The sequence below is a fragment of the Pseudorca crassidens genome, chromosome 3 (genome assembly GCF_039906515.1).
Source record: "Pseudorca crassidens isolate mPseCra1 chromosome 3, mPseCra1.hap1, whole genome shotgun sequence".
Taxonomy (NCBI): Eukaryota; Metazoa; Chordata; class Mammalia; order Artiodactyla; family Delphinidae; genus Pseudorca; species Pseudorca crassidens.
In genome coordinates this window covers 131,980,129-132,555,450 of record NC_090298.1, presented here as the reverse complement: position 1 = coordinate 132,555,450, position 575,322 = coordinate 131,980,129, and the positions used below count along the sequence as shown (strand labels likewise).

Here is a 575,322-nt window from a genome sequence, read left to right as displayed (position 1 = left end):
AATTACTACTCTAGCTTTCTTTTGATTTCCATTTGCATGGAATATCTTTTTCCATCCCCTCACTTTCAATCTGTATGTGTCTCTAGGTCTGAAGTGGGTCTCTTATAGACAGCATATATATGGATCTTGTTTTTGTATCCTTTCAGCCAGTCTGTGTCTTTCTGGTTGGAGCATTTAATCCATTTCCATTTAAGGCAATTATCGATATGTATGTTCCTATTACCATTTTCTTAATTGTTTTGGGTTTGTTTTTGTAGGTCCTTTCCTTCTCTTGTGTTTCCTGCCTAGAGAAGTGCCTTTAGCATTTGTTGTAAAGCTGGTTTGGTGGTGCTGAACTCTCTTATCTTTAGCTTGTCTGTAAATATTTTAATTTCTCCATCAAATGTGAATGAGATCCTTGCTGGGTAGAGTAATCTTGGTTGTAGTTTTCTCCCGTTCATCACTTTAAATATGTCCTGCCACTCCCTTCTGGCTTGCAGAGTTTCTGCTGAAAGATCAGCTGTTAACCTTATGGGGATTCCCTTGTATGTTATTTGTTACTTTTCCCTTGCTTCTTTTAATTTTTTTTTCCTTGTATTTAATTTTTGATAGTTTGATAAATATGTGTCTTGGCCTGTCTCTCCTTGGATTTATCCTGTATGGGACTCTCTGCGCTTCCTGGGCTTGATTGACTATTTCTTTTCCCATGTTAGGGAAGTTTTCAACTATTTTCCCTTCAAATATTTTCTCAGACCCTTTCTTTTTCTCTTCTTCTTCTGGGACCCCTATAATTTGAATGTTGGTGCATTTAATGTTGTCCCAGAGGTCTCTGAGACTGTCCTCAGTACTTTTCATTTCTTTTTTCTGCTGTGTGGTAGTTATTTCCATTATTTTATCTTTCAGCTCACTTATCCGTTCTTCAGCCTCTGTTATTCTGCTACTGATTCCTTCTAGAAAATTTTAATTTTACTTATTGTGTTTTTCATCATTGCTTGTTTGCTCTTTAGTTCTTCTAGTTCCTTGTTAAACATTTCTTGTATTTTCTCCATTCTATTTCCAAGATTTTGAATCATCTTGACTATCATTACTCTGAATTCTTTTTCAGATAGACTGCCTATTTCCTCTTCATTTGTTTGGCCTGGTGGGTGTTTACTTTGCTGCTTCATCTGCTGCATATTTCTCTGTCTTCCCATTTTGCTTTGTTTGGGGTCTCCTTTTTGCAGACTGCAGGTTCATAGTTCCTGTTGGTTTTGGTGTCTGCCCCCAGTGGGTAAGGTTGGTTCAGGGGCTTGTGTAGGCTTCCTGGTTGAGGGAACTGGTGCCTGTGTTCTGGAGGGTGGGGCTAGATCTTGTCTTTCTGGTGGGCAGGGCTGCATCTGGTGGTGTGTTTTGGGGTGTCTGTGTACTTAGTATGATTTTAGGCAGCCTCTCTGCTAATGGGTGGGGCTGTATTCCTTTCTTGCTAGTTTTTTGGCCTGGGGCATCCAGCACTGGAGCTTGCTGGGCCTTGGGTGGAGCTGGGTCTTAGTGTTTAGATGGAGATCTCTGGGAGAGCTTCACCGATTGATATTACATGGGGCCAGGGGGTCTCTGGTGGTCCAATGTCCTGAATTTGGCTCTCCCACCTCAGAGGCTTAGGCCTGACACCAGCCCAGAGCACCAAGACCCTGTCAGCCACATGGCTCAGAAGAAAAGGGAGAAAAAAGAAAGAAAAATAAATACACAAATAGATAAATAAAAAATTATTGCAATAAGACATTAAAAATTATTAAAACAAAAAAATTTTAAATAAAAAAAAAGAAGAGAGCAACCAAACCAATAAAAAAATCCACCAATGATAACAAGCACTAAAAACTATACTAAGATAAACATAAAAATCAGAAACAAGTCAGTCACAGACAGCAAACTCCAAGTCTACAGTTGCTCCCAGTGTCCACTGCCTCAGTTTTGAGTTGATTTGTTGTCTGTTCAGGTATTCCACAGATGCAGGTTTCCTCAAGTTGATAGTAGGGATTTAATCCACTGCTCCTGAGGCTGCAGGGAGAAATTTCCCTTTCTCGTCTTTGTTCCCAGAAGTCCTGGAGTTCAGCTTTGGTTTTGGCTCCGCCTTTGCGTGTAGCTTGCCCTCAGGCTTCTGTTCCCACCCAGACAGGAAGGGGTGAAAGCAGTGGCTGATTAGGGGGCTCTGGCTCACTCAGGCCAGGAGGAGGGAGGGGTACAGTCGTTATAATTGGAAATGTGGGGTGAGCCTGCTGTTGCAGAGGCTGATGTGACATTGCAACAGCCTGAGGCATGCCATTTGTTCTCCTGGGGAAGTTGTCCCTGGATCACGGGACCCTGGCAGTGGCGGGCTGCACAGACTCTCTGGAGGGGAGGTGTGCTTAGTGACCTGTGCTTGCACACTGAATTCTTGGTGGCTGCAGCAGCAGCGTTAGCGTTTCATGCCCGTCTCTGGGGTCTGAGCTGATAGGGGCAGCTTGTGCCTGTCTCTGGAGCTCATTTAGATGGTGTTCTGAATCCCCTCTCCTCACGCACTCCAAAACAATGGTCCCTTGCCTCTTCGGCAGCTCCAGACCTTTTCCTGGACACACTCCTGGCTAGCTGCGGCACATTAGCCCCCTTCAGGCTGTGTTCACACCGCCATCCCCAGTCCTCTCCGTGGGATCCAACCTCTGAAGCCGGAGCCTCAGCTCCCAGCCCCCACCCATCCCAGTGGGTGAGCAGACAAGCCTCTTGGGCTGGTGAGTGCTGGTCGGCACCGATCCTCTGTGCGGGAATCTCTCTGCTTTACCCTCTGCACCCCTGTTACTGCGCTCTCGTCTGTGGCTCCGAAGCTTCCCCCCACCTCTACCCCCCATCTCCACCAGTAAAGGGGCTTCCTAGTGTGTGGAAACTTTTTCTCCTTCACAGCTCCCTCCCAGAGGAGCAGGTCCTGTCCCTATTCTTTTGTCTCTGTTTTTTCTTTTTTCTTTTGCCCTACCCAGGTACATGGGGAGTTTCTTGCCTTTTGGGAAGTCTGAGGTCTTCTGCCAGCGTTCAGTAGGTGTTCTGTAGGAGCTGTTCCACGTGTAGATGTATTTTTGATGTATTTTTGGGGAGGAAGGTGATCTCCACTTCTTACTCCTCTGCCATCTTGAAGGCCCCCCCTCTGTGCTAGTCTTTAAAAGGGTTGTGAGCCTACTAAAGAAATTTTAAACATCTTAAGAGGAACTGGGGATGCTTAACTAGAGAACAAAAGCTAGAAGCCCACGCTAAAGAAGAGGGGTGCTGAGGGGCTTAGAAGAAGAGGCAGTCCCAGTACGTAAAAGTGACCAGAAAGCAGATCTGTGATCCATAACCTCAAGGAAACTTCTAGAGAGCAGGTGGAATGGTTTTGCTAATAATGGTGGTATTCAGGGCCTGAAGGCTAAGGTGTCAGGGTATTATAAAAGGGACATTTAAATATAATTTAGGGTACTTGATCTTTAAGGATCAAGTTTAAAGAGACATTTTACCCTGGATTCTGTGTTTAAAGTAATCAGCTATACTGATAGCCACTGTGGCTTGTGGAAAACCAAGATGGTTATCCCTACATGACAAATACCAAGAAAGCTAAACTACTTCATCTTCGCAAATTCTGTAGGTATGCATGTGTGTGTGTTAGCCTTCTTTCTGGGAAGGAGCCAGATACCTCGAGGAAAGCTCAGGCTTCCTGACATCTGTGTCTTTGGAGTTACTGAGAGGGCTCCCTGAAGCAGTCAGGGAGATGCAGACCAGCTGGCCCCAATTAAATGTAGGGTCTTCTGGCGGAGTGATGGGCGGCTAGGCCCAACTAGGAAAGCCGAAAAGATCTAAAGAGGCTCTGGCACTGGTGCCCTGTGTAATCCAGTGGTCAATAAAGGGAAATTGAAGGGCATTTTTATCTGTGATCTGGAGACGTCTTAGTGGAGGTTATTTTTCTCATTGAGAGAACGGTGGACCTTCACTGCCTAAGCTGGGGCTTAGAAGATGGTCTAGTTCTGAAGTCTTCATGTTACTGATGGGTAAGTGAGATGGGAAAGGGCAGAGAACTTGCCTGACTGAAGACCGAGTTCGTGATTCAGCCTTCACTGCAGGCTTCTTCTACCCTCCTCCCCTGGATGCAGGGTGAGCTGGGATGTTGTGCTTCTCTGCAGGACTGTCTTCCCAAAGCATCAGTGTCATGCCAAGATTTGAGAAAATAGTAAGTGTTGAACATTTTGTAAGGCTAAGCTGAAAAGAGAGGGCGTCCTCTTCTCTACTTCTTTGTATTCAGTGTAGCTAGCATTTCTCATTAGTGCTGCTCACCCTTAGTGCTCCTCAGATTGTATGTGCCTGTGAATTGCCTGAGGAGCTTGTTAGAATGCAGATTCTGTAGGTCTGGGGCAGGGCCTATGACTCTGCATTTCCGACGTGCCCACAGGTGCTACTACAGCTTTTACCTGGCTTCCTGGTGAAGAGGGGGCTGCAACCAGAGCCCAGGCTCAGTGTTCCATCCTTCCTAGCACTGGCAGCACCAGCGCTGCCCCCTTTTTTTTTTTTTTTTTTGTTCTTTTGCTGTACGCGGGCCTCTCACTGTTGTGGCCTCTCCCGTTGTGGAGCACAGGCTCCGGACGCGCAGGCCCAGCGGCCATGGCTCACGGGCCCAGGAGCTCCGCGGCATGTGGGATCTTCCCGGACCGGGGCACGAACCCATGTCCTCTGCATCGGCAGGCGGACTCTCAACCACTGCTCCACCAGGGAAGCCCAGTGCTGCCTCTTAATGACCTGCACGTGGTGGACTCACCTGAGTCAGGGCCTCACGGATCCCGTGTGAACTCATTATAGGAAGAACGAGGTGGGACGGCCATTTTCAGTCGGCTTCCCTTTCTGCAGAGAGAGCCGCCCAGGTCAGCGTTTGGTAACAAATCCCCTTTTGGTGGAAGTTCCGGAAGAGGCTCCAGGTAAGTTAATTTGGCAGTAGATACTGTTGCTATTTGTTCCTATTGCATTTATTTCTATAGTCTCTCAGATACTCTGACTTAACACTGTTTGTTGCATGGAATTAGGGCAAATTCTCTGATTGAGGCTCTGGGGGCTTCCTCATTGTTTTGTAAAAACCTATTTGAAGCTTCCGGAAGTTCGTTCTGAGAATTTCATTATTGTTGTGCCATTCATAATTCACTACTTAACCTCTGTGGATGGCAAGAAGTATGATTTTGAACAGTCCCACTGGAATATAATCGCAGGGTTAATCATCTCTGCTCTTTGTGAGTAATTGGAAACATGGTATCCTGGTAACAAGCCATTAACAGAAAACTAGTTTTTAACCAATTTTCATAGAAAAGAAGAAGTCAAACAGTGACTAGAATAATTTCACTGTAAGCTTTGTTTCCCCTGACTCGTTCACAACTGGGGTAAACCTTTGGGCACTGAATTCTGAGACTGACCACAGAATTTAAAAGCAGTGTTCAACCAGAGCTATCTGATACACGTCCAACCATCTCCAGCCCCCTTTGTAGCTGAAAGAGTGCAATACACACTCCTGTGCATTTTTCTTCCTCATTGCACTGAGAGTGTAGTGGTGGTTTCACCCCAGCATACATAGATAAGCTTCGTGGATAGTTTTTAAAGCATTAAATGGTGTTCACCTGCCTGGAGAATCCGTAATTGAATAACCGTCACGAGTTCGTGGGCTTTTAGGATGTTTCCCGGTATCTTGAACTTGCAGTTTTAGGGAACAGAGTGGGATACATGGGATTCGGAAGCTCATGGTTCCCCAAAGCTAGATGAAAGAACAGTCTGCGTGAAAGCTGGTCAGGCCCAAACTTTGGAGTCTTCTAGAAATTCTTACTGAGAGGAGATGTTTTTGCCAAACTGGGAGCCATGAAGACAGAGGGGAACTAAGAAGCTTTTGTGGAGGCAGAGGAATGAACCACCAGTGTTCAGGTTCTGGGAGATGGGCTGAGAGGTTGCAGCAGAAAACATCTCTCTGCAGATTGGGGAGAGCTGCCCTGGCGTCAGTGGCTGCATTCATGAACTGGCAGTACCTTCACCTAGGGAAAGGGGCCACAGAGTATCGGAGTCACCTAACAACTGGCTGGCACTGTCGCCGAGCAACCCAAGTAGAAGGGGAAAGAGTTTGCTAAGGAAGAGAGGCTGGGAATGCGTAAAACCATTTCCAGGCCTGGCCTACTGAGCAGGGCTGCTCCTAAGAGCCGTTTGTGTTTTTGCTTTGTTCTTGCAGCAAGTTACATAAGGTTTAGCTGTGTGGCTGAATCTGCTCTTTCAGTACCTCATTTATAGTTAAAAAGGTGTCTGGAGCCTGGTGGCAACTCGGTGAATTTTAGCTGATACTCGGGTTCTGTCTTTCTGATATCCTGTTACCATGTTCTCCCTCGTGTTCTGCTGTTGCAAACAGCTGTTTCAAATGCCATTTGAAGCATTTGAAGCATTTCAAATGCTTCCTTCTTGGAAGCCAGCATGTTCCAAACAGCATCGTATGTCTTGCCTTGCCTTCCTGGGCTTTCTCGTTTCCGTCAGCGTTTCCGTCAGCGTTTCCGTCAACGTTTCCGTTAACGTTTCCGTTGTCCGCTTTAGGCCCTCATTGTAGCCTGAATATCACAGTAACCTCTTGACTGGTTTCTCAGCCTACGGTGTTTCCCCCACATTGATTCACCAAAGACCAAGGCTTCCAGGGAGTTGTTTAAACCGCAGCTCCAATCAAGGTCCTCACTTTCTTCAAAACCTTTGCTGGGTTGCCTTGCCCAGGGATACCATCACCGTGCCTGAGCTGGACATTTAATGGATTCTGTGGGCTGTCTGTCCACCCTTCCCGCCACCTCCCTTTCCAGGTGGAGCTCTTATCATTTCCCCTGAGTGCCTGTTACTAGACCCAAATGGTCAGAATAGAGGCTAGAACCTAGGTCCTCCTCCCTGCCTTTCTGGATTATCTCACTGCTCTACATCCTACAAGACAGTTTCAAAAACAAGCTCCACATCTTTAATAAAACAGGATATGTGAGGACTGGCATTTTCTGGGTTAACTGCATTTCCTATAACATTAAAACTTTCTTCTTCCCTTGACCCACCCTCACATCACAAATACCTCTTCTGGATTTTGTTGTTAAAAGTCTTTCCAAATGTTTCCTTCTACTCTCCTAGCACTTCCTAAGATGACTGAGAGAAAATGTTATTAGAACAGCATTCTGAACCTCACTGATGACTGAATAAGACTCCAGGTGGAGAAAACTTGAAGCGATTAGGCTCAAAGTGACCTGAGTACCTTGAAAGTTCCTTTTCAGATACGTAGGATGGTCATATTTTACTGCAGTGTAGCTCCCTTTCCAAGTAAAGGAGAGCTACCTTTAAGGCATGGTGCATGGGAGCCGTAGGAAATTCTGAATTCCTGTAGCCATCACAAACTTCTGTGGAAGAGAGAACGAAGAGAAAGAATTTTTGAGAAGTAATGTTTGAGCTGTCAAAAACATAAGACAGGCTTGCATTCATGCCTCTCTTAAATGTTAAAGATCAATTGGTGGGGAAAAAACCCACAATAAACAAACAGGCGCTCACAGACATGAAATCCATCCAAGAAATGCCCTTTCATGGACGCTTTTTCTTATTTATTGCACTTTTGCAATTTTGTCCAAGCAAACTAGAGCTGGAAAGCAGCTAAAATGCTAAAAACAGATTTACTCAGGAACTACTGCAGTAGGGGAACATGGAGACCTCAGGGTAGATCTGTGCTCAATTCTGAATGTATCACAGCCAAGTTAGGATTTAGAGCTAAGGGGCTCTGGGTGGGAGTCAGTGGGTGGGAAATTACTAATAGGCAACATCAGGGGCAAAGGGGGATTTCTGACTAAACCAGTTTAACAGGATGCTTGCTGACGGCTGGCCAGAGTGATCGGTTATCACGTGGGGGATGGAAGTGGGTGAGGAACTGGATCAGAAAACAGTTACCCTCAGAGGGTAGGGGATTCTCCATGATTTAGCTAGATTCTTGCTCTTAAGAACAACGCCCAAGGATGACACCTAGTTGAAAGGGGCTTAGAGGAGCTTGAGTGCAGTTTGGTGAAGGAGTGACTGTCAATTTCTTGCCTATTTGTGCGCAATGTTTCTGATGACTGTTCTTCCAAAATGGCTTCTCCTCTGTCGTTGATATGTATTTAAACAGTGGCCCTACTTTTTGGGTGAGTACATGTGTGTGTGTGTGTATATATGTGTGTGTGTGTATGTGTATATATATGTGTGTGTGTGTGTGTATATATATATATACACACACATATATATACACATCCACCCAAAAAGTTTGGTGTCCTAAGTCTTTGCCTGGGCCTCATAACACGCTAAATTTGGTCTCAAGGGAATACAAAAAATGATTTTATCTTGCTTGACGATTTTGATTATTTAGATTTGGAGGACTTGAGATCTTCCGTTATTAAAGAATATTGGAGCTCAACTGATGGAAGGTGATTCACTTAAGCTTTGAAACCTCTTCTCTCCACCTTCTGGCAAGCTTTTCAAAGTAATATAATTTACTCCTTGACCATCTGTAGTTTGCAGTAAGACCACAACCTTCTCCCTGATAATTTTCTGATGACTCCCTCTTGAGGATGGAGGTGAGCCCTTAAGAGAAGGAGAATGGAATAGCGGTGTGGATTGAGAGGTGATCATGTTTAAGCAAACCAAATAGATACCGAGAGCGTACTTACAAACACCTCCTCGTGAGCGCCCGCTTCATCCTCAGAGAGGAAATAATTGAGTTGAAGACACGCCTTATTGACTTTTGTCTGATGCACTTATGGTGATTTGCTTCCCGTTGTTGTTTTTTCACCACCAGAAAGTTTTACTTTGTCAGTATGCTTCACGGGAAAGAACTGAAATCAAGTTGGGGGTGTAGGAAATGCATTTTTCTATGGTATAGCTTTACCAACTATAATGCCAGCTTTATACCACAGTCACTTCTAGGCATTTCTCTTTGGGTTTTACATTTTCCCATGGGGATAACTGATATTTATATGCAAAGTAATTTAAAATAGTTATGACTAGCTTTAAGGCACGCCAGATAATTGCTTTATTTTTATTTTTAGGGTTTCTCTGTTTTTTTTTTTTTTTTTTGCTCTCTCTCATCCCGAATGGTTGTTTTTTAAAGTCTCCTTGCTAACAGTAAATTTTTGCAGGCCTTTTCCTTGTTTGAGACAAATATTTGTTGAAGAATGGATTTGGATAAACACTTGGGTAGCTCTCAGCTACAGCTCTTCCTGTGCAAGAAAAAAATGACTCTGGATTATAAGAGTGTGTTGCTATTAAAATGCAACTCCAGACCTGTTATTCTACCAAAACTCTGAAAAAGTGACTGGGCATCACTCCATCATTGATCATGTGGGCTTGTCTGAAGCACATCTCAAAGAAAGCAAATGCATTAAAAGAGGCTCATGAATTGCTCTGAAAATACCATGAGAACACAGAATCTTGAAGGCTCTGTCCTTTTTCACCTTCATACAATATTGATGGATCAGGTGTACGTGAGTGTGAGGAAGAGTCTGAGACACATGACATGCAGGCAGATTTTTCTATCCTGGTTGCCAGTGACTCTTTTGTAGCAGGAGAGTGCAATGCAAATACCACTAACTTCAGTTAGTGGAGCATATTTCTTTTCCTTCCTGTTTATTTCCTCCTCTTGAACCTAGTAACGGGATGGGACTTGGGGAGCTGTAACAGGCAAAGGATGAGCAGATTTCACCGTAATATGTTATTACTGCTAGATATTTAGACCCGGCCCCCTCTAGGTATTGCAGACCACTTGTGGGTCACCCAATAGGAGCAATTCATGGGAAGACATAAACATTGACCAAACAGTGCTCCAAGTATCAGAAACGCTAGGATTTTACAGACAAAGTAGCTTCCCAAGTTGCTGAATATCTTTGGTCTCTGTCTTCTGGGGGTACTCCCACCAACTCATCTCTCTGCTTCCTTGAGAGCCAAGGATCAAGAATTAGAGCGCTGCTCTTGGATTCTGATAGGCTACTGCTTGTCCACTAACCAGTGCAAGTAAGATGAGCTACTTACGGTAATGAAGACCCCCATGAGGATGAAAAAACTTGCTGAACTGCATTGTAAGAATGTATCACGTGCAATCAAAGTATAATTGGGAGGCAATGGTTGGTATTGGCATTAATAGTAATAACTTCATTGTCAGTTGTCTTATAGCGTCAGCTGTAGAATTGAAACCCACAGCTATCAGAGATGGGTTAAGGTAGTACAAAGATTACTAGGATTGGATGGTCAAAATATGTGGCTTCAGATCCATCCCTTCCCCTATCTTACTTGTGTGGTCTTGGGAAATCTTGTCACTTTCCCATGTCTGGGCCTCAACCCATTTGTAAAATGAGACTTGGAAAGGGGTAGTACCAGCCCCCCTTGGGTTATTGGAACTGCACAGAGGTATTTTTTGACTGTTGCAATGGTGGGGGACTGGCATGTAGCTAGGATGGTGAATGTCTTGCAATGCAGGGGACATGAAGCAAAAACAAAAATCTCACTTAAAATGCTAACGGTGCCCTAGCTGAGAAAGTCTGTGATGAGCCTTATCCATATTGCAGCCATAATAGTCCATGCATAACAGCTCATGAGAAATGGGGCCAACTGTCGGAAACAAGAAACGAGTGCCAGAGAACTTCTTGATCTGATTTGATTTTTAAAAATAAGGTACTTCGGTCTTCCCCGGTGGTGCAGTGGTTAAGAATCCACCTGCCAATGCAGAGGATACGAGTTCGAGCCCTGGTCTGGGAAGATCCCCCGTGCCGCGGAGCAACTGAGCCCGTGAGCCACAACTAACTGAGCCTGCGCTCTAGAGCCCGCGAGCCACAACTACTGAAGCCCGTGCACCTAGAGCCCGTGCTCTGCAACAAGAGAAGCCACCGCAATGAGAAGCCTGCGCACGGCAACAGAGTAGCCCCTGCTCGTGGCAACTAGAGAAAGCCTGCGCACAGTGACGAAGACCAACCACCGCCAAAAATAAATAAATAAATAATAAGTAAAGTAAAGTAACGTACTTTTATAGGAAACAAGAAAATAACATTTTCAGCCAGGTTTAGAATTCCTTATCGGTTATGCCGACCTCTAAGACATTTGTAAATCTCCTTTTCATACTTCCTGGTTATGTTTTTCAAGAAGCACTTGGGATATTTCATGAGACACATGTAACCGCAGTAAAAACAAAGCGCTGTCATTCCCCTTAGCCCATCCCTGCCAGGTGTGTGGAGGCTGCCCAAGCCAGGACAGAATGAGAAGTCCAATGTAAATAGCAGACTCCTGCCTCTGCATGTGGCTCAGAGATTAAATTTTTCAGAACAAAATCACATAATGCTCTGTGAAAACAGTCACCTTGGTCCCAAAGTGATGGACTAAAAATGCTCATTTTCCTGGAGGAATTGGACAGACCTAAGCTCAGGAATCAGAGAATGGGGAGGGTTGTTCAGAAAGGCCAATTTCCTCATTTGAAGGTGGGGGATTTTAGGGTACGAAGGACTTAACTGAAATCACGTGGCAAGTTATTGTACCTAGCCAGCCCCAGAGGTAATGGAAGGTAGAGTATCTTGGTTTTGTACCAGACCTTCCCTAGGTTTCTTCTTAGCAGTGTCTGGTTGTAGGTGAAGCCCTAACAGCCAAGATCAAAGTGTAAAGGGCCCAGGTGCCCGCCAACCAGCCAGCACCTAGTGAACCAGCAATCTGAATCTCTCTGGTACCAGGCTGAGGGTTATAGAGCTACCAAGTGGCCCTGCCTTGGTTGTCTTTGGGCAGAAGTAGTTGCCTATTACATTAGGATTCCTGTGGTAAATGGCAGAAACACAACCCGCTTAAATAATTTGGATTTATTGGTTTGTATAATTAGTGAGGGTGAGAGGTAGTGTGAGATGCAGGGCTCAGGGAAGACCATGAGGACTCCCAGCTCTCAATCTGCGTCTCTCTCCATTGCTTCTCGCCTTACTAAAGACGGGCTCTATGTGTCTCCAGTGAGCACATTTGTCAGGGATGTTGGCTGTCCCAAACTCAGAGCCTTGTAGTACTAGGGCAGTAAAGTCAAGAGACAGTAATTCTTATGAATTTCAGCAGATAGCCTTGAGGGAAAGGTTCTCTTAGGGCCATGTTCTGACCCTGACCCAGTTGCCATAACCTTGGACCTAGGGCTCTCCCATTGGGTGAGAGGCTTGATTGGTACCTCAGAGCTTAGGGGACAAGATGGGGCTATTCCATGTTTTCATCACCACAGGGGAGAAATGTGTTGGTCATCCAAAACCATGAATATTCACAGATTAGTCAAAGCCGAAGGATTGAACATAGGAGATACTTATGGCTGGAGTTTAAAAAAAAAGAAAAGAGTAAGGTGTAAGTAAATGAAGGAAAACTCTATGGAGGGGGTAGGACTTGAGCCAAAGTTGAAGGTTTAGAAGGGATAGAGCTTGAGGCTGAGTAGATCTTGTCAGGGTCAGTGAGGGGACGGATCTGATGCTATTGAACATTATAAAAGAAGACACCTGGTCTTACATAGCACTTATATTTCCAGGCTCCTGTCTTTCTCCTAAGCACACAGTAGGTGTTCAATAATTCTTATTGGTTAAATGCTGATCAGCTACCATCATATAGTGTTGTGGCTACTGCTACAGGTTTCTAATGCAGGGGCTGGTACATTTTTCCAGATAGTAACTATTTTTGGATTAGTGGGCCTTAGAGTGTGTGTCTGAACCACTGAACTCTGTTGTTACAGTGTGACAGCAGCCATGGATAATAGTAGACAAATAATCTTGCAGTGTTGCCATAAAGCTTCATTTACCAAATCAGGTGGTAAACTGGATTTAGCTTGCCATTAGCTGATTCCAGTTCTTACTCATCTCTCTGCTTCCACTCTTACCAACTCCAAGCCACACAGCAACCAGTGAGCTCTTTTACAAGGTATGTTGAGAACATGTTACTCCTTTGCAACTAAGATGCGTAGTGGCTGCCACATTTGTTTTGGATAAAAGGCCAACTCCTTCCTCTGTGTCCAAAGCCATGCCTGGTATGGCGCCTGACTGTTTGTTGAACCTTATTTCAGGTCCTTTCCCTCCTCAATGATGTGTACCAGCCAATCTGTCCACGTTCTGCCCTTAGGACTCACACAGCTCTGTCCTGCTTCAGGGCGTGTCTGTACCAAGTGATCTCACCATGGATTGTTCTTCCTTTCTTCCTTTTGCTTCAGTTCAGCTAAATAGAACTTCCTCGTAGAAGCCATCTGTGATCACTCTGTATAAACTGGGCAAAGCCCCCTTGCCATTGGTTTCTATCTGAACACTACTGGCTTTTTTTAGAGCACTTATCACATGTGTAATTACTCACTCCTTAGTTTGTGTACCTCTTGTCCATTCCTTCCATTAGATTGGGAGCTCAAGGAAGGTGGTGACTCTATCTTTTCTGTTCACCCTTATGTCCTTAAGGCCTAGAAAAGTATTAGGTATATGGTAGAACTCTGTAAATGTCTTTGAATGATTGATGGATTGATTGATTGATCAGAAGACTGGAGATGAAGAGTTTTGTTCCTTAATCTCACCCAACTTCAGATTAAAAATATGAGCACAAAACTCAGGCTGCCCAGGGCTCCTAGCCCTCATGCCAGCTGCTTCTCTCTCAGCAATTTGGGTTTATTTTCAAAATTATGATATATTTCAAATGCAAAGAAAATGAGCTGTGTGCCTACCACCCAGATGCTAATATTTCCATGTTTGTTGCAGATTTTTTCACTTAAAAACAGTTTAAGTTAATTTTCAAAACTTAGACATTTATAAATCAAATATAAAATTTTTTTAAAAAGCAACTAATTTTTTTTTCTTGGACTTTGTGTTCTGGAGTGGAAATTGTTTCTGAGCAAATCCTGGTTGAGAAAGGACCAGGTTTTCTTTAGCATGCAATTTTGGGGCCAGTGCGTGATTTCTTCACTCTGAGCGTAATAGTGTACTATCTTCTGCCTGCTTCTCCACGAGAATATGAAGCCTGGTCATAACAAGGCATAGGTACCTCATTTTGGGGAGTTTTCAGTTTTATTGTCAGGGAGAAGCTGGTTGCCGAAAACCTAAGGTAAGGAAACAGACTGAAATTGAGCATAAAATTTAACTGAGTCTTCTTACAGGCCAGGGAGAAAAAACCAGGGCTGTCTTCCAGGGTCTCATAAAAAGAAACAGCAATTCTCCAGAGGTCAAACTGTTTCCTTCTTTAGCATAAAAGACAACCTTCATTTGTCCAATTCTCGTGTTTATTCAGCATTTTCGCCATCTCCACTGACAGCCCCCTTTCTCCTATTTCTCTCCCCCCGCCACCCTTTTTGAGGCTGCCCTTCGTAGTGGTTGTCTGGATAAAGCCCGCAGCTTGGCCCCTGCTCCTTTATTAGCCCTGGGGTGAGCAGGAGAAAGAAGGTGATGTCTGCCGGAGGGTTACTGTGAAGTGCCCCAGGTAACTTCAGGAGGTGATTTTCAGACATTAAATCCTGAAAACTCACAAAGCCTGGCTGAGCTGCAAGAGGTTAATATTTAACATTTTCCTCATTTTAATAGATGGCAGAGTGAACTGCTGAGCAGCTGTGACTCTGATGACTCAGGAGCTGCCATCAGAGTTTTTGATATGCTTCAGCCTGTCAGTCTTAAGGTTGCTGCCCATGAGGCACCTTAGATAAACCCTCTCTTCTGTGCAGGGAGAAAACCCTTTCATCACAGGAAATCTGATAGAGAGCCCCAGTATAATACAGTGGTGAAGACGTGGGCTTAACTCCCACTGCAGCGAAGTACTAGCTGTGTGACCCTGGGCAAGTTACTTAACCTCTCTGTGCTTCAATTTCCTCACCTGTATAATAAGAATTTTAATAGCATCACCTCATTTGGGTTGCTGTGAGAACACTTATGAAATGCTCAGCACAGTGCCTGGCATACTGTAAGTCCTTGATAAATGTTAGCTGTAACTTGACACCCACAGAAGGAAAGCTGCTCTGTTTTGGCCCTTGCCTCCTGTTTCTCTCCGCTGCTCACTAGTTGTGTCCCTGGGACATTTGCACAGAACGCCTAGGACTTCGTAGAGCACCTTGTGAACACACTGGAGTTTCTGGGCCCACTGGTTTTCCCCTGGGGTTTTCGGATTCCTTGGTTGGCTGTAGACTAAGAGCCTTGTCCTTCTGCAGTAAACTTCAAGGTGAAATTAACAAAGCAGCTGTCCCATGGTTCTCAGGAGTTATCAGCTGTGGCTGCCTTCCTAACAGCCTGGAGTGTATCCCTTCCTTGCAGGGTGGGATTGGGGCGACTAGCCGACAATTCTGGCTTGTCCACTGTTGCTCAGCTCCTAAAATGGAAGCTTCTTGTCTTCCAAAGGACACCACCTTTGAGTCTCCTAGGTTCTCTAGAAGGTGGGCTGTCTCCCCTCCACTTGCAGACCTCATACCAGCAGACAGCCTGACTTCCTGGAAGGCGATGAGTCGACCTGTTTGCAAACACATCACTGTTATGACATCAGATGCCTGAGATTTTCTCATAGGTGTCCTTGGAAGCTGTTTAAAAAACTCATCCACCGCCTCACCTTTTTTTTCTCTTCACTCTTCATGCAAGTCCCATACTCTTTGCTGCATAACCCCTGGCAAGTTGACAGCACCATCTAACTTCTTGCTTATCTCTCCTGGCTTCCTGACTGCTTCTGACAATCTGGCTTCAATCACAGGCCACCCTGGAGGGGCCCATCCATCACGCCCACACCACCGGTCTGGCGATTCTCCCCAGAACTGGGCTGTTCAGTTTCCGTCTGACCAGCCAGGTTCAACTTTTTCTCCTCAAAGTTTTTCCCTGTCTCACTGCTGCTCCTCTCTTAATCATCTGACCCCAAGTCACCTTGGGTTGTTGACATCTGTGATGTGCCCACCATTCACGGAGGCCAAGGTGTCCCCATATTTATGAAAGTTGATTTGCATAAATGAGCACAGTGGAGACGCCAGACTGTGAAATAATAAGAAACATATATATTCGTCTTTGACCCTGGTTCCTGACACAGATTACCTATGTTCCTTGGAATTTCCTGTGTGAAGCGGGCAGGGGGGGGCTTTTGTTTTAATGAGGTGACTCTTGGTGGGCTCCTGGCTGGTCACCAGAAAGAAAGACCAAGCTCATAATTAGAAGTGTGGAATTTTTAGCCTCACCCCCGATTCTCCAGAGAGGGAAGAGGGGTTAGAAATGGAGTTAATAATTGATCATGCTTATGTGAGGAAACCTCCACAAGAATCCCAGTAGTATAGGATGTGGGGGAGCTCCTGGGTTGGTGAACACATCTGCACACCAGGAGGGTGGCGGTGCACCCCAGCTTCACGGGGACAGAGGCTCCTGTACCTGGGAACCTTCTGGACGTCGCCCAATGTATCTCTTCATCTGGCTGTTCATCTGTATCTTTTCTGTGTGTTTTATTATGTCATGAACTGGTTAACTTAAGTATTTCCATGAGTTCTGTAGCTGTTCTGGCAAATACTGGAAATCAAGGCAGGGGGTCATGTGAACCTCTGAATTGTAACCAACTTGGACAGAAGTTGTTGGTAACCTAGGGACCTACTGCTTGAGATTGATGTCTAAAATGCGGGACAGTCTCCTGGGACTGAGCCCTTGGTCTGTGGTGTCTGTGCTAACTCCAGTTAGTGTCAGAATTGAATCGAACTGTAGGACACCCCGCTGGTATCACAGAGATTTGTTTGATGTGTGGAAACCCCACACATCGGGTGTCAGACGTATGGTGAGTGTGGCGATAGTGTGAGAGTAAAGGAGAGACTCAGCAGTGTTCTCCTTACACAGAGGCCTTCTGTGTCTCTTGGGAAATTCTGTGACAGATGGAGTTTTCTATGAAGTAGGCTACCACCCTGCTCCAGCACATTGTCTGATGCTTTGAGAGTGGGTCCTGAGGATTCTGAAATTTATCATCTCTTTTTCTTACATAGTTTATGGAGAAGAAGACATCTTACTCTAGGGAAATATTTGCCAGCTATTATTATTATTTTTTTTTTTTTTTGCGGTACGCGGGCCTCTCACTGTTGTGGCCTCTCCCGTTGCAGAGCACAGGCTCCGGACGAGCAGACTCAGCGGCCACGGCTCACGGGCCCAGCCGCTCCGCGGCATGTGGGATCCTCCCGGACCGGGGCACGACCCCGTGTCCCCTGCATCGGCAGGCGGACTCTCAACCACTGCGCCACGAGGGAAGCCCAGCCAGCTATTCTTAGCATATGAATCTATATCTCCAATGATAATTGTCTCTTCCCCCTCCCCGCGCCCGACCAATAAGGGTAGAGAATACAGGTCTGGGTTGAAGACTAGGGTATTAGTTCAAAGATCAGGGTATGGTCCCAGATCTGCCATGTACTCAACAGGTGACTTTATACAAGTCACTTTCCTTCTCTAGGCTTAGTTTTAGCATTCATAGAATGAGAGTTACTGAGATTTAAAGGTGGTTAGTGAGGACTGAATGTGATATACTTAGCATAATGTCTGGCAGTCAGTAGGAACTCAACAAACATGAGTTGTTCAACTGGTCCAATATCTATTCAAAGAGAGGATTGAATATGATGATTTTTAAGGAGGACACCTGAGTTTCATTGGGTGATGGATTACTTTATTTTTAAATTTTGATAGAAAAAGGAATGTTTAAAGAATGTTTAAAGAATCACATCAAAGTTTTTTGTAAAATGTTTAAAGAATCACATCAAAGTTTTTTCTCACCAATCAGAATTAACATTATTGTCTTGATGGTTGACACCCCAACATCCCGTCTACCTGGTGGTTTGTCTAAAACAATCATGCTCACCTCAATCCCTTTGCCAATATTTTATTTAGGAATGAGTGTATTTGGTTTGGGAATTGAATGGGTGATGTGATACTGGCCTTGAATACATGAGGGAAAATTTGTTATGGGACTTTTAGAAAGGCTTTGTAACCTATGAGAAAGGAATATAAGATATTTGCCCTTTCTATCTCTGTCATTACTATTTCTTGATGTGATGTCTGGAACGCTGGCAGCCATATTATGGCTATGAAGAGTGCCAGCCTGAGGGGCAAAGCCACCACACTTCGGATGGCAGAACAGAATGATAGAATAAACTTGGTTTCTTGATCTTGCTGTCAAACCACAAAGTTAATCAACCCTGAAAACAAGCCTTCTTTTGAATTTCTATGAACTAATCTGCAGACTTTATTCAGATTCACGAATTTTTCCACTGATGTCTTTTTATCTGTTCCCAGATCGAATCCAGAATACGACATTGCATTTAGACCCTTCCCCATTCCCCACTCTCACCTCTGTCCACATTTAAAAAATTACTTTTATTGGAGTAGAGTTGATTTACAATGTTGTGTTAGTTTCTGCTGTACAGCAAAGTGAATCAGCCATGCAAATACATATATCCACTCTCTTCCAGACTCCATTCCTGTGTAGGTCATTACAGAGTCCCCTGTGCTCTACAGCAGGTTCCTTTTTTTTTTTTTTTTTTGCGGTGCACAGGTCTCTCACTGTTGTGGCCTCTCCCGTTGCGGAGCACAGGCTCCAGACACGCAGGCTCAGCGGCCATGACTCACGGGCCCAGCTGCTCCGCAGCATGTGGGATCCTCCCAGACTGGGGCACGAACCCATGTCCCCTGCATCGGCAGGCGGACTCTCAACCACTGTGCCACCAGGGAAGTCCCTACAGCAGGTTCTTATTAGTTATCTTTTATACATAGTAGTGTGTATATGCAATCCCAATCTCCCAATTTATCCCCCACCCCTTTCCCCCTTGGTAACCATAAATTTGTTTTCTACATCTGTGACTCAATTTCTGTTTTCTAAATAGGTTCATTTGTACCATTTTTTTAGATTCCACATATATGAGATATATGATATTTGTCTTTGTCTGACTTACTTCATTCAGTATGACAATCTGTAGGTCCATCCATGTTGCTGCAAATGGCATTATTTCAGTCTTTTTTGGCTGAGTAATATTCCATGGTATATGTACCACATCTTCATCCTCCATTGATAGACATTTAGGTTGCTTCCATGTCCTGGCTGTTGTAAATAGTGCTGCAGTGAACACTGGCATGCATGTATCTTTTTGAATTATGGTTTTCTCCAGATATATGCCCAGGAGTGGGATTGCTGGATCATATGGTAGCTCTATTTTTAGGTTTATTTTTTTTAACCTCTTTATTGGAATATAATTGCTTTACAATGGTGTGTTAGTTTGTGCTTTATAACAAAGTGAATCAGTTATACATATACATATATCCCCATATCTCCTCCCTCTTGTGTCTCCCTCCCAGCCTCCCTATCCCACCCTGCTAGGTGGACAAAAATCACTGAGCTGATCTCCCTGTGCTATGCAGCTATTTACCACTGGCTATCTATTTTATATTTGGTAGTGTATATATGTCCATGCTGCTCTCTCACTTCATCCCATCTTACCCTGACCCTCCGCATGTCCTCAAGTCCATTTTCTACGTCTGCGTCTTTATTCCTGTCCTGCCCCTAGGTTCTTCAGAACCATTTTCTTCTTTTGTTTTTAGATTCCATATATATGTGTTAGCATACGGTATTTGTTTTGCTCTTCCTGACTTACTTCACTCTGTATGACAGACTCTAGGTCCATCCACCTCATTACAAATAACTCAATTTCGTTTCTTTTTATGGCTGAGTAATATTCCATTGTATATATGTGCCACATCTTCTTTATCCATTTATCTGTCGATGGACACTTAGGTTCCTTCCATGTCCTGGCTATTAAAAATAGAGCTGCAATGAACATTGTGGTACATGACTCTCTTTGAATTATGGTTTTCTCAGGGTATATTCCCAGTAGTGGGATTGTTGTGTTGTATGGTAGTTCTGTTTTTAGTTTTTTAAGGAACATACTGTTCCCCATAGCCCTGTATCAATTTACATTCCCACCAACAGTGTATGAGGGTTCCCTTTTCTCCACATCCTCTCCAGCAAGTATTGCTTGTAGTTTTTTGATGATGGCCATTCTGACCGGTGTGTGGTGATACCTCATTGTAGTTTTGATTTGCATTTCTCTAATGATTAGTGATATTGAGCATCCTTTCATGTGTTTGTTGGCAATCTGTATATCTTCTTTGGAGAAATGTCTGTTTCAGTCTTCTGCCCATTTTTGGATTGGGTTGTTTGTTTTTTTGATATTGAGCTGCATGAGCTACTTGTAAATTTTGGAGATTAATCCTTTGTCAGTTGCTTCATTTGCAAATATTTTCTCCCATTCTGAGGGTTGTCTTTCCGTCTTGTTTATAATTTCCTTTGCTGTGCAAAAGCTTTTAAGTTTCATTAGGTCCCATACGTTTATTTTTGTTTTTATTTCCATTCCCCTGGGAGGTGGGTCAAAAAAGATCTTGCAGTGATTTATGTCATAGAGTGTTCTCTCTATGTTTTCTGCTAAGGGTTTTGTAGTGTCTGGCCTTACATTTAGGGCTTTAATCCATTTTGAGTTTATTTTTGTGTATGGTGTTAGGAAGTGTTCTAATTTCATTCTTTTACATGTAGCTGTCCAGTTTTCCTAGCACCACTTATTGAACAGGCTGTCTTTTTTCCATTGTATAATCTTGTCTCCTTCATTAAAGATAAGGAGACCATATGTGTGTAGATTTATCTCTGGACTTTCTATCCTGTTCCATTGATCTATGTTTCTGTTTTTGTGCCTGTACCATACTGTCTTGATTACTGTAGCTTTGTAGTATAGTCAGAAGTCAGGGAGCCTGATTCCCACAGCTCCATTTTTCCTTCTCAAGATTGTTTGGTTATTCGGGGTGTTTTGTGTTTCCATTCAAATTGTGCAACTTTTTGTTCTAGTTCTGTCAAAAATGCCATTGGTATTTTGATAGGGATTGCATTGAATCTGTAGTTTGCTTTGGGTAGTCTAGTCATTTTCACAGTGTTGATTCTTCCAATCCAAGAACGTGGTATATCTCTCCATCTGTTTGTATCACTTTTAATTTCTTTCATTAGTGTCTTATAGTTTTCTGCATAGAGGTCTTTTGTCTCCTTAGGTAGGTTTATTCCTAGGTATTTTATTCTTTTTGTTTCAGTGGTAAATGGGAGTGTTTCCTTACTTTCCCTTTCAGATTTTTCATCATTAGTGTATAGGAATGCCAGAGATTTCTGTGCATTAATTTTGTATCCTGCTGCTTTACCAAATTCATTGATTAGCTCTAGCAGTTTTCTGCTATCACCTTTAGGATTCTCTAAGTATAGTATCATGTCATGTGCAAACAGTGACAGCTTTACTTCTTCTTTTCCAATTTGGATTCCTTTTATTTTTCTTCTCTGATTGCTGTGGCTAAAACTTCCAAAACTATTTTGAATAATAGTGCTGAGAGTGGGCAACTTTGTCTTGTTCCTGATCTTAGTGGTAATGCTTTCAGTTTTTCACCATTGAGAATGATGTTGGCTGTGGGTTTGTCATATATGGCCTTTATTATGTTGAGGTAAGTTCCCTCTCTGCCTACTTTCTGGAGGGTTTTTACCAAAAATGGTGTTGAATTTTGTCAAAAGCTTTTTCTGCATCTATTGAGATGATCATGTGGTTTTTCTCCTTGAATTTTTAATATGGTGTATCACATTGATTGATTTGTGTATACTGAAGAATCCTTGCATTCCTGGGATAAACCCCACTTGATCATGGTGATGATACTTTTAATGTGCTGTTGAATTCTGTTTGCTAGTGTTCTGTTGAGGATTTTTGCATCTATGTTCATCAGTGATATTGGCCTTTAGTTGCTTTTTTTTTGACATCTTTGTCTCGTTTTGGTATCAGGGTGATGGTGGCCTTGTAGAATGAATTTGGGAGTGTTCCTCCCTGTTCTATATTTTGGAAGAGTTTGAGAAGGATAATTGTTAGCTCTTCCCTAAATGCTTGCTAGAATTCACCTGTGAATCCATCTGGTCCTGGACTTTTGTTTGTTGGAAGATTTTTAATCACAGTCTCAATTTCAGTGCTTGTGATTGGTCTGTTCATATTTTCTGTTTCTTCCTGATTCAGTCTTGGCAGGTTGTGCATTTCTAAGAATTTGTCCATTTCTTCCAGGTTGTCCATTTTATTGGCATATAGTTGCTCGTAGTAATCTCTCATGATCCTTTGTATTTCTTCAGTGTCAGTTGTTACTTCTCCTTTTTTATTTCTAATTCTATTGGATTGAGTCTTCTCCCTTTTTTTCTTCATGAGTCTGGCTAATGGTTTATCAATGTTGTTTATCTTCTTAAGGAACCAACTCTTAGTTTTATTGATCTTTGCTGTTGTTTCCGTCATTTCTTTTCATTTATTTCTGATCTGATCTTTATGTTTTCTTTCCTTCTGCTAACTTTAAGTGTTTTTGTTCTTTCTCTAATTGCTTTAGGTGAAAGTTTAGGTTGTTTATTTGAGAAGTTTCTTGTTTCTTAAGGTAGGATTGTATTGCTATAAACTTTCCCCTTAGAACTGCTTTTGCTGCATTTCACAGGTTTTGGGTCATTGTGTTTTCATTGTCATTTGTTTCTAGGTATTTTTTGATTTCCTCTGTGATCTCTTGGTTATTTTGTAGTGTATTGTTTAGACTGCATGTTTTTGTACTTTTTACAGCTTTTTTCTGTAATTGATATCTAGTCTCATAGCATTGTGGTCAGAAAAGATACTTGATACGATTTCAATTTTCTTAAATTTACCAAGGCTTGATATGTCACCCAACATATGATCTAACCTGGAGAATATTCCATGAGCACATGAGAAGAAAATGTATTCTGTTGTTTTTGGATGGAATGTCCTATAAATATCAATCAAGTCCATCTTGTTTAACATATCATTTAAAGCTTGTATATCCTTATTTATTTTCATTTTGGAAGACTGTCCATTGGTGAAAGTGGTGTGTTAAAGTCTCCTACTATGATTGTGTTTCTGTCGATTTCCCGTTTTAGGCTGTTAGCATTTGCCTTATGTATTGAGGTGCTCCTATGTTGAGTGCATAAATATTTACAATCGTTATATCTTCTTCTTGGATTGATCCTTTGATCACTATGTAGTGTCCTTCCTTGTCTCTTGTAATAGTCTTTATTTTAAAGAGTATTTTGTCTGATATGAGAATTGCTACACCAGCTTTCTTTTGATTTCCATTTGCATGGAATATCTTTTTCCATCCCCTCACTTTCAGTCTGTATGTATCCCTAGGTCTGAAGTGGGTCTCTTGTAGACAGCGTATATACGGGTCTTATTTTTGCATCCATTCAGCCAGTCTGTGTCTTTTGGTTGGAGCATTTAATCCATTTATATTTAAGGCAATTATCAATATGTATGTTCCTATTACCTTTTTTTTAAACTGTTTTGCGTTTGCTTTTGTATGTCTTCTCCTTCTCTTATGTTTCCTGCCTAGAGAAGTTCCTTTAGCATTTGTTGTATATCTGGTTTGGTGGTGCTGAATTCTCTTAACTTTTGCTTGTCCGTAAAGCTTTTAATTTCTCCGTCAAATGTGAAAGAGATCCTTGCTGGGTAGAGTAATCTTGGTTGTAGGTTTTTCCCTTTCATCACTTTAAGTATGTCCTGCCATTTGTTCTGGCTTGCAGAGTTTCTGCTGAAGCTGTTAACCTTATGAGGATTCCCTTTATGTTATTTGTTGCTTTTCCCTTGCTGCTTTTAATATTTTTTCTTTGTATTTAATTTTTGATAGTTTGATTAATATGTGTCTTGGCATGTTTCTCCTTGGATTTATCCTGTATGGGATTCTCTGTGCTTCCTGGACTTGATTGACTCTTTCCTTTCCCATGTTAAGGAAGTTTTCTACTGTAATCTCTTCAAATATTTTCTCAGACCCTTTCTTTTTCTCTTCTTCTTCTGGGACCTGTATAATTCGAATGTCAGTGTGTTTAATGTTGTCCCAGATGTTTCTGAGACTGTCCTCAATTATTTTCATTCTTTTTTCTTTTATCTGCTCTGAGGTAGTTATTTCCACTATTTTATCATCCAGGTCACTTGTCCGTTCTTCTGCCTCAGTTATCCTGCTATTGATTCCTTCCAGAGAATTTTTAATTTCATTTATTGTGTTGTTCATCATTGTTTGTTTGCTCTTTAGTTCTTCTAGTTGCTTGTTAAACATTTCTTGTATTTTCTCCATTCTATTTCCAAGATTTTGGGTCATCTTTACTATCATTATTCTGAATTCTTTTTCAGGTACACTGCCTATTTCTTCTTCATTTGTTTGGTCTGGTGGGTTTTTACCTTGCTGCTTCATCTGCTGCATATTTCTCTGTCTTCCCATTTTGCTTAACTCACTGTGTTTGGCGTCTCATTTTTGCAGGTTCCAAGTTCGTAGTTCCTGTTGTTTTTGGTGTCTGTCCCCAGTGGGTAAGGTTGGTTCAGTGGCTTGTGTAGGCTTCCTGGTGGAGGGAACTGGTGCCTGTGTTCTGGTGGATGGGGCTCGATCTTGTCTTTCCGGTGGACAGGACCACGTCCGGTGGTGTGTTTTGGGGTGTCTGTGACCTTATTATAATTTTAGGCAGCCTCTCTGCTACCGGGTTGACTTGTGTTCCTGTCTTGTTAGTTGTTTGGCATAGGGTGTCCAGCACTGTAGCTTGCTGGTTGTTGAGTGGAGCTGGGTTTGAGCATTGAGATGGAGATCTCTGGGTGAGCTTTTGCTGTTTGATATTATGTGGAGCCAGGAGGTCTCTGGTGGACCAGTGTCCTGAAATCAGCTCTCCCACCTCAGAAGCTGAAGCCTGACACCCAGCTGGAGCACCAAGACTTTGTCAGTGACATGGCTCAGAAGAAAAGGGAGGGGAAAAAAAAGCAGAAAAGAAATGAATAAAATAAAATAAAGTTATTAAAATAAAAAATTTTTAAGAATTATTAAAAATAAAAAAATATTAAAAAGTAATGAAAGAAAGAAGAAGGAAGCAACCAAACCTAAAAACAAATCCACCAATGATAACAAGTGCTGAAAACTATACAAAAAAACAAGAAACAGAGAGAACCCTAGGACAAATGGTAAAAGCAAAGCTGTACAGACAAAATCACACAAAGAAGCATACACACCAAAAGAGAAAAAAGAAAGAAATATATATATATTTTTAAAAAGGAAGAGAGCAACCAAATCAATAAACAAATCTACCAATGATATTAAGCTCTAAATACTAAACTAAGATAAACATAAAACCAGAAAGAAATTAGAGGCAGAAAGCAAACCCCAAGTCTACAGTTGCTTGCAAAGTCCACCGCCTGAATTTTGGCATGATTCAGCATCTCTTCAGGTATTCCACAGATGCAGGGTACATCAAGTTGATTGTGGAGATTTAATCTGCTGCTCCTGGGGCTGCTGGGGAAAATTTCCCTTTCTCTGCTTTGTTTGCACATCTCCTGGGGTTCAGCTTTGGATTTGGCCCCACCCCTGCTCTGTGTGTAGGTCACCTGAGGGTGTCTGTTTCCGCTCAGACAAGATGGGACTATAGTAGCCGCTGGTTAGGGGGCTCTGGCTCACTCAGACTGGCGTGGGGGGGAGGAGTACAGAATGCGGGGCGAGCCTGGGGCGGCAGAAGCTGGTGTGATGTTGCAACAGCCTGAGGCACGCCATCTGTTCTCCCCGGGAAGTTGTCCCCGGATCACTGGACACTGGCAGTGGTGGGCTGCACAGGCTCCCAGGAGGGGAGGTGTGGATAGTGACCTGTGCTTGCACACAGGCTTCTTGGTGGCTGCAGCAGCAGCCTTAGCGTTTCATGCCCATCTCTGGTGTCCGTGCTGATAGCCGCAGCTCGCGCCCATGTCTGGAGCTCGTTGAGGCGGTTCTCTGAATCCCTTCTCCTCGCGCACCCTGAAACAATGGTCTCTTGCCTCTTAGGCAGGTCCAGAAATATCCCGGACTCCCTCCCAGCTAGCTGTGGTGCACTAGCCCCCTTCAGGCTGTGTTCACGCAGCCATCCCCAGTCCTCTCCCTGGGATCCAACCTCCGAAGCCCAAGCCCGAGCCTCAGCTCGCAGCCCCGCCCGCCCCGGCAGGTGAGCAGACAAGCTTCTCAGGCTGGTGAGTGCTGGTCGGCACAGATCCTCTGTGTGGGAATCTCTCCGCTTTGCCCTCCACACCCCTGTTGCTGCGCTCTCCTCCGCAGCTCCAAATCTTCCTCACCGCCCACCCCTCATCCCCACCAGTGAAGGGGCTTCCTTGTGTGTGGAAACTTCCTCCTTCACAGCTCCCTCCCAGAGGTGCAGGTCCTGTCCCTATTCTTTTGTCTCTGTTTATTCTTTTTTGTTTTGCCCTACCCAGGTACGTGGGGAGTTTCTTGCTGTTTGGGAAGTCTGAGGTCTTCTGCCAGTGTTCAGTAGGAGTTGTTCCACATGTAGGTGTATTTATAATGTATTTGTGGGAAGGTGATCTCCATGTCTTACTCCTCCACCATCTTGAGGGTCCCTCCTATTTTTAGTTTTTTACGGAGTCGCCATACTGTTCTCCATAGTGGCTGTACCAATTTACATTCCCACCAGCAGTATCCCTCTCTACACATTTTTAAGAGAATGTTTCTCAGTTTGCATTAGCCTAATGGTTCCCTGTGATTGCATTTGAGTTAAACATTCTTGGCCAGAACACCCCATGAGTGATGTATCCTTCTGAGGGTATCACATCTGGTTACACCTGATATTCATTGGTCCTACTTGGTGGTGTTAATGTTGGTCACTCAGTAAGGTGCTATCTGATTTATCCACTGTCTATTATATGTGTTTCCCCCTTATAAGTAATAATAAAGCCCATGCATATATCCTGTTCCTCATCAAAATTTTCCTGTAGATTTAACATTCATGGATACTTCTTCCCAGATCTAATCTTTATTTAGATGGTTGCAAACTGTTAATTTTCTACCTGCAGCATGGCTTCTGTGTTCACCAGTCAGCCATTAGCATTTTACTATAATTATTCTACCTTATTTCCCTAACTACATTTTATAGGAATGAACTCACGAATCCTTACATTTTCTCTCAATGGTTTATAATTCATTACTGTCCTGAATTATTTTGGTGCCCAAAGCTGGCTCCTGTGTCCTTGTGACATGCTCTCATCAGTTTTTGAATACCTCCTTACTTTCTGGCATATTCCAGTATATTCCAGGCTCATCTTGTTCCAAACTGGCGCAAACCTTGGAATCAGAATCAACCATGGTTTCTTTCAGTGGAGAATTGTGTTAGAGACCAATATCTCAGTGTTAGGTATACCCGTTACTAGTGGGAAGTCTTTGCTTCTTTCAGTGGGCAGATGTTTTCTGTCTTGCTCTTCCAACTAGAATTTCCAGTTTAGTATAGAATAGGAGCAGTGATGAAATTTACTCCTGACTTTTAAAGCAAATGTCTCTATCCTTTCAGTGCTAACTGTAATATTTGTTAGACATTTTGGATGTTATTTCCTTTATCCAATTAAGGAATTTCTATTCCTATTTTGCTGATTGGTTTTATCATAATCGTTCATTTTTATGAGAATTTTTAATGTATATAGTAAGATCATCTTTTTCCTCTGTTAAACAGTTCTTGCATTCATATAGTTAATTAGTTGATAAAATTGCCTTGCTAATATTTTACTTAGGATCTTTGAATCTTTTTTTCATTTTATCCTGAATCCCCATTTTAGGAATTTTCATTCTTGGCTTTCTGTCCTGCATTCTGAGTAATTTCTTCAGATATATATTACAACCCACAAATTTTCTCATTAGGGATGTTTAGTCTCTATTTGTCCCACCCATTGAAAATAATGTATAGTGAATATGACTATTATTTATATAATATATTTTATATATAATAATAAAATATTTTTATTTCTGAGTTATTTCATTCATTTTTAAAACTACTAGTTCATTTTTGATAGTCTTCTGATTCCACCTCTTATTTATTTATTTTTTTTTGGCGGTACGTGGGCCTCTCACCGCTGCGGCCTCTCCTGCTGCGGAGCACAGGCTCCGGACGCACAGGCTCAGCGGCCATGGGTCACGGGCCCAGCCGCTCCGCGGCATGGGATCTTCCCGGACCAGGGCATGAACCCGCGTCCCCTGCATCAGCAGGTGGACCCCCAACCACTGTGCCACCAGGGAAGCCGTCCACATCTTAGTTTTTAAATCATAAACTGTCATGTTAAATTCTCAATCTGATTCTAATATCTGAAGTCCTTGGGGAAAGAAGAGTCCAAATCTGTCATTGTTTCTTTCTGCTGACTCTCCCTCATGGTGGTTCCTTTCCTTGTGTGTCTGGTAATGTTTGGTTGTGAGAATATATGAGGTTGATTTTAAATTGAAGACGGTTTCTTCAAGAGAGAACTTGTAATTGTTTTGCTTATGATGTGAAACTGGGAGTGCTACCAACATTGGGACCACCTTAGTTCATTCCAGAGTCATTGGCTTATTTTGTGAATTTACATTTAGCCTCCACCCCCAACTTGCTATTGACTTAAGTTCTAGTCTTGCAATTGAAACAGTGTGTAAAACACTTCACTCTCTGTGTAACCATACCATTCCTATGTGCTTACTGCTCATGGTTCTAATTAAGTTCATTTTGGGGGGTGGGGGGTGGGGTGGGAACACATATGTATTACTTCCTCTTTGTGAATTACTTTTGCTTCCTGTGAGTCTAGCAGTGAAATTAAAACTGTGCTGTGTGTGGGATCTAGCTGTTTTGAAGGGGTGGGCATTCAAGAATCTATCCATAATACTGCTGAAAACAGACTATAATTCTTCTTGGTTATGCTTTAGTGACTTTTTTAAAAAACAAAATTCTTTTTCATCTGAGTCTACAATATACAGTGATGAAAGAGGCAGGACCAGAATAATTTTAATTATCATTTCCATTTGGAATGGAGAAGAATTAGAGATATACAGTAGTCACTGGTATGGAGCAATTTCAAAAGCCCTGGGGCTCACATTTTTGGACCTTACTGGCTTGTTATTGGAGGATATTCCTTCATTGGTTTCCATTCTGCTCCTTGGGAATATTTCCATTGTAAATTGTACTTCCCAGATCGTATCTGCCTTTTGGGAGATTATTCTGTTTGCAGTATTCTTCTTGGTCACCAGTGTTGTGGGTATAGAGATTTTATACTTTTCTTGGGAGCTGGCTCAGCTCCTTTCTTGACAAGTGATGTTTGGAGGTCCTACTGTGGTTTCAAGTCTTAAATAGTCAGTTAGTTTTAGACCAGGCTCTTGACAATACAATGCTTTTAAAAACTCAGTAGTCATGTTAGCCATTGGATTCCACTTGATCCATGTGCCAGTAGCCACTCTTATCTTTTAATAATGTCCTTCATAAGGACATGGTCAAGCATTTGGACAGAGAGACTAAAGAGGCTGGGCTCTGGAGCCAGAGTGATTCCTGCCAGTATCCCATCTCTGCTATTCGTGATCTCTGCTATCCTGGACAAATGATTTAACTTCTTGATATTTCGATTTCTTTGTCTGTAAGATGGGAGTAATAATAATAGTACCTTATTTTTTTGTGGCCTGTTGTAAGGATTTACTGAGAAAATGCATACAAAAGAGCTGGTGCAGGGTAAGTACTGAGTAAATGACAGCTGTCATCGTTAATATTTATATGATCACAGCAGATGAGTTTTTTAATTTCGATTTTCTAACACAGCTGCAAGCCTTTGTTCGTGCTCTATGCCTGGCCTGTAGGCTCTTTGCCTATCAAAATTCTGTTTATTGGCTTCCCTGGTGGCACAGTTGTTAAGAATCTGCCTGCCAATGCAGGGGACACAGGTTTGAGCTCTGGTCCAGGAAGATCCCACATGCTGCAGAGCAACTAAGCCCGTGCACCACAACTACTGAGCCTGCGCTCTAGAGCCCACAAGCCACAACTACTGAGCCCGTGTGCCACAACTACTGAAGCCCACACACCTAGAGTCTGTGCTCTGCAACAAGAGAAGCCACCGCAGTGAGAAGCCTGCGCACCGCAACGAAGAGTACCCCCCACTCACCGCAGCTAGAGAAAGCCTGCACACAATGAAGCCAAAAAAAACGCAGCCAAAAAAAATGCAGCCAAAAAACAACGCAGCCCAAAAAAAAAAAAAAACACAGCAAAAAATATATATATATATTTTTTCAAGGCTCAGATAGATGAGTTACCACCTTTGCTACTATTAATCTTTTCCCTCACCTGTCAGTCAGATTTCATTTTGTCCTCTGTTTCCACAGCAGTTGTTTGCGCTTCTGGTCATCACTCATTTCACTCTACTTTTTATCACAGTGGCTTATGTATCTGCATGTTTTACCCACAAGAGGGCGGACCTGTCCTTATGCCATTATTTCCCTTCCTGCCTCAACTTGTACAAGTAGTTTCTCTCCTAATACTTGCATTGAATTGATTCATACAAGAGACTTCACAAAAGGACAGGTGGTGTGTCCCTTGGGATTGCATTCAGCTGTTTGTTTTAAGAAACCTGTCCTAACTGCTTAACCAAACTGGGGTTTCTTTTTCTCATGTTGAAAGTCGTGAGGTGGGGCTCATGCAGCTGTTCAAGGATGTCTTCAAGAACACACAGGCTCCTTCTTTATTCCTGGCCTACTATACTTAGTGTGTGGCTCTCAACCTCACAGTTACAAAATGGCAGATCCATCTCTGGGCATCGTATATGCATCCCAGCCAAGAAAGAGTGAGCGTGAAGGACAAAAGATGACCCAGCATCCAGTCACTTTGAAGGAGGTCCTCAGGCAGCTCCACCGGTGACTTATGCTTGTTTCGTTGGCAGGGGCTGGGTCATGTGACTGCCTTTAGCTGCAAGGGAGGACAGGAGATTGAGTATTTAACTGGGTATTATTTTAAGCAAACAACATCAGGGTTCTGGTAACAAGGGAAATGGGAAGTGAGTATTGGCCAGGCAACAAGCAGAGGCATATTGTTCATATTGTTTTATTGTTGGTGAAAACAATAGAAGCTGTCCCTGGACAGCCTGAGGAGAAAGGACACTGAGCACCTTGCAGAATGGAAGAAGTGTTGTCAAAGCCTGAGGAGGGTAGGTACCAGGGTAGCTCTGGGAACTCCAGCAGCAAGAATTTGTGGACTTTCTAGGGTACTACCATTTAGCTGACAGTAATAAACCAGGCTCCCGGCCACTTTGTTCGAAACTTCAGATTCCTGGGATAGAGAATTTGATGGGCTCAACCGAAGCCCCCAGTTTCCCTTGTTCACTTTGCTTCCTCTGGGTGACAGGATCACGGGGCATAGAGATGGCCTTTGGGCTCTGCCTACCCCTGAGTGTTAGAATTTACTCCCAAAGAAAAGTGAATTCTTGAGGGCTGGGTAGCTACTGTGATTGGTTCGGCATAGAAAAACTTAACTCAAGAGCTAGAATGCAGCCTTGCCAGGTTCTAGGGCTGCAAATTTCAGAATTCATCTAAGGAATTTTCACTCCTTCCCCATGAGTTGGCAGTCTGTTGGAATGATGTTTATCTATCTGGCGATAGATAAGTAGGTTTATTGGACACACAGAACTGTCAAACAAGCTGGGGATTTATATAATTTTTAAACTGGGTAGAATTTAGTTGAAGTTAGTAAGAAGAGCACCAGGTCTTGTGGGTAGCCAGAAGGTAAGAATTTCATCCTGATGGACTCTGTACCTAAAACTCATGTTAGTGATGAAAGGTTCTTTTGTTAACAAATTCTGGTTGTCTTTTCAGATTATCCCTGGGAAGGGGAGACAGGGGTAAACATTCTACTGTATCAGCTTTTTCCCTTCAAGGACTTAAAAATGAAAATGGCTTTCTTTTGTAGAAATTCTATTATTTCCTTTATTATGAGTCTGTTCAGTTTTATACCTGGTGGTTTGGGAAGTAGAAGGTAGGAAAGGTCTTGCCATTTGTTTTCTTACTACTTTGGTCCTTTTAGCTTCATCAAATAGCATCTAGCATCATGATAAACAGCAGGAACTTTGGAGTCTGACAGATCTGGCTTTGAGTCCTCACCTCTTTACTCATTGGCAATATGATCATGGGCTAATAAAGCCAATGAACTTTGGCCACACTGGGTATGATAGATATTTTGCAGGGTTAGTCCTTGCTAGTACATTTTTCTTGTGTGTGTGCGTATGTACATATAATATCTAATGCCTTTGTCCTGCTTTCATTACTTACCATTATGTCTTGGATGTCCTCTGTTATCTGCCTGTATAAGTCAACTTCATCTTTTTAATTGCTGCACTGTATTACAGTATATGATGGTGCTGTCCTTTATTTAACTCATTCTTTAATGGTGAATGTTTGTTTCCAAATTCTTACTGTTACAATCATACTGCAGCCTTAGATATTTCTGTTAACACATGTATGAGAACATATCTATTGGGATAAATTGCTTGAAGTATAATTGCTAAGTTACAGGGCATGTGAATTTTAGATTGTCATGAATGCAGCCAAATTGTCCTCCAAGAAGATTGTACCAGTTTACACTTGCACCAACAATTGCCTAGGAAAGCCTGTTTCTTACACCCTTACCAACACTACATTTTCAAACTTGTTAGTATTTGTTAATATGATAAAATTATATTTCATAGTTTTAAATAAAATTTCTTTGATTTTGAATGTGCATTTGCAGATATGTTTAAAAACCATTTGCATTTTTTTTCCTGCTACGTGTCTATCCATATTATTTTCACTTTGGGGGTAGTGAGAGAGAGTTTATTCTTCTGACATTGATTTGTCAGAATTTTTTGTGAATGGAGGTTTTTACCTTTTCTGTCATGTTGCATTTCCCTAACACATTTGTCTTTTTAGTGTTTATGGTTTTGAAATTTTAATGTAGTCATAGCTCTTAATCTTTGAGGCTTTTGGGTTATATATCTTGCTTTAGCTTTCCCCACTCCAATACTATTTTTAAAAATTGCAATGTTTTCTTTGACAACTTTCACAGTGTTACTTTTTTTTTACCTTTTGACCCATTGGAATCCATTTTGGTGTAAGTAGTGATGATACATTTATATTTTTCCTCTAGTGTCCTGCCAGTTGTCCCACCACCATTTATTGAACAATCCACATTTTCTCACTGCTCGTAAAAGCTATTTACGTGTAAGAATTTCTGTGTGTGTGTGTGTGTGTGTGTGTGTGTGTGTGTGTGTGTGTGTGTGTGTGTGTTTAGGATGGTGTGGCTACCTTGGACTTTCAGTTCTGTTCCATTGATCTGTCTGTCTTTTCCTGCAAAAAGCATAGTTTGAAAGTTACCGTACTGGCTAATCTTGATCCCAAGTTTATATTTAAAACTTTGACAGTCTGAGTTTAATAAAAGACATTAAGGCTTCTTTATTTTATTATTTTTGGGAGCCTCTGGTCATTACGTATCAAATCTGTAAGCAGTATGTTTATGTGACAGATTCAGTGTTTGACTTGGCAGATGAAATAGAGTCAGGTAAAATGGGAAAAAAAGAACATTTTACTTCCAAAGAGCCAGTAATTATTATCTAATAATGAATTACCACCCTGGAGCTTTGAAAAATGACAGGGCACATAGACAGCAAAGGGATTTATGAAGACTGGTGAGTGTTAAGGACTCAGGACAGTTGTTCATCATTCACGATGTGCTTTGCTTACACAGATCAAGGCCTGTTTTCACTCTGTGTGACCTTACCTTCTCTTCTTAGAGAATACTTTGTTGGCATTGTCGTTCCTCCGGGCCTTTGCACGTATGGTTTACCTCTGCCTGTAATGCTCTTTTCCCAGATAGCTGCACTCTCATGTTCTGGCTTTTGCCCAAATAGCCCCATGTCACAGAGGTCTTTCCTAACCAGCCTACCTAAAAGGTACTCTTACCTTGTGTTCTTTTTCTTTAAAGAACACAGTACTTCCTTACATATACCATTCTGCCCTCCCTGAGCCCCATGAGCTTGGCACATAGATAGCCTGGCATAGATGCGCTTAAATATTTGTGGAATGAACAAATATGCATTGCCATCACCTCATCTTGACAGCTTATTGCTAGTGTGCAACTAAGAAGTTACTGAAATGGAAGGGGGTTAGAATTCCTTTCATTTTTAAACCAAAATACTGGATTTCCTTTTTTTTGCGTTCCTCTGTTTTAGGAAAGTGTGACCAATACATTGACTCCCAAGAAGGTTAACTCTGCTCTGATGGGTGTTTGTATCTGTCAAAGAGATGGTGTTATTTCCAAATAAGAAGGACTGCTGGACTAGACAGCACAGAGAGCCATGACCCTACCAGGAGCTGAAAAGCCAGCAAGTGGTAGCCAGCTCTCAGTTTTCCTACACCCATGTGCAAAACAACACATGAGGAAACTGGCATGTTTTTCTTTCTTTCTTTCTTTTTTTATTTATTTTTATTTATTTGGTTGCACCAGGTCTCAGTTGTGGCAGATGGGCTCCTTAGTTGCAGTTCCAGGGCTCCTTAGTTCTGGCTCACCAGCTCCTTAGTTGTGGCACGCGAACTCCTAGTTGCGGCATGCATGTGGGATCTAGCTCCCTGACCAGGGATCAAACCCGGGCCCCCTGCATTGGGAGAGCAGAGTCCTATCCACTGCACCACCAGGGAAGTCCCTGGCATGTTTTCTATAATGCATGGAAACCTCACGTCACAAAACCCTAAGTCTCTACTTGTCTGAACCTATAGCAAATCATTATTTTTCCATTGGTACATTATAGGAAGATGAGAAAGAAAGAGCAAGTTTCATGAATCATACTTTGAGATTGCTTTTTAATAACCCAGAATGTCTACTTTCATGGGAACTTCTACATAGGAGGATATGGGGGGGAAATTTACTTGTAACTGGTGGTTAAGAGATTATCTTAAGGCTGTGTTTGCAAAACAAGGTTGAAAATTAATTTAGGAGTGATGATTGATCACTCCTTTAGCATGTCCAGGCCACATTCTGCCTCTGGACCTCCATCTGGATGAGATGGACAAGGGGAGTCACAGAACAGGTGGTCTCAAGGTTTAGAGCCTTGAGGCCCATGCAGCCTGGTCCCAGATGACTTCCTATGTAGTATGAAGTTCCTGGAATTCTCAGAGCCTCAGATGGGATCTCCTCTGGCTTCTTGAAATGCCCTTGGCACCTTCTTCTGTGATAATTGCCTTAGTTATGGCTTTTCAAGCTGGAAGAGAAATTCTTCACCTTGGTTTAAGAAAATAAGAAGCGTTTCGGACAGCTTCAGAGTTCTCATGGAACCTAGGGACAGTGACCCACAAGTGTGCTCTACAAGGTACCAGGAACAGAAGTGCAGGGGTGTGAATAGAAATCGGGTAGCTGTTCTTTCTAGCTGTCTGGGGGCTTCACTGACTTTTGCCCTCACTTCTCTCTGCACAACCCCCATGCCCTCTCTTTTGGCCGACCAGCTTTCTATGCTTCTCAGTTGTGCTTGGTGGAAAATAGCATCTCCGTAGTTCCTGAGCTTACACGCATAGCACTAGAAAAAATTAATGAATAGGTTTTAATCCAGTTCTGAACTCAGGAGAGAGAGAGAGAGATCTGATTAGACCAACTTGGGTCCAGGTGTTCATCCGAAGTCCGCTTAGCCATGGCCAGAGGTTTGATGTCAAGTGGAAGAAGTATGCACCTAGAATTACACCCCTGTGAGAAGCCTCCAGAGGGAGCCACTGACTGGACAGACCTCCCAAAGCTGTCACCAACACTGTAAAGCACATCCCAACATATTTAGGTATCTGAATACTCCCTATTCAGAAGTATAATGAGAAAAGAGACTAAATTGATTTCATTATTACATCCCAGCAACTAGTAGAATATTGATTTTAATTTAGACTACTAGGCAGATTCTTCTCAGGATCGTAGAAGTTGACTGCACAGAGCGGCAGGATCAAGGCGAGCGTTTCATGTTCTGTACGAGGTATAAAGGCCAGAGCAGACATGCACACTAGTTCTGTGTCGCAACACGCATATCGTTACATACAACGCTGAGCTCACTTTGGCTGCTTCGGGTCATTACTTCCTCTGCTTCTGTGATTTTATTTTTGACAGTATTACATTTCTTAACTTTCACTTTTCTCCCTTTCAGAAAGTGAAAGTCTCCCTCTCTCTACTACCAACACCTTTTCCTACTCTTCACACGTAACAGCGTGTTAGTTTCCTGTCTATCCAGCCAGGAAGCTCACATACGTTCATGTGGGTCTATCTGTAACTTATTTTTCTGCACATCATTATATCGTTTTTAGCAATATCGTTAGATTGCTTGCTGACATTTCCATGTCAACACACACATCTACCTCACTTTTCCCAACAGTTCAATATGAAAAAAATTTAAACGTGCAGAAAGGTGAAAGAAATTTTACCTATTACATAGGTTCCACCGTGAACATTTTACTATATTTGCATTGTCACGTATCTACCCCTCTGTCTCTCAATTAATTTTATTTTTTTGATGCATTTAAAGTAAGTGGTAGACACTGATCCACTTTCCCCTAAATACTTCCTATGCATATCATTAACTAGAGTTCAGTATTTGCTTACATTTTTCCTGTTTGGAGGTAAGTCTTACATAATGAAATTCAAAAATCCTAAGTGTAATCTATGATGAGTTTTGATGAGTTCACTTTTGTAACTCAAATCCCTATCAAGAAATAGAAAATTATCACAATCCCAGAAAGTATGTACTCTTTGGTGTAAGACTTCTTTCAACTCAGTATGATGTTTTTGAGATTCGTCCATGTTGTTGAAAAAAGCAGTAGTATGTTTTGTTTTGTTTTTTAAATTGCTGAGGAGTAGTACCTTGTATGAATATACCACAGTTTGTTCTTCCATTTTCCCCTTCATAGGCTCCTGGGCTATTAACAGTTTTTGGCACTTACGAGTGAAACTTCTATGAACATACTTGTGTAGATCTTTTGTGGACCTATTTCATTTCTGTTGTGAAAATACCTAGAATTGGAATTTCTGGGTCACAGGGTAGACAGTTTTTAAAAAGATTACAGGCGTTGCCTTATATAGATAAACCATAATTTAGCCATTCTCCTGTTGATGGACATTAAGAGTGTTACCATTTTTTTCTTTTGCAATAGTAAGTTTGTTATAGAAAACCTCTATCTATGTATATTTTTGTTTTCTTGAGAAAGTGAATCCACAGGTAAGTTTTGCTAGTGCTGGAATGACTGAGAGTTGAAGCCCACGTTAAATTACAGCCTGCTGGGAAGTTGCTCTAAGGCCTGGCAACTCGAAATGTGCTGCTTGCATCCGCAGTAGCAGCATCCCCTAGGAGCTTCTGAGAAATTCAAACTCTTAAGCCCCACTTCAGACCTGATGAATCAGAATCTGCATTTTAACCAGATTCTCAGGTGATTTCCTATGCACTCTCTAAATGAAATAAAATTAGCGGTAGGGGAGCTTTATTTTAGTTCAAAACAATTAGCTCTGTAGTAACTTCTCCTGGAAGGTGTGGGATTTCAAACGGTTGAAAGCAAAACAATTGACGCATGATCAAATTTTACAATGAATCAAGAAGCATAAAGCGGGCTTCCCTGGTGGCGCAGTGGTTGAGAGGCCGCCTGCCGATGCAGGGGACACGGGTTTGTGCCCCGGTCTGGGAAGATCCCACATGCCGCGGAGGGGCTGGGCCCATGAGCCATGGCTGCTGAGCCTGCGCGTCCGGAGCCTGTGCACTGCAATGGGAGAGGCCACAGCAGTGAGAGGCCCGCATACCGCCAAAAAAAAAAAAAAGAAGAAGAAGCATAAAGCTATAAGTTCTCAGGATAGGATACGACCTCCAAGTTGATTTATCTTAGTGGCCTTCTAACCGTGTTCCTCATGAGGCCTGATTCCCAGAGTGTCTTCTGGCCACTCTGAAGACTGAGGACTGAGTTGACAGGGCTCTGGAATTAGTCACTGTACCTCCCTCCCTCACCATGGAGTCATTTTTAACAATTCTACTTATATACTGGGAATTCCAGCAATATCATCTTAGATATGTAACCTTTTAGTTTGAAGAATTAAAAACCTACAGAAGAGATGACAATTTTCATTTATACAATGGAATTTAAAAGTTATATAATAGTTTAATTTATGTAGGTTAATACAAAGACCATCACATACCTTTCATGTACATTAACAAAATGTACATAATACTCTCTTTCTTACTTGCCATACACACACGCTCAGACATACACTTGTTTATGGATATATTTTACTGTGCGTTTGTTGAACTACTTGAAAGTGAATGGCAGATAACATGCCATTTTATCCCCAAATACTTGAGCACGTTTCCTAAGAACTCTCATTTTCGTACAGTCCCATGATATTACTACTACATCAAAGAAATTTCATATCAGTATTACATATTCAAATTCATCTCATTGTCCCAGTAATGTCTTTTGTACCTGTTTTTTTTTTAAAGGGAACTTTATTTTTTAAAATTAATTAATTAATTGATTTACATATGGCTGCGTTGGGTCTTTTGCTGCACGGGCTTTCTTTAGTTGCAGCGAGCGGGGGCTACTCTTCATTGCGGTGCGTGGGTTTCTCATTGTGGTGGATTCTCTTGTTGTGGAGCATGGGCTCTAGGCATGTGGGCTTCAGTAGTTGTGGCACGAGGGCTCAGTAGTTGTGGCTTGTGGGATCTTCCCGGACCAGGGCTCAAACCCGTTTCCTCTGCATTGGCAGGTAGATTCTTAACGACTGCGCCACCAGGGAAGCCCTGTACCTGTGTTTTTTTCCCTAGATCCAAATAAGAATCAGAATTATCTTTATTTATTCATTATCTATTGCTCTTTAACTCATTGCCCTAAAACTTAGTGGCTTAGACCAAATTTTATTATCTCACAGTTCCTGTGGGTCAGGAAGTCTGGGCAAGACTTAACTGAATCTTCTGCTTCAGGGTCTCTTTCAGGCCACAATAAAGGTTATTAAGTGAGGCTCTAGTCATGTCTGGGAGGGCTAGTCCCCACTTTTCCTTTTCCCCCAAGTTTTTAAAAGGCTAATTTTGCATGATTTTTTCCATATGAATTTTAAAACCAAAATCAAGTGTGTGGTTCCAGAAACAAACTTGTTGGTTTTAAGTTTAGGACTATATTTGCATTTATAAAAATAAGGTGGAAAACTGTCATCTGCATGATTCTTTTGCCTGTGGCTGTCCAGTTTTCTCCAACACCATTTATTGAAGAGACTGTCCTTTTCCCATTGTACAGTTGGCCCTTGAACAGCAAGGGTTTTTCAACTGCGTGGGTCTACATATATGTAGGTCTTTTTCAATAAATATACAGTTGGCTATGTTTTTTAAATTAATTAATTTATTTTTGACTGTGTTGGGTCTTCATTTCTGTGTGAGGGCTTTCTCTTGTTGTGGCAAGCGGGGGCCACTCTTCATCGCAGTGCGCAGGCCTTCACTATCGCGGCCTCTCTTTTTGCGGAGCACAGGCTCCAGATGCACAGGCTCAGTAGTTGCGGCTCACGGGCCTAGTTGCTCCACGGCATGTGGGATCTTCCCAGACCAGGGCTCGAACCCATGTCCCCTGTACTAGCAGGCAGACTCCCAACCACTGCGCCACCAGGGAAGCCCTACAGTTGGCTATTTTTTAATTGGATTTTTTTGCTTGTGTTTTGCTGTTGAGTTGTATGAGTTGTTCATATATTTCGGATATTAACCCCTTAGCCAGATAGATGATTTGCAAATATTTTCTCTCATTCAGTAGACTGCCTTTTCATTTTGTTGATAGTTTCCTTTGTTGCACAGAAGCTTTTTAGTTTGATGTAATCCCACTTTATTTGTTGTTGTTCTTGCTTTTGCTTTTGGTGTAGGATCCAAAAAAAATCTTCATCTAGACCAAGGACAAGGAGCTTAACACCTATGTTTTCTTGTAGGAGTTTTATGGTTTCAGATTTTAAATTCAGTCCTTTAATCCATTTTGAGCTAATGTTTGTGTATGGGATAAGATAGTGGTTCAGTTTGATTCTTTTGCACGTGGCTGTCCAGTTTTTCCCATCACCATTTATTGAAGAGACTGTCCTTTTCCCATTGTACAGTTGGCCCTTGAACAGCAAGGGTTTTTGAACTGCGTGGGTCCATGTGTATGTGGAATTGTTTTCAATAAATATGCAGTTGGCTCTCTGTATCCACAGGTTCTGCATCCATGGATTCAACCAGCCAGCAAACTTAACATATGTTCTGTGGTTGGTTGAATCCAAGGATGTGGAATTCATTGATATGGACTGCCAACTATGGGACCTGATCGTCCGTGGATTTTGGTGTCCGTGGCAGGTCCTGGAACCAATCCTCCATAGATACCAAGGGAGGGCTGTATATCCTTGGCTCCTTTGTTATAAATTATTTGACCACATGTGTGTGGATTTATTTATGGACTCTCTATTCTGATGAGTCTTTCTTTTCATATGTAAATTAAAAGACCATTTGTCCTTTGCTAAAGCTACCTCATTTTTTTGTTTGGATGGTAATTAGTTCTATTTCACATTTAAAATTGTTTTTTGTCTTCAAAGACTCCAATTATATGGGTTTTTTTGGTCTTTAGTTCTCTTCTGTGCCTAACTTTTTCTCTCTAATTCATTTTACCCTATTTCATTTATCCTTACCTACCAAGTCATCTCGTCCCCCGCTCTCCATACACACACACACACACACACACACACACACACAAGCATTGGCTTCCAGATCTGCCATCTGTGTTCTTGAGCAACTTCAGACCTCTTCCTTTCTATTTCCCGGTAGCCAGTGCTCTGATACACCAGGTCTCAGTTCGTTTTAAGAATGTGGCCACTCAGGGTGGGGTTCTCTTTCTACAGAAGCAGTTTTGTCTGTGTCCCCCCAGTGTTCGTATCCCACTGCGCACTCTTCTTTTCCCCATGGTCTGTGTGTGACTCTGCTCTGACATGGGCTCCAACTTGGCACTGATGACTTCAAAATGTTTATTTCCCTAGATACACATAACTTGTAGTTGAAAGCATTATCTGTTTCCTAGTAAAACACCATGGTTTTCATTTGTGTTCTGTTTGTTGGAATGGTTTTCAGAAGATGGGTGGAAAGATTCTGATTTCTGTAGTTGTCATAATTTCTTCAGGAAACCCAGAAATTAATATTTTATTTTCAATGAAGACTTTTAACTGCTAAAACATACAAAATAAGCTTGAAATTACTTATCTATTTTAGCAGCTCTTGTTTGAGGGACCACTGCAGTATCTCAGTGTCTTATATTTGAATACCTCCAGTGAATATCAATTCCAAAATGGGTTACTTTTTTTTTTTTAGTAATAATGTTCTCATTTGTTCTTATTTCTCCCTGTAGCTTTTTCTGACAGTTCCTAAATTCAGACCTTTAGGGTTACGTACAGTAGGTGAAAACTGTTTTCCAGCAAATGAATTTTACAGTGTTTGATGATTAAAAATCATGATCACAAGGGTTCTCTTTTTTCAGAATAGGTGATTTTAATTACTTCAACCTTCTTGTTGCTGCTAGGTATAGAAACGCAGTTTAATACATGAGCACGTTATAGGAGTGAGCCTTTGTGCTTATCTCAGTAGTTGTACTTAGACTGTTTTCTCCTGGAAGAGCATTCTGCATAACCTGTCTGTCTTAGTTTAGAGATGCCTATTTTCATTACTGAACAAAATTTAAATGCATATTTTATAAAACCAAAGTCTGGTTTTTAGGACTCTCATTGTTTATGTGTATGGTATAATTCCAAGTGAGCCCTGGAAAACCCACAAGTTTATGAGTTTGGAATCTGAATGGATGTACCTCTTTATCTTTAAAAATGCCCATTTTGAGTGTTTTACTAGAAGGTCCCAACTAAGAAAGTACTAGTAGATGTGAGAAGAGTGCAGTAATAATGACTTACAATCAAATGAAGGCCAATAAACATGTTCGTTTTTAGTATTTACTGTGGAGATCAATGGAGACTTAGAGATGAAATTTGTTTTAACTTTATCCAGCTTGCTTTCTTTGGCTTTTTATGGGTTTCTCAGTCACTTTGCTTGTCTGCTGTGTGAGTCCTAATTTGCTTATAAGGGCTGCTATAACCAATTTCAAAGCTGGAGCCAATAAAGTTACCATTACACACAAGGCTGTGTGTTACCATCGGGGCTAAATGTATCCTGTCTTCAGCAAAACCAATGGAGGAAGGACAAAGCCAAGGCATTAAAGGGAAGTATCCTACAGGGCAAGTTACGAGTAGCTCTGCAGCAAGGGGAGACGTTTTTTGTTTTTGTTTATTTACGAGTTTATTAATTTATTTATTTTTGCTGTGTTGGGTCTTCATTTCTGTGCGAGGACTTTCTCTAGCTGTGGCAAGCAGGGGCCGCTCTTCATCGCGGTGCGCGGGCCTCTCACTATCGCGGCCTCTCTTGTTGCGGAGCACAGGTTCCAGACGCGCAGGCTCAGTAGTTGTGGCTCATGGGCCTAGTTGCTCCGCGGCATATGGGATCCTCCCAGACCAGGGCTCGAACCCGTGTCCCCTGCATCAGGAGGCAGATTCTCAAGCACTGTGCCACCAGGGAAGCCCAGGGAGACGTTTTTGTAATAAATCAATGACTCAGCTTTCTTGCATCATTTTCTGACTTCAAAGTAAAGGCTCTAAAAGCTTAATGAAAAGATAATTTGTAAGAAACATAAACACTAAAACCTGGCCAAAGCTATTCTTTTAACCTGCTGACCCTAGATCTACCGAGAAAGTTAAGAGCTCTTATGAGACACGGTCCCCTACTGCGTCTCTGCTGAAAGTTAATTCTCCTTGAAAGGCATCTAGTTTTTTCTGTATTTGCTCAGGAATTTGCGTCCTGAGGTTCTAACATGCTGGTCTCCTCCCCCAACAGGCATATTATTGACTCTATTGCAGTTCCACTGTTCCAAGGCATCACTTTTCCACTGGGTCTACTTTCCTCCCCAGGGACTGCTAGTGCCATCACTGTGCTACTGCCCTTATGCCTTAACTGTTGGCTTAGACCTTCCTATAAAGACCTTCCTATAATGAATGACTGTTCTGCTGCTGCTTGCACAGATTTTGCATATAACTGGCCATGATGTAGGGTGTGAAGATGCTTATCTCATAGTCTCTGCCCTCAGAGTTTAAACTTTAATAGGGAAGATGTGGCATAAACCAACAACTGTCTCCCAGTCACCATTCCTTCATTCCTTGTTTAGGAGTCCTGAGCTTTATCTGGGCTCGTGGATGCCTAATGGCAGGTTGAGGTTGGAGGTTAAGACAGGGGGGATATTGTACGCAGACACCATGGAGCTGCCATATGGCCCTGGACTGCTTACACTGCTGTATGAGAGAGAATTGAACTCTCTTGATTAAACTGCTGTTATATTTCATAGCAGCCACTCTGGCATCCTAAGCATGGAAATAAGAATTTGAGCAAAGTTTTCTCCCAAATATGAGAGATAGCAGGGAGCTGGGGACAGTTTTGGAGCTCGGCAGGTAACTTGGTTGAGTAAAGTGGGCTGGTATAAGACGAAAGGAAGGTGTGGGGACCAGGTGAATTGTAGAGCTGTGACCTGCCTGAAGTCATTAACATTTAGACCATATTCTAGCCCCAGAAGGGCCTGCAATCACGACTCGGCCCAGCCAGTTTGTCAACTCTCATAAACTAAGAGCTGCTTTAATATATTTTGTTGTTGTTAGCAGCATGAAACCCTTTTTGAAAATCTCTTTTCTGACTAATTGGGCTCTGCTGTAAAACACAGTTTTAAAATGACTTATCTAGTCTAAGCCCCTTATTTAACAGATGGGGAAACTTAGGCTGAGAGAGATTTACTGTGAAACCAGAAGTATGTCATTTCACCTCCCTGGGCCTTGCTTTCCTCATATTTAAAACAAGCTTGAACTAATTAATCTCTGAAGTCTCTTGTGGTAAGGAATGAAGGAAGCACGGACCGCAGGAAACTAATATCTATTAATCAATTACTATGTGCTAGTGTGAAAAAACAGAGGCTTAGCGTTGTGTTTGTATCAAGTAGGACAGACACATTTAATTTCTGATATTCCAGCAATTACAAGGTAAGATATTTTAAAAGAAGATTGAATTTGTAATGTGCCTGAATTCACTTTTCCTAGCAATAGAAAATGGCAGGTAATTTTACGTACCCTCATTTTATTTAATTAGCTCAACTCTGCTGTGAAGTAGCCAGAGTAGTCATTTCTTTTAACAGCTAAAGAAACTGACGGTAACTGCTTTGCACACAGTAACAACGAGCAAATGACACAACCAAGACTGAAATCCAGGTCTACTACTCTTTATGAAAACTCTTCTTAAATTAAAAGACATGAAAATGTGTATGAATTCACCTGACACCTTATAAATATTTATAGATCTGCCCAAAATTATTGCAGAGTGTTTTGTTTTCATTATTAATAGCATATGCACATAGTACCTGTCTGTACCCAAAGGCGAAGGGTATTTGTTTTTCTTAGTCTTAAGGATCTATTTTTAATTTAATTTTATTTATTTTATTTTTTTAACATCTTTATTGGAGTATAATTGCTTTAGAGTGGTGTGTTAGTTTCTGCTTTATAACAAAGTGAATCAGCTATATATATACAGCTATACATATACATATATCCCCATATCTCTTCTCTCTTGCATCTCCCTCCCTCCCACCCTCCCTATCCCTCCCCTCTAGGTGGTCACAAAGCACCGAGCTGATCTCCCTGTGCTATGCGGCTGCTTCCCACTAGTTATCTATTTTATATTTGGTAGTCTATATATGTCCATGCCACTCTCTCACTTTGTCCCAGCTTACACTTCACCCTCCCTGTATCCTCAAGTCCATTCTCTAGTAGGTCTGCATCTTTATTCCCATCTTGCCCCTAGGTTCTTCATGACCATTTTCTTCTTCTTTTTTTTTTAGATTCCATATACATGTGTTAGCATACGGTATTTGTTTTTCTCTTTCTGGCTTACTTCACTCTGTATGACAGTCTCTAAGTCCATCCACCTCACTACAAATAACTCAGTTTCGTTCCTTTTTATGGCTGAGTAATATTCCATTGTATATATGTGCCACATCTTCTTTATCCATTCATCTGTTGATGGACACTTAGGTTGCTTCCATGTCCTGGCTATTGTAAATAGAGCTGCAATGAACATTGTGGTACATGACTCTTTTTGAATTATGGTTTTCTCAGGGTATATGCCCAGTAGTGGGATTGCTGGGTCATATGGTAGTTCTATTTTTAGTTTTTTGTGGAACCTCCATACTGTTCTCCATAGGGGCTGTATCAATTTACATTCCCACTGACAGTGCAAGAGGGTTCCCTTTACTCCACACCCTCTCCAGCATTTATTGTTTATAGATTTTTTTGATGATGGCCATTCTGACCGGTGTGAGATGATATCTCATTGTAGTTTTGATTTGCATTTCTCTAATGATTAATGATGTTAGAATTCTTTCATGTGTCTGTTGGCAATCTGTATATCTTCTTTGGAGAAATGTCTGTTTCGTTCTTCTGCCCATTTTTGGATTGGGTTTGTTTTTTTGATATTGAGCTGCATGAGCTGCTTGTAAATTTTGGAGATTAATCCTTTGTCAGTTGCTTCATTTGCAAATATTTTCTCCCATTCTGAGGGTTGGCTTTTGGTCTTGTTTATGGTTTCCTTTGCTGTACAAAAGCTTTGAAGTTTCATTAGGTCCCATATGTTTATTTTTGTTTTTATTTCCATTTCTCTAGGAGGAGGGTCAAAAAGAATCTTGCTGTGATTGTTGTCATACAGTGTTCTGCCTATGTTTTCCTCTAAGAGTTTCATGGTGTCTGGCCTTACATTTAGGAATTTAATCCATTTTGAGTTTATTTTTGTCTATGGTGTTAGGGAGTGTTCTAATTTCATTCTTTTACATGTAGCTGTCCAGCTGAAGAGGCTGTCTTTTCTCCACTGTATATTCCTGGCTCTTTTATCAAAGATAAGGTGACCATATGTGCATGAGTTTATCTCTGGGCTTTCTATCCTGTTCCATTGATCTATATTTCTGTTTTTGTGCCAGTACCATACTGTCTTGATTACTGTAGCTTTGTAGTATAGTCTGAAGTCAGGGAGCCTGATTCCTCCAGCTCTGTTTTTTGTTCTCAAGATTGCTTTGGCTATTCGGGGTCTTTTGTGTTTCCATACAAATTGTGAAATTTTTTGTTCTAGTTCTGTGAAAAATGCCCTTGGTAGTTTGATAGGGATTGCACTGAATCTGTAGATTGCTTTGGGTAGTCTAGTCATTTTCACAATGTTGATTCTTCCAATCGAAGAACATGGTATATCTCTCCATCTATTTGTATCATCTTTAATTTCTTTCATCAGTGTCTTATAGTTTTCTGCGTACAGGTCTTTTGTCTCCTTAGGTAGGTTTATTCCTTGATATTATATTCTTTTTGTTGCAGTGGTAAGAGGAGTGTTTTCTTAGTTTCACTTTTAGATTTTTCATCATAAGTGTATAGGAATGCAAGAGATTTCTGTGCATTAATTTTGTATCCTGCTACTTCACCAAATTCATTGATTAGCTCTAGTAGTTTTCTGGTGGCATCTTTAGGATTCTCTATGTATAGTATCATGTCATCTGCAAACAGTGACAGCTTTACTTCTTCTTTTCCAATTTGGATTCCTTTTATTTCTTTTTCTTCTCTGATTGCTGTGGCTAAAACTTCCAAAACTATGTTGAATAATAGTGGTGAGAGTGGGCAACATTGTCTTTTTCCTGATCTTAGTGGAAATGGTTTTAGTTTTTCACCATTGAGGATGATGTTGGCTTTGGGTTTGTCATATACGGCCTTTATTATTATGTTGAGGAAAGTTCCCTCTATGCCTACTTTCTGGAGAGTTTTTATCATAAATGGGTGTTGAATTTTGTCAAAAGCTTTCTCTGCATCTATTGAGATGATCATATGGTTTTTCTCCTTCAATGTGTTAATATGGTGTATCACATTGATTGATTTGCGTATATGGAAGAATCCTTGCATTCTTGGGATAAACCCCACTTGATCAAAGTGTATGATCCTTTTAATGTGTTGTTGGATTCTGTTTGCTTGTATTTTGTTGAGGATTTCTGCATTTAGGTTCATCAGTGATATTGGCCTGTAGTTTACTTTCTTTGTGACATCTTTTTCTTGTTTTGGCATCAGAGTGATGGTGGCCTCATAGAATGAGTTTGAGAGTGTTCCTCCCTCTGCTATATTTTGGAAGAGTTTGAGAAGGGTAGGTATTAGCTCTACTCTAAATGTTTGATAGAATTTGCCTATGAAGCCATCTGGTCCTGGGCTTTTGTTTGTTGGAAGATTTTTAATCAGAGTTTCAATTTCAGTTGTTGTGACTGGTCTGTTCCTACTTTCTGTTTCTTCCTGGTTCAGTCTCAGAAGGTTGTGCATTTCTAATAATTTGTCTATTTCTTCCAGGTGGTCCATTTTATTGGTATATAGTTGCTTGTAGTAATCTCTCATGATCCTTTGTATTTCTGCAGTGTCAGTTGTTACTTCTCCTTTTTATTTCTAATTCTATTGATTTGGATCTTCTCCCTTTTTTCCTTGGTAAGTCTGGCTAATGGTTTATCAATTTTATCTTCTGAAAGAACCAGCTTTAAGTTTTATTGATCTTTGCTATCATTTCCTTCATTTCTTTTTCATTTATTTCTGATCTGGTCTTTATGATTTCTTTCCTTCTGCTAACTTTGGGGTTTTTTTGTTCTTCTTTCTCTAATTGCTTAAGGTGAAAGGTTAGGTTGTTTATTTGAGATGTTTCTTGTTTCTTCACGTAGGATTGTATTGCTGTAAACTTCCCTCTTAGAACTGCTTTTGCTGCATCCCATAGGTTTTGGGTTGTTGTGTTTTCATTGTCATTTGTTTCTAGGTATTTTTTGATTTCCTCTTTGATTTCTTCAGTGATCTCTTGGTTATTGAGTAGTGTGTTGTTTAGCCTCCACGTGTTTGTATTTCTTACAGATTTTTTCCTGTAATTGATATCTAGTCTGATAGCATTGTGGTTGGAAAAGATACTTGATACGATTTCAATTTTCGTAAATTTACCAAGGCTTGATTTGTGACCCAAGATATGATCTATCCTGGAGAATGTTCCATGAGCACTTGAGAAGAATGTGTATTCTGTTGTTTTTGGATGGAATGTCCTATAAATATCAACTAAGTCCATCTTGTTTAATGTATCATTTAAAGCTTGTGTTTCCTTATTTATTTTCATTTTGGATGATCTGTCCATTGCTGAAAGTGGGGTGTTAAAGTCCCCTACTATGATTGTGTTACTGTCAATTTCCCCTTTTATGGCTCTTAGCATTTGCCTTATGTATTGTGGTGCTCCTATGTTGGGTGCATAAATATTTACAATTGTTATATCTTCTTGGATTGATCCCTTGATCATTATGTAGTGTGCTTCTTTGTCTCTTGTAATAGTCTTTATTTTAAAGTCTATTTTGTCTGATATGAGAATTGCTACTCCAGCTTTCTTTTGATTTTCATTTGCATGGAATATCTTTTTCCATCCCCTCACTTTCTGTTTGTGTGTGTCCCTAGGTCTGAAGTGGGTCTCTTGTAGAGAGCATATATACAGGTCTTGTTTTTGTATCCATTCAGCCAATCTATGTCTTTTGGTTGGAGCATTTAATCCATTTACATTTAAGGTAATTATCGATATGTGTGTTCCTATTATCATTTTCTTAACTGTTTTGGGTTTATTATTGTAGGTCTTTTTCTTCTCTTGTGTTTCCTGCCTAGAGAAGTTCCTTTAGTATTTTTTGTAAAGCTGGTTTGGTGGTGCTGAATTCTCTTAGCTTTTGCTTGTCTGTAAAGATTTTAATATCTCCGTCAAATCTGAACAAGATCCTTGGTGGGTAGAGTATTCTTAGTTGTAGGTTTTTCTCCTTTATCACTTTATGTCCTGCCACTCCCTTATGGCTTGTAGAGTTTCTGCTGAAAGATCAGCTGTTAACCTTATGGGGATTCCCTTATGTGTTATTTGTTGTTTTTCCCTTGCTGCTTTTAATATTTGTTCTTTGTATTTAATTTTTGGTAGTTTGATTAATATGTGTCTTGGCAGGTTTCTCCTTGGATTTATCCTGTATGGGACTCCCTGTGCTTCCTGGATGTGATTAACTGTCTCCTTTCCCATATTAGGGAAGTTTTCAACTATAATCTCTTCAGATATTTTCTCAGTCCCTTTCTTTTTCTCTTCTTCTGGGACCCCTATAATTCGAATGTTGTTGCGTTTAATGTTTCCCCATAGGTCTCTGAGACTGTCCTCAATTCTTTTCATTCTTTTTTCTTTATTATAACTGCTCTGCAGTAGTTATTTCCACTATTTTATCTTCCAGGTCACTTATCCATTCTTCTGCCTCAGTTATTCCGCTATTGAACCCTTCTAGAGAATTTTTAATTTCATTTATTGCGTTGTTCATCACTGTTTGTTTGCTCTTTAGTTCTTCTAGGTCCTTGTTAAACGTTTATTGTATTTTCTCCATTCTACTTCCAGAATTTTGGATCATCTTTACTATCATTATTCTGAATTCTTTTTCAGGTAGACTGCCTATTTCCTCTTCATTTGTTAGGTCTGGTGGGTTTTTATCTTGCTCCTTCATCTGCTGTGTGTTTCTCTGTCTTCTCATTTTGCTTAACTTACTGTGTTTGGGGGTCTTCTTTTTGCAGGCTGCAGGTTCATAGTTCCCATTGTTTTTGGTGTCTGTCCCCAGTGGGTAAGGTTGGTTCAGTGGTTTGTGTAGGCTTCCTGGTGGAGGGGACTAGTGCCTGTGTTCTGGTGGATGAGGCCTGATCTTGTCTTTCTGGTGGGCACGTCCACGTCTGGTGATGTGTTTTGGGGTGTCTGTAGCCTTATTATGATTTTAGGCAGCCTCTGTGCTAATGGATGTTCTTGTGTTCCTGTCTTGCTAGTTGTTTGGCATAGGGTGTCTAGCACTGTAGCTTGCTGGTTGTTGAGTGGAGCTGGGTCTTGGTGTTGAGATGGAGATCTCTGGGAGATTTTCACCATTTGATATTACATGGAGCTGGGAGGTCTCTTGTGGACCAGTGTCCTGAACTTGGCTGTCCTACCCCAGTGGCACAGCCCTGATGCCTGGCTGGGGCACCAAAATCCTGTCCTCCATACAGCTCAGAATAAAAGGGCAAAAAAAAAAAAAAAAAAAAAAAGGAAGAAAGAAGAAGATAAAATAAAGTAAAATAAAGTTATTAAAATGAAAAATAAAAAATAATTATTAAGAAAAAAAAATTTAAGTAATAAAAAAACAAAAAAACCCAGACAGACAGAACCCTAGGACAAATGGTAAAAGCAAAGCTATATCAACAACATCACACACAGAAGCATACACATTCACAAAAAGAGAAAAACGGAAAAAATATATATATATATCGTTGTTCTCAAAGTCCACCTCCTCAGTTTGGGATGATTCGTTTTCTATTCAGGTATTCCACAGATGCAGGGTACATCAAGTTGATTGTGGAGATTTAATCCGCTGCTCCTGAGGCTGCTGGGAGAGATTTCTCTTTCTCTTCTTTGTTCCCACAGCTCCCGGGGTTCAGCTTTGGATTTGGCTCCGCCTCTGCGTGTAGGTCGCCTGAGAGCGTCTGTTCTTCGCTCAGACAGGACGGGGTTAAAGGAGCCGCTGATTCGGGGACTCTGGCTCACTCAGGCCGGGGGGAGGGAGGGGAACGGATGTGGGGTGAGCCTGCGGCAGTAGAGGCTGGCGTGATGTTGCAGCAGCCTGAGACACGCCGTGTGTTCTCCTGGGGAAGTTGACCCTGGATCCCGGGAACCTGGCAGTGGTGGGCTGCACAGGCTCCCTGGAAGGCAGGTGTGGATAGTGACCTGTGCTCACAGACAGGCTTCTTGGTGGCAGCAACAGCGGCCGTAGCATCTCATGCCCATCTCTGGGGTCCGTGCTGATATCCACGGCTCGTATCCTTCTTTGGAGCTCCTTTAAGTGGCGCTCTTAATCTCTTCTCCTCCCGTACCAGGGCACAAAGAGGCCAGAAAATGTCTTTTGCCTCTTCGGCAGCTCCAGACTTTTTCCCGGACTCCCTCCCGGCTAGCCGTGGTGCACTAACCCCTTCAGGCTGTGTTCACGCCACCAACCCCAGTCCTGTGCCTGCGCTCCGACCAAAGCCCGAGCCTCAGCTCCCAGCCCCGCCCGCCCCAGCGGGTGAGCAGACAAACCTCTCACGCTGGTGAGTGCCGGTCAGCACCGATCCTCTGTGCGGGAATCTCTCCGCTTTGCCCTCCGCACCGCTGTTGCTGTGCTGTCCTCCACGGCTCTGAAGCTTCCCCCCTCTGCCACCCGCAGCCCGCGAAGGGGCTTCCTAGTGTGTGGAAATCTTTCCTTTTTCACAGCTCCTTCCCACTGGTGCAGATCCCGTCCCTATTCTCTTGTCTCCGTTTTTCCTTTTTTCTTTTGCCCTACCCAGGTACGTGGGGAGTTTCTTGCCTTTTGGGAGGTCTGAGGTCTTCTGCCAGCGTTCAGTAGGTGTTCTGTAGGAGTTGTTCCACATGTAGATGTATTTCTGATGTATTTGTGGGGAGGAAGGTGATCTCTGTGTCTTACTCTTCCGACATCTTGAAACTCCTCCAAGCCGAAGGGTATTAGAAGGTGATACGGTTGTTCTGCCTGAGCGTGAGGTACTTGGCTTCTGAAAGTAGCTTCAAGAGGCACTTGTTAGATGTTATGTTGTGCAAACAATTAGTTAATTAGAGAAAATAATTTTTAAGGAGAGTTTGGTAGAAGGTAGTTAAATCCTGTACTTCGTGCAGGATTCAGACTTGTACTATCCACTCTTTTCTGTTGTCTTCATAACTCTTACATATTGGAGATGACCAGAAAAATTAATCTGTGGCCATTTCATATGTCTCCTTTTAAAAAGAAAGGCCATTAAATCTTAAACTATATTAAGCATTAAATTTTTATGGTCAAATTGAGGTTCTGCACAAATACAGTTAATTAAATTTGTAGATGATCTACTGTCTGCATTTATAGGGTAGCCCTTGATTGAAAATGAGCTATAAAACACATGTTGAGTGAGTACTACGCAGCCTCCACATGCCAGGTGGCCATTTCTGGAACAAATGGTCTTCGTGTCCTGTTTCATTGCATAAGTGTGTGTTGGTGACTGAATGAGTCCAGTGTGAAATTTGCTGGCTCTTTTTCCTCTGTGTGGCCTCTGATTGTCGCCACCCTCCAACAGGGTTTTGTCCTCTCCTCTCATCTCCTCTTTCCAAACTCATCCCTTACGTATTGCCCATCTGATGTCAAATGGACAGTTCAATCAACATGTTTGAAACAAAACTTTTGATCTTTAGCACTACACAGTTCCTCTTTTCCAGTCTTCCACATCTCAGTAAGTGGTGGGACAACCCACCGTCGTGCTCCAGCCCAAAATCTGGGAATCACCCTTAATTCTTTCTTCACTTACCTCCAGTTGAATCCATCAACAAGTTGTATTCCCATCACCCTCAATGGTGTTTCTTCCACTGAGGCTCTTCTCCCTATTACACTCGTTCAGGGGGCTCCCCAAGCACAGATGTCATCTTCACGCATGAAAAAGGTATTCCCTTGGTGTGGACGCATTGTCAAAAGTCTCCTATTTCCAACTTGAATCAACTGCTCTCCAAGCTGGGTCACAGCTGTATTTTGACCCCACTGTGTCCCCTGGGTTTGGCATATTTGTAGTAGAGTCTGGGCAGCAGCACACTGCCGCCTGCTGGTCCAAGCCACCACTCCCTCTCACCTGGTCTCCTTCCGTCCCCTCCCAATTCCCCAGGCTTCTCTGTGTCCACTCTTGTTCCTCTACAACCTTTTGAACACATCATGGTGAAATCGATCTTTAAAAAATATATATCAGGTCATTTGGCTTTTCTGATTAAAGTCTGTCTTTGCTTCCCTATTGTGTGCAGCATAAAACCCAGAATGGTTAAAGGCCCTCCATGACCTGGCCCCTGACAGCCGCTCTTTCCACCCTCACTCTTATTGGACACAGTGGTGTCCTTCCTAATCTTGAACATGTCAGGCTGTTCCTGCCTGGTGGCCTATATATATATATATATTTATTTATTTATTTATTTATTTATTTATTTATTTTTAGTGTAATACATTTCTTTTGCTAGAGTTATTTTTTAAAATTTTATTGAAGTATAGTTGATTTACAATGTTGTGTTAATTTCAGCAAAGTGATTCAGTTATACATATATGTACATATTCTTTTTCATATTCTTTTCCATTATGGTTTATCACAGGATATTGAATATAGTTGCTTGTGCTATACAGTAGGACCTTGCTGTTTATCCATTCTACCTATAATAGTTTGTACCTGCTAATCCCAACCTCCCAACTTTTGTACATCTTTAGTTGATTGATGCCTTCTCCTCATCCTAGTCTCAGTTTAAATCTCACCTCCTTATGGGGGTCTTTCATGCCCCAGTTGTCTAAATTTGGTACACCAAATGCCCCACCCCCATCTCTCTCCTTGTTACACCATCACCCAGTTTTATTTTTCTCCATAGCCTTTAACACCATCTGAAATTAGTTTGCTTATTGTCTGCTTCTCCCACATTATAAACTCCTTGAGGGTGAAGAAGTTGTCTGGATTCTTCATTGTTATACCCTCAATACCTGAACGGGTGCTTGACACACAGTTGGCACTCAATAAATACTGATTGAATGACAGTGGGGTGGAGTCAGAATGCTCAGTTAAGGACCAGCAGAGAGGATAATGATACGCAGCATGCATATTTGGGAAAGCTGTTTAAAAATACATATTCATAAAGCAAACTTGAAAATAAGCCCATCTCCCCACTCCCGCTTCATCCTTTACCTGTGGTCTTCCATTTGTTTTAGTGGAGAAAGTTGAGTGGGGCTTGTTTGTATGTGTGCTGAGTCATTCGTTTTCAGGGGACTCTGACTGTTAATAATTCTCCTCCTAAGCAGAGAGTAAGACCTTGGTACTGGGAGAACTTTCTGCATAAGGACTCCTCCTGGCTCCAAGGTTGGGCCTCTCGCTGTCATTTGCTTTCCCAGCACAGTAGAACCAAAGCAGCATTGTTTAACCTTTTGGAAGGTGTGTATGAAATTTACATTAGCGGGGTTTTGCTGTTGGGTTACAAACCATTTTTCCCATGAATGTCAATGTGGCCGTTTGCTCTGAGAAATTATCTTCTGTCTTTTGAGAGGAGCTGAGGAATCCATTAAAATGTACAGAGGAGAGGAGAGAGACAGCCCTGCTTCCTCTGGGATTGCTGGGGAGAAAGAGTGGGGAGCAAGGTGACCTTTGCACCCAGGAAGAGTGCCATGGAAATAGTTCTTTTCCCACCCCCAGGGTGATTTTGAATAAATATTTTGGTTTATTTATTTAAAAGTATATGAGTGCCTATCACAGAACCTTGCAAAGAGTAGGCGCTTAATAAATATCTGCCCTAATCAGCTGTTTGATATTTAAGAATATTTATTAAACAGAAAACTCATTCAGTAATTAAGAAGAAATATGAGCATGCCATAAGGACTTTTTAGAAATTTCTCTTGGAATAGACACCAATGACCAGAAATGCGACTTTAAAAAAAATTAATAGAATTTATCTCTTAGAGCAGTTTTACGTTTACAGCAAACTGAGCTGAAAGCACAGAGTTCCCATTCGCCCTCTTCCCCCACCTCTCCTCAGTTTTCTCTGTGAGTACATGTTGCATTAGTGGGTTCATTTATTTTACAATTGAAGAACACACACACACACACACACACACACACACATATATATATATATATATATATTTTTTTTTTTTTTGGTACGCGGGCCTCTCACTGTTGTGGCCTCTCCCGTTGCGGAGCACAGGCTCCGGACGCGCAGGCTCAGCGGCCGTGGCTCACGGGCCCAGCCGCTCCGCGGCATGTGGGATCTTCCCGGACCGGGGCACGAACCCGTGTCCCCTGCATCGGCAGGCGGACTCTCAACCACTGCGCCACCAGGGAAGCCCGAAGAACCAATATTGATACACTATTATTAACTAAAGTCCATAGTTCCTATTAGGGTTCACTCTTGGTGGTATGTGTTCTATGGGTTTTGACAAATATGCAATGACATGTATCCACCTTTACAGAATCATTCAGAATAGTTTCACTGCCCTGAAAGTCCTCTGTGCCTCAGCTCTTCATCCCTCCCCATCTCTCCTACTGAACCTCTGGCAACCGCTGATTTTGGTTTTTTTGCCTTTAAAAAAATTATGGTAAAATACACATAACATAGAACTTATGTTAATCATTTTTAAGTGTACAATTTAGTTGCATTAACTACATTCAACCACTAATCTTTTTACTATCTCTTTACTTTTGCACTTTCCAGAATGTCTTGTAGTCGGAATCCCATAATATGTTGCCTTTTCAGACTGGCTTCTTTCACTAACCAACGTGCGTTTAAAGAGGCCATGGTTTTAGTAACTTTATCTGAGGTAGTATACACGCTGAAGACTTTAATCATCAGAATTTCATTCCTGGACACAGTTCCAAGGGGCATGCAGTCTGGAGTGAGGCTGGCATTGGGAGGGGATTCTCAAGAAACCTGGAAACTTAGATTTCAGTATCAGTCATTTAGCTAAATGACTTAGAGCAGAAATAGAGTAGCTAGCTATTATTTACATGCACAGATTCCTGGTAACTAGTGATTCTGTCCTTATAAAGTTCATACCATTATTGTTTCTGTTTATTTAGATGTTAAACTGTGTGTCATCTTTTGTATTTTAAAATGTGTGTCTCTCTTTGCAAGAAGGATTCAAAGTGGCTTTGCTTTTTCTAATGAAATAGAGAAAGAAAACTCAAATGATAAAAGTCTTAGCATCAAAATCATGCCATAGTAGTTAACCTTTTTGGTGAGGGACAATTTTTGTTAATGTCAGTAACATCACGGGTTCCCCACAGACTTAAAATAAAATGAGAAACTGAAATGTTCCTTCATCATACCATAATAGGTACAGGGAGTATGCAGTAGGATAAAAGGAGAAATAGGACGAGTTGGAGAAAACGCTGAAGCTGACTTGGAGTTGCCAGTACCCACCTAGTGGTGGTAATGAAGCAGGTACACAGGTGGTACACAAACAGGACAAGTGAAAATAGCCACACCTCCTGTGTGCCAGGTGCTGTGGTGGATGCTGGAAGTACAGTGATGAACAGAATACAGCCTCTGCCCTAATGAGCTGACATTCCGGTGGGGAGTTCTATAGTAAATAAGAAAATGAAACCAGGTTTAAACTTGGGAGGGCCAGGGGAGAAATGCTATGAAGAGAATCGGAGTGAACGTTCGAGAGTGGTGCTGTGGGTGTCTACCTGAGATAAAGTGGTCAGGGCAGGCCTCTCAGGGGTGGTGACATTTGAGTAGAGAGTTCTTAGTAATGAGGGTACCAGCTACGTGTAGATTTGGCGGGAGGTTATCCCAGGCAGAGGATACGTCAGGTACAAATGTCTTAGGGCTGGAATTAGGTTGGCATATTGTAGGAACACAAGAAGAGGAGCCTGGTTAGAGTAAACTACTGAAAGGGATAAAAATTGAGTTTGGACTGACAAAGGATTAATCTCCAAAATTTACAAGCAGCTCATACAGCTCAATATCAAAAAAACAAACAACCCAATCCAAAAATGGGCAAAAGACCTAAACAGACATTTCTCCAAAGAAGATATACAGATTGGCAACAAACACATGAAAGAATGCTCAACCTCATTAATTATTAGAGAAATGCAAATCAAAACTACAATGAGATATCATCTCACACCAGTCAGAATGGCCATCATCAAAAAATCTACAAACAGTAAATGCTGGAGAGGGTGTGGAGAAAAGGGAACCCTCTTGCACTGTCGGTGGGAATGTAAATTGATACAGCCCCTATGGAGAACAGTATGGAGGTTCTGCAATAAACTAAAAATAGAACTACCATATGCCCCAGCAATCCCACTACTGGGCGTATACCCTGAGAAAACCATAATGCAAAAAGAGTCATGTACCACAATGTTCACTGAAGCTCTATTTACAATAGCCAGGACATGGAAGCAACCTAAGTGTCCATCGACAGATGAATGGATAAAGAAGATGTGGCACATATATACAATGGAATATCACTCAGCCATAAAAAGAAACGAAATTGAGTTATTTCTAGTGAGGTGGATGGACCTAGAGACTGTCATACAGAGTGAAGTAAGTCAGAAAGAGAAAAACAAATACCGTATGCTAACACATATATATGGAATCTAAAAAAAAAAAAAGAAAATGGTCATGAAGAACCTAGGGGCAAGATGGGAATAAAGATGCAGACCTACTAGAGAATGGACTTAAGGATACGGGGAGGGGGAAGGGTAAGCTGGGACAAAGTGAAAGAGTGGCATGGACATATATAGGCTACCAAATGTAAAATAGATAGCTAGTGGGAAACAGCCGCATAGCACAGGGAGATCAGCTTGGTGCTTTGTGGCCACCTAGAGGGGTGGGATAGGGAGGGTGGGAGGGAGGGAGACACAACAGGGAGGAAGTATGGGGATATCTGTATATGTATAATTGATTCACTTTTTTATAAAGCAGAAACTAACACACCATTGTAAAGCAATTATATTCCAATAAAGATGTTAAAAAAAAAAAGAGAAAGGGGAAAAATCACTAGCTAGCAAGCATAATATCAGGGCCAGTGACTTAAGTTAAATGAAGTTGGTTGTGTCCTGTGTTGAACAGTGTCTCCTCTCAGATTCATGTCCGCTCAGAATTTCAGAATGGGAACTCATTTGGAAATAGGGTTTTTGCAGATATAATTATTTAGACACAGATGGACCGTACTGGATTAGGGTGAGCCATAGATCCGATAACTGGTATCTTTATGAGAAGAGGAAAGGACACACAGATGCACAGGGAGGAAGGTCAAAAAAATTGTGTTTGGAGGGGCAGACAGGAACCAGATCATGGAAAGGCTGGTAGGCCAAGCAGGGAGAGCAGCTTCGATTTTATTCTAACATGTTAGGAAGCCATCTGGAGGGTTTGTGCAGGGTAATGATATGATCAGACTTATATTTTTAGAAAGATGATTCTGGCATCTGTACTAGAAATTGACTGAAGGGAAGGAGGCAAGAATAGAATAAGGAGACTGTTTTTCCGTTTTGTTTTGTTTTAATTTTTATTGGGGTATAGTTGATCCACATGCTGTGTTAGTCTCAGGTGTACAGCAAAACGAATCAGCCACACACATACATATATTCACTCTTTTTTTCAGATTCTCCTCCCATACAGGCCATTACAGAGCATTGAGTAGAGTTCCCTGTGCTGTACAGTAGGTTCTTATTAGTTATCTGTTTTATATATAGTAGCATGTATATGTCAATCCCAATTTCCCAGTTTATCCCTCCCCCCTTATCCCCTGGTAACCATAAGTTTGTTTTCTACATCTGTGACTCTATTTCTGTTTTGTAGATAAGTTCATTCGTACCCTTTTTTTAGATTCCACATATAAGTGATATCATATGATATTTGTCTTTCTCTGATTTACTTCACTCAGTATGACAATCTTTAGGTCCAACCATGTTGTTGTAAATGGCATTATTTTGTTCTTTTTTATGGCTGAGTAATATTCCATTGTATATATGTACCACATCTTCTTTATCCATTCCTCTGTTGATGGACATTTAGGTTGCTTCCATGTCCTGGCTATCGGAAATAGTGCTTTAATGAACATTGGGTGCACGTATCTTTTTGAATTACGTTTTTCTCCAAGTACATGCCTAGGAGTGGGATTGCTGGGTCATATGGTCGTTCTATTTTTAGTTTTTTGTGGAACCTCCATACAGTTCTCCATAGTGACTGTACCAATTTACATTCCCATAAACAGTGTAGGAGGGTTCCCTTTTCTCCACACCCTCTTCAGCATTTGTAGATATTTTGATGATGGCCATTCTGACTGGTGTGAGGTGATACCTCATTGTAGTTTTGATTTGCATTTCTCTAATAATTAGTGATGTTGGGCATCTTTTCATGTGCTTTTTGGCCATGTGTATGTCTTCTTTGGAGAAATGTCTATTTAGATCTTCTTCTCATTTTTTGATTGGGTTGTATGTTTTTTTATTGATATTGAGCTGCATGAGCTGTTTGTATATTTTGGAGATTAATCCCGTGTTGGTTGCTTCATTTGCAAATATTTTCTCCCATTCTGAGGGTTGTCTTTTTGTTTTGTTTATGGTTTCCTTTGCTGTGCAAAAGCTTTTAAGTTTCATTAGGTCCCATCTGTTTATTTTTGTTTTTATTTCCATTACTCTAGGAGGTGGATCAAAAAAGATCTTGCTGTGATTTATGTCAAAGAGTGTTCTCCCTATGTTTTTCTCTAAGAATTTTATAGTGTGTGACCTTACATTTAGGTCTTTAATCCGTTTTGAGTTTATTTTTGTGTATGGTGTTAGGGAGTGTTCAAATTTCATTCTTCATGTAGCTGTCCAGTTTTCCCAACACCATTTATTGAAGAGGCTGTCTTTTCTTCATTGTATATTCTTGCCTCCTTTGTCATAGGTTAGTTGACCATGGGTGCATGGGTTTATCTCTGGACTTTCTATCCTGTTCCATTGATCTATATTTCTGTTTTTGTGCCTGTACTATACTGTTATGATTACTGTAGCTTTGTAGTATACTCTGAAGTCAGGGAGCCTGATTCCTCCACTCCATTTTTTTTTTTTCTTCCTCAAGATTGCTTTGGCTATTTGGGGTCTTTTCTGTTCCAGACAATGTGTAAATTTTTTTGTTCTAGGTCTGTGAGAAATGCCATTTGTAATTCGATAGGGTTTGCATTTAATCAGTAGATTGCTTTGGGTAGTATAGTCATTTTCACAATATTGATTCTTCCAATCCAAGAACATGGTATAGCTCTCCATCTGTTTGTGTCATCTTTTATTTCTTTCATCAGTATCTTACAGTTTTCTGAGTACAGGTCTTTTGCCTCCTTAGGTAGGTTTATTCCTAGATATTATTTTATTCTTTTTGTTGCAATGGTGAATGGGATTGTTTCCTTAATTTCTCTTTCTGGTCTTTCATTGTTAGTGTTTAGGAATGTAAGAGATTTTTGTGTATTAATTTTGTATCCAAGTTTACCAAATTCATTGATTAGCTCTAGTAGTTTTCTCATAGCATCTTTAGGATTTTTGATGTATAGTATCATGTCATCTGCAAACAGTGACAGTTTTACTTCTTTTCCAATTTGTATTCCTTTTATTTCTTTTTCTTCTCTGCTTGCCGTGGTTAGGACTTCCAAAACTATGTTGAATAATAGTGGTGAGAGTGGAATCCTTGTCTTGTTCCTGATCTTAGAGGAAATGCTTTCAGTTTTTCACCATTGAGAATGATGTTTGCTATGGGTTTGTCACATATGGCCTTTATTATGTTGAGGTCGGTTCTCTCTATGCCCACTTTCTAGAGAGTTTTTATCATAAATGGGTGTTGAATTTTGTCAGAAGCTTTTTCTGCATCTATTGACTTGATCATATGGTTTTTATTCTTCAGTTTGTTAATATGGTGTATCACACTGATTGATTTGCATATACTGAATAATCTTTGCATCCCTGAGATAAATCCCACTTGATCATGCTGTATGATCCTTTTAATATGTTGTTGGATTCTGTTTACTAGTATTCTGTTGAGGATTTTTGTGTCTGTGTTCATCAGGATATTGGCCTGTAATTTTCTTTTTTTGTGATATCTTTGGTTTTGGTGTCAGGGTGATGGTGGCCTCATAGAATGAGCTTGGGAGTATTCCTTCCTCTGCAATTTTTTGGAAGAGTTTGAGAAGGGTAGATATTAGCTCTTCTCTAAATGTTTGATAGAATTCTCCTATGAAGCCACCTGGTCCTGGACTTTTGTTTGTTGCAAGATTTTTAATCACAGTTTCAATTTCATTACTTGGAGGCTGTTTTAATTGTCCAGACAAGAGCTAAGTGAGGCCTGTGGTAGGGGGTGAGCAGTGGTCATGGTTGGAATTTTCCTACAGAATGTAGTGTGAAAGTAGATCTGAAAAGACTTGCTGATGGATTGGGTACTGGTGATATGTGGATACAAAGATGGTTAGGGGTTCAGAAGGAGAGTCTTTACTTGCTAGAGTGAGGGGAAGTCTTGCTGGCTTTGAAGGGCTGCTAAGAGGAGACAGTAGGAGAGGACATTTTCAGGCAGGAACTGCCACTAGCAAAGGAACAGAAGCAGAGAGGAGAACATTATATTTAGAGAAAGGTGAAGTTGGAGTTTGGGGTTCACATGAGAAAACGAGCGTGCGATATATCTGCAAAGGGAGCTTAGGGCTACACTGGGAAGGGTCTTCAAAGCCATGTGCAGATATTTGATTTCTCAGAGTAGGCAATGGGGGAGCTGTATCTGTTAGGGGTGTGCTTGGTGATAAGTAACTGAAAACTTGCTAAGTACCTTAATGAGGCCTTTAGTTTTCTCTCATCATTAAAAATCTGGGTGGAGTCAGTTTGGGATGGTGAGGCTGCTCATGCCTGCAGGGACCCTGATACTGTCTCTCTTTCATCTTTAATATGTTGGCTTTCATCCTTGTGCTTGTCACCTTGTGGTATCTAAATGGCTCCTGTACCAATGTGGGCATTATCTGTACTCTGGGCAGAAAGAAGGGGCCAAGAGGGCAAAAAATAGCAAAGCTGTGCCAGTCCCCCCTTCTTTTATTGTGACAAAATATATGTATTGATAACATAAAATGTGCCATTTTAACCATTTTAAAGTGTACAGTTCAGTGGCATTAGTAACACATAATATTGTGCAACCATCACCAGTATCCACTTCCAAAATGTTTCCATCACCCCAGGTAGAAACTCTGTAACTGTTCAGCAGTAACTCTCATTCTTCCCCTTCTCCCAGCCCATGGAAACCTCTAACCTACTTTCTGTCTCTGTGAATTTTGTGACAGTCCCTTTTGATAAGGAAAATAAATACTTACAAGAATCTTCATTCAGTAGCCTTATGTTTAATATTTTCATATTGCTTTCCGGGAATTTTCCTTTTCCTCCACACCTTCCCCACCCTTCCATCGTATCTGCTCTTTACCTTCCTTGATTTATCAGTAAGGGGATCACTGAAGGCCAGGATGGTCTTTGGAGACGGATGATTTGGAAAGGAACATGACAGACTCACAGAGAGTGAGAAAAACATAGGAGGTGAGGCCTATATAAAAATATAAGTGGGGGAAAGAAAGCATACAAGGGTCCTGGTCACTGATTCTGATTCATGAAGCAGGTAGGGGTTCCCATGCCACCAAGCAATTCTCTGACATCAGCTGGATGTCCTATGATTCAACTCAATTCTAACACTATCTACCTGGAGATAGCGTCACATCCCACAGGTTAAGGGCTCAGTCCTACAAGACTGCCCCTCCTCCCCCCACTGCAGATGCCAGTTGCAAGTCCAAGTTGTGTTATAGCTTTAGAGGTTCCAAAAACCCTCTTCTTGGGTTCTGTTTATTTGCTAGAGTGGCTCACAGAACTCAGAGAAATATTTTATTTACTAGATTACCTGCTTATTATAAAAGGTTATAACTCAGGAAAAGCCAGATGGAAGAGATGCATAGGACAAGGTGTGGGGAAAGGGCCCCAAGCTTCCATGCTTTCTGGGCATGCCACTCTCCCCAAATCTGCATGTGTTCACCAACTCAGAAGCTTTTTAAACCTGTATTTTTTAATATATATATATGGAGGCTTCATTACATAGGCATGCTTGATGAAAACGTTGGTCATTGGTGATGATTCTGTTACCAAAACAAAGTTGGTTCCTTCACCCGATGTGTAGCTAAGCCAATCTTGACACCTGGTTGCGTTGAAGGAAAGTACAGCATTTATTGCAAGGTACCAAGCAAGGAGTAGGCATGTCTAATGCCCGAAAGACCTGAACTCCCTGATGGCTTGGGGAAGAGTTTTAAAGGCAAGGTGAGGGAGAAGGTCATGGGGAACAGGATCAGCTAGTGCACATTTTTCTGATTGGCGGGTGGTGTGGTAACCAGGTGAGGCCACAGGGGTTAACATTATCAGTCTTCAGGCTCCAGCAAGTCTGGGGACTACGTGCTTATGGTCAGCACTCTCCTTCTGTTTGGGGTCTGGTTTCTACAAAACAGCTGAGGAATGTGCATCAGACTTTACCTTTGAGACAGAACTGGGAGTCCGTGGGACTGATTTATTGTTTAAGTTATGGATATTTCTCTGCCCTACTGTCCTATCTTTGTGCATTCTTTAGCTTTTCCCATCAACTGCTAGGGCTTGTTTCTCTCTCTCTCTACTCATGGACAGCCTAGGAGGCTATAGTATATTCCCACAGTTTTTTCTAATCACTAGTAAGCAGGGTACACTTTAGGTGTCCAGTCATCGGGAGGGCCTCTACATGAGTCTGCTTGGTTTCAGTTCATCCTCTAGTCCCTCTTCTTTCCCTAGAGGTTGGTAAGGGGCTGGGTGAGAGACTGAAAGTTCCAACCTCTAATTACTTGATTGTGTTGACTGAAAAAAAAAAAGCACAGCCTAAAAGTTGAGAATTATGTTTTATTTGGTGGACAAAACTGAAGACCTAAGCCTGGAACATAGCCTCTCAGCTAGCTCTGAGGGACTGTTGTGCAGAGGTAAGGGACGAGCCAGGCTATAAAGGAGTTTTTGTAACAAATACCAGGTAGTGGAACATCAAAAGATTACTGTTAATTAAAGAAAACCAAATTCTCAAGTTAAGTCATTTAGTATTTTTCTATGTACCGGAAGATGCAAGAGTCTGGGCTCACTGAAATAATTCCTTTGATGTGCACCTCAGCTCTCTGGGGCCAGTGTCCTGTGCCTTCCAGTCCTGAGTCCCCTCAGGGTGCATTCTTGGTGGGTAGCTACAGTGACTAAGGGCTTGGCAGCAGGCAGCCCGTTCATCTCCATCCCAAGTTCCCTCAGGGCTCATGGTCTGCACCGCTGCTCCTGATGGCTGCAACACCCTTTGTTTTACTGATATAGCAGGCAACATTTTTTCATTGATAGTTGGTTCTCCTGGCAACTAGCCTTCATCCTTAGGTGTGGTCTAAAAGTCACTTATTAACATAACAGGACACCTTTGTCCTCTCATCATTCTGGGTATTCCAAGGGTTCTGTTCTAGAAATGGGGACCAAAACCAAATATACATTTCTTATTATAAATCACAATATCACAGCAGGAGTCCGGGAGATTTTGGTGGACAGTAGGGTGTGAGGTATGGAGGGAGATGAAGGGTTCTGGGCAGCATCAGGCTGTGAGAGATAGTGAGACCAAAGAGAAAGGGCAAAAAAGGGCTAAGAAGGGTTGTTTGACCTAATGCATTGGATCTCCCTTGACCCACATGAAAACTGATTTCTAGTTTCAGAACTGTGTTTCTTTGATTTCAGCCTTTCCTTTTTCTTTAGTTATGATATTGTCGCAAGATTTGGCTATGGAATTTACTTGGGTCTCTGATAGGTAGATATTTACAAAAATGAAACCATATTACTAAGAAATGGAATGTTTCCTGCCTTATCAAGAAACAAAGGATGTCACAGTCATCAGCGATTGCAGCCACCACCACCGATGCTGAGCTGGTGAGCCCTGAGGAAACTCAGGATGTGAAAACACAGGATACTGGCCCCAGGTAGCTGAGGTGCATATCAAAGGAATGATTTCAGTGAGCCCAGAGTCTTGCATCTTTCCATACATAGAAAAGCACTAAATTCCTTAACTTGGGATTTCTGGTTTTCTTTAACAGTAATCCTTTGATGTTCTGACTACCTTCCCTTTGTTGCAAAACTCCTATATGTCCTAGCTCCCCCCCTCACCTCCTCAGAGCAGTACTCTCTGGGTTACTTGAGATGCTGCCTCTGGGCTTGAAGTCCTAAAAATTCCTGCCGAATAAAACAGAACTCTCAACTTTTAGGTTGTGAATATTTTTTAAGCTGACATTACCAATTTTTTTCATTGCTAGGGTTTTTTTCTCCTTTATATGTGTGTGTGTATATATATATATATATGTGTGTGTGTGTGTGTGTGTGTGTGTGAGTGTATAAGTAGACATGAATATATTTTATATTGACACTTTCTCTTGTCTATAGCTGTATATCTACATTATCTTTATTGGTTGGATAGTATCTCCATTGTATGTATATCCCATAGTGGTTTTTTTTTTGCTGTACGCATGCCTCTCACTGTTTTGGCCTCTCCCGTTGAGGAGCACAGGCTCCGGACACGCAGTCTCAGCGGCCATGGCTCACAGGCCCAGCCGCTCTGCGGCATGTGGGATCTTCCCGGACCGGGGAACAAACCCGTATCCCCTGCATCGACAGGCGGACTCTCAACCACTGCACCACCAGGGAAGCCCTATCCCATAGTTTTTATAAAAAAATAAAGCAAGTAATAATTGATACATAGTCTGTTGTCGGATTTGGATGGTTATGCTATGATAAACGTCCTTATATATACTCGTTTAGACTCAGGTTCCATTTATTTCTTATGGATAAACACTTAGTAGTGGAATTATTGGAAAGGGCATGCTTATCTTTAAGAATGTTAAGGGACTTCCCCGGTGGTCCAGTGGTTAAGATTTCCCCTTCCAATGCAGGGGGTGCAGGTTCGATCCCTGGTCGGGGAACTAAGATCCCACATGCTGGGAAAAAAAAAAAATTGATACCCACTGGTAAACCATTTTCCACAATAGTTGTATTAATTTATGTTCCCAAAGCAATCTGTGTGTGCCCATATCCTGATACCTTTGCCAACACAGGAATTTTAATCTTTCAAGGCTACCAGGGACAAAAGGTTCCTGGTAGCGGCTGCTGGGTCTGGAACATCGGTAGGCCACCTGGTCCCCGAGTACCCTGAGTGGTCCGGATGTCAGTCATAGTGAAGAAGAGGCCCCACCAGAGTCGCCATTTGTTGTGGGAAGGGGAACCCCTTCCAGGACCCAAGAGTGGGCTCTTGTCTAACACTCGGAAATCAATTGTCCAGGGAGACACAGGTGCTGACAAAGCAAGAGACTTTATTGTGAAGGGGTGCCCGGGTGGAGAGCCGCAGGTTAAGGGAGCCCAGGAGAACTGCTCTGCCGTGTGGCTCACAGTCCTGGGTTTTATGGCTTTGGGGTTAGTTTCCGGGTTGTCTCTGACCAGTCATTCTGACTCAGGGTCCTTCCTGGTGGTGGCGCATGCATTGCTCAGCCAAGATGGATTCCAGCTAGAAGGATTCTGAGAGGTTGGCAGGACATACGGACTGGCGTCTCCTTTTTACCTTTTCCGAATTCTTCCGGTTGGTGGTAGCTTGTTAGTTCCGCATTCCTTACCAGGACCTCCTGTTGTAAGATAACTCATGCAAGTGGTTACTATCATGTCTGGCCAGGGAGGGCAGTTTCAGTCAGTGGTTCCCCTAACAAAGAGGTAAAAGCTTCATTATCTGAACTTACTTTGGTTGCTAGTAAGGTTGAGTGTCTTTCCCCATATTTGGTGTATCTACGTTGGGTATTTATGTGTGGGAGTGAAATGCCAACTTTTGCCCTGTGCCCATGAGATCTCATGATCTTGTGTGGCATGTGGGTTTTTTACAAAGTGGGCTGAAACCTGTAGGCTGGTGGAATATTGCTACTGTCTAGGCTTGATGTAAATAGGCATATGCCCAAAGTTTGGTAATGAGAATAACAAAAAGGGGCATGTCTAACAAGAGGTGGTAAGGATCTGAGTGCAGAGGCAAGGGAGAGGGACAATGTCAGAGGTGATTTTAAGACTTAGCAGCTGAATGATTAAGACAATACCTAGTTAGAAAAGCCAGGAAGAGGAGTAAAATTTTAGAGAAAGATTGGCTTTGCTTGTGGACCCTTGGGGGCTAAGAGGCCAGCAAAGATTTCATTTTCAGTCACATCTTTATCTATCTCATCCCTCCATTCCAACCTCCAGACACAGGCCAGAGGAGGCAAGTTCTCATCTGCCTGCAGGAGTTTGTACTTTGTTCTCCCAACATGGAAAGATTTTCCCCACCGTGGACCAATCACTGTTTGGGGGTCAACTTGGATGTGTTGTCCTTCCATTAAGAAGTGTTTCATGGGGCTTCCCTGGTGGAGCAGTGGTTGAGAGTCTGCCTGCCGATGCAGGTGACACGGGTTCGTGCCCCGGTCCGGGAAGGTCCCACATGCCACGGAGCGGCTGGGCCTCTGAGCCATGGCCGCTGAGCCTGCGCATCCGGAGCCTGTGCTCCGCAACGGGAGAGGCCACAACAGTGAGAGGCCCGCATACCGCAAAAAAAAAAAAAGAAGTGTTCCATGAATGCTGCCCTGCCCACTTCCTCACATGTCCTTCTAGTGCTGCCACCATAGGTCCTCTGCTCACCCACATCATAGCACTTGTTATACTGTAAGTTTTCACATGAGGTTCAGTTTGGAGTTCAGTTTACCTGGGCTCATGTTTAAGTTCTCATTCCTGTGAGACTTTGAGTCAGCCATTTTCTCTCTCTCTCTCAATCTTGTTTTATATTTCTCCCACTAATGTTCTGTCAGCTAACTCTCCCAACATGTGTCTTTGTGTGACATTTCCCCACACCCTTGCCAACAATGGGTATAATACTTACGGTATTACCCAAGTACCAATAACTAGGACTGTTGTGAGTCTTAAATGAGACAGCATATACAACTTGCTGTGTAACCTTGGGTAAAGTATTAAACTGCTATGTGCCTCACTTCCTCATCTGTAAAATGAAGATAATATATATTTCTTACAGATCTGTTGCTTGGAACCTATAATAGGCATGTAAACCACCTTGAACAATGCCTATTTCATGCTGGCATGTGAGCTGCTAGGATATTGCTAATGTAAAGCATCTAATAAACTGTAGTTATTATTTTTGTCAGAAGATTATAAACTTGGAAGGCAGAGCCCATGTCTTACTCATATTGGATTTCCCAGTGTCTAGTACAGTGGCTCACATGTAGATCTTTATGATTATTTTGTTGAACGGATGCTTTTGAATTTCCAGCATCCTCATGGAGCTGGGGAGAGAGACGGGGCTGGAGGCAGATGTTAAGAGGCAATCAGAAGTCCTCGTCAAGGTGGAGAGGTGGGCGCAGTGGGAACCTCGGAATTGTCAGTAGCTCCTCTCTGACTTCTCTCCATTACCTCTTGTCTCTTTTGGTCAAAAATAGTATGCCAGCTTTTGAAAGAGACATCCATTTTCTTTTTGGCCTTTTCAGTTTTGCATGATTAAAATATTTGGGCAGTTTTCCACACTTGATGAGGGATCAAATTGCTTCTATTCTTCTCACCCTGAAGAGGCTTCAGAGGAGGAGAGTATATGGGGTCAAAAGAGAAAAATGCCCCAAATTACAGTTTTGTTATACCAGCCAGTCCCTGCAGATGTTAGAATGATCTAGGTGTAGATCTGAGCTTTGGTCTTAGTAAGTTACTTGTCTCTGAGCTTTACCTTACCTCATTGGTAAGATGTGGCTTTGTCCCCTACCCCTGCTCCAATGTGAGTTACCTGGTAATCGTTTTAATATGGGTAAAGGGCTTCTACTGCTTTCAAATATAAAAGGAAAGCCAGTTACATCTCTGAAGATTCCATTAGCTGTATCTGAAATATAAAAACACAAAACAGTGGCTTAAATAAGATAGCCATTTGTGTGTTTCTTCTGTAAAGTCTGGTGCTGGTGGGGTGGCTGTATAGTCATCTGAGATTCAGGCTGCTTCCAGCTTTCTGTTCCTGCCTCCATAGCATGGAGCCCCATCCTCATGATGGAAAAAGCTGCAGTCATCCCATTGATATTCTGAGCACATGGGTGATGGGGGTGAGGGGAACACATCCTTTCCCTTTATAGTCTCTCCTCCCAAACTGCACAAAATCTATTTACAACCCATTGGGTTGTGGCATAGTCACATGGTCACACTCAGCTGCTAAAGAGGCTGGGAATAATTATTCTTATTCTGTATATGCTGGCCTGCAATCCAGTTCTATAATTAATGGAAGAAGTGGGGAACTGATGTGGGGACAACTAATACCATGCCTCTGGTATGAGATGCAGAATAGTCCTGTGTCTAAGGTCACACAGGATATTAGTTACGGTTCTCTAGATAAAGAGAACGAATAGGATTTGTGTGTGTGTGTGTGTGTGTGTGTGTGTGTGTGTATAAAGAGAGATTGATTTATTATAGGAATTGGCTCATGCAGTTATGGAAGCTGAGAAGTCCCACAGTCTGCCTGTGCGAGCTGTAGAACCACAGAACACAATGGTATAATTCAGTCCAAATCCAAACGTCTGAGGATTGGTGGTGGGGGGTGGGCAATGGTATAAATCCTAATGTGAGTCCAAAAACCTGAGAACTAGGAGTGCAGATGTCAGAAAGCAGGAGTAAATGGACGTCTCATTTCAAGCAGAGAGAGCAAATTTGCATTTCCTCTGCTTTTTTGTGCTATTGGATGGATTGGATGATGCTTTTCCCTACGCTGGAAGGGGTGATGGGTTGGGTGATGCTCACCTGCATTGGTGAGGGAGGTCTTCTTCACTCTGTCAACTGATTTAAATGCTAATCTCTTCCGGAGACACCCTCATAGATAAACACAGAAATGATATTTTACCAGCTATCTGGGCATCCCCAGTCAAGGTGACACATAAAATTAACCATCACACACAACTAATTAACAGTTGGACTGAAACTGGATTCCAGTTTTTCCCTCCCTCTCTCCTTTCCTCTTGTTTCTTTCACACGCACACAAAACTATTAAATTGAATTTAACAAGAATTTAATAGATAGAATTGAAAGTGAGCTTGAAGTTAATGACTTTTAGATAAACGTTTCTTCCTCAAAGTGTATAATGAGAATAATAATGTACCTTTCTTGAAGCTCTGTTGCATGGAATCCATGAGACATGTATAAAGCACCTTGATCAATGCCTATTTCATACTAGGGTGTGAGCTACCTACGATGATGCCAATGTAAAAATGTAATAAAGTGTTCAAACACCACATTTATCATTTTTGTCAAAATATTATAAATCTTGGAAGTCAGGCACTGTGTCTTACTCATATAGGATCCTCGGTGACTAGCAGAGTGGCTCCCATCTAGAACTTGATCACTATTTGTTAAGAATTGTTGAATGTTAAGAAAAACAAGGTACAACATTAAACAGTTTGGACTCATTATTTTTTCAAACTCATATTTGAATTATATCCAATATTTATTGACTCGTGTCCTTCTCTCAAAATATAATTAGTTCCTTTTCAATACATTTTATAATATTCTAAATGTTTCCACTAAGATTTATAAGATTTCTAATAAGATTTCTAATATTTCTATTCTATTTCTCAACCCTAATTCCCAGTGTTATTTTTATTAGTACTATGTTTAAATTGGTTCGTACTCACCCCAAGTTTTTTCATCTGAGCTGCTGCATAGCCAAGGTCTCTATTTTGATTTCCGTCTTGATTGGCTGGATTTCATCATTTCATCAGAAACAATTTTTCATTTTTTTTCATGAGAAGGGGCCATAGATTATCAGAGTCTCTGAGTTCTTTTTTCTGCCTCCAAGTTTGAAATTTTTTGTTGTTGTTGTTTTTCAAGTTTAGTTGTTTAACCATGGTAGGCTTTGGTGTCCATCAGCTCTTTCAGGTTTCCTGGAACATGGTATATGCTGTCAATCTGTACTTTTCCTGTTTCTTTAATTTCATTAAACAGTTCTTACTGGTACATAGTTAAATGATTTGTTCTTTTGTTCCATTTGTAGGATTTGCTACTTGTGTTAGTTTTCTGGCACAGCTATAACAATAACAAAGTACCACAAACTGAGTGGTTTAAAACAACAAATTTATTCTCTCACAGTTCTGAAGGCTACTAGTTCAAAATCAGGATCTTGGCCATGTTGATTGTCCCTGAGGGTTCTGAGGGAAGCTGTTCCCATCCTCTTCTCCTAGCTTCTGGTGAAGGCTGGCAGTCCCTGGTGCTCCTTGGTTTGTAGGTGCAGTGTTCCAGTCCCTGCTTCCATGTTCCCTTGGCTGTCTTCCCCTGTGTGTCTCTCTTCACATGGCCATCTCTTCCTAGTGTCCCTGTTTTCTCACACAAGGACAAGTCACATTGGACTAGGTTCCACCTAATGTATGTGACCTCAATTTAACTTGACTATGTCTGCAAAGACCCTGTTTGCAAGTAAATTCACATTCACAGGTACTAGGGGTTAGGACTTTAATATATCTTTTTGGGGAACACAGTTCAACCCACAACACTGCTTCAGAGATTTTCTCTCTTTAGAATATAAAAGCATGGTGGAGGGATAAATTGGGAGATTGGGATTGACATATACACACTGCTATATATAAAATATGTAACTAATAAAAACCTACTGCATAGAATAGGGAACTCTTCTCAATACTCTCTAATGACCTATATGGGAAAAGAATCTAAAAAAGAGTGGATATATGTATATGTAAAACTGATTCACTTTGCTGTACAACAGAAACTAACACAACTTTGTAAATCAACTCTACTCCAATAAAAAAAGAATATAAAAACAACCTCCTCTTGTATATCTAATATCTGCTCTTCATAACTTTGTTCCCCTGCCCCCATATCTACTGTGATTATCTTAAGTCTTTCTTCTGTGTCCTGAATTTCACTTTCAATTTTATCTATTCTGTTTCTCGTTGTTTCTAATTTATTCATTAGTTCTAAAACGGTATTGTTTTAGTTTGGTTGTTAATTTCTTTCCTTAGGTTTACCATATCCCTTTATATTTAATTCTGTAGATTTATTGGCTAGACTTTGAGAGGTTTTATTTTCTGTTTATTGCTTTCAAATAATCCTGTTCTCATTAATCTTTTCTACTGGACAAAGCACTTGGGAATGATCCTTGGGCATGTTTTCTATGAAACTGAGATATTAATCTTTTTAACTTCTTTTTCATGCCATATTTTCTTGGGTATTTTCAAGTTAAAACCTCGCTCCTTTTTGCATTACTCCTGCTTAAGAGAGCTGCTCTGTAGACTACCTACCTCCTCTGACAGCCTGAGAGAATTCTCCTCGTCCTCTTTCCACCATTACCTGAGACTTGACTTATCCTCCAGCTATATATGGAGGACTCAGGTGCTGTGTTCCACACACCCCCCCCACCTCATTCTGTGGGTGTGATGGGGGAAGGGTTCAGCTGGGTGTGGGTGCAGTCTTTCTTAGAGGAACTGGTTTCTGTTTCTTTTTCTTAAATTTCGTTTTCTGTCCTGTGCCTGGGATTGCTCCACTTAATGAAGCATAGGGTGATACCTTCTAGATGGTTCCTGCAATTCAGCATGGAGTCCAGTAGCCTATGATTCTGCAGAAGTGGGTCATGTGACTATTCCCTTCCTTTTCTTTTCTCCTCAACCAGGTCATTTCTTAGAATTGATACTTCCTTGGTCAAAAGAGACAAAAAGGATACCATTCTCCCTGCATTTCTTGTCCAGTTTGGGAGTACTGAGGGACATTCTCAGGACTTTTAGTACTCTCTGGGGATAAGATAGGAGCTATTCTCCTTCGTTCTGCCTTGTGGAGATTATGGTATTTGATTTCCTTGTTTGGTTTTGGCTGAGTTCAGTATTGTTCTTTTTCTTGATTTTGTTGTTTCTGAGAGGAGGGAGATGGTACAAATCAGTTCCCTCTATCTGTACCTGATTATGTGTCTTGAGCCTTTCAGTTATGCCACGATACCAGCTGGTGATTTTTCCTCTAATAAAAAGGCAAGAACCTTAGATATTCTTTGTAATTTGCATTAAGTCTTCCTACATTTCTCACCAGTGCTATTATTCTGAAGGCCGATTTAGAGTATTACATCAAGATGTCAGCTTATGTTATGAATGGAAGACCAGGTTGCTGGTCTTTTTTTTTTTTCCCCGAGGCTTTAGATGTGAAATAATAATTATTAAAATACATTTTTCACTTACTTTTCTTTCATTTAGCAGTCAGACTAAGTGTCACCAAGGTTGTATTTTAGATCTTGCTGATTTTGAAACTCTGGTAACTATTAACCCATCTGAAATGAAAGACGCTCTCAAAATGTTTCTCCTGCCAATTCTGCCTCAGCCCTCCCTGCTGTGGTAACCTCATTATTATTCAAAACGGAAGGATTTGGGGCTGTTCTGGGAGGTTCACAAACAAGTCTAACAGATTCCCTGTCCTTATAATCTTAGATATTTATTATTTACTTTTCAGCACCTAGAAGACTAATTAATAAATCAAAGAAATCGTATAGAAGAGTTCAGGGTATTTCAGATTTTACCTCCTGGGAAGTAAGTCTTGCATTTTCAAAAGCATTGTAAGCATTTCAAAAGCATTGTAAGCATTCCATTTTGTAAGAGAAATACATTGTTGAATACAAATGCTTTTGATATAATGGATATAGTTAAGCCAAACCAAGATTTAGTCAGATCCCCAACAGAAGTGTTTAGAAAACAAAACAGTACATGCTATGATTTTGTTTTATTGTCATGAGCTGCTGGTGGTCTTCTGTTTCCTGTGTTTCTAGGACCTGAAGAGGGTTCTGTCTTAGCCTGAGGACCCAGCCCTCCTTAGGAATTGTAGGGCATGAAATGCGAGCTGGTTAACAGACCACTGGGTGTCAGTATTGTCTTTTCATATCCTAGCAAGACCCAAATTGGGTTGTGTTGTCCTTGTCAGAGGCTTTTTGCTTTGTTGGAATATAAGAGCACTTTCTGTCCATGACAGGAAGGACCACCTAGTCCAACCATCTTATTGCGCAGATGGAGACTGAGTCAGAGAGAAGGGATAGCTGATTCCCCTTCAGGATGGTTTCCCCCACCAAGGCTTCCCACACTCTCTCAAACTTAAATGTCCATAGGGCTGGGCAGATAAGAGTCATGTGGATTCACATTTGCCTAAACAAGAAGCAAGGCTCTCTTCTTCCCCTTAGAAATACACCATTTTCCATTTTTCTTGATCAGTCCATTTGGTGTAAATCTGGTTTTACACCAGATAGAGAAAGGGACTTCCCTGGTGGTCCAGTTGTTAAGACTCTGGGCTTCCAATGCAGGGGACATGGGTTCAATCCCTGGTCAGGGAAGAAAGATCCCACAAGCTGCATGGTGCGGCCAAAAGAAATATATTGATAGAGAGAAATTTACTTCTGCTTTAAAACAACAGCAACAACAGAAAGGCTGCACAAGCATGATGAAGCATGGTTTCCCTTGGCGACATGTAAGGGAAAAAATGGGAAAAGTATAAAGGGGCAGTGGTGTTACATGCCAGCAAGGTGATGGGGTCCTAGCATAGGCAGATCTTGAGATTTTTCGAGAGAAATTGTAAATCTGAGTTTTTATGTAAATTTTTCTCATTCATGTAAGTTGGCTCAAACTTAAAGGGAAAAAAAAGCCATTTGTGGGCTGGATATGGGACTTGTAGAATAACAGGCTAAAATCTCTGAACGAAAACTTGAATGTTTTCTCTTCTGACTTGGAATCTTTTGCCGTCATATTCTAGTCTGGGCTAATTGTTTAGCTCCAGTAGAATGAGGGAAGGTCCTTCAGGAGATGCATAGGGTTTACCTGTCTTTTGGGGATATATCTATTTTTTATTCCAAGGAGAAGGATATGTTCTGTGTATCTGTTGGAGGGGATGGTATAGACCAGAAACATTAAGTATCCAGACTTAACTTCACTTGCTCACTAGGAGAGGTTGGGGAAGTTTGATGACTACCAAATTCTCAGTGCTGCGTAATTTTCTGTCGTGAATGTGCTGGAGCAGGAACCACGGGAGGGAAAGTATCTAGTGGTCTCTCCAACCCTGAGGATTTACCCCTTCTATAGATGGAGTGTGGAGAAGATGAGAGACCTGTTCTCAGGCTCATAGAGGTGGTACAGGCTTTAGAGACAGTAGACTCTAGACAGCTTCACTGGACACATCAGGAAGGGGGAGCACAGCTACGGCAGTGCCTACCCCAAATCACACAGCTGGTAGCAGAAGACTCCTGATTTCAGCTCTCTTAAATCCTCACTGGGAGATGGTGAGGAAGAGCATACCGCCCAGCCATTGGACAGCACATTCGGCCATGTGCAAATATTCTTGGTCAAGAGTATCAGGAGGCAAAAGAGAATAGTCATAGGAAGGAAGAATTAGGCTCTGAAAGAGCCTGTTTATATCTAGGTAGAATACTTGTATCTAGAAAAGGATAGACTCTGAAATAAATACCCAGGAAGCTGATTACTTCATTATTAAAAAAAAAACATTTAAATTTGGAAATCAACTGATTTTTAGTGTTCACCATCTGCATTTCTCTGGTGTATTGTTATTTATTTAGAGTTTTACTGGAGTCAGTAAAGGAGGAGAATACTTCATTACCATAATAATCTGCTGGAAAAATAACATTAATTATAAAGGAGGATGCACATGGATTTAATTTGCAGCAAAAAGAACTTAAGTTAGATGCAGTATGAAACTTCTTGACTGGAAGGTTTTAAGATTAGAATGTGTTCCTGGCAGAGATTATGGGATCTTTTAAAACCCTATCATTGGAGCTGTCATAGTTCAAGCACACTGTCTCTCCTGGTACAATTAGCTTTCTAGAACATCAGTGTAATGATATATATTGATAGTCCTTTCTTAAAAACTTATTTTCCTTTTTGACAGTTACTTCCAGGGTTTGGTACACCACTCACTTCATAATGTGATCTAAGATAATTTTTCTTATCTGGAAATAATCTAATTTTTAAAATTGGAAACAATGAAAAGAACTACCTGCGGTCAAATAAGATTAGGAGATGCTAAATATGCCTTTCTGATGGAGAATCACAAAGCACATATGAAAGTTTTTGAAAAATCCTGAAGTTAAGAAAGCTGTACCAGGCACTCGATGAGACACACTTGGAAACTGCCCCCTCTTCTCCTCCCATCACTTCATGCAGGTTGCGTTTGAGTCCTATTGAACTTTCCCTCAGATAAATATTCATCTTTTCCCTCGTTGCCTTGGCTGATAAACTTCTACTCATTGTTTTAAGTCCAACTCAAGCGCCAGTTGTATTATTTTCCTCTTTGAAGCTTTTCCAAACTCCCATGAAAAGGGTTAGATACTTCTTTCCATAGTTACATTAGCCTTTGTCGATCGCATGCTTATCACACTTATCACGTGGAATTACAATACTCGGGCTGCTTCCCTCTGTAACCTTATCGTGCTGATCTTGGACTCCCTGGTGCCCAGCACAGAGCCCGCCAATACATGATGCATAATACATGTTTGTTAAATGGGTGATCATCAGTCCAGGAACCAAAGCCAGGAAGTGGGATAGTATTTTTCTTAATCATCTTTGCTTCTCTGTGAACATGGACTAGATGGTTAGGGAAGGAGGTGTTGCTGAGTGCTTCATGTGTGCCAGGTGCTGTGTTAGGCATTTTCAAGTAAGGACCACACATTTCTGGCGGATCCATTTGCTTCTGCGTCCTTAGTGTAGCCATATTAGGGACAGGTAAAATTGGAGGACGAGCTTAATTTTATGGCATTCGTCAAAAGTCGGGTGAGCCCGTGGGTATGTTAACCATTGGTGGATATCTTCAGGCCAGAAGATGAGGTCAAAATGCTTCTGCCTGCCTCTCTGACCTTCTACTCACACGGCTGCCACCGGACCCACCCAGTGGATAGATGCTGCGTCTGTCACCTGCATTAGTGCAGTTGGTGTCAACTCTTCTCCCACTCTTATGCTCCCCCACCCATGGTCCATGTAGCTTCCCACTGTGCTTCCATCACACTGGCCTCAATTCTGGTCCCTGAGCACCACCCAGTTCTTCCCAGCCCCAGGGCCTTTTCACTAACTGTTGCCTCTGCTGGGAGAGCACCTCTCCCAGATCTTCACCAGGTGGTTCCTTGTTATCCTTCGATTCTCAGCTCACATACATAACATCTCCTCAGAGAGACCTCCTGTCTTGGGTTCCCTTCCAGACACCCTGAGACAAAAAGCAAATGGCAGTAGTTTATTTGGGAGCTACAGGGAACGTGGGCAGGGAAGGAGGGAAGTGACACAGGGAAGGGAAGGCAGCCGACAGAGTGCACCAGCTCCCACAGAGGACAGCGGAGTTTAATCCTGTGGGAAGCTCTGGGAAAAGTGTAAAATGCACAGCTCAATACTGAGGGATCTGGACACGTATACACCCACCCCTCAGGCATGGCAGGGGACCCTGGGGGTAAGGTGGGGACACTTCTGGCTTGCCCCTTGTTACGCAGACAGAGCATGGAAATAGTGGACATTCTGGCTGTTAGAAGCAATCCTGGAGGGTACTTTTCAAACTTCAGTGTGCTCACAAACCCTGGGGATCTTGTTAAAATATGGATTGATGCAGGAGTTCTGGGGTGAGGCCTGAGATTCTGCTTCTCTAAGAAGTTCCCAGATGATGGCCGCAGGGGTATTCTGAGGACCACTGGTGGGGAGGAAGCATCCCAAGCACCTTGCAAGGGGAAGTCATGGGCAGGAGGGCCCATGCCGCTCTCTACCACGCCTTCCTCCACGCCCACGTTCTCTCAGTGTCTCTCTCCTTTGTGGCACCAAGCACAGCCTGAAATGACCGCGTCTGTGGTTTGGGTGATTTGTTCATGACTGGTCTTCCTGTTAGAACGGAAGCTCCGCGAAGGCTTCTCTGTCCTGTTGGGTGTTGTTTCCTCAGGCATTAACCCTGTGCCTGATGTGGAAGAGTGCTCAGTCAATATTTACTGAATGATTCAGTAACTTTTCATAAATGATAGTCTCATCAAAAACCTGTTTGGGGGACATATTTGTATATGAGAAAGGTTAGGACCTCATCCCCTGAAAAATTTTCCACGATTAACACAAATCGTGCAACAAGTTCCAAGCATCATTCTCAGTTATTCTTTCTGCAGGTTTTTTTTTTCTTCTTTTAGGGAAGTGTGAAAGTTCCTTATCCAGCTGTTCAGAGTGCTCTCCGGCCTGTTGGAATGTGACTGTCGTTGCATTCCCTTTCTGACATGGGTGGTTTCCCAGCCACGAGCCCCTTACCCTGCACCCCAACCTCTTGTCCGGTTAGTCACTTCTAGTATCTTATGTACAAAATTTTGATAAAACAAAGCTATTTGGAGGAATCAAATGAGATAATGTATGTAAAACTCTTGGCCCATAACTAGGACCAACTACGTTTTACGAAGCTCTGGTTTATAAGCTGTGTGAACTTAGTTACATCATTCACCTCTTCAGTCCCATTGTCCTCCTCTATAAAATGGGGAAAGGAATGGTAACGATCAAGCTTTATTCACATGAATATCCATTTAATCCAGCATAGTTTATTAAAGGACCATCCTTTCTTTACTGCATTGCAGAGATACTTTTGTCCTTTGTTACAAGTCTAGTGACCAAAACATGTGTGGGTCTATCTAAGAATTCTCCTTACTTTCTGTGCTTTGTATGTATATTCTTGTGCCAATTCCACACTTAAATTACTAACACTTTAAATAAATCTTGGTGCCTAGTAGTGTCAGATCTCCAACGTTGTTCTTTTTGTTTGAGTTTATCTTGGCCCTTTGCATTTTCATGTGTATTAGACTCAGTTTGTCCATTTCTTGAAAAAAGAAATGAAACTTGCTGGCATTTTGTTAGGGATCGCATTGACTCAATAGGTAAATTTGAGAGGAAGTGATGTCTTTACTACATTTAAGCTTCTAATCCATGAACATGCTATATCCTTTCATTTATTTTTATCTTTTAAAATTTCTCTCAGTAATATTCATAGTTTTCTGTGCATAAGACTTGTATGTCTGTAGTTAAAAATTTCCCATACATATGATTGTTTTTGCTGTTGTTATAAATAGTAATATAATTATATTTTATTTACTTTTTCTCTTACTGGGTTTTGTTTTGTACAATTGAATTTTGTATATTGACCTTGTATTCAGTGATCTTGCTAAATCCACTTAGTAATTCTATTAGTTTATAGATTCTTTCCGATATTTTGTACACACAACTATGATGTTTGACATAATTTTAGTTCTTCACTTCTACATCCCATGCTGTTTATTTCTTTTATGTGCCTCATTTCATTAGTCAGGACTTCTTTACAATGTTGACTAGGAGTAGTGATAGTTGGCATCCTTGTATCTTTCTACACAGCAAGAGAAATCTCTCAGAATTTTATCATTAAGATATTAGACATAATACCAAATCAAGGAAGTTTCCTATTATTCCTAGTTTACAAAAGTTTTTAAAAATTATGAATGAGACATTTTTCATAGAATTAGAATAAATAATTCTAAAATTTGTATGGAAACACAAAAGACCCCAAATATCCAAAACAGTCCTGAGAAAGAACAAAGCTAGAGGTGTCATGCTCCTTGATTTCAAACTATCCTACAAAGCTATAGTAATCAAAATAGTATAGTAATGGCACAAAAACAGATACATAGATCAATGGAACAGACTAGAGAGCCTGTAAATAAACCCATGCTCATACCCTTTCCAGTTAATATTCACACCCGCTTCCTGTCAAGGTAACCCCTATCGTCATACATATAGCAATAGATTAGTTTTATTTGTTCTTGGATTTCATATAAACAAAATCATACAGTATGTATTTTCATGTTTGACTTCTCTTGCTGATTGTAATGTTTTAGAGATTCACCTGTGTTATTACATTCATCAGTAGTGTTTTTTTAACTGCTGTGTGATATTCCATTACATGAATATAACACAAAATTTTAATAATTTTTTCTGTTGATGGACAAATAGTTTCTTATTTTAAGCTATTATGAAGTTTCTATCAACCTTCTTATACAAGTATTTTTGTAGATATATGACATTACTTTTTGGTATATATCTAGGCATGGTGGGTCATAGGGTAGGTATAAATTTAACATTATGAGAAACTGCTATGCAGTTGTTAAAAATGGTTGAGTTGAGCCACTTTACCTTCCACCAGTAATGTATAATGTTTACAGCTGCTCCACACTCCCTCCAACGTTTGGTTTTGTCAACCTGTTAAATTTTAGTGTTACTAATAGGTGTAATGGTACCCCTTAGTTGGTTTAATTTGAATTTCCCTATTGAGTTACACTGTTGAGAATCTTTTCATGTGCTTATTGGCCTTTTGAATATTCTTTGGATGGTGCCTTTTCAAGTCATTTAAAACAGTAATTGTGAGGGGAGGAGAGCTCATTTTTTTCTAGTATTTTTTTTATTGAAGTAAAGTTGATAGAAAATATTAGTTTCAGGAGTACAACATAGTGATTCAATATTTTTATAGATTATAGTTCTTTTAAAATTATTTCAAAATAGGGACTTCCCTGGCAGTCCAGTGGTTAAGACTCCACACTTCCACTGCAGGGGGCATGGGTTCGATCCCTGGCCGTTGAACTAAGATCCCTCAGGCCATGCGGTGCAACCAAAAAAATAAAAAATCAAAATAAAGTTATTAGAAAAGAATGCCTATATTTCCCTGTGCTATACAATACATCCTTGTTGCTTATCTATTTTATACATAGTAGTTTGTATAATTTTTTAAAGATTGAGCTATTTACCTTTTTCTAATTGATTTATAGGAATTGTTTGCACACTTTAGATATGAGTCTCTTGTCATATCTATATATCTATATATAATATTTCCTCCTCATCTGTGGCTTGCCTTTCCATTTTTTAAAAGATATCTTTTGATGGGCAGAAGATTTTAGTTTTGATGAAGTCAGTTGTATCTTTTTTTTTTATTTTGTGTTCTTTGTGCCTTGTTTAAGAAATTTTGCCTACCTCAATAATGAAGACATGAACAAAAGTTTTATTTTAGAATTTTATATTTTCATTTTTAAATTCACTATCTACTTTAACTTTTATGTGTAGTATACTATAGTTCATTTTTTTCTTAGTTGTTCCAACATCATTTATTGAGTAGGCCTTCCTTTCTCTATAATTTTGGCAAAATAAAGCAACCATTATGTGTATAAATCTACCTCCTGACTCTTCAGTCTGTTTCATTGATCTATTTGTCTATTTTTGTTCCCAATACCACAGTGTCTTAATTGGTATAACATTATAGAATGTCTTAAAATTTAGTAATGTAAGTTGTTTTAATTTATTTTTTCCTCAAGATTTTCATAGCTAGGCCAGATCTTTTATATTTTAAACAAATTTAGTACCATCTTGTCAATTTCTGCAAAAAAAAAAAAAGGCCTATTGGGATTTACTTGGTAGGGATTGTATTGACTTTATATATTAATTTTGGGTGCAGGGCAATGATATCTTAATAATAATGAGTCTCCCAATTTATGAATATGGAACATATCTCTATTTAGTGGTTTTTTGAAGGTTAAACTAACCTTGCATTTCTGGGCTAAAGTTCACTTGGTGAATATATATAATCCTTTTTCATATACTGCTCTATTCTATTAATATTTACTGGCATATTCTTTTAGACATTTTATATCTCTTTTCATTTCTTTTCTCATAAAAAATTTTGTTGGATGTTGGTGTCAGGATAATGCTGGTCTCATACAATGAGTTGGGAATTGTTTCTTTTACCTCTCGTCTCTGAATGACTGTGTAAGATTGGTATTATTCATATATATGAGTGGTAGAATTACTACTGAAGCCGTCAAGTCAGGAATTTACTTTGTGGAATTGTTTTAACTTACAGATTCTAATTCTTTAACTAATATAGAAATATTTAGTTTTTCTTTATTTTCTTGTGTCAGTTTTGGTAAGATGTGTTTTCAAGCACTTTGTTCATTTCATCTAGCTGGAAAAATTTGTTGGCATAATGTTGTTTATAACATTCTCTGTATCTTTCGCTATCTGTAGTGATGTTCCTTTTTCACTCCTGATAGTCATAGTTTGTATTTTCTCTTTTTTTCTTGATGAGTCTTGCAAGGAAGTTCAGTTTTAATAATCTCTTCAAAGAACCCATTTTTTGCTTTGTTGATTTTCTCTGTTCTGTTTCACCGATTTCCGCTCTTCATTTCCACACCCCCATTTTATTGTTTTATGAGAAGGAAGCTTAAGTAATTGATTTTAAACATGTTTCTAATATATGCATTTAAAGCTATAAAATTTCCTCTAAACTCTGCTTTAGTTCCATCCCACAAATTTTGACATGTTGAATTTTCATTGTTTTACTTCAAATTATTTTCAGATTTTAAATATTATTTCTTCTTTAACTAATGGGTTACTTAGAAATATTTAATTTTCAAGTGTTTGGAGATTTTCTAGTTGTCTTCATCATTGATTTCTGGTTTAATTCTATTATGCACAGGGAACATTTTAAAATTTGTTTCATTGCTTTTAAACTTTTAAGACCTGCTCTGAAGAGCAACATATGGTCTATTCTGGAGAATGTTCCTTGTGCACTTGAAAAGACTGTATTCTGAAGCTGTTGTTTGTCATATTTAATACACATCTATTTGGTCGAATTGGTTAATAGTGTTGTTCAAAATCTTCTTTACCTATACTGAATATTACTGAAGATATTTTATATTGATTACTGCTAGTAATCTATATAAAAGTAGTCTTTCAGAAACTGAAATACCCCCGACTATGTGGATTTGGCTTTATCTTCTTAGTTCTATCAAATCTAGCTTTAATTTTTGTTTCATGCATTTTGAAGTGATGCTATTATTTGCATATGTACTTGGAATGATATCTTCTTGATTAACCATTTTGTTATTATGAAATGTTCCTTTATCTCTAATAATACTCCCTGTCTTGAAGTCTACTTTGTCTGACATTTATATAGTCACACAAGATTTTATGATTAGAATGGATTGTCTGACAGTCTGTCTTATTATGAACCACTTTATGCCAATAGATGGAGTATTTGCCCATGAAAAATCTACTGTAATCGTTGACATATTTGCTTTTATGTCTAGTGGCTTGTTATGTTTTTATTTGTCCCATCTTTTCGTTATTTGTCTCTTCTCTTGACTTCTTTTGGATTAATCATGTGTTTTTTAATCATTCCAGATTAAGACCCACCCCCACCCTCCACCTTTTTTAATGGTTACTTTAGTCACCACTTTGTATTTTAGACTTCTCAACCTCGGCATTTTGACATTTGGGCCAGATATTTCCTTGCTGTGAGAGCTGTTCTATGCGTTGTAGGATTTTTAGCAGTATCCCTGGCGTCTTCCCACTATATGATAGTAGAAAAGTCCCCCTCTCCCCCAACCAGAATTGAAATAACCAAAAATGGCTCATGTCCCTTTGGAAGAAAAATTACCACTGGTAGAGAGCCACTGCTCTAGGGATTACTATAAATATCCTCTGTTTATTACCCCACTTATCAAAATAATTGAATTAGTATTGTGCTACTCCATGAGCAATGTAAGAGCATTGTAAGAGTATAATTCCATTTCGTTTCTCTCCAATTATGCTATTGATGTCATACATGTTATTTCTACATGTATTATGAACTCCTCAATGTATTGTTTTTACTGTGGTTTTTAGTAGCCAGTACTTTTCTTTTAACTTTTAAAAATATTATTTTACATTTTTGCACATATTTGACCTTTGTGGTCAAATCTGCAGATTTGTGCTGCAGATCTGTGGTGACACCATGGATTGTTCCCTTTCAGCCTAAAAAGCTGGTGACATATTGTCTCAGCTTTTGTTTGTTTAAAATTGTCTTTATATAGGCTTTGTTTTTTTTTAATTCTAGCTTTTTTTATTTCAGCACTTAAAGAAGTCAATTCTTTTTTGCCTTCCATTGTTTTCTGATGAAAAGTCAGTTATCATTTTTATGCTTGTTCTCTTGAATATAATCTACCTATTTGTGTGTAAGAATTTATGTCTGTATCTAAATTTTTTTCCTTTATTTTTGGTTTACAACCAGTTTGTGTGATGACCTGGATGAAATAATTGGCATTTCTTCCCTCTGCTATGTCTACTCTGCTTTAGGTACATTAAATAAATTTTAATTTAATATATAGTATTTTTTCAGTTTTAGAATTTCCACTTGGTTCTATCATAGAGATTTTACTTTTCTCTTAAAATTCTCTTTTTTGTGTCCATTTTGTCTATGTTTTCTTCTAATTTCTTTAATGTATTTTAAAAGTTATTTTAGGGTCTCTCTAATTCCAATATCTGAGCCATTCATCAGCCTGCTCCTATTGACAGGTGTTTTTCTTAATTAGGAGTCATATTGCTTCTACACCTGTCTCACAACTTTTTATCATGTTCCAGCAATTGCCTAATAAAAAAACTGTAGCCTCTGGAGTAAATATTATCTTGTACAAGTGAGGGCATGTCCCTTCCCTGGGCAATAAGTTAGGGAGAAGGGACAGTTTTTACAATCCAATCAGGATTTGAGCTGAATTGTGGCTGGGTTACCGCTTTAGTTAGGTTGTCTTCACCTTTTCAAATGTCTTTAGAACTACCTTGTTCTGTCCTGTGTCTACTACAGGCCACTCCCTCTAGTAGGACTTTGTGATCTTTGTGTAAGATGCAGAATGCTCCCTCTGCTTTCTAGTTCAGCTTCCATGCCCCTGACACATACTCAGAAAAGCTCCATGGGGAAAGTTGGCAGGAAAGAACAAGTTCCCTGCATCTGGAGCTTTTACTGATTTCAGTCCATTCATGCCAGCCCACAAAGGCTGCAGGCTTTTCTGTTTCCCAGGAAAATTCCACGTTCAGTTTTTCACTGGCCCCAGTGGAGACCCTGCAGAATAAAATTTGGCCACTGACATCTGCTCACCTAGAAATTCCTTAAACTCCTCTGTAATTTAATTTCCTTAGACTGCTTTGTGTCTGCAACTCTCCCATACCTTAAATATGATGGGGGAGTCGGGTGGGGAGATTCAATTATCTTTTTAGTTTATATGATGGGTACAATGGTCCCTTAAGACCTTCTACATCCTATCTGAAAGCTAAATGTTATTATTTTTAAAATCAATCTAAAATCTCTAATGATATCCACTTTTTAAAATTAATTTATTTATGGCTGTGTTGGGTCTTCGTTGCTGCGTGTGGGCTTTCTCTAGTTGTGGTGAGGAGGGGCTACTCTTCGTTGCGGTGCACGGGCTTCTCATTGCTGTGGCTTCTCTTGTTGCGGAGCACGGGCTCTAGGCGCATGGGCTTCAGTAGTTGCGGCTTGCGGACTCTAGAGCGCAGGCTCAGTAGTTGTGGCACACGGACTTAGTTGCTCTGCGGCATGTGGGATCTTCCCGGACCAGGGATCGAACCCGTGTCCCCTGCATTGGCAGACGGATTCTTAACCACTGCACCACCAGGGAAGCCCTCCACTTCTAATCCTTGAAATTTTTTCTTTGTAATCAGTCTGCTAGATGTTTATCAATTTTATTAATCTTTTCCAAAAAGCAAATTTTCCTTTTTTTCTATTAGGTTTTCTATTTCATTAATTTCTTAAATTTAATTTTTATTTTATATTGGAATATAGTTGATTTACAATGTTGTGTTAATTTCAGGTGTACAGTTAAGTGATTCAGTTATACATATACATATATTCATTCTTTTTCAGATTCTTTTCCCATATAGGTTATTACAGAATACTGAGTAGATTTCCCTATGCTATACAGTAGGTCCTTGTTATCTATTTTATATATAGTAGTGTGTATATGTCAGTCCTGAACTCCTGATTTATCCCTCCCACCAACCTTTCCCCTTTAGTAACCATAACTTTAAAGTCTGAGTATTTCTGTTTTGTAAGTAAGTTCATTTGTATCCTTCTTTTTTAGATTCTGCATGTAAGTGATACCATATGATATTTGTCTTTCTCTGTCTGACTTACTTCACTTAGTATGATACTCTCTGGATCCATCCATATTGCTGCAAATGATATTATTTCATTATTTTTTTATGGCTGAGTAATATTCCATTGTATATATGTACCACATCTTCTTTATCCATTCCTCTGTCAATGGACATTCAGGTTGCTTCCATGTCTTCCCTATTGTAAATAGTGCTGCAATGAACATTGGTGTGCATGCATCTTTTTGAATTATGGTTTTCTCTGGATGTATACCCAGGAGTAGGATTGCTGGATCATATGATAGTTCTATTTTTAGTTTTTTAAGGAACTTCCATATTGTTCTCCATAGTGGCTGTACCAGTTTATTGTTACATTCCCACCAACAGTGTAGGAAGGTTCCCTTTTCTCCACACCCTCTCCAGCATTTATTGTTTGTAGACATTTTGTCATTGATTTTTTTTTACTCTTATCCTTAATATTTCCTTCTTTCTTTAATTTGCTATTCTTTTTCTGGTATCTTAGAAAATTATATGCTTTTTCAAGTTTTTCCTAAAATGTGCATTTGACACAATAAATTTTTCTGTAAGCATTACTTCAACTACATTCCATAAATTCTCATATCTTTGTTTTCATAATTATTCACTTCAGAATATTTTCTAATTTGCTTTGTTATTCTCTGATTTACGGATTATTTAGAAAACACTTGCTTCGTTTATAAGTATTTGAAGATTTTCTAGTTATCTCTTGGTTACTGATTTCAATCTTAATTCCACTGTGGTCAGAAGGTACATTCTTGCTTCATAGTGCATTTTGGTAAAGATACTATGTCCACTTGAAAAGACTGTATTCTGCAGTTATTTGGCATAGTGTTTTACACACACACACACACACACACACCCCAATTAGGTCAAGTTAGTTTATTGAGTTGTTCAAAAAAATATATCTAATTCCTTTTCTGCTTGTTTTATCAATGACTGAGAGATGTGAGTTATTCTCAAGCTATATGAATATGTACTTTTATTTCTCCTTTTAGTTTAGTCAGTTTGTGATTTATATGTTTTGAGCCTATGTTATTAGGTATATACACATTTATATTCCAGTCAAATTTATCTTTTATTATTACAAACTGTGTCTCTTCATCACTACTGATACTTCTTTTCTTGAAATCTTAGTGTTAAATTAGGTTGGCCAAAAAGTTCGTTTGTTTTTTCGCATAAGATGGCTCTGGTAGTGCTTTAGTTGTCTTTAACCTTATTCAAAACAATTTTGTTAGATTGCATTGTGACAGCTCTCATATCAGCATGCATTTTAAAAAAATCAAAATTGGTGAATTTTTGTGTAGCCATTTTAATATTGAAGATGGAAGAAAAAAGCAACATTTTCGGCATATTATGCTTTATTAATTCATTAAAGGTTAAAAATGCAACTGAAATGCAAATAAAGATTTGTGCAGTGTATGGAGAAGGTGCTGTGACTGATTGAACATGTCAAAAGTAGTTTGCAAAGTTTCATGCTGGAGATTTCTTGCTGGACGAGGCTTCACGGTCCGGTAGACCAGTTGACGGTGATAGCAATCAAATCGGGACATTAATTGAGAACAATCAATGTTATGCCACAAGGGAGATAGCTGACATACTCAAAATATCCAAATCAAGCATTGAAAGTCATTTGCACCAGCTTGGTTATGTTAATCGCTTTGATGTTTGGGTTCCACATAAGTTAAGCGGAAAAAAACCTTTTTGACCTTATTTCCACATATGAATCTCTACTTAAGTGTAATGATAATGTTCTGTTTTTAAAACAAATTGTGATGGGCAATGAAAAGTATATACTGTAAACAATTTAACAATATCAAAAAAAAAGAAAAAGAAAAGTGGGTACTGTCCAGTAATGTGGAACGGAAGAGAACACGGGGCAAGTGAAATGAACCACCATCGACCACACCAAAGGTCACTCTTCATCCAAAGAAGGTGATGTTGTGTATATGATAGTATCAGAAGGGAGTCCTCTATTATGAGGTCCTTCTGAAAAACCAAACGATTAATTCCAGCAAGTACTGCTCCCAGTTAGACCAACTGAAAGCAGCACTCGACGAAAAGCATCCAGAATTAGTCAACAGAAAACACATAATCTTCCATCAAGATAACGCAAGACCACATGTTTCTTTAATGACCAGGCAAAAACTGTTATAGCTTGGCTGGGAAGTTCTGATTCATCTGCCATATCCACTAGACATTGCACCTTTGGATTTCCATTTATTTTGGTCTTTACAAAATTCTTTTAAGGGAAAACATTTCCATTGCCTGGAAGACTGTAAAAGGCACCTGGAACAGTTCTTTGCTCAAAAAGATAAAAAGTTTTGGGAAGATGGAATTATGAAGTTGCCTGAAAAATGGCAGAAGGTAGTGGAACAAAACGGTGAATACGTTGTTCAATAAAGTTCTTGGTGAAAATGAAAAATGTGTCTTTTACTTTTTTTTTTTTTTTTTTTTTTTTTTTTGCGTTACGCGGGCCTCTCACTGTTGTGGCCTCTCCCGTTGCGGAGCACAGGCTCCGGACACGCAGGCTCAGCTGCCATAGCTCACGGGCCTATCTGCTCCGCGGCATGTGGGATCTTCCCGGACCGGGACACGAACCCGTGTCCCCTGCATCGGCAGGTGGACTCTCAACCACGGCGCCACCAGGGAAGCCCTCTTTTACTTTAAAACTGAAGGAACTTTTTGGTCAACCCAATACCTATACCAGCTTTATCTTGATTAGTATTTGCAAAATATATCTCCTCTTATTTTCACTCATCTGAGTCTTATATTTTAGGTGTGTCTCCTGGAAGCAACATATGGTAGAGTTTTGTTCTTTATTCCCCCATTTGACAATGTTTGTGTTTTTATAGAATGTGTAATTCATTTGTATGTAATGTAATTGCTCATATATTTGGATTTAAATGTATTATTTTACTATGTCCCACCTATTTTCTTTTTTCTTCTTTTTTTGCCTTCTTTTGAATTAATCAAATATTTTTATATTATTCTCTTTTCCTTCTATTATCTTGTTAAGCGTGTATTCTTCTACTTCATTTTAGAGTTTATCCTAAATTACAAAATGAATCTTTGCCTTATTCTAATAAAATTTTACTTTAATCCCTTCTAGGGTAAATGAAAGCTTAAAAACTTTAACTCCATTTACCATTCTCCCACTTTTTGTGTTATTATTGTCACATGTTAAAATTATGTACAAAATATATTCATTTGTATGTATGTATGATAAATTTATGTAAAATTTATTCCCACAAGATGTATTTTATTAGAGAGTCAATATTCATTTAGACTTAACCATATATTTATCCTTTCTGGTGCTCTTCATTTGTTTCTGCATTCGTGTTCTTCTTCTACCAGGGATCATTTTCCTTCTGCCTAAAGAACTTCCTTTAGTATTTCTTTAGTGTCATTTTGCTAATGACAAATTATCTCACTCTTAGAGGGGATTATCTAGAAACATTTTTTCCCCTTAAATCCTGGCTATTTTTGGTAGCCCTGAGCTAATTAATTTTGATCTTTCCAACCTAGTGAAATTCACAGGACCACTTAATTACCACTTTCTGACCTGCCCCTATCCTTTTCTCTAAAAATGCACAAGGGTGCTGTAGAGGAAAAAATGACAAATATGGGAATATTCTCAATACATTTTCTTTCCCTTCAGGATCTTGGTCTATTGAATCCTGGCTGCCTTGATTGCTCTCTGATGAATATCAGTAGTTGGGGGTTTTTCCCTTTTATTTTACATAGCTTTAACAGTTGTTCCTAATGGGAAGTTAAGTCGGAATCAAGTTTCTTTATCATAGCTAGAAGTAGAACCCACATGTTATTGTTTTTAATAAAACATACAGATTAAAAAATGATCTCTCTTCATCCATATTGTGACCTCTCAGATGTTTTCCCACAGCTCCTATAAAGCCTATTGAATCACTTTTCTCTAGATTAAATGGCTAAAATTCTTTAGCTTATGTGACAAAATCTCCTGACCCCTCACCATTCTGGTTCCCCATTTATCTTTTATTTTATTTTTTACATGGAAAGCACAAAGATTATGACCCTTGAATTTAGAGTCAAAAAGGTTACTTTAAAATCCTGGCTCTGTCTCATGTTCATTGCTTGACCAGGAACAAGTTCATTTACTTAAGCTCTTGATTTTTTATCTGCAAGGTAGACAATATTACCCAGCCTGCAGAGTCTTTGTGATTTAACCCTCTGAATTTTATAGTAGGCACACAAGAAAAGGTATCTGCTACAGTTGCTTTCATTTTTGTATAATTGCTATCTCTTTGAGAGGGCATATGTTTGGGATTAATTCTTCATGTTGTTACAAGTTTGCTGAAATCTTTTGTGCATCTGTTCTTTACATGTACCTGGTTTAGTTATCCAGTTCCATAAAAACTGTAGGATCATCCTCAAAGAAGGTATAAATCTGAAGATACGTTTTGCTTCCTTCTTAGCACCTCCTTCATCTTGGCTGAACTGACACAAATGGGAGTAAAGATGTTTCTGAAAGAATTTAATTTAACCTCAGGAATACCATTTAAACGGTAGTGTTCTTCCCCCTTTCCAGAATGATTCTTTATCAGGATTTCACTTGGCTTCCCTTTATTTTACAACAGAAAATTAATAAATGTTTTGGATGCAATCTTAAGCCAAGTTCAGAAGCAACTGCTGTGCACTTGTTTGAAATGCCTATTTTCTTCCACTCATTTCTGATCCTTCTGATTACCGTTATCAGTGCCTACAACATTTTTGGTAACTGATTGTCACTTCATTGTAAATTCGCTGCCTGGATGATTGCTCCTCAACCAGAGATATCAGCCAGCTGAAACATACCAGGAGAAAACAAAGGCCATTCCTGACTTGGGGAAAAATGGAGCAGGGGAAATTTACATGTGTTTGACATTTATATTCTTTTGAGTGGCTTTTGTCTCTTTGAAAATTCCCTGAAAATTCTTAACTGCCTCAAGCAGAAGAATGGAATCTAAATGCAAGGGAGAAAAGAAAGTCTGCTTTGAAGATAGAAAATAGGATAAAGAATTAGATGTTCTCTCTCTTTGAAGATTTTTCTGGTTATGGAAAAGGACAGAATTTTAAAATTAACAAGGTCACAGTACCTTTAGTTCCTGATGTGTTGGAGAATAATTGTATAAAACCATAATACATCTGTAGGCTTGTTGTATCAGTACTTCCTAATAACCTCTTCTATCTCTCCTTTGCACCAAGGAGCGCTAGCGCAGGTGTTTTTTTGCATTATTGATCACATATAAAGGGAATGCCTTGAAGAATGTTACTTATGTATGGGGGTCTATGCTTCTTTGCATGCTGAGTTTCTGATCTCAAATGGTGGAATTTCACATTAAGGTGATTAAACCCCAGTGGCAGCACTATTGCCCTGTCCCACACCTTTATTTCACTTTATAACAAGTGCAGAGCTTATCCATTGGTGCGTGCTTTGTAGAGTAAGATGAGAAGAACTTACTACCTAATGAAGTGTTGGTGGAAGAGGGTGATCCTTTTAGATTCATATATTGCACACAACTTGCAGTATCAGAGGTTTTCTCTATCGACATGAAACCATTGATACTTTCTTCCATATAAGAAAGATATAAGACCCTCAATACATAAGACACCTAAGAACTCAATACCTGGACTGATGCTGTTTCTGGAGTTAAAGCAGTTATTTTTCTAATATTTTAAGCACTCAAAACCTTTTCCAAATAAATTTTCCTTAATAGCCCAATACATAAAAGATATTTTTTTTAAATTGAAGTGTAGTTGATTTACAATGCTGCGTTAGTTTCTGGTGAACAGAAAAGTGATTCAGTTATACATATAAGTATATATTCTTTTTCATATTCTTTTCCATTATGGTGTATCACAGGAGATTGAATATAGTTCCCTGTGTTATACAGGAGGACCTTGTTTATCCATAAAAGATAATTTTTAAAAAAGAATCTGGTTGATGCAGGAAGATAACTCAAAATCCTGTCCTTTTGCAGTCTCCTTCACCCTGATGATGTCCCTGTTGCATCTTACCAGTACCCCATGGGCTCCAGGAAACAGAGTTTGCAAAACACTAGTCTAAGGAAGCCAGTGAAACTTTTGCATTATCAGAAGAGGGTTGCATTGGCTAGACTTGACCTCTAGAGGCCAATTTAAGTAACAACATCACTGGGGGGAAGCATGCTTTTCCTGTTGTCTTTCTTTCCACAAAATTAATTTGTTTTTCAAAAAGATTTGATAGTGTTTGAATTTTAATATTTCTATTAACATATAGCCCCAGAGGATTTTTAGAGTCTAAAAGAGATTGGCAGGGATCATGTGAGTATTTTTCTCATCTCCCCAAATGGCTTATTCTGTCCTCCCACATATGCAGGCATCACTGAAGGGCATATTTGACCTCTTGTGAATTTCTGTGAATTTTAATCTGGGTTTCATGCAGTATAGAAGATATAGCTGACTAGTATAAAATCTGTGTTTACGAAGTGAAGTGTAAAACTTTGTCTCCAGCTTACAAAGTCTATGCCAAATGGGTAGAGGCTGCAAGAGAGATGAGGATTCCTGAAGAACCACAAAATTATGCATGTTATCTGGAGTTTAAGACTGACCATTAGATGTAGGTCTAGTGAATCCAACTCAGGATTCTTTGAGTTTGAAATGACTCAAAGTCAAACAGTGGCTTAAGCAAAAGAAATTTATTGGTTCACGTAACTGCACAGTCTGGGAGTAGGGCCATCTTCAAGGTTCGCATAGAGCTGTCCAGTTTCTGTCACTCTTGCTTTCTGTGTGATGCTTCTCCATCTGAGCTAGCCCCACTTTCTCACTCTTTAGGTTGGATTCAACCAGACATTGGGTACAGGGCAAGATATAGGGAAGCGACATCACTGCAACAATTTCAGGCTTAAACTAACCACATTTAGCAACTCCAGAAGTAAGAGACAGTTTCTTTTCCTACCATCAGATTATGAAATCCTAGGGAAGGGTTGGCTAGTTTGGGTCACATTCCCATCTCTGGGCATATCAGTGGTCAAGGAGCATGATGATATTATTTTAAATCCTGTATCCCTATTAGAATATTCTTTTAAAAAAATTTTTTATTGAAGTATAGTTGATTTTAAATGTGTTAATTTCTGCTGTACAGCAAAGTGACTCAGTTAAACATGTATATATATATTCTTTTCCATATTCTTTTCTAGTATGGTTTATCATGTGATATTGAATATATTTCCCTGTGCTATACAGTAGGACCTTGTTGTTTATCCATCCTATATATACTATTGATAGTTTATAATCCTTCACTCCCCCACCCTCCCTCCCCCTTGGCAACCACAAGTCTATTCTCTGTGTCTGTGATTCTGTTTCTGTTTCGTAGATATGTTCATTTGTGTTGTATTTTAGATCCCACATATAAGTGATATCGTATGGTGTCTTTCTCTTTCTGACTTACTTTGCTTAATATGATAATCTCTAGGTCCATCCATATTGCTGCAAATGACATTATTCTTTATGGCTGAGTAATATTCTTTTTATGGCTGAGTAATATTCCATTGTATTTATGTACCATATCTTCTTTATTCATTCATCTGTCAACAGACATTTAGGTTGTTTCCATGTCTTGTCTATTGTAAATAGTGCTGCTATGAACATAGGGGTGCATGTATCTTTTTGAATTATAGTTTTGTCTGGGTATATGCTCAGGAGTGGAATTGCTGGATCATATGACAACTCTATTTTTAGTTTTTTGAGGAACCTCCATACTGTTTTCCATAATGGCTGCACCAATTTATATTCCCACCAACAGTGTAAGAGGTTCCCTTTTCTCTGCACCTTCTCCAACATTTATTATTTGTAGACTTTTTACTGATGGCCATTCTGACCGGTGTGAGGTGGTACCTCATTGTAGCTTTGATTTGCATTTCTCTAATAAATATTAGCAATGATGAGCATTTTTTCATGTGCCTATTGACCATCTGTATGTCTTTTTTGGAGAAATGTCTGTTTAGGGCTTCTGCCCATTTTTTGAGGGTTGTTTGTTTTTGTTATTGAGTTGTATGAGCTTTATGTATATTTTGGATATTAAGCCCTTATCAGTTGCATCTTTTGCAGATATTCTCTCCCAGTCTGTAGGTTGTCTTTTTATTTTGTTTCTGGTTTCCTTGCTGTACAGAAGCTTCTAAGTTTCATTAGGTCCCATTTGTTTATTTTTGCTTTTATTGCTCTTGCCTTGGGAGACTAACCTAAGAAAATATTGCTACAATTTACATCAGAGAATGTTTTGCCTATGTTCTCTTCTAGGAGTTTTATGGTGTCATATCTTATATTTAAGTCTTTAAGCCATTTTGAGTTTATATTTCTGTGTTCTGTGAGGGTGTGTTCTAACTTTATTGATTTACATGAGGGTGTCCAACTTTTCCAACACCACTTGCTGAAGAGACTGTCTTTTCTCCATTGTATATTTTTGCCTCCTTTGTTGAAGATTACTTGACAGTAGGTGTGTGGGTTTATTTCTGGGCTCTCTATTCTGTTCCATTGATCCATATGTCTGTTTTTGTGCCAATATCATGCTGTTTTGATTACTGGAGCTTTGTATTATTGTCTGAAGTCTGTGAGAGTTATGCCCCTGCTTTGCTCTTTTTCCTCAGATTTCCTCAGGATTGGCAATTCTGGGTTGTTTATGGTTCCATACAAATTTCAGGATTATTTGTTCTAGTTCTGTGAAAAATGTCCTGAGTAATTTGATAGGGATCACATTAAGTCTGTAGATTGTTTTGGGTAGTATGGCCATTTTAACAATATTAATTCTTCTAATCTAGGAGTATGGGATATCTTTCCATTTCTTTGAATCATCTTCAATTTCCTTTATCAATGTTTTATAGTTCTTAGTGTATAACTCTTTCACCTCCTTGGTCAGGTTTATTCCTAAGTATTTTATTTTATTTTTAGCAGAAATTTTAAAAGGGATTGTTTGTTTACATTCCCTTTCTGATGTTTCATTGTTAGTTTAAAGAAATGCAACATATTTCTGTATGTTAATCTTGGATCCTGCTACCTTGCTGAATTCATTTATCAGTTCTAGTAGTTTTTGTGTGGAGTCTTTAGGGTTTTCTGTATATACTATAATGTCATCTGCATATAATGACAATTTTACCTCTTCCCTACCAATATGAATACGTTTTATTTCTTTTTCTTGTCTGATTGCTGTGGTTAGAGCTTCCAGTACTATGTTGATGAGAAGTGGGACAGTAGTCATCCTTGTCTTGTTCCAGATTTTAGTGAGAGGGTTTTCACCTTTTCACTTTTGAGTATTATATTGGCTGTGGGTTTGTCATAAATAGCTTTTAGTATGTTGAGATATGTTCTCTCTATACCCACTTTGGTAAGAGTTTTTATCGTAAATCGGTGTTGAATTTTATTTAATGCTTTTTCTTCATCTTTTGAGATGATCACGTGGTTTTATCTTTTCTTTTGTTCATGTGGTGTATCACACTGATTGATTTGCATAGGTTGAACCATCCTTGTGACTCTGGTCGAATCCAACTTTGTCCTGGTATATGATCTTTTTTATGTGTTGTTGGATTCAGTTAGCTAATATTTTGGTGAGGATATTTGCATCTGTATTCATCAAAGATATTGGCCTGTAATTTTCTTTTTAGTGCTGTCTTTGTCTGGTTTTGGTATCAGGGTGATGATGGCATCATAGAATGTTTTTGGGAGTGTTCCTTGTTCTTCAGTCTTTTGGAAGAGTTTGAGAAGGATTGGTATATGTTCTTCCTTGTATATTGGGTAGAATTTGCCTGTGCAGCCATCTGGCCCTGGACTTTTGTTTGCAGGGATTTTTTTAAATTACAGATTCTATTTCACTTCTAGTGATTTGTTTCTTCAAGTTATATGTTTCTTCTTGATGCAGTTTTGGTGGGTTGTATGTTTCTGGAAAGTAGTCCATTTCTTCTACGTTGCTGAATTTGTTGGCAAATAATTGTTCATCATATTCTCGCTCTTTTTTTTTTTGTATTTTGGCAGTATCATTTGTGATTTCTCCTCTTTCATTTCTTATTTTGTTTACTTGGATCTTCTCTTTTTTCTTGGTGAGCCTGGCCAGAGGTATATAAATTTTGTTTACCCTTCCAAAGAACCAGTCCTTGGTTTTATTCCTTTTTTCTATTATTTTTAATCTCTATTTTACTTATTTCCTCTCTAATCCTTATTCTCTCCTTACTTCTGCGGACTTTTAAAAAAAATTCTTTTATGTGGTGAGTTATTTTGTTTATTTGAGATTTTTCTTGTTTCTTAAAGAAGGCTTGTATTGCTATGAACTTCCTTCTAAGAACTGCTTTTGCTGCATCCCATAGATTTTGTATGGTTGTGTTTTCATTTTCATTTGCCTCAAGGTATTTTAAATTTTCTTTGATTTCATTCTTGATCCATTGGTTTTTTAGTAGCATGTTGTTTAGTCTCCATGTAATTGTTTTTTTCTCATTTCTTTTCCTGTGGTTGATATCTAGTTTCATGTCATTGTGGTCAGAAAAGATGCTTGAAATAATTACTATACTCTTAAATTTGTTCAGGCTTGTTTTGTGACCTAGTATGTGGTCAATCCTAGAGAATGTTCCATGTGCACTTGAAAAGAATGTATATTCTGCTTTTTTTGGATGTAATGTCCTGAAAGTATCAATTAAGTCTAACTATTCTATTGTATCATTTAGGATCTCTGTTGCCTAATTGATTTTGTGTCTGTAGATATGCCTATTGATGTAAGTAGAGTGTTAAACTCTCCTACTATTATTGTACTCCCATCAATTTCTCCCTTTATGTTTGTTGTATTTGTTTTATGTATTTCGGTGCTCCTATATTGGGTGCATATATTCTGATGAGTGTAATATCCTCTCCTTATATTGATCCTTCTGTCCTTACATTGTGTCCTTCTTTATAGCCTTTTATTATTTTTTTTGGCTGCATTGAGTCTTCGTTGCTGTGCACTAGTTGCAGCAAATGGGGGATACTCTTAGTTGTGGTGCATGGTCTTCTCATTGCGGTGGCTTCTCTTGTTGCCGAGCACAGGCTTTAGGCACGGGCTTCAGTAGTTGTGGCACACGGGCTCAGTAGTTGTGGCTCACGAGCTCTAAGGCACAGGCTTAGTAGTTGTGGCACACAGGCTTAGCTGCTCCGCACCATGTAGGATCTTCCTAGACCAGGACTCGAACCCGTGTCCCCTGCACTGGCAGGCAGATTCTTAACCACTGTGCCACCAGGGAAATGCTATAGCCTTTGTTTTTCTTTTTGGGTTTTTTTTTACATCTTTATTAGAGTATAATTGCTTTACAATGGTGTGTTAGTTTCTGCTGTATAACAAAGTGAATCAGTTATACATATGCATATGTTCCCATACCTCTTCCCTCTTGCGTCTCCCTCCCTCCCACCCTCCCTATCCGACCCCTGTAGGTGGTCACAAAGCACCAAGTTGATCTCCCTGTGGTACGCGGCTGCTTCCCACTAGCTATCTATTTTACGTTTGGTAGTGTATATATGTCCATGCCACTCTCTCACTTTGTCACAGTTTACCCTTCCCCCTCCCCATATCCTCAAGTCCATTCTCTAGTAGGTCTGTGTCTTTATTCCCATCTTACCCCTAGGTTCTTCATGACATTTTTATTTCTTAGATTCCATATGTATGTGTTAGCATACAGTACTTGTTTTTCCTCTTTCTGACTTACTTCACTCTGTATGACAGACTCTAGGTCCATCCACCTCACTACAAATAACTCAATTTCGTTTCTTTTTATGGCTGAGTAATATTCCATTGTTTATATGTGCCACATCTTCTTTACACATTCATCTGATGATGGACACTTAGGTTGTTTCCATCTCCAGGCTATTGTAAATAGAGTTGCAATGAACATTTTGGTACATGACTGTTTCTGAATTATGGTTTTCTCAGGGTATATGCCCAGTAGTGGGATTGCTGGGTTATATGGCAGTTCTATTGGTAGTTTTTTAAGGAATCTCCATACTGTTCTCCATAGTGGCTGTACCAATTCACATTCCCACCAGCAGTGCAACAGTGTTCCCTTTTCTCCACACTCTCTCCAGCATTTATTGTTTCTACATTTTTTGATGATGGCCATTCTGACCGGTGTGAGATGATATCTCATTGTAGTTTTGATTTTCATTTCTCTAATGATTAATGATGTTGAGCATTCTTTCATGTATTTGTTGGCAGTCTGTATATCTTCTTTGGAGAAATGTCTGTTTAAGTCTTCTGCCCATTTTTGGATTGGGTTTTTTTTTTTGTTATTGAGCTGCATAAGCTGCTTGTAAATTTTGAAGATTAATCCTTTGTCAGTTGCTACATTTGCAAATATTTTCTCCCATTCTGAGGGTTGTCTTTTGGTCGTGTTTATAGTTTCCTTTGCTGTGCAAAAGCTTTGAAGTTTCATTAGGTCCCATTTGTTTGTTTTTGTTTTTATTTCCATTTCTCTGGGAGGTGGGTCAAAAATGATCTTGCTGTGATTTATGTCATAGAGTGTTCTGCCTATGTTTTCCTCTAAGAGTTTGATAGTTTCTGGCCTTACATTTAGGTCTTTAATCCATTTTGAGCTTATTTTTGTGTATGGTGTTAGGGAGTGTTCTAGTCTCATACTTTGACATGTAGCTGTCCAGTTTTCCCAGCACCACTTATTGAAGAGGCTGTCCTGTCTCCACTGCACATTCCTGCCTCCTGTATCAAAGATAAGGTGATCATATGTGCATGGGTTTATCTCTGGGCTTTCTATCCTGTTCCATTGATCTATCTTTCTGTTTTTGTGCCAGTACCATACTGTCTTGATTACTGTAGCTTTGTAGTATAGTCTGAAGTCAGGGAATCTGATTCCTCCAGCTCCGTTTTTCATTCTCATGATTGCTTTGGCTATTCGGGGTCTCTTGTGTTTCCATACAAATTGTGAAATTTTTTGTTCTAGTTCTGTGAAAAATGCCAGTGGTAGTTTGATAGGGATTGCATTGAATCTGTAGATTGCTTTGGGTAGTAGAGTCATTTTCACAGTGTTGATTCTTCCAATCCAAGAACATGGTATATCTCTCCATCTATTTGTATTATCTTTAATTATTTTCATCAGTGTCTTATAATTTTCTGCATACACGTCTTTTGTCTCCTTAGGTAGGTTTATTCCTAGATATTTTATTCTTTTTGTTGTAATGGTAAATGGAGTGTTTTCTTGATTTCACTTTCAGATGTTTCATCATTAGTGTATAGAAATGCCAGAGATTTCTGTGCATTAATTTTTTATCCTGCTACTTTACCAAATTCATTGATTAGCTCTAGTAGTTTTCTGGTAGCATCTTAGGATTCTCTATGTATAATATCACGTCATCTGCAAACAGTGACACCTTTACTTCTTCTTTTCTGATTTGGATTCCTTTTATTTCTTTTTCTTCTCTGATTGCTGTGGCTAAAACTTCCAAAACTATGTTGATTAAGAGTGGTGAGAGTGGGCAACCTTGTCTTGTTCCTGATCTTAGTGGAAACGCTTTCAGTTTTTCACCTTGAGGATGATGTTGACTGTGGGTTTGTCATATATGGCCTTTATTATGTTAAGAAAAGTTCCCTCTATGCCTACTTTCTGGAGGGTTTTTATCATAAATGGGTGTTGAATTTTGTCAAAGCTTTCTCTGCATCTGTTGAGATGACCATATGGTTTTCTCCTTCAATTTGTTAATATGGTGTATTACATTGATTGATTTGCATATATTGAAGAATCCTTGCATTCCTGGAATAAACCCCAGTTGATCATGGTGTATGATCTTTTTAATGTGCTGTTGGATTCTGTTTGCTAGTATTTTGTTGAGGATTTTTGCATCTATGTTCATCAGTGATATTGGCTGGTAGTTTTCTTTCTTTGTGACATCCTTGTCTGGTTTTGGTATCAGGGTGATGGTGGCCTCGTAGAATGAGTTTGGGAGTGTTCCACCCTCTGCTATATTTTGGAAGAGTTTGAGAAGGATAGGTGTTAGCTCTTCTCTAAATGTTTGATAGAAATCGCCTGTGAAGCCATCTGGTCCTGGGCTTTTGTTTGTTGGAATATTTTTAATCACAGTTTCAATTTCAGTGCTTGTGATTGGTCAGTTCATATTTTCTATTTCTTCCTGATTCAGTCTTGGCAGGTTGTGCATTTCTAAGAATTTGTCCATTTCTTCCAGGTTGTCCATTTTATTAGCATAGAGTTGCTTGTAGTAATCTCTCATGATCTTTTGTATTTCTGCAGTGTCAGTTTTTACTTCTCTGTTTTCACTTCTAATTCTATTGATTTGAGTCTTCTCCCTTTTTTTCTTGATGAGTCTGGCTAATGGTTTATCAATTTGTTTATCTTCTCCAGGAACCAGCTTTTAGTTTTATTGATCTTTGCTATCATTTCATTCATTTCTTTTTCATTTATTTCTGATCTGATCTTTATGATTTCTTTCCTTCTGCTATTTTTGGGTTTTTTTGGTTCTTCTTTCTCTAATTGCTTTAGGTGCAAGGTTAGGTTGTTTATTCGGGATGTTTCCTGTTTCTTAAGGTGGGCTTGTATTGCTATAAACTTCCCTCTTAGAACTGCTTTTGCTGCATCCCATAGGTTTTGGGTCATCGTGTCTCCATTGTCATTTGTTTCTAGGTATTTTTAAATTTCCTCTTTGATTTCTTCAGTGATCACTTCGTTATTAAGTAGTGTATTGTTTAGCCTCCATGTGTTTGTATTTTTTACAGATCTTTTCCTGTAATTGATATCTAGTCTCATAGCGTTGCGGTTGGAAAAGATACTTGATACAATTTCAGTTTTCTTAAATTTACCAAGGCTTGATTTGTGACCCAAGATATGATCTATCCTGGAGAATGTTCCATGAGCCCTTGATAAAAATGTGTATTCTCTTGTTTTTGGATGGAATGTCTTATAAATATCAATTAAGTCCATCTTGTTTAATGTATCATTTAAAGCTTGTGTTTCCTTATTTATTTTCATTTTGGATGATCTGTCCATTGGTGAAAGTGGGGTGTTAAAGTCCCCTACTATGAATGTGTTACTGTCGATTTCCCCTTTTATGGCTGTTAGTATTTGCCTTATGTATTGTGGTGCTCCTATGTTGGGTGCATAAATATTTACAATTGTTTTGTCTTCTTCATGGATTGATCCCTTAATCATTATGTAGTGTGCTTCTTTGTCTCTTGTAATAGTCTTTATTTTAAAGTCTATTTTGTCTGATATGAGAATTGCTACACCAGCTTTCTTTTGGTTTCCATTTGCATGGAATATCTTTTTCCATCTCCTCACTTTCAGTCTGTATGTTTCTCTAGGTCTGAGGTGAGTCTCTTGTAAACAGCGTATATATGGGTCTTGTTTTTGCATCCATTCAGCCAGTCTGTGTCTTTTGGTGGGAGCATTTAATCCATTTATATTTAAGGTGATTATCAATATGTATGTTCCTATTCCCATTTTCTTAATTGTTTTGGCTTTGTTATTGTAGGTCTTTTCATTCTTTTGTGTTTCTTACCTAGAGAAGATTCTTTAGCATTTGTTGTAAAGCTGGTTTGGTGGTGCTGAACTTTCTCAGCTTTTGCTTGTCTGTAAAGGTTGTAATTTCTCCATCAAATCTGAATGAGATCCTTGCTGGGTAGAGTAATCTTGGTTGTAGGTTTTTCTCCTTCATCACTTTAAATATGTCCTGCCAGTCCCTTCTGGCTTGCAGAGTTTCTGCTAAAAGATCAGCTGTTAAGCTTATGGGGATTCCATTGTGTGTTATTTGTTGTTTTTCCCTTGCTGCTTTTAATATGTTTTGTTTGTTTTTAATTTTTGACAGTTTGATTAATATGTGTCTTCGCATATTTCTTTTTGGATTTATCCTGTATGGGACTCTCTGTGCTCCCTGGACTTGATTAACTATTTCCTTTCCCATATTAGGGAAGTTTTCAACTATCTTCAAATATTTTCTCAGTCCCTTTCTTTTTCTCTTCTTCTTCTGGAACCCCTATAATTCGAATGTTGGTGCGTTTAATGTTGTCCCAGAGGTCTCTGAGACTGTCCTCAGTTCTTTTCATTCTTTTTTCTTTATTCTGCTCTGCAGTAGTTATTGCCACTATTTTATCTTCCAGGTCACTTATCCGTTCTTCTGCCTCAGTTATTCTGCTATTGATCCCTTTTAGAGTATGTTTAACTTCATTTATTGTGTTGTTCATCATTGCTTGTTTCATCTTTAGTTCTTCTAGGTCCTTGTTAAATGTTTTTTGCATTTTCTCTATTCTGTTTCCAAGATTTTGGATCATCTTTACTGTCATTATTCTGAATTCTTTTTCAGGTAGACTGCCTATTTCCTCTTCATTTGTTAGGTCTGGTGGGTTTTTATCTTGCTCCTTCATCTGCTGTGTGTTTTTCTGTCTTCTCATTTTGCTTATCTTACTGTGTTTGGGGTCTCCTTTTTGCAGGCTGCAATTTCGTAGTTCCCGTTGCTTTTGGTGTCTGTCTCAAGTGGCTAAAGTTGGTTCAGTGGGTTGTGTAGGCTTCCTTGGAGACAGGACTAGTGCCTGTGTTCTGGTGGATGAGGCTTGATCTTGTCTTTCTGATGGGTAGGACCGTGTGCACTGCTGTGTTTTGGGGTGTCTGTGGACTTATTATGATTTTAGGCAGGCGCTGCTAATGGGTGGGGTTGTCTTCCTGTCATGCTAGTTGTTTGGCATAGGGTGTCCAGCACGGTAGCTTGCTGGTTGTTGAGTGAAGCTGGGTGTTTTTGTTAAGACGGAGATCTCTGGGAGATTTTCACCATTTGATACGTGGAGCTGGGAGGTCTCTTGTGGACCAGTGTCCTGAAGTTGGCTCTCCCACCTCAGAGGCACAGCACTGACTCCTGGCTGCAGCACCAAGAGCCTTTCATCCACACAGCTCAGAATAAAAGGGAGAAAAAGTAGAAAGAAAGGATAAAGAAAGGATAAAAGAAAATAAAGTAAGATAAAATAAAATAAAGTTATTAAAATAAAAAATAATTATTAAGAAAAATAATTTTTTTATAGTAAAAGAAAACAAACAAAAAAACAGACGGATAGAACCCTAGGACAGATGGTGAAAGCAAAGCTATACAGACAAAATCTCACACAGAAGCATACACATATACACTCCCAAAAACAGGAAAAGGGGGAAAAATAATAAATCTTGCACTCAAAGTCCACCTCCTCAATTTGGGATGATTTGTTGTCTGTTCAGGTATTCCACAGATGCAGGGTACATCAAGTTGATTGTGGAGATTTAATCCGCTGCTTCTGAGGCTGCTGGGAGAGATTTCCCTTTCTCTTCTTTGTTCGCACAGCTCCCAGGGGCTCAGCTTTGGATTTGGCCCCGCCTCTGCGTGTAGGTCGCCGGAGGGCATCTGTTCTTCACTCAGACAGGACAGGGTTAAAGGAGCCGCTGATTCGGGGGCTCTGGCTCACTCAGGCCGGGGGGAGGGAGTGGGGGCACGATGCGGGGTGAGCCTGCGGCAGCAGAGGCCAGCATGACGTTGCACCAGCCTGAGGCGTGCCATGCGTTCTCCTGGGGAAGTTGTCCCTCGATCCCGGGACCCTGGCAGTGGCGGGCTGGACAGGCTCCTGGAAGGGGAGGTGTGGATAGTGACCTGTGCTCGCACACAGGCTTTTTGGTGGTGGCAGCAGCAGCCTTAGCATCTCATGCCCGTCTCTGGGGTCTGCGCTGTTAGCCGCAGCTCGCGCCCATCTCTGGAGCTCTTTTAAGGAGCGCTCTTAATCCCCTCTCCTCGCACACCAGGAAACAAAGAGGGAAGAAAAAGTGTCTTGCCTCTTCAGCAGGTCCAGACTTTTCCCGGGATGCCTTCCCGGCTAGCTGTGGTGCACTAACCCCTTCAGGCTGTGTTCACGCCGCCAGTCCTCTCCTACCGAAGCCCAAGCCTCAGCTCCCAGCCGTGCCCGCCCGCCCCGGCGGGTGAGGAGACAAGCCTCTCGGGCTGGTGAGTGCCGGTCGGCACCGATCCTCTGTGCGGGAATCTCTCCGCTTTGTCCTCCACACCCCTGTTGCTGCGCTCTCCTCCGCGGCTCGGAAGCTTCCCCCTTCCGCCACCCACAGTCTCTGCCCACAAATGGGCTCCTAGTATGTGGAAACCTTTCCTCCTTCACAGCTCCCTCCAAGAGGTGCAGGTCCCGTCCCTTTTCTTTGTCTCTGTTTTTTCTTTTTTCTTTTGCCCTACACAGGGAAGTGGGGAGTTTCTTGCCTTTTGGGAGGTCTAAGGTCTTCTGCCAGCGTTCAGTAGGTGTTCTGTAGGAGCTTTTCCACGTGTAGATATATTTCTGATGTATCTGTGTGGAGGAAGGTGATCTCCACGTCTTACTGTTCTGCCATCTTTCCCCTCCCAGCCTTTGTTTTAAAGTCTGTTTTGTCTGATATGAATATTTTGACTCCCACTTTCTTGTCATTTCCATTTACATGAAAAAGCTTTTTACATCCCCTCACTTTCAATCTATGTGTGTCCTTTGCCCTAAAGTGAGTCTCTTGTTGGCAGCATATTGCAGACTCTTGTTTTTTATCCAATCGGCCACTCTGTGTATTTTGATTGGAGCATTAATCTATTGAAATTTAAGGTAATTATTGATAGATATGTATTTATTGCCATTTTAAAACTTGTTTTCCCATTGATTTTTTTTTTTTTTTTTTTTTTTTTTTTTTGTGGTACGCGGGCCTCTCACTGTTGTGGCCTCTCCCATTGCGGAGCACAGGCTCTGGATGCACAGGCTCAGCGGCCATGGCTCACGGGCCCAGCCGCTCTGCAGCATGTGGGATCCTCCCAGACCTGGGCACAAGCCTGTGTCCCCTGCATCAGCAGGCGGACTCTCAACCACTGCGCCACCAGGGAAGCCCCTCCCATTGATTTTATATTTCTGCTTTGTCCCTTTGTTTTTCTTTCTGTTTTTCCTTTTGTGGTTTGATGATTTTCTTTTGTATTATACTTATGTTCTCTTCTTTTTGGTTTTTGTGAATCTATTGTATGTTTTTGATTTGTGGTTACTCTGTTTTTCAAGTATGTTAACCCCTTCCTATATCTAATTGCCTTAGACTGGTAGTCTCATAGCCTCAAACACATTCTTGAAAAAAAAATCTACATTTTCTTACTATCCCACACATTTTATGATTTTCATGTCCTCTTTTCCTTCTTCTTGTTCATCCTTTTGTTGTTTATTGTGGTTATCACTTTCACAGATATTTTTTGAATTTTTTTTTTAACCTGTATACTGGCTTGAGTGATTTAGTTTCTAATTGTGATTTTCTCTTCCGTATTGATTCTTCTTTTCTATTTAGAGAAGATCTTTCAATATTTCCTTTAGGATAGGTTTTGTATTACTGTAATTTTTTAGGTTTTGCTTGTCTGAATAATTATTTCTCTCTCCTATTCTAAATGATAATCTTGCTCAGTAGAGTATCCTAGGTTGCAGATTTTTCCCTTCCAGGACTTTGAATATATCTTGCCACTCCCTTCTAGCTTGTAGTGTTTCTTTAGAGACATAAGCTCATAGCCTTATGAAGCCTTAACTCTGTTTTTCTCTTGCTGCCTTTAGAATCCTCTATCTTTAAGTTTTTTCGTTTTAATTGTAATATGTCTTGGTGTAGGTCTGTTTGGATTTATCTTGTTTGGGACCCTCTGTACTTCCTGTACCTGGAAATCTGTTTCCTTTTTACGTTTGGGAAGTTTTCAGTCATAACTTCTTCAAATACCTTTTCAATCCCCTTTTCTCTCTCTTTTCCTTCTGGGATCCCCTTTAAGTATAGATTGGAATGCTTTATATCAGCCCATAGGTCTCTTATATTGCTTTTTTTTTTAATTTGGCTTTCTGTTTGTGATTCTCATTGGGTGATTTCCATTATTCTATCTTCCAGATCACTTATTTGTTCTTCTGCATTATTAATTCTGCTATTCATTGACTTTAGCTCAGCTTTCATCTCGGTGAATGAATTTTCTAATTTTTCTTCGTTCCCCTTTATAGTTTCTAGTTCCTTTTTACAGTAATCTGCCTTTCTGTCAATAGTCCTTAATTCCTTCAGTATTTTCATTATCTCCTTTTTGAACTCTGTCTATTTGACTGAAGAGGTCTGTTTCATTGTTCTTTTAGGGGAATTCTCTTGATTTTTTAATTGGGAGAGGTTCCTCTGCTTCTTCATTTTACTTATATTTCTCTTGCTGTATGAGTTTAAGAGAAACAATTATCTGCTGTGGTCTTGGAGGGCTATTTTTATGTGGGAGCATCCCTGTGTAGCTTGTGTGGGTTTAATATTTTTTGGTGCAAGGACTATTTTTAGTGTGGATGACTGCCACCTCTTTCCTCAATGTATGCTGGCCATTATCTCCTTGACAGGAGGCTTGACTGGAGTTGTGGTGACCAGAGCCTGCACTGAATATTGAGTGACTAGTGAGCAGGGCCTCCTTTTTGCTCTGTGGTTGTCATTGCCCTGTTAGAGGCTGGGTCTGTTCCCTAGTTGTTGGGGTAGAAGCCCCCAGATCCATTTCTTTTTTTTTAACATCTTTATTGGAGTATAATTGCTTTACAATGTTGTGTTAGTTGCTGCTGTATAACAAAGTGAATCAGCTATATGTATACATGTAACCCCATATCTCCTCCCTCTTGCGTCTCCCTCCCACCCTCCCTATTCCACCCCTTTAAGTGGTCACAAAGCACTGAGCTGATCTCCCTGTGCTATGCGGCTGCTTCCCACTAGCTATCTATTTTACATTTGGTAGTGTATATATGTCCATGCCTCTCTCTCACTTCGTCCCAGCTTACCCTTCCCCCTCCCTGTGTCCTCAAGTCCATTCTCTACGTCTACATCTTTATTCCTGTCCTGCCCCTAGGTTCTTCAGACCATTTTTTGTTTTTTTTTTAAGATTCCATGTATATGTGTTAGCATACGGTATTTGTTTTTCTCTTTCTGACTGACTTCACTCTGTATGAGAGTCTCTAGGTCCATCCACCTCACTACAAATAACTCAGTTTCGTTTCTTTTTATGGCTGATATTCCATTGTATATATGTGCCACATCTTCTTTATCCATTCATCTGTCGATGGACACTTAGGTTGTTTCCATATCCTGGCTGTTGTAAATAGAGCTGCCAAAAATACGGAATGCTACACGAATTTGCATGTCATCCTTGCGCAGGGGCCATACTAATCTTCTCTGTATCGTTCCAATTTTAGTATATGTGCTGCTGAAGCGAGCTCACCAGATCCATTTCTAAACTGTGTTTTTGAGCTGCAGTGTGAGGTATGTGGGATTGGAGCACTCCCACTGGGAGAGGAGCCACTGAGTATTCCTCTGCCAGAGCTGTTCATTGGTGAGTGTGCTCTGTTGTGTCACCTGTCACTTGTTATGTGGGCTCACAAAGTACACTGTTGTTGGCACTGCCTTTGGCCCTGTCTCAACCTTGGGTATGCCGGCAATCAGCCCTGTCCCTCAGGTGTTGTTTTCATAAGGACACCAGCACAGGTCCACTGAAGTTAGGTACCAGAACTGCAGCAGTCATGAACCTGGTCCCACTGTGGGAGCTATGGAGGCAGCTCAGACCCTGGCCTGGCCCAGCCTCTGTGTGTACATACCCACAGAGCCCACAGCTGCTAATGTTAGACCCATCCCAGTCGGGGGAGCACTTGTTGTCCACTCAGATGTCCTGCAGGCACTCAGTTTACAAAGCCGGTGGCGGAAGTATAAATCTGTGGCTTATGCAGCCATGGGGAGAAACTTCAGCCCTGCATTCTGCCTCGTAGCCCCTGGGGCTCAGCTGTGGTTTGGGTCCTGCCTCTGTGAGTGGGCAACCCGCTGATGGCCGCTCCTGGAACCTGCTGAGGTGGCAGCTGGGGCATGAGAGCCCATGGAGGTGGGAGCCACAAGGCAGTGGCTGGGGTACACTCTCCCAGAGCCTGGGGAGGCAGGGGCCAGCACATGGAGAAAGAAGCCATGATGGCCACCCTGCCCCTCCCTTTGCAGGCCACTGAACAATGGCACTTTGCTTCTCTGGCGGGTCCGGGCTTCTGCAAACACACCATGGTTGCGGCCACACCACACGCTAGTGTCTTCAGACTGTCTCTGCACAACCAACAGCAGTCCTCTCCCTGGGTCTGTCCTCTAAGCCCTGAGTTTCAGCACCCAGTCCCTGCCTGTACCTGTAGATGTTCATCTCAGGCTGGGGCGCACAGGGTGGTGGCATGGATCAAATGTGCAAGTCTCTCTCTGTTCTGCCTACCACAAACCAGTTGCTGTGCTCTCCTCTGAGCCTCTGAAGCTCCCTTTCTGTCCCGGCTGATCTCCCTGACAGTGTGGGGGCTTCCCAGGGTGCAGGAACCTTTCCTGTTTTTCAGCTCCCTCCCAAGGGCACAGGTCCCATCAGCTTCCTCTTTTTTTTTCCCTTTCACCCTATCCAGTTACATGGAGATCTTTCTTGTCCTTTCAGGTGTTTGGGGTCTTCTGCTAGTGTTCAGTAGGTGTTCTGTGGGAATCGTTCCATTTTGAGATGTATTTTTGAGGTACTTGTGGAAGGAGGTGAGTTCCATATCCTCTTACTCCACAATCTTGAATAACCACCCTAGCAGGATATTCTGATTTACCTAATTTCCCTCAAGAGTTAGGTCAGCTGAATCTATTCTGGCTGAGTCATATTTTAAAAGTGGCATTTTAGGGCTTCCCTGGTGGTGCAGTGGTTGAGAGTATGCCTGCTGATGCAGGGGACACGGGTTCGTGCCCCGGTCCGGGAAGATCCCACGTGCCGCGGAGCGGCTGGGCCCGTGAGCCATGGCCGCTGAGCCTGTGCGTCCGGAGCCTGTGCTCCACAACGGGAGAGGCCACAACAGTGAGAGGCCCGCACACTGCAAAAAAAAAAAAAAAAAAAAAAATGGCGTTTTACTGTCTTACTACTCTGAAATAATATTTGTATTTTCATGGAACCCTCCAAAGCCTTCCCCCAAATATTTTGGCAGTAAAGACACAGTGGCCACTTGGAATTAGCGTGGCTCTACCAGGAAGAATGAGAAACAAATATCAAAGCAAAACCAAACAGAAAACCTGAATGGGGTGAAACAATAAGTCTGGTCTTTTCTCGATAACCCAGAAATAGCAAATACTTAACATGCAGACCACCACTGCCTTTCCTGGGCCCTTGGCAGACATCAGTAATCAATCATACTGCTCTTTCTGCTAAGCCCAGACATGGTGGCCTCAGAATCTCTTCAAAAGAGCCCTCTAGGAACTGAATTTTGACATGCGAATTAAGCTTTTGTAGCATTCCTGGCATAACCAAAAAGTCTCCATTCTTTACCATTCTCTTTTGTTCTTCTCCCACATTCAGAACCTTAGGGGTATCTTGAAAGTTCTAAAAATATCTAGATTTAAATTTCCTAATAGGGTCTGTATGTTGTAATCACAGGGTGCTGCTCTAGTTGTCTGTCTCATTTAAAAGAATGAGGCAATTGACTAATGGAAAAGACAGGATGATGGGACAATAAAGAAGCTTTGTCATGTTTCACTTCTTTTTCTTCTGAGATCCATCCTTAAAATGCTGTTACTGGATGCCTGGAAAATTCTCATTGATGCTAAGAAAGAAGCCATCTACCCCTCACACAGCTTACTATCCACATTAACATGACTCTACTATTATACTTTCTTCATCAATTTAACTTTACTCTTTCAGAAAAAGCTTGCCCAAGAAAATAAATATTGCAATTAACTTTACTGGGCATTCTGAAGATCCATCAGCTCTCAAGTAGGGAAAAGCATTCAACAAGTTTACATCCTAACACCCTGTGAACATCCCTCTTCAAAATTCTCACTATACTGTGTCTTCGATTTCTCAACTACTTTATCATGATTCTTACCCAATCCTAACCAAGCTTCCCACATTGAAAGACATGCTTTTCAGTAGACTTCAAATATCATAAACTTCCCCAGTTTTCCCTTCTTCATTTGTGAGGATAGGAAGACTCTTTGAAGGTAGTGTTCTCACTTCCTACTGTAAGAAGAAATTCTGCTTTGTCGTATCAGGTTGTTTGGGTGATATTTTGGGGAAGCCACTATATGACAATGTCAACAGCTCCTGAGCTGTTCAGGTGAATACAACCAACACTTGTTGGGCAATTTCTATGTGTACAGCACCTGGAATTTTAGTGGAAGGGGCTTAAAAGGATTCTCTAAATCTTCCAACTAGTGGAGGCATACCAGGCATATGAGTACCAAAATGAAGTAATATTATCAGGTGGTTTTTAGAGAAAGAATTAATTCCCACTAGAATATCTCAGAAGACTTCTTGGAGGTGATCTGTTTGAATTGTCACACCAGAACAAGGCTAATATGTCCAAGTGGGAATGGAAGTGGGGGGAGAGCATTCTAGACTGAGGCAGTAGGCGCCAAGGGCAAAGAGGTGGAAAAGGTCAGAGTGTGTCCCCAAAACTCAAGAAGACACATGGGGTGGTAGGAATAGAGGGAAATGAGGCAGGAAAGGTGGATATACATCAAGCAATACGTACTTGGAATGCCAGAAAGGAGTTCCAGGTTTGATTCTGTATGCAGTGAGTGCACAGGAGGTTTTTGAGTTCACTCTACGTTCTCAATCTCCCCACCTCTCCCTCCATCTCTATCTCTCGGGTTATCTGCCTCTATCCCTTGTTCTCTCCCCTTTCCTCCCCTTCTCTCCACTACCTACAACCCCTCCTTTCTGTGATCCCTTTCTTTTCCCTTAATCGAATCTCCTCTTCTCTCTCTCATCTCTGTGGCTCACATCCCCTTGTTTTCTTTGTGATCTCCAGCATTTATATTTTCTCTCTCATCTCCACAGCTTGCACTTGTTCCAGCTTTTCCTCCTTTGAACTGACTTCAAATCCATTTCTTAATCTCTTTATGATGCCCTCATTCTCTTACTAATTTTAAATGAAGTGTTTGCTGCAGTCTCTGCCTTGCAAATGTAACCAGTGAGTTTTGAATTCAAACCATCATTTGAATTATGATAGTTGATCTGGTCTGCACCTAAGCCTAGGCCACCCCCTTTCTTCCACTTGCTTCTTTCCTTTCTCTCTCTCTCTCTCTCTCTCTCACTCTCGCTCTCGCTCTTTTTTTTTTTTTTGTATATTTCTAAGAGGACAGCTGAGGAGAGGCAACCCAACTCTTACCTAATTAGATTCTTCAGTTTACATTTTCTTCTTTTAAAGAATAACATTGTAACATTTCCAAGGGCTGAATTTTTTAATACTGAAGTATCCACCTGGCAGGATGCCAGAGTTTAGCTGGGAAGCTCAGAGTTCCTGTGAAGATAAGACTAAAGAATGGTTCTTTTTACCAGAATAGAGAGTGATGCCCCAGGCTGTGCATCCTAATGTCTAGGTAAATGAACAGCCTATCATATTTCTTATCAAGATTAAAACTCTAAGCAGATGTGGCATGTGTCAAAACAAGAGAAAATACCATTTAACGTCTAAGACATAGAGAAAAGTGTCTTTGGTAAATTCTAATTTCTTTTTACGTTAGGGAAGAGGTATATTGCTTTTCTCCATTTTAATGTGTCTTTAATGGATTTATTTCTAAATGTAAAAATAATAAATGCACATTTGAAAAAGTTTGGGAAAGTATATAACAGTGAATTAGAAGGAAAAAACACTAAGAGCTTGAGGGATCTTTCTAGGCCTTTTTTTTTTCTATAAATGTGTTCACATGGTTCAAAATATGCTCGTGCTTTAATTTTGCATCATTTGTTTTTCAGTTAATTTTACACGTAAAGTTGTAAGATTTGCCGCTTACTGTTTCATGTCATTCATGTTCTTAAAAAACATGGTTTTTAATTATCGTATAGAATACTGTAGTGTAGTTGTACCGTGATAATTTATTATTTCCCTGATGCTGGACCTTGACGTGGTTTCTAGCTTTTCTCACTGATAGGCTGCCACGAATATGTTTAGGACTAAATCTGGTGCATTTTCTCTGGGAGTTACCGTCTATTTCCTACTTCCATGATAGGCATATATAGTAGGCATAGAGTCTATAATAGAGTTTTACAAGGAATAGCTTGAAGGTGTTATTTATATTAATCTAATTCCAACTCAGAGGCCATGTTCCTCTAATGCTGACAAAAACAGGGGAACTTGAAAATCAAGACATTGTTGACACAGGGAAACTTTGTTTCAGACGTTTCTCTAAAGGTCAGAGGCTTATGTAAAAATACCCATCCAGATTTACCAGACCTTATATTTTGTTATGTTTGCTTTAGGTATTTTGTTTTCTCAAGAAGCCAAACCATACAAATATAGTTCGAGCTCATTTTTCACCCCACCCCTGCCCCTGACCAGAAGTAAATACAATCCTAGAGTTGGTGAGAATCCTTCCTATCCAGCTATCCATATTTTTATATTTTTTGAAAACATATGCAGGTATTAAAAAATGGTAAATAGTGTTCTTTACTGTACTTAAATTTTTCATTTCACTATTGTCATCTTGTATATATCATCCTTATTTTTTGGTCAGTGTTATGTTTTGGGATGTTTAACCAAGGATCTGTCATTTTAACTGCTGTGTACTAGATTCATTGTATAAAAATACTACAATTTATGTACCCATTGACATATACTGATGGATATATTCTTCTCCTCTTCTGTTTTCCTATGACAGACCCATGCTTCGTAACTGTCTTCATGCGTGTCTCATCTTGATGTGGGCGGTTTTCTCTTGGGTGAGTACTTAGCAGTGGATTTGCTGTGTTTAAGGGCAGGTGCATCTACAGCATTGTGATCTTTACTGCCAGCTTGCTTCCCAAGGTGAGTGTATCACATTACTTCCTACTGCCTGTGTGTGAGAACTCCTCCTTGTTCACCCCTGTTACTGTCAGATTTGCGATGCTATGTATGTGTAGATTGAATTTGCATTTCCTGTATTCCTGGTGTGGTAGAGCATCTCGTCCTATATGTACTGGTCCTTATGGTTTCTTCTTCAGTGCATTTCCTTTGCTGGCCCCCTTTTTTCTTTCTGTTGGGTTGTCTTGTACATTTTATGAGTTGTTCACATTTTCTTCATGCCAGTTTTTTGTTGAGTAAATGCCTTTTAATATCTCTCTGCAGTCTGTGGCTTGTATTTTTACTTTATGAAATGATTTGTTGTATAGAAGTTTTAATCTTTCAACAAATCAAATTTGCAAGTCTTTTATGGTAACCAGTATCTAAGAAATCCTTTCTATCCTGTTGAAAGAAAACCACGTTTTGATAGTTTCTGCTAAATGTTTTAAGGTTTGCTGCTCCCATTTAGATTTTCATCTATTTAAAATATATTTCAGGAAATGTTCTGAGGTATAGATGCCATTTGATTCTATTTTTCCATACAGGAAACAGTTTCCCCAGCATCATTTATTGAATACACCATCTTTTCCCAGCAGTTTGCAATGCCACTTCTGTCATACTCCGATTTTTCATTTATTTATGGGTTTGCTTCTGGGCTCTCTATTCTGTTCCTCTGGTCTATTTGCCTGTCTCTGGTTCAAAAAAGCACTATTTTAATCACTTATAGCTTCATAGTAACTCTTTCTCTCTGCTAGGGAGAGTTCTTCTGACTTGTTTTTCTTCAAAATTGTTTTAGATATTCTTCGCCCATTATCTTCTATAAACTTTACTATCACCTTATCAAGTTCCATAAGAAACTAGGATTTTTATCAAAATTGCATTGAGAATTAATAGATTACTTTGGAAAAAATAGAGTTTTTAATGATAGTGAATCTAGCCATGGACTAACAAGGAAGTTCTTTCCATTTATTCAAAATTTTTATATTCTATAATAAAATTTGGTCATTTTCTTCAGATAGGATTAATATATTTTTGGTGAGATTTATATTTAAGTAATTCACAGATCTTGTTACTAGGTTAAATGGGATAATTCATCCTATTAAATTTTCTAATTGTCTTTTGCTAATGTATAGAACATTATTCTTTTTTTGTTTGTTTGTTTTTTTGCGGTACGCGGGCCTCTCACTGTTGTGGCCTCTCCCGTTGCGGAGCACAGGCTCCGGACGCGCAGGCTCAGCGGCCATGGCTCACGGGCCCAGCTGCTCAGCGGCATGTGGGATCTTCCCGGACCGGGGCACGAACCTGTGTTCCCTGCGTCGGCAGGCGTATTCTCAACCACTGCGCCACCAGGGAAGCCCTATTGTTTTTTTTTTTCATAATCGTATATCCAGGAAACTTGCTGAACTCTCTTATTAACTTTATCACAAAGTTACATTTGAATTAGTTTTTTGAATCTATCAGATAATAAAATGCTTTCTCTCTCTCTTTTCCTCTTTTTTTCCAGAAAGTATGGTGAGTTACACTGATTTCTTTTTAAATGTTAAAACATTTTTGCATAGCTGGAATTAACTGCATCTGATCCTGATATTTGCCTCTTCATGTATTACGAGAATCAATTTGCATTTTTAAATTGTGGTATACTTCATATACCATATAATGGAAAATTTCATTTCCATATAATGGAAAATTCACCATTTAAACCATTAAAAAAAAATTTAGTGGCATTTAATACATTTACAGTGTTGTGCAACCATCACCGTTGTCTAGCTCTAGAACATTTTCATCACCCCAAAAGGAAACCCTGTACCTGTTAAGCAGTCACATCCCATTCCCCCTTCTCTTTAGCTCCTGGCAACCAGCCGTCTACTTTCTGGCTATATGGATTTGTCTGTTTGGACATTTTATATAAATGGAATCATATGTGGTTCTTTGTGACTGGCTTCTTTCACTTAACATACCATTTTCAAGGTTGGTCCATGTTGTATCATGTATGCATACTTTATATGGCTGTGTAATATTCCATTGTATGCATATACTGCATTTTGTTTCTCTATCAGTTAATGGACGCCTAGGTTGTTTACATCTTCTGGCTATCATGAATAATGATGCTATCAATTTTTTGTGTACAAGTTTTATTTGAACACCTCTTTAATTCTTTTTGGAATGTGCCTAGGATTTGTATGGTCAGTATATGTTGAAAGTATTGAGGAACCACCAAACTGTTTTCCCCAGTGGCTGCACCATTTTACATTCCCTTGAGCTGCGCCTGACGGTACCAATATCTTCACAACTTCACTTACACCTGTTATTTTCTATTTCTTTGAGCATAGTCATTCTAGTGGGTATGAAGTGATATTGCATTGTGGTTTTGATTTGCATATCCTTAATGACTGTGATGTTTAGCATCTTTTTATGTGCTTATTGGCAACTTTATTATTTTCTTAGAGAAATGTCTATTCAAGTGTTTACCCATTTTAAAATAAGGTTGGTGGTTTGTTGATTTTGAGTTGTAGGTATTGTTTAAATATTCTGGGTACTAAGCCCTTATTAGATTTATGATTTATAAATATTTTTTCCTGTTTTTTGGGTTGCCTTACCACTTTCTTGATAGTGTCCTTTGCATAAATGTTTTTAATTTTGATGAAGTTTATGCTTTTGGTGGCATAGAATTAGAAATATTTTGCTAAGAACTTTTGCATCTATCATCCTGAAAGGGATTTGTCTATAACTATTTGTCTTGTAAATTCCTTGTTGTAGTTTGGAAATATAATAAGTTGTGCTGGCCTCAAAGAAAAAAAATGAAGTTACCTTCCTATCATTAATATTTTCTAGAAAGTTTTGCAAAATATTAGAGTTATTTCTTCCTTGGATGTTTAGAATTCACTGGTGAAAACTTCTGGGCCTTGAGAGTTCTTGGTAGGGAGCTTTCACATAATGGATTCAATTTCTTTAAGAGATATTTAGTTATTCAAAATTTCTATTTCTTTTTGTCTGCTTTGGTAAATTGCATTTTTGAGGAATTTCCCATTTCATCCAGATAGTCAAATTTATTGGTATAAAGTCATTCATAATATCCTCTGGTGAAGTTTTTCATGTCTGAAGACTTGTAGTAATAACCCGTTTTTCTTTAAATATTGTTAATTTGTGTTTTCTCTCTTTGTTCTTTAATTAATTTTGTAAGGGGTTATCAATTTATTAATCTTTTCAGAGAAAAAACTTTTCTGATTTTTTTCTGTGTATGTTTGTATCTACTTTACTGATTTCTGTTTTTATCTTTGTGTCTGTCTGAAGTTTGATTTGCTTTTCTTACTCTAACTTCTTGAGATAGATGCTCACATATTTAGATTTCTGGATTTCTTTTCTATTATACACCATTAAGATTATACATTTCTGTATAAATACTATTTTACCTATAGCCAACCACTCTCAAACTTTTTAAATCATAATTTTATTGAGAGATAAATCACAAAGCACAAGATTCACACTTTTGAAGCGTACAGTTTAGTAGCTTTTAGTACATTCACAGTTGTGCAACAATCACCACCATCTAATTCCAGGATATTTTAATTACCTCAAAAGGAAACTCCATATACATTAGCAGTCTCTCTTCTTTCTTCTTTCCCCTAACCCCTATCAACCACTGACTAACTTAACTTCTGTTTCTATAGATTTGCCTATTTGGGACTTTTCATATAAATGGAATCACGATATTTGGCTTTTTGTGTCTTGCTTCTTTCTGTTAGCATAATGTTATCATCATTCATCCACGTTGTAGTATGTATCAGTAATTCATTCTGTTTTGTTGCCAAATAATATTCCCTTGTACAAATATATATCACATATTTTGAGAAACTGCCACAGTGTTTTCCAAGGTGCCATCCCACCAGCAACATATGAGAGTTCCAATTTCTCCACATCATTACCAGTACTTGCTATTGTCTATCTGTTATAGCCATTCTATTAGGTGTGAAATGGTATCTCATTGTGGGTTTTGGTTTACATTTCTCTAATGACTAATGATATTGAACATATTTTCAAGTGCTTACTGTTCATTTTTATATCTTGTTCAGAGAGATGTTTATTTGAATCCTTTAGCCATTTTGTAATTGAATCATCTATTCTTTGCTCCTTTTTTTTCTACTTTCTTGCCTTTTTTTTTTATCCTCCTATGATAACTTTTATTCTTCTATGAGTCCACCATTTGGTAGCTTTTCCAGAAAGTCTTCTAGAGCAGGGGTCCCCAACCCCCAGCCCGTGGACCAGTGCTGGTCCACGGCCTGTTAGGAACCGGGCCGCACAGCAGGAGATGAGAGGCAGGCGAAGGAGCGAAGCTTCATCTGCCGCTCCCCATCGCTCCCCATCGCTCCCCATGGCTCGCATTACCACCGAAATCATCCCCCTGCCCCCGTCCATCTGAAAATTGTCTTCCATGAAACTGGTCCCTGATGCCAAAAAAGTTGGAGACCACTATTCTAGAGGGTTTCCCATCATCCTATATGTATATAAACAAACACACACATACATACACATACACATACATAGTGTGTGTGTACATTTTTCCTGCTCTATGTCTAATGATAGTTTAACTGTGTAAACCATTTTATCTTGATAATTATGTTCCACCAGCACTTTAAATGATACAGGCTGATTGTGCTTATATTAGTATTATCTCCTTGTGGGTTATAACACTTTTTTCCCTTCTCAGATAGCTTTTAAGATTTTCTCTTTATACATAATTTCTGCAGTTTTATTTAAATGTCTATAAATTTATTTTTATTTATCTTTCTCAGTACTCTGAGTGTATGTTAAAATTGATAACTCTTGTTTATCTTTTATTCTAGAAAATCCTTAGTGTATCTTCTTTAATATTCCTTCTCCAACAAATCTTCTATTCTTCTGACACTCCAGTTAAGTGTATATTTGTACTTCTGCATCTAATCTCCATCCCTCTTAATACTTTAAGAATTACTCCTTTTTCGTGCTGCACTCTAGCTGAATTCTTTAATATCCAATTTGCTGCCTCTCTTGTTGACTGTGTCCATTCCAGAGTTTATCTTCTCCATTAACTTTTTATTTCAGTCGGTGACTAATTTTTATTTCCAAAAGTTCTATCTGATACTTTCATAGAAGTCTTTTCATTTTAGCTTCATATCTGTTTTTCCATTTTAAGGATGTTTTTGTTTTGAAGATAATTACTTATATGAAAATCTTTTCCAGACTATTCTATAATATTAATTCATCTAGATTGAAAATTTTAAGTTGTTGGCTTATTGCTTACCTATTTACTCTTAGTTTCATTCGTATGTTTTGATTCCCCACCCTCCGCCCCCCACCTCAGCTTCAGATTTCTGTTTTGGTGGTTTTCTTTGACTGAAATGATTTTTTTATCTGAGTTGTCTAGGACCTGAGTCTAGAACTAAGTTTTCCATTACTTGCTAAGTCTTCTCCCCGAGAGCAACATCAGGGAAATTTTTGATACTTCCAGGTGCTTGTAATGAGGCTGTATCTAATTCTCTTTATGCTGTAGTCAGGAAGCTTCTCATTGCCTCTTATGCTGCAAGCTTTCCCCCTCTTCTTTCATCCTTCCTTCCTTAGTTTTAAGCAGTGAGGATATTGCCCACAGACAGCCTCTGTCTGCTTCTGGTCCTGGGCATCAGCAACTCCAAAGCTTTAGCCTCCCATGCTTTGAATTTCCATCAGTTTCTGCTTTACGCTATGTTTATCTTGTTTTAGATCTCACTTGAAATGTGTTTCGATCAGAGTGTGGGCATTAAAATGTAAGCTCAGTACATCACCTTGACTGGATGTTGAAGCATAGGAATCTTGGCTGGAGTGGGGGATTCTGGTCCCTGGAGTCCAGCCTCCAATCCCTGGTATGGCGTAACGTGTTTTTGGAAATTTTGGCCTCTCCTTGGCATGGTGTAGTGTGAGGGGTCTGCTACAAGTGATCTCTGACTTCTGTTCTCTTCTTATTAACCTCACAGAATCTCTGTACTCTCCCTTCTTGTTGGCCTCAAAGGCACTCCCTGTACCCTTTGTTTTTTTTCATTAGAGTCCTTGATGGTCAATTAAAGAAGCCATCCTTAGTACCTAAAAAGATTGTTCTGTCCTGGAGGGAAAGATAATATTCATACTCTTCCATCAAGTAAAAGACAGTCATTACATTCTGTATGTCTAATTCACAGAAGAAAATGAAGAAGAGCAAAGTAGTTGAATGTTCAGTCTTTCTAAGTAATGAAATTAATGACCTGCTGCACTTTTCTAAGAACTTTGTTTCCTCTGCTGGAGTGCCCTTCTCCTAGTTCTTTGTGTGCCTGATTTCTCATGAAATCTCAGCTCAGATATCACCTTCCTCAGGGAGGAGTTTAATTCTGTTACTACTATTACTGTTACTATTTCCAGTGTCTGGAAATTATCTGTATTACATATTTTGGCATTGCCCCTTCCTACTACATTATAAACTCCATGATGGTGGAGGCCATGCCTGTCTTGTTTATTATAATCCCCAAACACCTTGAAGCATGGCCAGCACTTAGCACATATTCATTAATTACTTGGCCGGTGAATGGATGGGCTAGTCCTGTCCCATTCAGAACTGGCCACTCTGATGAGAAATAGCATACAGAGCACTATGTGAGATCACTAGACGGGAGGGCTAGTGGAGATCATTCAATGGACACTTTCATTTTACAGAGGAAGGAGGCAAGACTCAAGGCTTGTCACAGTCACATAACTAACAAATGGCCAGACAGGAAACAAGGTTGATGTGCCACGTTGTGAAGGAGCAGTGGTACTTGGGCCTGGAACCCCTTGCACATGGTTGGTGTTCAGTAAATATAGATGCACTGAAGAGAGTCTAGATCTTCCTCTGCTGGGCATGTAAACTGGGATAGTCACTGAGTCTTTCTGGGACCCAGTTTCCCCATTTGCAAGATGAAATATGTGTCCTGCTTATTTTATAAGGTTACTGTGACAGTTAAGTTGGATAATTTAAAAGAATTATTTGGCAATTCATGTGAAGACCATGTTTGGCAGAGGCAGGAAAAAACAAGCTTAAAAGAAAGGTCACTGCCTTTATGCCAACTGTACTCATTGTATAGACAAAGAAAGATTGATGTCCAAAGAGAAACAAGAGCTAAAGAAAGAGTCAAAGGCAAGGAGAAAGCATGAGGAGAGGCTGGTGGTATAAACTTAACATTGTGGTGAAGAACTTGGGCATGGACCCCTTTCTGTTTCTCTGTGGAAATGTTTTTGTAGCTCAGAATCTTGACAGAGCTGTCAGAAGAATGAAATCAGTAGTGCAAATTTTGAAACTTATGTCAGAGATCTGTCTGGGATACTGTGAAATCATCAAAATGGAAAACAAAGACTAAGGAGTTGTAGGTGCTTTGGTTTAATTTATCCATTATTTATTGGTAACAGTTCCTGTTTCCTGGAGTCATGTGGATGTCATGGGGCAGGCTGGGTGCCTGAGCCACATGGGGCTCTGGAAGGAAATAAGACGGGTAAGTGGATGCTGTGTAGTCATCATCATGGTGTTAAGAGTGTGGACTCAGGACTGGATGGGGTCAAAATGGAGAAATAGCCACTGGAAAACCTGATTTGACCACTAGGAGGTCAGTGGTGACCTTTTTAGAGATCAACATCATATTAGACCTAGGGAATAAAATTAGATTGAAGACTATAAGTGTGCAAACTGAAGAAGTGAATATAGACTGTTTTCAAGAATTTGGGTGGTGAATTTTCTTGAGGTGGGCAGGGTTGAGAGAACACATTTGGGTCTGTACGTGACACAGGAGAGATTTGACTGTGTTGGCAGGCAAAATATAGCAAGGTCTAGGAAAAAAAGGAAGAGGCTCAAGAGAAGGAATATTTTTCCTTCAAGGAAAAGAGTAAACTATACACACAATATTAAGGAAATCTAAAGAAAAGAACTGACTGGGGATGGATAAGATGATTGAGATCAGAATTCACTGGCATTCTTTATGAGGGAACCTGGTCTTCGACACCGGTCTAGCTCAGACACAGGTCTAGTTGACAGCCAAACCAATGCCCTTCCTCTGTATCTGTACCCATCACTCTAAGTTTATCTCTTTTCTTATTAAGAAATATAATTTCTTATATTTGGAGAATTGGAGAATACCTATAGGAATTGGAGAATACCTATTTGGCTAGAGAGGGAAAGATTAAGGAATATAAACTAGTTGGGTCAGATTATAGTGTATGAGAGATAATTCACTTTTAAAGAGTAGAGAAGAACCCCTGTGGTAACTGTCTGTAGTACTGGGGAAGGGATTAATTATCGGGCTCTGAGCACCTTGGTCGGTTATCTATGATGGAGTCTATTTCAGAGAGGAGAAGTCAGATGTTGAAGGAGGAGTCATGAATTGCCGTATCATGGGAGCTAAGGAAGGTGGGTTATGAAGCCTAGAAATCATGGGAGGGATGGATTCAAGATGGATTAAGGCTGTATGAAACCACTTGAAATCAGAGAATATAAGGTCTAACTTGACAAACAAACCTAGAATGTTGAGGCAGGAGGAATTTGGGGGAGTTTGAGGGATGAGAGTAAATGAAGAGAGCAGTGATGAGAAAGAGCCTCCAGGACTGGACTGTATCATTATTATCCTCACAATTTAAGGTAGCTATAAATTTCAAGTTGTGGTAAAAGTTTTCTCTGGGTTCCCCCTTCAAATCTCTTAAAAGGGGGAAGGGTTGGACCCTTCCTCACCTGGTCCTTACTTGAAGTCCAGCAGGGGAGCCAAGTTCCTACAGTCTTGGTGCCCAAATAAGTCTTAGATGTGTGGTCTGTTCTTTGATGTCAAATCCATAGTCGAGCTCTGTAACCATCACAGGGCCCAGAAGAACATTTTCAAAGATCTCATGAAAAAATGAGAATATGTGAAATGGAAGGAGAGACCACCTTAAATCCCCAGGGTTCTCTGTGTTCAGAGGTTTTTTCAAATTTGACCCGTTGGTAGACTTGAAGAAATGGACTGAAAATTGAAAATTAATAACTTCTTTGGCTAAGCTTGAAACTGATTTCTGTTTGTCCATTTTACAAAATTAGCTATTAAAAAGTCACTATACTTAAAGTTTAGGAAAACAGAAATAAGCAACGATATTCATATCACCTTAACAGTGTAACTTAAAATTATTAGTGGTTCCTTTTCATCCTTAACAATACATATATATCTTTTCACAGCTGCAGTTAGCGTTCGTGTAATTATAGGTCTTTTTGACTTATTTTAAATGTGATATTGTCCTATGGTTTCCAAAATTATTTTAACGTTTACAATATTCCATTGATTGAACGGGCCATGATTTATTTACCTATTGGCCCTACTGTTGGGAAAAAGGCAAATTCCAAATTAAAAAAAAAAAATAACACTGCAGTAAACAATTTTGGGTCTATACGTTTTCCTTCTTGTCGATTATTTATGGGGTCAAAGTATGTGTTATTAATTCTGTTTTACAGAAAAAGAGCAGATACTAGTCTCTTTTGAAAAAGTTTATTATACAAACATGAACACAAAAATGATAATAAGAAAACTATAGCTACAGTATCACCATCCAAATAAATCAGCTTGCGTCATTTTCAGTTTCCCTAGAAGTCTTGATTCAGATGTATACATCATTTTACACACTCAACATTATAATTTGCTTTACTGTAAAATCCTCACAACCCTTTGAAAGACAGCACGCTAGTCCATAAAGTTGAACTAACCATGATCTAAGTAGCCTTCCCTTTAAACTGGTTAGGTAGTGCTGCTAATTTTTCCCATCTTTAAATCCTGTTGCAATGTTTATCACTGTCGCTAACAACTTTTTCCTATTCAAAGATTGTTGCTTGGATGAATTTTGAAGATGGGATTACTGGGCCAAAGGGTATGAAGATTTTTATGACTCTTTAAAACTGACCAATTACTTTCCGAAAACATATACCAGTGTCCACTCCACTGCACCAATGCAGAGATGTGTATTTGTCTCACCTTTCCTTTTTGATAGAAAAGGTAGGCAAGTTCCTTTGTTTTTCTTGAAAAGCAGTTATTCATTCTGTGTTACATCTTCCAGTGTCTTAGAATGGAAAAAAGAGTGTATATTTTTGTTTGTGTGGATTACATGCTTATTATTGGGTCATTTATTTAGTGATGTCTTGATGGTTTTCTTATTAATTTGCATGAGTTCCTATGAGCGCATACTTTTTAACCGTTTCTCTTATTTACTGCTACTACTTTAAAAAGAGTTCTCTGTGTGGCGTGGTGTGAGAGAAGCAAGAACTTAGAGAATTGCCTGTTTGAATGTGCTAGTCTTTCTTCTTGGCAATTTCTTTTGTCATTCTTCCTCAAATCATAGGTAGGTTGCTGGTCAATTTCCTTTTTTTTTTTTAAAATCTTTTCCACAGCTCTTCCATATTATGTTGTAATTGGCCTTTTTACATTTCTGTCCATCTCTAGACTCTTGAGATATTCACGGGCAAGGAGTGTGTGTTATTCATTTAGAAGAGAATAAACATTCAGTAGACACTAGATGAACAAAAATATTTAACTCTGATCCACTGGAGGTATTTTAAGGTGGGAATCTGAAACTTCTCACCAAAACAACGGCCGATCAGTCTTCCTAGTAACTATCAAATAATCAGTACTTTTTCTATTGGTTTGTAATGGCATTCCACCTACCTGCTTCCCTGGCACCATGTACAGCTCGTTATTGTTTATTTTCATATCTGCAGCTATTTGTTTCATTGTCACGTTTGCCCACTTGTGAGCTGAATGAATGCAGAGATCACCATCTTGTTCTTGCTTTCTGTTCTGAGGTACTTAAGAATAAATGGTAGATTCAAGTGATACATTGATATAAAACAAATTCGTAAATGCACTTGCGTCTATTTCTGGGTTTTCTGGTCTGTTCAAGCATTTCCACTTAGGTGCCTGGCACTTGGCTAGGCTTAGGTGATAAAATAATGAGGAAGCCGTGCCTTTGTTCTTGAGCCCTCATTCTAGTGGCGTGAGCAGAAGAATTGATAGGTTGCTTCAGTACAATGTAAGCTGTGATAGATGTATGTCCAGGGTTCCCTAAGAGTACAGAGAAAGGGCTGCTCGCTCTGTCGAGAGTGCAAGTCAGAGAAACCTTCCGGGAGGGAAGATGTCTGAGCCAGATCTTAGTGGGTGAGAAGGGGTAAGCCAGTCAAAGAAAAGAGAGGGTGTTTTCTAGGTAGGGAAATGATGCCAAGTACAATTGATCTGTATTTTTGTTTTTGAACCATTACTATCTTCGTTATTGCTATGTTGTGCCTTTAAATAGTCTGTTAGGTTTTTATCATTTTAGTGGCTTTTTGTATGGAATATTCCTTGCCTTTTTAAAAACAATTATTTTGCCTAATAAAATTTAGAATTATTTTGTTTACTTCCTAGAAAATTTCTGTTGGGATTTTGTTAAATGTGCAAATTAACTTGAAGGGAATAAAAATCAATTTTAGTCGGTTCAGCTAAGAGTTAGTCTCTTCATTTTATATTTATCTCTCAAAATTTTACATTTTTTAGCGTAGGTTACAGCAGATCTCATGATAGTTTTTCTTTATGCATAAATTTGTGAATGTCTGCATGCATGTGCATTATATGTAAAATATATGGGTTAATGTCATAAAAGGTATGTTTTGAATAGAATTTCCTAAATTATTTTACTTTTACTTAAGAAACAAGCACAGATGTTTGCTTTGTTAATTTGGGCTAATTTCACATTGTACGTGATTGGGGTTTTCTATTTTTGTTATAAGGAAATAACATGTTGCTATAACATTTAAAAATTTATATGTGTCTCAAACTTTTGTTCTCATGTTTTTCAATATTTATCAGCAGTTTTGTCTTAGATTTTTGCTTTCTACTTTTTAAGATGTAAAATTTAGAAATTAAAATTATTTAGGCCACCTTATATTTATTACTGATATTTGCTCTTTTATTTATACTTATAAATGAATAATTTATAAATAAATAATTTATAAATAAATAATTTATAATAAATAAATAATTTATATTTATATTTATTACTGATATTTGCTCTTTTATTACTGATATTTATCTTTTATTACTGATATTTGCTCTTTTGATTATTCTGAAATCTTAAGTTGAATGCTTTGTTCATTTATCTATGGTAAGTTTAAATGCTTTTATCATGACAGAAGACTGCTTTGGCCAAATTGCATAATTTGTAGTGTTTTTAATTCTTTAAATAGGCTGGGTTCCTTTCTCAAATCACTAATTACTTAGGGGAGTGTTTTTCAATCTGAAATTCCTGGGCTTTTATGTTAATATAAAACATACCATCCATTTCTGCTTTCAGAGAATATAGTCGGAAAAGTTTTCTTTAATGTTTTCATTTTGAGATTATATTTCTTTCTTTTATATGATCATGGGACAAAGAGAAGTTTCTTTGATGCCATGTGTAGGGGTGTGTGTGTGATTATTTTTAATGCTTTTCCAACTTGTAAGTTATAAGATAAAGAGCAATTACGTTTGTCAATTTTTTCCTTATTCTTCAAAGTTGTGGATTTTTGCCTTTTGTTACTCTCCTGTTCAGTATAATGGTTTAATTATGTATAATCAGCAAGACAGGAACTTCATCATTATATATTATTAATCGTAATCTCCCCTAATACTTTTTACCATGAAGTCTATTTTAAAATATTGATTTTCTTTTTATTCAAGCTTTATAGGTTAATTTTTGCCCACCAAGTTTTTCAATGCAATTCTTGACTTGGTCTTTTAATAGATTAAAACAGATGGTTTAATGTTATAGTTTCTACCTTGATTTAGTATCTATTATTCTAGACATTGCCATTCCAAAATCTTACTTCCAATTAAAATATACCATAATTTGGAAGATCCTATTCTCACATTTTATATATGCATTTTACATTCTAACAGGTTCCTTGAAATATCTCACAAGGATTCTATCATTATGTTTAATTAATTGTGCCAGGGAGTCTCGAAGGCTGATCTGCTGTTTCTCCATTGATGGGTTAGGAGGGTCTTCAGTGGGGGCTGTACATTGATCCTGAACCACAAACGTTTAGTGTTATTGAGGATAATTAAAATCAGCATCCACAGATTAAAATTAACCTGTCATTGGACTTAATTGGAGAAGCTAATTCATACATGCTACTCACAAGCTTTTTCTGAAATGTGTCTATTTCTCTGCACTCTGATCTCCGTTCCCCAGCTCTGTATCCTGGGCTCTTTTCCTTGGATAAAGTGGGGCTTGGTTGCTAATCGAACTACAGAGTTTTTACGTCTTTTTCAAAGGAGTCAAGTTGGAGGAAATGTAAAAGTTGCTGATTTATACCTACTTGCCTGTTAAAAAAATTTCCTTCCATGGAGGAAAATGAATACAGCTCTTTTTTAGTTGCCTGGTATTTCATCTGTTTTCTAATTTTGTAGTAACAATTATGTCAATTAGTTTGACTCATCAGTAACAGGCTTTCCCTCTCATTAGTGTTTATCATTTTAGCTCTGCTTCCACATGTTTTTCACCAATGCATCTTGAAAGGTGATTTCTCTGATTTCATTCTCTTTGATTTACATTTTTTTTGGTAAGTTTTCCCCCCAAATGAAACCATGTAATAAAATTATGGCATCTTTGGAGATAAATTGCACCCTGCCTGTGAATGAAATTTTTGTCATAGCCTTTTACCTTTGAGGATTCTGTAATGCTGCTTCAGCATCATTTGTAGTCAGGAGTTAAATTTGACAGGATGTAGCCTACGGTGAAAATACAATTGAGAAGGCACACAGGTTGTGTCGTGTACTGGAGATGTAAAATTAGTCTTCGATTTCCTAGGTGAGGAAATGATCTCTCTACCTTATCATGTAATTATGAGAATCTATTGAGGTATGTCATTACTCCTTTATAAACTTCAAAAATGGATAACAGCATTCTGGAGTCCCAGGCTGATACGTAAGTAGGTAAATCATAGTATCAATACAATGTAGGATTATATAAGAAATTAGAACAAATTAATGGAGGGTTCAAGGAAGAATGATAAGGGTGATGATATGAGAATGGGATCTTGAAGGATGATATCCTGTGATAGGGTGGTGCTACGTGGAAGGGCATTCTAGGTGGACGGAATAGTATGTGCAAAAACATGACACTCCGGAAGGCCAGGAGAGGTGAGAGGCTGAAATGGAGGATTGAGTGTGGTGTATTCTGCCATGATAGGGTTAGGGTATTGTGATTAGGGTTGGGGGGATTAGGGTTAGGGTATTGTGTGGAAGAGGATGAAAACTGGACCAGGGATGGGCAACGGGCTTAAAAGGTGTCTCATCCATAGGCTGACCAGGAATGCTAAGGTAGCCTGATTAAAAATATTTTACCTGATAAGAGCAAGCAAATTGGCTTCTTCACTGATTTAGACGGGAGTGGTAAACTATAGCAAAAGGAGCCTGTCCAGGTCTTTAGGAAAGCAGTAGAGGATGGCTGTTCCCTTACCTTCACCAAGTGCTGGGGACTCCCCAATTCCAGGCCATGTATTACCTTATAATAAGCTCTCTTTTATAAAGCAGCCTGTGTGACTCTCTTCCTAAGAACCACAGTGGCTTAACTAACATGTTAGGCCACTGATCAAAGAGATGCAGAAGAGAAGTTAACCTGAAAATTTATTTCTGCGGCAGAGTCAATGGGAGTAACTGATTTATCAACTGTGAAAGTGGAATTCCCTAAAGAAGTGGACAAGGGTGTTTTCCTTCTTACCAATCATTATTTTTATTAATATATTTTACAAGACTGCAGTTGAAATAATATTAAATACAAATTTTTTTATACAGAAAGTGTAATAAAGTTAAAATAGTTCCTTGTAATTCATAGCATTATTGCAATGCTTACAAAATTTTTGCATAGAGTGTGCAAGGATTGATGTTATTCAGAACAAAACTAAAAAGCTCTTCTTACATCACACCCAAACCCAGAGAAAAACAACCAAATCAAATAAAAAAATAATCCAAAGGCTGAACTCAAGTGCTTTATGGGAATGGGGTTCCTTTTTCAAAAGCTCCGAGCAAATGGGACTTGTATGACCTTATTTTTACTGGGTAAAGCACCAGAACCTGGCTTCTCCAGGAGTGCATTTAGCCAGTGCAATGATGGACGGTCCCCTACCTTTCCCTTCTCAAACACGACCTCTTTAAGAAATGTGTCTCTGCTTCTTCGTGGCCTCAAAAAAGAGAGGAACTTGATTGGGGAGGTGATTAACAGATGGAAAACTCTGTTCCCCCCATCACCAAACACTGGATATAAATTAGGTTAGTTTTGTGTCCACCCCAAATTCAGGTTTGCCGACTCTTCCTTCAACTTTGCCAGGATCTCTCCTCTCTACTAGGGAACCTGATTGCTGACTCTGGTGATGTTAGTTCCATGAGACCCTTTAAAGGTACCCCTTCCTGATTTGCCATCTGGACACATAGACCAGTAAAAGAAAATCCCCGAAAGACTTCCCCTGAAGCAGGAGATGTGACATTTTTTAGCTCGTGCCATTACTAAGGTTTAAGGGGTGGCTGAGCCACAGGAGCATGACAGGACCCTGGTTGGCACTGGGGTTGACTGTGTTAGGAGCAGTGAGGGGCTGTGTCCACAGCCCTCTAGGGGATCAGACATGTGCTGTTGAGAAAGCACAGAAAAGCCAGGTTGGACCCCACCCTCTGCTGCTGTGGTCACTCGGCTCTGGATGGGGGCAGGTTGACAGCAGGACCTGTAGGAGGGCATTCTGGTTTAACCTGTTTGGATGGTCCTTGGCTGAGTTAATTCTTCAAAACGATCTTCTCTTTTAACTCTTAGACATCAAACCCTGATCCCTTGGCTTAGAAGATGAAAGTGCCCTAAAGCCACCAAGTTGTAAGGAACTTCAGATGCACTCATCTTCTCCCTCAGTCGTTGGAATGCCACAAACCTCTTTTCTGAAACTAGGACACCAAGTGTCAAATGTACAGGTTCAAGGTTAAAGGGCGCCACTGTTGCAACAAGAATTGGCAGGTGGGTCCCATTTCCAACTCAGATCAATTGATAGTGTTGGCCTGAGTGCTTTGGTGAGAAAAATTCTGCACACAGGGAGGGTGATAGGCCATTCATGATGACTGACAAGGTATGCGGTATGGGATTCAAATGATTATCCCACAGTGGCCAGCTTGGGTCCCGAATGCCTAATGCTAATTGAATTCTTTCTAGTCTTATTTTCTTGTAGGGAAATAGGGATGATCGAGTTCCTTTCTATTTATTTGATTCTTTCCTGGAGTCTTGCCACAACTAAAAGTAGGGAAGAATAATAACCAAATGGTATCAAAGACCTCACTTAAAATAAGACATTTGTCTCTCGAAGTGAGGTATAGTGGAAGGAGAGGTATGTGAGCAGAAATGCTGATTTGTTTAGCCGCAACTATAGATCACTGAGTATTAAAGTTTTCTCTTAAATGTAAGGCTGACAGCCCAGGCATCTTCAAATTTGTAAGGACAAGAAGCCTGATTTACTTAACAAGAATCATAGACCAAACTTTTTTTTTTTTTTTTGGTTCCAGATTCTATTACTCAGGCAGATCTTCTATATTTTCACCGTAGGTATCTCTCTTTCAGTACTATATGCTGTCACGGATGAGAAACGATAGAAAGAAGGGAGATCAAAGTTTTATAGCCTGATCCACCCAAGAAGGACTCTTCTAAAAACTGGTAGGAGACACTTCTTAACAGCTCGAAAAATAGTTTGACACGTTGGTGACTTCACAGCACAGTGGCCTGGAGTTAGACCTGCATTCCAGCTCTGCCTTTTTCTAGCTAGTGGCTTTGAGTAAGTTTCGCAGCCTTTCAAAGCCTCAGTTTCCACATCTGTAGATTGGAACCATCATGGAATCTAACTCAAAGGATTGTTTTGAGGATGAAATAAGTGACTGTGTATAAAACACTTAGCACAGTGGCTAGTACACAGTAAGTGCTCAATGAATATTAGTGAATAAAATATTATAATTGGAGAAATAGAATCCAACTCTTGCCATGTCTTCGTGGAGGCTTTGCGTCCAAGGAGACCTCTTCGACCTTATGCAAAATTCATGGGTGTGATTCTTTTTGAGGAGAAGTTTCAGAACTTTGCTCAGATTCTCAAAAGAACCTATGACCCCCAAAATGTTAGGACCTCACGAATTATATGACTATGGGGACTAAAGAAGCACCCATGTCTTCTTTGTCAACGAATATCACCTTCCTGCCCTCAGACAGTCCTCTGCTCTACTGCTGCTGTGTAACCTCACGGATCTGCTTGGGATTTAGAAAATCGGAGCTCTCTCTGATTTCACCAAAATAACCCAAATGTAGAAGTAGGCTGCAAAGACAGTGGAAGAAGTGGGACTACTAGGCGAGTCTAGGAGTGCAGAGTAGATTTTATGTAAGACAGATGTTTCCTTCTCTCTTCTCCCAAAGAGGGCAGCCTCATGCTCGTTTTATTTATCTGACCTTAGCTGATGCTCAGCGATGAAGCAAATCCCTTCAGTCCCTAGTGAGGGTGTCCAAACGCCTCATGAGGCATTTTGGAACACTATTCTCGTTTCCCATTGCGACAGCTGGATTTGGACTCTAAAAATACGTCTTGCCTATAGCAACTATTCCTCTGTTCGGTTGCAAACCTCACGGAAGTGGAACTGATATCACTACTTGTTGGGCAGAAGTTAAGGAGACAGCATTGCTGTCGGTGTGTTTGAGACTGTTTACTGATGGGTTTAATAACATCGTTAATGCTGTTCCGACATCACACCTCCTGTCAGCTCTTGTTTTTTCAAGGGAAGATGCTAACTTCCTACTCTGTTAGTATCTATAAAAGAAAGGGGGGGGGATAAAACCAAAGAAACTAGCCCATGGAGCATGGGTCACCCCACATGGGATGTTTTCTTTTATCCTTGTGCTCTAACAATGCTCAAAGGAGGACCTCCCACAACTAATTCTTTTCCCTTTGCCATTCAGACCTGTCTTGAGAAATTTCAAGGACTCTATTATGAAGAAAGCTTTTAAGAACCACAGAAATCACATTGCTTTTGAAAGTGCTAATGCATGCGGTGTGCCTTGCCCGCTGAAGCAGCGGCTTCAGAGTGCTTTATCTCTTATCAGTGGTCTGGCTTTGTGAATGAGAAATTCAGAGGCAACTGTGTAATGTTAAATTCTGATTACCACAAAGAAAGAGATGCATCTGACATCCCAGTGCAGTAGCTTTGACTTTTTTTTTTTTAAATTAAATTATTTATTTATTTACTTTTGGCTGTGTTGGGTCTTCGTTTCTGTGTGAGGGCTTTCTCTAGTTGTGGCAAGTGGGGGCCACTCTTCACGGCGGTGCGCGGGCCTCTCACTATCGCGGCCTCTCTTGTTGCGGAGCACAGGCTCCAGACGCTCAGGCTCAGTAGTGGTGGCTCACAGGCCCAGTTGCTCCACGGCATGTGGGACCCTCCAGACCAGGGCTCGAACCCGTGTCCCCTGCATTAGCAGGCAGATTCTCAACCACTGCGCCACCAGGGAAGCCCCAGCTTTGACTACTTTAATGGAAATACGTTGGGACTAGGGGAGCCTTCCAAGGAGGAGAAAGTGATGAAAGACCAAAAGAAAGACATTTTATCTTTGAGATAAAAGGCCTGTTTCCTATGGTTGTTTCTTTTATTATGACTTTTCCGCCCCTGCTACTGGGGCATCATGCAAATGTATCATTCCAGGAACTGCTGTGTTATCCTTTTTGTGCCTAAGATTTCCTGGAGCAGAGGAAAGAGAGGAAAGGGGTTTTGTTTACAACTCAACTTAGATTCTCACCTTTCAGAGAGCCTTAAAAAATAAGGATCAAGTGCTTAGATGGGTATTTACCTCCTTGGTCTAAACATCAGGCTACCTTTTGCCTAAAATAAACAAATGCAAGACACTGTCATGTAGCTGTTCCTGTGAAAGGCCAATTTGATCCTCTTTTAGTTGAATACAGATAAAATGCTGAAGGACTCCTTTAACTAATGCTGATTAGGGTCTGGTAAATGGTATTTTTATTTAAAAAAAAAAAAAAAAAAAAACACCTTTCCTCCCTAACAGGAATACTCATACTTACAAAGAATCATTCATAACTGATGCTATTTTAACAATATTAAATATGAGTATAACGCTTTGGATTAGCAATAGGGATGCTGAGTGAAGGGACAAATCTCAGGTAGGAACCTGCCTTACCGCACAGAGGCAGTGATGCTGGAATTCAACATAGATCTTTTTTTTTTTTTTTTTTTTTTTGTAAATCTCCTACGCCAAAGAACAAAGACCCAGATCCTTGGAAACAACATCAAACTGGCATTAATCTGGTCCCCGCCCTCCACAAATCCCAGCAACAGATTCATGAAATAATTCTACATTTCTCTGTCCTACATATTTTCAGATGTTCCTTTGAATATTTCTAATTATTTGTTGGTCCCACCAGCCCTTCAGGCCTGATGTGGTTGTAGGAAAGCGAGTCCTCTGTGGGTGTGAATAACCGAGGTGATGGATGCCAAAAAGATAGGTTAAGTCAAAAATATTCTTCAGGGGACCATGGATTGGGCATCTTTCTGGAATATGGGAAGGTGAGATGAAAACCTCTAGGCGGAGATTGCAGAAATAGTCTCTTCAGGAAAGAGAATCTAAATCAAAGGACCCCTGCTTCACTTCTTGTCACACAGTGATGCTGACTGAAGGAACCCCTTATATTTATATATGAAGGGTTCTAGGAAGAACCTTTTGGAGGATCACAGCTTTCCTCTTCCACTAAACCCTTCCCTAATTCCGTCTTCCCTGTTTGCAAGAATCCTGTGAGCCTGTGTTTCTCAGACAAGTGGATCTCTTTTACATGCAGTGTAAGGCGGACCATCTTTTCTATAAACACATATTTATATTCCCAAGCGTGCATGGAAATGTAGTGCTGCTTTCTCTCCTGCTGTGTCCAACACAAATGAGGCTACAAATGACCTCTGTGTCAGGAGTCAGCAAACTTTTACTAAAGAACCAATTAGTAACCATTTTATGTTTTGTGGGCCAAGAGGTCTCTGGCACAGATATTCAACCCTGCTGGTCCAGTATGCAATCAGCCATACATAACAAGTGAGTGGACGGATGTGGCTGTGTTATAATCAAACTTTATTCACAAAATCAGGTGATGAGTCCCATGTGGTTTCGGGACCGGAGTTTGTTGACCCCTGTGCTAGAGTCAAGCCTCAAGCAATCTTTGGTCTATGGTGCTGGATATACAATGGAAATGATCCAAGGGAAAACCGACCTAAAGCAAGTTAAAAGCCAATTCAAGTTTATAGGCTCTGTCTCTTGGGTAACAGAAAGATACAGCTTTGTATCAAGTTTCCACCTGGACTGATGTCACCAAAAGGGCTTTTGAAAATCTGTTAAGACTAAACTTTAACAACTTATTGAGCAGATATCCAGTAGAAGTAGGTGCTAAACATATTTGGAGATCAACTTTTAACTTATAAAACTTTTCTGAAGAATATTAACGTACTGGAACTTCTAGAATATTGAAAATTCATGTAAACTCTTTGTTATGCCACGCACTGCTTAATATACTGAGAGATGTGATTTTCTAGAAGATATTGTATATAAGATTAGAAAGGATCTCAGTTTTATAAATTAAAGGTATCAGACTTTAATGTAAAAGAGATTTTTTTTTCCAGAATTCAGGTAAAACTTTTTCTCATGACCATGGACAGGTATTCTAGTTGGAGGAAGTTGGGAGAAAAAAAATGTACATTGAAGGACTTAATATGCAATTACTGAATTCTAAAGTCTGAACTGAAATACATAATTTAATCCACGCCAAACTGCCTGCTCATTACCTGATATACCGTAGTCACTTAGCACAAATGAAAATCAGAATTTTCTATCATGTCTGTCCCCAGAGGTGCTTGATTTCTATTCGTGGTTGCTATTGATTCTATTCTATTTGTGATCTGAGTATATTTAGGATTAATTTTTGCAAGTGGCATCACACCAGTCTTTTTTATTGGCATAAAATTTCCAAGGTGCTGATCTCAGACTTTCATTTAACGATTAGAACAAAATTAGATGAAAGCGGTTCAGGGAACCTTCCGTTTCTTTGTCATCCTTAGAATATGTACTTGAGATGACAAAATGCAAAGACGGTCTGTCTGCTTAAAAAACAAACAAACAAAAACCTCTGTCTTCAGGTACTTGGCCACAAAGGACCTTATAGGTACTACTGTTGATCTGAAAGATATGGGGTAGATGCTCCCAGACGCCAAGGAGGGCCTTTCCTGGCTTGGAAAAACTCTGGGTGTGGTACATGCAGATTCTGGCGGTGTGATCCTACAGGATATAAATACTACTGAGCCAGAGCAATTGCATATCTCTTTATGGTTTTCCTTTTTAGACCCTAGTGCTGCACACTAAGCAATCTTACGGTCTCACCCTCGAGCAACCCAATTCTTCTGTACGGATATTAGGCAGGAGTGACTGGAGGGACCCTGGGGTCCGGGAGCCAGCAGGGCCACTGGTCAGGCTGGAACCATCCCTCCTCCCCCCACTTCTAAGTGACTAAGGAACACACAGCTTGCTTTTACCTTCCACACGTGCAAAACTCAGCCCGATGCTTGAGTGTCATCTCAAAAATACCAAACCTCTTATTCATTTCCTATAGCACATCTCCCCACTGCTTGTGAAGTAAGAAAAAGCAGAACCCTGTTGAGGAAAAAAAAACAACAACAAACAGATGCCATTCAGGCCTACAAATATGACTTCGTTTAGGACTGTGGGGCTACTGCTTGCCAAGTGGCATCCAGGATGGTCGAAAGCAGTTACGTCTCCCTTCCAGGCCCCTGGGCGTCCACATCTGTCAGCCACTTGGTTTGCCTACTAGCTGTTGAGATGCCCAGTCATTGTGAAACCCTTCCCCTCCAATCACTCAAAATAAACTACAGGTAACACAAGATAAATATTGGATGTGCTTCTCCTTGCTGAGTGCATTGTCGTAAGGCATAGGCACGTATCCCCCTCTTTGAACAGAGATAGTGTAATCCCCTGTCCCAGCACAAGAGCTGGCCAGGGTGACCCTGGAGCACGATGATGAAAGTGGGGTGATGGGAGGTAGCTGATGGCGGGAATTAGGGAGCTGCTTCCGCATACGGGGCAGTGGGTACCGTTGGGCCCCCCGGCGACACAGTGATTCTAATAAAGACACTTGACTCAGTCTATATTAATTTTCAGCGAGCATTTCTGGGGGCATGTGGTACTTTAGATCTGTGATTCTTGGGTCACTGTTCTTAGAGAAGACAATGGTCAACTTAGGAAAATGAATATCCCAATACTGAACAAATATATAAGAAGATTGAAGGCAGAGAGTTTGTGCATACTTTTAGAAATGAAACGCATGCCTCTAAATTACCTACCAGTCCCCAGAAACATATTTTAAAATAATTTGGTTTCCTTCGCCACTCTTTGATTTCCGTCTCCCAATAGCTTCTCTTGGGGGTAGGGGTTCCACTCTTAAAGATCTGGATTGACGTGATCATTTTGGGTAGCAGTCTGTTGGATAAAGTCAACAGGAGTGAGGATGTAACAGATTTTGAGCCATTTTTTCACTTCAAACAGAGACCTATTGCCCATTTATTCTTAGTCTGTCAGGCCATCGAGGAGCTTCTAGCCGACTGAGGAGCAACTGTTTTCCTATTTTGTGCTGACTCACAGCTCCTGTTTTGACTGTGGGATAATACGTGAGTTTGAAGGAAGTCATAAGCTCGCAGGAGTTGGGTGAGCCTTTCAAACTTTGCTAAAATCCATCCTCCTAGTTCATCCAACCACAAGAGCCCAATACATTTGGATGCAAAAGTAGCACAGCCATGTTGAGTTCCTCTATCTGACTTCTACGGCACTGCCCCACCCCTGACTTGAAGGGGGGGAAGTTGGCCAGCTGCACAAAAGCTAATAAAGTGTCTGCTTTTACTACAAGGGTCTCAGCCCTTGGGTGTGACTTGCAAATTCCCGCCATCACTGCCTTGTAATGACACTAGAGGAAAAGACAGGCTGTTACTCACACGTGTAGGCGAATATTCACTAAGTGTCGATACACTGTGTGATTCTGCAGGGTCTGGGGAATATGGGGCCCGAATTAGTGTTTTGATTTTATCATGTATGTGGTGGGGTTGGGATGGCAATGACAGTGGATATCACAGGGTCACCCATGGTTCCTTTTGTACTGAAACCTCATTTTATACAGAGGATATATATATTTATTTATATATATTTATATATATTTATATCACCCACACACGCAAACTCACACACACACACACACACACACACACACACACAAAAGGTCTTTGATAGGCTTTCTGTGTTCTAGTAAAAATAGCTGGCAGCCAGGGTCTAAAGCCGAAAAAGGCCTGGATGCTGCCAACAATGTCCACTATGCATCGTCTCTCACAGGCAGACACTCGTGTTTATCTGACAAGTGGAACCGGTTCCTGCCTGGGACAGGAATAATCTCCCATTGGCGCAGACGCAGATCTCGAAGACCTTCTGCCTTGTTCCTGTGGGCGTGTAGGATCCATGAGGCAGTCTAGGTAGTTTGATTTTCGCAGCATCTAACTTAATCTAAAGAGAAGAGACAGGAAGGAAGAGTTAGAGCCTGTCATTTATCCTCTTGACATTCCGAAACAGGGGATGAATGTTCAGTTGAAATCAAACGAGCACCTACTATGTGTTTAGAATTGTTGGCACTGGGAATTCAGGGATGAACAAGACAGATAAAATCTCTACCCTCCCAGAAGCTTGTATTCTAGCCAGACAGCGTTGCACTGGCAACGTCATGTATATATTAGCATTTCGTAAAAGTGTATCATGTAGAACGTGAAGGGATTCCTAGAGTGAAGTAAACTTGGAAATGACGGGGTAACAATTTTCTTTAGTATGGGACTTCTCAGACCCTAAATACATCTATGTGCACGGTGGGCCTTCAAGAATATGCAGTACTTCCAGTCTTAAATGATGGTCAAGATTATAACTGATTCCTCCAGGGTCCACATTCTGATAGCTGTTCAACTGTATCTGTGATGTAGTCGCTACTTCTAAATGTATGTGGTTTGGAGTCTGCAGCTGTCTACAGAGACACTTTCGATAACTGAAAGCTCTATCTGACTAGCTCTTTTAAAACAAATATAGCACATGCCAAACCAATCAAAAGGCAGGCTTGGTATACAGAGGCAGGTGGAGACTGATAACCTGTAAGTAGATATGGAAGGTGGAATAGAGTTTTGCTTTAAAAACACATTTTTTCTCTTTTAAATAAAATCTTAAGTAGAAAAAATCACTTATGAACACGATAAAGCCACTTTCAAAAGTTTGCATTCGAATCATATTTTCTTTGGGGGTTTGGCTTACCTTGCTTGCAAAAGCACAAACAGCTATTCTGTTCACCAAGGCGGGACTGTGTTGGGCTAAGAGAATGAGTGTGTGCAGTCTCTCACCTCTTAGCCTCTTGCTGCCTAGTTAAGTTTGGCTTGTTCTTATTTGGGATAGCTGTTGGATCTGACTTTTCCATTTTCAGTGAAAGTAGAAACATACAATGTACACTTAAAAATGTCTACCAGGGCTTCCCTGGTGGCGCAGTGGTTGAGAGTCCACCTGCTGATGCAGGGGACGCAGGTTCGTGCCCCAGTCCGGGAAGATCCCACATGCCGCGGAGCGGCTGGGCCCGTGAGCCATGGCCGCTGAGCCTGCGTGTCCGGAGCCTGTGCTCCGCAGCAGGAGAGGCCACAACAGTGAGAGGCCTGCACACCGCAAAAAAAAAAAAAAATGTCTACCAGTAACTAAGTTCCTCTTTAAATAGATGTGTGTGATATGCAGTTTAATTATACCAGCCAACTAAATCTTACTTTAAGGTGATGAGAGAGTTTGGAAATAGCATTCATTTTTACAGATGTCCTTATAATTCTGTTCTTGCGATACATACTATTACCTCAGCACTTTTACGGATAATGAATTATAACTTTTATGTGTTGTGGGTTTGGCTTCTAATCGTGCCGTTCAACATATTTGTTCCAGAAATAAAACCTTCCGATTGGCACTTTCTGCTGTCACACTGTAGGATCATTACACTGTAGGATAAACTTCAGAGGCAAAGGGAGTGATGCGTCTTAGGAAACATTGGGTCGTTGGAGCTGTGTCTCTCTGGGCTTCTGTTCCTCTCATGCTTACCTCTCCATCTTTGGACTCCAGTCTCAGCTCTGTTCTGCAGGTGGCTTCCATGTTGCCAGCTTCTGCATTTATTTCTACTCCTTTTGGGGCCTCCATCACCAGAGACCGGGTGGGGGACTCCAACCTGAAATATGCACAAGACTAAGATCAAAGATCCCATTTCACTGTTTTAGTAAAGTTAGGAGGAAGTTGGTGCTCTGAGCATGGAGACAACATTTCAGCATCTGATCAAGGAATTCTAGCTTTGCATGCCTGATCAACTTTATGAGGGTGGACATAACGTATCTGGGCTTTATCTTCACTGCATATCACAAAGATTGTACGGAAGGTGTTCTAGGATCCTGGCTTCATTCTATCTTGCACCCAGTCAATTATTGCTTCATTAGCATGATTAACCAAATTCTTACATAAGTTCTGTTTATTTCTAGAGTAAGGCAATCTCAGGTCTAAACTGAGCTTCCTGAAATTAGCAGATATTCTTTCCATGTCGCCCTACTTTCTTTGTCTTCCTGGAAGCAGAACTGGATAGAGGTTAAGAAAATAGACCTAGGGGGCTTCCCTGGTGGCGCAGTGGTTGAGAGTCCGCCTGCCGATGCAGGGGACGCGGGTTCGTGCCCCGGTCCGGGAAGATCCCACATGCTGCGGAGCGGCTAGGCCTGTGAGCCAGGGCCGCTGAGCCTGCGTGTCTGGAGCCTGTGCTCCGCAACGGGAGAGACCACAATGGTGAGAAGCCCACGTACAGCAGAAAAAAAAAAAAAAAAAAGAAAATAGACCTAGGAGTTGGACATGGCTAACTCAAACCATGGGGCTGCCACTGTATGACCTTGGGCAAGTCCTTCTTCCCTCCTCTCTTTTCCAAAATTTCTCAAAGCCTCAGTTTCTTCATCTCTAAAGTGCTTCAAATGGTGCCTGGCACATTGGAAATGTATAATTAGTATGTGTTAAATATTACTATTACTGCTGTTACTGTCGTTATCGTAAAGAAATCGTAAAGAAATCTCAGGCCTTACTCAGATAGGCAATTGTCAAAAGAAAACTCAGAACAGGTAAGTTAGAGGGGAGTGATTTGACTACAGAGGGACAGCATGAAGAACAGATGTTTTCTGGTGATAGAACTGTTCTGTATCTTGACTGCAGTGGTGGTTAGGTGCCTCCGTGTGTTTATGCAAACTTACATAATTATACCTCCCAAGAGTGAATTTTATTGTATGTAAATTAAGTAAGTTGAGAGAAGGAGAATCAGCCACATTCTATGCTAATTATTAGGGCAAAAGAGGATAATGCTTCACAGAAAGATTTTTGCCTAACTCGTTTTATGCAAAAAATATGAACTAAAACCCAACCATCCTCTAAATAGTCCAGATTTTAATACTATCACCAAATTGAACTGAATGAAGATCCCCTTCTCTGTTATAAAGAAAGTATCCCAACTTAGGAAGCATGGACCTCAGGAGTGGCCACCAAGCCACTCTAAATCAGACCGATTTTCTGCATTTTATTTCTCCACTCCTAACTTTCAGACACTTTGAACGTGTTTAAAAGGAACATCATCTTCTCTGCCAACTGCTGACTCCATGTTCTGCTTCTACCAGCCCCCACGGGTAGGACACACCCTCACGGGCATCAGTAAGTGGCGGGCAGAGCAAGGCGATCTGTGGGGCGCCACCCTGAGCCATCCCAAGCTACATTCCACAGGTGCCAAGGCAGGGCTCTTCCCCACTTCCCAGGTCTGGGTCCCTGAGGTGTGCTTCAGAGAGCAGGCTTCTCCACTGATTTTTGTGCTCCCCCTGCCGTGGCTCATCCAGAGTCTAAAAGAGAAACAACAGGTGTCTAGTCCTAAGCAAAGGATTGGCTTGAGCTTCTCTTTCACTCCTTCTTTCCATTCGGACCTCACCCCTTTGTGTGTGGCAAAAATCCCCTATCCTACCATCTCATCCTCACAAGACCTTCACCAAGCGGGTGCTGAGCCGGGTGTGGTTCTACCTCGAACTGTGGTTGACTTCCTTTGCCTGTGGTTTTTCTCACTATAACGTCAGCTCGAGGAAGGGGGTCTTGTTGCTAGAGTGGCAGGGAATGATGTCTGTGCAGCACAGCCTTGTCTAGGACCTTAATCCAACGCATCAAGCTCTTCCTATAGCTCACGTCTAAAATCTGAAGATGGTTTTCCGCCATTTTCTTTGCTTCTCTCCTATAAGGTCTGGCTGACTCACACCCCTTATCCTAGTGTTGTTTAACACCTTCTGTTTTCACTGCTATTGAGACCTTTCCCCTCATGGCATAAGCTTCCCTTCTGACAGTACTGCCAGCTCTCTTCCACATTTGTTCACCCTCTTCTCCAGGGCACTGCCATCCTCCACCTTCCCCAGGGGAGAGCCCTCACGCCATCTTCTCTGTTCCCCTTCTTCCCTCCCTCTCTCCCTCCCTCACTGCATCAGTTAACGCAGTTTTTAACTCACGACTTCTCCCTACTTAATACATTAGTTCATCTCTAACCTGGACTGTTGAAACCTCCCAAGTTTTGTCTCTAATTCTTCCTTTTTTTTCCCTAGTGTACTTGACACAAAGTGAAGTCAGGTGTGTGTACTTCACACACACCTGAAGTCAGTTTTGAACATGTCACTTCTCTTATCAAAACCTTCACACATTTCTAAGAAAAGATAGGAACTCTTGGACTTATTTGCCCATTTAGAGCTTGATCTGACCTATTTTGTTAGTCTTATTTCTTTCCATAAACATCAGCTATGCTTTACTGAATACTCACGAGGTGATGGACACTGTGGAACGTGCCTTATATGTGTTCTCTCATTTAATCCCCACAAAAATCCTATGCCTTTGGCACTCCTTCAGTCCTGATTGTACAAGCAAGGACGCTAAGGTAAATGACTTGCTCAGGGTTGCACGCCTAGTAAAAGGGCAAAACTAAGATTCAAACCCAAGCATGTGGTCCAGTATTCCGTATCACTTCCAGAAAAACTGGCCGCCTTTCCTGTCTCTCATATCTTCACGCCATTCTTCGTAATTAAATGTCAAATCTATCTTCATGGAATATGCACTTGTATTTCCAAAACTAGCCTCCATAAATAAGGGTAAGTACTACATATGGCTCCGTGAGACATACTTCCTTCCCTACAACAGTCCTCATAACTTACTGAAAAGGTTGACATCAGTGACATCAAATTCAGGATATGGTGAATGTGTTCATACTTGGTATGTAGCCTTCAAAGTGGATGATTCATACAAAAAGATAGTTGAGAGGGAAAAACTCAAAATAGAAAAAAAAAGTTTGGAGCTGGGAGAACTTTATCAGATAGAGTGTTGGCATTTCAGTCATATGAATTCACTCTATCCTTGCCGCCTCCCATGGGCTTTGAAATCAGCAGGAGGGCTCCCAGGCCAGAGAAGTGGACTCAGAAATGACTGCTGCCTTTTCCCCTCTCACAGCCTTGGAAGTACCAGGATGACAAGGAAGGGGGCTACTCTGAAACTGTCTCCCAGTGTGAGAGGCTAAGATAAGGTAGAAATGAGAATTTCCTGGCAGCAGGGACAAAACGGTAACTGGCTTTGTGTTTCATACCTCATCTTAACGCCCTTTGTCCTTCAGGCAGACTTAATAGTTTGTTCACATGCTAAATCTTTCCACTGTAAAAAAAAAAAAAAAAAAAAAAAAAGCTCCTACAAGAGCCCTGTGGGGCCTGCAAAGAGCAGACAAAGCACTCTTGCAGTGATGCCAGTCAATTTCTGACCATAGATGAACAACCAAAACACCACCGCTTAGATAGTGTTGAGCAAGGAACATGGAGGGAGGCTTCCTCCTGATTTGGGGGGCGCTGGTGACAATGGAGGGTCCTGCTGGCTCTTGGAAATGAATACTGCTCCAGTTAGGAGCACACGCGACTCCAGTCTGGGAGGACTGAAGGATCTGAGAATGGAAGAAAGTCTAGGAAAGGAGGTCCAAGGCTGGGCCATGCCCTCCAGAACAGGGGTTCTCAAACAGGAGCAGCAGAATCCCCTGGAGGGCTTGTTAAAACTTAGGTTGCCGGGCTCCACCCCTGAGTTTGATACAGTAGGTTAAGGGTGTTGCCTGAATGCCTGCACTTGTGACAAGTCACAGGTGATGCTGAAGCTGCTAGTTTGGGGACCACACTTTGAGAACCACTGCTCTAAAACAACGTCGTCATATCAGATGCCCACAAAGACTGGAAAGGTGATGTCAGTGAGTGACCCATAAGAAAGCTATAAGGAAAACGAGGCTCTGCACAGTCATATATGGCAAGTGATGGAGATGCTCTGGACAGGAGGTAGCTGCGATTCTAACCTGGCCGATTACTGCCAGGGCTTCTGATGAAAAAACATTTTATTCCAAATCATTACATTTTTGGAATTGATGCAAAAGATTTCTCTAAATAGAAATATGTTATAAAGGATGACATTGACATGAATCTTGTATAGTCACCATCCTTTTTTTTTTTTTTTTTTTTTGCGGTACGCGGGCCTCTCACTGTTGCAGCCTCTCCCGTTGCGGAGCACAGGTTCCGGACGCGCAGGCTCAGCGGCCATGGCTCACGGGCCCAGCCGCTCGGCGGCATGTGGGATCTTCCCAGACCAGGGCACGAACCCATGTCCCCTGCATCGGCAGGCAGACTCTCAACCACTGCGCCACCAGGGAAGCCCCATCCTTTTTTCTTAAAAAAAGAAAATTCTTACCTTTGTAATTCCCTGAGCTCTTCCTAATCCTAACCATTTCCTTCTCTCAAGAGTAACTACTACTATGAATTTTGTTTACTGTCTTCTTGCTTTTCTTTATAATATTATATTACTACATTTGCCTCCTTAAATGATAAATTGTTTACTACCATGTGTTTTTGAGCTTTATGCACAGAATAATTCCACTTATGTATTCTTTAGTGACTTACTTATTTTTGGCCTCAACATTCTATTCCTGAGATGCATCCATGCTGTAGCACAGCTGTAATTTATTCTGTTCCCCTGAGGTTATCACACATCATGATTTCTTTGTCCATCCTTTTGTTGGACATTTGGCTTGATACCAAGTTTTTGTTTCTACGAAGTCACCTCTGCACATTCTTGTATGTGGACCCTGGTGTTCACTTGTAAATTTTCTTTAGGACACATAGGTGAAGAGTGGAATTGCTAGCTCCTAAGGTATGCTTATCTACAGCTTTGTTACTTTCCCACTAGTAATGTATAGAGTTCTGTTTTTTTCTGCTTTCTTGCTAGCATTTGATATTGTTTATTATGAAGTGAGTGTGAAATGGGATGCTACTGTCTTTTAAATTTGCATTTCCCAGATGAGTAATGGAGTTAAGGCTCTTTTCATTTGTTGGTAAGCCATTTGGGATTCTTCTTCAGTGAAATGTCTTTTGTCTCTTTTCATTTTTTTTTTTTTTTGATTTTGCATGTATGAATTATAGTCATGCTTTATATATTCTGAAAAATAATTGTTTAGCAGTTCTATGTATTGATAATTTCTTTTTTTGAGGCTGTAGTTTATCTTTTCACTCTATGCTTAGCATTTTGGGGTGAAAAAGTTTTATATTTTAATGTCAACAAATTTATTATCTTTTCCTCTAGGGTTTGTGCTTTCTGTGTCTTGTCTGAGAAATCCTTCCTTACACTGAAACCATAAAGTTCTTCAATATGGTTTTTAAAACTTTTATGTTTTGCTTTTTCTAAGTCTCTAATTCATGGGTATTCATTTTTGTGTGTAGTCTGAGGTTGGGGTCAAAACAGATGCAGATGAAGGATCTCAACATCATATATTGAAAAGCCCATATTTAGCTCTGTCATAAATGATGTTTCCATACACTTATGGGCCTCTTTCAGGGTTTTCTAGTCTGTTTCGTTATTCCATTCATCTATCCCTGTGACAATAATTAATTAAATATTTTAGCTTACTATGACTTTTAAATTCTTTACATTTCATAAGGCAAGTTCTCTTGCCTTGTTTTTCCAGACTGTCCTAGCTATTCTTGGTCTTCCAAATAAATGTCAGAATCAACTGAAGTTTCAACTGAAGGAAGACCTGTTGGAATTTTGATTGGATTTATGTTCACTTCATGATCATTGCACCTGTCACTAGTTTGTTATGTTTTCTTGGATGTATTTCAAAAAAGTTAGTCTTCTCCATGTGGATTCAGCATCTCTCTTGTGGCTATTGAAAATGGTATTTCAGTAAAAATGTATTTCTCTTACACCTATTTCTTTTTCCTGTTGTATTGAGATTCAGGTTTTTGTTTGTTTGTTGTTTTGGGTATGTTGATCTTATAGTTAACACCTAGGTAAATTATCTTATTTTTCACAATTTGTACGCAGGTTGATTTAGGTTTTCTTGGTAGGCAGTAATTATTTTGACAGTTTTATGTCTTTTGATTTCTTATACTTCTTATTTCTTTTACTTTTCATACTGTTCTGTCTAGGACTGTCCAATACAGTGTTGACTAAAAGTAAGGAAACAGCAATCTTGCCTTTTCCTGAATTGATAGCGGTAGCAGTCACCTGAGCCCTGGGGCTTTGGTTTAAAAGACACACACGTACTTGCACACACAGGGGTTTGGAAATATGAGTTGGCTGGTCAACTTGAGCATGTTACTGACATGGGGTTTTGGGGTTATTTTCTGGTGGGACTAGCATGTCATTAAAGCAGGCCTTCTGATATATTAAAAAAAATTTTTTTTTTAAGCAAAACAGAAGTTTAGATTTTAATCATATTTGTAGGGTTTCTAAGTCTTTGTTTTACAGAATTGCCTGTTTGCTTCAACTGTCTCCTTCCCATCTCTGCTGTTGGAGGAGATGAGGACAGGTCTGGACTAAAAACACTTGTAATTTTGTGTCCTGGTGTCTATTCTCTGAGTGTGAAATATTCCCTTCCTTTGTTAAGATTCCTTAGGAGTTTTTTTTTTCTTTTATGATAAAAACAAACCCCACCTTTGTCCCTAAAAAAAAAAAATTATCATTCAGATTCTTTCGTTCTACGGTTTTTATTTTTTCCCAAAATACTTTTTATTGTGATGACAGAGTTCCCTTCTATTCTTATTTTGCTAAGAGTTTCTATCATTCATTGCTATGAATTTTATCAAGTACCATTTTATTCTTCATATATTGGGATAATATACTTCTCCTTAATATATTAATGTGGTGAATTATATTAATTTTCCAATAATAATCCACTCCTAAATTTTTTGGTATTAGTTCAACATTGTCATTACGTATCATCTTTTCTATCAATTTCTGAAACTTAATTTTTTTTAGGATTTTGCACCTGTGTTCGTAAGTGAGTTTATCCTGTAATTTTTCTGTCTTACAATATATTTGTCAGGTTCTATCAGTTTTCTATATTTTGGAATTTTTAATGAAAGATTAGAATTATTTACTCCTTGAATATTTAAATCATTCATAAACCTGGGCATGGAATGACACCTTATTTCCATTTAAAAAATAATTATAGGATCATACAGGTTTTATGTTTCTTCTCAGGTTGATTTTGGTGAGTTATGTCTTCTTAGTATTTTTCTATTTCATAGAAAGGTTTAAACTTCTTGGCAAAAGCTTTTCATAATATTTTCATTTAAAAAAATGTCCCCAACATTTGTAGTTATGTCTTTTGTTGTTCCAAATATTTTTATTCATGTCTTCTTTTCCTATTTAGCAGTACTGTCAATTATTCATCTTTTCAAAGAGCTAACTTTTGTCAATCCTGTGTTATGTTTATTTCTTGTCCTTAAATTTTCCCTGTCTTTTGTTCTAAATAGAACAACTGCAGAATTATCCTAATCTAAGTTCTAAAATGTGTTGCCACCTTAGTTAATTAAAATGTTCTGCCTTCTTAATTAATATATTCATTTAAGGACGTGTATTTTTTTGGCAGCATCCCAAAGGAGTATTAATATAGATGTAAATGTTTTGTAATTTTAGCATAATTTCTCCTGTGGTAAGTTTTACAGAAGGATTTTCCTTAATTTCTAAATATGTAAGATTTTCTAGGATTTATTTCTAGTGTATATTTTATTCATCAGTTTTAAACTGATAATATTATGATAGTTAAAAAACATTCTCTTTAAAAAAATCAATTATTTAAAAATTGACGCTAGGTTTTTGGCCCAGTATATGTCAATTTTTAAAATATTCATGCCTGTCTGAAAAGAGTGTGTGTTCTGCAGTTGTTGGTGCCATGTTCTATGTGTGTCTGTTAAGTCAAGATATTTAATTGTTCTGTTCAAATTTATATATATATCTGTTTGATCTATCAGTTACTAAAAGAGGTATTTTATTAAATACATATCAGCTTAGAATTGTTCTGTCTTCCTTATTGTCTTTTCTTATCAATGTGTATAATGATTCTATTTCTTATAATGTTTTTGCCTTGAAATCCATTTTGCCTATTAGTATAGTTGTTCTCACTCTGTATTTTCCTTGAACGCATTTTTCTACTCTTTTAACTATCATCCATTCTGTATGGTTATATTTTAGATGTGTCTCTCATGTAATCGGATTACTTGTTTATTTCAGATGACTTTTTACTGAGGAAAAATTTACATACAGTGAAATGCACAGATCCTTTAATTTTATTAAGAAGTAAACATTGTATATATTTAAGGTGTACAACATGATGTTTTGATACATGTATACACTGTGAAATGATTCCCCAAATTAAGGTAATTAACCTGTTCATCACCTCACATATTTACCTTTACCCTCCATGTGGTAAGAACATTTAAGATCTACTCTTTTAGCAAATTTCAAATATATAATACATTATTATTTATTAACTATAGTCACCACCACGCTGTACATTAGCTCTCCAGAACTCATTCAGCTTATAACTGCACGTTTGTACCCTTTGTCCAGTTTCCTGTTGGTAGATATTTGGTTGTTTTGAGTTTGGGGCTATTTTGCACACGTCTTTATGAGGATAAAGTTTTCATTTCTCTAAAATAAGTAGCTATGAATAGAACTACTAAGTTGTAGCATAGGTGTGTCTTTAATAAACGTGGTAAGGCAGTATCTAAAATAATCCTCAATGACCCTTGACTTCTGGTATTCATGCTCTTAGGTGATTCTCTCTCCTAGATGTGGGCTGGATATAGTGGCTTGCTTCTACACAAGTAAAACAGTGCAAGAGTGATAGGATGCCACTCACAAGACTAGGTTTTAAAAAGACTGTGGCTTCCATCTTGGGTTCCTGCTCTCATTCCCTCACTCAAAGGGATGCCAGCTGCCATGCTGGGAACTGCGCTATGGAGATGTCTGAGAAACTGAGGGATCCCATTAGCCCATGAGGAACTAAGGCCCTCATTCCAATAATCTACAGGAAGCTGAGTCTTGCCAACAACCACTGGAGTGCATTTATAAACAGATCTTCCCCAAGACAAGCATTTGAAAAGATCACAGCCCTGGCCAACAGCTTAAGTGCAACCTGATAATTGATCTTGAGTGAGAGGCATCACTAAATTGCACCCAGATTTCTGACCCACAGAAACTGTGAGATAACAAATGTCTGTTTTTTTAAGCTGCTGTAGGCTAATACAATAAGAAAACTGACACACTGTTTTCCAAGGTAGTTGTGCAGTTTTACATTCCTAGCACCAATATTGATGTAATTAAAACTATTCCAGTAGCTATAAAATGGTTCTTCATTACAGTTTTCACTTCCCTGATGACTAATGAGCTCGAGCAGCTTTTCACATGCTTATTGGCTATTCAAAGATGTTCTTTTGGGAGGGATCTATTTAAATCTTTTGTCCAACTTTTTTTTTTTTTTTTTTTAACAATTGGGTTATTTGTATTTTTGTTACTGAGTTGCTGTATATTCTAGGTGAAAAATTTTGTGTGTATATATCTCTGAAATTTCAGATATATTTTCAGAAAATTCAGATATAAATATCTCTGTGTGTATACATATACCTGAAATCTATCTATATATCTATCTATATCAAGTATTTTCTCCCAATCCATGACTTACCTCATTTTTAAACAGTGTCTTTTGATGAATGTCAATTTATCATATATTTTACGTTTAGTATTTCTGTACCTTCTCTAATAAACCATCACCTACCCCAAGGTTACAAAGATAGTCTCTCATGTCTTTGCTAGCAGCTTTATAGTTTTAGCTTTACATTTAGATTTATGATCCATCTTGATTAGTTTTTAAGAATAGAGTTGAGGTTCACTTTTTTACCAGTAGGTTTATTGAGTTGTTCCAGCACCATTTATTGAATAAATAATCCTTTCCCTATTGAATAGCACTGGTGCTGTTCTTGAAAATCAATTAACCATGTACATACAGATCTATTTCTAAACTCTCTATTTATCTCTTTGCCTAGCCTCATGCTAATACCGGACTGTCTTGGTTACCATAACTTTATAAGAAGTCAGAATCAGCTAGAGCAACTCCTTTAGCTTTTGCAAAAGGAAAACAGATTGGTTTAGCTCTTCTCGATGTTTTCCTTTTCCATATAAGTCTTAAAAGCTTGTAGGGAATTTGATTGGGATTGTGTGAATCCATAGATCAATTCTGAGGAAAGTCAATACCTTAACAATATTAAATCTTTAATGGATTTTCTTTTAAAATGTAACAGTTCAAATATACTATTTTTGATTTATCTGTACTGTTAGGTACTTTGGTTCTGTGTTTTTTAATCTGGGAAGATTGTTGTTTATTCAGTGTTTATTTACATATTATATCTATGTATTGTCCACTTATTCCTTCTGTCATCATACACCTCCCTTTTTTCTTAAAATCAAGGAAGTTTTTGACATGTTCTTTTAGTGAGGGTTTGCTGGGGCAAATCCTCAGTTTTCTTTTTCTGGAGTAATTTTTTAATTTGCCCTCTTTTGTAAAAGGGATTTTCTCTGGATGCAGAATGCTGTGCTGACAGTTATTTTCTGTCAGGAACTGAAGATATTATTCCTCTGTATCTGGTTCTCACTTGTGGTTAAGAAGTCAGCTCTCAGTCTAACTTCAATTCTAGAACTTCTTTTTTCTTCTAGTCTCTCCTGATGCTTTTGATTTTCTGAAATGTCATTTGATATGCCTAGATGTAGATTTCATTTTATTTACTCTACCTGAGGTTTTTTGTTTTTTTTTTTTTGACTCTCTAAATTTGTACTTTTGTGTCTTTCATCACTTCTGGACAACACTCAGCTGATATGTCTTCGAAAATTGTTTTTGCTCCATTCTCTCTCTTTTCATGCTGAAACTTAGATTAGACATTCTCATCCTAGCATTCCTGTTCCAGAACTCCTGTTATTCTGCCTCTCTTTTTTCTGGATGATTCTGTAGATATAGTCTCATGTTCGTTTAATTTTTCTTTGTATTATTTTTCATCACATCCATTGGAGTTTTCCTCTTTGAGATTATATTTTCATTTCTAGAAATTCCTTATTGTGCATTTCTAATTTGTTAGCCATTTTTATATTCCTTTGGTTTTTACTCTTTCAATTCTCTTTTGTTTCTCAACTCATAGTAAACATATTATTTTATATTCTTTCTCTGCTAATTCCCATATCTGAAGCCTCTGTGCACCTAAACTGGCTGCCTTGTTTCCATGCTTCTCTCTTGCTCATGGTGCCTTGTTTCTGAGTATGCTTCATATTTCTTGCCTCTGTGGGTTCATATCTCTTGGGTCTTTATTTGCTGAACTTATTTGAGACCTACTTTTAAGGTGATTTTTTTCTAGAGAGGATTTGTGTCTGTTTCCATCAATCACTGGTGCCACCTTCAGCTTGGGTCAAGTGTAAACTAATTTCTTTGCTGGATGTCTTAGGACCAACCAGGTAATATGAATTCAGGCTACAGACAGAGGGAGGGCCAGTTTGAAGTTACCAGGCCTTGGAGAAATTTTTTTCTTTTCCTTCCATTCAGTGCTGAGGTTCAAGACAGGCCATTTCCCTTGTAATCCTCTGGGTGGAAAGGTCAGAGGAGGGCAAGACCAGGTAGGTATATTCTATTTCATCCATACACTGAAGGTTTGGTACACTGGGGTCCCAGTTACATCTGTGGGATCTTTAGATAGACTACCTGTTTTCAGTGAGCCCTGAGATTTGCTTTGTTCCCATGACCCAACAGATCATAAAACTGAAGTTGAATTTCATCTAGTTTAGCAAAATCTGTAAAGTTACAGCTGGCCTCAATGCTCAGGTTACTTCTCTGGGTTCCTATGGTATTTTACCTCTTGGACTAATCATAACTAATTTCCAGCTCATTGATGCATTTAAAATATTTAAAAATATTTTTACCAATTTTTTGTTCTTTTCAACTAAAACAACTGGTCAGGATACTTAGACTATTGTACTGCTGTTCTCTAGAGGTCCAGGTTTCTGATTTTTCAAAAGATGGATTTGGAAATTGTACAGTAAAATCAACTCACCTTTAAACTTTGGCAAATTATTATTTTTTTTCATTTCTCATGTCAAGAGAGAGTATGGTTGCTCAATGTTTCTTTTTTTAAAATTCTTATTTTATATTGGAGTATACTTGATTAACAATGTTGTGTTAGTTTCAGGTGTACAGCAAAGTGATTCAGTCATACATATATACGTATCTATTCTTTTTCAAATTCTTTTCCCATTTAGGTTATTAGAGTATTGAGCAGAGTTCCCTGTGCTATACAGTAGGTCCTTGTTGGTTATCTATTTTAAATACAGCAGTGTGTACATGTCAATCCCAAACTGCCAATCTATCCCTTCCCCCCACCCATTCTCCCTGGTAACCATAAGTTCATTCTCTCAGTCTCTGAGTCTGTTTCTGTTCTGTAAATAAGTTCATTTGTATCTTTTTTTGTTTTTTTTTTAGATTCCACATATAAGCGATTTCATGTATTTGTCTTTCTCTGACTTACTTAGTATGATAATCTCCATATCCATCCATGTTGCTGCAAATGGCATTATTTCATTCATTTAAATGGCTGAGTAGTATTCCATTGTATATATGTACCAGATCTTCTTTATCCATTCACCTCTTGATGGACACTTAGATTGTTTCCATGTCTTAGCTATTGTAAATAGTGCTGCAATGAACACGGGGGGGTGTATGTATCTTTTTGAATTACGGTTTATCTGGTTATATGCCCACGAGTGGGATTGCTGGATCATATGATAACTCCATTTTTAGTTTCTTAAGGAACCTCCATACTGTTCTCCATAATAGTTGTACCAATTTACATTCCCACCAACAGAGTAGGAAGGTTCCCTTTTCTCCACACCCTCTCCAGCATTTATTGTTTGTAGACTTCTTGATGATGTCCATTCTGACCAGTGTGAGGTGATACCTCATTATAGTTTTGATTAGGATTTCTCTAATAATTAGTGATGTTGAGCATCTTTCCATGTGCTTTTTGGCCATCTGTTTGTCTTCTTTGGAGAAATGTCTATTTAGATCTTCTGCCCATTTTTTGATTGGGTTCTTTGTTTTTTTGATATAGAGCTGCATGAGCTGTTTGTATATTTTGGAGATTAATCTCTTGTCAGTTGCATATTTGCAAATATTTTCTCCCATTCTGTGGGCTGTCTTTTTGTTTTGTTTATGGTTTCATTTGATGTGCAAAAGCTTTTGAGTTTAATTAGTCCCATTTGTTTATTTTTGTCTTTATTTCCATTATTCTGGGAGAAGGATTGAAAAGATATTGCTGCAATTTATGTCAAAGAGCATTCTGCCTATGTTTTCCTCTAAGAGTTTTATAGTATCCAGTCTTACATTTAGATCTTTAATCCACTTTGAGTTCATTTTGTAAATGGTGTTAAAGAATGTTCTAATTTCATTCTTATACATGTAGCTGTCCAGTGTTCCCAGCACTGTTTATTGAAGAGACTGTCTTTTCTCCAATGTATATTCTTGCCTCCTTTGTCACGGATTAATTGACCGTAGGTACATAGGTTTATTTCTGGGCTTTCTATCCTGTTCCACTGATCTATATTTCTGTTTTTTTGTGCCAGTACCATACTGTTTTGATGACTGTGGCTTTGTAGTATAGTCTGAAGTCAGGGACCCTGATTCCTCCAGCTCTGCTTGTCTTTCTCAGGATTGCTTGGGCTATTCAGGGTCTTCTGTGTCTTCATACAAATTTGAAGATTTTTTGTTCTAGTTCTGTGAAAAATGCCATTGGTAATTTGATAGGGATTGCACTGAACCTGTAGCTTGCCTTGGGTAGTACAGTCAGTTTGACAATATGGATTCTTCCAATCCAAGAACATGGTATATCTTTCCATCTATTTGTGTCATCTTAGATTTCTTTCATCAGTGTCTTACAGTTTTTAGAGTACAGGTCTTTTGCCTCCTAGGTTTATTCCTAGGTATTTCATTCTTTTTGATGCGATGGTAAGTGGGACTGTTTCTTTAATTTCCCTTTCTGATTTTTCGTCATTTGTGTATAGCAATGCAAGAGATTTCTGTGTATTAATTGTGTATCCTTCAACTTTACGAGATTCACTGATGAGCTCTAGTAGTTTCCTGGTAGCATCTTTAGGATTTTCGATGTATAGAATCATGTCATCTGCAAACAGTGACAGTTTTACTTCTTCGTTTCCAATTTGGATTCCTTTTATTTCTTTTTCTTCTTTGATTGCTGGGACTTCCAAAACTATGTTAATAAAAGTGGCGACAGTGGATATCCTTGTCTCATTCCTGATCTTACAGGAAATGCTTTCAGCTTTTCACCATTGAGAATGATGTTTGCTGTGGGTTTGTCATATCTGGCCTTTATTGTGTTCAGGTAGGTTCTCTCTATGCCCACTTTCTGGAGAGTTTTTTTTTTTTATCATAAATGGTGTTAAATTTTGTCAAAAGCTTTTTCTGCATCTATTGAGATGATCATATGGTTTTTATTCTTTAATTTGTTGATGTGGTGTATCACACTGATTGATCTGCAGATACTGAAGAATCCTTGCATCCCTGGGACAAATCCCACATGATCATGGTTCATGATCCTTTTAATGGATTTGGGTTCAGTTTGCTAGTATTTTATTGAGGATTTTTGCATCTATGTTCGTCAATAATATTGGTCTGTAATTTCCTTTTTTTGTACTATCTTTCTCTGGTTCTGGCATCAGGGTGATGGTGGCCTCATAAAATGAGTTTGGGGAGTGTTCCTTCCTCTGCAATTTTTTGGAATAGTTTCAGGGTAGGTGTTAACTCTGCTGTAAATGTTTCATAGAATTCACCTGTGAAGCCATCTGGTCCTGGACTTTTGTTTGTTGGGAGTTTTTAAATCACAGTTTCAATTTCAGAACTTGTGATTGCTTTGTTCATATTTTCTGTTTCTTCCTGGTTGAGTCTTGGGAGATTGTACCTTTCTACGAATTTGTCCATTTCTTCTAGGCTGTCCATTTTATTGGCATATAGTTAGTTGCTTGTAGTACTCTCTTATGATCCTTTGTATTTCTCTGGTGTCCACTGTAACTTCTTTTTCATTTCTAATTTTATGGATTTGAGCCCTCTCCCTTTTTTTCTTGATGAGTCTGGCTAAAGGTTTATCAACTTTCTTTATCTTGTCAAAGCACCAGCTTTTAGATTCAATGATCTTTTTTTCTTCGTCTCTATTTCATTTATTTTTTTTCTCTGATCTTCATGATTTCTTTTCTTCTACAACTTTGGGTTCTGTCTATTGTTTCTCTCATTGCTTTAGCTGTAAGGTTAGGTTGTTATTTGAGGTTTTTCTTGTTTCCTGAGGTAAGACTGTATTGCTATAAACTTCCCTCTTAGAACTGCTGTTGCTGTGTCCCATAGGTTTTGGATCATCGTGCTTTTGTTTTTGTTTGTCTCTAGGTATTTTTTCATTTCCTCTTTGATTTTTTCAGTGATCTGTTAGTTGTTTAGTAGCATACTGTTTAGCCTCCACGTGTTTGTGTTTTTACAGTTTTTTTCTTGTAGTTGATTTCTAATCTCATAGCATTGTAGTTGGAACAGATGTTTGAGATGATTTTGGTTTTCGTAAATTTACTGAGGCTCACTTTGTGGCCCAGCATGTGATCAATCCTGGAGAATGTTCCATATGCACTTCAATGTGTATTCTGCTGCTTTTGAATGGAATGCCCTATAAATATCAGTTAAGTCCATCTCATTTTATATGTCATTTAAGGCCTGTGTTTCCTTATTGATTTTCTGTCTGGATGATCTGTCCATTGATAAAAGTGGGGTGTTAAAGTCCCCCACTATTATTGTGTTGCTGTTGATTTCCCCTTTTATGGCTGTTAACATTCGTCTTATATATTAAAGTGCTCCTAGGTTGGGTGCAGTCATATTTACAATTGTTATATCTTCTTGGATTGATCCCTTGATCATTATGTGTGGCCTTCTTTGTCTGTTGTTACAGTCTTTAAAGTTTATTTTGTCTGATATGCGTATTGCTACTCCAGGTTTCTTTTGACTTCCATTTGCATGGAATACTTTTTTCCATCTGCTCACTTTCAGTCTGTATGTGTACCTAGATCTGAAGTGGGTCTCTTGTAGACAGCATATATACGGGTCTTGTTTTTGTATCCATTTAGCCAGTGTATGTCTTTTGGTTGGAGCATTTAATCCATTTACTTTTAAGGTAATTATTGATATATATGTTCTTATTGCCATTTTATTAATTGTTTTGGATTTGTTTTTGTAGGTCTTTTTTCTTCCCTTCCTCTTTTGTTCTCTTGTGATTTGATGACTAACTTTAGTTATGTGTTTGGGTTGCTTTTTCTTTTTTGTGTGTATCTATTGTAGTTTTTTGGTTTGTGGGTACCATGAGGTTTTGATATAGCAGTCTATATATAAACAAGATTGTTTTAAGTCGCTGGTCTTTTAATTTCCAATATCCTGCATTTGTGCTCTGCTCTTTGAACAATTGCTGGTTTTGCTATGATATTTGTGTGTGGATGATTTCCTGCCTTTACTCTGTGTTGCCTTGACCAGTGAGCTTTTCCATTTGTAATTTTCTTGTTTCTAGTTGGGACCTTTTCTTTTCCACCTAGAGAAGTTCCTTTAGCCTTTGTTGCAAAGCTGGTCTGGTAGTGCTGAATTCTCTTAGCTTTTGCTTGTCCATCAAATCTGAATAAGAGCCTTACTCGGTAGAGTATTCTGGGTTGTAGGTTTTTCTCTTTCATCACTTTAAATACATCCTGCCACTCCATTCTGGCCTGAAGAATTTCTGTTGAGAAATCAGCTCATAACCTTATGGGAATTCCCTTGTATGATATTTGTTGCTTTTCCCTTGTTGCTTTTAATATTTTTTCTTTGTCTTTAATTTTTGTTGGTTTGATTAATCTGTGGCTTGACATGTTCCTCCTTGGGTTTATGTTGTATGGGACTCTTTGTGCTTCCTGGACTTGGGTGAATGTTTCCTTTCCCATATTAGGGAATTTTTCAGCTATTATCTCTTCAAATATTTTCTCAGGTCCTTTCTCTCTCTTCTCCTTCTGGGACCCCTATAATGCAAATGTCAGTAAGTTTAATGTTGTCCCAGAGGTCTCCCAGACTGTCCTCAGTTCTTTTCATTCTTTTTTCTTTATTCTGTACCACGGCAGTGATTTCCACCATTCTGTCTTCCAGGTCACTTTTTCATTCTTCTACCTCAGTTATTCTGCTATCGATTCCTTCTAGTGTATTTTTCATTCCAGTTATTGTATGTTAATCTGTTTGTTTTATATTTAATTCTTCTAGGTCTTTGTTAAACATTTCTTGTATCTTCTCAATCTATGCCTCCATTCTTTTTCTAAGATCTTGGATCATCTTTTCTATCATTACTCTGAATTCTTTTTCATGTAAATTGCCTATCTCCACTTTACTTAGTTCTTCTGGCGTTTTGTCTTGTTCCTTCATCTGGGACATACTCCTCTGCTGTCTCATTTTGTCTAATTTTCTGTGGTTGCAAGTTTCCATTACATGTGCTGCAGAGTTTTACTTCTGCTGCTGCTGTCTGCCCCCTGGTGGACACGGCTGTCTAAGAGGCTTGTGCAGGCTTCCTGGTGGGACTGGTACCTGCCCACTGGTGGGTGGAGCTGGGTCTTGTTCCAGTGGTGGGCAGGGCCATGGCAAGGGGTGTGTTTATCAGGCGGCTGTGTTGGCAACTTATTATTACTTTAAACTATGAATAGGCTAACTCTCTGAGAGCCAGATCTGGCCTAAGAGTTGCCCGTTTTCGATCAGGATTCAGTCAGATAAAGAGAGCCTCTATGAGTGAGATGTATACAGGTTCATTAAAGCAATAGAACCTCATACGGTTATGGGAGCTGGCTAAATAGTCTGTGTAAGGCTGTTGTCTTTGTGTTTGATGCTGCAGTCTGGAGTCAGCAGGGCAGGCAGCTGGATGGGAAGATGGGTGTGAAATGAAGAGAGTGAGGATGAGTGAGAATCCATCAGGGTGAACTGGTAGCAGTGATGGTCTCTGCCTCAGTGAAGGCAAAGCTGCTGTCCTTCTTCATGAAACTAAGCATGTACACGGCTCAGGCAATGGAAGAGAGAAGGAACCTAGGTTGCCCACACTAACAAGGGGAGCCAACAGGTGATCTCCAACAGCCTGGTCCTCTGCACTGACCTTCCAATGCCAAAGGAGTATGACTGCCACTTTACTCCCACCTTCCAATCCTCACGCAGCCTTAACTCAGTGAAGGGAATTTTCAGGAAATATCATTCCAGCTTAGCTAAGTCCATATGATACATATCTATCCCTATCATCCTGTTTTAAATGACTGTTTTGACTTGAATACACTGTACTCAGTGGAAGCAACTCCAACTTCCAGTAAAGACTGGTTGAAATAAAATAAGCACCTGCAAAAAGTAAGGAAAAACTTGGGCTTTTCTAATTTTATAGGATTTATTTTTTTTAACATAACATCTTTATTGGAGTATAATTGCTTTACAATGGTGTGTAAGTTTCTGCTGTATAACAGAGTGAATCAGCTATATGTGTACATATATCCCCATATCTCCTCGCTCTTGCGTCTCCCTCCCATCCTCGCTATCCCACCCCTCTAGGTGGACACAAAGCACCAAGCTGACCTCCCTGTGCTATGTGGCTGCTTCCCACTAGCTATCTTTTTTACATTTGGTAGTGTATCTATGTCCATGCCACTCTCTCACTTTGTCCCAGCTTATCTTCCCCCTCCCCGTGTCCTCAAGTCCATTCTCTACGTCTGCATCTTTAATCCTGTCCTGCCCCTAGGTTCTTTAGAACCTTACACAAAAATAAACTCAAAATGGATTAAAGACCTAAATGTAAGACTGGACACTATAAAACTCTTAGAGGAAAACACAGGCAGAACACTCTATGACATAAATCACAGCAAGATCCTTTTTGACCCACCTCCTAGAGAAATGGAAATAGGAACAAAAATAAACAAATGGGACCTAATGGAACTTAAAATCTTTTGCACAGCAAAGGAAACCATACACAAGACGAAAAGACAACCCTCAGAATGGGAGAAAATATTTGCAAATGAAGCAAATGGCAAAGGATTAATCTCCAAAATATACAAGCAGCTCATGCAGCTCAATATCAAAAAAACAAACCAATCCAAAATGGGCAGAAGATCTAAACAGACATTTCTCCAAAGAAGATATACAGATTGCCAACAAACACATGAAAGGATGCTCAACATCACTAATTATTAGAGAAATGCAAATCAAAACTACAATGAGGTGTCACCTCACACTAGTCAGTGTGGCCATTATCAAAAAATCTACAAACAACAAATGCTGGACAAGCAAGTGTTACTTTGAAATTCAAGCCCCTCATATCTGCAGTAGGTATTTAAATTTTATGAATGAAGCTGCTGATTTTTTAGAGATTTTTAAAAACTGACATATTGTTGATTTGCCATGTTGTGTTAATTTCTGCTGTACAGCAAAGTGATTCAATTATACATATATAAACACTTTTTCATATTCATTTCCATTATGGTTTATCACAGGATATTGAATATAGTTCCCTGGGCTACACAGTAGGAGCTGTTGGTATCCATTCTATAAATAATTATTTGCATCTGCTAACCCCAACCTCCCAGTCCGTCCCTCCCCCATTTCCTCTCTTCCTCGGCAACCACAAGTCTGTACTCTGTATCTGCTCTAGAGGACAGCATATCATTGCTTAGATTCTGAGAGAAATGGCCTTCAAATGAGAATATCCAATCCATCTCTTAAATCCTTAGAGCAGAACCCTAGAATACTGTTTAGATTTTTTTCAGCTCAGGATTTAAAAAAAGATCCGTACTCTAGAGATCAGAAAAGCAGTGATATTCTCTCATCTAGAGCAAAACCATTTTGAAGTTTGCTTTTATGAAGGCAAGCCAGACCATCACAAAATATTCTTTTGCATCAACCCTTCTTTCCCAGGGTAGATCTTGTTGATTTATTTAATAAACATATTATACTAGGCTAAGGGGACACAGGTGGCCTAGACCCCAGAATGGTACAGTCTTTAGGAATTGGCTTATTTATTTATTTATCAAACATTTACAGAAATCCTGGTATATGCAAAATGTTGGTGTTAATGGTAAACAAGATAGACCTGATCCTTATCCTAGTGAGTTTATCTGCTATTGAGGGTAAGATATATTAAGCAATTATTTGCATATGGTGGTGAGGAGTCCCTGATGGAGAAGTACAGGGGATTATAAAAATTTGTAACTGGGGCCTGGGCCATGGGAAGAGTTGGGGTCTGGGAATGCTTATGGTGACATGTGAAAGATGAGTGTCCCAAGCAGAGGGGGCAGCATGCCTGAAGTGTTTGATTTTAGGAGGAAAATAGTTTTGTGGGTTAAAAGGAATTGAAAGGTTGATAGAGAATGTGGTATTCATAAGAAGAGGTTAGTCAGAATATGTTGCAGAATACAGTAAGACTAGAAAGGATTTAAAATGGAGAAGTGGTGTAGAGGGGTAAGAAGATAATGGGTAGCATGATCTGACGTCCACACTGCAAAGATTACTGCCATGGTTATTATTTTTTTGTCACCTTGACTGGGTCCATGGGGTGCTCGGACTTTTGGTCAAACATTCTGGGTGTGTCTGTAAGGGTGTTTCTGGATGAGATTAACATTTGAATCAGCGGGTTCAGTAAAGTAGACTGCCCTCCCTCCCTAATGTGGGGCCTCATCCAATCCACTGAAGACCTAAAGAGAACAAGGATGCTGAGTAAGAGGGAATTTCTCCTGCCCTCAGACTGTAACTTACACCATTGGCTCTCCTGAGTCTCCAGGTTGCTGACTGTACATCTTGAGCCCCCATAATCTTGTGATACACTTCTCAGCCCCCATAATCATGTGAACCAATTCCTTATAATAAGTATTTTAATCTATATGGATATATATTTCCTATTGGTTCTCTTTATCTCGAGAACCTTGACTAATACAATGTATAATACATTGTATATTATACTGTATATTATACAACCCTGACTAATACATTGTATACAATACATATAAATTTTATTCTATAGTATTTACTTATCATTTATATATTACTTATGTATTTGACTACAGAGTAGAGAGTGGATGAGAGGGTGCAAGAGGATTGCCAGAAAAGGAGCTAGGAGTCTGTGGTTATGCAAGTGGGAGAAAACTCTTTCCATCACCAAACCCAAGTCAGCATCAAGGATGATTGCCAGTGTTGTGGATTTTGTGAGTGGTAGACTGTATGGGTCAGCCACTGAGATAGGGAAGAGTATAAACAGAACACTTACAGAGTGTACTGTGAGTTGGGTTTTAGAGAAGTCGATTTGGAGGTGTTTGAGAACGTCAAGTGGAAATGTGGCCATACAGGGCTAAAGATAGGAAAGTGGGAGGCATATTCGATCATGGTTGGTGCTGTATTTCTGTACTGCTGTGGCAATGGTACTGTTGTCTGTACAATCTAGAAGACATATTTGAAAACACAAGTCTGAGTCCATGGAGTGGCAGCTGACTTGGCTTGGCCAAGCCACGATGTTGGTGGTATCCTCTGAAATCATCTCTTTCTACAGCTGGGGACAAAGAAAAGTCCTGACCACAGTCCAAAGTGCCCAGAGTCTGTTGGCTGCCCTCCGAGGCGGTTTCCCAAGTCCGGTGTGGCCCAGGGAATACGACAAGGGGAAAAACTGGTTGTGTCTCCTAGCTTAATGAAACCCTGGAGAGATGTTTCCTCTATCAAGCCACTGTTTCCTGGCACATTTCTGCATGCATGTGAAACCTCTGCTTCTCTGCTCACATTCCATTTCAAGGACCTGTGGAACATGGGGCGGTGATACTCGGGACTGTCATGAATCAGAAACCTCCTCAAAACTTTAAATGCTATCACAAGGTCTGTTTTTAAAACTCAGAGAGTAATTTATTTGCTGTTGGCATTATCAGTTTGTTCTCTCTGTTTCAAGCTCATTTTCTGTTGAAATTGTTTTTGTTGAAACAGTGATTACTTATCCAGATTTCTCGCTTTCATTTCCTTCATCATAAGAATGTACATGAATCACTTCCAAACCTAGACAAGTTTTTAGATCATGTTTCTGCTCCCATCCTCAAAGACTGGAGACAATGGCTTTTGTTACTTGGTTACCTTCAAAATATCATAAAAACCGAGTAATATATGCAGTAACTGAAATAGAAGGTTAGCACCTGTCCTTCTTAGGAAATAGCAGATTCACACTGACACCAACACCTAAGATGACTGTGCATGTTCTAAGTTTGAGGAAAAATATGATACAAAGTTATAATAGGAAAACAATTTAGAAAAAACGGGTGGGAGAGGCTGTAAACTTCGTGGTGCTTTGGTCCATTAAAGTAGCTGCTTTAGGGAGTTCTTGGATTGGCTGAGGTCAGGGGCTAGGAAGTTTCAATTTGGTCAGAACCACATGGGGAGCTTTCAAAGCTTGGGTCACATCCCATACAAACTAAATCAGAATGCTGGGGCATCTACGTGGTGATGGTTGAAAAGCACTGACTTAGCAGATCTACGTGTGAGTTGTAGATAGATAAGCTTTTCTATGGAACCCTACCATCCTACTGATGGGAACAGAATAGTAACTCAACTTGTGACCAGGGCAGCTAGTTGATAAATGAAAATCTGCAGTGCCTACTTAAGGGGTCCATTGTACTATCCGGGCCAATTGCATTTCTGTGTTGCTGATCCAGTGATATTAAAGCTATAGAACTTTAGCCAATTGGTGGGATTCTTTTTTTTTTTTTCTTTTTACAAATTTATTTATTTATTTATTTTTGGCTGTGTTGGGTCTTTGTTGCTGCGTGTGGGCTGTCTCTAGTTGTGGCGAGCGGGGGCTTCCCTTCATTGTGGTGTGCGGGCTTCTCACTGCGGTGGCTTCTCCTGTTGCGGAGCAGGGCTCTAGGTGCGCGGGCTTCAGTAGTTGTGGCATGTGGGCTCAGTAGTTGCGGCACGTGGGCTTAGTTGCTCTGTGGCATGTGGGATCTTCCAGGACCAAGGATCGATTCCGTGTCCCCTGAATTGGCAGGTGGATTCTTAACCACTGTGCCACCAGGTAAGTCCCTCGGTGGGATTCGTTCCTCAAAAAGTGTGTATACTTATCGAACAATTTCTTCATTGATCTGAAGTTCATTAGCTCTCACTGAATCTCTAAGAGCTCAAAGTTGAATTCCTCTTTCAAGAAAAGTGCTTTAAAAATTGCTCCCATATTTTAGTTGGGCTGTTTGAGAAACACTAATGAACCAACAGCCATTCTGAAGAACCTGATTTGTATCAGTGTAATGGGCCATTTACAGTAATGCTGAGTGAGATTTTGATGCTAGACAACTTTCAGAGCATGGTATTGGGTACCATCATGTTAAACAACGTGGCTCATTCTGTTTTCAACTTGAAAATTCATAATGCGACGTCTGACGTCAGTTTCCTGCAAACCCCTGTGACTCATCCCGTATTTCTGAGTTAGGCTTTTACACAGCCTGATTCAAAGGAACCTCAGAGGCCTCAAACGAAAGCCCAGTTTCAAGTTTCAGCGACACAGTGACATTCACATACCATCAGTGAGTGCCTATTTTCAGCCCTGCAGGTTGGGTGCTTTTCATGTATTTTATCCCATCTGGTATTCACTACCAGCCCCAGGGAGGTTCAGAGAGGTTAAATGTCATGCTCCAGGCCACATACCTAGACAGCTGTAGATCAAACCCAAGCATCCCGATTCCTAGCCAGTATGTTTTATAATATTCCATGGTTTGGGGCACTGAAAATTAGTTGCATGTACTGGGTGGAAGTCTCATCCTGTAACATGCTATGTAATCTTGAGCTTCCATAGTAGTACTCCACGTTTATCAAGACAAGCATCCTAGTTATTCTGAGGTTTCCTTTATCCAGGCTAATGAGGATCTTCAACGAGACCTTCCTGTGGACTTGAGCGACCTTTCTGTGCCCCCTGGACACCTGGTAGGTCCACCTGTTTCCATCCTCTAATCTGCTTCTTGGTATGTCTGTTCCCTTCTCGTCCTTCAAGTCTCACTTAAATGTCACCATTTTAGAGAGGTCTTCCCTGACCACCCCTTCTATCTATCACTCGGCAACGTTCCTGCATGCCACTGAACACAATGTGTAACTACTGGTCTCTTTCCCTCTTTTAATCTCTTTCTTCCTCTAGAATAAACTGTGTAAGGGCGGTAATTACACTAGATGTATGCCCAGCATCGAGGATGTTACCTGGTATTCAGAAAGTATTTGTTGAATCAATGTCCCTCTTAGATTCTGCTACCTAGCATTGAATACAGTGCTCCTGTTATGTTCTGAGTAAGACCTAGGCCTAAAGAAAACTCTCCCCTTACCTTCTTGGTATGATTCTGGACAATTTATTACTGCAGTCTAATTACATTAAATTGGACATCACATTAGTGTTATCTCTTACTGAGTTTAGACCAAAACCCAATTTTATATATCTATCATCTATCTGTATCTCCCTTAGTTTGTAGCCCATTTTGCTAGTAACTACCTCATTCTGTATTTGTGCTGTTAGGGCCGTAGTTTGCTCCATGTAATATGTTCCTTTTAGATTGCTCATGAAGGCCATAGCTTCCCCCTCTTAAATATTTTAGTCTAACTTTCTTGGGTGGGAATGGCAGATAATGGTTTAAAGCTTGAGCTCCAGAGTCAGGATGTTGAGTCCAAGCACCTCCATCTGCTGGATGTTTGACTTGGGAAAAGCTGCTAAGCCTTTTTGAGGCTCAGCTATTTCTCGTGTTCTAGAGGGATAACAACAGTACCCCCCTCACAAGACTGTTAGGAAGCTGGCATGTGGAAATGTAGATGAAGCCTTCATCAAGTATCTGGGATGTGGTGATAGGTGATAGTTTCTATTACTGCACTCATTCCCACTCATGGATGATTTCTTTTCTCTTCCCTTCTCTAATCCCCCGTGGCTTTTGTAACATTTTGTTATCCACAAGAGGCATCCTGATTTACATAGTGGCCACATGCAGACACTGCAAAAAGCCTGAATGTCAAAAATTTCAAAGGTAAGTGGCCTTAGAAGTCCATTCTTCCTCCACACACTGTTTTTACTGTTACCAGATTTACTAAAATGTCAATGACTTTGTGAGGGGAAAATCTTGGCAGGTTCTGGGTAGAATAGAGGTGAAAACTGATCACAAACAAACATTGTGCTTAGTAGTCTGACAGGGGCTTCTGAATGGTGATTTAGACGCTTGGGTTTTGTAGCAAACCGTGTTTCTCAGAGCCTGAGGCTTCCAAGGCGACTGCATATAAAACTACAGACATCGTAATTGCTCCTTCCAGAGGAACCCCCTCACTAGTCCATTCTGTACCCTACCCTCTCCAAACTATTACATTCTTCGCACTTGGAGATTCTTTCTCAAGCGAGATAAAAACTAAATAATTGATTTGAATATCAAAGAGTGATGAACACTTCCACACAATTAATGAGAGTAATCACTTTCAAGTCTTTTCAGTAAGACGTAATACTCTCAGAACATTTAATGACCCATGCAGCTAACCTGACTCCATGTGTAACAGACAGCTAGGTCGTCAATTATTTTAATTAAGAATAAGAAATGTTTGTTATTTAGGTTTCTCCTTTAAATGAAATGGCTAGCTTTGATCAGAGTTGGAAGTCGGTTCAACCGCATGGCGCTAACTTGCCATGCGGCCCTGGGGACCTGCTCTCCTTTACACAATGAGGAGACTGCGGTAGCGCATGGAAGGGTGCCTCTCCCAACCCTAAAATATACCTCATGACAGATTTTGGAAGATGAATAGCAAGTGAGTGTGTTGCCTGCCGTATGATTATAATGAAAGAGATTTCCGGCCCTGAGTGAGGTGGTCATGATCTCTTCATCCTCAGTGCTAACACTCAGTAGACATCTTAAAGAGTACCGTGCATCTGTTTGTTTATATGTTACACAGGAACCTCTCTCTGTGGGGACCAAGATAGGTAGCTACAGAGTTCTAAGAAGGTGGAAAAGTGGAAATTAATGTCTCATATGTGAATAACTGTGCTTAATTCAAGTTTAATTTTGTAAAAGCTATTTTATACAAAATCATAGCTAAAAATTATTGCATACTTACTATGTACCAGGCACCGCACTCAGTAAAACAATTCTAGAAGCAAGTCATTGCACTATTAATATTGTTAATGATCGCCATTTTCAAGTAAGGCTCAGGGGGATGTTAAGCCTAAGGTCACATCGCTAGGAGAAAGCAGCAGAGAGGATGTTCCAACCACAGCTCTAGCTGCAGAACGCCTACTTCTATTTACTGGGAATGAGCAAATGTTAGAGTAACAGGATGAAGTGTTAGGGCTCATAGGGAAAAGTAAAAGTACATTATAATCAAAACTTACTTAAGGAGCACCTTATTTGTGTTGAAAGACATTTTGGATAACGTATTACATTATTACAGGGATGTATCCATGTAAAACGAAAGTGAATGGTTTTCTGTTCGGTATTAATTGAATATTTCTATCTTGGGTCCAGCCATAAAATAAAGAATTTAGTTAATATCTAGTTTATATATTTTGCAAATTTTCACAACCCACTTTAGGATCCTCTTTTAGTGAAAATGATACCATAGGAAGCTGGAAATTGTTTTGAAAGCAAAATGGAGAGAGGCCAGTGGTTCTGTCTTGGGCTCAGCGTAGTTAGCTGCGGGATTACCTGTGAGCCAGTGGCTAAGCAAACCGGAGGGTATGTTTTGAGAGTGATTTGTGCATGTTTAATAATGATTACTAGGTACTAAGCACCTACTGTGTTTTTGGACTTTCACATGGTCCAGGGAAAAAATCCTCAGGACTTCCTACACAGTAGGTGGTAGAACCCCTCTTAAACAGATGAAGTTCAGTAAGGTAGAGTGATTTGCCCAAGGCTACCCAGGTACTGACTCTCAGAGGTGGGACTCAGGTAACCAGGACCATGTGGCTTCAAAGTAGCCCTCTCAGAGCCTTCCACTGAATTATCAATTATCATAGAGGATTCATGCTTTCCCGTGGGGCACCGGACCCACTAAAAGGCCAGTGTCTCTTTGCAATCCCTTGTATTTATCTTCGAAAGTAATACGATTTAGTGTGCTTTGCAGCATAAAATATCCCGATTTAATGAAAAAGTAGTGATTTAATATACACTTAAATTATTTGATTTCTACCTTAAAATCTTTAGGCAAAATATTCTCCGGGAAGATGTGTCAGGTTTGTCCTATGGGCTTCTGGATCCTAATTCGAGAAGCACAGCACTGGAATAAAGCAGAGCGAGGAAACGCAGACCCTGGGGCCTGACTTCCACGCGGGTAAGAGCTCACCTTCCTCATCTATCAAATAAAGGGAATGAGGATTCTAACAGTCACTTTACAGAGCTATGTTTATAGAACACAGATCTGGACTTATCATGGTACAGCTGTCACAGAAGGCAGAGAAAAGCTCTCAAACACGGCTTGATCATTGGAGATGCAGAATGAAAATTATTTCATTCACTTCCCTTCTGCCATTGTTTTGCTATTTCAGATGGTTCCCTGTTAAAAGCATGATATTATTTCAATCTGTAGATTGAAATATTTTCAATATTTTGAAATAGTTCAAAATATTTTGGGGATTTTTTTTCTCTTCAACAAACTGAGATGAAGAACTCAGTGGAATGGTTTTACTCTATAGTATCGCACAGAGTCGTAAAACTCTCGAAATAATTGTTGATGTGTTTGTTTTCACTTCAGAGCCTTTAGTTGGGGCGAGTGAGAAGTCCTATTTAGTCACGGCTACAGCTAGTGTTGAGAAGGGTGCACATTTCACTGTTTTTCATGTGCTTGTTAATTTTACCACATAGGAAATGGAGGAAAAAATGCTCGTACAAACTACCGCTGCCTTTACAGTGCAACGTAACTAAAAGCTCACCCTGGAACTCAGGATGTCTCCTTAAAACATCAGGGTAGCAAGACACCGAGAGAGATGGTAATCATAATCGTGGCACGAATTATAATATTCATTGAGTGCTTCTTGTATACCAAAAAGTTGCTTAAAGTCTTTATGTGTATGAACCCATTTAATGCTTGCTACAATCCTAAGACCTATGTCTGTCAGCATGTCCATTTAGCCACAGTGACAGACCTCACAGCCCAGTCTCTTAGGCCTTTGCTCCAACCCACTGCTAGAAACATTTCTGTCCATATGTGTCAGAGACTGTCAGTTGAGGGAGACAGAATAAACCAGGGTCTTGCTGTAAGGCAAATCATTAGAACTTTTAAGGCATGTGGCCATAAAGAGAAGGTCTTGATCCCACAGGAAAGATGATAGTATAATATAATGGGCTATTCTTTCCTCAGAGTCACAACAAAGTAAGCATAAGCAGAAACTTCTTAGAAAAATCCAAGAATGATATATAGTATAGTCCATATGTTGATGTAACTTCTTTACATGGTGCAGATATCTCTGCTAACAATAGTGTTTATCCAGATTATTTATTACAAGGCATTAAAATAAATCTTTTTTCAATTACTTTCTAATGAAATGTACCAATTACCTTTTGAATGGTGACACGTGGCTGCAATCTATTCCAGTGGTGGTAAATCTTACTTATACAAGGTTTCAAGGGGCCCCTCCTGAACTACATTAATTGCTAATGTAAACAAAGATAGAGGATTATTATCACATTTATCAATAAATCCTGAACTTCATTGCAGTGTAGTTCCCTGGGTTAGACAACATTAATCATCAGGTACTTTCCAACAGTTACGGTGCAAACCTATTATAAAAGGGATGTTTCTGCAACCCAGCTGATTGATTTTAGAGCATGTTTACTAATTTGGTTGAATCCTGGGGTAATCGGGGAAGAAGTCACATAGCCGTTATGCACAGTGAAGTTGAAAAACTAATGCTCTTAAGCAACTGGTGGGCCATCTGTTGGCTAACAAATGAATAACAACCACTATTTCAAAGAGCCTTGTCTGGGGGCTGCTGATGAAGAACTAGGCTTCTTCCAAGGCCAAGTCTTTGAAGGGGCTCCACCTCTTACAATAACTTTGTCCTTATGGGCTATTATTTTAGTAAGGAATTAGGAGGGGAGACAGACAGGAAGAAAGTACCATTACTGTGAAAAGTCCAGGTTCTGTGCAAAGGAAAATCTACCGACCTTGGTTGACTGACTGCTTCCTTCCCATTCTGTGGTAACAGGTAATCACGAGTTTCAGAACAGACCTGGTATTTGCCAGGAAGTCATTTTTCCTGCTTTCTGATTATCCATTGGTCTTTAAAACCTTCTCCAAGCTTTGGTTTACTCACTGCTATCTGACGATAATATTGGTACAGACCTTATAGGAGTTGCGGGAGGATTAAATGAATGTAAAACAAGTAGAACAGTGCCTGGAACATTTTGAATTCAAAGATGTAAGCTATTTAATGGAGCCAGGTAACTTAATGTTCATGAGAAAAGAAGTTTTTAATCTCCTCACAACTACCTTCTGTGTTGTTACTTTGGAAAGAAACGTCTGTAAAAGACAGAAGGAGATTTATCAAGGGAAATACATTGATTACCTTCCCTGTTTGCCACTGAGGTAGGTAATTTATACATATAATCTTTATTTATAGTCCATGACTTAAAATATATAATAGTGATTGATTGGTATTGTTTATAAAGTAACTGGGACCGAGAAAAAAGGGATTTACCTTATCGACTACGCAGGTAAGCAGCAGAGATAGATAGGATGCAAACTCAAATCAAACTTCAAAGTTCGTATTCTTTGCCGGGTGCTTAAGAACTTAATTTCTAGCACCTATGTACCTGGAAATACCAATATTCTGACATTATTTTGTCAATTTCTGCTGAATTTTTACCGACATTTTGAATCACTCTAAGAACTTCAGTGTTCTTGAGTTGTGAATGGCTTAAAGAAAGAATTGACTAGAGGATAGTATTGGTCTAGCTACATTCTATCACATCGGCCTTTACCTGTATTAGTCAAATATTGAGCCCTGGCTGTTCTACAGAAACTTGCTGAGGCCTGACTATGTGCTAGGCATTGTGCTAAGTGCTGAGAATATAATCAAGTACTGTTTAAGAGATTCTATTACTCTCCCTGTTTTGCATATGAGGAAATTGAGGCACAGAAAGGTTAAGCAACTTGCCCACGTTCACATAGCTAAGAGTAGCGAGACTTGAATTGGAACCCAAGCACTCTGGGTCTATAATTGGTGCTCTTTGTACCACCTCTCCTGGAGAAGACAGACACACCTGTAAACTGAAATATAGAAGAAAGAACATTTATTTTAAGAGAGGTAGAGGATATGAGCTGGGAGTGGGGAGCTTAAGAAAGTCTCCCAAGGAGAAAGTAACAGGAGATGGGAAGGCAGCTTCTCCAGGCAGAGCAGGCATAAGGAGTTTGTTATGCAAGGAGAATAGGGTGGAGGTGAAACATGGGCTAAAGAGGTGAGAAAATGCCTTCAGGACCTTGTGGACCAAGGAAAGGGGTGTGGAATCTGTCCTCTGAAGGGCCTTTAACAGGGAGTGACATGGTGGGAGTGTGTTTGGATAGACCCTCTGGCTTAAAATATTGCAGGGGGGTGATGGCAGGCAGGTTAAGGGGCTGGCCTGTGGCACTCTCAGGAAAGATGAGCGTCTTCCAGGGCAGCTGTATCAGGGTCTGAGGCTCACCACCCTCACAGGTCTTTGAAAAAGAAATAAGGATGGAAAGCTGTCTAAAATATTTTCAGGTATAGCCACCTTCAAGATGGATTACATAAAAATAATACTTAGGCACAAAACAAGATCAAACAGTGACACAGATACAATTGAGAAGTGTAAAATTCTTGGGAGGTGACTAGAACTTGAAAAGGAAATATGAAGATCCAGTACTGGCTTTCATTAGATGCCAGGAAAGTGACAGACAGAAAGCATAAGATTAATAATTAACCAAGGAGAAATACGGATGTACAAATTAATAACCATCAAGATAATTGAGTTGATTGCAAAGTAGAGAGCTTTTTTTTCTTCAAAGACAGATTGGATGAGCATTAATTATACTTTACTGCAGACATGGTAGTCAATTGGTCAGGCTTACCTCTGTGCTTTCTCAGAAATTCTGCTACCACAGCCTCTGCAGTGGGCTGTAGGAAAGCGCCCTGTACTGACATGTTTGCACTAGGAGGGGGGCGCACTTGGCCAAGATGTGTCAATAGGATTTTTTTCCCCTGGAGACTTGGAGTTGATTGTGGGACTAGCCAGTCTCTGTTTCACCTACAACAGAAGCAGGGAACACTCATGTACAGAAAAAGGGGTAACTGCCTTACTTCCCGATGGAGCCCATCAGGCCCACGTGCCTTTTGATTCTATCTGATATTCCTCTTTCTTTATAACCAATTCATTCTGTGCTAAGACAGCTTTAATCAGATGCCCAAATGGTTCTAAGACCATCTACTAGTGAATCACAGCAGCTAAGAATAGGGAATTTCTAGCCCAGCTTTCCTTGGATAAATTATGCAATGCTCCTTAATCAAGCTTGAGACCCTTCTTTGCAATAGCCAAAGTCATTCTTAGTGTCATCATTCTAGATAATTCCTTAGAATTCCAGACTCATGTTATTTATCGACACCTGCAATTAGTTTCATCTCAGACAGACATCCAGTTTCCTCCCCAGGTCTGGCTTTGTTACAGTGCTTGCTGTCCCAGTGAGCGGCACTGCCACTCTTAATCACTACCTAGGATGCATTCGTGATACTGCAGAAGGCCTGTATGAAAGGCTTATTAAAAATGAGCACCCTAGCAGAAAAATCTTAGAGTAGTTCTATTGTACTACAATACACACAAAAGACACATGCTCAGCAAAGCTCGCTGGGAGATCTCAAGCTGGAGGAGATGTAAGGAGAGAGATTTCTCAAGTCAAGTCTCTCCACATCCTTCCTGAAGGATGGGCTTGGGTTGATTACTCTGTTCAGGGTGAGGTCTTGTAAGTTTTCAGAAAGCCACAAATGGGGGCTTAACCAATACTTATACCCTCTAAAACTAACAAACACTTTAAAATGCCAGCATAGAGGATGGGATGGAGATGGCAGAGGAGTAGGATGGGGAGCTCACCTTCTTTCTCCCACTAAAATATTTAGAAATACACCTGCGAGAGGAACGATTCACACAGAACATCTACTGAATGCTGACAGAAGACCTCAGACTTCCGAAAGGGCAAGAAAACCTCCATGTACCTGGGTAGGACAAAGAAAAAGAAAGGAATCCGGTTGGGACCTGCACCCCAGGGAGGGAGCTGTGAAGGAGGAAAGGTTCCTGCACCTTGGGAAGTCTCCTCACCGACGGGGAGAGCACAGCAACGGGTTTGCAGAGGGCAAAACGAAGAGTAACGTGCTCCCCAGCCTAAGATGCTCCTCTGCTGCTGCCGGTGGGGGCCGGGTGCTAAAGCTCACGCTTCGGAGGTCAGACCCAGGGAGAGGACTGGCGGCACGGAGAAAGCCTGAAGAGACTGGACTGTGTGCCCTCAGAAGAGGCCTGGGCTGGCCAGAGAGGCAAGGCACCATTACTGGGGGGAAAGGGGGGGATGAGGAGAGGGGCGGGATCACCATAAGAGCTTCTTTCCCTGTGAGCCCTCCCAGGCAACAAGACGCCGCCTACAGTAGCTCCAGGGACAGGCACAAGTCACTACGATGAGAGACGCGAGGAGGCGCCAAGCCCAGCCCCCGCTGTCCCAGGAGCACATGGACTGCAGCCACCCCTAGGAGACCTGTGAGCAGCGGAACTCCCAGAGCATTTGGCTTTGAAGGCCAGCAGGGCTTGAGTGCAGGAGCTCCACAGGACGGGGGGAAACAGACTCCTCTCTTGGAGGGTGCACACAAGGTTTCACACACACTGAGACCCAGCACAGAGCAGTAACTCCATAGGAGCCTGGGCTGGACCTACCTATGAGTCTTGGAAGGTCTCCTGGGGATGCGGGGGTTGGCTGTGGCTCACTGCGGGGGCTACGACAATGGTGGCAGAGATCACAGGGAATATTTGATCAGTATAAGCTGTCCTGGAGGTTGCCATCTTGGCGATAGAACAGGATAGAAAGTCCAGAGGTAAACTCACACACCTAGGGTCACCTTATCTTTGACAAAGGAGGCAAGGATATACAATGGAGAAAAGACAGCCTCTTCGATAAGTGGTGCTGGGAAAACTGGACGGCTACATGCAAAAGAATGAAATAGAACACTCATAAACTCCAAATGGCTTAAAGACCTAAATGTAAGGCCACACACTATGAAATCTCCTAGAGGAAAAGATAGGCAGAACACTCTGACCTAAATCACAACAAGATCTTTTTGAATCCACCTTCTGGTGTAATGGAAATAGAAACAAAAATAAACAAATGGGACCTAATGAAACTGCAAAGCTTTTGCACAGCAAAGGAAACCAAACCATAAACAAAATGAAATGACAACCTACAGAATGGGAGAAAATATTTGCAAATGATGCAACTGACAAGGGATTAATCTCCAAAATATACAAACAGCACATGCGGCTTGATATCAAAAAAACAAACAACCCAATCCAAAAATGGACAGAAGATCTCAAGAGACATTTCTCCGAAGAAGGTATACATACAGATGGCCAAAAAGCACATGAAAAGCTGCTCAACATCACTAATTATTAGAGAAGTGCAAATCAAAACTACAGTGAGGTATCACCTCACATCAGTCAGAATGGCTGTCACTAAAAAGTCTACAAACAATAAATGCTGGAGAAGGTGTGGAGAAAAGGGAGCCCTCCTACACTGTTGGTGGGAATGTAAATTGGTACAACCACTATGGAGAACAGTATGGAGGTTCCTTAAAAAACTAAAAATAGGATTACCATAGGATCTGGCAATCCCACTCCTGGGCCTATAGCTGGAGAAAACCATCACTCGAAAAGATACATGCACCCCAATGTTCACAGCAGCACTATTTACAATAGCCAAGACGTGGAAGCAACCTAAATGTCCATTGACAGAGGAATGGATAAAGATGGGGTATATACAATGGAATATTACTCAGTCATAAAAAAAGAATGAAATAATGCCATTTGGAGCAACATGGATGGACCTAGATATTGTCACACTGAGTGAAGTAAGTCAGACAGAGAAACACATGTCATATGATAGCGCTTATATGTGGAATCTAATTAAAAAGGGTACGAATGAACTTATTTATAAAACAGAAACAGACTTACAGATATTGAAAACGAACTTACGGTTACCAGAGGGGAAACGTGGTGGGGAGGGATAAATCAGGAGCTTGGGATGAACATACACACACCGCTATACATAAGATAGAGAGCCAGCCTCAATATTCTGTGATAACCTATATGGGAAAAGAATCTGAAAAAGAGTGGCCATATGTATAACTGAATCACCTGAAACCAACACAACACTGTAAACCAACTATACTCCAATAAAATTATTTTAAAAAATACAGCGCCATTAACTTCCATGTTTGAAAAAAACGTGCTTTCTCTTCCTTGCCTCTCAAATCAAACATGATACCTATTGGTTTTATCTTCTAGCTCTCTTAAAATCTGTCATCTTGTTACTACACCCATTGCTATCACTCTGGTCCAAGTCACTGAAATCTTTCCTGTGAACCATTGCAATAATTTCCTAACTGTATCTTCACCATGGTCCCCTCCAGTCCATTCTCTACATTAAACCCATTCTCTTCTAAATATAAACTAGATCGTTTTACACACACATACACACACCTAGCTTAAAACATTTCAGTGGACCCTCACTCCTTCTATGCCAAAGATGGAAACTCTTTACATGACTCACAAATCCTTACATTATCTACATTTTCCCGGCCCCTCAAGTTCCATCGCTGACCTCAATCCTCCATGCTACCTTCCTGTCATCGTCTGTAACTATTACAGTTTTATATTTCTTTGTGAAGTTATTTATTTTCCCCTTCCTAGAATATTAAGTGGAAAACGAGATTTTTTTTCCTTACTGTTTTGTTCACTGCTATATCCCTTTGGCAGGGTGGTGCTAGCAGCTTCTAGGTCCACAGGAAATATTTGCTGAATGAATAAGCGAAGGAATGTTTACCATTGCAACCCTAACACCTAGCTCAATGACTGGAATGTGCAGACACTGAGTAAAAATGTAGAGGAGCAGGATTGAGATTACAGTTCAATGGGATGCCTGTGAATGACTCTTTCCCTCATATTATTGCCTCTTGACTTCAGATAATCATGGTGCCCCTTCGCTTTCACGCCTTGTAGTAGTCGTGCAAGATATATCATTTAAAAATATAATTTCATCCACCTCTGATCTTCCCACGAACCCGTGTCCCCTGCATCGGCAGGCGGACTCTCAACCACTGTGCCACCAGGGAAGCCCCCATTAGCTTTTATAGCGCTGGCATTAAAGGAGCTTTTAATCCTCCCTAAGCAAAAGGCTATTTGAAACTCCGCTTTAAGTAGGTATATTCTCTTTCTTTAACGTTTAATTTACTAGCAGGTAAAGCCTAAGCAAAAAGCTTTCATTCTCAGTGTGGATAGATTTGTGATTCAGAGGCTGACTGAACACTTAGCAGGCAAGATGGAGGAAAGAAGATGGCTAGTCCCCTCCACAAAGGGAACTGGATCAGTTTGTTCTGTATAGCCCCAGGGCTTAGTCAGAGAATCAGGGGTTGGAAGTAGAGAGCTTTAGTTGGTTGTAGTGTAAAACATTCCATTAATGGAATGGGCTGCCTTAGGATGTAGTGAGGCGGAAGAAAGGCTAATTGTCAGGGAAGTTATAAGAATCATTCCAGAACTGGATGTAATGCTGGACAAGACGACCTCCATGCTTCCTTCTCTGAGGTTCTATATTTGGTATAAAATGTTGCATTTTAAGCTGGGGAAGAGGCAGTAAAACACAGTATGATAAGGGGAGCTGGACAGCCACAGAAGAATTTACTGTGGTAAATTCTTAGCCTGTAGCCCAGAACACAGACTACGCCCAAAGCCCAGAGTAGGGGGCTGTATAGATTTTATGACAACACTGTCATCGGGGCTTTGATTTCAGTTGTGACAGGACAAAAATTATTAATGTGCGAGCGTTCACAGCTTTCCCTTCTCTCCATGTCAGCCCCCAAATAAACTTGGCCTTGCCTGCCCTGTTCTCTTCCCAAAGAATTTGTCTTTGTTGCTTTTTTTTTCCTTCTAGAACTTTCAGAATGGGGAGACAAAACTTAAGAGGAATTTGGTCTACCTAATAAAATCCAGACAAAGAGGGGTGCCAACCACCATGTGGGCTGTGGTGTTGGCAGAGTGGGTTTGGAAACAGAGGTGTGGAATAGCTGCCCCATGAGGTGCACTAAGAGGAGAAGCGGGGGGTAACAATATGAGACGCTAACGCCATGAGATGGGTCCCCATTATGTCCTTTGAGAAACGTAAGCAAAGAATAGAATGTCTTCTCAGTTACCTTTGCCTATCAAATGCGATCCCACTCTAGGAATAAACTATAGTACGTTCAAGCCTTATAAGGATTACTCAGTCATTCAAACAATAATAATCAGTTGCTTCTGTGATCAGTCACTCCTATTTTTCAAGTGTCTACTACTTTTGTGATCAACTGCTCCCGTTCTTTGGGAGTCCAGTTTGGGAGATGCTGGGATCAAATGAGAAAGTGATAGGCTTCTTTTTCTTTACTAATGACCTTGCTTCTGTTTCACTAAGAAAAAGACGTCAGAAGAGAACTTCCATATGTTCCCACCACCTAATCGACCTGCATCTATATTTTGTTTTCTCTCCCTCCACTAGGCACGGACTCTCCAAGCGTCCAGGGTTAGATCTTCTCTCCCTTAAGCACGCTCTCTTCTCTTCTGTTCCGTCCCCTTCCTTTCTCTTCTACATCATTTTCATCAACACAGACTTGCTGCACTATCTCTGTTGAACCCAAATACCCCTCCAGCTACTGCTGAATCTCTCTCCCTTTGATATCACAACCTTCAAAGATTTGATTATTTTTTTACTCTGTTTCCATCATGGAGCCAAACCCAATGGCCCAGTATCAGTCTCATTAGCCAATCTGGGCAGTAATGGACACCGTTCATCACTCCTTCCATCTTGAAACTTACAACGCTGAGCTTCTGGGACACCTCTCTCTCTTAATTCTTCTCGTATCTTACTGGTAGTTCCTCTTGATTTCCCTGACCTCAATCAATACTCACTACCCAGGTGACTTTACCCAGTTTCCTGGCCATCTCTACCTGGATGACTCCCTCACTGACATCCGTCTGGGCTCTGCCCTGAACTCCAGACTTGTATCTCTAACTACCTACTGAATTTCTCCATCTGGATAGCCATAGGCATCTCAAACTTAACACATTCCACCTAAATTCCTAACTTCTGCTGCCCCAGCCCCCATGCCTGTGACCCTATTGCAACTTTCCCTATCCCTGTTGACTGCAACCTCATTTTTCCAGTTGCTGAGGCCAAAATCATTGGGGGTTATCACTGATTCCTCTCTCTTAGACTCACACAGTATTATATCAGAAAATGCCACCGTCTCTGCTTTCAATATATATTTGTAATCCAAGCACTTCTCGAAAGGTCTAGTGCTACCACCTTGGTCTGAGCTACCATCTTATCTTCCCTGGATTTTGCAAGAACCTATCTAACTGGTCTCCTTGCTTTTTTCCTCACAGAAGCCAAAATTCTTTAAAGATGGCACGCTGGAGCCAGAGCAATCCTTAGAAGGCGGGCCTTATGAACAAAAGGTACCTCTGAGTGAGTTACAAAAGAAACCTTTCTTTGGAAGAATGGACTTTTGGGTCCGTGTGCTGCAGGGTGCCCTCTACCGGATCCCCTTTCGTTCTTGAAAGCCCTGGTTTCACTGCTGGGCTCAAAACCCACAGTGGTCACCATGTCACCCAGGGTAAACACGCCAGTCTTCACAACCATACAGAACGCCTTACAGCACCTTGCCACCTGCTGCCTCTGCCCCCTCCTTGCTGGATAGTCCTCTCTTTGCTCCCTCTGTTTTAGCCACATCAGTTACCTTGCTGTTTGCTAACCACACAAAGCTTGCTTCCACTGCAGGGCCACTCTCCCGCTTAGAGACCTTATGAGGATGGCCACGACTAGTGGATGTTCTGAGAATTCTCCTTTCATCTATAAGAACCATTTAAAATCCTGGCTATCTCCTCCTTGCATCTTAACACTCCTAAAATGTTCACTTATAAACATTAACACCATCTTCCACTAACTAACTGTGCACTTAGGTGCTGCGACCTGCAGTGTTTCGTGTTCGCTCATAATTTAGTGAGGGCATACAACGTGCTAGGTTCACCAAACAGCAGTGTTATATGGAATCCTACCTTCGTGCAGGTTACAGTCTGTGACAGTTAATTTTATGTGCCAATTTGCTTAGGCCAAGGCACCCAGATACTTGCTCAAACATTATTCTTTACGTTGCTGTGAAGGTATTTTTTAGACGAGGGTTAACGTATCGGTAGACACTGAGCAAAGGAGACGACTATGCATAATGTGGGTGGGCCTCATCTCATCAAAGGCCTTAATAGGAGAAAACGATGGACCTCCCTGGAAGACGAGAGAATTCTGCCAGCAGACTGACTTTGGACTCTGACTGCCACTCTTCCCTGGGTCTCCAGTCTGTCGGCCTACCGTGCAGATGTTGAACTTGCCATGCCTCCACCACTGGGCGAACCAATTCCTAAAAATAAACCTCTCTCTATACCGTGTACCCATCCTCTTGGTTCTGCTTCTCTGGAGAAAGGCACCCCATACACAGTCTAATGGGAAGGATACCTTCAAAAGTCACGACGGTCAATTAAAAATTATGACGACAAATACTACTAAGGAGAATTGCGTAGGGTTAAAGAAGTCTGCATTAGGGAGATTTGCCCTAGTTAGGGACGTCAGAGAAGGTTTCCCTAAAGGGGTGGCCCTTGAGTTGTGGTGTCAAGGATAAGGAGAGTCAGGAGGTGAAGGAGGGGCAGGAAAGAGGATTATAGGCAAGAGTTTGTGAAGACTTGTGGCCTTCTTCCTTTCAATCTTTCTAGCACTTGGGGATAGATACTATTTTCACCCCTATTTTATACATGAAAAAGCACACAGAGGTGAAACAGCTTGTCCAAAGCCATGTGGGTAGGATGTGGCAGCGCTGGAACTGGGGACTAACCTTGGAACTGGGGGACTAACCTAACTCCAAGCCTGTTCTCTGAACCACCATGCAGATTCAGGAGAGGTAGGGAAACATCCACATTGTACCGTTTTCTGACTCATCCCCTCATGGATGCAGCTTGAAAGGTGGTGTTATTTCCAGTTCATTCACTTATTCCTCATGTCTACTCCAAACATAAACACACTGGGTCTTGTGCTAAACGTTGGGCACTCAGAGATGAACATGACAGGGAATTTAGGGAGACAGATGTGTCTGTGTTACGACACGGCTTGCACAGGCAGGAACCGCCTCTGCAAGAGGAACAGGGAAGGCGTCACGGAGGAAGTGCCTTTGAGCTGCATTTTGGAAGATGCTGTTTTGATTGTCCCCAAGATTTGTTTTAATCAGATACGGTGAGCCACGCAGATACAGAAATGGTTGTCATGAAGGAAGATGCTTGTTATATTCACAGATCCCTAGAAACGGGAGGCATGACATGCCACACAGGGGTGCCAAATGGGGAAGCGTAAGAGTCGGTCGGGAGGCAGAGGGAGTGAAGGAAAAACACGCGCAAGAGTCTTTACTGGGGTTTCCATGGGAAGAAATGGGCAAGACGGGAGGGGTGGCTAGTCTGAATAATCTCAGCAGGTCCCTGGGGTATGGGAGCTGTCTCTAGTTCTCTGGCACCCGGCCCTTGGGTGATGGCAGCAGGCAAAGAGTAGTCCAGAATGTAAGAGTCTGACAAAGGAAGGGGGTGGGGGGCAGGTATGGACTCTAGATTGGTCACTTTGCACAGGAAAGGTGTGCTTGCAGGCAGGTGAGCTACATCCTATCTCTAGGAATTAGTTAACCCTGGGAGGAGTGGTCCTTCCCAGCAAGGCCCAGGGATGTCAAAGCATCAGAATACAGAAAAGAAAGACAGGGTTAATGCAGATGCAGAGGACCAGGCACTGCAGGGAGGGCTGCATCGTGCACAGAGCCATTGAAGCATAAAGGAGCCTGGTGGTCTGGGGGAATGACAGAGCAGGATATAGTCAGAGAAGAACATGCACGAGGTTGGGTGGGAGCTGGAATTGGAGTGAAGTACCTTGATGAGGAACCTAGATTTTTTTTTCTCCCGGTAATGAGGTACCATTAAAGGCTGCACAATTAGACTTACTGGTTAAGAGACAGAGTGCGTGTCTTTGAGGCATCCCCTATAAAGTGACTCATCGGTAACCAGCCCAGCTTTTCCTAGCATAGCTTTAACTGGAACTCTTTCGAACGGGTATACTGGCTCTCAACCTGACACCCAGGTAAATGCTTTCGATGTTTTCCTTCCTAAAATATCCACTGTATTAATTTCACACATGAGGGGAAATCATATTAAATCTCACTACATAATTAGCCAAACCACAAATACATTTTCAGAAAGAAAGATGACTCATATCGTTTCCTAATTAAACCTTGAAAGGTTTAATTAATAAAAAGCACAATTTGGAGGGAACTCATTTAGGAGGAGTTGGGGTTTAGCTTCCTGGAGGCGTGTGCTCAGAGCATCCCTGCTCTCCCTCCATCCAGGGTGGAGGGGCAGCTGCTGGAATGGTACAAACAGCTCTGTGTAGAGAGATGGCCTGTGTTTTCCTCACCCATGACAAACCGTCTCAGAGACAATGAGGGAGCTGCTTAATGATAAGGACCTGCCTTTACAGGAAACAACTTAAAACCTCCTGTTACTTCAGTGCAGACACAGAGAACACACCAGCAGACCGGCAAGCCAGCAAATGAACGTGCAACTCGGATGGAGAGGTTCCTCCGGGTCCAGCTCTGTGCTGGCCACTTTGCAGGAACACTGCAGTGATTCCTTACAGCCCCCATGTGAGACAGGGTGGTGTTAGTCCCATTTTTCAGATAGGGGCACTGAGGCACAGAGGTGTGAGGCAGAGCTAAGGCACTGACTTCAGGCCTGTCACTTCATCACACTCAAGTTCCCTCTGGAAATCGGGGAGAAACCAGGGAGCCCTGGGGCAGAAAACTAGCATTTGAATCCCAGCTGTGAGACTTGCAGCGTCAGTTTCGCATCCCTAAAAAGGGGCTAATAAAACCTTGCAAGGTAGTTGTGAGGTCTGAATAAAATAATGCATGTGAACCTGACATGGGTGAGCACGCCATAGGTACCGGTTACCGTAAATCTTTCTTCTACCTGTGCGGTCATCATCAACATCTAGTGGGTCCCTTTGATGTCGGGGTATTTAGAAGCACGGTGGGGTAGCTCAGAGACCAATCTGAACTGAAGGGAGTTCAAGGTTGGAGGCTATGTTGCAAATATTTCTAGTTAAGAAGAGTATATTACAGAAATGATATTAGAACCAACACCGTTTTCTTCTAAACATGTTGTCAGTGTCCTACTTAAAACCATGCAAAAGTTTCCTAAATGCACTTAAGCATAAGTTTTAAAATCCTTACCTTGGCTACCTCTGAGGCCCTGCAGGATTTGGCCCACCTACCTCATCTCATACTGCTCTTGCTTTGCTAAGTGGTAAAGCAAAGCACCACTTTGGCGCGGTGGTCCCCCCAACTTCCGTATCTCAGATGAGTACTCCATCTATGCCAGGCACTGTGCAAAGGACTGATACATGGATTATCTCATTTAATTCTCAAAGCCCCCTGATGAGGTGGGTGCTAGTGTTATCTGTGCTTTACAGTTGTGGAAACTGAGGCCCTGACAGTTTAACTACTGGCCTAAGACACCACAGTTAATGAGTGGCAGGGTGGTAATTCAAACCCAGGCATTATTGCATCACAGTCCAAACGCTTAAACTTTACTCTCTGGCATCCCCAAACTTTGAGCTTGCCTGGCTCCCATAGCTGCTCTAAGTAGATGTTTATTGGGTGAGGCCAGATTGATGAGGAAGTGGCAACACAGATTATAGTCACTCAGGTTCTAGAGAAGCCAGCATGACGAGCAAGCCAAGTCTGGGCCCCTGAAGGAGACAATGTGTAAATCCTAAACGTGCAAGCATGACACGCCCATCACTCTTTCTGGCTGTTCCCTGCATAAACCTCATTGAGTTTGAAATCTGACTTCACCAACCAAATCGCCCTTCACTGATGAGTCTCTACCAGCTTTAAAGGCTATAATCTCCTGTCCTTTCCATTTCTTCTAGTCAGTCGATTTATAATGATTCCACTGAACTTAATCTTCATTATTCATCTTATCTATCTCCGACATTCCGCTTCCCATTATTACTTCCTAATTATTTTTAGGTCCAAGACAAGTGACAGGCAATATGAGGAATGACCAGACACGTTAGAAAGAATGTAACATGCAGCTCTGCCACCATGCAGGTTGAGTGGCTGTGTACCAAATGTCAACTTTCACAGCTCAGTGAGCTCTTTCCCGGGCCTGTCAACAGTGGACTCTAAGAAATACAATCTCTGTTTCTCTAGTCAGCAGTAGCAAAGCATAGACGTCCAGCCCCAAGTATTCACAGATGCATATACAGTTCTCATGAGCCTGACACCAATTACCTGAGATGAACTTAGATAAGTGACCAAGAAAAACAAATAACGTCATTGAAAGGGTGCACAATCTTCATCAAAGATCTGTGCGCTGAATGGCTTGATGTGAAAAAAACAAAACAAAGATGTGCTTCAAGCAAACATCTGGAAGGGCTACTTGATATAGTCAATAAAAGAAGGTATGAAAGTTCCTTGAAGCAAGGCTCACTAGATTAATATACACAGTCGATTCTCATTATTCATGACAGTTTCGTTCTGCAGAGTCACCGTGAATGCTGAAATAACAAACACTGAACCACTGCTCCTAGCGGAAATACAGGATAGGTTCCTGCAAGTCTCCTATCATAACAGTTTTGTCCACCGATCGATACATCATCTTGTTTTATGTTTAAAGACACTTTATTTAATATATATTTTTGACTCCTTAGCGTTAAACTCATGGATAGCACTATAACTCATGCCTGATGAAGTTTATCTGACATATGTATTTTCTCCATAAGGCACATCACAGCCTTCTGTACTTAGGAATACTAGATAGCACTTCAGCACTATGTTTGGGGACCAACTTAAACAGGAAAAAAAAAAAAAAAGGCTGCAGTAAAGAGAGTACACAAAGGACACATGTTGCTAGCACGAGAGCTGAAATAGTAAGGCAGAGACTACTCTAGTTCAACCTCAGTTGGAAACATGTGCATCTGAGTGACTTAAATTTTTCACCACCCTGTGCACATCCATGAAATCAACAGCAGGTATTAACTTTGGAGTTACAAATAAATTTTAGTGAGTAGGCAAATTCACAAATAGGGGATCCAAGAATAACAAGGATCGGCTTTTAAGATTAATATGAATCTTAAACTTTAATTAATCTCAAGCTTTAAGATTCCTTTCATATATGTTGGCGTGAGGAGGTAACTGGAGCAATGATTTGACAGGATTCAGGACCCACACCCTGATCTTCTATGAATGGTGCAGTGACTTAGCTCCTTGAGCTAAACTGGTGAAGGGATTAGCCTACGGCCAGCATGTGATGCACGTCCTGTTGCTTAGCTGAGAAAATACTAGAGGTTGGTTAAGGTAGCCAAGTGCTTATGGACATTTTGGGGAGTCTCTCCTAGCTCACAATGGCCCCCTTTCCCTTTTAACTGCCTGGTGACCCCTAATCATAACAGCTGAGCCTGTATTTCTACATTCATCCAGCCAACACTTATTGAGTACCTACTGTGGGGGGCAATGTCTAGATGATGGGAATATAGAGGTGAACAAGCTCCTCATGAAACTTACATTCAAGTCTGGGGTAATAAACAAGTAAACAAGATAGTTTCCCATTATTTTAAATGCTCTGAAGGAAGCAGTGAGGGGATAGAGTGGAAAACCAGGCTACTGTGGAAAAAGGGATGGGGATGTGTATTCAAAGGAACCCATGAAAGGGCACGCCAGCCTAAGGGATGGACACGTGTAAAAACAAGGACGTGGTGTGTACCATGACGACACAGGCTCATCCCACCACATGGAAGGAGGAGCAGGGAGAGCCCCTTGAGCATTGCATGCTGGGCCTTAGCTTCTGTGAGATACCCAGTAACCTTATAATACCTTTTTTTAATTATTTATTTTTCTTAACATGAGTCTGTCTAGTTTCTTATATTTGCATTCAACACTTTCCACATAATACGAAAGTTGACTGGAACAGGTAAGTGGGAACATTATGTTGGCTGGGAAAATAAACTTTATCAAAAATGAGTTGATAAATAATGACTATCTTATTTGTCTCCCATAACACTTGCGAGTACCAACAGCTCATCTTAAACGTCTCTTGAGATCTGCCAAACCTGTAGTGTTACCTCCTCCTGTGACAACTGGCCAGACTATTAGGCTATCACATCTCTGCAGAGATACTTATTTATGATGTATTTCACTTTGGGGAGTTTCAGGAAGTCATTAAAATATAAAACCTGATTTAAAAAAATGCATATACTGGGCTTCCCTGGTGGTGCAGTGGTTAAGTATCCGCCTGCCAATGCAGGGGATACGGGTTCGAGCCCTGGTCTGGGAAGATCCCACATGCTGCAGAGCAACTAAGCCCATGCGCCACAACTACTGAGCCTGTGCTCTAGAGCCCACGAGCCACAACTACTGAAGCCTGTGCGCCTAGGTCCTGTGCTCCGCAACAAGAGAAGCCACCGCAAAGAGAAGCCAGCGCACCACAACAAAGAGTGGCCTCTGCTCACCACAACTAGAGAAAGCCTGCGCGCAGCAGCGAAGACCCAGCACAGCCAAGAGTAAATAAATAAAAATTAAAAAAAATTAAAAAAATAATGCACATACTGGATTAAAGCTAAAATAGTAGCTTCTAGGAATCCCTCACTGAGCAAAGCCAGGTCAGGGCCTGGGGACAACCTTTTGCTGAAGTCTCAGCAAGAGGTAAAGTACAGCAATTACCGATGCTACCTGAAAGGGTCATCCTCTAACAAAATAAAAGTACTTCGAAACTGAGTTATTTGTAGTGAGGTGGATGGCCCTAGAGTCTGTTATACAGAGTGAAGTAAGTCAGAAAGAGAAAAACAAATACCGTATGCTAACACATACATATGGATTCTAAAAAGAAAAATGGTTCTGAAGAACCTAGGGGCAGGACAGGAATAAAGACGCAGACATAGAGAATGGACTTGAGGACACGTTGAGGGGGAAGGGTAAACTGGGATGAAGTGAGAGAGTGGCATGGATTTATATATACACTACCTAATGTAAAACAGATAGCTAGTAGGAAGCAGCCACATAGCACAGGGAGATCAGCTCGGTGCTTTGTGACCACCTAGAGGGGTGGGATAGGGAGGGTGGGAGGGAGACACAAGAGGGAGGGGATATGGGGATATATGTATATGTATAGCTGATTCACTTTGTTATACAGCAGAAGCTAACACAACATTGTAAAGCAATTATACTCCAATAAAGATGTTTGGAAAAAAATTTTTAGATAAATAAATAAAAAATAAATAAATGGAGGCAGTAGTCCTTCAAAAAAAAGATTCTCTATAAGAGGAAAGAAATAACTGCTTATTATAAAATATAAACTAATATTCATAAACAAGGAACAAATATTTCACGTTCAGTTCGTTGTGTTCTTTTTGATCTTTCATTTGATTGTGTTCATTTTGGCTTTATTCTTTTAAGTTATCTGGAATAACCCATAACACCTGTTATCTAGAATAACCATGAAATTTTTCTTGTTAAAAAAGACGGGTCCTCATTGTAAGATCTGATAGTGCACTAAAATATGTAAAATTTGAGTGTATTCAGGGACTCTTTCCTGAGAGTAATAATTAAAATACGTAAATGAAGAGGATGTGAATCTAAGGAAATACTTTTATTGAACAGAATAAGTGTGAAACAAGATAATGTGTTCCTTGACACGTTGAGTGGCAAAGATTTATAATATACTCTTCAGTACCACCCTAGTCTGCAGACAGGAACGGATGGGAGGACCCGTGAAAACAAATATTAATTTCTCCCCCCAAATATCTGGCCTTTGATGAAAAGATGCTGTATAAAGAGCCTAAAGTTTGTGCGTTTTGCTTAATCTATGACTATATATATATTTTATATATATACACATCTGTGATAGAATAGTATTTTGATATAATAATGATTGTGCGTTTTTGGAACACATGCTACCTCCTGTTATTCTGTAACCCTTTTTCCTATTTAGGTAACAGGTACAGTATTCTATACAAACTACTTCAAGTAAGGAATGACATGGCCGTATGCAGGCCTAAGACAGTCAAGTTCTTAGCTTTTGGATCTCAAAAGGATTAGTCTGAGTATAAACAATGGGTCTCAAAGACCAGCTGAAGAGTCAAAGTAACTATCACCAGACTGAATCAACAATATCCTGGATAAATGAAGAAAGGGGTAAGTCACAAGAGAAGGACAGACAATGAGGAATTCCTGAGAATGTTCCCTTGTACCTATTTCATGCCCCAGCAAAGTCCAAGTGCAGGAAGGGGCAGACCATTGAAACCTCTGAGCGTGACCCCAGAGGGAGCAATACGTTCTACCTCCTAAGGGCAGCAGGAAAGTGACACAGAGAATGGACAAAGTAAAGGTCTTACTGCCAGGATTAGGGGGTGTGCTAATATCCTGCCAGCACCAGTGACTGAGGATCAGGAAAAATAAAGTCATCTTGGCAGACGTCAGTGTAGGTGAAGGATGACAAGGACTCAACTGCCACTACCCAGAAGGCTTGTCATGATATTAGTACTCCTCCCATAATTGAGACATAAAACCAGAATGAGCACGGTGGAAGACAGTGAGATCCTGAATTAAATAACAGATTTAGGCTATCCATAAGAATAGATGTTCTACATAAGTGAAAACAAAATGTCCATTTGCTTTTTATTCCAGGTTGGAAACTGTACCTGCTACACATACATATAATTTGAGATTATATATCCAGAAGACACATAATTTACTATACTACTGTATCTTTCATTGAAATGGGAAAAAAATAAGGGTTTAAATATATCCTTCAGGTGACTTTTAATTTAAAATTTCTGACCGAATTGAATATGACTGCACCACGTTGACTGGAGTACTTTAGTAAACACAGTTGAACTCACTGTGAATAAAAACAAGGTACTACACAATAGTCGTGAAGGGCAAGACCTAAGTCACATCACTACTGAAGGACTGGCTAAGACACAAAATCAAATATTAGAGTTATTTAAAATAAAGTAAGAAGGGACTATTCAATACCTGTGATCACAGAGTCATGACAAAAGAACTATGCAATGTCTAGGCAGAAACGATGCAAGCTAGTCACACACAGCTCATTACCAACACTCAAAATACTGAGTTTTTCCTAATTAGTACAGGCTATATCTCTCTGACCTTCGGGGGCAGGGGCGTACAATGATATTTTTATTTTTATATATTTATTTATTTATTTAGTGTGTGTGTGTGTGACTTATGCCTTAGATGTGGACTTTATTTTATTTATTTTTTAACATCTTTATTGGAGTATAATTGCTTTACAATGTTGTATTAGTTTCTGCTGTATAACAAAATGAATCAGATCTATGTATACATATATCCCCATATCCTCTCCCTCTTGCTTCTCCTTCCCACCCTCCCTATCCCACTCCTCTAGGTGGTCACAAAGCACCAAGCTTATCTCCCTGTGCTATATATCTGCTTCCCACTAGCTATCTATTTTACACTTGGTAGTGTATATATGTCAATGTTACTCTATCACTTCGGCCCAGCTTACCCTTCCCCCTCAACATGTCCTCAAGTCTATTCTCTACATCTGCATCTTTATTCCTGTCCCACCCCTAGGTTCATCAGAACCATTTTTTTTGTTTTTTAGAATCCATATACAAGTGTTAGCATACAGTATTTGTTTTTCTCTTTCTGACTTACTTCACTCTGTATGACAGACTCTAGGTCCATCCACCTCACTACAAATAACTCAATTTCATTTCTTTTTATGGCTGAATAATATTGCATTCTATATATGTGCTACATCTTCTTTATCCATTCGTCTATGGAAACAAAGATTGCTTCCATATTCTAGCTACTGTAAATAGTGCTGCAATGAACACTGTGGTTTGTACATGACTCTTTTTGAACTATGGTTTCTTCAGGGTATATGCCCAGTAGTGGGAGTGCTGGGTCATATGGTAGTTCTATTTTTAGTTTTTTAAGGAACCTCCATACTGTTCTCCACAGTGGCTGTATCCATTTACATTCCCACCAACAGTGCAAGAGGGTTCCCTTTTCTCCACACCCTCTCCAGCATTTGTTGTTTGTAGATTTTTTGATGATGGCCATTCTGACTGGTGTGAGGTGATACCTCATTGTAGTTTTGATTTGCATTTCTCTAATAGTTAGTGATGTTGAGCAGCTTTTCATGTGTTTGTTGGCAATCTGTATATCTTCTTTGGAGAAATGTCTATTTAGATCTGCCCATTTTTGGATTGGGTTGTTTGTTATTTTAATATTGAGCTGCATGAGCTGCTTGTATATTTTGGAGATTAATCCTTTGTCAGTTGCTTCGTTAGCAAATATTTTCTCCTATTCTGACGGTTGTCTTTTCATCTTGTTTAGGGTTTCCTTTGCTGTGGAAAAGCTTTTACGTTTCATTAGGTCCCATTTGTTTATTTTTGTTTTTATTTCCATTTCTCTAGGAGGTGGGACAAAAAGGATCTTGCTGTGATTTATGTCAAAGAGTGTTCTTCCCATGTTTTCCTCTAAGAGTTTTATAGTGTCTGGCCTTACATTTAGGTCTCTAATCCATTTTGAGTTTGTATGCCACAGCAATCAGAGAAGAAATAGATGGAAATAGGGGAGTGTGCAGAGTTTCTGCTGAAAGATCAGCTGTAAATCTTATGGGGATTCCCTTGTATGTTATTCATTGCTTTTCCCTTGCTGCTGTTAATATTTGTTCTTTGTATTTAATTTTTGATAGTTTGATTAATATGTGTCTTGGCGTGTTTCTCCTTGGATTTAACCTGTATGGACTCTTTGTGTTTCCTGGACTTGATTGACTATTTCCTTTCCCATGTTATGTAAGTTTTCATCTATAATCTCTTCAAATATTTTCTCAGACCCTTTCTTTTTCTTCTCTTCTTCTGGGACCCCTATAATTCGAATGTTGGTGTGTTTAATGTTGTCCCAGAGGTCTCTGAGGCTGTCCTCAATTCTTTTCATTCTTTTTTGTTTATTCTGCTCTGCAGTAGTTATTTCCACTATTTTACATTCCAGGTCACTTATCCCTTCTTCTGCCTCAGTTATTCTGCTATTGATTCCTTCTAGAGAATTTTTAATTTCATTTATTTTGTTGTTCATCACTGTTTGTTTGCGCTTTAGTTCTTCTAGGTCCTTGTTAAACGTTTCCTGTATTTTCTCCATTCTATTTCCAAGATTTTGGATCATCTTTACTCTCATTACTCTGAATTCTTTTTCAGGTAGACTGCCTACTTCCTCTTGATTTGTTTGGTCTGGTGGGTTTTTACCTTGCTGCTTCATCTGCTGCATATTTCTCTGTCTTCTCATTTTGCTTAACCTACTGTTTGGGGTCTTGTTTTTGCAGGCTGCAGGTTTGTAGTTCCCGTTGTTTTTGGTGTCTGCCCCCAGTGGGTAAGTTTGGTTCAGTGGCTTGTGTAGGCTTCCTGGTGGAGGGGATTTGTGCCTGTGTTCTGGTGGGCAGGGCTGCGTCTGGTGGTGTGTTTTGGAGTGTCTGTGAACTTCGCATGACTTTAGGCAGCCTCTCTGCTAATGGGTGGGGTTGTGTTCCTGTCTTGCTAGTTGATTGGCCTGGGGCCTCCAGCAGTGGACCTTGCTGGCAGTTGGGTGGAGCTGGGTCTTAGCATGAGACGGAGATCTCTGGGAGAGCTCTCGCTGATTGATATTACATGAGGCCGGGATGTCTCTGGTGGTCTAATTTCCTGAACTCGGCTCTCCCACCTCAGAGGCTCAGGCCTGACACGAGGCCAGAGCACCAAGACCCTGTCAGCCACATGGCTCAGAAAAAAAAAGGGAGAAAAAAAGAAAGAAGAAAAGGGAGGGAAAAAAAACAATTAAAAAAAAATAATTAAAATTAAAAATTAAAAAAATTAGTAAAATGAAAAAAAAAAAAAGTAGAGAGCAACCAAACCAATAAACAAATCCACCAGTGACAACAAGCGCTAAAAACTATACTAAGAGCTTCCCTGGTGGCGCAGTTGTTGAGAGTCCGCCTGCCGATGCAGGGGACACGGGTTTGTGCCCCGGTCTGGGAAGATCCCACATGCCGCAGAGCGGCTGGGCCAATGAGCCATGGCCGCTGAGCCTGCGCGTCCGGAGCCTGTGCTCCGCAACGGGAGAGGCCACAACAGTGAGAGGCCTGTGTACCGCAAAAAAAAAAAAAAAACTATACTAAGATAAACATAAAAATCAGAAACAAGTCAGTTGCAGACAGAAAACCCCAAGTCTACTGTTGTTCCCAAAGCCCACTACCTCAATTTTGGGTTGATTCATTGTCTACTCAGGTATTCCACAGATACAGGGTACCTCAAGTTGATTGACTGTGGGGATTTAATCCGCTGCTCCTGAGGCTGCATGGAGAAATTTCCATTTCTCTTCTTTGTTCGCACAGCTCTTGGGGTCCAGCTTTGGTTTTGTCCCCATCTCTGCATGTAGGTTGCCCTTAGGTTTCCGTTCCTGCCCAGTCAGGATGGGGTTAAAGCAGCAGCTGATTAGGGAGCTCTGGCTCACTCATGCTGGGGGTAGGGAGGGGTACAACAGTTACGACTGGAATGTGGGGCGAGCCTGCAGCGGCAGAGGCCAGCATGACACTGTAACAGCCTGAGGCGCACCGTGTGTTCTCTCCTGGGGAACTTGTCCCTGGATCACGGGACCCTGGCAGTGGTGGGCTGCACAGGCTCCCAGAGGGGGTTGCGCAGGAGGTGTGTGGATAGTGACCTGTGCTTGCACACAGGGTTCTTTGTGGCTGCAGCAGCAGTGTTAGCGTTTCATGCCTGTCTCTGGGGTCCGAGCTGATAGCCATAGCTTGCACCCGTCTCTGGAGCTCGTTCAGGTGGTGCTCTGCCTTCTGTGGGCAGACAGGGAAGGAATCCCCTCTCCTCACACACCCCGAAACAATGGTCTCTTGCCTCTTAGGCAGGTCCAGAGTTTTTACTGGACTCCCTTCCAGCTAGCTGTGGCACACTAGCCCCTTCAGGCTGTGTTCACGCAGCCAACCCCAGTCCTCTCCCTGGGATCTGACCTCCAAAGCCCAAGCCTCAGCTCCCAGCCCCCACCTGTCCCGGCGGGTGAGCAGATGAGCCTCTTGGGCTGGTGAGTGCTGGTTGGCACTGATCCTCTGTGCAGGAATCTCTCCGCTTTGCCCTCTGCACCCCTGTTGCTGCGCTCTCCTCCGTGGCTCTGAAGCTTCCCCGCCCTGCCCAGGCCCTGTCTCTGCCAGCAAAGGGGCTTCCCAGTGTGTGGAAACATTTCCTCCTTCACAGCTCCCTCCCAGTGGTACAGGTCCCATCCCTCTTCTTTTGTCTGTTTTTTCTTCTTTCTTTTGCCCTACCCAGGTACATGGGGATTTTTTTGCCTTTTGGGAAGTCTGAGGTCTTCTGCCAGCATTCGGTAGGTGTTCTGTAGGAGTTGTTCCACATGTAGATGTATTTCTGGTGTATTTGTGGGAAGGAAACTGATCTCCACGTCTTATTCCTCCGCCATCCTGAAGGTGCCCCCCCCCTACAAAGCTATGTTTAAACTGAGAGCATAATCACATTTAAGCGGCTGCAATACCCTTTTAATTATTTGGATTTGTATCAGTGGGTTTAGGCTAAGTTATGCCGCAGTATCAAGGACCCAGAATTTCAATGGCTAACAAAAACAATTTGCTGATCTTGTGGCAGAAGGGAAGAGAGAAAATGGCAGAACCAAGCAATGGCTCTTAAAGTTTCTGCTCGGAAGTAGCATCGGTCCCTTTTACTCACACTTCATTGGTCAACTCAAATCATGTGATTCCTGACACGGGCAGGGCAGTGTAAGTCTCCAGGGCAGGGTAACAAATATCTGTTACGATAACGCAATTTACCATATATATTCTTATTTGTACTATCACAAGTGGATTTCTTTAGCAAGCTACCTGTAAAATTATTGTACCAAGAAGATGGCTCAATTGAGAAATTGTACTTTAACTTGTGAGAAAGAAAGACCTACTTTGATTAACTATGATATTAAGGATGCCTATGATATGCGGAAGTTTTTAACAAAACTTTGCTGAGTCATTACAATGCATGGATTATTATAAATTAAAGCCCTTTAAGGAAGAGTAAAAATGTCATTTCTTTTCTTCCAACCTATCAACTCTTACATCACATTTGGTTCCTTGGGTTGATGTTAACAGGGAGAAAATAGCAGGTAAGTTTATGAGGCTAGCACTTCAGAATTCTTTTTAACCTAGGTAAGCTACCACCAGGTGAATGGTGGTACCTTGAGGGTGACTAGATGGGCATCCTACAGGTACTATTCCCTGCATTTAAAACAATGTGAGAAAATGTACCGCTAAGCTTTCACTATATTTCAATGATGTTATGCAATTTAGACCAACATTTAAAGCAACATAAACATGAAGATACTGTTCTGTATATTGGCAATCATTGCTTAATTGATGCCTGCTTTAGCAACAGACTTGAGTAACCTACTTTCCAATTGTACTATACGTATTCGATCATTTCAAGAAATGTTTATAAATAGTTTCTATATTTGAACATTTAAAAGAAGGACCTTTAGGGACTTCCCTGGTGGCACAGTGGTTGGGAATCCGCCAATGCAGGGGACATGGGTTTGAGCCCTGGTCCGGGAAGATCCCACATGCCGTGGAGCAACTAAGCCCGTGCGCCACAACTACTGAGCCTGCGCTCTAGAGTCCGCGAGCCACAACTACTGAGCCCACACGCCTAGAGCCCGTGCTCCGCAACAGGAGAAGCCACCGCAATGAGAAGCCCGTGCACTGCAACGAAGAGTAGCGCCCTCTCGCTGCAACTAGAGAAAGCCCACGTGCAGCAACAAAGACCCAACATAGCCAAAAATAACTAACTAAATTAATTAATTAAAAAAGAAAAGAAAGGACTCCTAGTCTTTTTTTTTTTTTTTTTAAAAAGACCTTTAGGGGCTTCCCGGGTGGCGCAGTGGTTGAGAGTCCGCCTGCCGATGCAGGGGACACGGGTTCGTGCCCCGGTCCGGGAAGATCCCACATGCCGCGGAGCGGCTGGGCCCGTGAGCCATGGCCGCTGAGCCTGCGCGTCCGGAGCCTGTGCTCCGCAACGGAAGAGGCCATAACAGTGAGAGGCCCGCGTACCGCAAAAAAAAAAAAAAAAAAAAAAAAAAAAAAAAAAGACCTTTAGGTTAACAAGAGACATATATTGTTTTTGTGTGTCCCCCATTCATCTAGTTACAGTAAATAGAATTTCTTTGGGGATCCATCCCTTCCATATATTCAGGTAATATGGTTTGAGCGGATCTATCTTTACCTCCAACTCCAGGGAGAGTCACATGACCCATCCCTGGCCAATCTGAGCATTGTACTCCCTTGGCATTACTGGTTCAGGAATAAGTATGTGATCTAAGTCAGGCTGCTGGGGTTTAATTCCGGGAATTATATTGGAAATTCTGAGCAAAGATTATTTCTTTTTTTTCCTTGAGTAAATTAAAGGATGGAATGGAAGCCCAGGAGGCATCTTGACAGAACTATGGGAGAGCCTTCTGGAGAACGGAATCCACACAGGGGAAACCAGAACTCAGAAATAGAAAGAGTAAAGTGGATATTGGGTTTTATCAATTGAGTGCTTGGATCTAGAAATGTCTGGGCATACCACCCCCTGGACTTTTCAGTTATGTGAGCCAGTCATTACCATCCCTACATCCTTGAGAAAAATATGCTTGAATTAGGCGTTCTTTCACTTGCAACCAAAGTTCTTACTAATACACTTGTCCACATGGTAGACATACTTCATTTCTCCCTCTGTGGTATAAGGTAATGGTCTAAGAAGGAGAGGTGGGTCAGAGTCATAGGGTACCATATAATTCTAAATAAATCACAAAAGCTGTACAAAGCCATGGTTTGCAATGCTGGGAGAAGATTATAAAATCCATACTGGCATGGATTTTGTCTCATCTTTATCTCATTATTTTATGTTCCTTTCCTCCTGTGCTTCATTATACTAAGAATTCCCTATTTCTGTGTCCTCAAGATCCAACACTGTACGTGGCACGAACTGGGTACATAACAAACGGTTGAACAAAGGAATGAAAGAATATTCCTTATTAAAATTGTTGCCTACCATAGTACAAAATGGGATTAAAGTCATATCCTTTTATTTCAATCAGTTTTTGCAACATGAGCTATTGACTTCTTTAGATATTAAAAAGTGACACTCTTCAGAAAATTTTCCAAATAACAGCTGTTGAATGACTTAGATGAATATGTGGAGGGTATGAAATTCCACGCAGAGGGAATAAATTGAGTAAAAAAAAGATAAAAGTGTGGACAAACTCAGAGGCATATATTTCATGTTACAGAATCACTCAGTATAGATTTTAAAGCAATATTTTTCCTGTTTAAAACATTATTTAAATAACTGACATTATTTCATAGTTGTCAATAGCTGAAGAGTCTGAGATTTCACCTGACTTGCACGCTAATAAGGTAGCCTGAAAAACACATGATATTCCTTGTCAGAGACAAGGGACCTTCACTGATGGCATAGCAAGGAGCACAAGCATCGTCCTACCACTGTCGATTTCCCTTACCCCAAATCCCATGGGTGGCAGGGGGGGCAACATACATGGGTCCGGATGGATGTCTGCAAATGCAGTGGCTTGTGTTACAGGAGAGGAACCCTGAACTTAAGGAACCCAAATCATTTTTAATGGGCAGCAACTTGCCTGTCCTTTGCTCTGGCGGGGAGATAGTTATTATACTGGAGAGTAAGCCTGGCTGCCCTATGTTCTGCAGGCGACATTTTCTTTATTTCCTAAAGCTGTTCACCATATAAACATCCTTGAGAAGAGAGTTTGGAACAAAAGGAAGCTAGTGCCTCACTCACAAGACACGCAGAAACACAAGAGACCCAAGAGAATTGTCTCCCACCAACAGTAACAGAAAACCTAAATTAAAATAGTACAGTCTGACTTTTTTTGTGTGTGTGGTACGCGGGCCTCTCACTGTTGTGGCCTCTCCCGTTGCAGAGCACAGGCTCCAGACGCACAGGCTCAGCGGCCATGGCTCATGGGCCCAGCCGCTCCGCAGCATGTGGGATCTTCCCGGACCGGGGCACGAACCCGTGTCCCCTGCATCGGCAGGCGGACTCTCAACCACTGCGCCACCAGGGAAGCCCTACAGTCTGACTTGTTAAACTGTGGATATTTAATTTCCCTTCAAATAGAACTCCCACCATATCAGAAAGAGAAGCTGTATAAAGTCAATTTGACTCTGGAGCTTCCTGAAGTAGAAGATGCAAAACCCTGATTGCTTTTTTTTTTTTTTAAACTGAGAATCATTTTCCAAAGAAAGATTCTTTTGGCTTTGGCTTCACTAGGTTGAGTCTCAATACATTTCTTCCTGAGTTTGTTTGGGGATGACTTAGGGAGGGAAAATATCCACATTTTTGCTGGACCATTAACTTGATGCGTAGGTAGAATTTATGGTAAAGGGGTTCACGGAGAGAAGGATGTTGAGCTGAGAGATGAGTTGTTAAAAGGATGGGGAACATAGATCTGTAGTTTCAGGAGAGGAAAGCTAACCCCAAGCAGAGGGTCATTGGAATGAATGAAGCAAATTTTAGCCACCCAGCCCTTAGACACTGTTTTAAACAATAGCTGAAGTGCTAGGTTAACATTTCATTACTAACAGTACCCTGTAATACCCAACACAGATGCAACTAGACCTAGAAAATGGTCAGGAAATTTCAACTGGCTGATAAAATCTTTACCTGCATATGCCCCGTACATAAGGCAAACAGAGGAGCAAGATCACTGAAATTCTTGAGAATCAAATCACAGAAACAACCCTCATATCAATATAATCTCAAAAAAAAGAAAAAAGAAAAAAGGCTGCATTGTTCCTATGGATTTCCCATCTACTTATCTGCAATTTTTTTGGATTTTACCGTTTTGTAAAAGTATAAAGAACTTGGAGTGAATTTATTTAATTCCTTATTTAGAAAACAAACAAGCACAGTCAATGCATGGAGACGCTATCATTTTTAGCTTTCTTTGTAAACATAAATGACAATATTGGTTATCACGTATGTCCAAGTTCTCAAATTCTACAGGGTACTAGAAAGCCTACGACTCTGTTCTTCCAGGGCAGAATGTATTATCAAAGCAAAGCATCATTTAAAAAAGAAAATCTGGGTAAGTCCCCTTTTAAATCTCTTCAGATACTTTCCATTTCACCGAGGATGATGACCTAACTCCTTGAAAGCACTCATGGGTCCTTTAACCATCTGGTCTTCCCTGAGTATCCCTGTCTCACTTCCTCCCTCTATATTTAGCCCCTATCCCCAGTTAGATGATTTTGAGCAAAGAAGTGATATGATCTGACTTTGACTAAAATATAACAAATATAAACAGTCAATTGTGGAGGCAGGAAGATGAATTACAGGTGACTGCAATATCCAGGCAAGAGAGGACGGCAAGATGGGGTTAAGAGAGCAGTAGCCGACAATGATGAGAAGTGGTCAGATACTGGATATTATTTTTAAGAGAGAAGCAACAGGATTTTCTGACAAATTGGATGTAAAACATGAAAGCCAGAGGTTTTTTGTTTTGTTTTGTTTTCCTGAGCACCTGGAAGAATGGAATTATCACTTACTGAGACAGGAAAGACGACAGGAATTCAGGTTTGGTGGAAAATCAAGAATTCAAAGTTAGTATTTAAGATATCAGACATCCAACAGGGAGAGTGAGTAACTACATAGGCATACAAATCTGGAGTTCAGGAGAAATGTCCTGGGCTAAAGGTACATAAGTGAGTCATCAGCATAGAGATGGTATTTAAAACCATGAAACTGGATGAGATTATCTAGGGGATGATTGAAGATAAGGTCCCAGCGTTGAGTGCTGGGGCATAACAATGATTAGAAGGGCAGGGAGATAAGAAATAGCCAAAGACATGGAGAAGGAGAGCCAGCAGACAAGGAGGGCAATCTAGAGAAAGGGCACCTGAAGGGAAGAAACATTTTTAAGAATGAGGGAGTGATCTACAACGTCACATGCTGCTGATAGATGTAGTAAGAAAAGGACTAGAAACACTGACCATTGGATATGTCAATGTGGAAGTGAGGGGCAGATCCAGGTTTTGTGGGGTCCAAGGTTTATATAATTTGGAGACTGTCTTTGAGAGACAGCATATAACTTAGGGCTAGGGTCTTGAAAGGGCTTGTGAAAATGAGGATCACTGAAGTGTAAGCTTTATTAGTTTCAGGGTAAATTCCCCTCTGGTGATGGTCACTGATGACTGTGGAAAGTGTTCTCTGGAGTGGAGGGAGAAAGCCTACTACCTGGAGGGGAGCAAGGAAAAATGGGAGGACAGAGAGTAGAGACCTTTTCAAGGAGCTTTCCTATAAGGGGGGGAAGAAATGGGGTAGCCAGGAGTAATATAGAGGTCAAGGGAAGGTTTCTTCTATTTCTTCTCTTTTGTTTTTCTTGGCTAGGAGATGAGAGTGTATTTGACCACTCATAGGGATAATTCAGAGGGAAAAAGTTGAAGATACAGGGGACGGGTGGTCAATTGTTGGACTAATATCATTGAATAGGTGCAAGGGGATGGGATCCACTGCAGGAGCAGAGGGGCTGCTTTAATGAGAAGCATGGACCGTTGATCCTGGTAACTGGAGGAAGGCAGGTGAAAAACACACAAGTAGATGTAGTGGTTGAAATGTGTGGACATTCTCTTTTGATTGCATCTATTTTTTTTTTAATATGAAAAAGGAAGCAAAGCCATCAGAAGAGAGGGAGGCATAGTGAGGGGGCTATGAAAGGTCTTAAGAGAAAGGAGTGGTCTATTTTTTTTTTAATATGAAAAAAGGAAGCAAAGCCATCAGAAGAGAGGGAGGCATAGTGAGGGGGCTATGAAAGGTCTTAAGAGAAAGGAGTGGTATGCAGTAACTCTAGGACTATGATAGGGAACAGACTAAAGACATGTCCGAGGGTTTCTGCTCTGTACTTATAACCCAGCTGAGTTTAGGGCTCGTGACCTTAGAGACAGACTGGTTAATGTGACTGTATATTCTTCTCTGGCAGAGGGTCTGCTGCCTTGGGGAAGAAAGAGGGTGGGCAGAGAATCAGATTAACCAAGGACGGCACACAGCTGGGGTGCAGGCAATGGTTAAGCCCACCCTGCACATTCCAACCAGACTGGACTTCTCTCATTCCTTCAGCCTCTCTTGTCTCGGGATCTTCTTTTGTTCCCCTACTTAACACTGCCCCCTACTGTTCATTTAGCTAATTACCACTTAAATAGCAATTCCTCAGGGAAGTCTTCACTGACCCTCAGACTAGACTGTAATAGGCTTCTTGGCCGCTCTCACTTCCCTCTTCCGTGACAGATGCCCCTTTGTCGTTATTTGTTCAATCTATGTCTTTCATACGTGACATGGCTTTCCCCAGGGTCAGGGACACGTTTGTCTCCCCTACCCGTCTTACTTGGTGGCTGGCAGAGCATGGTCACACGCAGCGCAGTCACAGGATTCACACATCCGATGCAAACACTGTCATGAGAACTAAACTCTCTGCTTCTTGGGCTCCAGGATGCCAAGACTCAGGACTGACAGTGGCAGCCGGTCAGTGAAGCCATAGTAAGAACGACCAAAAAAGAGGTGGTTAACTTCTTCTCTGTAATTTTCAAAAACAAATGTGTATGTGGCTTCAATCAAGTAAGATATAAATTTCAATTGAGCAAACGTTTATGGAGTTTTCACAAGGTCCCCAGGACCTATGCTATGTGTTTTTGTAATTGTCTCATTTAGCTCATAAAACAAACATCTTCTTATGTGTTAAGACGATAGGGACTTAATATTAAAAGAAACCTTCAGGTGAATAGGAACATTACACCCACACTCTGATTCACAGATAGGAACTTAAGTTACTTAAATGCAGAATGACTTGCCTGCCCAAATATATGCATTTAGGCAGCCCTTTGCTCCTTGTCTTAACTCAGTGGCTATCAAACCTTAGACTGCATTAGAATTATTGTACAGGGTTGCACATATAAAACCACGTACTACAGATACAATTTAAGAGATTTCCAAAGGTAACTTTTTATAACTATGATTTGTTCTCTCAGCCCTGCTGACTTGAGAACCTCTTTCCCTTATACCTTGCTCTTCCTTAGGTATAATAACTCAATAAATATGTGTTGAATGAGAAAAATAAATATCTCAATTAGAGTAGTTTGCTTTCTGTCCAAGCTACTGAACAAAATTATTATTGGGAAGTTATTAGGTACCATGAGGTTACAAAGGTGGAGTGCACAGCATTCTGGGAACAGGTGGGCAAGCAGGTAAATTACAGGACAACAGTGCAGGCTTCATACAAAGATACAGAGATTCTGGGGGATGTCCAGGGATGGGTGATGCTTCAAGTTAAGCAGGAGTTAACCTGATAAAGAGAATCAGGGGGTGAGACTACGTGTATGCCTGGTGAAGAAGTAATAGGTTCAAAAGCACAGGGTTTAAGAAAACTAAAATCAGCCATTGCAGTTCCTCTAGGAATTGTTGAGCACGAAATTCATTGACGGGAAAACACATGGATTTCCCTAAAGTTCTTTCATTCAGAAAAAGCCTTCATCTTCTTCCTGAGCTTGAAGATATCTATCTGCATCCAGAAGAATGAGACCCAAATGTTTTCCTGCAGTTGGAGGCAGTTGGTGACCATAAAGTAATGACCTTATGGTCCTAAAAGAAACTTTGAGGCCCTTGTTCTTAATTACTGGGAAGGCCATTTCAGGCCAATCTTACGTTCAGTCCACGTGCACAAGATGTGCTGTAAATGAGGCAGGTGAGTCTGACTGAGATGTGGATTGTGGGAAATGCCGAAATGTCCTTGGTCACCTGAGAAGTACTCTTGAATATTTCTGATTAGCCCTGTCCCCTGTATCTCATGGCCACTTTGAAGAAACAGGTTCTAGTGCCGACTCGTCCTTTAAGAAGTGAAAGTTGGTGATTGTAGCTCTTGAAGAGTCATTACAAATTTTATTCCTTTTTTGGTTTGCTAAACTGAGAGCTGGCCCTAATGCAAGACCCTCTTACTTGCAAGGATATCTCTTGATTATAGTGCAAGGTAATTCAGAAAAATCAAGAACAATGGTCTTTTGTTTGTGAAACAACAGCCAATTGCTTTTAGAGATCAGGCAGAGATTCCAGCTAGCACCTTGATGAGCTAGGTAATTTCAAGCTTTACAAATAGAAAGAAATTAACTGAAATCACAATTGGAGTCATCAAATTCTGCATGTGGGTACTGACAGTAAAGAAATGGCCCTTTCTTCCAAATTAATTGATCTGTGTGATTTTGTGTCATCTAATGGTAGTCACTAGCTGTTGCAGTAGGAACAGAGGGCTTGGCAAAGCAAGGTGACCAAGGGGCGTAGATAGGACTCCCTAGGAGTTTTTACATATGAAAATGGAGTGTCTCAATATCTAGACAACTACGGAGCCATTTTCCATGCATTACTGTCTCTGCTTAGCAATACTTTACTCCTAAGTCTATTTAACTAGGAATAAGTTCAGAGTCCTTCATTTCAAATCCAAGTAGAGTCATAAGACGCCATACCTGTTCGTGTAAGGTATTGGCAAGACCAACAATCATGGTAACTGTAGCTCATTCTCTTCTTGACTTTTACATGCAAATATATTACTCTTAGAACCTTTCAAAAACTTGCTTTGGTTTTATTTTTAAACTACTACTTATTAAATATTTCTTACAAACCAAGTGATACACTAAATGCTTTGCACACACTTTCTCATTTAATCCTAATAATATAATGAATCAGATAATTCTGACCTACCTTTTGTATACATAGAGAAATAAGGTTTATCGAGGTTAAGTAACTTTCCCAAGGGCACCCAGCTGGTCAGGAGCAGAGTCATGAGTCCGAGGCTGGTGTGCCTCCAAACTGTGCCCTTTAGGACTCTGCTCCTCTGAAACAAACTTTCTATGCCATCATCAGTTGTCTCTTGAGGTAATGAGTACTTGTCGCCAGGGATGCACAAAGAACAAGCTGTGTTCAGAGAACTGCAGAAGGGATTCCTGCATTAAGTAGGAGGCTGGACCAGGTGGCCCCTGAGTCAACTTCCAACTGATGGTTACATATTGCTAAAAGGTTGATATATTTTTAAAGCTGGGCTTGGGATGCTGAGTTGGTGGCCATGTTAGACCATTGTAGGTGCCATTAGGGAGGGAGCAGATGGACAGGAAAGAGGTGGTCACCCAGAAAATTCTTCATTTTTTCAACACGTTAACCCTGCTCCTGGCCTGCTTAAAAATGGTTGGTTCTTATGAATCACTATATTGTACACCTGTAACTTATATAATATTGTACAGCAACTATACTTCGATTAAAAAAACTGTCGGTCCTGCAGATTAACTCTCATTCAATTTGGTCTTGTACTGGTGAGTGATTTCACGCCTTGAAAGAAAGTGTGGGGCATCCCATTTGAGTTGCAGTGATGTCTCTCAATTATCCTACACATATGCCATCCTGCTGCTCCTGTGTTAGAATACAGCACCTCCACCAAGTTGAAAGATGTTCTCTAATTTACAGACAAGCAGGAAGAACAGCGGGATAGAACTAGGTCAATTATAATAGCAAAGGTGCAAGAGCCACTATCCCCAGAGAAAGCCTTCATTACACACCACTCAAAAAAAATTAAGATTCTGAAAAAATGAAATGACTGATCTGAATGGTAACATCCCCACCTCTCTCTTTCTCCTCACCTCAGAGTTGAAAAACACCTTCTTTATATTGTACCTTTCATCCGTTTTTATCTCATAATAGAAAAATCCTAAACTGTATAGAAAAATCCTAAACATGCATGCATGCATTCATCCATCCACCAATCTACTCCGTATTATTTTCCAGGCACTGTTATGAGCACTAGGAATATAATAGTGAACACGATGAAAGTGACTCCTGCTTTCACAAAGCTCACAGTCTGGTAAGGAGGCAATTATGATACAGAATGAAACAGGCTGTGATAAGGAGATTTCATGACATAGTACGAGCACATGGCAGAGGCTCTTAACTTGCATTCGACCGGTCAAGGAAAACGTCATGGAAACAGCTAATGTCTGAACTGTTTCCCAAAGGGTGAGTTGGAATTCTCTAGGTCAAGCATGTATATATAACATTTACAGGAGAGGAGCAGAGTGACAGAGTTTTACAGTATAGGAAACGTGAAGAAGTCAACAAAGTACAGTGTGTGGGAAACGGAACATCTCATAGGAGTTTCCACTGACCTCCTCAGACACACAGTCATGGGTCCTGGAGAGCTGGGCCATTTCTTCTTTTATTTTTTTAATCTTTTTTTTAGACAGCTTTATTGAGACATAATTCACATACCATATATAATTCACTGATTTAAAGTATACAATTCAATGACTTTTATTATATTCACTGAGTTGTACGACCATCACCATCATCCCTTTTAGAATATTTTCATCACCCAAAAAGAGACCCCATGCTCCTTAGCCATCTACCCCACAAGGCAATCGGTTTTTAAAACTGCATGTAGCCTTCAGGTATAAAAAAGGCATAACTTGCAATTGCTATCTAATAGGTCCAGATTACCAACAGCCAGAAACCTAAACTTCTGGAATCGAGGATGGCTTTCCATGTCTGCTGCAGTGGTGAAATCTGTGTGCGGGCATATGTGCGTGGAGGGTAGGGGCCAGGGCAGGGAAGAGGGTTCCAAGAGGCCCTAGAATAATGAGTCAGAAGCTTCGCTTTTAGCTCTAGAATAGGCTCTTGAAAGCAGAGGTTTTTAATTACAAGAGCTGATCTTTTGAGAGAGGGTTTCGTTTTCTGTTTGTTGCCTTCTTAAGCCGAAGATGTGAAGTTTTGTCACTCTGGTAGAATAGGAGCTAAAATTAGATATTAAGTTGCTACATTAAAAAAAGGATTTTATATCTTGCATATTTGAGTTGTAGTTGAAATGTGTACACATTACATGCCACAAAATGCTTGGGCATGTGGTAAATGCTCAATAGTTTATCTATCAACCAATAACTGTTGCAATGACTACATTAGACAACATGTTTGGAGTGTGCGGCAGAGGTCTGCAAACTATAGCCTATGGGCCAAATCTGACTCACCACCTGTTTTTATAAATAAAGTTTTATTGGAACACAGTCATGCCCACTTGTTTCACACTGTCTATGGCTGCTTTTGAGCTACAATAACACAGCTGAGTAGTTGCAACAAAGATCAGATGTCCCTCAAAACCTAAAATATTTACTCTCTTGCCCCTTATAGAAAATGTTTGCCAACTCCTGGTTTATAGTTTTAATTGTTTTAGGATATAACGCACACACAATCTGTCTCTCTAACACACACGCACACACTGTATTAGTTAGGTTTTTCCAGAGAAACAGAACCAAAAACATGTATATATATGTATAGATAGATAAATAGATAGGTAGACTGATTGATTTATTTTAAGGAATTGGCTTATGAGATTATGGACAGTGACAAGTCCAAACTCTGCAGGTAGACCAGAAGGCTGGAGAAGAGCTGCCATACAAGTCCAAAGGTAGTCTGCTGGCAGAATTTTCTCTTCTTCTGGGGAAGTTAGTCTTTTTCTATTAATGCCTTTGACTTATTAGATGAGGTTTACTCACTGAATGGATGGTAAGCTGTTTTATTCGTCTACTGATTTAAATGTTAATCCCAACTAAAAAAAAACATACCTTCACAGAAACATTTAAAATAATGTGTATCTGGGTACTGTGGCCCAGTCAACTTGACACATAAAATTAACTAACACATACACACACACACACACACACACACACACACACACACACACACACACGGCAATGTCCTCTGAAAGCAAGGAGAGTACACCCTGCTCTCTGTATGTCTTTTAATGATTTCACGCAACTCATTTTGATTAGTTTGCAGTTAAATCAGTCAATTGGAAGAGACAAATCTTGCATAATACTCAGATCCTCAGTGCTCTGAGAAACAATATATTTTGCTACAACAATTCATAGTTGTTCCCTGAGAATGATAAACGTAAATACTTCACATTTCACACCCTGGTCATTTTGGTATAGCACCAGGCAAGAAAAGGCTAAATCCAAGTGGATTTTTATTTAAATAGGCTGGCATAAAAGATGACACATTCCTTTATTCTCTGTGGGAAAACCAGACAGGCCTAATTAATAAAATGTATCATATCTATCTTCAATTATATCTCAGTGGGGAGGGAGAATGATGCAGTCTGAAAGTCTTCAGACCTCGGAGAATGATGCTTTATTTAAATAAACACGTATTTATTTTTGTATTTAGGAAATAGCTTTAAAAACAAAGTATTGGGGTCTGATTTAAGGGAAGAGGCTGAAATGTAAAAACCTTTGTTAATAAGGTTTTTGTCCTATTCTGTCCTCACTTTGGTAGAATAGGTATAGCAATACATGCTCTATCTCTCCCAGGGTTAGTGTGAAAAGCAAATTATATTTAGGAGAGAATTTTGAAAATTATAAAAGACTATGCCAATAGATGATGATAAAACAAGTGTCCAGAACACTCTAGTTGGCCACAGTTCAGATTTGAGTATCAGGAGCCAAAAAGTTAAAAACAAAAAATCAACCTCAGTGAATGCTGAAAACCAAGGCACAGCAAAGGTAGGGAGATGTAATTAAACAGAACACAGGACTCCAATGCTCTCACCTCATCTCCCAGATCCAGAGTCAGCATTTCCTCTGAAAATTACAGTGACCTGGGTGAAAAAGTTAGTTCTGCAGTTTGGACTCCAAAGCTCCCAAAGCTGGAAAACTTTAATTAGACAACATGTTGCAACCTTAGCCATCTGGGATATTACCAGACAACCAGACAACCATGGAATCTCCGAGACCTTAGAGTTCAAAAAGTCCAGCTTGTAACTGCAAAAGTCTCCAGGGACCAGGCAGGGAATGTAAGAGTGAAATATGTCAGAAGTCACTGCAAGTACAGTGAGAAATGGCAACCGGCCCTCAGACTGTCACGGAGACAATAAGGAGTGGTGGTGACTGCGGAGAACAAGAGACCATATAGCCTTTCTGAAGGCAGAGGCTCTTTTGGAGATTCCAAATTCTTGCCATTTAAAATAGGGGTCCATGGGGCTTCCCTGGTGGCGCAGTGGTTGAGAATCTGCCTGCCAATGCAGGGGACACGGGTTCGGGCTCTGGTGTGGGAAGATCCCACATGCTGCGGAGCAACTGGGCCCGTGCACCACAACTACTGAGCCTGCGCGTCTGGAGCCTGTGCTCTGCAACAAGAGAGGCCGCGACAGTGAGAGGCCCGCGCACCGCAATGAAGAGTGGCCCCCGCTCGACGCAACTAGAGATAGCCCACGCACAGAAATGAAGACCCAACACAGCCAAAAATAAATAAATAAAATAAAATAAAATAAAATAAAATAAAATAGGGGTCCAGAAAAGATGGGAAGTGTCCCAATGTTTCATTATTGGCAGCGGATTCAAATTAATGCAACAATAACAACAAGAGCACAATCCATATGCCAAAGCACACATCCACGTGCTGTCAACTGAAATTGCTGAGAGTCTACCCTTCCGATTTTATTAACAAGGAAACAAGATCCGCGAGACGTCACGGGGGTGGAGGTGGCCACCAGCCAGTTAGAGGTCAAGTCCTCCCGCCTCCCCCTCCTCGCATTCTCATACTATGCTGGCAGATGTACTGGTGTCCCCGGCATGTGGATTTTTCAACCTAAAGGTCCAACTGCCTCCAACCGTTCGTGAAGTTAGGAATGTTTTCTCATTCTCATTTCCAGCTTCCCACCCATTTCTCAAGGTAGAAATGAAACTACTGCAAAAGATCCTAAAGATGGTTTTGAGATCAGATCATGCACTTCTTCTCTAAAGTCTGCGGATAAAGGACACGCTGGCAGTCAGAGCATGTAATAACATTTCTTGCCTTCCTTATTTCCATAGTCATAAATATTAGCTCTAAACTCACATGTTCCCCTCCAGGTGTCTCTTCATGGATTTTGTCAGGCTAGCCAAACTTCACGTAGTTACTGGACTTGGGTTTCAATGACAACTTTAGAAAAAGTGAAATCTACCAAAGGGAACATCAGAGTTATGTTGAATAAGGTAGAGGAAGCTCAGGCGTCTTGGAAGTCATGTTTCACTAAAACGGCAAATTATTTCCTCAGTTGCCCTCCCCTTCTGTCTGACTGGCCTCAGATCCATCACTTAGCACACGTGTGCCTCAGCTGGCCTTGTGATAACAATGTCCTACGGGGCTCAGACAAAAAGAGGTGACTATGCTGAGTATGGTGTCTGACACATGGCTGGCACGTGGCAATTGCTGGCTGAACCTGAGGGTATGCATACATTATAAATCATGTCTTCAAGCTCGTACATACCAATGCCATAGGCTTATTAGATTACAGTGTAGTTAACTGAAGGTCTTGTTTTAATCAACCATTTATAGACCCTTTCAAAAAGAGCCCAGTCTGACTGTGCCTTAATATTGCACACTGAAAAAAACACCGAACAATTTAAAAGCATTTATTGTATAACAACAGAGGCATCCTAGGTAGGGTCAGAAACTGTTCCAAAAAAGGCTTGTGAATGCTATGATGTCTGGGATTTCCTTCTTAATAATGTGGGGAAAGGAAAGAGAAGATTGGCTACGAGTTGATAATTGCTGAAGCTGGGTGATAGGTACATGGGGGCTCATTATACCATTCTCTTGTTTGTATATGTTTAAAATATTCCATAATAAAAGGTAAAAAAAAAAAAAGCCCATGTATAGTGGAATCAGATCTTCATGTGGTTCAACATCTAATCCCCACCCCTGCCATTGTATCACACTGCACATACAGGGAGAGCAAATTTCTAGCACTTGTGCCATGTGTTCCCACACTCTCACCCATGCAGACATTAATAGTCAATCATGAGACTCTTCATCTCAGGACTCTGGGCAGCTACTGTCAATTAGGAAGCTGGTAAATGAGAAGAAAACTCTTTACCACCAATGTCTGGTAAACCAGGAAGGTCATTATTGCACTTAACTGCATTTTCTTGGAGGACCCTGTAGAATCTTGGGAGGATTAGTGTTCAGGATTGCAAATACTGATATTTCAGGAAATTGGGCTCAATATGGGAATTTTTCTTACAGTGAGCATCTCGTTTGATTTTCATATAGCTACAAATCTAGTTACCTAGTCACAAGTTGAGATTCTAGCATATTAATGTCAACTCCACACATCAAAATTTCCTTTTCATCATTATATATTAACAGCCTCCCTTTTAACAGTCTAACACAGCTCATGTAATTTTGATGGGTACTTTTATCTGACCTGCATTATCTATGTGGATGATGAAGAGCAGATGACGCTCAGTGCTAACATATATTCATTTTCTACTTTTATTCCTGTCCAGTCCACTTAGCACACACAGGTGCTCAGACACATTCTGCTTCTGTTGCTGAGATCCACAGAAGTCTAGTCTAGACGTCAGTAAACTGCAGCCCACTGCTCAAATCTGACTTGACATCTGTGTTTGTGTGGCACACAGGCTAAGAATGGGTTTTAAGTTTTAAACGGTTAAAATGAAAGCTAAAGAAGAGTAATATTTAATGAAGTGAAAATCATATAAAATTCAGATATCACTGTCCAACAATAATGTTTTTTGGGGGGAACCCATTTGTTCTCAAACTTTCTATGGCTGTTTTCAAGCGATAATGGCAGAGTTCCGTAATGGTGACAGACACCACGTGGCCTGCAAAGCCTAAAATGTTTACTATTTGACCCTTTACGGAAAGTTTCCTGACCCTTAGTTTAGCTCAACTCTGTGCAGTAGGACTTCCTGCCATGATGGGAATGCTCTCTGTCTGTGTGGTCCAACAGAGCAGCCATATGTAGCTACTGAGTACTTGAAATGTGCTTCATGTGACTGAGGAACTGAATTTTTAATTTTAGTTACTTAATTTAAATTTAAATAGTCACATGTACCTGGCCAAGAGTACCATTCTTGTCTGTCTATAATGGCAATTTGGGTCCAAACTTGACCTTCGAAGAGTATAGTATCCCGCCACGTCCTTAACCTTCTGACTTTACTATTCATCCTATTTTTCCCCAAACCACTGACTTTCAAGTTACCAAATGCAGCGTACCATTCTTGATCTTCACTTTGCTTGGCATTTTTTCCCCACATTAAACACATATGTTCTCCTTCCTGTGCTTTGGAGATTTCTTTCTATCTCGATTTATTGCAGGCTCTTCTTCTTCCTTGTAAAAGTAGGCATTTACTAATGACTTGGCCATGTCTTCTATTTATAACTGTTTTCCTGACAATAACTCTTACTCTTGCGGCATCAACTGTCACGACGAAGCAGATGGCTTTCGTATCTGAGCAGCATTCTCGCAAGTATAAACGCTTGCTGTGCGTCTTTACGTAAATAACTTACCAACACATAAACGCAAGCTTGTCTTTTGCCACCCCCCTCTCATCCCCCTGAGCAATCTCTTTTTTCTTCATTTCTCAGAAAAACTTCCAGTGGCAAGGCTCATACGCTTGGAATCAACTTTTAGTCTTCTTTATCCCCAGCTGTATTCAAGGAGTTGCCATCCTTTTGTCCTCTCTATACACGTCTATCCCATTCATCCCCCCTCTCTAGCCCCACTGCGATTTCAACATCAACTGTTTTGTTTTAGTCACAATTTTTAAATAATAAAACAAAAACAAAAGAGGGTGCTGATTAAGAGCAAGGTCTCAAGCCAGGCTGCCTGGGTTGGAATCTCAGCTCTACCCTTTACTATCTCTGTGACCTTAGGCTAGTTACCTCACCTCCCTGTTCCTTGGTCCCGTCATCTGTAGAACAGGGTTAATATAGTACTAACTTCACAAGAGTGAGAAATATGAAGACTAAATGAATTAATATTTGTAAAGCATTTAGGACCATGCCTGGCAGACAGTATGTTTTAAATATGCATTTAAATAAGAATGTCGTATTTTTTAAACATGAAAATTATATTCTGAACATGATAACAGCTGTTTGATACGATGAAAGGGATGGTAATCTTTCACCGAGATATCACAGACAACTACAAGCAATGAGCCAACTTCCACATCCAGTTTGCTTCTCCAGGCTGCCATGAAGAACAGCAAGCCTTTGGTACCTCTATCAGATAGTTCTAGATATTTGGACAAAGGAAGGCTTTCAGTGGTGACTATTTCCGATGCTTAAGACACAGAACTGATTTTTTTTTTTTTAGTTTGATGACTTTTAAATTGAAGTACAGATGATTTACAACATTCTGTGAGTTTCAGGTGTACAACATAGTAATTCAGTATTTTTATAGATTATATTCCATTTAAAGTTATTACAAAATAATGGCTGTTTTTCCCTGTACTGTACAATATATCCTTATTACTTATTTATTTTATACATGGTAGTTTGTATCTCTTAATCCCCTTCCCCTATTTTGCCCCTTCCCTCTCCCTGCTGGACATGGAAGTGATTTGAATTATCTCTTGAGTTTTGAATCATCTTCCCACCATATTTCCTACCTCCTGCTTCTCTACTCAGAATCTCTCCTACACATCAAGTTGGAGTATCCTTTCCAAAGACAGCTCTGAGGACTTCAACCAACTGCCAACAGAGAGGAAGAAACCCCCAATTCTCGGTCTGGATGGTGGGGCCTTCCATGTGCCTACTGCATTCCCCATTTCAGTCTCATTCTCTCCTTCATCTAGGGATTATGCTTCACACTTCTCTCTCCTTGGAGACCCAAGTTCCACCATCCCTTCATGACCAAATCAAGTACCACCTTTCCTATAACTCTGCCCTCAAATTTCCTTGCCTCTTCTGAGTCTTCTGAACATGATGCCTGTCCCTCAAATTCCTTTCTGGGATGCTTACTGCTCTTCCTGGACGATTTCTTCCTTTGGTACAGAGGCTGAGATTTTGAGAGTTTGGGGAATTCTACTGTCCCCTGAATCTAGAAGGCTATCAATAAGTGTGTGTCATTTTGTCCCAAAGAAGCTGAGGAGAGATATATGCCTGACATTTTAAAAACACTTTATATTTGGTGGACTAATTTTAGATTTCAAGAAAAGTTGTAAAACTAAGACAGATACTTCCTACATACCCTTCAGCCACCTTCCCCTAATATCGACATCTTACATAACCAAGTGTCGAGACTAAGAAATTAACACTGGTTCAATACAGTTCACTGAACTATAGTCTCTGGTCTTGCCAGTTTCTCCCTATGTCCTTTTCCTATTCAGGAGCCAATGCAGGACACTACATAGCATTTAGTGCCTTGTCTTGAGGTCTAAAGGAACATATTGTATGACTGTGTTATGAAGGAAAGGAGGTAGTATTTGAGAATAGATAGAAAATCCAAATGTGAGTCATGTTTTGAAGCACCATGTGTGTGATTTTGAAAGAAAAACAAACTCTGAGCTTCGGTGTTTCTACCTGTAAAGGTAGAACTGGTAGGCTGGCTTGGTTTCCCAGAATCCATTTTCCTTTCCTCACAGAACCTTGAGTTCCTTTTGGGATTTTTTTCTCACTGCATACAGTTCAATGGAGCTGTAATCTGGGGCCCACACTCCCTGAGACAAGGGGTGGGCATGGAGACCAGGACGATTGGGCATGCCTGCCTGGAATATGCCTCTGAAGCGGAAGGACAAAGAGGTGGAAACCAGGTGGAGTTTGTCCATCCTAGTAGTGGCTTCCTGATCCTACACTTCCAGTTCCCAGGATTTCTACTTCCTGGCTTTCTAACACCACCTTAGTTCTTTCTTGTCTTTGGGCCTCATTTTCTAGCCTCCTGTTGGTTTTGGAAGCTTCTTGAAATCCTTTCCGAAAAACCCTCTTTTAGGTAAATAAGGCAGAATGTGTTTCTCTTGTTTACTAATGGAGAACCCTAAGTAAGAGGACAGGTACAGCAGGTGCTGCTTTTGCTGTAAAGATCAAATAAGCTAATATCTATGAAAATCCATGACCACCAGTGACTCCTTTGAATATGTTAGTTAATAAATCTATGTAGATAAAATCCATTAGGTCACCTTTTCATTCAGCATAGCTTTAAATACCAAGTATTTACATGGGCCAGCCACTCTGCTAAAAATAACAAGCATTTAAAAATAATTATCAAGGTGATTCAATGTTGAAGCGTTCTGCAGTTCTTCCTGTTCTGCAACAAGATGGGAGGTGTGTGTGTGGTGCGGGGGTGGGGGCATCAGGAAGGGGTGGGAGTAGACGTCAGCATCACTCCTCCAGCATCCTATAGTGGGCAAATCTCTCTCTCTCTTCTGGTCACTAATGTGCTAAAGTGCATATCTGGGAATTAGTCCCGCGATGATGGTGGGTATGACCTCTCCTCTCTCCAGCAGGCAGCAACACAGTGCTCAGCCTGGGAGAAGCATGACTGACGGTCACGGGCACTAGGCGAATGGCACGTTTTCCTGGCGCTGGAACCAGGCTTGAATTCCTAACAGCATAACTTGTCAGCGAATAGCGATTTACGTCGTCAGCTGATGCAGAGGGAAAGGAGGGTCAGTGAATGGAAGTGCTGTATATTTTCCTGGCTGAGGCTGCCAGGATAACAGTGACATCTGGGGTTCATTCAAAGTTGAGGAAAAAGAGTCTCCGATTGCTCTTCAGTTCAGTGACAGAACGCCAGCACATGCTGAATTTTCTACCTCCAGTCACTAGCTCCCCTCCCTCCTTCTCTATGTTCTGTTACATGACCCTTACTAAATCATTTTCAAAGAGGAAAAGAAAATCACAGGGCATGAAAAGATGCAAAGGAAAGTTTGTTCCACTTCAATGTGTGTCTTTATATTCTGATCTCCAGACTGCCTCAATCCAGAACAGAGACCACGTCTCAGTCGTGGAGACCCTCCATTTGCTCAAAATGCCAGGTCCTCTGGTTGGGTAGGAGGGGAACACTGAGATGCTACAGCCATATCAACTGTTACTACCGGGGGGCTTAGCTTTCTGGAATTTTGTCACCATCTTCCTCAGCCTCTGGCCTGCCCTACCTTTTCTATTAATCTGCCTTCTCACTTTGTCACAATAGTGTATTTCTCTAAATCCACTGTTTGTCTGTGTGCCGGGTCCCGAGGGATTGTTGCACTGTCGGGTGAGGTGTGAGTGTCTCTGGACCTGCTGATTGCTGAAGCAGGTGCCCCTGATGGACGGCCACTGTGTGAAGAGACGCTCCAGCATGGGATAGCTTTGAAAAATGGATTGCCCCCGGAGGGAATCAGACAAGTTAATAAATCACAGACGCAGTTGTAAAATCCTGACAGAGGCTCACAATGAGAAGGAGAAATGGTCAGTTTTACGGACTGGCCTTGGGAAGTCCTCAAGATCAAATTCCCTGTGGCTTTGGCTTTGCCCATAGGATTCCCCAAAGCAAAGTGGATCAGGGATTCAAGCAGAACCATCCCCAATGACTCAAAGGAGTGAAACTGGTGACCTTGAAGCACCATGATCAAATCATTAGATGAATCTAAAGCAAATTTAACCATCAGCCATAGCTTTGTCCCCTGGACATTTACCATCTTGTTAGCAACTGGGGAAACTTTGTATCAAGGACTGTGGCTGTTCTGTGTTCAGCAGGGATCCTGTTCCAGTATGAAGGCTGGGACCCACGGTGGATTAGATACTAGCCTGCCTAGAGGGACCATCCATCAGGGCTCTACTCCAACTGAGGCGGTGTTTGTGCTAATTACACCGACAACCCTGGCTTCTGTCGGGACTGGAGGGCACATGAGGGAAAAGGTTGGAAAGCAGTGCCTTGTAGGTGACTATTATGCTAACATTCTCTGGTCACGTGCCTTATGAAGGTGCTGAGAGAAAAGTGGACCATATGAGCAACAGTCTAGCCTAGTGGTCTCTGGATTTAGACAAACCTAAGTTCAAATGGCAAGGCAAGCCCTATGTCATCAAAGAACACCAGCCCAGCGTGACTTCACTTCAATGAACACATGTTAAGTAGCTGCTGTTGGACAGAGGTTACTGCCAAGACACTAAAGGAAATGACAGTATCTCCGTTGTCTTCCCAACTGTACCATAACCTTCTTGATAAGGCATGCGTACACGAAGGAAACTTAGGAATGGGTCCAAGGCAGCACGTAAGCAAGCTGGAGGTTCTGTGGATGTTGAAATAGTGAAATCCCTCGGAGCTACAGAGCAAAGCAAAGCAAAGCAAAGATATTCAAGATGGCCCTTTTCTCTAACTCCAATAGTTCTCCAACTATTCCATGGTATGTTTTCTCAAGTGCTTGGGAACCTGCTAAAGCATCCTGCACAGCACTGTGCCTGAGCCCATTTCCCTGCAGCAGTGGCCTAGGAACAAAGAAGATTTAGAAACAGAACAGAATAACACCAATGACTTTCCACGTCAGATCCACCTCCCTCAGTTTTTCCTCTGCCATCTTCCATCTCTCGATTTTCACTGCCTTTCACAGGCATAGTTCTAACTTGTTTTGATAACAGCTGTGCTTGGCCAAGTAGCCCATGTGAGTTCTTATCTGGCCCACCTTCTCCCCGCTGGAGCGCCAGAACAGGTGACCCCACCTACTTCCTTTCAGCATCTTCCCTCCGTTTTAAGGGCTTTTCAAAATTCCACTTGCAGGGTTTGACCACATGTACTCCTTTGAGAAACATTTTTTTTTCCTTCTTGGCTTCTGTAACTTAACTCCTTTGTCAGCTCCTTTTCTTCCTTCTGGTCCTGGTGCGTGTCTGTCTTTTCGCTTTTTGTTCTCTTGAGATGCCATCCACGGTAGCCCCGCTTCCTCTCTTTTGCACCCTGTTCTATTGCTTCCTGGGTATTCCTATTCATCTGGCTCTTAATTACTTCAAAGAAAATTAAAAACTCCAATTATTCAGCCTTAAGCCCCAACCATGCCCTACAAGCTTCCTATTTCTCTAGTGACATATTTCCCTATGATTCTTTTAGGCTTTACACCTTAAAATGATGTTATTCATTCAATAAATACCAAAATGTGCCAGGGGCTGGTGAGTGTGAAGGAGGCATGGACTGTCCCTGTCCTTCCTCAGCCTACCAGGGGGAAAGGAATATCTCAGCAAGGAAACACAATGCAGAGGAATAATTACTATGATTGTATTAAAGACAAACTAGCTTGAAGGTTCACAGAAGCCTTACAGGAGGAGATGATGCCTAAACTCAGACCCAAATAATAAGGAACAGTTATGCAAAAGGAGGATACAGAAGTGTTCCAGGCAGAGGATTATTGAAAGATCAAGTGAGCAGAGAAAGAATTCGAGAAACTGGAAATAATTTACCTTAGCTGGAGTCTATACGGCAGGAAGACAAAATAGAGGTCAGGACATGAAAGACTATTTAGTCCCCATCAAAAGTACCTATGGCAGCAGAAGCAAGAAGAACTACAATCCTGCAGCCTGTGGAACAAAAACCACATTCACAGAAAGACAGACACGATGAAAAGGCAGAGGGCTATGTACCAGATGAAGGAACAAGATAAAACCCCAGAAAAACAACTAAATGAAGTGCAGATAGGCAACCTTCCAGAAAAAGAATTCAGAATAATGATAGTGAAGATGATCCAGGACCTCGGAAAAGGAATGGAGGCAAAGATTGAGAAGATGCAAGAAATGTTTAACAAAGACCTAGAAGAATTAAAGAACAAACAAACAGAGATGAACAATACAATAACTGAAATGAGAACTACACTGGAAGGAATCAACAGCAGAATACCTGAGGCAGAAGAACGGATAAGTGAACTGGAAGACAGAATGGTGGAATTCACTGCTGCAGAACAGAATAAAGAAAAAAGAGTGAAAAGAAATGAATACAGCCTAAGAGACCAATGGGACAACATTAAACGCAGCGACATTCGCATTATAGGGGTCCCAGAAGGAGAAGACAGAGAGAAAGGACCAGAGAAAATATTTCAAGAGATTATAGTCGAAAACTTCCCTAACATGGAAAAGGAAATAGCCACCCAAGTCCAGGAAGTGCGGAGAGTCCCATACAGGATAAACCCAAGGAGAAACATGCTGAGACACATAGTAATCAAACTGGCGAAAATTAAAGACAAAGAAAACTCATTGAAAGCAGCAAGGGAAAAATGACAAATAACATACAAGGGAACTCCCATAAGGTTAACAGCTGATTTCTCAGCAGAAACTCTACAAGCCAGAAGGGAGTGGCATGATATACTTAAAGCGATGAAAGGGAAGAACCTACAACCAAGATTACTCTACCCAGCAAGGATCTCATTCAGATTCGATGGAGAAATCAAAAGCTTTACAGACTAGCAACAGCTAAGAGAATTCAGCACTGCCAAACCAGCTCTAAAACAAATGCTCAAGGAACTTCTCTAAGTGGGAAACACAAGAGAAGAAAAGGACCTACAAAAACAAACCCAAAACAATAAAGAAAATGGTCATAGGAACATACATATCAATAATTACCTTAAATGTCAATGGATTAAATGCTCCAACCAAAAGACACAGGCTTGCTGAATGGATACAAAACAAGACCCATATAAATGCTGTCTACAAGAGACCCACTTCAGACATAGGGACACATACAGACTGAAAGTGAGGGGATGGAAAAACATATTCCATGCAAATGGAAATCAAAAGAAAGCTGGAGTGGCAATAAATACTCATATCAGATAAAATAGGCTTTAAAATAAAGAAGGTTACAAGAGACAAGGAAGGACACTACATAATGATCAAGGGATCAATCCAAGAAGAAGATATAACAATTATAAATATATATGCACCCAACATAGGAGCACATCAATACATAAGGCAACTGCTAACAGCTATAAAAGAGGAAATCGACAGTAACACAATAATAGTGGGGAACTTTAACACCTCACTTACACCAATGGACAGATCATCCAAAATGAAAATAAATAAGGAAACAGAATCTTTAAATGACACAACAGACCAGATAGATTTAATTGATATTTATACAACATTCCATCTAAAACCAGCAGATTACACTTTCTTCTCAAGTGTTCATGGAACATTCTCCAGGATAGATCACATCTTGGGTTACAAATCAAGCCTCAGTAAATTTAAGAAAACTGAAATCATACCAAGCATCTTTTGTGACTACAACGCTATGAGATTAGAAATCAATTACAGGGAAAAAAACCGTAAAAAACACAAACACATGGAGGCTAAACAATACATTACTAAATAACCAAGAGATCACTGAAGAAATCAAAGAGGACATCAAAAAATACCTAGAGACAAATGACAATGAAAACACGATGATCCAAAACCTATGGCATGCCGCAAAAGCAGTTCTAAGAGGGAAGGTTATACAAGCCTACCTCAAGAAATAAGAAAAATCTCAAACAAACAATATAACATTACACCTAAAGGAACTAGAGAGAGAAGAACAAACAAAACCCAAAGTTAGCAGAAGGAAAGAAATCATAAAGATCAGAGCAGAAACAAATGACACAGAAACAAAGAAAACAATAGCAAAGACCAATAAAACTAAAAGCTGGTCCTTTGAGAAGATAAACAAAATTGATAAACCATTAGCCAGACTCATCAAGAAAAAGAGGGAGAGGAGTCAAATCAATAAAATTAGAAATGAAAGGAGAAGTTACAACAGACACCACAGAAACACAAAGCATCCTAAGAGACTACTACAAGCAACTCTATGCCAATAAAATGGACAACGTGGAAGAAATGGACAAATTCTTAGAAAGGTATAACCTTCCAAGACTGAACCAGGAAGAAATAGAAAATATGAACAGACCAAGCTCAAGTAATGAAATTGAAACTGTGATTAAAAATCTTCCAACAAACAAAAGTCCAGGACCAGGTGGCTTCACACTTGAATTCTATCAAACATTTAGAGAAGCACTAACACCCATCCTTCTCAAACGCTTCCAAAAAATTGCAGAGGAAGGAACACTCCCAAACTCATTCTATGAGGCCACCATCACCCTGATACTAAAACCAGACAAAGATATGAGAAAAAAAGAAAATTACAGACCAATATCACTCATGAATATAAATGCAAAAATCCTCAACAAAATACTAGCAAACAGAATCCAACAGCACATTAAAAGGATCATACACCATGGTCAAGTGGGATTTATGCTAGGGATGCAAGGATTCTTCAATATATGCAAATCAATCAATGTGATACACCATATTCACAAATTGAAGAAGAAAAACCATATGATCATCTCAATAGATACAGAAAAAGCTTTTGACAAAATTCAACACCCATTTATGATAAAAACTCTCCAGAAAGTGGGCATAGAGGGAACCTACCTCAACATAATAAAGGCCATATATGACAAACCCACACCCAACATTGTTCTCAATGGTGAAAAACTGAAAGCATTTCCCCTAAGATCAGGAACAAGACAAGGATGTTCACTCTCACCACTATTATTCAACATAGTTTTGGAAGTCCTAGCCACGGCAATCAGAGAAGAAAAAGAAATAAAAGGAATACAAATTGGAAAAGAAGAAGTATAACTGTCACTGTTTGCAGATGACATGATACTATACATAGAGAATCCTAAAAATGTCACCAGAAAACTACTAGAGCTAATCAATGAATTTGTTAAAGTAGCAGGATACAAAATTAATGCACAGAAATCTCTTGCATTCCTATGCACTAATGATGAAAAATCTGAAAAAGAAATTAAGGGAACCTCCTATTTACCATTGCAACAAAAAGAATAAAATACCTAGGAATAAACCTACCTAGGGAGACAAAAGACCTCTGTGCAGAAAACTATAAGACACTGATGAAAGAAATTAAAGATGATACCAACAGATGGAGAGATATACCATGTTCTTGGATTGGAAGAATTAATATTGTGAAAATGACTATACTATCCAAAGCAATCTACAGATTCAATGCAATCCCTATCAAATTATTAATGGCATTTTTTACGAAACTAGAACAAAAAGTCTTAAAATTTGTATGGAGACACAGAGGACCCCAAATAGCCAAAGCAGTGTTGAGGGAAAAAAATGGAGCGGGAGGAATCAGACTCCCTGACTTCACTATACTACAAAGCTACAGTAATCAAGACAACATGGTACTGGCACAAAAACAGAAACATAGATCAATGGAGCAAGATAGAAAGCGCAGAGATAAACCCATGCACCTATGGTCAACTAATCTATGACAAAGGAGGCAAGGATATACAGTGGAGAAAAGACAGTCTCTTCAATAAGTGGTGCTGGGAAAACTGGACAGCTACATGTGAAAGAATCAAATTAGAACACTCCCTAATACCATACACAAAAATAAATTCAAAATGGATTCAAGACCTAAATTTAAGACCGGAGACTATAAAACTCTTAGAGGAAAACATAGGAAGAACACTCATTGACATAAATCACAGCAAGATCATTTTTGATCCACCTCCTAGAGTAATGGAAGTAAAAACAAAAATAAACAAACGGGACCTAATGAACCTTCAAGGCTTTGGCATAGCAAAGGAAACCATAAACAAGACGAAAAGACAACCCTCAGAATGGGAGAAAATATTTGCAAACGAGTCAACGGACAAAGGATTAATCTCCAAAATATATAAACAGCTCATGCAGGTCAGTATTAAAGAAACAAACAACCCAATCCAAAAATGGGCAGAGGACCTAAATAGACATTTTCCCAAAGAAGACATACAGATGGCCAAGAAGCACATGAAAAGGTGCTCAACATCACTAATTATTAGAGAAATGCAAATCAAAACTAAAATGAGGTATCCCCTCACACCAGTTAGAATGGGCATCATCAGAAAACCTGCAAACAACAAATGCTGGAGAGGGTGTGGAGAAAAGGGAACCCTCTTGCTCTGTTGGTGGGAATGTAAATTGATACAGCCACTATGGAGAACAGTATGGAGGTTCCTTAAAAAACTAAAAATAGAATTACCATATGGTCCAGCAATCCCAGTACTGGGCATATATATACCCAGAGAATACCATAATTCAAAAAGACACATGCACCCCAATGTTCACTGCAGCACTATTTACAATAGCCAGGTCATGGAAGCAACCTAAATGCCCATCGACAGACGAATGGATAAAGAAGTTGTGGTACATATATACAATGGAATATTACTCAGCCATAAGAACGAACGAAATTGGGTCATTTGTTGAGACATGGATGGATGTAGAGACTATCATACAGAGTGAAGGAAGTCAGAAAGAGAAAAACAGATATCGTATATTAACGCATGTATGTGGAACCTAGAAAAATGGTACAGATTAACCGGTTTGCAGGGCAGAAGTTGAGACACAGTTGTAGAGAACAAATATATGGACACCAAGTGGGGAAAGCCATGGGAGGGTGAGGGGGGCATGGTGGTGTGATGAATTGGGCGATTGGGATTGACATGTATACACTGATGTGTATAAATTTGATGACTAATAAGAACCTGTTGTATAAAAAAAAACATAATTCAAAAATTAAAAAAAAAAACTAGTTAAAAAAAAAAAGTACCTATGGCCATGACGCCATGGAAGTCCACAGTATTAGGCTTTCTATCTTGTCACAGCATTTGCACTTCATCATCTCCCCCACCCTTTTTACCTAGAATGCCATCACCCTTTCTTGTGCTAACCTTGATGGTCTGAACTCTAGTGTAGCCTATGAAGTGCTCTAACTGGTATTTTAACTAGTACTCTCATGTAGGCCATTAAGTACTTTAGCCAGAACATAGTTTGGCAAGTCATAATGTCCTACCTTGGAATTTACTCATGCATCCATCCAATATTTATTAATGACCTACTGTGTGCCAAGCCCTGTGCACATGGTAGTAAACAAAACAAAGTTTATCCCTGGGTTATGAATCTTACACGTTTGTGCAGGACACAATTAACTACTAAACAAATGAGTTGCAATTCACTGCACTGTCATTTTTACTGTTTGGTCTCTTCTTTCTGTGCCGTGTCACTGACTCCATCTTAAACTCTCTAAAGTTTCCCTTGAATGAGGATAATTAAATGTCTCTCTGTGCCTGCACTTTGGTTTGCTTACCAAACTTCACAGAAAGCCTTATGAAACGAATGCGTTCTGATTTTTCTTTTATAGATAAGGCAAGTGAGCATCCAAGAGGGTAGGTGATGTGCTGCCGATCACATGACTAGTAAGTGGCAGAGCCAGAGTCTCAACTCAGGTCTACGTGAGTCCAAAGCTCGGGGTCCTGTGTAGGTGCTTAGATGATTACCAAGTGCTGACTTTGTGGTTCTTGTTAATTAAATTCCCAGGGAGTAGGGTTTTGGGGTTGAGTAGAGACATTTAGAACTATGTCAGGCACAATGAAGTGACAGTGGTGCTCTCACCAGCAAAATATAATTGTGTCTGCAGGATACCCATCTCCTCTCAGAGTTAACCATCCTAGTTGGCTCTGATTTAATCTCATTTATCTCTCATTCCACTAGTATTTATTGAATAACTACTGTGTGTTAGGCACCGTGTTAGACACTAGGCATAAAAAAGAGAGAAAATCGTTCTGCCTTCACAGTTCTTCTGGCTAATCAGGAATGCAAACATGAATAAAACACGCCTACAAGTGAATGTGCAATAGGACATGGAAGTGAATGCTATGGAGGAGAAATGTGGGGCTGTAAGAGCTCAGGGCACGAGGTGGAGCCTGAGGAAGTGATGCTTAAGCTCCATACAGAATTTAATTAGGCAAAAGGGAGGGAATCTATGAAGCCTTTGATGGAAAGGTCTGTATCTGTTTCACTAGCTCAAAGAGCTTATCAACTCATTACAGTCTTACAGAATGAACAGTCCTACCTTCAGATATTTCCCATGATCCAGTGTGGTTCCCTTGGTAGAACTACACATCTTGATAAATTGGGCATCAGTCCCTTTAAAACTTTTCCTTGGCTGTCACTCACTCAGATACCCCCACTTCCTGCTCTTAGAGAAACATGGCTTTCCATTCTTTTATCAGTTTTTGGCGCCTCCCTTCTGCACTGAAATGCATCAACTGTTTTAATAGTTTTGCTTTCTTGGGGATTCCAAGTTAAGCTTCCCATGTAAATGGCACATGGGGAAGGGAAACACTGATATCACCTTTGTCAATCATCCGTCAGCCCACTGTGCTCGTGGACACATCCTCTGTCGATGCTCTGGAGACCCTCGGCGCTGATTCTGCACCCAAAGTCATTATGAAGTGCTCTCAAGTGTTAAACTAAGCTTCCCCCAGTCCTTGACCCCTAATACCTCAAAGCCACAGAGGACCCAGCCACTGCTGATCAAATGATGTCCTCTGTCTCTCTTCACAGGTGGACATGCTGGTTTCTCCCTACATTTCCAATTAATTTTCTTCCTAGTGCTTTAATGTCTTTTACCCATACTGCACTCTTTTCCTTTAACTTGGTCACCGTGTTCAACTGTAAATCAGCTATTGTATAGCCTGAAGATACTGCTTTTTTGGCAGGAGCTGAAAAGATTTTTGTACTTATGCAGTTTGATTTGGGAGGACAGGGGTAAAGCAAAAGTCAACAATTTTTTTTGTTTGTTTTTTACTGTTCTAGCATGACTGTTTTCTAAAGAATCCCTTTCTTGCTACTTGCCCACAGTAGAAGCTATTCAACATCTAGTTTTCTACATATGTTTTCTATAATTTTATTTGAAAAATATTCAGAGGCCTATCACATCTTATGAGGAAACATAGCATTTTATTTCTCAATAACAAGGGATCTACAAACTTACTACTCATGTCTTTATGCCATTATAGCCACGGCACTACATCTTTTTCTTTTTAATTCAACTGACATTCTACATTATCCTTTCCCTTTTTAAAATTAGATATCCTCGGGCTTCCCTGGTGGAGCAGTGGTTGAGAGTCCGCCTGCCGATGCAGGGGACACGGGTTCGTGCCCCGGTCCAGGAAGATCCCACATGCCGCGGAGCGGCTGGGCCCGTGAGCCATGGCTGCTGAGCCTGTGCGTCCGGAGCCTGTGCTCCGCAACGGGAGAGGCCACAACAATGAGAGGCCCGTGTACCGGAAAAAAAAAAAAAAAATTAGATACCCTCAAATAAGTGAGCAACATGTTTCATATCTGATTTTCGGTAACTAATGTCTTGGGACAGGTGCCAGATAGACAACGCACCAGACAGAGGACCAGGCAATGTGGCTTAGGGAATTCGCGGAACAAGAATATTTACGAGCCTATTCTTGTAAATATTCTTGTAGAGAGAGAGTGACCTGACTCAAGGCACAGAGCTAAGTGGAGTGCTCAGCCCTGCAAACGAAGTCTCCTAATTCCCAGGCCTGGGCAGTTGTTAGTACTAGACTATCTCCTACAGCGTTTCATCTGTACTTTCTGCTCACTCACGTGCCAGCCTGGTATCACAACCATTGGAATCTTGACATTAGAGTCAGGTACTCCTAGCTCTGCTCCTTGTTACCAAGGACTTAAGCCCTCAGAGTTTCCATTTTCTCATTTGCAAAATGGGGATGCTAAGAGCAAAGTAAGAAAATCCGGGTTGAAATGCATTTGTAAATATATTACAATATATATTACATATATTACAATATATTCAAGATATAATTGAATTTTAGGTTGTTTCCCTCTCTCAAAACTTTCATAAAATCTTCCATATACACCAGAGCTTTGCATGAGTAAGTCTTTTTGATGAAAATTAAATTAAAGAAAAATACTGTGATCCAAGTTCCATCTAATGTGCTATACACAGACAACTTGAGCAGAAAGGCAAGATGCTCTTTCAGGGACTCATACATCGTTATCTAGGTCATGCACATGTGTATGTGTGTGTGTGGAGGGGTGATTCACATCCTAGGTATCATTAATTTGTGCACTTATAATTTTCTAGTACATGCCGTAAGTGTCTTGTTCTTAAAAAATCACTATATTATGACAATTTTCTGATAGATGGAAGTGACCCAAGGAAGGGGTGTCTCTTTCTAATTTGCACAAAACGGGTATATGGTCTAGTGGTGGTTGTTAGTCTTAAACTGAACACATTCACAGAATAAAAAGCCAAAGTCAGAGGTGATCACGAAACTAGAAGGTGGTCTGTAGGAAGGACATTACTTTTTGTTCAATCTGGCAAAAAGAGTTTTGCATCAATCACTATTAGGTAGATATTAGGGGACAGAATAATCTCAGCTGGCATCTAAGTAACATAGGGACAAAGCAGTACTAGGTCCATCAACAGAAATCTATACAAATGCTACTTTCTCCACTGGTCTTTCCACTGTTCCTTAGTATAAACACAGACTCGCTTGTGCTTTTACATGAATAAGAGCTGGAATAAACATCGATGTGTGCAGCGTTGCACTGGCATCCACAGAATTATCCAGGGGTGTAATCAACGCTGTAACGAGGAAATCGTGGGTTGCCCAGGTGTGGAAGACAGTGAAGTGTCTTTCTCCCACCTCCAATTAAAACGTGAATAGGGCATAAACTGCTCACTCTGCCCATTTTCTGCATTTGGAGGACAGAGACAGAGTTCTCAATTGCTTGCATACACTTCTCTTTCATTGCTAGGTTTACAAGCAATCATATCACTCCACACAAACTATAATTTCCTCTTTGTTATCTCTGCTCCCTTCAGACAAACATGATTCACTGAGGAAATAATAATGAACAATTACTTTTGATGTAGCGGCTGCCTGTTCTGTAGAGATGGGAGTGTGCCAAGATGGGAGATGAATGCTGCCTTAAGGCAGGCAGAGTAAATTCCACTTCTAGATGATGTGTGTACCCTGCAGTTTGCTATTTACTTTTTTATATACTCATCTAAAACCTCTAATGATCTTTTCTGGCACGGTGGTACGTAGAATCTCAACTATTATAAGGTCAACTGTAAACAGTGATCTAATAACAATTATCTTAAGAACTTAACTCCAGTAACTTATAATCACTGATTTTTTCTTTTCATTCATTCGCTTACTCAACCCGCCCATCCTTCCATCTCTGCAGACACCCACTTATTCAACTTTTACTGAGTATCCAATGATGTGCAAGGCACTGCTTCAGAGTTTACAACAGTCGGTGTGTATATGGCCATGAGGGTGTGTGACATGGTACCCATCCTCTTGGAACCCAATTTTTAACTGTTGCTACACCCTGGAATCAGCAGGCATGTTCTTGTAAGCAGGTCCTTTGCCTCCTTCCTTTTTAATCATCCCTGTTTTCTTTAGACCTTAATCATAAAGATGAGATCATTAGGCAACATTTAACTTAGCTCCGGATTTCTGATTTACTAAATATATGCAACACCTTACCCAACCTGTTGATTCCTTTCCTGGATTAGAAAGAGTAAGAATGAAGAATTAAGTAGTTAAACAATGACTGACTCTCTACCCCTAGCTTCCCCTTAGTAAATCCGCAGGCAGAGCATGCGGGCAAGAGAACATCCAATTGCAGGTGGACCACGCGGGCAAGACAGCATCCCAAGGAAGATGGGGAGAAATCAGCAGGTCTGCACGCAATGGAAAAATGACGAAGCATCTGACCTCCTGCCTTAATGATGAACGGAGATGGTTTCCCCTTTTCCCTTTAAAGATTGTCATGGCTGAGCAGAATCTTCGGAGTTGGTCTCTGGACATTAAGTCCACCATCTCTCCAGATTGCTGGCTTTTCTGAATAAAGTACCTTTCTTCTCTGCCAAAGCTTGCCCTTCGATTTTATTGGCTGTTGGGCTGCAAGTAGCCGAACCTGCGTTCGGTTACACTCTAAACAATCCCAACATCTGGGCTGCACCTCTAATTCTAATTGAATTGTTCTGGAACAGGGACTAGGAATCAGAATTATTTTTAAACTTAAGTGGTTCTAATATGAGACTCACTGGCTTAGCGTTTCCAACCCAGTAAGGGAGATAAACAGCAAACAAGTGAACAAATGATGCCAAAGGCCACACAGAGCAGTGTTTCATGCTTTCTGGTTGGCTCTAGCAAATCTCCATTCTGAGATTAGGCCCAAAGGTTAGCAGGCTGTGACTGACGAGTAGATTTTATTCATCTGTTTTCGTGCATTTTCTCATACTGTGGTTGTGTTTGTAATAACAGACGTTTCCCTGTGGCAAAATATCAGTAAGGCAGTGGCCAGAAAGCTGAATTTTGGGGCTCGTCCTGCTACTGAAGGGGGACAGACATATGATCACAAAATATGCCTCTCTGGCCTAAGGATTATTTTTAGCTGGTTATTGTTAAGAAATAGCAGACAGGAAAAGCTCTGAAAACCAAGTAGAAGTTATCCTTTTGTAACAGACATTTAGATTTATAAAGGAAATCCCCATTTGTAAGGGTCATCCCTCCCTGTACCAGGGAGAGAAGGATGCTCAGATCAGCATTTTGACCTGTGTGCTATTCATCCTCTAGACCTCATTCCGAGAGTCTTGTCAAGTGACACCAGCCCTTTGGAAAATCCTCCTGGGGTTTGCTTTTCATGATCATAGGGGTGTCTAACTAACTGTTATTACCAAAGAGAATTATTTCTATTCTACTAGAAAAGCCACAGCAGCCACTATATCTTTACAGGTAAATCTTGCCCAGCAATAGGTTGCAGACAGGAAGCAAAGGTTCACTAGCAGCAGCCTGTGGTTATGAGATAAAAATCCATCCAGATGCAGGGGACACGGGTTCGTGCCCCGGTCCGGGAGGATCCCACATGCCGCAGGGCGGCTGGGCCCGTGAGCCATGGCCGCTGAGCCTGCGCGTCCGGAGCCTGTGCTCTGCAACGGGAGAGGCCACAACAGTGAGAGGCCTGCGCACCGCAAAACAAAAAAACAAAAAAACAAACAAACAAAAAATCCATCCAACCCACATGAAAAACAAGCACTTGTTGTGGCCTTCAGGGGGAAGAAAACAACATAACTCTTAATGGTATACTGCAATGGAGGATCAAAAACTTTAAGGATATACATACATACATACATATATATATATATGTGTATGTATGTATGTATATATATATAAACGGCAAGAGTCAATGTGAAAATTAGAAAAGAAAAAACCCCAAATCTCATAAGAGTTTAATTGTGATTTCACTTTCTTGCTAGGATTATGAAAGAGCCATTGATTCCTGGTGGCAGCTGGCAAATGGGATGAAAGGTCCCCAGATGAGGCGTCTTGTTTCTGGGATTTTCTGCTTGGTCAGGTCTTCCAGGGAAGCTGGTCTAAGCCACTTTCTCCCTCCTACGAATATGGCTGAAGGAGCCAGGAGGGAGAGAGTATTTGGTCACCACAGTTAGAATTACACTACAGTTAGAATTAGTGGATTTTTAAAACATTTTGATACTTAAATGTTATTATTTTCCCTTTTAAACCGCATTTTCACAACTGTCACTCACCACACTGCAATTAAATTCAGAAAAAGATCCAAAGCTCTTTGTATGTGCTTTTAAAACACTAATCTTTTCATCCATAACCATAATGCTTTCCACTTCATCTTGTCTGTGTAATGCTTAAGTCTCAGTTTTCTCTTCCTAAGGACAAAGTTTGCTTCTCTCATGGCTGAATATAGACTGCAAATGCCTTTGAGATAAGAAAAGTTCAAAAGCAGGGTTAGAGTTCACTTTTAAAATTGGCCAATTTCATCAACTCATACTTGTTTCACTGTTGTCTTGACTGTATTGATTGGTACAAAATAGGCTATTAACCTGCTGACCATAATCTGTGAGGCATATGATATAGCAAAACCACCCTATCATTGGACAGACTCCTTGGCCATAATCAAGAATGAGTAATAGGGCTTCCCTGGTGGCACAGTGGTTGAGAGTCCGCCTGCCGATGCAGGGGATATGGGTTCGTGCCCTGGTCCGGGAAGATCCCACATGCCGTGGAGCGGCTGGGCCCGTGAGCCATGGCCGCTGGGCCTGTGCGTCCGGAGCCTGTGCTCCGCAACGGGAGAGGCCACAACAGTGAGAGGCCCGCGTACTGCAAAAAAAAAAAAAAAAAAAGAATGAGTAATAATTGGTTGCTTCAACAACAGAGGCCCCAGAGCTAACATTTAAGTCCTAGGTTCTACGTGATGTGGGAAGTAGTTCATATACGTCATGCCATTCACGGCTCACAAGTCCTTCTCAGTTGGTACTGTTTTTATCCGCCTGTTCATAAAGGAGGAAACGGCGACAGAGAGAGGTTTTAAAAGCTTGCCCAGAGGCACACGCTGGCAGGTGGCAAAACCAGGATCCAGGGTCTGGCGGTCTGACTTGAAAGTTCTGCTCCTAACCTTGACTCCATGCTGCCACCAGTGTCAGAGACTCTGATAAACCTCAAAATCTGACTGAGCCCTGGGAAAGGACAGGATCTCTTCATTATGCCAAAGAGCCAAGTGTTATATTTTAACCCTTCAGTCTCCCCGTCTGCACAACAGGAATGAAGTCCATCCCTCTCATCACACTTAGGGGAGTTTTGGAGAGGGTATTTGTGAAAGCACTTTGAAATTTACAAAGCATGGAAAGAATCTGAATTGTTCTTCAAACACCCACAGTGCAAGGAAAAGTGAAAAGGAATCCATCAATACTGGTCACAGATTCTAACCTTCAACGACTCAATGAATAGAACTTTTCGAGAAATTTCAACTTAATGAGAGGTCCCTGGTAAAATCATATCTGTGAATAGCACTTAGAAGCCCGAATCTTAGTATCTTCCTATTAGAGCAGATCTGAAAGGTGGTTTAGTTAAAACCTTCCCTCCTTCTGATGCCTGACACACCTCTATAGCAGTCCTGATTGGACAGTTCCCCTTCCCTTGAGTCTCTCAGTGACAGGAAGTTCATGGCTCTCAAGGGAGGTAATTCAGACAATTCGAAAACACTTCTTTATGGTGCAATATCTTACTTTTGGTTCTGCTGCCCTCACTTCTTAGCCATTCTGGGTCATTAGAGTAAAGAGCAAAATTAGCTTTCTGTAAGAATATCGCCCCTCACACAAAGAGAGGGCGGTTGTGCCTTCACCGGTTCACTTAACTTAGTCACTGCCTGGCTCAAGCTATGGGATTATTATGTGACAGGAGGCAAAACCCTCCATGCATCATTCACTGAGAACTGACTTCTAGCTTTAGAATGAGCCACTGAAATACTGAATGTAGCATAATAGCTCCTCAGGTGCCAAGAGGAGGATGGATTCAATCCATTGTGGTCGTGTATCTCCCAAACGGTCCTCACAGAGCAGCCCAGTCATTCGCAGGGGCGGGTAATCAGAAGCCCAGGGCCTCCCGCTCTCCATTTGAATCTCACTCATCATGCACATTTTATATACATCTGCATTCCAATGCTGAAGGGCATTTTCCTCATTTCCCAAAGAGCTTTCCATGGGGACCACAGAGAGAACCATAAATGAACAGACAGATGCATCATGTTAAAAAGGGTGTCAACACTTTCCTTTAATCAGTACACAGTCAATATTCTCCATCATGAATAACTAATGAGTTTCTCAACTCCCTTCCTCAGATGTCATTGCCAAAATTTATCCGCGGAATGTCATCTGCACTTAATGAAGGGACAAGCAACGTAATTAAGTTTTAAGCTATTTCTTCAGCATGAAGCTGCCATGAAGTGTGAAATGACTATAATTCACATTTTTAAGACCCTGCATTTATTAGCATCTATTTTTTATTCAAGGTTAGGGGTATGCGCTTGGATTGCCAAAGGATTTCAAATTCATCTGTGCTTTGTTATTCCAGAGTGAGTGTGCCTGAACTCAGACACCAGGCAAGGAAAATTATCATTAATGAGTCAGGTTGTATTTTTGAAAAAAATCCAAAGACCTGGAAACTAATCTTCCTTTGTGAATAGGAAGCAATGATGAAATGCAGAACCGGGTGAAAGAGGACTTGATTCCTCTATGAATTATGATAACCATGGTTGAGGAAATGAATAGGGATTGTAGGTCAGAGGCTTCACGTTAAAGCAAAGTTCTACTGGAGTGTGACTAGAGCAGAACGCTTGGGCAAGACAGAAATCTAAAGTTTTGCAACTGCTTGTAAAAGAAAGAAGAGAGTATTCTCTTTTGGAAATGACTTAGGATGAATAGAAGAAAGAAAGAAAAGGGATAAATAAGCATATGGCCAAAATTAGAGACTCCAGGAGACTTTAACGGCTCTCCTTTACAAACAAATGTCAAAGAGTCAGTTACTCATCATTTTGCTGGCTGAGCACACATTTCTGGAGGGAATGAATTTGTGATGATTCACCTAACCTAAACCCCTCTTTGGGCAATGGCAAATGTGGAAGACATCTGAAAATGAAGATGTGCAGGGCCTATGTATAGGGGCTAACAGGGAGACCAGTATGATCCTGGGGTGTGCCAAAAAGGATTTCCGTAGGAAGTGAACTTTAAACGGAGAGTTAAAAGATGAATAGGATGATTCAGAAAGAGTAGAGAAGAATGCTTCAAGAAAAGGGAATAGCAAGGCTCTAAGTGCAGCCTCTATGGCACTGTAGAGAAACCAAGGGAGAATGGCTGTAGCCTGCAAATTGAGGAGGCTTCTGATTAAACAGTGAACTCAACACATATGTCTACCTCTGCTTCTTCCTGACATGCTAACACAACTACGGTAAATGGACCAAAAAAGACCCACACCCACAAAGATAAAGAAAAAGAAAAGCAGTGAATGGGAGCAGAATATACCATCCCAAAATATGCCTCTTTGGCATAAGGATTATTTTAGGCTGATTATTTTTAAGAAATAGCAGACGTGGGAGAAGCTCTGAAAAACGAGCAGATGTTACTCTTTTGTAAGAGACATTTACATTTATAAGGAAAATCTCCATTTGTAAGGGGTTTCCCTCTCTGTACCAGGTAGAGAAGGAGGACTAAATTTCTAGAAACTCTCATCAATGCAGAAGGCAATGACTTAAATCTGCAGAATAACCTTACCTTTGCTTACTGTGCTTTTCCTGATAACTTCCCATAACTGGCCTCTTCCCCCGTACCCCTCCCCTCAAACCTTTTGTTTTTCCACTAGAGATGATATTTAAGGTGTTGGCTTGGGCCATTTCAGGGAGTTACTCAGTCTTCCTGGGTATCTCCCATGTACATAGGAGGTATACACATCGCTGAACATTTTTTTCTGTATTAATCTGTCTTTTATTACAGGAGTGTCTCAGGCAAGAACCTAGAAAGATAGCGGAAAAATTATTTTTCCTTTCCCATAGTTTTGGCAACCCAGATAGAACTTTCTGAGATACCACACTTGTTCTGGAGCTTATAGATGAGATCCTAGAAAACTTGCAGAAGTGACAGAAAGCTAATAATTTTTACCAAAGTCAGCTCTCCTGGATTTCACTCTGCAGTACTCTGTAGGTTGAGAGAGGAAGGTAAAAATTTCTTGTCCCTTTTCAAGTTTAGATTAGCAGGAGAAAATATATGTGTGAATAAGTTCCTTCGGTGTAGCAACTTTGGTAAAGATTTACTATGAGAACTCTTGTTTTCTACTGTTCCTTTTCCTCCCACGGGTGGTCATTTTTTTTCTCTTGTCTCTATCTTTTGTGCCACTTGTCACAAGGAGGAGAACCACAGGTATGAGGAGATTTTCCTTTCGTCTTGTTCTGTGTCCTGAGAGCCTGGCTTTGTGACCAGTGAGAATATTCCCCCTGGTCTTCACCAGCCAGAGGATGCACGTCCAGGCATACCTCTGGAGGACAGCCAAATAGATTGTGAATCCAAGAAGCAGTATTCTCTTGGTTCAACTTTGCTACTGAAACCGAGCAGGAACCTGTGGGCACAGCACTCCCCCCAACACTAGTGCAGCGATGGGGCAAGGTCCCGGTTCCTTCTGAAGGAATATACCTAATAGTATCTTTGAGTTCTTCTGTAGGAACTAAGTTTCCCTGCACAGGTAGAGCTGAGCACAAGATTCCTAGAGCACCACACTGTTACCTCGCTACCAACCAATCAGAAGAAAGTCCCACACCCTGCAGCCTGCACCCCAAATTTTGCCTATTTAAAAACTTCTCCCCTAAAACCATCAAGGAATTCAGGGTTTCTGAACACAAGCCACCCATTCTCCTTCCTTGGCCCTGCACTAAACATATCTCTGCTCCAAACTCTGACATTTCAGTTTGTTTGGCCTCACTGTGCACCGGGCACACAAACTTGTGTTCAACAACACTGGTTCTCAGGGGGGTTTGTCATAGGGGGTCCTGGTCCATAAGGGGCCTTTGCTGTTTCAACTTTTGTTGCTTTGTTAGTACGAAACAGGTCCCATTCCAGCGGCGTCTGGTTGGTGTCACAGATTAGCGGGTCTGGGACTGGAGGCTTCTCACGTCCTCATGGGAAACCAGAGACACTGTTTTCACTACACCATTCTTATCTGCCTGTGGCAATGAAAGTCTTGGCAGAGGGAGAAACAAAAATAACAAAAGGTTGGAAGGAGGGGAAAGGGTGATGGGAGATGAGAGGCTGGGCCCATCATGCAGGGCCAGATCAACCACTTTAAGGTGGTACGTGAGTCTTTTTATCTTCAAGTCAGTGGGAGCCAATGAAGGATAGCAAACAAAGAAGTGACCTTTAACACAACTTGGCACATAATTCAAGGCCAGAAGTCAGGCAGATTTATTTAGTTCTTTCTGAGATGGTCTTCCTTTCATTTATATTATAGTTGGTTCTTGAACAACACAAGTTTGAACTGTACAGGTCCACTTATACGTGGATAGTTTTCAATAGTAAATACTACAGCACTACACGGTCTATGGTTGGTTGAATCTGCAGATGCGGAGGACCAAATATAAGTTATACGCAGATTAACCCCTGCATTGTTCAATGGTCAACTGTATGTTTTAACAAACCATGGAAAATTCTGGACTAAGAATCTTCTGGCTGGCTTTTTAATTTTTTTTAATTTACTTCTAGTTCCCAACTTATTTCAGGTAAAAACTGTCAGCTTGTTCCTCTAAACTCCCATTACTCTTTGTTTTGAAAAGGTTATAATTGGAATAAAATAAGGCTGGCTTCAAGCCAGGATCATGAAGGGTGTAATTAAACAAGATATTCTGTCTATCCACCGAGCAGGGCAATCCTACTTGGGGGGAAAAAGAGAGATTCTAAAGCAATTGTGTGTTTTTCAAGAATAATAGACCAATCTACCCCACACATCTTACATAATACATGGCAGCTGCTGACATTTTAATCAAGATAGAAACAATAATAAAGTCAAGATGCTCTGTGTTCAGGCAGAAAGGAGCCCCGACTCTGGAATTTGGGCAGATATACACACATGCCCATTCTGCTTTAAACAGCTGGAAGGCTGTTAGCACTTCTTTCATGATGTCCTGCCTGCCCTGACAACACGGATAAAAGTGCAATTTTATACACCCCTGCCAGTTATGGTTTTACCTGCTGAATGATTATTTTTTCACATTTTAAACCCTTAAGTTAAACAATCGAAAGGATATAATTTTAATTTTTAAATAAAAGCCACTTGTCTTAGATAATGTTAACAATGTGTCGAGTTGCCTCTCTCAAATTCAGATAAACGTGGGCCTCTCTCAAATGCAGACAAAAACGGGCCGGCCATTAATGGACCATCAGGTGCCTCACTGAACAAGGCTGATGGCTCTAGCTTTCGTAGATAGTCCAGTAATGATTTTGAGAGAGAGGCTTGTGAAATGTTTTGGTTATTAAGGCATTTCCCCCAATATCTTATTGGTTTAAAAAGATTAAAAATCCAGGACCACTTTTGGGGAGTATGTTGAGAGCATCAGATCTGGACTACAATTCCAATCAATGCTCACTCAAAACCTGCAGAGAAATGAACACTAATCGCAGGCATCTGATGATGGATTCTGAAAGCACCTTTTCCTTTTGCTCATACTCAGTGGTCCCTGCAAGACAGAGGGCAAGACTCACAGATTTGGAAGCTAGGCAAAGTCATGTAAGATGACTTGTGACTGGAATGATGCCCTGTATTGCAAGCTGGCCAATGTTCAAACCATGCTCATCCACGAAAACAAATGGCATTTCTTTATTGTTTTTACCTGACTTAATTTTTCTCTCAAACTTATCCTTATGGATTGTTGGGAAAAAAAGAAATCTATTCTGGCATCCCCTCTGTAATTGAAAAGTTTCAACTTTCCCATTAGGATAAATAATTAGTCTAAATTTTCCTCTCCCTCTTTCAGATATCATTATGGATACGGCAGAAGGAGGCTTATGTGACCGTGTGGTGACAGGAACAGAGCAAGTTTAGATTCCAGGAGATGTTGTTTTGATCTGCATCAGGCTAGACCCCTATGCCCAAGTCCTCATTGAATAAACTCTCTCTGGGCTCCAGCAGTATCCACTGAGTCGGGACTGAATGGTGTTGGTAGACCCTGAGACCTGGGCAGGTCTCCCATTGCACCAAACTGGACTGTCTTCTTTGGAGCCCTCAGCCCCACTGCAGGGACGCTCCCCAGGACCAGTCAGCCTGCACCATCAGTTATCCATGTGCATTCCTCAACATACCACATGGACACTTCTACGAACTGCCTTCCCTCCTCCCCCACCCCTGGAATTAACGGAGATTCCAGAGTGTTGACCCAGGTCCTCTTTTCCTCTCTTTCCAGGGGGTTGTGAAACCACCCTACAAGTTGGCTTCCTCCTAGAATCCCACATGAAAATGTACAATGACCCTTTGCTTTTGCCTTTCCTTAAAATCTACTTAATTGGTTTCTTCTCTCTATGACCCAGAGAAGAAAGGTCATCAGGACATATATTTCACCACCTGCTTTTCCTACATTTCCTGTCTTCTTCTTCCCACAATTCACCAGAGACCAGAACATAGAAGATCTCTACTTCCTCTTCCTGTCTGAATGGGACTTCCCCTATGTCCTAGCCTCAGCTTTCCCTGTGATGTTATCTGCCATCTTATCATTCTCTGGTCTCTAATGGTAGAATCATAATGTACAGAGGAGATGCATACAGACTCATAGGTTTAGTTTCTTTAAGCTGTAATTTCTATTGCATGTGCAAAATAAGAGCTTTTGATAAACAAGGCAAAGGGAAAGGTGGCGATAACTCAAATACGGAAGTATCACTTTTACTTTACCTCTTGTGCTTCTCCTTATATTTACTAATAGAACCACGGTGAAAGGCACCCGGGGGGGAAAGGTTGGGGATAAGGTAGAAAAGTGAAATACAGTGATAAATTCAAACTCTAGTACTGATACTAACAGGAAAAAAAAAGAGAGAATAATGATGGCATGTTGGAATATAGGAGGAAGAGGAAGAAAAGGGACATATATATGTTGACTGGTCTTGGAAGATGGGCAAGATGTAATAGTTTTGGGATTTCAAACAGGACAATATTAAAGTCAAGTGGGCCTCATTAAGCCCTAGCCTGTGGCTTTCAGATCTTATTTTTTTTTTTCTCAGCAGGCACTACTAAATGTGTGAAGAGAAGAGTTGTAAGGTAGTCACTAGCATTTTTGGCAAAATGAGAAAATGGAGGCAATACAATGACATGTTAATATAGTTAAATGAGATTGTCCTGTATTCAATTATGAGACTGTCTTTTATTCTATATTATGTCTTCTTATATCCTTTCTCTTATATAAAATGCAGTTAATAGTAGATGGAAGTACTCAATGATTTTTTCCTTTTGTCTTTAATTGAGAAATAATTGTTGGTCACCATGATTTGATGGAAACTTTTTAGGGGTTAAAGAAATATTAAACTCTGGGAACTCCCCTCCCATCTGAGTTCTTGTGTCCCTGTGAGAGAGAAAGCTGCTTGCCTGTTCTCCCAATAGCTAACATGTGTTGAATTAGTATTCAGTGAGCTTTTCCTCCATTCTAGGCACTGGGGCTTGGAGAGCTTAAGACACTTGCCCAAGTTCACAAAGCACACAGGCATGGGTACCAAATTCAAAGCCAGAGCAGGATAGCTTCAAAGCACAGGCTCTTGACCAACAGGGACACTGCTTCACCATTATTCTATTTCTTAAGGCCATGGAGTAAGTAACTGCTATTATTTGGTCCACTACATTTTTTTTTCATTTCTCCTTTGAATCACTTCAATATTTGTGCTATATGATCAAATAATTCTAAATCTCATACATGCAAAACACAACTAAAAAAACTTAGTCTAAGTATTTGGAGTTGGAGGTAGAAGAGAGGGAAGAAAATTACAGAACATGTCTGCAAAATGCTTAAAAGGGAGATAATTTAAAGATTTCTTCTACAATGGTACTCCCCCTTTCACCATGTACCATAGCTAAAAGCTCAATACACAGCTTCTTGCCTCTTCTCTCCCTTCCCCCATTCCCACCTGTTCTTTCTCTGTATTTCTGTCTTTGTGTGTGTCTCTCTCTCTTTACCTGTGTGTGTACATTTTAAAAAATCAGACTGTCGAGCCATTATTTTTGGTATTGTGAATTTTGAAGAGGACAAAGAAGTGGAGGAGGACTGCCAAGCCCCAAATTAAATGAGCCCTGAAGCTCTGACAGACTGTTCTTGCCACTTAAATTTATAAACCACTGAGAGCCAATAAACACTTAGCTGGCTATAGACATTTTAAAATACAATTAAAGAATGAATAAATTCATTTTTGTCAACTTGTGGGAGGCTTGTCTAATCCCTGTTTCCCTATAAGACACACAAACTGTAAATTCCCGTATTTCCAAAGGAGCCAGACTGAGTACCTACCCAGTTAAAAAAAAATTTTTGCAAAACGTTCAAGTGCATTATTGGGAGTAACAGATGTATCATCATTTTTCAGTTTTGTCATTAAAACCCTGGTAATATTATGGAGAAAAATAAACAGTAACAAAGTAATACCTTATTTATTCGGGGCTGTAGAATGGGTTTGCTATCAGTGAATCTTTCAGTTCTGAATTGAATTACATACTGATTTCTTTTTTTAAATAAATAAATTTATTTATTTATTTATGGCTGCACTGGGTCTTCATTGCTGTGCGCGGGCTTTCTCTAGTTGCGGTGAGTGGGGGTTACACTTCGTTGTGGCGTGCGGGCTTCTCATTGTGGTGGCTTCTCTTGTTGTGGAGCACGGGCTCTAGGCGCTCAGGCTTCAGTAGTTGTGGCACGTGGGCTCAGTAGTTGTAGCTCGTGGGCTCTAGAGCGCAGGCTCAGTAGTTGTGGTGCACGGGCTTAGCTGCTCTGTGGCATGTGGGATCTTCCCAGGCCAGGGCTCGAACCTGTGTCCCCTGCATTGGCAGGCAGATTCTTAACCACTGTGCCACCAGGGAAGCCCACATACTGATTTTTGAAGCTTGTAACAATCTCTAGTCTTTTGCGACCATATTTGAAACTGCCTTCACACAATTTTTTAAAGAAGACGACTGTCATGAGGAAATTACGATCCCTCATGTTTGTCAATAACACAGTAACATTCTTGGGAGCTAGAGAAATATGTTGGGGTACTTTCCCCTACATTAAATGGCTGTAGAGAACCACACTTTTTGAATTCTGAGGTGTACTTTTGGGTTTTATCTTTTTTCTTCTTGCAACTTAAATGTCACTTCCTTTGGGCAGCCTTATTTAACTCTCTTAGGTAGGTTTTTGTAATTCTCTGTGTTTCCTCTGATTTGGTTCATACATCTATCCTACATTTCATTACCTTGTATTCTGAGGTTCCTTTCTGTCTTTTTCTCCTTAACTATAAATTATTTGAGTACTCATTTAACTCTACATCTCAAGTATTTATCACATGCCTTGACTCTTAATAAAATGTCAAAAAAATACTTGGTATAAACAAAATGAAAAGAATGGGAGAAAATATTTGCAAACAAAGCGACTGACAACGGATTACCCCTCCAAAATATACAAACAGCTCATGCAGCTCAATATCAAAAAAACAAACAACCCAATCAGAAAAATGGGCAGAAGATCTAAATAGATATTTCTCCAAGGGAAACATACAGATGGCCAAAAGGCACATGAAAAGATGCTCAACATCGCTAATTATTAGAGAAATGCAAATCAAAACTACAATGAGGTATCACCTCACACCAGTCAGAATTGCTGTCATCAAAATGTCTACAAACAATAAATGCTGAAAAGGCTGTGGAGAAAAGGGAATCTTCCCTGCACTGTTGGTGGGAATGTAAATTGGTAAAACCACTATGGAGAACAGTATGTAGGTTCCTCAAAAAACTAAAAATAGAACTACCATATGACCCAGCAATCCCACTCCTAGGCATATACCCAGAGAAAGCCATAGCTCAAAAAGACACATGCACCCCAATGTTCATTGCAGTTGTATTTACAATAGCCAGGACATGGAAGCAACCTAAATCAACAGAGGAATGGATGAAGAAGATGTGGTACATATACACAATGGAATATTACTCAGCCATAGAAAAGAATGAAATAATGCCATCTGCAGCAACATGGATGGACCTAGAGATTATCATACTAAGTGAAGTAAGTCAGACAGAGAAAGACAAATATCATATGATATTACTGATATGTGGAATCGAAAAAACATGATACAAATGAACTTACTTTCAAAACAAGACTCACAGACTTTGAAAACAAAGTTATGGTTACCAAGTTGGGGGTGGGGAATAAATTAGGAGTTCGGGATTAACATATCCATACCACTATGCATAAAATAGATAATTAACAGGGATCTACTGTACAGCACAGGGAACTCTACTCAATGTTCTGTAATAACCTATATGGGAAAAGAATCTGAAAAAAACCACTTGGGAAACAGCTCCTTACAGACAATGAAATGGAAAATCAGGTCACCACCCTTGTTATAATTGAAGGTAGAGTAAAAACATATCAGCCCGGCTGCTGATGAAGAATCCTTTTATGAAGACCTTCTGGCTTCTTGCTTTTTTGTGGTTCCTTCCAAGCTTTTAGTGATATTTAGGGGAACAGAGTTGGCTGTCTGTGTACATTGGTCCATATAACCTTCTTCCTTTCTTTTACAATTGTCATTGCATACAACTGGGAAATATGATTTCACTGTCCATTTCCTATTCTGGTAGGATCAGAATCCTACAAGGAAACTTCACAGTTGAAAAGAATGCTTAGAGCAAGGTAGTCATTCAAAGGTAGTCTCTGTTCTTACAGAAAATACCTATGTCAAACTGAATGGCCTATTTCCAGTCCCAGATCAGGCACAGCCTGGGATCAGGGATTTTTTCCATTTGTCTTATATAGACTTTGGGGAAAAAAAACAAAAAACAAAACTGTGTGAACATTTAAAATATTCAAATTTTAAGTCATGAATTTATTCAAATCTAGTTTCTATTCAAAGTTAGTTTTTCTTATTAGAGGGATGGGGGTGGTGCCTGGTACATTTTTAAGTATAGTCTTGAATCTAGAGCCATACGTCATGATTTCAGAATTGCCCTGCAGCAGCAGAGTCTACAAATACGCCTGAGTTGGGTGTTGGGCGCAGACCTTACCAACACTCCTTGTTTGTCTGTAGAGAAACAACCCTCTTTTGTGATTTTCAGCTCAACCCTGGATTATTTACAAATGTCTTAAGCAAATACGGCAAATATAGTAACTATAGTAACTCTAATAAGAAACGCAGTGAACCAAAATGCTCACAGAGAGGAAGCTACCATTCCTTTAGCTGGGAGCTGAGATATTCCAGGAAGACACGTCAGAGGCCTAAAATTTGCTTCTCATTAACAAACAAGCAAACAGAAAACAACAGCAGAACAAACAAAAAAACCCTCCAGCAGCCAAGAAAGGGGTTTGAGGAAACAAAAATTATCCCCAAAGAGAAGGTCTCTAAAATAGATGTCATTTTTCTCATGTTTGATTGATTGAGTAGCCGAGGGACATGGATGGATATTTAAGTTTTAGCTGTTTATCTGAGAAGTCAGTCTAAGTATAAATAAGGGCAGCACAAAAAGACTTCAATATGTAATTCTTAAGTTGGTCTTTTGTTTGCCCCTGTTCACACTGTGTTGATGCGTAATAGCCTGAACTGAGTCAGGAGCCTAGAATGTGATGACTTAGCTTCTCCATCCCTCTGGACCTTTTTTTTTAATGGTGCTTTGTGGTAGAATCTCTGACCAAAAAAGCCTTTTTTTTTTTTTTTTTTTTAGATTCCATATATATGTGTTAGCATACAGTGTTTTTCTCTTTCTGACTTACTTCACTCTGTATGACAGACTCTAGGTCCATCCACCTCACTACAAATAACTCAATTTCGTTTCTTTTTATGGCTGAGTAATAGTCCATTGCATATATGTGCCACATCTTCTTCATCCACTCATCTGTCGATGGACACTTAGGTTGCTTCCATGTCCTGCCTATTGTAAACAGAGCTGCAATAAACATTGTGGTAAACGACAGAGTTCAGCTCCTTTTAGACATCACTTATCTTTGGGCTGATCAGCACAAATCTTTCACTAGTTCTGTAAAAAACAACCCCCCTCCCCCCCCAACTAAAACCCCCTGCTCCTAAAGAGGACTGTGAAAAGACAGGGAACTGGGCCACCCATTAGCCTGCATGAAAGAGTTCTTACATCACGGCCACAAGGATGCAGTGCATTCTCAGAGAATGAGCTCTCTCAGGGACCTAAAATGCATATTTCCTTGGGTGGATTTGCTTAAAAGATTCCAGCTTTGGCACATTAATATGAAACCCAGGATCTAATTGACAGAGAGTCAGGCAACTTCTGGCCTCTGGAAGACCTGGTGAAAATGGTTATTTCAGTAACACTTAAAACGTCACAGTGTGGTATGTAATTTTAAAAATATAGCCCACTGTGTACGGGATTTTGCTAAGAAAAGGTTCTCACTCCCCACCGATTATCCTCTTCCTTTTGCCCGACTTATTTCCCTATATTCATAAAGACTTACAGGCCTGGCAGGAATGCTATGGTTTTGTAATGAGGTGATATATTCTCCACTTACTGAGGACATGTTTCTGTTTAGGGAAATGCAAGCTCCAACGTGGCTGCTGCTGTTTTCGCAAAACAGAAATCTCGGGGCTGGTTGTGAAAGAGAAGGTATGACTTGTGCAATACAGGTGCATTTGCTTACAGTTGATGTTTTTATGCAAGAGTTATTCAGGGATGTTTATGAGGATTTATGATTGGTCTTAATTAAAAGAACTGTGAGAAATGAAGAAAGCCAATATTCACTGAATTCTTCATGGCTCTAATTCCATAGTGAAAATTAAAGTTATATTTGTATCATCATACCATTTTATATGTGTTTCATTTGGAGGGCTGGGGATAGCTCTTTAGTGGCAGGAATGGTTTTTAGGCTACATCTCTATTTGTCCGTCAGTATGTCTATTGTTCCTTTTTGCTTTCCATAAGTTGTTGGTAAGTACACGGCATCGCAGAGCCCTTTTCTGCTAAAAGCAGCAGGCTTATGGATATCTGATTAACACCAGTACATGGAATACGCACAGAAGGTAGTTCTAGCACCACATCATTCCAGAAAATGGGGAGCTTGTTAGATAGAGAAAAAAAAAAAAGTATTGTATTTACAGCTCAGCTTCTTCTAAACACCACTTTTCTTTGGGCTGATCAGCACAAATTACCGATTAGTTCTCTAACGGGAGAGGATTTTGGTACCACAAAATACATCAGGAAATACACACTGCAAATCTCACAACTCCAAGACTGGCAACCACTTCCTCCAAACTTTCAACTTTAAGTCCTCAGAGAAAATCTTCTCTTAGTTGTAGCTTAGCTTCACATCCTTTCTAATCTCTCCCAGTTCATACACTCATGATACTGTTACATCATAGATATTCAAAATGGATCATCAACCAGTTGCACAAAGAGAGCAAACAGCCACTTAATCAATGCAAACCATACTCAGAAGTTTACCTTAGTTCCTTGAAGGGATCTGCCCTGACATTAGGTGTCTCTATAGATTTAGGGAACACTGTGCCCTCTGCTCCTGTAAACAAAAGAAAAAAGCAAACAGAGGTTGGAGAGTTGGATGTGTCACTGGGAGGCACAGTCAGCACAATGAATGGAGCTAAAGGCAGTGAATCCTTTATACAACCCAGTACACAGGTATTCTGCCACTGGCTCTAGGGCAGGTCTCCGTGCTAGGAGAGCATTCAATCAACTCATGCAAACAGGCTTTGAAAAAACAAGGAACTCTTTTGAATGTGTTCTTGCTGAGATCAGAGTGAGGCCATGAGGCAAATTCCATGTTGGCTTAAAAAAAAAAACAAAACAAGATGCCTAGAAACGGCACGGTCTGACTCATGTCTCTCATAAACTATTAACAGTCACCCAACTGGAAGTGTTTTGAAAACCAGCAGCTGAAATTCTGTTACTGCAGCATGGGGCACAAATCACATAACACATACAACATCTAAGAAATGGGTTAGACGGTAGAGAATACTGTAAGACTGTAAGGTATTTGCCTAAGGATGATTAGGCCAAAGTTTTTCAGTAAATCAAGTTTTACACGATAATCTTGAAAACTCAGAACACTATGAGGGATCATTTGAAGTTCAGTGCTTCTATAATTTGAGTATTAACATTGATCCCCGACCCAATCTAGACATTTAGCTCTTGACTTTGCTATATAAGCTTTTATCTTTACAACTTGTCAACATCAGCTGAACCTTTCCAGCCGTAAAGATTGTGATTATCTAATTTGTCTGCTCCCAAAGTGTCTTCAAATCATTTAAGCCTCAGTTTATCACAGACAACTGCACTGGATATTTGTTTTTCAATTAAACTTAGCCAGGCATTATCCTGAAGTAAAGGTGTTTATTTTTATATGCTCAGTGTGCTTCTTTGATGCTGTAAGAAGGGATGGAATAATATCTTGCATTCATGTGTGAATTTCTAGAATCCTCCTGCATTGGTATAATGTCTAGAAATCCTCTACTAACCACTGTTATTCCAAATCCAGGTTTATCCCGACATACTAATGACTCTAGGAGAATGAAGTGATTTCCTGACTTTTGTAGCAACTATGGAAATATTTAATCTTTCTGACATGAGTAATAGACCACTGTAAGTAAAATCAGAATTTTTTTTCTGCCTTAACATCATATATGGTCACTAAAAGAATATTCTGGTGAATAATAACTATTATTCTCAGCTAACATTTTTGAGTGACTACCACATTGCTGGATACCATCATAGATATATCTCATTTATTCCCTGCAACAACCCCATAAAACTGACAGTTCCAGTTGGCACAGAGACACTCCACGTGGGGACTTTTAAGATCATTTTCTGCCCGTAGACACTTTTACTTTCCAAGATCCTAAATCACATCATTTCAAATATACAGGTGCCTTTCAAAATGTACCCATAGCCCCGTTAAATACATTTTTTGGTGTAAATTTCATAAGAATGTTCACTGTTTTATTAAGTATATATTATTTATTTTGCTCTAGTGATTGAAACTTTACTGTGTTCTTGATAACTGTGATGCTTAATTGTACGTGTCAACTTGACAGGATCAAAAGGTGCCCAGATATCTGGCTAAACATTATTTCTGGATGTGTCTGTGAGGGTGTTTCCAGATGAGATTAGCATTTGAATAGGTGCGCTGAATAAAGCAGTTTGCTCTCTCCAATGTAAGTGGGCATCATCCTATCAGATGAGGGCCTGAATACAACAAAAAAGTGGAGGGAGGAAGTATTCCGCCCTTCCTGCCTCACCCTGTGAGCTGGGACATTGATCTTTTCCTGCTGTCCATGGTCCTGGTTCTCAGGCCTGCAGACCCACACTGGAATCAACACCATTGACTCCCCTTGTTTTCAGGCATTTGGACTCAGACTAAATTACACCACTGGCCTTCCTAAGTCCCCATTTCACAGACAGCTGAGTGTGGGATTTCTCAGCCTCTATAATTGTGTGAGCCAATTTCTTACAATAAATCTTTCTCTGTATAGACCTTATTGGTTCGGTTTCTCTGGAGAACTCTGACTAATACAGTAACTGAGTAAGAATGGGGTGGATTACAAATTATACTGTAGCTTTTGTTACATATATATTACATTTGGTTTTGAAGAATATCCATTTCCCCTCTCCAACATTTTTGGGATCCTTTGAGGAGCACCTAGGTCAAAGGCACTGTGGAGGCTGCCAAGTGGATCAAACAGGCTTGCCGAAGTCACAGGACAGGGACTGACACATCGGAAGGTGGCTCTAAGCTGTGTGAAACCCAAGACCATGCCCTCAGCCATCTCCCAGTGCCATCTTGTCTGTCACTGAACAACTCCCATCTGCTGCTACTGTAGTTGACAGGGACTTCTCTTTGACATTCTTAGAGATGCTTAGTTCTTAGCCATTGGAGCTCTATTTAAAAATATCTATATCTACATATTTAAAGGAACAATTATATATCTCAATAAGGAGAGGAGAGCTATTTCTGTTTATTTACATTGTCTCTACTCTCTAGTGTCAGCTCAAATCTCCTCTTCCTCTACCGAGAATTCCATGAAAGCTGCAACAGAAAGAGCATTACCTCTTTCCAAATCAGCTGTAATTGTCTGACTCACCCAAATGACAATGAGTATTGCCCATGGACAGCTTTCATTATTTGAATTGTTTCTAGAATGCTGTAACACTTAATGTTTCACCTCTTTCTCATGCCCGCTCTTTCCATCATTTTGTAAGATCTCTGAAGTCAAAGAAGATCTATTTTGCAACTCTGGTGACTGTACCAAGTAGGTGCACACAGTAAGACATAGATTACACTTATTCAGAACAGTTGTCCAAAAATGAGGAATGACCGGCTCCTATGAAAAATGAACCTCAAAAGCTCGGGCCATTTTCTTTATCCCATCCAAACTCTGTACTGAGCCTGTTTCTTTATTTGTCAGATACAATGAGAAAACTTCATCTGCTACTTTACTTCTTACTTCTGGCTATACTAGGCTCAAGAGGGAACGGCTCCACTGCAGCTGGGGGCGCTGAGCTCTGCCACCCTTTGAAAGCAAGGCCAAGGGGGAAAAAGGGTGACAATAAAGTCATCCAGCACATTACAGATGCTCACTATCTGTGTTTGTGGAAAGAACATGGCCTCCTTTGAACACCTGAGCTTGGATCCTCAGCTCTCTGACCTGCAAGCGCGTTTGCTGTGCTCCTGGCTAGGAGTGCGTCTTGCTCTCTGTCCTATCCTCGTTGTCTAGCACAGCGCAGGCACTCAACAAATACTTGTAAGATGACTACGTACACTCATTAGGCACTGAGCCCACACTAATTGGGATTTATCTCGCAGACATTCATCTTATCTCTTCAACTAGATCTTAAGCTCTGTGTGGGCAGGGGCAAGGTCTTATATAGAATATAACCAGATTTGACTTTAGGTTCCCAAGACTCCTCCTGGACTCAATTCAACTAGTACTACCACTTCTATGGGAGTACTAATTTACTGCTATAAAATTCCTCATACCTCACATATTAAATGAATGTCTAAAATCACACCCCGGTGCATTTTAACTATACCACTAACATAAAGGAGTACGCTTATAAAGGAATGCTATTGGGGCTGAAGAGAAATATCTCTTTAAAGTAGAATAAGATCAGAAGGCTTGTGTTCTCTTTCCCAGACCAAGGAACCTGCTTAACCTACAGATAAGAGAACTGGGGCTAAAGACGTGTGGGGCTCATGGTCCTATGGCCAGTGGGCACTAGAGCTGAGATTCACATCCAGGCATCTGACTAAAGAACCCACATTTAGACCCAGCGCCCTAATGCCTTGTTTTCTCAGACAGGCCAATGTGGCACTCATTAAATGGCAAGCAAGCAAAATCCAGAGGGGATGGGCTCTGACAGGTGGAGGAGATGGGTAACTGACAGGCTCTGGTGGTGGATGAAAGTGAAGGGCAAGACGCTCATGCTCCTTTAGCTTCCATCGTCCAACCAGATGCCCTTTGATTGTTTTTTTGCTGGACTTCGGCCACAAGGGTCCACATGTCCCATACATACTGGAGGACAGACTCATGCATGTGACTTCTCAGGGGAACTTATCAAAATCTCTCAGTAGCTGAGTGACCTTGGGCATGAATCTCTCTGACACTCAGCTTCCTTCTCTGAAAAGAAGAGATATGAGTAGTACCCTCATCTCCCAGGGATTTTGAAGACTAAATGAGATCTCTGGTACATAGCAATCATCAAATGACAATTAATAAAATACTACTGCTAGTACTAAAATGTTCATGAACCCTATTCTTTCTTCCTCTTATTTGGGTCCTCTATGACTCTTAAAAAATAACATTTTAAAAGCACTTACTACAAAGTAGAAACTATTGAAACTGTCTTCATTTGATCATGAAAATAACCCTGTGAGGGAGGGACTATTAATTTCTGTTATTACGGTTGTGGAGTGTGAGATTCAGAGAAGTCAAGAAACTTTTCTATGGTCACACAGTGAAGAGGGGGAGCCAGAATTTGAACTCTAGCATTTCAGCTCTGAAACTGATGCCCTTGACCCTACTCTAGACCCTCATTCAGCAGATTAAGTAACTCTCTACTTGTTCATCTTTTTATGAAACATGAACAAATACCCATGTTTATAGCCTCAGGTAACAGCTGCTAAATCCCCTATCACTCCTCTTCTAAAAACTATTCATTCCCACGTACAATGAAATGAGATATTAATACATTTCAAAAAGACCATTTCTTTCCAAGTCCTAACAGATTTCTGATTTCCACACCATTTTTCACTTTCCCAAAAGCTGCAGAGTGGACAATCATTCATCAGGATGAAATCCCCCATCCCATCCTCTATCCATTCTTAGATAATAAATTATTCTCAATTTTATTATTTCAAAAAGGTTTCTATTAAAGCCATGCCTACTGATTCCTTCTTTTAACACAATATAATTTACTGGCAATAAATGTTCATAAACAGTTTGTGTGAAAAAATCCATAAAGCCATTTCAGCTTTAAGTTCCATTTAATGTCCCTCAGAAATGATTTCATCAATGTGTTTCCATTAGCTGGTTCTCTGCCCAGTAACTTAATTCCACACAATCAATCAGGAACTTATAAAGCATGTGACAGGATCTTTCTAAAGTGTTTTGCATCATCATAAAGATCAGCTCAATGGCTCTTTTTTCCGACTAGCACAGGTAGGAAGTAAACTCGTCAAAAAATCTCTAATGCACTTTGTTGCCATAGTAATAAAAAAGCCAGTTTCTCCTCTCCAGAAAGTATGCTCAAGTTCAGAGGTCAGTTTGGTCATGCTTTTCCCTCAGAGTGTCCTGGATGTCAAGAGCCCTGAAATCCAGTCATATCTCTGTGATGTTGGGCAAATCACATAACTCTCTCTGGCCCTTGACTTCCTTCACTGTAAAATGAGGGATGGGATGAGAAGTGTCAGAGCTACAGTGTTTTCTCCCCAAATTTAAAATTTCATAAGGTAACAATCTAATCTAAACAGAAGATTATCTTTAGCCACCTCCAATCCCTGCCAGGAAAACAGAGCAACCCTGGGATATCAGAGGAAAATGTTAAAAATGTTCTCAGTGTCTAAGGAAGAAGCAAATTAAAGCAGACAGACGTTTGTCCATTTCAAACTACAATTAATTGGTAGAAATAATCACCAGAAAATAAACCTCATAAGCGATAAAATGGTGAAGAACAAAATTTACTGTAGATGAGAATAACTAAAAAAACCCAAAAACCTGTTTGTAACTCTTTTTGATCTGGGGAAATTCAATTTTATAAAAATAAGAAACATTAAAGTGCCTAAATCTGTACCTGTTGAAAATAGCCATGCACTAAATACTGGAAGAAAAATTTAGATATGCAAATTATGATACAGGAAAATTGGACTCCAGAGAAACATAAGACACAAAAGAAAAAATTACCATGATAGAAGTTATAATTAGTAACATTGGAGTTTAAGAAAGTTATGATAAATCAAATCTTTTTAGTACACAGAAAAGAACTACTCTTACAGACACTAATTTCAAGAAAAGCTTTTAAAAAGGGCAGACATGGTTTAAGACTACTGTTTAGAAAATTGATGATGGAATTAAACTAGCTTAATGGAGTTTGCTCTGGTAAATTATTTCTAGACATACATTCATTAACATGGGCATAATTATGATTAATGCTTTTGTATAAATGAAAATAGACTAAAAATCATCTTTGGGTTAAAACCATGGAGCTAAAATGTTTAACAGGTTCCATATGTGAGTTAAAATATCTGATGACCATTGTTTGAAGTCAACGTTCTAAGTTTTCCAATTCTTGTTGCTTGGGTAGGTAGATCCTGAATGACAGTCCTTAATAACAACCATATTTTATTTGATAAGATAAGGTTCTATTTTCATACCAATATTAGATTATAAAACAGAGAAAGGATGTCAATCTAAAAAATGGTGATAAGAAAATGGGAGAAGGTAGCACATGGAAGCAACCTAAGTGCCCATTGACAGATGAATGGATAAAGAAGATGTAGCACATATATGCAATGGAATATTACTCAGCCATAAAAAGAAACGAAACTGAGTTATTTGTAGTGAGGTGGATGGACTCATACTTCACTCATACAGAGTGAAGTAAGTCAGAAAGAGAAAAACAAATACCGTATGCTAACACATACATATGGAATCTTAAAAAAAAAACTGGTTCTGAAGAACCTAGGGGCAGGACAGGAATAAAGACGCAGATGTACAGAATGGACTTGAGGATACGGGGAGGGGGAAGGGTAAGCTGGGACAAATTGAGAGAGTGGCATGGACATATATACACTACCAAATGTAAAACAGATAGCTAGTGGGAAGCAGCCGCATAGCACAGGGAGATCAGCTCGGTGCTTTGTGACCACCTAGAGGGGTGGGATAGGGAGGGTGGGAGGGAGACACAAGAGGGAGGGGATATGGGGATATATGTATACTTATAGCTGATTCACTTTGTTATACAGCAGAAACTAACACAACAATGTAAAGCAATTATACTTCAATAAAGATGTTAAAGAAAAGAAAATGGGAGAAGGAATGATTCAATTTCCTGAAATATCAGAGAACTGGGAAACCAAAGACCTGATTTTTAGTGCTGATTTTGCATAAGCTTATAGCTGACTGTTGGCCATTTGCCCTCAGGTCTTATTTACCCATTTGTTGTACAAAGCGGGGGTGGGGATTAGATGGTCCATGAGGCCACCTCCAGCCCTGATGTTTTAGGAACCTCCAGATAACCTGGTTGGATGAACCCAACGGACCAGGAGAGGAGCACGGTAGGTTTGATAAACCCAAAGTTAAATGTATTTAACAAATACGTATTGAGCAGGGGACTGTAGAGGTGAACCAGAGAGAGATGGAGTTTATAGACCAGTAGAATGTAGTACTCTCCAGTAGGGTACACTGGCTAGTTCAAAGAATCAGTAATGAAATAAACTCAGAAATAACATACAATAGTGACAAATGGTGATACAGACTTGAAAGGAAAATCAAACATGTCTTTGAAAGTATAATACTTGGGGTCATAGATTGGTCTGTCAGGTATGTTTCCCTGAAAAAGTGAAGTTTTCCTGATATTTGTTAAGTGATTAGGAACAACCTAGTTAAGAGGGGGAAGGAACGGTAGAAGAGATTATGCAAATGTGGCAGGGTTGGGAAGCTGAGGTCAATAAAGAAGATTGGGGTGGCCAGACCATATTTAGCAAGGGTGAGCATTGTGGGATGAGACTGGAGAGGTGGGTTGGCCCAGGTAATGCAGAGCCAAGGTGAAGGTTGTTTTTTCTTTTGGCCGTGCCACACGGCATGCAGGATCTTAGTTCCCTCACCAGGGATCAAACCCACGCCCCCTGCAGTGGAAGAACGGAGTCTTACCCACTGGACTGCCAGGGAAGTCCCACAGTGAGGGTATTAAGCAGACCCGAGCAAAGTGGCATTTTTCAAAGATCACTGTGGCGGTATGTTATGGTCTGCATATTTGTGTCCCCCTAAAAGTCACATGCTCCAACTGTAACCTTCACCAGAAGTAGAACATGCTGGTGCCCTGATCTCAGACCTCCCAGTCTCCAGAATAGTGAAAAATAAATGTCTGCTGTTTAAGCTACCCAGTCTGTGGTATCTGTTACAGCAGCCTGAGCTGTCTGAGACACTGTATTGTGGAAAAGACACTTGAAGAGGGCAAAGATAAATGAGGCGAAGCAGAGGAGACATGATGACAGCTTGGACTAAAGAACTGGCAGCCAGGACGGAGAAGTGCAGGTGGGTTAGGAAATATGTTAAGAGGAAAACCAATGGGATCTAGTGATGTGCTGGACAAGAGGGAGACAGAGAATGACCACAGGGCCCATGGGAAGATCTGAAATTGAGGTCAAAGCCAAGTGATTAATACCCAAAGCCAGCTGTGCCCATGGCAACCTTACACTTCTCCAATAAAATCTAGCTTCTTTGACATTTGATATTTGAATTTCAATTGAAATTGCCTTTACTTAATACAAGAAGCCGCTATGAATCCAGCTCTATCTTTCCTGTGAAGGTACAGGCCCTGAGAATGACCACAGGGCCCATGGGAAGATCTGAAATTGAGGTCAAAGCCAAGTGATTAATACCCAAAGCCAGCTGTGCCCATGGCAACCTTACACTTCTCCAATAAAATCTAGCTTCTTTGACATTTGATATTTTAATTTCAATTGAAATTGCCTTTACTTAATACAAGAAGCCGCTATGAATCCAGCTCTATCTTTCCTGTGAAGGTACAGGCAACATGACAGAAAAGTTTAAGTCTCTCACAGTGTTTACAAGCATTTTTAAAAAAACACTACGAATAATGTAATAATTCTATGAATAATGAACATTGTCTTCTGTGAAAGATAATTTTCTGGTTACTCCAATGTTTCAGCTGAACACAGTTCATATGCTAGAAATGATTAAGCTTAGTGAGGAAGGCAAGTCAAAAGCCAACAAGACAGGCTGAAAGCTGGGCCTCTTGTGTCAAACTGTTAGCCAAGTTGTGAATGCAAGGGAAAAATTATTGAAGGAAATTAAAAATGGTACTCTAATGAACACGCGAATGATAAGAAAGTCAAACAGACTTATTGGTGATATGGAGAAAGTTCTAGTGTTCTGGAGAGAAGACCAATGCAGTCCCAACATTCCCTGAAACCAAAGACTAATCCAGAGCAAGGCCCTAATTCTCTTCAATTCTATGAAGGCTGAGAGAGGTGATGAAGTTGGAGAAGAAAAGTTTGAAGCTAGCAGAGGTTGGTTCATGAGGTTTAAGGAAAGAAGCCATCTCCACAACGTAGAAGTGCAAGGTGGGGCAGCAAGTGCTGATGTAGAAACTGCAGCAAGTTATCCAGAAGATCTAGTTAGATAATTCACGAAGGTGGCTACATTAGATGACAGATTTTCAGTGTAAATGAAACAGCCTTATATTGGAAGATGCCATCTAGGACTTTCACCGCTAGAGAGGAGAAGTCAACGCCTGACTTCAAAGCTTAAAGGACAGGCTGACTCTCTTAGGGGTTAATGCAGCTGGTGACTTTAAGCTGAAGCCAATGCTCATTTCTCATTCTTAAAATTTTAGGGCCCTTAAGAATTTTGCTAAATCTACTCTGCCTGTGTTCTATAAAAGGAACAACAAAGCCTGGATGACAGTATATCTGTTTACAACATGGTGTACTGAATATTTTAAGTTCACTGGTGAGACCTACTCCTTTCAAAATATTATTGCTTATTGACAATGCACCTGGTCACCCAAGAGCTCTGATGAAGATGTACAAGGAGATTTATCTTGTTTTCATGCCTGCTAACACAACATCCCTTCTGTGGCCCCTGGAACAAGGATTAATTTTGACTTTCAAGTCTTATCACTTAAGAAATACATTTCATAAGACTATAGCTGCCATAGATAGTGATTCCTCTGATGGATCTGAGCAAAGTAAATTGAAAACCACTGGAAATAATTTACCATTCTAGATGCCATTAAGAACATTCATGGTTCATGGGAAGAGGTCAAAATATCAGTATTAACAGGAATTTGGAAGAAGTTGATTCTAACTCTCACGGATGAAGGGTTCAAGACTTCAGTGGAGGGAGTCACTGCAGATGTAGAGGAAATATTAAGAGAACCAGAATTAGAAGTAGAGCTGGAAGACGTGACTGAATTGCTGCAATCTCATGATAAAACTTTAATGGATGAGGAGTTGCTTCTTATGGATGAGCAAAGAAAGTGGTTTCTTGAGATGGGATCTGCTCCTGGTGAAGATGCTGTGAAAGATGGTTAAAATGACAACAGAGGATTTAGAATATTACATAAACTTAGGTGATAAAGCAGCGGCAGGATTTTAGAGGACTGACCCCAATTTTGAAAGAGTTCTACTGTGGATAATATGCTATCAAACAGCACTGCATGCTACAGAGAAATCCTTCATGAAAGGAAGAGTCCATTGATGAGGCAAACTTCATTGTCTTATTTTAAGAAGTTGCCTCAGCCATGCCAGCCTTCAGCCACCACCACCCCAATGAGTCAGAGGGTCTTGCCTCAATGTTGATGGCTACTATCAGCAAAAAGATTATGACTCAGTGAAGGCTCAGATGATGGTCAGCATTTTTTTTAGCAATAAAGTATTATTTAAATTTAGGTAAGTATACTGTTTTTTGATGACATAGTAATGCTATTGCACACTTAATACACTACAGGTTCCTGTAAACATAACTTTTATATGCACTGGGAAACAAAAAAATTCGTGTGACTTGCTTTATAGCAAGATTCGCTTTATTGTGGTGGTTTGGAACTGAACCCATACTACCTCCAAGGTGTGCCAGTACACCCTGTAGAACGCATTATAGGAGGTCAAGAGCAAACGCATAGAAATCAGTTAGAAGACTATTTCAGTAGGTCATGTGAGAAATGATGATGGCCTAGAGTAAAGAACTTATGGTGAAAAAAAAGGGAAGGATGAACTTGAGAGTGATTGAGGTGGTAGGATTAAAAGAACTTAGTGATATGAGGGGTGGATGAGTAAGAGATGTCCAGGTTTTGGTTGCAGGGGGGGGACAAGTTTAATTTCGGCTCTGTTGAATTTAAGGTATCTGTGGAGTCCCCGGATTAAGATGCTTATGGAGGCAACTGGATGTACAGGTATATTGCTCAAGGTAGAGTTCTAAACCACTGGTATATAAACTTAAAATCACTGGGATACAGACGATCATCGAAACCAAGAGAATATGTGAAATTATCCAAGAAATGGTTACAGTGATGTCAACAGACAGCCAAGGTCAGAATTTTAAGGGATTCCAACATTTAAAGTTTGGGTATGGGAGGATGAGACATCAAAGGAAACTGAAAAGAAGAGGCTAGAGAGACAGAAAGAAGACCAGAAATGGTGTAACATAGGAAGTCAGGAGTGACAAGTATTCCAAGAAGGTGGGAGGAGTTACGTACGTGCTTAATTGGTACTTAGAGTTAAGAAGAGGAATTTAAATGTCCATGGAATCTAGCAACATGGGGGTCATTTACATCATAGGAGCCATTCTATGAAGAGCTGGAGGTGGACTCCTGGGCAGAGGAGAAAGTGGGATGTGGAGAAATGGTTACAGCAAGAGTTCCCACTTGGTGACAAGAGAAGTATAATTAAGACACTTGAGTATTAGATATTGGATATTAGATACTGAAGACCCAGCTATGGTTAGTAACCAAAATTGATAGGGGTACCAGTCTGCTCAATGGCAGATCGATCTATCTATCTATCTATCTATCTATTATTATGTATTAGAAAAGATGATGTCGATGACAATGATAGAAGGCCAGAATGACAAAAAAAATCTTTGAATAATCTGAATCTTAACAATGGAGAAGAAGAAAATAAGACGTGTTTCCTTTCAAGTACTCTAACAGTGTAACTGAACCGACCATACCATCAAGGTGCACACTTTAAATAATTGTGTAGAATGTGAAACCGCAGCGCAATTTAAGATTCATGTACAGAAATATTCTGGCAAGATATGAAGAGACAAGTAGTTTAATTAAACAAACTCTACTCTAGAAAGCAACAGACCAGAGCTCATGCCTGGTGTATCATTAAGCCCAAACTGGAAAAAATAAAAGGGAGCAGCCAAGCAGCAAGCAACCTCGTTTCAGTTTCTTATGACGACATTATTTTTGATAGTAAATAAAACCACACAATAAAACAAATAATCTCAACTCACTGGTTTTGTATTACATTGATGGAACACCAGAATAAGGCAACCTCTGAGTTAGGACAGTACATGGACAACAGAGCCTCAGCCACAGGCTGAGAAGCCTTCTTGACATGAAATGCAGAGCTGGGCATGAGAGAGACTCCTTGGCTCTCAGAAACGAGGTACTGTGCGTCCCATGAATGGGATGAATGTGGCACTCCACTCGCAGTCACCTCCAGGTCTCTGTGGGACCGGTAGCCATAATCAGGCCAACAGTGAGGGGAGAAAGGGAGAGAATGGATATGAACTGTGTGACCAAGTGAAGGAAAGCCTGCCCTTCCACTTGGAAATAAGGGTAAGAAGGGAGACTTGAACACACTGCTTCCTCTGTCCAGATCTCAGTTCTCAATTGTCTCTCACAGTGTGAGACCAATCACGACTCAGAGAGTCAACGGATGCCTGTGAGACCTAGGAAAACAACATGTACATGATTTTAAGGGTTTCCTGGTCATTGAAAAAGAAGTAGAACACTTTGTTCCTGTTGCCAAGTGGGTTGGGGGTGACGCTTTCCTATGGAGAAGGGAATTGAAACATTAACTGAGGACGATGAAGAAACACTGTCTAAAAAATAATTGGAGAAACAGAGTCATTTTCAGGTGATGGAGAGGATGAGGACTTGAAAAGCAAAACCAGGAAATTGAAATCTTTTTTTTTTTTTTTTTGCAGTACGCGGGCCTCTCACTGTTGTGGCCTCTCCCGTTGCGGAGCACAGGCTCCGGACGTGCAGGCTCAGCAGCCACGGCTCATGGGCCCAGCCGCTCCGCAGCATGTGGGATCCTCCCGGACCGGGGCACGAACCCGTGTCCCCTGCATCGGCAGGCGGACTCTCAACCACTGCGCCACCAGGGAAGCCCAGGAAGTTGAAATCTTAATGAAAGTGCTGAACATCTGAGAGCATTAAAACACTAGACTGATTAAACTTCAGAATACAATCTTACTATGAAAGCAAGCCTCAAAATGGACACACGATACAGGTGACTCACATGGTAATTCTGACCGTGTGACTTTGACCCATCAACTGACTTTATCACTACTATGGCCAGCGTGTTACTTTATCAACACCCATTTTCCCCTGCCAACAAAATACCAGTATTTCATGGAAGCAAAATGCCCAGCTAAATAATCACTTTCCCAGACTCCCTTGAAGCTAGGGGTGGCCATGACATGATTTTGTCTAATGAGATGTAGTAGAAGTCTACTAGGGTGGGGTATTGGGCAAGCTTTGACTGTCCTAATAGGAAAGTATAGATGCAGCTGGTTCCACTCTTTCTACCTGAATATCAACATCATATCTGGAATTGTAAGAGCCATCTCCCTTCCATGAGACGAAGACCAATAGAATTTCAGATATGTTGCCCCAGACCACTAAGCTACCAGCAACTGTCAAGTCCCTACTTATTATCTGCTTGAGAATCCTTATGAGAATCCTGTTACTCACCCTTAAGGTTCAATACTATTTGACCCAAGACCGATGAGGGAGAAGCAAACTGACCCTTTGAGAGGGTCAGACTCTTCACCTAGGTCTTTTTTTTGCTATAAACCAAAGGACCAAAAGTTGGAACCCACTGTTACTGTACCTTCATACTATACTGAAGTATCTTTTCATGGATTGCTGAGTGGGGTTGCATTCTCCCATTCCCTTGCCTTCGCTCATGATGTTCTCAGCCAGGAAGTACTCTTCTTTCCTTTTCAGTGTATCACACCCTTTAAGACCCAGCTCAAATGCCATCTCCACGATGAAGTTTTCCCTGGTCCTCTCTCCGTTATCACTAATTGCTCCTTCTTTTGTGTTTCCATAATGCACACCTAGTATCGGGGGTGAGCACTCATTTCCCTCTATCTTGTGAGATGGTTCATTGAGTGTGTTTTGCCCTCATTCTAATGTCAGCTACTTAAAGTCAAGAACAATGTCCTGAGAGTCTTTGGCTTTTCTAGATAGGTGGCTACAAAAAATTTAAAGGTTTCGAATTTAATTTCACTTAAGCAGGAAAAGCTGCAGAATGAAAAAGAAGCTTTTGGAGGAAAGAGGTATGAGCTGGCCAGTATCAGCTATACTATACTGTGATAGCCTTACAGTTTTTTGTCCAGCAAAGGAAATGGCTACATGGTCTCAGTGGGGCAGGCTGCTACTAGCTCTTCTTTCTATTGGCTCTCTCTCGTAACCTCTCCAATTTACGGCATTCAGTGCCACTTCCCAGAGCCCACCTGTGGCAGCTTTCTTGTCTGGTTTATACCCTGCAATGAGCTCCCGTTTCCTACAACAGGAAGCCCAACTTTTTAACATGACGTGATCAGGCTTAACTCACCTCTTTAGCTTTGTCTGAGGCTTGATAACTTTTTTAAAGTACTGATTTATGTTTGCTATCCCCATATTTTTGTCTTCCCTACATTTCAAGCACATAGCCAGACCCTTTGCATAGCTTTGCTGTTTGTCTGCACAAAGTAAAACGTACTCTTTGTGGTATATAGTATCATGAGTTTCGACAAATATATAGAGTCCTGTATCTACCACCATCTGCAAATACAGCACAATCTCCTCACTCTAAATCCCTCTGGGCTCCCTTTTTGGAGGCAATCTCTCTCTCAAGCCCTAACGCCTGGCTCCCACTGTTCTTGGGCCCTGTAGTGGTACCTTTTTTAGGATGTCATATTAACGGAATTATTCAGTAGAGAGTTTGGGGTTTGGCTTTAACTTAGCAAAATGAATTTGAGTTTCATCTTGGAAGGTTTTCAGTGGGTCAAAGGCAGAGCTGCCTGAAGTCAGCGGCTATTCCTGCCTTTTGCACAGGCCTAAACTTAGTAAGAGTGTGCTGGCTCTCCTACAGTGGGGGGGAAAGAGAGGAGTGCCTTCGAAGGAAGCCAAGGCGGGGAGGCAGATTTTTCCCCTGATTTATAAGAATTCAGACATCTAAGGTCCTTTGAAGGCCAGAGTCGCCCCTAGGGAGATGGCACACTCTCAGAAGGGACAGCGGGGTCACGTCCCTTGAAGGCAGGACCCCCTGCACAGGGGCCCAGAGCCTCAGCAAAGATTCCTCGACTTTCTCTATGGCATGAAAGTTGAGAGTCGACATACTTTCAATGACTACACAGGAAAATGAAAATATCAGAGGTGAGCTTAACGGACCAAGGATTAGTAGGCTTGCCCATATTTTCCTGATACCATACATGCTTCTTCAACTCCTGAGCAACCCAGTAATGACAGAGATGGAATTTCCTACCAGACCATTGCAGGAGTTCAGAGTCATGTTTAGAGAAGAAAAGTCCTATCAGGAGCTGACATCTATTAAGTGCTTACTCTTTGCCAGGCACTTTTCCAAGCACTTCACTTGGATTGACTCATTTAACTCTCACTGTACCCCTATGAGGTACACGATATCACCTCCCTATTTTTAGATGACAAAACTGAAGTGCACAAAGGGTTCGCAGAGGGCGAGTGTGGCGACCAGAATCTGAATTCAGACAAACATGGTCAGAGCCCATGTTCTTAACTCCTTGCTGAACCTGTTATGCCTTCCATCGTGAGTTTGGTGATTAAGAGTCATACTCCCCAGATCTCCTCCTGCAGGAACAGACCACCCCAGAGTAGTAATGTTCGGTTAGCCACATCCTACTCATAGCCACTTCTCTGCTGAAGGGTCATCTAGGTGGTCCTCTTCGAAATGCTACCTGGCTACACCTGGCTACTCAGATGCTAGCTTGAGAACTGAAACTAAGCAACAGAGAGGGCAATGTCGGTGAGTGACAGACAGAAGACAATGACAACCAACATTTACTGAGAATTTAGAATCATGCTAAGTGCTTTTATGGACATAGTCTTTTTCATCTTCCTGGCAATCCTATGAGTTGGGAAATACAGGCAGGTTCAGTAATAACTTATGCACTGTTACAAAGCTACTTAGTAATAGAGCTGGGAGAAGAACTCAAACAAACTAATCTCCCAGCCCACATTTTTAACCATCAAACATAGATTTGGGGCTGGCAGCCATGTTGAAAGGTGCACAAGAAGTAGCATCTCAATGAGAAAATGTGACAAAGCAGAGCACAGAAAAAAGCGGTCATGTGGCCCCAAGGGGCAGAGGGAAAACTGGCATTCTAGAAGTTTCCCTGCTGATCTCATAATACTTGACGGAAAGTGGGTAAGCAGCCTTAAGTGAGCTTGGCATCTTCAAAGAGAAAATACAACTGAGTAGCCAATTCTTCAGTAAATGAAAGTGGAGGTTTTCCCTTTCCTTTCCTTTTTGACATTAAACCCAAGCCATGGCAACTATAATAGTCTTGAGTTCCCATTTCCCTTTGCCTCCAGTGTTTCATAACAGGCATCAAAACCTGGATTGGTATTCAACTTGGATTAGGGAATATAACTATGGAAAAAAGGGCAGTAAAAAAAAAATGAAGTTTCTTCTTCAACTGTGTTCATCACTGCAAATCTTCAAGACTTAGCAACAAACGAAGTCTGGAGAAGGAACTTCAAAAGAAGACACCACATGTGCCAATGACCAAGGGAAGGGTTGAATGGTGACAATGTCTTACTCTGTTTAACATTCCCTCACTTTCCTTTTGATATCAGAGCAATTATTTGCTTTGGGGAAAACAGCTAGGGCTGATAATCACATGTCCCTCCCCACCACCTCCAAACATACAGAAGGGAACGTGATCCAGGCTGACCAATCAGAATATCTGATTCCCCAGAAAGAGAGTTTGCTCTAAGAGCGTGTGACCTAAGTAGGGCCAATCCGTTCTTTTCAAGGGTTGCTATGGCTGCCTAGACAACGGTGTTCCCGTCTCTTTCTTTCTGAGATGAGGTCCACTAAGGAGTTGCCTGAAGGAAACCTGTGCAGGGGGAGAGATGCTAAAGGCACCAGAGTCTGTCTTACCTGAAATTTTTAACTATCTACTGAGTGAGCACATTCCTATCTTTTGTATTTTTTTTAAAAAAATATTTTAAGCCTGATTAATTTTCTTTTCTGTCACAATTGGAAGCACCCTGAATAATGTGCAATTTTCCTCGTGGGGTGGGGGAGTCAATGTCATGACTGTCCCTCACAAGCCACATCACTAAAGCAAGGAGAAGAACTATTCTCTGGAGCCCACAAACAAGTCTGTCTTTGGAGAGAGATCATTATTCCTGTACGACTCCACTTCAAACACCTGCTCAATACAAAATGGAAATCCACAGGGCAACAAAGTCAGTCAATTTTCACTACCAGACAAGAGTTGTGAAAGCCAGTGTGCTCGAAAAGTGTCCTTCTGGTGTGACTTGGTGTAAGATGCCTTTGAGGGCATTTAGCGTCTCTCTCTATTTAACAAGCCAGGAGCCAGTGCATTTTGTGAGTTTTTTATAGCTTCTTCCTCTACTCCTATAAACAGTGCCAATGTCACACAGTAAGATAAGAAACAGCGTCTATGAGGTCTAAATTAGTCAGTTCCAAAGAGTATGTTCTTGGATGTTCAACTGATTTTCTTTTAAAGAAGGGAAGAAAAAAAAAAAAAAGCAAGTGACAAAACCCAAATCTGTAGAGCTTTAGAGCTCGATCTGGGTATTTGCTAAGTGTACTGTGCACTGCTTTGTCAATCAAATGACAGTTAATCAATACTAATCTGATGCCAGCTGATTCTTCTTTTTATCTAAACAGTATTAAGGTATACTACCTATGAATATATTTTATCCCAGGCTGTAAATCTATATGCTTTAAAGTAAATGCATTATTATCTCTTTTTAAATGGAATGCACTGCATATACAAGGAGATAAAGATGAATTACCAAGTTGTCGTGAAAAATGCCTTTCTGATGCATTATGAAAATGTTTCAGCTTTCAAGGCAATAGTAAATAGATCAGACATTTCCCATCATTTTATATTATGATCTATATCCCAGTCTCTGGGAGAACCCATTAACACCGGAATATCTTATGGACAGAGTACCCTTTTTGGGCTGGTGCAGGTGAATTTTTCTTTTTGTTTTTCCTCTGTTTGTTTATACCTTCATTTCTTCCCTCAGTCAGTATTTATTTAGTGCCTGAGGTGGGCTAGGCAATGTCCTAGGTACCAGAAATAATAACGGTGAGCAATAGTAATAATATCTACAGACCCAACAATTTGCCCTATTTTCCAATGTATCCTCAGCCAACTAAGCCAATACTCACCTAGGGTCGAGCCTTCCTATCCTGCACCATCTCAGCCTGTTCATACATACCAGAGCTGGACTGAAACAACAATGACCTAATCCCTGAATATCACTTTATGGGGATTTTCACATATACTTTTAAATTCTTATAAACACCCATTTGTAAGGAGCAGAGGAGATGAACGTAAGTGACTCATTTAAGGTCAAGCATCTGACAAGCCCAGGACTATATCATACTACAGATACCTGATGGCTATGATGATATCTACCTCCCAGATTGCTGTAGAGATTCAATGAATTAACACAGGTATAGCACTCAGAACAGGGCCTGGCGCACAGTAAGAATGCAATAAATGCTAACTGTGATGATGACGGTACTCTTGTTTAGAAACAGACATAAAGCCACTGCCACAGTCAATTTGCCTGTCCGTTTGTGGGTTGGAGCGTCCATTGGTCCATCTGTCCACCATTTACTGTGTATGAGGAACGGCGAAACTGCTGAGATTCCGTGTTGAACAAGCCAAAGCTTCCATACCTCTCAGTCTACAGACAGATTTTTCAGTCTTTGGCATTAGTATTTGCTATCAGGTTTCACCCACTACAATGGCAGAGTTGAATAGCTGTGACAGGGATCCCATGGTCCACAAACCTAAAATACTTGCTAGCTGGCCCTTTACAGAAATAAAGAGTCCTGGCCTAGATTCCTATATCTTTGCATTCTTGTAGCTGTTCTCTCATCATCCCATGGAATTGAAGAAATAAACAGTGATGGTTTACTTATATGGGCCAATCAGCTTGTTTATATTTGATGATATGCCCAAAATGCAGAAAAGAATTTTATGATTCTGGCCTTACTGATTTTCCCAGTGGACTTCTTTCTATTGCCCTCTATAGGTGGCTGGATAACCTTGCGAAAATATTCTTCCAAAGCATGAACTCACTCTTCTGTGGTCCTACCGCTCTCTTCCTTTTTACTCTCTCCTTATTATGCCCCAAATGTTTTCAGCTATCCTTGGATCCCGTATGATATCATGTTTGGCCCAATTTTTTGCATTATGTGGACTCACTAGGCAGAGAGTACCATTCTTGTGTTTCTTTGCTAGAATTCTTTTTTTTTATCAGCATTACTTTGGCTTTTACTGCTGAAGTCTATGCTGCTTGATATGCTGTTGGGCAGTTAGAATTTTTCTTTTTTACATATTATTTTGCACGAGTATTTTAAATATGTAACTGTTGGCTTATAGGAAACATTCAAGGTTCTAACGAGAACAATGATTGACTCTTACCTGAATCCAGGCACATTTAGTGTATTATGTAGTTCAATCATTGTTAACAGCCCAAGTTAGGCACTGTTATCATCTCCATCTGCAGATGAGGAAACTGAGGTTTTGAGAGAGGAAATTAATGTTTAAAATGCTGAAATATAGTCAATTTATTGAGAACTTAGTATATCTGAGGAACTGTGGTAAGCTCTACATGTAGGTCTTATTTAATTCCCAACATGACTATCTAGGAAAGCAGTACTGATGCTTCCATTAGGCACAAAAGGCTCAGTCAGGTTGCTGACTTGCTTAGGATCCCACCGCAAGTAAGCGGGGGCAGCACGACTTAATACTGAAATCTGACTGAGGTCAGGAAGCTGTGTTCTGGGGATTCTCACTTAAAACCTATCCTGTGGTTCACTCACAAGGACATCCATCTCCTCCCTCTACCTCCCCCCTGAGTCAGATGTGGTACCTACATGCAGCTCCCTCATTGAGCAATGACCTTAAAATGTTCTGGGTATTTCCTGTCTGTGGTTTGGCGATCAGAACGGCAGAAGGAAAAGACAAAATCTGTCATGGCGATGCTTTCAAATCAAATGAGTATCAGCTTTAAGCTCTCAAGGATACCTAATTCTAATGATTTCTTTACTATCTCTTATTTTACAAGTGAACCCTAGTCCCAGTACTCATCAGTAATGGAAGATGGATATTGGAACTTCTGTCCATTAATAAATATATGCTCTAAATGAGAAGTTGTCAATGGGCTACTGAAGTTGACTAAAGACATTCCCAAGAGATACCCTTCAGATCTTTAAGGTACAAGGAATTTCAAACCCTACATTTTGATAACTGAGCCAAGCCACTCTGGGCTCTTGACACTTCATCTTTGTAGGTGAAGGGATATAGTCTTTCCATATTGCACATTTTGATTCTATACCTTACCAAGCAGAAATACAGCTTTAATTTATAGTAGTGTGGATACTACAAGTTGGGTCTTTTAACTCATTGTTCAGGTTTTTTTTTTTTTTTTCTTTTTCTATTGTATGTTGTAGCATAGTTCTGGTTAATGTGTTTGAATATTGGTGCAGGATCTTCCTGGACCAGGGATGGAACCCGTGTCCCCTGCATTGGCAGGCGGATTCCCAATCACTGCGCCACCAGGGAAGTCCCACTTTTAGTCTTTAAAAACTGCCCCTTATATAAGTAGGTCCCATTAAAGTCAGATAAGTAAGCTAAATATGTAAGACGAACGGCAAGACTGCCATCTAGGTCTGCTAAACTCGCTCTATACATTTTTATAGCTCTCAAAAAGTCCCAACCCAAGGTCCAATTTTAGGGACACTGGACACTAATAAATCAATAAGCCCAGTCTCATTTTTCTGAATCTTCTTACTCAGGCAATGCAAAAACTCCTTCCAGATTTTCATGACAAATGGAAACAGCTCAAGGAGGAGGCTCACTAAATGGATGACACTGGCATCCCCCCTAATCCATTAGAGCAAAGAACTTTCAGAGACCCAGGGACCCCACAGAAACCACCCTCCCACCAGGCGATTGATCATAACTTCAAGATTGGGCCAAATCAGCCCTAAAGGAAGAAAAGAAAATGCTACCAATTTCAGCACATCTCAGAATTATAAAGAAACAGATCCAACTATGAGCTGTTATGAGTGCTACTGTAGTAGTCTTCAAGGCATGCATCTAATATACAACTTAGCATTTGCCATTTTAAATGCCTGGGATGACAGGTGCAGCCTATCTTTTGCTCCGATAAGAGAAGATTTTTGTACTGAGGAAACAATACTCGTTCTCAATGGAAAGGGACTTGGGGGGAAGCGTCACAAACAAGTGATTTAATAAATGTAAAAGATATAAAGCGGAGCTAAATGCATATGAGGTCCTTAACATGTCAGTAAAGTCATGAATGCCTTTTTAGGTCTATCTCAACTATAAGATTATATAAATAAGGGAATGGATATCCATCCTATACAACAGGTATAATATATGCTGTATCGAGAAGTAATGAACTTCCCATGAGAAATGTCTTGCCCAGGCTGCTACATTCCTTACTTCATGGACAAAAGTAGGGCATCACGCTGCTCCAAATGGGAGGCAGAGATTCAAACCTCTACTCATGTCACTTCTGTTTTCCCCACTCCAAACAGCCATCTCCTGCAGAGCTGTCACCTTGAATTCTTTGCTTCTGCCACTACTTTAGGGTCAAGCCCCAGGCTGGAGAGACAGCAGGGTCACCCTTAACCAGTGACTGACATTCACTGTGTACCTGCTGTGTGTGTGGCCTGACGTCAGGCACTACAGAGGGGGAAAGAACGGAATCGACAACCTTGAGAAATCAGAAAGAAGGACATGCAACCTTCTGAGGGGATGAAGGGCAGAGAACCAGGGACCCTCGAGTTTATTTATAGAGGGACTTCACTCAGTGTTCTGTACACCTTCCCTCTGGTCCATGGCTTCTCAAACTTGGCATTATTAACATCTGGGCCAGGTAATTCTTTGTTGTGGGAGCTGTCTTGTGCATTGTAGGATGGCGAGGAGCATCCCTGTCCTCTAGCCATTATGTGCCAGTAGCAGGGCCCCCACCCCCTTCACTTCTAGTTGTGACAATCAAAGATATCTGTAGACATCTGTATACATTTCCACTGGGGGGCAGAATCATCCCCGTTGAGAACCGTTATCTGGTCCCAGTGCACTGTAACATCCTCATCCTAACAGCTCCAAGCTAACCCCATCCTCAGAATTTAACCACAGAGCTAGCTCCATGTGAAAAAGGAGGCCCTTTCATCTGTTCCACGATATTAAACATGAAATGATACAGACACACCTCAGAGTTTGGAGTCATGTCTTATACTTGTTACATTCCACCTGAATCCCCAACTTAACACAGAGATTGCACACCATACGCGCAACAATTGTGTTTTAGATGTTGATACCTATCTAATATTGGCTTTGTTTGGTAATCTTGGGCATCTTGTATAATGGGTTAAAAATACAGTTCTGAGAAGAGATCTTCAGCAGCCCGACAAAAGCCTCCATGGCAGAAAGAAGGAGAAGAACGCTTGCTTTCGGATGACCATCCAACATGAGTACCAGGCAAGTGTTCAGAGATCACAGTCCCTCTCTCAGAACTTTCTGCATCACCCGCAGAGGTGCTTGGGGGAGGGTCATACTCACAGCAGGGTCTAACCACTGTTATTGTGAGGTGTGGGTGACTGTATCTCACCTGAGTCAAGGTCTGACCTCAGGGCAGAAGCACATACTAGCTGAGAAACTTTAGGCAAGCTGTTTTACCTCCATAGGCTTCAATCTCTTCTTAATCTCTTTCTTTTTTTTTTTTTTCCTCTCCATCCTAAGTACCTTTAAAGATGGTTCAGACAATCAAATAAGATGCCAGCAAATATTCAGATCTAACTCAGTACTACTATGCAGAGGGTGACTATACATTCAGTTTTCTAGGATTTCATGAGCCCTTGTGCATTAGCCCACCTGTGATTTGTGGTAGCACAGACATTCCCCCAGACTCACTGATATAATTGTTCTGTCTGAGAATCACGGAAGGAAAGAAGGAAGGGAGAGCAGGACAAAGATGGAGACAGAACGAGGAAAGGAATTGTCTTAAACACCAGTCAATTCAGCTGCTCTCCCACAGTTCTTTTTTTTTTTTTTTTTTTTTTGCGGTGCGCGGGCCTCTCACTGTTGTGGCCTCTCCCGTTGCGGAGCACAGGCTCCGGACGCTCAGGCTCAGCGGCCATGGCTCACGGGCGCAGCCGCTCCGTGGCATGTGGGATCTTCCCGGACTGGGGCACGAACCCGTGTCCCCTGCATCGGCAGGCGGACTCTCAACCACTGCGCCACCAGGGAAGCCCACACAGTTCATTTTTTATCCCTCCATTGTTCAGGTGACAGGACGAAGGTTTTATTTATTTTTTTAACATCTTTATTGGAGTATAATTGCTTTACAATGGTGTGTTAGTTTCTGCTTTATAACAAACTGAATCAGTTATACATATACATATGTTCCCATATCTCTTCCCTCTCACGTCTCCCTCCCTCCCACCCTCCCTATCCCACCCAACTAGGTGGTCATGGAAGCAAGCTAAGTGTCCATCAACAGATGAATGGATAAAGAAGATGTGGCACATATATACAATGGAATATTACTTAGCCATAAAAAGAAACAAAACTGAGTTATTTGTAGTGAGGTGGGTGGACCTAGAGTCTGTCATACAGAGTGAAGTAAGTCAGAAAGAGAAAAACAAATACCGTATGCTAACACATATATATGGAATCTAAGAAAAAAAAAAAAGGACGAAGGTTTTGAACTCGTGTTCAGTTACCAGGCTGGACCACAAGAGTAACAGTGGTCTTCTATGTTATCTTCTTCCAGCAGGGAGCGCTTCTCCTGCCTTTCCTAACTTCACCCAATGAAATCCTTCAAGGGCTAACTCAAATCTCCACTTCTCAGTGAAGGCCTTTCTTTGGAATTTCTGTGCCTCCAGTGCTCTGGGCACTTTTAGGGTACATTTCTCTGGTGCATTTCTCACATCTCATCCTCCAGCATAAGTTCCCAAAGGCAGGTAGAGACCATGCCTTAAAAATCCAATGCCCTGGCACCTTCCATTGGTTCACTAGAAATCTTTGATCAGAATACGCTAAGGAGAGACATATTTTCAGAGTCCTGGGAGAAAGAGTTAGGCCAGAGGAACTTGTTCATGCAAGGATGCCCTCATTAAACATAGAGTTGAAGCACTGGAGCCTGAAAACTCCCCAATAGCCAATCAGCTAGACAGATAGGAAGTCGAGAGGGAAAGTCATTTTCTTTGGCAGCTGAGACGCATTTAACAGCCAAAGGAGAAAAGCACATTACCTTTATCCATAGCTCATAGGCACCCTGCATACTAATTGCATATCAGCTCTCTCCTTTGTTTGGTTAAATGCAGTCTCTTCCACAAGCTCACCATACAACAACTTTAAATGTGCTCTGACCTCTGATCGGCTCCCACCAAGCAATTTAGCGGGAAGAAATGCACTGTGTCCAGACATCATCAGCCGTGCCTGTGCTCTTTCCAACCAGCATAATCCTGTCCTTTGTCATATGCACAGCCTGTTTCCTTCGGGCTGAGAGTGAAAAAGAGCAATGGGAACTGTCTGTGAGCACTGTAAGCCCTGTAGAGCAGGCTCATGACTTTCTTTTTGGATTAAACTACCAACCATAGACCTCATGGGTGCATTTGGTCCCAAGACTAGCAGATTTGTCCAACCTACCCCTCACCGGTTGATTGTCCTCACAGCACCCTGTAAATCACAAATCAGATCTTGTCACTCCCCAGTTTGAAGCCCTTCAGTGTCTCCCCACTACTTTTAAATCTATATCTCAATATGACACACAGTACACACTATATTATGGTTTTATAATATATTCACACACACACCCCTCCATAAGTATCCAGGTATTTGTGATAGTCATCTATATTTTGTATAACTTATATAATGTGTATACATATAACATATACACATATACGACATACACAACAAATACATATACCATACATACATATGAAACATATATAGAAATGTATATGTATATTTGTAGCTACATGTATGTGATATATGTTAAAAGCACAGGCTCTTTATAACAAAATAATGAATTGCACACTTTAAATAGGTGAATTGTAAGATAATGTGAATTATAGCTCAACAAAGTTGTTATTAAAAAAACAAAATATATGCTCTAGAGTCTGATTATCTGGGTTTGCGTCTCTCTTCTGCCACTTAATTTGCTACATAACCTTGGGAAACTTGCCTCTTTATTTGTCAGTCTGTTCGTATGTAAAGTGAGAATAATAAAACGTATCTCAGAGGGCTATCGTGAGAATTGAGCAAACACGTAAAGAGATTTGAACAGTAGTCGGTACAGAGTAAGCATTTAATAAACTGTTAATTTATTAACATTTATAGCCTGTCTCTTTTCATGTCTGGGCTCTCTGCTCCTTGACCTCTACCCTCTGGCTGTGTTGAACTTTTACACTTTTCCAGAAAGGTCATGCCTCCCCAGGATTTCGTAGATGCCACCCCAGTCTCAGCCCCTCCAAGTCCCTTTTCCTTGATTAACTCCTATTTATCTTGCCAGTCTCAACTTAATCATCATTTCCTTAAGGAAGATTGTCCTTACTTGCAAAATTAGGTTAAAATCTCCTAATTTTATGTTCCTATACATCTTGTACTTCTCCCATAAGACACATTCTTCTCTCGTAAATGTTTAAAACATCTGTCTTTCTTGCTCGGCTGCTCATTCCAGAAAAACAGGGGCCCTGGGGGTCCCTCTGGTCTGCGCAGCAGTTGGCCAGAAGAACCACTCAACTAATATTGGCTGAATGCGATTGAATTTCTTTCTGTAATTTTGTCATTTTTGTAGTGAGAACTGCTTACACTATGGCTTGGATAATGCCAAGAACCTTCCTGCTGAAGTCACTTCCTTTCTTCTTTGACCCGTGAAAGTTCCTGCATCATAAATAACTTCTAAGTGTCCAACTCTACTTAACTTTTCTCTTTGGCTTACAGAATAAAGATCCTATCAAATATTTCCATGAACATTGCAGCCACATCCCGTCCAGGACACTGCCAAAAGGAGAAAATCCCTGGGAGGCTCTCACAGAAACCTGAGAAGTTGTCTTAACTCAGGCTTTTGGAGAAGAAAGCAATTCCTGTTTACTCTATGCTGATAATGGCAAGCCCTTCCCCAAAGCTAAATCCAAATGTGCTTATTTGCTGGAAAAAAACCAGTGGCGGCTCATCCCACTTCCTCTGTCCCGAAGAGCTGGGCTCATGCTTCCCGTGACCCTGCTGTCTGGGGGCTGTGCTCACTCCCCCATGTCTGCGAAGTCTACCTCCATCCCCACCCATCACACTTCCCCTCGACTTCTCCTCTGGGGAGTTCTGCAGGTCACCTCCACGAGCTTGGTCTCCTACCCCCGTCTCCAGCACAAACTGCAGCCAAGGGTTATCTTACATTTTTTTTGTTTAACTTTTTAAAAACCATTTTTGCTGCTATTGCATGTTTCACTGGGTATGTGCTTTAATACCCCTAACTAGACTATAACCGACTTGGGATCAAGGAACTTTTGTGCTGTGTCCTTCCACCCCTGCACTGAACTTCGATTGGTCATAGCTGCACAAATGCTGTTCAATAGGAATTTATAGGAGGAACAGGCATCAATACACTGGGCACTTACGCTGTGCTTAGCACCATGCCAAGGACTTGACGTATATCGTGTAGGTACTCTTATCATGCTCATTATGCAGATGAGCAACTTGAGGCTTTCCAAGACTTAGGCACTTGCCTAAGGTTGTACCGCTAGAGCCACAAGTGGAATCCAGTTGGTCTGCCTCCAAAGCCCCTACCCAGGTAACCATTATGCTGTCCGATACTACTGTCCCTCAAAGAAGAAACTTAGGCATTTGCTTCTATCTTGTGTCCTGAAGGGTTCTGGATATTTTCTCCTCTGTCTCTCCTTATTTCTTTTGTTTATATTCACCCTCGCCACCTTTCCCCACAACTCCTTGGGAAGACAGGGTGCCGAAGCAGTTGAGATTCAAAGACTGGTAAAGCTTAGAGCAAGGTGGGAGGAAAAGCACAATACAAGTATGTTTTGCGCTCTTTCCTCCCACTCAAATGAGCAGAATTAAACTCAAGTCCCTTCCTTAGAGGAGAATAAAGTTAATTTCCTTCCTTATTCTGCATACTGAGAGTTTCTTATTCACACTGTCATCTCATTAAATTCCTAGTGTCACCGTGGAATACCAACATTCTACTTGGCCTCTGCTGGGATGAAAGAAAAAAAATCCAACTCAGGTGACTTCTGGTTGCATAAGAATATTCTACAGCAGTGAATACGATTAATGAGAAAGGAGACAATAGAGCCAAACTCTCTGGCAAGCCTCTTGCCACTGAAGATGGCCTGGTAGAAGTTAATCTCCTTGTCTGAAAATACTCTGTCTTTGGCATTAACTGGGAAGAAGACAACTTTGAGGATAGAAACAAGCCAACAGATGCCTGAAAGCATATTAGCTGTGGCTTGATAGAGAAATTAAAGTCGTCTCGGTTCCACAGACACAAAACCAAACATGGCGCTCCCTTAGTAAGTGCTGGAATTGGTTCTCCTGCAAGCAGCCAAGTAGTGAACCTCATCAACTCTTCAATCAAACTAGAAAGCTGACAAATGTCCCCAACTGCCTTTTTACCTCCTCTCCCCATCCCCACGTGCACATGAGGAAGACAATGGCTCAGCAACGGGGGAGGTTGGCTAAGGCAACACTGCTGGGACAGCGGGGGATGTTGACACAGAATGATTAATCCATCACGCTGATATGAAATCACATCTCCCTCCTGCCCAAGGGAAAAGCGCATGGGGCCCGGCAAATGCATCCTCCTCCCGCATCAGGGATCAACCCCTAAGCGTGGGGGAAAAAGCTGACCAAGGCAGCTTAAGATGCCCGTGCACGTGGGTGGGTGAACACGTGAAACCAGGTGGTAGAATCAACCAGGCTTTGGGACTGGCTCTTTTTTATTTTTTGGAGAATGATAAGAGTTGTACTTCCAGCAACCTTTCCGATGAAACCCCATTATTATTTCTCTATTGTAAAATTGTGCTTTTTCTCATTTAGTATCTCTGGTTTATTAAGGTTGGAACTGTTCATCTGAGACTCTTTTATATGTGGCTTTCTCGCTACATTATTTATGAGAAACGTATCTTTATGATCTAATACAGTATTCCTGTATGCCTATAAATAATAAACCAACTTTGGGATGAGATGCCAGAAGAACTGTAGGACCGGCAGTTCTCTGTAAATAGTTGAATCCCCAGCAGATGATCTCTGCTAAGGATAACAGAGAGAAGGAGGGCCCTGGCAAGTTTCGGGGTTCCTCTGATTTGTTACCCAAATGTTACTGTTAGGTTGGTAGGCCCTTCTCTCCCAAGGAGCAATGTCTGACTATTCAGTTTTTACCATCACAGAAGAGGAAGTATGTTCCACTTTTTACTATAATCCTGTAGCCTCTCTCATGCTTCCTTCTACTCACTGATGAGATACTTCAGAAAGGAGGAGAAAGAAGAGAAAAAGATGGAGGCAAAGAAACAGGAAAAGGGGAAAGTTTGTTTATTTAGCACCCACATACATGGACTAAATGATCTGAGTAGCGTAGCCAACTTCAGGTAGCTGGTAGGTACGGCAGAACCCAGTTATGCCACATTCGAAAGCTTGAGTTCCTTCTCGTGGAGAAAGGCAGAGCGGATTAGAACAAGTGTAAGAACACAGGATGAGGCCCTCAAATTCTAAGGATGCCTCCAGCAAGGCAGCCATGGCCCCAGTAAGCCAGCCCTGAGCCTCCATCAGAGAAAGAAATGGCCTGGACCTGGGAGCTGTTTCAGTGATGCTCTATTTGAAGAGCTTCTCTAAGTTCTTGCTCCTGGATGCCCTATTAGGCCATCACCTCTCTGGTGTTCACCTGTTCAATCTGTGTCAATGGTTCTCTGACCCTTCCGCTCAGCTGCTCAGTGGGGCATCTCTTGTGGGCCTTTTCTTGGGCTGGCATTTCCCACCAAACACTTGGCCTCCCCCTTAGAGAGGTGCTCAAGTAGCAAGATCCAGTGCCTCCACAACTGAACTATTCATCTTCAATCCTAAACCTGCCGTTGCTCCTATACATTTCTGTTAACCGTGCCACAGCTGTCTGACTGACAAGGTGCACAAGACCAGAAGCATCCCAGCTTCCCTCCCTCCTGACTTTCCACGTCCAATTAGTTGCCAAGATTCATCAGTTCTCCTTCAAGATGATCATTCCCATGTGTTCTCTCTCTCTCTCTATCCTAGTTTAGGACTTCATGAATCCTCAACAAAGATATGATAATAATCTCTTAACTTACATGCAAGGTCTCACTCCCTCTGTTTCTCTGTACTATCCAGATTGGTTATCAAACATTCCAAGGTTCAAAAATTTCAATCCTTTCATGCAACAAATATTAGTGAGCACTTACTAGGCACCAGGCACCATTCTAGACTCTGAAAAGCAGAAGTTCCTGTTGTCATGAAGTTTATATTTTAATGAGGTGGACAGGATGAAACTAAACACATATATACACAACATGCTATGTCATGTTGTGATAATTGCTCTTAAGAGGAATAAAGCAGGTAAAAGTACAGCCCAGGAATCAACAAACACTTCCTGTAAAGCACCAAATAATAAATATTTTAGGCTTTGTGGGCCACATGATCTGTCTCAACTACTAAACTCTGCTGTTGTAGTGTGAAAGCAACCACAGACAATACACGTGAGCCTGGCTGTGTTCCAGTACAACATTATTTACAAAACCAAGCAGTGGTAGTGGTGTGATTTGGCCCACAGGCCATACTCTGCCAACGCCTGGTATAGACTTGATAGCAGGAACATGCTATTTTTTTAAGGGAATCTAAGAATACCTCTTTGATGAAGTGATATTTAAGCCATAAAGAAAGAGACCCTTTATGCATAGACTGTGAAAGAGGATTCCATGCAGAGGGAAGCGTAAGTACTAACGATGGGTGGTGAAAACATGCTTGGGGATGAAGCAAGGAAGCCAGGGTATCTGGGGCTAAGCAAGCAAGGGGGACAGAGCTCACAGAGTATCTTCCATGGACACCCTTCGTAATGCCTGGGTTCCACTGTTGCATGTACAACAGTCATGAGTTTTCATGATGGTGCCTTTGATTATTATAATAAAAATATCATGAATATCTGCTATTTTTCTTTGCCCAGCACCCAGTCCCCCTCCCAGTAACACCACCTCAGTTTTCCTTTTGAGAACTGACCCCTTCTTTGTCTCACTCCCCGGCATTTCCCACCGTAGCTCCAGCAGTGGAATATGAACCAGGCCATGCTAACCAGCAGATTCCATCATCCAGGTCATGATGACTCATTCAAGGATGGGCATATGGCCCAAGTCAGTCCAGTCAGAGTAAAAACAAGGACTTTGTTGGATTTATATTCGGAAGGTAAGCCCTCCTCCTGTTCACCAGCAGAGGTGATGACCAAATACAAGACTGGAAAACAGAGCTAAGAGATGGTAAGAGAAAGACAGAGACTGAATTTTGGTCACGTTATTCGAGCCACTGAATCTAGCCTGAAGCTGGCTACCACTGAACTTTTCTACCACACAAGGCAATAAATCTCCCCGCCTCTGGCTTTGAGTTGGATTCACAGAAATCACAACCAAATGAGTCCTGACAGATAAACAAATGCTATTCCATTTGCCAAGAAAGCACTCTCATGTGTTTTTTTCCTCCAATCCATACTCAAGACCTAGTTCAAATACTCCCTTCATTTACAAAGCTTTCAAAATTCTCTCTGGGATACCACCCTACTACATCTAGAATCTGTAATTCTGGAGTCCCTTTGCTTCTATCCTTCTAAGAAGCTTGTTTTCTGCTTGGGCTCTCACATATTGGCATGTGTGTTTCATCTCCCTGATAAGATACCTCCCTGAAAGAGTAGGAACATTAACCACTTCATCTCTATATCTCCATGACTCCAATAACAGTAAAGATATCTTATATATAAATGTACATGTGCATTTGTGTGTGTGTGTGTGTATACACACACACACACACACATATATTTAATGAATAAACACTACTAAGAACACCCTACTCTTTTCATCATAATTATCAATTACCAGGCTGCAGTACAGGGTTTCATCAAAAACTAATTCAAAAGGCTAAATGCATCAGACCACATTTAAATTTCTATAAATCTTATGTTAATTTAAATGGCTTTAGATTTAATTTAAAATGTTTTTCAATTGATAGTAATGTAACTTGGATAATTAACATCAAGTGGCATCTAGAGGACATATTTTAAAAAACTAATCTAGAGTATAAAGAGACCTAATTAACAATCAGAATAACATTTTATAATTATGCTTTGTTTATAGGGGCTATAATGTCCAATTCATTGTTCAATGAAACTGGTCACTAATGAAGATCAAAATTATGTTTTCCCTGGCGTCTCCATGAAGATGCCTCTTAGATGCACTGGCTTTTATGTTGCCTACGTTTGCTGCTTTTTAAAGGCCACTGCTGACTGGTACTTAATACCTTTGTTCTGTAATTAAAGTTAAACTATACCATGCCTCATCCTGCATGCTAATTTTACACCTTTTTGGTTATTAAATGAACGGGCTTGGCTATAAACTTAAATTCTCTTGTGTAAGACCTAAATAGATACCTTTGTAATATGGAAAACCTAAGGTTGACAAAGACATTGATGCCCATGGGAAGAAAGACAGGGCCTGGTACCTGAATGAAAGCAAGGCCCTGAAGCCTAGGGGCATGGAGGCCCCGTGTGGAGAGTTAGGGAAGTAGGTGCTGGAGAGGTGGGGAGTGTGACAGGGCGATTGGTAAGTTCAGCTGCAAGTGATGAAGTGAAAGTGATGGAGAGACATCCATGCAGAAAAGTCCAGGTTTTTGGAAATGTGGAACTACAAATGAGAAGACCGTTCAAGGCAAATACAGATTTGAGGGTCACCTGAAAAGGGCAACTATTGAAACTGTAAGTAAGTATGGGATTTTCCATAGAAACGTGAAAAAAGAAAACTAAGGACTGACCCAGGGGCAAGTCCATATGTGGTGCCGGGAGTGAATCCACGTCCCTGAGTAAGTGAAAGAAGAGGTAGCGAAGGAAGTGGAGGAACAGTTACAGATGTGGGAAAACTGTGGGAAGAGCGGCGTCTCTAGAAGCCAGAAACGAGGGGAATAAGTGGACAACTGTGGTCCAGTTCTCTTCGCCGCTCAGTATGACGCAACGTGCTATGGAGTTCAGGGAAGTTGAAGCTCACTGTGACAGAGGTCATCAGGCACAGTGGGTAAGACCGCCTGGATTCAGATCCTGACTCTGCCAGTGTCCCTCTGCGGAACTGAGGACAAAGTTCACAGCACTCTGTGCCCCAGTTTGCCCCTCTATAAATCAAGGTGATGAGCCAGGTTCCTCTAAGATTGTGCTGTGGATCCAATGCATTTACTCATGGCAAGTGACCGGCATCTTGCACAGAATAAGCCCTCAGTGTGTGTTTGCTCTATTTATATTGTAGCTTTTCTGGAGCAAAGTGGAACAAGCTGAACCTGAACTCAAATGAGAGCTACCAGCAAAGTGGTGGCAAAATGATTGAGCTGTGACTGTCTTAGGTCAGTGTTCTTTAGCCTAGCGGTCCCCAACCTTTTTGGCACCAGGAACCGGTTTCATGGAAGACAATTTTCCACGGACTGGGGAGGGGGGCGATAGTTCAGGGGGTAATGCGAGCGATGGGGCGCGGCAGATGAAGCTTGGCTCACTTGCCCGCCGCTCACTTCCTGCTCTACAGCCTGGTTCCTAATAGGCTGCGGACTGCTAGAGGTCCGCAGCCCGGGGGTTGGAGACCCCTGCTTTAGCCTACATCAGAATCACCTACAGCTTACTGGCCCTACTCCTGAGTTTCTGATCAATAGGTCTAGGGTGGAGCTTGAGAATTTGCATGTCGAACAAGTAGACCATAGCTGATGCTCCTAATTTAAGGACCATGCTCTGAGAACCACTGTCTTTGAGTGGAAGGAAAGACCCTACAATTTTGGGAATTCAACCCAGGCCTTCAATCCCTATCTTCAAAAGGTATTTTCTCTTCTGACCCTAGCTGTGTTCAGGAAATCTACCAGTCCAAACTTAACTGATATCTGAACACTCCTACAAGTCCTAAGCCAATCTCTGAGTACCTTCTTCTATGAACATACGAGGGCTAGGTACAATTTTAGAACTTGATGGGTTCCCTGAAGTCCAAGTGGAACAGCGAAAACCATCACTGACACAACAGTCAGCACGTAGAGTGCTGACCTTGTACCAATCACTGTGCTGATAATCGGTACATATACTGTACCATCTACTTCTCCGAACTCCTGAGAGAGTCAGGCATTATTACACCATGTCACAGAGTAGAAGGAAGCCTAGAAAGGGAAAGTGACATATCCCAAGGCACTGGCTGAGGAATGACAGAAACCGAGATTAAACCTGTTCTCTCGACCACTCAACTACACAGCTCTTGCCTGCTCTTTTTACCCCAGGAAACATGTGCATTATGAAACGTCAGCAACTGCTGTCTGCCTACATGATTCCTCCGTATCTTTTCCAGGATAAAAGTTTCCAGATAATCGAACTGTTTTTATGAGGTATGGCTACTAGTCCTTTAGCCAGACTATTCAGTGTCCTTGGAGTGTGCCCAAGGTAGTCATTATCCTGAAAACTGAATAGGTGGGTGTGGTTATCCAGAGAGGAGTATAAACAATTGTTCTGATCCCATGGGTTAAGCAACTGTTTCCAAGAGACATTATCTCCTTAGGGTTATTATTATCTTCTACTGCATGTTCTTACTCAGCTATCAACTAACATTACTGATTTATTTGACAGATGTTTCTTCCTGTTTTCATTCATTCTTACTTCCACTCTTTATTGTATTCCTCTCTCTTTGTTTTATACGTGTAGAAACTAAAGCTTAAAGAGAAAAATAGACTTGGATAGGGTCACTCAGATTGTAAATGCTTGAGCAAAGATTCAAACCCAGCTATGTTAGATTCCACCACGAAATATGCAACCAGATTCCAACCTCACAAGAGTTTGAGCAGTCTGATGACTCAAAAAGACAAACTTCTCATTAAGCTGAAAATGAAATTGCCTAAACTTCTCCTTCGACACCATATGGCTGAATCCCAGATGACAGGAAGCTCATTTCTGCAACACACTAGGCTCATTTCACTGAGTAGGTTGATGTGAGATTTGTGGGGTGGTCATTTCCTCTTCTTTTCAGCATCGGTAGCAGCAGTGGTATTTATTATGATGCTTCCTTTCTACATTTTTACACAAAAAAGCAAATGCTTCTGATGATGGATAGAGACAGATTTTATCCTAAATCATTCTGTAAGTGAAATGTCACAAGCACAAGAAACAACAGCAGCAAAATTACCCACCTGCCTTCAAGTGACCAAATGCTACAATCGTCTTCCAATCCTTAGTTTTTGTCACGATAGGGGAGGGGGGGAAGTTCTTAACTGATACCATCATAGAGTTTTGTACACTGGGATGAAACCACAGTGTTTGGACATGTAAAATATCTGTATCTTTGCAAAGTCAGATTGTAAAGCAGTGAGGTGACTCACGAAGCCCCAAAGACTGATGGGAAGTGCCAAACACCATTTGTACAAAATGATCTCGGCATGAGGTACCATCACTTTTTCCCCTGGGCAGTTATTTTAGAACTGGTAGAGCAAAAGACTCTTGACTAAGAGGATAGCTTAACGTTTCTGCATTTTTTCCCCCCAAAACTTAGAACTAACATAGAAAGTGCCATTTCTACGAATAATAGAGAAAAACATTCATTGTGAGAGTTGGCAAAGGTCTTAGAACTACATTTATGTGTAGCCATGTGCACGGAGGGTGGAGCCCACAGGCAAGGATTTGAACATCAGTCCCACCACTTACTGGTACTTGATCTTGGCAAGTTTCTTCACCTTTTCAAGCCTTAGTGTACTCATCTAAAAATGGGACCAATTTGAGGAGGCAGCAAAGTATAGTGCTTTAATGTGAAGCAGTCTATATTCAAATACCTGGCTGGGAATCCTGGCTCTCACCCTTTACCATGGCTCACCCCTCCCCATAGCTCAGTTCCGTCATCTGTAAAATGGGGATGGTAAAAACAGTGCCTGCCTCACAAGGTGTTGGTGAGGTCTAAATGCAATAATGCACCTAAAGCATCCTACTTGGATCATGGCAAGTGGTCAGTAGACTTTACCTTTTTTTCTTTTAAAGACTATCTACTTAAGGGGTTTTAAAAATAAGTTCTAAGAGGTCTCCCAAGGACAGAGTGGGGGGCGGGGAGAAAGAAGCTATACAGCTTAACCTTTATGCCTTAAAATCCCCATCCACAACCCAGAGCAGTGCTGTTCTTTTTTTTTTTTTTTTCTTTTTCGGTACGCGGGCCTCTCACTGTTGTGGCCTCTCCCGTTGCGGAGCACAGGCTCCGGATGCGCAGGCTCAGCGGCCATGGCTCACGGGCCCAGCTGCTCCATGGCATGTGGGATCTTCCTGGACCGGGGCACGAACCCGTGTCCCCTGCATCGGCAGGCGGACTCTCAACCGCTGCGCCACCAGGGAAGCCCAGTGCTGTTCTTTTATACATTTTATTGATTGGGGTTTGGTATGAAATTTTATTTGTAAAAGTTTCTGTTGCTAAGTTTTAAAAAATTGTTTGAAACTTCTGCTCTAGACAGCTCTCATTTTACAGATAGGAAAAAGCAAGGCCCTGAAAGACAAAGGAATTGTTCCATCCCAGTGAGCACCTGACCAGCGATTAGACCGCCCCTGGCTCGCTGCCTCTGCACCCGGCCCTCCCATGCCATTGAGCTCTGTCAGGATGGCCACTGCCATCTTCTGACTGTGCTGAGCCTGATGCCGGTCAGAACGATGCTGACGTTTTGACACTGACAGAGGAAAGCATAATGGGGCCAGTAAGAGTGATAGGGGAGTCAGGGGTAAATACAGGTGGGACAGTAGAGGGTGAGTGTGTGTGCGGGGTGTGTGCGTGTGCGTGCATGTTCACGTGTGTTATTATGTTAGGCACTCAAGATCCACTAAGTATGAGAGGCTGGTGGAACAGCTAGATGAAAAGCAAGACCTAGAACTCAGGGAAGATGCCAGGCCTGGGGATGGAAACTTAGGAGTCATCTAGCAAGAAAGTTAGATATGAATGTGTATTATATCAGATAGAGAGACAGACAGACAGGCCAGACAAGCTGATGGACTGAGGGTGGAGGTGATGAACAGAAGGAAGACAGCACTAATAGAGAAGAAAGAAGATGCAGGGTGCAACTAATAATGTACACAGCAAATAATAAGTTCAAGTACAAATAACATAATAATTTAAGTTAATAACATCTAGCACTTAGTGAACACTTCCTATTTTTAGCCAACTTACGAACCACTTTCCATAGATTATTTCATTCAATCCTTCCAGTCTCAGAAGGTAGATACTTCTATTACCCCCATTTTATAGATGAGCAAAACACAGATGTAGAGAGGTTAGCTAACTTGCTTTAGGTCACACAGCTATTAAAGGACAGAGATAGCATTAAAAATATAGTGGGTTAATTCCAGAGTCTGAGCTTTTAACTGGTACTCATAGAGAGCAAGAGAAGGAAAAGCAGGATTAGTATTAATAGTAGCATGAGTATTAACAGCAGCAGCACTGAATGAGTACTGTTTTGTGCTCGGCACTGTGATAAGTGTGTATAACATGACCTAACACAATCTGATTGAGCCCTAGGGAGAACTAGAGGAGGTAGGTGTTCTTAGCCCAATCGAGCAGAAAAGGAAACTGGTTCAGTGATGTTGGTAATTTGTCTAAAATCACACAGCTAGTAGGTGACAGAGCCGGATGAAAAGCTAAGTTAGCTCCAGTACCAGAACTCTTAAACCACCCTGCTAGACCATTTCGGTGTCCAGCCAAATTCAATGATTCCAATAGTGGAAGCAACAGAGAAATTCCTGTTTTTACAAATAAATCCTTGGGTCCTTACAAAAGAACTTCTAATTCAGTTAAGTCATGCTTGGATCCGTGAACCTGAACTTTTCAGAAGTTCCCTACATGATTCTTAATTTACAGCCAGGTTTAGTAATCACTGTAACAACGTATACAAGTCTTGACTGCTTACTGCAGGACTGCCAACCTGTGAGGATTAGTACATTTCTTGGTATGAGCACACATCGCCACCTGAAGCTTGATGATGGCGGACGTGCCACAAAGACTCACGATTTGAGAAACTTTTAAGGTGGGGCCTGGGAGGTTCATCATCCTTGCTTTGAGAGAGTAAAATTACCTTTACAGGTAATTAGCCAAAATCACTCTTATAGACACCATTTAACTTTTCCTCGAAAATGTACACAGTAGCATTAAACCAGTTCAATGACTGAAGTTTACTTACCTAAAACTCTTAACCTCTCAGCTCCTACTACCACTTCATTGCTATCTGCAGAGAAGAGCAATTTTCCAGAAACTGTCTTTACCTCGAACTTGTTGCCATAAGCTTCTACAGCTTTTGGCCCTAGAAGGGGGAGAGAGGGAATACGTTAGTTCCGTTGCATTCCATTATAAAGAGCTTTTCGCAGAACAGATACATCTGACAAGATTGTATTGGACTTTAATGTAAATGGATTGGTTTTCAGAAGCTAGCTGTGACAATTAGCCGCATGACTCTAGCCATGTCTTGTCAATTACTTTTAATCATACGCTCTCCAGCTAGGATTTTAAAAACCATTCTGTCCTTCCTCCAAACTAATGCTTGAGTGAGATTTCCCTCAGCTAACCAGCAAATTACTTTCAAATACTTGTAGATTTTGGCTTGCGTTTATGAAAGCACAAAATACTCACCACCTCTTGAAGGACCGGCATATCTTTGGCCAGCCCTACTGTTGGAAAGGGCACCTTTAAATTCAGCTGAAATCTGCCTCACTCTTTCTACCCTTGACCCGCTGGCTGCATTTGACACCAGACAAGTATATAAGTCATTTCTTGACAGAAGAGGCTATAATATCTTGTTATTAATTGCCTTGAAAGTTACTGAATCTTTCATGATAGAATTTCATTCAATAAAAAATAAATTTTAGAGGTTTTATCATATCACAACAGATACTCTTCTTGAAGCTGAGGCTATAGTAGCGGCAAAAGGAAGACAAAGTCCCTGATCCCTTAGCACTTACCTGCTGATAGAGACAGACAGACAGACATTTAAACATGTGTTAATAAATCAACCAGAAAACTGCAGAGAGCTTTAGGTATTATGGAAAAAGTAGAACAGGTTAGTGTTAGAATTCTTAAAACAACAACAACAACAACATAGAGCTACCTAAATACCTGAAGTTCAGAAGGCTCCAAAAAGCTAGACCACAGAAGTGCATCAGAATAACCTGGGGGTGTCATCATTCTCAATGACAATAGCCGAGATCAAAAAGGAATTTATCTTTTGGACTGGAAATTCACATAGAAAAATATTTGAGGGTAGAGTCCAGAAAGCTTATATTTTTTCCAAAACTGCCCAGGAGATTCTGATATAACTGTCCCTCAGTATCTGTGGGGGATTAGGTCCAGGATACCCCTCGGATATCGAAATCCATGGATGTTCAAGTCCCTTACATAAAACGGTGTGATACTCGCATATAATTTATGCATATTCTCCTGTATACTTTATTTATTTTTATAAATTTAATTTATTTATTTATTTATTTTTGGCTGCACTGGGTCCTTGTTGATGCGCACGGGCTGTCTCTAGTTGCGGCGAGCGGGGGCTACTCTTCGCTGCGGTGTGCAGGTTTCTCATTGTGGTGGCTTCTCTTGTTGCGGAGCACGGGCTCTAGGCGCTTGGGCTTCAGTAGTTGTGACACTCAGGCTCAGTAGTTGTGGCTCGCAGGGTCTAGAGTGCAGGCTCAGTAGTTGTGGCACACGGGCTTAGCTGCTCCGCAGCATGTGGGATCTTCCTGGACCAGGGCTCGAACCCGTGTCCCCTGCATTGGCAGGTGGATTCTTAACCACTGCGCCACCAGGGAAGCCCCTCCTGTATACTTTAAATTATCTAATTACTTATGATACCTAATACAATGTATGCTGTGTAAATAGTTGCAAATACAATATAAATACTATGTAAACAGTTGCCAGCATGGGACAAATTCAAGTTTTGCTTTTTGGATCTTTCTGGAATTTTTTCCCCCATATGTTTCTACCTGTAGTTGGTTGAATACAGGAATGTGAACTCGTGGATATGGAGGGCCGACTGTATAGCATTTTTGTTTCCTTCTAGTTATTTTTCAAGGCAGTGTCACTTATTAGTAAAAAGTAGTAGTGAAAGGGCCCTCAGTGCCTTCTAGGCAAAGATCACTAGGAACACACTTGGAGTTGAACAAGTTGGGTTTTCAACTCATTGCCGTGAGAGAGAACACACACCCGTGGGGAACCATAGGGCTTCTCAATAAGAAGAAAGAACTTATTACAGGATCTGGCCTTATAATAGGTTATTCGGAGGCAGGGTTTAAGGAAGCAAGGTTTCATTCTGGATTACATGCTGTCAGGTACTGGGAGTAATTTTACGATTAGCATCTTAGTAAATCTTATCTAGAGTAGGGAAGACCAGAGCAACGCCAAACTGTAATGGATAAACAAACAGTAGTCATTCATATTATAGGGGGAGAGGGGGAAGTCTGGTGATTCCTGTGGTTTGGATAAAAGTTTCTATTTTTCATCTATGTTCAGACATGATCAGGGTGGTGTTTGCTTTTTGCTTTTTCTCCATCCTTCATGGCCATGAGTGGCCTTGTCTGGTGTTGATGTTCTGTGAAATTATTTATGTCCACACAGAACACCAACGCTTGGCTGCTAGAGCCCGGCCAGCCCCTGGATGTCTGGGGCCGCTTTCCTCTTTGGCAAGGCTATCACACTAAGAATCAGAAGACAAAAATTATGTCCCAACTCTCTCATTTTCTGGTAATGTGACTTTGGGCAAATCATTTGATCTTTCTGAACCTCATTTTCTGCATCTGCAAAACTGTGCTACTACCATCGATTCTATCTATCGCATAGAAAGGTTAAAAGGACTGAATTATACTGTGTTCATAAAGAGAAATTTGTAGGCAGAAAAGAGTTGTGACATGTAGGGGACTGATCTTGTGATTATCATCGCCATTGGGATCATAACCATCGCCATTTTTCTAATGTAATGGTCACAACACATTGAAACGAACAAATGGTGACCATCTCTGAGTGAACTTCCCTCATTCGCATCATCATGTCAATTCAGCAAAACTGATCTCTTGCCAGTACATCCACACTGGTCCTCTGACAAAAAGAAGCACACTGGAAAGGCTCTTTAATGAGTGGGGGATGGAAACAGCAGACAGAGCACACATTTCCAAATGGTGGGGGACCTGGACATTGTCTTCTTTGACTGCCTTCACGCTGTACGTGAGAACAAGTGAAAGCAAAGCCAAGGGCTCCCTCAAGGTCACCCAGCGAGCTAATGGCAGACCTGCATCTGGAACTGTGCCCTAGGAATCATTCCATAGCAGAAAAGGGATGTTTATTTGTCTAGAAAGGAAAAGGATGCTGGGGCAATTAGGAGAGGAACTTTTGGAGGATGAAAGGGATTAGGAAGCTGGAGACAAGGAAGAGAGAAATCCTGAAAGAAGAGACAGGTGCAGTGAGGGCTTGGGATTACGTTGCTTAGGGAGGGCTAAGATGTAGCTGTCTTCTTGGTCACAAGAAACCTTCAGTAAAATCTGTATTACTTGGCAATGCTTTGAGGTTGTTACCTTTTCTTTTTAGGGGGGAGACTGGAGATCAGGAGGTCTAGTGCTAATGAATGAATGAACGAATGAGGGAATGAATGAATGATCTCAGGATGGCCATGGGGTGAGCACAATGTGCCCACTCTGGATCTAGTCAGATATGGCGGTATGACTTGTGGACACAAATGCTTGGACTTTGCTTTCATGGACTTGGGCAATACCATGAGACACACCCCTGAGGCATCAAGAACACTGGTCTGTGTGTAAACTAAGTTTACTCTGAACTTACGAATGGTGTGTGAGATACAGGAGCGTGTACTGAAGAGACTGCAGCCATCAGAGGACACAAGACACCATTAAGTTATCTTGCTTTTCAAGGCTTCTGGGAATACAACATGGACTTTACCAGCGACGGAACCATTTGGGTATATAAAGCTCAGTAGTTGGTAGTTTTAGCCAAAACCCCACAGAGCAACTGCTGGCTCCATGGTGCAGATGGCTTGTCCTTTTGTTGATTTCACCTGGGGCTGCCAAAGCTCCTTGGACATGATGAAATCTTTAAAAAAAAGATTCTACAAAGAAATGTAAATGGAGCTGGAGACCTGCGTTTGCTCAGGAGGTCTCTTGGTGAGCTAACTTCCTCTCCAGGATGGAAAAGATCGTTATTTGTAACCTGAAACTAATCTTCAATTAATCCCTTTCTGTGCACAGTAGTGTACGTGTGAAGCACCTCCTTATCTAATCTCCATCAGGATGCACTGGCCATCTCCCAGGCCTGCCAATGCCATGAATCTGGGAGCTAGAAGGACCTGGGGGCCGTGCAGTCTAATTTCTTTCCTCAACTCCCTTGATCCTGGGGACTTTCCCCACTCTGGCTAGATGTCGTGTAAGACTTCTACAACTTTCCTCCTTGCAGGTCAGAGGGTTCCCTGTTTGGACCTACTACTGAGATGATAGTAAATCAGCAGCAGCATGAGTCAGGTATGCCTGTGTCGCCTGGCCTGGGAATTTAACCATCATTTAAAACATTGTTTCCCGTGAAAAGATTACCTGAATCGCTAACACTGGAATTTCTTCTGGGCTTTTGAGACATGATCACTAGGTAATAAGCAGGAGAACTCTTGAATCCTCAGGACTGCCATAGTAAACCCGGTCGCTTAGGCAAAATGATTTGCTGTCAGGTAAGTCCACCACTAAGTGTACCGGGCCTGAGGATACTTTCTCCTGGAACTGCTCTGTGCTTTCCACCACGTGCATCAATGTAAAAGGAGAACCCTGAAGGGAAACTTTAGGGGTGATCGTGCATGGGTGTATGTACTGGGAATTCTGTTTGAACGTACGTACTATCCTCTCTAGAAGGCATCTTGAAAGGTTGCTGCCGGCTGGTGTTAGGATGGCTTTCTGCCCATCTCGTTTAATATTAGCTACCTTGTGCCTTACTTTAAGAGGTAGGGATGGGGTCTCAGCTCCAGGGGCCTGCCCTGGTCAGGGGAGACAGAAAGAAGATGGGGAAACAGAGAGGCAGTAGAGAGGAGAGAACAACAGAAGAGGAAGAGAGAGAGAAAGAGGAAAGAGGCGAGAGAGAAGGGGGAGGCAGAGGGAGACAAAGGGAGATGGAGAGAGGGGGAAGGAAGAGGGGGTGAAGGAGGAGAAAAGGGTGAGTCGGAAGAGAGAAGCAAAAGGAGGAGGTGGGGGGAGAAGGAGGGGGACAGAAAGACTCTTTTCCTGAGTAACAGTCATTCGTCCGGTTCCAGCTTTATCAAAACAAAATCTCTCAAGTCAGCCAAATCTCCCACTGCAAATAGATGGCAAATGATCAAATGATCAGGCTAAATAGGTCCCTTTTGAACGCGGGAATCTGGGAGCTGGAGGTCGGATTTATTTCCCTCCTGGAGGCAATTTTCACGCACACTGCTTAAATCATTGCTTACTGAAGCTGTTTATTTAATTATTTAGCATCGTGACTGCGGGCCACATGTTAGAGCAGTGAGGCCGCTGAGCTGGGCGCGCGCTGGAAGAGCAATTTTATGGATTACGGGCTCTGCCACAGCTGTTCCTCCAGTGGGAGCCAGTCCAGGTCACCCACCAGCTGTGGCTCTCCAGACGTACACATCTGGTGGCGGGAGAGTGAGGCTCTTTCCCCAGCGAGACTCTGGGCACAAAGGCATCTGCCTCCCCGTGGCATTGGGATTAGTGGGGCTCCAGATGTTTTAGTGCCAGTAATGTTTCAGGACATTTGGGCAACTGGCTTCTCGAAATGTCCATCTGTATACATTTCTTTCAGCCCTGAAGACAAACAAATGGCATCTTCTGCCTGCAAGTGTAACAATGCCGTTCAGACATAGCCCCCCTTTCCCCTTCTGCCGTGGAGGTGCATGACAGCTCCTATTTACCGCTGCTCATAACCTACAGAGGGGCACCGGTCATACCACCCAGCGTGTTACCACGACCATGAGGCCCATGTTCATCATTAGAGTCATTATGGTGAATAACCAACTCTTGTTTAAATTTCAGCACTGTGCAGCTTAAACCCCACTGGGTGTTTTCCACGGCTGTTAGGAGCAGATCTGCGCTATGAAAAGGAACTACACAAACATATTCAGTCGGGGTACATCTGCATCTCGCAATTGAGCTAGGTTCAAAGTCAGCACGTTCGGCAAATATGGCATGGATTCAAACTATCATTACAAATCCCTTTTACAACCCATAAAGTACGATGTGCATGGTTCTGTGTATACTGTGCTCGCTTCCAGTTAATACGACACAGCCAGCTTTTCCTCTGGCACTGGAGCACAGAGCTTTCCTGTGGTTGAGCAGCTGGTGTTTAGGGGCCATGCTACATGAAAAATAGTTTATTCTTTTTCCCCACCCCCTAAACGAGTATCATCAGATTTGCATAAGTTAAATGTGTGTATAGGATGAGACTCTGCCCTTGAGTAGCATCAGGGAACACATGCTTTGTTCTCTTTTCCGACACTGTAAATTGTGCGAGCAGACTTTCCCTTCTTTAGATACATCACGTGGTGTTTCATTCCACCTTCCATTGTATGTTTTTTGAGCGCTTACCGTGGACCAGACACTGCTAAGTTCTTTCTTTTCTTACCTGTTATCAGCTGAGTTAGGACTTTAGTCTGTTCGTTGAGGATGTTCACTGTAACATTTCTGGCAGATTTGAAGTACAGGGCGTTACCCTGTAATAAGAAAATTAGAGAAACATATGAAAATGGCAGCAGATTTTTTTTTTCATTATAGGTTATTACAAGATATTGAGTATAGTTCTCTGTGCTATACAGTAGGTCTTACTGTTTATATATTTTATATATGGTGGCAGCAGATTTCTAAACAAAACTGTAATCCCCACTCCCCACGGGGCTGAGCTGATCTTAGCCAAGTTCTAATTGATGTATCTTTCTCTGAAAATTCTAAATGTTTAACGATCCCCACATACATGATAATTAATTGGCATTCAATCAGAATGGATTTTCCCCAAAGAGACACACAGATAGACACACTCCAAAGAGATTTCATACACACACACACACACACACACACACACACACACACGTTTGTTGAATCAAAGACAACAAGGACACAGAGCCCTTTAGATCTTACTGTAGATGTTAGTTAGCTCTGGTAGACGGAATGATCAGGAGTGAATGATAATCTCCTACTCTCACCCTTTCTAGTTCACAATTTCTCCAAAGAACTATGCAGAGTTCTTAGTGGAGAGGAAAATGCTTGTGGAAAACACTCCAGGTTTCCCCCTCCAGCAGGTCCACTGGCTGTGACAGTCCAGGTGCTCCTCAGAAACATGGAAATCTTTTTGTAGAATGTTTGCCACGCATGGATACAAACCCCAGGAGGATCGAGCATCTCCAAGGTGGCCTCTGCCTCCCCTTTCTTCCTTTTCTTTCTCCAGATTTCTTTTCCTCCAGGCATCCTGTGCCTTCAACCCATCTCCCTTTAATCAAAAAGGGCACCTGATCCCCCTTCCACATGGTGGCAGACATTTCTGAGAATGACTCAGAACACAGGCTGGCACACCTTTTCTATAAAGGGCCTGATAATAAATATTTTAGGTTTTGTGGGACATATCATCTGTGTGTTAACTATTCAAATCTTCTGCTTTAGTGCAAATGAGCCATAGACAATACGTAGACAAACAGCTAGGGCTGTATTCCAGTAAACCTTCCTTCGTGGATAATGACATTTTGATTTCATATCATTTTAAACTTAATATAATCTTATTTTGTCATAAAATATTACTCTTCCTCCCCCTGTCTTTCCCCCACCAAACATTTAGAAATGTAGAAACTATCTCGGTTCACTGGCCAGATGAGAACAGGCAGAGGGCTGGATGTAGCCCATAGGCCATATTCTGCCAACCCCCAGCTTAGACATTCTTCCTTTCTTGGAGTAAACTAAAGCCATAAACAAAAGGACGAATCTCTGACAAAACGTGTCAGTAACCAGATGGTTATTAGGAAGAAGAATGTAGGTAGTCAGCCTTGTCTTTCCAAACCCTCATTACCACATGGCATGTACCTGCCTGAAAATTCAGTTAAACCACTATGAATTGAGTCCCAAATACAGAAAAACCATTGCGCCACGAGTTGTCAGGAAAATGAAGATAGGAAAGACCCTCTTCACCTTCAAAGTCTTACATTCCAGTGGGGACAATGACGCAGCACACACACCTACAATACCAGGCAGAGGACCGTAAGGGTGATAAGACAGCAGCAGTGTGCAGGAACTTTCCTGAAGGGTGAGACTGTTCCTGGCTTAAGGCTGTGGAGTGAGACGCAAAGGGGAAGACCGTGCTGAGCTGAACCTGGAACAGAATGTAGATAGGCTTTTCCGAAGATGGAATGAGAAAATGAGGACGGTTGTGGGCTGACTGTCTTATGTCTTTTTTCTTCGAAAACAGGTGATTCATGGGCCCAGCCCAGGGCCTGCAGACGGTGGAGTGGCAGAGCTGTGCTGACAGGCAGCTCGGGCCAAGGTCTGAGGTAGTTTTCACGAGCGGAGAAGACGGATGGGGAGGCCACCACCAAGGCGTTTTCCACACACTGATGGTCTAGAGCCGTGGTCCCTCTCACCCGAGGTTAACTGATAAAATGGATAACTGACCCGCTCAAGCCCTGAGAAACCAGTTAACCTTGGGTGAGAGCTCTTGTCCTACTGTTGAGGAGAGAGAGAACTTCTGCCACATCTGGGCAACCACTGATTCACTGTGCCCCTCCCCCACCCCCCCGTAGCTTGAAATTAAAATTTTGCCTGATGAATAAAGGTTTTTTTTAGTTCTGTTTTGTTTTTTGCTTATTACTTGGATCAGGGAAGAAGAAATACATTGAATCTAATATTGACACAGTTTTTTTTTTTCCCATCCCTTAGGAAACAGATATTAACCTAAAATAGTTTCCTTGCCATTGCTTCTGGCAGGGCTTAACTGTGCTACTTCAAACTTACAAACAATTCAAGCAATGTGAGAATTCAGAACCTGGAACCTGCCTAGGAGGATATAGGTTTCTAGAAGTTAAAGCACTAACTCTTCATATATTGAGCAACCTGGCACTGCAGAGAGAGGGGTGACCCGGAATCAGACAACTGGATAAGCTCCATGGCCACTGACCAGTGTGCGACCTTGAGCAAATCACTTCATCATTCTGTGGTTCATTCTCTGCAACATCGATAGCAGCAGCAGCTCAGGGCTGACATAACTGAGCCTCTCTATGAGCCACGCACACAGTAGGAGCCCTGGAGTCAAGCTACCTAGTTTCCGAGCTCCACTCCACCACCTCCCAGTTGGGTGGCTTTGGGCAAGTAACTTAAGTGCTGTAAGCCTCAGTTTCTTGATATGTGATGTTGCACATATTATTATTAAATTATTAAAAGACACATCTTATTAAAATTATTAAATTCTCTAGGTAATGAACTGTGTTCCAGGCACACAGTTAAGTCCTCTGTAGTTGGTAGGGTTAGGGGAGGGGGCAGACAGGGCAGGTTAGTGACAGAGGCAGGAAGAGGGAGAGGGGGAAAGAGAGGAAGAGGAGGGGGGAGGGGGAAAGGATGGAGGAGGAAAAGGCTGACCTTTCTTTGTATTACCTATTCCTTATAACCTATCTGTGAACTAAGTCAGGGGTATCCTCTACATCCAATATTCTGTCTCCAGATTTCAAAGGATCTCCCTTTAGTGGCCGGTTCACTATTATCTTTCAAATCCCAGTATCTTCAAACGTATCTGCCTGCCCTTAATATTCACAAAATTCTATTGAGGAAAAAAAAAAAACCTCTACAGCTTTGATCAAGGTTTGTAGCAAGAGATAAAATAAAGCCAGCCATTCCCTTTTATTGCTAGATCAAAAGATTAACATACAGCATTAATTGGTCTGTGATGCTTAACACGCTGGGAAACAGTCTTTGCTACATGAGGGTTTAAACAAAGAGCCTCATTCCAGCCTGGGACATCTTGCTATAACCCTCCCATATACAGTACCTGAAAACAGAAAGATCACCAGGAAAAAAGCACAAACCACCAGTTAACAAACTCTGACTCAGCTGGGTCAGGGCCATTTTATTTGGCTCTCTGGCTCGCTTTACTGAGGTTAAACCAGGAAGCAGCAGCCAAGCGAAGCATCCTCTGCAGTCTCTGTGGTATCAGAACCAGTAGGGGAAACACTTTATGAGGAGAGGCTAAATTCTGCTCTCTCAGCTGCTTCTCTGTCCTGTCTCCCTCCCACTCACCACTGCAGCCTCTGGGCCTGGGGAGGTTAATTTCTGCCACAGGACAGCCTGCTCTGGGGCCAGTGACTTTCACTAAATGACTTCAAGGCAACCATCCAAGGACAAGGGGCTTATGGGGAACCCGAGGGAGGCTCAGCCCCGCCTGGCGGAAAGGAAGGAGTCTGGCAAACCCGAGGGTGTTTGATCATGGTTATCAGAGCTCTGGACCGCAGCAAGTCAGTCTGTGGCCAATCAGCCCAGATTCTCCTGGACACGGGGTGAGGCTGCTTGGGACATGAGGAAGGGGGACACACACCATTTCTCCCACTTTGGGAGATTAGGACACTCCACATCAGGACTCTCCCCAAACAACTAAAGCATGCGGCATTTGGATGGAGAAGAACCCCCATCGTATCTGTTTCTCTAGAGCAGAACATGCAGAACAGAATCACACATTTTCTTGATGACGCAAGACCACTGCAATGAACGTTATTTATCCCACAATGCTTTCCAGGGACTACTGTATGCATGTGGCTATTTGAACACTAAATGGCTCCATCATGCTGACATTTTAAAATTAGTGTATCTGATTTTTTGAAATGTATTATTTGTTCTCATATGAAGGCAGTCCATATAAACATCAAATACTACAAAGCTTATATTGAAGAGCAGTGGTTCATACCTCTCACCACCTTGAAAGCAAGAGCTTTCAACTTGCCAAGATTCTCCTTCAGGTACTTCCCTCCCCATGGCCCAAAATATACTTCTGTGCTATCACTTATCTATCAACTTTAGACGTTATCCACTGAATTTCTCCAATGGTATGGACTCTTCCATGCAATTTTGGTCAAATCAATATTCAGAATCTACATTATTATGATTATGCATAATACTGTCCACAGCTGAGCGAAGTCATGTTCTTTGATTACATTTCCTTTTTCTTTCTTGTACACTTTTTTTTTCTTTTCGTAGAGTCAATAAATGCTTCATTTAAAAAAAATGCTTTATTTTCTACTTTTGTTTTTTTCCTCCTGATGTTGAATCCTTTTTCTTTAGGTTCTATATTCTGGGAAATAACCTCAGCTTTAAGTTCCAATATTTCTGCTGAGTTTTAAAAAAAATTTGACTACAGTACTTGTAATTTTCTTATTTTTTGAAACTTCATTTTATACCATCCCTTCTATGTTTGACTGACACACTACCCTCTCTTAGACGAAATAAAAATGCTCTTTGGAAACTCTGGGTTTCTGGAAGAGTAAATCTTGCCACAGGGAATTGGGGAACTGGCTAATTCAATGGAAAACCTCTAAATGTCAGTATCTGTGTGCAGTCAGTAACTGTGGGCTAGTTTCATCAGAGAGGAATTCTCTAAACTCCTAAACTCTCTAAACTCTTTCTGACATTTCATTGTTAGTGCAAAGAAATGCAACAGATTTCTGTATGTTAATCTTGTATCCTGCTACCATGCTAAATTCGTCTATCAGTTCTAGTAGTTTCTGTGTGGAGTCTTTAGGGTTTTCTATATATATAGTATCACATCATCTGCATATACTGACAATTTTACATTTTATTTTTTTAACATCTTTATGGGAGTATAATTGCTTTACAATGGTGTGTTAGTTTCTGTTTTATAACAAAGTGAATCAGCTATATATATACATATATCCCCATATCTACCCCCTCTTGCGTCTCCTGCCCACCCTCCCTATCCCACCCTGCCAGCTGGTCACAAAGCACTGAGCTGATCTCCCTGTGCTATGCGGCTGCTTCCCACTAGCTCTCTATTTTACGTTTGGTAGTGTATATATGTCCATGCCACTCTCTCACTTCGTCCCAGCTTACTCTTCCCTCTCCCCGTGTCCTCAAGTCCATTCTCTAAGTCTGCATCTTTATTCCTGTCCTGCCCTTAGGTTCTTCAGAACCATTTTATTTTTTTTAGATTCTATATATATGTGTTAGCATATGGTATCTGTTTTTCTCTTTCTGACACTTCACTCTGTATGACAGACTCTAGGTCCATCCACCTCACTATAAATAAAATGAATACATTTTGTTTCTTTTTCTTGCCTGACTGCTGGGTCTAGGACTTGTAATACTGTGTTGAATAGAAGCAGTGAGAGTGGGCATCCTTATCATGTTCCAGATTTCAGAATGAAGGCTTTCCGCTTTTCATCACTGAGTATTATGTTGGCTGTGGGTTTGTCATAAATAGCTTTTATTATGTTGAGATACGTTCCCTCTATACCCACTTTGGTAAGAGGTTTTATCATGAATGAATACTGAATTTTGTCAAATGCTTTTCCTGTACCTATTGAGATAATCAGGTGATTTTTGTCTTTTCATTTGTTGATGTAATGTGTCACACTGATTGATTTGCATAGGTTGAACTATCCTTGTGACCCTGGGATGAATCCAACTTGACTGTGCTGTATGATCTTTTTTATGTGATGTTGGATTTTGTTGCTAATACTTTGTTGAGAATTTTTGCATTTATTGGGTTGGCCAAAACATTCGTTCAGGTTTTTCCATAACATTCTATGGAATAATCTGAACGAACGTTTCGGCCAACCCAACACGTTCATCAAAGATATTTGCCTGTGATTTTCTTTTTTGTAGCGTCTTTGCCTGGTTTTGATATTAGGGTGATGGCTTCATAGAATGACTTTGGGAGTACTTCCTCTTCTTCAATCTTTTGGAAGAGTTTGAGAAGGAACGGTGTAAGTTCTTCCCCAGTGAAGCCATCTGGTTCTGGACTTTTGTTTTCAGGGAGTTTTTTTGTTTTTAATGACAAATTCTATTTCACTTCTAGTGATCAGTCTATTTCTTCTTTGTTTAGTTTCGGTGGACTGTGTGTTTCTAGAAACTTGCCCATTTCTTCTAGGTTGTCAAATTTGTTGGCATAAAATTGATCATAGTATTCTCTTACAGGTTTTTGTTGTTGTATTTCTGTGTTATTAGTTATTTCTCCTCTTTCATTTCCTATTTTGTTTATTTGGGTTCTCTCTGTTTTCTTCTTGGTGAGGCTGGCCAGAGGTTTGTTGATTTTGTTTACCCTTTCAAAAAATCAGCTCTTGGTTTTATTGATTTTTTTCTATTTTTTTAAATCTCTATTTTATTTATTTTCTCTTTGATCTTTACCATTTCCTTCCTTCTACTGACTTTAGGTTTTGTTTGTTCTTCTTTTTTTTAATTCTTTTAGGTGGTTGTTTAGGTTGTTTGAGATTCTTCTTGCTTTTTGAAGAAGGCCTGTATCACTATGAACTTCCCTCGTAGTACTGCTTTTGCTGCAACCCACAGATTTTTGTTTGGTTGTGTTTTTATTGTCATTTGCCTCAAGGTATTTTTTAATTTCCTCTTTGAATTTCATCATTGACCCACTGGTTTTTCAGTAGCATGTTGTTTAGTCTCTAAATAATCTTTTTTTTTCCTCATTTCTTTTTCTATGGTTGATTTGTAGTTTCATGCCACTGTGGTCAGAAAAGATGCTTGAAATAATTTCTCTCCTCTTAAATTTTTTGAGGCTTGTTTTTTGTCCTAGTATGTGATCTATAGTAGAGAACGTTCCATATGCATTTGAAAAGAATATGTATTGTGGGGTGCTTTTTTTTGATATAATGTCCTGAAAATATTAATTAAGTCTAACTGTTTCATTGTGTCACTTAGGATCTCTGTTGCCTTACTGATTTTCTGTCTAGAACATCTCTCCATAGATGTGAGTGGGCTGTTAAAGTCTCCTACTATTTTTGTGTTCCCATCAATTTCTCCCTTCATGCTTGTTAGTATTTGTTTTATGTATTTAGGTGCTCCTATAGTGGGTGCTATATGTCAATGACTGTAATACCCTATTCTCATATTGATCCTTTTATCATTATATAGTGTCCATCTTTATCTTTATGGTCTTTGTTTTAAAGTCTATTTTGTCTGATATGAGTATTGTTACCCCTGCTTTCTTGTCATTTCCATTTGCATGAAATATCTTTTTCCATCCCTTCACTTTCAATCTACGTGTGTCCTTTGCCCTAAAGTGGGTCTCTTGTAGACAGAATATTATTATCCAATCTGCCACTTTATGTCTTTTGATAGGAGCATCTAGTCCATTGACATTTAAGATAATTATTGATAGGTATGTGTTTACTGCCATTTCGAACCCAGTTTTCCAGTTGATTTTGTATTTCTTCTTTGTTCCTTTCTTTTTGTTTTTCCTTTTGTGGTTTGATGGTTTTCTTCTGTATTATACTTGAGTTCTCTTCTTTCTAGTTTTTGTGAATCTGTTGTATGTTTTTGATTTGTAGTTTTGTTTTTCAAGTATGTTAACCCATTATTATATTTACTTGCTTTAGACTGATAGTAATATAGGCTCAAACACATTTTTTAAAATATCTACATTTTCTTACTACCCTCCCCAGCATTTTATGATTTTTATTTCCTCTTTAACAACTTCATGTTTATCCTTTTGCTGTTCATTGTTAATGAACAGCAAATCAGTTAATCAAAACAGTTAATCATCAAAACAGTTAATTATCACTTTCACACACAAAATTTTTTTTAAATCTATGTACTGACTCATTTAAGTGATTTATTTTCCAGTTGCAATTTTCTCTCTCCTACAGATTTTTGCCTCCTTTCTATTTAGAGAAGGCTTTTCAATACTTCTGGATGGTTTAACTTTGTAGATAACAATCCTCCTATCTTCTGCTAGGCTGGGAAGAGGTACTTCCTAGCTGGGTCAATTGGGGATGGGATCTGGGTATAGATGCTGAGTTTAACTGGTATTTATGCAGATCTTCCAACCAGTCCTTTATGTCAGCCTCACTCCAGAGTGCATCATGACTGTTGTTGGCCCTAGGCACTGTGTCTCAAGTGCTTTGTGGATAAGTAACCCTGTTCCATTCATTCTGGACACTGGCTCTCAATTCATCAGGGACATCTATTTCCAGAGCCTTTCCAGGGCTCTGTATCATGGATCCTCTCTCACTCTATTTATTTATTTATTTTGCTTCCTTCACTGCACATTTGTAGATTCCAGCTCTGCCAGGTCAGCCCCCTCTCATCGACCCACTTTCCATCAGCCCTTTCCATCGTTTTTTCTCTTTCTCTATGACCATGTAAGTTTATTCCTTTTCAGTTTTCTTTTCCATTTACTGTCTTTTTGAATGGGGTTTCTGAATGAAGCAGACTTATCATTTTTCACTGCCATCAATCTGTCTATCTCTAGAGCCACCTCTTACTTCTGCCTTCCTAAGTGGAAAAAGCAGGTTAAACTTGTGTGTAATTCAAGAGCAAATAGTGTCTAGTCCAGGACCCAAGAGCTTCTCTTACGCATTTTGTATATACTGAGTGTCTAGAACATGTTATATATTGTCCTTGGCCCTGGAGAATAGGAAAGGTACGACCTTTGTGTTGGAGTAGCTCCTTGACCAGCAGGAGACTGAGTCAATGGAAAATAACCATGACAACAATGCAACATTCCTTCCATCAAGATCTATGCTCTCCCGGTATGAAGGGCACAGATTTTAATATTTGCTTTTGATGCCAGCCACATCAACACAGCCTGTTCTGAAGTTACTTATCTTCATATATTTTCTTTGCCCTCTGAGGAGCTAAGAGTCTGATCTGGGAATGTAGATAACAAGAGAAAACCCCAAGACAGCACATAAACAACTTCCACATTCAGGGAAGGCTTTCAACTCTCAGTGGGAATGAAGCTCAGAGAAGGAAGGGATCAGCAGGGCTGGAATCCTGAGCCATCTTGCCACCAGAGAATTTTGCTGGCTTCTGCCTTATCCTCCTAACAAAAAGGCACAGCAATTCACAATAGCATAGTATCCACCTAATGCTGACTGAGAACACAGGGGAGCCTGGCCTGTGGAGTAACAGTTTAGAGTGTGAGCTTTGGAGTCAGATTTGGGCTTGAATCATAACTCTACTTTTAGTAACTGTGTGGTGTTGGGTAAATCATTTATACTCTTTGAGACTCACTTTCTATATTTACAAAATGAAGTTAAAGGCTACCTAATCGTGTTGATATGAGAATTAAAAAAGACAGTATATGTCAAGGGCCTAGCACAGTGGCTACTAAAATGCTACATAAACTATAACAAGGAAACAGACAAAACCTATAGCAGGAGGGCTTCTTGGAAAACAACTGATTCTAGGACAGGGGCAAGAAATATGAAAGATGTGCCTGGAACATTTTGTGGTGCCAGAAAGGAATGAAGTGCTCAAAAACAAATAAAAAACAAACAGAAAAACACCCCACAATTATGGGGGAGCATGTCAAAGGGACACAGGAGACAAACTTAAAGAGCTCCCAATGGCCAAGCTGGAACAATGTGAACAACAAAATAAATACTGTAGCACTAAATTATAACCCAAGACATAAAATAAATATCCATGAGTCCATTCTGATATACATAAATGATTAAATAGATAAATGGAACAGAAAAAAATAAATCTCCTATGTAGAAGAATTCCAAACAATTTTCATAGTTAATTCTCTACTCCTTAAAGATGGATTGCACATAGTGACTTCCTTTTGAAGAATACAGCATGAAATAGGGAATAGGAACATCACAGTGGAGAAATCTGACAAATACCCCTTCAGCCAGGTGATGAAGGTCAACATTAACAGTGATAAGTCATGTTGATAGTATACACCCTTGAAAAATGTGAAGAGAGGGACACTGTACCTCTGTGGTCTTCCTCTTAAAAACCCATTACCCTCATCTAATTATGAGAAAAACATCAGACAAATCTTAATTGAGGGTCATTTTGCAAAACATCTGACCAGTACTCCTCAAAATGGTAAGGGCTTCAAAACCAAGGAGAGTCTGAGAAACTGTCACAGCCAAGTAGAACCTAAAGAAACATGACAAATAAACATAATGTGGTATCCTGGATGAGATCCTTGGATAGTAAAAGGACATTACATAAAAACTAAGAAAAATCTGAAAAAAGGATATATTTTAGTTAGTAATAATGTGTCAGTATTGGTTCATCAACTGTGACAAAAGTACCATACCAATGTTCTATACTAGTAATAGAGAAGACTGGCTACGAGATATACAAGAATGCTCTGCATGATCTTTACAACTTGTCTGTATATTTAAACCTTTCAAAAAATTTTTTTAGTGTTTTTTTGGAAAGCTATATTAGGCTGCCAAATTCCAAGATCTAGAACTTTAGGAAGAGACCTCAGAAAGGCACTCATCTCTGCGAAGGCAGGAAGCTTAATACATCATGGACATGTGATTTCACTCTGGGGTGGATCATGTTACTAGAAAATTCTCCCCTAAACAAATTTATTTCCATGGGATTCTATCTTTAGGAATACTAAAATAAACAAGAGTGCACGGGCCTCTCCCAGCCAGTTCTCTATGCACGGCTCTTTATACGCTATCATTCTCCCCTGGTCAGCTTACAGAAAATAGGGTAATCAGAAGTCGCCAGCTTCTTTGTGGTAGGAATCACAATGTACTGGCTGTAGTGATCAATGTTCACTAAAGTTGAAGTATAGTTGATTTACAATGTTGTGTTAATTTCTGCTGCACAGCAAAGTGATTCAGTTATACATACACATACATTCTTTTCTATACTCTTTTCCATTATGGTTTACCACAAGATATTGAATATAGTTCCCTGTGATATACAGTAGGACCTTATTGTTTACCTCTTCTATATATATCAGTTTGCATCTGCTAACCCTAAACTTCCAATCCTTCCCTCCCCCCTGCCCCCTTGGCAACCACAAGTCTGTTCTCTATGTCTGTGAGTCTACTTCTAATAGTAACTCTTGATATGACTAGAAAAATCAAACCGACACAAACTCGTATTTGTCATTAAAATCATCCCCAAAGGTAGTTTGTAAGCTTATCCACAGCAGGCATCCAATGTCTCCATTACCATTATTATTTTAAATAGGATGCTTTAGTTGTCTCTGAATTGATACTTTTAAAAACATGACAAAGGGCTTCCCTGGTGGCACAGTGGTTAAGAATCCGCCCGCCGCCAATGCAGGGGACACGGATTCGAGCCCTGGTCCGGGAAGATCCTACATGCCGCGGAGCAACTAAGCCCACGCGCCACAACTAAGACCTGACACAGCCAAATAAATAAATAAATATTAAAAAAAAAATCTGGAAGGGGACTGCCAGCTTTCCTAGTGTCTGGCACATTCCTGGCACACTCACTAGGCTTTCAATCAATATTTGCTGAATAACTGAATACTCAGATCAAATTAAGAGTCAACTGAGAGTGAGAGTTGTCAACAAAAGAAGTAAATAAATGAAGGCTGACATCAACTCTCAAAGAGAGTTTTCAAAAGGCAAGCCATTAAGCATGGCTGATGTGATAGTGTAAACACAGAAAACTGAGAGTGCTGGGAGGAGGCAGTATAGACCTGTAGTCAACAAATACTTGTTCACCACCTACTGAGTGCAAGGAACCGTAGGTGACACAAATGAGAGTTGAGGCGTTGAGACTTCACACAACAGGGAGAAGCAGGGGCACACATCGCTATCCCCAATTCTTGCTGACCTAAGGGTTAAATTAAGCCCATTCCCCGGGCTTGCAGCACCCATCTGGCACGTGGTATGGAATATGCCCTCTTTCAATTGTCATTTGTTCATTCCATTAACATTTTAAAGATATCTTCTAGGCATAAAGCACTGTGCTATGTACTGAGCAGGTAGCCTCTGCTCTCCTGGAGCTTACCACCCCTAGTAGGGAGGATGGACATGAAGTTAAGAGTTCCGTAAAAGATTATATCATTGCGATTACAACGAGTACAATGAACAGGAAGTAGAAGTGGAAATGAGCACACGCGCAAGGAAAACCTGTCCTAATCTGAGCAGTCAACAAAGGTCTTCCTAAGGGAGAGGCATTTTGGCTGAGATCATAGGTGTGAATGGGAATTAACTAAACCAGAGGAGAAAGAACTTTTCAGACAGTGACAGACATGTATACCGGCCCTGAGGCAGGAGGGAGCTTGGTATATTTAAGGGACAGAGAGAAAGGAAAATGTAGATGGAGCTTAAAGATCAACGAGGAGAGGGAAAAACATGTCCCTCGAGTCTGCCATCAGCTTTGCTAACTCAGCCCGTGCTGTCCTCTGATAAATGGGAATGTTTGACTTTGATGTAAGAAAACTCATTTGTTTCTCCTTAAGGATGGTTCCTTGGGGTTTCATAAAGAAATCCTTTCCTGCCTTAGTTCTTTTTTCATATTCTTTTCTACTCACATTTGAGTTTCACTTCTCATACTAAGTCTTCATTGCCGTTGGAATCTACTTTTGTATACAGTTTAGGTGGGAATACAAATGGAAGTCATTTTCCTTAACGCTCTCTACCAAGAGATTGTTATTTTCCCTGCCAATACGTGGTGCCGCCACTATCCTATATTACTCTCCAAATACACACGAGTCTGTGTCAGAGCCTTCTAGTCTGTTCTACCATCTGTCTGTTCTGGCATCAATACTGTACTCTTCTATTTCTATGGTCTATGGTACATCTAAATATCTGATAGATCCGTCTTCCTTCTTTGCTCTTAGATGCCATTTAAACGATACTGGACTTTCTCCAGAAGTGGGAAGTCATCAAAGGGTTTTAAGCAGCGCAGTAACTGGAGCTGATTTTCATCTAAACATGGTCACTCTGGCTACCTTGTGAGGACTGACAAGAAAGAGGTAACGCTTGATGGGAGAAACCAGGTGAGAAACTACTGCTGTCATCCAGGTGAGAAAGGATGGCAGCTAGAACTGCAGTGGGAGTAGGGAAGATGAGCAGAAAGGTTAAACATATATATCTTAGAATTGGTGACTGATTGAGGTTGGTAACAAGGAAGGGGAAGAGTCCAGGATGGCTCTTATGTTTCTTGGCAACTGGAGAGGTTGTAGGCCATTTACTGAGACAGAGAACAGTGGGGGAGAGAGAGAATATTTGAGGGGAGAGTCTGGTAGGAGGGAGGTTGGGGACTTAAGAGCTCAGATTGGGACATGCTAAGTATGAACTGCTTCAGAGTCGGATACACTGAGGTGTAGAGTTGGCCTTTCTTTCCACCCTACATCCTGTCTTTTAAGTTCCACTGCACATCCGCAATGAATACTAAAAGCGCCTTTAGAAAAATGTTCACAAACTATCTCAGCTGACAAAACTCACACAGAAATCTGTGCATTTTCAAGTTGATTCTTTCTGGCAGCTTAATTTTTGCTTTCTACTTTCTCTAGAAATCATCATTGGGGAGCCTGTGAGAGGGAGACATATAATGCAGTCGTTAACTTAAAGGTAACATCTCAAGTTAAATTTCTCATAGTTTGAAGGTTACAAAGAATTGAACAAAACTTCTCAGGAAAAGTCAGTGGTTCTTCTGGTCTGTGTGTATGGGTATGTGTGTGGGTGTGTCCAAAGGCTGGTGGAGGGAAGGGGTTCTAATTACATATACAATAAACAAGTTAGCAGGAGGCATAAAATTATGAATTAATTGAATTTGCTACTCAAGGTTCCTGAAATGTAGCTATCTCCATAGGAGAAAAGAAAATGATACATTTTCCTCTTTGGGGGTAAGGTCAGATCTGAGGGTTAACTGGGATACCTTGGCTAAGAATGACTTCTTCCACATTCCAACCAAAGAGCCCAAAGGGACCTATTGTAACCTGAACTCAATTCTGAGGGAGTATAGCTATTGCAGAGATTGCTTTGGGGATGCGTAAAGGGGCAGATGTTTTATACCTGCTAGGCTGAGGAAGCCAAGGTCAGAGCTCAACTGGTTACCCTTTTATGCGCCCAACACAGGGCTAGAAATTGTAACGGCAGTGTAGGAGGTAATCCAGAGCCTTTGCTGTATTTGGAAAGATACCATTAAGATTCAAGTAAGAATCCAAAACCAATATGACATCAGAGACAGACTGTGAAGGGTCACCTGACAATGTCCAATGCACTCTCCTAACATTATCTCAGGTGACAATTTCATCTTCACAGTACATAACACGATGCTAGCTTCAGTAACTGACTGAAGCTCCTTTCTGGTATTTCCTAGTGTTCTGCAGAAAATTTTTCCATAATAGGTGAGTAGCCATTCTTCAAAATAAAATAAAAACCTGCACCAAAAAGGTTCTGTGGGGGGAAAAAAAACTCAGGAAATTCAACATTACTTCCTCTACCTTTTAGCTGCCGAGTACTTGTTAGTCTATCATCAGCTCTAAGAAGTCCCACATCAACATAATCTGCTTACTGTTGTGTACCTATAGGAGTTTTAAAATCTACTTAATCCTATAACTTTATTTTTCTTAAAATACATGTTGACAGAAAACATGGGAGGACCCATGCGGGGAAACGGTACGTTACTAGTTGCTTTACAAACATATGTTAGGACTTAGATATCTCTCCCTTTATCTCTGTAAAAACCATCAAAGGGCTTCTTAGCAGAGAAGCTGACACATGATAGACTCTCAATAATGCCTGCTGGATTGGTTAATGTTGATAGTCCTAGTGAGCAGGTGTTCTGGCCACTTTATAGATGAGAAGACAGGCTAGGTGTGGGGCATGACTTGCCCAGGCTTGCATGCCGGTAAATGGCAGAAGGAGAGAACTCAGGGCTGTAGACTTGAGCACTTTCCCCCTGTTCTATTGCTGTGGGAGGTGTAGCCTAAGCAGAAAGTGTAAGAGTTGTAATTAAAGAAAGTCTTCAGTACTGGCTGGCATAGGTAGGGCAATCTTCATGGAGGGGAAGGGAGACATGACCAGGGTTCCGAGAAACCCAATAAATACAAAGATCCCGCAGTGCAAAGAAGCAGCTCCATCTTTTCCACAAGAGGTCAAGCTGATTCCAATACGACAGCATTAAAACCCAACAAGCACCAAGGTTAGGATAAGCTTTTCTCACGGAAGTTTGTTTTTCCTAACACAGAAAGCAGCACGTAAAAACTCTTCCACTCCTGTTCTTTGCTACAGAAACTCTGGAGGCCAAACTTGCCTGGCTTTGGGTCATATTGGCAAACAGGTCTCTTCCACGCGTGGTGTCCTTGCAGTGGCCCAAGAGCATCCCCAGACCTAGGAGCGCAAATCTGGCTTTGTGACGCAGATGTAGAGAATGGACTTGAGGACACGGGGAGGGGGAAGGGAAAGCTAGGACGAAGTGAGAGAGTGACATGGACATATATACACTACCAAATGTAAAACAGATAGCTAGTGGGAAGCAGCCGCATAGCACAGGGAGATCAGCTCACTGCTTTGGGACCACCTAGAGGGGTGGGATAGGGAGGGTGGGAGATGCAAGAGGGAGGGGATATGGGGATATATGTATAGCTGATTCACTTTGTTATAAAGCAGAAACTAACACAGCATTGTAAAGCAATTAACTCCAATAAAGATGTTAAAAAACAAAACAAAGAAAAAACAAGTCCAGCTTTATGGCTGTCCCCACACATTCCTTAGCTCTGTTTGTAAGTTCCTCCCTCCAACAATGGGGCCTTTTGCTTTGGACCTTGGCCTTTCACAGAACGGTGCGTGGCCTGCTAAGGAGGCAAAAAGCATCTCTGAGGAACAGTCCGGGTAAAGATGATGTGAGCCCTTCAGAGAGAAACGAGCGCAAGGGGGGCTGGCGTCGCTGACATGGATAGAAAGCCAGTTGCTTTTTACGCCCAGTTTATGTAGTAAGAGAGTTGCGATGTGATTTGTGTTGGAAGATATATGCCCAGCCCAATGCTGATGGACTCGACGGAGGCTTTGCCTCTGAACAAATCAGTCCCAGTGACATAGAAACGATCCAACCACCTCCAGACTCCTAACCCTGGGTCACGCGAGCCTTTCCTTGTGCTGTGCTATTGTGGTTGTGTCTGGCTTTGGGGCTACACAGCCGTCGGCTGAGACCTCGCTTTGACATTTCTGAGCTAGGAGCCCTAGACCACACAGTCTGGGTTTTCTCAACCGGAAAAATGGGGCTAATTACATGAAAAATGGGGATAATAACAGTAGCTCCCTTACAGAGCTGGAAGGATTAACTAAAATAGCACAGGTAAGGAATTTAGCATCATGCTTGTACCTTTAAACATATATATATTTAAAAGGGTATTAGAGGTCACTGATGCTGATGGCTGATGAGCTCTGTCAGCCCCAACATAGTGCCAGAGTTATGAGGACGTGAAACATTTCTGCTTGCCCATGGTGGTTAAGGGCCTAACTTTAGGAAGATGAGCTGACCATGGCTCTTCTATTCACCAGTGGGGTGAACGCAAGTGTGCAACTTAACCTCTCTGTGTCTGAGTCACCTCACCTATAAAGTGGAGGGAGAAAAGTACCTGCCTCATAGGTTGCTGTGACTAGTAAAATAACATATGCAAGACATACAGCACCGTGCCTAGTAAACAGTAAGAACTCAACATGTAGAAACAGTAAGGATAAGAAGAGTGTCCTGCATAGCATGTGTGTCTAGGCAGAGTAGGTGATTCTCTGGAGTGATTAAGGAGGCGTGGAAGGCACCTAGACCACAAAAGGGGCCTGAAGGGCCCATGGTTGACACTGCTCCTACCGTGTAAGCCTGCCTCACCAGCTGCCACGGAGAACTAGGCTAGTGGAGAATGGAGACAGGGTAGCTAACTGTTGATTCAAAGGGAGGACATGAACACTAATTCCATATGGGATCTGAGACCAGGTCCACCTGGACGGGTAATTCATGAAGGGTAGGCAGAAAAGGAAAGGGAGCATTAAAACAAGATATTTCGTACTTGAGGCACTGTTTGCACTTTGTATCCATCTAATTATCAGATTTACAGAAGGGTTAAGCAGTAATAATCCCCAGGTCACGTGGAACCTGACTTAGAACCCAGGCTCGTAATCTAGACGCAGTGTTGGGACCTTCACGTCGTACTCCCTGAGTCCTTACAGCTCTTAAGAAGCGGCAGATAATATGTGATTTTAATTTTCTTGCTCAAAAAAAAAAAAAAAAGGAAGAAATGAGCATGCATTATTTTCACATCCATATAAAAATCATGAATATACAATATGTTCATAATCAGGAATATCATGAATATAAAATATAAAAATGTATTATTGGGAACGAAAATTGGTGCAGTAACTATGGAAAACAGTTTGTCAGCCCCTCAGTAAGTGAAACATAGAATTACCATATCATCCAGCCATTCTACTCCTTGGTATAGACCCCAAAACACTGAAAACAGATGTTAAAAAAACAAACAAACAAAAACTTTACACAAATGTTCATGGTAGCACTGTTTACAATAACCAAAGGGTGGAAATAATCCGGATGCCCAGCAACAGATAAATGGATTAAAAAAACGTGGTATATATATATATATATACATATATATATATATATTCGTTTTGAATTTTATTTTATTTTTTATACAGCAGGTTCTTATTAGTTATCCATTTTATACATATTAGTGTATATATGTCAATCCCTATCTCCCAATTCATCACACCACCAACCCCCTCCCCTGCCACTTTCCCCCCTTGGTATCCATACATTTGTCCTCTACATCTGTGTCTCTATTTCTGCCCTGCAAACCGGTTCCTCCGTACCATTTAAAATGAGGTATATTTATATAATGAAATGTCTTTCAGCCATGAAAAGGAATGGAATGCCAATACATGCCACAACATGGATGAACCCTGAAAACATTATACTAAGTAAAAGAAGCCAGACATAAAAGGCCACATGCTTTATGATTCCATTTATATGAAACATCCAGAACAGGTACAGAAAGCAGATTAGTGGTTGCCAGGAGGTGGGGGAGAGGGTACCGGGGAGTGACTGCTTAATGGATGCAGGATTTTTGTTTGGGGTAATAAAAAAAGATTGTGACCTAGACGGCCTATGGTTACATAACACTGTGAAGGTACTTAATGACACCGGATCGCACACTTTTAATTGATGCAAAAAGTAAATTTTATTTTATGTGTATTTTCCCACAAGACAAAAAAAAACAAAAAACGGACAACCTTGTGCATGGACTAGAAAAAGAAATCACTGAGTGGAATATGGGCTATAGACAAAGGCCTGCAGCCAGGAAGGTCTAGAAGGAGGGTATACTGATTGTGTACTAAGATCAGGCAAAGTAAAGGGAAACTCAAGAGTTCTCTGTGAGGTAGAGAACGTCCTGCTGGGAGGTTTTTAAATGGAGCAGCACCCTGTGGGGCCCTGCTGAGTACAAATCCTATTTGTATCCCCAATTTCTTGTTTGTAGGCAATAGACTTCATTCAATCTCCTTGACCTTCCCAGAGTTCCAAAGGGCAGATTCAAACAGTTGCTTATCAGGGAAGGGAGGGGATGCAGAAACAAAGGAGGAACAGTCAGGGAACAACAGTACAGCTGTGGGGCAGGGTCCTGGTTCCTTCTCAACAAATATACATAACAATACCTTTGAGTTCTTCTGCAGGAACTAAGACCCCTACCGTGGTGGAGGATGGTAACTTCAGGCTGAGCACAAGATTCCTGTTGTACCACCCTGTTCCCTCACCACCAGCCAATCGCAAGAAATCTGCACAGTGGAAGATAAGGAAGACTCTGACCTCCTCCCCCAATGATTCTCCCTTTAGAAGCTTTCACGGTCAAGCAGAATATTTGGAGTTAGTTTTTGGACAGGAGTCCACCCTCTCCCCAGGTGCTAGTTTTTGGACAGGAGTCCACCCTCTCCCCAGGTGCTAGTTTTTGGACAGGAGTCCACCATCTCCCCAGGTGCTGGCCGCCTGAATAAAGCAACCTTTCCCTTCCTACCAGCACTTGTCTCTTTCGAGTAGCAAGCAGCTGAACCTTAGTTTGGTAACAGTTTGTGTGTTGGCATTGGGGAAGAGGAGGAGTGTGTGCTGGGGAGGTTAGTGGATAAAGTAGACCAATGTCTCTATCATATATAAGAGGGAAGATATAATTACTTAATAAGTATACGTGTTATAAATTAAAGTGGTCATTGAACAAACTGAAATACAATCCATGGTCTGAAACCAACAGAGGAGAAAGAGAAGGAATAGAAAAAAAATTCATCCACCAGAAGGAAAGATAAAACATTTTTTAAATAAATTAAAAAGCAAAGGAACAGACTAGTAGAGAAGAAACACAAACCAAGATGGTAGAAGTAAAAAAATATCCATAATATATATAAAGAGTCGAAGTAAATGCTCTTTATAAAAGAAACATTTAAGTACAGCCGATTCACTTTACTGTACAGTAGAAACTAACACAACATTGTAAAGCAACTATACTCGAAGAAAAATCAATTAAAAAAAGAAACATTTAAGACAAAACCACATGGAAAGGTTGAAAATAAAGATATGCAAAAAGATATTCCATGCAAATACTTACTAAGAGAAGGCTGGCGCAGCAACTAACATCAGACAAGTACTATTATTTAAGGCAAAAGGTATTAATGCCTAAGTAGAAACTACACGTAAAATAAACCCTGGGCTTCCCTGGTGGCGCAGTGGTTGAGAGTCCGCCTGCCGATGCAGGGGACGCAGGTTCGTGCCCCAGTCTGGGAGGATCCCACATGCAGCTGAGCGGCTGGGCCCGTGAGCCATGGCTGCTGAGCCTGCGCATCCGGAGCCTGTGCTCCGCAACGGGAGAGGCCACGGCCGTGAGAGGCTCGCGTACCGCAAAAAAAAAAAAAAAAAACCCTAACAAGAAGTTATACAAATCATGACTAGACACTTAACTAACAATGCAGCTTAAGAACATTAATTAAAAGTTGTCAGAAGTGTGAGGGAAATTTGGCAAACCCTAGCGTGAGATCTGAACAAAAATCTATTAGAATATTACAGACTCTGCTGACCAAATAACATCAAGGATGTGAATGATCTGAACTAACAATATTCAACTAGGTTGAACTAATGGACATGTAAACTCTGCAACCAACAAATTGAGGCTCTCCATAATTTTCAAACACACTAAAGCATTTACAAAAGTTGACACGGTGCTGGTTCACAAAGGAATTTCAAACAACCAGTGCCATATAAAACACATTTTCCGACTGCAGTGCAATTAAATTGTAAATCAAGTAAGACAGATAATTAACAAAAAATCTATCTTGGACATATAAAAATAGCTGTTGTAGTTCATATTGATTTCCCTGCTTCCACTCTTGCCCTCCTAAAGTCTATTATCCCAAAACAGAGTAATCCTTTTACAATTCAACACAGATTATGTCACTCCCGTGAGAAGAAAAAAATCCTCCAATGGCTCTCTGTCACAACTAGGCTTAAATTCAAACTCCTTACTACAAGACTCTATGTGATCTGGTCTCTTATTATCTCTCCAATCTTTATTCCTTACCAGGCCCCTCTCCCCACTGTTATTTCTACTCTAGGCTGGGACACTGGCCTTTTTTTCTTCTTCCCCGCCTGGGGCATTTGCATTTCCTGTTCCTTGCACCTGGAAATGTCCTCTCCCAGATATGCACCTGGCTAGCACAGTAACCTCTTCATTCTCTATATCCTTTAAAGACGGAGCAGAAAAGCTTTCTTTTTCTCCATTTACCTTAGCACAACATAAATGTATTATGTAATTATTTGACTGTGTTTTTTTTAATGACTCCTCCTGCTACAACAGAAGATCACTGAGGGCAGGGACTTCGTTTTGTTCACCACTGTGTCCCCAGTGCCTAAAACAGTGTCTCGTACAAGGTAGATACGAAAAACGATTGTCGTATGAATGAAAATCAAAGTCAACTTGAGCTTGTTGAACTGATTTCCAGGAAAGTCTATAAGATTTAGATGGTAGTACCAAAAACAATGAAGAGTGGGAAGATGGCTCTGCCTTACTATGTATAGTCAGAGCACATCTGGAATACTGTGTTCAGTCTAGACCCTACACATTAAAGGAGACAGAAAAAGGTGAACAACCAAGATGGTAAACACAGTATGGCCATAAAGTCTGTAAACATTGGTGTACATACGTAAAAATGGCTCCATGGTATTATATTACAATGCATGATGTATTATGTGATATGTTCAATGTGTTGTTTCTCATTGGCAATACATAGTTCAATGAACTGAGAAACTGCAGTAAATGTGGTGTATTAACAAACTTTCCTCAACTGTGCATAGAATCTATGATGCATTGCCTACCATGATTCTTGTCTATTACGGAACAAACGTGTACTTTTAGCATGTCAGAAGGGTTCAGATCTGGCACACAGGAAGCCCCCTACACGTGTTCACGTGTCCAAAGCAGGTCTAGAGATGATCAGGCAAGCAGACCCTCACCACTCTGGTGTGGAATGGTGGGAACACTCCGAGCAAACTCCTAGCCAGTCAAGTACGGGTATTAACTGGTCACGCATGTATTCAAATATGTCAACTAGTCACTTATGTTTCCAGACTTTCCGGTCACTCTATATATTCTACCATGCTTTTCAATGTTTCAGTGGGGGAAGAAAAGGGGCTGGGGCCACGTGATGGCTATGGTAAGGACTCTGGAACTAGACTTACCCGAGTTTGAATTCTGTCCCTACTTCGCGGAAGCTCTATATAAACTTGGACACATTACTTAATTCCTCTATTGCTCAGGTTCTCTCTCCATAAAATAGGAATAAAAGTGATCCTATTCTATAGGTTATTATGAGGATTAGATAATTAGGTAAAGTAAACCATGGTTTACTTTACAGGTAAAGTAAACCATGTAAGTGACTTTCAGAAGTAAACACCAGAAATGTCTTCATTTTGGTAGATATCTATTAGCTTTTTAAAACTGAGTTTATGCGCATTTCATTGAAAATATAGTCTGAATAAAACATGAAAAGAAAATTTAAGTTTTCACTTCTTTTGATTCATGCAGTTTGGTCAACGAACATGTGTAGGACCATAATGATGGACGGATCTATGAGTTGAAAGAGAATAATCCAGCACTGGCAGGTTTTTTTCTTTAACTATTGAAATTGAAGTGACTTTCACTTATAATTAGCTTTATACATTCTTTGAAGAACTGTCAAATCACATTTCCCCAAGGTTAATATCTGAACAAATCTATTACTTACTGTGGAAAGTAAAATTTTCACAGAACCCAAATACAACCCAAAAAGCAAACTGTTGTGCAAACAAAATGATCAGCTTAATTTAGGACAAATGAAACGTAATAAATGAGATGAAAATGTATGGTAGGAAACACTCCACATTTATGATTCTATGGAAGAAATGTCAACAGAAATTTCTGCTCTGTGAACTGTGAGACTGTCCTGTTAATTTAGACAAATCAGTTCTGAGTCACTGAGCCTTCGGATCTCCCTTCTTTAGAGTCTAGGAGCACAGAAGAGAATTTCTACTTTTCAGTTTCTTTTTGCTTATAAAATGATGTGATTTCTAAAATTCAAGGAGTTAATGTGTTATAAGATTCTTTTTTTTTTTTCCGGTACACGGGCCTCTCACTGTTGTGGCCTCTCCCGTTGCAGAGCACAGGCTCCGGACGCACAGGCTCAGCAGCCATGGCTCACGGGCCCAGCCGCTCCGCAGCATGTGGGATCTTCCCGGACCGGGGCATGAACCCGCGTCCCCTGCATCGGCAGGTGGACTCTCAACCACTGCGCCACCAGGGAAGCCCTATAAGATTCTTAAAATGTGTTTTGATTCATCAACAGATGAATGGATAAACAAAATGTGGTATATACACACGATGGAATATTATTCAGCCTTAAAAAGGAATTCAATTCTGACACATGCTACTACACAGATGAACTTTGAGGACATTATGTTAAATGAGTTAAGCCAGTCACAAAAGGACAAATACTGTATGATTCTACCTACATCAGATACTTAGAAAAATCAAATTCATTGAGACAGAAAGTAGAGTGGTGGGGGCCAGGTGGGGAGAGAGGGGAATGGGGGGTTAGTGTTATAGTGGGTACAGAGTTTCAGTTTTGCAAGATGAAAAGAGTTCTGGAGATGGACAGTGGAGATGGTTGCACAAAACTGAACGCGCTTAACTTGAACTGTACACGTAAAACTAGGTTATTTTAAGTGTGTTTTACCACAATTAAAAACTTTTAAAAATGCATTGTGACCTTGGGAGAGTAAAAAAAAAAGTGTTTTGATATAATTGTTCATTCTTTTTCTTATTTTCCAATAAATCAATTCACCAACCAACCAACAAACCACCATCTCAAAGGACAAAGTTCTGCTACCATCAAGCATCATCTTTACCTTCCTCTTTCTTTGATAAAGATTCCAGACAGGGAAGATACTGAGTATGGTAAATCTCTTTTTGACTCTGTCTGAAAACCTTGAGGGAGTGAGGAGGGCATAGTCTCGAGATTCTCTAGAGAAACTCTTCTCACTGCACTGACCATATCCTCAGAGCGTAGTTCCAGCGGCAGACGGACCAGGTTCGACTCCCAGCTGCAACGCTTTGGAAACGTGAGACCTTGGGTGTATTGCTCGGTCTCTCTGTGCGTCAGATCATGTGTCAAAAACAGTTACTAATTATTCCTATCTCATAGGGTTGATGGGTAATTTTCACAGCGCCTGTTTCAGAGTCAGTGTTAATAACTGTCTGTCATCACCATCTTCCTCCTGTTAATAGCTCTTTAAGGGAATTAGGTAAATATTGTTACTATACTCCAAGAAATTAAAGGCAGGTGGAAAGAAGGATCTTCGCCTGATATTCAGAATCTGATCCCTGCTTACCTCCCATGGCTCAGATCAGCATCACCTGTTCCCTGGAATTCTGAACAGCCTCCATCTGGTCTCCTTGCTTTTATCTTTGCCTCCCCTCCCCACTCTCTGCACCACTGCTGTCCTAAAATGGCAGCCGAAGTGGTCCTTTTGAAAATGTAAGTCAGATAATGTGTCTCCTTTGCTCAAAATCTTTCGGTGTCTCCTCGTTTCCCTGAGTAAAAGCTAAAGCCTTTACGAGGGCCTGCAAGGTCCTACTTGGGTCTGGTCCCCATGACTTGTCTGACCTCATTTCCTACTGCTGTGCCCATCCTTGGTCTGCCAAGTCTGCCTCAGCCACACTGGCCTCCTTGGTGTTCCTCAACATGAAACACATAATCCTGCCTCAGGGCTTTTGCACCGCAGCCTGGAACCTTCTCCCAACAAATATCCTCATAGCTACTTCCCTCACCCACTTCATGTCTTTGCCCAAATGGCAACTTCTCAGGAGGCCTACCCTGACCACCCAACTTAATTCCATAACCTCGCCCACTCACCCTGGAGTCCTGTACATCATGCTATATTTTTCTTTTTTCCTCACAATAATTATTACCTTCTCACATAGTGCATAATTTACTTACTTTACTACATTTACTGGGTTTTTAAGTTTTTCTCTTTAAATTTTTAAAAATTGAGGTATAGTTAATTTACATTATTATATAAGTTTCAGGTGTAGAACACAGCGATTCACAGTTTTTAAAGTTTATACTCCATTTATAGTTATTATAAAATATTGGCTATATTCCCTGTGTTGTACAAAATTTTATGTTTCCCCCACTAGAAATTAAACTCCAGACGTACAGGATCTTGGTCTGCTTTGGTCTCTAATGTAACAGTGCCTGGTACATAGCAAGTGCTCAGGAGATAATTGTCAAATGGAAGAATAGATATCATTTATTTATTTATCAAGTGCCTGACATGTACAACATACGTGCCTGGGGCTCTGCATAAGTTATCTTATTTAATCTTCCTGACGATCCTTTAATATGATTAATACTGACCCTATTTGTAAAAAGAAGGTAGCTGAAATTCAATGACAGAAGTGAAGTAACTTATCCAAGATCATGGATGTGGGACCTGGAATTCAGACCCAAGTCCTTAACTCTAAATGTAGCATTCCTTCCATAATACCACATCTTAGTATGTCAATGAAAAAAATAACGTGGCCCATTTGTAGGTTGCACCCCTACTGGAAGGACTGACCTGAGGAACCTGCCCAGATACGGGAAAACCACTTCTGCCCATTCAGTACCATTAGGTTGATTCTTTGTACCTTCAGAGAAGCAGGTGACACTAACCCCTACCTTAACAGGAACAGTTCTGATCTATGCTTCTAACCCATCAAAACTGAGTTATCCAAGCCTGAAGAGTCAGAAGAACCTTCCTAAGAGTTTCTTTGCTTTGCTTATTGGACTAACATAAGGCTGGATACATTTCAGACAGTCTCTTGCTACTGTCTTGCTCATTAATTCCTTTCAAATGAAGAACGTTTCTTTGTTTTTCAGGCAAGGATGAATATTTCTCTCAAAGCTTAAACATGGCTTGAACCAATCCTGGAAGAATCTTCAGAAAGCCAGACCCGGAAGCGTCCTCCAAGATCATCTCTCCTGACTTCCTTATTTGCGGAGGGGGAAAACTCAGGGCCAGAGCTGAGAAATGGCCCACAGCGTAGGAGAAGAATCAGCTCTTGTCAAGAGAAGGACATCGTGTTCTACGTGCAGGCGGGAGTTACAAAATGGAACATCTGTTCACATTTTCTTTGATTCAGTCTTATCCTAAATTAAGACTGGTTTTTACCTGTGCATTTCTCTCTTCCACATGGAGTGAATTCTAATTAACATGGTTGTTATGGAAATTGCGTGGCTAATAAATAATTGCACTAGCAGCTATTATCATTGAGTATATACTCTGTGCTAAAGTTAGAGCTTTATATATGTTGGACCATTTCTATCCAACAACAATCTCATTAAGTATGAACATTATTATTCCTCATCTGTTTTTCAGATGAGGAAACCAAAGATCAGGTATGTTGACTGATCTAAGTTCATCCAGAGAACCACAGGCAGAAGACAAACTTAAACTGGTCGAAAAATTGTCTAACTCCAAAACCAGCGTTCATAACTACCTTACTACACTGTATTGTTTCTTATTAAAATTCAGTTAAACTTTGTTTTCTGCTACAAAGTCTTTCAATTTTATAGATTCCGTGAGCCTCCTCCATCATGGCATAAATACAGCCCACAGTTTCATTAATGCCACCACCATATGGAAACTCATGTCAGCACTTAGCAGGCTTTCTGGGTGTAGCCCAAAGTAACTTTGAGAAATGGGAGGATTTTTCTCCAGATTCCTCTCTTTAACTGGCTGATGCAACAGTATTTAAATTTAATTACATTCCACTGAGAATATGGGCTTTTCCACTTCCAAGGGGTTCTGTAACTGCTCTAAAGCTGAGAATTTGGCGGGGGCGGGGGAGGGAAGCAGTTCTGGCAGAGGAAAGAAAAATTACATTACAGCGTGTTTGCTTCCATCAAGGGATATAAGAGGAAACTTACATCTGGCTCATTCCCTTGCCAAATTCTTTAATTGTTTAGTAATTTGCGAAAAAAGAAAAAACAAAGGTGATGAAAGAAAACTGATAGAAATAACTAATCATAAATAAAACAAGCTCATAACAGAATCCTAACTCCATCACCATGGCAATGCATATTTATATTTCTCAACTCTGACCTCTATTACCACTGAAGGCGTTTAATGAAAATTTCTGAGAGTGACCTTTTTACTCTCCTATTGGAGAGAATATGAAGATACCCATAATTTTTTACCTCCTAGGATTGATAAATATCATTAGACAGAAAATTACACTGCTTTAAAATAAAGCAGTGTTCTCATTACCTTTAGAATCTAGAGTCTAAAATCCTCTCGAGACATATTCGGGAAGGAAAATTTCCTGGTACAGGTCCAGGTCTCTAATACACAAGATTAGAGGATACACACGTTTCCTGTGGAGGTGTAGGAACTCAGCATCTTGCCTAATGACCACTGTTACTGAGGTCTGTGCAAAACCTTTCATTTGTCCCAGTGCCCCAGAGGTGTACCCATCATTATTCACACTTCACAGATGAAGAAACTGAGGAGAATCAGGTAACTCACTCCAGGTCTCACAGCTACAAAGTGGCAAATTTGAAGCGTTTTATTCCTGAGCCTGTGTTTTAAATTATTTTTCTATTCTGCCTCTCGTGGAAATCTGCCACCATAGCTTTTTTTAAAGTCAGAAGTAGCCTCAATCTCTATCTAGACAGCACTTACTATTTTGTTTTTGTTTTCAGTGCTCCAACATGTACTGAACCCAAGTCTCCCTTTGCAAGCTTACTAGTATCAATGAGACTCTGATGCCTTGCCCGCGTATATCTTTGTTGCATTGCACAGTGTGAAGAAGCCACCACGCAGAGGCTGAGCCCAGGGAAGAGGACAGTGGCAGATGAGGGAATCCCAGCCTGCTGGCTTCATGATGGAAAACCTCCTGGTCTGAGAGACTGAGGGGTGCTTTTGAAAACGGATCAGTGTCACTGAGGCTGGAGGCTAAAACCCTCATCTTCCTCCCACTAGAAATAGACCTACCTTCACACACTCCTCCTCTGGATAACTAAACAAAATCTAGATGGGCCTCTGCTTTCCTCTGTATGTAACCTCCACTCTCATTGAAAAGCTAATGTTTATTGAGTTGTTACTATACCCCAGGCACTGTCAAACACTTTATGTCATCTCACTTAATCCCACAGCCACTGGATGAAGTTAATACTATGACCATCCCGTTTTACCAATCAGAAAACTAAAACAGAGATGGGAAAGGGGCCTGCCTGAGATCACCTAACTAGCAAATAGCAGAGCTGGGATTCAAATCACCTCTGTCAGATTCCAGAACAGGAGCTCTTAGCCCCGTTCTCTGCGTAGCAAATGGCCTTGGCACTTCGTCCACCAAATGTCTTGTCTTGCCTTCCAGGTACCGCCAGTCCTTTTCACCCAGCTGAACGCTAATGAGCACAGAACTTTTTCTCAGGTTTTCTCAACAATCTGAGTTTTTGTTTGTTTGTCTGGTTGGTTGGTTGGTTTTAGTTTAGTTTTGTTTTTAACTAGGGCCATCTGCAAGTACAGACAGAAATGGTGTCTGGAGGCACACTGAAGATCTGGAAGGTTTTCTGCGCACAAAACTGGACTCCTTGGCTGGTATCTGACATTCCTAAGATACAACCTCATTTCATTCATTTAGGGTTTTGTTCTCCCATCATAAACAAGTACCAGGAAGGGCAGTGGTCCTCAGTGATGACCAATCTCTGACCTCCTCTGTGACTGAGCTATACACGTCCTTTCCCAAGTGGCAGGTTTAGGCTCAGTGTACTAGATTATGAAATACTTAAGGATCATCAAGACATCTGATCCACTTTCTATCCCCAGTGATTAGTGCAGTCAGTCTGATACACAGTAGGAGACCAAAAAATTGGCTCTTTGTATAAAGGATATCTTCATGGACCCTTGCAAGTAATAACTCAGAAGTGTGACAAAACTAATGGTGACATGATAGGGAACTGACTTTTGATTAAAAGAAATGAGTCACCAGTAATGACCATGGTATGTCGAATACTTAGTACGAGTCAGGTGCTGTGCTGAAACTTTGCATGGATGATACAGTTTTGTCCTCCACAACAATGTAGGAGGGAGGTTATGTTGCTATTTCCACCTTACAGGTGAGGAAGCTGAAGCAGGAGAGAGAAAGTAACTTGACCAAAGACTAAGAGCTTGTAAGTGGCGGAAATGGAGCTTCACATCAACAGATTGGAGTCTAGAGACCACACGCCTAACCTCTATGCCAAACAGCCTTTAAAAGAGAGTTGAATAATATCTTCTTTTTAATTAATAACTCATTCAATCCATTCCTTCAACATTTTTTTCAAGTGCATTCCTCACGCTAGGTACTGTTATTAGGCACTAAGAATACAAATAAGGCAGCCTCCTTCCTCAAGAACAGTAATATTTCCTTTAGTTTATGAACATCTATCTAATAACAGGACATAATGTGAGAATTCTCACAGGCTTACAGGAAACAGCAGGCACAGAAATTATTCAGTTTAGATATTAAGTTATTAAAAATAATAAGATATATGCAGTAATTGAGACCTGTCTTCAGTATTAGATGAGGCCAGGAAAAGACCATTATGCCCAGCTTGATAGGGAGTACAGGGGAAGCATTACAGAAGGCTTCCTGGAGGTGGTGATATTCTTAACGTTAACGTTTTCGAATCTAAAATGGTCATGTACTTAACACGAAAGTCATACAAATCTACTGACAACACAAAATCGTCTAATAATATTCGAGTACAAGGGCAAGAAAACTGTAAAGGGTCAGATGGTAAATATTCTAGTCTCTGCAGGCCATAGAATCTCTGTCGTAACTCTTCAGTTCAGCTCTGTTGTGGAAGCAGTCGGAGTCAATACATAAAGGAATGGGTGTGGCTGTGTTCCAATAGAACTTTATTTATAAAAACAGACCACCAGCTGGATTTGGACCAGGGTCTGTACTTTGCTGACTCCTGTGCTAGTATGAAAAATTATAACCAACAATAGCAGTGTCAGTTTTAACTCCCCCTGAATTTATGAATACCCATAGGGCCAGAAGTACTTACTGGTGCAGAAATCTGGTAAATCCTATCAGCTTCTGATCCTAGCATGCAACTTGCCTAATTATGACTAACACCCCCCATCTTTATCTGAAAGAAAACATTCTGCGAACAACAGATGGTGCTGCTACGGAGTCTTCAACATCCTCCTCAGCTGCAGATGTAACTATGCGGTTGCAGGCTGGAAATGATCAACCAACTGATGGCTTCCTGGGAAAATATTTAGAAGATAGAAATATTCTGCAGATGGGAATTTCAGAGCCACAGTTGAGTTTTTCAAATAAAGAGTACCCACTAGTTAAAAAAAAAAAAGGGGAAATCAAAGGCACTCATCTTCCACAGCCAGAAAAATCACTAAAAGTGGGGAAAGCACTGCCAATTAAGAGTAGACACACTAAGACCGCATCATCAATGTCCTCTTAATTCTGTGACATTATGTCTCTAAACGATAGAAATTATTACGTAGTAGGACATATGGCTCTGTATTTGTAAATATGGTCCTTTGGTGTATAACCTATAACCACCATTACAGAAAAGTGGCTATTTCCTGTAAGTCTGCAAAAATATTCACATTATGTCCTCATTTATGTAGTTTTCCATCAAAAAAGAAAATGTTTAAGAAAGGTCCAATATATGTCTCAACCAAGCCAAAAGTAAAATGTATATAATTTGACTTCACATTGGTTCTTACCCTACTTTAAACTAGCTTGGGTCTAAAGATTCTTGTCCTGTTCATTTCACAAACATTTATCTAGCACAGACTCCAGCAAAACAGAGGAGCTACAGGGATGCAAAAATTAATTAAATAAAGTTTCCAACCCACGAGGATCTCAGCATTAGTTGGAAGCCATTGCTAACCATGGATGATTTCCCTGGTTTGTAGATTCTACCGTACACAGAGGGATACAGTGAAGGAAGAAAAACTCCAGAATATGGCAGTAGGAGAGTAACAAGGATGGGTAGATCTGAGTTGGATATTGGGATAGTGGGAGTCTAGAAAATCACAGGAAAGAATAACTTCTAAAAAAAGGATCCTTCAAGGGAGAGACTATATCGGGTGGGATAGGGAGGGTGGAAGGGAGACGCAAGAGGGAGGACATATGGGGATATATGTATCTGTATAGCTGATTCACTTTGTTATCAAGCAGAAACTAACACACCATTGTAAAGCAACTATACTCCAATAAAGATGTTAAAAAAAAAAAGGGAGAGACTATGACAAAAATGATATGGAAGCTTTTAGGTGACAAATAACCATGAGTAATTTAATCTTCTTAAGGTATCCCCTGCTCTACTAGGGAACACACTAAGATTGACTGGGCTTAGCTTATCTGGAGGGAGGTAAATGAGTTTATGGAGCCTGATCCTGGGCCCATTCCTGGCATCTGTTTATTTTTTTCCCTCATCATCTGTATCAGAAAGTGTTTAGGTATCACACATTCAAGTCACTGTTCAGGCAAATAAACACACATACGAGCTGTGATCATTGACTTAAGAAAATGGGAATTTACAGGCAGGAAAGATGAATCTTCAAAAGGACAAATGCCTAAAGCTTAAGAGATTTTGGAAAACAGTTCCATTGATAACAGAATTTTTTAAACTCTTAGGAATAAATTTAACCAAAGAAGTGTAAGACAGGTACACTGAAAATTACAAAACACTGTTGAAAGAAATTAAAGATCTAAATAAACGGAAAAACATCTCGTGTTGAGGGATTGGAAGACATGATACTGTTAACATGGCGATATTCCCCTAACTGATCAACAGATTCAGTGCAATCCCCACTGAAATTCCAACTGATTTTTTATCGGACATAGACACGCTGATCTTAAAATTCATGTGGAAAGGCAATGGATTCTAAATAGCCGAAACAATCTTGAAAAACAACAACAAGTTTGGAGGCCCCATACTTACTGATTTCAAAACTTACTACGAAACTACAGAAATCAAGTGTGGTGTTGGTATAAGAACAGACATAGAGACCAATGGAATAGAAACAAGAGTCCAGAAATAAACCCACACATTTACAGTTGATTTTCAACAAGGACACCCAAAGCATTCAGTGGGGGAAAAATAGTCTTTTGAACAAATGGTGCCAGGATAACTGGATGTCCACAGGCAAAAGAATGAATTTGCCCCCCGCCTCATGCCATATTAAAAAATTAACTAAAAATGGACAGAAGGTCTAAATGTAAGAGCTAAAACTACCAAATATGACAATAACATCTGGGTATAAATATGAATGACCTGCGATTAAGCTTTTTAGATATGATACCAGAAACACAAGCCATCAAAGAAAAAAATAGGTAAGTTGGACTTCATCAAAATATAAAGACATTTTTTGGTGGCAAAGGACCCTATCAAGAAAGTGAAGACAACTCACAGAATGAGAGTAAATATTTCCAAGTTACATACCTTAAAAGGGTCTAGCATCCAGATTACATACAGAACTTTTATAACTAAACAATAAAATGACAAATAATCCAATTAAAAAGTGGACAACAGATTTGAATGCACATTTCTCTAAAGAAGATATACAAATGGCTAATAAGTACATGAAAAGATGCTCAACATCATCAGTCATCCAGGAAATGCATATAGAAACCACAGTGAGATAATACTTCAAACTCATTAGAATGGCTATAATAGAAACAAAAAACAGAAAACATGAAGTAGTGGTGAGGACATGAAGCAATTAGAACACTTTTAATTGCTGGTAGGAATGTAAAATGGTGTAGTCACTGTTGAAAACAGTTTGGCAGGGACATAAAACTACCATATGACTGAGCAATCCCACTCCGAGGTACACACCCAAGAAAACTGAAAACATATGTTCACACAAAAACTTGGACATGAATATTCATAGCAATATTATTCATAATAACCAAGACATGAAACAACTCAAATGTCTCTGAACCGATGAACGAATACACAAAATGGGATACATCCAAATGACAGAATATTTAATTCAGTCACAAAGAGGAATAAAGTGCGGGTACATGCCACAATGTGGATGAACCTTGAAAACATGATGCTAAGAGAAAAAAGTCAGACACGATAAGCCACATATTACATATGATCCCATTTATATAACATGTAAATTGGCAAATCTATAGGTACAGAAAGCAGATCAGGGATTGTCGGGGACGGTGGTAGGGAAGAGAGAATGAACAGTGACTGCTGATGGGTGTGGGGTGTCTTTCTGGGGTGATGGCAGTGTTCTGAAATAGACAGTGGTAATTGTTATGCAATATAGTGAATATACTAAAAACCATCGAAGCATATGCTTTAAAAACTAAAATTTTATGTTATATGAATTATAGCTCTATAGAAAGAAGAATTATGAAGGTATGAATGGGAATTTACAGGCAGAAAAGATGAATCTTCAAAAGGAGAAACATCTAAACCTTAAGAGATTTTGAAAAGTTATTCCATTGGTAATAGAATTTTAAAAAACCCTTAGGAATAACTTTAACCAATGAAGTGTAAGACATGTACACTAAAAATTACAAAACATTGTTGAAAGAAATTAAAGCTCGAAATAAATGGAAAAACATCTTGTGTTCATGGATTGGAAGACTTGATACTGTGAATATGGCAGTATTCACCTACCTGATCAACAGATTCAATGCAATCCCTATTGCAAGTCCAACTAATCATGACTTGTCTTCAAAGGGATAAAATCAGGGGACCTTTTTCAAAGTATGCCAACAAGTGATTTTAGGGTATCTGAATGAAGATATACATTTGTATGGATTGGTATCCTTTAAGAGGCAATGAGCTAAAGAAGAAATTAGGTTTGGTAAGGGTTTAGATGAATTTATAGATGAAAGAGGATTCTGAAAAAAAAAATCTAAAAGTATTCTGGGCTGATGACAAACACAGAGGATGGCTGTGCTCTACTGTAAAGTGGCCTATATTATTATTAGTGTTATTATTATCATTAATAATATTATTGCTATCTCAGAAATAACAGATGGAGATACTCCAGGTTGACTCCAGGAAAAAAATTCTTATTTTTAAATGAGCTGATCCTTATTCTTAGTAGGTCAGCTGCTTATCCCCATTCACAGGGCCTCCAAACCCATTTAAACTTGAACCATATATGGTAAAAAAAAAAAAAAAAGTCTTCTGTTTACACTTGATTCTATTAAAAGATGAATGAGTAACAGAAGCATGCTTGCTCTGAGTTAGTTAATCAGAAATAAAAATACAGAATGTGAGATCCTACTAGGGTACGGATGGCAAACGGGAAACTGTGGTACCACCAGTTCTCCACCCTGTGCCTAAAGCAGGCACTGCTAATCGATAAACACCCACCTTCTCTACTGGGCTCAGATTCAGTTTCCCAGTTTCTCTTAACACAGTATTCCAGGCAGACAGGACCAAGCTATTTGAGTTGGAAACTGAGAGAAAACCTATTTACACATTTGTCCTACAGGCTCTCACCCAGATGCCATCAGGGAATGAAGAGGGAAGTGTAAGGTTCGAGAGAAACATACACTTATCTGTCTGTAGCATGAATTCTAGTTGATTCTCAATACTGAATGGCAAATCCACAGAGGGGATGATCTGCTTACAGCTGTCCCTGCTGTGGACAAAGGCCTGGGCAGTGCATCAGAGATGCCATCCCTTAGAGGGAAACAGGCCAAATCAAATGCCTCCATGACAGGATTCATTTCTGTTAGTCAGGAAAGGCTTTATTTATGGTGAGATACTTTCATCAGCCTTTTGAAGAATGGGAAAAAGTTGGTAGAAGTTATGAGGAAAAGTAAAATGTAGGAAAGCATGGAATAGAAAAACGAGGAAATGGTGAATTCTGGATCAAGGGGTATAACAGCAAGTATTGCTGGAGACGGTGCTAGACTAGGCGAGGTATCTCTTAGAACCAGATGTCACTGCGACGTGATTAACCTAACAAACGTGGAACGAGCAGAATTGTGTATGCTTTCTTTCTTTCTTCCTTCCTCTTTCTTTCCTTCTTCATTCCCTTTTCTCCTTCATTCTTTCCATTTCACACTTCTTCCATTTCACATTCTTTCCGTTCATTCAATGACTATCAAGTTTTCACTGTGGGTCAGGCATTAAACATAAAGAATACAGGGACTTCCCTGGTGGCGCAGTGGTTAAGAATCCGCGTGCCAATGCAGGGGACACAGGTTCGTGCTCTGGTCCGGGAAGATCCCAAATGCCGTGGAGCAACTAAGCCTGTGTGCCACAACTACTGAGCCCGCGAGCCACAACTACTGAGCCACGTGCCATGACTACTGAAGCCCGTGCACCTAGAGCCCTGCTCCGCAACAAGAGAAGCCACTGCAATGAGCAGTCTGTGCACCTCAATGAAGAGTAGCCCCCACTCGCCACAACTAGAGAAAGCCCGCGTCCAGCAACGAAGACCCAACGCAGCCAAAAATAAATTAAAAAAAAGACAGAAGATAAAGAATACAAAACAGAAAAGCCCCTGCCCAATTCCCATGGACAAACACATTTGAGAGGAGGAGCCGCCAAAAAGAATAGACTTGACTGTGACATTGTGAGACCAGTATTCTGAAGATCCAGGGTGTGTGTGTCTGTGTGTGTGTGTGTGTGTGTGTGTGTGTGTGTGTGTGTGTGTGTGTGGTGTAGGTACCGAGTGTAATGAGACAGAAAGAAAGCAAATAATTAACATGTCCAGCAGTGATCAGTGCTAAGAAGAAAAATACAACAAGGTTTAAGTGTTAGGAATGGCAAATTTTTCATTGGAATGATACTCTGATGTCCTGAGAATGTGGGCAGAGATCTGGATAAGGAGAGAGGATAAGACAGATACCTCAGCTAAAAACTTCCCAGGCAGCAAGAGCGGTAAGCACAAAGGCCCTGAGTTGGAGGATGCTTGTGTTACTGGGGCGCGGGAGGCAAGGGTTTTGGTGACTATGGGGACAAGGTCAGAAGAGATCTGGAGGCATGATCATGTTCAGGTATGAGGAACAAGGATAATAGCTGATGACAGAAGGAATACTGGAAGAGCAAGACAGTCGTGTCATGAAGGAACTAAGTGACGTGCCCCTCTTGAAAACTGCCTCTCTCTATCTCAGAACTGTTTACTTCATTGGAACAAAGGAGATGACCTACCAAGGCAGAAAAAACAAAGTGAAAAATTCAGTGCCATCTCTGAGCAGCAGGATAATCCCTAAATCCTTCAACACCACATTAGAAAACATACTTAAATTTCTTTTAAGTGTGCCCAGTTCTTAAATTTCTATTTGCTAATAAAGGACCGTCTTTAGTCCACAGAGGAAAAGTCCTCCAGGAGGTTCTGGTTTGACCCTTGACTCAGAGGGAACCACGGGCCAATAGAGGGGGCTCAGGGAGAGGGAATCTAATAATGATGTTTCATTTCAAATGACTCCTCCACAACTGAAGCCACTTGTCTGCACAAGCGAACCAGTAAAATTAAGTCATAAACCTCCGTCCACTGACTCTGGGAGCAGGAGTGCTTGGTGATGTATCTTTGGACAGAGGCGTCTGAGGATAAATCAATGGACATAAAGTCAGCTCTCCCGGGGTTGCCAGCGTGTCCCAGGTTCGCAGTGCACAGGCGTAAATGGTGGCAGTGAGGCTGGGGGTGGGAGGGGAGCAAAGCCAGCCTGTATCTCATCACCAAACCCTCCAGAGTGTGAAACAACTACCTCGCATAGACACCAGCATCTCTTCCCTTTTTGCTCAAAGCTGGAAAGCCCTTACCCTTGAATGCCCATTTCCCTAGCTCTACACAACCAGATCCTCCCTGTTCCTTAAAGACTGGATCAAATCCCACTTCCTCCCGCCAGGCCTTCCCCATTTACTCAGGTAAGAAATACAGTTTATCTGTACTTCTCTTAGCAGCCATGTACTTGTAACCTTGAAGTATGGTTATGAGAGGTGGCAAGGCGGTAATGAGCTTTAACAAAGACTCACTGGTTTTAAACTCTGGATTCACCTCTTTCTAACTCTGGGTATCAGCTTTTACTTACTTCTTCTGTACCTCTATTTCCCCCCTCTGTGGAACTGGTCTCATAATGGTAGAAACCACATGGGGCTTGCTGTGAATGAGTTAATGTATGTAGAATATTTGGAATGGTGCCTGTTTTCTAGTAAGGGCTCAGTACGCTTTGTTTTTATGATGATGATAATGGTTATCTGTGTTGTTTTCACCTGCCTATGAGGCAGTAAATTTCTTGGAGGCAGTGATTACTTCTTGTCCACCTCTGAAGTAGAGTTACTTGCAGAAAGGGTTTGGGTACCACAGTCAGAATTAGACAAGAATTTCAGTTCACCCACCTATTAGCTCTGAGTTTAGGCAACGGCATGGAAAGCCAAGAGCTTGAGAGGCTATTAATGAACACTCAGTATTTAAACAAAGTACCTAAAAATCATGTAACCAAAGAGAAACTGATGCCCCCATTAATAGTAGACACAGTAAACGTGGCATAGTGCAACAAGGTGGTTAAGTGAATTAGACAAGATAACCCACACCCTTCTATCTAGTATAGCCTCTTCCCTGTTCATTTACTGGAGTAGAACACATGCCTTGTAAGTGCTAAGTCCTTCTAGGTCCCTATCCTCTACCTTACCTGGGAATCTCTGTACAGGCACCAAAACAAGTCCATGCCCTGCACAGAGCAGGTGCTTGAGAAAAGTGTGTGTGATGGAATGGACGAATATTTGTAGACAAGTATGCTAATCAGCAGAATCACATTTTTAAATGGTTTACAAAATCCAAGGCTATAAAATACCACCACGTTTGTATCTAGGCTGACAATCTGAGCTTATCCTGCTTTGACGACGGACATACTCTACACTCTGTTTCACTGAAACAAACAAACAAACAGGGCTTCCCTGGTGGCGCAGTGGTTGAGAGTCCGCCTGCAGATGCAGGGGACACGGGTTTGTGCCCCGGTCCAGGAGGATCCCACATGCCACGGAGCGGCTGGGCCCGTGAGCCATGGCCGCTGAGCCTGCGCATCCGGAGCCTGTGCTCCGCAACGGGAGAGGCCGCAACAGTGAGAGGCCCGTGTACCGCAAAAAAAACCACAAAAAAACCCCCAAAAAACAAACAAACAAACATGCAACAGATGTTTTTTCCTTTAGTACCAATCTGTGATCAAAGATGATACTGTATTTTGGGCAAGGTAAATATTTAAATGCTCATGGAATATTGAACATTTCTAAAAACACGGAATGTATTTCCCAGATTTAAGTTGATATTTTAAAAAATTGTGGACATTTTCTGTTGACATAGGAAAGGGAATGAGTAGTGGGAAGAGAAAGATGGTCAAAATAACTTCCTGTCTGAGTTGGCAACTTTTGTAAATTGGCAGGACCTTATATAGCTCAGGGCTGAGCTAAAATTTAAAGTTCTGTAACGCCTACCCAGATATAGGGTATTTTAGAGTGTTATTTAAAGTTCTTCTAGGATGCTTGCAGCAGCCGTCCCCTCCTGCAAGCTCACAGGCACCTGCCCTGCCCTTCCAGAGCCCCCTTTACTCCCCCCTCCTCACTCCTTTTACTCCTCCCAGCTCAGTAACAGGCACCTCACCTACCATCACCAGTGACGGGTCATTACGCTCCCTGACATCCATCACTTGATTCAGTGCTGTGTGTGCACTGCCTTATTTAACCCTTTCACCAGCCTTATGAGGAAGGTTTTACTCTCCCAATCTTATAAATAAGGAAAACAAAACAGAAAGGAAAAGTGAATCGGCCAAGATCACACGCCCAGCAGGTGGCTGCGCCAGCTCTGTTTCCAAGCAAGACTGTATCTCTCACACCTTTGCCTTAATTATCAACATCCAATTTCCTCCAAGATTACGGTCTTTGGCCCTCTGTGCTCTTTTCTCTTTGCACACATGCTCAGTACATTCCTCCTTTGAGAGTTTTCACGATCTGGCTTATATTCAATTCAGTATTCTCACTGACCCAAACACTACATCTATGTGAATGGTGACTGGCTCAAAATGCATGAGGTATTACCCTGAACTCATTGTATTCCATGCTTGCCTGATTATCTTTTTTCCTTCCAAAGACTGTATGGGGGCTACTGTGGTTAAGAATGCAATATCCACTCTACAAAACAGATCTTATCTATGTGGTCAGAGAGGCTCAGGGAATGGGGTGTAGGGCAGGGTACTAAGTTAGTTTGGGCCAGGAACACATGAAGAGAGGATTTCCGATGTTCCTGGGAAAGAAGCATTGCTAATCTTCAGTGCATCTGGCTGTGTGTCTACCTCTGGGCACAAATAAGGAAGTGGTTAGACACAGTTACTGCTGATAGCCATCTCACAGCCCGGAGGGGAATCAGCCCAATGCGATGGGTGACAGGCCAAAGCCCAGAAAGAACTGAGTCCATGATGACCCTGAAAGCTACTGCATCAATCAAACCTGGAGTCTGACTTATCTCAAGACCACATGTCAAGTGAGCTAATAGGTTTCCTTCTTGTTCACGTCAGTTTAAGTCTGCATATTTGATACTTGCAGCCCAAAGCATCGTAACTGACAGAGATTTTAGTCTTCTTCCACTTACACAGACTGGAGTCCTTGAAGACAATTTTCGATCTTCTCACTCTTTTGTTGGTGTAAAAATCCTATCAACATTGCCTCCACCTTTTAGTACAGTGATTCCTCATTATAAAACACCTCTGGAACAGTGGTTCTCCATCAGGGTCATTTTGTCCCCCGGGGGGGAATCTGGCATTGTTGGGAGGTATTTTGATGATCACAGCTGAGGAGGAGGGAGTGTTAGCCTCCAGCGGGTAGAGGTTAAGGTGCTGCCAACCATCCTATGACACACAAGACAGCCCCACAACAGTGACTTATCCATCCCCAAATGTCAACAATGCTGAGGTTGAGAAACTTTCTCTGGAAGGATGTGTAAGACATTGGTAATTATAATTGCTTCTCTGGAGGGGAAATGGGTAGCTGAAGCAGAAGGGGGACCAAAATGTGAAACTATTACTTTAAAATAAATCATTAAATTAATTATAAAATATTTATAAAGGGGAGGACATTTTTTAAATCAAAGAATTGGGACACAAATGCAATTTTTCTTGTTTGAAATCCAACGTACTTCTTCCTGCATGACAATGCCTTACTATATCCAGTCACCTGTCCTGGGATTACACCAAAGGCCCTGCTCATCTCACCTCCCAGATGACTCTCCACTAAACCTCATTTTCTCCTTGCTATTTCTTTGCTCAATAACTAATGATGGCTATTAGGGTTCACTGTAACGAGTGCAGATACTCTTCATGCCCTTCAGATCCTGGCTCCATTCCTGACTATTCCATATTATTTCTACCTGACACCACATGTCACAATTTTTCAAAGTCTAGACAAAATTCCATTTATTCCATAAAGTTTTCTCTAATTACCTGAGCCCATGAAAATCTCCATTTTTGCCTTCTATCACATTTAGTGCCATAGAATTCAGTGAAATAAAATAATCTGAAAACTATTCAGCACCTGGACTTCCTTCATAGACAGTAAAGTCCACAATGGAGGTTAAAGGACTCTATTTTATATTGTTCTTCCATTATCCACAGAATCTACCACAGTAGTAGACACAATGGTGTTCAAAATACTTGCTGATAAAACAAACACACATATATATACATGCCCATCGGCCTGCCAACTAAGAAGGCAAACTTAATTTTATAAACAGAGATACAAAAAAGAGGAAAAGAAAGAAAAGTGGTCCCTGACCCTTGTAGATATAGATATAACAGATAAATCATAATCTCTCTTTATAATTCCTCAGAGAACTACACCCACCTGACCTTGAATTTCCCAATTATGTTTCATGACATGTTAACAAGTATTCCAGAGAAAAGAGCTGCACGGTCAACTTAATTTGGAAAATGAGTTCTATAAAATTAAATGTGTTTCTTTACTACAGAGCATCTCAGACTATGCCGAGGCTAATATCGAAGAGGGGAATAGAGTATGCTTTGTTTTCCAAATGTATATCTCTCAGACATTTTGGAAGGATACTCATCCTTGACAGATAGTTTAGAAATGCTGATCTAGACTGATGCATCCATTTTTCAAATGAAGAAACTGACGCCTGCATGACACATTTGCTAATTAGTTACAGAACCAGAAGCCGAAGCCAGGTTTCCTGCAGTGAACTCCCTCTTCATTCCATTTACTCTGTAACCTCAACACTCCTTCAGCATCCCCCAGGGTTGGACGCCCCAACCCATACTCGCAAGCTTCTGCCTCCAAACAACCGTGTGACAAGCTGGGCATGTGTGATTCCCATTTGCTAGATGATAAAACTGAGGCCTCAGAGAGGCTCAGTGTCTTGGTCACAGCCATGGTTGCCGTGGCAAAGCTGGGATAGGAACCCTGAGGCTCCTGACTCCACGTTAACCTACTCCTCTTTCTTTCCTCTTTCTTTTCACCGTAGCCATGCATTCCTCTTTCTTTTCACCGTAGCCACGGACATGACTTGTTGATAAAGCTTGAGTGTGGGCAAGTATAATCTGCTGCCCCTGGCATTCAGTTCAAACTCACAGAAGTCTCTTTATATTATTATGTATTTCATTTCATGGGATATACATACTTAAAAATTTACTACCTAGAATAATGGGATATTAAAGCAAGGAGACGTTTGAAGAACTATCTGGTCCAACCTCTTTATTTCAGTCAAATACCCTGACATGCTTAAAAGGACACAAAACTCAGTGGCACAGCCAGAGTTTGAATCGGTCACCCAGTCAGAAGACGACTTAGACGTCTTCCCTTACCAGCTGTGTGACCTTAGGCAAGTCACTTCATCTTGCTAAATATGTTTCCTTTCCTAAAAAGTGAGACTACTCATATCTAGCTCTGAGTGTTAAGATTAAGGAAAACAAAGTAAAGGCTAGTTAACATGGTCAGTGATAATAGTAATGATTATAGTTATTCCTATTATTAGTTTTATGCGCATACATGTTGAAGCTCATAATGCAGAATAATATTAATAATTATCACTATCACTTCCTGATAAAACATCGCAACGCCCATATTTATGGAGAAAATGTTGTCCTTGTCTAGTGCAGTTACTTTTTCCTTCACCTTTGAAAAAGCTGCTTTTTATCCTTTTGGCCAAGAGTAAAACCACTGTGACCTTTCTTTTTGTTTTGCTAGTTCATTTGCTGCTGCCAACATGCTAGCACTGGTCTTATTTCAAACTCAGTGGAAACAAAACTCAAATGTCTTCATGGCCCAAACAATAGTGAGTGGTGATACTTAGAAGTGATGGGACTATACACGTTTACCTAAAAACCTTCAAATTCAACATTTTGAAGACACAGGGACGGCGAACACTGCCTATGAGGGCCTCCTGTAGGGGCTGAACCCGAGATGCCCCAAAAGGCAAAGCAAGTTATTTTTACTTTTCACCCTAGATAAATGTCCTTTTCTTTTCTCCCAAACTAGACTCTTCCTTCAGTATCCAGACAACTGTTATTACTATACTGTCCTGTTCCCAATCTGTAGTGGGTGGTTATAATTCAGAAAATTCTACTTTTAGGGAATGAAAAGAGGGCTTCCTCTGGTCATCCACAGCTCACCCCTCATCTGCAACCCTCTGGAGCTCTCACTGTGGATTGTTTGGAAGGTTCAGACTGAGACATGTGGGATACAGAAGACCCATGGCCAGGCATTCCAGACTTGCAGGGAAAGAAAGGACTGGAAATTGAATTTCACAATCTGGCAGTTCTCAAATATTTCTCTTAATTACATGAGAGGTAAGCTGATATCTGGGTAGGATGAGTGGCCCATCCAAGTTCCCCCAGGAAATTACTCACAGAACTGAGGATCAGAAAGCCAGCCTTAACTAGGCTAGCTCTTCAATGCAAGATATTCAAATTGCTTCCCCTGACTAGGGAGAGGAAGGATAATGACGCGACCTGCCTGTTGCCTCTCTCTGACACTCTTGCTAATGCCTCCTAGACTGGTGGATATCACTTAGCCTAAGTAACCAACTCCTTGTTAACCTGAAACTGAGGTCCCCCTCCTTACTTCATACTTACACATATCTCTTGCTTCTCAAAGAAGAGATTTAATTCAGAAAATCCCTATTCACTGGAATACACCCAGCTGAGCTTTCCAAGCTGCTTCCTGAAGAGATGCTGTTAATCTCTTAAATCCTTTAACAACAAAATTGTGGTGGTAATGAAGCCAGTCCACCCACAGGGTCTACCAGATTTTGTGGAAGTTTTCCTACTATCACAGAATGATCACTTCAGTGGCCACTTTTTGACGCTTGTCCTAAGAGTAAAGCCATAGAAACAGGGTCAGCTAGCACTGCTTCAGAGCACCAAAGAGTATCTCTGGGTCCCCCTGGATATGACAGACATCACCTACCATAAGGTCAGAGTAAGCACTTCCTGTGTGTCTAGCACTTGGCCCAGTCTCTTACTTTTATTATCCCCTTTAATCCTCACAACAAACCTGTATGTTAGGCGTTATTACTATCATCTCTAGTTTTCAGAGAGGGACATCTGTGGTTCAAGGTAGGTAGTGAATTGCCCGAGGTAAAGATGCTCAAACCCGAAATGGATTAGACCCAGAGCACATGCCTTCCTCAACAGCGCCATGTTGTCTGAAGTCTCCAGATTAATGCTGTAATTCAAGAGTCCTCTTTTACTGAAACGTTTATAAGAAAGACCTGAAGTTGCATGATACTGAAAACTGAGTAGCACTTAGCAAGCATTTGTTGAATGAAGGAATGGATTCTCTTGCATCCTTTCTTCATCTAGATCCGTGGTTGTCAGTGGGGACATTTGGCAAATGTTTTCAGATCGTCATAACTGGTATTTACGTGGGTTGCTACTCACATCTACTGGGTAAAGACCAGTGATCCTACAGGGCACAGAAGAGCCTTTTGCAGCCCAAAATGTCAACAGTGCTGAGGCTTAGAAACCCTGGTCTAGATAAAGCCAGCCAGGGTTCCTGCTGATATCATAAAGCAGTTTCTGCCTGGAGAAGTTTTTTAGAACCAGAATCCCCTTTGGTTTCTAGATCCATGACCTGGCCTTGCCACCATCTGGACTTTAGGCTTGTGTCTACCCGGATACCTGCCTCTATTTTCTTGAATTCACATACCTAGGTTACATGGTCTGCAAGTTCTAATCTCAAAAGACTGGGGAATAGTACCTGGCTTTCCTGTTTCAGATTTCTTGTTCTGTAGTTGCCCCTGATTTGCTGTGATACTCTGGACAATTCTTTATTTTATGCCAGTGCAAGGCTGCCAAGCAGAAGACACGAGGGGGGTTGTTATTACAACAAGACAATACAAACAACAGGTGAAGGCTTGCTTGAAACGCAGAGTGCCTAAGTGGGAATGCTGGCTGTGCACCTTATTAGCTTGAAGACAAGTTACTCCATATCTCTGAGGCTCACTATACTGTTTTCTTACCTGTAATAAAGGGATAATAATAGTTCCTACTTCACTGGGTTGCTAGGAGCATTATGTGAATTAATATGTATAAGGCGTACATATTACCTGACAGTATATGAAAGAGTACTTAATTTTTTCCAGAAAGCTGACTGCACTCATATAAACTGGTTCCAGAAAGTCAGGTCATACTCATATAATGCAGATAAATCATTCTGATAAACTCTTGCAGTTAGATGTAGAAATCAAAGGTGACCATGTGTAATACATCCACTGCAAACTAAACCACCTTGAAAGGCAAGACGTTATTATATGTAGGTGAAATGGTTGTATTAAGACAAAAAGGAGTGGCAGAGGCTGTGTCAATCTAGGGAGTGATATATTTTGCCCCAAAACATTAAAAAATTACATCCTTTGCTCCCTCCCCAAACACATATATTTACATATGTATGTGTGTACACATGCACACACACACACACACACATAAATACACACACACACACACACACCCCCTGCAAATTGGACCTGTTGTTTTACAATTTGTAAACTCCTCCCCAGAGTTTTAATAACTTTGTCTATGAAGGTGTCCTCTTTTCCATATAAGCTCCATGTAGTTCTTTGTCCAAGGTAAAGATGCTCAAATTCTAAGTGTATTAGACTCAGAATAATATGCCTCAGAGCATGCTATAAACAAAGACATACAAAGCTAAATACAACAGAAGTCATCTTTCCAAACACATCATGTAATCCTCTGACCAGCTGAGTATACAGGGAATTCTCTCCCTTCCTCTCAACTCTTCCAACACCAACGATTTGGAACGTCTGTTAGCATCTTTTAGCGTGCCTTGTATTTAAAGTTTCAAATATTTTGGGGATTCGGGAGAACGCATGCTTTATGCCACCAAGTTTCTTGGCGAAGGGAGGAAATAAATTTTTTCTAACTTTGCCATTAATATTCTAATTTTTTTTTTTTTTTTTTTTTTTTTGAGGTACACGGGCCTCTCACCATGGTGGCCTCTCCCGTTGTGGAGCACAGGCTCCGGATGTGCAGGCCCAGCAGCCATGGCTCACGGGTCCAGCCGCTCCGCGGCATGTGGGATCCTCCCGGACCGGGGCCCGAACCCGTGTCCCCTGCATCGGCAGGCCCACTCCCAACCACTGCGCCACCAGGGAAGACCCTGTCTACTGTTTTGATCAACCCATCTTGAAATATACTATATATTTTAGGTTCATAGCCTTTGAAACCTTTGGCATTTCAGTAAAGGCAAATGTTTGCACTGATGATTCAAATCTATTACTTAACCAGTATGTAATGAATATTCAACAGATGCCTAGCATAATGCTAGTCACTTTTCAAGGAATAAAGTATTGAGCTCTGTGGCATTATCTTAGCTCTCGGAAATAGCACACTGTTGTAGAAAGAGATGAGACTTCAGAAAGAAATAGATCTGGTTCAATTGCTGTCTCCCTTATTTGCCAACTCTATGACCTTTGGTGAGTTATTTAACTTCCCTAAGGCTTTTCCTTGTATGTAAAATGTGTATGTCATAATATTTACTTTATAGGATTGCTATCAAGTAGATTAAATAGTATATGCAAGTTTAGCATAGTCCCTGACATACTTTCGGGGCTCCATACACGTTAGGTCTCATTTCCTTTTCCTTCTTGTGATGCATTCCTCCACCACCCTCCATCCATGCTAAGGACTTACTTTATGATCTTGGCAAGACTAACATGTTTTTTTTAAAAAATGCACTCCAACAGAAATCCAAGAATCATCATCGATTTCTCTCTCTCTTCCTCTTCCTGCTCCCAAGAGTTGTCTCAGCAGCTCCAGCCAACTGTACCTCCAAAACACTTTCCCAGTCTCTTACCTCTCCATCTTCCCCACCACCATCCCATTCGGAATTGCCATCATCTGTCACTCAAACCCCTGAGCAGGTCCCTCTGTGATCTCCCGGCTCCCACTGCTGTTCCCTAATATGGTCCATTTATTTTTTACACATCTGTCACAAAAAAACCCAATATATAGTCTCTCCCACCTTAAGTTTTTTCCCTGACTTCCTAGCTCATTTGGGATAAAACCCCAGGCCATGAATATTACCTATTCAGACACGCTTGTAGGTGTTGTACTCAACACGCTGTACTTGAGTACAAGTTGTGCTCAGCCTGTACAACTCTCTCCTTTCCTTACTCCTCCAACTGTGTTAGCCTTCTTTCTGCTCCTTCAGCATATCAACCTTTCTGCCTTAGAAACTCTGCATCCACATCCCTTTGGTTTGAAACATCCTCCTCCCTGCTCTTGCCATGGCTAGCTTCTTTAGGTCTTAGAAACAGCTTCTACAATAACAATATCTAAATTAGACTTTCCTCTGTAATTTCTCGCCATCTCATCTCATTTTGTTTTCCTCATAAATCTTAAAACAATTGCTACTTACTTGTTTTTTGTTGTCTATCCCCTACCCCCCCTCCGCCACTGGACTACTGACTCCATAGAAACAGGAAAATATTTCTCTTTTGAAAAACTGTACCCCTAGCTCATAGTATCCTGCCTATCACACTGGGGATGCTCAATACAACTTTGTTGAAGAAGTAAATAACTGACTGCCTTCGAATTTATGCCTGACCACCATGTTGACAGCAAGGCAACTGGGTAAATACTATACTTATTCATTACTGCTTCTACCATGGAGAACGTGGCCATCAGGATTTGATGTGCACTTTGGAATGTGGTGAGACAAAGAAGCCAACTGTGATGCAAAGTAAGGATCAATAAATGCTTGTTAAATTAATCAGGAGTTTAAGGTCTCCACCAAGGCACAGGAGAATTTAAGGTTCAGGATTCTCATGTAAATATTCAGGGAGGAACAGAAGTAAAATTCCTATTTAATGATGTGGTTTAGCTAGGGTTATACATACAAAAGGGAAGACATCTTTTGGAAGACACTGAAGTCCTGCCACAGATATAAATATGGAGAAAAGCGAAACAAAACAAAAAACATCTGGGATATCAACTGCCTTCCCCAGACAGAAAGTTGTAATTTTTACTCTCCCTTAAATAACTTGCTATTAAATACAGAGAGAAATCATCAGTAAAATAAATAATGAATAATAATAGCTTCTACATTCGAGTATGTAGCATGCCCTAGGGACTGTGCTAAGTGCTGTACATACATTATTTCTACCTTACTTCTAGCCATAGCAAATTTGGGATAATTAGACAGTATAACATCATGGTCAAGCATATGGACTTTGGAGTCAGGGAGTCTAGGATTCAAGTCCTAACTGCCTGAAAAGCTTTGGACAAATTAAAACCCTCTCAGAACCCATTTGTTTCCATCCCTAAAAAAAGAATTGGCAATCATTCGTAGTTTGAGGAGGTGCTGTGTATGTAAAATAGAAAATCTATTATTCACTTAATGTTGTGAACAGTGCTTATAAGGTTCCTGACTCCATGAGCTCATACTCCCATTTTACAACTGAGGAAAATATCACTTTGACAGGTTCGGCATTGTCCGAGACCCATGTGGTCCCAAAGACTGTGGTCTTTCCAGTATACCGGTTGCCCTTCTGATGAAATCCATCTTTTGAACTGTGTCCGAGCTGAAACTCATATACAGAGGGAGAACCAAGACTGCCAAGTCCAGCAGGCACACTTCCCTTTTCCCTACAGCTCTCAGAGGCACCGCTCAGCACACAAAGGTCAGACACAGATATGTGCACAGTAAGTGGTGTATTCTTTGCCATGATTTTACAAACACAAGGCACCCTCTGACAGGGTCTTTCCAAAGGCTCTGCCAAAGGGCCAAAAACTGCTATTTTGAATTCTGAATCCCCAGTAGCCCTTTCCCATAATGCATACATCCATTGATTTTAATATATGAAACTGTTAGCTGTTACCCATAGCTTGATTGGAATGAAATTCCAATTACGAATTACTTAGAAAAGAATTAAGAATGGAATAGAGGGAGGAGGAACCAAGACGAGGGAGTAAAAGGACGTGCTCTCACTCCCTCTTGTGAGAACACCAGAATCACAACTAGCTGCTGGACAATCATTGCCAGGAAGACACTGGTACTCACCAAAAAAGATACCCCACATCCAAAGACAAAGGAGAAGCCACAATGAGAAGGTAGGAGGGGCACAATCACAGTAAAATCAAATCCCATAACTGCTGAGTGGGTGACTCACAGACTGGAGAACGCTTATACCACAGAAGTCCGCCCACTGGAGTGAAGGTTCTGAGCCCCCCACGTCAGGCTTCCCAACCTGGGGGTCTGGCAACGGGAGGAAGAATTCCTAGAGAATCAGACTTTGAAGCCTAGTGGGAATTGATTGCAGGACTTTGACAGAACTGCGAGAAACAGACTCCACTCTTGCAGGGCACGCACAAAGTAGTGTGCGCATCGGGACCCAGGGGAAGGAGCAGTGACCCCAGGGGAGACTGAACCAGACCTACCTGCTACTGTTGGAGGGTCTCCTACAGAGGAGGGGGGGTGCTGTGGCTCACCGTGGGGACAAGGACACTGGCAGCAGAAGTTCTGGGAAGTACTCCTTGGCGTGAGCCCTCCCAGAGTCTGTCATTAGCCCCACCGAAGAGCCCAGGTAGGTTCCAGCGTTGGATCGCCTCAGGCTAAACAACCAACAGGGAGGGAACCCAGCCCCACCCATCAGCAGACAAGCAGATTAATGTTTACTGAGCTCTGCCCACCAGAGCAACAGCCAGCTCTACCCACCACCAGTCCCTCCCATCAGGAAATTTGCACAGGCCTCTTAGATAGCCTCATCCACCAGAAGGCAGACAGCAGAAGCCAGAATAACTACAATCCTGCAGCCTGTGGAACAAAAACCACATTCACAGAAAGACAGACACGATGAAAAGGCAGAGGGCTATGTACCAGATGAAGGAACAAGATAAAAACCCCAGAAAAACAACTAAATGAAGTGGAGATAGGCAACCTTCCAGAAGAAGAATTCAGAATAATGATAGTGAACATGATCCAGGACCTCGGAAAAACAATGGAGGCAAAGATCAAGAAGATGCAAGAAATGTTTAACAAAGACCTAGAAGAATTAAAGAACAAACAAACAGAGATGAACAATACAATAACTGAAATGAAAACTACACTAGAAGGAATCAATAGCAGAATAACTGAGGCAGAAGAACGGATAAGAGACCTGGAAGACAGAATGGTGGAATTCACTGCTGCAGATCAGAATAAAGAAAACAGAATGAAAAGAAATGAAGAGAGCCTAAGACACCTCTGGGACAACATTAAATGCAAGAACATTCACATTATAGGGGTCCCAGAAGGAAAAGAGAGAGAGAAAGGACCAGAGAAAATATATGAAGAGATTATAGTCAAAAATTTCCCTAACATGGTAAAGGAAATAGCCACCCAAGTCCAGTAAGTGCAGAGAGTCCCAGGTAAGATAAACCCAAGGAGAAACACGACGAGACACATAGTAATCAAATTGGCAAAAATTAAAGACAAAGAAAAATTCTTGAAAGCAGCAAGGGAAAAACGACAAATAATATACAAGGGAACTCCCATAAGGTTAACAGCTGATTTCTCAGCAGAAACTCAACAAGCCAGAAGGGAGTAGCATGATATACTTAAAGTGATGAAAGGGAAGAACTTACAACCAAGATTACTGTACCCGGCAAGGATCTCATTCAGTTTCAATGGAGAAATCAAAAGCTTTACAGACAAGCAAAAGCTAAGAGAATTCAGCACCGCCAAACCAGCTCTACACATGTTAAGGAACTTCTCTAAGTGGGAAACACAAGAGAAGAAAAGGGTCTATAAAAACAAACCCAAAACAATTAAGAAAAGGGTCATAGGAACATACCTATGGATAATTACCTTAAACGTGAATGGATTAAATGTTCCAGCCAAAAGACACAGGCTTCCTGAACAGATACAAAAACAAGACCCATATATATGCTGTCTACAACAGACCCACTTCAGACATAGAGACACATACAGACTGAAAGTGAGGGCATGGAAAAACATGTTCCATGCAAATGGAAATCAAAAGAAAGCTAGAGTAGCGATACTCATATCAGATAAAATAGACTTTAAAATAAAGAATGTTACAAGAGACAAAGAAGGACACTACATAATGATCAAGGGAACAATCCAAGAAGAAGATATAACAATTATAAATATATATGCATCCAACATAGGAGCACCTCAATACATAAGACAATGGCTAACAGCTATAAAAGAGGAAATCGACAGTAACACAATAATAGTGTCTGACTTTAACACCTCACTTACACCAATGGACAGATCATCCAAAATGAAAATAAATAACAAACAGAAGCTTTAAATGACACAATAGACCAGATAGATTTAATTGATATCTACAGGACATTCCATCCAAAAACAGCAGATTACACTTTCTTCTCAAGTGCACACAGAACATTCTCCAGGATAGAGCACATCTTGGGTCATAAATCAAGCCTCAGTAAATTTAAGAAAATTGAAATCATATCAAGCATCTTTTCTGACCACAACGCAGGAGATCAGAAATGAATTACAGGGGAAAAACCGTAAAAAACACAAACACATGGAGGCTAAACAGTATGTTACTAAATAACCAAGAGATCACTGAAGAAATCAAAAAGGAAATCAAAAAATACCTACAGACAAATGACAATGAAAATACGACAACCCAAAACCTCTGGGATGCAGCAAAAGCAGTTCTAAGAGGGAAGTTTATGGCTATACAAGCCTACCTCAAGAAACAAGAAAAATATCAAATAAACAATCTAAACTTACACCTAAAGGAACTAGAGAAAGAAGAACAAACAAAACCCAAAGTTAGAAGTAGGAAAGAAATCCTAAAGATCAGAGCAGAAATAATGAAATAGAAATAAAGAAAACAATAGCAAAGATGAATAAAACTAAAAGCTGGTTCTTTGAGAAGATAAAACAAATTGATAACCCATTAGCCAGACTCATCAAGAAAAAGAGGGAGAGGACTCAAATCAATAAAATTAGAAATGAAAAAGGAGAAGTTACAACAGACACCACAGAAATACAAAGCATACTAAGAGACTACTACAAGCAACTCTATGTCAATAAAATGAACAACTTGGAAGAAATGGACAAATTCTTAGAAAGGTATAACCTTCCAAGACTGAACCAGGAAGAAATAGAAAATATGAACAGACCAAGCACAAGTAATGAAGTTGAAACTGTGATTAAAAATCTTCCAACAAACAAAAGTCCAGGACCAGATGGCTTCACAGGTGAATTCTATCAAACATTTCGAGAAGAGCTAACACCCATCCTTCTCAAAATCTTCCCAAAAATTGCGGAGGAAGGAACATTCCCAAACTCATTCTATGAGGCCCTGTTACCAAAACCAGACAAAGATACTACAAAAAAAGAAAATTACATACCAATATCACTCATGAATATAAGTGCAAAACTCCTTAACACAATACTAGCAAACAGAATCCAACAACACATTAAAAGGATCATACACCATGATCAAGTGGGATTTATCCCAGGGATGCAAGGATTCTTCAATATACGCAAAATCAATCAATGTGATACACCATATTAACAGACTGAAGAATAAAAACCATATGATCATCTCAATAGATGCAGAAAAGGTTTTGACAAAATTCAACACCCATTTATGATAAAAACTCTCCAGAAAGTGGGCACAGAGGGAATCTACCTCAACATAATAAAGGCCATATACGACAAACCCACAGCAAACATCATTCTCAATGGTGAAAAAATGAAAGCATTTCCTCTAAGGTCAGGAATGAGGCAAGGATATCCACTCTCACCAATATTATTCAACATAGTTTTGGAAGCCCTAGCCACGGGTATCAGAGAAGAAAAACAAATAAAAGGAATACAAATTGGAAAAGAAGAAGTAAAACTGTCACTGTTTGCAGATGACATGATACTATACATAGAGAATCCTAAAAATGCCACCAGAAAACTACTAGAGCTAATCAATGAATTTGGTAAATTTCCAGGATACAAAATTAATGCACAGAAATCTCTTGCATTCCTATACACTAATGATGAAAAATCTGAAAGAGAAATCAAGGAAACACTCTCATTTACCACTGCAACAAAAAGAATAAAATACCTAGGAATAAACCTACCTAGGGATACAAAAGACTTGTATGCAGAAAACTATAAGACACTGATGAAAGAAATTAAAGATGGTACCAACAGATGGAGAGATATACCAGGTTCTTGGATTAGAAGAATCAACATTGTGAAAATGACTCTACTACCCAAAGCAATCTACAGATTCCATGCAATCCCTATCAAACTACCACTGGCATTTTTCACAGAAGTAGAACAAAAAATTTCACAATTTGTATGGAAATACAAAAGACCCCGATTGCCAAAGCAATCTTGAGAACGAAAAACGGAGCGGGAGGAATCAGGCTCCCTGACTTCAGACTACACTACAAAGCTACAGTAATCAAGACAATATGGTATTGGCACAAAAAGAGAAACATAGTTCAATGGAACAAGATAGAAAGCACAGAGATAAACCCACACACCCATGGTCAACTAATTTATGACAAAGGAGGCAAGGATATACAATGGAGAAAAGACAGTCTCTTCAATAAGTGGTGCTGGGAAAACTGGACAGGTACATGTAAAAGAATGAAATTAGAACACTCCCTAACACCATACACAAAAATAAACTCAAAATGGATTTGAGACCTAAATGTAAGACCGAACAGTATAAAACTCTTAGAGGAAAACATATGAAGAACACTCTTTGACAGAAATCACAGCAAGATCTTTTTTGATCCACCTCCTAGAGTAATGGAAATAAAAAAAAAATAAAAAAATGGAACCTATTGAAACTTCAAAGCTTTTGCACAGCAAAGGAAACCATAAACAAGACAAAAAGAGAACCCTAAGAATGGGAGAAAATATTTGCAAATGAATCAACGGACAAAGACTAATCTCCAAAATATATAAACAGCTCATGCAGCTCAATATTAAAGAAACAAACAACCGAATCCAAAAATGGGCAGAAGACCTAAATAGACATTTCTCCAAAGAAGATACACAGATGGCCAAGAAGCACATTTAAAGCTGCTCAACATCACTAATTATTAGAGAAATGCCAATCAAAACTACAATGAGGTACCACCTCACACTGGTTGGAATGGGCATCATCAGAAAACCTACAAACAACAAATGCTGGAGAGGGTGTGGAGAAAAGGGAAGCCTCTTGCACTGTTGGTGGGAATGTAAATTGATACAGCCACTATGGAGAACAATACGGAGATTCCTTAAAAAACTAAAAATAGAATTACCATATGGTCCAGCAATCCCACTACTGGGCATATACCCAGAGAAAACCATAATTCAAAAAGACACATGCACCCCAATGTTCATTGCAGCACTATTACAATAGCCAGGTCATGGAAGCAACCTAAATGCCCATCAACAGACGAATGGATAAAGAAGTTGTGGTACATATATACATGGAATATTACTCAGCCATAAAAAGGGATGAAACTGAGTCATTTGTTGAGACATGGATGGACCTAGAGACTGTCATACAGAGTGAAGTAAGTCAGAAAGAGAAAAACAAATATCATATATTTACGCATGTATGTGGAACCTAGAAAACTGGTACAGATGAACCGGTTTGCAGGGCATAAGTTGAGACACAGATGTAGAGAACAAACGTATGGACACCAAGGGGGGAAAACGGCGGTGGGGTGGGGATGGTGGTGTGCTGAATTGGGCGATTGGGATTGACATGTATACACTGATGTGTATAAAATTGATGACTAATAAGAACCTGCAGTATAAAAAAACAACCGGCAAAAAAAAAAAAAAAAAACTAATACTAAACTTTCTTTCAGTTATTTGTGTGGAAATATGTTAACATAAATGTTTCAGATATTACATGAAATTTCTAAAAAAAAAAAGAACGGAACAGAGAAATGTGCAAAGATGAAGGGATAGTGAAAACCTTGCAAAATTGGGCCAGGTCAAGACATCCCAGGAAACGACACACCTCTCTCCCAAACTCCTTCCTTCTCTCCCCCTCCTCCATTCCTTCTCTCTCTCTCTCCTTACCTACTTCCATCCATTCAATAATAATTTATTGAGCACCTGCTCCATGCCATACAATGTAGCCAAATGTTTAATACAACGCTATACAAACAGAATAGCTCAGAGATTTTTTTTTTAAGTGTTACCTAACAAGCAGTACAGGGCAAGAAGAGAGGAAGGTGGCTTATTTCACATTAATGCCACAAACACTAAGTGTCTGCTTTGTATAAGATACTGGGAGCAGAGAACCCACAGAGAACAGAGATGAGCACCTGAAATGGCAATGAACTCACAGGAGTATCTCCAATCCATCACGAGAGGGAAGTCTCTAGGTATAGGACATAAAAGTCATTCTGGGCCCTCTTCCTCAAATACTCCAAAATAACAGAGTCAGGAAAGTAAGGCATCAAAAGAAAAAAACAAACGCAAAAACAGAACATATTCAATTCGAAATTCTGACCAGTTTCATTGGAAGCAACATCTTTTCATTGCAGCTTTTCTCATCTTCTCTTCAAATACTTGCCTTCTTCCTTTAAAAAAAATTAAGTGAATTGTTCCAAATGACATCACCATAGTATGCAATGGAAGCACCTTCAGCCAAACACTTAGCTTACTTCACTCAATGTTTGTTTTTGCTAATATATTATTCTAAAGACCCTGGGGCTCTGAGAAAGATTTATTAGCCAAGACATCTTCTGAAAGAAGCTCAGCAGCAAGGAAAAATATATCATCTCTCCTTTAGTTAACTCTTGCTGTAAGGAAAGTCAGCGTGTTTCTCCAGGCCCAGAGCAGTGAGATGGCAAGGCAAGTCATAAAAGCAGAATCTCTCTTCCAGCCCAGCAGTGTCCTTTTTTTCCTTTCTACTCCCTTGAGTAGCCTGAGAGGGTATAAACATTTTCTTGCTTCCATGATGGAGTTAAGAACTTTATAGACAAGATAGGGTAGGACTGGTTAAGGCAGCACTCCTAACCATTTTACCCTGAATGTCAGCCAATCACAGGAAGTGTTCAGGAGGACAGTAAAAACAAGGTTTCCATCAGGCACTGAGATGTGATTGATGAAAAATTCCAAAGTAAGATATCACATCAAAATATGCAGAACTGACAGGGGAAATAACCAAGAACATCCTTACCGGTTTCAAGGAGATGTAATAAGGATCAAGCATGGGGAGGTGAGGGGATGTGTGAGTATATATTTTTAGTAGCGGGGAGGGGTCTGCTACTTTCTAATCGCAAGCCCAGTGAGAAGAGGCATCAGTGAATCCACTCTGAGATCCTGACATGTGTTTCCTGTCTCCGAAGCCATCACAGATTTCCCAGCAGGGAATCTAAAGGGTACTGCAGGCTGGAGAGGGCTACTAATTCAGAAATACCCTGTGTGCTCTCCGAGTTTGCCTAGGAAGGGATGGATGACTGTTTTTCACAAAACAGAGGTGTGCCAAGTGGGAAAGAGAGCTGTCCTGGAGACATCAGAAGTCCTGCTGAAGGGGGCTTCCTGGGAGGCAAGACGTTTTCATGTGGAATGGAAGGAGGGATGAAGCATCCTGTCCAGGAATGGAATGCTTTGCCTCCCTTTTCTATAGGATTTGTAGGAGATGTATCACACCTCCAGGGCCAGGAATCTCCAAAGGCTCAAGAAAATGCTTCATGAGGGAAGAAGTCAGTTTAACTATTTACCAGTCCCAGAGGGCACAAAGGCACCCAGCCGAGTAACAAATATTCCAACCTCTACCATAACCACTACCCTGGTAGGGTCTTAAACTCTAGCCAGCAGCTAGCAACTCATGAGATGAGAGCAGAGACAGCTGAAATAAATCCAACCCCTACTCCCAAAGGTACGGAGTCACCAACCAAATGCTGTATCTAGGGAAAAGAAACAAATACTTAACTTTGAATGAGGTTTGAAGTGATAAATATCTCACATGAGACATCTAAAATTTCTGAAGTGACCTGTACTTTGTCCCTTAAATACCACCACACTGTTAACTTTTAAGTGGGCCAAAAAATCCACTAGGAATTGCCCAAGTTTTTATGGGGGAGAGATAGGGGAAGACCATTCCCAACTCAAATTTCAAAGGAATAGTGAAGACAAAAATAAAGATGCATTTGATCATGAGTTGTGCTTACTGAACATACAAGTTACATATTTATTCAACAAGTATTTGTTAAATGCCAATCACCGTGATAGACAATGAATACAAATAAGTCTTACAATAGGACTCCTGCAACAGAACTACAACAGAACTCTGTACTCCTGTACAGAGTTTGCAAAGCAATGGGATAGAATGGGGGCTTCCTTGACATAATCTGTTCTCAAGACAGATTGATACAGAGATAGAAAGCACACGCTTTGGGGTAGTTCATACCTGGATTTGAATTCCTATGGCTCCTTAGATGAGCTGGAGAAAATTACCTAACTATTTTACACTTCAGTTCTCCTCGCCTACAAAATGGAGATAATGTAATCTACCTTTTAAGATTGCCAAGAGGATTTAAGGAAAATGTACAGAAAGCACACAGTATACTTGACCTGTAAGATCTCAAAAACTAGTAGGGGACATTACCAACAAGATAGCGATATGAGTAGTAAGCCTTTAGAATCAAACAGATAAAATAAACGGATATTGCCATTAAATATCTCCATCATAAAAGTTAAAATGAAAGATTCAACAGAAAGTATTAATTCTTCTTAAATAATTTACGTCTCCCTACTCATCTTTCTAATACTTGCTAAAAATCCCCACTCGGTTGTCTGTAATATTTTTATTTCCTGGGCTTTTATTATATAATAAATAATATATTATACAATCAGTGCCATATAATCTAGGATTCACTCATCTCACTTCCTATGCTTTAATTGTCTGTTTTGTACAAAGTTTCATCTCCCAAATTATATTGTAAGAGCTCACTGAAGACAGGGCAGGCAATAATATGCTGCTTATTTGCTACAATGTTTTAGATCTTCAACAGATATATGACAGAACTGAATAGAAAAGACGTAAGTTTTAAGATGTGCCAATGTGTAAAAATGCAGGCTATTCCGAGCTGCCACTGTAAGCCCGAACACAAACAGGGCGGTCTTTGTCATTGCTTCGTAAACTGGGAAACGCTCTCAGGGTCAAAGCAGAAATCCTTCCTGATGCCTGCAAATCACCTCTGATGAGAAACTTCTGGCCTTGAGGTTCCACACACTATGACAAAGACAGGCAGGTACAGAACAAACTTTCGCCAACAATGCTTCAAGTTGAATTTCAACATGGAATCTCATTGAGTCTGCCGACGGCATTTTGAAAAGAATTTCATTAAATGTTGCTAACATATCATAAGCTCCCTTAGATGGAAGGGTAATGGCTCATAACATTTGTAAGCTTTTTAATTTCATGGAATTTGAGCAGCATAATCAGGACCTATTAAAGCCAATCAACTGTGCCAAGTGGGGCTACCTACCTTTGCTTTTGTTTGTATTTTCCTTGTGGGTACACCCTGTGGACCAAGAGGCAGCAGTCCCAGTATCATTCTTTAAGGCTAATGCTGGTGTGTGATGTCCTGAACCTCCTCTGATGAAACCATCACAGCAGCATTTGCATGCCTGGGATGAACAGACACCTCTTGGGAAATGGCTTTTGGCTTCTGGGAAAGAGAGATTTCCCTTTCTATTTGCTTCGGCTCAGAAGGTGCAATTCTGGTAGGATTCAAAATCAGTCATCTGACAACTGTAACTGGAATTAATAAATAGAGATGACTATAAGAAACTTTATTTATATTTTCAGTGACACAGTGGTGCCCAAACTATTAATCCTTCAAGACCAGTTTCCAGGTTTCTTCTACCATGAAATCTTTAATTACAGTAGTGGCCATTTATAAGGGCTAAATTCCAGGCACTGTTCTAGGCACAATGTATATGTTTTCTCATTTAATTTTCAAAACAATTCTATGATGCTTTCAGCTATCCCAGATTATGTATAGAGAAACTAAAGTTTGAGACATAAAGTAATATGGCCCAAGTCACAAATCTAGTGAGTAGCAGAGCCAAGCTTTAAACCCAGTTTTAGGCTGACTCTAAATCATGGGTACTTTTCTTTCTTTTTTTTGGCCACGCCATGCGGGATGTGGGATCTTAGTTCTCCAACCAGAGATCAAACTCGTGCTCCCTGCATTGGGAGCACAGAGTCTTAACCACTGGACCGCCAGGGAAGTCCCTGGATACTTTTCTACTATGCTATGTTGCCTTCACAATCACGCTGATGCAAGTCTTTCCGTGGGAATGCAGATATCTAGAGAGAGCTTTTTCATATGGGGACAAGAGGGTACCAGGCAGGGTGACGATCCAGGATAGCTGAAGGCTAGAGAGTCAAACAGGGAGAACTCACCCCACAGTCAAGGGAGAAAGCACACATCGAAGTTGGAAAAGCAGAACTGAGGGTAACAAACCACCTTAGGAGAAGGCCGCACACAGAAGGCTGACTTAGAGTGAGGACAGCTGGGAACAGAATGGAGTAGGGGAGGGGCTAGGGCAAGCAGTGTTACACTAAGACGGAGACCACATGGAAAAGTTAGGGTTCTGCTTTTGTGCCCTGCTGGCTGCACAGGCAGGGCACATCTGATGGCTTGATGGAGTTGGGTAGGACCAGATAAGCTCATCATATAAATCTTTACTGTAAAAAACCCAGAATGATGGGCATATAGATGGTGTCCAAATATAGTGTCTGCATTTAATTATAACTTATACAAATGATCAGGAAAACATTCAGCTATTCCCTAGGCTGCCATTAATGACTACTGGACCAAGAAAATACACTAATTAATAGTGTATGACATGCACATACATGCACACGCTCTGCATGACGTGCACATCTACCATGATACCTGAAGGAGATGAAGGAAAAGTGTTCATCTTAAAAGAGGAAGAAAATTTTATCCAGGATGACTTGCTGCATTATGGGTATTACTGTATTTTTAACAATATTGCTAAGAAATGAAAAAAACAGTTCAAGAGCTAAGAATGGTAGTGGGGTCTTGTAAGTAACATATTTAAAGAACTTGTAAAAGAAGCTGAATTTAGAATGAAGAAGACAGAATCCTTTCTTCAAAGGGGTTCCCAGAGGTAAATAAGCCCCGATGTCCTAAGGCATACATTATACATAATGAGTTAACTTCTCTTTTATGAATCTACAATGGTACTGGATATTTGGAGAACTGGAAGAATTAAGAAGATGGTCACTCATATTTTCCATGTTCTGTAGTTTCAGATAAGGAACCAGAGTTAACAAAGGCCAGGTCTTTGGAAATTCGGTATTTCTATAGGTTTTTATTACTTCATATTAGCTCCACTTTGGTGGGCTTAGAATGAGAAACCAGTAACTTGTAGTCTGAGGTTCTGGACAAAATCATATCTGCAGAGCCTAAGATCTCTGGAATATCATGATATTTTTCTGGAGTCAGACTTCATTAGCACATGGACCTTTGATTATTTCCAGATAGATACTGTAATACAATTCTAATAGAAGGCATGACCAGAGAAAAGTAATGGTGTAGTGGCAGATGGTACAGTTTAGGGGATCTGTGGTTGGAATGGGGAAAAATTGGCCTCTACAGGAAGCTGTGACTGTGTGAGGCCTATGCAACTATAGAACAGAGCGGGGTGGGGAATGGCCAGAGAAGTAGCAATTGGCAAAAAAAAAAAAAAAAAAAAGAAGAAAGGAAGTAAGATGCTCTCTTCGTGAAACCAGTAAGGGTCTTACATGTTTCTTTGGGTTGAAGGGAAAGCAAGTTAGACAAACAGCACAGACCAACACATAAATAGTGTCTACTGTCCTGAGATAATACAGCATTCCAGTTAAGAATGTGTGTCAACACGAGTTGGAATATTAGATGCATGTTTTTCCTTAACCCTTCTATTTCACTGCTTCTCTCTAAATGGAAGATCAAAATGATAGGTCCTTTCTAGTGATACTCTAAGGAATGAATGAAATAACTTTACATGAGAACTGTGGCTATTAGCTATTACAACACGAGGGTTTAATTTCATATTATTTTGATTCAAATTAAGCAAATATTTCTGAGCAATTACTATGAGCAAGGCCCTCTGTCAGGTGATTTAGAACCTATTAGTTCACTTGATCTCCATAACAACAAACCCTTTAAGATGATTTAAAGATATTCCATATGAGAACAGCCAAACCCTCAGGAACTTAGCAACCCTTTAACGTTTTCTAACCATTCCCCATTTCCTGGTTGCCACTTGCTAGTTATCTCAGGAAAAGAATGGTCCAGGCATCTTCAGAGCATCTTTTCTTCCTCTCCTTGGCTCTGCCTCACTGGTCCTCCTGACCATTACATTTACTCTACCAGGTTGTGCACATAAAGCCAGGGCTACTATACTTTGTGGTGATGTAATAAGGACTTTACAAGGGTAATTTTAAAGACACGTGCGCTTCTGGCCACGAGGGCCAAATTTAAAAATCAAACCCATGTAACATTACCATAAGTCAACATTGCTGGATCCCGCAGGATCAGGAGCCCTGTGTTGAGCTGCGGTGGAAGGAGCCCTAATAGAAACAGTCCTCGTTTCCTTCACCCACTAAGAGCGAGCAACTGACCTGCGCGATCCAAGACATGTTGGCATCGGCCACCTTTTGATACTAACTCGGTTGTAATGTAGTCTCATTGTGTTCTCTTCTCATTAAACTTCTTCCTGTACCTCCCTAACCAGAGTGCTGCTAAGATACGGTCAAAGAAACACTTTGCGATTTAGCCAACTCTCTGTGGCAGCCATGGAAAGCATGGGGGTACATTCCACATCTCAGAAAACTCAGACGGTAAGACCAGTCCAAAAAATTCAAGACTGCTACAAAATAAACGAAAAACCTTGGTTTGTTAACAACTATAGTCAGAAACAAACATGGGGACTATATATCCATCCAGTGATATGACTACTTATGCATTAACAACTTAAAAATAAAGCCAGCTCCACGTCTCATCGATTAATGAGCTATTACCTAAGGATAATTCATCTTCCCATAAAATTCCTCTCGTATTTTTTAACGTAACTGCCTGAGCCTTAACTGAGGCCTAAAAGCAATCTACACAGCTTGTTAGTAGAAAACTGCAATTATCGTACCATCTGTACTTGTCTGTTACTGTAGAGAGATGCTACTTTTTATTTCCATGATTCTGATGTTACAGCATGGAAGCTGTGGCTTACTAGGTGGAGAAATTTACCATACTGCACCAAGCAAGGAAAGACACTGGGTAATGTGCTTGTCTTATTCTTTCCACGTGGCGATTTTCATCACCATCTACCTCTCCCTCTTCAACTCCCTCCAAAATGCAAAAAGTACAAAATGCAAAATATTTATCGGTCTTAAAAGTCTCATTTACTTTGTGGACCATGTGGTATTTGCCTGGAGGCAGAATCATTGCCGATAAAAACAGAATCATTCATGGAGATGGAAAGTCCCACACTCATAATTTAGGCAACTGCCATTTAAAACATCACTGGTAATAAATTACAGAGCAATGAGTCAAAAGGCTATGCTCAGCTGTTGGTGGAGATCACAAAATTAAAGAGTAAGTATTTGCTTATAATTTCACAGAGCAAGGAAGTGTTTTTTCAGCCTCTGAAATAACATCTCCTGAGAAATCATCAGTGTTTTTTGACAATGAGCAAGTTTTTTGTTTTTTGTTTTTAAATTAAGACTAACTCCAACACACCCACAGCAATTACAAAGTGCTGGGTGCAGCAAGAGTTTCTAGGAGATGAGTATTTTTTGATTGAAGCATTAAGAAAATCTTTTTTTTTTTTTTTTTGCCAAGGCTTTAGGAGTGAAGAACAACAAAATATTTAAGAATGTATTAAAATGCCCTTCTTCCTTAAAGCTATAGATTCTCTCTCCATTACTCTCCCCCAATACTCAACGAGTATTATTGGCTGTGAGATGCCACCTAACCAAACTATTCCTACTTACTCTGACCATTTAAGGAACATAAACCAAATGACAATAGACTCTGGTACGTACTTTTGCTTCTTCAATGTTATTTAGGAAATAAGCGAGAAGCAGTCTCACATCACATAGTGGATGTTCCAGAGACCAAAAGAGTGAGAGGATGCTGACATGCCATAGTGATGATGAAGAGAATCTCAAAGATGTGAAGGGCTGGAAAGTGCTAATTTTGTTATCTTCACCTTTCCTGTCTGTAACACACAGCTCCATATTCTGGAGTTTCCATTAGCCTGTGGATGGCACAAATAAAGTCTTAGAGCAGCACAAAAGAGCAAGGTAGGGAAAGATGGGCTTTCAGTACCTTTAGTACCACTTTTACCTCTTCCACCTTGTCTGTCCTGTTCCCCCATGGTCTCCCACCACATAGTTACTCACGCCACCTTCTACATAACACAATACTTAGTATGAGGCTGATAAAGAAACTTATTCAATCGAAAGCTCCTATAAAAGAGAAATTTGTCTTTATCTCCCCACCTGAGAGGCTCTTAGAGAACCTTTGAGTTAGAAGGATCCTAAGAGAACAGTCATTTATTCAAAGAGCCAAACAATCAATGACAACAACAATTTGCTTTCCTTCCATACGAGAGGCACTAGTTAGAAACCAGGGAAACAGTGATAAACAAAGCAAATAATAATACTAACAAATTTTAATGATCAAAAATTATCATACTGAAATTTTATATAGTGCTTTATACTCAAAGCAATATTCTACAAACAGTAACACTTACCTAATAAATTTTACGTAATTATGTAAAATAAATTAACTCTTACAATCCTGTTATACGCTTATGAGGTAGTGCTGCTATTAGGACCATTTTACAGATGAGGAAAATGAAGCACAGAAAAGGTCAAGTAATTTGCTTGAGGCAACACAGATAGTAAATGGTGGAGCCAAGATTTAAATCCAGGGAGGTGGCATTCCAGAGCCTGCTCTTATACATCACTTAACAACTGCCTTTCTCAGTCCCTGCCATCATGGAGATTATGCAGGAATAATGGGAAGCAAACAGGTAAGTACATAAATATTTAGTCATTTAATATATACATATGATATATAAATAGAAATTAATATACCTAAGTAATATGACATGATATAATATAGTGGCAGAAAATAAAGCTACTAGGTAAGGGATATATTTTCAATGGGTGGGCGAGGAAGCTGTCCATCAGGAGATGCCATGTGAGCAGAGGCCTGGATGGAGCGAGGCTAGGTTTTCATCCAGCCTGGTGTTTTCGGACTGTGGTGCATGGGCCCCCCACCCAGGGCCTGGGCATCCTGTGGCTGGTGACAGGGAGACTCTGGGTGGGCAGGGCAATGGGCTGCAGCACCCCAGTCCCTGCCCAACCACAGGAGCTCAGCTTCCATCTGGTCCAGATTTAGGGTTCCAAGTAAAATCTGACTCCAAAAAGATTCCATGACTTTAAAAACAATGTTGTAGAAAACCACTAAGCATGCCCAACCTCTTTATGTCAGACACACTGAGAGCCAAGAGGAACGACTTGCTCCAGAGCTGGTGCTGATACCAGCAGGACAAGAAGAGCATCCAGATTCCCCAACTTGGAATCTAGTGTACCTTCTAGAACACCGAACCGTCAGCTGTAACTCTCCTCCCATTCAGTACATTGTGTTCATCTCTAGAAGGTATAGACAAAAGGCTTTATCCAAGTGACTGTGCCTCTCTGTCTGGAAACTTCATAACCAAACTCCAGGCTTATCAAGAATTGCACACATGCTCTTGCCTGTCTCCTGTATTTATTAAAGTGCCCCTACCTCTGCCTCTTATTCTACTTTATATTTTTCTTGATCTTAACCTCTTATATCTTTTCTTACTCTGTCCCTGTACATATTTCTTTCAAGCTATTGTACTTCAGATCCTTTGTGGAAATGTCTACGTGCATAAGGGGAAGGAGTACTTGCAGTAGGGGGCTGGCATGAATACAAATTTCTGAGTCTTCAAATAACTGAGATTCTAATGGTGGAACTGTGGTCACCACAGCAGACAAGAAAATGTGGGGTGCAGTCGACTTGCCCAATGGCCCTCAAAAAATATAATTAGACATTCTCAACCTCAAGTGAAGTTCAGACCTACCTCTTCTATGAAAACTCCAGCTGATAGAGTTACAACTGAGATTTAACCAAAGTCCTCAGTAACTCGTCTATTTCCAGCATGATATTCATTCAAGAAAAGCGCACACAGTCAATTTTTCCAAAATGAAAGAAAGAACAAAAACCCCATCAGCCCATTTTAATTCTAAGGCAACCAAAAACCTCTGAATCACTATCTCTGTTTCCCAGGATAAACAAACAAAAGGACCAAAGGATTAAACACTGGCCTATTCAAAGTTTGTGCGTCTGGTTTTTTCTTTTTAACAACAAAAAAGAAAAAAGCAAGCAGTGCTTCACCCTGTTGTCCATGATAAATGATGACACGTAAAAAGACAAATACATTTCAGGAATGGCAATCTGCTTCACAGTACAGATGGGCTTATAGATGACTCTTCCAATTTTTAATAATCTCCATAATTTATGTGTGAGCTAAGAAATGCAAAGATGCCTAGTGCGCCCCTTTGACTCAGTACAAATCACTTTTATTTACTTGGGCAATACTTCATGGTCCAGTTAACTTCCTAATTAAAGACAGCAGGATGCTCGTGTTCCATGCAAGTGGCATGGAAAACACTGTTTTGTGTGCAGTGGGTTCAGCTGGGAGTTGAAGCTGAGGAGAAGACACCACGGCTTTCGGTTGGTTTCTAAACCAACCAGAGACACGGCTCCTCTCGTTGTGACTAAATTGTCAATGGAGCCTCTTCAGACGAAACTTCTGCTTGTCTGCTATCCTACTTTACTTTATGTTGCCTCATGCCCAATCCAAAACTTCAACTTTCTTCCCCTTGTCTGCTTCTTCCCCAGTCGTGCTCTGTTACGGTTAAAGGAAGAAAGACAAAAAAGAGGCGTGTTCTAGGAGACTCAGGCCCACCCTGGTGGGCCAGAAACTCAGCCTCCAGAAGCTCTGAGACGGCTCTCTCTTGCCATTGAGCTTGTACACTATGTCAAAACCCACAGGAGCCAGACGACTAGGAGAAATTGGTGTAAAAGAGAGAGACACAGGAAGTGAGGAGAAGTGAGTCATGAGTGACTACGAATTCTAAGAAGTCAACCTAATTTCTGGACTCCTGCATGATGAGATAGATACATTCTCGATACCATAAGCCAGGGGCTGTGCACCCCCAAGGGATTTCAGGGGCCCATTATAGAAACAAGCTACACAGGTGGGGTATGAGGCAGTGGTGACTGATGGATGCTGTGGTGCAGTGAAGAACAAATATGCAGCTAAAGGAGGCACTGTCTACTTAGCTCCAGTCCTTATGAATATCAAACCACTCTGCCAGATTTTCGGTGAGAATCAAAAAATACAGATTTTTTTAAAATGTCAAATCTTCAGATATTTAAATATTAGAAACGAATTCACATTCAAAGGAAAGCAATGTGTGAGGCACATACACTGTATCTTTAGGCCGGATTCAGTTTGCAACTTCTGTCATAAGCCTTCATATCAATAGTTAACCTCATAGTGCATAAGGTGGGCCATTTAAATTACTTCGTTTAACCCTCACAGTAACTCGATAAAGTAGAGAATATCATCTCAGTGATTAGGTCAGCCATCATTAAGCTTGGTCCTCCTGCATTATCCCCTGTTGTTTCCAGTTTCCCTTTTTTAATGCTTGTGAACTCTCTCAGGAACTTAATATGCTTTGCAGTAAGTTATTCCCCATGAGAGGGAAATGGCCATGTATAACTCAACCTACCGTACTAAAGACAGTGTCATGAGAAAATTAGTTACCACATACACTGTGTGGTGATGTGGAAGAAAATACTGCAATCCTGGATTTCAGTTCTGACTTTGCTGGGCATAACTTGGGTAAGTTCAACCTCCTTTCCGGGCCTGAGGGTCCCATACATTAAATGAAGTCACTGGTCTAATTGAATTCTTAGGGACTTTCAACTTCCAGAATAGATATGGCTTGTTAATTCAGGCTGATAGAATAAGTCTCAATTCACATCATACTAAAATCAAAATGGAATTTTAAAACTCAGCTTTCCATAAAACAAAGAGATGATAGACATAAATGTGAAAATCCATGGTGAGAATGACCAGCTCAGAGTTTCAACAAGCATATAGCAGTTTCTCAACTTTCATAAACACTGACAAAATGGGATACCCTCAAAATCCATTTTATAGGTGAAATTCAGGCTTTTCTAGGAACCAACACTCAGACTAGTGTTTATAAAAAAGCACTGGCATATGTGTGTATTAATCTTTTTTTTTTAGCGGTACGCAGGCCTCTCACTGCCGTGGCCTCTCCCGTTGCGGAGCACAGGCTCCGGACGCGCAGGCTCAGCGGCCACGGCTCACGGGCCCAGCCGCTCCACGGCACGTGGGATCTTCCCGGACCGGGGCACGAACCCGTGTCCCCTGCATCGGCAGGCGGACTCTCAACCACTGTGCCACCAGGGAAGCCCTAATCTTTAAATCTTTATTATAGTTTGCTTTTTTTTTTTAATCATAAAATGAGTGAAAACGTCACTCCTGGATCAAAGGGTATAAACATTTTAAGGTACTTAAGATATATCGAAAACTATTTTTTTCAGAAAGACTACCAGTAATCTATGAGTGCCAGAGCCAGCAAAATTTTTAAGCAGAAGAATGAGAAAAAAAGTTGAACGTTAGAAGAGTGTAACTCAGTGAAAGAAAAACTGAAAACTAAAAGCTATTGAATATGAAATGGGTTTCCTAAGAGATTTTCACTGAGTTTATGATTAAGTTTGTGAGTTTATTATTAAGAGGACATGCAAGAAGAGGATGCAAGACCATTTCATCAAACATTCAACGTTCAAACATCAGATGAGATGTGCACTACATGATGAAGATGTAGACGGTGAAAAGTATTGTCCTTGAAATCAAATCATCATCTGCCATCGTCAACATCATCGTCATCAAGACATGGAGGTGAGAGTGGGAGGGGCCATTTCTGGAACACTCATTTCATGTCAAGTTCTGTATTAAGCACTTAAACACTATCTTACTTATTTACAACCACCTGTGATATAGGTATTAATATCATCTCAGTTGCATAGGTAAGAAAACAAGATTTACGAAGAAATTGTTCAAAGATCACTCATCGGTCAAACAGTAGCACTGGTTGCCACCCAAATCCAGTGATACAGCACATGAGCTTGACCATGGTACTATACTGTCTCTTGGTACAGACAACTTCTAAGAATCCCATTTACATATGATTTCATTATTCTATACACAGCTTTTTCGTAGGTAGAACATCTTAAAATATGTGAGTTTTTATAGACTAAAAAGTTTGAAAGACATAACCTTAAATTTTATATAATAATTTTCTGTTTTATTCTGTTAAAGTAAACTCATTTTTGTATCCCTCCTACAACTTTTCTTTCTACTCTCTTCTCTCCTAAACTTCTAAGTTCAATATAGCAATGGGCTAGAACCCCTATACCCACCCCATGTATAGCTTGAGGGGAGTACGGAGATAAATGCACTGTGCAACTTCCCCATTTCTGCAGGCCTGGCACTAGTATGTGCTCAATAAATGCTGCTTTCCCTTCTCCTGTCACTTCACATTAAGTTATGCAAAAGCACCATCTAGTTCCAGCATCATGGGAAGCAAGGGAAGATGCCTCTCTGAAGAAGCAGGGATCTGCCACTTTTGTCCAAACTGATATTTTGGGATGAAAGGTCTCCTAGCACTCATGCATTCAATCTATCTACTAGTAGCTTCTGTCAGAAATCTGTAGTTGTATTTTGCAAGTATAAAGATGCCTACCACACTGAAATGGGATTTAAATATAGAGTTTTATGGCATTAAATCCCTTAACTTTACAAATTTCTGTGCTAACGCATTCAAGTAGAATTACTAGGGACAGGGTGGTCTTTGGATGTAATAGTAGAATATTTAATTTAGTGTGTCGTTTTCAATCTATTTCCTGAGTGACATGATACTTTACCACTTAGAAGCTATGCGTCCATGTAGTTAAAGCTAGAGAATCCCAGGGCTTTCACTGAATTCCCAGATGGGAGTTTTTATAGAGATGAACATCTTCTCATTAATTTATCTTCCTAAGAGATTGCTATCACACTAATCAATTTGTAGTGACTTTACCAAGTTTGCAACCTTCAATAATGAAATGGATACTGTATCGAACATGGTGTGGTTTGCTTAAACAATCTCAGCTCCTCTCGGATCAATGAAACACAAAACCAAAATGAAGTCAAGTGTTGCTTCATTAGTTATCCTCACTTAGAAGAGCTGTGTAATCTTGTTCACCAGACGCTGATCTCTTTTCAATGGGAAAAAGAGAAGGAGACATCCCATGAAAGAGAAACAGCTGTGATCCATGGCAAAGTGATAGTGCACATAATTCTACAGAGAAGAGTCTTCCAGAGGTGGCATGTAAGCAATGGTCAGGTAACGTCAGAAAACAACAACAACAACAAAACAGTAAGCTGAAGATGCCAGGGTAGAGAATAGAAAGCTACTACATGTGAGGTTCTCATAAGCATCATATGACGCTAGGATTCAAGAAGCATGGCAAATTCTACTGGTTACCTGCTCACCAATCATTCCCTCTACCGTCATTGCTCCCAGAACCCCCATTTTGTTCAGCAGACAATAATCCCTGTGCTTGAGGGAAGGAGAGCCCTACAGACTAAATCCCTAGCTTCTAATCTTGTTCTCTCGCCTTAGTGAGAAGTTTGGATTTTATTCTAGGTATAATGGGAAGTTAACAGAGAATCCTTTGCAAAGGGGTGGAGAGACTTCATATTTGAAAAGGCGACTTTGGCTACAATTTGGATGATGCGGCTAAGAGTGAAAGGCAGCAGAGACAGAAGAGGTTACAGCAATGGTGCAGGTGAGAGAGGATGGTGGCTTGAACTGGGGGGTGACGTGATGGAGAAGAGTGGATGGATATGGGCACATGTTTCAGGTAGAGGCCACAAGACTTTTTGGTGGATTTTAACATATATGCATGTCTTCTTTTCTTCATTTAGAACACATTTATTTTGTTATCAGAAACATATAAGGCTAAAAGCTTTACGCATCTGCCATTTATTTTTTGCAAGGAAAAATACTTTCTGAAGAATAACGAAAAAATAGTGAATTTTAACCCTTCAATTTTCTTTAAACAAGGATTTGAAAGCCTTGGATTTAACTCACTGCTTTTTCGATATTCAAGTAAGTTTTTCATGATCATCATTACTTTTTAAGCTTCTAATCAAGTGTATCTTTGACTTGGGATCAGATGACTACTGATTTTCAGATAGGCTGGCTGACATATTTTCTAAGCGTCCAATTCCTGCATATGGGCCTAAGAGATATACCAGGTACCCTTTTTCAAGTCTTCTAAGACACGTGTCTCAATTCTTTTATATGACTATGATTCTCCACCAAGGAAACGTATTTCGGGATATTTTACTTAACACATATCAACTATTCTACCCCGATCTTGTACCACATGGAATCTAGCCCGAGCATTTACACACTTACGGAAATATCGCTCGTATAGGTTAGAGGGGAGGGCAAACTACAGCCTGCAGCCTAGTTTTCTGTGGCCCTTGAGATAAAAATGGGTTTTACATTTTTAAAGAATTATATAAAAGAAGAAAAAGAAAAGCTGAAAATATTTACGGAGAAAGATCCAACACCATAAGAAAGAAATGACCAGTACAAATTAGTGAGATAAACTAGTTTAATACTAGTTTATAATAATAGTCTTGGTACTTTAAGCCAATATGCTACGGGTTCCCCATTAAATTTCATAATCACTGACTGGGTAGCTGAAATAATTTGCTCTTCTTGCTGATTTTAACATATTGTCTCCCTCCCTTTCACCAGGCACAGAAGAAAGTAAACTTATTGGCAATTCAGTAGTTGCACTCAGTTTCATGCAATTCGGTAGTTTAGATAGCACTCAGATAAAATTACCCACTGCATCAAGTTGCTGAATTTCATTAATTGCATCAATCGATGCACACAATAGAAATGATGCTTTGGGGAACTTCCATGTTATTCTTCGCTCACAGGTGGACGCGAACCAGTCCCAGGCAGAGCAAATACATTAATAATACTTTTCAACCAGCATACTTCACCACCCCACCCAAAAGCAAAATTGAAAGCCAAAGAACCACCAACCCCAAAATATACTCAAAAACAAAAATTAATTTTGATAATACTGGTTAATAAAATCAAGGCGTCTAGGAATCACTTCCATCATGACTTCAAAAAAAAAAACAACAGAATGAGAGAAGGAGCTTTGGTAGGAGGCTGTGGGTTAACAGAGAAGCTTTAGAATTGGATTTCCTGAGTTGAAATCCTTGCTCTACTGATTCATAAGAATGTGGCTTTGGACAAACTACTTCTCTAAGCCTCAGTTCTTCAATGTGTAAAACGAAGGCAACAATAGTCAGCACCCCAGTGGACTAATCTATGAATTATATTAGATAATGATAACCCATCAAAGCAGCAAAGTGCACGGGGCAGAGCACACACCCTACTGTGATCATTTAGATACCATTCTGAGCATAGTTGCAATATAGTAAATTGATTCTAATCAACCTGGGCTACATTGTCCAAAGTCTTCATAAAAAATAAATTTCTAGCTCTTTAGGACTATTTCTAAAGATGCCTTCGAACTACTTGACAATTAAAAGCAACAGCAAGAGTTTCTTGGATTTGTACAGTACTGAAGGCATTTCCGCATTTATTTTCTTGTTTTCTTTGCAGCACAATCTAGAAAGTTTGTTAATAAAGGTTATCACCTTCTATTTGGCAGGGATGGAAAGAGGCTCAGAGAGGTCATCTCATTTGCTACAGTACCACGGTGGTGATGACACTCAAGGTTTCATATTCCAAAGCATCTCACTTACCTGCATTGCCACCCCTGCCCCCAACCTTCTGTACTCAGCCAACAGCAAGATAATTTCCCCCAGATTTAGATTCCAGAGAAAGAACAATTCCTTCTTCTTGCAACAGAAACTTACTGGTCGGGACTGGATTTCTTTGGCGTAAAGAGGTTGCAAGAATTCGGAGTCTCCTTCTAGCTTTAGACCTTTTTCTGTGATTCTCAAGTTTCCCATTCCATCCTGAAAGAGAGGCACAGAGATAACATGGAAAATTCGATTAGCCCAAATTTCAAAATACCTTAGCTTTTCAAAAACTGAAACAAAATTATTGCCTTCTTTTTTTCTTTTTTGAGAAGGTAGAATGAGGGGGCTCCCAATGAAGACATGATATACTAGGAGGCATTTTTCAGTGTGATTATGAATATTACCCTCTTTGTTCACTTATTCTGAGAAAATCTATTCCAAGCAATCTTGGAAAACTGAGCAAATTCTCCAAAGAAGCAAAATGTAAGTAATGCCCTCTAGTCATTCACTAGCACAGATGAAGGAGGCCCTTTTGACTAGGGAGTGGCGAGAGACTGGAGGCAGGAGATGAGTGGGGAAAAGAAAAAAGATGATCTCCCAGGTTAAAGTAAAAGATCTGATTTCTGAAACTATGCAGAAATGACAAACTGGCAGTCTGTTGGTCTAATTCAACCTTTGGACATGGTGTCTTTGGCTCACAAAATATTTAAGGAGCCAAATTATTTACTAATATTTTTATTAATATTTTATTATGCAAATATTAAAATACATACAAAAGGATATGAAAATAGAAAGAATAGCAAACACCTAAGTAGTTTTCATTCATCTTTAACAATTATCAATTTATGGCTACTCTTATTTACTATAGCTACTACACCCATCTCCTTTGGTTAAATATAACCATAATGCCATTACCACACCAAAAAAATAAATAAAATAGTTAATAAATATTATCAAATACCCAGTGTCAATGTTCGAATCTCAATATTTTTCTCTTTATATCTGCTTGTTTGAATCAAGTTCCCTATTGCAACTGGTTGATACGTAAAATACTAGGTCATCTCCTTAAATCTCCTCAGTCAATTTCTCTCTCACACATCCACACACATAAACATGCTTTATTTGATAAATAAAACATCATTTTTCCAATAGCACTTCCCACAGTTTAGATTTGCTGAACATTCCCATAATTTCATGTCACGTGTTCTCTGTCCCCTGTATTTTGTGTAAGTCAACAGATCAAGAAGCTTGATAAGATTCAGGCTCAGTTTTCCAGAAAGAATATATCCTAGAACGGAATATATTAGTTTTCTATTGCTACCATCACAAATAACCACAAACTCAACAGCTTAAGACAGCACAAGTTTATTATCTGTATGTTAGAAGTCAGACCCAGCGTTCAAAGGGGGAAAATCAAGGTGCCAGCAGGGCTGCTACACTCCTTTTAGGAGGCTCTAAGGCAGAACCTATTTCTTGACATTTTCTGGCTTCTAGAGGCTACCCACATTCCTGGGCTTGTGGCGCCTTCCATATTCAAGGCAGCAATGGTCGGTTGAACCTTTCTCACATCCAGTCACTCTGACAATGAACCATCTGCCTCCCTCTTTCACTTTTAAGAACCCTTAAATTTCACTGGGAACACCAAGATAATCTCTCTATTTTAAGATCACCTGATTAGCAACCATTATTCCATCATAACCTTAATTTCCCTTTGCCAAGTAATGTAACATATTCACGGGTTCTGAGATGAGGACATTGATGTTTTTGGAGTAGGGGGCATTTTTCTGCCTACCACATGCTCGATCAGGATGCACTGAACATCTTTTGCTGTGATGTCATCAGCCACTGGTTATCTCTGCCTAGAGGATCTGTTATTTCACTAGAGATTTCAAACTGGTGATAAAATAATTATTTCTTCTTAATTTATTAGCTGGGATATTCTATCAAGAGAAATTGCATGTCATCAACTATATGTTTACCCTAAACTATAGTTTATATAGGAACTTGATAGATGCTTGATTTTTCCTCCTTTATTGATTAATAAAGGGTCTTTGGGTCTTTGTTGCTGTCAGTGGGATTTCTCTTGTTGCCTTGAGCGGGGGCTACTCTTTGTTGTGGTGCGTGGGCTTCTCATCGCTGTGGCTTCTCTTGTTGTGGAGCACGGGCTCTAGGTGCGCGGGCTTCGGTAGTTGTGGCTCGCGGGCTCTAGAGCGCAGGCTCAGTAGTTGTGGAGCTTGGGCTTAGTTACTCTGCGGCATGTGGGATCTTTCCAGACCAGGGCTTGAACCCAAGTCCCCTGCATTGGCAGGCAGATTCTTAACCACTGCGCCACCAGGGAAGCCCTTTTGTTGTTGTTGTTGTTGGGGGGATGGGAGAACGCTTTATCAGAGGAAGTAAAGTGCAGGCAGCAACTCGGGCACTTGGTCTGGACATAGACCAAGTTGAAGACTTGGTCTTCAACATATTGAACTGGTTACCTAATATTCTCCAAAGATAACCCATGAGGTTTTTATTTTTAAAACTATCATTATGAACATTTTGATTTGTTCATTCCAGTGCAGTTTTTATTCCTATTGAAGTTCTAACTGTTCTATTCCTGCTCAGTGGGGGCCTCTTCAAGTCCTTTTATTATGACCCAGTAGTCTTTAACGGCCCTCTTGCTTCTGGCATGACAAGATGTTCCAGGGTTATCTTACACGTGTCCTGCCCCAGGCCTGGAACTAGCCATTTCTTATAAGAACTTGGGTTCATTTTAGTGGGAAATGGTACTTAGAGACCATAAGCTGAGAGCTTTGGGTGGTCCTTGCTACTGGATTGGCCCTTGTTTATGTGAACAGAGCTAGAAAATAAATTGTATATATGTTTTAAATGGAATATACCATAAGTTCACATGAAATTTCAATTCAAACTCAGGCCTTGAAGGTTTTCATTTAGCCTCATGGATCTTACAATGTTATTACCTTTCTTCCATACCAAAAAATCCCTGTTTTTAATAACACCAATAGGACTACTCATTTGATTTAACCCACAAGACACAAAGAGCAGTGTCAGAAAAACCAATGCCACTACCATACTAACAGTATGATTAAGAAAAACAATTTAAAATTTGTCTTTAAAAAAAAATCTTGAGTATGTACTATTAGGAAGGTATAGTCAAATGGCTGAGTTTTAAAGTCATTTGAAATAATTCTGGTCTGAATGGTCATGCCACCAACCTCATGTCCAGTTAGGTTCAATTGTTTCATCCGCCCCCTCCCCCCACTTCAGTGTTTCATGACTCCTTTTTTAAAGTCTTATGTTTTGTTATAAGTTTGCAAACTATTTAGATGGAACCAAAGTCAAATCTATAAAACAAGATATATTCAACTAAGTCTAGATTCTGTCCCTGTTTCCCCATGTTTTTTAAAAAATTAATTAATTTATTTTTGGGGTCTTCGATGCTGTGCGCGGGCTTTCTCTAGTTGTGGCGAGCGGGGGCTACTCTTCGTTGCGGTGTGTGCGCTTCTCATCATGGTGGCTTCTCTTGTTGCAGAGCACGGGCTCTAGGCACGTGGGCTTCAGTAGTTGTGGTGCGTGGGCTCAGTAGTTGTGGCTTGCGGGCTCTAGAGCGCAGGCTCAGTAGTTGTGGCGCACGGGCTTAGTTGCTCCGTGGCATGTCGGATCTTCCTCGACCAGGGCTCGAACCTGGGTCCCCTGCACTGGCAGGAGGATTCTTAACCACTGCGCCACCAGGGAAGTCCCATCCCCATGTTTTTTCTTCTCCAAATAAGGGTGTGTGTGTGTGTGTGTGTGTGTGCGCGCGCATACGTATCTGTATCAGTAAGGGTTCTCCAGAGAAACAGAGCTAATAATATGTCTGTGTGTATGTATGTATGTATGTACACACACATGCATGCACACACATTTACTCATTCATTTTACGGAAGTGGCTTAGGAAATTAGGGAGGCTGACAAAACCCCAGATCTGCAGTCAGCAAGCTGGGGACTCGGTGTAATTAAATGAATCATATATTATATATACATGTGTGTATACAGATATGATTTAAAATATATATAAATATATAAGGCAATATAAAATATAATAAATATATAAAATACATTTAAAAATTTATTCCTACATTTTCCCCAAAACATTTGAAACTGAAAAGATCTGAATGAAAAACCCAGGCTTTCAGCATCTCATGACAACTGAAAGCCACGGCCAGTCTGAGCCTGCCTTCTCACATGGCCGCCATTGGCTGGAGGTGAGTAGCACCCTGAGAGCACCCTGAACCATATGCTCTCCAGCTCACCACAGTTTTCACCCAGCCTATTTCACTAAGCTACATTTTCTCAGACTCCTGAAGCTTCTCACTTGAGTCTATCATGTCTTCTCTCCAGCACTGCCATGTGCTCTGTACCTCAATACATTCAGTACAGACACAACATGGCTGGGGCAGGGGAGGGGCTTTGAATGACCAAGTGGAGAAGGAGCATTTTCCTCCATTTTTCCTTTATAACAGCACTTCAGCCTTTGGAGGAGAACAGAACTTTCCAGTCAATATTGTCGTTTCATGGATAGCAGGCCATCTCTATATTTCTATTTTTGTTACTTGTGGGGACATTTCTGCCAAGAGAGCCCTAAACTGGGCATTTAAACCTAGTGTGGGGGGCAGTATGCCGGAGGGCATGTCCATATCACACTAGCAGCAGGTAGTACCCACAAGAGTGGGAAAAATATTCACCCAGCACCCCCCCACACACACAAAGCCTATATCAATTATTATGTTTTGGATTATTCTTGATGATTTCCATTAGTTGGACCAGCAGATCTTTTCACAGAAACATAACAGAGAAGAACAAACCTGACTCCATATTGAATCTATTCCTTTAGCTCTAACCCTTGTGCTCTGTTGCCTGTGCTTAGTCCTGCTGGCTCTGCACCTCTGTAAAAGAATGTTGCCTATAGCCAGAAATATATGGGATAGCCCATTCTCAAGGCTCTGATCTCTAAAGCTATAACACTTTTCCATTCATATAAAGATAAAAAGCTGCAGAACAGAAAATAACAATTGTCTTGATAGAGGTTTATAGGAACATTGTGACCAGACCCACATGGACAGCTGCAAGAACAAAGGATTCCTGCATCAAAAAGTTTGCAACAAGCAGCCACACTCCCTTCTCTTTTAGTATAAAATAAGCTTGCATTTTAACTCAGGTAAGAGGGTTCTTTGGGACGCTAATCCACCATCTTTGACTGGCTTTCCAAATAAAGTCACTATTTCTTGCCCCAACAACTCCTCTCTCAATTTCTTGGCCTGTCGTGTGGTGGCAGTACAAGCTTGGACTCAGTAACAGAAACACATCCTACTTACATCTATAAGTAAACTAAACTGGTTTATTTTTTGTGATGTGTCTTTATCAAACAAACAAGAACCCCTAAATATTTTTAAATAAAAGATTATATTTGGGGTAATTAGCAACCTGATTTCAAATAAATCTCCTTCCCCTCTTACAGTACACACATGAATCCCCTATTCTTAGTATTCATTGATGACTTACTATGTGCTGATTACGTACTATACTCTGTGCTTTTCATGCTTTCATCTCATTTTCTTTATCGTTACTGAAACTACCATGCTACTTCTTGAATTTAATCATAAGGAAATAATCATATAAACGTGGAAGTATCTGCCTATAGAGTTGTTCATCACCGTGTCATTTTATAAAATAAAAAAACATGAAAACTTAGGAACTAAAAGTTTCATGTAGAAAGGGTAAATATGCTATAATGGAATATGATATAGCTTTTGCAGAGGAACATTTAAGAACACAGGTGAATAGTCATAATCCATTATTAAGTGAAAAAAACAATTAACAAATGAATATATATGTATATGTCATGCCACTCTTACATAACTATATATACATATTCATATACATACTCACATACAATCATACATGCACTTAACAGGAAAAATTCTAAAGGAAATGTCCTAGGAGAAAAATTCTACAAAAACATAATCTTAAATGTTAAGGTTAACTATTTTTGCATGCCTAAAATATGAGTGCTTTTTATTTTCTTCTTTTTGCTTTATCTGTACTTTATAATTTTCTATAATCACCTTTTATATTTTAAAAAGTTATAAAACATTTTTGCTGATTTATTTTAAAAATCAACCTTTATCAAAAATCTAAACTATGTCATATACTAAATGCTATACTTATATTATCTCATGTCATCTCCTCAATAATCCTATGAGATACTCATTATTTTCCTTATTTTACACATGAGAAAATTTACTGGTAAGTAACTCAATTATACAGCTAGTTAATGACAGAATCAGGAATTTAAACCCAACACTTTCTAATTCAGACTATATTCTCTTACTCATTATGCTAACCCAATCTAATGTATGCAAAAATAATATATTTAAGCTATCTGCTGGATTTCTTAATGCCACTTTGATTTTCACTTATTTGGTCAGTGTGCTCAGCGATTACAGAGAGGGTGATCTCTAACGCCAAGACTAACGCCATCCATTCTTATGGTCAAACACCTTTGTTCCACCTTCCCAGAGTCTAAAGGCTTTTTATTATAACCCAACTGCCTCCCATGCCCAGGACCATGAGCAGAATGAATCACCTGCTATTTCTGGAAAGCCGACTGTGTGCATAAGTACGTGCTGTGAGCCATGAGGAAGGAGAAAGAGGGACGGTCCCTCCAGCCCGTCCTCTGAGCTGTTTGTAACACAGGTGGCAGATAGCCAAATAACAGTCAAGGCGATACAAGCAGCAACATTGAGAAATGCTCATCTAATCCAACAGTCAATTAACTCCTTTGTAATAGTAATTTAACCTTTGCTTCAAAACCATTTTTTTAAGAAACTCACTACCAATTTACCAAATGCCTTTCATTTCTTCCATTTATAGACTCTTCCCACTCTTGTGCCTCATCACTTCATTTTTCCACTTTCCATCCCAGTCCCTAGGTCTGCCCAAGGTATGTGGTGGGAAAGGTCTTTCAAATAGTGTCAATTATTATGATTAGCCTCTATTTCCAAAATATAATATAATGCAGACTAGAGTAGCCAACTAAATATGTTCTCACCTTAGAATCTCTTTTATAGCTCTGGAACAATCACACTGGATTGTATTCACATTGAAACAGCTTGAGAACAGCCTTATTTGAAACCATTCCACCTTTAAGTGCATAAGAAGCTGTGGGTATTATTAAGATAGGAGTTTTAGGTCAGTTTTGAAACTTCCCTCCCAGTAAGATGCAGAAGAGGCATTTAGAAGATTCACAGTCATTCCCAAGGTAATTAGAAAGAAATAGACCATTTTTTTTCTCTTCAAATGGTAACACTTTACTCTTCAAGGCAAGCATGAAGATTCTAGCAGTTGGCTAGCTGGCTTGACTGAGCCAGCACTGTTCAGCCAATGGTCCCAAAGTCTACAAAGTACACTTGGGACACAAGTGGGAAACCAGGGACCCACTGTCATCCCAGTGAGGGCAGGATCTCTGCTGTCCTGTATAGTGCCTACCCCCAGCCCAGCACACAGGAGTTTTCACAGACATACAAGGAGCAAATCCCATTATTTTGCAAGGCCAAAGTTAGAGGGGTCCCCTGTAAGGTCTTCTGGGGGAGACAGGGCCTGGGGGCAGGGGCAGAGGTGGGTGGAATCTAGGGAATTCCACACTCTGGGCTGGTCCAAGGATGATGACATTTGCTCTTTATCTGGCCCAGACTGTCTGGTTGGTTGGTTCAAATGGCCAGTTTCCTGCAAGATGAGTCTAGAATAAATAGAGATTTCAGAGTGGCAGGACGATAGACTGAAATATTAATTTGTTTCTTTCTTCATATCTCTCAGGCCGGACCCCAGCCCCTTCCATCACCGTTTCAAATAGGTTTTTGGGCTTTGTGGCTTAGAGATTTTGAGAGCAAAGCAGCAGAGGCAGCCTGAAAGCCATGAGGTTTCTTATCTTTTGTAAAAGGTAACTCTCATTAAATGGACTGTGCCAGGCATGTTGGGCAGGAAGTCAAGAAGAAGAGGAGGTATATTTCAACTGGGGATGCACAAGAGATCTGTGGTTACCATGAGTTCTAGAGACTATTGCCCTGCCAGTGTCCCTAGGAGGGGTTAGGACCACAGAGAGAAATGGCTGCAGGGCTCCAGCCTCTCCAAATTTTTCCTTTCCAGGAGTGGCAGAGAGATCCCTTTTCTAGACCTAAAGAGACCACAGATCTCCCAGCCATTGCCAATAAATGACAGTGACTACTGCTCCCAAGGGCCTTCCCATTAGTGCTGGGCAAAACACTGAGGTGTCCAAAAAATCCTGAGTGCTGTGGGATGCCCTGCTGGCCCTTGTGGGATAAGGGCTGAGAATGAGTATTATGCTCATTTAAAGAAAGTGTTATTTCTTCCTCCTTTCATTTTCCTGCTGCATCAGCATGGAACAGGTTTTTAATTCCATCAGCATATTTTCAAGCTTGAAGTAATGCTAGGTTCTATTTTAGTAAGCAGGTCTCAACATGAGCTCTTGCTGGAGCAGTTTCAACGGAAGGCATTACTTGATTTTGATCAGAGTGAAACAACTGTATCTATACACAGATTGCTTTAGCAGGCAAGCTTCAGAAGGGATGGGATTTTTGTTGGCTATACTCTCAGTTCCTACAACATTGCTTGGCTCATAGTACGTGCTCAGCAAATACTTGTGAAGTGTTAGAATGTCTTCATTCCAAATAAAGCTGCATTTTGAAAGGTGTACTGTGGGAATTACAAAGATGTTAAAACCTAGATCCAGCCCTTGAGCAGATGCCAAAATATTACAGCAAGTGTTCTCAACCAGGGTGATACAGTCCCCCACGGGTGAAAACTGGTGATTGGGGGAGGGTGAAAAAAAATCGTACTCTTTTTGTATATAAAGCACAAGTATGCTTATGTATAGAGTACATACACAGCATATTTGTAGAATTAAAATTTCATGGCAGGGGTGTGGAACAATTAGGGGAAAAATGTTCTAAAAATGCTCTCAGGGGAAGGGGTGGCAATAATGAAAAAAAAAGTTGAGAAATATTCCACCAGAATGTTATAGATTTTGAGACTGATCCAACTTTTCTATATTAAAGGTCTTTAATCTATAAATGGGCACCTTTGCCATTCCCATATTGAACCATCGTCTCTGTAGCTTCTCAGCATGGTAGCAGCACAGGTAAAGAGCAACCTCCTTAATGTAATATTTAACACCTTCTTCACCTGGCACCTGCCACTTCTCCAGCCTCATTTCTTGTCAGTCTCCCTTCACTCTGTCACAAAGCAGGCTAGCAGTTTCCCCAAATTCTTTCCCATTTTGAGTCTTCACAAATGTCCCTCCCTTAGCCAGCAATGCTCGTCCCAACTTTTCTGGCCCTTTCTCCAGTCCTTTGGTTCTGGTCAGATGTCTTTTATGGGTCTGGGGTCCTTCTCTGAGGTGCCCTCACACTTTACGAGCACCTCTGTCATAGCATTTATCACATGGCAGTACAACGGTCCATTGACATCTGTGTCCTTCCTCTTGAGTTCAAATTCCTTGAGGTGAGGGATAGTGCATCACTCATTATTCAACCTTCCGGGCCAAGTACACTAACTATAACTAAGTGTCTGAGTGTAAGAGCAAAAAAGCAATAAGCTAGAGATTGTTCAGAAAGTGTAACTTAATGCAAATTAAAAACAATAATAAAGCTACCATTTCCATAACCACTAGGCAGAGCACTTGACTGACACATCCATGAATCCTCATGATAACTCTAGAGGGTAGGCACTGGTAGCCCCATTCCACAGTTGAGAAAATTGCTGTTCGGACACCCCGATGGTCTAACTGCAAAACTTAAGTCCTTCACTACCACACTCCATGCTGCACAGTTAAGCTACAACTGTTTGCCCAGCCCTGTGTTAAATGTGAAGTGACAAGGAATGAAGATAGAACCCCTGCCTTCTAGGAGCTTCTCATCCAAAGGACAAAACATGAGTAACACACACAGTGGCAAGGATGTGGAAATACAGGAACTCTCATATAGCACTACTGGGAACACAGTGTGGTGCAGGCATTTTGAGAAAGGGTTTGACTGTTGAAAAGTTAAACACAGAGTTACCATATGACTCAGAAACTCCACTCTTAGCTATCTGCTCAAGATAAATAAAAACCTATGCTCACACAAAGACTTGAACATAAGTGTCCGTTATAGCAACATTCTTAATAGCCAAAAAGCAGAAACAACCCAGATACCCACCAACTGATGAATATATAAAATATTCTATATCTGTGCAATGGAATACTATTTAGCAATAAAAACGAAACAAAATGATCCATGCTGCGACACAGATAAACCTCAAAAACATTATGCCAAGTGAGCGAAGCCAGACACAAAAAGCCACTATTGTATGAGTCTGCTTATATATAATGTCCAGCGAGGCAAATTGATAGAGGCAGAAAGTAGATTAGTGGTAGTCTTGGATTAGGAGTGAGGAGTGACTGTAAAAAGGCCTAAGGAATTTTACTGAGATGACAGAACTGCTCCAAAGTTGGAATGTGGTGACAGTGGCCAAACCAGTAAATCTACCAAAAAATCAGTGAAATCACACTTACAAGTGTGAATCTTAAAGTGTGTAAATTTAACCTTAACAGGTTTGTTTTTTAAAAAAAACAGTAATAGACATGCAGTAATGTTCCCAAAAAAGAGAAATCCAGTTCAGGAGACATGACATTATGTGCTTTGGAATTCCTGAAATCAGTAAAGACGATGGGTTCAGAGATGTGTGCTGGGGGAAGAGGTAGCAGGTTTGAGAGGGACCTGGTAAGAGACAACTCTATTATTTGTCCATACCTGGTGTGGAGTGATAAGAGGAGGATGCTGGCAAGCGTTCTGTTCCCATCAAGGACCATGCCTGGGGAAGGAGGAGTAGTGTGAAGGAAGACAGAGCTGCGTTAGACCCAGGAAGTCTTTTGTGATCAAGTCAACTACACTGAGGGATAGTCTAGGAAGGTAACTACTCATCTTTTCCAGGGAGCATTAAAAATCGGGCCATCATCAGAGCTGGGTGACAATACAACAGTAAGGACCAGATGAACCCTCAGTGTCTGGGTCACAGCTTCTGATCCTTCGTGTCACTTGTTATATAATCTCAACTTTATTCATATGTTCATCCTTTTACCACTGATGTCAACTTATATAGTTTTTCTTTCTTCTTCTTATTACTTCCCAGTTGTCACAAAGCTAAAGCTCAAAGATTGGTTAGAATAGAGCGTGTGTGTGTGTGTGTGTGTGTGTGTGTGTGTGTGTGTGAGTGTGTGTCTGTGGGTGTGAGAAACGGGGGGGATATAAGACACATGTATCTTGTCAGATTGCTTTGCTGCCTCAGTGGGTGAGAATTGTGATTTCTCACTTATGTTTTATAACATCTCATAAAGTTGCTTTTAATGATTTATAGATCCAAGGCCATGGTATTTGAAGCATTCTAAATTTCCTGGATGCCAGTAGTAATATATGGATGGGCACTCTTTGCTCTATAATTTTCCTGGGGATGAGTCAGTTGGCCCAAGAGGGGGAATTCCTCCCCCACACATACACACAGGGAATAAGCCTAATTCTCTTTATTTCTAAATGATTTTATTCCTACTTGTCCTTTAAGGCATATCTCTCAGTTTCTTTGAGAAGTCTTCCTTGATATTCCTCAATCCTTTAGAAACTACCTTTCCTCAGTAACTGGAACACACAGATACACACACACAGCATTATGGTATACTGGCTAAGAATATGAATTCTACAATCAGAGTGCGTAGTTAGAATTCTGGCTTGACCACTTAATTTGCTGGTACCCTTTCTAAGTCTCAGTCCCCTTCTATGAACACTTAGAAGATAACTGTACCTTCTAAATAGAGGATTAAATCAGACAATTCCTGTGTATCCATCAAAAGAGGTTAGGTTATACCATGGTAACAACAACAAAATCCCAGTGGCTTCAAATTATAAAGATTTCTTTCTCATTCAAGCTACATGTCCACAGAAGTTTAATGGTGAAGTCAATGAGGGATACAGGGTGACAGAGCAGACAACGCTTTGAACACTCTGCTGCTCTCTATGTCTTCGGGCACATGTATGACTATATTTCCCAACACGCTTATGAGGGGTTTGGCCACGAGATATGCTGTAGCTTGTGAAATGTGGGCATAAGTCAATTCGGAGCAGATGCTGTAACAGCCAGGGCATGCTCCACCATGCTCTCTTATTATTTTTTTCTCCCTCTCTCTCTAGATTGCAAGCTTCTAGCGGTAGGAATACTACCTTAGCTGTCTTATGATCCCAATTACCTGTCATAATCCCTGACACAGAGTAGGTAGACAGTAAATTTTGACTGACTAGATAAAAACTCTTCTGTCAGCTGTCAAGAACTGCAAGTAAGATTACAAATGAAGTCAAGTCTGGCTGAAAAGTCAATAAGCCCTGGGTAGCACTCACCCAGGTTAGTACTGTGCTTGCTGGCCATCTAGGAAAACAGCGAGATCAACATGGGGATTGCTGTGTACCTGGAGACATGGGTTAAAGATTATCCTTAAAGAATGTTTACAAGGAAATGTAAGCACATTCCATGGAATCGTGAGAAGAGCACAGCACTTGGGCTTAGCCTTGACCCTTCCACTAGTCCTCAGTGCAGACGTGGATAAACCTAGCCGTTCTGCATCTGTTTCCTCCCACTTCATGATGGGTAGATGGACAGTATGATCATTAAGGTCTTGTCCACTTTAAAAAGTCTTATTCTATGAGGCACAGGAAGGGGATGCTCTCTAGACAACAAATCACAGCTGTCACTGGGAACCAGTGCCCACAACCCAGAGAGGCTGCAATTAGCGTGTCTTGTGTGACTTGCAGTTTTGCTAAAGACATTCTTGCAAAAACTCTTACAAATCACTCCAAATGTACACCCAGATTCAGGGAGGATTTAGGCATAAAAACCAATGCCAGCACACTGTTCTGAAACAGAAACTGGTAAGGAACCTTTAAAAAGAGACATCGTCAGAGAATTTATCGACTGACGGGAAGAAAATGAGAGATGGATAATCAAGTACCAGTTGCTACATCCCCTGTCCCAGGTGAAAAATGTGAGCTTATGAAGCCTGAGCTACTGTTGATAAAGGAGGGGACTCATTTATCTTAAGCAGACACATAAAGGAAAATAAGTGAAATATGATTAGACCTACGTCAAGCACTCAGATTAAATGCCTAGCGCGGCAATCCCTGCTGCTCCGTGAGCACTCCCCGCCAGTAAAGCCTGATTAAGACACTGGCCTGAGCGATATCAAAAACACATGCTGTGGGCTCCCCTGGTGGCACAGTGGTTGAGAGTCCGCCTGCCGGTGCAGGGGACACGGGTTCGTGCCCCGGTCCGGGAAGATCCCACATGCCGCGGAGCGGCTGCGCCCGTGAGCCATGGCCGCTGGGCTTGCGCGTCCGGAGCCTGTGCTCCGCAATGGGAGAGGCCACAAGAGTGACAGGCCTGCGTACCGCAAAAACAAAATCCACATGCTGTGAAAATCTCTTCCAAAATAGATCCTTTCACCAGGGTATACACCCTGAGGGAGCTACCTGTACTGCCTTCCCTCTATTTTCATTAGGACAAGTTGTCAGTTGTACACGACGGTGTCTTTTATGAGACTTCAAGTTATAGCTTCAAAGGGTCCAGTGCCTTTTTGATACTTGTGAGAAAGCTTTCGAGGGATAAGTTCAGAAACAGGAAGGCTAATACGTGCTGTCCCGGCACTAGAGCTGTGTTACCTATCAATTTGGCCCTTCTGTTCAAGCTTTGATGTCCGAATTAGCCTTCCAAAGGATGGCAGCGGATGTATTCCTAGTCTTCCAGATATGTGGCCAGTTTCCACAATTACCCTTTACTTTAAACTAAGGAGAAGCAGCAGTCATCCAGGGATGGTGTCTCTGGCTACTTCCCTTGCGTGCACCCCTAAGGCCTAATATTCTTCCCACGTTTCATGTACGTGTTCTCAAAACAGTGGAACAACTGAATACAGCATAGGCAATCGCTGAACGCTCAGAGAATCCTGTCTGCTCAGTCAACAAAGGCTGCACTTTTTTTTTTTTTACTCAGAGGATAACACAAGCCAGAGCTATGAAGTACTGTGAAGAGGAAAGAGGCAGCAAAGAGAGTAGAGGGTGAGGAGGGAGGGGAATGCAAATTTTCGATAGGAGGTCCAAGAAGATGTCTCTGAGAAGAAACCCAAATGAAGTGAGGGAGCCAGCCATGGGAAGATCTGAGGATAGAGAGAATGAGACTGGCACATCTGAGGAACACCAAGAAAGCCACTATGACTATGGTGGAGTCATACTTACCTCTACATAAGATGGAGAGAAGTAGGAACTGAATCCACACAGGTTGGAAGGGACCAGATCTTGCAGAAGATGCTACTAAGGAGTCTGGATATTTATTCTTTATCTGATCAGTGCCAAAGGATGTATTAAGGAAGGAATGTTGGGAACTCATATTTTAATTTAGATAAATTCCAACAAGACATCCATGAAAGGACTAGACACAACTTTGATGAATTCGCTACCTCAAATTAATTTCAAACTTTTTCTTAAAAAACAACTTGCTGATAATAGATTCTGTGATTTTTATACAACTTAAATCATTTTTTTTTCTTGGAATGTACTCTCCAGTTTCTTTGCCTAGACAGATTCAGAGATCACAGTGATCAAGACCATGAGTTTTAGAATCAGAAAGACCCACTGTTGAGTTCAGGTCCCACCACTTATTAGTCAACAGACCTTCCCTGAACTTTTTACATCTGTATAATGAGGATCACGTTATCCCTCCTTCAGGACTGTGTGTGTGTATTTGATATGCTTAATCACAGAGCCTGGAACACTGTAAATACTCAACACCACCCTATACTGAACCATGCATCACCCAATCCCTTGGCTCCCACATCCATCCCCTCCTTCCTTCCTTTTCCTGACTGCCTTCTCTGATTTCCTATGGCAGCCAGACTCTTCAACACACAATTTCACTTACTTGATTTGATATGTTTGGAGAGGCTTCAGTAAGAGGAGGAGAAAGAGGTCAATAATGGAGCTGCCAGTGTCAAGAGGATGGAGAATGAAGGAGATAAGGGGCAGTTATGAAGAAGCTAAAGGAGTCTGCCACTATGTTTGTCTCATACAGTTCCTAGTACAAAGTGAAGGATTAGAGCTCACCCAACATCTTAAAGCTAGTAATCCAGGAGGAAAGGAAAGGAGGAAGGATGTTTTAGGGTTTGCCAAAACTGAGTCTGCCTTCCTCTCTGGTCAAGAAAGTACTTTAATAATTTCAACTGTAAAGAATTAAATCATCAAATCTTAAGGGGCTGAAGCAGGTTAAAGGGATTTTATTTACCTGTTATTCCCTTTTAATTACCATGCCAGTATTACTCATACCCCCATCCATCCCTTAAGAAGGGTACCTTGAATAGTCCGAGCAGTTTCAGAGACCCAGAATTGGGGTAATTCTCCGGGCAAGAAGAGCAGACAGCAGAACAGATTAAAAACCCATCGCAAACCCAATCACAACCATTTTTTAAACCTTATTTGGGATAGTAGTTGTGATGGTTAATTTTATGTGTCACCTTGACTGGGCAACGGGGTGACCAGATGTGGTCAAACACTGTTCTGGGTGTGTCTGTGAGAGTGTTTCTGGATGAGATTAACATTTGAATAGGTAGACCTAGTAAAGCAGATTTCCCTCCCTAACGTGGGCAGCCCCCCTCCAATCAGTTGAAGGCCTGAATAGCACAAAAGAGCTGACCATTTCTCTAGTAAGTGGGAATTTTTCCACATTTAAACTGAAGCATGGCTCTTAGATCCGGAGCCTTCTGGCCTTTGGACTGGAAGCACATTATTGGTGCTCCTGTGTTTCCAGCTTGCCAACTGCAGACCTTGAGACAGGTCAGCCTCCATAATCATATGAGCCAATTCCTTATTATCAATCTCGTTATACATACCTATGTTCACACATCCTATTCGTCCTGTTTCTCAGGAGAATCCTGGCTAATACAATAATAGAGAAGTGTATTCCCAAATTCAGTTTATAGAAAGAGAAGTGTATCAAAAAAGCAAGTGAGCATAACTCTGAATTAAAAGAAACTTTCAAAAAGGATTCATCCACATTACATAATCTCCACAGCCACCACACACGCCTTAAAGATGTGACCACACCACACTCTTGGAGAGACTTTAAGACTTTCTTAGCCCTTGCTTGGGAACAACAGTCACCACTGTCATAGACTGTTAACCACTTCTGCTTCCCATGAGAGGGAAGCCCCATTACATAACAGTATTAAGAGTTATCAGGCACCCAGTTAGAACTTCGCTTTGGTTCTCTCCCAGAGTACGATGCCAGGTTTAAGATTATAATGTGATAGGGAAAGAATGAGCTGTGTCACAGCTACAAACAGCTTATGGTAATCTTGACCTTGATGGGAACCTGGGCTATCATAGGTACTGGGAAATCAACCCCTTAATATAATGTAACCTTGTGGGGAATAGTTCCGTAAGAGTTTATAATTACTGCAGCCAACTAGAAGTAGGGTGCTTCTTCACGTTCTGTTTTTGTTCTATGCGCTTATGTAGAAGGATCTTGAGAGATGTGCCTTTATTTTATTCATGGCTCTCTCTAAGACCTTTGGGTATAAGGAAGACATAGAAAAAAAGATTCACTCTTTCCTATATTCTCTACAGCCCAAGTATGTCAGAGAGGTTAACAAGCAAGAGAGCTCCTCATACTCAAAACATGGCAGAACAAAAGAGATGCATAAAATACGAATAAAAGGAACACAGTATCTCTCAGGCCATGCTCAACAGGTATAGCAGAGGAGACATCAAGTTAACGAGAAACCATTCGTCTAAAGAGCTCTTGTTCCTCAGGAACAACAGATATATGCATTACGGTAACACTTATTGCACTTGTAAAACTCTGTATTAGGAACACGTTTTTTTCCTAAAGGTTACGTGACAGATACTCCTCATTCACTTTCCTCACACTTTCAATTCTGGCTCAAATCCTATTATTCAAGAGATATGAACTGGCCAGTGGGAACACTTCCAGCAACAATATTTCAGAATTAAAATCTAATTTAACCAAGATGGCCCCTGGTAATTTCCAAACTCAGGTAAAAGGAACTCCTTCAACATAAACCAACTTGTGTTATTCATTGCATCCAGAGTGTGCTAGGAAAATTCTCCCACCATTTTTTATCATCTAAGCCACCTTTTTTTATCATATAATACCTTATAATGGGCGAGCTTTAAAAAAAAAGAAGAGTATACTCTGCCACCATAACTAATATATGTCTGAGAATGAGATCTAGTCCAGGAACATACAAAAGCCATTTCAGAGTGGTTGAATAAGAGGGAGCGTGAATAGCTTGAAAAAATACACAGCCTAACAAGTAATCATGCAATGAAGATGTTAGGTTAGGGAGTAACAATACTTTCTTTCTTAACTTCAGATTTTATTTATTTATTTTTAACATCTTTATTGGAGTATAATTGCTTTGCAATGGTGTGTTAGTCTCTGCTGCATAAAAAAGTGAATCAGCTATACATATACATACATCACCATATCGCCTCCCTCCTGTGTCTCCCTCCCACCCTCCCTATCGAACCCCTCTAGGCAGTCACAAAGCACTGAGCTGTTCTCCCTGTGCTATGCAGCTGCTTCCCACTAGCTATCTATTTTACGTTTGGTAGTGTACACATGTCCATGTCACTCTCTCACTTCATCCCAGCTTACACTTCCCCTTCCCCACATCCTCAAGTCCATTCTCTACGTCTGCATCTTTATTCCTGTCCTGCCCATAGGTTCTTCAAAACTTTTTTTTTCTTTCTTTTAGATTCCACATATATGTGTTAGCATATGGTATTTGTTTTTCTCTTTCTGACTTACTTCACTCTGTATGACAGACTCTAGGCCCATCCACCTCACTACAAATAACTCAATTTTGTTTCTTTTTATGGCTGAGTAACATTGCATTATATATATATGTGCAACTTCTTTAACCATTCATCTGTCGATGGACACTTAAGTTGCTTCCATGTCCCAGCTACTGTAAATAGAGCTGCAATGAACATTGGGATGCATGTGTCTTTTTGAATTATGGTTTTCTCAGGGTATATGCCCAGTACTGGGATTGCTGGGTCATATGGTAGTTCTATTTTTAGTTTTTTAAGGAACCTCCATACGTTCTCCATAGTGGCTGTATCAATTTACATTCCCAGCAACAGTGCAAGAGGGTTCACTTTACTCCACAACCTCTCCAGCATTTACTGTTTGTATATTTTTTTAAAAAATTTATTTATTTATTTACTTATTTATTTTTGGCTGTGTTGGGTCTTCGCTTCTGTGCGAGGACTTTCTCTAGCTGCGGCAAGCGGGGGCCGCTCTACATTGCGGTGCGCGGGTCCCCCACTATCGTGGCCTCTCCTGTTGCAGAGCACACGCTCCAGATGCGCAGGCTCAGCAATTGTGGCCGAAGGGCACAGCTGCTCCGCGGCATATGGGATCCTCCCAGACCAGGGTTCAAACCCACGCCCCCTGCACAGGCAGGCACATTCCCAACCACTGTGCCACCAGGGAAGCCCTATTCATACATTTTTTGATGATGGCCATTCTGACTGGTGTGAGATGATAACTCACTGTACTTTTGATTTGCATTTCTCTAATGATTAGTGATGCTGAGCATCCCTGCATGTGTTTGTTGGCAATTTGTATATCTTCTTTGGAGAAATGTCTATTGAGGTCTTTAGCCCATTTTTGGATTGCGTTATTTGTTTTTTTCGATACTGAGCTGCATGAGCTGCTTGTATATTTTGGAGATTAATCCTTTGTCAGTTGCTTCATTTGCAAATATTTTCTCCCATTCTGAGGGTTGTCTTTTTGTCTTGTTTATGGTTTCCTTTGGCATGCAAAAGCTTTGAAGTTCCATTAGGTCCCATTTGTTTATTTTTGCTTTTATTTCCATTTCTCTAGGAGCTAGGTCAAAAAGGATCTTGCTGTGATTTATGTCAGAGTATTCTGCCTATGTTTTCCTCGAAGAGTTTTATAGTGTCTGGCCTTACATTTACGCCTTTAATCCATTTTGAGTTTATTTTTGTGTATGATGTTAGGGAGTGTCCTAATTTCATTCTTTTACATGTAGCTGTCCAGTTTTCCCTGCACCACTTATTGAAGAGGCTATCTTTTCTCCATTGTATATTCTTCCCTCCTTTATCAATGATAAGGTGACCATAGGTGCATGGGTTTACCTCTGGGCTTTCTATCCTGTTCCATTAGTCTATATTTCTGTTTTTGTGCCAGTACCATACTGTATTGATTACTGTAGCTTTGTACTATAGTCTGAAGTCAGGGAGCCTGATTCCTCAAGCTCTGTTTTTCGTTCTCAAGATTGCTTTGGCTATTCGGGGTCTTTTGTGTTTCCATACAAATTGTGAAATTTTTTGTTCTAGTTCTGTGAAAAATGCCAGTGCTAGTTGGATAGGGATTGCACTGAATCTGTAGATTGCTTTGGGTAGTAGAGTCATTTTCACAATGTTGATTCTTCCAATCCAAGAACATGGTATATCTCTCCATCTGTTTGTATCGTATTTAATTTTTTTCATCAGTATCTTATAGTTTTCTGCATACAGGTTTTTGGTCTCCTTAGGTAGGTTTATTCCTAGATATTTTGTTCTTTTCATTGCAGTGGTAAATGGGAATGTTTCCTTAATTTCTCTTTCAGATTCTTCATTATTAGTGTATAGGAATGCCAGAGATTTCTGTGTATTAATTTTGTATTCTGCTACTTTACCAAATTCCTTGATTAGCTCTAGTAGTTTTCTGGTAGCATCTTTAGGATTCTCTATGTATAGTATCATGTCACCTGCAAACAGTGACAGCTTTACTTCTTCTTTTCCGATTTGGATTCCTTTTATTTTTTTTCTTCTCTAATTGCTGTGCCTAAAACTCCCCAAACCATGTTGAAAAATAGTGATAGTGGGCAACCTTGTCTTGTTCCTGATCTTAGAGGAAATGGTTTCAGTTTTTCACCATTGAGAATGATGTTGGCTGTGGGTTTGTCATATATGGCCTTTACTATGTTGAGGTAAGTTTCCTCTATGCCTACTCTTTGGAGGATTTTATCATAAATGGGTGTTGAGTTTTGTCGAAACCTTTTTCTGAATCTATTGAGATGATCATATGGTTTTTCTCCTTCAATTTGTTAATATGGTGTATCACATTGATTGATTTGCGTATACTGAAGAATCCTTGCATTCCAGGAATAAACCCCACTTGATCATGGTGTATGATCCTTTTAATGTGCTGTTGGATTCTGCTTGCTGTCATTTTGTTGAGGATTTTTGTATCTATGTTCATCAGTGATATTGGCCTGTAGTTTTCTTTCCTTGTGACATCTTTATTTGGTTTTGGTATCAGGGTGCTGCTGGCCTCGTAGAATGAGTTCGGGAGTGTTCCTCCTTCTGCTAAATTTTGGAGGAGTTTGAGAAGGATAGGTGTTAGCTCTTCTGTAAACATTTGACGGAATTCCCCTGTGAAGCCATCTGGTCCTGGGCTTTTGTTTGTTGGAAGATTTTTAATCACAGTTTCAATTTCATTGCTCGTGACTGGTCGGTTTATATTTTCTATTTCTTCCTGGTTCAGCCTTGGAAGGTTGTGATTTTCTAAGAATTTGTCCATTTCTGCGAGGTTGTCCACTTTATTGGCATGTAGCTGCTTGTAGTAATCTCTCATGATCCTTTGTATTTCTGCAGTGTCAGTTCTTCTCCTTTTTCATTTCTAATTCTGTTGATTTGAGTCTTCTCCCTTTTTTTCTTGATGAGTCTGGCTAGTGGTTTATCAATATTGTTTATCTCCTCACAGAATCAGCTTTTATTTTTATTGATCTTTGCTCTTGTTTCCTTGATTTCTTTTTCATTTATTTCTGATATCATCTTTATGATTTCTTTACTTCTGCTAACTTCAGGATTTTTGTGTTCTTCTTTCTCTCATTGCTTTAGCTGTAAGGTTAGGTTGTCTATTTGAGATGTTTCTTGAGGTAGGATTGTACTGCTATAAACTTCCCTCTTAGAACTGCTTTTGCTGCATCCCATAGGTTTTGGGTCATCGTGTTTTCACTGTCATCTGTTTATAGGTATTTTTTAATTTCCTCTTTGATTTCTTCAGTGATCTCTTGGTTATTTAGTAGCATATTGTTTAGCCTCCATGTGTTTGTATTTTTTACAGATTTTTTCCTGTAATTGATATCTAGTTTCATAGCATTGTGATCAGAAAAGATACTTGGTATGATTTCAATTTTCTTAAATTTCTTAAATTTACCAAGGCTTGATTTGTGACCCAAGATATGATCTATCCTGGAGAATGTTCCATGAGCACTTGAGAAGAAAGTGTAATCTGCTGTTTTTGCATGGAATGCCCTAGAAATATCAATTAAGTCCATCATGTGTAATGTGTCATTTAAAGCTTGTGTTTCCTTATTTATTTTCATTGGGGATGATCTGGCCATTGGTGAAACTGGGGTGCTGAAGTCCCCAACTACCATTGTGTTACTGTTAATTTCCCCTTTTATGGCTGTTAGCATTTGCCTTATGTATTCAGGTGCTCCTATGCTGGGTGCAAAAATTGTTATATCTTCTTCTTGGATTGATCCCTTGATTGTTATGTAATGTCCTTCTTTGTCTCTTGTAATAGTATTTATTTTAAAGTGTATTTTGTCTGATATGAGAATTACTACTCCAGGTTTCTTTTGATTTCCATTTGCATGGGATATCTTTTTCCATCCCCTCACTTTCAGCATGTATGTGTCCGTAGGTCTTAAGTGGGTCTGTTTTAGACAGTATATATATGCATCTTGTTTTTGTATCCATTCACCCAGTCTATGTCTTTTGGTTGGAGCATTTAATGCATTTACAGTTAAGGTAGTTATCGATATGTTTGTTCCTATCACCATTTTCTTAATTGTTTTGGGTTTGTTATTGTCAGTCTTTTCCTTCCGTTGTGTTTCCTGCCTAGAGAAGTTCCTTCAGCATTTGTTGTAAAGCTGGTTTGGTGGTGCTGAATTCTCTTAGCTCTTGCTTGTCTGTAAAGCTTGTAATTTCTCTGTCAAATCTGAATGAGATCCTTGCTGGGTAGAGTAATCTTGGTTGTAGGTTTTTCCCTTTCATCACTTTAAATATGTCCTGTCGTTCCCTTTTGACTTGCAGAGTTTCTGCTGAAAGATCAGCTGTTAACCTTATGGTGATTCCCTTGTATGTTATTTGTCGTTTTTCCCTTGCTACCTTTAATATGTTTTCTTTGTATTTAATTTTTGACAGTTTGATTAATATGTGTCTTGGTGTATTTCTCCTTGGATTTATCCTGTATGGGACTCTCTGTGCTTCCTGGACTTGATTGACTAGCTCCTTTCCCATATTAGGGAAGTTTTCAACTATAATCTCTGCAAATATTTTCTCAGTCCATTTTTTTTTCTCTATTTTTCTTCTGGAACCCCTAGAATTCGAATGTTGGCGCATTTAATGTTGGCCCAGACATCTCTGAGATTTCTCTCAATTCTTTTCATTCTTTTTTCTTTATTGTGCTCTACAGTAGTTATTTCCACTATTTTATCTTCCAGGTCACTTATCCGTTCATCTGCCTCAGTTATTCTGCTATTGATTCCTTCTATGGAAGTTTTAATTTCATATATTGTGTTGTTCATCATTGTTTGTTTGCTCTTTAGTTCTTCTAGGTCCTAGGTAAACGCTTCTTGTATTTTCTCCATTCTATTTCGAATATTTTGGATCATCTTTACTATCATTACTCTGATGTCTTTTTCGGGTAGACTGCCTATTTCCTCTTCATTTCTTTGGTCTGGTGGGTTTTGCCCTGTCAGCCAGGTGGCAGGCCGCTTGCTGTCCATCCAATGTTTAGGCTCTTTTCCCAGTGTCATATGGCTGCTCTGATGTAGAAAAGGAGCATGGAGATACCTTGGCTTCTAATATCTTGCTGGTACTTCCCAATAAGAATCTGCTTGATACTTGAGTATGCTGCTTGCTCTGTGCCAGTTCCTGTTCTAAGCCTTTTGGCCTCTTGTGGGTTTGGTGGTTGGCAGTCTACCAGAGTTACTCAGTGCAGAGGTGGGCATTTATCCAAAGTAACTGATGCAGGGTCAGCTCTCCAAGATCTCTGCATTGCTCGGTTGAGAAAGGAAGGTAACATTTCACATTGTCCTTTTCTTTCCCAATCCAGACTCTTGTGAGTATGGTTTTGAGGTGCCCATGGGTTGTTGATCTTCCTTCTCCCAGGGACAGCTATTTCCTTCTTGCCTGTGTCTTAAAACTGGGCTTGACTTTCCACCTCCCTGAGCACGCAGATGCTCAGTTCCTGCATATATGTGCAGGCAGCTCCACCATCAGGTTAACTTCAGATTTTAAAATGTCTGTTTTTATGGAGCAGGGCAGTAACAACTTTAGTATCAAAAAGACTCATTCTCATCTGCCAGTTCTACTCTTTATCATCTATGTGACCTAAGGAAATTGCTTAAAATTTTGCACCTCAGTTTGCTCTTGTATAAAAAATCAAAAAGCTACCATGGTGGATGGTAGTGAGTATTTAACAAATATTTAAGTCACCTGGCATAGTAAGTGGCAAGCTGTAGGTGTTTTATCAATGTTATTTCCCCTCTTTTAGTTGAAAGTAGAAAGAGGGTTTGGCCTTAACCTGCTCCATCTTTTTAGGAAAAAGAAATCCTTCTTTATGGGTAGAGATTCTCACGTCTAGGAGTATTTCAGATTTTCCTCTTCTTTCATAATAATGTCATGGGCTAGGGAATGAGTTCTTTAGTGGATTCAGACTAAAGCTCATGGACTTATTTCCATTAGGTCCAGACCTGACATGTGGGACTCCCCTGACTTAGTTTCTGTATGTTGGAAAAAACCTGGTTTCTGGGATGTCAATTTCAGACTCATGGAAGTATTCACAAAGTTTCTTTCTGTTGCCATAGATTTAAGCTTTCAAATCCTGCAAAATAACATCCTGGTAGAGAAAGCCATTCTAACTGGCATCAGGTTACTCCCTCTCTCACCTGGATTTAGCTCCAAAGTCTGGGTTATAGTACTCTAAGCTCTGTCTGATGTGGGTAAAAATGTTAGTGGAGATGCCCCATAGCTGGTTCTAATCTCCTGGATGATGTCCACTTTGCAAACTTGAAATAGAGAAACACTATAATGAATAACAGGGCTTTACTGAAATTCAATACCTAGAAATGTGCTTGCTGTATCCATTATTTTTTTTTAAAGGAAGATCAAAACCAGACATTTAAACAACCTGGCTAGCGTGGCAGGCAGAGAAGAGCTCATCTCAGTTTAAATGGATGAAGTGGCCTTCAGCTCTTATTCTGAGGGTCACAACAACATACTTTACCTGCCAGACATCATGTCTGAAGTACTGGGCTTTACAGAGGCTACTGCTCTCAGGAGAGAGGTTAAGAAATACAGAAGAAAAGGAGGAACCTAAACTTCCCTCTGGGGTTGACTACACATAGAAATGAAGCTGCAAGATTCCTATACTTCCCCCTCCTTTCAGCTGTTGGTGGGCAAAGACAAAAGAAGAGAGGTAACATGAACCACCTCTGTGAGCATCAGGAGTCTGCAAGCATTTAAGATGGGCATACTGTGTCAACTGCAATTTGTATCAATTCTCTTTCCTCAACCTCAGGGTGATCCCTTTTCCCTCACAGTCAGACATCTAAGATTCGTTGTCTTCTAAAATGTCACCGGGATGATTCCTGTTAAATATCAAGCACGTATATAAGAAAAGGAAGAATTCTGTTGAAGGCTAGTCCAAGGGCTTGGAGGCAAAGTCAGAAGAACACAACTTCACAGCAGCCACACTGGCCTTTTTGCTTGTGCTCTGAACACATCAAACAGGTCCAACCTCAAGGCCTTTGTACTTGTTGTTCCCCCTGCCTGGAATGATCTCCCCCAAACTCTTGACACAGCTGGCTTCTTCACTTCATTCAGGTCTTTCTCACACATGACATCCTTCATGAGGCCTTTCCTGACCATGCCATGCAACAGAGTACCCCTCGCTTCATCTATGCCCATGCACTGCTCAATATCTGACATTCCACTTTTATTTACTTGTGTATGATTGGTGCCCCAGCTAGATCGTAGCTCCATGGAGAGAGGGACAATGCTTTGTTTATTGTTGGAACAAGGCCTGACATATAATAGGAAGTCAGTCAAATTTTTTTTAATAAATGCGTTATCCCTGACAAATCACTAAAAGCAAGTCTTTGTGCGTGAGCTGATCACAAACCCTAGGACTCCTCTCCCTCACCTTGCCTTTAAAAATGCTTTGCTGAAACCCATCAGGGAGTTTGGGCTTTTTGAGCATTAGCTGTCCTGGACTCCTTGTACTGTGCTTTACAATAAACGCTGCATTTTCTTTCACCACAACCTGGTGTCAGTAGATTGGCTTTACTGTGCACGGGCGAGCAGACCCAAGTTTTGGTTTGATAACACATCTACATTTAAAATTAAAGAATTTTAGAGCAAAAGGAACATTAGAGATCACGTAAGCTAACTTAGCCATTTTAACAGAAAAAGAAATGGAGGCTAAGGCGCTGGTGTGACTTGCCCACAGTCACACAAGTAGTTAGTGGCAGGACTACAGCCATGATTTAGTCTCCTGACCCCTCACACAGTGCTCTTTCCACTTTACCTTTCTGTTAGTATTGAACAATACCCAAATCAGTCAGACCTTCTGAAAGTTAGTGTGGAACAGAACAATACAAAATGTCAAGCAATGAATTAAAACAGGGACCTTATCTCACTCCAGAGTTGTGTTTGCAGACTCCTAAAAATTTAGGTCATCAGAAAGAACGTCCCAGATATTTAAAAAATCTCAATATTCTTCCAATTATTTAGAATTTATTTTAGAGCCAGAAGGCCTTAGCAATCATTAACTACGATTCTCTAATATTACAGATGATGAAATACATCACAGAGAGGTTACTTTCCCAGTATCACACAGCTGGTCAGAATGAAGACCCAATGATTTAATAAAATAATTTTTATACTATTCTGTACAAGTGGTTGCAACTGTCTGAGAATATGTGTTCCAGGAATGCTTTGAAGAAACTCCTTATCATTCTAATCAAACCAAATGGACCTGCTAGCAGAAAACAGTACAAAGGAAGCCAAGGACACCTAGCACCCAGAAAAAGCACTCTAGAGGTGATGTCACTCTATAACAACTGAAAAACAATTCTATTTTTCATCCAACAAGTGAAATATACCTGGGTCAAAGGCAGTTCTCCAAACCAGTGTTTAATATGGGGTTCAAAGCACTGTGGGGACTTGCCTATAGCCTGACCTAGAGTAGACAACCTAACAAATTCCTGTTGGGTGGATAGATGGATGAGTGAATGAACGGAGTAAATAAAAGGCCTATGGAAGGGCCAAGTGTATAGCTTTGATTCATGAAGCTGAGAGTTAAAACAAACACTGGACATGACAACAGACCAGCACCCAAAGACCCCAAGCTAGGCACCTTCAAGGGTGCCTCCAAACCAGGGGTTCAAGTTGAATCAGTGGTTCAAATAAAGAAATAAGGTTTCTAAATTAGTAAAAATTTATATAGTGGGTGTGAAGGGGTTGGGGTGAAAAGGGAACAAATGAAAATCTTGCTGGGGTAATCTAACCATCCTTCTTAGGGAATGAATAGACTGCAAAAGTCACACTTTAGACCAGGTTTTCTGAAATCACTTTAGCTGGTCTAACTAGTCTCTGGCTATAGAGTTCTGGATAAATAAGCAATCCTTTCCCAACTTTTGTGCTATCTGAATATACCTGGTAACCATCAAACCAAGACTGGAGCAAAAAGCAGTTGTGGCATAAACTACTGTGGATGAGCCAGAAGGTTCAGAGTAGGTCAACTAGATGGTGATGTCAGGAGTGGATACTTAGACTGACTGAGACAATCCTCTAAGAATCGGTTTCCATCAAATTCTAGAGGCCACTCACATCATACGTGGGTACAAATGTTAATAAAACTCCAGGTCCAAACTCCTGCCTCTTATACCCATCTAGCTGTCACTGAACGTCTGTAAAACACTACTCAAGATACGAACACCTCCAGCCCAAGTTTTTAACAGAAATGCATTTATCCTTTAGCTCAGTGGCATCTGCAGGAAGTCAACCCTTCCCCACCCATCCTCTTTTCCTGGGAAACGCTCCTCCTATTCACCTGCACATCTCTTCTGCTAGCTCACCAGGCCCAAATGCCAGTACTCTTTCTGCCTTCTTGTCCTCACCCTGTTTTACTCCTGTGAGCACTGAAGGAACAAGAGCAGGCTTCTATGACAAGGTCTTCTGCTTTACTGTTTTATGGTCCTCAACCAATGGTTCTCAGCCAGGGGTGATTTTGCTCCCTAAGTGGGCAGTTGGAAATGTCTGGAAACAGTTCTGATTGTCACAATTGGAGAGAGGGGGAGCTAACAGCACTTAGTGGGCAGAGGCCAGGGTTGCCGCTAAACATACTATGATGCACCAGACAACCTCCTACAATAAAGAATTACTTGGTTCCAAGTGCTGAGGTTGAGAAACTCTGTCCTAGACCATTCAAACGTTGTAGGTCTCCATTTTCCAACTGACTAAAGGGATAATACTACCTTCTCTGCCTAACTCACTATCTTATAGGGAAGACAGATTGGTAACGTGCATGTAAGTGTTTTGAAAAGTATTTTATAAATTTACTTTTCTTTTTATCTCTTGATACCTCTTCAAATGATACAAAGAGGATTAAAAGCACTTATAATCTCACTCATGTACAATATTATCTTTGTATTTGACTTTAGAGAGGATATGTATTCTAAAGAGAACACAGAGTTTCTTATTTACCAAAGTCTAGTGAGCAAGCATTACTGTCCGTGTTTTGAGATAAAATAATTGGCGGAAGGAACATCTGACACTTTCATCAAGAAGAAAACAATGAGAGGTACAGTCACTTTGTTCACTGATTAGACAATCATTATTTGATGATAATATGTGTAAAACACCATGAAAAAATATTACCAATTCCTTACAATATACCAGACAATGAGCTAAATATTCAATATACACTGACTGCTTGTAACAACCCCTGAGGCAGGTCCCATTATTATCCACATATGTAGATGATAAAACTAAGTCTTAGAAACAAGTTATTTGCCCAAGGACAAATAACTAGTAAATGATGAAGTTGACATTTGAAATCAAGTGTGTCAAAGTCTAATGGCTGGACTCTTATTAAACACTATGCCATACTGTGCTTGGCACTGAATGCATGTTCTAGGGGTTGGGAGTAGAAAAACAAAAAAGGCAAATCAGCCACAAAGGCTGCCCTCATTAGCTAGCTGTCTCCTGGAGGAGAGGAGACCTGAACATGGAGGGAGACAGAAGTAAGTGTCAAAGATGGACGAATTTTAGAATCCAGAATGGGATTCTAAAATTTAGAACATAAGTCACGTGCATTCAAAGTATTGAAATCAGAACTAGGGAGAAAATAAAGCAATGGAAAGGAGGTGCCCAGGCAAAGTGGGTTCTTCAAGTGGAGAACAATGCTTGACTACTTTGAGTATTTATAGAACTGCTCTCAACTCTGACAGGTCAGTCTATACTGATTAGAGCACTGTGATGATAAGACCAGAGCCTCTGGGTCACCTCATCCATGGATAAGTTTCTTTTGCCACAATCCATGGCCATAGATTCAACCAAGGATGGCAAATGTGGTCGTGATTGATGCCACCCCTCCTCTGAAATGCAGAGCAAATGCCATAAATAGGCCGTGGCACTGATTCCTGTGTTGTTGGGGAAAGCCTCAGAGTCCTTCTCAACCCTCTGCTCCAGGCCTTAATGGAGGTGATGGCATACAAAATGAAAATTATTTCATCTTTCTAGGTTTTTTCTACCTGTATGTTATACCTCACCCACAAAATACATTTGTAGGTGGGATATAAACAGCATTAGGCAAAGCAGGGGGTCTGAACATCATGGAGGCCCTGAGACATGACAGTTAATATGAAGGTCAAAAGAGAGGTCCAAATCCTTTTAGCAGAAGGTGATTTTACATTAAATTTAACAAGAGAGTTTACTATAACTGAGGACTAGATTTTCCTCCACGTTTCCTGGCAGCCATGGCAAAAAGGGAAATGCTATTAGGTATTATCATTGTCATCTTTTGAAAAAAGGGAAGGCTAGAATTAGTTACGAGACATCCCTTTTTTTTTCCTTTGGTGGAGGGGCACACAATCACACAAGAATGCTGCTGCATAATTCTTCATGTAAGGATAATTAAGTAATGTAATATATAGGTCATGTGTTTTAGAATAAAGGATTTGTGTTGATGATAATAGAGATTAATGCAGGGTAGCTGCATTGTGACATGTGCTTTTAGCCCTGAGGAGGCCATGTATGAGACTGTATGTATGTGTCACTTCAAATTCATCCCCAACACTGGATAAAACTGCTCAAGAGCGTGCTTTTGGAAGGTGGGCCTGTAGGGTCAGGAAACATTATTTTAAAAATATTATTCATAGACTTTCTAGCACAGCCTCTTGATACCTAGCACAGTGCTCTTTCAAATGGACAAGAGTGAAGTTAATCTCTAAAGTCAATGCATAAAGAGAAATTAAGTCCAAAAAGTAAAAATACCCTTGAAAAATCTCTTAAATTGCCCATAAAATATGGAATACACAGCATTTATACAGGATGCCATACATATCTGCATAAAATTTTATGATGCTTACAGTAATGTATATTGTAAAGATTACATAAGAAAGTATTGAGAACATTACTTTTTTAGAATATTCTTTTAATTTATTTATTTAGGTATCATTGAGCACATTATTCTTAATTACAAGAGAGTCTGCATAGTGGAAGTGGCGTGATTTAAAAGCACATTTGAAATAATTTCTCTGTATAGACAGGTCTAAGTCATATATGTAATCTGGAATTTTTGAATAGCCACATTACAAATTGAAAAGAAACATGGGATATTAAATTTAAGAATATTTTATTTAATCGACTATATTTGAAATACTATCATTTCATCATGTAACCTACTTTTTTTTTTTGGTGCTAAGACTTCAAAATCTGGTGTATATTTTATGTTTACAGCACATCTTGATGTAGATAAGCTATATTTCAAACTCTCCATAGCTTTACATGTGGCCCGTGGTTATCATATTTACTGTTTCAGACAAGTGCAGATTGAAGCCTTTTCTACCTCTGGCATTTCTTTCAGAATTCTGATTTCTGAAAACTTCCAACAAGAACCCCAGTCACTGTGATCATTTGGGCTGTGGTGACCTGCACAATCTCTTTCACCTCACAGTACTGGAATCTAATACTACCATCCCTTGGATTGGGTCCTGGCTCAGAGACTGATATTTCAGGCATCACAGCAGCCATGATTTCCCCAATTCAGCATCTCATTAAAACCTCAATAGTCAGACGGCTAGGCATGGCAGTGGGAAAGGAGGAAGTCTCTACCTTCAGGGGCCTGGGACGAGATGACCTGCTCTGTGGGCTGTGTGGCTCCTGAGTCAGCAGGCACAGTGGCCCCAGCAGGAGGCCCAAGCAGGCGGTATGCGGGATAAGTCGGGCTTAAAGAGGCAAAAGGAAGCACAGGGCCTCTTCACAGACTTGCTAGTAGAGACCAAGGGGATTAGAGACAGCTGAACTTGGATCCCCACCCTGGGTTCTGCACCCAGCTTTGCCACTTCCCCCCAGGTGCTTTTAGGAAATACACCTCTTTAGCAGTCTTTTTTAATAACTTGACTTTGGAAGGGATCTGAACTTCACTGTAGCAACATTTCCATTCTTCTTCTTCTCTAAATTCCCGTGAGGGCAAATACTATTATTATCTCCCTCTTTTGACAGATGTAGATAAGAAAACCCCAGGCTCATGTAGATCAAGAGACACATAATAGAAGAAGTTTCAAACTACGTGACAGCAGATGTAGTTTTCTGGATGCAGGTAGTGTTTTAAATAAAACATAAAACAAAACAAAAACCAAGCCATTCAGATTGTGGGTTTCTCTGGAAAACTCGTAAGATTTAGCAAAAAGGTTCAAATTCCTAATTGATTACAATTGGCTAAAGCTGAGTAGCCATTTTCCTTTTCACGTGGTCAAGAGGCTCCAGGCTCAGATCATCACAGTTCCCTGACCACTAACAGCCTATCCCTGTCTCTCTTTATCCATTTGTTACTGGCCGGTCCTTATAGGTTTTAAAGATTGCGGCTTTAGCTTAATGCATCAGAATTTAAGAGTGTGTACATTTTTTTAAGTGGAGGAAACTTTAGGCTATAGGAATAAGGGCCTCACAGTGAAATTTCAAACACCAATATTCTAGGTGAGAGAAAAATAATTATTTTTGTTAGGCATCTTCCCTTTACTTCAATACTATATCCATTATCCTAATCTTCTCCCCAGCATCATGGAATCCATTCTATTATGAAGTATTCGATTTGTCAAATGACAAAACCAATGCTGAAAGAGATTTAGAGATATGTTCAAAACCAGGCTCATAGGGGCTTCCCTGGTGGCACAGTGGTTGAGAGTCAGCCTGCCGATGCAGGGGACACGGGTTTGTGCCCCGGTCCGGGAAGATCCCACATGCCGCGGAGCGGCTGGGCCCGTGAGCCATGGCCGCTGAGCCTGCGCGTCCGGAGCCTGTGCTCCGCAACGGGAGAGGCCACAACAGTGAGAGGCCCGCGTACCGAAAAAAAAAAAAAAAAAAAAAAAGACTCATATAACACTATTAGTGGAAGAGCTGGAATTAGCTCCTAAAGCTATCTTTCTATTACTTGATAGTATTCCTCTCACCCAATTCTCAGGGAATATTGTGACATTTTACATACATAGTGTTTTGTACGTATGGCCTTTCAAAGCAATAAAATCTGAGTGTTAACACCTAATGGGCCTCTTAAATCTTGAGCAACTTCCTTAACCTTCTCAGATTTAGCTTTCGGAATTTCCTAAAAAGCACAAGTGATTTTCAGTAGTGGAAATTGCGAGGAGAGTAAGGCACCCAGCATTATTCCTAGGAGAGAGTAGTTTCAGAAAATGTTGATTTCGTTTTTCTCCCCTCCAATCTAGTTAACTAAATAAGCTAGTAGAGAAGTTATGGTAATGATCCACCTACCTTACCTGGTAGAAGCCGTGCCATTTGGGTAAAACTGATTCCTCTCTGTTCCAAGGGAAGATTCTGACTGACTCAAACTGGTCAGGGTCATCTGATTCCCCTTGCACAGTGATTGGCTCATATTGGGCTTGAGAAGTAAGTTGGTCCAGTCAGAGTGAAGCCCAGGGTTTTTAAGCAAAGTGGGGGAGGGGAGAGAAGCTCTTTTATGCTGTAAATGTGTGGTATGCAAATGTGATGCCTGGAACAGCTGCTTCCATTTTGCCATCATGTGTGAAACCATTTGAAGAGACGCCAACTAAAGAGAACCACTGAGGGAAAAACTGAGGGAATCCCAGAAGAACGGAATCAAAATTTTAATCAAAACCTTACTTTCTCTGGATGTTTCTATTACCTATCAGTCAAGTACAGTCTCTCTAATTCCGGCAGAGTGTTGTGTACAGTTGAAAGCACTCTTATGGTGCTTCCCTACTGACTGCCAAGAGTATTTGTGTCAGCAGCTTGTCTTGCTGTTGCTTCAGCCATCCCAGTGCAGGTAGAGAAGAAGTATCAGGCAAGATAGCTGGAAGGCTGGCCCTTCCAGCCACAGGTGCTTCTGCTAGGCCACTACACTCATCACAACAGCAGCTGGTGGTGTCTGCTTTGGTTTCAAGTTTTGGCAACTTCATACATTTGGGTCAGAGTAGGTTACTACTTCATGGAGAGCACTGGGAAAACCAAGAGACCAGATTCTGGCACTTAATATAATATCAGTCAGTGACCTACGAGTGGGTGGTTTGCATGAACTGTGCCTTCCACCTTCTCTAGAAGAACACAAGTAGACAAAGGAAGAGGAGGAGTGAAGTCATGCCAAGACTTTTGGAAAAGCCAGGGCTGACTGTTTCTGAGTGCCTTTTCTGTCTTGTCTATTTTTACGCCATTGTGTTGGGGTGAAAAGGGAGCTGTAGGGGTTCTTAGGGTTGTGAGCTTGAGTAAGATACTACAATGGATGTAAGCAAAAAGAGTGCATCCTCCTCAGGTCTTAGTGCTTTAAAGTCAAAGGCAGGGGTCCCCAGATCAAATGCCCAAAGACGCTGGGTGGGTGAATTTAATGAATGAAATGGACCCACAGGTGGAGGCCTGGAGAGAGTGCAGACCCTGACAGGGACGTAGCTGCTTAGCTCCATCATGCATTTTTTAAGAAGAATCTTTAAATTTGTTTTTTTAATGTAAAATTTTATTAAACTTTTTTCTCTCTCTCTCCACGCTGAGAAGATCGAATAAAACACTTGAGTGGGGGGGGCGGGATTTGACTCTCAGGCTGAAGATCATTGAGGAGCTGGCTGGATTACCAGAAAGGACTAACAGGTGGCAGCTGTTTGCTCCCAAGGATGGCAAGTGGAGAGCGACTGAGCAAGATGCGGAAGGTGGTTGGAGGACTGCAGTTCCTGTGAATGGCTTGAACACAGATACCTCAGGGGACAGGTTTCCAATGAGTGGCTACATAGATCCCTCTCAGGACTGAAGCTCACCTCACTAGTCTTGGGAGCTTCCACAAAATTTCTGTGGCTGAGAGTAGCAGTGAGGGAGCGGAGCTGCCTGCACAGCTACCGGATCTCATAAGGACCTCGCCGGAAGAGGGTTGACACATCACTAGTGACCATCCTCAGGGCCTGTGGCTGAAGCCACCTCCTGGCTTGAGGAAGGGAGCCCACTCATATTCCTGATATACGTACGTTGCTCATCAATCTCAGTGAGGGTCCACTCAGAAATTAAAGAAAGAGGTATAACAAAAATAAAGAAATCTGATATGCCATGGAGTAGTCATAGCTGTTACTACAGAAACAGTTATTTCCACCTGATGGTTGAGGTGAGGATTAAAATTGCTGTTCAACACTCAAAGTTCACAGAGCTAGTAAAGGGCAACATTTACACTTGAACCCTAGACTCCAGTCTCAAGTCTCCACTGATCCATGCTGCCTCTCCCAGCATTCCCTGTAGTTCCCCGTTTCCTATTCTTTATTCTTTTGTACACTCTCTAGATGGTGGTGGCAGTTTGATCCAGAGATTCCAACAGCATTTGATTAAAATACTTTTTTCTCTACTATCTGTTAACTGTCTACAGAAATGATTATTCCAGAGAACAGTCTTTGAGAAATACTGCATTATGCAGCTAATGACATAGAAAATATGTGATTTAAAGGTAAATTTTCACTTCCCATTTTACGTCCATTATGATTAGTTCTGTTCATTAAAATAAAATTTAGATGAAGTGTCTACGGCTATATATCTGCATTTTTTGGTTGCTCTTAAATATTTTTAAACTGTGTCCTATGAAATCCTGAGTCCAGGTATTATGTAATCAGAACCACTTTCCAAAAAAGCTTTTTCAAATTGTGAAATACTATGTGCTCTAAAATGTGTACCCAAATTGCTGCAAAGTTGCCTAATCTTTGCAGGTGACTGAGTGATGACACCAAAGGCCAATGCCACTGAAAGAAGCAATTTTTCCTTTTATTTCCTGAGAGAAGGGGGCTTGCCACACCATGCAAGGCAACATGGAGAAGCACCAGGTTTGGTCAGGGAAAAAAGCAGGAGTGAGGGGGTAGCCTAGGCCAGAGCCTTTATTGGGTTTTCCCCAGGAAAGGCAAGGTAAAGCAGAGTAAACAGTTTAGGATTGGCTATTTGCATAATTCCAGTGGGCTTTGGGTTATAGGGGTGGCCTCAGTTTGTCTGATACCTGACTCTGGGATGCTTTCGGGCAGGGGAAATATTGAACTGGTGTGTAAGAGTCAGATAAGGAGGTGGTAGGGCCTATAGACTTGGGATTGCATGTGAAAGTTGTGCTCCTAGGCAAGTTGTTGTTATATCATTATAAATGACAGTTGATCCTTGAACAACATGGGTTTGAACTGCAACTGCACCGGTCCACTTATATGTGGCTTTTTTTTTTTTTTCAATAAATACATACTACAGTACTACATGAGTCACCATTGTTGAGTCTGCAGAGGCAGAACCATGGGTAGGGAGGGCCGACCAGAGTTATATGCAGATGTTCAACTGTACAGGGGTTGGTGCCCCTAACTCTGGTGTTGTTCAAGGGTCTGTAAATAGCCTTGGGAGGGACAGTCTCTTCCTGGGTCTGTAAGGCCCCCAAATGCCAGACCATCAAGAATAGAGAAAATAAGAAACTATAGTTAATATCGTTGGTTCTGTGATAAATGGTTGCCAAACAGACAAATACACAAATCGAACAACACACATTTAGAAAATCACGGCCATCAGCCTGGAAGAGGCAGCTGTCAGTATCAAGGCAACAGCTAGTGAGAGACCCCTACAAAGTCCTCCTGAGATAAAGTCCCCATAACACAGGCCAAGGGCAGAGAACACTGGCACCAACAAAAATAGTACTGGTCAAGGAAGACTCTTCTCTCCTTTTCCCTCTTTTCCCTGGAATTACTGAAATGAGATTGTTTTTGTGACTTGATTTGTCCAGATGACTCATTATCTGAGAGTGACCAGAAAAGCCATGGGGCCTGCCCTACATTCATCCAAGGTCAGGGGAAACACTGGGTATACTGAGTGGGTTCTAATGGGTTATATTGCATTTGGGAGAATAACCTTGCTGTCTGATAGCATCTTATGAGTCTCACTTGCTTTGTTCAATGTACTGGCTCCACCACAGTATAACACAAAAACATATACATATTAAACAAATGCCATATTCGGTTGGTTCCATTCTACTCAATGGGGCTCAACAGTACTGAAGGATTCCTTAAAAGTAAAAACAGAATACAGAAAGAATTGAGTCCAACACACTCTCTCAAACTACTTTTCAGCTCACTTAGCACTGACAATTGTATGGGTTTCCTTTCTTTTTTTTTCTATTTCTTTTTTTTCTTAAGTTCACTGAACTAACACTCCATGTCTAAAATTGCTGTTGTTTGCAGTTCAAGGATATTGGAAGTTCCAAAAAACCTTCTTGTAGGCCCTTAAAATATCTTTCTCTAAAAAAAGAAATCCCTGCTGAGATCACAGTACTAACATCTATTTTGGGACAAAGCTGTTACTTAGATTGGTGACACCAACTGGCCTGGATGTATATTTTTAAAACAAAAGGATTTAGTTTATCTATCAGACAGTACTTGATTGGGATTTCCAGAGTCATCGTTATATGAAGCTGCCAGGACGGGTTCCTCCCTAGGGTGACAATTTTCCCCTACAACAATCCTGCTGAAGAAGTTGGGGATTTCCTATTCACTGCGTTCCAATTCCCCCACGTACAACATTTAGCCACAGAAGCATTACAATATGCCCTATTTTCTTGAAGTCTTTTTTTTTTTTTTCCAGCTTAAGATATGGTTCTTTTATGCCCTAATCTCAAAATTAATTCCAACCGCCTCTCTTGAAAAGTTTTAAACTTTAACTCTCCTTATGGCCATGTTTGAGTATGATGATTACACCAGAATTTAGTTTTTCTGGATGTCAGGGGTAAGAAATAATGACTACTGCATTGTTTATCTCTTCTAATCACTCCCTTTCTCAGCTCTTCTATCACCTTTATTCTGCTTCCACTTTGGCTATGCACACCTAGTTCATATCTGGAATGCTTTCTTTTCGCTATTGTATGGATTTTATGAATTTTTCAAAGATTAACTCAAAACCATTTTTTACTGTGTTAAAATGCAAACCACAGAAATGTAACTGGAAGGTGCCAACAGATGGGCAGACCTGCATATCCCTGCAAATCCTGCGTCGTCTTCCTGTACCCCAAGTTCAAGAACCAGCCGCACAGGGGACTACTTGGAAGTGATCCAGTTCCTGGACTGGTTTGCTGATAAATCCCATGGAGACCTGGGCTAGCCAAGCCTTCTCTGGCATTTAGTGATGAGGAAGAGGCCACAGCTGACTGCTGCCTTCAGTCCGCGCAAATCACAACAAAGCAAATGGATTGCCTCTCTGCTTTCTCATGCTCACTCAGATCCCTGGGTGTTTTCACCTTCAAGCCCCAGTGCATCCTACTCCAAGAAATGTGCTACCCCTTCTGCACATCTTTCTTTTCTCCTTCTTTCTGCCTTTCTCATGTTTGGCCACTTCCTCCACCAAGTGCTTCATTGCTCCTCTTTCTATGCCCCCAACCCAATCCTCTAGGATTCAAACAGGTCTCCTCATAACTGACGTACTGAGTCGGGTGCCTGAAGCTGCCAAAGAAATATACACTCTTGCAGAGGCCTTCAGGAGTTGTTTGCAGCTCTGCTATTTTGGGGACTGTTTGCTTTGTTACAGCAGGACTTGCTAGAAGTGTTGGCTTGGGGGAGGGACTGGAAGAAAATGGGAGTCACAGAGTATCTTGTCTCCTCCTATTTTCTGGATGGATTGAAGTCCTTTTGGAGAGACGGGCTAGAGGAATAAGGTGATAGAACTAGTCAGAACAGATTTCTAAATCAGATATGGGCTGCTTTGTGGCCCATAAGAAAAAAAAAGAAGGCACAGAGCAGCAAAGAGATTTTTCTTCCTCTTCCATGTGGATTCCCAGATGTGCTCTGACCTCTTCTGATACCACCAGCCTTGGGAAAGCTCATACCCCACCATCATGCTGAAGACATGCCATGACACAGGAGGGACACCTCCGAATGGGGTTGTGGGCCAAGGAAGTCAGCTCAGTCAAGAAGGAATACAGTTGGGGCAACAGTGGCTGCAGTTGAAAGGCTGATTTGTGGGGACAAGGGAGGGAACTGTTTGTGGATGGTTAACTGATGGGGATACTGTGAAGAGAGCTAGCTTGCAGTAATTAAGGCATAGAGAAACTGCCCAATATATTATTGGTGTAAAAAGGAAGAAGGGGGCTTGCTGTATTCTCAGAGGCAGGTGGAACCTGGCACATTTTGCAAGTTAATGGTGTGGGAAAATCATAGCTAATAGCTATCATTTATTTAGTGCTTACTGCATACCAATCACTACACTACAGTCTTTCTCTACATGCATTAGCTTGTTTCATCTTTATAACAACTCTCTAGTATCAGCACTATTATTATCATCAGTATTTTGTAGTCAGAGAAACTGACTTGGAGCAGTTTAGTAAAGTTCTGAGGTCAAATAGTTTGGAAGTACTGAAACCCTGAGACCCAGTGTGTGTATATCAAGTTAATGCTACCCTAACAGCACAATAAAACTTGGCCAAATGGACTCTGGGCACACACTGAGCATCCCTCCTTCCTTATATCCTGAGTTATGAGGTTCCCTTCCTACTCATTACCCCAATTTTCCTTTAAAAAATCTCAAATTGGAGAGGGCACATCTCTAAACTGGTTTCTGCTTCAATCAGGACCCAAGTTAAATGTTTCCTTTCAAACCCAGCTGGCTGCTCTTTCTGTGACCAGTTGGAGCAGCTCCCGGCCCACCAGAGAGCTGCTGGCAGGGCTGGGGTGGCCCATGTTCAGGACTCCCTGGCTGGCTGCTGGCAAATGCTGTGTCAAAGAAATGACACAGGCTGCCACGGCAGTGCTGAGTCCGTCCAAGAAGCCTAGAGGAAAGGAGTGTCTGCAGCCAGGCCTCAGGTTTAGAGCCAGGATGAGCACAAAAGCACACAGGGCAGCCTCCAGAGTATTTGAGGGAGATCCTGACACACGGTGCTTGCACGAGGCTGAAACATTTCCAAGAAGAGTTAGCTGGGACCACTGAATTCCACAGTGACTAGCACACAGTTTTTCCACCTTGTACTATGGACATTTGGGGCCTGACAGTTCTTGGTGGCAGGGGCTGTGCTGTGTCCTGTACTCTGTAGGGTGTCTGGCAGCATCCCTGGCCTCAACCCACTAAATAGCTACCACATACCGCTCCCCCATCCCTCCCCTAATTGAGATGACCAAAAACAGATTTGGACATTGCCAAATACCCCTTGGGGGACAAAATGACCCCCACGTGAGAACCAGTGCACTTTCTGATCTTGACAAAATCATGGTGTGATAGGGAGAGCTGAGTTAGATTAGAAGTCAGGAGATGTGAGTTCCAGCCTCCATGGAGCTCTCGCTAGCTAAAAGACCTTGGGAAAGTCACTGTTGCTCTCTGGGCCTCAGTTTTCACATCTGAAAACTGAAGGAGCTGGGAAAAATCTGGGGTTGTTCCTAGAATGTGTATGAAGTTTCTAATACAAAAAACAACAAAAAATAGCTACCCACAGTTGAAAACTGGTGTCCGAGAGATTCAAACTCATCTAGTTTATTTATTTATTTATTTATTTTTGGCGGTACGTGGGCCTCTTACTGCTGTGGCCTCTCCCGCTGCGGAGCACAGGCTCCGGACGCGCAGGCCCAGCAGCCATGGCTCACGGGCCCAGCCGCTCCGTGGCATGTGGGATCTTCCTGGATGAACCCCCGTCCCCTGCATCGGCAGGCGGACTCTCAACCACTGTGCCACCAGGGAAGCTGTAGTTTATTTATTAAACAGCTTATTTCTTAGCACATAGCACTCAAAGCCTTGTGGATATGACAGAAATGGTTCAAATGTGATATAGATCAGTGTTTCTTATAAGGTGGTCAGCAGACCGCCACCTGGAATGCTACTTAAAAATACAGATTCCTCAGCTCAAGACCAATTCCAATGAGTATCTACAAGATAACGCCTGAAAATCTGTAATTTAATAAAGTCCCTGGGTAATTCTTGTGCATATTAAAGTTTGAGAAGCACTGATGTAGATGATACTCCCACGGAATTTACCATTATTTGCACAGAAAAAAACTGTAAAAACCTAAAAACAGAAAAAAACTTTAAGTAAAGGTGCTAATAAGTGCTGCAAAGTTTCTGATAAGGGGAGGAAATGGCAGAAACAGTCACTCAAATCTTCAATGAGATCTTAGTTGGGTCTTCCTAGGTGGAATTATCCAATTTAAGCACTGAGTAAGCGAAGTTCATGATATTCCATGACTTTATTTGAATCCTACCAACCATTTCCTTTTCTTTTTTAATTACAAGAACACTTATATACAGTGAAATGCAGAGATTATAAATTTGTAATTTAACACATTTTGACAAACATACAGACACATGAAGCTACCATCTCAGTGAAAACTCTCACTCCCAAAGTCCCCAGGTTTAACTTTCAGTCAATTCCTACAGACAAACAATGTTCTGATTTCTATCACATAGATTAGTTTTGCCTGTTCTTAAAATTCTTATAAATGGAATCATCCATTATATACTATTTTGTGTCTGGTTTCTTACACTTAACTTAATATTTTTTTTACAGTCATCTGCATTGTTAATGTTCGTCAGAAGTTCGGTATTTTTTTTTTAATTACTGAGTATATAGATATATAACAATAAATCCATTCTTTTGTTGATGAATATTTGATTATTTCTGCTTTTCAGTTATTATGAAAAAGCTGCTATAAATATTATTTTAAAAGCACCTTGTGAACATGTATTTTAATTTCTCTCAGCTACTTAGAAGTAGAATTTCTGGGTATAGAGTACGTATATATTTAACTTTATAGGAAAATACAAAACAATTCTGCTATGTGGTTGTGATATTTACATTCTCAGCACCATGTGATAGTTCTACTTACTGCATACCCTTAACAAATGGTGTAATCAATCTTTTAATTTTAGCCACCTAGGATGTGTGGAATACTATCTCATTGGTGTTCTAATTTGGATATCCCTAGTGACTAATGACGTTAAGGACCTTTCCATGTGTTTATTGGCTATTCATAAACTTTCTTTTGTGCAACATTTATTTAAGTCTTTTACCTATTTTTTATTGAGTTGTCTTTTATTGTTAACTATAGCCATTCTTTATATATTATTGATATAAACCCTTTCTAAAATAAATGTATTGAAAATATTTTATCTAAGTCTCACGCTTGCTCTTTCATTTTCTTAATGGTGTCGTCTGATAGGTGGAAGTTTTTATTTTGATGAAGTCCAATTAATCATTTACTCTTGTATGTTGGGTACTTTTTATGTCCTAAGAAATCTTTACCTATCCCAAACTCATGAAGATAATCTTGTATGTTTTCTTCTAGAGGTTTAACAGTTTTAGCTTTTAATTTTTAGTCTATGATCCATCTCAAATTACTTTTGTGTGTACTACAAGGTAGGGACTGAAGTTCCTTTTTTTAAAAAAACAAGTTTGTTTTTTCAGTACCATTTGTAGAAAAAACTTTCTTTTCTCCAATCAAATTGCCTTGAAACCCTTGTCAAAAATCAACTGACTGTTTATGTGTTGACTATATATGATTGAGTCAATTTTTTGATTTTCTATTCTGTACTATCATTCAATTTTTCAGTTGTTTTGCTAACATTATACTGTCTTGATTCTGAAGTTTTATTTTAAATTAGGTAATATGAGCTCTTCAACTTTTTTCTTTTTCAAGATTCTCTTGGCAATTCTTACTCCTATGCATTTTCATATAAATTTCAAAAATGTGTCAGTTTCTATAAACAAACACAAAAAAAGCCTCTGTCATTCTGATTGTGATTACATTAAAACCACATATCAACTTGAAGAGAAATGGCATTACAATAATATTGAGTTTTCCAGTCCATGAATACGGTATATCTCTATTTAATTATGTCTTTTAAAATCTCTCTCTTCTAAAGAATAGTCTCTCTTTCATCCCATGCAGGTCCTACTGTGTTTGTCTATCATACTGATACTCATACCTTAACAATGGGCAAGAAGTCACCCACTTAATATCACCCGATTAATTCCCTCTGAGGAATTTAAATTTGAAGAGCTGAGCTCTTCAGATTCAGAATCCAGAAAATAAGGTTTAGGGTTTTTTACTGAGCTCCCCGGAAATAATCTAGCTCCTGCATTTCTGTAGACTTAAGTTGTTAAGCTTTTCTTTTAATTTAGTAATTTACCCAATATCCTTGCCTTAAGTAAGGCAAACTGTTGCTTCTTACACTAGAGTAAAAAACTCTAATGCAACATTTAACATTGCTACGGATGAACACAATTTGAATCAAATTAATCCTTATTATGATTGTTTTGAGATACTCTATGTTGGTTCATGTTCAAATGTTTTGATACGATACATATTTGTAACTTGGCAAAAATGTCTTTTTGAGAAAATTCAGAGCAACAGAAATGATAGAAAAAAACCTCAAAACATCAGTCACTTTATGAGTTGTATAGTAATCATTCAGTTAATTAGAGACATAGCCTGTGGAATAAATCTTCTATTTTAATATTCTTTTCAAATAATATCCCAGAAGTGAGCTGAGAAGTTCATGGTGAGCATACAAGTATTTTCGTATTTCCTCTTTCTTACAAGGTGCTCAAGAAATAAATGAATTTGAATTTGGAGAGAGCTTGTTCACATCCAGCAAGAGGCTATTTCCCCATATACACCAATTTCTTTTCCATAGGCTCTCAGCTCCCTAGCCTGGCTTGGAAGTACTGTATGTAATTTATAGGTAACTCCCTGGTAAAAGCTGATTACTTCAGAAAATATGCCTCTCTTTATAACCAGCATACTTTCTGAATTTATTAAACAATATGAACTTGGGAGACTCCAGAACTAGCGGCATTAGAGATCTCTGCTTGAACTGCCATGTCCGTACTTCTCTGAATGTGTTTTTCTACAGAGCTGGCACTCACAGCATCTCTCCTTACAGCAAGTGAGTCAAGTGCTCATTACTAGCAATAGCTAATATAATCACTTCTGTTTTTGCAGCTGCTTTCAGTCCCCACCAAAAGGATGTCTAGGTGTCACTTGATACTAACCCATGAAAGGACTGAACCAATTAAGAAACCAGGCATAATTATGAATTATCCTGGGGTTATGGAGAGGACTAAATGACATAATACACATAAGCTACTCTTTAGAAAATTATCTGCAAAATGATAAATACATATTAGCTACTGCATGCTCTTTTTTTTACCATAACTGGGTGATCACTACCCAGAATCATTAAGGAATAAGTTATTTCACATATATTGATTTTCCCAAGTATTGAAACTCACATCTTTAATTTCATCCTTTCATGTGAAAATCAATTCTTTCGTATCTGGAAATCTCACTAAAATATATTACCATACAGTTCTGGCTATCTCCTTAAATATGGTAGACTAATTTAAGGGGACACGCTCTTGATAACTTGGATTATCATCATAAGCAATTATAATTCAGGCTACAAAAGATGTCCTCAAAGCATATGGACTGTTTGTCAAACGACGTGGCCTGTAAAGCCATTTGGGTTGTGGATCCCTCTGAGAAGCGAATAAAAGCTACGAACCTTTACTCCAGAAAAATGCACATATGGACAAAAAATAAAAACGAAGAAACAAGCTCTGGTACACACAGTTTTAAGAAGATTCATGTGCTCTTATAGGTCACACCATATGTCTAAGACCCCCAAAACACATGCCTCATACTAAGCAATAATGATGGTGATAAGGAGGAAGGGCATAAACCTCTACAATATGCCAGCAGTTTGCCCTATGCTAGGCAGTATGCCAAGCTTCATATGCATTACCACATTTAACATCCCCAACAGCCTTAGGAAGTATATTCTATTTATGCCCATTTTTCAGATGAGGAAACTCAAGATCAGAAAAATGTGCAATGTAATACAGCTAACGATTGAACAGAGGGAAGTTTTAAATTCTAGAGCCCAAAGTTTCAGCGCCTATGTTTTCTAGGCCCTCCCTTCTCTGCTGCCATTATTCCCGGGAGTGATTATTCCTACTTCTAACAGGAATTAAAATGTAACCATTCATTGAGCACCTATTTCATGTCTATCAATGATATAGGGTCTTTACCTATATCTCAGTTAATCCTCTCAGTTGCCATGCACAGTGTATAAATAGGTTATTTTTAACCCTACTTTGATCATCACAAAAACTGAGACTCTAATGAAAACAACCTTCCTAACACCATAGAGAAAATAAGTATCAGACTCTGGATTTGAGTCCAAATTTACTCCTACTAATAGGGAAGAACAAATCTGATTCCATATTAGATCTGTTTCTTTTGCTTTAACCTTTGCGCTTTGTTGCCTGTGCTTAGTCATGCTGGCTCTGCACCTTCTGTAAAAGAATGTTGTCTATAGCCTGAAATATACAGGAGAGCCTATTCTCCTGCTCTGACCTTTACTAGTCCATTCATATAGAGATAAAAAGTTGCAGAACAGAGAATAACACTTGTTTTGTTGGAGGTTTACAGGAACATCATGACCTAACCTATGTGGACAGCTGTAAGAACAAAGGATTCCTATGCCGAAAAGTCTGCAACAACCAACCATGCCCCTCCTTCACCTTGACTTTAAAAGTGCTTTGCTGAAACCCTTTGGAGATTTCGGGGTTTTGGGGGCAGAAGCCACCCGTCTCCTTGCATGGCCCTGCAATAAACCTTTCTCTGCTCCAAACTATGACGTTTCAGTTTGGCCTCACTGTGCGCTGGGCACAGGAACTTGCATTCTGTAACACTACAGGCTGTCTTTCTCTTTCCTCTTACTTCTAGGAGCCACTATTTTATATACACAGCCAAGCAATTTAGCTATTTGTTTCCTAGGCCAAAGTTAATGAGAACTAAAGTTCTGGCTTCAGGAGACTGAAGAGGGCCTTCCTCTCCAGTCATGTACAGACCTTTAATGCATGGGGTCATGCCCACCCCTTCAGGGGCTCACAGTTCTTTGTACTGAGCTGAGGCTTAGTCTTTGGAAGATCTTTTTGCTCCCCCTACATAATTATTAAATATCATCTGTCTTTAGGCAACTGCCTGATTGGGCCCAGGAATCACAGGGAAAGACCTTCTACAGCTTCAAATTTCAATGGAGCGTTGCAGAGCATAACTAGGTACATTGCCATGTGCAATTTCTGTTTATGGATTTGTATAAGTATACATGTTGATCCTCAATAGAGATTGTTTGCTTTATGAGTGTTTCATTTTTCCATACAAGGTGGTCTCTGAGAACATCGAGGTGTGACCACAGCATTCTGTTATCTCATGCTTGACTTATTTCTTTTGTACAGTGCAGAAAAATGTGATGACTTGTTCTCATGAGATGAATCCTGAATAACTGAGACTTTAAGGGGTTCTTCTATTTGGCTATCTAGAATACCCCAAAGGCTATCACTTATCTCTTTTCCCACTTGTTCACATTCTCTAAGGGATGGTTTATGGAAGTCAGTGCATAAAATTAAAATTCATTTCAATAATAACAATAATTATTAGTTTAAGTCAGGAGTCAGTAAACTAAGGCCTAGGAACCAAATCCAGCCTGCTGCCTGTTGTAAATAAAGTTTTATTGGCGTATAGCCATGCCCATTGGTATATATGTTATCTATGAGTGCTTTCACACTATAGTAGCACATTCAAGTAGTTACAAAAACACAGAGACCACTTTGGTCTGCAGAACTTAAAACATTTATTATCTGGCTCTAGGCAGAAAACGTGTGCCAACCCCCACCATGCTTCCCAGTGTCAGTCACTGTGCTAAGTGGTTTATATACGCTAAGGTCCATTGTGACTTTGTGGCGTCCTAGGCACTTTTGCCCTTGTCGCCCCTTTTTTCATAAAAAGCATTCAAAATTATATTTGATGACTGCATTGTTATGAACATAAACATATTAAAATATCTTCTCTGGCTTTAAATTTCATTTTTTCTTCTCATTTTAAAAGAAATTAAAATATTCTTATGGCGCTCCAAGAGTATCACGGGCACCACACCGACTGGAAGGAAATCAGCGCTGCCTGCATCATAAGATTTATACTCCTCCGCAGCCCCTCTTCCAAACAAGAGGAAACCAAATCTTAGAGCATCTGAAGTTCTTCATGTAAGACCACACAGCTAGTGAGATCCCAGACGCAGGTCCTGCCTGGCCCAGGAAGGTTAACTCTTAATCAGACTCTTAATTTGGCATACATTTTCTCTGCCTTGCCTCGTCCTGAAGTGACTGTGGGAAGAGTTAGCTAAATGACTCCAGAACCACCAGAAATGAAAGAAAAGCTTTTCCATGAAAGCACTCAGGCTAACTGACTGCCTTATGGTCCTCATTATTCTTAAAGCTAGTAGGCAGTTTAATTAGTGTTTGTCAAGTGTTCTGAAAATAACTAGTTGTGGACAAGGGTAAAATATATTTATTTCTTGGAATGTTTTCTCTCCCTAGAGTCTTTACCAAGAGTCTAGATGAAATGACTGACTTTGTCATTTACTCCTCTCTTGTAGTTCCCCACCCAGTTAAGGAAACACTGAATTTTTTTTAGGTGTATCTGTTCACTAAAATATATGACTTGGCGTTTTCACTCTCAGAAAATATTGAAAAATAATTTAAGCTGCCTTCCTGTGTTATCTACAACTTGTGTAGGACATTGCTGGCTGCAGAAAAAGCTCGGGAGGCTGCACGGAAATGAGAGATGGGAAAGACATTGTCCCAAAGTGAAAGGAGTAAGTATATTACTTTCTTTTTCTTTACAAACACACACAAACTAAGAGCTTCTGAAACAAAAAGAAAATGTCGCTTAGCATGGAAGCCTGAGCATCTAGAGGGGCAAGTACAAGGGACTGACCACCTGCTGTAGAAAGTGCTAGGGCTCAGCCAGTCTCGTCACTGCAAACACTAACGAGTATCTCAGTGCCATCATCTCAAGGATCCCAGGAATGTCCTCTCCCCAAAATCCCTCTCCATCCAACTTCTCTGAATTATTTGTTTTTGGATCAAGGCTTTGAACTGATTATATTGGTGCCAGCTTGAGGGTAAGGTTGTGAGAGTATGGGGCAGGTCACAGTTAACTTTTTTTTTTTTTGGTACGCGGGCCTCTCACTGTTGTGGCCTCTCCTGTTGCGGAGCACAGGCTCCGGACACGCAGGCTCAGCAGCCATGGCTCACGGGACCAGCCGCTCCGCGGCATGTGGGATCCTCCCAGACCAGGTCATGAACCCGTGTCCCCTGCATCGGCAGGCGGACTCTCAACCACTGTGCCACCAGGGAAGCCCACAGTTAACTTTTGATGTGGGTTATAGAGAGAAAGAAGAGGGAGCAGTCTTAGAGATATGGGACAAATGGGAAAGGTGAAAAGATGCTCGTGGAGCCCTCTGGGGGAAAATAGCTTGAACACTTCATGACTCAGGGAATAAGAGTTGCAGAAGGAAAGATGGCAACATAGTGTACACTTGTATTTAAGGAAATGTCTAGACATAAATTTTCCCAATTTCACAATGTTCCTATGAATGTTACCACCACTAATTGTAGCAAGTTGCCTCCTAATTTTTTCCTAAGTTGACATGCTGCATCAATTCCCTCCACTAGGATACAGAAGTATCCTTTACTGTCTCCATTCTCAAAGTACGTTAGGTAGACCAGCAGTATCAGCATCACCTGGCTCCACCCCAGACCTACTGAATTAGCATCTGCATTTTCACTGGCTCTCCAGTGACTGACATACACATTACAGTTTGGGAAGCACTGTCTAAGGACACACTTGAAGCACTGACCTGTTAAAAGGTAGGTGGGGGCTTCCCCTGGTGGCGCAGTGGTTGACAGTCCGCCTGTCGATGCAGGGGACACGGGTTCGTGCCCTGGTCCGGGAAGATCCCACATGCTGAGGAGCGGCTGGGCCCGTCCTACAGGTAGTAACCCTGACCCCTTCTGATAAACATATCGCTTCCTGGTCACAGCACCCAGTAACCAGCACCCAGTAACATCCAATTTATTCTCAAGTTGCAGCTAAGATACTGGAGACTCTGCTTTAAATACAGCTCAACAAATGTAAAATGTGCAGAATGACCTTTTCCCACATAGCATTTCAGTTCAACTGCAGAAAAATGCTATAATTAATGTTAGAGCCAGGGAATTGTTGGAACTTTGACTTTAAAAAAATCAATAGCAATACAAAGGACTTTAATTATTTTGGGGCCAAAACACCTCTGCTATACTCTGCCTAATCCTAAATGTCATTACATTATTTGACAAATATAACATGGAATATTCATGAACTGTGATGTGTTGTACAAGCCATATTTGCTCAGTGGGAAAAGATAGCTGGGGAAGGAATTAAAGCATTATTCCCAGTTTGCTTCTAAAAAAAGGGATCTGGTTAATCAAGTACTCTTTCCTGCCACTGCTTTGATTTCTACAAGAGTATTTAAGAATGCAACCAAGAAAAAAATTCCCTATATTTTCTGTATATGTCTATTCTCAAAATGCTTTTGTGTATAAAATGGTGGTTGGGAACACAGATTCAAATCTGGTTCTTCCACTTACCAGTCGTATGATCTGGGGGAAAACTATACAAATTTTCTTAGTCTTAGTTTCCTTATCTGTAAAATAAGCATCATAGTAGTAGCTATTTCGTACACGTGTTGTGAATTTTAAATAAGACAGTACATATAAAGTGTTTAGCACAGTACCTAGCACATAATAAGGGTAGCTAAAATTTACCTACCATCATCATCATCATCATCTGCTAAGCAGTTTTTATGACACTCATTTTGGGTGGAGGAAGTGAGACACAGACAAGTTGAATGACTCATGTAAGGTCATGTGCTTTTGGGATGTGGAAAACAAAGATCTCATTTCTTCCTTGTTGTTCCCTCTAGTAAACACTCCACTGACCTCAATGCAAACCACACCATCTCCATGTAAATTCATCCCAAGAAATATACAGTCCAGGTGAAAAATTAAACCTCAAAGCCTAATGGTCATTGACCCTTATTACAAATTGGTCATTTGCTAGAGAACCAAGAACTGTATATCGGCCCCTCAAGAGAACTTCGTTGGGAAAAGGTAACACCTTTTCTTTGCTGCTGTTAATCATGTGTTACTCTGATGATTCCCAGGGATGGTCACATTTTTCCAAAGTACGAATCTTTCCAAGTATACGGAATCATTTGAAAGAAGAGAGAATGGGCTTACTTCAAGGCTAATTTTTCTCAAAAATAATAAACTCTTGATGAATCAGGATATAATTAATCAGAATTCATATTAATCAAAATTGTCTATTCTGAACAATTCTGCATAAGCTCATAGCCTAAAAATTACATTATAGCCTTCTTTCCTTTAAGAATATTACTGTAAAAATAAAGAAAAGGGTCTATATTCTGAACACTTGTGTTTTATTCATAAAAAATTCCTCACTACTGTCTCTGCTGCCACCCCTACACCCAGCCACTCAAAGTCCACTTAATCTCCCTTTATGCAAAATTCTAACAAGCATAGTTATCCGATTTCTAAACACAGTGGAAAAGATACTACATTAGAATTAAAGGGACCAAAATTTTATCTGCCCTTCTCAAATTCAGTAAACTTAATTCATTTCCTCTCTTTGGGTCTTGATTTTCCTAACAGTAAATAAGGATGGTTAAGCTAAATAATCTCCGTGGTTTCTTTCAGTTCTAAAGTTAGGTAATCCTATGAATTTCAGCATCTTAAGTAGGGTAGGGAAGAGAGCAGATAAAGGGAAAATATAAAATATACACATACACAGTCTAAGTTAACTCTGAAATTTTTTTCTTAATTGTCCCTTAAAGCCAGGAGCTGGACTCTTAGAAATATAAAAGTTCAGAATTGGCTTGTTTTATTTCTATCTGCATTCTGGCTGTATCCACGGGAGTACAAAGGGCAAGGTCTCATTTGAACACGGGGAAGAATACAGAACATTTGGTCATTTCCCGCTTCTCACCCCCTCCTCTCACAACCCTGTCTCTCTCCCTCTGTGGCATATAATTGAACATGGCTATATAAAATTTATGCATGACACTATTCTATTATATGCAGCTTTTCATATATTTCGTCCTTCACCCATAGTCTACCCATGGCCTACATCTGTAATATCTGTAAAATCTATATAGGTAGGAAGCTCTAGGTCTCAAGGTATGATTAGGGTTTAAACATTCTTGATTTAGCATAGAGCTCTAAGGACAATGCAAAATTGATTTATCCAGGAATGAAGGAGATAAAAAGGGCACTTGGTCAATCACTAAGGCTATTTTCAAAAGAAGAAAGTCAAACGAGTAAGTGTAGGATTCCCACTGCATGACTCCCTCCCAAAGGTTTATTGCTCCTTGAGTAATATTGCCATAAAGGTCTTGAGATTTAATTGTTTGAAATAAGATTGTGAAAATTAACTTCAGAGTAGAGTCCTTGTCTTTCCTGGGGCATCAGAGGGCAAAGGACCAAGAAAAAAAGACTGAAAACATACGACAAAAATAAATTCCTAACAATATCTCATATATGAAAAATAATTTGTAGGATGGAGGCTTTCTTTCCTAAGAAAATTGGATTGGATTTCATTACAGCTGTCTTGGCCAAAAATTAACATTGTTTTATTTTAGCTGGTTGGTTGTCCTATTAAAGTTTACTCTCATTTAATAGTAATAGAAAGCTCTTCTTATTTTCTTTCTTCCAGAACTTCTAGTAATGCTATCCTGTTACAGAAACTCCTATGAGAATTGGATGTTCACTTTGACATTTGTTGGGTTAACTAGACAAGAAAGACCAGATACATCAAATTACCTAATATGTAATTTTTCTTTACTATTAAAATATGTTTTTGAGAATGCAATGCACATCTTATGCTATTTATTCTGACATTTTCATACGCTTCTTAGAACTGACATTATGAAGTGGAATAGCTGTCATAAGAAATGAATAATCTGGAGACTGGCAAAATCTCACATTGAAAGGTAAAAGCCTAGTTAAAAAACAAACAGACAAACAAAAAAGCCCACCTGTTTTTGTGAGTCCTTCCCAAACTATGCCCTGGAAACACTTTCTCTATGACATGCTCCGGAAAAATAAGATCTGTATCTCTATATATCTACCCACCTACCTACCTACCTATTACTCATCCTCCTACCTATCTATCTGTTTATATATTTGTGTGTAAATATCCAACACATGTAATTAATTTCCTTCCTTCTGTGGCCAGATCATCTTGGGAAATGCTATATACTCTATTAACTTCTTAGAGAATGACACAGTTATGGTAGTTTGTTCAAGATTCTGAGAAGCCTGTAATCAAAAAGTAATCAGTTTAATTTTATTTATCCCAGTGTTTTTGAAAACTTATTTGGCTAGGGAACTCCTTTTCATAAGCCATCTTTTAACATCCTATAGAGCGCACTGCAGGAAGTGCTATCATGAACTACTTCTTAATCTGAAATCTGGGGCTGTGGTGTCCTTGACTGAGCAATCCTTTGCCTTAATCATTTCAAACTATGGAATGAACAGACTTAGAGATAATAATCCCCAGAACAGCTATTCACTCATTCAGTAATACTGTCCCCACACATTCTGGTTAAGACTCTCCACACCATACCCTTCTGATCTGTCTGTGGCATGTATTATTGAGACTGTACCCCTTACCTTTCCCATTCTTCAGAGTCCTGGTCATATCCCATTTCTTCTGTGAATTCTATTGCAGTGCCTATGATCGAATGGATCTTTCCCTTCTTTGAGCTCCAAAAGCATTTAGGATCTCCACAATTATGAAAATGATTTCTAAATATTTTAATATGTCTGGGTCTTGATTTGATGCCTAACTTCTTTTAAGCTCTTACAAGGCAGGGACTCTATTTCCTATATTTCAGACTCACAGTCCTAATGTGGTCTTGGTCCAATAAATCATTGTTCACTTGACATATGCAGCAACACTGTACTCTAATAAATTACATCATCCCGGACTGCCCCGCAGATGAGAGCAGTTGTCCCTTCCTTGAAATGCAGCAATCAATACTGCATTTCCTACTCCGTGTTTATAAACAGGAAATTAACTGCCTTCCATCATTGTCTTAATTGACCTTCAGCTTAGGCTTGAAAAGAAAGACCTCAGTAAAATAAGAGGCTTTACTGATGGTACCAATCCATTAGTGGTGCCTTTGGTTTCATTACAATGGTGCCATATGCAATAAAGAAACATATTTCGATAGTCTGGGTGGCGGGGGTCAGTTCAGCATCTCTAAAAAAGGTTCCCATGTAAATGAGCAGGGAAACTTGCAGGCCAACACTTATTTCTTGCTTGAGTTCAAATCTCCAGGGAACATAGAAAAGAAATTCAAGCTAACTTGTGAGGGAAACAGAAGTAGCTAAACGTCTACAATTGGACCTAGGCCTTTCCAAATGAGTTTAGTTAATCCTGGAAAATTGCCTCACTAAAAAAAAAGCTGTCAAGATGTTAGCCGGCCTTTTCTAATTCTCAATGTACTGATAGAGCATTAAATGCATTATATCTACTTCTTTAAGTCTCTAAGTACTTATCACCTTGTTAATTAATATTAACCAACAGTTCTTTAGAACAGACATTGCTAGGAGAAGACATGAAAAATATAAGATCTTTATAGAAGCACAAAGGGTTCTTAGTTTCTTTTTCTGCAAAATGGAACCATGGAGCTTGAGGTTTCTGAGACTCAGGGAAGCTAAACAATCCCTCCAAGGACACACAGGCGAAATGGGAAAGAGCTGCCACTTCTCTTGACTCTCACTTAGCTCAATGTTTCTTAAATTAAGAGACGACATTTTTAAACAAACTCTCCAAGTGATTCTCATGCACACTGAGGTTTGAGAGCATTACTTTAAGGAATTAGAATGATGACGAGAGTAAAACAGACTATAAACTCTCCAATTAGTAAGCTTTCCTCTAGAAAATAGAACACTTGGGCGCAGGAAACTTGTCTTCTGTCTATATGTTCAAGCATTCAGAATAGTGTGACATATATAATGTGTAAACAATTACATACATATAAAATGGTGGACAGGAGAAAGGGAGAACAGGAAGACAGGAGGGAGGGAGACAGGGAAAAAGAGAGTATTTCATTCAGAGTGCTTGGACAGGTTCATTTTTTTTTTTTCTTGAGTGTAGCATCCAATCACGAATCCTCTCCACTTTTATATGCTACCTTTTGAATGGAAAAATAAGGTAATCTCAATATTTTTTTAAAGACTTTTATTCTTCATTATTCAGGTTGAATACCATCAAAAAAAAAAAAAAAGCCACTACCTTTAGCCTCTAATAATCTCCTACAAAAATGGGTATCTTCCTAACTGGCTTCAAGGTTTGAGGGAAAGGAAGAAACTAAAATTTACTGAAAACCTACTATGTGCCCATCACAGAGTTAAACACTTTACATAGGCTCTCTCTCATGTTATATTCAAAATACCCTTCAGGAGAAACCACCATCGTCTCTATCTTACAAGTGAAGGTGATAAAGATGACGATGGTAATGATGATGATGACTGAACTCTTCAAAGGTAACTGGGTTTATCCTTTATGTAAGTCATCTCATTTAATTCATACAACATCTGCCTGAAGGTAAAATTTAAGTTACATATTATAAGTAAAAACCTGAGGATTAGAGATAACAATCAAAGTGCCAAAGGTCAACCAGCTAGGCTGTAGAAGAGCCTGGACTGAATGCAAGGTCCAACTCCATCACTTGAACACATATACCCCAAATGAGAAAACAACGTTAGAGGGGTTCAGTGGCCTCCTATCTTCCAAGCTTCCAAATGCGGAAGGCAAGTCTCCCAAACAACCATGAATAGGGCATGAGGGACATTTACCCTTTCCTTTCCTTACCCAAGAGACTCATAAGGAAAGGATTCTGCTTTCGAATCTTCTGAGGTTACTCTGTGCCCCAGGCTCAGACACCACTGGGCAGGCAGCTTTAAAGACATGACAGTGGGGTTAAAATAGAAAGAATTTTAGTTTGCTTCTGTGTTTTTCTTAGTGTGAGCCAAAAACAATGGTATAAATTTGGTGCCCAAGTGGATATCCCAACACACCCAAAGGTCCCATTTAGGGACATGATATTTGATGCATTTTTAAATGAATGTGTCAAATATTTACTTTTGTTCTTTTCATTGAAATGATTTCTTATTAAGCTTTTTAAAGTTGTAAAAGAAATTAAAATTTCTGTGTATAACTATTGCATGTTCAATCAGTAAATGTCAAGCCAGCATTTTATACATGCCAGATATTATTTTTAGGGGACCAAAGGTGTAACAATAGTGACTAACTTGAAGAAACAGCGCAGATTTTTTTTTTAAAAAGGCTATTTTCAGAACTATTTGTATGAATAAAGAAAAATAAGGTGTCCATATTGAAATCTTTACTCTTTATAATAAATACAGCTTCTGAAGAGAGTATAATAGTTAAACACAGATTTTGCACACATGGGAAAGCAAATAAGAAAGTTAGCAGAGGGCTTCCCTGGTGGCACAATGGTTAAGAATCTGCCTGCCAATGCAGATTGGGGACATGGGTTTGAGCCCTGGTCCAGGAAGATCTCATATGCTGCGGAGCAACTAAGCCCATGCGCCACAACTACTGAGTCTGCGCTCTAGAGCCCATGAGCCACAACTACTGAGTCCACGTGCCATAACTACTGAAGCCTCTGTGCCTAGAGCCCGTGCTCTGCAACAAGAGAAGCCACTGCAATGAGAAGCCTGCGCACCACAACAGAGCAGCCCCCGCTCGCCGCAACCAGAGAAAAGCCTGCACCCAGCAGCGAAGACCCAACGGAGCTGAAAATAAAATAAATAAATTTAAAAAACCAAAAAAACGAAAACATAATTCTCAAAAAAAAAAGAAAGTTAGCAGAACAAATGTGCTTTTGGTCTGTGTTCCAGTCAAATGCCGATAACTGAACGATGCCCAAAACCAGAAACTAAAAATATTTCCTCTGGCAGAGGCTTCTTCAATCAAGATATGTTCACTGAACCCAAATTACTTTTGGATTAATATCATTTCTTATTACAATATATAAAATACAATTTTGTCTATATTCTAACCAACCAAGCAAACATAATTACTAAAAGTGTTTTCATTCAAAATTTGAATGAATGAATGAAACTTGCGAAGTGTACTCATTTCCCAGGGCTGTCTTAGGTAAGACAGTAAGGGAAAATAAGGTACAATAAGAAAGTAAGGGAAACTGGATGCCTAAAAACAACAGAAATGTATTATTTCAACGTTGTGGGGTGGGGGGTGGGGGTGGCTAGAAGTCCAAAATCAAGGTGCGATCAGGACCCTGCTCCCTCTGAAACCTCTAGGGGAGAACCCTTCCTTGCCTCTTCTGGTTTCCTGTAACCCTAGGATCTCTCTTTTGCTTAACAGTTCATTCCTCAATTGATTTCCTTTTGCATTTTACACTTAAGCAGCAAAGACGGACCATGCTGCACCTTCCACACTTTGCATGGAAATCTCTGCACCTAAATATCTAAGTTCGTCCCCTGTATGTTCTCCTCTCCTCCCAACAGCAGAACATAACTCAGAAACGTTCTCTGCCACTTTTGACAAGGATCATCTTTCCTCCAGGGCCCAGTAACTTGTCCCTCATTTCTAAGACCTTACCAGATGCACCTTCAATGTTCACATTTCTAGCAACATTCTGCTCCTGATAATGCAGGTATTCCCTTGGACAAGAGAAACTTTCTCTGCAGCTCCTCTCTCTTCCTTCTGAGCTCTCACCAGAATCGCCTTTAATATCCTTATGACTACGAACAATCTCTTCAACGCAGTCTAGGCTTGTTCTATCAAGTGCCTCAAAACTCTTCCAGCGTCTATTCCTTACCTGATTTCAAAGCCACTTCTGCAGTTTTACATATTTGTAGCTCCACTTTCTGCGACCAAATATGTATTAGTTTCATAGGGCTGCCAGAGCAAAGTAATACACACAGGGTGGCTAAAAACAACAGAGATTTATTTGCACAGTTCTAGAGACTAAGAGTCCAATATAAAGTGTCAGCAGGGCTGTGCTCCCTCTGAAACTCAGTAGAATCTTTCTCTGCTTCTGGTGGTGGGCCTAACCCTTGGCACTCCCTGGCCTAGGGTTGCATCGGTCTAATCTCTGCCTCTGTTGTCACATGGCATTCTCCCTGTGCACCTCTGTCTTCATACAGCATACTTCTCTTCTTAAAAGGACACAAGCTTGAGCACCCTTGGCCCTGCCATGACCACACCCTGGCCCAATTCAGATATTCAGACTCCACCTTTACTTTCACCTACGTTCACAGCCCCAAAAGATGGGCATATCTAAGGTATCGTGAAGAGGACCTTCAACATGGCGGAGAAGTAAGACGTGGAGATCACATTCCTCCCCACAGATACATCAAAAATACATCTATATGTGGAACAACTCCCATAAAACACTTACTGAAGACTGGCAGAAAACTCTGACTTCCCAAAAGCTGTGTGGCTGACAGGGTCTTGGTGCTCTGGGCAGGTGTCAGGCCTGAGCCTCTGAGGTAGGAGAGCGGAGTTCAGGACACTGGACCACCAGAGACCTCCTGGCCCCATGTAGTATCAACCGGCAAGAGCTCTCCCAGAGATCTCTGTCTCAAAGCTAAGACCCAGCTCCACTCAAAGACCAGCAGCCTTCAGTGCTGGACACCCCATGCCAAACAACTAGCAAGACAGGAACACACACCCATGAGCAGAGAGGCTGCCTAGAATAATAATAAGTTCACAGATGCCTCAAAACACCCCACCAGACATGGTCCTGCCCACCAGAAAGACAAGATCCAGCCTCAACCACCAGAACACAGACACTAATCCACTCTACAAGGAAGCCTACACAAGCCACTGAACCAACCTTACCCACTGGGGGCAAACACCAAAAACAATGGGAACTACGAACCTGCAGCCTGCAAAACAGACTGCAAACACAGTAAGTTAAGCAAAATGGGAAGACAGAGAAATACGCAGCAGATGAATAAGCAAAGTAAAAACCCACCAGACCAAACAAATGAAGAGGAAATAGGCAGTCTACCTGAAAAAGAATTCAGAACAACGATAGTAAAGATAATCCAGAATTTTCAAAATAGAATGGAGAAAATACAAGAAACGTTTAACAACAAAACAGAAGAACGAAAGACCAAACAAACAATGATGCACAAAACAATAACTGAAATTAAAAATTCTCTAGAAGGAATCAATAGCAGAATAACTGAAGCAAAAGAACACATAACAGACCTGAAAGATAAAATAGTGGAAATAACTACCACAGAGCAGAAAAAAGATAAAAGAATGAAAAGACTTGAGGACAGTCTCAGAGACCTCTGGGACAATATTAACTGCACCAACATTCGAATTATAGGGGTCCCAGAAGAAGAAGAGAGAAAGAAAGGGACTGAGAAAACACTTGAAGAGATGATAGTTGAAAATTTTCCTAATAGGCGTAAGGAAATAGTCAATCAACTCCAGGAAGCACAGAGAGTCCCACAGAGGATAAATCCAAGGAGAAACATGCCAAGACACATACTAACCAAACTATCAAAAATTAAATACAAAGAAAACATATTAAAAGCAGCAAGGGAAAAGCAACAAATAACATACAAGGGAATCCCCGTAAGGTTAACAGCTGATCTTTCAGCAGAAACCCTGCAAGTCAAAAGGGAGTGGCAGGACATATTTAAAGTGATGAAAGGGAAAAACCTACAACCAAGATTACTCTACCCAGCAAGGATCTCATTCAGATTCAATGGGGAAATTAAAACCTTTACAATCAAAAGTTAAGATAATTCACCACCTCTAAACCAGCTTTACCACAAATGCTAAAGGAATTTCTCTAGGCAGGAAACACAAGACAAGGAAAAGACCTACAAAAACAAACCCAAAACAATTAAGAAAATAGTAATAGGAGCATATCGATAATTACCTTAAATGTAAATGGATTAAATGCTCCCACCAAAAGACAGAGACTGGCTGAATGGATATAAAAACAACCTGTATATATGCTGTCTACAAGAGACCCACTTCAGACCTAGGGATACATACAGACTGAAAGTGAGGGGAGGAAAAAGATATTCCATGCAAATGGAAATCAAAAGTAAACTGGAGTAGCAATTCTCATATCAGACAAAATAGACTTTAAAATAAAGACTATGACGAGACAAAGAAGGATATGATATAATGATTAAGGGGTCAATCCAAGAAGAAGATAGAACAATTGTAAATATTTATTCACCCAACATAATACATAAGGAAAATGTTAACAGCCATAAAAGGGGAAATCGACAGTAACACAATCATAGTAGCGGACTTCAACAACCTACTTTCACCAATGGACAGATCCTCCACAATGAAAATAAATAAGGAAACACAGGCTTCAAATGACACATTAAACAAGATGGACTTAAATGATATTTATAGGACATTCCATCCGAAAAACAACAGAATACACTCTCTTCTCAAGTGCTCATGGAACATTTTCCAGGATAGATCATTTCTTGGGTCACAAATCAAGCCTTGGTAAATTAAAAAAAACTGAAATCATATCAAGTATCTCTTCTGACCACAAACCTATGAGACTAGATATCAATTACAGGAAAAAAACTGTAAAAAAAATACAAACACATGGATGCTAAACAATATGCTACTAAATAACCAAGAGATCACTGAAGAAATCAAAGAGAAAATTAAAAAATACCTAGAAACAAATGACAATGAAAACACGACAATCCAAAACCTATGGGATACAGCAAAAGCAGTTCTAAAAGGGAAGTTTATAGCAATACAATCCTACCTCAAGAAACAAGAAACACCTCAAATAAACAACATAACCCTACCCCTAAAGCAATTACAGAAAGAAGAACAAAAAAACCCCAAAGTTAACAGCAGGAAAGAAATCATGAAAATCAGATCAGAAATAAATGAAAAAGAAATGAAGGAAACGATAGCAAACATCAATAAAACTAAAAGCTGGTTCTTTGAGAAGATAAACAAAATTGATAACTCATTAGCCAGACTCATCAAGAAAAAAAGCGAGAAGACTCAAAGCAACAGAATTACACATGAAAAAGGAGAAGTAACAAATGACACTGCAGAAATACAAAGGATCATGAGAGATTACTACAAGCAACTCTATGCCAATAAAATGGAAACCCTGGCAGAAACGGACAAATTCTTAGAAGAGCACAACCTTCTGAGACTGAACCAGGAAGAAATAGAAAATATAAACAGACCAATCACAAGCACTGAAATTGAGATCGTGATTAAAAATCTTCCAACAAACAAAAGCCTAGGACCAGATGGTTTCACAGGTGATTTCTATCAAACATTTAGAGAAGAGCTAACACCTATCCTTCTCAAACTCTTCCAAAATATAGTAGCGGGAGGAAACACTCCTAAACTTATTCTACAAGGCCACCATCACCCTGATACCAAAACCAGACAAAGATACCACAAAAAAAGAAAACTACAGGCCAATACAACTGATGAATATAGATGCAAAAATCCTCAACAAAATACTAGCAAACAGAATCCAACAACACATTAAAAGGATCATACACCATGATTAAGTGGGCTTTATCCCAGGAATGCAAGGATTTTTCAGTAAACACAAAACAATCAATGTGATAAACCATATTAACAAATTGAAGGAGAAAAACCATATGATCATCTCAATAGATTCAGAAAAAGGTTTCGACAAAATTCAACACCCATTTATGATAAAAACCCTTCAGTGGGCTTCCCTGGTGGCTCAGTGGTTGAGAGTCCGCCTGCTGATGCAGGGGAAACAGGTTCGTGCCCCGGTCCGGGAAGATCCCACATGCCGCGGAGCGGCTGGGCCCGTGAGCCATGGCCGCTGAGCCTGCGCGTCTGGAGCCTGTGCTCCACAACGGGAGAGGCCACAACAGTGAGAGGCCCGTGTACTGCAAAAAAAAAAAAAAAAACCTTCAGAAAGTAGGCATAGAGGGAACTTACCTCAACATAATAAAGGCCATATATGACAAACCCACACCCAACATCGTTCTCAATGGTGAAAAACTGAAACCATTTCCTCTAAGATCAGGAACAAGACAAGGTTGCCCACTCTCACCATCACCACTATTATTCAACATAGTTTTGGAAGTTTTAGCCACAGCAATCAGAGAAGAAAAAGAAATAAAAGGAATCCAAATTGGAAAAGAAGAAGTAAAGCTGTCACTGTTTGCAGATGACATGATACTATACATAGAGAATCCTAAAGATGCTACCAGAAAACTACTAGAGCTAATCAAGGAATTTGGTAAAGTAGCAGTATACAAGATTAATGCACAGAAATCTCTGGCATTCCTATACACTAATGACGAAGAATCTAAAAGAGAAATTAAGGAAACACTCCCGTTTACCACTGCAATGAAAAGAATAAAATATCTAGGAATAAACCTACCTAAGGAGACCAAAAACCTGTATGCAGAAAACTATAAGATACTGATGAAAGAAATTAAAGATGATACAAACAGATGGAGAGATACACCATGTCCTGGATTAGAAGAATCAACATTGTGAAAATGACTATACTACCCAAAGCAATCTACAGATTCAATGAAATCCCTATCCAACTAGCACTGGCATTTTTCACAGAACTAGAACAAAACTCACAATTCGTATGGAAACACAAAAGACCCCGAATAGCCAAAACATTCTTGAGAAAGAAAAACGGAGCTGGAGGAATCAGGCTCCCTGACTTCAGAATATACTACAAAGCTACAGTAATCAAGACAGTATGGTACTGGCACAAAAACAGAAAGATAGATCAATGGAACAGGATAGAAAGCCCAGAGATAAACCCACGCACCTATGGTCACCTTATCTTTGATAAAGGAGGCAAGAATATACAATGGAGAAAAGACAGCCTCTTCAATAAGTGGTGCTGGGAAAACTGGACAGCTACATGTAAAAGAATGGAATCATAACACTCCCTAACACCATACACAAAAATAAACTCAAAATGGATTAAAGACCTAAATGTAAGGCCAGGCACTATTAAACTCTTATAGGAAAACATAGGCAGAACACTCCATGACATAAATCACAGCAAGATCTTTTTAGATCCACCTCCTAGAGAAATGGAAATAAAAACAAAAATAAACAAATGGGACCTAATAAACTTAAAAGCTTTTTCACCGCATAGGAAATCATAAACAAGATAAAAAGTCAACCTCAGAATGAGAGAAAATATTTGCAAATGAAGCAACTGACACAGGATCAATCTCCAAAATTTACAAGCAGCTCATGCAGCTAAATATCAAAAAAACAAACAACCTAATCTAAAAATGGGCAGAAGACCTAAATAGACATTTCTCCAAAGAAGACATACAGATTGTCAACAAACAAATCAAAGAATGCTCTACATCATTAATCATTAGAGAAATGCAAATCAAAACTACAATGAGATATCATCTTACACTGGTCAGAATGGCCATCATCAAAAAAATCTACAAACAATAAATGCTGGAGAGGGTGTGGAGAAAAGGGAACCCTCTTGCACTGTTTTTGTGAATGTAAATTGATGCAGCCACTATGGAGAATAGTATAGACGTTCCTTAAAAAACTAAAAATAGAACTACCATACCACCCAGCAATCCCACTACTGGGCATACACCATGAGAAAAGCATAATTCAAAAAGAGTCATGTATCACAATGTTCTTTGCAGCTCTATTTACTATAGCCAGAACATGGAAGCAACCTAAGTGTCCAACAACATATGAATGGATAAAGAAGATGTGGCACATATATACAATGGAATATTAGTCTGCCATAAAAGGAAATGAAATTGAGTTATTTGTAGTGAGGTAGATGGACCTAGAGTCTGTCATACAGAGTGAAGTAAGTCAGAAAGACAAAAACAAATACCGTACGTTAACACATATATGGATTCTAAAAAAAAAAAAAAATTCATGAAGAACCTAGGGGCAAGACAGGAATAAAGACGCAGAGCTACTAGAGAATGGACTTGAGGACACAGGAGGGGGAAGGGTAAGATGGGACAAAGTGAGAGAGTGGCATGGACATATATACAGTACCAAATGTAAAATGGATAGCTAGTGAGAAGCAGCCGCATAGCACAGGGAGATCAACTCAGTGCTTTGTGACCAGCTAGAAGGGTGGGATAGGGAAGGTGGGAGGGAGATGCAAGAGGGAAGAGGTATGGGGACATATGTATGTGTATAACTGATTTACTTTGTTATTAAGCAGAAACTAACACACCATTGTAAACTGATTATACTCCAATAAAGATGTTAAAAAAAAATGGTCAGCTATTATTAAGCTTGAAGCTCTCACCTTCATAGCTCCCACTGTTGTGGTGCATTTTTTTTTTTTTTACTTTTTTTTTTTTTTTTAACATCTCTACTGGAGTACAGCTGCTGCACAATGCTGTGTTAGCCTCTGCTGCACAACAAAGTGAATCAGCTACATGCACACACACATCCCCATATCCACTCCCCACATGCCCCCCCACCCTCCCTATCCCACCCCTCTAGGTGGTCACAAAGCATCAAGCTGATCTCCCCGTGCTATGCAGCTGCTTCCCACGAGCTATCTATTTTACACACTCCTCTTAATTAGTTTTCATTTTAAAAGTAATTGAAATTCTACCTGATATTTAAATTAAGTGATGTGAAAATGAATGCCAGTGCTTTGTGAGCAATGAGATTCCCCCTATCCCCTCAAATAATAATAGAAAACAACTAGAATACTGTTTTTCCTAATCTCTTAATCTGGAACACAAAAATTCTTCCCAAGAGGCTTCACAGTCAATCCAAGTGATCTTTCAGGGAACGTCTCAGCTTGCTCTATATTCTTCCTTGTTATCTGACTTATTTACATTTAGAGGAATGATGTAGAGTGAATTTTGGATGACTTTCTAATACAGCTTTAAGAATTCTCTTTCTGAATCAGATGTCCTGGCTTCAGCAGCTCTATTCTCATCTAATTCTCCAAACTAATTTCCAAGCAATGTGAGATGTTTTCAGATATTTTAAGTGTTTCCCCTCCAGTGTGCAAAGCACAGTGCACAAGAGCCCAGGCAGCGTTCAAATACCTGTCCACATCTCATTGCACTGCACCTGGGTTCCCACTGATGGTGCAGACATGAAAAATGGACTGTTTTGGACAATCAGAGCAGCCAAGCTGCTAGCAAAGGTGGAAAATCCAATCTCTGGGAAAAATGGGCAACCAAATTGCAGCCCACTGAAGCTTTCTGAGAGTAATAAGACAATGATGTTGATATATAGTAGCAACTGTTTACAGAGCTCATTGGACCAGCTGCCAGGGTGTGAAGGCTAGTGAAAAGAGGGCGCTCACAATAACTTTGCTCCCAGATGCTCCCACCCTCCTTCCCATCTGGAGAACACACACTTTCAGGCTTTCAGAACATAAAAATAAATATAACCATCCATCTTAACAAACATAAACAATTCCAGCCTTGGACACACAGAGTTTATAGCAAGCCCAGCTTTGGAGAAATTCTGGTTAGTTTCTTTTTTATTCTTTTGGTCTTCCTATTTCCCGCCTCGTGGAGGAGTCTCAGGCCACCTCCTTATCCCTATTTGCCTAATCACCTTCACTTCATTCCTTTACTCACTCGTTCATTCATTCAGTTTGCCAACATATACTGAATACGCCTGGTGTTACTGGAGATTCAGTGGCGAGGAAATTCAGACTGAGTTCTCCCCTTACAAAGCTTCCAAGCTCATGGTCCAGTGTGAAACAAACATGACCCAAATGACCTGACAAATGAAGATAAATCAAACATTGAGAAGAAGTAACGAAACCTGCTGCATTGTGTCTCATAAACTTATCTGGTCCCAGAACTCTTTTTAGAGTAAAACCTACTCAACCCTATTGAACTGATCTTCTGAAGGACACACCACTAGGCAGTGCAGACTCCATCGTAAAAAAGGGACCAAACGTTTCGAGAGCTGTGCTAAAGCCCTTACAGAAAAGCAACGTAAGGGCTAGGCACCTTCTTGCCTACTTTAAGCATTCCTGTGAATGAGGTTATTCCTGCTGAAATATATCACCACGGGCCATTGCCTGTCCACAGAATGGGCAACTGCCAAGACTGTAAGTTTGTGTATCTGCAGAAATGTCCCGAAAACTAATTTCCAGGCAATGTGAGATGTTTTAAGATATTTTAAGTCTTTCCAGCTCAGGCTGCTGTACTCTGTGAAACGACAGGATTGCCAAAGATGCCCCGTGGAGAGCTAGCTGCTGTTCAGTGCCGTACCGTAGACCACACTAATAAAGAAATTAAATAACTGCTTTCCATCATCATGCTCTGATTAAGAAATCAATATACTCCATCCCCAATAGAGTGTTCTAATTAATGCGATCTCATTTTACTTTGTGAAAACTCAGGCAGGCAGGTGGTCACATTGAAACTGATGTCTTATGCAACAAGTACAGCACAGGGCTCAGTCAGTGCACAGAGCAGGAAAGTGAATGGGACGCATCTGGGGGTGTGACGAATTAGAATACGTGTTTGAACCGTTGAAATCGTTCAATGATACTTGTGCTGCAGGAGGTTCTGGGTTCCAGTCACTGGGGGGCTTCACACAGAGAAAAGGATGACTAACCTTGAGGATGCTGTTGAATGGCATTTTACAAAGGTAAAATAGAGCAGGCATCAAAAGTACAGACTTAGATCCAGACAGACCTGTGACTGAATTCTATCTTCTGAGTTTGAAAACTGGTTTGACCTTGAGCAAACCTGCTTAATCTCACTGACCCTCATATTCCTCTCCTTTAAACTAGATATTAAAAATAGTGTTAAAGAAAACAACCAACCTGATTAAAAAATGGGCCAAAGACCTTAACAGACACCTCACCAAAGAAGACACACACACACATTAAAAATAAGCATACGAAAAGATGCTCCACATCATATGTCATCAGGGAAATGCAAATTAAAACACCAATAAGATATCACTACACACGTATTACAATGGTCAAAATCTGGAACACTGACAGGTCCAAATGTTGGTGAGGATGTGAAGTAACATTCACTGCTAGTGGGAATGCAAAACGGTAGAGCCAATGTTTAAGACAGTGCAGTGGTTTCTTGCCAAACTAAACATCCTCTTACCATAGGAAACAGCAATGTTGCTTCCTGGTGTTTACCCAAGGGAGTGTAAACTTATGTCCACACACACACAAAATACCTGCTCATGGATGTTTTTAGCAGCTTTATTCATAATTGCCAAAACTTGGAAGCAACCAAGATGTTCTTCAGTAGATGAATGGATAAGTAAACTGTGGTACATTTAGACAATCAAATATTATTTAGTGCTAAAAGGAAATGAGCTATCAAACCATGAAAAGACATGGAGGAAGAACATTACATACTAATTACTAAGTGAAAGAAGCTAATCTGAAAGGACTACATACCATATGATTCCAACTCTATGGCACTTTGGAAAAAGCAAAACTGTGGAGACAGTGAAAAGATCAGTGGTTGCGAGAGTTTGGAGGTGGGAAGAGAGGAGGCATGAATACAAGGAGCACAGGATTTTTAGGGCAGAGAAAATACTTGATAGATACATGTCATTGTGCGTTTGCTCAAACTCACAGACGGTACAAGACCCAGAGTGAACTGTAATGTTAACTGTGAACCTTGGGTGATTATGATGTCTCACTGTAGGTTCATCAATTGTAACAAATGTATCACTCTGATGGGGGATGTTGATAGTGGGGAACGATATGCATTGGGGGCGGCAGGGAATGTAAGGGGAAATCTCTGTACCTTCCACTCAATTTCACTGTGAACCTTAAACAGTTTTAAAAAATAAGGTCTTAAAAAACACTGTCTATACCTCATAGGGCAGCAATGCAAATTAAATATGATAATGTAGACAAAACATTTAGCATGGTACCTGACATATGGTAAGTACTCAGTAACAAATAGTGATTATTATTAAACATTTTAGTAATATTATGACTTTTTTAAAAAATTTTTTTATAGCATCCAGGTTCCCCATTACTGTATTTATATTTTATGAGGCATGCCAAGATTACCACAGAAAGATGAATTTCGATTAAGGCAACATGACCATAGCAGGACTAGAAAATTTGGTTAGGGGATTCAGGAAGTATAAATTATTCCTGGTCACACTGCTAGGTTCTTAGACTATCAAATAAGCACTCATTCGTGCGTTATATTGCATTAGCGTGAATATCACAGAAATTTCCATTTCAGTGTGTCCAGAATGGTCAGATCTTGGCGATTTTATATGGTTCTATTTATATGGGGACAATATGACCCAAATCATACCTCTCCATCTTATATTTTAAGGAAAGATTTGATGGTAGTTAGAAGTAGTGTAAATTCATGTCATAAAAATATTTATCTCTGTAATTCTATAGGACTCCCAATAAGATGCTGTTAAATTCTCTGTGGACTTCTTAAAAGTTACTTTGTTCCATCTCTAGAGTTCGGTTTGTATCTGTTCAATACCCTCCTGTGTTCTGAGCACCCTGGGCACAGTACCTATGGTCTCTATCATCTCTTGCAGAGACCAGGGCTCAAGCACTAGGTCTGCCACTGTTTGAGGCATGACCTTAAGATATTTGCTTAATTTGCCTAGGTCTCCATTTCCCTATCTATAAAATAAAGGTGTTGGAGTGGAGGGCTTTTAGATCTCTTCCAACTCTAAAATTCCATGATTCTATAGCTGGGCTCTAATGCGAGGGGCCCGGGATTCATATTCTTTCCCACATTATCTCATCCTCAGAAAATCATTCCATTCCAAGAACTTTACCAAGGGCTAATTTGCACAATTATTCCTACCCAGCTGGCCTTCTCCGGGACCCAGCTCTTTGGGCCAGTGAAGGGAAACAGAACTCCAGCCATCTGTCCCCTTCTCCTACATACTGTATTTCTGAATGGTTGCCTAGAATACGTTTGATTAGGACAGTAAACCTGTTGGCGGAAATCACAAAATACACTGCAAAACCAGAAGATGAAAGGGACTTTTGAATACGATTTGATTTCCTCTGCAATCCTGAAGCTGGCCAAATGTCTTGGCTTTTCCTTCTTCTTCACCTTATAATAACAGTGCTGTCCCAGTGGTCTTCAGCCATCAAACCCCTCCCCACACCTTCAGGTCCATCAGAATTTTCATTCCTACAGCAAGTTTCTCTTACCCTCTTGGCTCACAGCAACTGCCTTTGTGACTTACTTTGTCTTATGGCAGCTTCCCCCAAACATCCTTAACTTTTCCTGTGTCTGCAGAGGACACTGAGTTTTGAGGCTGAGCATCTATTCTGCCTTCTTTGGACAAAAGTAAGACCATTTTGCTTTGGGGGCAACATCTTCTGTGCCTGTATTTCCTGAGCTTCTGGGGGTGGAGCTCAGGACCTCGGTTGAGCCAATTCATCCACTTACCAAGTCTCTTTCTTGGCACCAACCATGTGCCAGGCGCTGAGGATGCTGGTCTAGAATGACAAGGCCCCTGCTTTTTCGGAGCTTATATTTGCTTTAGAACTACTAGAGTTGGAAACTGTGTTTTTACAACTTACCGTCCCTAGCAACTGACATACTACGTGGCACACGCTACATAACCCCCAAAATTTGGTTAAGGAATTAATAAATAAAAGTATCTCAAGAGCATGTGATGGTGAAAACATAATATGTGCGTGCGCACACGTGTGCATGCGTGCGTGCATATGGGAATGTGACATTATGGAGTTATCACTGTGTTAGGACTGCTCCCACAGTTTTACACGAATAAGTCCACTTAATCCTTACAGGAATCCTATGTGATTGATACTATGACGACGTCAGTTTGCAGAGAAGGAAAGCAAAGCACAAAGAGATCAAGGGACTTGTCCAAGGTCACCGAGGCAGCAGACAGTAGTGGGAGGACTTAAACCCAGCAGTCTAGCTCCTTAGACCTCACTGCTAATCATGCTACTGTGTTGCCTCTTTCCCATCATGGACTCCAGACTGAGGGAAGTGATGGTACAATAAAGGTGGGAAGTTAGAGTTTTACTTCTCCCTTGCCATGTGAAAGGTGATATTTTTTACTTTCTAATTTTTTTTCTCATCCTCAAATCAAATGAATGCACTTCAAGATAGATTCCTATTTTGTAATCATTTTGACTTTACAGTTCTCATTTTACCAGGAAGATGGAAGGCCAAGATCTAGAGATTTTTAGTTGGGGCCAAATATAGTCATTCTGATAAAAATATGAAAAGGAAAAACCAACACTGGAGACCAAAACACATCAGTGCCTTATACAAACACACTCGCACAACACACGACAATGAAAACTGAGATATTTGCCACCTCCAGAAGGAGCCCCATAAGATCTTTCTAAAATCCTCTGGGTCAGAGAAGTCAAAGTGAAGAACTGGAAACCAGCAGAGTTTCTAGAGTGACCTTTTAAGCTAGGGCCTATCAGTGGCAAAGGAAATTCATCAGTTAGCATTCCATGCAGCCCTGTTTACAGTCTGCAGGAACACTCATTGGGCTATTATGAAGAACGCTAATGCTCTCAGTTACACCTAAATTGAGATAAAGCAGTAACCTAGTTACTGTAAAAGTGGTTTTATCTACAGACAGCGATTTCATCTTTAATATGCAACCACCATCTGTAAAACTACTTAGCCCCATCTATCCCATTTACGTCTTTATTATCCTCTTGTAAAAACACACGGAGCATTCTTAGTTATAGATGCAAAATGAGTTCTTTCTGTAACAATTTTTTAAGCTTAAAAATGTTGATGTAATTACAGTGGATAGATACATTTTCGGGCTGAATGTGCTTCATCCATTATATACTATAATGAAATTAACCACAATCTCTATAGAACGGAAAAGCGATTTAGGATAGTTGAAGAGGAGGACCATTCTCTAATGGGAACATTTGTTCGGGTGGCAGGAATCTCTGGAGGAGGGGGTAGAGGTGGGGGAGGCACAGAAAGATTCCCATGCTCGGGACAGTCAACCTTTTCAACTAAACCATCTCTCAGAAGGAAGCAAGCCTCGGAGCACGAGGCCAGCTGTGCTCTGTCAACTGGCATCGTTGGAGGCTCCGTTTGGAAAAAGTTCAAACTGTCTCTTGTATCACAACACATCTGGTAGCCTAACTACAGTCTAAGCTCAGCATTTCAGCAGAGGCAGCCTGTCTATCCCCGAAGACAGAAATGTTATTTTCTGAGCAGGGTTCTCAGGCTCTTGAGGATATATACAAAGCCCGACAGTCATTCCTTGAATGATGATTAGGTGAGAGCTAGAAGGAAAAGCAAACACACACACACACACACACACACACACACACACACACACACACACACACACACACACACACACACACACACAGAAAAAGTTTTGAAAACCTGGTGGGACATCCCAAATCAGCAAGAATCAGTTTTTTAAAGGTAACCTTCAGAAGGCAGATAATCTCAACCAGCTGAGATTCTTATTGATCAAGGTAGAAGATTTCTGTAGCTAGATGAGGAACTAGAAAGATGGTCTAATTCAGGGTTGGCAGATGCAAGTCAAGGAAGCCACAACTTCCCCCCCGCCTTACCAATGGCAGACATGATCATCTGTGGCATCCTTTCTCACTGGGCCCTCACTCAGTGCTCGATACTACACATGGCACATGGGGTGAAATCTAGATGCCCTGGCATGCCAAGTCACCCCCTCCTTTTTACAGCTTCAGGAACTGGATCTCAGAAAAGTTTTGTGACTCTCGCAATGACACACAGCGAGTTAGTGCCAGAGACTAGAATGGATCCTGTGTTCCCCCTCCCTGGTCCTGGAGTCTTTACAAGAGTGTTATTTACATGCAATCAGCAGTGACTAGTAAAACATGAACCTGAAAACAAAACTGCAAGAGATGGGCAAGCGCTCAGCCTCTAGTCAGCCCAATCCAACCTCTAACACTAACAGTTCCCGACAATGGGGATGGAGATGCAGTCTACTAATTCCTGGGGTGGGACCACTGCAGAACTATGCGTTGCTGTGGCTGACTCGTGTTGGCAAAACTGTTTCCAACAAGAATGTAGCCATGCATTCTACCAAGGGTCTGTGAAATTATTATTACCCTTTACAGGATTAATCTCAAATTTGAGCATATATTAAAAGCAAATAAGCCACCAAGATGGAAAGAAGGCTACCTGCATGGAAACATAATCCCCCCTAAAGTAGATCCGCTTCGTCTTTTGCTTGAACACAAGCTGTCTATGTCCTTAAAAAAAAACAAACATAAAGCAATGCCAACTACATACTGAAATTGTTTTATTTGTTCTTCTGTTTACTACCTGTCACCACCACTAGGAACATTTTCTGTCTTAGTCTCTATCATATCCCCAACACGTGGCATGGTACTTGATACAAGGTAAGGATTTAAACTCCGTTTATTAACTTAAAATACAATGCAGAGCATTTATAATAGAAGGCAAAGGGCTTTTACCCAGATGAATAACTAGAAAATGAGGGCTTATTAGGCAAGATTATAAATGATAGTCATAAAGATGCTTGAAAACTTGGGGACTCTCTCGTAACATATCGTGGAAAGAGAAAGGAGAAGGCTGCAAAGCTGCAGGTATAACGCAGGCTGAAAAATACTCTTGTATCCGTACTTGTGAATTCTATCCTACGGTGCATATGCATTGCTGTTGAAAAATGAAATAATTTAACAACCACCTAAAGAATTTTTTCACTCCAATCTTCCCATTGCAGTTATGAAAACAGACTTCCGGAGATGCAGAGATATTTGGAAGGTCCAGAGATGGGGTATGGTAGAGGTTTAAAACAGGGTACTCCAATTCCATTTCAATGCTTTGTATGCTATTAGCCTGACTCCTAGGGTTAAGAGCATCTTTAGAATCCTTACTGTTTAACGCAGTCACACCTGCAGAACACACTCAACTGATCAGCATAAATTTCATTAGCTCAGAGAATAAAGAAACACAATACACCATTTCTTAGAAGAATTACACTCAATCACCCCTGCCTCCGAAGAAACAATGCTGCTGCCACCGTTTGAGCTAAATCTAGTGTTTTGTCCTACTGAACCCTGTTAAATTGTTCCTGCCACCCCAGAAAGTGCACCATTATTTGGGGCTGAAGTGGACTGCCAGATTTAGAAGCTTCCAACTCTCACACACAACCTGCTAGCTCCCTCCTTGGATAAGGAGTTAATTTCACAGTGAGGAAAGTGCTCTTCTGACAGTGCACAGAGTCACAAGAGTCCTTCCTTCCGTCCAAACCAGCCATTTGTAACTTGGGTGACTGTCAGCGATTTACCCATTTGCAGCACTCAGAGAGTGCATGAAATTAACCCCAAGGCCTAATGACGTCCTAGTAATCAATTGCACGGGATTGAGGTGAGGAAACCGCCTTGGCTGGATTCCGCAAACGTTTCTAGGGGAACTGTCCCTGCATTTATACAGGGGACCAATAGGTCTCTCATTATACAACCCATGAGGAAAGACTGAGCTACACGGCAGTGGCAAATTGCGACTGCAAATGCAGGCTTATCTGTGCAATCATATTTCAATGAGTCACATTAAAAGAAGAACTGTTGCGTAGATAATGCAGAAGCACTGAATGTGGGAATAATCATTCGTTTTGGTTTTGTACCATATATACTAATTAATAAAGTGATAATTATTAATAACATACCCAACAATTGCATTTATCAAGTATGCACTATGTACCACATGCTGTATTAAGCTATTTACAAACCGTCCTTATGAAGGAGAGTATTACCATCTTTGCTTTACAGAACAAGAAAACTAAGAGAGGTTTATTAACTTGCTTAAGGACACACAGCTAGCAAGTAAGTGATGGATTCAAATTCAGGTCTGTTTGCCTCCAAAGCTATACCTATGACCAGCATGCTATACTTGTTAGAGGTTCATTTCCTGTGTTCTCAGAGTGGCTTTACTATGTTCAGAGTAGGTGGCTGATGATGTGTTGACTTGAAAGATATTCCTGCAGATGTCCTGCAAAAGACATTCCACTCCCACCAAAACTTGTATTGACCCCTCCTACTACAGGGCCCGAAATCGATTAAAGTTTCAATCCTTTAGGGTTAAGAGTTTAATAGCTGCAAAAAGCCCATTAAAATGTTAATGTATCTCAATATGACACCAAAAGCACATGCAAGAAAAGAGTCAGTGATTTGTACTTTACCAAAATTAAAAATTATTGTGCTTCAAAAGACACCATCAGGAAAGTAAAACGATGATTCATAAACTGGGAGGAAATATTTGCAAATCATATATCTGATTAAGGTCTAGTATCTAGAATATATAAAGACTTCTTACAACACTAAAAAGACAACCTGGGGCTTCCCTGGTGGCGCAGTGGTTGGGAGTCCGCCTGCCGATGCAGGGGACACGGGTTTGTGCCCCGGTCCGGGAGGATCCCACATGTCACGGAGCGGCTGGGCCCGTGAGCCATGGCCGCTGAGCCTGAGCGTCCGGAGCCTGTGCTCCGCAACAGGAGAGGCCACAACGGTGAGGGGCTCGCATATCGCAAAAAAAAAAAAAAAAAAAAGACAACCTGATTTTTAAAATGGGAGGCTGGAGGAAAAGATTGTAAAAGATATTCCTCCAAAGAGGATGTATCAAATGGCCAATAAACACATGAAATGCTGTTCAACATCATTAATCTTAAACACCATCAGTCTTTAGGGAAATGTAAACCAAAACTACAATGAGATATCACTTCACACACAGTAGGATGGCAATAATATAAAAGATGAATGATGTGTGTTGGTGAGGATGTGGGAAAACTGGAACCCTTTTATGTTGCTGGTGGGAATGAAACATGGTACAGCCACTATGGAAAAGAGTTTGATAGTTTCTCAAAATGTTAAAATTAGAGTTACCATAGGATCCATCAATTGCACTCAATACCCCAGAAAATTGAAAACACATACCCACACAAAAATCTGCAAACAAATTATTCATAGCAGCATTATTCCTAATAGCCATAAGGTGGAAACAAGCCATGTGTCCATCAACTGATAAATGGATAAACAAAATGTGGCATTAGTCATAAGAAGGAATATTATCCAGCCATAAAAAGGAATGACGTGCTGATCTGTGCTATAACGTGAATGAAGCAATATGCTAGGTTTAGAAAACCAGACACGAAAGACTACTTAGTATATGATTCCATTTCTATGAAGTATATGAAAGAGCAAATGAATAGAAACAGATGCAGATTGGTGGGTGCTGGGACTGAGGGAACAGAGAGTGACTGCTTACTGGGTGCAGGGTTTCCTTTTTGGGATGAGGATAATGTTCTGGGGCAGGGGGAGGGCAGCTGCACAATATTTTGAATATACTAGATACCATTGAATTGTTAACTTTAAAATGCTTAATTTTAGTTGATGTGAATTTTATGTCAACAAAAAGGGCAACTGATGTTCTGCAGGATGGGTCTTCTATGAGTTCCGGGCCTCAAAAGACTGCGTGGAAGGCACGGAAGGCAAATCTTGCTCATTTCTATCTCTTCCCAAGCAATCTGATACAACCAGGCACGGTATTCAAGAAGGATGCAGACGTGAAGGATTCCTGGCTAATTAAGTGTAGCATCCTACACAGTGAGCTCTTAGTTTAATCAACATTTTACTGTTCTTCGCTTTTCAAAAGCTCCGGCCGAACAGCTTAAAATGGGACCCCAGAAAGACTCACCCATGGATTACCATTGGGGCTGTAAAGTATATCACCCCCAAATAGGGATGAAAATAAGTTCTTGGTGGCTAAAATTTCTTCTTTTCATGCCTAAAGCAAAGATATACATATAACATATAAACAGATACATAGTATATCTATCGTAGTAACACTTCCTGGTTGGGAGGGCATGATGATGAATAAAGACAGAAGCAGGATCCGCAAGGGGACAATAATGAAAAAAGGATTGGGAAACACTACCCTAGATCAAGAAAGAAAACCAGGAAGAATCCATTCGTCTTGAGAAAGGGGCGAGCCTCCCCAAGGAGGATTCTTCAAGTAAATAATAGGTGTAAACCACCCAGGTGAATCTCAAATATGTCTTGAAGACAATGTCTTAACAGTGGTTAAGAGAACAGGCTCCCCGGGTGTTCCACTTACTAGCTGCATGACATTGAGTCACTAACAACCTCTCTGAACCTAAGTTTCCTCCAGTGGAAATGGGGACGGGGAAGGGTGCCCATCTCATTGGGTTACTGTATTAAATGGGTTTATACCTTGAAGGTACTTGGGACGGTGCCTGAAGCAGCCTACCTTCTCTAGAAGGCAGAGTCAGCTGCTGTTCCTTAGTTTCCACCACCCGCGGAAAGAGGGCCCAGAGGTTAGGAGCGGGGCCTGTGCAGGCAGATCGCCTGGGCTTGAGGATTCACTCTGACTTTGGGCAACTTACTTAACACTTCTTGTCCTCAATGAAGGAGATAAAAGTAACCCCCTTAGGGTTGTTGAAAGATTAAATCAGGAGTCAATTCCTGGAAAGCTTAAACAGTGTCTGCCACCTAAAATGCATTCAATAAATGTAAGTTGTTATGACCCTTATTATTACTGTGATTTCCACGGCAGCTATCATTATTATGAGCCTATTCAGCTGTCATAATTAAACGAGGTGCTATAAAGCGTACAAAAGACTTTTAAAAATGTAGAGAACCCTCACCATTTGATGAGGGTTCCCCGTGAGGAATGCAGAAGACAAATGACATGGTAGAAGGGGACTAATTGCTAAGTATTGCACTAGAGATTACAGTACTCCAGAATTATAGAAAGAGGGGAGCACAGCGCGAGCTGGAGGAGTGAAAGAAAGCTTCCTGGGAGGGGTAGGAGTTGAGGGGGACTTTCCTTTCTGTCATTCAGAAGTATCAACGCCTCTCCAGCTATGGTCGCCTTGCTGTTACCCATGAAAACTACCTTTTGAACAAGATCTTTCCGACCTTTACTTACCTCCCCACAGGCTTCCCTCCCTCGCTGCAAATTGCCCACCTGAAAGCACACAGAAAACGGAGCCAAAGTCCACCTCACAGAATAATAGGTCCTGAAGCTACAGTGACTGCCAGAGAATGCCAGCTCTCGGAGCAGAAGCATATGGTGAAAACTGCTGGAAAGGCAGTGGTAATTTTTATAGCAGGTTATTACTACAAACCTCCTGTGAGAGGCCAATTCACAGCTTGTCCTCAACACTACATTAACTCATTTATGGTTTTCCAAAAATGCTCGATTTCCTACTGTCCCTAAATCTGACAAATACGCTCTCCTAATTCAAAACCCTCACGGAGCTCCTTAAGCTCCCACTCGAGTGTGCTACCATTTGCAGGTTGCAAAGCCCGCCTTCCCGATGCGATGCATCCTCTAGGTAGCACGCTTAGGCATAAGGTGCCGGTCCCTCTAAATGTAATTTTCTTTAGGCTGCAAGGTTTCTCAGAGCTTCTCTGCTTCAAGCCTAGAAAATGTGCAGCTAGAAACAATCTGGAGTGCTTATTCAAACACCCCCTTGTAACAAGTCCAAAGAGATGATTCCAAAACTTTAACTAGGTTATCATTTCCAGAAGTTAAAAAAATACATTGTGTGTTTATACACACACACCTATTTTTACTCATATATCTCTAGCTATATCTATCTATACATCTTTATATGTCTCTCTATATATATATACACACCTATCTCTCTATGTATACGTGTGTCTGTGTATGTGTCTGTGTGTATGGAGAGACGATAGCTAATGTCACTCTTGGAAGTGGAATATACATACCTCCTTCATTTCCCTGAATTGCCCCTCCGTCTCTGGTCAGATTTAAACATCTACTGGTAAAACTGGGATTTCCCTTTGTTTCTAGATAAATATCAATCATTTCCATCTGTTACCAGGACTTTGTTTTCTTAAGAATGATGTAAAATTTAGACGCTAATGCAACAGTTTGCATTGTTTAATCACAGCAATGAAACAGCCTTTATATGCTATAAAATTTGCCAGACATACAAAGAAACTTTAATTTCTACCTTAGCAACCTTTGTGTCATCTGTCATTTCTTAAAAATAACCAAATAGCTCTGGGCATGATATTCACATAGAAGACTGTCAAATGTGCCTTGCCAGACACAATACTGCAAAGGACTTAAGATGACTCTTTCATTTAATTTCACTTAAATTTGACCATAAAAATTTCTTCCCGAAGTTTGGGAATAGTCCTCTTTGGCGTGTAATGGGAGATCAGAGAACCCAACTAAAATAATGAGGATGTCGTATCCCAAAGTGTGAAGCATGGATGACTGATTATACGTAAGATGACATTCAAGGATGGCATTTAAAATAATACTTTAAAATAGGTATGAGAAAAAACGAGTACATCAAACTTGAGAGTCCATAAATACTACCATTCAGGGTGAATCCAACTTATAAAAGTTCATTCAAACGAAAATGTTTGGTATTTGACTGTAGCAAAAATCGTGATGCCTGAACGGGAGTGAATAAAATACGGAACACAGTGGAATAAGTGGCAGTTCAAACCACGATGTGCTCCCATTCCATGAAACTCGACTTCCCAATTGTTTGTTACAGCTCGAAAGCAACAGCACCCTGACATTTTGATAAGAACCTCTCCATAAACTAGACTTGGCTGCATTGCTTAGCTATAAAGGAGGAATATCTAGGAGGGATGGATGTTAGTTATCTGGGAACTATCACAACTTTCATAAGTTTCTAATTCTTTATGAAATGGGAGAGAGTTTAAATCTCTCCTTGAGAGGTACAGCAACAAGAAGAGTTTGCTCCTTCACCGGGTAAACCACAGCAGTGGGAGCACAGTGTAATAGGAAAGGCGATGAACTTCAGTGAAAGCATGGGCTCTGATGCAGCCTCTGCCATTAATGTGCTCTGTGATCTTAGGCAAGTCTCTTTCAATCTGCTATCTCAGCCACAGTGGTGGATTGGAGGATCTTCAAAGAACCTTTTAACTTTCAGAATTTTATTACTTCTAAATAAGCTTCTGCAGCATCAGAGATAAGAAATGGGATCATATACTAGCAAAGCTAGAAGTGAAAGTCTTTAGGAATGTTCTTGCTACATGACCTCACTACTTACTTCTTATGATCAGGATTCACTTATTTATTAATTCATTCATTCCATAAATGCATATTGAGTACTTTACATGCATGTCCATTCTTAAAGGAGCTGTGAGAGGATAAGACCATGCTTTCAGACCTCATAATGTATAGGAATCATCTAAGAAACTTGCTGAAATGCACTTTAAACCTCTTCCCCTCTAACTAACTCTGGGGAACAGCCAACAAATTTGAATTTTTAACAAACAGTCCAGGTGATTTGGATATGAGTGGTATCGGGATCACATTTTGAGAAACTGTATTCTAGTGAGAGAGGCAGGAAATCAGGCAGATTAAATCTGAGTGACAGCTGCCATGATAAATATAGGCTTATGGTGCTGGGGTGGGCACATGGGAGGGGTTCTTACTTGGTGTGGGAGCCTGGGATGGCTACTTATTATTTCTTCTAAGTATTCATCTTCCAGTGCTTATCTTCAAATAAGCACTGGAAGATGAACAGAATTGCACCTCAGGAGGAGGACTGAAGGCTTTGGGACAGAAAATACCTTAGGCAAATAATGGGAGCCAAGGGTCTCCCTCTCAACCCACAGAGAATTCTCCAAAGACTTAAATTGAACAATGTTTCCCACCTCAAGCATCTTCAGAAATATCTGTAGGATTAATAAATGGATGGAGGAATGGATAAATTAATTTATGAAGCAGTTCATAACCCATGGATGTTAGCATAATTGGACTCCGGTGACACATGCTGGTAATAGGACATAGAACTTGGAAAGGAATGCCTATATCAGCATATCCCTTGCCAAAGACATATTCAAGATCATACATAGAAAATCATTTTAGTACTTGATGTAGCAAGAGCTGATATCTAAACAGCACTCATTAATTCTAGCCCTTTCACATGTATCCTCCTATGCCAAGAAGTAAAGTCAAATTATATCTGTCCATCATATAGATTTTTCATTTTCCTCACCATTATAAGTACAGCTAGATCATAATCTTTCGAGATAAACGTCTCTCTGTAAAAATGTCTGTGGATGTCCTTAGCTTAGTGACAAAGAAGGGAAATACCTCTTGCAATACTTAATTCACATGTTACACTCCATCGACTACACAAGGCACAAATTAAAAGGTGCTAAGCTGTGTGGCTTTGAGCAAGTGATAGAGCCTCTCTGTGTGTCATTTTTCTTCTTGAAAAGAGAATGGCCTGAATCAGATAATCCCCAAGAACTGTTTCGATTCTGACAGTCCATGAATCAAAGTAAAAGAACATTTCTAGAGGAATTAATTAATCCTCTGGGGATAAAATGAGATAAGCATTTCCTTTTATTATACATTGCTCTGTGGATGATCTCTCCTTTACAATAATCAGATCTGAAGAAAAAAGACCACGTGACAACCCTTTAAGTGCAACCAGACTGTTTTCTAAAGAGATACAGTAAATTGAGGAATGATTTTTTAAAGCCGAGATGACTTCCTTGGCAGCTATAATTTTACCTCCTCAATGACTGAGCCCATTTTCTCCTCCAGCTCTTACACACCTTTAATGAATACATGTTTCTTTGATTAAATTAACATTTTTGTCTAGCTAATTAGCCTGAAAAACCTATGCTGAACTGATCTGGTAGCAACTTCATTACTGCTCATTGGTGCATGTTTGCGACCCATCACTGTCAGCTCAATCGCCTAATGATTAGGGGGACATTAAGTTTGGCGAATTTGGCTTTCTGTGGCCATCATCACGTTCCCGGTGATGAGCCAATCCCCACCTTGAATCGACCCTGCTTGACGGTGACAGATGTTTTAATCTCAGGCTCATTCATTACTGTCCATCAGCATGGCTGGCCAGGTTTGCAGCAAATACCTTGATTCGAAACTGAAACTAATTAAATACTATCTTTGTAATTACCTTATATAGTTACCCTTTCCTAAGTGGGCCAATATGACAATATGAAAAATAAAGACTTAAATGAGATTGGAGAAAGAGGGAGTTCCTGCACTGCTGAAATGCATTTCCGTCTGCATGTTTAATCAATGGTGTGAGTCTGTGGGGAGCCGTCCCTCTGCCCTAAATGCAATGTTCAGAAATGAGCATCTCAGTTTTGCCTGTTACATACCAGCCAGGTTGTGGGATTCACTGCTTTCTTAGATCTATGATGTTTTAAGATTATGTACATATAGCATTGCTAGGATGTCACTGGATTTCATTATCAGTGTAATCACCACTTGGAGACCAACCCTTTTACACTGCCTTTCTAAGTGGTTCTGATGGTGTTGGTTCCACCCTCAGCTACAAGGGTGGGATCGTGGCCTGGGCATAGTCAATGAGCATTAGGCATCTCCTGGTACCAGTGAATGGTTTAAAACCCAGCGTGTTACCCAACTGACGCCAATCACAGGCAATAAGACTTAAATCTGGGCATCTCATTTTGAGCTCTATCAGAAACTGCCCCTGTCTTTCCTGAGATATTTGGCACGCAGAGACAGCAAGGTCAGTGACTGCTATGCCCACCTTGTAACCAAAAGGGGAGATGCTTTTGAGAAAGGGGCTTCCATGAAGGAAAAAGGAGCCTGAAAGCTGGCCAGGGAGAAAGGAACTTGTGTTAGCATTGTTTCAGCGCTTTTATGCAGCTTCCCACGTTGACAGACCTCCTCCCAGAGTTTTCAGTTTTATGCCGATAAAAGACCTTTGTGCCCAAAGACACATGCAACTAAAGGAACCATATCTGATATAAGCCCTTCTAAAATGTTCAAATCACTTCTACACTTGTTGTCCTATTTGATCTCCACAACAATACTGTACAGTTGGTAGCGCAGGGAAGGTTAGCCTCGTTTCAGAAACAACAGCACCAAGGCATAAACGCTCACTCGCCACGCCACTGCTGAGCTGGGATTTAAGGTGGGTCAGTTGCCAACTTGGTCCTTCGTTCTCCTGCTTACTTCATGGTGATTTGTTTCTCCATCCTGGTCTGCCCTGCATCACCACGAGAATAGTGTTTGGGGGAGGGTAGTAAAGCACATGGTAGGAAGACATGGCTTTGGCATCTGCTTGGATTAAATCCCTGTCCCACCGTTTACTAATTAGGTAGCATCTGGCAAGTTTAACATCTGCACGCATTGGGGGTCCGCATCTATGATGAGGACAGTGGATGCTGAGTGCTTAGAATCTGGCCAGTAGTTCTTCTTTCTCAACCAGAAAAGAGACACCATTTATTTTCTAAATTGACTGCAACTTAGAAATTAAACCAACTTTTTTCTTTGCGGTACGCGGGCCTCTCACTGTTGTGGCCTCTCCCGTTGCGGAGCACAGGCTCCGGATGCGCAGGCTCAGCGACCATGGCTCACGGGCCCAGCCGCTCCGCGGCATGTGGGATCTTCCCGGACCGGGGCACGAACCCGTGTCCCCTGCATCGGCAGGCGGGCTCTCAACCACTGCGCCACCAGGGAAACCCTAAACCAACTTTTTATGTGTTGTTTTAGAAATATTTTAGCTTTTGCTCTCTGTGGTTCAAGATACACATCATCTAAGTAGTCTAAAGAAAAGTGGTCCTTACTCAGGATTGTAGCAACGGCTATGCCCTGTACTTATGTCAATTTTACTTAAGGTTATTCCCAGAAATGGCTTCCAAAATAAGAAATAACAGGTCAAGCTATTTTCAGCAAAGAAACAGACTGTCAAATCTGGTGTGTCTAATTACTAGGGACAAGCCTAAATTAATGGCAGAGATACCTGTCAATTTTTGAAAGCAGCTGAAAAACGAGATGGCTTTCGAGGAAGACTGGGGTACATCTTGGCTCTTTTTCTCTTTAGCTCAGTGACCTGGAGCAAGTTACTTAACTCCTCTAAGCCTCAGCGTCCTCATTTTAAAAAGGGAATGTTCTCATCTGCTTTCCTGCCATTGTGTGCACTAGCAGGTAATGAAAATAAGTGGGCAGAAAAGAGTTAACATGGCTGGGCCTGACTGCTATCCTTTAACAGGCCCGCTTGTAAGGATGGCCCTTGGCTGGCATCTGCGAACTTCAATGTGAGGGGCTTCCCACCATTCCCAGAACTGATAAGAATGGCTCGCTGTTCCCAAACTGTATAAACAGCACGGTTTATGCTGTACAGCTGCTTTCCTTCTGGAATTCTGGTGCCTCCCAGGCACAGGCTGCCTACGTGACCAGCCCCAGTAAAAGCCCTGCACGCAGAGTCTCTAATGAGCTTCCCTGTTTGGCAACATTTCACAAGGGCTGTCACAGCTCGTTGCTGGGAGAATGAAGTGCGTCTGGTGCGACTCCACGGCGACAGGACTCTGGTTGTGTGCATCTGGTTTCCTCTGGACTTCCCCTTGTGCACATTTTTGCTTTGTGGATTGCGTTTGGTATCATTTTCTGAATTAACGTCCAGCCATGAGTGTGACTATACGCTGAGTCCTTCCTGGGAGTTCTCTTAGAGCCTTAACGAACCTGAGGGCGGTTTGGGGGACCCCCAACATATAAAACATCCAGCATATAAAAAACACGCAATAAACAGATGCAGTTATCACTGTCGTCCTCTTCATATACTGACGTGATTGCTCTGAACGAAACCGCAGGCAACAGTGATATCAGTGTGGTAAGACTGAAAATTTGGAATGCTTTCGTATTTCGGTTTCTGTTTGACAGGAATGGGCGAACAGTGTATACTCCAAGTAAATCCTCTCATGTTACCTTAAGGGTTTATGTACGACGACATTCCCTGTTGTGTTACTTGTGGAGAGCTGGAGGCCATCTGGGTTCTTATCAACGGGAGAATACAAAAGTAAAATGCTTGGTGTACATCACGGACCATCATGTTAACTGCGAAGGATTATAGGAACAAGCAGCAACAGGCTGAGTGAAGAGAGTATGAAAAATCAGACACAGCATAATATTGCTCGTGTAAATTAAAGATACGTGCATATAAAACAGTATGTATTTTGTAAGAACACGTGCAGAAAAAGATACTCAATAAATACATTAGAATGATTTTCTATGGTGGGGGGAAGGGTGGTGGACGTAGGATACGAGAATGAAAGGAAGTAAATACAAACTGAAGAGTAGAACCTTGTACAGATCCATCATAAAAACGGGTCACGACCTGAACAGTGTGATTAACTCAACATTCTGCACCTGCCATCCAAAATAAATCTATTTCACACTCTCATTATAATGACAATGACGATGATGATGACAATGATAATCCTATTAGCTAAGGTTAATTGAGTGACATGGAGCAGGTACACACTCTTCACATGTTATTTTATGTAATCCTCACTACAATTCTATGAGAGATGTACTGTTAATATCCCCACTTTACGGAGGAGGAAGCTGAGGCACAGAACAGTAAAGCAACCTGCCAAGTTTCCACAGTTAGGTGGCTCTCAGAGTCAAGATGCAAACCCAGCTTGGGGTAGAACCAGGGAGTTCATATAAGGATGCTGAGGTTCAGCCTGTGCCTAGGTGACCCCTGTGTCTTGGGGCTCTCCCCTTGAGAGGCTGTCCTCCCTCTCTCTTCCCCAACTCTTCAACATTATTTTTTAGCACATGTATACAATCCAAACTGTGACATTCAAAAAGGAAATGATGTAAGATGCTAGGCACGCCTGCACATCCAGAGTACCTGAGACACTAGGAGACCTGTACTCTTTGCCTGTGTGATAGCTCCTGGTTCAACTGTTGTTAAGGACCTTTGTGAAATGGACTTAACGTACTCTTGCTAAGACTAATCCTGCGTCATGAGTTTGGTGTTTGAGTCAGGTCGATCCGTTGGTGGGTGAATGCTGCCGACCTCCCGGTTTTCACGACTTGCAGATTTCTTGGTCTCGACTAGCACACAACTCCCTTTAATCCTCCTAGCACCCTACAGAGGGACACGTGAGCCTCACTTTACATCAGTGGTTCTCAACCGGAACAAGGGGGTCATTGACTCCACAGGGGACAGGTGGCAATGTCTGAAGATATCGTTGCTTATCACAACTGGGCAGGGGGCTGTGCTACTGAAATCTAGTGGGGTAGAGGCTAGGGATGCTGCCTAACACCCTACACACACAGGATAACCCTTACAATAAAGAATTACCTGGCCCCAAATATCAATAATGCTGTTGTTGAGATCCTCTGCTTTATACATAAGGAAATCAAAGAAATCTTATACTATGGTGTTCATGAATTTGGAGATATGAGAACATACTGTGTTATCTTGCTTACGAAGATGAAGGATCTAGACACATGTTCGCTTTCAGCGACTCTATTTCACGTGTGGATTCCTTTACACAGCTGCTGCCATCATTCTATTTGAAGGGAAGGTGGGAAAGCAAAAGTGGATCCCTTCGACAGGCGCCTGTTTGAAAACAGGCTAGACTTTGATGTCTGAGAAAGAGGAACCAAAGACAGGAAAAAAAAGAAAATAACGACTTTGCTATTGGGTCACATCATTCTGACAGAAACGGATGGGTTAGATTCCATATTTGGGGAGCGAACTGCAAAACTGTGTTTCAAATGCTGTGTTTCTGCCTTACACAGCTTGATTTTTATTTTTACTTAGGTTCCTACTCACTGCAAACAGGTCCCCCGTGTGAGCAGTTCTAAGTCCTCAAAAAGCAATTGGAATGGGAAAAAGAGGCCCGGTGATAAGATCAAGACATGAACTATCAACCCTGGCTGCTGGGCAATACGTTTAACTTTCTGACCTTCATTGGGAACCACATCAGTGAAGTGCTGATGAAACACTCTCAGCTGGCGGGTGGAAGGTGTAAGTCCAAGCACTTCATGGACTCCCTGGCCCAGCATAATATGAGGCTGTATTTATCTCTGTAATTTCTGAAGGGCACTCACTGTGATTTCACATTTATCTCAGGTGCTGGGCCAGGTAAAGCCTTGCTCATTGGGTGTTAGGATTTATCCTCGAACCAGAGCCTAATCAGAAAACTCTCCAAAGGCAAGAAAGAGCAAGTGACGGAACTCCCCGGGTTTTGTAAGGAGCATCTGTGATTTCATGACGAGCCTTTTCTAGCCACAACTGAGAACCTCAAGTGCATACTGCTGAAGACTCTCCTTTACTTAAGGGCCACCTAAGTAATTCAAACTCTATGGCTATTGAGAAGTGACCTGTCTGCTCACGTGGTCTCTCACTCTCTCGTCCAGACTACGTCTCCACTTGGGAGGCTCTTGCACAAGTGTGAAGATGATGCCAGGGGACTATAAGATCACATGTGTGGCTGCGTTTCTTTTGTCCCAGGGATAGTCCTGCTGAGCTGTGTTTGTAAAGTTCATTGACTGTGGTGAAGAAAGCTGTCAGCAGTTGTGAAATAAAAAAAAAAAGATAATCGCTTGGGGTACCAAACACCAAGGGCCATATAATGAGGGCGGGAAAAATGAAACTTTAACAAGTACCAGAATCCCTCCAAACAAGATGGGTATGTGTACGTGAGTGGATGCTCAGAAGACTGCTGTGTGTGGCCAGGTAGGCTTCAGGCGCTTGGACTAATGGAGAGAAGGGCTTAGCAATATGGGGAGGGAAGACTGTGCAGAGATATGGAACCAGTTAGAAATTTCTGGGGAGGATGGGGCACAGCCAAAGGCCTTCTAACAAGAAAATATATTTAAATTTTAAGGAATTTGTGATGCAAGCTACTTCCGTCATCCCAAATCACATATAATAGTTTGCTGGACCCATAGCCTCGTGTCGGTGGAATTCTGGGGATGGATGGTTTGGAAAATGACCAGTTTACAGACCGGGATGGTTTATCAGTGAGAACACTCATAAACTGCACTAATATAGATAGCAAAGGCAAGAATTTGGAATGAGAAATGGAAAGAATAAAAGTAAATCTCTTTCCTCCGTGAATTCATGAAGATACCAAGAGGGCTGCTGAATTACTCCAGGCGTGCCTAATAGGAGGTTTATGTCTCATTTTAATAGCAAATGGTAGTTTGCCTCAGCAGATGCCTGGGATACAATAAAAATACTAATTGCAGTTAAGCCGTATTAGAGGATAAGCTTCATAAGGGAAAGGATATGGCCTGATTTTTTAAAAATCTGCAGTCCCAACCATTTGTGCAGTACCAGGCACATAGTAGAGGCTCACTAAATATCTGTGTATGGATAAAACAATTTCTCAATTGATGGATGAAGAAACCAGTGCTAATCTGAGATCGGCAACTCTTCCAAGGTTAGAGAGTTTGTAGATTCAGGGTCAGGATGCAAATCAATGCTGTCAAAGTGTTACGCTTCCTGCCGTACCACCAAAAGTTCTGCAACTTGGTTATTACCATGCTTCAACTGAGCTGACGTAGGAGAGAACCCATGAATATACTATGTAATCTAAGCTGGGTTATTACCCTCTTTATGAATAACAGCTTAGAGGGCTTGAGAGGAATTAGGCCATTTCGATTCTAAATCCCCCTGTGCACTTTCTTTGTGCCTCTTTGTAACAGTTTTCTGTAAAATGTCCCATTGGGACCATTTGGAGTTGTTGTTATTATTATTATTTTTTTAATTTTCAGGCTCTACTGAACTGAGCATTTGATTTAGGGGAAATAACAGGTTTGAAAGAAAGACATCGGGAAACAAACATAACAGATGCTTATTTGAGGACCCCTGATTGAGCTGAATTGAAAGCCCCTGTCTAGATCCTAAAAGCCATAAATGTCAATTGATTAGAACTGAATCATAACCACTTTGAAGCATGGATCACCAACAGACAGCCATTTCAGACTCATAACATCCCAAACGGCTCTCCATCTTGTCGACACTACTGAAGAGGAACACAATTCTTACAGCGGGAAGGAGCTTTCAGTTTTAAGAGATACTACCCGGAGCTTGTAACTAACTGTCTTGGCAATTACACAGCAAAGAATCTCTCTAAAAAGCCACCATGGAAATACCACATTGATCTCTTATCTGGGCAGAAACCTGAACACGGTTGCCCGGCCATGCTGGGAAGAGGCAGAATAAGTTTCTTTGTAAGAGAGAAATTGAAATTAGAAATTGGCTTCAGCTGAAATAGTTTTTTTTTTTTTTTACGTAAGTTGTATAGAAATATCAGGCAAAGAAACAGCCCTGTGAAATTCACACAAAATTAGTAACTTGAGTTCATTGGAACATTATGGAGTATTCTTCCAATATTCTCTAACCTCCTAATGGGCTGGGCTTACTAAAAATGCCATAAGAACAAATTTCAATTGTTACTTCCCTCATGGTTCATGTATATATTATCCACTTCACATTCAAAATAGCTTCCCTTCCATTTATGACATACTCAACATTTTTATATGTCAAATCACGTGGTAGGAACTAATTGGACATTTTTAATCTGAATCCATTCAAACCATAGAGATCGGTCCATCAGTGCTCTGAACTCAAACTGAACTAGGATGTAAGTAATACCTAGAGAAGGAAGACTTGGGTTTCGGAAGAAAAAAAAAAGACTGTCAAGCTGAGGGCAAAATCGAAGAAAATATTTTTGCAATGTTACCATGGGAAGAGGTTGAGGAAGCTAAAGCCAGATACACCAGGGCCAAGGGACCGTCTTCAAGTGTTTGGGAGGGAAGAGACTGAGGTGGAGGATGGGGGTAGAGCATGTCACACGAGTTCTACAACCTTAAGAGAACTAAGAGTTCTGCTGTCTCGTGGTGTGGAGTTACCCTGGGCAAGGATGAAAAAAACAGTCCATTGTATTAGTCTACAAATTCATTCTCAGTGCTTAGCCTGCATTCACATAAACACACACTCACCTTGGCAACTATCACTTTTGGAAATAGAAAAAAATATTCTGCTCTGTAACTATGGAAAGGAGCTAGGTCTTAGCCATAGACATATGTTTAAACGATGTTTCAGTAAAAGACCAAGATCATGGCTCAAGACAGTGCTCTCTGTTCTCTTGTCCCCTTGGGAAACCAATACATGTGGCAAGTGATAGACACCAACCTCCATCTGCCCTTGCATCTCAAGGACCAGCCAGGTGCTTACCCACCACCGTCTCACCCTTATGGCTTGCCAGCAACTAGAAGGACAATTTTATCACATACTTAGAATCGATACATGAATAGCATCCAGATGCCATTCTGAGAGGCAGTGTTCCTGTTTCACAAAAACTATAAATCTGATTCTTAAAAAGAAAGTGATGGAGGTGCTGGTGTCAGGGACTAAATAAAGATCCATGTGTTTTCTCACCAACAGAATCTCAGTTCCTAAACTTCCTTTTGTGGCTATGCTCCGGAGAACAGAATGTAGGATACTGAAAACTCTCTGTAGACATGTAATCCGGGGCCATAATATTGCTGGTAACAAATTCTCATTCTTTTAGTTAAGACAGATACATCTCTTGCTGTTTAAGGGGAAAGTAATTGAGATTGTTACTTCTATTTTAGTTGAATCCACAAATGAAAAAGGGTACCTACGTGGTCAAATACTCAAATGTGTATATAATTTCTTGGTAGCCAGATCGTGAATGATAAATATGCCTGAATTCTGTAGAGGGTTGTAAAACACCCCCAAGAGTACATTGAGATATGCCTCTTAATTGTAGTAAGCTAACAAAGTAGGTTAATAAAGTTCACTTCCATTGTGAAGCACCCAAGTGACAGTGCATCTCTAGAAACACAATGGGAACAGGATGCCGAAATCAACATGTATCAAAGAAGAGAGGTCAATACTAGATTTCATTCTGAATGGGAAAATAAATGATAATGCCAAATGTACACTAGTCTAACAGTAGACCAGAGGGCTCAAGGGAAAGCTGAAATGTGAAACTTTCACTGGAAACGAGCTTACCATGGCACTAATCATTTTCAACGGTTGAAGCTCTTAGGTTGGAGGTGGTAGCAGATTTTAGCCTTTATTTTTTGAATATCCTGTGCTTAACTGCTTTCTGTTTTGGAGTATACCCCATTTATGTGTAAAGACAGGGCTTATGGAAGGCTTTATGGAAGATGAAGGGGTCAAGTCCTCCCTTATCAGTTTCAGGCAGTAAAGGCGTAAGTGCAGGAACTAGAATCGGATGACTAGAAATCTTCTTCCTGGCACTGTGACATCCTATGAGGTCCCTCAAAGACATAGAACTGTTCAAATTCACTCCAGGTGATGGTGGTAGAGGCATGCCTCCAGCAGCAGGGATGGTATCCTGCAAATGAGGCTCGGGGTACTTCCTACTCTGTGGCAGTTAGAATTGCCAACAGGACCCTGTCCGGTCAACCAAGTGCCCCCTACCCTGTTCACTGATTCTGTGAGCCCCTAATAGCCTTTTGATTAGGATCAGCATCGATTTATGTTGTTTGCAGCCACAAATATCTTAACTGATGTTGACTTATCCCATGAAGTTGGAACTCATTAACATATGACCTTTCATTTGAAAGCACAATCACATCCATTACTACACTGAGCACTGTGATGGGTGTCAGAAGACCTCCAGGACATCAGTAATTGATTATCAGAAGGTCAAACAAAGCTTTTCATCTTTCTGAACCTTAGTTTTTCCATCGGAAAACCTGGATATAAGATTTAGCATGCGTGATTTCTGAGATCTCTGAGTCGACAATCTTGTTTGATCCTCATAACTGTCTTTCATGTTGACAAGTCAATGGGCAGAAGTCACCCAATCCCTGTCTTGCATTTTTCCATCCATTCCATGCTTCTCAGAGGGGAGAGGATTAGAAATACTTCTGATGCTCCTGGAACAACTAAGACAAAGGGTGAGGGCAAGAAATCATAAGGTAAAATTGACACCTAAGCTCTAGACCAGCAATAGTTCAATTTCTTAATATTTACTGCTGGGAACTGAATTGTGTTCCTCCCAAATTCATATGCTGAAGCCCTAACACCTGCCCCATCCCTCCTGCACTGGAGATAGGGCATTTAAGGAGGTGATTAAGGTTAAATGAAGTCAAGAGTAGAGCCCTGACCATATAGAACCTGTGCCCTTATTAAAAAAAAAAAGAAGAAGAAGAGGAGGAGGAAATACCAGAAACTCTTTGCTCCTCCCTCATCATGTAGGGACACAGCAAGAAGGCTGCCATCTGCATCCAGGAAGAGAGTCTTCACAAGAAAGTGAACCCTGCTGGACCTTAATCTTGGACTTCCAGCCTCCAAAACTATGAGCAGGTAAATTTCTGTTAAGTCACCCAGACAGTGGTATTTTGTTATGGCAGCCTGAACAGACTACGACAATGCCCAAGACACTCTCTGAAAATTGCTTGAAAATATTAAGCAAACTTCAAATAATTCATTTGCTTTCCCCATTTCCCTGTGAGGTATTCTTGTCAGCATTATCCCAAAGTATTTATATATGTCCTGCATTTTGAAGTGCCCACGATCATTTATTAATGACTAGACAGGTATGCTCCTGCCTTGCTGCTTGGGATATTCCCTCCAAAAGTGAAATAAGGATGGAAATAAACTTGTGGCATTTGGAACAAGGATAAAAACAGAGAAACTGAGGACTTTCCTTCGGGAATGAGAAGAAGGAATTCAACTGAAACGTTTGCAGCATCACTGCATTATAAACGTGCAATGTGTTGTGGAAACAGTTTTCTCAAATAGTTTTGTTCCCTAAAATGAAGTTTTAAAAAAGGATTGTTTTCTCCTGCCCTTTCTTTTACTTCGTGCCACTACAGAATAATTTCCTTAGCAAAGAAAATCTCAGAACATGATAAGGAAATGAAACTGCATTTGACCTAGAGCCAAAAGTGTGCATTCTTCAAACTCACTAATAGTATAAGAAGAAAAAGAATAAAACAATCGGGTGCTATTTTTCACTCTTTTAAATGACTAAATTTTTAAAAGAACACATAGTCCTTGCTGGTAAAGTTTTGGTGTCATTAGTGTGCTCTAAGATTGCAGATAGCACTGCAAATTTGCCTAAAGTTTTGGATCTGCCTAAGGCTGAGAACTTACTGTAAGTGACTTTCTTACAAGATCAACAGGATAAAGGAGAGCAGAAACATGAAGAAAGTTTTCCCAAGATCACACGGCAAGTTAAGTGACTCCTATATTCCTAGCACATGGCACAGGACCTGTCATATTGTGGGGCCCTTATCAGATATTTGTGAATGAGCAAACAAAGAAATTTAGATGTTAAAGCATTTTATCCCCCCGAGACATTTCTCCAGGGTAGTTAAAAGGAGGAAAAGCTTATATGCCCAGTGAAATTCATTGGGGAGTTCACTATGACTATGGAGAGACAATGGAATAATTATAGTTTCTCTAAAATAGAAAAACGGTTTAACTAATTTTTTTCTAGCAATTTGATGAACCATCAGGCACATATTTCCTAAATATATATTTGTCAGTCCATGATTCTATATTTGAAAATCCAAACCCTATTTTAGTTGAAAGTTGTCAGGAGGCTTTTCTCTAATTAAGAGTAAATTAAAAACCATAGATTGGCTTCCTTTAACTGCTTTCTGAAATCCAGGGACTACAGACTTCACTGATACAGGAATGTTACAAGGTGGGGGAAATGTCTGCCCTGGTATTCTGGAGTCGAGCAGAGGGCAGGCCATTCAGTACCTAACAGTTGAGTTTCTGCTTCCATGTTTGTTAAAATAAGATCTAACCTGGGCTACATACTATTTTTTTGTTCCGTCAACTGGACCTGGATGATGAATCTCAAATACAAATCATGTGCATTCATTTCATCTCAAGTCCAGTCAAGGATCTGAACCTTAGAAAATACTCAGGCTGATTAACAGTTGAATCATGAAATTAGAGAACCTCAGGATCACGTGAGACCTACAGAGTCAGTCATTCCCAACCACTGATCCAGTGCTCACATCCCATCATCACCACTGTCATTAGGCAAAAGAGATAACCATGCAGACAGACTTTGGGACAATCTACTTTCTCCTTTCAGTTGTGTTTATTAATACCATACGATAGAAAAAAAGTCAGGGCACATTCTAATCTAGCACAATATCATGCAGAAGAAGACCAATGCTCTGATAATGCAAAATTCAGGTGGCAGAGAAATACCAGACCAGTTAGAGCCCTGAGGTTTTATTATATTGGAAAATCTGCACTCCCTAAGGATTTGCATGAAGGTTCATCTTCTTCTAGAATATGACATCAGAGTATAACTCAAGCTGGACGTTCACTTTAGATACGCTTCCAGACTAAAAACTTGCTCATGATTGAGGGTAATTACGCACTGTTTTTGCATACATTTAATTAGTTTAATTCTATACTTCTTGCTGCTGCCTCCAAAGAATACAAGGCCAGCAATGGCTCTAAAGGCACAGTAAAAATATAAACATCACTTATTTGGAATGAGCCACCCAGAATTAGTGCAAAGTCTGATTTTTTCCTTTAAATAGGGAAGTATAAGTATCTTCACTGTGTTTCTGGTTATAAAGGCAACTGTTGCTCATTATAACAAGTGCTGGTAAAATCACTCCATTATTCCATTCCTAAAATATAATCAACCTTAAACACTCTGGTATACATCCTTCCAAATATTTAATTGTTACTTAATAACACATTATTTCACACTCTCCATAGTTTATAACAAAAAAAAGCCTGCAAACTACAGCCTGTGGGTCCACTGACTGTTTCTGGAAATAAGAGTCATATCGGAATACCGCAACACTCATTTGTTTATGTACTGCCTACGGCTGCTTTCATACTAACACAGCAGAGACCTGGAGTTGTGACAGAAATCATATGGCTTCAGAGCCGAAAATATTCACTGTTTTTTTTTTTTTACAGGAGAAGTATGCCAACCCCTCCTGTATACCCTTTCCTTCCTGTCAATGTTATATCAAGAATATCCTTTTATGATAATTTTGTCTTATCTACCTCATTCTTTTGAAAAGATACACATTACTGAATTGTATAGAATTTTCATAAATGAACGGATACCCTATTGATGGGCATTTAAATTATTTTTATGGGTTGGGTTTGTAAGTTTCAAGAAACAGGGATTCAATGAAATCTCTGAAAGTGGTGCTTGGTAGAAATTTACAAGCAACTTGCCTTAGAAAACTATACTAAAATGTTTGTGGAACCACTTGATAATGAGTTTTCCCTTGAGTGTTCGGAGATAGTTTAATACTGAGTATCACGAAGTATCTTAAGTATTCTCCCAGCAATCCTGGCAGTAGGGAAAGGGTTGTCAGGACACCGCATTACCACGTTATACTCTTACGAAGGAAATGGGCTGTGATGCAAAGTTTGAAATTCAGGTTTTTGAAAGCCCAGAAATTTTGATTACCTAAATTCAAATGAATGGTTTTCTCTCTTATGCAGCACCATTGTAAGGAAAGCAGCCCATGTGACTCCCATCTTCGAAGCCTAAGCACTGTGTCCTCCATTTCAAAGTCCCAAGCTTTTTGCTGAGGTATTTGCTTCGATTAAAAAGGCTTCCTTTCTAGCCTCAGTCCTAGGAGGCTAACCTGTAAGAAATCCATTTTGAATGTCCTGCCAGCAAAGGCAACGTCCGTTTTACATGAGGAGAAGGCTCAAGAATCAGGTAGATGCTAGTGATGTAACTCAGCAGTTGCTCTAAGAAATTCAAAGTTTCAACCGTGATAAAGGACCCTTCAACTTCTGGGAGATGCTTTGTCCGACTCTCTGAGTTTAAAAGGCGAAGTGCCTTCTTAGTCTAAAATAAGGTGTTATGTTTGGTCTTCTTTGTGCTCTGCGTGTCTATTCAATGGCTAAGTTGAGGTGTCCCAGTTGTGTAAGGCTATTTCCTTCTCATCTCTTGGGTTTTAGCTTAAATGTCACCCCTTCCAAGAAGCCTTCCTCGATTGTCCAATTTAAATAGAGGCCTCCCCTGAACCTTTATTCTCCATCTCAGCACCTGCTGGTTTTAGTTACATCATTTATCACAACGTGCAATTATTTATTTCCTCATTCACATGTTTTTCTATCTATCGCATGAACTTCATGAGAGCAAGAATCAGGCCTGTCTGGTCTATGCTAGCTTCCCCTGTGATTTGCATCACCTGACATATAATAGGTGATTACTAAATATGCTACAGTAAAAAATACTAGGATGTGGAATTTCTCTGTGTGGCCATTAAGTTCATCAGCTCTGGAGACAGACTGCCCACATTTGAACACTGGCACCTCTGTTTATAACATGAGGCTTCAGTCAAAAGTAACTTCCCATCCCTGTGCCTCCTCATTAGCAAAAGGAAAACTAATAACAGAACTTAATCCATAGGATTCTTTGGAGTTTGAATTAGTTAAGTAGGCACAAAGAATGTCCTCAAAAAATATCTATCCTTTGTTGCTATTTCTATAATTGTGTTATTTTCCAATTTATAAACATGAGTAGAAAAAAAACTATTATATTCTTTGTATGCACATAGAACTACAGTCTTTGGAAGCTCTTTTATACATGAAGACTAATTGTATGCTTAAGAAATTCTTGTAAGTGTGGTCAACTGAGTGTTACGCTAATCATTTCGAGTGGAAATGATGAGGAAGCTAAAGGCCATCAAACTGTCTCACCCAGCTGGGAGATGGCCAAGTTGGGTGCTACCCTGACCTCTATCCAGACCACCATTTCAACATTCTGTTTCCCTAAGTCATTTTAAAAGAGCGAACATAAAACACAAAGGTGAAGCAAACATTCGACCAAGGTCCACCTGCGAATGTATGACTAAAAAGTATTAGCCGAACTCCAAACTGCCGTATTGAATTCTCTCTAGGGAACTTAGAAATTGATCAGTTCTTGAAAATTCGAAGTAAAGGGAAAAGGGTAATTCTCAGACTTTTTTTGCTGGCTGTCAGGTCAGAAATAACAAAAACAGCCCTAACTCACAACTTTATCAAGTTTTCCTTCTGTGAAGCAAGAATAGCAAAATAATCAACTTCTAAAAAACAACTTTACAACCAGCTCGAGCGGGGATGAGAAGATTTTTGCAAAGTCTGTGGCATATGCATCAATAATTTTGGCAGTGTTCTCTTTGGGAGGCAGCCAAACACCTCTGAAACTGAAGAATAGTAGTATTAAATGTCTACTCTGTCCCAGGAGCTATGCTAGGCCTCTTCATACAATCTCTCTCATCTCGCAATAGTCCTGGTAGGCACATACTGTCACCCCCGCTTTATGGATTGAGAAACAAAGATTCAGAGAGGTTAACTGACTCTCCACAGGTCTCAACGAACGCACACAACAGGATGAGCCGGGATCTGAGCCCAGTCCTGCCTGGCTCCAAAGCACCTTGTTCCTTCCACTGAACAGAACTGTCCCTGCTTCATTCCTCAACACACCATGCGTTAATAATGTGAACCAGAACTTGACAAACTTGAGCCTACTTTCAACTGCGGTGTTTCATCTGATCCCTACTTCCACTTACCCCAGAAGGGCTGCCTGCCTGTTTTTGCAGTTTACAAAGAGAGTGGGGAAGGAAGTGATTCATGAGCTCATTTCTGCAAAGCAGATGGAACCTCTTGGAGAAAAAGGTTCTGTGTGGGAGCCAAGAAATAAATGGGGCAACCTAAGAATCAGATGGTGCATAAGATGCAAATTCCATGAAAATCAATCTAGAAAATCATCAGTAAGAGTTTAGTAAGCTTTCAGTGTGTAGCTGCTCAACATCTATCTAAGCATTACAGAAGAAACATAGGCAACAAAGAAAAAGTCATCAAGAAAATAAGTAAATAAATAAACACGCACGTGCACGCACACACACAACGAATGCCATTTTAAAACAACACAAGGACTGTAAAATCATTTGCTAATATGATGTGTTTCTACACTAAATGTGTCAGAGTTCCAATTACAGACGGGCATAGTAAGGTGTAGATTAGTAGCAATCTTAAAATCCCTCTTATGTTTTCATCTCATGAAGTCAGACTGGATCTGGTCCTGGGAGAACAAGAGGGTTTGGTCAAGAAGGAGGAAGAGGGTATTGGGATTCCAGAAAGGAGGAGTTGGAAAATACTGCAGGACAGAGGCTGGGGAAAAATGAGGTCCCTTCCATGGGTCAAGCAGTTTACATAAGGAGATAACCAGAAAGTAAGACAGCGATGGCAGCTGGAAGGGCAGGCTGAGGCTGACCTGTGGGTGAGCTTGACTGTCCGTCAAGACTGTCAGAATTTCATTCCCTGGGTTAAAGACAGCGGGGGTCGGAGGATGATAGTAATATCAACTATTATCATTTACTGAGCATGAACTCTGCGCTAGGTACTAAGCTATGGGCTGGATAGTTTTCATTCCTTCAACAGCCCTGCATGGTATCTATGACTACTGTGATCTTTAAGTTGAGGCAATTGAGCCTCAGAGAGGTTTGGAAGCCAGACCAAAGTCACCTAGCTAATTAGTACCAGAATAAGGATTCAAGCTAAGGGCTGACAACTCCAAAGCCTATACTCTTCCAAAACCTTCACAACTGCACAGTATTCAGACTGATCTAGTATTTGTGCCTGGAGTCTATGGAGTACCACATGGGGGGAAGCTGGAGGAAGGCATAATAATAGAATTAAAAATGGGATGACTGGGCTTCACTGGTGGCACAGTGGTTGAGAGTCCGCCTGCCAATGCAGGGGACACGATTTCGTGCCCCGGTCCTGGAAGATCCCACGTGCCGCGGAGCGGCTGGGCCCGTGAGCCATGGCCGCTGAGCCTCCGCGTCTGGAGCCTGTGCTCCGCAACGGGAGAGCCCACAACAGTGAGAGGCCCGCATACTGCAAAAATAGAATTTAAAAAAGGGATGACTGCCTCTTATTCCAGTGAACAAACAAACAAACAAAAAACAAAACAAAAAACACAACCTATCTGGGGTCTGGAGTGGTATGGAGCAGTTAATAGCTAACATGTATGGGCTACTTAGTACATGAATAGATAGGACTATTATTTCATTTAATCTTCACAATAACCCTTGGAAGTAAAACATTATTATTAATTATTCCTACTACAGATGAAGGAACCAAAGCTTAGGCAAATTAAGTAGTTTGTCAAAGGCCACAAAACTATTAAGAGGCTGGGCATAAAGTCAACACAACAAAACTGTTTTCAGAATGGGAGGCATGGGGAAGGGTGAGGCAAGGAAAACTCAGCAAATGAGGACTTAGCAGGGCCTGGTGGCTGGCTGGGTGTAAGTAAATAAAAGCTATGCTAACTCAAAGTTTATGCTATGCTCTGAAGCTTGGGAGACCAGAAGAAGTGTGTTATCTTTAATAGAAACAGGAAGGACACACCCAATTGGACAAGACAGAACAACACTGAGTAGTTTCAAAACAAGAATTTGCCCACTGCAGGGTAAAATATTACAGTGACATCAAAGGCAAAGAAAAATGAACAACAGCTATTGGATTTAGGTATGAGGTCATGGGTCATCCAAAGACAGAGGAAGGAAGAATGGCATTTGTAATGGGTTAAGGGGTAGATGAATAGGTGATGAGGCAGTGGAGACAGAGAAAAAGGGTTTTCTCTTGCAATGTAGTCAAAGTGAGAAAGTAATCACGGCTTTAGGACTCAGAGAGTCAAGGAAAGTTCATTTCTTTCTACAGGAGAAAGGAATATTAAGTATGTTTTTAGGTATTTTTTTATTTTGGCACTGTGTAATAATGTTTGTCTTCCTACTGCCAAGAGAATACAAACTCCATTCATTGGGGAGAAACTCTGCGATGGCAGAGACCAGAGATGTAAGCAACAGAGAGGCCCCGTTATCTACGGGTGTGGACATGGAGGCTTAGAGAACACAGCAACTCACCTAAAATCACCTTCTGCAAGCAGCAAACCTGACCCTGGGGCTCTCAATGTTCACTGTACTTCTTCCCTAGACAGAGTGGTCTTACCCTTGGAAAAGAGGGACACAGCTTCCTTTGTTATGCAAAGGAAGAGAATGACTAAAGACAGAGAGGTGCTTTGAGGACACAAAGAGGCGGTGATGACAGCAAGAAGGGGAACAAAGAGGAAGCTGGCACAGGACCGGGGTGCCGAGCAAACGAAAACCAACATGATTCCTGCTCAGGAAACTGATGAGGTAAAACGAAGCTTCCAGGGTTGCTTTGGTTGTAAGTCTTGTAGTACAAGTCTGGAGCATGCAGGGTGGCTGCATTATTTTGTTTTTACTGGCTGCCTCTTACCTCTTGGGAAATGCTTAAATCATCGAGAAACCTTCATACTTAAAGATGAAAGGATAAGAAGGTTAAGGGGCCAGTGATGAACTTTTGTTAGGCCGTGGTATGATTTTATAATCGCAAATTACATATTCAGTGCTGATATAAAGTAAATATTACCTTGTACAGCCTCTCTTTCCCCACATCACCATCCCTGAGGTGGCCATTTATACTCCCCAAACCATGTATTAAATGCCACCACTCTCTGCTTCAAGGGAAAGATCTTTCTTTTCCACGTGTGTTACATATGATGCCATAAGGTGGTAAGTTTGTGAAAATGAGATTTGGGAGTGGAATATCTTAAAAAATGCTACACAATGGCACAGAGCAGACTTCATCCAATATTTATAAAATAAGTGCAATTAAACATCAATGATACAATAAAATCCCTGTGTGACCGAGAAAGAAACAGACTTATTCTCCTCCCTCCTTTATTTCCCCCACTCTGTGGAACTCTGTTAGATTTTTTTCCTTGCAATTCTCCTTTCCCCTTCAATGAAACAAAAGCTGAATTCAAGGCCTTCCTAATGAGGCCATTACTGGCCTTACCATAGAAAAGTTAATTCAGAGTAGATTAGGATTTCTCTTAGATGTTTCTTTCCTTCCATCCCCGTTTCCTTTTGCTATTATTTTAATTGCTCATTCATTAAGCTCAGGTGTGTCCAACAGGCACTGAGGCACTGAGAATATACATTAAGATAAAGAGAACACGATCCCGGCCTCACTGAGGTTCACAGACCAATGACAGAGACAGATTTGAAAAAACAGTGTCAGGAAGAAATGAGAACTTTCCCAGAGTTAACGCAGAAGGAGCTGTGGGGTGCCAGGTAGCAACACAGCATGGAGGTCAAGAGAAGGACCTTGGGCTTCCCTGGTGGCGCAGTGGTTGAGAGTCCGCCTGCCGATGCAGGGGACACGGGTTCGTGCCCCGGTCCGGGAAGATCCTACATGCCGCGGAGCGGCTGGGCCCGCGAGCCATGGCCGCTGAGCCTGCGCGTCCGGAGCCTGTGCTCCGCAATGGGAGAGGCCTCAACAGTGAGAGGCCTGCGTACCAAGAAAAAAAAAAAAACGAGAAGGACCTTGACATTATGAGCACAGGCTTTGGATGAAAACAGCCCCAGGCTTAACTAAGCTCTGGTTTAGGAGCTATAAAAACTTGGGCAGGTAATGTAACCTTCTTAGGTTGTGGTTTCATCTTTTGTAAAAATAGGGATAACGTCCGCCTCATCGGGCTGCCGAGAGCATTATGGGAGATAACTTGTTTAAAGTGCTCAGTACAGGGAAAACCCTCAGTAAACGTCTGTGAAAAAGTCCACGGCTCAGGGGAGTCTGCGTGGAAGTGATACTGGACTGGAGGCTTGAAGGATAAACGGAGAAATCATTGGATGAATGGGATTGGGGAAGAGGCAGTAGGAAAGTTCACTCCAGAACAGGCAACCACGGGGCACAGGAGAGCTGCCAGCAGGTGAGTAAAAGTGAATCAGAAGCTGCATAGGGACAGCAGCGGGGATGAGGCTGGAAGGGACTGAGAGCCTCATGTGCCCTGAGATGCTGGATGTTTCCCTGAGGTGGAGAAGCCACTGAATGGTGTCCGTGCTACCAGCCCAGGAATTGTAACAGGATGTCTCCAGAAAGGACACCACCACTGACAACCCTCTTCCCTGCTGTCTCCAAGGTCTCTGGCTCTTGGGTTATTTCTTGCCTTACAAAGAATTCCTAACAAGCTGACCATGGGCTGGACACATTACAGTCATTCAATCTTTAATGCCACGGACCAGCTACTGCTCAAATTATTTCTCTCTCTGAAAGAGGGATGTATGCCCAGCGGTCCTTTTTTTTTTTCTTTAGCAAAAATGGGGCCAAATATAGCAGGTGATGTCTAAACACAGGAGTGGATAAAGAATCAAAAGGTGAGTTGATCGGCTTTACTTAGTAGTACATTTTGGTCCCTGACTTGTAAAAGCAATCAATCCAAACTTATATGGGAGCATCCCCTGTGTAACAGGCACAAGGGGAGTCTCAGTGGGGGACACGGGAGCCAGACATCATGGTCCTGTCTGCAGGCCTCTAGCTGAGGAGGCAAGACAAAAAGTGGGGAACTTTACACAGGATTCAAAACTACCTGGACAAGAAGATAAAAGTTACTACTCAGGCACAGATGTTAAGAACTCACTGTTGAAAGGAAGGAGATTTCTCAGGGGGAGGAAGGAGATCTCTCAGGGAAAGGAAATACCTAGAAACCCTTGGGAAGAAGTTGATTTGAAGTAAGTTTTGGAGAAGGGAAACACTTAATGACAAGGGGAGAAAGGACATTTTCAATCTGTGATTTCTAGACTTGGTGATTTCACTGTTGACTAAAATTGCCAAACAAACCGTATAAGGCAGGTGAGAGTTGCACGGATTTGTAAACTTTGTATTTCTCCAAAGTAAGACCATTTCATTAAACATAGAAAAACCTCCTCTCTGCTAGCACCACTGTTTCAAAAAAAGCAAGAATATTCTAATATACACAATGAAAGGAAAGTAAGCCCAGAATAAAAGTCAAATAGTCATTTTCTGTTGTTGTGTAATGGATTACTACCATGAGTTTGTGGCTTAAATCAACACCTATTTATTATCTCATGGTTTCTGGAGGTCAGAAGTCCAGGCACAGAATTGGATTCGCTTTCCAGGATCGCAGAAGGCTTACATCAAAGTTTCAACTGGGCTGCGTCCTTTTCTGGACCTCAGATCATTTTCAAGTTCAGGTGGTTGGGGGGAGAATTCAGCATTTTGCAGCTGTTGAACTGAGGCTTCCGTTCTCTTTCTGGCTGACTGCTGGGGCGCTGCTCATAGGTCCTAGAAGCTACTCAGTTCTTTGCTATGTGGTCCCCTCTATCTCCTCTTATGCACTTTCAATTTCTGACTTCCTCAGTCTTCGATCGCTGTACTTGAATGTAAAGGTCTCATGTGATCCAGGCCCATCCAGATAATCTCCCTTTTGATTTACTCAGAGCCAACGGGTTAGTAACTTGGATTACATCTGCAAAATCCCTTAGGTCATGTAACGTAACGTAACATAACACAATCACGGGGGTAATACCTCATCATATTTACAAGTTCCTCTCTCACTGAAATGGAGGAGATTATATAAGGTGTGAATATCAGAGGGTGAGGATCTTAGGGGGAAACGGGTTTCTACTTCTAAGAAAGGAAGCAACGATTTTATATCAAGATATTACAAAAGTTAGCTTTAAAAAGTCTTAAACAGAGAAAGGTTTTATATTGTTGTATAAAACCTATTTTTGCATAAGTAAAAGAAAAAATGTACAAATCTAAAAAAAGAGGAGATATATGTATAGCTTTGCTCTACAGTAGAAATGAACACAACATTGTAAAGCAACTATACTCTAATAAAAATTAATGAAAAAATAAACAGCTCATACAACTCAACATCATAAAAACAAACAACCTGGTTAAAAAATGGGCAGAAGAACTGAATAGACATTTTTCCAAAAAGGAAATGCAGATGGCCAACGGGCACATGAAAAGATGCTCAACATTGCTAGTCAGCAGGAAATGCAAATCAAAACCACAGTGAGATACCACCTCACACCTGTCAGAATGGCTATCTTCAGAAAGAACACAAACAACAAATGTTGGTGAGGATGTGGAGAAAAGGGAGCCCTCCCTCCTACACTGTTGGTGGGGTGGGAATGTACCTTGGTGCAGCCACTGTGGAAAAGAGGACGGAGGGCTCTCAAAAACTAAAACTAGAATTACCATATGACCTAGCAATTCCCCTTCTGGGTATATGTCTGAGAAAACCGAAAGCACTAATTTGAAAAGATACATGCACCCCAGAGTTCATAGCAGCATTATTTACAACTGCCAAGATATGGAAGCAACCTAAGTGTTCATCAACAGATGAATGGACAAAGATGTGAGATAGATATATATACACACACACAATGGAACACTGCATCTGCCATCTGCAATGCCATCTGCAACAACATGGATGGACTTGGAGGGCATTATGCTGAGTGAAATAAAGACAAATAAAACACAGAAATAAAGACAGAAAAAGACAAATACTATTTGATATCACTTATATGTGAAATCTAAAAAGTACAACAAACTACTGAATAGAAAAGAAACTGACTCACAGATACAGAGAACAAACTACTGGTTACCAGTGATGGTGGGGAGGGGCAATATAGGGGTGGGGGCGTGGGGAGCAGAAACTATTGGGCATATAAGATAGGCTCAGGGATGTATTGCACAACACGGGGAATAGAGCCAATATTTTGTGATAACTGTAAATGGAAAGTGACCTTTGAAAAATAAATAAATAAATAAATTCTGCCACCAACAATGTGGAAAAAAGCCTGGAGTGGATATTTCCCCAGTTGATCCTTCACAGGAGACCCCAGCCCTGGCAGATACAGAGTTGCAGTTTTGTGAGACACCATGAAGCAGAGGACCCATGTAAGCCACAACAACTGTTAAATAATAAATGTGTGTTTTAAGTCAAAAAAATATAATTTATTTCAAATTAAAAAATATATATATACATACAATCTACCACTGCCTTCTGAGGGAGGGTGCAGATGGAAGAGCCCTTTGTGGGGCAAGCTGGGGTGATCACGCTGTTGTGTATGATTTGGGGAGTGGGAGGAGGGGAAATTTAAGATGAAAGAGGGGAAATGCAGGAGGGAAAAACATAGAAAAAAGATCCTGGATGTACTAGGGGAGAAAGGCAGAGGAGTGGGGACAGTCCCCAATGTGATTTGACTTAGGAGGGAAGACATAGCTGATGAAAATGTCAAGGTCTTTGCTACAGGAGATGCTCTTGCTCTGGCTCCCCCCATAAAATCTTCAGTAGAATCTACAATCCTCTCTAAGACTCTCCACGTGTCTAGAATTTCCTTGACAAATGCAAAGAAGTGCTAAGTTCTGCATCAAAGATGGTGTGGGTCAAACACACAGAAGTGCAGATGAAGACAGCAACACTTCACACACTTACACACAGGTAAGTTGAAGGCAGTGGAAGCAACATTCTTAATACAGTTTGAGCTCAATTTTGAATATTCGGAGAAAATGAGAGATGGTAGGAAATCTTAAGCCCTTCCCCTCTAAGTAGTTTTCCATCTTCGCCCCAAGGACCTGGAAGAACAAACCCTTCAAAGAACAGAAGTTTAAGTGCAAAGACTACAGATGAACATGGAGAACTAGATCAGTCTCTATGAAGCAGCAAGGGATTCATCTGAGAGCGCTGACCGTGGGGATCACAGTTCTAGATGTGGACACAAAGACAGGGGAGCAAGAGAGCCAAGGTCCCTTGCAGCCGAGTGAACATCCGACAGAGGGCTTTGCAAACATCGCTTCGTCTATCGTTATGTATTCCTTACCACTAGCTCTGATGGGAGGTCATTACAACCATCTCAGTGAGTCGGAAAATACAGGGAATTGTGGAGGTTAAATGACCTGCCTGGGGCTGCCGTGCAATATGGAGCAAAGTTGAGATTAGAACTTGCCAGTGCCTATGCCCCGGGCCTTTGAAAAACCTTAACAGAGATCAAGTTCTCAAAAACCAGCAGCTTTCTCTCTGGGGCAGGGCAATAGGACTATGGAAAACTGTACCAGGGCTGGAGGAACTGTGATTCGGTGGGAAGCATTAGAGGCCGCCTGATCCCGCGCTCGAAACCTCTTGTCTCAGTTTCTTATTCTGATGGCTGAAATGCAGTGCCCTGGCTTTTCTTCACCAGACACAATGGATGCAAGAATGAACAGGGGAAAGTGTGGGGCGAGCGCATATTTCTTCAAAGAATTAAATACAGAATTACCATGTGATCCAGCAGTTCCACAACCAGGGATATACCCAAAAGAATGGAAAGCAGGAACTCAGACATTTGTACACAAATACTCATAGCAAATTATGGCCAATAGCCAAAAGGTGGAGATGACTCGAGTGTCCATTGATGGACGAATGGATAAATGAACACAGTCTATGCACACAATGGAATACTACTCAGCCTTAAAAAGGAATGGAATGCCAACACATGCTATCACATGGATGAACCTTGAAGACATCATGCTAAGTAAAATAAGACAGTCACAAAAGGGGAAATACTGTATTATTTCACTTACATGAGGTTCCTAGAGTAGTCAAATTTATAGGGATAGAAAGCAGCATGGTGGTTGCCAGGGGTTGGGGTTAGCGGGGGGAAGGGGATATAGGGAGTTATTGTTTAATGGGCAGAGAATTTCAGTTTAAATTGATGAAAAAGTTCGGGAGATGGATGGTGATGACGGGTGCACGACAAAGTGAATCTACTTAATGCCACTGAATCGTGCACTGGGAAATGGTTAAGATGGTAAATTCTATGTTGTGTATTTTATCACAATTTTTTAAAAGGGGGAAAAGAAGACCGTGAATACTGATTTCCTATGTATAATATAATCTCCAGTAGACTGTAGGGCCTAAGAAGGCAGAGATTACGTTTTGCTTATTATCATGTCACCAGTGCACAGTGAACAGCGTCACACATAGTAGGTTCTAGATAAATATTTAAGTAAGTAAACCAACCCTGGTGCACTACTGTGGAGTGATACCACCCGTGGTTCCTTCTGTCACAGGGCTGTGCTTTCAGACATTTGAGTCACCGTCTCTTAGCCTGATTTAGAGATGCCCTCTCTAGACTAGGCAGCTCTCTGCAGCTGCGCTAACAAGGGCCCAGCCCAGCTTCCCCACCTTTCAGTCCTATCAACCCATAAAAGAACGCGATTGGATAGGACAGACTCTAAATTACTGAATGAATACAGAATAGGTCATCGATACTAAGAGCTACGTATTGCAACAGTATACAATAGAGCACTTTTAATTATTCAAAAAATTTAAAGATATCCAATGGATTCCAGTCCTGCCTGGTCATTAGCATCAAGTAGGGAGTTTGTTAAAAATATATATTCTCTGGTATCACCCTCCTGACACATGATTTAGTTAGTCTAGGATGGGCCCTGGGAATCTGGAATTTTTAAAAATTTATTTTATTGAAGTATAGTTAATTTACAATGTTGTGTTAATTTCTGGTGTCCACCAAAGTGATTCAGTTTTATATATATATATATCCTTTTTCATATTCTTTTCCATTATAGTTTATCACAGGATATGGAATACAGTTCCCTGTGCTAAACAGTAGGACTTTTTTTAATCCATTCTATATATAATACTTTGCATCTGCTAATCCCAAACTCCCAATCCATCCCCCCCCCACCAGGAATCTGGCTTTTTATCTGCCGGTTTGCTTAAGCGGCTGTACAAATAAGTTGAAAAACCTCTGCCCTAATGACTTGATGAGTATGTCTCGCTTCCCAAATGATAAACTCCACAAGGGCAAGACATATGCCTTATATCTTTTGTATACCACCTACAGCATCTAGGAGATTAGTAAGTGTGAGGTGACTGATGAATCTCCCTGTAAACGTGAAAACAGCACACAGTGCTGCCCTCCTCTACAGCCACTTCTGCCCTTCCACCATCTCCAAACCCACAGACCCAAATGCAGCTCTTCATTCTAATGCAGCAAAATATATGAATATAAATATTTATAAATATGTTGCCTTTTAGAGCAATACTAGCAAGGGCTGATTATCCCTTTACGTCCACATCTGTTCTTTCAGATACTTGGAATTCAGCAGACTTATGAATAATACATTTCAAATCACAGGAGAGTCCAAGAGGCAAAAAGCTGTAAGTTGCCAGGGCCAAGCAGTGTGTGTTTAAACTAGAACAGCCACAGAGAAAAAGCATCAGAGTTGCTTTAAACAGTAATAATGCCAATGATTTGAGTTATAAAACAGTACTTTTCCAGAACATATAGGTTGTGCTCAAGCCCATTTTTAAAAAATACATTTATTTTATGTATTTATTTATTTTTGGCTGTGTTGGGTCTTTGTTGCTGCGTGCGGGCTTTCTCTAGCTGAAGCGAGCAGGGGCTACTCTTTGTTGTGGTGCGTGGGCTTCTCATTGCGGTGGCTTCTCTTGTTGTGCAGCACGGGCTCTAGGGCACGCAGGCTTCAGTAGTTGTGGCTCGTGGGCTTTAGAGCACAGGCTCAGTAGTTGTGGTGCATGGACTTTGCTGCTCCATGGCATGTGGGATCTTCCAGGACCAGAGCCTGAACCTGTGTCTCCTTCATTAGCAGGCAGATTCTTAACCACTGTGCCACCAGGAAGTCCCTCAAGCCCATTTTGTAACTAGAAGGAATAGGTACTATTTTTTGATATTTCCTCCTGCAAATTTTGATATCTCGCCCTTATTATTTTGGAATGATGTCTAAATTTTACCAGCAGCAACACATCATTTGTGCTTAAAATAGGTCTCTGCCCAGATGTCCCTTTTACAATGTGAGTACGTTAATTTATAATTCATTGACTCTTGAGTGTGAACTAGGTCAGCATAACTTAAAGTCAGAACTCTATGTTTAAGATGACCTCTAGTTAAACACTTTTGGGAAATGGTGAAAACAGTATCTTTTCTCCGAGAGTCAAAAACACATCTCTACAGTGGTTCTCAAAGTGTAGTTACTGGACCAGTCACATTGGCATCACTTGGGAACTTGTTAAAAATGCAAATTCTCAGGCCTACTAAGCAGAAACTCTGGGCGTGGAGTCCGGTTACGATCTGTGTCGTAACAGTCCTCCAGCTGAGGCTGATGCTCACGAGAGTTTGAGATCCACTGTATTAGAAGCCTGCAGTAATGAAACATGCTTATTTAAAGCCGTATTAGCCAAACACAACTGCCCCCAGACCCCTTTTCCATGTAACACCTATCAACTCCCATGAAATCTATAGTTGATGAGATACACATCAGAACGAACCTAAATGGGAAAAGAATCTGAAAAAGAATAGATATATGTATATGTATAACTGAATCACTTTGCTGTACACCTGAAACTAACACAACATTGTAAATCAACTATACTCCAATATAAAAAAAATTGTCACTCCAGATTCTGAAAAATCAAAATATATTAATTGCACAGTTGGCAACATACAATGACCAAAAAAACTATTTATTGCATGATACCATGCGCTAGACCCCAAGAATACCATGGCAGATCTGACAGACATAATCCCTTCCTCCTCAGGATGTACTGTCTAGTACGGAAGACAGATCAACAATGAACATGTGGGGAAAGTTATATGTGAAGTCTGCACACTGTGTAAGAACATGTGAGGGCAAATGAACAGGGACAACGGACAACTCAACATGACTTGGGTCATTAATTTGCTTTGCAAGCTATTCTCATCCTCCTCTTGTCTTCACTGCCTTGGCCAAGGAGACTAAAGCACCTGCCCCAAGCAGATATAATCTGACTACTTTACTCAGACACACTTTCAGGAAGTCCCAAGATACAAGGGCTTTAGAAAGGTCATGGTCATCAATGAAGCTGGTGCTACAGTCTGAATGTTTGGGTCTTCAAAATCCATATGTTGAAGTCCTAACCTCCTAAACCATATGGTATTCATAGGTGGGGCCTTTGAGAAGTGCGGGTCATGTGGTGCTTAAGTCTTTTATGAAGGAGACTACGGTCTTATAAAAGAGACTCTGCAGATATCCCTTGCCCCTTCCACCACGGAAGGACACAGTGAGAGAAGCTGGCTGTCTGCATTCTGGGAAGAGTGCTTTCACCAGATACTAAATCTGCTGGTGCCATGATCCTGGACTTCCCAGCCTCCGAAACTGTGAGAGATAAATTTCTGCCACTTCTAGGTTATCCATGCTGTGGTATTTTGTTATAGCAGCCCAAACAGACTAAGACAGCTGGCCAGTGGAGCTGCCATACACGTGCTCACAAAAGGCTTGTTTCCTCTTAGGTTGCTGTTACCCACTGGATCTTCTGAACTTCCAAAGTCAGGCCCCTGGCACCATGGGCCTGCTGCTTGGAATGTAGCTAAGGTTTGGGGAACTGGTGAAAGAGAATGATATTGCTGCTGCAAAGACAACAATAGCCTGGATTTGCACCTTGAGAAATCTATAGCCAAGTAACATTGCCAAGTACAGTGAGCTCCTTTAAAACAGGGGATTTTGTCAGTTGTGTTCACTGACATATTCCCAGGCTCTAGAACAGTGCCTGCCTGACACACAGTAGGTGTCAACGAAATATTTGTCTTTTGTGGTTCAGCAAGCCCTCTGTGTCAATCTTGTGCTGACCCATGTATTAGTAAGAGGAGGCTAATTGTTAAAACAGTGTCAAAATATATAAAAGCTCAAAGACAACAGAGGAGAGCTATCCAATAGACCTTTCCACAATAACGGAAATGTTTTTTACCTGTGTTGTCCGACATGACAGCCACTAGTCACATGTAGCTACTGAGGACTTGAAATGTGGCTAGCATGACTGTTGATCAGATGTTCAGGCTGTTGGCGCTGCAACATTCCCTGAGACAGGACTTCTTGTGCTAAACAGGTTCCCAAACTGACCTGGAGGAAGGCCTGCTCTGTCTCACCACATCCTTCACTCCAGTTTTTCAATTTCTCTGTTCCTTCAAATCAAACTTAACTGCATTTTCTCTTACAGCCTGGCTGGATGATGATATTAATCCAATTAACACTTCCATGTGAATAAGAATACCCACAATCCTACCACTTGATACTGTCAAGTCTCTTAGATGTCACAGCTGCATGTTAAACTCAGAACTTTAATGACTGAGCAGAAGGAATGACTGATAAGGGAACTTCAGGCAGGGCCTTTGGGGAGATATTAACCTAACTCGTAGTGCCAGCTCTCAACAGGCCTGGAACACTTGTAAAAAGGGGTTAAAAAGATTTGGATGTTGGTTGAAAAGAGTAAGGGCACTGTGTTAATTAATCCTTCCTCTGCCAGCGACAGGATAGTTTCCAAGCTAGGCCTCCACAGGCAGGAGAGTAGGAGAATAAAAGATCCCTTTGCCCAGAAATTCATCAAAGGAACTTCTGCCCTTGGTTAGGAGCTGTCAGAGATCACTTCACCCTGCCTCACTGGAACTCAGCATTTGAAATGTCAGGCACTTTCCTAGCAATGACTGATGCACTCTTCTGGGGAGGATTCCATATTGCTGGCTAACTTATCTCGTGTTTGAGTCTTGTCTCTCCGTAGACTCTCAGCTGCTAGTGGAGACCTACCTCATTCAAGCATGTGAATCCCTGAAGCCCTGAGTACCATGTCTGGGGAGCCGTGACTCACAGTGAAGATATACCTGTTCAGTCTGGCCAGCGGGGCCCACACAGATATTCTGGACAATCTGAGTTCTGGTCTAGCTGTGTGGCCTTAAGCAAATCACTTTCCCTCTCTGAACTTTGGATTTATCTTCTAAAAAGAGAGCTTGGCAAACTACAGTCTGTGGGCCAGTTCAAAGTTGTGGCCTATTTTTGCACAACTTGTGAGCGAAGGATTTTTTTTTTTTTTTTTTTTTACATTTTTAAGGGTCTGTAAAAAACAAAACAAAGAAAAATATGCAACTGAAACCATGTAGGGGCCTCATAAGCCTAATTTTTTTTACTATCCGGCCCTTTACAGAAAAAGTTAGCCAACCCCTACTCTAAAATGAAGACAATAGACTAGAACAAATGCTTTTGTTCTTTTAAATTTTGTTTGCTCTCCACCCTCCAAAGGAACCATCTCTCTAAAGAATTTACAAGTCCAGATAGCAAATAGATAACACAAGTGCCAAGCTGCCTACGGTGACGGTGACGGTGACAGCGGTGACGCAAGGGTGGGAGCTTGGCCAATATCCTTTCCTCCAGACTCCTTAGCAAACCCCTCAGGCTTCTACAGTACAGTTTGAAAGCCTCAGACAAAAATGATACGTAAATCCTCTTTTTCTTTTTGGCCCAGGCATTCTTTGTTTTGGGGGAGGCAATAGAGCTTGGTGGTTAGTGCTTAAGAGTGGGAGTCAGAGTATTTGGGCTGAGTCCTAGCTTTATCTCTTATTATCTATAGGTATTGGTCAATTACTTAACCTCTCTAAACCTCAATTACCTCAAAATAGGAACCACAAGAGTAACCTACCTCTAGGGCTGCAGTGAAGGTTAAATCGAATAATGCGTGGACAGCATTTAGCAGGTCTGGCAACCTACAAAGATATCAATCAGTAGAAGCTCTCATGACTATTGTGAGAACGTTCTCTTCCTTTCTTTGTCTCTCACACATGCCTGCCTCTTGCAACAGCTTTAACAATGCGGTTCAGAGGTCAACAAATCCCATATCATAAAGTACCTACCATGCTCCACATCGAGGAACACTCAATATATATTAACCAATCAATACAGTTGGCAAAGGGCTGAGCAGCCCACAGTTGAGAAGCTCAACAAGGGGGTGAAATATTTTCCCTGAATTTCACTCCATCACCCCGCTTCCCTAAGCCCAAAGCCCTCCAGATACCCTCCTTGCTGCCATAATAAAAACGCACACAAAACCACACATATAAATAAAATATTGTGCTGCTCATGAGAGGCAAGCCAGCAGTTTTCTCATCATGCCAGTGACAAGTTTATGAGCTCTACAACTGCAGTCGAAATATTTTTTGCTATTTTCATGATTTTCTTGGTTTCCGGCCCAAGGAATTCATCATTTTTCCAGCACTGGGGAGAAGCTGAGAAATCGCAGGCATGACTGAATGACACGATAGTGTATTCTCTTCACCCACGCCGAATCTCTCTCTGTGCATGAAACTAAATCGTTCCAGGGGAAAATGTCTTGCTGTGGTTGGGGAAGTATGGAAGCATAATTCCTCCACAGCTCTTGCTTCCTGGGAAGTGGCCAGGTACTTGGACTTCAGTTCTTTTCAGTTTCACAAATTCTAGGTGAAGAAAGATGAACATACTCAAGGTCTTGCAGATATGCCTAAATTAAAGTCATGATGTCATTGGGTTGGCAGGAAATAGTTGCTCTGGAGGGCCAACAAAGGTTATGTATGACTGAGAAGAGATACTCCTGTGACCCAGGAATCAGCAAATTTGACCTAGAAGAGACTCATCATCTAGTCAGTCTCCTCCTCACTTTGCAAGTGAGGAAGCTGTAAACCCACGGGCTTTGGAGACAGACACACGTGGATGTGAGACTCTGCCTCTCATTACCAAATCACCTAACCTCTCTACCATCCAGTTCCTCTCTGCAAATGCTACCTTCTTCACAGAAGTATTAAGAGGATGAGAGACACAGTTTAGCCCAGGGCTCAGTACATGATGAAAGACTGAATATACAAATAGGCAGTGGCCAGACCATATACACAAAGACAGCTGTGACCCACAATCAAGACAAGCTGCCCAGGAAACCAACCCCCTGTTTACAATAACCCACTCTGGAAGCCAGCCCCGCTGTAAATCAGATTTGTAAGAAGTCAGATTGTTATCTCTAGTGACAATGAAGGAGGCGAAACAATGACTTCTTTAACAATCAGCCCCACATGGCCAGGACTTGATCAACTGACAGCTTCCCTAACTGTGTTCCCACTTCCAACTTAGAACAAACCAAAGAAAGCCAAAAAAGCTCCCCTACCCAATCACATACATGCCCAGCTTTCAGCTAGTCTGCCTACAACTTCCTCATGCCAACAGTCTCCAAAGCAGGGATATCAGAAGCTTTCCTACTTCTCTGCCTGCCTTTGAGTCTCTGCCAAAACACAAGTGATGGTGGCCAACTCCCTTGCTGTAGCAAGCTTTGAATGAACAGCCTTTGCTTGTTTCCATTTGGTCTTCCTTTACTTCCGCAATGTACACACACCTACCCTGCCCATCGCCTGCACAATCACACACGTCTTCATACAGTAAATAAAGAAAAGATAAACATCTTGAAAAGACAGTGTTGCGATTTTCAATCCATTGATGAAGCCAATGAACAAAGAGGTCATCCCCACAGTGTGATGACTCAAGCTTGTTCTATCCAAAGAGAATTCTAGAAAGACTAAGTTTGCATTGCGTTGATCTTCCAAGAGCTTACCCAACCGTTCCCTGATGTGCTCACTAACTTCATGGATGGAGCAGAGGTAGAGCTCACTGCTACACTGAGCACAGAAGGCACAAAGCCAGGGCCCATAAAAATGGTTTCTTTTCTTTTTTAATCATAAGGAAAAAGATGAGCTGTTAGGTGAAAGAAAATAATTTATACATATTATTTGCATACTGGTTTTTATACCGACACTGCTGCAGAGTATAATTTTAATACATTTTGTGGACGAAGGAGCCCACAAAGGCAAAAGTTCCTGGAGTCTGCAAAAGTCATAGTACGTGGCTTCCCTGGTGGCGCAGTGCTTGAGAGTCCGCCTGCCCATGCAGGCGACATGGGTTCGTGCCCCGGTCCAGGAAGATCTCACATGCCGCGGAGTGGCTGGGCCCGTGAGCCACGGCCGCTGAGCCTGCATGTCTGGAGCCTGTGCTCCGCAACGGGAGAGGTCACAACAGTGAGAGGCCCGTGTACCTCAAAAAAAAAAAAAAAAAAAAAAAGTCATAGTATGGCCCGGATCAGAGGAAATATTTGTCCTTTGTGGATAAGTAAAGCAATGTTCACTATCACTTATCTATTTCAGGCTCATGGCCCACCCATAGTCTCTCTTCCACATCCTGGTAATTCTCAAATTGGTCTTCCAGCTATCTTCTGGTATGCCGACACTTTCCATTCATTCCTTCTGCAAGCACGAAAGCTAATCTGTTCAATAAAGAAGAGCTCATTACCCAACTTGGGGAAAAAATCATTTATAAACTTTACTGGCCTCCCACATTATTAGGATCACAATCTGGTCCTAATTTATAATTCTGTTTCACCCACTACTGCCACGTCCAGAAGTTCCCCATCCTTGGTTCAGGCAGGAGCACATCATACCTGCCAAGATGCTCCTCTGCCTAGTGAGAGCAAGTACATTCTGCTAAGATCCTGCTTCACAAATCGTATTCTCAGTGAAATCCTCTCAAGTGTCCAATATGAGATGTTCCCTCATCTTACTGCCAAAGCACCACTAGATCAGAAATGACTGTAATTAGATATATGTTGATCTTAGAATATGGCCTCTTTGAGGGCAGGAATCAGATCTTATCTCTTTAGTTTCTGAGTGCCAAGAACTGACATTTATTAAGTGACATGCCCAGAATGCAAAACTCACCAGCAGCAAAGTTGGTATTAGAAGGTAAGTCAACAGTTTCCTGGTTTTGCCTTCTTTTAGTTCATCCCACATCCTAATAATATCCAGCTACACCAGGGAGGCAGATGAATGCTCTGGATGTCAGGAATTGAAGTAAAACAGCGCAGTGCTAATGAATATTTAAAAACAGTCTCTCCAAGGAAAAAAACAAAACCAAAACCAAAACAACCCTCTTGATTCTTAGCATTTGCCAATTGCTGTGGTGTAAATATCCCCACCATGGCCAATTTCAAGCTATTACCTATCATGCTGACTTCACTGAACAAAGAGTTGAGAAGAGAGGCCTGGGGTACCCCATTATGTAGTATTTCCAGCACACAGATGCCATAGTCTAAACAACCTCCAGAACATAAATAACCACACAATGCACTAAAAATAATTAAGAAGTGATGATTGTTTGAGTACTTATTACCTTTAATTAATTTATTTAACTGTAAATTTATAAATAAATTTAATTTTAATAATGGGTGTGACTCAATTGGCAAAATTCCTGAAAATTTAACAATTGGCTCTTGTGGACCAGTACAAGCTGTCTCCAGTGCTCCACAGAGAGCAAGAAGCAGGGTTGGATGTAGCCTAGAGGGATGCTGTGAAAATAAATACCCAGAACACTTGAGAGTTTACATCAACAACAGAGTAAAGGCACTGCTTAGATTATATTTCATTACTTAGGCAGGTCTTCCCTGTCCCTGCCCTGTGCTTGGCTGTGACAGGTCCCTTTTACCCTATGTGTGCAGTGCCTCCCTCTCCCACCAGACCGTAGGCTCTAAGAGGTGGAAGACCTTATCTATTCTTCACTGCTGTACTTCTGCTGTCAGGTTCTCAATAAGCGTTCGTTGAATGTGTGGATGGAGATATGTGAGCATCTTGTTGCCACTCTGTCACTTTTACATGGAAATGATGGGGGTAATGCTGCAAGACAGATGTCAAGGGACACAGGGTTTGAAACAGGAACCATAAAAGGGTAAGGAGATCAGCTGGATGCTTTGTGTCCACCTAGAGGGGTGGGATACGGAAGGTGGGAGGGAGGGAGACGCAAGAGGGAAGAGATATGGGAACATATGTACATGTATAACCGATTCACTTTGTTATAAAGCAGAAACTAACACACCATTGTAAAGCAATTATAGTCCAATAAAGATGTTAAAAAAAAAAAAAGGGTTAAGTCTTCACTCAGTGTGACCTAATGTTGATTGCATTTGAGAAATCCCTGAGAATACACTCAGTGTTTGTGTGCTAAAAGGACCAAGGTTGCAAATAGGGGTCAATTGCTTTTTCCAATAGTTTATATAAAGTACTAGATGTTAACTATGAACTAGAAAGAGGCACAGCGAATAACAACTTAATAAGCAAACTAAAGCAATACTGCACAGAAGAGTATCTTATTCTTGTCCACAGTTTAAGAAAAAAGTGTCACTAAAGAACATATGAAACTTGAATTCTTTTTCTGCCCTGTGTAATTTCAAAAAAAAAAAAGTAACAAGCAGAGATACAGCACTACTATGTGCCACGCACTGTTAATGCATTTTGTCATATAACAACCCTCCAATGTATGGATTGCTATTATCATAAGGAAACAAGTTACAAGGAATTTATTTTCTTTTTTTCTTTTTTTTTACATCTTTATTGGAGTATAATTGCTTTACAATGGTGTGCTAGTTTCTGCTTTATACATATACATATGTTCCCATCTCTCTTCCCTCTTGCGTCTCCCTCCCTCCCACCCTCCCTATCCCACCCCTCTAGGTGGTCACAAAGCAACGAGCTGATCTCCCTGTGCTATGCGGCTGCTTCCCACTAGCTATCTACCTTACGTTTGGTAGTGTATATATGTCCATGCCGCTCTCTCGCTTTGTCACAGCTTACCCTTCCCCTTCCCCATATGCTCAAGTCCATTCTCTAGTAGGTCTGTGTCTTTATTCCTGTCTTACCCCTAGGTTCTTCATGACATTTTTTTTTTCTTAAATTCCATATATATGTGTTAGCATACGGTATTTGTCTTTCTCTTTCTGACTTACTTCACTCTGTATGACAGACTCTAGGTCCATCCACCTCATTACAAATAGCTCAATTTCCTTTTCTTTTTATGGCTGAGTAATATTCCATTGTATATATGTGCCACATCTTCTTTATCCATTCATCCGATGATGGACACTTAGGTTGTTTCCATCTCCTGGCTATTGTAAATAGAGCTGCAATGAACATTTTGGTACATGACTCTTTTTGAATTATGGTTTTCTCAGGGTATATGCCCAGTAGTGGGATTTCTGGGTCATATGGTAGTTCTATTTGTAGTTTTTTAAGGAACCTCCAAACTGTTCTCCATAGTGGCTGTACCAATTCACATTCCCACCAGCAGTGCAAGAGTGTTCCCTTTTCTCCACACCCTCTCCAGCATTTATTGTTTCTAGATTTTTTGATGATGGCCATTCGGACTGGTGTGACATGATATCTCATTGTAGTTTTGATTTGCATTTCTCTAATGATTAATGATGTTGAGCATTCTTTCATGTGTTTGTTGGCAGTCTGTATATCTTCTTTGGAGAAATGTCTATTTAGGTCTTCTGCCCATTTTTGGATTGGGTTGTTTGTTTTTTTGTTATTGAGCTGCATGAGCTGCTTGTAAATTTTGGAGATTAATCCTCTGTCAGTTGCTTCATTTACAAATATTTTCTCCCATTCTGAGGGTTGTCTTTTGGTCTCGTTTATGGTTTCCTTCGCTGTGCAAAAGCTTTGAAGTTTCATTAGGTCCCATCTGTTTATTTTTGTTTTTATTTCCATTTCTCTGGGAGGTGGGTCAAAAAGGATCTTGCTGTGATTTATGTCATAGAGTGTTCTGCCTACGTTTTCCTCTAAGAGATGATAGTTTCTGGCCTTACATTTAGGTCTTTAATCCATTTTGAGCTTATTTTTGTGTATGGTGTTAGGGAGTGATCTAATCTCATACTTTTATGTGTAGCTGCCCAGTTTTCCCAGCACCATTTATCGAAGAGGCTGTCCTTTCTCCACTATACATTCCTGCCTCCTTTATCAAAGATAAGGTGACCATATGTGCGTGGGTTTATCTCTGGGCTTTCTATCCTGTTCCATTGATCTATATTTCTGTTTTTGTGTCAGTACCATACTGTCTTCATTACTGTAGCTTTGTAGTATAGTCTGAAATCACGGAGCCTGATTTCTCCAGCTCCGTTTTTCGTTCTCAAGATTGCTTTGGCTATTCGGGGTCTTTTGTGTTTCCATACAAATTGTGAAATTTTTTGTTCTAGTTCTGTGAGAAATGCCAGTGGTAGTTTGATAGGGATTGCATTGAATCTGTAGATTGCTTTGGGTAGTAGAGTCATTTTCACAATGTTGATTCTTCCAATCCAAGAACATGGTATATCTCTCCATCTATGTGTATCATCTTTAATTTCTTTCATCAGTGTCTTATAATTTTCTTCATACAGGTCTTTTGTCTCCTTAGGTAGGTTTATTCCTAGATATTTTATTCTTTTTGTTGCAATGATTAAATGGGAGTGTTTTCCTGATTTCACTTTCAGATTTTTCATCATTAGTGTATAGGAATGCCAGAGATTTCTGTGCATTAATTTTGGAGATACAAGGAATTTAAGTAACTTGCCCAAGGTCACATACTTAGAAAGTAATGGCAGTCTGGCTCCAGAGTATCTGCTCTTAATCATTGGGCTATAGTACAGCTGACAAACAATGTCCAGAATGTCTAGAATGTCTTTGGAGCTTTATCCATCTGGAGTCAGTCCCATTTGTCATAAGCAAGAGTTTTAATCTTCTTAGAAGCTCTCTGGGGGTAGACATCCAGTCTCTGGATGAGATGAGGAACAACTCAAGTTTAGGGACATATGAATGTCTTTATTAACCAGTGGAACAAGGATCAGGAATTCCTGCCATCTGCCTACCTTTGGGTAAACGCTTTAGGACATCATTTCAAATAGAGATATGTCTTGTAGGAGGAAGAGTTTGCTAAGCCTCTCAGGTTAGGTAGCCAACAGACGGATCATGAAAATAAGACACAAGGGAAGCTTATCTTTGAAGAGGTTTGGGGAGACAAAGCTTCAGAAATTTGTGCCTCTTCAAACATTTGAATGTTTGTGTGTGCGTATTTGTGAGAGGGTGGTGGGAGGGAATCTACAAGGAGGGAAATGTGACAGCCTCACTCTAGAGAAGGATCTTACCTTCCTTCCTCTCCCATGCCCATCACAAAGTCAAACCAACATTTCAGGTATGTGTATGTGATGCCATTTTAGTAGATGCAAAAATAACTGATTTTTTTTAAGGCATGTTTTTTCTATTTCTTTAAATTTTTTAAAATTTATTTATTTTATTTTATTTATTTTTGGCTGTGTTGGGTTTTCACTGCTGTGCAGGCTTTCTCTAGTTGCGGCAATCAGGGGCTACTCTTCGTTGTGGTGCAGGCTTCTCATTGCAGGGGCTTCTCTTGTGGAGCACGGGCTCTAGGTGCGCAGGCTTCAGTAGTTGTGGCTCAGGGGCTCAGTAGTTGTGGCTCACAGGCTTTAGACCGCAGGTTCAGTAGTTGTGGCACATGGGCTTAGTTGCTCTGCAGCATGTGGGATCTTCCTGGACCAATGCTCAAACGCACGTCTCCTGCACTGGCAGGCGGATTCTTAACCACTGTGCCACCAGGGAAGCCCCAAATAACTGATTTTTATGAGGCTAGTGTTGGGACCTTCTGGTTTCAATATTGCGTATTTCAAAATAATATCTCTATTAGGTTTTCACTTTCAGAAATACTTAGGGAGATATTTAAAATACAAATGGAGCTCCATCATTCCTTTTCAGTTGCTAAAAGTTATAGATTAATAAAATCATGGAAGGTCACCAAGAATGGGAATGAGGAAAATTTAGAAGTTAAACTTATTTGGTTAAGAAAAAGCAGGGCTTTTTTGAAGAAGTTGGAGCAACTGGTCTAATTAACTGATCTAAACTCTTAGCTGTATTTTAACGTAGCCCACGGATGGATTCTGGCACAATGAGGCGTTCAGACTGCCAAATCCAAGATCAATTTGTAGGAGAAACAGCAATCAGTCATTAATTGATTTCTGATTCTATTCAGCTTTAAATTAAAGGACAGCTCCAGGCCCTTGCAAATAAAATAATGATCAGTGATTGGGCACATCTGATAGCAATTTGATTGCTGTCCATATCACACTACTGGATTTGCCAAAGGACTGCCACCTGGTCCTTGAATGAGTCTGCCCACTGTATTTAATCCTTCGATTGCCTCTCTGTTAATGAACCAGGGTCCGTGGCACAGGCAGAAGCGTTCAAGGAAACTATCATCAGAAGGCTTTTTAAAAGAGCAAATGGTTCCTGTACTCACATCTTGAATATCTCAATAGTCACCTCACCTCTCTATCACACAGTTGCTTCTGATAGTAATTCAGAATCACAGGTTGGTGGTGCTGTCAACAAAAAGTAGCTTCACACCAAAATTTAAATATGACTTCTTTGCAGACTCAGAATGTGAAATCCAACTTATATAGCTCTTACATAGCTAGAAAAACCACCAATATCCACTGATCCTGCAAAGATGACTTCGCACAGCTTCATACCTTTGAGTCTTACTTAGAATCTCCCTTCTTTCTCTCCTTTTCTAAGAAGAAGAGTCAGAATGGAAAGGGCAGAGCACAAGAACTGTAGTTAAAGGAATCTTTGCTCTGAGATATCAAAATGGACTAGGTCAGTTTTAGATTGTAATATGAATGGGCACAGTGGGAAATTAATGTGCTCCACCATTTGTATATTTGCTTCATGCCAAACTCAATGCTCATTTCTCCTTCACCATGTGCATTTTCCCAAATAAGGACAATTTTCTTGGGATTGTTTTGGGGCACTATTTTTGGTTACAGAACATGTATTTTCTTTCTAACATCTCAGAAAATTATTTAGCGACCATACTGTATGCCAAACAATAATTCTGCTCTTATAAAGCAATGTCAGGCTTCAACATCTTCATCTGCTAAGGCAGAGTTAGCAAAGAATATTTCGTCTTCAGCTGGGCCCTGTTAATCCTTCAAGTCAGCTCACAGGTGCAATACATCATGTCTGGAGGCCCTCTGGTATTATATAACCTCCCATGCATAACTTGAATTAGCAAGGAACTGACATATTTATACAGCAATTAAAAATATGTTTAGCATTCCCGGAGGTGCCACCCCTCCCCATTATTTAAGCTAAAGCACATTAATAATCTGGCAGGGTGTAGGACAATAGAGACAGCAGATGTTTCTGTACCCAACGCTTAACACAACACATGGAAACAGAATCTGAATTTCCACAACCTTGACCTATAAACACACATTGATTATACTTACACTTAAAAAAAGCATGCTCTTTTTTTTTTTGCGGTTTGCGGGCCTCTCACTGTTGTGGCCTCTCCCGCTACGGAGCACAGGCTCCGGACGCGCAGGGTCAGCGGCCATGGGTCACAGGCCTAGCCGCTCCGCGGCACGTGGGATCCTCCCGGACTGGGGCACGAACCTGTGTCCCCTGCATCGGCAGGCGGACTCTCAACCACTGCGCCACCAGGGAAGCCCAGCATGCTCCTTTTTTTAAACAACATCATTTGGAGTTTTCCCCTACCCAAATGCATGAAGCTCGTGTGCTTTCATGTTACCCACTTCACAGTAAGATCATTTGTTACTGAGCATGAACAAGAGGAAAGAGGAAGATGAGCTCATTCCCAGAGGTGTTCTTGATTTGAAAGAGTCTATGCCTGACGGGTCTTCAATGCTGTGAGATCCCAGAATCTGTTAGACAGTTTGGAATGTTCATTCCTGACTGCTCATAGATGGCATTATTTTCAAAGCACACTTTTAACTGCTGTGTACTTCTCCGAACGTAACAAAAACAAGAAACAATGGATAAACATACCTCAACTTGGTTGACCATTCTGAAATACTTTTTTGGGTGTGCTAAAAATACTAAGATGAGCCGAAGAGTGTCTCGGCTGATCCCAAGGTAATGCCAATCAAGTACCGGGCAAGCAACACTGCATTATGGGAGCACTGCATCCCTCTGGTATCTAGAGCCTTCTCAAGTCAGAGATAGGGAAGGAGCCCTGGACAGCTCAGCAGCAGCAAAATACCACCCACATTTGTATGGGGCTTTGTGTTTCAGAAAACATTTCCACGTATTTCATTTCACATAGGCACAAAACAACATGTATCAGGGGTGATTATGACACCTTCATTTACAGTTGAAGATACTTAATTTCCTGAATTTTATGTGACTTTTTAAACAAGGCACATTTAAAAAGTTGCAGTCAAACTCAGATATCTATGCTTAAGTCCATCAAAGGTGACGATGTGGATGATGATGGTAACAACTGTTTGTATGGATTGTATTTTCACTATGTGCTATGTAACATCTGTATTCAACTTTTAAATACGTTCACTCGTTTAATCCTCACCACTCTTTTATGGATGGAAAAATTTAGGTCGTGGAATTTTCCCTGAGTCACACAGTCAGAAGCGAGAAGGTAACCCCCACCAGTACAGCTGCAGAGCCCACTCTCTTTACCGTGGCCACCACATGGTCCCCCAGGTCACATTGCTGTCCTGACAATCAGATTTAACAGGGGGCCTTCGGCGCTTCAAGAATAATCATGAATGTATAAACTAAGGAGAGACAAATAACTGTATATTACTAACACAGGCTGGAAGACTTTGTGACCAATTTTGTACCTAACAGGATAAGAAAAATTTCAGTCGCCATTACCTGCCAGAAGGTTTTCTGGCTTTAAGGATTTGGAGTTCACACAGACTCTAACGGGCTATATACTTGTGGTGGGCATATCACTTACTCTGCCTAAATTTCCACTTTTCCTCCATCATATAATGGAGGTACTAATGGAAAAGACCTGTAGGTAGTTTGGGCAACAGTAGGAGATCATCCGTGTAAACTTAGCACAGCGCCTGGTCATTGTCAAGTGCTCAGTGAATGGGAATGTCGATAATTTAAAAAAGTTTAACAATGCATCTAAATCCATCGGTCTGAGTATATAAGGCTCTGGTTCTTTGCTCAAGGTATTTTCTCCCTCAGCCTGGAAGACCCAGTCCACCTCTGTTCCCATCTTATAAGCATTGGTCAAAGTCCTTTCCTTTTTGCAGACCCAGATACGATCTCACCTCCTCCAAGGACAGTTTCCCGACAGCCCAAGTTGAACCCCTTTGCTCAATCTGATATTTCCAAACACTTTTATGAACCTCTTCCAGACCTTGGCCCAAGTATGTTGTGAAAATGAAACACCAATAATAATTATTCAATTTAAAGTAACTTTCCCCCCAGTGGTTTTCATTTTGACTTCAAATGTAGCATCCTTTGAGGAACTATTACTTTATAGTCACTGCTTCCCCTACCCCTCTTCTCTGTTTTCTTTATTCTTCCCTGTTCTAGGCTCCAGACCACCCACACTTGAGACTGACTTGGGTCATAAATAGAAAATGGATGTGCAGGGACCCCTGCTTCAAAGCCTTGACCAACAAGCTACCATGGGATCCTGCTGCCTGTTGTCTAGAGAGGTATCAAGACTTTAAATTTACGGGGTGACCCAATCCCCCCATTTTACAGGTAGAGGGAGTGAAGGTAGAAAGGAGAGGTGACTTGCCAAGGACTGGCAACTAGCCGAGTTGGAAGTAGAGCTCAGGTCTTCAAATTCCTGGGTTTCTTGTTCTTTCCACTGCAGCTCACTATCTGAGTGCAGATCCTTGACTACCCAGACTTTTGCAGGGGCTTCTGGTATTTTTAATAGCCTACCTTTCTGGCTGGTTTCCTGAACCCTCTCACCAGGAACCGAAAGGCATTCTGTCGGCCCTGAGTTACAACGTGTTTTCTCTCCCTGCCTTCCGGTCTTGCCCTACCTGCCAGCTACCCTGCCTGGATCCCCACCCTGACTTCTCTTCCTACCTCACCTGACAATTCCAGCCGCACCTCTGGGTCACTGGTTTTTCAATGCTTACAAGCCTGTCTACTCCAGCCTGACTTATTGTCCAGGCCAGATACCTTCTCTAATCACCCAAAGCCTAGAGTGACAAAGTTTGCACAGAAACATGGCACAGTCTGTCTTTATAGCCTATATTAGACAACATTAGCCTAGAATCCAGAATTCTTGGACTCCCTGAGAATCTATTACCTTAAAGCACATCTGATGCCACTGACTATAATAGTTGAGGAAAAAAAAACAAACCTGGGCATCTTGTTAAGATACGACCTTTTAAATTCTGTATTTATTAAGGGATCCTTTTTAGTGTTTTTCTCCATAGATTAAGACACCGAAGATGTTACTGTCTCTTAGAATTTAACACTTTTTTTTTAACCTATTTGTGCACTTATTCAATTACTAAACACATGTTAATTGTTCTATCTCCGCCGTCCCAAATAGTGTCTGGCATACAAGAGAAGCTCAGTAAACAAGACAAGATCCTGATTCTCATGGAATTCCTATCCTAGTGGCAAAGGGCCAAGTCACCACGCAGTTACACTACAGTGTGATAAAGGCTTTGATAGGAAACATCTATGATGATATGAAAGCATTCAGGAGGGGCATCTAACTTAGATATAAGGGGTCAAAGGAAGGCTTCCTAGGAGAAAGGACATCTATGCTAAAAGATAGTGGAAAGATAAGAGCTAAGGAAGTAAAGAAAGAGTCAAGCAGAGCAGTGTTCCCAGAAGAGAGATCGTATACTCAAAGGCTGGGAAGTAAGGAAGAGCATGGTCCATTTGGGTACTGGAAGCAACCACTCCCCCTGGTCCCTCTTCTTTGCCTCTTTCTGTGTTCTGTTGCAGGTACATATATTTAACTTATATAGATTCAACAGCATTTACTTGACCCAACAACTCAACTTCAGCCACTAAATATGTACACAGAGACAGGCATATGAATGCACGCACGCACACGCACGCACATGCACGCACATGCATGCATGCACGCACACGTGCACACACACACACATAAAACAGCATGGATTCTACAGCAAACACAAGAGAGAGGAGATGTGATACTCACATAATCTCAGTCCCCACATCTTTCTCACACACTGAACGTCTGCCAGATTCGTACGACTCTCTGGCATTTAATGATAGATGTATTTTTTCATATGACTACCCCCAAACATAAGCTCATTACTACCCCCGGCATCTGGTGCTTAATCCAGAAAACCATGATCTGCTTTAATACTGGAGGAATAAACTGGCCGTTTCAGATTCCTGGAGAGGTGACATATAAGTTTCTAATGTGAAGGGATTTCCAAGGGGTCATTTTGAGCACATCTGCGTTTTGCATTATGGACCCTGGATCAATTTCACTTTCGACTCCAATGAAAGATTCCCTTTTAAAGACAAGAGAATCAAGGTGGCTAAGAGGAACAGTGACTTGTCAAAGCCCCGCCTAAGACCAAGGCAGAACAGCCCCAGGAATCCTGTTTTTCCAGTAAACACCCCAAGAGTCATATTTCTCATCTTGATGAATTCCAGTGCCAACACACAGTTTCTTGGCTCCAAGTTGCATGACCGTATCACAGTTAACCTTTCAGATTCCATGTCTTTTTTTTTTTTTACTACAATATCAGTCTTTTGAAGTAGGTGACACTCATGAATGTTTATCAACTCTACAAAACATCCTGACAAAAATGCCTGGTGGACTTCTTACCTACAGGGACGAGCTTGCTGGTTGCGCAGAATGCAATCAATTATACTAAATGCAGCTATGTGCCATGAACAGAGTACCTTAGTCTTAATTTTTTTTACGTGGTACGAGGGCCTCTCACCGCTATGGCCTCTCCCGTTGCGGAGCACAGGCTCCGGACGTGCAGGCAAAGCGGCCATGGCCCACGGGCCCAGCTGCTCCGCGGCATGTGGGATCTTCCCAGACCGGGGCACGAACCCGTGTCCCCTGCATCGGCAGGCGGACTCCCAACCACTGCGCCACCAGGGAAGCCCCGAGTGTTCCTAATTTTTATTACTCTTTGTTGTTAACTCCCCATCACAGCTCTTGAAAACCACAGTTTTTAGGTTTTACTGTCGAGTAACAACCTACTGGTATGTGAGTGAAAATGAGAAACATTTAAGTCAAATTTAGCCTTGATTTGCAAGAGAATCTCAAGACACAAAAGTGACCTTCCTATTACTCCATTAAACCTGGCCCTCAGCTTTGTCCTGCTTCTTACATTTGTATATATCTTGATAGGCTTTTTACTTTTGTTTCTGACAAAAAAGCAACACGAGAGAGCTCGTGCAAGTCTTTGAAGCCTGCAAATCAATTTTGTCATCTTTTTGTTGGCTCCTTTCTGCAGAGGCAAGTTTGAGGACTGAGAAGGGCATGAAAACGTGTGAGATGAGCATCTAAAAAGCATTGAGTAAATACCTAGAGAATGACCAACGAGCACCATGTTGCCTAAGAGCACAGGTTTTAGAATGACACACCCCTGGGTTTGATTCCTGTTTCACTAGTATTACTTATGTAACATGACATTCCTTTTTTTTTTTTTGGCTGTGCCACGTGGCATGTAGAATGTTAGTTCCCTGACCAGGGGTTGAACCTGTACCCCCTGCAGTGGAAGCGTGGAGTCTTAACCACTGGACTGCCAGGGAAGTCCCTAACATGACATTCCTGACCCTCTGGCTTAACAGCTGCAAAGTAAGCATAAAAACCATGCATACTTTATCAAGTTGTGAGAGTTGAAAGAGAGAATAGAAAAATAATGCTTATGATAATAAAACACATACACTGAACGCTTACTGTGTGCTGTTTTACATAGATTATCTCATTCAGTCTGTAACAGCGAACAACAAACCTGACTCCATATTGGATCTATTTCTTTAGCTCTAAACTTTGTGCTCTGTTGTCTGTGCTTAGTCATGCTGGCTCTGCCCCTTTGTAAAAGAATGTTGCCTATAGCCTGAAATATACAGGATAACCCATTCTCTAAGGCTCTACCTCCCAGGCTTGACCTTTAAAGGTATAATACTTTTCCATTGCTGTAGAGATAAAAAGTTGCAGAAGAGAAAATAACACTTGTCTTGTTGGAGGTTTACAGGAACGCTGTGATCAGACCTACATGTACAGCTGCAAGAACAAAGTACAAAGAATTCCAGCACCAAGAAGTTTGCAACAACCAACCACACAATCCTCCCCTCTTAGTATAAAAGAAGTCTGAATTCTAACTCAGGTAAGGTGGTTCTTTGGGACGCTAGTCCACCATCTTCTCCATCTGCTGGCTCTCTGAATAAAGTCGTTATTCCTTGCCCCAACACTTCGTCTCTCTAGTCTTTCTATTTATTGGCTGGTCATGTGGTAAGCAGTATGAGCCTGGACTAGGTAACAAGTCCTTCTAACAACTATAGGAGGAATACACTATTATTCTACTTTATGGATGAGAAAACTGAGGCAGAGAGGGTTTAAGTAACTTAGCCAAAGTCCAAGAGGCTTAAATGGCAGAGCTGGGATCTACTCCCAAGCAGACTGCCTCTAGAACCACAATCCTAACTATGAACTGAACTTCCTTAACTGTAAGTACCAAACTCTTCACAGATCCCTTTCAGCTCTAAGATGCTGATTCTATGACTTCTATAACAAAGCATGACTTTTAATACAGACACTGACAGCTTAACTAGTTGTGGCATATAGCAGCAAAAAATGTTAAAAAAATACTTCATGATGATAAATACATAGACGTATCCTTCCTTACATGAAGGCATTTATCTGTCTGAACAAAGCACTACACTCACATTGGGACCTAATGCTTATGGGTGAATTGTAATTAAATTTTTCTGCCATGCCCTGTGCCCAGCCCCCCAAACACCAATTCCAAGGTAGAGATGGATATTCGCATTCTGTGTGAAAGCTGAAGACTGATTTGATTTTCCTTGCCCAAAGAGTGAAAAATGATACTCCAACTTGATTACGACTCTCAGAGGACACCTATTCTCTGCACCAGGAACCTTCAGTTTCCATTTATCCGTGAGGTTTCTATCCATGTGGGCTGTGTGTGTGTGTGTGTGTGTGTGTGTGTGCACGTGTTTTAACCCAGATGAGAGGAGTGTTCAAGCTAGCTTTGCTTTGCAGCGTGCTGTTTTCTCACTTCATAGCCTCATGACTTTTATTCAGAGACCCTCAGAACTGCTACAAAGTTGTAGGCAATTCACCATCCTGATTACCTTGGCTTCCTCCCTGGCTTCTCTTGATACCTCCAGCTCAATTCAACACAGAGATTTTTGTGTCTGTGGTTTCTCAAGTGCCATTATTTTTAGCTGATATCATGGGAGAGAAAGACAAGAGACTATTTGGAGAATTTTATTATTTACTCTCAGTTTATTCTGTAACCTATACCACTGAAACTGCACCTCAAATCCCAGTGATTCAGCTCATGCAAGGCTGGAAAAGTGCACTGCTTCTTCTTGTGGGAGGCAAAGGCCACTCCACCACAGCCCTTTGCTTTGCTTTGCCCTCACGTGCTTTCTCAAACTTTAAGATTGGAACAACAACCTCAACCTGTCTATATACAATTCCAGGCTCTGTACTATATACTTCCTTTATAGTAATGTCTTTGCTTCACACAAAACTCTTGTGAGATTACTACTACTGCTGCCATTTTACAGATGAGAAACTGAGGTTCAGAGACGTTTAGAGATATATTTAATACCACGTGGCTAGAAAGTGGTCAAAATGGCATTAAACCCACATCAATCTTAACTTCTACACCATATATTCTACTATTTGCTTCTCAGGTGTCAGCACTACAAAACACAAATAAAAAACTAAACCTTATCATCTTAGAAATCACAAAGCTCCATGAAAGTTACTTCCTAAGATTTTCTTTAAACGAATGAATGAGTGTCTGAAGAGCACACGTCTCTAGCTTTTATAAACTTAGCCTGATCAACTGTAAGCTAGACAAAGAAGGTTGTGTTTATATTTTTTTAAATAAGAAAAGTAAATATAAAATATAAATCATGTGCTGATCAAGTTAGGGCTCTCTAAGATTTGGTTAAGTAGGATAGCATTTTTTAATATGTAGATGTGATTTGGGTAAAGTCAATGTATCAATAGAATACTAACTGCTTTACTATTGCAGCAATTCCTCTGATACCCAGAGGGAACTCAGATGAGTCCACAGGATCCTGGAAAGATGGTCTAAAGCAGATATTTGCCGTTGTGATATCCTCTGAGAATAAAATTAAAGGGTTGGGTTCAAGCTCCAACCACCAACAGCTGTAGGGAACACGCAAGCCCACAGATGTGGCACCTGGAATGGGCTCTAGACCTGGGTTAGACCAAACTTTGTAACTCTTTGCTTTTGTTCAAACACAGGAAAATGATGTAAAACAATACTAGATACATTAAGCCTAAAATAAGCTCTTCCAACATTTGCACCCAGGATTTGCTTTTTTTTTTACATCTAAGATAATGGCCTCAATTCTGAAGAAATCTACTAAATAAGAGACCGATGTCATCCTGGATTGCTCTTTTCCTTCCCCCCCCTTCAAAACCAGCATCCTATTCAGCATCAAATCCTGCCAACTCTAAAAATAATTCCTCCCTACTTTGTCATCAGCCTGGTCCACATCATTATCGTCTCACACCTGGATTACTGTAATAGCCTCCTACCTCATCCCTATTTCTCCCCTGCCATTCTGCACTGCATTCTCATCACAGCAGCCATAGCCATGCTGATAAATAAGAAATCTGGCCACTCCTCTTTTGTCACTCAGAATAAAAGCTCAGACCTTGCTCTGCTCTACAGATACTCCATGATTTGGCTCCTGCTAACTCTCTGATCTTGTCCCTAATATTCTATCACCACACTGCCTGAGCCACACAGGACACTCCTTTCTGTTTCTTGAACATGCTATTCACATACCACCTCAGGGCCTTTGCACATGTTGGTCCCTCTGATGCAATGCTCTTTGCCCAGACATCAGCATACCTAACTCCCCCTCTTCTTGGAGGTCTTTACTCAAAGTCACCTAAATGAGGCTTCTCCTGTACTACGTAAATTTCAACTCCATTCCACCACTGACCTTTTCTAACCCACATCTGGTTTTCCTCCTTAGCAATTATCCATATCTAAAATACCACGTGTGGGCTTCCCTGGTGGCGCAATGGGTAAGAGTCCGCCTGCCAATGCAGGGGACACAGGTTCGAGCCCTGGTCTGGGAAGATCCCACGTGCCGCGGAGCAGCTAAGCCTGTGTGCTAAAACTACTGAGCCTGCACTCTAGAGCCCACGTGCCACAACTACTGAAGCCCCCGTGCCTAGAGCCCATGCTCCGCAACAAGAGAAGCCACCGCAATAAGAAGCCCTTCTCACCACAATGAGAAGCCCTTGTACCGCAACGAAGAGTAGCCCCCACTCGCCACAACTAGAGAAAGCTCGTGTGCAGCAATGAAGACCCAACACAGCCAAAAATAAATTAAAATAAATTAATTTAAAAAATAAATACAATGTGTTTCTTTTTATCTTTCTTAATGTCAGATATCACATCAGAATGCAAGCTTTATTTAGGGCACATTTTTTTTTTTGTCTTTTGTTTTGCATCTTCAGAACCTAGAATAGTGCCTGGCACATGATAGGTACTCTTAATAACTGAATGTTAAAAGAATAACTGAATAAAATAATTAACGTACAGGTTTGTGGGCGAATAAATAAGTATATGGAACGGAAGTAGATGAAAACACTTGGCACAAAGTACGCACTTGAGGACTTAATGGATTAAAAAATGAATGAATTATAAATCGGTAGTATCTGGGATAGTGGCATTACAGGTGATTTTTATTTTATTCTTTAGGGTTATCTATATTTTATCATATTTATATATGATAAAGTATAAATTATTTTTCACTTGTATAGAACTTTAATTTATAAGATTTTCCCACATACCACATCTTGTTTTATCCTCAGGGTGGTACACCAAATAGATTAAATTCCCTTTTTACATGGGAAGAACCGATGCCAAGAGAAAATAAACTGATTACCACAGAGCTCACAGCTAGCAAGTGACAAAGACTGAAAAGTAAGAAGGGATTGATTCTTTTGTTTATGTGAAGTGATGGGAAAATAATAGGCAAAGTCTTTTTTGAAAACAAGTAGCCTTATGTGGAGCAACTAAGCCCGTGTGCCACAAATACTGAGGCTACATGCCACGACTACTGAAGCCCGCATGCCTACAAGAGAGGCCAGTGCAATGAGAAGCCCACGCAGGGCAATGAAGAGTAGCCCCCGCTCGCCACAACTAGAGAATGCCCACACGCAGCAACAAAGACCCAACGCAGACAAAAAAAAAAAAAAAATTAAATTAAATTAAATCTTAAAAAAAAAGAAAAAAAGGAAAACAAGTAGGCTTATATCAATTTCTACACACTAGGAGCTCATTGATGTCCTAGTAAAAATGTTAGAGAGGTCTAGACTTGAAGCTGGATTTATATAATGCTGGACACAAAACTGAAAGAACATTCATTAATTTAAATTGTGGTAAAATACACTTAACATAAAATGTACCATCTTAATCTTTTTAAGTAGTATATGTTCAGTAGTATTAAGTACATTCACACTGTTGTGCAGCTCACCACTATCTACTTCCAGAGATCTTTTCACCTTGTAAAACTGAAACTCTGTACCCAATAAACAATAACTATATTTCCGCCCCCTTCCTAACTGCTGGCAACCACCATTCTACTTTCCTTCAGTTATGAATTTGACCATGCTAGGTACCCCATGTAAGCAGAACCAGATAGATCTGTCCTTGTGTGACAGGATTATTTCACTTGGCATAATATTATCAAGGTTCATCCATGTTGCAGTATGTCAGAATCTCCTTCCTTCTTAAGGCTGAATAATATACTACTGTACGTATATAGAACATTTTTTTTTTTTTGCGGTACGCGGGCCTCTCACTGTTGTGGCCTCTCCCGTTGCGGAGCACAGGCTCCAGACACGCAGGCTCAGCGGCCATGGCTCACGGGCCCAGGCGCTCCGTGGCATGTGGGATCTTCCCAGACCGGGGCACGAACCCGTGTCCCCTGCATTGGCAGGTGGACTCTCAACCACTGTGCCACCAGGGAAGCCCATATATAGAACATTGTTTTATCCATTTATCTGTCAGTGGTCACTTGGGTTGCTTCCACCTTTTGGCTATTGTAAATAGTGCTACTATGAACACTGGTGTACAAATATCAGTTTGAGTCCCTGCTTTCACTCCTTTGGGGTACATGCCTAGAAGTGAAATTGTAGGATCATACAGTAATTAAAAATTAATTTTTATAACAGAGAATGAGGGTACCTAATAGACATTATTGCCAAAGAGGTGCTTAAACCTACACTTCACTGGGCTTGAACACTGGAACACATCGATACACACTATTTCCATCCCAAAGTGCATTCAGGCTTTATTTTCAGTGAGAACAGACATTCGTGTATCCCACCATTCCTGAATGTCTGCCATGCACTCGGCTCTGGGACTTCAATAGTGATCAAGACAGAAAGAGTCCTTGCCTTCATGGAGCTTACCACCATTTAGAGGAGAGAGGCAGCTATTATTACATAAATCATAGCAAATCATTACTTTATGACTGTGATATGTGCTGTAATGAGAAAATACAATGTGTTGTAGAAGGCTGGTCTTTGGTTTGTGGTGGTGGGTGCACACAGGAGCCTTCTCCAAGAATCAGGGTAAGTTTTACAATGTAAATGGGATTTCAGCACCCATTAAATATCAAATTTATTTTGCAGTGTAAACAACCAATGTTGAGCATCACTAGATTACTCCCTCCAAATTTTAAAACCATACTCCAAAGATTCAGAATAACGTTGGCAATATTCAGATGCTCATCAGAAGAATTAATTAAACTAATTAACTTGAAGTTTAATTAAATAGTAGCTATTAACTTCATTATCCCCATAACACTGATTTATTTTTTAAAGTAGTGTTTTGGGGCTTTCCTGGTGGCGCAGTGGTTGAGAGTCCACCTGCCGATGCAGGGGACACGGGTTCGTGCCCCAGTCCGGGAGGATCCCACATGCCGCTGAGCGGCTGGGCCCGTGAGCCATGGCCGCTGAGCCTGCGCGTCCGGAGCCTGTGCTCCGCAACGGGAGAGGCCACAACAGTGAGAGGCCCGCGTACCACCAAAAAAAAAAAAAAAAGTAGTGGTTTGGGATTTTACATATAATTATTTTCTTCTGTAATGTTTTATCTTCTATTGCAGTAGTTTAAAGATGTGTATACCTTATGAGAAACAGTTGGGAAAGTGAGCTTTATCTTTTTTTCTTTTTGTCATTATTTTCCAATGATTATCAGTTTCGGTTCTCATCTCATACCTGGCCAATATGTGACCAAAGTAAAACCTAGAGATTCAAAGGCCACACGGTTCCTGTAACAAAGAACAAACCTGACTCCATATTGAATCTATTCCTTTACCAGTAAGCTTTGTGCTCTGTTGCCTGTGCTTAGTCCTGCTGGCTCTCCACCTCTGTAAAAGAATGTTGCCTATAGCCTGAAATATACAGGATAGCCCATTCTCAAGGCTCTGACCTTTCAAGATACAACACTTTTCCATTCACATAGAGATAAAAAACTGCATAATAGAGAGTAACATTTGTCTTGTTGGACGTTTATAGGAACACTGAGACCAGACCTAGGTGGACAGCTGTAAGAACAAAGGATAAAGGGTTCCAGCACCAAGAGATATGCAACAATCACAAATTATATACGCATAAATGCCGGTTTGTAGAGACAGCTAGTTTTTCCACCAAAAACTTAGGTTCACCTTTCCTATTTTGGAGCTGCTATTTGGAAGCAGCTACCCAGCCAGGAATAGCACAGCCAGCTTTCTTCCACAGTCACGGTCCGGTGGCTGGATTCTCATCAGTGGAACACATGTGTAAATAATACAGGCCAGTCTCAGGCAAATTTCCCTCACGATTCTTTGTGCTCACTCGCTCCCCTTTTGCTGGGTGGAGGCAACACCCAAGGTGATTTGGGAAGCCGTTGCAATAAAAATGGCGACATTTCCTTCAGCCTGGGTCCTTAAGTAACTGTAAGGACCAGAGCACTCACCCCACTCTGCACTGTATTCCCGGTGAGTGAGAAACAAACAATTTTGTTATTCACTAACATGGGGTTTATCTGTTTAATATTCTAGATTTTGTCTCTCACAGCAAGGCACTGCTGTGAAGTCATGGATCTTATATCTATGATTGTATATACAGGATAAATCAGGAATATTTTAAATCTAGATCTTACACTTTTTGTTATAAAATATTACAGTCATTTTCAGGGTTCCAAGAGAAAGTTGACTAGCCCACAATTAAACAATAAAAGAGGAATACATTTTTAAAGTAAAATAAATATTGTGAAAATGTAGAACAGGATTTCCCATATTAAATGATGTAGGTAGTTGAAGACACTGGTCAGATGATCGCTAAATTAGACAAATTCTGGGTTAAACAAATAATGAGGTTTCATTACGGTATAAGTATGTAAGCGCTCAGAGCCTTTTATAAGTCAAAGCACTGCGTAAATCTCCAAGGAGCAAACGGAATGAGCGGGGGTGAGTACTGTATGAGCTTTTCCCCAACTTTGAACTCAAAATCTTTATTTCCTATAGTATTTCCTGGAGCAAGCCTTTTATGAAGCACACTTGGGAGAATGCTAACACAGCATGCCTTTAGTCTCAAGATGGATATTACAGAAGAGTGACCATCCTGTGTTCTCTCAAAGTTTCTGAGTGACTATAATGGGGACTAGGGGACCACAGATAACATTACTAATACTTTAGAAACTGCTTAAACATGGAAAGGATATTACTGGGACAGTGGATAAAGTCTGAATATGGACTGTGGGTTAGACAATAGAATGGGAGCAATTTTAATAGAATTGGAGCAGTTTGATTATTTTACTCTCTTATGTAAGAAAATATCTTTTTTCTTAATAAATAGACACGGAAATATTTAAAAGGAGAGGGACATGGGTATCTTCGCTTCACTCTCAAACTGTTTTTTTCTGAAAAGCACATAGGGGGTCGAGAGAAGCAAAGGGGGAGGGAAAGGAAGAAAGAGAGAGGAAAAGAATGGGAGGGAAGGGGGGGGAAGTGATAAGAAACTTTGCCTGCCACTGTGCTCTAAATTTGGTATTTTACACATACATGAACACGTACACATGAAGATTTCCAGAAAAGAGTGTGAAGAGGGATGTCCTATAGTATGTGGGTTCAGTATTCATTGTGGCTGTGTTTCATTTCAAACACGCCATGCATGGTTATTTAAAATTGGCCTTCTCAGACATGAATGCCACCAGCAGGAAAATCTGTGAGTTTTGACTTCAAATGGCTCTTATACCGGATGTAGTCACTGTTTGGTGGGCAAAAAGAGTGTTGCTTGCTTCGTGTTATTTATTCATACAGGAGGCTTCTACTTTAAGAAACAACCCAGACTTTAAAAAATATCTAATTTTGCTTTGTTTTTAGCAAAAATCAGAAAGAGTCTCTCTCTCTTTTTCTATCCACGAATAGGCCAACCACTGAAAAACAAAGGTCACAAACAATTTGCTAGGTTTCTGTTGCTTTAGGAGGAGAATGAAAACTCAATAGCTGCTGATGAAGAAAAGCACTCATTGGAGAGGGTGTGGAGAAAAGGGAACCCTCTTGCACTGTTGGTGGGAATGTAAATTGATACAGCCCCTATGGAGAACAGTATGGAGGTTCCTTAAAAAACTAGAAATAGAGTTACCATATGATCCTGCAATGCCACTACTGGGCATATACCCTGAGAAAACCGTAATTCAAAAAGACACCCCAATGCACCCCAATGTTGCAGCACTATTTACAATAGCCAGGACATGGAAGCAACCTAAGTGTCCATCAACAGATGAATGGATAAAGAAGATGTGGCACAAATATACAATGGAATATTACTCAGCCATAAAAAGGAACGAAATTGAGTTATTTGTAGTGAGGTGGATGGATCTAGAGTGTGTCATACAGAGTGAAGTCAGTCAGAAAGAGAAAAACAAATACCATATGCTAACACATATATATGGAATCTAAAAAAGAAAAAGGTTCTGATGAACCTAGGGACAGGACAGGCATAAAGACGCAGACGTAGAGAATGGACTTGAGGACATGGGGAGGGGGAAGGGTAAACTGGGATGAAGTGAGAGAGTGGCATGGACTTATATATACACTACCTAATGTAACATAGATAGCTAGTGGGAAGCAGCCGCATAGCACAGGGAGATAGCTCGGTGCTTTGTGTCCACCTAGAGGGGTGGGAGGGAGACACCAGAGGGAGGGGATATGGGGATATATGTATACGTATAGCTGATTCACTTTGTTATACAGCAGAAACTAACACAACATTGTAAAGCAATTACATACACTTCAATAAAGATGTTTTAAAAAAGAAAAAGAAAAAAGAAAAGCATTCATATTTTGCCACCTAGTCAAGGTGACTGGCGGTAATTACCCCACAGATTACTTTTGCTTTGGTCATTTATCACTTTTTCCACAGATCTGAAGATCTCCAAGTGCCAATTATTGTTACCAAGCCAGGCATGGGTGGGCTTGTTCCAAAGACATCTTCTGTGATACTGTTTCTGGGTAAGGAAGCCACTGAGAGTCAAAAAGAGATTTCAGGCTAGGGAGTGAAATGAACAACCTGAACCCTGAGGTCGCTGATGGGCCCTTTTGCATTATGAACACTTTCTTGCCTCCTGAGGCCTTTGTTCACTCTTCCTCTCACATCACTATTCTCCACATGGTACCATTTGCATCAGTTTCTGCCTGTCACAAACAAAAATAAAAGGTCAGGTGGTACCACATCTCCTCCAGCTTCTACTCAATTTCTCTAGTCTCCTTCTCAGCAAAGCATCCTGAAAGAGGTATCTAAGCTCTTGGTTTATACTTTCTCACCGATACAACACAGTCTGAGTAGTCTTTTCCAGGCCCACCTCTCCACGTTGACCACTGGGGGATGCGTTCTTGACAGCTACAGACAGACATAACACAAACCCAAACAAAAACATCCACAAAAGGATGACACCTCTTGGCCTCAGTTAACGACAGCCCACCCCCACTTCCTGTGCTTCATTTTACTGTTTACATGGCTTTAAGATATCTGAAGTGAAGAGGGAGTCTTCTGATTACAACTGCTGTCCACTCATTTTCTTTCAGTACTGAAATTATGTGAATCTTAAACATTATAGTCAGAGTCCTGGCGATTTCTGGAAATTTAAAGGACTTTTGCTCACTGTGGCATTCTCTAAAATTAGGCCTAATTTCTTCTGGACAGTAAATGCTTTCACAGAGATGGAAAAAAATTCCTGGTGAATTTCCAAAGTGAAAAGTGTAATAGGCTCTTGTTGAATTAATTCTTAAATGGAGTGATTTTTCCAAATATAGACTAGCCTTGGGAGGTCTTAATGCATTACTTACTTTTAAGTGATTAAAGGTAACTCCTACCAGATCAATAGAAGAAGAGATGCTAAAGAGGAAACATTAAAACTAAAATTAGCACTGACTAACGATAGATATAAAAATAATATGAGATCATGTTTTTCTTTAAAACTCCCGCAGAATTATTGGAGGTTAAAGAAAAAGAAATGGGAAATTGGAAATATAATTGAATTGGCAAGTGTCCTCCCTTACAGATATCTGTGAGAGGAAATTATCTTCTGTAAATCATCTGAAAGACATGAACACTAACACCAACATAAATGAATTCTACTTTCATGTCTGGACAACTAAATTACGATTGACTGCTAACTGTGCATTTAAACACCAAATATCTCTAATGATTAAGAATCGCTATTCCATCCCTCTGGGCTGGTACAAGAAGATGCAAATCACTGCATTTCTCTACATTTTATGAAGTGTCATCTTCATTAGGGTATCTCAGGCTGAAAACACGAGGGTAAAGAATGATACATGACTGAAATCTTTCTAGACTTCCCTAAAGGGAACAGAATAAGGACACACAAAACCCCCATTCAAAGATCTTGAAGCTTGAAAGAGATGCGCCAAAAATGAACAAAATAAACTTCAATACCCAACGAGTAGTAAACTGCAGGTGTTCAGTACCCTGACAACATGCTGAATGCTGTTTTAAAGTTTCAAAATATTTAGTTCATAGGAGACAAAGTTAAGACCCACAGTTCTGAGGTAACAAGCTAAAATAGCCCTGCGTTTCCCCAAAGCAGGCATCTTTCGGGTCAATTGTTATCCCCATGTCCAAGGAATTAAATTATTGGTTGATGTGTATACATCACTGACAAGAAATATATACAAAGTAGTCCATAAGAAAATATTAACTGTGCTGATCTATACTACTATCAGTCCCGAGGAGCCAAAACTGAGAAGGTGGCAAAATCTAAAAGCAACTGAAGACAGCTTCTTGGAGAAGGTAAATCAAATGAGCCCTGACTAATAGCTTCTTCATGAACTGAAGGGAGTGGTGAGATGACAGGTGAGAACAATATTAACAATATTCCCCATTTTTGATGACTATAGACCTTCTTTCCTCATTACATCACATATCTGTTAAAAGTAAAGATGTCAAAGTAAATCAAGCAACTCAAATAATGGATAAACACACCATAAAGATACTACAAAACATAAATCCCACTATGCCATATCTTTTGAACATTCTTCAATGATACATTCCCTACATTTCACCATGTTCTTTAATTTTTCTCTTTTCCATTATAACTTCACACAACCAGCTAACTAAGTTCAAAAACGGCCCAGTAGGGACTTCCCTGGTGGCACAGTGGTTAAGAATCCACCTGCCAAGGCAGTGGATGGGTTTGAGCCCTGGTCCAGGAAGATCCCACATGCCGCAGAGCAGCTAAGCCTGTACGCCACATCTACTGAGCCTGCACTCTAGAGCCCACAAGCCACAGCTACTGAAGCCAGCTCTCCACAACTACTGAAGCCTGAGTGCCTAGAGCCCATGCTCCACAACAAGAGAAGCCGCCACAATGAGAAGCCCATGCACCACAATGAAGAGTAGCCCCCACTCGCCGCAACTAGAGAAAGCCCATGTGCAGCAATGAAGACCCAATGCAGGCAATAAATAAATTAATTATTTTTTTAAAAAGGCCCCGGTAAAGAATACAAGTTCACCACTGTCAACACACCTACAGTGCCCAACTGTGTCTCAAAGGTCTTGAGATCTTGGCTGCCCGTCATTCATACTAGCTGTTTTATTTTCTAAGTATTGAGAGAATTAAAGACAGTGTATTTTTACAATGATGGTGCAAAACTGATGGGGACATGAAACTGGCAGTCACCATAAAATAACTTGAAATCTTAGTCGGTGGCTATACGAAAGTCAAAATTCAACATATGAAAGATAGGTTGTATAATCAACATGTCTTTTATCTTTTGTTCTATAAAAGTCAATGATACGGTTTCCTTTGCTGTGTAAAAGCTTTTAAATGTAACTAGGTCCCCTTTGTTTATTTTTGCTTTTATATTCATTACTCTAGAAGGTGGATCAAAAAGATCTTGCTGCAATTTATGTCAGAGAGTGTTCTGCCTATGTTGTCCTCTTAGAGTTTTAGAGTATCCAGCCTTACATTTAGGTCTTTAAAACATTCTGAGTTTATTCTTGTGTATGGTGTTAGGGAGTGTTCCAATTTCATTCTTTTGCATGTAGCTGTCCAGTTTTCCTAGCACCACTTATTGAAGAGACTGTCTTTTCTCCATTGTATATTCTTGCCTCCTTTATTAAAGATAAGGTGACCATATGTGTGTGGGTTTATCTCTGGACTTTCTGTCCTGTACCATTGATCTATATTTCTGTTTTTGTGCCAGAACCATACTGTTTTGATGACTGTAGCTTTGTAGTACAGCCTGAAGTCAGGGAACCTGACTCCTCCAGTTCCGTTTTTCTTTCTCAAGATTGCTTTGTCTATTCAGGGTCTTTTGTGTTTCCATAAAAATTGTGAACTTTTTTGTTCTAATTCTGTGAAAAATGACGTTGGTAATTTGATAGGAATTGCAGTGAATCTGTAGATTGTCTTGAGTAGTATAGTCATTTTGACAATATGGATTCTTCCATTCTAAGAACATGGTGTATCTCTCCATCTGTGTCATCTTTGATTTCTTTCATCAGTATCTTATAGTTTTCTGAGTACAGGTCTTTTGCCTCCTTAGGTAGGTTTATTCCTAGGTATTTTTTCTTTTTTTGATGCGATGGTAAATGGGATTGTTTCCTTAATTTCTCTTTCTGATCTTTCATTGTTAGTGTATAGGAATGCAAGAGATTTCTGTATATTAATTTTGTATCCTGCAACTTTCCCAAATTCATTGATGAGCTCTAGTAATTTTCTGGTAGCATCTTTAGGATTTTCTATGTATAGTATCATGTCATCTGCAAACAGTGACAGCTTTACTTCTTCTTTTTTGATTTGGACTCCTTTTCTTCTCTGACTTCCATGGCTAGGACTTCCAAAACTATGTTGAATGAAAGTGGTGAGAGTAGACATCCTTGTCTTGTTCCTGATCTTAGAGGAAATGCTTTCAGTTTTTCACCATTGAGAATGATGTTTGCTGCAGGTTTGTCATATATGGCCTTTATTATGTTGGAACCTCAGTAAGTTCCCTCTGTGCCTACTTTCTGGAGGGTTTTTGTCATAAATGGGTGTTGAATTCTGTCAAAAGCTTTTTCTGCATCTATGCAGAAAAGAGATGATCATATGGCTTTTTTCTTCAGTTTGTTAATATGGTGTATCACATTGATTGATTTGTGTATATTGAAGAATCCTTGCATCCCTGGGATAAATCCCACTTGATCATGGTGTATGATGCTTTTAATGTTTGGAAACCATACACAACATGAAAAGACAACCCACAGAATGGGAGAAAATATTTGCAAACAAAGCAACTGACATGGTATTAATCTCCAAAATACACAAACAGCTCATGCAGCTCAATATCCCACCACCCCTCAAAAAAATGAAAAAATGGGTGGAAGATCTAGATAGACATTTCTCCAAAGAAGACATACAGATGGCCAAAAAGCACATGAAAATATGGTCAATATCACTAATTATTAGAGAAATGCAAATCAAAACTACAATGAGATATCATCTCACACCAGTCAGAATGGCCATCATCAAAAAATCTGCAAACGATAAGTACTGGAGAGGGTGTGGAGAAAAGGGGACCCTCCTACACTGTTGGTGGGAATATAAACTGGTATAACTGCTATCGAGAACAGTATGGAGGTTCCTTAAAAAACTAAAAATAGAGCTACTATATGATCCTGTAATCCCACTCCTGGGCATATATGCAGAGAAAACCATCACTCTAAAGATACATGCACCCCAACGTTCATAGCAGCACTATTTACAATAGCCAGGACAGGGAAGCAACCTAAATGTCCATCAACAGAGGAATGGACAAAGAAGATGTGCTACATATATACAATGGAATATTACTCAGCCATAATAAAGAACAAGATAATGCCATTTAGAGCAATATGGATGGACCTAGATATTGTCATACTGAGGGAAGTAAGTCAGACAGAACACATATCATATGATATTGCTTATATGTGGAATCTAAAAAAATGGTACAAATGAGCTTATTTACAAAAGAGATACAGAGTCACAAATGTAGAGAACAAATTTATGGTTACCAGGGGGAAAAGTGGGGGGAGGGATAAATTGGGAGATTGGGATTGACATATACACACTACTATATATAAAATAGATAACTAATAAGGACCTACTGTATAGCACAGGTAACTCTTCTCAACACTCTGTAATGACCTATATGGGAAAAGAATCTAAAAAAGAGTGGATATATGTATATGTATAACTGATTCACTTTGCTGTACAGCAGAAACTAACAGCATTTTAAATCAACTACACTCCAATAAAATATTTTTAAAAGAATACATAGAAGTATAAGTAAGCATGATTCTAGGTATTCTTTAAAAGAAATATTAATTCTTAAATTTCTAGCAAATATTTTAAACATTACAAAGTAAATAACTATTTAAATAATGCTACTGTAATATGCTTGTCTAGGATTCCAATACACATCAATCAATAAAATGTTCCCACATTAAAAAAAAAAAAAAGTTCAATGACAGACTAAGCATAGGGCCCAAAGGCATGGAGATCACAGGGGCACAATACATCATCCGAAGGGGATGGAGGAACATTCCTTGGAGAATGTGAAAAGTTGGACAACAGGAGGGGCAGGTTGATTAGGGAGCCTTCCAAGTTAGGCAGAGGAATTTCATGTTCATACAGTTGGCAATCAGGAACTGATGACCATTTGAGGAGAGGAGTGACACAGTAAAGCGGCACTTAAAAAGGATTAGTTGGGCAAGGCCAAGCCTGCAGAGGCCAATAGGAATTAGATGAGATTAAAGGGGGCCTGAGTGACCGTGGTTGAAGTCAAAATGCAGGAGGAAGGGAAGAAAGACAGGGGGACCATTTAAAAGGAGATAAATTTTCTAGTGCTAGGAGAGACAAAATGCTGACTCAGAGTCAGCGCTACAAACCTTGGGTTCTGGAGGCACTTCGTTAGGGACCAAAAAAGGAGACTGGAGTCCTGATTCCAGGCTCACCTCCCCGCTTCCCTACAGGAACAATTTCAACAGCAGGGATGTGATACACCTGACGATTCCGTCTCTCTCTTCTCTCCTGCCTGTAGCTCTCATCCTGGATAAAAATGGGCTCCAAGGGGAAACCTTAACTCAAGCCAAACATGTCCTAGATTTACAGCCCTTCTCCTTTTCCACCCCTTACAAGCAACATGAAAGGAATTAACAGTGTTTCCCTATATCAACCCTAAAAATATTTGTCTTAGTATATAATAATCAATCTACATTGTAAAAATATTCCCCAAAACAAACATCTTCCAGTGTAAGTAAAAAAAAAAAAAAAAAAAAAAATCTGTTTTTGTATGATGCAAACAGCAGAGGACCATCTGTTTGAATTGATCTCAGTCCTGCTTGAAATAATCTCCAGGCATGGCAATATAGGCATTGTTCTCTATATTTAGCAGAAAGGCAAGAAAATGAATTGAACATATTTGCAGTTGTAGGTTTCCTAAATAAGGGAAAAACATGCTCAGGGACTAGGGTAGGGTAAAAATAGAAATCTAAACTGGTAACTTCATGTCATTAAAAAAAAATCATTGTTTTTTTCCCTCCAGTACATGAATCATCCACTTGAGGTTTGCAAGTAGGGAAAAAAATACAATAAATCCTCTATTGGCCTTCCACTGAATATTAGGAAGTAGAATCCAATTATTTTTAAATACATACCGGTTTGCTGACTACATTAATATTTCACTTTCTCATCACTCTTGTTCAGTTGGTTCACAAAATCTACCCCCTCCTTTTTTTGTTTTTGTTTTGGTTTCTATTAATGTCATAAAATGATCTCTCTTTAAGAAGTCCAAAAATAAAAAGGCATCATGCATCCACCTGCACTCCCTCTTGGAATGTGTATGTTTCAGCCTTGTGGATTTCATACTGACAATCCCATGCAGGTGACAAAAGGGTTCTCATGTCAACATTTACTGGAAACTTATTTTCAGTTTTATAACATCATAATAAATGAATAAAATGCATAAATCATTCATCAGGCACTGGTGTGCAGAGAATAGTTATATGTTCTTCATGAAATATTATGCAAACTCTGAAAGCACTCTTACACAGGCAGGTTACTTCACCTCTCCAAGCCTCAGTTTCCTTATCCTTTATTTTGTGATAATAGCGTTTACTTCCTAGGCTTCTTTCAAGGTAGCTCTTAACTGTGTTTGGCACACAAGGAATGCTCCACGTTCTTCATTAGCAACCCTCTGTTAGAGAGTTATCCTCAATCCCATAGTGCCCACCCCTCCCAGCAATCCTGTTTCTCACCAGCCTCTTTGCTTTTCCTGGCATTGCCAACCAGGGGTCTCCTGCCACAGAGCAGTGCTTCCTGAGTCCTGTTTCTAATAAATCATTATTCTCCCAAGGTCACTGAGCAGAATCTACAATCTTAATCTTGGAGGCAGGTTTCTGGAGAATGACTGACCTTTAAGGAAGGCGCCCTCTGAGAGCACCTGACTCAGACCGTGAAATGCTGAATCATTAACAATTTAAATCAGAAAAGAATTTAACCAAGTTACACAAACCTGTAATATAGCTCCTGTGACTGGGGCCATTAGGACCATTTTGGTGTCATTCGGGCCAAACTAATGACTATGAAGAGAAGGCACCTGAAAACAAGTAGACGGATTTGGCTTTTCTATTTCCATTTTAAAACCTATTTGGAATTTCTCTGCTATGTCATCCTAGGTTGACATTTTTTTCCATATCAATCCATTCTAATTAGTCAAATAGTTTTTAACCTCCAAAGTCTATCAAAAATACCTTTGCACACTGACCAGAGTTTGCAGAGCAGAAAAGCTAATGTTAGAAACAGAACCTGTTTTTTTAGATGACTATCAGATGTCTATAAGGGCTAACAGTGCAAACAGAGATGAGTGGCATGGATGGGGGTGGAAAGGACTGTGGGGAAACACAAGGCACATGCACCTCCTCTGAAGGCTTCCCATATTAACAACAAGCAACAAAAACAACAACAAATGACAACACCCTGAAGGCCCAATAACACACTTGGCTAGCCAGTTTGGTCAACTACCAGCACATAATTCCTGATCTAACCCAAACTTTTCATTTCACAAACAGAAATTTAACCCAGAGGAATCTAAGTGGACTGTCTTAGGCCACATTAGATACAGATCTGCCAGTGGGATCTCTTGACTCCTAATCCAAAGCCCCCAATTTCCTCTTCGATTTACTCCTGTGTCCTTAGGTGGCATAAGGAAATACAATATCACAAACCCAAGTCTCTATAGAGCATCAACTATGCTCACAACTCAGTTCTAAGGCCTTGGGGCAGGGTGGCCGGGTAAAGAAATCATCCATTTATAGCCTTTGTCATGAAGCAGGTAATATTCTGTTACCTCTTTTGTTAAACCTAAACCCTCTCTCCTCCCCACAGCCACCCACACACACTTAAGACCTGGGCGCTAGAAGGAGTCCCAGGGGATACGCTGGTCCACCCCGCTGCCTTAGGCAGATGAAGTGTTTCTGCCATTTCAGAAATGATGCTCCCGAGGCCCCGAAAGAATGAGAAAATTTCTGTGGGCAAAAAAGAAGCCTGTCCTCTTGCTTTTTAGGAGAGAGGTTTTCCCTGGAAGAGACAATTCATATGGGAAAATAAAAAATAATAAATATAATTATGTACTAAAGCATATAGTACAGATTATTCATGTGGAAGCCACTGAAGAGAAATCCCAGTTTTGGGTCAGTAAAAGCTGGAATGAGTCTTAGTGCTTCCTGAGAAGCTCCTTATTAAAAAAAAAAAAAAAAAAAAAGGAGTATTTAAAGTGCCAAAGAACTAAGAACAATTGTTTCCACATAAGGGTACACATTCCACAGCATTTCTGAAGGTCAAACTTCGCTCAGATAAGCCACGCTATTTATCCCTGGCACAATGCTCAGGCTGCGTCACCAAGCCCAAGTGGCACCACCAGAAACTATTTAGTTTATAACAGCAACCACAGTAGAGTGGAACACACCAGACACTATTGCCGCAGTGGCTCCACCACGGCCGAGCCTGCCTCTAACTATCTTACCCGGTTATGGTTACGACCAGTCACCAGGGCTGCTGCACAGCAAATCCGGGGCTGGGGGGGGCATCCATACTGTATGAGGAAGCCATGCAGAATGTCTAAATGACCCTCTCTCATCAAAGGTCTATGACTAAATGGTGTTCTGCGTATTCAGATATGCCATGAAGCTACATGATTGTTTCCATGTTACAGTTAGCAATTTAATTAGACTGAGGAGTCTTTTAAATTAATCTGAATAACCTTCATGCTTGTTTGTCAGTTTAGTGCTTTCTATCCGTGGCTTTTGAATTACAATTTCTTCCCCGCCTGCCCCAGGTTTAGAAGAAATACACACTGAAGATGTTTTTTAACATTCTTAAGTTCACGTTTTGCTTACTGTCAAAGTGAAGACAGAAATGGTAGTTTTTAAAATTGTGCCTATGTAATACACAGAATTTTGCCCAAATTTACATCTTCCTGTCCCCTCCCTACACCCCCTATCTACTGCTTTCGGGTCTTTGTAGATGTACTCTGACATCTTGGATACAAGTTTTTAGATTATTTAAATATTACATCTTTTTTTACCTGCTTATAATTGTATCTTATAATTTTCAGAAAACATTTAGAAATATTTCACCTGTAAATGGTTTTAACACTTACCCATCAGTTATTTTATATCAGAACTCTCTCATTTAGGGGTTCTTCATTTGTATTTAGTTTTAAGTTGGCTGGATCAAACAGAGAAGGTACAAAGTATGTTTTGTGAAGTTTGAACTTCAGAAAGAACTAGTCAGAAAGCATCTCAGTTTTCTTCTTATAAGGTAAACAACTCATCTGACTATACATTCTTGGGATTCATGTTTACCTTCCGAAATGTCTAGATATTCCATTGTTTTCTGCTTTACCCTAAAAGAGAAGCCTTTGATCAGCACGATTTTTGTTCTTCTGTTAAGATTTTTCTGTTTTTACACTGGAAATATCTATTTTGCCTGGACGTATTTGGGTGGGGCTGTCTTTTATTTAATCTGGCTCTCAGTGAAACCTTTAAATATGTCCAGCTAAGAAAAACATTCCTCAGTTATGTCTTCGATATGTTAGTCTCAGTTCTCGTCTGCTCCTCGGGAATTTCTCCGGTTCTTGGAAAAATCTTCTGTAACCTATTCTCTATTCACTACGTAATAATCTTTATTTTATTTGACTTTGTCACTTTCCTTCCTTATTCATTCTGGGAAAACACTTCATTTTTATTCTTCACTTAGCTGGTTTACTTTTTCTCAGTATGAATTCTTTGCTGACTCTGCGGTGGGTTTTAATTTCACTATTGCCCTTTTACTGCCCTTACAGTGTTTTCTATGTCATTTTCCCTGATTCTACGACCTTTTTGTCTCTGCCTGACCTGTCCTTACACATTTCCATTCTTCTGCCACAGAGAAATCACAATGACCTTTCCGCCGTTTACCACCACCTGCCCCTCAGTTTTCTAAATCCTTCTGGTTTGTAAAGTACATCATTTGCAGCAGGGTGCTTTTTCTCACATCTTCAGGATGGTGTTCCTATTCTTTATCATGTAGTTTCTTCCAGAGGCTCCATATCGCCTGATTTCACACCAAGGGGAAAGACCTAACTGGGTGCGATGCTGCTCCCGGGTATACACTCTGTCCCCATGGACACTGACTGAACGCCCTTCTCACATCCATAGCTTCAACTTTCCTTCAGGTGACGGGAAGGTTCTCATCTCTCACACTCCGAACAGAGGAAATTCATAAAGGACAACTTTTTCCAGTTTGCCTGGTTACTCACGAATCCTCGTTCCACGTGGGAACTGCATCTCCCAAAACACAGGAGGCCTTGGCTCTTTCCTATTTCTGGAGGTTGTTTTGGGGGATTGTACCCTCTTACTAGTTTGTGTGTAGGTCTATGTATATATGTCTGTGTGTATATATATATAGCTGTATGCATACATATGTGTGTATGTATGTGTGTGTACACATGTATGTGTATGTATAAACGTGTATATGTATATATGTCTGTATACATGTATTTGTGCACATATGTATGCATTTGTGTCTCATGTACACATGCATGTGTAATTGTGTGTGTGTGTGTATTCCCTGTGGGGTTAGAGAACTGAGAGCAGACTGACTCAAAATCAGCAACCACAAAGAAAAGAAGAGGAAATGTTCATCTTTCCAGGTGCTACTGATAGTGGATTTTGCATCCAGGGCACAAATACAGGTCCAAAATTAAAGCATCTCCTAAGAAACTTCTAATAAGGGGAGGAATTCTCTATTTCTGATGACTTAACATACAGTATCTTTAACTGTGTCCTTTAATGCAGTTCCATAAACTTTAATGGTTCATGAAAACTCCTCCAAGAGTTTGGTCAGAGAGATTGACTGTCACCCCTAGTTTGTTGATGGAATAATTCCTAATTTTTTTTATCTTAGACATTTTAAGTAGATAGTTCAGAGAAGCTAAGGAAGACGCAGTGTTTTTTTTTTGTTTTTTGTTTTTTGCGGTACGCGGGCCTCTCACTGTTGCGGCCTCTCGCGTTGCGGAGCAGAAGCTCCGGATCCGCAGGCCCAGTGGCCATGGCTCACGGGCCCAGCCGCTCCACGGCATGTGGGATCCTCCCAGACCGGGGCACGAACCCGTGTCCCCTGCATTGGCAGGCGGACTCTCAATCGCTGCGCCACCAGAGAAGCCCCGAAGATGCACTTTTTAAACCACAAGTCCCTCTTCTACATTTCCCCCTTCCAGATGTTTACAACTCCAAAGATAAAAGCTACCTGAGATATAACTTGGTCCTGTGTACCTTTGAGAGTCTCCATTTTATCAGCATGGACCAGGATGCCCAGAGGGGACGAGTAGTGTACCCAAGGTCCCAAAGCTTGTAACGAAGCCCAGACCATAACTCAAGTGTCCTGACTTTAATGATGATGAGACTCCACATGGTTCTGGAAAGAAAGTGGTAATGATAGGTATTTAGGAAAAGCTACCAAGTACGTGTGTACTTGTGCTTTACCAATCTTTAGGGAGAAGGAATAGTGACCCTTGCTATTCTTGAAGCACTATCTTGTCACTAACAATAGCCACTTCCCATTTCTTATCCTCTGAAGTGAGCAAAACCCCGACAAAGGTAGGGAGGGTGTCTTCATACCCACAGGGGAAAACGACCTTCCTAGAGTCTGTGTACAAGACTAAAAAGGTATTGAACCTCTACAGATCCTCTGAAAGTCATGCACATTCTGGATTTCTCTTTTTTTCAACTGCTTATGGCTAACTGCAGCCTAGAGACAGACCAAAGGTTTTCCAATTCATGCAACTGCCAGACATTTTTCCTTCCAACTCTAAGCCAGGCACAGCCCCCAAAGCCAATTTTGCAAAGTGCCACATTCTTTTGAAATATTCCATGGATTTCATTATGCATTTTTAAAAAAATGTAGCCCTGAAGCTAATAATAAGATAGTCACTGAACACATGTTCCTTTTGAATTGGTTCTATAATACTGGTTGTTAATGAACCTTGGAGAAATACAGCAAGGAATAGCACTTTTCAGATTCGAAATTCACATACACTGACCATCTTGAAGCAAAAGTCACTCTAAAGTCAAGAGGCTCCCCGGGCTTCTGCTGTTAGCATCGCAGAAAAATGCAGTAAATTCAGCTCTGTGAGATGCACCTGTGATTACCTTCCAACCATCCCCATCACTTCACTTGGGATGACCCTCATTTTTATTCTGCTTTCATACCTCTCTGCACAGGCCTTGGGTACTAGGCATGGGACTTGTGACTCATGTCCAAGCGAACGATAATAATCATGCCTTCTGGCCACAGTTACTGGTCCAGAGATGGGCATGTGACACCATTCAGGCCAGTGAGACAGATGGCAAGTTTTGCTGGGTGTTCCTGGGTAAGAAGCTTCTGGGTCTTCTGAAAGAGCTCCAAAATCAATAACCACTCCGTTACAGAAAATGAAGAAGGAAGAGAGGAAAAGGGAGAATTTCACCATCCTCAATGTATATGCAAGACTTTTTAAGGAAATAATGAGGGAACTAATAAGAAAGTTTAATTTCCAGTCAAGTGAGAAGGTTATGTTTTTAGGGAATAATTCTTTAAGATTAAAAATGGCTTTCTAAAGACTTCTGCAAAGGGAATAGCTTCTGCAGCAAGAGAATCAGCCTCAGTGTATGGTAAAGTCATCATTCTTCTCAGGAAGAGAAATCCTGGAAATATCAGGAGATTTAAAACATAATAGCTACTCTTTTTGACATGTCGCTGATCAATGTAATTTGAACTGTCATTCAAATAGACTAAAAAAGCCTAGGTAACTTTATGAGAACCAGTGGCCTTAGGAGAATGTTATCAAAATCATTTTTCTAATTTTTCTTTTGGGCTTCCATCAAAACAAAAGCAATGCTATTCTAGTGCACTTTTTTCATTGCATTTTCAAAATAGGAAACATGAGTTGCCGAGGTAATCACTGACTTCCATGATAAAAGTCATAAATCAAAGGAGAGAGTAATACTTTTAGAATTATGCAAGTTGATTTAGCATTACCAGGGATGCCTAGAAACATAGATAACCTGAACGCTGATGTTTAGAGGTCAGCAGAGAAAAGATTACTGTCTGCATGGAAAAGCTATTTATGCAATTAACTGAAATTAATTATGCTTGTATAAATTTCATAAACTATTTATAGATATGGATTTTTGGCTAATTAAGCTTTAATTTAGTTGAGAAAACTAAACCATATAAGCTTTTACGAGAAATCCCTGGTCATCCACTGAAAGGAAAGAGGTAAGATCATAGTTTTTAGGAAACATCTGGAGAAATAAACCATTTAGGAAAGCTGCAAAGACAGAAATTATACTCAATTATCCAAGATGTGAAGCCATAGTTTGAGGTTAGGCTGTCCTTCATTTTCTCAAGAGTACCCCTTAATTAAATGCAAATAATCAGAAATGACAATTAATAGACTGTTAGCATTCCCTGATTAGATAGCGGAGCCCATTTACAATACTTTAAGGTTGCTGTGGACTCTGCAATAAACCAAATGGAATGTATATTCATAAATTGCTCTCCAACGTGTTCCTTCTTGAAGAGTTTTCTATGATGGTGCCATCTCAGAGGCTGGCCAATGACGTTAGCAGCCATCACGCCATCACCAATATTTCCAGGGCATTTGGACAATCAATCTTCCGGACAGACAGCGGGTACTGCCTCTGAATAGACCAGCCAAAGGCACAGGGCTTCCAAAAGGGCGAGACTTTTGAACCACCTTGAGTAAGCATCAAATCATACAAATCAGGAACAAGCCATTAAAGGTCAAATGGCCTCTCGTAGATGACATGGGGCAGAGCAGGGGCCCAAGTGCAAGTGTGTTGTTCCTTCATTGCCTCTCTCAAGGGTGCACCTTCCTACAGTGAATACTGAAGAGTGACTCCGTCTTCCTACCTCCATAGGGGACTGCCTACTCCATGCCTTCTCCCCATCAGGGCCTTTGAACTTGCCTCTCCCAATGCCTGGAATCTCCATCAGCTCTTCATGGCTGTCACAATCCATTCTTCAGGCTTTTACTAAACTTCACCTCTCCAGAGATGCATATGCTGATCTGGGTCTGAAGCAAGCCATTACAAAGGCCAATTACAAAGTATCACATCTCTCTCTTTATTTCCTTCAAAGGACATATCAGAATACATAATTATGTTGTTTATTTAGTAGTTTGCTTCTTTCTGGCTGTCTCATCCTCTGACATGGTTATCGTTTCCTGTGTTTCACACAGTTCTGTTTCAAGTTGAATCAGCAATAATGTGTATAGAAAAAAATATTGGAGTGACTGTAATTCTTGTAGCAATGATGATTTTTCAGCCACACCCACATTAAATATGCTTTTAAGACTCCATTAGTCATTTCTTTGAAAGTGAGCTTATGACTCTGTGCTGAATTTTAGCAAATGAATCCTCTTCTCCTCTTTGTAAGGTGACTCTCCAAGTGTTCAAGTTGACAATAATAATAGTAAGCATTTGTGGGTGTCTACCACGCTCTACTTTCTGGTTAGTGCCAATCTTTAACACAACTTCCGAATCCCATTACTACAAACAAGTAAAGCAAAGCTCAAAGGAGTTAAGCTCCTTTTCCAATAGCACTTGGCTCACCAGTAGCAGAGCTGAGGTTTGAACCCAGGTCTGTCTTCTCTGAAGCCTGTAAACCACACCTGTGCTTTCTCTAACATCACTTTTTTTGTACACATCAGGATCCTTCCAAAGCATCAGTTGGCAGCATGGCTTCAGAACACCTCTGGACAATGAGAGTGTGATGGGAAATGAGCCAAGAAGCTGGGCAGTCTAGACTGGGAGGACTTGCTCCCATGTAATTAAGTCTGCTGATGTGAGGCGTCTGAACCTCTCTAAGCTCAGTAAGTGATTCGTCCAATGTGAGAGAAGAGAATCAGTAAGGTCCATTAGAAAACACAAAGAGAAGACAATTTCTCAATATACTGTGTAGGAGGCATACCACCAGCTGGGAGTAAGAAGTATTTATCCTAATATTTGGATACTTAGAAGGTTCTAGAAATCAGTGGAGAGATACTACAGACCATCAGCTTTCTTCATGTGCCCTTGCTGTTGACTCTTTGAACCATCCCAATAATGCCACAAGCATGGGGACTGGAGGCTCTGAGGAACAGTGACGCCTCAGCCTGCAGAGTATCATGGGAGGGTGTATGGCACAGTTGTTAGGAGTTCTAGGTTCAGTTTTCCTTCATATCCCAGCTCTGTCATTTACTGAAACCGTAGGAAAAGTGACTTGACCACTCTTTTAAGCCTCAGTTCACTCATCTGGGAAAGGGAGATAACTACAGGAACCATCTTCCAGGTTTGTAATAGGGATGAAATCATACGCCCACTGTTAGTTGCTCAGTACCATGCCTGGCACAGGATAAGCTCTCAATACAAGTCATCCTACCAATGACAATAATCTATTTGCAAATCCTGCAGTTAATGTACCTACGAGCAGCCAAATTCTGTCTGCGCCAATGAAAAAAGCAGAAGACTTATTCTAAACAACCTCCCTTTTTTTAACGCAGAAAGTGCTTGTAATTAAGGGTGAGGAATTCCAGTCTGTATTTATCCTTACAGATGAGGTCCCTAATTCAACCACAATGTAGTCAAAGGGTCTTTAAAGAGAGCAACTATCATGATACACCCTTACTTCTTTTCTATTTATGATTTTTCTTCTCTTTTCCTTTTAGCTCATTATTTTTACTTTTTTGAATCTCACAAGTTATTACATAAGTATATTCTCCTTGCAAAAGGTCAATAGAAAATGGTAAAGCAAGGGAAAGCTGCCTTCTGCTGGCCTCTCCCATCTGTCCTCCCATCCCACCTCCCCCCACCCCCCCCCACCCAACTCCTCTCCCAAAGGAAGCTACTATCATCAGATGTTCTAGGAATCCACATCCAACATTACTGGATTGCCACCATCTCTTTTTCTGTTGTTCAGTTTCACTTTTAGCGGTTATACAATCATCTTGTCTTGGAAGCCCCCTCTTCGGCTATGCCAAATCACCCCTCTATACGTTCATACAGCATCCACTCAGCATAGTGGCATTTTTACATTTATTTGTTTGATCACGTGATCAAGTTTCCCCACCAGACGCCAAGCTCTCGGAGGAGGGACCGCATTTACTTTTGTTCTCTGCTGTACCTCCAGTACCCAGTACAGTGGTTGGCCCACAGGAAGAAATCAACACACGTTTGTTGAGTAAGTGACTGTTACTCATTCATTAGGCTGTCACAGATAGTAACTAGACTAACAAGAGATTTGCAGAGTTGAAGATTTCAAACGGAAACCAGTCACTTAACTGGGACCAGAAAATTCTTTTCCAAAAACAACCACAAAAGTCAGAAGCCCAAGGCTCTCCACCAGTGAATGAACAAGACACAAATTATCCCTGCTCTCGTGGAACCCTCCTTGCCAACAACAGCAGTGCAGGTTTCAATTAAGAATATATAAAATTGCTTATGTGAGCCATAAACCATTCACTTCTAAAATAGCAACCAATTATGTATGGCATGAAATTGGTTTAACCCAATGAGTGACCCAAATGATCATTTCCCTCTATTTTTGGATTTTAGGAAGAGTACTTTTTTTTAATTGTTAGAGAGAGAAAACATGCTTGCTTAACATGGCCGATTACAGTCAGTGTATTAATGGTCAAAACTCCCTGCCGTTGGGCAACCCAAATATGACGGCTAGCTAAGGGACGAAAACGTGCCGAGTCTTATACCACACATCCACAGGCCCTGGCTCAACGACTTCCTTGAGTCCGCAAAAGGTATTTGCTGCTGAGCTCTACTGCTCACTGTTCATTCTTATTTTTTCTAAAATGGGGGGTTGATTGTAGTACTTATTAGGCATGAGACCTTAAACCGATCACTGATCCCCAGCTGCCCCTTCAGTCAAAAGTGTAAAATTAAATTACCCCTGCCATATCTTTCCCATGGGGATGCTTGCAGAGAATCACAAAATACAGTAGATGTGAACCAACTTTCTAAGGTGCCAAGAACGTTTACAAACCTAAGGGATGTTATGTGGATAGAATGAAGTTCTTTTTTCTTTTATTGTGTCTCTCGGTAAGTTGTAGGCACCTAAAAATGCTTGTTGAAATTAAGTGATGATTATGCCCACGTGGTGATGATAATGATTTTATGGATTTTTTAATTGTTAGATTTTGTGGCGGGAACCACACGTCAGGACTCCATCACAGTGTCTGCTCACATTAGGGTCTTAGTAAGTGGCTATTAAATGACTCAGTGCTCTACACTGTATTGTTTTCCACTGAAAAAGGCTTAAGCTGAGCCCAAGTTCCACTCACTAACTCCTCCTGTAACAATAAACACAGAGCATCTACTATTAGCAAATCAATTGTTAGGAGATGCTAAGAAGTTTTCCACTTAATAAAGCTGGCCGATAATTAAAGGCTGACTAATACGCGTACTTTTATGTATACTACAAGCATTCCAGTTAGGAGGTTTCTCTATTAAATACAGAAAGGCTATGATCCTACTAAGGATTGTTTTCCCTATTCTTTAAATCCTTATTTATCAAAGCAACTCCTTATTTAGTTAGATGATTTCACATGTGGCTTAGGAAAGGCAGAAAAGTAATTCAAAAGGCAACCAAACCATGATTCTTATAACACAGGTGCTGGTTCTGTAGTTAGTGTGACTCCTTAAAGTATTCAAGAAGCTAAAACTGCTTGTAGTCGTCAAAGACTGAACCAGTACTGAAGTAGCTTTAAAATGTCCACTCCTTGTTATTCCTAGCTACACAATGATCAGCAGTGCCACTGAAAATTCTGCAAGTGAATGCATTACTGGTTATGACACATTTTAATTTTTTGACAGTAAACATTTCTGAATAAAGTTAAAAGCATAAATTTTCGAGTTCGACATATTTGTACACATGCGTGTATATGTACACGTAATATGTCCTTGTATACGTAGTATGTATGCAGACATAAAAACTACATACTAACCCTATTACTCACTAGCTGAAGAAGTTGGGGAGGTTAATCAAGCTCTGGGCTTTAGTTTCCTCATAGCTAAATGGGAGATAATAGCACCCTGCCTCACACGGTCACTGCAAGGAAAGAAGAGAGAACTCAGGTGGGCACTCAGCACTGCGCTCAGTACGTGTGGTGTGTGCATGGTCAGGAGATAATAGCACCCTGCCTCACAGGGTCACTGCGAGGAAAGAAGAGAGAACTCAGGTAGGCACTCAGCACTGCGCTCAGTACGTGTGGTGTGTGCATGGTCTGTAGCAGTTGGTGGTGGTGGTGGTGTGGCACATAGTACAGATCTTCCTCAACTTACAATAGGGTCACATTCCGAAAACCTCACCATCTGTTGAAAATATCTTAAGTCGAAAATGCATTTAATACACCTAAGCTATCAAACATCACAGCTAAGCCTCGCCAAACTTAAATGTGCTCAGGACACTTACACTAGCCTACAGTGGGGCACACTCATCTAACACAAAACCTGTTTTATAATAGAGTATGGAATATCTCATGTAATTTAGTGGATACTGCACTAAAAGTGACAAACAGAATGGGTGCAAGTCTATATAGGATGTTCGCCCTTGTGATGGCATGGTTGACTTGGAGCTGTAAGCTGCAGGTCAGTGTTACCAGACAGGACCGTACCACACATCTCTAGCCTAGGAAAGGCTCAAAATTAAAAACTGGATCTACTGCATTCACATCACTCTTGCAACATCATAAACTTGAAAAATCGTAATTCGAACCATCCTGAGTTGGGGACCATCTGTACTTTCCAACGATGGCCAGAACCCTATCTCTGCATTCGTTTCCAGAAGCCACCATACAAATTATCAAAAACTGATCGCTTAAAACAAAAGAAATTCATTCTCTCACATTTCTGGATGTCAGAAGTCTGAAACCAAGGTGTCAGCTGGGCTCCGCTCCCTCTGGAGGCTCCAGAGGGGAATTCCTTCTTTGCCTTTTCCATCTTCCAGAGGCTGTGGGCATTCCTCATGGCCACATCGCTCCAAGCTCTGCCTCTGTGGTCATATTGCCTGCTCCTCTTCTGTCTATGTCAAATATTTCTCTGCCTGACTTTTATAAAGACACCTGTCATTGGATTTAGGGTCTGCCTAAATAATCCAGGATGATATCCTCATCTCAAGATCCTTAACCTAGTAAAGGTGAAAGAAGGTAACGTTCACAGGTTCCAGGGATTAAGCTGAAGACTTATCTTTTGGCCACCATTCAACCCACAACAATCTCCCATCCTACAAGCTCCTCTAGAACCTTGCAACTCCCCCATGTAGAGGGGATTCTGTGTGCCTTCCCCCTGAATCTAGACAGGATTTTGTGTCTGCCTTCACTAACAGAGTGATGTAGGAGTGATGCTACCTGACTTCTAAGTCTAGGTCATAACAGAATTAGGCACTTCTACCTCGTTTAAGTGGAACATGCATCCTGGAACCCAGCTACCATGAGAACAGGAAGCCCACATTAGCCCACATGGAGAAGCCACGTGTAGGTGTTCTGGCCTACAGAGGTCACAGTTCACAGACAGCGTCAACTGCCCACACATAAGTAAGCAAGACTCTAGATGATTCTAGCCCCTGCTGTTGAGTCAACCCCAGCCTTGGAGTCTCCCTAGCTCAGGTGCCAGACATCATGGGGGCAGAGGGAAGCCATTTCCACTGAGCTCTGCCCCAACTGATGAGTCCTGAGCAAAATAAATTATTACTGTTATATTTAGCTGCTAAGTTTTGGGGTGGTTTGCTGCACAGCAATAGATAATGAGACTAATTACTCATTAAATAATTGAATGGGTTAAGATGAGAAAGTAAAAAAACAGCACATGAGATATACTTCCTGGTATTTAGCATCTTGGATTTTTGTCTAACTAAATATAGTGTGGGCACACATAAATACACACACACTTTTAGAGGAAAAAGCAACTCAGCCTCTCATTCTGAGTCCAAGAGTATAGGAGGATCCCTTAATTAGAAACTATATAAGCTGTAGAGGACCATTTGTAGAGCATCATTTGGTCAAACTGCATATTTTACAGGTTTGAAGAATAAGGCTCAGAAGCGGTCCCTGACCCTTCCTGCTCCATACAGCCCTTCACCCATCAAAGGTCCACCTTGCTCCTCACTGGGAAGATGAAAAATCTATCACAGCCTCACTACCTACTGGAGAAGAAATACTGAAAAGAGGAGAGGAGCAAGAGAACGGGTATGAGGAAAAGGAACAAAGCTGCTAGAAATGTAGTTATTTGCGGCCATCTGTTCATCAGATTATGAGAACCTTTCTGTTAAATTGAGGGTTTTTTGGGGCCTTGAGGTTTTTAAGGTGGTTTTTCCCACCTTAAGCCTATGGCTCCAGGTCTTAAAAACTGTCCAGGGCATGGAAAGAAAAGGCACAAATTGTTGTATAGAGGGAAATGAAAAACTTCTCTGTCCATGTTGGCGTTTCATGCTCTCCAAGACCTATCTAAGAGGTAGGCTTGCGGATTCTAGACCTGTTTTGTAACAAAGCCCTTTCTGCAATGGTGGAAATGTTTTCTATCTGCTCTGATGATGATTGTGGCTACTAACCCCATGTAGCTATTGACTGTGTGAGACATGGCTCGTGTGACTCAGGAACTGAATTTTTCATGTGACTTAATTTTAATACCATATTAGACAATCAGTTCTAGACAAAGTATTTACAAAGCCACTCTAAACTTAGAAATTCTAACTAGTGACACAGGCAACCCAACTGACTTGAAACTTCATATTCATGACTGTGTCTCTTTCTACAGTCTGAATAAGGTCATGTCTGCTGTGGAAGGACTGATCCTTAAGTTCACAGTGGTAATATGCCTCTTAGGACTCAGAACTTCTCTCCTATTATTGCTTAATGCCTCAGTAAGAGTGCAGAAATCCCCAAGATGTGGTCACAACTTCCGATTTCTGAGAGCCATTCAGAGTTCACAGCTGCATGACCCAAAATACCTAAAAATTCCACGTGTGAGCAGCTAAGTGTGATGGAAAAAGACAGAAATACTTTCAGGGAGATTTTCTGACATTATTTTTCTCAATTCTAGAATCACAAAAAAAAAATGAAAACTTTTTTTCAGTACCAGTAAGTGTTCATTCATTGTATTTTCCCAAGGAAAAGAAGGGGAAGGGAAAAGGGTCAGCATGTGTGTTACAAAATGATAGCAAATGGGAAAGGAAGTACCTGGCACAGCAAAATCAACCATCAAATAAACACTGCCCAGATGGGGTCGCCAAAGCCCAAGGGGGCTCAGTCTCCTGCAGTAATGAGGGGAAGGGATGAGGGAAAGGTACATGCTTTTCTACCCTCCCTCCTTCCCCATAAATTCAAGATTTCACACAAAGCTTTGGTTTCTAGCAGTAAACATGGAATTACATTCGTCCATCTCCTATTAAACAATCTTGTGGCCACTTCAACTTAAGTTTCTTGCACCTGCATGTAAGTTCCTGAGTGACTTGCCTAAACATTCATCTTTCCTTTCGTGGTCTCCCAACCCCACTTTCTACATGGAAGGCCCCTTCATTGCTCCTCTCTACCCTAGGATTAGAGATTAAAGTAGGTTTTAATCCATCCAAAGACAGCAGTCTGTCTGGCATGAATCACATCATGGCTCAGGAGACTGGGAACAAGGGATGGAGAGTTCTTAGCTTCTTCAGGATTTTTGCACAAGTCATTTAACCACAGACACCCCACAAATTAAACGTACAGGTATATGGACTATTTTGGGGAGGCACAAAGTGGGAAAGGAGAGTGGGTAGGAATCCAGTTTTTAGGACAGAAGATCTTGTTTGAAATGGGAAACAGGGGAAGGGGGACACAAAAGAAAGTGTAGTTCAAGACCTCCCACTTCAAGAAGGGGGGCCCCCAAGCTATGTTTCAGATTTTTTGGCTGGTGCAGACCCTTTGTCAAAGATGCTTTGGCTATTTTTCTCAATATAAAAAGAAGTTTGTAAACAATAACACCTCAAAAGAACATGCAGAAGACCAACTCATTGTATTTACGCAAACTAGGCCACCTAGCAACCACCAAATCAGCTACTTGTGAAGTCCTACAAAGCCCAGACAAATACAATAACTAGAGGGGGGCAGCACTTGGGGGAGACAAGAACCCAGGATCAGACACACATCACCCAATGCATTCTATTGCATTTGCCCCATTACAACACAGTGAGGTCGGTTTGCAGTGATCTCACAGCACGTAAACGACACCCCCTTTTCTCCTTTAGCTACCATGACACTAATCACTGCTGCAGCAGGGCAGGATACTGGCTCTGGGAACCACCAAAAAGCCATCGCTGATGGTCTCTCTGGAAGCTGATGTTCTCTCAGAATTGTTAAAGATTAAGGATCTTATCCTTGTTTCATATATCCATCTCTGGGCAGCTCAAGATGAGTACAGAGGAATCGTTCTTAAAACCCATCCTTACCAGCTCACAGTTTTTACAAAAACATACACAATACACCCTGTTGTGTGTGTTAGGCCTAGCCCAATCCAGTGAAGGATGGACCTGGTATGTAAAGCAAGTTCTGTGCCCTGGGATTAGAGGTCCGGAACAGGAATCCTTTATCACACATACAGATGACCTCGGCCTAATCTTGGCTTCCCCTCTCTGCACCTTTCACCTGGCCCAGCCTCTCCTAACCTCTCTGTACCACCTTTTCCTGTTCAGACCAATTTCCAAGCTTTCAGTAGAAGGAGACCAAGTCATGAGGCAACCCAGTTAAAACCTAGTCTCCCATGAAACACTGAAGGTGGAGGGGTTTCAAGAGGACACTATGGCAGAAAAGCCAGCTCTAGTTGGCAAAAATGAGGAGTTCAATAGGCTATACGCTCCAAATAGTTGTTCTCTCTGGTGATACAGCAACAGAAAGTATTCCTGCTGTGCAGACCCGGAGCTGCTGCCGACTTATCCCTGAGATTGCTCATGTACCTGAGAACACGGTGCAGGAATGAGGGCCTTAGATTAAAATACACAAAAATACAAAACCAGAATATTTATATTATGAAAAAAAAAGTTAAAATGCACAAGATACGTCATTCGCACACAGCTAGTGCAGTTGGCATCCTGGAGAAAGTGGGACCCAAGGTACAGTCATCCAAGGGAGCAAATAAATAAAACTGCATTGGCCCAGAATGGGGTGGGAGTGGGCTTAGAAGCAGCAGGTCTGCAGCTGTTCCCTCAACCACCCCTTCTGCCTATCATCACAGCCCACTGCTTGGGACAGTGGTCAGCACTCTATCCCAGGAGGGGGTTATGAGGAGACAGGATGTGGAAAACCCTGGCTTACCCCTGAGATATTTCCTCCTACAGAAGGTAGTGGCTTGTGGGTTGGGTCCATCAATCTGGTCTCATGCTTAATCTTTTCACTCTGGCATGGGAAATATTATTCCATATCCTTTAAAACAACTTCCCTATCCAGGCCACTTTCAGAAGCTGGAGATTCTGGGGGTGGAGACTCAGATAAAGCATGCAGGAAGGGTTACCCCCAAAGCCCTCACGTGCATTTGGATAAAACATGATTGGAGTTTCTTTGCCTCACCCCTTCCCTCCACCAAGAGGGAAGAGGGGGTGACACTTTGGCCCCCGGCCTGAGATATATGGCAGTGCCAGCTGCCCCCAACCCACACTATCCCCCCTTTCTCCACTCTGCTGATGGATGCCTGTTCCTCAAAACTTCCTGATCACACACGGATAGCCCCCACCCACTGTGGCTCAATTCTGGGCCTCGGGGAGCATGGCAGGGCTATGGATCTCTTCTTCCTCCTGCCGAAAGTAGGCTGGCTTTCCCTGGGAGCTGGGAGCTTGCTGGGCCTTCAGCGGACGCAAGGCTACCATATGGTTGATGCTCTGGCAGAAGTGGCACTCTTTGGGCTGGGGTGGCCGTTTGCATTCCTTGGCATGATGGCCTAGACCTCCACAGTTGTAGCACCTATCTCCCTTTGATCTGCGTTTCTGCATGTTCTTCCATTTGGGCCGCCTCTCACTCCCAGTGCAGGACACCCCACCAGGGCCGGTGACTCGGATAGATTCCAGGCCCTTGGCAGACTTCTTAAAGGTGAACTCTACGGCCTCACCCTCCTTCAGGCTCCGGAAGCCCTCCATGTGCAGCTTACTCTGGTGCACAAAGACATCCGCCGGGGTGAGGGTGGGGTCGAGTGTGACCCCGGACAGGAAGCCGAATCCCATGCGCACGTTGAACCACTTGCAGATGCCAGCTCCGCGCAGCAGCTGTGGCTCCTCGTCCGCCTGGGCCGCGTCCTCCTGCGCCTTCTCCGGCCACCTGCAAACTGCTGGTCTGACACAGAGCTCATGGTAGTCGGCTGAGTCCGCGCGGCCCCGGGCCCCTGGTCGGTGGGCTGCTGGCCCCAGAGAAGTCCGGAGGCAAAGGGCAAAAAATGAATTTTGAGTGTATGAAAAGGATAGCAAGTGGGAAAGGTCATGAATGTTATCCAAATAGGCTAACGTTGCATAGTGTTATTTATAATTAGCACTCAAGTTTCCCAGTGTGACCTCTCAAGAGTGTCTACAATTTGCATCCTGTTGAACTCGACTAGGGTCAGCACCCCACTCTCCTCCTTCCCCACCCTGTCCTTTCTCTCCAGACACTGGGCTCTCAACAACGGAAGCACAGTGTCTGAGGCATCCCATCAGAGTTTAACACCCATGCTTCCAGGCTACAGTCACCACTCAAAAGGGTTTCTCCATCCTTTAAGACTCAACCCAAGGAGTCTTCCAAGGCCTTTTAGCTTTAGCTAATTTTTTCTTTCACACTCCCTTAAAAGATTTGTCATTTGGGGGGACGTATTACTTTTTCTTCCTAGTAAATTATGATCTATTAAAGTAGAGGATTTTCTTTATTATAATCTTTAATGACCAGACAAACCAGTGTACTGTACAGTGTGCTTAATACCAATTGAATTGCAGCAAATGTGCCCAATCAATTGTACAAATTTGTAACAAGCTTGGTTCATAGCATTTTGCAGCAATTGTAAGGACCAAAATCATCCTTGAGGATCTGCACTCTTGCAAAGGGTATAAAACACAGCAAGCTTCAAACGAAACAGGACATGACAGAGCTGTATCCCAGGACTATTCATGGAACAGAATGGATTTCTGTCCTTTGTTTTTCTGCATTACAATGTTCATGCCGGCTTAAAAAATAACATTTTTGGCCATTTTTCAGTTTGATGAATTTGAGCTAATGGATGAAAAAGTGACTGTCAGAGACAGAGCACTGAGAGATGGAAAGCACAGTGTTCTCAATATGAAAAGCCTTTCCAAGTGACGCTGGCATCCGAGCTGAAGCAAATGCTACTCACACACACAACATATTCATTAACAGTGTTGAGTGAAAAGTATAACTAAAGCCAATAATATCATTTGCTCCCATTTGCTGAGCAAATCTGTATATTAACTAGGATGGTGTCTCCTGCTTCTCTTCTATTTCACACTCCTGACTCATGTAATTAAAATATAGCAGGCCGTTGATACACAGGAAGGAGAGTCTGTAATAAAAATACCTTTTCATAATCAAATTTAAGCACTCATCTTATTTATGATCTGTCTACTTTAATAAATCTATTAATACTTCATTTTAAAAGCCATATAAAGCTCTATTAACCCATCTTTACACACTTTAATTTAAAGTGACGGGCTATTCATAATTATTTTTCCATTCATTTATTCAATAAATATTCTAAATATCTACTACATGCTAAGCAACATATTTAAAGCTGTGGATATAAAAATGAATAGTTTAAGGTTACAGTCCCTGTAGGGGAAACAGACAGGAAAATAAAATAACGCCATACTGCACGTCCCCCCGCTGCAGGACACCAGGTACAGCAAATACAAAAGAGGGAGTCTTCACCTTAACCTGGGAGGACTTCTGAGAAAACATAAGAAATAAGAGAAAAGCTTAAAAAGGGCAATGTTTATCAAAGATCAAGTGCAGGTGTGATTTTCAAGTGAATTTCTGACCTAGCGGGAGGGAAGTTCTGGCCTGGCTGCTCAACGAACAGGACTCTGACTCCATGACTTTGCCCACTCAGGTCACAGCTGATAAGGCATCTCACATGACATATAAGCAAGTACAATGTGGTGTGCACAATCTGCTGAGCCAGTGCAGTTCCCTCTCTGGGATTTCACCTGGGTAACAACAGACTGGGGCAGGTAGAGGTGGGAGCTGAAGGGGAAAGTCATTACAGAGAAAAGGTCAAAGGCACATGCATGTTGAAGATGCAAGGAAGCAGGAAACCTGAATAAACACAGGAGGTAACTGGTAGCACCACAAAGGTAGAGGGATCTTGGTCTGCCAACAGAAACAAATGTTCCAGGGCAAGACCAAGGCCACGTGGTCCAGGAAAGCCAGAAGGTGGGCATCCCCAGAGCTGCCTTTGGTTCCTGACAGTGAGGCTGTGAGGTCCACTCATGCACCCAGGAGACCCCCTTTCCTGTTCCCTCTGCATGTGTATCCTCACTCCCCTCTATTTGAGTTAGTTTGACTGGGTAACGGTTCCTTGAGCCTTCTCCAAACAGATGGTGTATTAGTGTTCTGAGTTATGGAACACACCGCCCATTCTCCCTGGCTTTTACTGTTCTACAATGTGTCCAATTTACAAATATTAGAATGCCTTCCTCTGACCCTCAGTGGATCTTTATCTTACTTTAGGGTAAATAAATCATGTTTTAGACATTGCACTGAACAAATTCAATTTGTCTTCGTGAAAAATAGCACTTGGAAAATGGGCAACACAGTGTACTGATTAAGAGCGTGGGCTTGGGGCTTCCCTGGTGGCGCAGTGGTTGAGAGTCCGCCTACCAATGCAGGGGACACGGGTTCGTGCCCCGGTCCGGGAAGATCCCACATGTCGTGGAGCAGCTGGGCCCGTGAGCCATGGCCGCTAAGCCTGTGCGTCCGGAGCTGTGCTCCGCAACGGGAGAGGCCACAGCAGTGAGAGGCCCGCGTACCACCAAAAAAAAAAAAAAAGAGCGTGGGCTCAAGAGCCAGACTCCCTGCGACCCTATCCCAGCTTCATCACTCACTAACGGCGTGACCTTGGACAAGTTACTGCACTTCGTGGAGCCTCCTACTCCCCATCTGTAAAATATGGGTAACAGTGGTACCTACCTCATAGGGGTTTTATGGGGATTATACAGGAAAATTTTAAAATTCTGTACAAGTTTTTATTAAACAAGTAGACATTCATTTCTTAAATAATCACAAATACAGTGGTTTGAATTTTGTAATTTTGATGAATGGCAAGAGAAAGATAAGTTAGGGGATCTACTAAATACAGATATAGCTAGCTATAATTTATCAAGGACCTATCACGTGCCCAGCACTGACCGAGTGCTTGACATCCATCATCTCATGAATGTGGTCTGCACAAAACTGTCAAATGTATTTGACAATTCACAAACACATATTGAAAGCTGACTGCATACCAAGCACTGGGTCATGCCTACAAAGATGAATAGAACGTAATCCCTGCTCCTGAGAAGTTCCCGGCACGGCTGGAGTGCTGAAGCTGGGTCAGGCAACCTCGCATCGACTTTGGTTCAATCATCTGCAAAATGAGGATGTGTGAGCAAGTGACTCCTTAGGTTCCTACTTCATCTAATGATGAATAATTTCACACTCACTGGACTAAGAGATCATGCCACCTATTGAAAATCCCCAAGCCTTTTAAGTTTTTCCACTCAGTGACCACTTGTGCTAAATGATAGTGTAGACGATCAATACTGCAGTATTTGGGGAGGTCTTCTGAGGCCCAGGTATCTGGATTGGGCTGCTGGAATGCTTTGTCAGAAGCATCAGCCCTCTAGAGAGTGAGATCTCACATGGTCAAGGCAAAGTTCAAAAGACAAAACTGTAGTGTTCAAACAGGAAGATGTCTTGCAGTCCTCAAGGACACCTGCATCAATGCATTCATTTCTTTACTGAGCCTCAGAGGGAAAAGGTGATGTCGTTCATGGCCCGCTAGGTGTCCAGTTCCTTGACACTTGTCCTAGGGCTTTCTGCACTGCCCAACGATACGTCACACAGATTAATAAACCAGGCTTCACACTCAGACTGCTTGGATTCAAATCCCTACTCTGCCACTTTTTAGCTTTGTGATCCCAAATCCAGTTATTGAGCCTCTCTCCTCCCTGTGAAGTTGCTATCTAGCCACTTAAGGATTAAGTTACATAATACTTATAACTTGCTATGGCATAGAGTCCGGTGCAAAATGAGCCTTCAGTAAATGATGATGATGATGGTGATGGTGATGATGATAATGGCAAACACTAACATAAGGCACTTACTGTGTGCCAAGCTCCATTTCTAAGCACTTTACATGCATCACCTCATTTATTCTTCATAACAATCCTATGAACAGGTAGGTATTGCTATTACTCCCAGTCTATCGCAGCACAGAGAGGTTGTAAAATTTGCCAAAGTAAGTAGCAGAACCTAGATGTGTACCTAGAGCATGCGTCCAGAGTCTGAGCCCCTAACCACTGCCATGTGGTATGGGGTCTCCCGTGACTTTCTGTCGCCGGCACAGACTCTTCCCACGGGTGAGTGGCTGCTATACGTACACGCCTAACGTGCATTAACTCATGGAGTCTACACACCAACCTATGCCACAGATAGTATTATTAAGTTTATATTAAATGTTTACATAAACATAACAAGGGGCTAAAACAAAAGGTGAAGGCAGTGAAGGGAGAGGGGCATCGGCTGTAGTGCAAAGAGAACTGAGTTAAGGACTGAAAAGCCAGCACTACTGCAAACTACTCCAGGCAGGAAATGTCAGTGGATGTCTCGGCTGGGAGGGAAATGTGTGATCGGAGGACACAGGGTGGGTAACGAAGATGATGAACCATTCTGGCAGCTTCAGAGTTTTGTTGAAAAGCCAGGTCATTGTAGCAGTTAGCAGGAGCAGGTAAAGTGTGGTGGAAAGGGATGGGCTTTGAAGTCAAGCACCCGTTCTTTGACTTACTAGCTCTGTCTTCTAGGAAGCCACTCAACTTCTCTGAGCCTTGGGTTTTATTCTACTAAATGGAGATTATAATACCTAATTTGTAGAGTTGTTTGGAAAATTAAAAGAGAGATTTTTTAACTGCCAAGCACAGTGACTGGCACAGAACACACTTAATAAATTCTAGTCCTCTTGTAAAGTACAGTGTGTGATAAACTAGGACAGGTTAACCTACAGGTGTTTACAACATAGGTAAACCAAACACTCCTTCAAGTAGGGAAAAATAATAGAGAAGAGTAGGAGAGAATAATGCTGTCCTGCTTAATAATGAACACCATAATAATCTGCTGAAAGCAGAGGAGAGAAAACTCATTTTTCTTCTGATTTACATTTGGGACAAAGAAAACTTGGTTGGATGTTTTACCAGATTGTTATAATGTAAAGACTCTTCCAGTATATACCCCTGGGGATGGCAGAAAATGTAAGTCTGACAGAAAAGAAAATTCTGGATGTCCGATCTTGGATAAATTGCCAAGTCCTCAGAAACACTTTCAGATGATGTCACTGTCTTGGTTTGTCATTACTCAGAGGATTTGATTACAGTGAGATTTTCCAAATTATCAAACATTCCAGGTGTACAAAATGATCACCGTTTCCTATTGACAATCCTTGCATAAAGTGCTTAACTGTTGTCACATTGATTTCCTATGTTCGTTCACCCCACCATCACCAAGGTAACATTGGTTAATACCTCACTCTTTCCCAAGATCTTCACTATCAGTAAATTATTATTTGTGGAAAAGAATTATAATTCTAAAAGAATGTGTATTATACTGTAATTGACAGAGAATATGCTTTTAACATACAGGGAAAGACCAATTTTCTGACACTTCAGCTCTATTTGCTTCAAAGCATTACTGCTATAAAGCACCAATTATGGCTAACCATGGCATTATTCTCACTTTAGTAAGTAGTTGGTTTCGTAAAGCTTTAAGAACTCTCAACTTTGGCAATCAATTTAGTTAACTACAGGAAATGGCCTATTTCATAGAGATTATGACCTTAATATCATATTGCTCCCCAAGCTCCCATACATTCAGAGTGAACTGTCACTCAGTATACATTTACATAGACCTCTCACTATTAAGCCTGACAGATAAAGCACACTCGAGAAGCCATATCTGTATCATATCACGGTTGTCAGGGTTTGACTTCATAGTCTCCACCACATCCACCCTCAATTCTTTCGGGTTCTATAAATTAACTTTACCCCAAACTAGCTAAAAACAAAAAGAGCCCCAAACAGGGAATTAGGGGGGTTCACGAGTCCCAGCTAAGTTCCCGTGGGAAGGTAATGAATTCTATCCTGTTTTATTTTGGTCCTACCATCCAACCATCTCACCAGCCAGAACCCGGGGGTATTCCAGAGTGTCTTCCAAACCCTCAACTCTTATATCCAAGCAGTAGTTGAGGTGTCCATCTCACCAGCCAGAACCCGGGGGTATTCCAGAGTGTCTTCCAAACCCTCAACTCTTATATCCAACCATCTCACCAGCCAGAACCTGGGGGTATTCCAGAGTGTCTTCCAAACCCTCAACTCTTATATCCAAGCAGTAGTTGAGGTGTGTTGCTTCCATCTTTTAAATGTTTTTTGAATCTTTACTCTCCATTCTACTGCCCTAACTTCAGTCTTCTCCTATTTTATATTACAATACAGAAGGTTTTATACTTTAAAGCTTTTGAAATACAAAATAAAAACATCACAGAACATGCATATCGACAAAAGACAACTATGGTCCCTTGGATTTAAGACCAAACAAACTCAGGACACCTTTTAGAGGCCCAAACTCTGAGAAACTTTCTCCATTATATTGCATCCTCACCTGAGCAAGTATCTAGACTACAAATCTGATCATATCTTTCTCTCTCTACTGCTTAAAATACTTCTCTGAAGTTTGCTTGTCTATAAAGTAAGTCCAAGTTCAAAAAGTGTTTACCTACTCTGATTCAGAAGTAGAAGCTGACGTGCTCCAATAGTCTAGAACATATTATCTTAGAACCCTACAATCCCATGGAAATTGTTCCTGTATCATCTTCCAAACTTAATATTGCAAAACAGAAGCTTAGTTTCCCAGAGTTTACTGCAAGTATTAAAAAGTGAGCCATTCTCCATCATTAAAAAGCCTACCAATAATAAATGCTGGAGAGGGTGTGGAGAAAAGGAAACCCTCCTACACTGTGGGTGGGAATGTAAGTTGGTACAGACACTATGGAGAACAGTATGGAGGTCCAGCAAAAAATTAAAAATAGGGTCACCATATGATCCAGCTACTCCTGGGCATATATCCAGACAAAACTATAAGTCAAAAAGATACGTGTGCCCCTATGTTCACAGCACTATTTAAAATAGCTAAGACATGGAAACAACCTAAATGTCCACTGACAGATGAATGGATAAATAAGATGTACATATATACAATGGAATACTACCAAACCTTAGAAAAGAATGAAAGAATGTTATTTGCAGCAACATGGATGGACCTAGAGATTATAATACTAAGTGAAGTCAGAAAGAGAAAGACAAATACCATATATTATCACTTATATGTGGAATTTAAAATATGATGGAAATGAACCTATCTATGAAACAGAAAAAGACTCACAGACGTAGAGAACAGACTTGTGGTTGTCAAGGGGAAGGGAGTCGGGGACGGATGGACTGGAGTTAGCAGATGCAAACTAGTATAAACAGAATGTATACAGAATGGATACAAAACAAGGTCCTACTGTATAGCATAGGGAACTATATTCATATCCTGTGATAAACCACAATGGAAAAGAATATAAAAAAGAACATAGATATATGTATAACTGAATCTCTTTGCTCTACTGCAGAAATTAACACAACAGTGTAAATCAACCATACTTCAATAAAAAAAAATGAGCCATTCGGATGCATTGTTTCTAACCATGGTTTATAGAATCCTCAGGAGTCAAGTACCGATAGCACCTCCCATGAGTGATGAATGGAGGCCCACGGAAAAGAGATGCAGCTATTCTCAAAGTTCACTCTGCCTGGGAAACACACATAAAAAGTATTATCCAGAGTGATCAGTATAATAATAAATACATTAACGGGGCTACAGAAGCATGAAGGAGGGGTTGTACCAGGCACAAAAGATGGAGAAAAGCAGCCCAAGAAGAAGAAATGGCCTGAGTAAAGGCAAGAAAGTCTATCTATGCACAGGGTGTTAAGGATAAAAATAAACTTTATAATTCAGGAAAGGCATATATTTGGATTTTCTATTCTATTTTGAATTTTCACATGAAAACCTTACTCTTAATTGTGTTATGGTCACGTTTCCTTATCAAACAGGAGTTCTTTTTACTGCCAATGTAATTACTTACGTCTGCCATCACAAGGGGAAAAGCAAGTGTTTTCAGGGCAGCAGATTACTGCCCACTATGCCATCACTAATAAGAGAAATTATAATATTTGTACTGTTATAATCTCCAGAAAAGCTCTAGGGAAAAACCTCAGAGTAACTCCAGAAATCATTTTGCCAGGATTTTCTTTTCATTTGAACTTCAACAAGTAAATGTCCAATCTGTAGAGTGGTCCTAAGTGCAGAAATTCTTCAAAGAAGCATAACCACAAATTCTTTTAAAAAAATGTAACATGGCTACACTCTCGTTTCCATCCTACCCAAGCAGTAGGAAAGAGAACTGCCATCCTGAAAACTGAGGAAATGCCCCACAAACCATAGTAATGAGCTACCAGGTGGAAACAGACAGTGAAAATTCTTAGATAATCCCCAAAGACTAATTTTACTCTGATGTTTCAATCCCTACCTCACAAAAACTTTCTTAACCACCATTAAAATTTGGAAAAACTTACTACTTTGGACTCTACCACATCTTTCTCCTTGGATTATTTACTCAAAGTACTCGTAAGCTACAGATTACAGAAACACAGTTATCAAAATAGAAGGAAAGCATACACGATGGATCATAAAGGAAGGAAAATGCCGCAAAAGTGGATTACCAGCCTCTGAAGAATTGAGATCTAAAAGAAGTCAATCCCCACGTGTAATCTGAACAGCAATGTTTTTTCACCAAGATACCAGCGTACAGGTTATTTGAATCCTATTGCCATCACTTTCCACATTTCTTTTTCTTGCCCCATGCTTTCCCTTCCCCCAAGGAAAGCTAAAGAAAACCATGTGGTTTTACTTACAATCGTGAAGTTCATGACTTTGAGAATCCAGATGGTCATGGCCAAGTTCACCAGTATTAAAATCATCAGGAGTAGGACAAAGAAATACAGGCATCTTTTCCGCCAGCCATAAATCCCCACTTTGTATACCTGTGGTCCCTCGGAGCTGGGCATGGTGCTCCGGTGGTGGGTGTACTGTTCCTGAGGCATCTGAAATAAATGAGGTGAGAGAGAAGCACTCACATTAAACTGCTCAGAGAGAGAAAGGAAAAAAAAAAAGAATGGAAAAAAATCAACTGATGAAGAGATATGGCTGACTGCTGTCTATATGTTTCCACCCTCCTGACAACTCTAAAAAAATCTGCTTCCCCTGGACAAAAGTGGCTCCTCTGGAGGCTTGCATGAGCTCTCCCGTTTCATGCAGACATCTCTCATGATATGCACTGAGACAGCCACATATATGTATCACAGGAGGAGAGGGACCCGTAGGAAGCCATTTTCCAAATGATTCTTAGAATTCCAACGTCTTTGTGAGGGAGACAAAGTCCTCAGGGTGAAATATAGAATTCACCTGAGAAAATAAATTAACCCCAGCAGTTCTTCATGGTGGTATAATACTACTACTTAGCAACTGATTTGGGGGAGGGGGGAGGTAAAATTATCTCAAATGCAATCATTCTGTATTGCCAAAAAGTTAGTGGCAAAAGTAACAAATTTGATCTTCCCTCCATTCCAGAGTTCAAAGGGGTGCTGATGGGCACACAGATTAAGCCTCACTTGACTCAGGGATCTTCAAAAGGTGATAGATAGCCTGTGCTTAAATGCTTCCCTTGACAGAGATCTCACTACCCTTTTCAAGTGGTCCTTATGAGTTAGACAATTCTAATTGTTATCAACACATTTATTTTATAAACATAAAAGAGGCTCAAAGTCAAGTAAGGTGTGAACGTGCCTTCCAGGAGTTTGCAGGCTAACGGGGAGAACAAACTAGTTAAACAGTGATAATAGCAGAGTGAGATAAATTAGAAAAAAAATCTGCCAATATTAAGTAATATTCGAATCCCCTTTAAAATAAGGAAGCTTTCCCAAACCCCCGCTGTTGACACAAATTATCTTTATACTGGCACTGCTAATTAGGGACCAACACAAATCTAAGTAAACTTATCACTTCTATAAAATTCTCCAACCAAAACAAATTTTAAAATTAAATACAAACAAAGCTGCCAACGCGTATCGTTCAAAATGGGAAATGACTGGCTACTGAGAAGAATGATGACTTGCAAAACTAAACAGCGTAATGTGGTACAAGGACTTTAGCACAGCATCTTCTGAGCACAGCATCCCTCCTCTGCCGCGAGCCAGGTGACAACATGGCCTCCACTGCTTTTCTCTTTTCAAATTACTGCACAAGCTTTATTTTGGGATTTTTACTTCACTTGGCCCTCACGTAGGCAGACTGCATTCTCTAGGAATAAGGTCTGTCTCTGCTTATTTTCATCTTAGTCAATAGCACTTACATTAGTGATATATGGTGCCAGAGGGACCATGGTGACAAACAAAATGTAGGCCCTAAAATCATACCCTTGGTTATGAGGTCATCTTCCAGATGGTTCAGAATATACTTATTGTACGGTTTTTAGATAATCACTAAAATGCACACATAAAATCTAAAACTTCCCCAGAGGACTCATGGCCTTTAGGCATCAGTGGAATTCCATTTGAAAAACCAAGTAAATTCTTACTTAAGGTCAACTCAAATGCTCAGTGAAGATCTACATACATCTATGTCATTGTAAACACTCCCCTAGCACCAAAATCAGGCCCTAATATGAGTATGTGTTCGAACATATGTGAGTGGAATGAATACGTGAAAAAAATGAATGCATAAATGATGAATGAATGAATGATTTCCCATCCACTATGAAATCTGCTGCCATCTGGGTGTGTACAAAAGTCCAAGCCAAACACCAGGGGGAACTTCTTGTTTGTATTCTTGCAAATTTCCACTTCAGTCTCCCAAAGCCCTGGCTTCCCAACCAAGCACTGAGCTTCACACTACGAAGGGATCTCAGTTGTATTACTCAGCCCCTTACAATTCTGCAGACCAGAGCTGTGTTGTAACAACACGGGAACACAGCAATGTCATCTCTCACTGACCTTTTCACACACCAAGATCAATAAGAAGGGAAAATAAATGTCTTACTAGTCTGAAGGAAATTAGGCCTTTCTTTTCCATTAAATCATATTCTGTAAATTAAGGAAATAATCACAAAATCTTAGAATCCTATCTGCAAAGTCCTTTGATTCTAATCAATTAATTCTATGAGTCAGCTGACTTAAGACTAGAGAAGCTGACACACTTGTGCACGGCTCCAGGGTTTGTGGCAGGGCAAGGAAAAGAATTGTAGTCTTTGACCTTTGCAGGTGTGAAGAACAGTGAGAAATTCTTGACAAATGAGTGTACAGAAGCTAGCGATATTGCCAGCACACCAGGTGCCTTTTCTCTGACATTTATCCCAACCGATGGGGGCATTACATAATTTAGCTATAAAATAGAAATGACATGGTCAATAAATATTTATCAGGCTGTGGATATGGACATCATACATGTGATTTTTTTTTCATACACAGATTTGAACTTGACAGATGCAATGATTATCTCCACTCGGATTTTGCGATCCTGATGTACATCAGAGGAACCTGTGGAGCTTTTAAACCATCTACACTCAGGTTAATTAAATAATAATCACAAGGAATTTTTTAAAAAGTCCCCCAGATAATCCTAAAGTGTAGACAAGGTTGCATACCACTGATCTAGAATAATGTCTCAACCCTGACTATGCAGCAGAACCCCAAACTTTTAACAGATACAAAATCAAATTCTGAGCTCTACAATGGAATTGGAAAGCTCCACAGGTCATTCCAGGCATTAGGGACAGCTTATCTTAAAATGCCTTTTTTGCTGTTGCTGTTATTAAGCCAGATACCTCCCTGGCTGCTGCTGCTGCTTTTTTTTAATTGACTTTTATTGAAGTATAGTTGATTTACAATGTTGTGTTAGTTTCTATTGCACAGCAAAATGAATCAGTTATACCTTTTTTTTTTTTCCATAATACAACCATTTCAAGGCAAAAATCTTGAAATAAATTCTAGAGTATAAAGCAGACCAGCAGAGCTCCTTTTTAAAGCAAGAGTGAGGGCTTGGCCACCCCTGAAGCACTTCTACAGAACCTTCGGATTCTTAGAAACCACTGACTTTTCCCCCCATGTTAACTGACCAGCTGAGGAGCTCAAAAACAGTAAGGGGAAGTAGTGACCTTTCAAGCCACACAGTGAATTAGAAGCTGAGCAGGGATCAGAACCCAGATCCTCTGATACATGGTGTAGTGCCTGATTCTGTATGTCATGAGGGCTCTTCCACCAGCACCATACTTCCTGCCTACTTTAAGGAATCACATCAAACAAAACATTCCAGTCTGCAATTCAAGGAAGGAAGGAAAGACAGAAGGAGGGAGGGAGGGAGGAAGGAGGCCATGTTGTACAAATGATTATAATACAAAGTGTTGACATCACTTATATGTGGAATCTAAAAAAAAAAATAGTACAAATGAACTTATTTACAAAACAGAAATAGAGTCACAGATGTAGAAAACAAGCTTACGGTTACCGGGGGCGGTGGGGGGGAAAGGGATAAATTGGGAGATTGGGATTGATATATACACACTACTGTATATAAAATAGATAACTAATAAGGAACTACTGTAAAGCAAAGTAATCTATTACTCAGTAGTCTGTAATAACCTATATGGGAAAAGAATCTAAGAAAGAGTGGATATATGTATATGTATAACTAATTCACTTTGCTGTACACCTGAAATTAACACAACATTGTAAGTCAACTATACTCCAATAAAATTATTTTAAAAAAAAAGAAAAAAGAATACAAAGTGTTGCCAGCCAAACAATATGGTAACAGATACATCTGTTATAAATAATCCTGCTTAGAAAAAGAAAATTTAGATAAGCTGAGTACATTAATTTTTCTAGTCAAAAACAGAAACATGTTGAAATAAGAAAAACTTACGAGGAAAGACAGACTCCAATCTGTGTTTCTTTTTGGTTCTTCCTGGGAGAAATCTGCTGTATAGGGAATAAAGTTGAAGTTTCAGGTCCTCCCTCATCCAAGTCCCTTCCATGGCCCCGGAAGGGGTCCTAGTAGTGTATTAACAGCCATCATACATTTTTGTAAAACTCAACTAAAGTAAGATGAAAAAGACCCTTTTTCACCTTCCCCTTATGTTGCGTGGTTTTGGAGGATTTACATGCATCTTGAAGGTCCGAATAAGAGGAAGTTGAATTGGGGGCTCGCATAGTTCGGGTGCAGTGGTACGTATTTACATGGTTTGCAGACACCTCCCTGTAGAGGTACATTATGCTAGCTCCCCTCGTATAAGAATGTCTTCCAGGAATTCTTCTTCCATCCTTGGCTCCAACTCAACAAGCATGCTGTCATGAAGGTACATGACCAAAGGACACATTGCCATGTAAACATGTCCTATGATGGCCAGCACCAGAAATACGTGGATACTAGAGGAGCCAGAAGCTAGGTGGAAATTTTTTTTCTAATCATCAGTTACGTAAAATTTCAAGTGTAGAATTCAATTCTCATTGACACCCAGTCAAAACAGAAATTCTCTCCTGTCAAGAATATACTCAATGCAGCACAGAAAATAAATGTTCCCCACAGTTTTTCTTTTCTTATGGAAATCATGGAAAAGAGAATTAATCAGAATTCTTGTGTTTTCAGGTTGTGTGCACCGTGTGCCTGAATTCTGTACATAAAATTGCATGCTTTATGCTTCACAACTATCAATAATTTAAAAAAAAGTTTTATTGAAATCAGCATAGGAGACAATTATCTTTCTACTGTCTACAGAGAAAGTGGTAGCACCTTCATATGAAGAGGCAATCAAAGGAAATGCCACCAAAAACTGTAGGAAAAGTATGTCAGATACTTAATATTATTTTTTCTGGATTTTATGATAGGTCAGCTTTTAAAAATTAATAATTTAATTTCCTCATTCTAAGTACATAGTCATGTTTTCTTGAGTTTGTATTTCTAATTTTTTCAGTTTTTTCCTTAAAACAGCCCCACAAATTGTTCAAGCTTCGGGCTTCACCAAACCTGGAGAGTCCTCTGGTCCCTCCCATAAAGAACCCCAAGTGTACATCAAAACCTCAGTGGAACATCCTCATAAGACGTCACTGCCTAGCTGAGCTCAATGAGAGGTACACTTATCTGTGTTCCACTGGGAGGGATTTTCAGACTTTTGAACGTGTCAGAGCCACCCAGGCAAACAATAAGTGCAATAAATGCAGATTCCTAGGCTCCACGCCAAGGAATAATTCAGTAAGTCTGGGGTGCATCTGAGAAATCTGTGTTTTTAACAAGCACCAAAACTGATTCTGGATATAAAAAGCCCAAGGACCACGTTTTAAGAACGCGAATTTACATCCAACACAAAAAAAGCATCCTTGGGCCATCTTTGTAGAGGCATCTTTGCCTCTACTTGTGTTATTTCTCACAGGATTACCCACCTTCCTCCCGTATCCTAAATGTATGCTTTGCCATCCCTCACTTTTTCACTGCATTCCTACCCTGGAGCTTTCATTTCCGTTAACCTCTTTCAGCAGTATATTGAATATTATGCTCTTTGCAGCCTTTGGTGCTTGGTTTTTAAATCTCTTTGGCATTAAACAGAATCTTAGCTTACCTTTATAATCCTCTCCACATGTTGCCTAACTTTACTCTTACTAATGCCCAGGTTTCCAGGTCCTTGGCAAATGCTAGAAACCTCATACTCTCATCTATCTACTGAAATGGCCCATTCAAAAATCACTAGTGATGTCCCTGATCAAAATTCATTGCACTCTTCTTTTTTTTTTTTTTTTTGCGGTACGCGGGCCTCTCACTGTTGTGGCCTCTCCCATTGCGGAGCACAGGCTCCAGACGCGCAGGCTCAGCGGCCATGGCTCACGGGTCCAGCCGCTTCATGGCATGTGGGATCCTCCCGGACCGGGGCACGAACCCGTGTCCTCTGCATCGGCGGGCGGACTCTCAACCACTGCGCCACCAGGGAAGCCCATGCACTCTTCTTAACACCCATTTTCCTTGGGTGTTTGGTCATTGCCAACTTCCCCTCCTCCCCTGGAAATTTTGTCCTTTGATATTCATGACACTTCTGGCTTCTTCCCTCTATCTTTGATTACTGTCTGTCTTTCCAAACTCTCCTGTCTGCCTCTTTCTCCCAAGTTCACATTATGAGTTAGCATTCTCTTGGTCCCATCTCAGAGACAATGTCCAGTGTCATACTTTCATTTTGTACTTCTATGAGAATGAAACTCAACTTACCACTTTTACTCCAGTTTCCATCTCAAATTGGACCTATCTAAATGTCTTTCATCCGTCTACTCCCTCATCAAATAATTATTGATGGTCAATCAAATTCCATATACCACGGGAAGGGTCTCAAGATACCACAAGGAAGAAGAGTTAACCTGCCTTTATGAAGCTCACAGGCTGGGTGGTGGGGGACTATGTGCAGTAAATGCTTAGAAACAAAATGAAACACGGGAAGTATCTACACTGAAATATATCTGGTAATGTTCAAGAGAGCATCACAGGATGAAAAGTATTTCATATACACTCATCTAGAGAGAACTTTCTAAGGATGTAACATTTATGCTGAGACTTGAAGGATGAGAAAAAGACAGCAAGGTGAGGGTAGGGGGGAAAAAAAAAACTATCTCAGGCAGAAGAAGGAAAGCAAAGGCAAGTGTCCCAACGCAGACAAGGCCTGTGTGACTGGCTGTAATGAGTGAAGCAGAGATGGGAGTGAGATGAGGCTGAAAAGCTGACTCGAGTCAGATGATGCTGGGCCTTGGAGATTATAGTAAGAAGTTCAGATGTTACTGAAAAGTCATTGAAAACCCATGGCAGAATCTGAAACAAGGGAGTGATAATCTGAGTTATAAGAGTATAGCAATGCCTAGACCACAACAGGTGCAGAATAAATATTTCTCTTTTGATGTGATTAACACTCTTATTTTTTCCCCTCCCTCTATACCAATCATGCATCAAAGCATTCTCAAAAATTGAATAATTTAGCAAAAGTGAACCTTGATCAGTGTAATATACTCCCCAAGAGGCCTACTTTTATCTGTGGCGGTGCACCAGGCATGTAAATTTGAAAACAGAATCTTTCTAAGCAAATACACTCTCTTCTTAAGAATCACAAGACAACGGTATTTTCCATCAGTCATTGGGAACGTCTTACAGTGTCATGCAACATATTTTACAGTGATATATGTCACCTCTCTGAATATATCCCAAACTCTTCCAAGTATTTAAAACTTCTTTGAACTCTAGTAGCACCTAAACAATGCGTGTGTGTGTGTATGCATCTATGTAAGTATATGTAATTACACATGTGTATGTATAATTATACACATATACACACACAATTGCATATATTTGTACAGTGAATGAATAAAAATCAAGCCAATGCTAAATTGCAGAGCATATCCTCCGGTAATAAGTAAACAGCTATAAGATCAGAAGCAAAGGAATGAAAACTTACACAACGTGCCTCTGTTTCCTAAGGCACATGCAACTATGATATATTGATATTAAGTAGGCTTAACTACAAAGCATTACTCTGCTCCTTCATGAGGCTCTTTTCAGTGTTCACCTGTTCATAAACAAATCCAGCTGACTTAAAGATAATCTGTTCTTTTGCACACAAAATGCAATAGGATTATATTTCCCAGAGAACGAATGTAGTGAAACTTTCTGTTGCTTTGCCATTAATACGGAGGAACCACCAATCATCAAGGCAAGGTCATAATATAATAACCACCCATAACCATGGCTAATTACATAGTTGCCAAGTATAACACACATGGGATTTCCAAAGAAGGTCGTTCCGGATGGGCATTTTAAAAGCATGGCTTTGAGCTGTAACCTCATGGTCTCGTGCATCCAAATCTTCATACCTGGGATCATGTAGCATTATAGAATCAAGGCCTTGACACTAACTTAATGTGACAATCTCAAGGAGAGGATCCATTTTTATGACTTGGACTTGTGAAGAACTTCCTCCTAGGTGTGTGGCCTGGTTCCAGTTCTGTCACTGCTCACACCACCAAGACCTCAGTGACTCTGCTACCTGAAGGTTTTTCCAACGGCCTCACAAATGTCCAATGTCACAGAAGCCATACGATTTGTACAAAGCCCATGCTCTCTATAAAGTGTTTACGAAGATCCTTGAGCCAAGCCCAGCCTAAGTGGTACCTGGACCCTGTAGCTGTTGCCCCTCTAATTTAGGAAGTCACATTAAATGCCCAGCTTAAGGCTCTCCCACACTGACTTTCAGAATGTTAAATCCCACTACTTTGACACGACTTTGACATCTTAACACAGAAACCAGCCTCGTCATACTCAAGTGGTCATACCCATGTTCACTCCCCTTCCTAAATCTGGTAGGTACCAAATAGTTATTGGAAGATCTTCTAGTGCCCTCCTTCCTACATTTTATCAGTTGATATTAGGATGATGGAAGGTCTTGGGGCAGAAACATACACAGCTGTCACATTTCATGAGGCTGAACACCTATTCTAGAATAATACTGTTAGAAACCATCACTTTCTGTCTGCGTTGTGTTTTTGTTTCTGCTGGATTCTTCTTCAGGAGAAGAACACATGTTTTCTTTATTTCCTCCCCAAATAAAAGAGATATCTAGAAACAGTTACAGTATCTGCATTATCAGTCTGCTGTGCAAGAATGCATTATGTTTTGAGGGATGATTAAAAAACAATCAGTAAACCTTCCAAAGACACATCAATGCTACCAAGTTTCCTGATGATTTTTCTCTGGAGCCTATAAAATTTTATGGGCCACGACCCACTCCACTAATAGGGTTGAGGACAAGGAAGCATTGGCAGGCATTTTATTAAGGCTTGCTAGACTCTTCTACCCACTAGGCTTCATAATGTCTTATTCCGTAAGGGGACTTATGGGAGTGACGACTGCAATTCTCTGTACAGTTACATACCATGGGGCAAAGAAACGTGGCAAAGCACAGACTTGTCTGTGGAGGAAACCCCGATCTCAATCTTTTTTTTAAACAGAAAAAAAAATCTTTGACCATCTACTATGTGCCAGGTACCACAGCAGATCCTGGGTATATCTAGGTCTTCAAAAGGAAGAGTAAGGTATTTCTGTTTTCATCAAGATTGTATATTAATGAGAGACATGGACAGTAAACAAGTAAATGGATGAAACCATTAGAACTAAAGTTAGGTGGGGGGAAAGAAACAAAGAAGGTTCCATGACAGAGAGTAGAGAGTGAACCACACTGGTCATGGAAGGCCCTTCTGACCAAATGACAATTAAGGCGAGACCTAGAGGTAGAACAAGTTTTCCAGCAGAGGACAGAGCAAGCATTTCGACCTTAAGAGCATCCTCAAGTTAAGCAGGATGGCCAGCAGGGTGGGCACTGAATGAGCTCACAGGAAAGGGTAAAGGAGGGCTTTGCAGAGAGAAGCTGTGGACTAACTATACTCTGCCTTCTACATTATGAAGAGTACAGAATTAACATGGCTAGGCTAATAAATACATTCACTTACTTAGAAATAAGACAAGTGATACAAATCAATTGAGCTAGGGTTTGTTAACGCTGCTGCGGCACCTTACAACTTCCAGAACATTTAAAAGTAAACATGAATTACATCACTGTTTACAACTGTAACCAGTTTATATAAATAGCAGGAAGAAGTTCTCTCCCAGGTTCATTACAGTTTCTAGAGTTTGTTGTAAATCTAAGTCATTTTGGATTATCTTGGCACGTGAATAGTTTTCCATTACCAGGTTAATTCTGAGGTCTCAGATTTCAAATTACCTGCTTTTCAAGGGTTGTTTTCATTCACCCAGCCATACAAGGCTTCAGTCTTGGATAGCTAACATTTGGCACAATTTCGACAATGGTAATAAACTCCTCACTTTTAGCTCTGATATAACAATCATCCAGAAAAGTAAATGCCTATTTGTATGAAATGGTCCAGGAGTGGCATGCTCTATTTAAACAAATATCTGGACTAATTTAAAAGTGAGGTATTTCATCTTTTAGTTTTTTAAGAATTGGAATATGTAAACGTTGAAGAGTTTTTACTGCAAAAAATTAGACAAGTGCATGCATTTAAAAGAGCTGAAGAAGATACAGTTAAGAAAACCTTTTTCATTTACACTTTCAGCCTTTCTCCATAGAGGCAGCTATTACCAGCCTTCTTCTTAACCCTAAAGAAATGTTCGATACACATACAGCCTTTATCCAATATATACATTCAAAGCATACATACACACATTAAAATTTTTCTTTTTCACAGAAAGAAGGGCATATGTTCACTCTTTATTGTTCTTCATCTAAGTTGGTCCATTTACATAGCTCAGTGATAGTCCCACAAAAAATACAGAAATCTGTTTCTTCTCAAAGTTAGTTTTAAATTGTATGTGCATATGATATTTAACTTAATCAACTCTTTAGTGGTGAACACAGGTTGTTTCCACTAATTTTCTGATACCAATGCTCATTTAAACAAATGAATACTTACGGGTATTACCATGTGCTGGCACTAGTCATTCAGTGGTAAAAGACAGATTCCCTGCCTCTTGGACCTTACATTTTAGTGGAGGAAATGATAAACAGATAAACAAACATCTAGTTTGTCATACTTATTCTTGGGATAAGTCTTATGAATAAAAAAAGTAAAGCCAGAGAAGGGGACAGGCAATGACCAGGGAGGCTCCTGTCTGTAGGACGGTCATGGAAAGCCTCTCTGTGGTGGAGATATTTGATAAAAAATCATGAATGAGCAAGACAGTAAAGCATGAGGACATCTGGGAGTAGCACTCCAGTCAGAGGAAACAGCACCAGCAAGTGCAAAGGCCCTGAGGTAGGGGCTCACTTGGCATGTTCAAAGAACAATGTGGCTAGATCAGAGCATACAAGGGGGAGCATGTTTGAAAATAAGCTTGGAAGTGCAGGCAGAAGGAATGCACATTGGGTCTTATACGCCACAGTAAAACCATAGGTATGACACTGATTGTGACAGTAACTATCAGAGAACCAAGGTGCAGGAGTGATCAGATTTTCACTTTGGAATCACTCTCACTGTTCTGTAAGGAATAGACTGCAGGGGCCAAGAGTGCCAGTAGAGAAAGCAGGGGCCTGTGACTCCTGAAGTCACCGAAAGAGAGGTGACAGTAGCCCAGATTTGGGTAGAGGTTGAGTGAGAAGGTGGCCAGTTGCTGTATTTGGAATCTGTCTGGAAAGTAGAGCTAACAGGATTCGCTGATTCCCTAGACCTAGGGTGTGTGCAGGACAGGAGTCAAGGAGAATGCCAGTGTTCTGGCGTGAGCAGCAGAGTGAATGATGGTGCTATTTATCAGGATGGGGAACACTGAGAGGATAGTGGCTCACGGGGCAGGAGGCAAATGGAGTGTGAGGAGAGGAGAGAGAGAGCTCTGTTAAGTCACAGATTTTTGAAATGCACAGAAGAATCCATGGGGGTGGTGTCACAAAGGCACATAGAAATGAAACTGGAATTCAGGGGGAAGACGGCTTAGAAATGAAATGTGTAAATCTTCTGCATATGAGTATTATTTAAAGCCACAGGAATGGGGCATATAAGTTTCACATATGTCCAAACAGAGAGCTCAGAGAAGCCATGAGACGCTGAATTGCTAGGTTAAGGTATGCATGAGTGTGTGTGTGTGTGTGTGTGTGTGTGTGTGTGTGTTTTATAGATGTTATTATCAAAGTTCTCCTCCAAAGTTTAATATGTCTTCTATTTAAACTCAAAATATTTATCTCTGATGAATTAGAAAATATTTCAATATAATTACAAACATTAATTCTCACTGTCCTAGAGATTTAGATGTGTGAGGTGTCAGCTGAAGTCATTTCAGACAGAAATATCTTTGTGAAACACACATACATATTTGTTCTAGGCATTTTCACATACATTAGCTCACACATTCCTGACAGCACTCTGGGGGATCAATCTTATTAAAACTATTTCATAAATTAAGATACCGAGGTACTAAGGAATGAAGGGATGTTCTCAAGGGTTCCTAAGTAGTGAGTTGGTTAGGGTCTGGACTCAAATTCAGCCCCAATTTTCCTTCCAGTAGACACAGAATGAGGCAAAGACTTAGCTTTCGCTGAATAAGATGCAAGGTATTTACCACAATGTTCATTGAAGCACTGTTTACAATAGCCAGGACATGGAAGCAACCTAAGTGTCCATCGACAGATGAATGGATAAAGAAGATGTGGCACATATATACAATGGAATATTACTCAGCCATAAAAAGAAACGCAGTTGAGTTATTTGCATTGAGATGGATGGACCTAGAGTCTGTCATACAGAGTGAAGTAAGTCAGAAAGGTAAAAACAAATACCGTATGCTAACACATATATATGGAATCTAAAAAAAAAAAAAAAGGGTTCTGAAGAACCTAGGGGCAGAACAGGAATAAAAACACAGACCAGATGTAGAGAATGGACTTAAGGACACAGGAAGGGGGAAGGGTAAGCTGGGACGAAGTGAGAGAGTGGCATGGACATATATACACTACCAAACGTAAAATATATAGTGAGTGGGAAGCAGCCACATAGCACAGGGAGGTCAGCTCGGCGCTTTGTGTCCACCTAGAGGGGTGGGATAGGGAGGGTGGGAGGGAGACGCAAGAGGGAGGGGATATGGGGATATATGTGTATGCATAGCTGATTCACTTTGTTATACAGCAGAAACTAACACACCATTGTAAAGCAATTATACTCCAATAAAGATGTTAAAGAAAAAAGATGCAAGGTATTTAGAATGACCATTTAGGTATATTTCGTATGAGATGCATTTAAAAAGGGCATATACACTGCCACCACCTGATAACTCTGTTTTCCTCAGGTCCTCTCATGGCACTATTGCAGGCATTCGGACACATCAAAGAGCAAAGCCACCGGTCCCTAATCTCATGGCAGTGACAGGAGGCAGCGACGGGAGAGACCGATAATCAACATGAAAACTATGTTTGAAACTTCTGTCATAAGACAATGGGGGCTACGGGTAAAAGAGCAAAAAAACAAAAAAGACAGGAAAAGGCAGATCAGCAGTGGTAGCAGGTGAAGAGCTGGGCAGGTTCCACCTTTAAGAGCATGAGAGAGGCTGACCTCATGGAGAAAGTACAGTAATATCTGAGCAGACTGGAAGGAACCTGGAGAGTCAGGGAGATCTGGCTTTGCATAACACTCAGACATCATTCTAAACGTGGTCCTTGACACTGTAAGTTGAAAACCAGGAAAGAATGTAAACTGAACACCCTGAACAGGAAAAATAATTTCAAACACTGAGAGCAAATTTAATAGTGTCACTTTCACATGCAAAGGGCACTGCATCTACCCATTGTGGCCTCGTCTATAACCAGCTTTCTCAATAGGAGCGACAGATTGTTTTCAGCTACCCTGTGTTGTACAAAACCGGGGCTTCTTACGTCCCCATGGATGATTCTGCCCAGAACCAGATGATGACAATCGCAGTCGGGCCTCTACAGTGCTTCTGTGACTTGGGGACCAAGCTGTGTAATAAAATAATAATGAACACGACTCCAACACTTAAGATCAGAGAATGAGACACAAAGCTTGAAGAGGACATGGACAATATCAAGTCATGAGTTAACAGATGAGAAAACTAGGTTCAGGGAGACTTTAGTCCCAAGACCAAAGTCTGCTAAAACTGAAAAACAGCGTTTCCCACGAATTCCAGGCTTCAGTCTTTTCAACTGAAACTGTTTGACACCACTTTCATCAACCACCATACACATGCCTTTTGAACAATACCCAAAGGCAAATCACAACAAAACCACCAAGAATACAAAACTGTTGATAAATACTTGTGTCGTGGTTACCACGTGCCAGACCCTGTTCTAAACACTATACTGAACTTATTTAATTGTCACAGACATATAATTATGAGGCAGGTGCTAGGACTATCCTGATTTTACAGTTGAGGCAACTGAGAAACAGAAAGCTTAAGCAACCTACCCGAAGTCATTCAGCTTGTTAATGACATAGCAAGAATTTGAAGCCAGAGTGCCTGGGTGAAAACTCTGTTCCAATTCTTGTGTTAAATGTTTCCAGATATGTGTATATACTTAGTCAGAATAGTGTGATTACTAATTGGGAACATGTTTTGGTAACGGTTTTAGCTAGAATTTCTCAACATGGATAGTAATTTTAAGACAATTCTTCATATACTTATTGAGGGACTACTGTATTTCAGCCAGGGTGCATGTTACTCTAAGTACAGGCATTTTTTCCCAGGTAATAAACCATCTTTGATATGTCTCTGAAACCCATAAATTTTTACAGCATCATGAAAACCTGTTACAACAAATTAAGCACATCCTTCTATAGTGATTCAGTAGTTCCATAAAATTAGCATTGATCCAGTAGATTCTCCTTTGACAACTGTGTTTGGCAAGGATCTTTAGCTATTACCTGTGCTCTCAAATGCTTGAAGGGAAATCTGTGGTCTGAAGGGAAAATCTCTTCATCTCATTTTTAGTCATGTTCTTTCTTTCTTTCTTTCTATCTATCTATCTATCTATCTATCTACCTATTTATTTATTTGCGGTACGCAGGCCTCTCACTGTTGCGGCCTCTCCCGTTGCGGAGCACAGGCTCCGGACGCGCAGGCTCAGCGGCCGTGGCTCACGGGCCCAGCCACTCCGCGGCATGTGGGATCCTCCCGGACCGGGGCACGAACCTGTGTCCCCTGCATCGGCAGGTGGACTCTCAACCACTGTGCCATCAGGGAAGCCCTATTTCTTTTTTTTTTTTTTTAAATTAAAGTGTCCAGAAAGCAGGAAAACAATAACAGCTAAAAGTTATTATGCACTTTGCATGCCTTCACATATGTCTGTATGTACACATGAACATATGTATATATGTTTACTGAGTTATAAGTTACTCCTACTGAAATACACAGATATTCACTACACAGCTCGAGTTTTACAAATCTGTACATCTGTGTAAAAAATATTCAGTCAAGACAGGGAACCTTTCCATCACCCTAGAAAGTTCCCTCATGCCCCTTCCTCATCAATCCCCAACCCCAAAGGCAGTGACTGTTTTGATTTCTAGCACATTTGAAAATTTTAATCCTGAGTACAATTCTATGAGGCGCTGATTCCAAGGAACGTCTAACTCTGAGACCCATGCTCTTGGCCACCATACTGTTCTACTGCATTTCTTCCTAGTGGACACTTAGCCCATCTCAACAGTGCCCTCTGAGAGAATTCAGTCATGATGTCCTAACTTCTCTCTTATGCATCTAGAATGGTACTATACGTACCACCCTTGGAAGAATTGAAAAAATGGTCACTCGAATCATTTTCTATATCCTGTGGTTCAGATGAGACACCCTCTTGAGAGCTTACTGATATCAGATTAGGCAGGTGGGGGGGTCACTGAATGAAGTGGACATGTGCCCTCTTAAAGCAACAGGTGCTGCCCAAATCCCCCCAACTGCTACACTATGAGAAATCAGACCAGGGATACCCTTCTGCAGTTTTTTCTAGATAATCTATATATCTAAACTTGTACATAATATCTCAGTACATGTAAATGCTTTGTAACTAAGTCGATTTTTAAAAAACACTTCATGAGTCAAAATGTGTCCACAGGCCAGCCCTGGATTGCCAGTTTGTGACCAGGTGTTTGCATCCTCGGCTTGGGAAACACCAGGATTAGCTTCATCAGCAACAGAAAGGAGGCCACAAACCTCTGAAGGTCACAGCCAGCCCAGGAGGTAAGGTCTATCATCACATGGTAAAAGTTCTGCTGTCCAGACTCTGGTCTACTGCCAACCCTCCTGCCCACTGAGGGAAGCCGATGACTTTGGTAAACATCTTGAACAAATATAAGAGAAAAAAGAAACTGGCAACAGGAAGAGGGCATGGAATAAAAACACAGAAGGAAAGAGCTAGAACGAGTAGAGAACACTAGAGAGGAGAGAAGACAACTACAGGTAAGAAAAGGAAGCAAAGGACAGGCATCTCTAGGCTTGAAGCACCTTCTTTCATTGACTACACTGGCCCAGGACCACAAACCCGGTTGGAGTGGAGACAACAGCGTGGTGTGGAATGACTTGCTTGGAGCAAGGAGCTCTCTCTGATGTTTATTTACTTACTTATCTGAGCTTTATGAGAGTAGTTTCAGTGCTTAAATATTTTGACCCTGGGAAATAACGTCAGGGTTTCCAGCAATTCCGAAATATTATTTAGAAGTCAGGGAAATCACTAGAGAGTCCGATCCTGTCACCTTGGCAAAGGACTGTGGTCTGAACAAGGAGGAAATTTCTAATCCCCAGCAAAATGGTTTTTATCAGGAAACTGTGTTCACTGTAACAGGTGCCACTGCATTACTGGTTAAAAAGAAGAATAAAGCCATCGCTTCCATATCCACCTACGCACCCGGAGCTCCATTAGGACAACCACCAGCAAAGATTTTGAGCAAATCAATCTCACAGGATTTATACACTTAGTGAACCGTGGTGACACGTCCCTCCCCCAGTCCTGCAGACCTGTTCAATAGGCCACAGCTTACATGGCTTCCTTTACAGAAGGCAGTTCACACTTGACAAAAGGAATCTGAAACCATAAGAAGCATGACCACCTTTCTGTGTGGCAGCAAAGGTGAAAGAAAAAGGACAGTGGAATCTTCAGAGAAATTAAGGCAACAAAGAAAAAGTAACCTGGATCACTCAGCATAAAACCCTCCTCTGCTGACTGTCTCAATGTTTCATTTTATCATTTGATCTGCCTATTTCATTCTTTGTCAGTTTGCCTCATGCTGAGATGATGTTAAGCATATACATCTGACATACTTAAGTCCTTACTGTGTGCAAGGCACCATGCTAAGGGCAGTCTAAGCACAAGCTCACAACATACTACGAGGTAGATGCTACCATGTTCATTTTAAAGATGATACAATTGTGGCTCATCAAGAGGATGTAACTCGTCCAAGGTCACACAGCCAGGGTCACAGTGCGGGTCTGTATGCCTCGCAGCCTGGGCTCACTTCACAATGTAATCACTCTCCTTCTGCTACAAGATCATCCCACCTTTCACTCTTCTTTCTTACTGGGCTGCTTCTCACTTACAATCACCCTCTGCCCCTTTGGTTCACAGATGTAGAGTGTCCTGTTCATGGAACACGCCCTTGTCAGATGAGTGGAATTGAATTCAGGGAACAGTATTTTTGTCAGGAGGAGGTTACTTGGAATGTGTTCAGAGAAGGGTAAAAAGAAAAGTACAGGAAAAGATAAGGGAGAGATGAAATAGTTCAAGACATTCATAAAGAAACGGGAGAGCTTGAGAATAACAAAACCATAGAAAATGAGAAAGAGAAAACACTTTACAGGCATCTCATCCTATTTTACAGATGGAAAAACTGAGAGCCAGCTCTTAGTGGACTCAGAGCCTATCCCAAGACTTCCGACTCCCGCTACCCTTACTCCCTCTCTTCACCTCGCTCCTGTACCAGGTCCTCCTACCACGCTCAAATGTGCCTTAAGAGAATATGACAATGGCCATGGGTTACAAAGTATAGAGATGCAAATGTGGCCCAATCTGAGGAGGCCGGAGATGAGAAACAATGCCCCAAGCTGCCTCGCAGCACAGTGAGGTTCTCCATCACTGAATGAATGACTGACACATCTGGCTGACATCTGTCAGTGATGCTATAAATGGCACTGTTGTAGTAAATAATGATTTAGCTCCAACAGTATTAAAGCAACTCAGTTCTGTGGACCAGTGTCTGGTTGGCTTCAACAGAATAACTTGGGGAGTTTTTAAAAACAGAGGGATTCCCCAACTCTAATCTCAGAAATTCTGATTCAGAAGGTTTTGAGAAACCATGGAACCAGGTGATTTCTGAGGGACCTTCTAATACTAAGACTCCATGATGTTACTTTCTGTAGCACGGCTTCCAAAGCATCACTCAGCTCTCATTATTAAGCCAACACGCATAACAAGTAGTCCACTCCAGACTCAGAGTCAAGGAACAAGCAGCACTGACATTGTCTCTGAACGCCTGTGTTCTCTAGACAGCTAACACATCTTTTCTAGTCTCAGTGTTCACTTCTTTAAAATAGAAGCAATGGACTCTTAGAACAGTGCTAGAACTCTTGATCTGGATCTGTGGGCTCCTATTCCATACCCAGAGGACCTCCACCCATCCTGGTAATGAAACTGCATGGGGCCAGTAGGCACATGACCCAGTTCTGGGTGTGGATTCTGAGAGGTGAGGGGAACTTTATGTGGAAGGGTGTCCCTTCCTGATTAAAGGGGCAAAGGCTCATGAGGAGAAGTATTTTTCCCCTTCATGTCCTGCCACCTTTGTCCTGACTTGAACATGACACATGGAGATGAACAAATGGACAGTGGAGCAGGAAGGAAACTGGTCTTTAGGGACGTCGCTCAGCTGCCGCAACAGTCCTGGACTGTCCAGGTGTAGTCCACATCTATACGCACAAAAGGTAAGGCTTTATACTTTCCGACTCTATGAGCACAATTTCTATTACTTGCAGCCAAATGCAATCTTTACTGATAGGGCATTAAAACTCTCTTTTCAAATGAAATCTCTTGCAAAATCCCAATATATGAAACAAATAAAAGTGGCTGTGCTATTTAGAAAAATGGATGGAGTGTTTCCAGAGCCATTCCTTCCTATTTCCTGCAGAGGTTCTTCCATGGAACCAGAACGGGCCAAAATCGGCACCTCTTAAGGTAGAGTCTCCAAGGCACCAGGGATTCTCAGATTTTCTCAGGACTCTGAGAGTTCTCTGCCAAATTTGTTCTTGTGCTTTTCTTTCTCTTTTCTTTTGACGTACTTATTTTATTTACCCAAATTTTGTCCTAGGAAACGCAGATCCAATTCATGACCTATGACTACTACCATGCAGTTCTGGTGTCTGCATTTGTATTCAGTGTACAATCATGTTGGCAATAAGTGATTTGATTCTAATTGTCATGAATAGAAAAAGGAGCAGAGTGTAATATCATACAAAATGAAACATTCCTTCAAAGGTGCAGATCAAGGGACATCATGGCATGCAAATGAAGGTACATTTGAAGAGAAAAAAAGTCATGGAAGAATCAAGTCTATATCCAGGATATAAGAGTTTGAGTGTCTAGAATCAAAATAATCTCCAGATAACTGTCAGTCCCATGTTCATGGTGAGGCCTTATTAAATTTCAGTAAAGCATCTTCTACCTAAAATAACAATGTTGATAATCTGAATACTATTACTTTACTTGGCATTTAATTCATAAATTTATTGTAGTCTTACAGATGCTAAAGAATGATTAAAATAGAGAGGTGATTACCTAGGTGGGTATTTTTGGTTTGTACATATTTAAATTGCAGTATAATAAAAGCAGTTAAATCAACAATGGGGGCGTGGATCTTTTCCCTCACCCTGTTAAAAGGAGTCTTTATATTACCCAACTCAAGAAATTCTGGACTACAGGATGGCCCTAATCCCTTCCAGATGGTCAAATCCATAATTCCATGAACCTCCTCACCTTATGAAATTAATATTAAATACTTCCACCAACAATGCGGCACGTGCCCCTGAAGGTTTTTAAAAATTAAAAAAAGAAATAAAATTCAATAAATTCATGCATTAAAATAAAGCATATGTATCATTCTATATTCCTTTTCAAATGTTTGTCTTAAAGATGAAGTGTACGCGGGCAGGGCCTAGAACAAGCTATGCTCACTGCCATCCCTCCCCCATCTCCACCTGGTCCCTTCACTCATCACTCCCAGCAGAATATCTCTGGATGGAATAAATATGGGTTAAAAATAAGGCCTCAGGAGCCTGCTCCCTCCTCACTTACGAAATCTGAACCCTTGGGCGATGCCATTCTTACAAAATGTGCTTTCTGATTGCTTCCAGAAGGCACAGTGGGGCAGACTGACCGTGGGGTCTTCTATTGTGAAGAGGGTAAAACCATTCTCCTCACTGAGGCCACAGTTTAGCCACACACTTCAAGGTGAACCAATCAGTGCCCGCTGGGCTTTGCTATTCTAGTATGTATGTTTCATTCCTGTGCACAGATCTCCCTCTGCCCCTGCTGCCCAGTTTGTGGTGTGGCCACTCCTCCCTCCCTGTAGCCTCTACCTCTGCCCTGGATTTCTTCTTCTCTACCCTCCCACACCCCTCTTTGTTTTTCCTTTTTAAATGTCCAGGGAACTTGATTTTCCCCTCGTATACTTCTAAAACAGGGCAACTATAGACTTTCTTCCAAGTTTCAGGCAATGCTGTTCGTACCCCTGCAACCTGAAGTTGCTATTTCACGCCTGCTCTGCTCAAGGCTCAACGCACACTAAATTTAGAGGAGTATGAAATTGGAGCTCACAGTCTCCTTTTTCACTGGCAGTGTGTTTGGCTGTGGTTCATGCTGTTTCCTAATCTCTTGGCATCTTGCTCATTCCATAGGCAACCCAAGTGTAGTCACTGTCTGTCCTATCTTATCCCGTGTCCAACAGTTCCCAAACCCTCTTCATCCCAACCCAACCCAAAGATGACACTCATGAAGAAAATATTTGTGTGCCATCTCTCAGAAGAAGAATTTCTGCTTCCAGTCACTTTCTTCCTAATTCTCTCCTCCAAGTGCAAAACTGTGGAGAAAGTAAAATTGCTGGCCGAGAGGGCTGACTTTCAACCAACAAAACACAATGCCTGCGCACTTATCCTAGGTCTTACGCAGACAAAGATATGAAAAAGTCCAGCCCCCCCCCACTCTTTATTCACCCATTCATCTAACTCTCTACTATCAGCTACTTGTTGAGAGATTTGAGAACCAAAGTCAATGCACACCTATTTTACTGAGGTCCACCGTGAGAGTTCTAGCCACTCTTCTGCTATTCAAGAAGTAGCCAAGAACCCATTCATTCATCTGTTTCCCCAGCCAGACTCTTGGCCAAGGCCCCTTTAGAAAACACCATTGCTGTCGCTGATGGTTCTGCCAGTAATCACAAAGCTGTAGTGAGATCGAGTCCAGCTCTTTCAGAACTGAACAGTGTTCTTAAGTGCAATTATATTATGCTATGTATTTTCCAAATGTTAAGTATAGAATAAGATATAGCTTTCGAGGAAGGGGTAAAAATCTGTATTGCATTATAGTTGATATGTATGAAAAAGAATTATCCACAATTTGATTTTTTAAAGAAAATCACTCTTTTCAGTAAGGTGTAAAATAACATCAATTGATCAATGAAATAAAATTCACATTATTATATGTCTGTCTTTTAACAATGATTTTGACTAAATTACTGTTTTCTGTGACTCTTTAGTTGTCTATACTTCATAAAACACAGAAGTATTTTTTTTTTGAGGGAAGAACTGCCAGTTACTTCTACAATTCAGAAAAAATTGAAAATTATTCTAGAAACAGAATTACAAATGTTGTATCCAGCATATTTCTAGGCAAATATATCACTGAGCTCCTTAATGACAGTCAAAATCCCACATAATAATAAAAGATGCCAGGAACTCACATACACGTATCTGTTCCTACACTCTGAAAGTGTGATCCAAAATAGAAACTTCAAACGCCGATTTCCTCTAAAATGAGAGCCATTTTCTGCTAAAAACGTCCCTCTCCAAATTCTCATAAAGCAAAGAACACAGACAGTCTCATCTAAAATTATATTTCCTGCCAACGAAGTGTCCTTCCCCACAGAAAAGTTGCAGACTGTTGGAGCAGGGTGACAATACAAGAGTTCACATACTTTGCTTTTTCACAGTCGTGTTGCCAGCTTAACCCTAACTTTCCAACGCGTACTGCCGAAAATCACCTCTTGAAGGGGGCTGAGGGAAGAAAAGATGACAGACAACCCCACACCAAATGTTGAAGTGATGGAGTTCTAACTTGTTCATACACATACCCACAAACTCCCCACGCCCCCCCATACACACACACAGACACACAGAGTACTTGCAAACAAACAGCAGGCTTAGAAAGCGAAGAGAAAGCCTGCAAAAAATGCAAGAACTGAGCAGTTCCCTACCTCTCCTCTGCTTCACAAAGCGGCTGAAGAGAATCCCCTGCGATCCAGGCGCGTGTGGGGAGGCCGGAAGGGGGCGGCCGCTCGGCCTGCAGAGGCTGAGCAGGCCCAGCCTGTGTTCAGAAGCTGCCCCAGCCAGATTTTCCAACTGCAGAGTTGGAGCCAAGTCCCTGCCCATGCCTGAAGAATTTCCTGAACAGCATTCCCGTGCTTTTTCGGACTGCTTTGAAACCGTACTCTGCCTGTACTTCAATACGCCTTTGTCAGGCCAACTCCCACCTACTGGGCCGGCTTCAGCTCTCAATGGGAAACACGTGTGTCAAGCACAGACTCGCTCCCCTGCCCCAGCGCCCATGGGGGCTGCTGGGCTCACACAACCACAAAGGCAACGGCTTCTAGAACTAATACTGATTTCTCAGTCATTCTCCACGCGGCCTCTGCTCTGTGGCGCTCGATGCTGGAGCTGAGTCTCCTTCCCCCGCTCCACGCCGCCCTTTGCCAACTTCCTCCTTGTGCTGACAGCCCCCAGCTGACCCCTGTTAGCCCCTCACCCCAACCCAACTCTTGCCAGTCCTGATAACGAGCCTATTACAGCTGAGAGATGGGAATTCTCATTTGATCTTCCTCCCTGCCAGTGCCTCTGTCTTTGCTCAAAGGATCAATTGCTGGAGGGGGAACAATATTTTTGGCATTTCCAGATTGGTTCAGTACTTCTGAGTTGTCCCCTCAACCTGACGTGTGCATCTCTTACTGCTGCCACTAAAAATAATGCAATTATTTTTCAGGCACTTTTGTGGCTCTCTGCTGTCTAAGTGCGCTGGTCCCCAAATGTAACATTTTGCAGGCTGTTGCAATGTGTGCTGTGGTTACAGGAAATAGAAAGGAGAAAAGAAGGTAACTTTAATCAGAATGTCATAATTCTCTGCACCTGAGATTACTTCTGGATGACCCTCCATCAGGATGTCCCACGTACATGCTGCTGGATCGTGTAGTCTACCTCTGAGATTTCTTCTTTCCATAAAACGTAGAGGAAATTTCTAAAGATACAAAGAGGACACCCCTCTTCTCCTACACTGAAAACCCCCTCTCTAAAGAGCCAAAGCTAAGTTGTCAAGGTAACATTGTAGAAAACGATGATTTAAAGAGAAAGCCTCATTTATCTTGAGTTTTATTCTTTTCTGTTTGGGGGGTATTCATATTTTACTTCCAAAAATCATATCCCGCTAGCAACTTATTTTAAAGAACTGGCTTGCCAGATTTTAAAAGTACTGTGTATTCCTGAGGGACTGCTGTAAATAATAGATGTGGCAGAATCCGGAGTTCAGCATCAAACTGCAAAAGGAGGATTCAATTTTTGCCTTGGGAAGCAGTGTGTCTGTCTGTGGGGAAGGGAGCATGGGCACCTCTAAGGTCAGGACACAATTATAGAATCAAAGAACTTTAGAGGAGGAGGGAACCCCAGAGACCATCCAATCCAAATTGTTTCAACCCTTTATTTTACAAAGGGAAATGGAGGTCCACACAGATGAGATGTTCAGAGGTGCAAAGACTCTTAATGTTAGAACTGATGCTAGAAAGCAAGATTTGGGTGAATTTTCCATGTGCTTTCTCTTTCCCAGCATCATTTGGGAAAGGCCATATCATCTAACCTTCACAAGTGAAGGCTTATAATCAGATGGCCTGGGTCTAATCTTAGCTCTGTCTCTTACTGGCTGTGAATTCTGATTAGTTCGCTTGACCTCTCTGGACCTGTTTCCTCACCTGTAAAATGGGGGTAAAAACAGAATCCAGCTCACAGAATTTGGTGAGATAATCCATGCAAAGTGCTTATTATAGTGCCTATAAATTTTGGTTTACTTTTCCTTTTATTGAATCCAGCAAAAACCAGACCCTTTCTCTCAACAAAAAGCACAACTGTACTCTCGCATCTAGTTTGAGTTCCTAGAATCAACTATCTGATTGGCTAATTAAGTTTTCTGCCAAGTTACCTTTACACAATAGGGGCCTACCCCCTTAAACATAGACAGGTGTGCTAATGCTTTATTGGAACATTAGCCAACCACACAGCTATTTTTCATTTATTCACTACACCTAACACTGAAGTCTCTCCTCGAGATTAACTCACCAGCAAGGTAAACAGTCAGACCAAATCTGCAGTCAGTTACATGAGGCTCAACAAAGTGCCTTTCAGAGAGAACTGGAGCTTCTGCCAAACCTTAAGAGCTCAAGATTACCATTCTAAAAATAGAAGACCATTAACAATGGCAATTTCCAGGTTTGGCAACTGCAATGTCCTAAATTAACAGCAACAATTACAAAATAAAAATCCTGTAGGTCAAGGAAGAAGTCTTACTGAGGAAACAGTGGCTACAAATTCTAAAGAATCAGATTTCTCTCTGGGTTTCCAGAGCCTTCGTTTCAGAGGCAATCATAGCAAGTGGTTCATGAATCACACACTACTTATTCATCATGTTGGGGTGCCTGGGTTCTTTTGGGAAAACAAAAGAGGAGGGGTAGCTCTTAATTTTAAGTGGTTTATAAATGCTTTGGTAAACAAAAAAACAACAGCCAAAAAAAACAACCCAAACATAAAACAACTGGAAAAACAAGGTCAGATTTTATATAAAGGCAGAAAAATGGTGATTAATCCAAAGGATGCTGCTTTGATGTCTCTCCGTAAACTAGCTACATGGCTCATTTCAGCGTGGATATTTGAAGAGGGATACCTCCGTATAGACTCAATTCATTACTACTAGCTGGAAAATCCTAAAAAGTTACTTACATCTTCTAATGTTAAGAAAAATTATCCAAAACTTGAAAATCAGACCAAAAGGTAGTCACATTCTATCAAAGTCATGCGTGGCAATTGTTTAACGTGCCCTCTCAGGAATTATTTAAGGGAAATGTGCTTTGTCTGATTCACTGTTGACAACTGAATAAAGATCCCAAATATAGTAAAGTTACAAGTTACCTCGGAGAGTTTTGCCTGTTAAAGATACACAGTATTTCTCAGGATTGACATATACACACTACTATATTTAAAAGAGATAACCAACAAGGACCTACTGTATAGCACAGGGAACTCTGCTCAATATTCTGTAATAACCTAAATGGAAAAAGAATTTGAAATAGAATATATATATATATATATATATATATATATACACACACACACATATGTATAACTGAATCACTTTGCTGTACACCTGAAACTAACACAACACTGTAATCAGCTATACTCCAATATAAAATAAAAATTTTAAAAAAAGAAGAAAAAATAAATCATTGATAAAATGCTGAAAAAATAAAATATAATCCCAAATGTTATAGTCTATTGCCCTATAGGACATTCACTGGTTTTGTATCTAGTCTAGCGATCTTTTGTTAACATTCTTTATTAATGTACCTATGAACAAGGAGCTCCTTAAATGGTCTCAGAATCAGTCTTACCATCATACTGATTCCCTCATAGTTAATGAGTCAAATAAAATCTTCGACATACTTTCATTTTATATTGATATTTGTAGGACCCATGTATTTAACTTCAAAAAGTTACAGCTTGACACTGTTTCACTTTCTTCATCTGTATAATGAGTATTATAAGGCTTAACTGAGATAACACATAATAAACCACTCAGCAAAGTGTAATGCACACCGTAAGTGCTCAGACTATATCGGTACTGCTGTTATTTAATACTGTCTATTTGGTTTTCAGTTTTGTAAAGGACTCTAGACTACACTAGATCACTAGACTAGTCTCCTTCCTCCTATACCTTTTAATCCTTGCCATTAGATTCTGAATCCTCTCTACAATGGCCACTCCGGCTGGAATTCTTTTATAGATATTGATCTCTCTGCTTTTCAGAGATTTCTACTTCTAATGTTCTAAAACTAACAACTGAAGTATATCTCCCTGTAGCACATTCCGATGCTGCAACTGCTGATCATAAAGGTCAGTTAGAAATTCTGATCATAAGGATTGCATGAAAGAGAAAACTTCATTCTAAAGCAGGATATAAACTCCACAGAGACATGGGTTTTTGTCTGCATCATCTCCTGCCTTTTTGCCAATATCTAGGATGAGTAAGTATTTGGCCCTCATATTTACACTTTGGATAAATAAAACCTTTTGACTTATTTGAAAACAGGACGCTAAATCATCCTTTTTTAAAGAGTTGTTTTGATTACAATTTAAACACATCCATTACTTTAGGAGATGGATCCAAAAAAATATTGCTGCAACTTATGTCAAAGAGTGTTCTGCCTATGTTTTCCTCTAGGAGTTTTTTTAGTGTCCAGTCTTACATTTAGGTCTTTAATCCATTTTGAGTTTAATTTTGTGTATTGTGTTAGATAATGTTCTAATATCATTCTTTTACATGTAACTGTCCAATTTTTCCAGTACCACTTATTGAAGAGACTGTCTTTTCTCCACTGTATGTTCTTGCATTCTTTGTCATAGAATAATTGGCCATAAGTGTGTGGGTTTATTTCTGGGCTTTCTATCCTGTTCCATTGACCTATAATGCCTGTTTTTGTGCCAGTACCATACTGTTTTGATGACTATAGCTTTGTAATATACTCTGAAGTCAGGGAGCCTGATTCCTCCAGATCTGTTCTTCTCTCTCAAGATCGCTTAGGCTATTTGGGGTCTTTTGTGTTTCCATATACCTTTCAAAATTATTTGTTCTAGTTCTATGAAAAATGCCATTGGTATTTTAATAGGGATTGCACTGAATCTGTAGATTGCCTTGGGTAGTATGGTCATTTTAACAATATTGATTCTTCCAATCCAAGAACATGGTATATCTTTCCATCTGTTTATGTCATCTTCAATTTCTTTCTTTAGTGTCTTACAGTTTTCAGAGTACAGGTCTTTTGCCTCCTTGGGTAGGTTTATTCTTAGGTATTTTATTCTTTTTGATGTGATGGTAAATGGGATTGTTTCCTTAATTTCTAGTTCTTACAGTTCATTGTTAGTGTTTAGAAATGCAACAGATTCCTGTATATTAATTTTGTATTCTGCAACTTATTTGAAAAGCTTTTGCAGAGCAAAGGAAACCATCAACAAAATGAAAAGATAACCTACTGAATGGGAGAAAATATTTGCAAATGATATGACTAATAAGGGATTAATATCCAACATATATGAACAGCTCATACAACTCAGTAACAAAAACCCCAACAACCGAATTTTAAAAAGGGCAGAAGAACTGAATAGACATTTTTCCAAAGAATACATACAGATGGCCAACAGGCACATGAAAAGATTCTCAACATCACTAATTATCAGAGAAATGCAAATCAAAACTACAATGAGATATCACTTCACACCTGTCACAATGGTTATCATCAAAAAACCCCAAAAACCAAATAACAAATGTTGGCAAGGATGTGGAGAAAAGGGAACCCTTGTACACTGTTGGTGGAAATGCAAATTGGTGTGCCCACTGTGGAAAACAGTATGGAGGTTTCTCCAAAAATAAAAATAGAACCACCATATGAACCAGCAATTCCACTCCTGGGTATATAAACAAAAAAACCAAAAACACTAATTTGAAAAGATACATGCACTCCAATGTTCATAGCAGCATTATTTAAAATTGCAAAGATATGAAAGCAACCTAAACATCCACCAACAGATGAATGGATGAAGATGATGTGATATATAGATACACACACACAACTGACCACTACTCACTCAGCCATAAAAAAGAATAAAATTTTGCCATTTTCAGCAACATGGGTGGACTTCGAGGAGAGCATTATGCTTTGTGAAATAAGTCAGAGAAAGACAAATATTGTATGATATAATTTATATGTAGAATCTAAAAAATACAACAAACTAGTGAATATAACAAAAAAGAAACCGACTCACAGATATAGAGAAGTAATGGTTACTAGTTGGGGGGAGGAGCAATATAGGCGGAGGGGAATCGGGAGGCACAAAATATTGGGTGTACAATAGGCTGAAGGATGTATTGTACAACATGGGGAACACAGACAATGTTTTGTAGTAACTGTAAATGGAAAGTGACCTTGAAAAATTGTTTAAAAATTTAAAAAATTAATATTTTTCCAAAAAATTAAAAAAAACACATCTGGTACCAGTGGATCATTTATCCTCATTATGGCTTAGATTCCTTGTAACATCCGGTTTGGTTTCTTCTAGGAATGGTTCAGTTTGGCTAATTTCTTCTTAAAATTTGGTGCTGAGAGGTGAACAAACTTTGCAGGTGTGCTAATTTGGGCGCAGAGGAACAACTCCCTCTCACATTTAGGAAGAACACTTCTATTAATGCGATTCATGATAATATTAGGTTTGGCCACAGTCACTGTGAGTCACACTGAGAAGCCAGTTTCAAATGCCTCTCTCGCATAGGTACTCTTATTAAGCTACATCTCCTGTATGGTTTATTCACATATGAAATTCTCCAGTCTAGATTTACGTAAGCATCATCTGAGGGGAGCTTTTAAAATAACCAGAGCTAGGAGCCCACCCTAGAGATTCTGATTCTATTGGAATGGGATCGGCGTAATGGTAATTTTGTTTTCAGCTCCACCCACCCCCAACCAAAATGATTCTAACATGAGCCAGACTTAAGAATCACTAAGTTACAGTGATAGCTTAACTTTTAAAACATAAATCTAATTGTGTCGCTCTGTGCACTCAAATCCTTAGATGGCTTACCATTGCTTGAAAGGGAAAGACGGCCACCATCACTAAGACTTGAAAGGCCTGGCTTGATCTGGTCCCTCGACTACCTCTTCAGTCTCATCTGCTACCAGTCTCGCTTCTTCCAGTGCTTCAAAGAAATCACGTATCTTTTCACTTGAGAATCTACAAAAAAGCTACTCTCCTGAAAATACATTGCTTTTTCCTGGATGCTACCTCCACTCTTATGTTTTCTTCTACTTAACTCCTATTCAACCTTCAAATTCATACTCTGTTATCACTTTTTCTAGGATTCAGGTATCTGAACCCCAGAACCAACAATCCCCTGTTATATATAACCCCAAACTAGCACTCATGATAGACTTGATTATATATTTATTTGTATTATTATTTGATTGATGTTAATCTTTCTTGATAGAAAATGAATATTCTCCATGAGGCCTGAAACTAGGTTTGCTTGCTCACTACTGTATCCTAGTTCCTTGCACCACGCCTAGCTTGTAGGAAGTGTACAAAAGATATTTTTAAGTAAGTGAATGCAGTTTTTCTTTTTTTAATTCAAGTGCAGGAACATGCATGTAACACCATTTTTTAAAAAACAATCTTGAGTTTTCAAACTTAATTTAATCCTTCTGACATGTTAAAATAATGTATTGTACTCAGAATACTGAGTTCTCCTATAAGATGTAAACATTTTCAGAAACTAATAAGCCATTCACATGTTTATCTAAAAGACCATGAGAAATTACCAAGTCAGGTGCCTGGCAAAGCCTGTAAGGCCTGAGGTACAAGGTAGTGTTACCAAGTCCCAGCTCGTACTGCTAACCACATGTTGGGTGAAAAAATCGAGAGATGAGGTGTTGGGGCAAGGAACTGACTTTATTCAGAAAACCAGAAGACCAAGAAGATGACGGACTAGTGTCCCAAAGAACCATCTTACCCAAAGTAGAGTCCAAACTTGTTTTGTACTAAAAGGGAAGGGAGTGTGGCAGGTTGTTACAAACTTTTGGTGCCAGAATCCTTTGTTCTTGCTGCTGTTCTCTTAGGTCTGGTGAAAATATTCCTCTAAACCTCCAACAAGACAAAGGTTGTTCTCTGTTCTCAAATTTTCTGTCTCTACAGAAATGGAAAAATGTTATACCTTTAAAGGGCAGAGCCTTGAGAATGGGCTACCATGTATGTTCTAGGCTGTAGGCAACATTCTTCTACAAAGGGGCAGAGCCAGCATGACTAAACACAGGCGACAGAGCACAAGGGTTAGAGGTAAATAAATAGATCCAATATGGAGTCAGGTTTGTTCTTCTCTGTTACAGTAGAATGCTTAGGATTATTGAGTACAGGATTTGCTGTGCTGGTCACTTGAGAGGGCAGGCTGAGTGGAGATGTAGTCATATATACAGAGGCACAAAGTAGTTATGGCACAAGCCTAAAGAGACGCATTCGTCAGGACCCCTTTGGTTACAGCAGTGAGAACTAATTCAAATCAGCCTAAAGAAAAAGAAGTGGAGCTTCCTAAATCATATTACTCTAACCCCAAGTGGATCTTATGGTGGGATGGAATGTAGCAGTTAAAATATAATCAAGGCTCTATCTCCTTCTCGTCCAGGCTTCATTCTCAGTTTTTCTCTCTCCATTGGATAGTAAACTGTCCACAGGTGGTCCCAAGCTCACTTTCCCAGGGAAAATAAAAGATCTTTTCCAGAAACAATGGTAGGTATTCCAGCTTGAGCCGCATGTTTATCCCTGAACAAATTCCTCTGACCAGGGGTATGAGACCCTCCTGTGGGCTGTATCTGGTTCACAGAACAACACTGGCAACTAAAGGGAAGGAATCAACTCCATGTCCACCAAATGAACTGAGTAGGCTAGTTAAGGAATTGAGAAAAAGTAGTAGGCAAACAAAAGTTCATTGTAAACTATGGATGACAGGGCACTCAAGATATATTCATAATCTTCCCAAAAGAATATTCTTTAAGAAATATTAAGAGGCAATATTTAACCAAAGGACAGAAACAGTATTTGCTATATACAAGCCCAAACCAGCTGAATTAAACTAATGGCAGACAATTAGAACAGTAACATTATGCCAACCTTTCATTTAAGGGTTCATTTCACAAATCATACCTGATGGGAAATGACACTCACCCTGCTTTGGCTCTTCAAAACAGAGAGAGCAAATCCAATCCTGCTTTTCAATGGCCAAGGGCAAAATTATCTGGCTGGCTTTGAAGAGACTTTTATTTGGAGGGAATCTGGACCAGGAAGTTTGGCTCAGGGACAAATCAATGACCCACATTTTTCAGAAATCTCCATTAGCCAGACACAATGTCTAAGCTGAAGTCATTTTCTGTTTGGAAATTCAAATATATGCATAGTACACAGTGAAGGATTCTCAAGCTAAGTCATTACTTTGAGGAGGAACTGACACATTTGATAATTTAATGTGACTAGTAATGAAACACATTGTAAATATATCTTTTCTAAAGAAATTAATTGAACAGTGCAAAGCAAATACTGGTATAGATTGTTCCAGGCATTCTCTCCTTTAAGCACAAAACATTGATCAAGTCTTCCAAAATTTCCTTCTGGTTCACAATTTCTCACTGTATTACAGCTTGCTGAAAGTAAAACTCTTGAAATACATGCTTATTGGGAAATAAAATTTATTGATCAATAAAAAGGGGCCAGATTCCATGATAGGCACTCCATGATAGGCAGAAATAAATAAAACCTGTACTTGAAAAAAATGATAGCATCACTCATCTTTATTTTTACAATCACATCAGTGCTCAATGATACAACAGTTGGATTCAGGAATCCCAAGCTAGTTATAAGCCCTCTGAACAAGTAGTGTTGCTTCAAATGAAAAGCCAAGTCTCAAAACCTGACAAATGTACACCAAAAAAATTAAAAGCTGCCAAGGAAAGAAAATATATTTCAAATCATTTGTTCTTCAAAAGGAGTTCATTTATACATGTGACAAAGACATAGTTGAGCAAATCCACAACGACCATGGTGTGTGGCATATAATAGATGCTTAATAAATGTTTAACATGATGAACATTGCTAGTAATAAGAAATATTCCATCATTGCCAGACAAATAGAAGCTGAGGAAGTTTATCGCCACTAGGCCTGCCTTATAAGAAATAATAAATGGAGTTTTTCAAGTTGCAATGAAAGGATGCTAAGTAACAACATGAAAAATAGAAGTATAAAAATCACTGGTAAAGATAAACATAGGGTCAAATTCAGAACACTCTAACACTGTAATGGTAGTACATAAGTCCCTTTTAACTCTAGTTTCAAAGTTAAAAGACAAATGTATTAAAAATAACTACAACTACTATAATTTGTTAATGGATAAACAATATTGAAAAATGCAAAGTGTGATATCAAAAGAATGAAATGGGGGAGGGAGAAGTAGAAGTGTAGAGTGATTTTGTATGCAATTAAAGTTAAGCAGTTATCAACTTAAAATAGACCATTATAACTGTAAGATGTTTTATGTAAGCTTCATGGTAAACACAAAATGAAAAACCCTAAAGACACAGAGGCTGAAAGTGAAGGGATGGTAAAAGATAGTCCATGCAAATGGTAACCAAAAGACAGTTGAAGCAACTATACTCATATCAGACAAAATGGACTTTCAGTCACAATCCATCACGGGAGACAAAAAGGTCATTGTAAATGATAAAGAGATCTGTTTATCAACAGGATATAACAATTGTAAATATACATGCACTCAACATTGGAGCACCTAAATACATAAAGCTAGTATTAACAGAACTAAAGGGAGAAATAGGCAGCAATACAGTAGTAGTAGGGGGCTTCAATACCTCACTTTCAACAATGGATATATCATCCAGACAAAAAGATTAATAAGGAAACAGCAGTTTTGAAAAACATTATAGACCAAATGGCCCTAACACATACACAGGACATTCCATATAATAGCAGCAGAATACAAGTTCTTCTCAGGTGTACACAGAAAAATTCCCAGGATAGGTCATATGTTGGGCGACAAAACACGTTTTAGCAAATTTAAGAAGACTGAAATCATATTAAGTATCTTTTCTGAGCACAATGTTATGAAACTAAAAATCAATGATACGAGAAAAGCTGAAAAATTCACAAATATGTGGAAATTAAACAACACACTCTTGAACAACAAATGGGTCAAGAAAGGAAACATAAGGGGAACCAAAAAGCATCTTGAGACAAACAACAATGAAACACAACACACTAAAACTTATGGAAGGCAGCAAAGCAGTTCTAAGAGGAAATTTTACAGTGATAAATGTCTACATCAGGGGAAAAAAATCTCAAGTAAACAACCTAACTTTATACTCGAGTTACTAGAAAAAGAAGAACAAAGTAAGCCCAAAGCAGAAGAAGGGAAATAATGAAGATTAGAAAAGAAATAAATAGCAGAAAAACAACAGAAAAGAACAACAAAACTGAGAGTTGTTTTTTCTTGAAAAGATAAATAAAACTGAAAAAACTTCTGCTAGACTAACAAAGAAAAAAATAGAGGGTACACAAATAACTAAAATTATAAATCAAAGAGGAGACATTACAACTGATACCACAGATATACAAAAGATCATAAGAGACTACTATGAATAATTATATGCCAACAAATTGGACAACCTAGAAGAGAGAAATAATTCCTAGAAACATAAAATCTACCAAGACTGAATTACAAAGAAAGAGAAAATCTGAACAAAGTAATTACTAGTAAGGAGATTGAAGCAGTAATCAAAAACCTTGAACAAAGAAAATTCCAGGACCAGATGGCTTCAGGAGTGAATTCTACCAAACAATCAGAGAAGAATAAATGCCAATCCTTTTCAAACTCTTCCATACAATTGAAGAAGAGGAAACAATTCCAAACACATTTTACAAGGCTAGCATTACCCTCATACCAAAGGCAAATAAGGACACTACAAGAAAAGAAAATTATAGCCCAGCATCCCTGATAAACACAGATGCAAAAATCCTCAACAAAATACTAGCAAACTGAATTTAAGAGCACATTAAAAGGATCATACACCAGGATCAAGTAGGATTCGATGCTGAGACGCAAGAATAGTTTGACATATGCAAATAAATGAAACTTAGGCACCACATTAACAGAAAGATGGGCAGAAAACATATAATCATCTCAATTGATAAAAGGAAAAGCATCTGATGAAAATTCAGCATGCTTTCATGATCAAAACGCTCAATAAACTAAGTATAGAAGCAATGTGAGGAATGCACCTCCACATAATAAAGACCATATATGTCAAATCCACAGCTAACATCACACTAAATAGTGAAAAGCTGAAAGATCAGGAACAAGTCAAGGATGCTCACTCCAATTCAATATATCACTGAGAGTACTAGCCAGAGCAATCAGGCAAGAAAAATAAATAAAAGGCATCTAAATTGGAAAGGAAAAAGTTAAGCATATTTTTATCTTAAAATAAAAGTCTCCGTATGCAGGTAATGTGATTTTATATACAGAAAACCCTAAAGATTTCACCAAAAAATTCAGTTAAATTGCAGTATACAAAAATCAATATACAAACACCAACTGCATTTATATACACTAACAAACTATCAGAAAAAGGAATTTTAAAAAGTTCTTAGAAATACATTTTATCAAGGAGGAATAAAAGATCTGTGCACTGAAAAATATAAACATTGATGAAAGAAACTGAAGAAGACACAACTAAATGGAAAAATTCCAATCCCATGTTCACAGATATGAAGAATACTGTTAAAATGTCCATCCTAACCAAAGCAATCTACAGATTCAATGAAGGCCATATCAAAATTCTAAAGCCATTTTCCCAGAAATTGAAAAAATAATCCTAATATTTACAGGGAACCACAAAAGGCTCCAAATAACCACAGCAATCCTGAGAAAGAAGAGCAGAGCTCGAAGTGTCACACTTCCGGATTTCAAACTAACTACAGAACTACAGTAATCAAAATAGTGTGGTGCTAGGATAAAAATAGATATATAGAAAAATGAAAGAGAATAGAGAGCCTAGAAATAAGTCCACACTTATACAGTCAATTAATCCTTGACAAGAGTGCCAAGAATACACCATGGGGAAAGTATAGTCTCTTTAATAAACGGTGCTGTGAAAATTGAATATCCACACACAGAGAAATGAAATTGGAGCCTTCTCTTTGACTATACACAAAAAATTAACTCAAAATGGATTAAAGACAAATTTAAGACCTGAGACTATAACATTCCCAGAAGAAAACATAAGGAAAAATCCTCCTTGACAATGGTCTTCGATTTCACATATCTGACACCAAAAGCCCAGGTAACAAAAGCAAAAACAAACAAGTAGGACTACATCAAACTAAACAGCTTCTGCACAACAAAAGAAACCATAAATAAAATGAAAAGGCAAGCTATGGAATGGGAGAAAATATTTACAAGTCATATATCTAATAGGGGGTTACTATACAAAATATATAAGGAACTCATACAACTTAATAGCAAAACAAAACCAAAATAACCCAAGTAACACTATTAAAAATGGGCAAAGGACCTGAACAGATATTTTTCCGAAGAAAACATACAAATGCCCAACAAGTGTATGAAAGATGCTCAACATCACTAATCATCAGGGAAATGCAAATCAAAACCACAATGAGTTATCACCTCACACCTGTCAGGATATTATGAAAAAAGAAAAGGGCTGAAGAGCATTTGGAAGGGTGTGGAGAAAAGGGTGCCCTTGTACATTGTTAGTGGGGACATAAAATGGTACAGCTATTACAGAAATAATTGTGGAGCTTCAATAAAAGTTTAGAAATAGAGCTACCACGTGATCCAGCTATCCCACCTGAGTATATATGTCCAAAGGAAATTAAATCAGAATCTCAAAGAGATATTTACACTCCTGTATTCATTGCACGGTTATTCACGATAGCTACGTATGGAAATTACCTAAGTGTCCAGAGATGGATAAATGGACAAAGGAAACATGATATGAGTGTGTGTAAATACATACATATGGAATATTATTCAGCCACAAAAAAGAAGAACATCCTGCCATTTATGATATGGATGAACCTGAAGGACATTATGCTAAGAGAAATAAGCCAGACACAGAAAGACAAATATTATGGGATCTCTTCTATATGTGCAACCTACAAAAGTCAAACACTCAGAAACAGAGAGTGGAATGGTAGTTGCCAGGACTTGGGGATGGGGAAAAATGGGGAGATAATAGTCAAAGTACACAAACTTTCAGTCATAAGGTGAATAAGTCCTGAGGATCTGATACACAGCATGGTGACTACAGTTAACAATATTGTATTGTATACTTGAAATTTGCTGAGAATAGATATTAAGTGTTCTCTCTCTCTCCACACACACACACACACACACACACACACACACACACACACATTGTGAAATGATAACCTATATTATCATGTTGTATACCTTAGATATATACAATTGTTTGTTTTGGCTGCACCACGCAGCATGTGAGATCTTAGTTCCCTGACCAGAGATGGTACCTGCACCCCCTGCAGTAGAAGTGCAGAGTCTTAACCACTGGACCACCAGGGAAGTCCCAAATATATACTATTGTTATTGTCAATTATACTTCAATAAATCTGGAAAAAATAAAGCACAAACGACATCAACAGGCTAAAAAATATTCTGGTATCATTTTTGCAGTAGATTGAAGATGAGAGAATTTTACATAATTATTAAAGTTCACAAATGGTGTGCTATTCTGATCTAGAATGAGACAGTAGGTCGTCAAGGTAAACTTTTCATTATTTCCATGAAAAAGTGAGACCTGAAGTGACATGGCCAGAGTCCCATAGAGAGGTAGTATAGGAGCTGGACAACAGATTCATATTTTCTGATATCTATGTTGCCTCCTGGGGCCAGTAACTGTGATTGCAGGATACGACTTATTGTATCACTTCTTCACTCACTTGGGTGTTTTCTGCTGGGAATCACTTCCTTAAATACAATTATTGTTCTAACATGCATTGTCTGGTTATCCACTTTTCCCCTTCCCTTCTCTTAAGCAATCAGGAATTTCTTTTTTAGTATTTCTGTGTATATGTTAGTAAAAACTAAATAGAGATAGATAAGACTAATTAAAAAAATTAAAGCACAGGTCCAAAGAAAAATGTTACCATTTAAGTTAAATACAAGAAAAATTGTCATATATATGTTTAATCCTGCCCTTAACAAAGCAAGTACTCATTAAGTATCTGCTGGAATGTATGGAAGTCAAACATTTTGTAACCTCAGTGGATCACACCACAGGGTTCAATGGAAGGCGATTTCCCCCAATGCTTCCATCTTGATCAACTTCAACAGTCTTTTAATATCCTGAGCCTCATCTTTTGTAATTAGCAGAAACTGTTAAAAGTAACATACTGGGCCCAATCTGGCTGAATGGCATTATTATCCTATCTTAGAGCATAGCATGGAGTGCTGATGTAATAGATTCCTAGAAACAGACTTCACGTAAAATGTACTCAGTGGCTGTAGTGACATATATTGCTGCTCACTCCCAAAATCAGGAAGCAAGGAGAAGCATAAACACTAAATGGATGAGAAGAGAAATGCAAAAATCAGCATAAAAAGACAGATTGGTTACCTGACCAGCATATTCAACTCTAACTATACTATGCTGGCACATCTAATGGAAAGAATGTAGCATCCAAAAGCTCATCCATGGATGCAAAGAAAGGAGAGTCACAATAGGGAAAAAGTAGGCAGAGTTCACTCAAGCACTGAAAGAAGGATTCTTAGCCTTGGACTCCGCTCTTGGCTGTTCCGTGCAAGGCATTAGAGAAACAGTAGATATAACAGATGGGGTTCATTACTCTCAAGGCATTTATGGTCTTCGTTGGGAAGACTCTGAGTACCTCTGGTACCACTGACAAGACTGTCTCTGTTGGGATGACTTAGCCTGACGCTGTTAAGAGATTCTTTTTATCACACTCTTTTTGTTTTGATTTCAAGTACATTAATTATTTTTCTCATTAAGTTCCCTCTTCATATGTAGATCTTCCTAAAGGGAGAGTAGATGTAGCTACCTCTATCCACGCAACATGTATTTATCACTGTAAATTTAAAAACTGCTGTTTCTAATGTAGAAATCAATCTCATGAGGTTAGTTAGTGTGAGTCTGCTATTGAGAAATAAAACCTCTCTTGCCGAGCTGATAGAATCACCTTCTCAGACCAACGTTAAGACTCTATGAAAAGGGACTTGCCCATGAATAATCACTAAAACAATGATAAATTTCCAGATCTAGGGTGTAGAATAATAAATTGGCAAGCGTTTATAGCTGGAGAAATGGGTCAATCCTTTATCCACTCCATTTAACATATTTATAAGAGATCATGCAAGCTAAGCCACTTCATTTAATCCTCTCTCACTAAGATATTCACATCAATATCTTATTTTACAGAAACACTTAAAGATTCTATTATTAGATGAGCTACAACAGCACTGAAGCTCAGTGTAAATGGTGAAGTCAAACTCGAGTTTGTAGTAACATAATTAGTATCAATAAAATCTCCACTTTTAAGGAGCCTAAGTCAAAATATAAAACATTTCCACATTGAACAAATGTATTGGGGGTCTGAAGACATTTTTGGAGTTCACTGCATTCCAAGACTTCTCATGAGTACTTTACCTGATTTTGAAACTGTAGCCTTTTAGTTTTCATGCATGAACTTGAAGGTATTCTTTATATCCAAGTATGGAAAACTGAATGAGGGGAAAATGTTGTAAATACTTGCCGTCATGTTTGTGATCTGCAGGGGTTAGAGTCTCTGCTCTGTGATGGACAGATCGGGATTATTATCCTGGCACTGTTAACCTCTTAGCCAGGAAAACATACTTAAACCCTCTTATCCTGAGTCCTCATACGTAAAGTGGGAGAAACAGCAGCCATCCCATGAGACTGCACAAGGGTTTAACAAAATAATCTGAGTAAAAGTAGTTTTAACATACATAGCAATAGCTAACAGTCACTGAGTACTTACTGAGCTCTTACATAGGAAATGCTCAGATATTACCAGGGACTGATAAATTCTGCACCAGGATTGTTCTTTTTTTGAGGCATTCCATAAGTTTGTATTTAAATACATTTAGAACATCGGTATTCTTTGGTAGCAAGAGTCTACTTTCAAAGTGAACCAGTCTACTGTTATTGTTGACACAAACTTTTAAACTGCTATGTTAATTGATACCTTGAATACCACATCCTAGAAGTTCAGTCGAAATAAACTCACCAATAAGCGACCTACCTCTAGACTTAGCCTTTTGTTTATGTTTAATTTATATTTTTGACTAAACTGGCTTTTTCCCTAAAAACTCTTTGTTGTCCCTAATTATGGGAAACGAGACATCTCACCTCACTAACTCAATGATTACTGAACTGCAATTTCCAGAGAGTTTCAGAAACTGTTAACCAAGATTTCCAGGATGTACAAAAAAATGTTAGACTAGATGACTAAATATTTACAAGAAAAAAAAATCAGCATGCCATGGCCTGTGCTGGATTTCTTGGGCGTATTTTCACAGAAGCCAAATTGAACAGCATTTACAAATTCAAGAAAGGGCTGCATTAGCAGGGAAGACATACATTTGAATGCAGAGTCTACATTTAGGAATGAAAAAACTATTCTTAGACTTATTAAATGGAGAGAGCTACTATCCTAACAGCCTATGTTCCCAGTACCCCGAAATGTTATTAACCAACTGTAAACGTCATTTATTTATTTTTTGATTTTTTTTTTCTTTTCTTTTCTTTTCTTTTTTTTTTTTTTTTGCGGTACAAGGGCCTCTCACTGCTGTGGCCTCTCCCGTTGTGGAGCACAGGCTCCAGACGCGCAGGTTCAGCGGTCATGGCTCACGGGCCCAGCTGCTCCGTGGCATGTGGGATCCTCCCGGACTGGGGCACGAACCCGTGTCCCCTGCATCGGCAGGCGGACTCTCAACCACTGCGCCACCAGGGAAGCCCTATTTTTTTAATTTTTAAAATTAATTAATATATTTATTTTTGGCTGCACTGGGTCTTTATTGCGGTGCACGGGCTTCTTGTGATGGCTTCTCTTTGTTGCAGAGCACGGGCTCTAGGCACACGGGCTTCAGAAGTTGTTGCTCGTGGGCTCTAAAGCACAGGCTCAGTAGTTGTGACGCACAGGCTTAGTTGCTCCGCGGCATGTGGGATCTTCCCGGACCAGGGCTTGAACCCGTGTCCCCTGCACTGGCAGGTGGATTCTTAACCAGTGCGGCACCAGGGAAGCCCTGTAAACATCATTTAAATAACAACATCCTGCAGCTCTTAAGACTCAGGTAGCTTCACTACCTCAAATCTGATTGTTCACAGCCATTCTGAAGTACTCTGGACTCCAGGAAACTTGACCTTATAAGACACTATGTTTTGTAACAAGAATTGGAGAAGATGCAGACTCTTTTCATTAACATCATATTTACATATAATCCTAGCAGCCAACATTTATTGTGTCCACTGTGCGCCAGGTGCTCTCTTCATCTTACAAAAACTCTGTGTGGTTAGTATCATCTCACGGATTGGCACACATTTAGTATCTCTCTTCATCTCACAAAACCTCTGCGTGGTTAGTATCATCTCATCGATTGGCACACATTCTTCTGTAAAGGGCCACAGAGTGAATATATTAGGCTTTGCAGGCTGCACAGTCTGTTGCAGTTTCTCAGTTCTGCACTTAGAGCTGAGAGCAGTGGCAGACAATGCATGAGTCAATGGGTGTGTCTCATTCGAAGAAAACTTTTTAAGAACACTGAAATGTGCATTACATACATTTTTGTGCCTCATAAACTACGATTTTTCCTTTGTTTCACTTTTTTATTTGTTTTCAAATATTTAAAAACATAAAAACGATTCTTAGCCCATGAGTCATAAAAATAGGTGGCAGGCCAGATATAGCCCAGGGGGCCATAATCTGCCAACCTCTACACTATCTAAATATTTCAGGGCAGGGAAGTGAACCTCAGAGAGACACAGCTCCTAAAAAGTACAGAGCCAATTCTGACTCTCAGGCCCGTTCTGCTTTTGATTCCGGTGTTTCTGTGTCGTGGTTTATACTCAGTGCAAAGGTTAAATTCTTCCTGTAGCCAAGAACTTGAAATGACTGACAAATAAGTGGATTTTCCCTGAGTTGATAGGTTTCTTCTTTTCTTGTTGTTTTTTTAATTATTTATTAACAACTCGATTGGACTATAATTGCTTTACAAAGGTGTGTTAGTTTCTGCTGTATAACAAAGTGAATGAGCTATACATATATATAAATCCCCATATCTCTTCACTTTGGCATCTCCCTCCCACTCTCCCTATCACACCCCTCTAGGTGGACACAAAGCACAGAGCTTTCCTATGCGCTGCTTCCCACTAGCTATCTATTTTACATTTGGTAGTGTATATATGTCCATGCCACTCTCTCACTTCTTCCCAGCTTACCATTCGCCCTGCTCGTGTCCTCAAGTCCATTCTCTTTGTCTGCATCTTTAGTCCTGTCCTGCCCCTAGGTTATTCAGGACCATTTTTTTTCTTTTAGATTCCATATATATGTGTTAGCATACAGTATTTGTTTTTCTCTCTCTGACTTACTTCACTCTGTATGACACACTCTAGATCCATGCAACTCACTACAAATAACTCAATTTCATTTCTTTTAATGGCTAAGAAATATTCCATTGTATATATGTGCCACATCTTCTTTATCCATTCATCTGTCAATGGACACTTAGGTTGCTTCCATGTCCTGGCTATTGTAAATAGAGCTGCAATAAACACTGTGGTACATGACTATTTTTGAAATATGGTTTTCTCAAGGTATATGCCCAGTAGTGGGATTGCTGGGTCATATGGTAGTTTTAGTTTTAGTTTTTTAAGGAACCTCCATACTGTTCTCCATAGTGGCTGTATCAATTTACATTCCCACGAACAGTGCAAGAGGGTTTTTTCTCCACACCCTTTCCAGCATTTATTGTTTCTAAAATTTTGATGACAGCCATTCTGACCAGTGTGAGGTGATACCTCACTGTAGTTTTGATCTGCATTTCTCTAATGTTTAGTGATGTTGAACATCCTTTCATGTGTTTCTTAGCAATCTGTATATCTGCTTTGGAGAAATGTCTATTTAGGTCTTCTGCCCATTTTTGGATTGGGTTGTTTGTTTTTTTGATATTGAGCTGCATGAGCTGCTTGTATATTTTGGAGATTAATCCTTTGTCAGTTGCTTCATTTGTGAATATTTTCTCCCATTCTGAGGGTTGCCTTTTCATCTTTATGGTTTCCTTTGCTGTGCAAAAGCTTTCAAGTTTCATTAGGTCCTATTTGTTTATTTTTGTTTTTATTTCCATTTCTCTACGAGGTAGGTCAAAAAGGATCTTGCTGTGATTTATGTCATGGAGTGTTCTGCCTATGTTTTCCTATAACAATTTTATAGTGAGTGGCCTTACATTTAGGTCTTCAACCCTTTTGAGCTTATTTTTGTATATGGTGTTAGGGAGTGTTCTAATTTCATTCTTTTCCATGTAGCTGTCCAGTTTTCCCAGCACCACTTATTGAAGAGGCTGTCTTTTCTCCATTGTGTATTCCTGCCTCCTTTATCAAAGATAAGGTGACCATATGTTCATGGGTTTATCTCTGGGCTTTCTATCCTGTTCCATTGATCTGTATTTCTCTTTCTGTGCCAGTACCATACTGTCTTGATTACTGTAGCTTTGTAGTATAGTCTGAAGTCAGGGAGCCTGATTCCTCCAGCTCCATTTTTCTTTCTCAAGATTGCTTTGGCTATTCAGTGTCTTTTGTGTTTCCATACAAATTGTGAAATTTTTTATTCTAGTTCTCTGAAAAATGCCATTGGTAGTTTCATAGAGATTACATTAAATCTGTAGATTGCTTAGGGTAGTAGAGTCATTTTCACAATATTGATTCTTCCAATCCAAGAACATGCTATATCTCTTCATCTGTTTCTATCATCTTTAATTTCTTTCATCAGTGTCTTACAGTTTTCTGCATACAGGTCTTTTGTCTCCCCAGGTAGGTTTATTCCTAGGTATTTTATTCTTTTTGTTGCATTGGTAAATGGGAGTGTTTCCTTAAATTCTCTTTCAGAATTTTCATCATTAGTGTTTAGGAATGCAAGAGATTTCTGTGCATTAATTTTGTATCCTGCAACTTTACCAAATTCATTGATTATCTCCAGTAGTTTTCTGGTAGCGTCTTTAGGATTCTCTGTGTATAGTATCACGTCACCTGCTAACAATGACAGTTTTACTTCTTCTTTTCCAATTTAGATTTCTTTTATTTCTTTTTCTACTCTGATGGCTGTGGGTATAACTTCTAAAACTATGTTGAATAACAGTGCTGAGAGTGGGCAACCTTGTCTTGTTCCTGATCTTAGAGGAAATGGTTTCACTTTTTCACCATTAAGAACAATGTTGGCTGTGGGTTTGTCATATATGGCCTTTATTATGTTGAGGTACCTTCCCTCTATGTCTACTTTCTGCAGGGTTTTTATGATAAATGGGTGTTGAATTTTGTCAAAAGCTTTGCTTCATCTATCGAGATGATAATATGGTTTTCTCCTTCAACTTGTTAATATAGTTTATTACACTGATTGATTTCCATATATTGAAGAATCCTTGCATTTCTGGGATAAACCCCACTTGATCTTGGCGTATGACCCTTTTAATGTGCTGTTGTATTCTGTTTGCTAGTATTTTGTTGAAGATTTTTGCATCTATGTTCATCAGTGATATTAGCCTATACTTTTCATGTTTTCTGGCATCTTTGTCTGGTTTTGGTTATCAGGGTGATGGTGACGTCGTGGAATAAGCTTTGGAGTGTTCCTCCCTCTGCTATATTGTGGAAGAGTTTGAGAAGGATAGGTGTTAGCTCTTTTCCAAATGTTTGATAGAATTCACCTGTGAAGCTATTTGGTCCTGGCCTTCCGTTTGTTGGAAGATTTTTAATCACAGTCTCAATTTCAGTGCTTGTGATTGATCTGTTGATATTTACTATTTCTTCCTGGTTCAGTCTCGGAAGTTTGTGGTTTTCTAAGAATTTGTCCATTTCTTCCAGGTTGTCCATTTTATTGGCATATAGTTGCTTGCAGTAATCTCTCATGATCCTTTGTATTTCTGCAGTGTCAGTTGTTACTTCTTTTTCATTTCTAATTCTATTGATTTCAATCTTCTTCCTTTCTTTCTTGATGCGTCTGGCTAATAGTTTATCAATTTTGGTTATCTTCTCAAAGAACCAGTTTTTAGTTTTACTGATCTTCACTGTCGTTTCCTTCATTTCTTTTTCATTTATTTCTATCTGATCTTTATATCTTTCCTTCTGCTAATTTGGGAGTTTTTTTGTTCTTGTTTCCCTAATTGCTTTAGGTGTAAGGTTAGGTTGTTTATTTGAGATGTTTGTTGTTTCTTGAGGTAGGATTGTATTGCTATAAACTTCCCTCTTGGAACTGCTTTTGCTGCAACCCATAGGTTTTGCGTGGTCATCTTTTCATTGTCATTTGTTTCTAGGTATTTTTTGATTTCCTGTTTGATTTCTTTAGTTATCTCTTGGTTATTTAGTACTGTATTGTCTAGCCTCCATGTGTTTGTATTTTTTACAGATTTTTTCCTATAATTGATGTCTAGTCTCATAGCACTGTGATCAGAAAGGATACCTGATACAATTTCAAATTTCTTAAATTTACCAAGGCTTGATTTGTGACTCAAGATATGATCTAACCTGCAGAATGTTCCATGAGCACTTGAGAAGAAAGTATATTCTGTTGTTTTTGGATGGAATGTCCAATAAATATCAATTAAGTCCATCTTGTTTAATGGATCATTTAAAGCTTGTGTTTCATTACTTATTTTCATTTTGGATCATCTGTCCTTTGGTGAAAGTGGAGTGCTAATGTCTCCTATTATGATTGTGTTACTGTTGATTTCCCCTTTAATGACTGTTAGCATTTGCCTATGTATTGAGTTGCTCCTCTGTTGGGGGCATAAATATTTACACTTGTTATATCTTCTTCTTGGATTGATCCCTTGATCACTATGTAGTGTCCTTCTTTGTCTCTTGTAATATTCTTTATTTTAAAGTGTATTTTTTCTGATATGAGAATTGCTACTGCAGCTTTCTTTTCATTTCCATTTGCATGGAATATCTTTTTCCACCCCATCACCTTCAGTGTGTATGTGTCCCTAGGTCTGAAGTGGGTCTCTTGTAGACAGCATATGTACTGGTCTTGTTTTTGTATCCATTCAGCCAGTCTATGTCTTTTGGGTGGAGCATTTGATCTATTTACATTTAAGGTAGTTATCGATATGTAGGTTCCTATACTATTTTCTTAAGTGTTTTGGGTTTGTTACTGTAAGTCTTTTCCTTCGCTTGTGTGTCCTGCCTAGAGAAGTTCCTTTAGCATTTGTTGTAGAGCTGGTTTGGTGGTGCTGAATTCTCGTAGCGTTTGCTTGTCTGTAAAGGTTTTAATTTCTCTGTCGAATCTGAATGAGATCCTTGCTGGTAGAGTAATCTTGGTTGTAGGTTTTTCCCTTTCATCCCTTTAAATATGTCCTACCACTCCCTTCTGGCTTGCAGAGTTTCTGCTGAACGATCAGCTGTTAACCTTATGGGTGTTCCCATGTATGTTAATTGTTGTTTTTCCCTTGCTGCTTTTAATATTTTTCTTTGTATTTAATTTTTGATAGTCTGATTAATATGTGTCTTGGTATGTTTGTCCTTGGATTTATCCTGTATGAGACTCTCTGTGCTTCCTGGACTTGATTGAATATTTTCTTACCCATATTAGGGAAGTATTGAACTATAATCTCTTCACATATTTTCTCAGTCCTTTTTTTCTTCTTCTTCTTCTTCTGGGACCCCTATAATTCAAATGTTGGTGTGTTTAATGTTGTCCCAGAGGTCTCTGAGATTGTCTTCAATTCTTTTCATTCATTTTTCTTTATTCTGCTCTGTGGTCGTTATTTCCACTATTTTATCTTACAGGTCACTTATCTGTTCTTCTGCCTCAGTTATTCTGCTATTGATTCATTCTAGAGAATTTTTAATTTCATTTGTGTTGTTGTTCATCATTGTTTTTTTGCTCTTTAGTTCTTCTATGTCCTTGTTAAACGTTTCTTGTATTTCCTCCATTCTATTTCCAAGATTTTGGATCATCTTTACTATCATTACTCTGAATTCTTTTTCAGGTAGACTGCCTATTTCCTCTTCATTTTTTTGGTCTGCTGGGTTTTTACCTTACTCCTTCATGTGATGTGTATATCTCTGTCTTCTCATTTTGCTTACCTTACTGTGTTTGAGGTCTCCGTTTCACAGCCTGCAGGTTCTTATTTCCCCTTGTTTTTGGTGTCTACTCCCTGTGGGTAAGGTTGGTTCAGTTGGTTGTGTAGGCTTCCTGGTGGAAGGGAGTGGTGCCCGTGTTCTGGTGGATGCGGCTGGATCTTCTCTTTCTGGTGGGCAGGACCACGTCCAGTGGTGTGTTTTGGGCTTTCTGTGAACTTATTATGATTTTAGGCAGCCTCTCTGCTAATGGGTGGGGTTGTGTTCCTGTCTTGCTAGTTGTTTGTCATAGGGTGTCTAGCTTGCCGCTCATTGAGTGGAGCTGGGTCTTAGCATTGAGATGGAGATCTCTGGGAGAGCTTACGCTGTTTGATATTTCATGGTGCCAGGAGCCTCTGGTGGACCAATGTCCTGAACTCAGCTCTCCCACTTCGGAGGCTCAGGTGTGACACCCAGCGAGAGCACCATGACCCTGTCAGACACATGGCTCAGAAGAAAAGGGAGAAAAAGAAAGAAAGAAAGAAGAAATAAATAAATAAAATAAAGTTATTAAAATAGAAAAAAAATATTAAAAAAATAAAAAAAGTAATTTAAAAAAAGAGAGAACGAAAGAGAGCAACCAAAAAAAAAAAAATCCACCAACGATAACAAGCGCTAAAAACTGCACTAAAAAACAACAACAAAAAAACTGGACAGTCAGAACCCTAGGACAAATGGCAAAAGCAAAGCTATACAGACAAAATCACACAAAGAAGCACACACATACACACTCACAAAAAGAGAAAAAGGGGGAAAAAAGTATATATATGTATAAAATAACTAAAGTAGGAGAGCAACCAAGTCAATAAACAAATCTACCAGTGATAATAAGCTCTAAATACTGAAGTAAGATAAACATAAAACCAGAAACAAATTAGATGCCAAAAGCAAACCCCAAGCCTACAGTTGCTCTCAAAGTTCTTTGCCTCAATTTTGGAATGATTCATTGTCTATTCAGGTATTCCACAGATGCAGGGTACATCAAGTTGATTGTGGAGATTTAATCCGCTGCTCCTGAGGCTGCTGGGAGAAATTGCCCTTTCTCTTCTTTGTTTGCACAGCTCCTGGGATTCAGCTTTGGATTTGGCCCTACCTCTGTTCTTTGCTCAGACAGGACGGGGTTAAAGGAGCACCTGATTAGGGGGCTCTGGCTCACTCAGCCCGGGAGGTGGGATGGGTATGGAATGCAGGGCGAGCCTGCGGCAGCAGAGTCCAGCATAACGTTGCAACAGCCTGAGGCGCCGTGTGTTCTCCCAGGGAAGTTGTCCCTGGATCACGGGACCCTGGTAGTGGTGGGCTGCACAGGCTCCTGGGAGGGGAGGTGTGGATAGTGACCTGTGCTTGCACACAGGCTGCTTGGTGGCTGCAGCAGCAGCCTTAGTGTCTCATGCCCATCTCTGGTGTCTGCACTGAGAGCCACAGCTCGCGCCCGTGTCTGGTGCTCATTTAGGTGGTGCTCTGAATCTTCTTTCCTTGTGCACCCTGAAACAATGGTCTCTTGCCTCTTAGGCAGTTCCAGACTTTTCCTCGGACTCCCTCCCGGCTAGCTGTGGTCCACTAGCCCCCTGCAGGCTGTGTTCACGCAGCCAACCCCAGTCCTCTCCCTGGGGTCTGACCTCCGAAGCCTGAGCCTCAGCTCCCAGCCCTGACTCGCCCCGGTGGGTGAGCAGACAAGCCTCTTGGGCTGGTGAGTGCTGTTCTGCACCGATCCTCTGTGCGGGAATCTCTCCACTTTGCCCTCTGCACCCCTGTTGCTATGCTCTCCTCTGTGGCTCCGAGGCTTCCCCCCACCTCTACCCCCCATCTCCGCCAGTGAAGGGGCTTCCTAGTATGTGGAAACTTTTCCTCCTTCACAGCTCACCCCCAGAGGTGCAGGTCCTGTCCCTATTCTTTTGTCTCTGTTTTTTCTTTTTTCTTTTGACCTATGCAGGTACATGTGGTGTTTCTTTCCTTTTGGGGAAGTCTGAGGTCTTCTGCCAGCATTCAGTAGGTGTTCTGTAGGAGTTGCTCCACATGTAGATGTGGTTTTGATGTATTTGTGGGGAGGAAGGTGATGTGCACGTCTTTCTCCTCCGCCACATTGAAGGCACTCCCCCATTTCTTCTTCAAGTAAAACTAAATTCAACTATAGTCTATTACCTTCAGTGGAGCTTTTTATCTCATTTGGAAGGGCAGCAGTTCTGGCAAATCAAAACTAATAAATTACGCCTGTAATTACTCATTGGCCCCTATAATGAAAACAAGTTAGTTTTTGCATCACTATTTATTTATTTATTTATTCTAGAATTGGGAAATGACCTTTTTTTGTTGTTAAAAACTCTAGAGACTGCTGAAGCCAACTTCTGGAGAACAGGTGAGAGATAAAGCCAGGAAGAGAAGGTGGAGGAAATCAAGTATAAATTACGTTCCATGTTAAAATTCTCTTTGAAATTTGAGTCTTTTAAAATTTAAGAGAGACGTCCTTATAGCTTCCAAGATAAAAGCTATGAGTTTTTCCAATCAGAAACTTCAAGCACCATGAGTCAAACAGTAACCATTATTATTTGCAAAATGGGTGTGAGATCAGTCAACAAATTTTCAAGGAAGAGAAGTGGAGGGAAGGGAAAATGGAGGAGGAAAAGGAGAAGTAACAGATGCCTCAGCCATAAGGGGCAAGTTTAGACACACATGGATATGGGACATTGCTTAGAACAGATGAGAGGGGAAAGAAACATGAAAACAAATCTGGTTGGAAGAGAGGAGATCTCAAGAGCTTCGTAAATAAATTAAGCTTGAAATGAGTGAAAGAATAAAACAGTAGTTCCTTAGCCAGTGTCTATGAGGAAAAGGATCTCAGAAAATCCTCTTCTAGGGCTAGTTAAGTTACTATAGATAAACACGGAAATGGTAATAATTCCAATTAATTTTTTTAAGAGTTAACTCTTCACCAGCTACTGCGTTTTCCATTATAATTTAATCTGTAGGACACCCTTATGAGTTAAGTGCTGGAATTATCTGTTTCATAAATGAGGAATCTGGGGTACAGAGAAGTTAAGTGACTGCCCCAAATCAAACAGTGGATAAGAAATAAAGATAGAATTAAATCAGGCCTGCCTAATGATGAAGTCTGTGTCCTTATTGTCATGCTAAACTGCTTCCTGTTCCTATTAATGAATATAAAATTGAAGTAGAGTGCTGTCACAATTTAATATTTTATATGAGTAATGGACTAATGTAATTTTAGTAGCACTTTGTAATTTATAAAATGCATTTGCACACACAATGTTTCACTTGCATCTCACAATATCCCTATGTGGTAGCTTAGGATTATCTCCTAAGTATATCAATGGGAAAATTTATGATCAAAGAAGCGACTTGTTCTAGGTCACAGGGCTGGAAGTGTCAGGGTGGTGGACGGGAGACAGCTGCCTCTATCTATTTATCTGGGAACTCTGGCCTTGCCACTTACTAAATGAATGTGTTTAGACAAACAAAACCTTTCCAACTTCAGTATCCACACCTGAGAAATGGGGATAGAATTTTAACTTTTCAGTGCCTTTCTCAGAATAAAACTAATTAACCTGCATGAATGCCTTTGGTACATGTAGGCATGCAAGAAAGGCACATTTCCTTCACCTGCCTGTGATACTGGGTACCTCAAAAAACGCCCTGAGTATATGCATATCAAACTTAATATATACAACGTTTATTTGTCAATTATACCTCAATAAACCTGGGGGAGAAAACCAACTGGGAACAGTCCTGAATCAGAGTTGTAAGATCTGGGATCTTTTTTCAACCATGCTCTTAGGCAGCTGTGACACGGTACTGAAACTTCACATCCATCTATAACCACACGTTGGTAAACTGGCTGGCAGGGAGGGGGTGGTGCTATGTGACAGCATTGTGGTGTTGTGAAGACAGATGCTCACCAAGTTCTTGCCAAGAAGTAAGAGCTGGCTCCAGATACTACTGAGTAAAACTATAAGATTAGATCAGTGTTTTTCAAAAGTTTTCTGAAAGGAGAAACTTTTTATTTTTTTTATTTTTTGGCCTGTTGTTGCAAAGCATGAAGTGAGTTAAAGAATAAAACACTAGGAGAGGGGCTTCCCTGGTGGCGCAGTGGTTGAGAGTCCACCTGCCGATGCAGGGGACACGGGTTCATGCCCCGGTCTGGGAAGATCCCACATGCCACGGAGCGGCTGGGCCCGTGAGCCATGGCCGCTGAGCCTGCGCGTCTGGAGCCTGTGCTCCGCAACGGGAGAGGCCACGACAGTGAGAGGCCCGCGTAAAAAAAAAAAAAAAAAAAAAAAAAAAAAAACACTAGGAGAGCAGGTTTCTCAAAGAGTTCTCACTGCAAAAAAGAATGAAGCAATAGAAAGGGAAACCTGAGAATGGTTTGGGAAGCTAGCTAATTATATGGTATGAAATAAAATCCTTGATGCTGGATTTTTCAGAGATTTGTATCCAATATGTATTGTGAACTTGCAAGAGGAGACTAACACAGAGCACATTTTCTAAGCCTATGTGACCACTGCCTCTTTTTTAATGGAGCATTTTATAGGACTAATGTTCGACAGAACACATTTTGGAAACTTCCAATGCAGAAGAAATAAGGTGAGTTAACAGGAACTCTCCTTGTTTTAATCAGTGCAATCTCATCAAGTAATTACCTGGAACTAATAATGTGACCATCCTGTGCTAGAAAGCCATGGAGAGAGGAAAAAGGAAAGGAAAGGAAAGAGAAGGGGAGGGGAGGGGAGGGGAAAAGAAAGAAAAGAAAGAAAAGGAAAGAAAGAAAGGAAGGAAGGAAGGAAGGAAGGAAGGAAGGAAGGAAGGAAGAAAGAAAGAAAGAAAGAAAGAAAGAAAGAAAGAAAGAAAGAAAGAAAGAAAGAAAGAAAACTGTCTACAGGGCTTTTCCTGCAGGACAGAAAAATGGACATGTCATGCAAAGGAATAATTGTGTAAGATCAGAAAGTGGGATCCTAGGGGCCAGTTTCTATATCCAACCAAGGTAATCAAGGAATGACATAGAAGTGAAGCATGAAACAAATTTCCTGGAGCAGATGCTGGAAACCTGAAAAATGCTTGAGAAAAAAAGTGGACTAAAGACATGTTTATTGCAGAATCCAAGTTTATCTTCTACTCATCTATGGCAAAGAACTAAGGGCATTTCTTTTTTTTTTTTTTTTTTTTTTTTGGTGGTACGCGGGCCTCTCACTGCTGTGGCCTCTCCCGTTGCGGAGCACAGGCTCCGGACGCGCAGGCTCAGTGGCCGTGGCTCACGGGCGCAGCTGCTCCACGGCCTGTGGGATCTTCCCGGACCGGGGCACGAACCCATGTCCCCTGAATCGGCAGGCGGACTCTCAACCACTGCGCCCTCAGGGAAGCCCAGGGCATTTCTTTTGATCTTCAGTTCCATGAAATCACTATCGCAGTGACGTTGCCAGTTCATATTTTTTACTACGTTGGAGATACAGTGAGTCTCAGGAATAAAAAAAAAAAGCCTCCTTTGTTCTCCTCTGGACAAACCCTGAACATAACAATGCTCTTCAGGGTATACCACATCATACTTATTGTAAACACTAAACACTCAGAATAGGCCACACAAAACAGAGAAGCTGCCAAATAAAGTTAATTTCAGGCAGCAAAGAAATGTTTCTTCCATTCTGCGATCCAGCAGGGAACAGGAAACAGCCCTAACGGTACACATAGAATCATGTAAAAACGCTTAGCTGCACTATGTTAGATGCTTTATGTGCCAAATGATGGCCTCCGAACTCTTGATTTCCTTAGGTCTTTGACAGCTAGTCAGAAAACACAGGGGAAGAGAATTCAGTGGCAGAAAAGCTCCCAGCAGTTCTTTGATCCAGTTGACTGTTTCCAAACTGTCTCCTGTCATGACAACTTCCCCGGCATATGCCTGTATTTAAAAGTTGTTCTGAAGCACACGACTATCAAGATCCACCTTGTTTCACTTTTAAGCTTTAGTTTCTCTTAGTCTTCATGTAATATTTTAATAATTTATTTTAAGTCAACTTCACATGTCTGCAAATCAAGACGACCACCACCATCACACATGGTGCAGACACAGGGCCTGGAGTATGGCATATAAAATCTCTAATCCTTATAAAATCTCTAACCCTTAAAACAATACCAATGACTCCAATAAAGATGTGAAAACAAACAAACAAACAAAAACAATACCAACAAAGAGGATGCATATATGCCTGCATGCACGCACACACGAAGACACGAGTGCACTTATATCCTTTGCTGTGGGGACGGTGTATAAAACTGAGGTTCCAGGAAGGTAAGTAACATGTTCAAAGGCATCTGGCTGGTAAGAAAGAGTCAGAATCCAGAATCATACTGGGGTCCCTCAGAGCTCACCACCTACCGTCTTTCCCCCAAGCCAGACTGCCTCAGTTGTTCACTACCCCTCTCTGAAGATGTTAGTCTTCACCTTTTTTCTCTTTGTGTCTATCCTTTCAGACCTTTTCCCCATTCCTTTCTAACTCTGTCTTAGCTGTATTTCTAAACCTTCTTACTATCCTCTAGTTCATAGTTTCTTAGTGAGATCCTGACATAAAACATTAATATATGTTGAAGGGAAAGAAAAATAAGAAGCTATAGAAAAATATCTCAAATCATTGAGCATGATCATCTTTGGGGAATGGTGTGAAGGACTTCCACTTTGTATGTTATTTATTAAATAAGTTAATATTTGTAAATTCTTAGAACAGAGATTAAACATATTCTTTTTAAAGGCCCATTTGCATTAGAACCA

At 40.6% G+C, this 575,322-nt stretch overlaps 1 protein-coding gene, 1 non-coding gene and 1 pseudogene across 3 annotated transcripts; all 3 read right to left on the bottom strand.

Moving 5' to 3' along the window:
• Positions 1 to 106,693: 106,693 nt before the first annotated feature.
• On the bottom strand, positions 106,694 to 106,800 carry LOC137222806 (U6 spliceosomal RNA). Its single transcript, XR_010942598.1, has one exon. It is a non-coding gene; the product is annotated as a U6 spliceosomal RNA (small nuclear RNA).
• Positions 106,801 to 130,638: 23,838 nt separating this feature from the next.
• Positions 130,639 to 544,682, bottom strand: SGCD (sarcoglycan delta). 2 transcript variants are annotated; one of them, XM_067732381.1, is made up of 8 exons: positions 544,493 to 544,682; positions 522,314 to 522,502; positions 354,804 to 354,905; positions 283,316 to 283,403; positions 276,864 to 276,983; positions 239,125 to 239,197; positions 137,620 to 137,743; positions 130,639 to 136,017 (listed from the first exon to the last, which is right to left on the bottom strand). In XM_067732381.1, exons 2-8 carry the CDS (start codon positions 522,500 to 522,502, stop codon positions 135,844 to 135,846), a joined length of 870 nt encoding a protein of 289 aa, XP_067588482.1. In that variant the 5' UTR covers positions 544,493 to 544,682; the 3' UTR covers positions 130,639 to 135,843. The 2 variants fall into 2 exon arrangements, with proteins under 2 accessions (XP_067588482.1, XP_067588483.1); XM_067732382.1 differs by lacking the exon at positions 544,493 to 544,682 and adding an exon at positions 544,214 to 544,235.
• On the bottom strand, positions 512,767 to 513,420 carry LOC137221930 (protein lin-28 homolog A pseudogene; annotated as a pseudogene).
• Positions 544,683 to 575,322: the final 30,640 nt, after the last annotated feature.

Coding starts and splice junctions, on each gene's coding strand:
- SGCD (XM_067732381.1), bottom strand. CDS start 522,502: ATGCCTCAGGAACAGTACACCCACCACCGGAGCACCATGCCCAGCTCC. Junction 276,984..283,315: donor CCTAACTCAGCTGATAACAG/GTAAGAAAAGAA, acceptor TCCCCCTTCTAG/GGCCAAAAGCTGTAGAAGCT. Junction 137,744..239,124: donor GATCCCTTCAAGGAACTAAG/GTAAACTTCTGA, acceptor TGCATATTTCAG/GTTGGAGTCCCCCACCCGGT.